Source organism: Cuculus canorus, chromosome 12 (genome assembly GCF_017976375.1).
Source record: "Cuculus canorus isolate bCucCan1 chromosome 12, bCucCan1.pri, whole genome shotgun sequence".
NCBI classification, from domain to species: Eukaryota; Metazoa; Chordata; class Aves; order Cuculiformes; family Cuculidae; genus Cuculus; species Cuculus canorus.
In genome coordinates, this window is record NC_071412.1 from 6,391,794 (window position 1) to 6,968,509 (window position 576,716).

Consider the following 576,716-nt stretch of genomic DNA (forward strand, 5'->3'; position numbering starts at 1 on the left):
AAAGTCCTTGTGATTTTATTTCTCCAAATAAGCCAGTTTCCAATAATTCTTTGACCGCTGCTATCAGAACAGTTAGGAGACTGAAGGAAAAAAAAAACATTGAATTTTATCCAGTCAATGCATCTTAATCAGCTTTTTCAAAGTCTGATCATTGCCATTTGTGATCCAGTTGGTCTATGGAGTATTGCCATATTTCACATCTGTGTCACATCATGCCTTTCCTGTTGCCTCATTGATCAACAGACAACATGTGATGATTCCCAGATGTTCAAACATGGCAGATCCCAAAAGACCTATTAAATTACACTGAAAGCAAAACAACATCCATGCTGTAAAAATTTTGTTAAAATCAGGTATGTCTGAATATTCACAAACTTGCTACAAGACACTGATACTCAAATTGCTTTTAAATGTCTGTCAAATTATTTGAAACGTCTTGTCCATTTTATAAGGACACTGTGTCACAGAGTTGAGTGACTTTCTGTCCTGCAATAAAAGCAAGTTAAAATGTAATTAGGCATATAATTATACACAGAGAAGTTAACCACTGGATTTTTTGCTTTATTTACTACTTTTCTCCTTTTATTAAGTACAGTCTGTGTTCTTTCACATTTTTAATCAGATTTATCGCTGATTATATGTTTTTCCCTGATAAAGCTGAATATATTATTATCAAAGAAGCTTATGCGTCACCTTCTTTAAGCAAGGCAAGGCAGCACATGTTCTTCAGTGTTGTTCTTCAGTTTTTCCACAGAGAAGGATCATTATAAAGACCAAGACTTATAAAGATGATACTTAGAGCTTTGTTCTATAACTAACGAGCAGTTACATGAAGTTCTAGGTTGGATTTCAAACAGTAAATGCGATACAGTTTACGCCAATGCTGCAACATTCTGCTTTGAAACAGTCCTCACCAGCTGTGATACAGTAGTTTTAACATGAAGACGAAAATCCTCCACACCTTCCTGAAGCTCGCGTTAACTCTTCCAGGGACATTTCCATTTTAAATTTTGTGCTGGCATTGTCAACACCGAGATTGTCATCATTTTCCACTGAGCACAGGCAGCTGTGTGCAGAAAATTAACAGCTCTATTTTGTCACCTGTGAAAAAGCAGCTCAGGTGAGTTTTTTTTAAATCAGAGCAACATTTCTACCTATTACCACATTGATTCCAGCACCTGAAGGGGCTACAAGAGAGCTGGGAAGGGACTGTTTACAAAGGCTTGTGGGGATAGGACGAGGGGCAATGGGTATAAACTGGAGAGGGGCAGATTCAGACTGGATATAAGGAGGAATTTCTTAACGCTGAGGGTGGTGAGGTGCTGGCCCAGGTTGCCCAGGGAGGCTGTGGCTGCCCCATCCCTGGAGGTGTTCCAGGCCAGGTTGGATGGGGCTTTGGGCAGCCTGGGCTGGTGGGAGGTGTCCCTGCCCATGGCAGGGGGAGTTGGAACTGGATGGGATTTAAGGTCCCAAATTATTCTATGATTCTGTGATTCATTTTAAGTTACAATTTATTTTGCCTTCTTCTTTAATAATAAGGAGCATAGCTATTAATACTTTATAAAGGCCAGCAAAAGAGGAATATTCCTTATGTGGTTATTTCTGGTACACCAACATTTGCTTTTGTCTTAAAATGAATAAGTTTTTAAAAGAGGTTGAGTTTTCTTTCCCAGAAAAGAGGATAAGAAATTTAAGTTCAGAAATGGCTACATATTTCTTTTTCATATTTTTCAATAGAAAAGCTATTTTCTTCCTTAGTGAAAAAAATTGTTGCTCTATTTCACAACCCAGCCTTTTCTCGTGGATTTTTTACCCTGCTGTATGTCCATGAAGAAGCTCCACTTGGCAACAACCTGTCCCAGCTCCCTGTCTCTGGTTGGGCTCATAGTTAGACGACAGCTCCCACAGTGTAAACATCACTCCTCTTGTTTAGCCTGAAGAAGAGAAGGATCTGAGGAGACCTTATAGCAGCCTTCCAGTACTTAATATAGGAAAGCTGGGGAGGGACTCTTGGTCAGGGAGTGCAGTGATAGGACTTCAAGCTGAAAGAGGGTAGATTTAAATGAGATATAAGGAAGAAAAGTTTTCCTTGAAGGTGGGGAGGCACTGATACGGGTTGCCCAAAGAAGCCATGGATGCTCCACATAGAGGTGTTCAAGGCCAGGTTGAATGAGGCTTTGAGCAACCTGATCCTGTGGGAGGTGTCCCTGCCCATGGCAGGGGGTTGGAAATGGATGGGCTTTAAGGTCCCTTCCAACCCAAACCAGTCTATGATTCTATGATTAGCACTTAGTAATGCTGTATTACTTCCAGATTTGCCTCTACTCTGGAGTAATTTTGGACATCACATCTTTATTCTAAGTTACACATGTAACTCATTTCTGTTGAACAGTCTGGAGTCATCTGTGAGCACTGAGTGCCTTGGCATATGTTAACAGTAAAAATCCAATTCTTTTACTGCTACCGGAAACAACAGAGGCACCTACAAGTTACAAGATCTCCAAGTAGGAGCTGTTCAGGAGTCCAAGTATAATTTGCAAGATTAGGATTACAAGATCTTTACAAGCTGCAGGGTGACAAAGCTGCATACACAAAAAAGAAGTAGGTTGTTGAGTTTTCAAAAATAGAGTGCCCACTTATAGTATGCACATGTGTAACTTCAAAATATATCTATATCTAGATTTTGAGTTAATCTAAAATGCTTGGCATGTCATTTTGAATGAAACATGTAATTAGTACCATATTAATTGTGTAAGTCTTAACAAGCTTTTGTTTTGTTGCTGACACTTGCAGAACAACAGAGATTTAGGAAAGTAAGTCAGGATAGGAGGTATCTGCAGGATCACGGAGAAACATGTGGAATTCAAACACAGGAAGGAGACAAGAAGAGAAGCAAAGATCTGAATAACGGTAAAGCAGCCTATAGGGAAAGTCAGCTTGAAAAGAACAATCACATATGCCAGAAATAATTCACTAGCTACATTTAGCTAGAAGATGTGGGGAGCAAATATAAGCATCCTAAACAAATGAAGTAGGTTAGCCAGAGTGTCTACCGTCCCCAGGGTCACATATTCCTGCTCTGACTGCCAGCAGTGTCCACGTGGAACAGGGAGCTTTCCAAGTTCTGGCCAGTGCTGGCTGTGTCGAGAAGACTGTTTGTTCTTCTCCCTTTCTTATGAAATTTATACTGCAGTGCAGTGCCGTGTCAGAAATACCTGAGCTAGTTTGTCTCCACAGAAAGCGCTGTGATATGCAGAATTTCTCATGTATGTTCTAGAAGGAAAAATCATAGTGTTAACTTGCTTCTGCATGTGAACATATCACCAATTATTTTTGCTTAATTTTAAAGGATTGTTTCATATATCTATACAATAAGGGTGCTAAAACATGAAAAATCCTTACTGTTGGCATTTTTTTTGCAGAATAGTTCTCTTCTGACTTTGTCATTGGGGTAGTTTGCTGTTGGCATTGTTTTCCCAGTGTCATCTCCCAGGTTTGTCCTGCAACATCAAACCTGGAAGCTGACACTGGGAAAATGATGAAATGGGTGAAATTTAGGACCAAGTTCAGCCAGTGTTATAGTCCTTTGGATTTCACTCTGGAGCACTACGTTATACATTACTGCATTCATTTGGGTCAGTACTCAAGTATCAGTGTGAATTCAGTTTCATCCCCTCTTTTTGTGTAATTGTGGAACTAGATGAATTCACACCTTTTTAGAAGACCACACAACCTTATATCTGAGCCTACTTTATTTTTAAAGCTTTCTACAAAAGCTTTCTTATGTCGTGGGCTATTGGCCAACTGCTCTTTCAAATGGCAGACTTTTCCCAGAGGATGTCCTCTACAGAAAGCTCATTTTCTAAGCACTGATTTTCAAATGTATTATTTTCCTCACAAACTGTGACCATGGTTGTGTTAACTAACATGAAAAATTGACCAGGTAATCTGCACTGTCATTAAATACATATAGTCCATAGGACCATTAGCAGCTATCACATCTGTGTCTGCGAGTCTTGTTCACTTCTGTTTGTCTGACTTTTCACCCTTTCCCTCCTATTCAACCCAGTCCTGTGGGTGTACCATTTCTGATATATCAATTTTTTTTCTTTCAAGCTGAAAGCCACAAAAGCCCAGAGAAATGCAAGGCTTGGGTTTTTTTCATTTGTGTATTCTGGGTTTTTGCTATTGCTCTCCCTCCCCATTGCCAGTATTTTGAAGATGAAGTTTGGAAATTAGACTTCAGCATGTAGGGAATTCATGCGTAGTTTCCATTTATTTTTCTGTTATGAATCCAGAATTCAGGATTGTTAATTTCTAATTCAACTACAGATGAAAACCTCCTCTATGGGTCTCGTATAGGTTTCTCTCAATAATCAAGAGCTTGGTTACTCAATAGGCTGGTTTCCCCTGTAGTCATTCTTGTTCTGGATAAAGTGAGTACATCCAGAGTCTCCTTCAAATACCACGTGTAAAAATTTATTGCAAGGTAAGCTGATGAGCAGTAAACTTGTTTTGAATAGTTAAGCCATAAAGAATAAATACATGCCTTACTTAGGTAGTCAGTGTGGCCTGATCCAATAGAATTTCATCACAAACTCTTCTTTCCTCCCTTTTTCAATGTTTTCTTTTCTGACAGTAACTACTGGATACCCAGATCATGTTTCACTGACAAATTTCTTATTATTTTTAAGAGACATTCAAGCAAACATGGATACAGTTTGCTTCAAATTCCAAGTAATTTCAACTGCTGTGATGCCTCTGCATAATTTAAAAAATATTTCTAGTTTTCATTCTACTGAAAACCCAATACTCATCTGGCTGTTATTGCAATTTCAGCTCTTACAGGTAAGGCTATTTGTTGATTGAAAACCAAATGCCTATAAGGTTGTTTGCCGCATCTTCAGACTGAGTTCAGATTCATGCTAATGAACTACTAATTTATCCAAGTATCTATCTCATTTGAATTTCATAGGACCAATTTTCAAGCCTAATTCTCCCATGTAAGTAGCCAGAGCATATTTTCTAGCCACTGCCTTAATTTGATCTCAGCTAGGAGTTGTCACTTTGTATGAATTTCCCTGTCCTTTGATTTAGCAACAATAACTAGTTGGAGCCATCTGATTTAGCAACAATATCTGATTTAGCAACAATAACTAGTTGGAGCCATCATCTGTTATTCTTATGCACTTTGAGATTTCCTGAGTAGTGAGACTGTGAGTTGTTTAAATATCCAGACATCTAGAACTCTTGCCCTGAAAACCCCTCTTTCCCACACCCTGTGGAGCACTTTTTCCCTATGCCCACACAGTACTATGCCCTATCCTGTCTTCTGCTTTTGACAGTGCTTTCTAACAGAAGCGGGGTTTTTTTCTCTATCATGTCAGCATTTATCTGAAACAATTCCCATAGTTCTGTTCTGTTTCTTATTTCCCTCATTTTGAAGACCAGAGTAGTAACTTTTTGTAAAACTTAAGGAATATCATCCAGCAAATCACAATCCCCTTTTCCCATGCGACATAACTGTGTCTGATTATAAAGCTCTTGGATATTGCTTGGCCGGCATATATTACTGGCTACAAACTACAACTTTTGCTTATATCTGAACTGAATACCTGTCTCTTTTTCAGGGTGTCATTAACAAATCATTATCACCTGGACCATTGAAGCGGGCTCAAAAATAAGGTTTTCACCTTGTCTGTATCATTGAAAAATTTGGCTATGAAGTTGAATTTCCACAGGGCATTTTACCACTTTCAAATTCTTGTATCAATTCAGCAGAGAAAACATGGCTGCTACCCTCAGGTTACATGGAGGATAAAAAGAAGGGGGCAAAAAAAGGAAATTGTAGACATATAGCTTTGCAAGAGTTCTTTATCTAATCCAATTTTACAGCTAACAGCCGCAGTGACTCCATAATCCATTAATTCCCGTCCACAGTGACTTATTTCAAACTCCTTCCTTTTGTGCTTCTGGTCCACCCTTTCTTAATTCTGAAGATTAGCCAAAACCTTCTTCTCTCCCTAATTCCATTATATGCTAAGAGAGTACTTTAATACTTTTTACAGAACTCTAATTTCTTAGTTTAGGCCTTATTTTCTCATGTGAGAAGTCTACAAACATGTCCCTCGTTTAAGCCATACCCAGCTGGGTCTGGACAGTTAACATCTTGCTGCCTGTTTCAATTAGTAGGAGAAATTGGTGCTGAAATCAAGTGCCTGTGGTGTAATCACGTGTTGTAAAGAGGCTGAAGATTCACTTTCCCTGGACACGGGTGGTACCAGTTAGTAGCGTGCTTGCAGACCTCCTTCAGACATTCGCTATTCAAAAAAACTGGGAGCATGTCACCTCGCAGTTTGTCTCCCAGAGCAAATGTTCACTGCTGCTGTCCTCTTTGCTTTCTCATTTATCTCTTCTTCCTCTCCTGTACAGAGAGTTCTTTGTTAAATAATAACCAGTAGGGTGCCTCCACTCATGAATATGTCCATCTTTACACTTTGTTTCATAGTGGCATGTAATTGTTTCAAATAAGTGGGACAGTGATTCTTCTCTCCCAATTTATAAAGTGCAACTACTCTGAAAGTTCTTCTATTTTTTTTACTGTTATCCTCTTTGCTATTATAAAGTAACTGTAATGTGCTCTGGAAATGCCTTTCTCTCCCAACTCGATAAAAATGCAGTAAGTAAGTGTGATGCTGAGTCACACGGAGAGCCCTGCTGGAGCCAGGGCTAGCCCTAAACTGCTTCCCAGGTCCATGCCCAAGTTTCAGCTGAACCATAACTCCCAAGTGCTCTATGGCCAGGATCATGTAGAACATCTCGGAGCATTGTCTTCCCCAGAGTCTAGGTGTAGTCTGGAAGTGCTTTATGAGTGTAGGCATAACCACACGTCATATTATATCAGCACATTGCTGATACACTGTCATAATTAAGCACATAATGAGTCCATCTGATACTGACCAAGTAAACAACAGAACAATTCATTCCTTGCAGCTCTTTCTGGTACATCTGCTCCTCCAGGAGGGAGGTGGGTGGTGGGAGATGTTGCCTTTCTGAACCTTGAGCAGCACAAATGCAGCTATAGAAGCAAACTACAAGGCGGATTTTGTTCCCACATAGAGCACCAACCAGTCATGTTCTAGACTGCTGCAAGAGCTTTCATGTGTTAAAAGCTATGATTTAATTATGACAGATAATAATTGATCTGAGGTGAATGTGCTCAACTAGAGATGCTACATGGAAGCAGAAGAAATGAGACCTCCTTACGAGGACAGGCTGAGACAGTTGGGATTGCTCAGCCTGGAGAAGAGAAGGCTCTGAGGAGACCCTGTGGTGACCTTCCAGTGTCTGAAGGGGCTGCAGGAAAGCTGGGGAGGGGCTGTTCACAAAGGTTTGTGGTGATGGGATGAGGGGGAATGGGTATAAACTGGAGAGGGGCAGATTCAGACTGGACATAAGGAGGAATTTCTTAACGCTGAGGGTGGTGAGGCGCTGGCCCAGGTTGCCCAGGGAAGCTGTGGCTGCCCCATCCCTGGAGGTGTTCAAGGCCAGGTTGGATGGGCCTTGGGCAGCCTGGGCTGGTGGGAGGTGTCCCTGCCCATGGCAGGGGGTGGAACTGGATGGGCTTTGAGGTCCCTTCCAACCCAAACTATCCTATGATTCTATACAGAGAAATCTGTATTAGAAATAAGACCCGTTACACGAAAGCAGCGGGCTAACAGGTAGGCCTTTTTCCGCTTGAGGGAAGACCCGGCGGCAGCGCCCCCCGCCGCACGCAGCGGCCCGGCCCGGCCCGGCCCCGCCCCGCCCCGCTCCGCCGTCTCCGTGCAACCGCACCGCGTGGGCGTCTTCGCCAGCCCTCATTTGCATATCCCCAGCGGGCGGCCAATGGGCGGGCTCTGCCGGCTCCCTCATTTGCATGGAGCGCGGCGGCGGCCAATGGGGCGGCGCGGGCCGGGCGCGCTGAGGGCGATGTTGGCGGCGTCGCGGGGCGGCGCAGCGCGGGCCCGGGCGCGGGGACCCGGCGGGCGCTCGGGCCGGGCAGCGCCGCCGCCGCGGGGCCAAGATGTCGGTGGCGGGGCTCAAGAAGCAGTTCCACAAAGCCAGCCAGGTAAGGGGCCCCGCGGCTGCGCCCCCGCCTCCTCCCTGTCTCATTTCTCCTTGCCTCCTGTGTCGATCCGCACGGGAGAGCGTTGCCCGTTCCCTTCTGTCACCTGGAATTTCCCGTCTTTCTTTCCATTATTCCTGTTTGTTGTCGGTGTTGGGTTGGCGTTGGCTCCGAGGCCGCGGTGGGGGATGCTCTGGGTCCCTGCTTCCCCCCGAGCCCATTCCCATCTCCCCTTTGTGGTGTTCTTCCACAGAGTGCTGTTTTATTTCCCTTCCCGGCTCACCCTGTGTCATGGAATCACCAGGTTGGAAAAGACCTTTTGGATCATCGAGTCCAACCATTCCTATGGTATTTGCCCTACGGAGGCTACAGTGTATTTCTAGAGTTTTCCCTCTTTTTCTACATGCTGTACTCTCACCTTCTCCAGGGTGAGCCTTCATCTTCTCACCCCTTTCTCTCCTCTTCTCGTCCCTCTTGGCTAACGCGTTTCTCTTTAGTACTTTTGCTGCTTTCCCCGAGACAGAACCTGTCAAGCAGGTGTTTGGTTACGTTGCAGAGCTCGGTGGAGCCAACCCAAACCCCACGGAACAGCAGTGCGTTCCTCTCACTGAAGGTGTTTGGAAGCCTCAGCTGCTTTACTTGCTTGTTTCAAACCACAGATCTGTATTTCTTTCGGTTCTTCTTGATGATAAGGGTGATACTGAAATTAGCGTCCGTGACCTATTCGTCAAATTGGACGACTTCTCTGGTCTTGCTGAGAGTGGAGAAAATAATGGGGTTTTGATTGCTTAGATGTCGTCTTTCTTCAGGTATTTGGCTCGTTGGCAGCCCAAAATCAGAACGTGCACTTTGTTTGGTTATAGAGATGCTAAATATTTACATCTAATGTTGATTTGTCGTAGTGTTCATTCTTTCGTGTTACATCCTGATCTTGAAAAATGTTGTGAATCTGTATCTTTTAGTTCACTTTCGCTTTGAAAAAATGCTGCATTTTGAGGGGAAAAAAAAAAATCCAAGGATGATTTGTAACAGGTTTTGGCTTGTTTTGCATCTACCTTATGCTGGTAAGGGATGCAGGCGTTGCTGTGGTGAGCTCGTAACTCAAGAAGAAGAAGGTATTTGAGGAAGTTGGAGGTAACCACAACAACTGCTGTCTCATCTGGCAACCGGTAACAGTGCAGGTTGCTTAATCCTGCCCAAATGTCAGGTAAACAGGAAAAAAACCTAAAACCAGAGGCAGGATAGCTGATAATAAAGGTAATTGTAATGGCACTAAGGAACATATATTGAAATGTCCTATGACTTCCAGTTTTCATTACAATATGGAATTGCAATGCATAACTTAATAATATTCTTGTTCTCAGGATGGGATAAAGGTAAAGTTTCCACTTATTTTCAAATGCAGGATTGAGCAAGGGATTAAAAGTAAGCTGATTGAAAAAGCCTCTCCAGGGACAGAAATACTGTTTAGTAGGAAATTGATATGCAGGGAAAAGATACTGGAACTGGATTCTTTCTGGTGTTTGAAACACAAGACACTTCTTAAGACCTCGTTATAAGATGTTGGGCAAAGTAGTATTGGAAAATTAACAGAAGAAATAGTGTCTATATAGCTGACCAGCACATCCAGGTCTAAGTAATGGATCTGTTTCTCTGACACACATAACAAAATAAACTAACAAAAATAAACTGAAACATGCAAAATGCAAATATTTGCACTCCATCTTTTGGCTAAAACAAACAAATGCAGAGCGTGAAAGAGGTATTTCTTAACAGAAGGTTTGTTAAAAATCCAAGTACTGTAGAATCACTTAGGGAGACGGATACCTTTGTGCATTGAATGGATGAGAGATGCCAAGGGTAACTGTTAACAGTAGAGACAGGCATTGCTTGGGGAAAGAATGAAATTAATTCCTTTAGTGTTCCCAAAGGAGAATGGGGGCAGATGACAAAAACTGGCAAATTTCCCAGAGGACACTGAGGAATACTGAAGGGAATGACACTTGTGCCAGGACATGTGATGAAGGAATAAGAATAGTATTTGAAGGCTGACAGAACCTGAAGACAAAGTGTCTGAAGGATGAAGGAAGTGGTGGATTAAGACAGTCTATATTTAACAATTCATTCAGGAATGTGAATAAATATCAAAGACGTGAGAAATTCCATATATTTTCAAAAGATATCATTTCCATACTGTAGCAGACTTCTGTTCAACTGAAGTATAGAATAATATAGATGTATAATCAGACAGTATACAGAGTTATGGAATAATTCCATTTATTTTATTTTACTTAATCTGTCTATCTGAACCACTCAACTGTTGTGGAACTATTTTTTTTTTTCCAAAAACCAATGCATTGCTTCTTCTGCTTCTTCATTGCCGGCTTCTTCTGTGTGTCCTTATGTACAGTTTTTTCTTAACTAGCGGTGATCACCTTTGTGTGTAGGTTTGAATTCCAAGTTTAGAGAGTCCAGGAAAAAGGCAAACTACTTAAGATTTTATACATGCAGCTAAGGTTTTGGGAATGTTAATCTGGTGCACATCAGCCTGATTTCTAAAGTTACAACTAAGTAAGGAAGGTTTGCTTTATAAAAGTCCCGCAGCTAACTTTTTATTGTTTCTAAAGCCCTCACCAAAATCAGGAATGACACGCAATCACAGGCTTGGTTGGTGTAGTGAAAACTCACTGTGTCTCTGTTTGTAATCCACTAATTTACTCTAAGTGTTCTTGATGGCTTTGTCATAGACGTTTTTACCCAATTGTATTTTGTTTTCCACTGAAAATAATGTGCATGTTTAGGTTTTCACCTAAGTATTTGCTAGTGAGATTTGGAAGACAATTCTTGAGTTGTGAGCATCTATTGGAGTTACTGTAGTAAATTGTGTTTCCCAGAGCGAGTAGCATTTTAACGGTTTTCCTATATATTCCGACATACAAAGCTGCAGTTCTACTCCGTTATCTGTACTTGAATAATTACTTCCTCTGGCGTCGCAGAACTGATGGACACAAAGCTTATCTATAACCCAAAGGTTGTATATTGGTTATATAAGAGATAATGACTTTCAGGTGCACTAGAATTTTCTTTACTATGCTTCTTGTTTAGTTTACAAGTTAAAATTGAAATACTCAAGTGGACTGGAATGAAGATTGCTTCCATTCTGTGCATTTAATATCAGCAGTGATCCTTTGAGTATAACTCCTTTGACTAATGAATTCCAAGCAGAACCTGTGCGGCGTCTCACTGGCTGGTACCCGGGGCAGGCAGTTTCTCAGACCTGATTAACTCATGTGCAGGTCTTGTGGAATTCAGCTTTTATTCCCCCACGCCCCCCTGTTTGTTTTTTGTTTTTTTTTTTTTTTTTAAATATATTTTTCAAATAGCATTTTTCAAATTAACCTTTGGGGAGTTCTGTTCGTGATGAAAATTCGCCTCCTGTCACTTTCAGCCTCTGACATATCTTGTCTGTTTTCCTGTTTTTGGTTTGAAAGCCTTTGATGTAGGTGGGTGTATCTCTGCCTACTGCTTTTGTAGGCCTTGTTCTTGTGGTGGTTGTGCATGTGGGATAACCCAGATGGTGGGAGGACTGCATCTTCTGATGCATATTGGGAGTATTTTTAGAGCGGTGTTTCTGTTTAGAAGAGCAGTAAGCGTGGAGAGAGAATAAGAAAGCCTTAATAGGCAGCAGATGCTATTACAGTTTCTGCTGTGCTCTAAAACTGCAGCCAGGCTGGCATCTTGGTATCAGGAAATGTGATTTTTCAAAGTAGTTATAGGGTAGTGAGCTGAGAGCCTTCCTCCCTTAGGGTGTTGCGAAAGCTCAGCGGTGATACTGGCATCTGCTGCTAACCTTGAGCTCACATGTTTTGTGTCTTTTTGTTTGTTTGTTTTTAAATTAATTGTGGCTGAAGCCTGTGTTTAGCAGCAGTCTTGTTATCAATAGCTTATTCACAGTGCATTTTAGCATAATTCTTAGGCTTGGCTGCTAAAGGACAGTAGAAATTAATACTTACTTCGAGGAAACGTGTGACTGCCAATTATTGTGAATATCTTGTTTGTAATGTAGGCACCAGCAGATATTGTTAGCCTATGCAGACTGTCTCCTTCTGTTGTCAGTGAAGAAAGAGAGGCTCCAAGAGCGGAGCTGCCTCTGTTGTCAACAGCGAGAGCCTAAGGGTGAGCAGAATTTTTAACCAGAACAACCAAAATCTGTCACAAGTTTTTACGTTCTCAAAGTGATGTAACTTAGTGTAACAAAGTGTATGTGCTTGTCTCTCACATATCCTGAATGGCATTTGTCTTTTGAAGTACTGTGGGTTTTTTAGCAATGCTTTTAAAAGTCTTTTTCTGTTTTATTTTTTTTTTAAACATCTTTGGCGATGGCCAACAGTTGAGGGATGCTTTTTCCTCTCTGAAGTTCCTGCTTTTACTCCATTGATTTATGTGGCATTTTGATCCAATCTGTTGTAATGAAGATCAGGTCAGAATCAAGACCTTCTTGTTCTCCAGACAGAATAAGCCTTGTGATTGGGTTTTGTTGTGATTTTTTTTTTGTTTTATTTTGTTTTCTTGACTATTTTTCTTTTCTGCTGTGTTGTACATGAGTGATACTAGCCTAGACATAATATTTAAGACTTTTTAGAAGTCCATGTTGACGTTGAGTTAATTCACAAAACCTTTATTTATGCAACTGTTTGCTAGCAAACTAAGTGTTTTGGTAAACAGAGGAAGAGACAAACTTTATGCAAACAGAACCTGAATTTGCCAGTGAGACATGAAAAGAAACTCTTTACTGGCTGCATGCAGATATATTTCTTTTCTAGGACTATAAGCTGTTATCATATGGTCTGCTAGAGGTACTGACCTTTCACATCCAACCTGAATGGGGCATAATGAATCCAAAACCCTAGTAGAGAGTGAGCTTTTATCTCGTTCCTAGTTTTTATTAGATAACTGAATGTAGTCTTTTGCAAATCTTATAGTATTTTGGGGGTAGGATTGTGCAAAGGACATTAGAATTTAGTTTATTATCTGAGGTGTTTTGAAGTGGATATTTATAATTCTTGTATGTGTTTCAGAAAGGAGAGCAAACCCTCAGCCGCTGGCAAGGGCAAACAATAACATTCCTCTCTATATATGTACATATCTGATTAGACAGCATCATTTGTGTTTACCTGTGTCAAGGCTGGCAACTGTTGTTATGCAATCCAGTACTTATTCAACTACCTATAAACCTATAACATAAATGATATACCATTCATCTTAAATTCCTAAAGTGACATGAGGGGATGCTCAGGGTTTGTGTAAATCTTTGAAGACTTCTTAGTTCATGGAGTATTTGTTGGGTTTTTATTAGTTTTTTTTTTTTTCTTTTTCTGGTGAAAAAAATCAATGCTTGCAAAATAAGAACCTTTTGTTTTGCATTCTCTATCAAAGTGGAATTACTAATAAAAGTGACAGATCTCTGGCAGAGATCAGCATGGATTTGGGGTGATGCCAGCGATGTGCAGTAAATGGGCCGTAATCTGCACATCACCCCTCTTCCTTTGGCATTGGTAGGGTTAAGTCACTCACTTTTGAGCTGCGTGGCTGCGCAGCCCACCCTGCTTGCACTGAAGCTTGCTTCCTGGGACCAAAGTATGGGGCTAAAAGGTAGTTCCTTGTCACATGAAGGTGATTTTCAGTATTAAAAAATATATCTGATGGAGCCTGGAGGAGGGAGAAACTAGCTCTCAAGATTTAGGTTTACAGTTATACTTGCAATTGTATTTATCACCTGCTAAGCAGCCTGACAGTAAGGCATAACTGCAGGAAAAAAAACTTGGAGTGCTTCAGTTGGCGTACAAAATAACAGAAAATAGCAATCGTGCTACTCTGCAACCTTTAACAAGGCAGCTCTCAAAGATTGTGATAGATGACTCATAACACTGTGAACTGGGAATCTATCAGAGATACAGCTACAATTTGGAAGGAGGTTAATTCCACTATACCCATAGAATATTTATATATAAAATCTGAATGGCATGCACTGGAATAGAAAAAAGTATAGCATAATGGAATGGAAACTGAACTTTCTCCTTGAATGCATCTCCTTTTATAGATTCTTGGCTTTGTTGAAGAGTTTTGCACAGGCATTCTGGAAGTTTGAGCGAGAGCTGGCGCTCCATCCTTAACTCATGCTGTTGCCTGAGTCACTGCGGCACATGCTGGGTAATATATTGCAGTGCAGTCTCTTGAGAATCCTGCAATGCTGAAAAACAAATAGACAGGTGAAGCACAGCAGCAGCATTGCATTAGGATTTTCTTTAGCTTCATTTTCCAAGTGTTACTTGAAGTTGCTTAAATATTTTGAACAGATACATTTCTACCGAGAAGCTGCATTCCTATACAGAATTTTGCACAGGCCTCATAATATACGTATAGGAGGACAAATTCTGCTTAGTTATATTGATGGAAACCTGGGATGACTCAATGAAGGGTATCTTATATAGGAATGTGCAGCGTAACTGTATAACCGAGAGCAGAATCTGGCCTATAAAACCTCAGTCCAAGTGCTTGATTCCTGTTAATATTAGGAAGTTGTGTATATTCAGTGGCAGTTCCAGAACAAACTATTGCTGAAGAATAGAAATGTTTCTATATACGTTTTTGTCTGTTGTGCCATCCAAACACCAACATTTTCTGCAAGGACACATGCAATTCAAGTTACAAAATAGGTCTCATTCTTCATACTTCCTGTAAGAACCCTATAAACCCCAAACTTATAGTCCTATAGCGATATTTTTAAGAACAATCTGCTTCTATTTTTGTTACTGCTGCACATTGTGTTATGACAGTTTAATTCTGTGCTGTGTTCTCCTTGTTAGTCTCTTTCCTGTGCATGGAAAGGAAGCCGCTGTTAGAGTTTTATGACTAGTTGAGAGTTGAAGATCCAGGTTTCGAAAATGCTGGATTGTACCTTGAAATCTATTTGGCAGAGCCCTGGTGTCCTATCACTGTGTCCGTGTTTCTATTGTTGAAGTTATTAAGAGTTATATGCATCAGTGGGAGAATATACCAGTTAATTTCCTGCAACATCTCAGATATCAGCAGCTGCGTATGTGAAACACAAAAATAACTTGGCCTTACGTGCTTTCTATTCAAAGGACAATGCCAAGCCTCTGATGAGAATTATTTTTGTTTCTGTACTACCCTAATTAAATTACATATTTTGGTACTGTACCTGTGTCTAATGAACTGCAATGACTGCACTGAAATTAACCTGGTTAGGAACTGAACATGATTTTAAGCATCTAGGACTCAAAGGGGTTCTAAAGTTCCATTTTCTGTGACCAGGTATATATGATCCTAGGTAATAACAGCTCCTCTATTCCTCTGTGAATGCTTTGTGAATGCAGATAGGTCTCGCTGTTCCCATTGTTGGTTTTTTTTTTTCCCACAGATACAAATAAACAAGCTACTTGAAGGTGATGTGACTTCAAGGTTAAGGCGCTGGTCAGTGGCAAAACCAAAAGTAGATTATTAGTTTCCAGGCTATAAATGCCATGTTCAGTCATTAGAAATTCTGCTTTCAAACCTAGCTGGTGTTTGAAAGGATGTATAGAAGAACCATCTCACATTCACTGTGGTTTGTGTCAGTTATGTAGGTATGAGTTTGGATTATAAGTTCTGTATAAACGTGTAATGGTATTTTCGTGTAACGTCCCTGTTTTTAATATCCTTTTGGAACTGGCAAGCAATGTTTTAGAAACTAGGATTTTCAGGTAATGGTATCTCCCCAGCAGAGAGTAAGTGTGTGTGGGAAATTTACTTACTGCCCTTAATAATGTGTGGAATTGGAGGTCAGAAAGTCATCGTTTTGATTCAGAACTGTGAATTTCCCTTTCGCAGTCCTATTGAGAGAGCTAGAAGGTGAAAATGGGTGCCTGTGCCATTTGCACGGTCAGAGGATGCCACAAACATGGGAATGCTTTCTCTTTCGCACCGAGACTGTGGCACCTGCCACTTGGTTCCTGGGTCACGGTTGGTTTGTGCATGGTGGGAGGGGAAGAAACCCCATTAAAGTAAATTATTAATCAAAGACTAAAACTTTCCATCAATCAGAACCAGCAGTTCCAGTCTGCTGTCTAGAAATTCCTTCCAAAGGAAATAACAAGATTTTTAAAGATATTTGGATTAATTCTGTTTTTGGTGTAACCTGCTCGGATGTCTGCCTGGCAGCACTGGAACAGAGCAACTGTTACCTTTAAGGTTAACTACTTATTGTTTTATGCTTTAGCATCTGAATTTATTGTTTTATGCTTTAGCATCTGAATTTATTGTTTTATGCTTTAGCATCTGAATACTTTGTACCTGGTTTTCCCCCTGTGAATTGTAGTAACCACATAAACCTGCTTTGGTGGGGCTTTTTTGTTTGTTTTTTTTTTTCGTTTGCTTTTGGTGGGGGTGTGGAGAGGGCAGGCAAAACTTCGCTTCGCTGCTCTGTCCTACAAGATCTCCACATGCTGGACGAATGCTGACGCTGTTCCTCAGTGGAACTTTCCCCTCCTTGTACTGTTTACCATAAGTCTGTTCTGCTGTCGCTCGCTATTTCAATTTAAAGGGAAGGAAAACTCCTGTGGTGAACAGTAGGGAAGAGAGGTGCAGAAACACAGGTGAATGATGAGCTTGGGCAGGAAGAAGTTACTTGCAAAAATACGCTCATATTTGAGGGAACACGTTGCAAAAGAGACTCCAAGTTAACTATTGGTCTGGTGGATGCTTTCATCAGTAGTTAAGGTCTATAGGTTTTCCTCAAACTGTATACTTGGTTACTGCTTTCATTTATTCTGGGTGACTCACAAAGGTGCTGAAGGCACTGATAAATCCCAAAGTTGCTCAGCTGCCGGACTTGCAAAAGGCTGATGCTGAAGCGTGATGGATGGTTGCCCTGTGAGTATGTGTGGTACTGACAGATAAGATGGAAGAGGTGCTCCTCTTTCTACACCTGTAAGAAGCAAGATGGAACTGGCAGTGTTTGCGTTGGGAGCTTCTGTGCTTCAAGAAATTAGGTGTGCATTTTGCAACCCTGTTCTGTGACACAGATTAGGGAGGGTGTTTAATGTTGTGGGAAAGTCTATCAGAAAATGATTATAATCTGGCTTTGGCTACCTGAACGAATATATCATGAAGAAAATTGGATTTTACTTGTAACTGATTTGTGTGAGATTTTTATTTTGTTTTGTTCTAGTCTCTGCCCCTTCGTTTTCTCTGTTCCATTTGCCATTACACACACAATTTCATTTTAGAAGTTAGTTGTCCCAACTTCATGTTGCCATTTAATACGCTCTCTTGGAGAGATTCTTCTGTTTACCTTCCATTATGTAAAGCTATTTTAATTATTGAAGAACTCAGAGTCTGGTTTCTACTGAGTGTATTTTTCTGCAGTTCCCTCATACACTTAGAGGGAGTGTAGCCTTTTATATCAGCAAAATGGATCTTGCGTGGTTTCTACACAGTAAATATTTGGTTTTCCCTCTTTCCTCTTTTACATTAGTAAATTATCTTGGATGTTCAGTCCTTGAGATATTTTATATGGTCACAAGGTATTAAGATTTTCTCCATTTAGATGTTCTTGGTTTATAATGGTGCAGTTTAATTGAGATAAACAATAAAAAATGATGTGCTGGATCTATTTAGGTAGTGGGGGAAAAAACCAAGGAGTCTCCATTTGACGCTTATGATTCCTGTGATTCATCAAAAATATATTTGGGACACAAAAAAGCTTGTGACTAAAGGCTTAGTTCAGCCTTCCCACAGAATCAGTTGGAGGAGACAGTAAGCGGTCTTAGAACTTGAGCTGAGCAGACTATTATAAACTAGAAATATTTTCTGTTTTTTACTTTCTCGGCTCTCATCAGGTTTCTTTGGAACCACTGAGCCCTCAAAATAATCTGTAAAACAAGGATGCAAGTTAGGCAACACAAAGAAAGGAAAATAGAAGCATCAACAGCTACAGATTTGACCAGCCTAAATGTCTATGTCAGTGTAAGGTGATCTAATTTCCCAAAGCCATTATATTCTTATTACTGTGATGAAATCTATGATCTAGGTTCAAAAGGCAGGATCCCATGGATTTATCTGCTATAGAGTCATTAAATTACCCACAGAATTGTCTGCGATAAGAGCCATGAAATCATAGCTGCGTCTCTCTGGCCTATGAGCTGTGGACTGTGCAGGTCTGATCAACAGTTTTTTGTGATGTTCTGTTGCCATTTGTGTTTAAATTTGAAGTCATTAGACTTCAGCAGGTTTATTGGAAGTTACTTGTTTATGTTAGAAGAGTATTTTTCTTGTTTACAGCTTCTTTCCAAAGGTGGAACAAAGGACTTTTTTCAAGGTGGATTTAGTTGTATGCAAAATCTGTTCAACAATTCAAACTATGTCTGTATTCTTTCAGTTAATATGATATCAGTAAAATCTTTACACATTGGAATTTAAAAATCCTTACAGCTCATAGTGTGAACTGTCTTCCCGCTCTCAGTTCCCGGATGCAGTTTTACTGTAGATAACAGAAACGGATGATAATACTTCCATTATTATGTATAAACATAGTGTGTATGTATAACCTGTATCTCCTTCCCCACCTTCTTTAAGCCTTTGGGCAGAAAAACTCGTCATAGATGGCCTCTGCCCAAAATATATTTGCAAGGCTTTCTTAAAAGGCAAAAAATCAATTTCCAGACTTATATGTCTGAGTGAACATTGCATGTAGAGGAACTGGAAATTCACTGCATGGAATGACGCTTACCCTGAGCAGTGCTGCCTGGGGTCACTGACTCTGTTGGAAATCCAGGCTGGTTTCTTTTGAGCTATGCATTCTTTCCTTATGTTGTGTTTTTGACATGACCTTTGTGGAAGCACTCTTTAAAGGTTCTTCATTAGTTATTGTCATTCTTCTGAGTTCTAGTCAGATTGGTGTGGGATTGCAAGAATTGAGCCTTTCTGTTTGGGATTGCACCCTGCTGCAAAGGAGAACCAACAAGTTCAGACCGAGAAGTCTTGTGCTGTTGATAGCTTGCATAACTGATTTGTGACTTTGCACTTAGCACCTCTTTGTCTATCAGCACATTTGGGAGGCAGCCAGAAGACAAGTACAGCTCACTTTATCTGATGAACAAAAAGTTCATTTATACAAGGGGAAAAGATGCACGTAGCTACTTTTAGATAGCTACTCTTGCGCAAAAGTAGTAGTGCTTCTGGAAATTGCTTTTTTATTTTTTTATTATATCAAAATTACATTTGTTAAGAAAATGAGGAAGTTATTTTTTAAAAGAATAGTAAAAAAGGTGAAACTTTATGAGCTCACCTTGCTAAGTGTTGACAATTTCTATCATAATTTATTCCAAATTCTACAAAATTGGAAAAATTCTAGTTCTTGAAAAGCCTAGTTTCACGTGGAAGAAGTTTGTTTTTGAAGATGTTGTGTATTCTTTTGGAACATCACTTACTTTATCATCCAAAATAGTAACTGCTTGCATTGTTAATTACTTTTCATAATGTGTCATCTAAATTATTTCTTCAGCAGATGTTCGGTTGTTGCCAATGTATGTGAGACTGAGTAAATTTTATGTTCTGTTTATCACTTGGAACACATAAAATACACCAAACGGACTGTCTTTGCATCAGCACTTTGCCATATATGAAGTATTGACAGTAATTCTAGTAAACCATATTTTTATTCTAGTAGATGGCTGAACTAAGTACAAAGTGTGGGCAAAATTACTCTTCTAGATTGGTGCAACGGAAAACACTTTTTGTCAATGTGTCAGTTATTTTCTAAATTTAAGTGACTTACGTATACAGACATGGCGAGTGTTGGTATGCCAGTTGTAATTACTACTTGGAAAATACTGCTGTGCAAAAGCCTGTGTATAATTCTTTTCCTCTTTTAGTATTTCTGGAAGCTTACATCTTTCTCTGTGTTGAAATTTATGCAGTTATAAAGATGCATTCAGTGCATTCCCAACAATTGCTCGAACTGATGTTCAAATGTTATAGCGACTGAATATTTTTGTTTGTTTGTTTCCATAATCTAAAAAGTAACTGGAAAATGGACCAGGCACTGCAGACATCGTTGGAACTTCTTATCAGTTAGGGCTTTAATTTACGCGCCTCAGTCCACATGGCACATCGTAAAGGGGTTGAAAAATAGCAAAACTTACTTTTCTTTGTACTTTTCAAGCAGTGATTTCAAAGTTGGAAAATGCCGTGATTCTGTATAGTATGCAATTTGGAGTTGCAGTAGTAATAATGAAGAACACATTTCTATATTTGTATTAAATCTCTATCAAACATACACGATAAAGGACTGCATCTACTGCTTTGATTGGTGCGAAGAATGCAAGAATCGTGACATTTTCATTGCGAGTGAGTTTGTTAGTGAGTTTTGCCCTTCAGTGATCCCTTTGGCTGTGGTTAAAGGTTCCTGATTCATGAGGCTTGGCATGTTTTGCCTCTGACGGGTGCACTGCCTTTTTGCTAGGAATTTCTTGTTGCAAAGCCATGTGCCAGTGCAGAGGAAGACAATGCCTCTTGACCTCACTTGCACTAGTGATTCAGAACTTGTTGGGGATTTCTGCAGAGGTCTGTGCTGTTCTGTGTGTGAATTATACTTTGAAAATGTTTCCAGTTTTCTCTGTCATTTATTTAAAGATGGAAGTCTGATAACAATGAAATACAGAGAGTCCTGTGTGCATGCTGAGGAGAGTTCTTTTCTGTCCCCACGGATGAAGTCAGCGGTCTGTTTCTGCAGTGCTGCTCTTACCACTAGGAAGAACTGTCCCTCACGGAGACTGGGGACAGTGCATGTCTGTCTTACAAGTGTGGCTGGAAAGCTTTGTTCTCTCCAACTGCTTATTAGTTTGTGGTATTGCATGTAACAACATGTTACTAACTAAAACCACCAGTATGTTTTGAAATGGAGTTATGAAAATAAGGGGAAAATGTACAGTGACTTCCTCTCCAGACTAATCACAGTGAATACGGTGGTGAAAAGAATTCTTTTATTTCTTTTGACTTCTCACTGTGATACTGGGACTTTTTAGTTTTCTAGTAAGTGACTGAAAGGAGCCTGGACTATTAAAAACTTTCATATATACAGGTGTGTTTGAGACTTGTTTGTTCCATTTAGGTTTTGCAACTCGATGAGCACAGGTTGCATTAGCAAAGAGAGTAAAAAGCACTTCTGTTTTTCCCATGGGTATCTCTGCTAAGGGCCTCCCAGGAATCACACTGAAGACTGGAGGGCTGCTGGGAGCATGTTGTTGGCGTTTTCAAAGTATTTAAGTAATGAGACTGTAACACCTTTAAAAACTCCCTTTAAAATACTCGCCTCTGTCTTGGGCTCAGGAACAGGAAGCTTATTGCTTCTCTGTGCTCTACTGCTGAGCGTGAACTCAAAGGCTTGTGAAAATTGTCAACTACAATGGCTTTAAAAATGAAAGAAACAAATAAGAAACTTCTGAAGCAGAGGAGACAAAAAATTCTTGCTGTTTCAAGGGGCAAATGTGTAATCCACGTGCAGCAGGAGCAGGTGAGTTGCCTTGAGTAACAAGGAACAGGGACTGACTGGCAGAAAAATGCAAGTGTTTCATAATGTACTAAACAGTAGAAACTACAGAACTGGCTGCTCAGGAAAGTAGGAATGGAGCCAATTAAATGAAAATGATGTGCAGCAAAATCTAAGGAGTTGTCAATCCATTTTGACTTAATAAAATCCACAAGACTAGTGTGAGTGCTAAAAAGTGTAAGCAGTAGTTTAATAACATCGAAGGATAAATCTTTATCTTGAATATGATGTGGGAGTGGAATTCTGTAAGAATTACTGCCTGAAGGAAAGTAGTTTCTGAAAGAGCAATAAATAGAGGTTGTTTGTCACTTTTCATGCATACAGGGTAGACTTGCTGATAAACATTATGCTGAAGAGGTGATGAGCAGTAGTATGCTAATGAGGAAGCAGTTAACTTTTGATTGATTTCGTTTGGAATTACTAGTTTAACCGTCAGTGCATCTGGCTATCTATAACTTCTGTTGACAGGCTTGTTCTGCTTCCTCTGTACAGCTCACGTGGGGTCTGTAGTGGGTGATCTTGACCCCATTTCTTACTGATAATGGATTCACTACAACTGTCGCTTTATCCTGTGGCACTGCCAAAGAACTTGTTATTTTGGATAAATACCTAGTTGTATAGTAAGTGTTAAAAACTAAAAGTGGTACTCCTAGCTATTCAGAGTGTATCTTTTAGTTGGAGCAGCTCTTAAGCTTAGACAAATTTAAGAACTTTTAACACAATAAGCTTTGAGCTTAAAGTTGCAAATCACTTAAAAGTGCCCCCATCTTGTCTATGTTATTTCTTCTGTGGCTGGTCTGTATCGGCATGTAAATATTTGCCAGGTAGTTTCTAAGACTCAAATTAGCTGCTTGTGGTGTTGAATGTTTAATGAGATCCGACTTCAGTGAAGATGATGTGAGTGTATTCTGACTTTACAGAAATCAGAATTAGGCCAGCCTCAATACAGAGGCCCTTACTTTGATGGGTCTCTCTGACATCTTTTGGGAATAAGGGATAGTTTTAGTTTTGTGTGAGGCATAAAGTCAGGAAGAAGTGCTTGGTGTCCTTATAAAGAGGTCCAAGATACTCAGCCTTAAAAAAAAACCCCAAATCGAGCAAACTTGAACTACCTTTTTAGAACACAGCTGATTATTGGATACTCATTTAAATAAAAAAAATAATCTAATAAGTAGAAATCTCTGGTCATGGAAAATGTAGGAGGGCAACTGGATACTCATGAATTATGCAGTGCAGTTAAGTGTTTTCAAGAAGAAAAAATATTTAAATGTTTAAAGGATTTTAGTTGCCTATGCTGCACATGCAAGCTATGATTTATGTGTTGACTAATCTTTATTACTTGAAGAACTAGTATTTAATTTTTTGTTTCAAAAGATGTAAAAGAAACAACAGCAGGGGCATATGTTACCTATCAGAAAAAAACTTGCAATTGGCTCTTCTGTAACAGCTCTTGCCAAGTCCAACTTCATACCACATCCACCTACTGGGTAATAGACTGGGCTTTGGTTCCATGAAGTATTTGCTCAGCTTTATGTCCATGGATTACTCTAGGAGTGTTCATGCATGGAAAGCTGGCTTGACTCTGTCCCGAGTTCAGCCCTGTGCTGTGATCACTGGAGCCACCTTGCCCGAATAAGCTAGGGTAGTTGAACGAGAAAAGAATGAAGGATCCATTTCTGGGACTGATTGCAGGGCATTGTGCTGGAACTGGTCAGATGGTGTTCTAGGAACGTGAAATTGAATAGATTCCTGTTAGAAGTTATGGATCAGAGTAGTGCACTCTTCCAGAACTATGACTGACAATATGCCACCATGTTCCAGAATAGGGCACATTACAGGTTCTCGCTAGACTGAGTGACAAGCGCTAAACGCCGTGTGATGAGGACAGAAATGAAGAGGTATTGAAGGGACAAGACTTAGGTTAGAACAGAGGGGTTATTAAAGAAGTCAGACTACCTCAGTGGATGGTTAGATTGTTTTCTGCATGCATACCTTTCCACTGCATATGTGTTTGTGAAACCTGCTTTAATTGCTGGATGCCATCAGACTGAGGATGCAGTTGCATGGCAATTTGCAGCACCCTAAATCTAGGCCCTCATATCCCCTTGAGTAAGGTCCCGCCAGCTTCCTTGGGTCAGCTCTCAGTGTGTGATTATACCCTAAGCTGGCAGAGGCAGCTTATCCATCTGAAAATTAACCCAGCTCAAATGTGTGATTAGCTTTCAGATGGATTAACTCGCTGAAGCAGCTCACAGTGTAGTCGCATGAGAGCTAGTACCAATTCAAGGGAGATGGTGGGAATGTCTCGACAGGGATGAAAAGGATTCTGAGAACGATAAGCAGCTGTGAAAGAATACCTTAATGGATATTTTGTTCACATTCAGCATGGAAGAAGCTATGCTTTGAAAGAGATTTGTATCTCATTGATTTTCCGAATGATTAGCCAAGATCTCTACCAGTTCCCCCAGATTTAGTGGTGACTGTCATGATTATGATGATAACCATGTGAGGGCAAACAAAGGAGACAAAAAGTTCTATCCGTATTCCAGCAAGTCTGGAATATCCGTATTCCAGGAAGTTCAGACAAGGCGAATGAGTGGTTTAAGTAAAACGGTGGCCAACCGGGGTGTAGGTAAAAAGAACGTCCCTGATAAAAGCAGTACTTCAAGCTATCTAACCCATGAATCCTTTGAGTGATAGGGCTTACACGATAAGAGCTGAGAGTCTTCAGTCCGATTTCAGTGCAAAACTGAGAATGCTGTTGAAGGAAGGGGGAAAACAGGTTTTCTGAGTGAAGGAAATCAGTGCCCTGATTTCAGCTGTGAGGAGTATCAGCTCAATTAGAGCTGTGAGGAGTGCTCAATTAGAATAAGGACTATCATGGCAAATGGTGTAGAACAGAGATGCAAGGTAGCGTAAAGTCGTAGAAGGCTATTAGAGGTAGCAAGAAGAAAGTTAACCATTACAAAACAAATGTGGTATAACTTTTCATGTTCCCTTAATACTCTGTGGCCAAAACAGAATGTTTTAAGGGAGTACTTCAACAATTAGTGGTTGGCATCTGTAAAAGCAGTCTTTGAATTCAGTCATGAGAGATGTCAAATGTAGAAACATCTTAAATCACATAGGAATTTGAGTAAGAAGATAATATGAAAGGTCCTCATATTACTTAGAAAGGAAGCATGTGAAGAGGGTTATTTAAATCTCTAATTTTAAGGAGTTTGTTTTATAGCATAATCGCCTTTTCTCATCTTTGCCACACCTCCCTTACAAGCACAGAGAAAAGCTTTAGGAAGAGGGATTGTTTTAAGGCCAAATCAGGATTGTATTGCTGCCAAATGAATTTTTGCACTGGGAGGTTGTGGAGGGAGAAAGAAGTGTTAATGTGATAACAGCCAGTGGAACTTGCTCTGCGTGTAACTTGTCATTCACAGCTCTAGCTCTCCTCCATGCAGAGGAGAGAGGATGAAATAATGCTGGGTTGTTATACCTGAAACAAGAGGCTTAAAAAGAGGCAGGAAATTGCTCTGGCGGGGTATGTACCCAGCTCTGAGTCTTGATGCTTGTCCTTTGTCACCTGTGGGACTGCCTCTGTGTGAAGCACCCAGTACCACCGTTTGTCTGCAGTGCTCATGCGCAAGCTGTCTCAATGTATTCTGGCTGGATAAGCAAGTGCCAAACAGATCGTAGTTTGGAATAAAAATCCCCAGATTTTTGTTTTCAAAGAAATTCAGAATGTTTTCTTTAACAAAAGTTTAGAATGAGTGAAGAGTAGTGAAACTGGAAAAGTGAGCGAGGATATTAACAAAAGTTGTTTTTTTTAATGGCCCTTTGATGGTTTTACACTTCTGTGTTTAGGATGTGCTCACTTCCACAAATGTCAAGATTTTAAACAGATTAGGAAACAGTATTTTAGGTTTGCAAAATTAAATACTGAAGTAAAAGAGTGTTTCTGTCTGTGGAGCTTTATGGTTTCAGGCATGTAATCGTTCTTGGCTACATGAAATCTCATGTTGCTGAATTTGATTGAATTTTATCAGAGACTTCAGTATAATCAGATTTTCTCATTAAAAGCACTTACGTCTTCTCTTCTGAAAAGTGGACAGTCTTGAGTCTCACACTTTATTACACGGCCTTTTTAGTAGGCTTGCAGTGCAAGTAATGTGTCTGCATCTAAAAACTTAGATAAGTTAGTTTATTACGTTTCAAATCTTAGGCAGACATTTTCCTTTTTAAATGTGTAGAATGATTACTTTCAATGTACTATTCTATAAATGCATGTGTAGGCATTAGTGTTGAGTTCTTTGGGAAACAGTGGAGGTTTGTCGAGAAAGTGTTCAAGGTTCTGCAATACAAAGTAGTTTTTGTTGTACAATGCATGTGCTAAAGAATAGCTTTAGCAGACAAGTTTGACTAAAATGCTCAGTAATACTGTGACGTGTCTCTGCCTGGTGCGAAATGAGTCACGCTCTATAGAAATGCAAAATCACGTTATAGAGTCCAGAGTCTTATACTTTATTCATATATGGACAAGAATGTCCTTTATCCATGATAGTACTTATCTTCAATATCTTTATGCATTTAATTTAAGTTCATAGAAAACATGCTGAGTATCAGTATATACACCATCTCATGCTAATGCTGTTTAATTTGTATAATTTGCCTCCATTTTCTGTGGATTCAGTATTTTATTTTCTTTTTATTCACAGCTCTTTTAGTCTTGTTTGAAGGCAAGGTATGGTTGTCAGACTGGAATGGCTGTTTTGTTAAATGGAGAAGTACTGGCCTTGGAGCTGTATTTACTTGGGCTTCTCTAGACTGATTGCTTGTGTTCTTTCTAAACATCTGCAATGAGTAGGAAAGGTCATTTAGTGCTACTTGGAAGGACCATAGCTAGAAGTCAAAGGGCTAAAATCTTCACAGAGATCTGGAAGAAGTTTGAAGAAAGCATGGGTGATAGTTACTGGAGATAGCTAATGGAAATGAAGGCTTTACTTAGGAATGGGATTTTGCTCTTTGGAAGGGGGCTGGGTTTTGCCACAAGTAAGTTGAGTTTATTGGCAAGGAGAAGTAGGAGGCATGTAGAAATCTTGAAGAAGTGAGTTTGCAATGGAATGGACTCATTTTCTGGAATGTACTGCTCGGTGTTTTTGCTGCCTCCAAAGTTCAGTAGCTGCCAAGGACATCAAGAATAAAAGCACTGAGGTTTAGAAATGCCTACATGAAACCTATGTTGCTTGTTTTTTCATGCCACTGGTGCGGTAAAAACATTTAAAGTGAAAATTGCAGTGTTAGTGGAATGCACTGAGAAAGCCTGTCTAGGTACCTGGGAAGGATGTGAAGTCTCATATGGATTTAAAGTTTGAGATGAGATGCTGGATCACCATGTCCAAAGGAGAGACTTCGGATCATGAAGTATCTCAGACCTGTAGTGCTAGAAGCAGTGGCTGTGCCCAAGTACAGCTGGTTTAAGAGCCTATAGGACCCCAAGGTAAAAGCCCATTTTCAGGATAATACTATTGCTGCAGCAGATTGTCTGGGTAAGTTAATGACAAGCCTCTTTAATCATTGGGTGGTCCAGCTCATTTGTGAGAGACTGTGGGGGAACAGTGGGGAAATAATTGTGTCTGACTCATTGCTTTATTGGCGTTCAACTCCTTTGGTCAGAATGGCTTGGAGTAGCAAATGCCAGGCCCCTCGGCAGTTGAGATGTTGTGCTAGCTCTCTGTTGCTGGAATTGAGATCCTGCTTTGTGACAGCTGCTCTGTTTTCATTTGAATGTACAGCACATTTCTTTTTCACATTATTCAGCAGCTAGTGTTTAAGCTCTGTGCTAATGGTTAAAAAGAATAAAGAAGCGTGTAATTAAGAAGCTGAGAAAGCTGCTATATGTTTTGAGAAAGAAATAAAGACAGTGCTTTTACAACTACAGTTGAGGGTCTTGCCAAAATATCTTCATATGGTTACTGATTGCTTAATATTTTCTGTCAGAGAAGCTTGGTGAAGATAAAATTATCTTAAACAAGTATGGTGTGCACTATAAGAGAAAGGACTTCAAATTTTGGGTTTGGAAGTGGTGGAATACATTCCTTTAAACATTTCCTGTTAGTATAACGTTAAACATTCTGTATGTTTCTAGCTCATTTATTTGTCTGGTTATCTTACCTTTTAGAGCTGCAGGCTCTCACCTGGAGCTTAGATCAAAACATGTTTTGCTGTTCAACACAGGAGAAGACTCAAGTCCCATTTGAAAATGGAAGGATTTAGTACAGGCTGCTGATGTTTTGTCTGACTAACAGACTTCTAACTGGAAACCTTTAGGCTTGCGGATGATTTAGAACTCATGGTGCATTGCACTTTCTGAACCTGCTTTATAAGTACTTTATAAGCCATTTGGCAAGTAGCTGTTCACAGTTCATATAACTGGTGACGCTTATCTGTTATGCCCTTAAGTTCAAGTGTCCATGCGTCTGTGAGAAAGTGCTTTTGCAATTTAAAAGCAGAAGGTTAAATTTAATGGAACTGTAATAAAGAGTGCATATCTCTGTGACAGAAAGTAAAGCTAATAGAAAGTGCCTTTTCAAGCAAAGGTTTATTGCAACTGTCCTAGCAAAGGTGGTTATATCTCTTTCTAGTTGTTTTCTCCGCTTTCCTTTCATTATTATTAGTTTCTCAAAATAACAGCAAGTACATGATCTTTTCTGGGATGTTTGCTGCAGTATTTCTGTCCTAGAAATCTTCATTCTTTCAACCTTTAATTATAGACCGTATATATTAGCAGGATAACCCAGTCTTGTACTTTGGTAAAAGAACAGGAAAGCGTACCAATAAATGACTCTTGAGAAGAGTATTGGAAAGAAGTATATGCAGCTCTTGCTGGGAAGAGAAAGTGGAAACTAGCAGGGGAAAAAAGGGAGTAGGGCTGACTTGTGAGGTAGAATGTTTTTGATGAAAGGCTGGATGAATTTTCATGATCTGTAGACGCACAAAATAACTTGTCATTCTAAAATGTTTGATTTCCTCCCTAACTATAAATTCTCCCTAAGTATAAATTATCAACCCACTGCTCGTAGGTATGGGAATGTTTTTTATCTTGATGCTTGGAACAAGATGATCTGTAAGGTCCCTTCCAACCCTAACTATTCTATGATTCTATGAAAATTGAACCGCTGCTGAACAATGGTTTTGCCCTCTGAGTTGGGGTTAATGTTGGAACTAACATAATGATTAGACTTTTTTCCTAGTTAATTTTATCTTTAAATAATTTGATTATAAATTGTTTAGTAGGAACAATATATACTGATGACAAGGCCAAAGGGGACACAAGTACATCTGAAACAACTTCATGAGGACCCCATTCATGAAAGTGGCTAGATGAGAAACTGGATGACAGTCCAGTAAATAGGCTTTTGTTTCATGGGGAATCAGTTTGTTTTCAAATGGTAAAGAAACTCCACTCCATATAAAGCACAACAGGCTCTCACTGTGTGGCTGTAAATCTTAAGATATAGAGTCATAGAATCATAGAATAGTTAGGGTTGGAAGGGACGTTAAAGATCATCTAGTTCCAACCCCCCTGCCATGGGCAGGGACATCCCACTAAAGCAAATATGAAACTATTGACTTAAATAAATATACAATTTACAAACTGTCAAATGAATCTCTAGAGCTAACCTGTCTGATGGACATGGCATTACATCAGTGGGTGCCCTTATTTCAGTTTGACAAGGCTATAGCAATTAATATCAAATTCCGAGGTAGGAGAGAGGTTAGAGATAAAAGTGAAGTTACTTTGTCTTCTCTGCTGTTTGAACGGGGGTTGACTAACTCAAAACTCACATTAAAAATAGACTTAAATGCAATGAAGTTCATAATAAACTAAATGAGATTAGTTTGTGCAAGTGTACATAAATATAAAAACGGTATTAAAAAAGTTCATGTATTACAGATTTCATGGTTCCTTTGATCTATGTACTTTTCATTGTGATTTAAAAAAGAAAACAAACCATAAACTCTGTGTTTATATTCAGGTTAGCAACAGAACATCTGCATCATGCCAGTGGGAAAACAATTGGACTGCTTGAAGGTACTGTCAAATACAGAAAATAAATACACTGAAGAAAGGATTTCTTTTCCTGTATACTCCTTATTGCTCTTTTAAATCTCTTTAGGGGATCACTCCCTAATCATAGGAAAAAAACCATATAAGATAATTTAAATAATTAAAATGCCTTTAGTTGTTGCTTTCCATTTCAACGGCATCAAGCTCTCCCCTCCAGACTCATTGAGATAGCAGTTAAATTACTACTTTCACCAGCTGGTAAACAAGTAGCCTATCCAGAACTGATGTTTTATTCCTGTGTGTGTGCATGTGCAGATGAAAAATGCTATCCATATGGTCTGTAATAATAGGTTTCAAATTGTTAGTTCAGTTCATCTCTCATTAGTGTGTCAAGGAAACTGTGCTAAAAGCAATATTTTCTATGGTAAAGATGCTGCTGTAGAATGTGCCAAATTTCAAGAGTTGAAGGCATTAATCTTCAATGGGTTTTGGAAGGTTAATGGAAAATATACACCATAGAAATCCAGAAGACCTATGCAAGACGGTGAGTAGGCTATTTCACATTTGTCTACAAGAAGGGAAGCTGTGGCTTTGCATCTTGGTCTGAAGCTGCAGTGAAGTCCTTTACCTCATATCCAAGCTTGCACACTGTCTACCTGACATCTGAAGTCTCAAGTCATGTAGCAGGGCATGTTGTTGAGTACGGTGGTAGGTAGTTTGGCCTTAGCTATGCTCATAATTCTAGTTTTGTGCAGTAAAAGATGGAGATGATATATATATGGTAATAAGACCAAATGCCTTGCTGTGATCAGAGCCAGCATTTGCATTTCACACCACTGCCTCTTTGTTCCATCCCTGTACTACTGATTTTAGTAGAAAAACCTTTTTTCTTTTGAAATTTCCGTGGTTCCACAGTGTCAATATTTTGTGTGTGAGAGGTGCTTTAGCATCAATGGAAAATGGACTTTAGATGAATTTAACTCTAAACCACAGTATCCTGGAATCTATTTCATGAAACCACCTATTGGAAGAGCTATTCACAGAAGAAAATTAATAGGAAAGTTTGATGGAAGAAAGTAGAAGAAAATGCTCCTCTTTCCTCTTCCTCTGAGGACCTTTGAGCTGCTTGCTGGCAGCCGCTGGAGACTGCTGCCGCTCATCTGCAGATCATTTTTTTTCCTTCTCTTTTCTTTCCTTTGCGGGTGTGTGACTCACTCAGGTTTTGAGCAAGGTCTTATGTAGAGCATAGATGGAGAGAACTGTGTATCAAAAGAAATTGAAGGATGTGGAAAGAAGCAAGGTGAAGAGAGACAAATGATGAGGAGGGGTGAAGCAACTGAGAGAAAAACAAACTAAATGGAAGCAGTGGTAGTAGAAAGAGACAAAATTGAATTGACTGAATTGACGAGACATGCAGATGTGCCGGTGATGATGAGTACATGAGGAGAAAGCGTGTCTCGGGGTACGTGGCTGGATGATGTTTCTGTGAGAGAGAATATCTACAGTGCTTAATAGAATACTCAAGAGATGGGAGAAAGTGACAGCTCTGCCCTGTAATGTGGGCTAAGCACGCAACCAGGACTGCCAGGAAAACCTGACGCAGGCGTTCAGTGCCTTAATAGAGCTGGCTGCCCCTGGCGCAGAGCTCTGGAATACAATAGTTGTCAGTGGTAAAGTGATCTTCCTGCTTTGCCCTGCCCTGCTGCTTCTTTCAGTTTTTGAGCACCGAGCCAAGCTCTTCTGTTTCTCAGTTTCATGAAGGCGATGATACTCCTAACAAAGAGCAGACTTTGTCCTTGGTATTTGGACTTGTGGCATTGATTTAACCTTGATGGTGTGGAGGAGCATCAGTTTTGCTGTCTCTTTCCCAGGAAGGCAAGCAGTGTTTATACTGCAGCCTTGCGCTGAGAGCTTCAGCAAGCTTTTAATTGTGCCTAGGGCTCTGGGGACCCAGCTGGCAGGGGCCGCCCCGGGAACACACAGAATTGCTACATCCCTTCTTGCTAGGGACATATTTCATTCCTGCACCTTTTTTCCCGCATCAGAGCTGTGCTGGCTGTCAGATGATGATGGGTTCAGCTATGAGCTGCCTCTCAGCAAACGCTCTGAAACTGGATCAGACCGAAAGGAGAAATTGCAGCAAACCTCTTCTGAAATTATAGCTAATTTCTCACAGATTCACAAATTAAATATGTACATTCAAAGTGCTGATGTTTTAAATAGGATTTCTGATGAAATTATTACAAACCATTACGTGTGCTACCCTTTCAAATTACAATTTCAAATTTACAATTTCTGCCATGGCTTCCTTTGCATTTCTGCAAACTCTGACAGTAGTGATACGGGTGAGAGAAGTGCCAGCTTGAGTGAATTTTACCTAACACAAAGGACTATGACTTCAGAGGTAACAAAAGGAGGAGGGGGAGGACTCCTGGAAGACACTACTGAATCCATTGCAGTAAAAGAATGCTGTAGAAAATAAGGATCCTATTTCTAATCTGATATGTGCCTTTTGGATGGGTAGGATTGCCATTGCCATCAGTGATTCTGTGCGAAAGTGTGTCTGTTCATCTGCGCTGGCAAAGTGCTTCCAAGCCAGGAGCTGCTGGTCTGAGCTTTGTTGTGCAGGTCTGCATTCATTATAGAATATATTTTTTGTGTGTGTGTAATTTTTAAACACATATTATTTTTGTGGAAAAGTATTTGCTGTTATTTGCAAACTGCCACATATATGTAAAGATCCATAGCACTGTGGCCTAATACATTTCAAATGGCATTATGAATTCTGACGATCGGCAAATACTTGTGCAGATAAACTATTGCTTGACTACAAAGTTAGGTATTGGTGATTTCTGATGTGTTTCCTTTGTGATAATTGTGAACCATATACAGAAGGTGTCATAAACGGTAGTTATGCCTTAAGGCAGACTGATGGTTCTACACTGTGGATGCAGAGATGGTTTAGGAAAAATACCTCCTGCCTATCCAGCAGTTATTTATGAATGGAAATAAGAGAAGCCTTTGCTGTGCTGTGCTGTGCTGTGCTAGAAGAAAGAGAAGGACGAAATATTGCTTGAGAAGAAGGCATTAGGTAATAATAATGTAGTAGTAGTTAGTTTAGCTGCTATCAGCTGTTTATGGCTACAGTCTGAAATTAAACAGAGCTCGTGTTTTGGCAGTGTTGAGTCCTGTGTGCGTCTCTGATGAGTCTCTTGGGCCAGACTCTTAAGAAGCATTTACATGCCTAGAGATTTAGATAAGCACTTGGTGGTGTTTTCAGAAGCATTCAGATCTCTAATAACTCTAGAGTTCCTTGAGGGAGGTATGGGAGTGTGGGGGGGGTGTGTGTGTGTTTGCACGCGTGTGCATGCATATAAAAGTCATTGATCAATTCTAGTCTTTTGAAGCAAAACCATTCTGTCCCAATCTGCTGAACCACTGAGTTATTTCACAAATACTGCTTTGCTTGCATCTTCCTTTCCTATAGATTTTTGGTTTATTTTTGTTTTCCCTCTCTTGCTTGTATTTGTGAGGCAAAGGGGAAACTTGTCAATCTTTGTGTCTTCTAACTTGCCTGGAAAAGGGTGTCCTTTGAAACGCGTCAGCAGATTTAATGTCGTGATGTTGTTATGAGTCACTTATTGCTAAGACATCAATTTTGCAACTTCCAGCTTAAGATGGTTTTGATGCTGAGCTCTGACAGATTCAAGAAAGAAAGGGAAAAAAAACCTAGAAATTACTAAAAGCAAAACTGTAAAAGCAACAGAACTAGGGAATATTTTGGAAGATATTGCCTTTATGTTTCTGCTGGTTGTCTGTTAATCTCCCAATCAGCAAAAGACAGCAGGGCTCTTATAATTACTTGCATAATCAATATTTAACGTTTTGGTTACTGATGTATTTTGCAATGCTGCCTCATTGTAACTGCACGTGATGTGATTTCTGATCCCTATGGAGGTTCTCAACTGTGTTAATAATACTCCTGTGGAAAGCCGCTTCTGCTGAATCAGGACTGCAATTGGATGTTGTATATCTTGTTTTCTTTAAATTTAGTATTGGCAGAATTTATTTAGTTAGTCCAGGATCTATTTTTTTTTTTTTAAAAAAAGAAAGCATCCTGTAATTAATCCTGTAATTGCCGAGTCAGTTAAACTTACATTAGTGTAAAATGAGCTATCCCATGTTCCTTGCTTTGTGTAACATTTCAGTTTGCTTTGATACAGCATTTTCAGAAGTTTGGTTGTGAGACAAAGGTGTTCAGCTGGAAAGCATGGAGTTTATTCAGTTCCTCATTGGGTTCAGAAGTGTCTCATATAATCATGAGCAAACTGTTCAACCTTCTGCTAACCAAATGATTGCATATTTGGACTGAACGCATATTTTCATGTGTTCTGTTTTGTTAGGTTGCAGTTATTTAGGAAGTGGAACAATCCACGATTGCATAGATCAGCAGGAAATCAACAGAATTTTGGAGATTTTAAGTGTTATCACTCAAAATTTGAAAATTTGAAACATCTTGTCATTTTGGTTTGAACGTGGGAAACAGGTGGAAACACTTTTCACTTTTCTAACTGACTGTCGACAATAAATATCTGTCTTGCACAGATTGTACACTCATTTTTTAATTTTAGTCTCTGACAAAATCTGGAATTGCATTCTTACAATAAAGTTTAATGGTTGTGCAGTACTGGACAACTCACAATTTGTATCCCATAAGCATATATTTCACTTGATTTGCCTGTTCAGAAATACAAATAGAATATTTTAAATAAGACAGCATTCTTCAGGGCAAAGAGGAGAGAACTGGCACTCTGGCGTTCTAGTTTCAGAATTGCTTCTTGTTTACTGTGTGGCCAGGGACAAGTCAGTTTGACCCAAATTTGGTCAAGTATTTAGGCTTGCAGTTCTTCCCCTAAATTACTGTCGTATTAGCAGCTTGGGTGTGTGGTTCAATCTGTACCAAATTGTCCCTCATTTTTCCTGTAGCATCAAAAGCTGTGGCAGTTTCTGCTTTTGGTGAAAGCAGAAAGTCTGGCATCCAGACCTATGAACAAACGATACCAGTAGCACTGACTTTCTTTTAGTGAGAGACTCAAGACCTCTGGAGTGCTGCACGAAGAGTCGGACTGTTATGTAGGGAAGATAAAATACTCTGAAATATGTTAAGAATGTTAAAAGAGTGTGCTTTCTTAGAGGAAGAGACGGCACCCTTCTCAATGTGCAGACTGCTTTATAAGTCTAGATTACACAGTCTGTATTTGCACATACTTTGGCTGGATTTCGTTAATAAGGTTAATTTAAAAGACTGCCTGATTGTGTACCACCGACTGGATCAGCTGGGTGCAGGATTTTGAGTGTTGACCAAGTTACAGCAAGTACCCGGCATTCCTGACCCTAAGCAGACTTCACTTTCTGGCCCAGCTTTCTTGCAGGACAACTTTAAGGAGTATCAGAGCTATAATGTAATGTCTGATGTTTCCATTACTAAATTAACAAAAACATAACCCAAGTCCTAAACTCTGACAAAAAATACTCATAAGAAATATATTGGAAAGAGCATAGGAATCATATAGAGTAAACTCCGAGCATTGCTGTCAAAGAAATTTAGTTTATGACCCTCTCCCCCGTATAGCAGATAACAAATTGATTCATAAATGATATTTTACTAGGTGTTGTTGTTGACTTTCATAAACTGCAGGACCATGACTGGCATATGCACATTGTCCTGCGTTTACAGATTACTTAATTGTTTAATGCTGGACTCTTCACCTTACCTTATCAGTTGTAGATCTTGTAGCATGAGATATTACTATATTGTTTGCTACTTAATTTAGAAATAGTGAGTTTATAAATCATGTACACAGAATCTTACAGGTCTGTCAACACCTCTGATATTTTTGTGTGTTTTTCCTTTTTTTCTTGAAAGAACAGGAATCAAAAATATTTTATGCATCCTACTTACAGAAATGCGCCAACACCCACATCATATACGTGGTATAGCAGATCTTTATGTAAAGCACCCGTTAGCTTTGTCAAAATGCTTTGCCCCTTCTCTTTTGAAAAATTTCTGTTGTGATAAAATTCCTAAGTGGCAGATCTTTTGTTTAGACTGCAAAATTGTATAGGTTGCTCAACTAATCACATTCTTAATGTTTCATTTTTATTTCCATCTTTTTTTTTGATTGTGCAAGTCCTTCCTGGAGACAAGAAGGTGCTTATCAACCAGTAACTTTATTTATGTTCTTGGTTTTGTGCCTTTTCCTTTTTCTTCAATGTAGTTTCACACACAAAGGCTGTTAGATTGATTAAATACATTTTGACACGCATCTAGGCATCTTCAGCAGTCCTTCCTTACTCATACAAATAGATTTAAATTAGGAGGGATCACGCTAGGTCGTACAGAAGAACTGTACATAAAAGATTTGAAGTGGAAATTCTGGTCTGTGTAGTTATGAGCTTCCAACACTGTTGGTTATTTTGAAAGCAGAACCTCTGGTTGATCAGTTGGTGAGATTTTTCTTATGCAAGGCAGCTGTCTTGGACTGTCTTGGTGAGGCATGTCTAGATTACCTGCTCAAACTCCTACCCTGGTAACGAGTTCTGTCATTGCTCAGGCGTTCCTGTATGTACCGGTGCTTGTAAGGGTTTCCGCTATCCCAGAATACATGGCTTGCTCTATTTGAGCTTCCTTTCTAAATAAAACTAAGCTGCCACTTCTGAACCTTTGCCAGAACTGTGCTGCTGCAGCTTAGCAGCTGTGCTTGTTCATTGATTCAGCGTAGTAGCTGCAGACCTTACGTTCTGTGATGTGAATGGGTATTTTTTTTCTTTATGAGCATATGGAGAGTTTTGATGGACTGGGTCCGTTCGTGTTGATACTGGCAGCTGTAGACTTGGTGGTAGCGGTCTCAGCTGATAGCTTGGCTGGGCTCCTCTACACTTCGGGTCATGCTCAGCTGTGAAATATTTACTTGATATTAGAAGGTAGGCTTAATAATAATTGTTTGTGTAGATCTGCACATGACTCACTAATAGTGACATGCTGGAAGCTGAGTTAATGTTACACCAGCAGCTCACAGAACGTCACCATGTGGGCACTACACATATGGGGACACCTTCAGATCCCTACTTCCCAGGCAAGTCATGTTGCAAACATATTTCTCTTCTGTTCCTCTTTATCTGGCGTATCCTTTTATAACTCCGTTCATCTGTCTTCCTAAAAATAATCTACCGTGATCTTGTTGCTCCTGTTTGTCTGTGAAGATGCAAGTATGAAATAAAAGGTTCATAAATATTAGTGAGATAGGAATGTTCTTCATGAACGTAAACACTCTGGCAGTACTTCCATGCATTTCTTTAACTTATTGCAACTCAGAGATCTTTTGGCAGAAAAGGTATGTTTAGCTTCTTGGGAAACAGGCCCTTGAGATTCCTGGTGTCCTTTAGATGGCCAGGGTCTTTTGTTATACAAATGGAATTTCTTATCTAAATATTTTCTCTAAAAAATGAAATGGGCTCAGGTTTTTTTTTTCTTATTTATAAATCATACGATTTTTTAAAAATTAGAAAATATTTGAGAAATATTTTAATGATATTTAACTTAATGTGTCCTTAAATTTTTAAAAATAGAAGTGGTTTTGACATTTTTATTTTGTTGGTTGCTGGGACAAGATTTGCGGTCGCGTCCATCAGAAATACCTGAAGGAAGTTTAGATGCGGGGCATGCCCTTTCTTTAGTCAAAATAGTGTGAGCATCATCATGAGCTGTCTTTAAAGTACAGTTCATACTTTATATTGCTACTTCAAATACGTAGGAATAGAGCTCTTTGGTGGAACACTAGGATGTGAATTCCTATGCCCATGGATGTGGTGCTTCGGAGTTCTGTTTCAGCCGTTTTTGATGGGTAGTGAATTTCAAGAGAATCATCCAATGCTATGCGATGCTTTTTTGTCTCCCTGCATTTATAAATTTACTCTGCCAGAATGCTGATTTAAGTTTTATATCTGCAACATGATTATTATTTTTAATCAGTGTTAATGTCTCACAAATTCCAAAATAATATATTACATTTTTAATTATGCATAAGCTGTTAGTAAAAGAGAAAGCTTCGCTTCCTTAAATACCCATGTGCAAGTGTTGTTGAATTTAGGTATATTATACCACTCGTAGCCATGAGAGCAATAATACAAACTTGATTTTTAGGGCATAGCTTCTTGCACTGTGTAATTTTGATTAAATAGCAGTATAGCCCAGTTCAGCTGCTTGATTAAATTTTTATATGCTTTTTCAAAAAACCCCGTTTCTCTCTGTTGCTGTCAGAAATCTTTTTTACTGTTTCCCCAAGTGCTTTGGAGAAATCTGTGCTACTGCTAGCTGAATGTTTAGTAGAAGAAAAAGTTATGAAGCACTCCACGTAAATCTGACAGCCCTTTGAGCTTAATACTGCAGGGTGCCGAGTGCTCCGGTCTTGATGCAGGAAAGCACTTAAGCACCTGCTGAAGTATGAACTTAAATGATTTGCTGGAGGAAAGCCAGAGTGTTCCAAATTTGCAAGACTGAAACATACGCACTTTGTAGTAGACCCCTTATTTATTTTGGGAGGCAGAATAAATCTTCTTTCAAGTACATCAGAGCAAGACTATTTTGTTTTCTTTGAAAACACAACGCACTGATTCAACCAAAGAGTTCTTGCCAGCATTTAGTACTTAACCACTAAAAGAGGAGATTTGGATTTTCTCCAGATTTATTAGGATAGTATGAGTTCTGTCAATGTAATTATAAAAAAAACCACCTTCAAGTACTGGTCCACTGCTATAATTTGTCTTCTCTCATTGCAGTATTTTTTTTTTTTTTAAGGAGGCAGAGAAAAATATCTTTTTAGGTATGTATTACCCATTTTCATTTGCAGATGATTTTCTTCTTTTGGTGGCTCTGACATCTTTGTCTCTGCATGGACCTGGGCCACATCTTGGGACATTTGGTACAGGAAGAGAGACCTGAAGAGGCTGCCATTCTCATACCTGATTGGTTTCAGCATCCTCTGCAGCTGTTGCGGGGCTAAGTGCTGTGTTTTTATCTTTTCTTCAGATCTGTGTTTGAAAATATACATCTTAGTTTTGTTTCCTAGTGTGGGGCACCTGTTTTTTCATCTGAACACTGAGACCTTCAGTAGATCTCTAGAAGTTCATCACAGGGATGTCTATAAGCTGCCCATTCATTTTGATCACTCAGTCAATAGAACAGAATATTTTATTCTTTTTTTTTAAAGAATATTTTTTCTATTACAGTGGCAAACTTTGTGCAGATGGCTCTGCCAGTGTCTACTCCTTTATCTTGTTAAAGATGTGCTAAGATGCAAGACATTAAGTAAGCTTTATTGTAGTTTCCATTCTTGGTGGTCTACAGTGCGTAATCAAGTAGTAACCTCTTAGAGTGGGAATTAGCAATCTGTACGAAGAAAAGAGGAAAACCAGGTAATATATGTTGCATTGGAGTAGAACTTCGAAGCACAAACCAGGTAATTACAAGTACATGAGGTTAAACTACATTTGATGTAGAAGACATGCTGGCATCTTGGTTCTCTAATCTGATGGAGCATTCTGGAAAAAGGGCAAAAAAGAAAATCTCTCTCACCTCAGGAAGCTGAACACTGCAAGGAAATTCTACATTAGCCAAAAGACATCTTGCCAGCCACCTTATTGTTCCCATTGTTTATGACAGGTTTTAATAAGATTCTTCAGAAAGCTATTAGTATTGTCACATTGCGTTAAATGCTCTATGCATTAGCGTTTAACACCGAACGAAACAATTATGTGGCTGCAGAACAAAACTGGGACGTTTCAATGATTTATTAAGAGAAATGTAACTATTATGCATTATCCGTACTGGAATGTAATATTTTGTACTAAGGACTGTATTCAAAGCTGTATCTTAATGTATGTGTGCAGTTTGGCCCAGTTCTATGTTTCTGTGGGAAATGTAGCCAAAAAGTTATTTTATTTCCTGGCTTTCTATGTGTTAACTTTGGGATGAAGCTGTTAGGTTTTCCCAGTTGATTGCTTACTTCCTTTTTAGAGAGAGGGAAATAAATTTGAAGTATTTTCAAAGCGTTGGCTTTTTTTGTTAAAAGATTTTTTTTTCTGAAATCTAGGCTTTGCCTCATGGGTTTGACAGTGTGCATATTTATGACAAATGTAGGAATAGTCCATCGCATTAAAGTTTCAATAGATAATTTCAGCAGATTCTCCTTCAGAACATAATAGATGCTGTTACCGGATAAAGAGCCATTAAAAGCTCTTGACTCATTTTAATAGAATATGATACCTTTCATTCAGTCATTAAATAGTATTTGATGATTTCTTGGGCTGTTAAGGACTTCTTCAGCTCCACTTGTTTCAACAGTAGCTGAATAACAACAAAAAAACCGTGATGGTTCAATCCCAGTTAATGACTGTGGCAAAAGAAAGTCAAAACAAGTGGAACAGAAGGTCAGAGCATGTGTGCGAGTATTGACTGGCAAGAATCCTATTGACTTGTATTATAAAATACCCAGTGGATATATAAAAAAATAGGGTAATTGTTTTGAGAGTTTTATCAGCTCTCTGTTGATCTGGGATATTTTTGGCAGTTTCTGATGTTGAGTGACCTTCCTTAGTGAAATACAAAAAAAGTCCTGCGATTTAGTGGATGTGATGTACAAAACATTAGGAAAAGCGTTTTTCTGAAGCTCATTTTTATAATCCATATGAGAATGGAGAAATTACATGAAAAATTACATGAAAGCTTCAGGCTGCTATATTTTAGAGTTTTGGTGAGCCTTAGTTTTGAGTTTGAACTGTAGGCAGTTTGTGGTGTTCATGCTTCTTTACAACAGAACAAATCAAAAGGAGATTACATTATCTCAAAGAAATTACAGTAATAAAGAAGTACTGTGAGAGCAAAATCTCAATATTGAGTTTGTGGAGAAAATGTTTTCTCAATTTACATTGCAATGTAAATTCCTTAGCAGATAAATATTTAGTCCTTTAAGACTGTATAACAAGATTGCAATATGCATTTTGAACAGTATCTGCATATGTGGAACTGAGATAGAAATCATAGAACTTAAATAGAAATCACCATATCTGCAAGGGTTTCGTTCAAACCTGTATTGTTTTATCCAGATTCTTCTTCCTAGAAGCCTCCACATAAGCCCACCAGAGACTTTTTGATTGTCCATAATACAATATCATATTTAACTTTTCAATATTAAAAAGAACAGTAGGATCTAGGAAAAAGTTAAAAGGAAGGAACATTTAATCATAGAATCATATAATCATTGAGGTTGGAAAAGGCCTTTAAGATTATCAAGTCCAATCATCGTCCCAACACTACTGTGCCTACTAAACCATGTCCCTAAGTACTACATCTACGCAGGACGTCAGTGGCTTGTACCAGACACGTACTGCAGATCTGGTCTCACAAGTGCTATGTAAAGGGAAATTATTACTTCTCTGGACTGCTGTCTATGATGTTACTAAGTAAAGCCCAGTATGGGGTTTGCTTTCTTCACCTCAAGGGCATGCTTCTGACTTATGTTCAACTTGTTTTCCGTCAGTACCACAGGTGTTCTTCTGCAGAGCTGTTTCATAGCCATTTGGCCTCAGTCCTGTATTGTTGCATGGGGATATTCCATTGCAGGTGCAGGACTTTGCATTTGTGTTTGAGCCTTGTGAAGTTCCTGTCAGCCTATTTTTTCCAACCTGTCAAGGTCCTTATGAGGAGCAGCCTCACCATCTGGTGCATCAGCTGCTCCCTCCAACATGGTGTCTTCCAGACTCTCACGGAGTGTAGTCTATCCCATCATCCAAGTTGTTAATTAAATTACTCCATTATTCTCTGCAAATTGTGAGATGCAGAATCTCTCTCTCTCCCTGAATGTGGGTGCATAGTAGTCTCAGTTGTTCTGTGACCTTCTGGATCTAAGCTAGATCCTTCTGGATCAAACTCCCTGCTGCTTCAGCAAGCCCAGAGCTCCCCTTGCAAGGAACAACTCAGTGTAGCAGCAAATAATTTCTCCCTCTATGAGTGTCATCCAATTTTATCCATTCAAATCACAATGAAGAGTTTCGCAACGCTTCTGAAGAGAAAGCAAAACTAACCCTGGGTGGCCGCATTTGATAAGATGGGCAAAGAGGGCGAGCAGGCTGTGGCACGTGTCTGTCGGCGCTGGGAGCGCAGCCTCAGCTGCCAAGTGCAAACGCAGTCAATAGCTGCAATCCTGGCAAAGCCTGCAACAACACAGTAAGCCTGAGTTTCAAACAATTATGCAAGGGATGTGTGTGTGACCTTGTACGGCCATCAGTAAACTAGGGAGAGCTAAGGGATGCCAGTTGTTAAATAGTGCATACCCTAAGGTGTTTATTGAAAACGTAACAACTTCCAGTGTATCTCATGACAAATTTTGTGTTTCTTTGGACTGTCTTTGTCAGCCTTCCCACGAGCCAGTGCTGTTCTTTTCTCTGGCATTATTGTTTGTGTGTGAACTTTCTACTCATCCTCTGGTGCTTCTTGTAGCGTTCAAATCTGTTTTCTCCAAGTGCAAGACATTTCACTACTTCCGTCATTTGGTGCAGTAATTTATTATTAATTATGCTTTCACAGTCAAGCAATCGTCTTACTTCATTGCATTTACCCTTTACTAACAAGTAAATAGATTATTTGTAATGATACAGCTCTGGATTGCTACTAAATGTGGATTTTGCAGCTACAGCTTGAGACAGATAATTCCCTTGCTGCACTCAGCCTTTGAAAAGGGATCACCATGAGAGGTTTCAGGAAACCACAGATCTGTTCATTGCCTGCTGGAGAAAGAAAACATGTGTGAGGCTGTGGAAAATGGCATTGATTATTGTAGGAATTAACATTGAACAGAAACTGCCGTTGTGAAAAAGCTCTTGATTTCTGATAGGCTGCTTTTCACCTTCTGTAAAAGCACCTTATTCCATCTGGGCTGAAGGACTCCTGAGATGCACCTGCAGAGACCTGGGCAGGTGCCCCTCCGTGTGTGGTCTCAGGTTGCTGGGCTGCAGTGTCTTGCGGCAGCAAGATGGTGACCCACGGGAATTCACTGATATTTGGGCTTCTACATATCTATTTTATCTGCTTTTGTGCTTGTTCTGTCAGTGCTCTGGAAGAGAAATCATCTTGACAAGTTTGTGGTCTGCTTGCCATATTAAACATAAAGATTGCGAGTCCTGCTGTAAAGCCGATGGAATTAATTAGCGGTACAGCTCTCTCTGAACTTACATTTTCCCTTGAGCAGATCTATTCTTTTGGCTGTGTGGTAGCAGTGATATTGATGCAAGGTCAGCTACACTGAGCTCCCAGCTCTGCTTCGTCAGCTTATCGCTGGGTTTTGGCGAGGCAGCGTGCTCCCTCCACACCTGTACAATGCCGGCTGTGACCGAGGGGAGGGAACCAAAGAGCCGTGACCTATTGTCAGATTATGCAAGTCTCCATGGCCTTTTTAATTCAGTGAGATGTATTCGTTTTTAGAAGGTGCTGAGGACAAATAAAATGCTTTATTGGGGACAGGTTTAGAGGACACCAGCAGTCGGTGAGCGAGGCTCAAATTTTACATTACACTGTGACAGATTCAGTGATAAAAGTCAATTCACCGTGTAGTATTTTTGCAGGAATTATCCTAGGAATTTATTTTCAATTCTTACTGAATATGTGTTAAACCACTGCTCCCGTAGTGGAGCGATATTTTCAAAGGCATTTGTACACTAGGTGAGGATTTGGCTCATTTCATGCTCAGTGCAGTGTGGGGACCACGCACTGCATGGAGCAGATAGACGAGTCCTGCTCAAGTGCTTATTTGTAGCCATGACTTACTCAGTGAGGACCAAAGTCGGATCTGACAGCCTGGACTTTTCACACAAAAGCTGGATAACTTTTCAGCCATCCTAATAAAGTTTACTGAAATACTCTATTTAAAACCAGCGGTTGTTTTTGAAGAATGCGTGGCACTTTTGTTTTCAGTATCAAAAAGCTGCTCAGTCGTGCAGGTGGGTAAGAGTGCAGCATTTTTATGAGTCTGTTCCTTCCGCAGAACTGAGCACAACTCCCAGCAGCAGGAGTGGGAGTTGCGTCGCTGAACCTAATGGCATATGGGACCAGAAGGTACTCAGGAGTACAGAGACAGAGAGACATCCTTGAAAGGGCTACTCTGGATTTACCTGCAGGCAGACCCTGGTCCCTGTAGTCTACTGTGTAGGTTGTGCTTTTAGGGTACAAACTGTTCAAGCACGGGAAATCATTTTATATTTACCTGTTGTAAATTCATATCAAGTATCTTTGTGTCTCTTGAACTGAGTGGTTCACTTCCAGGATAACGTTACTCCTGTCTTACACAGTTGCCTCGAGTGATTGCTGCATATTTTTTAATCTGGAGTGCATTCCTGTGACTCTCGGAGATATTTATCCTGTAATTAAATAATAAGGCTCTTTTTTTTCCCCTGAAATTTATCTTTTTACAGTTGTTCAGTGAAAAAATAAGCGGAGCAGAAGGAACAAAGTTAGATGAAGAATTCCAAGAGATGGAAAGGGTAAGAAAAGCAACATTAAGTTTTTAAATATTAAGCTTATTGCAGAATCAAAAAATGTGATAGATGGTATGGTAGACTTATGTGGTGAGGTAGCCCCCCGCCATGTGCTTCCAAACAGAAATGCATAGGGATAAGCGCAAATTTATCCCTGAGCTTTGTCAGCTTAGCCAAGGGAGAAGAGATATCCCCGATGGGTGTCTGAACTGGGGGACCAGGTCCCACTGACACCCTTTGGCAATGAAGAGAGACTCTTCCAAATGGTGCAGAGCATCAGGAGGGACCTTTCTCCTATTGTCTGTGTGGGAGATTAGAGAGTGTTCAGTGAGTCTCTGTAAACGTCGCGAAGCCTTCCCATCTGATACTATTAATGATAAAAAAATCTAACTACTAGGGTCAAATTTTCTCTTATTACAGAACTACATTTTTTATTTAAATCCATGTTCCGAAGTTTGCATGATTTGTGGCAGTTGAGATGTTTGCTGTCCACGTAAAAGCTGTTATATTGCAATTTAAACGATGTTACTGCGATGTTCTGCTTTTTCAGCTTTTATGTGATTTTTTTGTATTGTCCTTGTCTTTCTGGTTTGGTGTTTTTTTGGGTTTTTTTTAATATTCATAGTAGACTCAGGTCACAGCCTTTGCTCCTGGCAGATTAATGAAAAAATTCTTGCATGAGGTTTTTTTTTCTAACACATGCTTTTGAATCTATGATCCAAACAGCTTTCTAGATTTCGGTTTCTTTGGCTACACAATAATTATTTATTTTCTCTGCATTATAAGAGGAAAAATAATGTGCAGACTCTAAGAGAGGAAAAGGGAAACAAACCAGAAATGTCATTTTTATAGCATATTAGATACTATTGAATGGGAGGACAGTGCAAACTACTTCTTTAAATGGTCCTGACCCCAATATTGTGAGGCATATGTTCAGTCTTTTTCACCTGTAGAGAAGAGTAGTCTTGGTAACAACTGCTGCATTGGCAGGAAAATTGTAGTCTGGAACGTGTAAGCTGTAGTCAAGACTGATGGGCTGCAAAGACAAGCCCACATTTTGATATGAACCTTCTCTCCTTCCCAGCACTACCTGCTAATTAATATGTTTTTGGTAAAATCCTGTCATAACTATGAGACGGATGTTTAGTTTAAGCTACAATATTTGTTTTATTTTAAATAAAGTTTCATAATCAGTTAGAATAGTATATCATGTCTGATATAATGATAGACTTTCTGGTAATCAATTTACTTCTTGCTAATTGTGTTGCTTGCCTTTTTCAGAAAATTGATGTTACAAATAAAGCTGTAGCAGAGCTTCTATCCAAATCCACAGAGTATCTTCAGCCAAATCCAGGTAGGAGAGGAACAGCAGGTGTTGGGTTTTGCTGAACATTGTCTTTTTACTTGGCAATTAATCCTGGGTAAATAAAAGCTAATTCGGTCATTGTTGTGAGGCTTCTGAGTGTCCTGAGAACTTTACCTGTGTATGAAATGAACAACTGTGAAGCTCATAGGTGGTAAGTCTGGTTGGGGGTGCATTCCATTTGTGGCACAGAGTGCATCTGGTTTACTGGGCACGCACAGGTGGTGGATGCATGACATGTCTTGGACAGCTTGGGCCTATGGTACATGTGTGTTCATATTTGTGCTGGATTTCCTGTGCTTGGATACAGATCCCTAAAAAGAAGAGAATACTAACTTTTTTTCCAGCAAAGATTTAAAAAGCCATGGAATTTTAACTCATTTGCTGCTGCCATCAGAGGTACTAGTGGTTATGTAGCCATGGGGAAGAGGGCTGTTAGATGCTTGCTTGGTGTCTAAATGAGGTTTTGCCTTTTCTGGACACTGCTAATTCTCAGTGGATTTTGGATCGCCAGGTAATAGTGTTTTTTTCAAATGTTGTTTTAAGAAACACGTTTAAGTAGACACGTTTACATTTGCAGTCAGTCACAAAGTTTATCTGTTACGACCTTCATTCACTGTCCAAAGCAGCTGTTGGAAGAACCTTCATTTTTTTGAGAGCTGTCTGACTGAATTCCTGTTTAGTCAACTGCGCCAGTGACTTCAGACATAGCTGTCTCTCATGGGTACTTTAGGAGGTGCACATCCCTGATGAACTTTACGAATGGTAGGATTCAGTCCTTTATCCAAGGCCCAGCTGGGATGCTCAAGGTGAAGCTAGTTAATGTGGTCTGTGTTCCTTGGGAATGACCTGCCCATGGCTGCTACTGTGTTGAAGAAGCTCTTGAGTGATAACAGTGAGGAGTAGATTGGAAAAATTCTCTAAGAATAGATGCATAGTTTTGTCATGGTAGGATAACAATAAATTATGGTGTATGTACCAGACTATTTTGCAGAATAAAGTTCTACTGTCTTGATTACTGGAAGGAAGAAAAAAACCAAAAACAAAGGGAGGGCAGAGGGGAAGTTCTTACCAAGGTCTTACAGGCGAGAGAGAGCGTGAACATGAAATAGGCTTTGGCTGTGCTTTGTATCTACTCTGCTTTTGCTTGCTGCACTACTTCTAATCAAGGAGTTCACAAGCAGGAATATTCAAAGGGATGTGAGTACTGGTAAATATCCACAGAAGGTGACAAGCATTCCCACTGTATATCTGCCTGGAGGAATGATGCTCATTCAGTTGAGAATGAAAAACAGTTGTCGTATGACCCATACTGTTGAATGGAATCTTACTTCACTTTTTACTATGGAACACTGACAGAAAACCTTAAGAATCTACAAACCAGCTCAGTGATTTGCTTTATGAAATTACTTGTTAAATGATTCATTACTTTAAATATATTAGTTTAAAAAGTGGTTTTGTGACTTTTGTTCTTTTTTTCTGCCCTCCTTAGCATACAGAGCCAAGCTGGGAATGCTGAACACTATGTCAAAGATCAGAGGACAAGTTAAAACCACAGGCTATCCCCAGACAGAGGGACTCCTAGGAGACTGCATGATACGGTATGGCAGAGAGCTTGGCGATGATTCTATGTTTGGTGAGTTTGTGTATCTCCTCTGTGAATATTTCAGCATAAACTTTTTTGCAGAATATCACTCAGTGACATAACCTATGTAAATAACTACTGCAGGTAAGAGGGAAAGTTAAGTGCAGTGATCAGGAGGTGATTGATATGGTTCACAAAACACGATGTTTCAGCATATTTGTTCACTTCTGTTGCTGATGAATTTGATAACACCACTACTGGTATTATTGCCACAACTGTTTTAGTTTCTACGTTGCCAAACCTGAATAATTTTGGGTTATTTTTAGATGCTTTGTATATCATTTAGCTTTGAAATAATAAAGGTTACCCTATACTTGACAAGTAAAGTGAGAGAAAAATTTCTCATGGGAAAAAATAAAGAATAACTTTTTTGTTGTTGGTGGTGATCTCGTATTTCTATGCTTTGGAGTAGTTCATCTTAAATTTGCATTTTCTTGTTTTCATGAAAATGAACTCTAGCTTGGACATGCTGTAATTCCTTGTTAAATCTCGCCTTTTCCTCTTAAAATATGCTGGTGTTTCACAGCCAAAATCTTGTTAGAGGCCTTGCTTGCTGTGCATACATGGTGTGTGGGTTTGTCTGGAATGAATTTGAAACGTTGTCACAGAGCTACTCGGTGGGTGCTTTTTGCATTGAGAGAGAAATAGGGAGAAATACATGAGGGAAGGAGAATTCTGGAATGGGGAAAGAGAGGGAACTAGGGCTACGAGAGAGGGGCATGGGCTGGGGCTGCCGCAGAAGCCAATACGGAACTGGACGGCTTTGTTATGTTCTGTTGTTAATATCTGCAATTTTACACATAGATATTGTCTTGAAATAGTAACAGCTATGTAGGCACGGGAACCTTGCACTTGAGCCCCAGTAGGTTGTGGGAAGGTGCTGCCGTTTGCCAAAGACTCATTTATTCTCCTCATGATGGGTGAAGTGCCTCAGCTCCTCTGTGAACTGGGTTTATTTGTGTTTTTGCAAAAAGCAACTGGGATACTAAATAAAACTAGGAATAAGGAGAGACCACTTCCAGTGCTGTTCTGCCTGTTGATACTTACATGCTTAGTCAAGTATTCAGCTATGTTAAACACGTAGTTTTAAAGAAGCAGCAACAATTTTGGTCAAAAGGAGGTTTGGGAAAAAAGCATGCTATATGTGAGGAAGCTGTAAAACATGATTTTGATATTAAAAAAATTACTCTTGTTGTATTTAAAAATATCACTGAAGTTATACAAATAATTCATCTTGGTTCGCAGTTCTCAAAGTGGAGGGGGTTTGTAACCTATGCAAAGACATTAGGTATAATAATATTAGTTCTTTCCTTGGTGTTCTTCAGGAAAAAAAGTATACTTCAGAAAAATAAATTCTTAGTTCTAGTTTTCTGTAGGGGACAAGCAGCAGCAGATACAAAGATACCTATCTGAAATAGCTGTTTCATAAGACAACTTTTCTGGTTTTACATATATTGAGAAATAAGTAGCCTGTTCTTTACCATAGGCCTTGCACTGCTGGATGCTGGTGAGAGCATGAAACAGATGGCAGAGGTGAAGGACTCGCTTGATATTAACGTCAAACAAAATTTTATTGATCCACTACAGTTATTGCAAGACAAAGATTTAAAAGAGATTGGGGTAAGTTTTCCAGGGTAACGCTTTGTATATCGATCAAACTCTAGCTCCCTGAGATATTGTTCTTGAAAGTAATAAGGTAAATAAATTTCACTGCATTTAAGTTTGTCTTTCAAGCAAAAAAGTGATGAAATCCACTTAAAATCAATGCCTGGCTATTTCTCACTTATCTAATTTACTAGATTTGCTACATTGCTTGTGCATTCAGTACAAGAAGGATGGTGAATAAATTTATATTCTTTATTTTTCTGCTGTTTCTTTTGCTTGACATTTTTATTAATTCTTATGAACGTGTGGGTGGGCTGAGATTTACTGTGACTGATTATCGTATCTTGGCATCTCCGTCAGTCTAAAACTGTTTGTGACGGAGGATGAATACAACTGTTGAAAAAGGCTATTCAGGGCAATCACAGGACAATCTGAAAAGTGCCATGAAGTGTTGAAGTGCCATATGCCACAACAGGAAAAATATAGAAAGCTGAGGAACACATTTTTAATCTTTAGAATTAAGTTTTTCAGTGCTTTTGTTTACAATGTGAGAATTCAAAGGAACTCTCTGTCTGACTCTGATTCCAATAGACTTGGGTAATAAGCAAGTTAAAACCCTGATGAAATGCAGAAATGAAAGATATTTTATTTGTTTACACATAAAGGGATGTGGAAAGCATAGCAAAAATATAATAATAATGTCTTGATGTCTGTAGCTGTCTCCTGTGATACATAACTGTTTTCAGAACTGATGAAAAGAAATGGTTTGACGTTAGCTTTAATGAGCATTTTGTACTGTCACTTTGAGCCCTTTCTGTAAGTCTGTCAGTTCCATGATTTTTGGCAACAGAAATCTTGTGTAGTTGTATCAGATAGAAGTGTTAAGTTGACAACTCACAAAGAAGGCAAGAATACAAGATCTGTTGCAGCACTGTTTATGGAATGAGAGGGGAAAATAACCCTTTAAGTTTTAGCTGACAAATTGCAAATAATTCTAGAGGTAGAATTGAATTGAATGTAGAATGTGGGGGCACACAGGTATTTAGATTGGATCCTGCTTTACATTTAGACAATCTGAGGTGTTGCCGGTTTAGTGAAGTTTGAGTTGGATGCCTAAGTTTAGCACATCAAGGTAGGAAATTCCCTAAGTCTTATCAAATGGCTTTAAATAAAGTCCATACTGGTTTAGAATTTCATTCATGTATGTGGTCCTAGACTTACCTGATGCTGCCTTAGATCAAAGGGACGGACTGGATAATCCACTATTGAGCCTCGTAGTTCTTCGATTCTGTTTATATTTGCATCGATAACTGAAATTTCCTAAAAATCACAATGTGTTTGTTTGGGCATGTCCCGTTTGGACCTTCTCCTAACTGCTCTGTCTTAATTAGCATCATTTGAAGAAACTAGAAGGACGCCGTTTGGATTATGATTATAAAAAGAAGCGTCTTGGAAAGATACCAGACGAAGAGGTTAAACAAGCGGTAGAAAAATTTGAAGAGTCAAAGGAACTGGCTGAAAGAAGCATGTTCAATTTCTTAGAAAATGATGTAAGTCTGTCCTGCTTTTTGTTTGCTACAGTACATCCAGGAGGGCAATGTGGGATTGGATAAACTCTGTCCCATCCTTCACAGGAGGCAAGGTCTGAAAGCAGAAATTATACCTCTTGTCTTTTAATCTCCTGTTAGAGAGGAATATAATGCACAGCAGTAAATGGGAGAACTCAAGAATTCGGGAATTTCTTCTGGACATACAGTGGCTCAGACAAAATTGTTAACAGAGGTCTTAAGTAGTTTTATAATCTATGAGCAGTGAACTATCTGAGAGTAGAATGCAGTTTGATCAGCAGGGGGGAGAAGGTTGGAAGATTAACATAATCACAGACCTGCTGCTGGAATTATGAACAAGGGTACGTAGCCTGCACTTTCTAAATTGTAGTTCACTTACAGTCAAAACTTCGCTCCTGATTTGAAATACCTGAATGACTTTACCTCTGAAAATCGTTATTATTACTGTTTGGCTCTGAAAATTAATCCGTAGAGTGAGTTTGTGTCATGGGCTCAGGTACCTGGACTTTGGCTCAGAGTCACAAGTCCATCGTGAAATTATGTCTAACTAAGGAGTAGCTGTGGTCATTCAGGACAATCCTGTCCACACACTGAGGAATAGCAGGATGTCCTTTCTCCCGTGTAAGCATGGAATTGTAGGAAAAGAGAACTGGACCTATTTGGGCCTATTCCAAAGCTTTCTTTTGTTCTGTAGATGCAGCATCACAGAAAACACACTTAGAAAGTAATAAGCACGCTGTCTTCTGTGAGCAAACTGCAACGAGGAGGATGTATAAGAGGAAATATTTAACTGCAAGCAGCTTTGCCCTCTGTGCAGACCCATGTAATGGTCAGTTATAAATTAGCTGGTGCCTCCTAAAGTGTTTGTGAGTGGGACACATTTGTTACAGCAGTGCGTAAGTCAGTTATCCTCTTGCCATTTTACCAGTGCAAGGTATATGAGGGCACCAAAAAATGTAACATCCTCTATCAACAATTTCAGCACGCTCTTCCACTGTAGGCTTTACTGATTGTCTTGTTGTAGTGTGTGTGTTTTATAATTCTGCCTTGTATAAGCAGATGACAAGTGTTTCAGATGATGTTTATCATCAGTCAAAGCACCAAACTGAAGATAAAACAGTGCATTGATTAAAATGATCTAGCTGAGCCACTGGAGACCTGATGAGTTATACTCTCTAGTATAAGTAATTCCACCTTTGAGAGGGAGTGAACTGAATGTCCCTTTGAGGTTTTTTCCATATCCACTTATTATTGTTTCTGTTTAAAGAAAACTGTGCTCCTTCCCTTCCATTTTCCATACTGACCCAGGCTGTCTGTCTGTCCTCCTCAAAATAGTCATTACAGCCTTGTCTAACCTCAGACTGTCTTGCTGGGTTTGCAGAGATCTTAACTGCGATCACTTCTTTCTCATCCTTTCGAGTTCTCCAAATGTCTCCCTTTCTTGATTTCCCTGCTCCGCGATCTCCGTTCTCTGCGCTCAGGTTCCCAGCCCTCTCGCCAGGTGCGTTTCCCAGACTCAGTCCTGACCGACATGCCTTCTGTGGGTTTTTGCACAGCTACTTCCAGACCTCCCACGCAGACACCGTTGCATGCACCTCTTATCAGATCCATCTCCCTGCTTTTCCCACTCAGCCAGCCCCAGGCTGTTCTGGCCAAGTGGCTTTTAGTCCCTCAAGTTTCTCTGACTCTTTCTCAGTCTCTCTCTCTCTCTTCTCCTGATGTGTGATTGCATGTCTCTCCTGGCTCTTAGTCATCTTGTTTGGATAGTCCTTGTCTATCCATTTTCTCTGACTGCCCCATCCAGAGCCCAGGCACTTTGTTCATTGCCCTCAGCTGGCTTACATTACTGTCTGTTGACTGTGATGGAGTTGTACCAGCTGTTGATTTGGTTCTGTGCGTTTCATTTCTATATGCTATGCGGCAATGTTTGGCCCTCTTGGGCTGCCTGCAGAATTTCTAATAATCTTTTTAACTGAGGAAAAGCAGACGAAGTATAGCACGAAATTGCTCTGTGTCCATAAAACATTTGCAGAAGGTTTACTCAGTTACCTTCTTGTGATCCGATGTCTGAAGACGTCATGATGAAACGAAACATGTCAGACTTCTTGGCGTTTGTACTCTTAATGCTGTCCTAAAGGAAGAGGACAATTAAATATCTATTACTGCTCCATCCCCAGTACAGCTTGGACTTCGCAGTTTGTGTTAGGGGAACGAGATTATTTGTTACCTCATGAATAAAAATATTTTGATTTTTCTTTCTCCTTCACATTATCCCTTTCCTCAGCATTCATATTTCTGAGTGATTGGCTGGTACTTTTTAAATCCAAGTACATAAATCACATTTCATTTATTGGTTTATAAATGCTGCCATCTAGTGAGGTAAGTCTACATCATTTCAGAACTGTGGTTTGTAAACATAGCTAATAAACACCAATGGGTCTAAGTCATAAGAGCTGTCACAGTATAATTTCTTCCAACACTGCTGATCAGGAAAGCCCAGCTTTCATCTGCTAAGGAGTCACGTCCTTTTAACTGCTTCAGCTTGAGTGTTGACAGGCAGATAGCTTGGAAGTTAAAAGCAGTCGCACATTGTGAAGGAAGTGACTCAAGGACTCAGCCCTGAGTTAGCGAACCAGAAGTTACATCTCGGTTTTATTCAGTTTCCAACTGGCAGTTTCTTTGGTGGAATCACGTATGCTCTTTTCCAATAGCCTCCCTAAGCTATCCTGGTCTTTTGTGATACCAGGTCTGTTTTGAATGATCCATTTATTTATCCTTCAGCTGAATGTACTGCTGGCTCCTTACAACTATTTTCCTCTCTATATTCCAGGTAGAACAAGTTAGCCAGTTGGCCGTGTTTGTAGAAGCAGCACTAGATTACCATAAACAATCCACAGAAATTTTGGAGGATCTGCAGAGCAAGCTGCAAAACCGGTAAGACTGAACCCATCAGAGAGTTTTTAACTTCTTGCAACTGAGGTTCATTAATGTGGGAAGTCACTGAAGCGATGGATCTTGTAGCACCATCTCACAGATGCACATTTGCTGCGCTTTGTGCCTTGGACTTCAGTGCTTTAAACTGTTGCCACCTGGCAACATCTTGCTGCGCTGTGAGCCTTTAATGTAATGCAGGATCTGCCCAGAAAGGTTTGAGTGTGTGCAGAATCTTTCACTCACATCTGCGGAGGTTAATCAGGACAGCCTCCATTTGTTTGTAGGTTTCTTTAAACTTGCATGCTTTGAGTTGTGTTTTGGAGGCTTTGCTGAGAAGTTGGCGTATTTTCATTGAGATTAAAGCGTACAGCGAAATTCTACAGCAGAGTAACGAAATAGCCATCTGGCTTGGAGCACAGCTGTGGTGTAATGCACTGAGGAAAAGCCCAGACACTTTGTCATCTTAACAGAAGAAAAAAAATGCTACTGTCATGACTTCGTTATACCTTCCTCAGAGAACCAACAGAGAACAGGGGGCCTAAATGAGTGTCACCGTGGCATAATCTAACATTACAGTTGGAGAGTTAACTGTTTGGGGCTTTCCTGATCAGAGTGGATGTGGTGGTTGTTAGTATTAGCATAGGGGTAGCGGTGGCTGTAGACACCCTGCACAATCCCAGCTGGAGGGGCCAGTGGGATGAGGAGGTCTCAGCTGGGCCATGTGCACGCACAGGAAGAGATACTGAGACAGTTGTGCTGACCAAATGGTTGTTTCCCACTTTCTCTAATAAAAAGGCAGTGTGTGAGATGCAGTCCCTGGGCCCCTGTCCTGGCTGGGTTTCTGCACGTGTCATTTGCAGTTGAGCTTTCTAGAGAGCTCATTCCTGGAACTTCTGCTGAACTCAGTGGCAGCTGTGGATGCTCAGTACTTCTCAAACTCAGGCTGTTAAGCTTTATGCTCCTGTCAGCAGGATGAAAGCAGTAAATAAAATAGGGACTTGATGAGTTAAGATACCGCATGAGAACTGAACAGCTTTTAGTGAATAACCCCCCTACTCCACAAAGTCTGAAACCAAAACCAGCAGAAGGTTGTTTTTCCCCAGCTTTCAAACACCAAAGCACTGAACCTAAGTGGAAACTCCACAAGTATTTCTTCCTTCAAGTAAATCTCTCACCACTCTTCTCTGTGTTCCAGAATAAATGTAGCATCTAGTCGGCCTAAACGTGAATTTAAGCCAAAACCTGTGATAACTACAACTCTGGAAATTGGTGATAATCAGCAGCACAACGGGATTGCTTATAGTTCTTCCATAAAATCATCAGGTAAGCCTATGGCCACTGAATTAAGATGTTGATAGATGTTCTGCTGGATTGTTCCTTGACATTTTCCTTGTACCATGAGAATGGATCCATGACGCATCATGCCTCTGACTTCAGTTTGCTTCCCAGATTTGGAAATGGAATTGTGAAAAATGGTTCCTCTCAACAGTCTCTCACTTGTCTGAAATTTAAGTGTGGCATTTTGCTTGGTCTTTAGGTTCTCTGTATTGCCACTGGGGTGGGAGGAAAGAGAGGGAGAGGCACTTGAAGAAAACAGTTAATTTCTTGCAAAGACAGCTGCCTAAGGTGGGTGTGTTAGATCACTGCCTGGAATATCTCCAGATACTAATTTCTTTCTGCAGTCTGAAACCGTGAAGGATCAGTACATGCTATTAGCCATGTAAAATTCAGAGGGGTGACTCCCACTCTTACTGATTTTATTAACATATCTTTCTTTAATGTCCCATAAAGTATGCACCAAAGTGTGCACATTTATGAACTGAAGTACTTTTAGGTACCTATTGGCAGGGGAGTAGGATCCTTTCCTTTGATTGGGCCCCAATTGCACAAAAAAATCAACTGTTGAAAGCTATTGAAAGTTGCGTGAATGATAATCATTAGTAAGGATACATTACTTGTTGAAGTAGATTTTCCTCATCTCCTGGATACAATTATTCTCCCTGTCTCCTTGATGGCTACAGTGGCGATGAGAGAAGACCAACATAAAAAAAAACAACAGAGCCAAACCACACAAAAGACAACGGTATGCAAAGAAAAGAGAATGAAAGAGCTAAAATTTTTCCATAAACATTATTTGTAAGGAAAATAGAGGAAAAGCAGTGAGCCAAAGGTTCCTTTCTCTACCTGACATGGTAGTTAGGATCTTTTTCTGAAGATTTTTTCTTTTTATTTTTATCTCGCTCTGCAATTTCCTCTTCCTTCCAGTCTTGCTCTTTTTTTACAGGCTGTTGGGAAGAGAAATGAGAGAACTAGGAGAATAAAGCTTGGAGCTGTAACTTTATGCTCATTCTAATGTGACTCTAATTTTCTTGCACTCTGCTACAAGATGAAGCTGTTATACAGTTCATAGTGAAGGGAATTTGCAGCAGTTTGGCAGCATAAATCCACCCTGCAAGATCCTATTCCTCTGTTTGTTTCTTTTGTGCTTCAAGCTACTTGCAGGTGTGTTAGTGAAGCTCCCTGTGCTGCCCGAATCCTAAGAGCAACTTTATGTTGCTGTCAAATGTGGGGCTGAGGGGAGGCAACCCCCTCTTTGCACACTCGACCTCTCAATTCCAACCACTGGTTCCTAAGACATATGACACAAAGACACATTTCATTCAAAGCACCGGGGGTGTTTGCAGCAATCAATAACTTTTTAGTAATTTTCACAGCACATCTGGGTGAAAGCAGCAAAAACATAGCAACCTTTATTAAAAATTCAGCATAAAATTTCTAGGCCCCTATCAATTATTTGTCAAGTTGATATAGGCTTTATTTTTTTCTGCCTTGCGTACACAATGGAGAAGGGAGATTCAGATTCAGCACTTGTATATAAACAAGTGTGTCAAACCAGAGATAAAGCAGCACATGTATTACATTGCCATGAAGCAATTAATCCAAGATGTCCTTTAAGAGTAACCAGTTCTGCCTCTGCAAGAAAGACTAGATCACTTCTCAAGATTGCTTCCTGCCCACTTAGTTAAAAAAAACCAAACGAACAAACCAGTTTTAATTAGCTAAAATTCAGTGAATGAACTGCAAATGACCACTGATCACCAAGATAAGGAAAGAGCAAGCCACTTCCATTCTTTGATTCCATTCATTGACTGTAGCATCAACTGCTTGCATATCACTGAATGGTCAGAATGGGAAAGAAATAAAACAACCAGGAAAGAGATGAAAAGGAGAAATTGACTATATTTAGTAATTGTTGTGATGCTTAGTGTTACTAATAATATCGAAAAGACCATCTATCATGGTTTTTTCCTCCTAAAGAAGCTACGGATGCTGTGCTTTCGTCTTCAGCAGGTACAAACATCAGTGAAATCATTGTTCATTGTTGTCTTTCTCTTCCTGCTCCTTACTCAAAAGTTATCCATATGGATTTCTGTGGAGCTGCAGTGGGGTCAACATGACCTGCTTGTAAATGGGGAAATCTTTCTGTTCCTGTTTAAAATCAGAATCATGAAACAGATTAGATTTATGGTCTGTGTCTTAGAAATGTGAACCAGGTGGCTAAGCAAAACTGCGAAATGCTGTAAGGTCTCCATGTGACAATGGGTAACGTCGTGATCACTCTTTTTTTTTCATTTAGAAAGCTGACCTGTTCATCCTACACAAAAAAAGTGCTTTAATGCTTAATTTCTCCTGTACATATTGACCCTATCAAAATGTAGACCTTTAATATCTCTGATACTGTCACTCAGGGTAAGTAGTATCTTGGTATTCTGTGAAGCCGTGGCAATCAACAGGACAGTTCAAAGCAAGCTGTGATATATTCAGCACAACTACCGCAATCCAGCTCTGAGTGTTGAAATGGCTTTTCCTGTGTTTTACTCTCAGGAAAAAGTATCAGCTTCTTGGAGCAGAGATAGCATTTGCGTTTGTACAGTCACTAACACACGGGGATTATTTACTACTAGTTACTTGCACACCCTTGCAGGGCTAGATTCACAGAAACCTCATTTTAAGGCTGTGAATTATTTAGCTGCTTTGATTAAGCACAGATAACAGATCTGTGTTTTTATTATAATTTATTATTATCCTCATAAATCAGCTGAAGCTATGAGCATCACCAGGCTCATTTTAGAACTCTCTTGTGCTATGTTATGTCATGCTTTTCATTCTTTTTATTTGTCAGGTTTCGCTATGATATGAAATTAATGGGTCTGGATGCCACATGCTAGAATTTAACATAAGCATCTTAATGTTTACTCACTTCAGCTGGAAGACTCGGGTTAATCTTCTTAGAAAGCTTCCAGTTTGTAATGATTAAAGTATAATTTTGCTACCATATGTGTATGACATGGTATAGAAGACAAAGTAGATGCAGGTACAGGCAATAACTCCCTTTGGGGAAGACAAGCAAACAAACAAAAAACCATACCAGCATTGAATGGCATGCTAGTTTCATTCCACAGCACTCCAGAAATCATAGACAGCTTCCTGCTTAGCCTGTTTTTGCGGTGTTTTGGGTTTTTTTCTGTTTGTGCTGCTCAGGTTTGAATGGTCTGGAGATAAAGGACAGGTTATCTTTGAATGTGACAGTGAAGTATGGCTTAATTTCTGGAGAAATTAGGGAGGCGTGCATGGTGTTGCAAATTAACATAAACCCTCTTTGCAAAAAAAAAAAAAAGAATGCAACTTTTTGTAGCTTAAATCTCTGCAGCAGGAAAGGATGTGCAAGTATTTAATAGAGACAAAAAGGCTGGAAACGTGTTGCCAGTTCTGTGATGTTAAACAGTGTGTGTTGCAGCCTGCCGGGCAGTGCTGTCCCCATTACCTTTCTCAGGGAAGCTTTGTCTCATTGGATTGCACAGTAGCAGCAGCTGCCTGACTAATGAAGACTTTGACTGATCTTAGAGCCTGGAGTGAAACTGGTTATACCGGCTATGACCATTATTTAAAAGTCTTTCTAGGTTGCCAGACATTTCTTTTCAGTTCTTCAGAGCTTAAAATGAACCAAATGTGATCCATCTGATGTCAGAAATTAACTGGCTGGCAATAATAAATGAGCCCCATTGGAGCAGCTGGTGAGAGCACGGAACTTTGTCAATTATTCAGAGCGCTGCTTTCTGCTGTTGACGGCTCCACTGAGCTGGTACCAGTTTTACCTTGGCAAAGCCTGAAAATAGCTCAGCTGTTTTTGAACACAATCAGTCCGTTCTTGTTGGGAAACTGTGGCTCATCTTGTTGTTTTCTGCTTGGACTGTTTCAGCAAAAATATGTCCAGATCCAAGCTTTCACCTGTGCCATTGTGTTAGACTTCCCCGGGCAGAGGACAAGTCTGGAGGTGTTAACAGCAATGTTCTGAGGAGGTTTTACTGAGAGGGATCTCTGTGTTGACAGCTGTCTTTTATTGTTATAAATAAAAGCTCTTCTATTGTTATGAAGGATAAATCATACCCACCAAATAGAAAAGTAATTGGTACTTCCCAATTTTAACACCAAATATTACCCTAATTGCATTATTGTCAATTAAAAAGATGCTTTCACCTGTTCTCATTTACCACAATGATCACCAGAATAGTTGTCAGCTGGTTTCCTTAAGAGTCTTCTCCTAACTCCTTTGCTAGAAAATGTCTGAACAGTTACTTTAAATACTCTCCTTGCATATCACTATGATAAGCAGATTACAATGCATTTTGGCATGCATATTTAACATCTTAGCTATGATTTCTGTATTGCATTACCAACTGTGTGCGGATTTACCTGACAAAAATTCTTCTTCAAGGCGACTGCATGCTTAGCACATGCGAGAGCTGGGGAGAGAGCTGAGAACAGATTTTTGAGAATTGTTGCACTGTTGTAAATAAGACAACCTGAAAACCTTAATATTTGAGAGGTTACAGTGCTGTAATGTATAAGTACTAGAGTATTCTAGAGTTGTCATGTTATAATGTGTTTTACTGCTGTTTACATGGCAGGAGGGTGGAATCTTTGCTCTTATTCTTCCTTTATAAATATATTTCAAATTGTCAGCCTTTTACTTGGCTCTGCCTTATATACGTCTAAAAATCTGTTACGGCTTAACTTCAGCTGCACCTCTGGCTACTCTTTGGCCACAGCGCTAAGCTTTACCCTTTGAACATTAGATTACATTTTATTAGAATAAATTATTGTTCATAAATATGTATGAATTAATGTATCCATACCACAAATCTAAGCCAATTAACACTCCTTCGTGAGAGTACCTTTGAAAAAGGTGATTGCATTTACAAGGTTAACTTGCTTTGCTAATGATGATTCTATTTTGTACTTTATGTTTATATTCACTTGTTTTCCTGTAAATATATGTACTTACTACTATGTTTGCATATGGTACCATTAATATTTTAAAAGAGTAATTTGGAATTAAGATCTTTATAGAAGGGCAAACAGCCCGAGTCATAAAAACAGACGGATACTGTACTGGAAAACTTCATCTGTGAAAAAGCTGGACAGGCACGATTGTTCCTAGCATAACCTTTGCTTTAGTTCAGATGAAGGGTATGTACAACAAAGGATTTGAAGACACAGTTCCACTGGCCAGCACTCCAAAGAGACCAGACTGATTTTGACAACTGTGATTACTCAAACTGTCAGTTTAAGATAAAACATCCTTTTGAAAGGGAAGGCAACTAGGAATTAAAATAGATTAGCACATGAACTTAAGGGAGAAACCGAATTATGCGTTAAAACTAATTATCACTAATACTACTTTTTATATGTGGAAGGAGCAAATGTTAATGGGTCAAAGCAATGGAAAAACTGTTCATGACAGCAAGGTTAGATTTTTTTTTTTCACCCACTGTTTTATGCTTAGTGGCTGGTGGGAATGCTGTAAAGCTCTATTAATGTGTTTTTCTTTGTCTGTCACTGGGGCAGGTTCTTCAATGCACATGGATCAGCCTTGCTGCCAGGCTCTCTATGACTTTGAGCCAGAAAATGAAGGCGAACTTGGATTTAAGGAAGGGGACATCATAACTTTGACCAATCAGATTGATGAGAATTGGTATGAAGGGATGTTAAATGGGGAGTCTGGCTTCTTCCCCATTAACTATGTTGAAGTTATGGTTCCCTTGCCTCAGTGATTATGTCATGCAAGCTGTGAACATGATTTCATGTTTGAAATGGATTCACAAATGTTCTGTCAGTGTGGCATTCTGTGAAAGCCTTGCTATTTGACTGACTTACTGACTTTTGTATGCGTCTTTTTAAAATGTATTTATTTTATATTAAAAAAAAACTTTACCTTCCCTGACTCCATCAACCTGCAAAAAAACCCATACCCAGTTTTTTTGCTTTGTGCCTTGAAGATCACTGTTTGAAGTGTTTACTGGTAGCTCACTGTTGCTCCAAAAATGCATTTCCTTGCTATTATTGTATGTGGATTTTTTTTTATCTTTGGCTGCAATGATTTTACTATTGAAAACCATTTTTAAAAGTACTGTGAGTGAAGCTAACTGTAACCAGTTCCTAAGTTACTGATGTCATTGAGCTCTTCTCATCTATCACCCTGTAATTTATTGTGAGCAAGTTAATCCACGTTTCACATTGTATGTTGACAAAAGGCAAAGTGGTTGTTGTCAATATTATGATGATGTTGTACTAAGTACAAGTTCTCCGCATTGAAAATTCCTATAACTTACTGACCAAACTGAATAAATATTTCTGTGGGATAAGAACATTGGTTGCTCCTTCTATTCCTGTAATTATGGCATTTGTTTTTGAGCTGGAGGTCACTTTTGCTAAACAGATCAGCTTTCCATGAAGAAAACAATGCTACAATAAAAATGTATTAAATAAAGCTGAAGTGACACCTCAGCCACTCAAATTTTAACAGTCTTGCTCTCTCCCTACTAATTGCATAGCATTTATAACATCTGTTAAAATTTTCTTCTAGCAGGAGGATAAGAGAAAAATTCCTTTGAACTAAGTGCAAACTGGTGCTGACTGCACAGGGCTTGTACAGAACTCCACTGAGATAAACAGGCGAGTATCGCTGGTGCCTACTGCAAACAAATGATAGGTCGATACATATCTACTTTATTTGAAAGGGTTGGAGAAGAAAGACATGCTTTAACTAAAAGTATACAAAAGTGCCTCAAAATGAAGCACAGGCCTTGAGCATCTTAAGTACAATCAAAATGAAGACCTAATTAATTTGGTTTTCTGGGGGCCTTTTCCTGCTTTCCTTAGCAAACAGAGTAGTGAGCACAGAATTCAGCAGCTCCAGAGGAACAGGTAATCTTTTGCCAATTGCTCTGCGTACCAGACAGAATGATGAGAAGGGAGCTGAACTCTTTATGGGCAAAGAGGCTTGAATCCAGTTTCCGAGTTTCAAGCTTTACTCGGTTCTGTAGTCCGGCTGAAACAGCATTCCCTATTTCATGTGTAGCATAGGGGCAGGAACTATTCCTCATAAGAAACAAAGAGCCTCTAAATTTCTATAAAGACCACAGCCTTCTGGTTTCCCTCATCTCTGGCTGGGGCTTGCACAATGCTCACAAGAGAAGCAGAAGGTTATTCTTTGCAGCTTTGGCTACAACCTGCCACTTAGGGCACATCGTCTCAGAATTTGGACTTGCTCATGTAAAGAAAATTCATGGGTGAGTACCAGTAGTTATTAGAGCAACAACATGGAAAGTAACATCTCCTGGCCTAGTTCTTGAATGAAAATACCTATGACATTGTGAATAGAGAATTGGGGAGTCACAGATGCTTTTGCATTTTACCCATTTATCAGAGAGTTCTCCCCACTGATACGTTGCCATAACAGGTAAGAGAAGAGGCATTGAAATCTCTCACCCCACCAGAATTCCTTAGAGGAGAGAATAACATATGCACACATGTGTATGTACATAGTGCATTTTTGTCAAGGTTTTTTCAGAGTGCAAGGATTCTTTCCTAAACTCAGTTTTATTTCTTTAAAGTCTTTTGAGGCACTCAGGTAAGATCAATGAACAAATATGACTTTATTATTTAACCTGTAAATATTAAAGTTCATGAAAAACCTTTAATTGTTACAAAAGTTTAAGAAATCAAGATAAATATAGCAAGGTTATAGCAGCAGCTCTCTCTGTGCAGACCGTAAGGTACAACAAGAATTCAGATCTGCTAAAATGCACGTATTATACGAGTATCTACTGGCTGATGTCTCCAAACTAGAATTTTTAGATAACTTGAGAGTTTAAACTGATATAAGGAAAGCTTCACTTTAACAACTGCTTCCCAACACAGAACAGGTCTTAAATTCTGAACTTAACACTTTGGCAAGGTAAGAGACAGTCAAAACTGTTCCAGCATTTGGAGAAGTCAGCGATCTCATCTGCTCCTCTCCCTTCAGCTACTCCCCTCCCCTCAAACTACACTTCTCTTAAAGAGCGTAAGTGGCTCATCAAGGCCCTTGCTTTACCATAGAGCCAGCAAGTAAGCATTTTCATAAAATGAGGCTAAGAATAATTAAATGCAGTGGCCCCAGAGGCTGTCTGCCTGGTTTCTGGGGGTTACGAGGTCAGGCTTTACATGGACAGAGGATTAAAGTTACAGTAGTTTACGTACTGGCCAACAGACAGTGTTCCCCAACTGCCCCATTTAGACATACACAAAGCAGTACTGCAGACCACACAGTTCTCATACATAAGGACTAAGAACAGTTAGTTCTGATGCACCTTTTACTACAGTGGGTGCTTTCTAGTTTTGATTTTTATTTCAGCATGTTTCTCTAGCCCCTTAGAAAGCTGGGACCAAAATAGAGTGCTAATATTGCTAATTACAGTACCTTCACGGTTGGAATGAGACGCTTTCTCACATTTACAGGATACATCTGTCCAAGTTAAGGTTGACACAGCTATGCTCCAATACACTGTATCTAGGAACATACAATACTGAAACTGGTGGATTTCTAGGTGCTAAAATACAGAAACAGTGTATTAAATAAAGTCAGGAATAATTTTCACAGCTTGCTTTTAATTTTAAAATATTTCATGCTAGGAAGTTCCCTAGCAGGTGATCTGACCAGCTTCATATATTTCAGCATCAGAATCTGAGCAGGAAACATTTCAGACGCTCACTCTTCAGGGTAACATTTTGCTTCATTCCAGTTCAAAGTTGCTCAAGGTGCCAGCTAGGGTGTGATGGTCCACATAGTTTCCCACTCAAGCTTGAAACAGAAATCACCTTTGGAGAAGCCATATCAGAATACTGAGAAAGCTGAAGCAAATATTTAGCATCCTTCTAGGGCACACGTTCAGGAGTTTTGTAAACTGTACCCTCCTCTGTTTCAGCAGGTCATGGAAACCAGATCCTTGTGTTAAAGTAAAAATAACTTCACATGGAGCTTGTATTCTACTGCTCTTTCTGTCAGTGGGTCCAAGTATCACAAGGTAGGAAATTTCATGATGTTATGGACAATGTTTCTTACAAGGAGGTCAGATGGGAGATTGCAAGTTTCAGATCTTGCAGAAGATACCAAAACATACGTAGTCTATATCACCTGGATTTAGAAGTGTTTTCAGATGATTATCTTTGTCCACATTACATGATAGAACAGCTAGGATCTTCATTCTGCTGCAGAGATAAAAGCATCAAGACATTAGGCTAGTTAGCACGTGCAGAAACTTAGTATTTATTGCTAGTTACGTACATGGCCCTTGTAAGGGTAGGGTGTTAGTATTTTGTAGATTTACTTATTAATAAAGCAAAGCAAATTTTTAAGAGAGGTGGTACCTTAACTATACCAGATGGTTTGAGGGTGAGGGGAAAAAGAAAACAAGGTTTTAGAAACTCAAGTCCATGCAGTACATAAGCCTATGCCAGAGCAGAAGGCTACCAAGGTATCAGTACCTCAGTTCTGAAGCATCAAGACTTAACTGGCATGCAGATTCATGCTACCTGAGTTAGAGTGGTAAAAACAGAAGCAAAAACTATGGAAACCCCGCCTTCCTTTAAAACACACCATGCTTTCTTTTACTGCAGGCAAGACGTTAACTGTTTTTCACTAAGCTGCCTGTATTTCAGTACTATCACTGCAGCAGAAGCACATAACATACTAATGACAAAAGTTTGCCAGGAATGACATTAAAAGCTGAGTGGGAGTATGAGAATTGATTCTTGCCATAAGTGGCACACAACTGTATGGCAAAGTTGCTGATAAAACAGATTAGAGGTGTTAAGGAAGAAAGTTACTTTTGCTTTCCATGACTGATTGCCAAACAAGCCATATTACTAGTCGATTCAAATAAAGATCCTTAAGAGAACCCCAAAACCTTACTCCAAACATGAACAAAAGCTTGTATCAGTAAGTCTTTTTATAAGTCTAAAGCTTCCACTGGTCTGTCTTCAACCATTTTAGTGTATGCTGTGCATCAGGAGCCCAAAAGGCCATCATAAAAAGAGCATTATAAAATCTTTCCCTGTTTTTAGCAGGGTCTCACCTTCTTTCACTGAGAGACTGAAAGTACCACAAGAATGTGCATAGAAGTCAAGAGACTTTGATAAACATCGTTTAAGTCAGATGGTGTTACAGTAAGATATTTACCCTGATTTTCTGTTTAAAAGAAGGGCGAGGAGAGAACCAAGCTGCAGGCAGGAACTCCCTGTTCTTAGGTTCATTTTCTTTAGAAAGCTACTACTAAGGTACTTTTAAATATTCAGACAGGCACATTATGCAGATATCTAGAAAACAGCGGTGGCTTTAAGACCTGGCGCAATAAGATGCCAGTCCTCCTTGTAACTGTGTAGGGTCAGCTTTAGGAAGAGCTGTGACAGCTCAACATGCTGTGCCAGCAAGAGGAGAGAATGAGTTTTCAGCTAGGCATCCCCTTCTGCTTAGGGCCTTGGCATTTGTACTAACAAAAGCGGACTTCTTGGTGCAATTTCAAGTCAAGAAGAAACTGACTTTTTTTACTGAAGTCTGGTACAGTCCATAATTAAACTGAACAAAGCCCTTGTACTAATTCAGTTCTAGGCTACTTCAGCAATTAAGTTACCTGACTACTAGTATATCAAAGTACACAAGCAGCACCCAATATGTGGAAGTTCAGACTTGTAATATGAGCAGTAAGAAGCCATTTGGTGGGGCTCCTTCACAGGTCATTACCACATGGAAGTTGTAGCTAAAGGGTTGTAAGCATAACAGACAAAATATGCTTATTCTGTTTGACTATGTTAATTCCATTAACATGATCTGCATCCGTGCTGGAAGTTCCACTTGAAAAGTATTGGAGTATTTATAACTGACATGAGGCTGAGATTCCTATTTTGCACAGAAAAAATAAGAAAAGGTAGTTCCTGAAAATGAGCTGGAACAGAAATGCCTCAGACTCAGGTTTCTCATGTTTGAATTTAAGAGGGACTTAAGCATCAATATACTAAGAACTTTGATTTCAGGCAAAAGCCTGAAATACTTTTGAACAGAAATACTAGGTTTCTTCAGTGTGAATTCAAGTTATCTTATGAGCAGGTCAGGGACACTGTTTGGAAAGTCAAATAAGTCACTTCAACCCACAGAAGCAAGACATGTCTAGTTAGTGTTTGCATTCTGTCCTTGGGTTAGCAGCTTCTAAGTTTACTCAGTCAGACGCCGAGATGGAACAGACATTAAAGCTAGCATTTTTCAGTGTCAGTAGTAAGAGACAAATGATTAATGTTATTATTTGATGATGTTCAACCATATAAGCAAAACATCAATTCCACATCCGATGCAAAGCCATGCAAGCTACATCCTACATGGGACAAAAGACTGCAGCGCTATTAACAAAGCAAGTTCTACGAAATGACAAATGTGATTCTCACCATCTCAGCTCCTTAAGAATACTCACAGGAACCACTATCATGAAACCAAGCAACATTTCTTTTTTCTTCTTCTTTTGGTCTGACATCAAGAAAAATGTTAAGAGTTGTAGGACATGGATAGTACTTGGGGAAGTATTTTCATGCAGTAATGAAAAGAAAGGGCCATTGAATGATTTTGTTAATAGTACGTATTTAAACTTAAGGCAGCTTACCCGAGATGGAAACTCCATTTCACTTCCAGTTATTTCTTCAAAATCATCTTCTTGCTCACCACTTTCTTCTTCTCTGGGTACATGCATTATTTTCCTCTCTGCGAGTTTCTAGAATACAGTTGAATTGCCATCACAACCCTCAAGAATTAAGCACATCAAGCAAGTTTAGTATTAGGACAGCAGAAGCCATTTACTATCTCCCTTACCTCACCATCATCTGTGATAAGCGTAACACCAATGCTGTCCCCAGTTCCCCAAGACTTCTGAGACTTCCAGACCAGATCACCGGGACCTGGGCTTACACCAGCAGCTGCACCCCAGATCTGCAACAGATTTAGAGTGAGCTTCTAAAGAAACTTATTTGTAGTCAGATTAGGATTCAATCTAATATATGCACTCTTAAGTACTCCCATACCAAAGATGCTTAGTAACAGAAACTGAACTACTGTGATCCTGGCAGGTTAGTTCTTTTCAGGACTACTAAGAATGGTGGTAAAGTTTTAACTGAAGACTGTAAAACGGTTAGTGCAGAAAAGGCTATTAACAGCTTCTACCTGATGCAGAGGTAGCCTTGCTTGGACATGCACACTGTTTGAGTCTCAGAGCCAAGCTATAGTTAGACATACTCATGGCAGCAATTTGTGTATACAAGATAGTTTCTAGCCTGGGGTCACTCAGATTTCTTGAGCAAGCTTGTACAGAGTTTGGAGTGCAGATCTAGGCTCTTTGATTACTATCTAAATATACTTCAAGTATGGCTTTAGAGCCAATATTTAGTTTAGTACTAATCAACTGTGAGCTCAGCATCACTGAACTGCAGTGGAGTAAAGCTTTTAGGAACAGTGAAACTGCACAACTTGTATCATATCACAGAAGTGTCGGGAACCCTAAGAATAAGCTAGAATGTATTAATTCTGTTCATAATAACAACATGTCACAATCTGGTATGACCCGATTTCCATGCAAGATCTAGCTTTACGTAAAATTTTACTGGCATTTCAGATCAAGTTGTTGTAAAGATTTTCCCCATTTCCTCTCCACATAAGATAGGGATTTTAGTTCTTTAGGTGCTCGCGGTATTAATTTAGTTTTCCTTACTACGTTAATCTCTGTTGCCATCTAACATAACAAGAGCAGAGCTCTGAATAAGTTTTACAAAATCACTACCTACTGTAACTACTTGGCCCGCCTGAAGAATGAACTGTGAAGGAAATTTGTATGTTACATCTGACACAGTTTCAAGATGTCTTCGTAAAGCGCATCCATGTAGTGGTTGATCCTGTGGGACAAGAAATTTCTCTCAGCATTACAGACCACCACTATAAGAAACAAGTGCAGGTTCCAGACCAGTTTTAGTCTCACTCCTGTAGCATGCAAGATTCTGATCAATTTTGAGGAAGCCTTCAAGTTTCCATTAAAGCCTCCCAGGCTTTCTCTCACTACTTCCTTAGAATTAATCCTAGTCTCACAAGTTTAGGCACAACTTTTCTTGCCTTCTCTTGGGGTGGATCATGATGCTCTTTACTGGGAGATTCTGTTAAATGAAGTTGGCCATGCCCAGCCATGAACTGGGGTCATATAACTGATAGCAGCCTGTGAAGTTTTAAGGCAGCTCAGGCTGAATTGGTTAAGCTACCAGCCACAAGTTTTGGAGCTCTGAGGATTAATTCTAATTTGTAAGCTAAACTAGTCAAAGAATTATCTAATTGGTCAGATAAATCCTTGATATAGATTAGATACTGTCAGCTCTATTCACCCTTTTAGCTGTTTTAAGCATTTCTAAGTAATAAGAAGCTGTCGTTATTCAAAGTGCCTTAGTTCAAGGATAAGTAGTATTTCTAATAGTGCTGGCCTGCATCTGATGAAAAACAACTGCGATTTCTGCATCATAGAACCCAGTGCACGTCTCCCTGAAAGCACCTCCCGGACATCCCTGCGAAACACCTGCAGTAAGGCAAGGGAGGGGCACCAACCAGTCTCTAGTCTTCTCTTGACAGCAGACAGGTTAACTGAGAAGTTCTCTCTTTGTATTTAGTTTGGCAGTACTCTTCCCTCATCTCTTCACCCTCCCCTGTTGTCAACTCTTACTAAGCTATAAGTCTGTTCGCAAGCAGTCATGCTTTGCAAGGAAGGCCGTGCAGACTTGAATGAACAGAAGTACCTCATCAGAGTTGTTTTTAAGCCTGACAAATTTCCCGTCTGCATCAATTTCTTCAATAGATACATTTCCAGAAGACGAAGCATAGTCAACAGACTTAAATCCAGCTCTATGTCCTCTCTTTTTCACTTCTTTAATTTTCCTTTTCCTCCCATGCAGGAACCGTCTCCCTTGACTTGTTTCTTGAGTTACAGGGCTGTGTGAAGACTGACTGGGTGACAGCTTTAGCCTAGAAGGGAGTTAGATAACATTCACTTGAATGTCTGATGCTTATTTCTTCTCCCTACAGCCAAGCCCAACAGCTTCTTTTATTCAAGACTTCATTGAAAGCTTGCATAAGATTTTATTTTTACTGGCAAGAGCAGCTAAGTAGCTTGTTAAGTTTGGAAGATGGCCCCAGCCCTCGGGTACAAAGCAAGCTTATCTGAATAAGAAAAGATTCCCAACTGCAATAAGTATTCCTTTAAGTCTCTACAGACACAATCCTTAGTGGAAGTAGTTTAAGTTTTTGACCCTTCTTAAAGTGTATTGAGTTCATGTTGTTCTCAACCAGTCAGTATCTGCATAGTTGAGAGCTGATACAGTTTCCCAGTTTCATTCATGAAGCTTGAGCACTGCCTTTTAATTTATCTCTAGAACGTGGCACAAGGTTTTGAGAAAGCTTGGTTCTAGGGATGTCTAATGGACTTTTGAACTTTGTCAGCTGGGTTTTTCAAGTTACTTCATCTTACTATACCATGTGGTGGATGTGGGATATAAATACCATCTACAGAATATTATGCTTCAAGAAAAATTATGGCACTAATCACACACAATATTTCTTGCCTCCCCCACATTCTGAAGTTAATTAGTGCAAAGAACTTGATGAAGCAAGAGCTCATATAAGAATCTTGTCACAGCCTACCTCTGTTCCTCTCCTTCCAGCATCTTCCTGTAGGCATTTATTTCCATATCTAGAGCCAGTTTCACATCTAAAAGGTGCTCATATTCTTCCAACTGTGCTTGTGCCTGCTGCTGGGCTTGTGCCACTTCTTTCTCTTTTTCAGTCATACGCCTTCGATGGAGATCTCGATCATGATCCAGCTTTTCCTGTAGCTCCCTTACTCTGCTCTCCAAAGCAACAATCTAAAATTAAGAGGGGAAAAATCCATTGAACCATAACTGAAGATTAGAGAGGAGAGGTCAATATTTTTAATTGGATAACTAAATTAAAGTAATTCTAAGGATATTCAAATAAAGATAGTACCTGGCTTTGATATTGATTAATCTGAGATGTCAGAGTATCAGCTCTGTGCTTTGTTTCTCTCAGCTCCTCTTGAACAGCATTGGCAAAGTCGCTATGTCTTGCTGCAGATAGCTGGGCATTCTCCATCTATGGATAAGTCACCATTAGTAATGAGTTGCTTATGAGCGTGTATTTTAAATAAGGAAGGAAACCCAAGTGATTTCCAGCTGTTACATCTGGAAATAGTTATGTTTTACTTAAGTGTACAGATACCAATAAAGTCCAAGTCAGTAAGTTTTTCGTTGCTTTCCAGGGAAGTTTACACAAGTTTGACATTCATGTCAGAAAAAGTCAGCAGTAATCAAGTAATGAAAATTGCTGTGTTAGGATATTTCAGTTACAGATGCATGAGGACTTCGTATGGATATGAAGTAAATGGAGTAGCCAAAAGATCACAGAATATGTTTAGAAGCTGCTTGTCAAAACATGGGGCTACAGGATACTAGGTGTGCCTTCCCCTAAAGTTCTATTACTAACTAGTTCCTGCATCACTGTAGGCAGCACCAAGCTATTTCCACAGCAGCTGAATCTTGAGATGTTCCAAGAAAGGATAAAGTAGACCCATGCTCCTACAAGAGGCACACACAGAACTTCTAGTGGAAACCTAGACATAAGCATCCAAAGGAATTCACCAAATTGGCAGATAAGTTGGAGTACAGAGAAAGCCAGAAGGACCAGGACGAAATGAACACATGTACTTGCTCAGAAAAGTATCAGATCATGTGATTCTGCACTGAATATTAAACAAGGCTTAAGGAAACAATACCGTACACTGCAACCAACCCAGAACCCCTGGGATCTTACCTACCAAGACTATAAGCCTAAAGTATTAGATTTTTCTGCATATGTGGTTAATGCGGGGAAAGAGATGGCAGACCACTTCTAGAAGGCAAACTGTCAAGCTACTTCCATAGCCACGCTCTCCCCCTTATCCAGTATAAGCAACTGAAAAGGGATATTTGCAGTCATACACTTAAAAGTGCACTTGTACAACTGTAGGAATACCTAGTTTCATGCATTTTAGTAAAACCTATCAGTAGATCAAGTTTCATTCAGTAATACTGAAACTGGTTAAAACATAGCACACCTTAGTTCTGAATTTGTCAGACAAGCTCTCAGATTTTTCAGAAATCGGAATTATGATCCACTTTATTATGTTAGCCATTTCTAATTGCTCCCCAAACGGACACGGTTATGCTTGAACCAGTTTTGATTGGGACCAAGAATTCATACAAGTTCTATTCCAAAATTTGACACTGCTTCAAAAGCCCATAACTTATGCCAAGCAGCTCTGTGCTGAATGCAAGTAAGCCATTTATGCTAGTGTGACTTTAATCGTATCAAGGTGCAGAGAACTTCAGCTTTGTTTTATTAGCATCTTTTACAGACTCACTTTTGCACTGAATGTTCGCTCCAGCTCCTCTTTGTATCCTTGAATTTGTTCCTCTTGCTGTTTTCTGAGCCCCTGCAGAGCATCCAAGAGCTTACTCTCAAATTCTCTCTGACGACCAGATTCTATTTCTGCTATTGTGTTCTCATGGACTCTTTTTGTCTCCTTGAGCTCCTAGGAGAAGATGAAATTTCTCAGAGCATAAGCGATACAATACAGTTGGATTTGAAACTGTACCAGCTTAGCAAGTCATGCAATATTGAAGCAGATTTATCATTAAGTGCATGGTAATTCTTTATTCACATCTTTGACATTCATCCATTAGGTCAGGTACTTCCATCCTGCTAGCTGTGCTGGTTGTTTTGCTTCCTCACTGCCAACATTGCTTAAACTAATCAATGCAGTAGTTGGTATTTCATTTTCAGATTAATTCTTTGAACTAGACCAATGTGTCTGCTTTTCTTTACTTAGAACACATGCATATACACTTCTGTTCAAGTGCTGTTACTTTACCCATTCTTGTCTTATTCAAAATGTAAAAGTAGGTGGTTAGAGAAACTGGAATTCTCTATCACTTAAACCACACACTTCGAGATTCCTTCCAGTCAGAAGGAAGTTGGTTTACATTCACATGTTTTTCAGTTCTATATACTGACTTCTCACACGAAGGTTTCCAGACACTTTTGATAAGTGTTAAGGAAGTGGGGAACATAAGTTGCTTATTAAAGGAGATTTAACTTCTTTGATTATTTTAGGCTTCTAGCAAACATCTGGAATCATTTAACTAACTGTTATATGTTCACCTTCAGTTACACAAAGTAGTATATTGGGATTGTAGTTAGCTTCAGAAGAACAGCCTGAGAAAATGATCTCATATTCCAGATACCTATTGGTACTATGCTAGTTAACATGAGGTTGTGTACTTTCTTGAAGTCCTCCTAGTTAGGAGGATTTTATTGACTTGTGGACTGTCATATGTTAACTCAGCTAGTTACTTTCTTAAGAATAAAGCACATCTTAACATTGCTTTTAAGTGCATCCAGGGATCATGGACACCTAAAAAAATTCCTTTTTAATAAGCTAAAACATACATCTTCATGAAGGCGCTTCTGGAACGTCATTTGTTCCTGTAAGGTTTTCATATGATTTTCCAGGTCCACCCTCCTCAACATTTCACTGTGGAGGTGCTTTTTGGTATCTTCCAGGGAAAGCTGCAGCTAGAAAATACAGACATCAGGGTAATCAAAATTAAGAGGTCATTTTCCAAGCTAAGATGGTCAACTTACTACAGGTCACTTACTACAGTACTACACAACTACACTTACTACAACTTACTACAGTATCAAAACACATTGCTTAAGTGAAGCTGGTTACTCTGTTTAAGTTCTTATTTCAGTGGGATCCAGCGTATTAGCAATAGAAAGAACTTCAGTTGTTACGTAGACCAGCTTTCCCACAAGGCAAACTTAGAGCAGCCTTTAATCCCAACAGCTAAGTCTGACTCCTCAAAGTAGACTTCTGATGAATCAATTGAACCATCCATATACATTCCTCCCATTCACAACATGAAGTATTCCAAACCGCTAACTTCAAATATCATTTCTTTTAATTCTTTAACAAGCGAGATCCTCCAAATGTAGCTTAACTACATTAAGCTGACAAACTATTATACACTTCCAGAGTGTGATGATTTAATTATGCACATTTAGGTTTTTTTTTAAGTTTAAGGTTGCTTTTTAAATTAGCTTATTCAATAATCACATTAAAGCATGAAGATGCAACAGCTACACTCTTCAAAATGCATTGACAGCGTAGCAACTCAAGCAGAATTCATTCTCACACAAAAAAAGTAGTCAAAACTTATTCTGCCAAGATTTAAGCATAGTGAAGCAGGGTCCATCAAATGCTTATTTTGCTGACACCATAAAGAATGCTACAGGGGCTATAAGAGTACAACACATTTCAACTTACTTTGTCCTTAGAACAAGAAACCTAACATATTGTCACCACAGAACAGACTTAAAGGTATCTTCCACAGGTGGAAGGTTTAACAGACCAGCTAGCAGTAGCATTTGCATTCAATGCAATTCAATTATAAAGAAATCTTTTTGTCCACCTGTCACTGCCAGGTAACTGTCTTTCCCCGCTTTAAAATCTCAATAATTAGTTAGGAAAAAACATTCAAAAGCTCCAAGAACAAAAGCAAAGTTAAAATTCCGGGAACAAGTCTTACAGTGACTACTTGATCCTTTAATTCACGGAGGTCATTCTCCAAACCTCGTTTCTCACTCAAAACTGTTGCTAAGTCAGCTTCCTTTGCGTTCAGCTGAGCATCAAGATCTCTCACACGAGCCTGTGCCAGGTTTAAATCAGCTTCCTTCTTTGAATTCCTGCAAGTGAAAGTTTCACACTCAATAAGCTGCAGCTGGTGAGGGAGAAAGTTTGCTTTTAATGTGTTTACCTACACAGAGGCCTGTGGCAGAACTGAAACACAAGAGAGGTTCATTAACCCTTGTGAGAGCACAGGACACGCTCTAAGAAACAAACCAGACAGGCCCCTCAGACAACTGTGATTTGTTTAACCAGAAAGATTTCTGACCCAGTTTCCAGCTTGTTTTGTGTGAATCCTACGCAGAAGCCAGCTATTTTCCGCAGCATTATCAGCCAGAGAGGGAAGGGATGGCACAGGCTGCTGGCCCCACGGAGAGGGACCAGTCACCCTCAAAGCTCAGCAGACCAGAGACCTGCTGCTTCCGAACAAGCTGCTCACACAAGACCCCTGCATTCAGCAGCAAAGGCCGCGCCACCAGTTTCCTGGGAAAGTGCCTGTTGGATGTTGAAATGCGCCACTGCTGCGGCCTAGAGCCCCCGCAACTCTCTCACCAGGAGGGAGCTGCCATGGGTGCTGCCCAGGGGAAGCCCTGCAGTGCCTTGAGGCGGCCTGCTGGCTGCAAGCAGCTCGAGGCCTGCCTTCCCCGGCCAGAGCTGCTGGGGAGGTGATGCTGGTCACAGCTGGGAGGCCAAGCACCCCCTGCTCCACAGGCAGAGGGAGAAGGCAGCTCTGCCTGCCAGGAGGTGTAATTCCTCCTCCCCTGCAACCTTCCTGCCCAGGACGGGGTTTGTCCACAGGAGGTTGCTGGCCCAGCTCTGGCGAGCAGGCTTTGTCACCCCCACATTCCCAACCGGGCTTTGCCTCCGCAGCCCCTCAGCTCCTGCCACAGGGCCGTGAGCTCCTACAGCAACCACCTCACAGCACCCTTGCAAGAGACTCTTCTCCCTTAGGAAGCATCATGCCCTCTTCCCTCCTTTTCACCATAGCATTACAGAGTGAGAGAAGCTTTGCCTTCAGAAAACTACCACCATTTCCTCGCGCAAATACCAAGGTACAGAGCCCTTGGGTACCACCCGTATGGCCCATGCAGTTGTTCAAGTTGCCAATTGTACTTGGCACCACAGCAGAGAAGAGCTGAGCCCACAGTGAATTCCTGTCACAGAATGGGGTGCTAATTTCCCAGACTGCTTTAGCATCCAAAATCCTTGCAGCGGCCTGACCACTGTCCGAGTTTGACTTCCTGTTCAAAGCTCAGATTTGAGATTGCAGAGAATGAAGTGTTCAGTTTACTTGAGCAAAATCCGTTCTGCCAAGTGGCTAAGTTGTGATAATTCATACAATGAATTTTCCAGTTGATAACTGAGCAGACCAGTTGGAGAAATTCCAAAGTCATTCTGCAGGAGTGATCAGCTCTAGAAAGCTCAGACTGCAAGGAAAGATCAGAAAAAAGTAAGGGTTGTTTAGTCTAGAGAAGGGAAAAAGCGACAGGAGACATAACTGTCTTTACATACATGAAAGACTGCAGCATAGAGGAAGGGAATCTGTTTTCCATGCCTGTTGTGGAAAAGGCAGGAAGTTGCAGGCTTAAATTGCAGCAAGGAATATCTGGGTTAGATGTTAGGGAGAGGAAACTAACGGTAGTTCACTGAAGCACATTGCCTGGGGGGTATATTCTGGAATCTTTACCATCTGGAATTTAAATAAAAGAGTTAGGCAAATATCTGCTGGAAGGTATGCAGGTATGGTTGGTTCCTATACCAGCCCGGGGTGTGCAGCTACATTAGGTTCTTGCTCAAGGCCTTTTCTAGCCCTGCTACTCACACATTGGTTGATTGTGTCCTCATACTTCATGACCTTGATGTAAAACTAAATGTTTTGTTAGCAAAAGTTGTTTATTCTCTACTCAGAAAAAGAAAAAATTAGGAAAAAAGTAACTCTAGTGGGGTGACAATGAAAAACAAGATAATGTGTTGTGAGGGTTTTTTTAGCATTTACAGGTTTCTTTCTTTGCTAGGTATTAATTAGCCACCTTCATTTTTGTATATCCACTAGGGGCCACTACTTTTGCAAGCAGTAGTTATGATACTAATAAGTACATCAGCAACACTACTTAATGATAATATTGACACTGTTATCCTACAATAATATAAATTTCATTCTCTAACTGAAGTGTTTGCACCAGTGAAATTCCATTAGTATCTGTTTTAACTCTGTGGTTTGGTGGTCAGCGTTCCTGACACAGGCATCCAACAACCAGGCTCAGGTTTCCTATATTCTTTCCTGACAAATATTCTTTTCAGAGAACCCTGAAGTGAGTAATTTCATCTTTAAGAACACCAACTGAACAAGTCCAGCTTTAACAAGAGCCTTTATTACCCTTTTAAGCCAAATTTGGGGTTCAGAACACCACTTTACATTACTGTCCAGCAAGCAGTGACAGTTGCAGTACTCTGCAATGTACACCAACCATTCCAGAACTAAACGTTGCTTATTGACTACCAACTGCAAACAGTAACTTTGAGGCACTGCCAATCACCTTCCTTGTAAATCAGTGTCACATATGCTTGACCTGGAAAACTTAAATAATTTTACCAAAAGAATTCAGGTACCTTTGAAACAGATTCCGGTTTGTCAAGACTATCGAACATGAACAGCACTTGCAGAATTCATTCTTGGAGCTTCAGCTTGCTACGCTGTTTATGTCAGGTACAGTAGAAAAATGCATGTCTATACGCACTTGTGTGGAAAGAAATTAGTCTCATCTTTCTCTGCTGTGCTACTGTAGTTGCTTTGACCTCCCTCAGGCTCCCAATTTAACTGATACTCTTATCCACAGCTCCTCCTCCCCAAACGTCTCTGGCCTACTTCCAATAACAACTGTTTAAACAGTAAGACAAAAGATGAAATGCAAGCATACTTTACTGTTGCTGAAGCTTAAGGTCTCTTTACCAGTGATTAATAAGACCCAATGGTTAATGCTGTTGAGAAATTATCTGGTGACATTCCATCGTACAAGAGTTCCAGGTTATTTAAAGGGTGTATATATAAAGGGCATGATACCCTTAAAGCAGTTTGTTCCAAGTCATCGGAGACATGTGCAGTTAGGCAGCCCAGATACAAAACACTCATTAATATTAGGACTTCAGTCTGCCTTTTCAGAAAGCAGCATGTTCTCTCTATCATTTCTCATGGGCTGTAAAGTTAACCACTTCTAAGGCCTAGTAACTATAAAGAAAAAAAAACACCTCAGTCCAGAGGATTGCATACCCACTAAGCCTCAGGCTTTATAAACAAAGCCAGAGTTATACAAACACAAAGAGCAGCAGAAAGGTTTTAGAATTGGCTTCACCCCTCTCCTCACTGCCCACTGAAGTGGCTGGTTAGATTTATGAAACAGATCCACAAGCCAAAACCCAGCATGAATGAGACAAGCCCGAGAACTTCTAAGGAGTGGAAAACAGAAGCTTAGAGTAAAATCATGTTTCATTCCCAAGTAGAACAGCTACTTAAGTCCCACTGAGCCTATGAGGGGGCAGCATTTACTCCATACGAGTGTGAAAAGTAAAACCTGGTGCCTTAAGTTGCTACGATACAAATTTAGAACAAGATTTAGGAGGCCTGTGGACACTCAAATTATTGCAAGTCTGTAATCGATAATTATTGCAAGTCTGTAATTGATTTAGCAGTAAAATAGGACACTAGAATAACTAGGGATGCTAACATCCTATATACATATAAAAAGGAAGCTTGCCAGGATTGGACACTTATTCCCTCCCTTTCAGCACACACCTTCTCCCCTCCTTCAATAGGATTTGATTGCACTTACATTGGGCCACTGGTTTGTTCCAGGCGTGGTGAGACAAGATAAGGTGATTCTAGGCTCAGGATACATAGCTTGCAAGCAAGTCAAGCCTGAAACAGCAGCATGTAAATGAAGACCTCAAAAGCTCTAGGACAGTTTCTGTGCAGTACCAACCCGGATGAGGTAAGCTCTACTGTTTACAGGACTACCTTCTCTGTGCATTGCCCTCCATGCAACACCCGAGCTAAAAAGCCCCCTAATGATATCAGCTGACTCCATATAATCCCACCAGCCAAGTCTGACTCCTCAAAGTAGAATTCTGATGAATCAATTGTACCATCCATATACATTCCTCCCATTCACAACATGAAGTATTCCAAACTTCTCCCTAACTTCAAATATAATTTGTTTTAATTCTTTAACAAGCTAGATCCTCCAAATATAGTTTAATTACATTAAGCTGCCAAATTATTATACACTTCCAGAGTTGGAGTGTGATGATTTAATGATACATGTTTAGGGGTTTTTAAGTTTAAGGTGTTTTTTTTTTTTTAAATTAGCTTATTCAACGATCACATTAAAGCATGAAATTACAACGGCTACATTCTCAGAAATGCATTGACAGCGTAGCAACTCAAGCAGGATTCATTCTTATTAAAAAAAAAAAGTAGTCAAAACTATTTATTCTGCCAAGATTTAAGCATAGTGAAGGAGGGTCTGTCAAATACTTATTTTGCTGACACCTTAAAGAATGCTACAGGGGCTATAAGAGTACAACACATTTCAACTTACTTTGTCCTTAGAACAAGAAATATAACATATTAGAATCATAGAACAGTTAGGGTTGGAAGGGACCTTGAAGATCATCCAGTTCCAACCCCCTGCCACCGGCAGGGACATCCCACTAAATCAGGCGGCCCAAGGCCCATCCAACCTGGCCTTGAACACCTCCAGGGATGGGGCAGCCACAGCTTCCCTGGGCAACCTGTGCCAGTGCCTCACGACTCTCACGGTGAAGAAGTTCTTCCTAACGTCTAAGTCTAAATCTGCCCCCCTCCAGTTTATACCCATATTGTCATCATAGATTAGACTAATAGCGAGGTCAATCATAGTATTGTCATCATAAAATATTGTCATCATAGAACAGACATAAAGGTACCTACAACAGGTGGAAGGTTTAAGAGACGAGCCCTCAGTAGCATTCGCATGCCCACCCCGGGGGAGCTGCCGGCGCTCCCAGCGATGCCCTTCCCGCACACCTTCAGAGATACCAGGATGTCTCCAACCTCTCCGACACCTTCGTGGTGCCACCCGCGCCTCGACCCAGACACCCTCCAACACCGAGCGACCCCAACCCTGCCCGCGCAGGAGCTCAGCCCCGGGCCCCCACCTGCCCTGCAGCTGCCGGTGCTCCTCGCCGAGCTTGCCCAGCTCCACCTGCAGCGTGGCTCGCTCGATGGCGATGTCATCCAGCGCCCGGCGGGCATCAGCCAGCTCTGTCTCGTAGCAGCTCCGCAGGCTGCCCAGCTCCCGGTCGCTGCCCTCCCGCTGCTCGGCCAGGCGCTGCCGCAGCACCGCCTTGTCGGCCTCCAGCGCCCGCACCCACTCGATGTAGGCGGCCAGGCGGTCGTTGAGCTCCCGCAGCTCCTCCTTCTCCTGCAGCCGGCTCAGCCGCGCCGGGCTCAGCGGCGGAGCGGGGCCGAGCGAGCGGCTGCCGCTGACGGGCGTGGAGGACAGCGGGGTGGCCATGGCAGCTCCAGCCCGGCGGCCGCCGGCGCCGCCCCGACATAAGAACCGGCGGCTTAAAGGGGCCGGGAGGGCACTCTGCGGGAGCACCGAACGGGACCGGGATAAAGGGTATGATAATAGACATCATTGAAAGAGCAGGTGTTCTGAGCTAGGCACACAGGGTGAGACGCAGAATCATAGAGCCACAATCATAGAATAGTTTGGGTTGGAAGGGACCTTAAAGATCATCCAGTTCTAACCCCCCTTAATAGAACACGCTTCAGACTTGACAGAACATACTGCATAGAATCATAAAATAGTTTGGGTTGGAAGGGACCTTAAAAAGGGACCTTAAAGCCCACCCAGCTCCACCCCCTGCCATGGGCAGGGACACCTCCCACCAGCCCAGGCTGCCCAAGGCCCATCCAACCTGGCCTGGAACACCTCCAGGGATGGGGCAGCCACAGCTTCCCTGGGCAACCTGGGCCAGCGCCTCAACACCCTCAGCGTGAAGAAATTCTTCCTTATGTCCAGGCTAAATCTGCCCCTCTCCAGTTTCTACCCATTGCCCCTCATCCTATCCCCACAAGCCTTTGTAAACAGCCCCTCTCCAGCTTTCCTGCCGCCCCTTCAGGTACTGGAAGGTCGCTATAAGGTCTCCTTGGAACCTTCCCTTCTCCAGGTTGAACAGCCCCAACTCTCTCAGCCTGTCAATGTGAATGTCAATGTCAATGTTGAATGCATAAGAAGGCCAGGGCAGAAAAAAATGTCTGGGAATAAGTGAACTGGAGATATCACTGAAAACAGTCACAAGAGTGTAGAATAAACAAAACCAAAAATATCCTGTTTGTCTGAAGGTTGGAAAGCCCAAGAGCTGTATTAAGATCTGCCTGAATGAGGGAAGTCAGTAGTACTTTCTTAATTTGACTCCTGTTTGCTGTGCTAATCAAAAGAATATGCTTAGAGAAGATTACGAGGTCTGTCTCCTCCATCGCTACACCTGTCATTGGTGCACTGGTCCTGCCCAGAGCGGGCGGGGAAGGAGCTAACAGGAAAAGCCTATGGCACCCGGCCTTTGCACAGACTGGTGCGAGGGGTTGGGGTGAAAAAAACATTCCCAAGTTTAGGAAGATGCACGACAGCTGCAGTGATGCTCACAGTCCAGTGTGCTGCCCTGTCAGTGCTCTCCCTATCGTGTTAACCCTGTGCTTCATCAAAAGAAGCGTGGACAGAACGCGAGGGAGAGGATTGTGCACTTCAACTCTCGTGAGAGCCCACCTGGAGTGTTGTGTCCAGTTCTGGAATCCTCAATACAAGAAAGATGTGGAACTGTTGGAATGGGTCCAGAGGAGGTCTACAAAGATCATCTGAGGGCTGGAGCACCTCTGCTATGAGGGCAAGCTGAGAGAGTTGGAGTTGTTGACCCTGGAGAAGAGAAGGCTCCAAGGAGACCTAAGAGGAGCATTTCAGTACCTGAAGGGCTACAGGAAAGCTGGGGAGGGGCTTTTTACAAGGGCATAGAGTAACAGGACAAGAGGGAATGGCTTTAAGTTGGATGGGAAATATTTAAATTAGATAGTAGGAAGAAATTCTTCAGGAGGAGGGTGATGAGACACTGGCACAGATTGCCCAGGAAAGTTGTGGATGCCCCATCCCTGGAATTCTTCAAGGCCAGGCTGACTGGGGCCTTGGGCAGCCTGATCTGGTGGGAGGTGTCTGTGCCCATGGCAGGGGGGTGGAAATCTTTAAGGTCCCTTCCAACCCAAACCTTTCTATGAGTCTGTGTCTGGTTTTTGTTACAAGCAGTCCTTGCTCTTTCTTGTGCTGTTTGCAGGCGTTTCTAGCTTCTAGGCTGGGCTGTCAGCCTTCCATCCCTGTGTGACAGTGTTTTGGTTGAAAGCTGCTGCCTGAGCAGAAGGAAGAATGGAGGGAAAAAAGGAACCTGCATCCTGACAAATGTGTGAAACAGTCTGTAAAGTCTTACACTGATTATATTTTATAAAAATAATTGCTTAGTAAGAAAGTTGCTTCAGTGCTTCTTTAGCAGTGACATGTACTGTGGTAGTTGTCAGCAGTAACTAATTAATTTACCCTTTTCTTTTTCACTTCCATTTTGGAGAGCAGGGGCTGTACAGATCTCCTTCAGCATGAGCAAAAAAATCTCTGAGCACTAACATAACTGTTAACTACGGGGTTGCAGCAGTTGCAAGAAACTTCACATAAGAGGTGAGCCTATGTCAGTGTTATTTCCTACACAAAAGAAGGGCCTTGATATCCTCTTAGAGTTCTTTAAATATAAAGAGAGATTTTATGAGGGCTGTAGGTGTAAATTCAAGGTTCACTTTATAGGTCAGCAGGCAGGAAACATAGGATAATAACCAAATAGGCCCCAAGATTGTAGAATTAGGTTATATATATATCCCTGTATACAAAGTTACAAAATAGAAGAGAACAGCAAAGGAGTTAGGGATGCTCATCCAGGGTTTTGACAGAACTTCTTTACACAGTTGTATAAAAAGCAAAACACGGTTTCAAAACTAAAACTATGTGTAGCGTGGTAATGACATATGGCCAGACTGAACTCCTCTGTTCTAGTCCTAGCAAGAGCATCAGGAAATTCTTTTCTGCAGAGCGGTTCCAGTTTTTTATTTTGATATAATGAGCACTTGTTTGTTCTTTGCTGCCAACTGAAAGCTCAATTCAAGAAAAATAAAAAGTATGATTTAAATCTGAATGTGTACCTCTAAGTTGTGTACATCTGAGGGTTTTCTTCGGCTTTGAAAACTCAGTCCTCTACAAAGAGCACTGTGATTTTATGTCATTGTCGTGTCTGATAGTTGTATGTTACTGGCCAGCTGTTCAAATATAATTGTATGGTTTTGGAACAGATGCAGAACAAAGCAAGAAATCTGCTATTCTAAGAATATTTTTTCTTGCCTGCCAAGGCTTTGTAATAGTGCAAACAAAAACAGCTGAAAGAAATAGTTCAAAAATAGTCCAAGCGAGTTTTATCTTCTGCATTCTTCACCGACTCTCCCTCTTCAAGAACAGAAGGTGGCAAGTTAAGAAAAGCATAATGGAAATCTGTTACTGATTCTTTTCTTTCTGACATTTTTCCTGACTTTTTCTTTGCTTAAGACTGTAGGCTGTGGCTTAGTCCACAAGCATAGCTGAGGAATTCCTGCAGAGATAAGCCTGTATCATCTTTTCCTACTGTTTCAAGTATAAAGATCAGGAATGTTTCATGATTAAGAGATACATAGAGTATCAGGAAAAATTGTGGGAAAATGTATCTATCCTGGAATAAAGCACAATAAAAGAGTCCTTTTGCAGGAAAATGTAGGTATGAGAGATTTAGATGGTATTAGCAAACTCCACAAAGTTAGAATAAAAACCCTCCAATGTTAAAAATATATTTGTGGACGTTTTCCAACTATCTTAATCAGGCTTTCATCTTGAGCTAATGAAATGAACTGAAAAACCACAGTGATACGGAAGTACAATGAAAACCAGGAAGAAGCTAACTGACCTTTTCTGCTATCCTTTTTCTTAGGTACCTGCTGACTAATTCTAGCTATACATGAGCAATGCCTTTGTATTGGTCCTAAAATGTGGTCAGGGCTCTGAGTGCACCAATATGCCTTAATGACCCTTAATGACCTTGACCCATCTCAGCTGCTGCCCACAGGTGCAGGAAATCTATTTAAGCTCTGGCCTGCCCTTTGGTATTTCTCTGAACTCTCGTAGACTGTGCTTGGCTGTAGGGTTTGTTGACTTATGACTGATTTTTTGGCCCAACTTCGTACCTGCCTTGGTACTGTAAAGTTGCCTGGGCTCCCTGCACACCCTCGCTGTCGTCTCCTAGACACAAGGCAACTCAGTCAGCAAAGAAAATATGTAAGTGAGTGGAAAATAAGCTTTTTGTTGTTGACTATACAGCTCCACATTGTGAATCTGGATCTTCACAATCTTTCTTTTCTTCCATCTACCAACCCTTCTTTATCCTCGTTCATTGTCAAATAGATTGTATTGAATTGCATCATCCCTGGCTATTAACAACAAGTACATCTGCTAGTTGCCACAGGAGCCAGGAACCACCTCTGATCCACCAAACCTAAGTCAAATCTGAGTCCCTTGTGAATATGAAGTCACTTTCATCTCTTTTAGTAGAATATAACAACAAAAATGTCTTCATTTATGTCTAGACGAGGTTGCTGAGTTGAAATGAGTTGAATCCACTTAACGGAGAGTGTATAGTTTATCCCTCTATTATTGTACTTGACTCAATACGTATTGAATACGGAACTCTTGGGCTGCAGCCAGGCTGTGGTGAGGTGAGTGGATACTTGTCCTTGGTAATGATTCACAGCTTAATCTCTTAAGGAAGACTGTAAATGTGCAACTCAAGAAACAAGAGCATTTGCCACAGTAGCAAAAGACCGTGGCAAGCAGAAGAGAACAGAAGCAAAACCAAAAGTTAATTTCAGACTTGCTTTTTCATCATCGAGTTTACTACCAACTGTAAAGAATAGATAGAGTTGGGGATTCAGTCCTCTGTTAGTGCATTACCTTATTCTTGGTGTTGGGCTTCCCGTTTTATTTGCTGCTTTGTTTCCATTCACATAAGCTTACAGGAGTGTGCAACCCTTTTATGTTATGGGTTTTATTGGTTTTTTTTCTTTATGTTGACACTCAGATTGTATGTGAGAAAGTGGAAATTCTGTTTGTCTTACTGCTAGATGTTTGATGCACGATGTCACTTTTCTGAAGCTATTCTGGTGACTTCATTTTTGTTTTGGGAATTTACTTTTTTAATCTGTTTCAACTGTTACCTATGCTTATTCTTTCCTCTGGTCTTGCTGCATTTTCTGGCACTAATCATCCATTTTCTGCTTTCATAACCACATTGTCTTGGTCACTAGTATTCCTCTCAACGATGTATCGCATATTTCTTCTAAACATCCTTTCCCCCTCCCCCCACTTCTTTCTCTCTGTTTGATCCTTGCTTATGTTCTGTTCTTCTGTTTGCATATTAATGTGTATCTTTAGATACTCAGGTAGTGACACATACAAGTCGTCTTGTGAGATGCTGGTCAACTCCTTTATTTTTCTTGCTTTTCCTCTGTGAATCATTACAGTGAAGGCAGGAGTTGTCCTGCTGACCTTTGTCTGTCGCTCATACTTGCAGCATAATTGTTTGACTCGGAGCCCCTGTTTATTTACCAAATGTTGCATCTTTCCCATAGTACTCAATAACATTTTACTTTTAATGAGCACAGAAGTAAGGGCAGTTGCAGAAGGAGGAAAATGGATCGTTGTCACTGTTGCATGAGAAGACAATGGCAGATAAATTCAAGAATTCAAATTTGGCATATCCACAGCCCTCAGTGGGGTTACATTTTTTTGCAAAGTAGGAAAAAATTTTGTTAAAGTACACGCAGCTATGTGTGAATAAACTGAATCCCTTTTACTTCTGCAGTGAATTTTTCATTTTGCCTTATCTGCATTCAGTCTTCATCTATACAAGTACATATTTTCTAATTATGCTTACAATAAGCCCCTAAGTCCTTTTGAGATGATATGCTGTGAAACCACAAAATTATCATGCAAGTGTTTTATAAATCTATCTCAAAATGTCCATTTCTACATTTCAGTTAAGACTGTGAATGCTGAACCACAACAAAAAGTATATGCCATCTGAATCAAGATGTGTTTGTTCTGGAAAGTCATGAAATTTAATGCTTCTGCTACTACAGTACAGGATCATAAATATGCAAATGAGCCACAAGTTGTTTTGCTGGGGGATAAAAAGGAATTTGAGAGACAAGAGAGAACAAATATTTATTCAGATACTTGAAATAGTGACCATTTGTATATACTGTATCGGTTAGTGCTAGAATAATTTAAACACAAGCTGGGAGGAAGTCAAGTATTCTTCTATAATGTTTAGATCTACACCCAAGTAGCTCCTCTTTCTTTAAAGCACAAGAATTTTTTTCCTCACTGTATTGATGGAGCTGTTTCCAAAGACCAGGGAAAGAATCAACGTAGAGCGCAATGGGTTCCATAACACCAAGAAATCAAAGGCGCAGTGCTGTGGCTGAACTTTGTACCTTTATACTAATAGAGGCTTTATGCTTTATAGGTTATAGCACACTTGTCAAGTGTGACAGTGCCTGATTGCTTTCCACCCCAGGGAGCTTGTTATTTCAGGGTAAACAAGCACGCCGTACAAATACAGTGCAGGGCCCAAGAACTGATTATACCAGGCCAGGGTTCTCATGATGCTAGTTACAGGAAATTTAACATTTTCCTTTTATTAGTCAATCAGGTGAAGCTCTATTACTGATAACTCCGAGACCTCAAACCAAAATTAGTTTCTGCATGGGGCCTCGGCAGGATACTTCCAGTTTTGGTGTTCATTAGACATAGTCCTGATTTATGAGCCAAATGTTGTTCTGCACTGTTTCAATGGATTTTAAACTTGCAGTTTAGCCAAACGTATTTTTCCCAGGTAGAACAAACTTTCTATTTTATGATGAAAGATTGGCCTTCAAGATCATCAGATTTGCTTAACTGACCTTGTTTTGAGGGACTATTTATATGAAAGTAGAATCTACTGAAGCGGTATGTATATCTGCATTTCAGAACAAAGGTAGAGGAGTGTGTTTATTCATTTAGATATGAAGATTTCCTATTAATGTTCACTGAGAGAGTGAAATCTGGTGATTATCATGCGATCAAACAGAAGTTTTTGCTTACCGGACCAGAGATTTAATTCTCTATCTTGCTGGGTCATTTTTTCTCTGCCTGCACTTTTGAGTCTAAGTTAGGTTGAAGTTGTTCTGTTGTTGCAATTGAACATAAATCAATGGATGACAAAATACTTCATGGTTGTGTTTGATAGTAAAGACGCATGTTCTTATGATGTTCTTATCCTTTGTTTTATACTGACTTATTTCCAACCAGCTTCCTCATGAGAGACCATGCCAGATGTACAGATGAACGAGATCATTATTATGTGTCCAATGAAATAAAAAAGGCAAATGTTCGTATTTCACAATGTTATGAACAGAAAGGGCTTTACAGCTGTCATAGTTGATGTCATTTAAATGATGAATGTTTTAGAGAGCAGCGAAAGGAAAGCATATATGTTATAAAAAAAGCATTGCTAACAAGAAGATGAATCCAGGACTTAGGCATGTGATCTCTGAGTGTTAATAGGATCGCTACAGTTTCCTACTCAAAAGTCTTTTACCAACTCTGTCAGGATAATGTGGCATAAGCAAGAATTATCAGACTGTGGTAAAAGTACTGATAAGGTAATACCTAAAGGACTTGACAGTGGACCAGGGGTTGTGCAAACATAATGCAGTAGACAGAGAACAATAGCTCATGCCTTGAAGGGTTTATAATCCATACAGACGAGACAGCGTGAGCAGAAGGGAAGTTAAATGTTTCCTTCCAAAATGGTGGTTTCTTTTCAATTTGATGGTCAATTAGTTTTTGCAGAATTGCTGGCAGACTTCTTTAGGAATGCAATTAGGCATCCAGAACCTGTAAGTTTGTGGCCTTTAGGGTGCATATTGGAGGGAACTGCCATGGATCTGCAGGTGCTGTGAATTTTGAAGGAGTTGTTTTCAAACTACTCTTGCCTGGGTACTGCCATGGATCTGCAGGTGCTATGAATTTTGAAGGGGTTGTTTTCAAACTACTTTTGCCTGGGTACCCAAGTGTCATTCAGTTTTAGCTTGGCTCAGCAGAAAGGGTTGTGGAGATGTCCAACAGGAGTAAAAACCTCAACGCTTCCATGTTCTCTGGAAGCCTAGAGAGAAATAAGTGAAGGGACGTGGGTGTGGAGTGAGGCTGAGGTGAAGAAGTTAAAGAAATTGGAAAAGGAGGCAAAAAATCAGCCCTCAATGAGTATAAGCTTCATGTAGTAAAAAGCCCTATTAAAAACTGGCCAAAAACCTATATAGTTTCCAGCAGTAGGCCGAGGCTATTTTTATGCTTCAAATACTGTAATTTCCTGGATGCTCATCTTCCTAACAGGAAGAATGGTTTCAATGTAACAAAGGCAAAACCAGACCTGGGGGAAGAGAGAATGGTATTAACAACACTACATCATTTCAGTAGCTTGGCAAGACATTGCCAACTGCCTGCTCTGCAGCTTGTGCTTCAGGGATTCAGGGGGCTGCCTCACTATCGAGGGGTAAATAATTAGAAGCGAAGTGATAGCCTAAATAGCGATGGTGCAAGCTGTGTACATTCGTAACTAGATGGCAGGTCTTCAGGCTCAGCTTCATCCTGTAGTTGTGAACATCTTTTGGTTTTCTTCTTGTGGTACCACCAGCCATAGTTTTGGGACAGGAAAATTGATTTTATGCATCAGTTGATCTAAAGGCAAAATCTTGTCTTTAAAACCCCTTGTGATTGATTCTGAAGTATGTTCTATCAAGTCTGAACTAGAAGGTCTCAGCAAACTTCCAGTACCTGAAGAGGGGGTGGGGCTATAAGAAAGTTGGGGAGGAGCTGTTTCCGAAGGCTTGTAGTGATAGGATGAGGTGCAATGGGTATAAACTGAAGAGGGGCAGATTTAGCCTGGACATAAGGAGGAATTTCCTCACGATGAGGGTGATGAGGCGCTGGCATAGGTTGCCCAGGAAAGCTGTAGCTGCCCCATCCCTGGAGGTGTTCCAGGCCAGGTTGGATGAGCCTTGGGCAGCCTGGGCTGGTGGGAGGTGTCCCTGCCCATGGCAGGGGTGGAACTGGATGGGCTTTGAGGTCCCTTCCAGCCCGGCCTGTTCCAGAGCTGCCCGCCGCCGCTCCCGGGCCGGCAGAGGGCGCTCTGCTCCCAACCATGGAGGAGGCGCTTCCCGTGCTGCCGAGAAACCCAAACAGATTGGAAAAGTTTCCAGCGCAACATATTTGAACCAACTCTTCATCGGTTATGTTTAGTTCACTGGAGCGTATTTTTAACTGGAGTGTCGGGGATCGCAGCCCTTTCTCTGCGTGTCGCTCTTAGAGGACTCGGCGAAAGCATCGTGGGAAGCGGCGGGGCTGAGGTATTTGTGCCCTCGAGCGGCTCGGAGGGAGGACGAGAGCGAAGCTGTCGTGTCAGACGCGCTCCTTCAGATTTACAGTAGGAAACCTAAAAATATCGCAGAGGGCTGCGCGATTCAAGACCTCCTCGGTGCGGGAGCCCCGGGAGAGGCGCTGGGAGATGAGACCCCGCGCGGATGCGGGTTTGGCAGCCGCTTTGCATCACATTCGGGGCTTGACTGCACGGTAGCTTTTTTTTTTTTTTGCCCTTCGGGGAAAGAAGCGCAGCCGCTCGGTCCGGGGCTCTCGGGGAAGGGGAAGGAGCGGGTCCGGGTCCTTTAGGCTGCCAGCCTCCCCCCCCTCCTTCCATCCGAGGACCGTGGGGACCGCTTGTGGGTGGGCGGCAGCCCCGGAGGGAGCTCGGAGCCACCAGCACCTGCCCGCGGGGGAGAGAGGGGGTTCCTTCTCCTGGTGCCACGGCGGGGTGGAATTTCTGCATGATGAGAGCATCCAGGAGGGTTTAAGATTACTGTCTACAGCTCCCCGAAAGGAGGTGATAGCGAGGTGGGTGTGGGTCTCTTCTCCCAGGTGATGGGTGAGAGGGGATGGTCTCAGATTGTGCCGGGGGAGGTTCAGAATGGACCGAAGGGGTCATCGGGTGATGGAACCGCTGCCCAGGGAGGTGGTGGAGTCCCCGTTCCTGGAGGTATTTAAAAGGTGGGTAGATGGGGTGCTCAGGAACATGGTTTAGTGGCAGGTAGGAATGGTTGGACTCGATGATCCAAGAGGTTTTTTCCAACCTGGTGATTCTTTGAAGGCTTAGGATTATGATTTAGTAGTGGACAGGTACTGTTGGGTTCAATGATCTCGGAGCCTTTTTGCTACCCAGCAATTCAGTGATCCTAAGTTTTTGCAAGGGAGGGGAAGTCTTTATTCTTTTTAATTTTATTTTTTTGAGGAAGGGAATAAAATGCTTATTTCTGTAAGGAATCTTAATTATGTTTAGTTGACAGGTGCAAGAGCTGTTGGAATAGATGGCTTTCTTTTAGGCTGTCTGACCTTTTAGAAAGGAGTACTTTTTTGGAAGGAGAGATTTGCATTCACTGTGGGGCTTTGCCTCCTGGCAGGGTGGTGGCTGGGAGGAGAGGGAGGGCGGGTTTGTGTTGGGATGTGTCTGTTAGTGATGCATGGGACTTCTGTTTGTAGATCTGTGGTAATGAAGTCTGAGAAAAAAACCAGCACTGACTAGGAATAAGCAGAATTAGCGGCATTATTACATGATTTCCTTTCTTGTTGACAGTGTTAAATTGAAAGTGACAGTTTTGTGTTGGCCCTCTAATGGTGATGATCACTAAATTGATGGATTACTTTTTTCCTCTGCCCTGATCCCTTGGTCTCTGAGCTCTTATGATCAGAGCTTTCAAAGGTGGTGTGAGTAACTGCTGAAGTCCCAGAGCTGGGCCCTCAGCTTGCCATGGGTGAAAGTGCTGGAACAGTATGTCAGAAATCCTATGCTCCTTGGATTTTATCTTCTGGAAATGAAAATGAGGGCAGATTCCCAATTTGATTATCTCCTGAATGGAGAAGAATTTAACTTGCCTGCTACTGCCAACTTCCCCAGACCTTTAATAACCACCCCCCCCCTTCCTGTTCCTTAGTTGATACCACCTCACCCTGCAGGCTGTGCTCATGGCATGCGCTGCACCGGCTCCTCTGGCCAGCACAGAACTCCAGTGTTTGCATTGCATTTCTTCCAAAGGCGGGTTCTATGCCTTTGCCCAGTTTGCTTTAGTCGTTGAAATTCTGGTGGAGCCCACTTGATTTTGTTTGTAACTTGAAATGATTTCTCTTAGCAGAGCCTTAAAGCACAAGGATGGCCAGCCCTAAAGCCACAAGGCTCTCCTGGGAGATCACTTGGCTTGCTATTGCTGTCTGTGCTCACCTACAGGTAGGTAATGACCTTGTTATTGTCATGCCAGCTCCTTTAGCAGATGATCTTGCTGCACGCTTTGAGTTACTGCTTTTTAAACACGGAACTACTGAAGGATTTGCAGTGTAAATAAAAGGCTCCTGATGAGGTTTTTGTTTTGCTGAAGAGAATTTAAAAGAAATCCATGTGGGAAATGAGTATTCTTTCTCCCCCTAGTAATACCGTACCTCACTTTACTATATGGGGACCAAAGGGAGATCTTGCCAGATGTTTAATGCCATGGGTCTTTCTAGGCAGCACAGCTGCTCTTTGTTCCCAGAAGGTTTAGCACCTGATAAATGTTAAGATACTGTAAGTGACAAAGGTTATATAAATACCTGGGTAGAAACATCTAAAGCACTTGAAGTCAGTGTTGAGAGGGAACGTGGTCAAAAAAGGTCTTTGATTCAAGTGTTCAATGAGTACAGGAACCATGGAGGAAAACCATAGCTGCCAGCTGATCTATTGCCTGACACATGAGCCTAATCAGTTCCAAGAAGTGAGTATTTCAAGAAATATGGAGTGCTGGCATGCAGCAGAGATGTTATAGTATGTCATTCTCTATACTGATAGTTCCCACAGCACTGAATGTTTCAAGGATTCTTCGGTCTTAAATATACCCAAATCCAGAAATCCTTAGAAAAGGATGGCAAAATAAATGGAAGAATATTCTTTTGGAATAAATAGCATCATCTTTTAAAGTATTGTAGAAGTTTTTGACAAAAGCAGTCAAATCTTAGTTTTAAATAAAATCAAATCAGAGATGCTGTTTACTGTAATACTGTTTCGTAAAGTTTGTACTATGGCAGTGCTGAGAAATGGTGATTTCAAACTGGAGCCTGGCAGGCTGGGCATTGTATAAGTGAACATCCTGAAGAATTTTGAATCAAAGGATGATACAGCAGGCAAAAGCAAATTCATTTAGCAGCTGTCTGTTGCTGAACACCTCCTGTACCTGGGTACTTGAGTAAAGGACTTGCAATTGAGGTTAAAATTATTAGATTGGTATCCATTGTACAGCAAAATGTAGTGCATTCAGTGCATATCCAAGCAGATAGGGCAAAAGTGAGGTCATCTGCTTTTCACTGGCATATTTCTTATGCAGGAACAAAAATTTTATGGATTTGGTCTGCCTGTTCAGCTTATAGTTTTATGTGCAAGGATTGCAGTGATGCTGTAATAACTGACCCTGTAGAATACTTGGAAAGTAGTATGTAAAGTTCACTGGTTATGATTAGAACAGAAGTTCAGAGAAGGGAAACTTCAGTTTCATGTTTGGGTCTTTTGCTTATGAAAAGACTTCTTATCTTTTGCAACATTTTTCTTCTGTTTTTTTTTCCTTTCATATTTTTCTTATTGTTGAACTAGAACCAGTAGTGGCTTAGTTTCCTCTTCTTCATGAGTGGTTTGGCGTAGATTCACTTGTCTATTTACAATAAAAACAACCCAAACACATTGTAATAATCAACCGGCTATTGTGATGAGCTTTATGAACATTTTAATCCAGGTAAAATGTTTTTGATTGTCCTTCAAAAGATTCTAATCTGTTTGGCATACTTGAATCATTAGCACTTAACCCCAATCTTGTAGGAGGCCCTTCTGCTTTTCAGTTTTAGGTGTTTTATCATAATCTTAGTCACATTAAAGACATTTTATATTACTTAAAATAACATTTTTGGTGTCCAATAACCATTAATTCTTTAATTGGTTGCTTGGGGCCATACTATATGGACCACACACAGTCATTCTACCTTAATATTGTACCATAGCTTCCACTAGTGTTGGTTTTGGCTATTAAAGTGCTTATGTCTGGAGCTAATCAATTAGAAACAATTGGATGCTGGGCAAGGTCACAAGTCTATGTCATGTCACTTAAGTGCAATTGATTAATTTCATCCTGCTTGAGGCAGGTACTGAATAAAATAATGACCATTTTATAAGAATGTGGTGGAAATGTGGTATGAATATAGCGCAAAGAAAACTTTAACATGAGAAGTTGTGAAAAAGAGGTAGCTGTTACCGAGTAGAAATGAAGGTTAACTTTGGTTATAGGAGCCCTTTCTGGTTTCTTCGTAGCATGGTAGCCCAGCGCAGTGTTTAGCTGGGCTTCAAACTGAACTCTGTCCTCACAGATACGCAGAGTCTCAAATCTGACAAATTTTGTCAAGGGCAGATTAGTTGCTCTACGGGTAGATGAGTGAGATTTCATAGGACAGCCCAGCTAATTGTTACCACTGAGCACTGCTAAGCCTCCTGTTCATTAAATCTGTGTCTGAGAACAGTGGCATAAGTGACTCGGGAGGAGCTTACTTATGGGCTGGTCTTGACTGTGTTCTTTTGCAGACAGAGCCTACTTTTTTTTTTTTTGATGTGAGCCAATATAAATTAAATTAATGGAACTGCATTAGTCTAAAGCCAATGGTAATCCAAGCAAATAATGTCTGTGTTTTTCTTAAGCATCTCCTTCCCCATCATGGAATAATTGATTGTTTCTAAAGATTTAAATGATGAAACTGTCTGAAGAAGTTACTGTATTCTACAGACTATATGTATTTTTTTAACATAAACTATATCCTTGGACTGCAACGTAGCTACTCGTGTATTTATGGCTAAAGACTCCCGATTTTTCTCACACGGCAACAAGTGAGCTATCAATACTACAGATTGTAGGAGATGGTTAAGCTAATAAACAAAATAAAAGTACCCAAGTCCAATTTTGCTGTTTTAAGTCATCTCTTGAGTACACATAGCCCCATATCGGTAATTGAAAAGGTAGGATTTTCAGTCTGGTAAACTACTTTCTTAACCTTATGGTAACATTTTATTACACCATTTAACTAGATACTGTTATTATTTGTTATGAAATATGTCAGAGTGTATATCTGCATATACTTACTAATGGATTAATGGCAGCAAGAAGCGCTGGCTAGCAGATTCATAGAGACAAATATGTCATCAAGAATTTTACACGTGGATTCACTTTAGATTTATTCTTTGGTATGTTGTTTTCAAACCAGGAATACACTGATATTTTCTTAGGTTCCTGCAGTCCAAATGAAACCTTCTACAAATCAGTCGTTTGGCCTCCAAAGGCCATGGGTTTGCTAATGTCTGAGGAGGGAATAACAGCAAAGACACCATGTCTGGATATTTAAGAAGCATTAGCTCTGGGTTTCTAGGGGAGGAAAAGTTTCATAGGTAACATATTCAATGAATAAACTTTTAGTTGCGCCTATGATTTATGTTTCTGCAATCCCTGCCTGCATTATGGTATTTTCTAACTATCTGTGATATTTTGGATATAGAGGATATACATGCTGAAAACATTATCTTATTCAAAATGATTCTGCCATAACTGATGTGCCAAAAACTACCAACACAGCAAATGTCTTTAAGGTTGAGTTTTGCAAGGCCAAAAACCTGATGTCCATTATATGACATAGTGGACTTGGAGACCATTGTTGTGAAAAACGTTTGGAATATTGTTTTAGAGTCACTGAATGTGTTGCACATTCAGAGAATAGATTCAGAGAATAGATTATGATCTACATGACACATGAGTAACGATTATTAAACCTCCAGTAACTTTCATAAAAAATATCAGGATGAGATTTGCTAGCCTGGAGTTAAATCAGAAGCACTTTTGCTTTTTAGTAGGCAGGTTGCAATTCTGCACCCATCTGGAGTTCTGCCATCAGCCTCAATAGGCCTGTGGCTTTGTTCTTAGCTTGAAGATTAAAGTGTCGCTGCTACAGACAAATAACACTTTTGAGACTCTGTAGAAGAGTTTTGACTTAAAATATTCATTGTTATTGACAGGGTTGTAACTCAGTGACAATGTTACCAGAAAACTTATGTAATTTTCTAAACTTGCTTTGAATTTATGAGTAACAATGATTGCTCAGCCAGTGCTCATAGCATCTGAACTGCTGTTACCCCCAGTTTGCAATCCAAAAGAGTTGAATTGCCAGAAATTGTGATCAATCCGTCTTGTGGCTTTAGACGCAAACTGTGCATGAATACTTATTTTTTAAAATGTACTTATAAAAAATTTAGGCCAACTGTAGGAGATGACCAAGAGCACAGATAATATCAGTGGAAGGCTCCCTTTACTCTCATTTGTTTTCATTTTCTTTGTAAATATTTTTGTTGTAGTGATTGAGTGATGCTTGCAGCAATACAACGCGAGCAAATCAGCCCAAGCATGGTCCAAACCCATATAATTCCAATGCAGCAAAGGTGTTTTAGTGTGCATAGCCAGCCAAATTTTGAACTCTTATCTTCAGACATGGATATCAGCGCTCACTGTGATAATTATTTTTGTTGAGGATACACTAAGAACTGGGCAGAGATTCTCAAACCAGTTGTGTGTAGAGCTTTGAATTGTTGGTTCCAAAATGAGATACCTGAAAGCCATACACTTTTAGAGAAGGCTGAAGTGCAGGAATAATCTTGCGTAACAGCCAGTGGCTTCTGATTTCTCTTGGAAAAAAATAGTGAAGAAATGAAGGAAAAGCTCTAGGATAATCTTTGGTTTTAGCAGATATTTGAACACTTAGTCATCGATAATTACTCATTCAGGTCTGCTTGGTGTAGCTGGATCCTTCATATTCTTTACCAAATTGGGGCATAAACAGCACTGAGGGTGGCAGTTTTGCTCACTGCATCAAATTCCATTCCTGCCTTTGTGTTGCAGAAAATGTACATGATTGATTATACTGATATTAAAGCCCTTTTACTGTTTGGAAATCATGATTTGGCCATCCAAAATAATAAGCTTTGCTTCAAAAGAACATATATTTTAAAATCTGAATCCCTTTACTTGCTTTTTGAACCTGTGGAGTTCACATATTTATGTCATTATCTGCAATTTTAGGGCTTGAAGCTTTTCTTAATATAGCTCTCCATGCTTACCTGAATCCAGGAGCTGGGGTTTAAGTAAACACCAAATATCATATGGCTTACAATGAAGCAGTAAAATATACTAATAACAGTGGTAGCGGGAGCAGACTTGTAATTGTGCCTCAAGCCTTATTTGTGTTGTAAGGCTATGCTAGAAGTCTTTGGGCATGAGTGATACCATACTGTGCAAATGTTGTGCTTGACTGTGAAGTCAGTGTGTTGTTAAGATTTTATATATTTGGTAATACTGATGATAAAGTCTTGGCTGTGTACAGCCCAGCACAGTCTGACTTGAGCTGTTCCAGTGTAATTCTTACTATGCAATATCTCTGTAAAACAAAGAGTTTGTGCATGGAGAAAGAGTGGATTTGATTTTAAAGTACAGTTTGCTAGTGAGCACTGCATTCCAGAGGGGACACTGGATATAGCCATGGCAACTCTGGAGAGAACTGAGACCTATGTAGGAACTGTGTAGCCCTGCAGTTCTGATCTACCCTCTGCGTGCACTTTGTCACTTGTAGATAAATAAATCCTTTAGATTTCAAAAGCATGTATATAACTTTCTTTCCCTAAGTGGAGAACTTTTCTTGTTATTAGCTGAAGTATGCAGACTGTCAAGTACCCTTGAATTTAAGGGTTATTTTCAAAATGGCCTCAGTCCAACTTTTGGGAGAAAGTACAGGTCTACAAACTCACTTTTTGATGGCCATCAGCAATGTAAGGGTGCTAAACATAGTGCAGATATTGTAGCATTTTCAGAAGGGTTTGTGTGATGTAGAGCCTTTGTTTTGGTAACTTTCATTTAAGACTTGGGACATAAGTACTGTTATGTACTTAAGTGCATTGGTTGGTGCTTAGATGGGTTTTTTGAAACAACTAATGAGGTGAATTTAAATTAATCCCATGGGAACCAGTCATTAGGTGCCTTACGCACTTCCAAAAGTCTGGGTAAGCAGTGGTCATCATATTTAGTTGATTAAACTGAAACTTTCACCCTTAAAACTCTCTTGAACCAATAGGTTTCTGGTGTGTGAATTCTAGTACCTGGGTGTGTAGATATTTGATACTTGAGAGGGCCAAGTACAAGTGCTGTGTGTTTATATAGGGAGGGCAGTCTTTGAAAAGTTGGCCTATTATATCCCTTTCAGACAACATATTACATAAATTGTTTAGGAACAATGTTATTTCTGTTTCTAATTTTATATTTATTAAATCTAACATCATTATGGAGAGAAAATGAAAACAGTATTCTCAGTCTGTTTTGAGAAATATGGTTTCCAAGAATTGTCAGTTTGTCATGCTTCTGGATCTACTAGTAACACTGCGAATGCAAATCAGCTCAACTCAGTTGTGAAACAATGACAGAAATCCACTTACAATTGTAATTACTAGATTGTTGTTGTATGCTAACTGCTGTCATTTGTGTCACGGTGGGAGGTCTCAGCCTGTTAATGATGCTGCTTTGTAGCATTAAATAAGTGGAGCATTTGTTTATATGTGGAAACATGTATTTCTGTATTTATGTAATGTTTTCTTTCTGTCATCAGGTGCTTTGCCAAAAATCAGAACTGCTTAAAATTTATAGGAAACAATCTCGTGTCCAAGCAGAACAAGGTATTTCTTATAGTGTGTATATGTGAAAGGAGCTACAGAGGCTCACTCTATAGTAAATGAAGATGTAGAGAAGAGAGTTCAAGCTGCCTGATCTATTGCCTTTTAGTATCCTAGAAGTCAGAGGACATGGACACACTTGCACTGCCACAGAATGTGAAGAGTCAAGGATTGTGTTCTCTCAAGCTCTGGCAGTAAATGTTTCCTGGCCTGCACCTTGCAGAAGCTCTGAGAAGGTTGTAGAAACTGGCTGTATTCCCAGCTGGCTGATTCAGCAAGAAGTTAACTAGCTCCAAAACCATCCCCCTCTTTGTTGCAATTTCCCTGCCTGTAGATGTGGCTGCTCCAGGACATCTACTGGCATGGAGAAATGCGAAAGGACAATGCAAGTACTGGCTCCAATACTTTCAGATTCATCTCTTCTGCTGGGAGTTTTCCTTGCTTTCTCAGCTACTGCAGCCTCTTGGTGCAGCAGTGCTGCGCGAGCAGAAGGCTAAACGAGCTCGGTGCTCTCTGTGGATGTATAACAAATGAAATACTCTAAAATATGATTTGGCTTCCTCTCTTGAGAGTCTCCTTCTATGAGATGTTTTCAAGGTCTCATTACTCACTTACTGTTTTGTTTTCTTGAGTCTCCAAATAGTTTTAAACTGTTCCGTGATCGACTAACATGGATGTTGGCTCAAAAAAAACAATAGCAGAGTAGCATCTTGAGTATTGCCTGCTTGGTAGATGATGTTCTAACTGCAAACTGCCAGGTACATCCAACATATTCTTGATTCTATCAGCTGATCTCATCAACACTTCTGTTAGAAAGCAGGAGGAGGAATACATCACTGGAGAGAGATGTCTTGTGTATGCTGTATGCTATGCAGGGATTTTACTAAGGCCATTAAACTGATCAGACTGCTTGAACGGGCTCTGTTTTTTGTAGCCTGATTTTTATAATTGTATTTATATGAATGTAAGGTGCTTTCTGTGACTAACAGTTACGCTTTTCCCCTAGAGTGGTGTTTCTCAGGTAAGTCTTTTAATGAACAGCCAGCTCAGATCTTCACAGCAGTTGAAAGTGCAAATTGAATGACAGGAAGTGTTATGAAGGGAAGGAGTAAAACAAAGAGTATCATCCTTTCACTGTATGAATTCCTAGTTTGTCCATATGAATACTGTATACAGTTCTGATCCTTTTATGAATGGAGTGGAAAGGCTACACAGAGACCAGCTGGTAACTTGTTTCTTTGAGTGAAACAATGAAAGGTGATTGACTTCCATGTTATGGTCTTTGGCATTCCTTCCCTTCGTGTTTTTTTTTTTTTTTTTTAGTAGAAGGTTAGGTTTCAGGGGAGACAGGACAAGTGCTGGTGAGATCCACTAAGTACTATTATATAGACAAAGTATAGCAGGCTAAGAAAAGTAGGTGAGTACAGGAAAGTATTCCTGGAAAGTATTGTACATTCTTGCTTGGAACATGCTGTTTGGGTTTCCAGTTATGGCTATTTTTGGAAGCTGATGGGCTGGATGGTTCCTTGGTGTGAACCATTTCAGCTGGTCTTATGTCATTTTGATGATCCTTGGGGCTGCACTTGAGGATTGTTGAACTAGAAGTAAAAACCAAACCTAGACCCACTGTCACTTTGACTCGTCATTTAAAAACTAATATTGAAGAAGTATGTTCTCCAGACACCAGGTGTATCTGGAGGTATACCCTGATGCATAAACTTGCTCAAAACCTATGTAGGTGCCTACGTTCTGAGCTTCTCTGTGTCTGCCTGGAATATATTTAAGTTGTTACTAATTCTCTTCACAAAGAGTTTTATTAAGTTTCTAGCACATTTTCAAATTTTGATGTTTTGGAATGATTTTTAAAGTAGACAACAGAATTTTGGTCTTCTTGCTCATTTACTGGAGCACTTTCTTGTTTTTAAACAAACACTAGTATTTCCTTGAGCAAGATAAATGGAGAAATGGCTTCTGGTATTTTACTAAATAAGGCTTGGCTTAAATTCCACTTTCATTATGTGGTTAGTCCTTCTATAAGACAGAAATATTCCAGACGTTTTCCCCGCATGAGTGAGCACTTGCCTTCACCCCAGTGTGAAACTGCACACCCAAATGCTTTTCCCATTTCCTCTTCCTACGTCATTCAGTTAAATTTGGAACACAATAGGTTGGTTAAAACTATAAGAAAACCTTCCAAATGCCATCTTAATGTGTACGGGGTTTTACCATACAGCTGTTTATCTTCTGCTAAGAGGAAACTATAAATATATTTTTAATGCCAGGAGCTGGGGTTAAAATGCTATTACTTATCCAATGGGAATAGATTTGAAAATTAGTAAGCAATTAGACCACTAGGCAAATACATTTTACTTAATGTTGCAAGTCTCCTGGGCATTTCAGATATCCTGTTAGCATCACCTGTGCTTAACTTGCAACCTCTTAAATCTTTCCCTAGTCTTAAAAAGCAGTGTCACTTTGTTAGGGAAAAATTTCTGTACATGTTTAATCTTTGTTTATTAGCTGAATTTTAGTTTTTATAAAAAACTTGCATGGTTTCTCCAAGGCTGACAAAGATGTACTGGGAACACTAGGCTTTTCTTGGAGAAAATATCTTCCGGTAGATAACCATCTTGGGAAGGGCCTTAGCTAGGATAATACACCATGTGGGTCTTGTTCTGATCCCTTGAACTTGCTTGAATTATGTTCTTAGAAAACACCAGTGATGTATTTGTTTATAATTGCTTATTTTTCTTGCTGAACTTAGACCTCTGTGGGCCATCTGTCATGTGTCACAAAAGCCACTCTTTAAGATTGGGGAGAATGTAGGAATTGTAGATTGTTTTTTTTTGTTTAAAATGTTAAGGCGAGTCCTTGACGACACTGAAGAGAAAACCTTGTCCTTTTCAACTATACCGTAGGAGTGTCCAATCATTCCTGGTCTGCCTAAAGGTCATACTGCATCAGTGGTGACATGAGGACTCTCAGTGTAGGTGCCATAAAGCCTCAGTCTTGAAGAAGATCCAGGCTGGGGAGCTTTGTGGGCTTCATTAGGTTGCTATTCCACAAGTGAGACGTTGTTTTGTAAAATTTGGGCTTTCTGCTTCGACAGTTCAAAATTCGGCACTTGAATAACAGTGCAACTGAAGTCCGCAGGCACTTTGCCTGAGACATCAGTAGGAGTTTTTCCTGAGTTAAGACCTGCCCATAGGAAGCAAGCTGAGGCTGAATTTCATTAGTGCTAAGTAGTTGGTTATCGTATTTCCTGTCGTGTGGTGTGAATCATTTCATCTCTTCTTCATGTAACTGCGAAGGACAGATGGCAAAGCTGTGTCTGCAGCTGTTTGTTTTCTTGAAAACTGGCTGTATGTATCCCTCTGGAAAAAAAGCAGAGATAATAAAAAAAGATAGTTTGCCTGTTGCTTATAAACCTTGCAAAATTTGAAGTGATTTCCATTTTTCTACATGTCACTTTTTTATTGTGTGTAATTGAAAACCATTTTATCAGGTGTTCCAGACCATCCCTGTTGGCAAGATTTTCTCTGAATTGCTGCAGAGGGAAACATCAAAAACAATCCTTAGAGCATGTATGCTATTTTTTTTCAGGAAAACTGAAGCAGTACGTGGAAAATCTGTGAGTTTTTGCTAGATTTACTATATTCAGAAGATTCCTTTGAACCTTTTCAGGGGTTGGGCTCTCCGCTGCACGGTGCAGTTCTGCTAATGAAAATAGAGGGAAACATAAGCACATCATAAATAAGGAAGATATAGAGGGTTGATTTCTACATGTAGCATTTTGTCTGTGCATATGAAAATTGACATCATGGCGTTGGAATGTTGACCGTGTTTTGCATTTTGCTAGCTGCTTTTACTGGAAAGCATGTGTTTCAAAGGGAGTTTTCAATTTTTATAAGTTTTTGCCTCTGTAATAGCCCAGTCTTAATTTGAGTGTAGACTTGAGCTATGAATAAAATTTAACTCATGAAGTAAGAGATGCATCTGGCACTAAATGTGAATGAATTATGCAAACATTAGCCAGTAATGTACGTATTTGGATGAGAATAGTCAAAGCCAACCTTTAGATTCCGCTGTTAGCGCTCAATGTCCTCTTACTCTGAGAATACCTAACCTTACTCTGAGAATAAGGATATTGAGGTCTGAGAAACTCCTCTCAAGAAAAGCTATATTAAGTGTGGGGAAAGAGTAGTTGGCTGCATAGAGCCAATCCTGTGTGCAGAGTCTTCACTAATGTGCTTTCTTAGCCCCAGATGGCTCAGTGAAAGAAGGCAGCTGAGAAGGGAAGAAAACAGACTAGTGGCAATGAAAAAGTGGCACTAGCTCTTCATCTGAAGAGTAATCATCCAGATAAAATTGGCAACATTCAATTAGACTAACTTTCAGTAATGGGCTGGCCTCTCTCCTCAACATTCGTAATCCAATTCATTTTCCCAGAGTTTCAGGGTTATATGCTCTGTAGAAAGTTGGCAACCCAAGTTTCCCATGTCATCAACTCCATTCAGTCTCCTGAGAGAAGAGTTTCCTGGTACAACATCCTTGCACCTGCTAGTTCTTCCCCAGCTCTTCTCAAAATCAGAGCACTCTGAGCCCCTTCACAAAATATTCAATGCTACTTGAGTAGTTTACTAATTTTTATAATCATGTGTTTCCCCAAGTGGTATGAGGCAGTTCCAGTTCCATTCACCTATCTTTGTGATGAAGGACCCAAATTCTTGGTGGTGTTTTGAGTGTCTAAGGTTGATGGGTATGAAAGAGTTAGACATCTGTATTATTCTGAGAAATTAAATCTGCCTCTTCAAGGTAAATCTCAGGTGCGTAGTAGCTGTTAAAGTGTATGTGCCCTTATCTGCAGAGAAAAGCTAGCACGTGTTTTTGAAGGAGCTTTTTACACCCCTCAAAAAAATGCAATTCTCCTTTTTAGGTGGTGGTATTTCATGTTGAAAGCCTCATTAAACTGCTAAAGTTCTAGAGTTCATTCCTACATGTATGCTCTGTGGAAATGTGTGTGTGTGGTGTATGTAATAGCACTAACAAAGTTCCAAGCAAACTGAGATTGTCTTCAATTGAGTTTTAGTCTGAACAAAGTGTTAGATAGCTGCAGGTTCCTAATAGACTCTTGTCTGCAGGGAAGTTACAGGGCAGCTGTATGAAAAACAATGTACAGTTATTTATCCTGGTGTTATTTACAGTTGAGAAAGTAGATACCATCAGATCTTTTTGCACAGCTAAACGAGAGCCCAGGTCAAGAAAAATGAGGAACAGTTTGAAGTTGAAGGGTGATGCAGCTTACTAGGCTGAATACCTGCTTGACCTGGGGTTTGCAGTGGCAGGATTGGTCTCGTAAAATGGGGTCCTGCTTGCCTGATCTGTCTTTTGCATTGGAGTTGGTTCTTTATTTAAAGTAGCTTAGATGAAAATCCTGTTCAGAGTGGCATAATTAACATTAGGTCAGGCATTATATACGGAGAACTATGTGGAGGCAATTGCTTTGATACTTGTTGAGTTCTGGTCAGCTTTTAAAATGCTGGTGCAGCTCACCTAACATCTGTTCCTCTTTCTGGAGGGCTGTTAGCAGCCTGTGCTGTTTATATGGGCTGCTAGTACCAGAGAATCTCTGCTGCAGTAGCCGTTCTTCTCTCTCTGTGTGGATTTCTGTGAGGGTTTGTCTGGTACTCGGCTCTTCCACAAGATACTGGAGTTGCAAAGGCCTTGTGGTGAGATCATCCAACTCTTGGCTCCTATGGAGAGCACATAAGAGGTCACATTTTTCAGTGACACGTAAAGTGACTCACAGGGCTCTTCCTTCTCTGCTTTTTTCCTATATCTTATATATAAACACCCTCATAAACTTTAACCAATTGGAAAAAAAAATCATAATTATTCTTCATATTTCATCAGAACATTTCAATGTGAACGGCTAACTTTACATCTCAAATGTTCAATTATTAATTGTCATGATAGCTACCTCTGACTTTTATTGGTTATTTCCAGAATCCTGTTTCAAGTATAGCAAGATTTGTGCAAGCTTTATTGTTAGGGGTGAAACTTTAACTTTATTAGGATTAAGTGTTTAATAGTATAATTTGCTGCATATGTTGCAAATACAAACTGCTATGAATAGATCCTCTGTAGAAAAAAAAGGCATTTGATATGTTATGTATGGATTTAAATCCAATATGTTGTTATCTTTAACTAAAGGAAATTATGGAAAGAGATTTACTGAGAAGGGTTTATTCTATTAGCTTTAATTTCTTTAAAACATTTCTTAACTGAAGCTGAATTTTGTTTCTGTATTTTGACTTTGTTTAAAATGTGCTGTACATAACTTCCTTTGTTCCTTGAATATTACTCTGAAAATAGTACAAATTGACTGTTTTTCATATACGTGAGAGGAGAAAAGTAGTAGTAGGTGGAATATTTATTTAAGTGGAGTGCCTTGTTTTCCTATTTGTCTACTTACAGTAGACATGGGGGTTTAAGTGCAAGGTTTCCTGTTATTATACTGAGATTTTAAAAATGTAATTTTTATACTTTGTAAAGAACTGGAAAAAAGGGTCTCCCTTTCCTACGTGTTTTCAGCCTCAGACTCCCAGGAAGCAGTAGTGTGGAACAGATTGGTTTAGAGAAGGTATCGGATTTTGGCTTGATGCTGAAGGAGCAAAACCAGAAGAGCAGAGCAGACTGCATATTCCCAGTCTGCATGAGACATTTGATTAATCTGTGAAATACTTGTGAATGGTTTGGATTCTTATGGCTTTTAGGTAATTTGGAATGACTATGTTTGAAAATGGGAGGAATGAATAGTTTTGGCTTATTTTGAGATTTGGAGACCGTATTCAATCTTCTTGGCATAAGCATTTTGATTTGGAGATTGTGTTATTGTCCCATACTTCCTTTTAAAATGTGTAGTTGCTTCTTTGGTTATTTAAGTAGGAAGGTAATCAGGCTTTTTTGATAAATGGGTTGTAACTTTTATAGAACAGTTTGTAGACAGGTCTTTCTTCTGTTGTAAAAGCTGGAGTAACACAAAACACAGGAAAAGCTGCACACATCGTCTTAACTCTAGGAAAGGAAAAGCACACAGGAAAGAGGCAGATCCCATTCAGTCACTTTTAGATGGTTTTCTGCAAGAGGACAACAATTTTCAGATCTTGTGTGGATGTGCAGGGTTCCCTTCAGCCTTTCTACCAGGAACTATAAAAAGTTTGTATAAAGGCACGGAATAATTACAGCCTGAGTTGGGCCAGAAAGTTGGCTTTTTTTCACTATAATCAGCATAAAAGAACATCTCTCTTGGCAAAAAGGACTGGACTCTGAAATAGAGATGTTCTGGACTGATAATTCCAAGTACAGCCAAACTTGTAGAGGAATACACAGGTTAAGATTTATATTCGTGTCTTGTTATTTAAAATGAATGCTGTTTAGTCTTCATATAATGACGTTTTACTCTGTATAGAGTGCAGAGGAGGCCAGGCCTGTAAAATGTGCATGTAAAAACAAGATTACTGCCGCAGTTAACTTCAGCACTTCAGCACGGCTTAACTGTGTGAGGCTATCTTATTGTTTACAATTCGTAGAGCAGTGAATGTGAAGAGATGTATAATTATGCAGGATAAGAACAGATCAACTGAGTCATTAAGTGCATGGTATTTCACACCACTATGCGCAAATTCACGAGGTTGTGTAGGTTCTAACTTCAGTAGTTTCTACTGTTATGGCTGTCTTTAGTTTTTAGCCATAGATATATAGGGCAGAAAGAATCCTCTGCAGTTAAATAAAAGGGCAGATGAATTTATTTCCTTGCCTTTGCATAGTCCATTGTTCTTGGATGCTGTCTGTATTTTGAAAAATCTTAGTATGCTGAAGACAAACATATGAGAATCTGGAACCTTGCTAGAATTTTAGATACTGAGCTGTTAGGGTTGGCCTCGTAGCTCACATTAGCTTGTACTGGCAAACGAGGAGCTGACTGTGGATAAGAAAAGTCAGGGGAGGTTGTTGCCACAGATGCATCCAAAAGTGCTCATGAATAGCTGAAAAACATTCTGTAGGAATAGTGCCCTTCTGTAAATCCTCAAAATTAAACTATGCTGTCAAGAATTCTGTTTCACCATACATGTAAATGGTAGCTGTAAAAAAGAAGCTGCTGGATGTGCAAGAACAGGCATTAGACATCAGGCATGTATTGGGAATTCTGCATTTCCCGTTGCTGTTTTTGAAAGCAGCGAGTGATGCATCCCTTGTCCTACAAGAGGCATGACAGTTTTTCAAAAGATAAGGTCAAGTGGACAAACCAAGATTGTGTTCTCTTTTAGAATTCAGTATATAAAAGCTGCTTTTGAAAAGCTATTCCTTAGTAGCTGTCCTACTTCTGAGCAAAATAGTGGTGCTTTCTACTTTGCTGAAGGAGGGGAAGCTGAATGACTCACCTTCTAAAAGATATTCCTGTCTCTTAGAGCTAATTGCTCATTTTGCATGCAAGACAGATGCATTAAGAGATTTGACTGTACCAGCCACAACAATGACAGTCCCTCCACAGCCTTTCCTGTATTGGTCAAGGTAGGAGGGCTTTCAGTAGCCTGACTGCAGTTTCTACTTAGTGTTCAGTTGTATGTCTAATTTTTAGTTGCTGGAAGGCTCTGTGAAATGCCAGTAACTAGGTACATGCTGAAAAGTTATCAGCTCCTTTGGTCAGATTCTTTGAACTGCTAGAAAAGAGAAGGAAACAAGACAGTTTATCTTCCTAGCCATGTGATATGCCATCGTAAACTCCAGTGTGGTATTCTGAAGGAGTAAAATTATTCTTTAAATTTCCCATAGAAAGATAATCATTACTGGAAAGCAATGCATGACTTATGACATGTCTCAATTTATTCGTCCTGGGAGCTATCTGTTGTGTGTACACATCTGCTTCTGTACACCCACACAGGATGGGAAGATATTCTTCCACAGGAAGGTCTTCCGTTCCCTTAGTGTGCAGGTGGTATGTATTGGCAAATCATGTATTGTGGATATGATAGCCAAGTTCCCAGAGTAATGTGCGCAGAGTGAAGCAATTCACTCGACTTCAGCTGTTGGAATGAGAATACAAGATGAGTGACTAGAAATATAATCGCATGGCCTATCTTTCAGTGTTCCTTCTGTGATACCTCTTTTAGTCATTTATGCTGGTTGCATTTGAAATAGAGACCATTAGAGGGTTAAAAATGGTATGTTAGTGAGATAAGCCACAGTGAAAGCACTTTGTGCTTAAGATAATAAAAAAGAAAATGCAAAGCATTTAAGAGGGCATCATACCTTTTAGACTTTCAAAACACTAGACATATTTTGCCTTTGAATTTTAGATATTCTTGAATGTTTGCTTTTCTTCATCCTTTTTCTGTTGTGCTCATTGAGTGTGTTTCTGTAATCACTTAGATAATTTTAGAACTGCTTAAACAGTTTTAAGTTTTTCTTAAGTTTTAAGAAATTTCCAAGCAGCTCATGGAAGATGGGTGATAAGTTGTAGTGTTGAAACTATCCTGATTAAAGCAGGCATCCTGTTCTGAATTAGCGGTTTCTGTTTTCATTTTATGTTTGACTTGCTCAGTTGTGTCTTTTAACAATTCCAGTTCATTCAGAGGATTTATTTCATTCTTTCCAGCAGCAGATCCTGTGTTTATCTTTTCTCACCTCAGTAAGAGCCCTTTCCCCTTCACCATATCAGTCCTCCAGCATTACTCTAAATATCACGTAGAAGAACAAAAAATGAGTCATTAAACTAATGACCATTAGTCTTAATAGTTGTCAGTGAACAGATGCCTGCAGTGCCTGTCATGTGAGCTTTTAATTGCTCTGCTTTTTTACTGCTAAAGCACAGTTATCTAAGCAGTGGCTTATTAGTGCATGTGAAATATTGTCAGTTAATGCTAGTAGATGAATTGTAACCAGGAAGGACAGATTAATGGTAGGTCCTCTTTCATATCTAGTCTTTTCTGATTTGGAGACTTTGCTTTTTTTTTTCTTCCCCAGGGTGCTTCTGCTTCTTTTATTATGTTATTTGCTTTTTGTTCACTTATTGCACTTGTTCTAGTCAGCCTTTGCTTCGTTAATGCTGAAGGGTGTGTCTGGCTCAACACAACATACAGTTAAAATCTTGATGTGCTTGAGATGCTTTCACTGGCAAGAGACAAAGGCAAAGTACACTTGGAGAATAACCATCCCCTCATCCCCCCCAAAAAATTAAGAGAAAATGGATGGATAAAAGATATCAAGACCAGAAACAGTGAACTGAGGTATTAGTTAAGCTGAGATTAAAATGAGGCTGAATTAAATATTTAATAGTGTGGAGGCATACATGGAGAACTGAGTTGTGGTGTTTGAGTAGTGGGCCTGGGTCAGAGAAAGCATTTCAGCAGCAGAGGATCAGGTAGGAATGATCAGGATACTGGAAGTCAGTGGCAGTAATCTCAAAGTGGTACAAGACAACAACAAAGATGCTAATAAGACAAAGGTAATTTCTTAGGGTAAAATGAGTTGGTAGGAGGTAGCATGCTTTACATGGTGGTTGATGTATCAGAGTTCCTGACATCAGTAAAGCAGAAAAAGCTTAAAAGCTCTAGAGTATTTGCGAAAATGCATTAGAGACTTAGAGCCTGCGTGCTGTGAACAGTTTCTTTCGGGAATTTCTCTTCAAAATCATGCTGAAACAGGTGTGCACACGTGGAAGGCACTTGGCTGAAAGACATTCACCTCATGTGCCTTATTAATAGCCTTAAACCAACATTCCTACAGCAGAGCCACGACCATTTAACTGCTTCCTTATTGTGAAAATGTGCCTGACCCGGAGCATGTGCTACGGGGCTCAGACCATAAACCCTGCAAAGGGACTTACTGCAAGAAAGAAGAGTAGACGAAGAACTGGGTTAATATCACTGAAATTATCAGAAGTGGAGAACAAACAGTGGAAAAAAAATCACGTTTTCCTCACCATGTGTTAGACACATTTATGTGCTGAGCTGTTGTAAATCACAGCTTAGCCTGAGAGTGAACATGTGACTGTGGCTTTTTCCACAGTCTCATTTTTTTCAGGTGAGAAAGGATTAATCAGAGTAGCTGGGAGGAGAACAGTTTTGATTATTTACACTCTACTCAGGGTGGTCTGTCTTTTTAACTATGATTTTGGGACACTCCCTGCCTCCCATCCCCTAAGAGATGTTGACAAGATAGAAGCGGGAGCTCTGTGCTCGGATCAAGACGATGAATGAAGAGCAGTGTTAGCCCAAGTTCTTCTATTTCGAGGGACAGCAGTAGTAGGAGTGTGTTGATAAATATTTTGGTTGTTTGTGTGTGCTGTTTGGCCACGACACACCACCTTTCCCATCTTTTTAGAGGAAAAGAAATAAAAGTATTTCTAATGATAAACAGTGTAATAAAGCACAGAAAACCCTTATAGACCCATTCATGTACTGAATGGATCTAGAATGAGAAATGTCAGGAAAAATCAGAAGCTAGGCAAATTCAGAGTGAAAAAATAGGCAGAATTTAATCAGTGAAGGTAATTAAGTGTGAAAATAATGTATAGATTAGGTATATTCCATTTTCTTTGATATGCACTGAACTGACTGAATCTTTTAGAAAATGTTACCTATTTTAAAAAGAGGTTATGAACTTGCTACAGAAATTTCCTCGTCCAGTCTGTGGTGTGCAGGTCAAATTAGTGCCTTTGGAACATACAAGAGAAGTTCTGGCGCCACTGGGGTCAGTCCTGCATTTACTTGAGCAGTTTCACTCTATTAATCTATACATGCACGGGCCTTTACGCAGCCTTATCTATGTGTATTTATTCTTTGTGGAAGTCACTGAAGTAGGTCAGCAAACACCACGGATCAATAGATTGTTCTTGTGCCTTGTGTTATTTTAGTTTCAGTTATTTTAGTATACCTGAGTGACCTTTGCATGTGTGACATAAGCATGTACCTTTTTAGATTCACATTTTTATATATATATATATATATATATATCCTACATAAAACTGCTTTGGTTTGTCTCTGAAAAGGAATCTTGCCAACTTATTCTTCATATTACTGCATTATACTTGTGTATATGCTATATACAGGACTCCGATGGTCTCACTCATTGAGAAGCTTTGTGATGGTAGATGTTGATTATCAGAAACTTTTTGTCTTCCTTATCTGTCAAAGTGCTTTAGTTGCATGCTCCTCTGGCTCAACTACTTGAGTTTTGGGCTGTTTAATCTTCAAAATGGTTACACCAAAGATGTGTTTTCTTATTGGGGAATTATTCCATTTATTGGTGACTGAGTTTGCCTCTATTTCTGTTATGAGAATTTGTAGTCATTTACAGTAGCAGACGAATTCCATACATCTCATCTACGTGTTCGGTTCATGATAATCACCATGCTGTTGCTGATGACAACACTGCATGAGCAGTATGCAATGAAAAAAAATTACTGGTGCTAGGGCTGGCTTTTTTTTTGGAAGCTGAATACTTGCCAAATTTCCCCTGCCATCTGAATCAGAAACAGATGTACTGAGATTGAGGGCAGGGAGAAAACTCCCTGTCGCTAGCAATGAAAGGCACAATGCCTTGCAATATATGATAGTCACTTCCCCATGTGACAAATGTCTCTGTTTATAGTTGCACTTGTGAATATCTTCAATGTCAAGATCTTCAGTATTTAGTTCTGAAGCGTGGAGTGGTTTAGGTTTCTTTTTTTTCCCCCCAAGTGCCGTGGTTTTAAGACCATTCCATTGCCCCACACATTTCCCTCCTTTGTGTTTTCATTTTGCAACAGGAATTCTCTTAAAAATCTGGATCCACCACTAGTTCTAGCAGGTGTTTGGCTTCTGAATGCCAGAGTTTTTTTCCTTATGCAGCTTATGGATGAGAATTTCACTGCCCTCAGGCACAATTTCAACTGAAGTATATGGAAAGCAGGTTACTATGTCAGTTCAAATTATATCACTATTAAAGAAAAAACTCAGAAGGAAATTAAATACAAATAATCACACTAACATTTATAACATTATGGTTATAATTTCAATTAAAAAGAATCAGGAAAATCTGAGTCAGGAGTCGATGTCATTCTTAGCCAGACTCTCCTGAGAGCAGCCATTGTAAAATGAGGATAATGACAACTTTGAGTCATATGAGATCTCTCGATGAACTGTACTGTAATATATAAGAACTAAGTGTAGGCTGTTACTTGGTATAATATACTGTAAGGGACCCAAGTATTCTGTGAAGTATCCTGCTTTCTCTCGTCATTAACTTATTTATCTGTTAGTGGCTAACAAATTGTTTTGCCACTAACAACAACACACGTGCTAGGTCCCGTCTTGCTTACATATAAATGTATGAGTTGTTAGCCACCTCTCTTGTCTTTCTTGATGTGTTTAAACCTGCATGTAGAAAGGCTGGTCCTATCTAGCCTAGGATATTTCTTAAATCCTGAATCTTGCAGTCGCATCAGTAAGAGCATGTCACTGGCCAAATGAAGACAAGGGAGCATTTTGCCAGAGCTGTGTGGAACTGCTTACAAAATGGTGTTGAATGAAGTTCCACCTCGCACAAGTTCTTGCTTTGTTAGCTTTTAGGAAGCTTACCATTTAGATGTAACTCTTGGCTACCTGGGAGTGTTCACACATTTCTTGTACCCCCTTTTTATCATTGTTAGAGCAATTATCCAGTCTAGATGCTGAGGAAGAGGGTGAGAGGAATTAATTTATTAGACAAGGGGCACCTGGAGCCAGTAGCCTACTACAGCCCCTCATTCATGTCCTGTGGCATACCATCATTAATTTTGGTGGTGTTACTGAATAATCCTAAGGTCTATGTTAGTGCATGGCCTGTCAAAGCTACTAACATGTCTTGCTTGCCCCTGTATGATAAAGGCTTCTACCGCCTAGTGAAGGAATTGCACTATATTCTTTCTCATTTCATTTTGTTCTCTCTTGTACTCCTTAAGCACGGTGAATCTTCAGTTTATCAGTTCACCAAAAACATTCTTCCATCACGTGCTGTTTATGATAAAGGACACTAACAAAACTTAAAAGAAACATTACAAATGTCCTGGTTTCTTTGCTGAGGATGCTAACGGTACTTTTGTAGCATATTTCTTTCTATGGAAATCATAAGGACCCTCAGAAACATTCAATGAGTTAGAGATAAATAGAGTTCCATGAGAACATACTCTAATAATGCTGAAAGGACTTGATTTATGACAAGAATTTTACCAGTTATTAGGTTACTAAATAAAGAATAAAAAGAGGGTCTTGTTTGGAATAGTGGAATGCCTAGTGAAAGAAGGGATAAAAAAGTCTTTTTAAAGACTTCAGTTGCCTATGTCTGTCTTGCTTGCAAGATTTTAAGAAAGGGTTTTACTGAAATAGTATTTTCTGTCTCGTTTCCAGATCTTTTAACAAGATATTCCTTCACTTCCACTGTTCTAGGAACAAAGGAGTGTTCATTAAGAGGATTTTAGTAGAACTTCCATCTTTAAAAAAAATCCAAAAGTGAAAACATCCCCGAGCCACACCCCCTGCCCCCAAAGCACCAAGCCTAGGCAAACGTGCTGGTAGAAGCTTCTTCAACATTCAAAGCTGTTAGAATTTTGTGTTATCGTGAGGCAGTGCTTCGAGATAAATTGTTGAACAAGGCCTTTATATAAAACACATTAACAAGTAAAGAAATGGAAATATGTGATGGAGCAGTCAAACTGTGCGTATACGAGGTATGAGTTCAAGAATCAATTCCTTTCCTTCCGTACAGCAGGTACAGTTCCTCCTCACCGCGCTGCCAGCTCCTCTCACTGATGGCACTGGCATATTTAATGCAGCTTCTCAGCATCTCTAAGGAGACAGCAGACGTCCTGCTATACCAGGAATATAAGTAGCATCACTGCTGTGGCAGGATATCAGAGGACAGGTATTAAAATTAATGGTTGGGGTATTTTTTATCTAGTTTCTTCTTTTCCTACTTGTAAATCCGTGCCTTTGCAAGCCTTTTACCTTCTTAAGAATAGACTTGTACACTTTGTATATGAAACTGTACTCGCAGTGGTAATAGTAACACCCAGTTTTTATAGAATATGTTTTATCCATATGTTATAAAATTGCTTTTACGTTGACTCTAAATATTGTTGTGCCTATTCCCTCGAGGCCAAACTGAAGAATTAAGGAAATAATTGGGTACTGTGTATTTTGAAAGCAGAATCTGATCCTGTCACTAACCTTCTGACAATAATTGGAAATGAACTGCTCTAGGGTCATCTCGTCTGAGTGCTGTATTTTTTCGCCTTGGCTCTTATTTATGCAAAGCAAAGTGTCTAGTGTTATTCATTATTCCAATAATAAGTCCTAAATTTGCAAGGGATGTTGTCTTGCTACAAATGTATTTGGTCCTTGGTTCTGTAAGGATGTTGGTGGGAACTCTGCCATGGATATCACTGGGAGCAACTTTAATCTGCTAGTGCAGCTCATTTAAAAGCAAATATTAGGCACATCAAAACAATCCTTCGGGAAGAAGGCAGAGACTGCCTAGCATAGTGCTTAGAAGCAGCTTCAGTGGAAGAAGGAAAATTCCAGGGTTCATATTTCCTTTGGAAATATGAAACAGAGTTGATATTTAAGCTGGGGTTTGAAACTAAATGAGATTTTGGTTAAATATTACTGCAGCCTTTCAGTGAAATGTTTAATCTTTTAGCCAGACCATAGTAAGAGAAAACATAAGTAGTTGTTGATAAATATCCAACAGCTTAATCACTAGTATAAATTTTAGAAGGTACAGCAAAAGATTTTTTCTGAAATGTGTTGAACCCTGTCTGCATCCCAAGCTAAACCAAAGAAAATGTATTTGCATTTAATCAAGAACAATTTTGGTAGAAATGTCCTGTTGAAAAGACTGAACGATAGTATCTTAATTTAAAACCAAAATGATCTCCATTATCCTTCTTGTGTTCAGTGTTAGCTTTAAGTTATGCAAACCTATAGCATGAAAAAAGATTTAGAGCAAGGGCTATTGTTTTGAAGGCATGAGCTTAAGCACATTCTGGTCATTGGAATGTTTGAATGGGTGCAGGATGGGCTCTGAGCAGCAGAGATGCAGGCAATTGCTTTCTTGCTGTTGATAATATGATTGTAGTTACAGCCTATAGCTTTCAGTAGTTGACGCTAATATAGCAGTGGCTGAACTTACAGTTTTTAAGGCGCTCGTTGACAACATTTTACTGTGTCATAAGTGAGTGGCTTATACAAGCTGGTTATGAATTCTTTCACTTATCTTTGTACATATCTTCAAGTTATAAGCACTTTTTCCCAATCTTGTTCTAATTCTGTGTTCTAAAAGGGTCTAGAATGAGAAAGGACAGGAAAAATCATTAGATTTGGGCTTAAGTCACCCAGGTCTGAAGTCTGCCTTTAAGTGATACAGAGCAAGCACTATGGAAAACCAATCCTTGAGGCATGCAGTTCGGTTCTGTCACTGGAAGAACTTTTGGTTCAGTCTCTCAGCTTGTCTCATCTCGTCATCTCACTTGTAAATTCTGTCATGAAATCTGACAGTCATGTTCAGTGTTTCAAGTTCTTTTATGAAGAAGTGCTTGGCTTTCATCAGTTCAGCTGAGTCCTTTTTTTTCATTTTTTTTTAGAAGGGATGATGTTTGTAGTTTAGCTTGAAGTGCTGATCTCTTAGTTTAATATTAATAATTAAATAATTGGCCTGATCTTCAGAAATGCTGAGCTGCTGGCAGCTTCTGTGGAAACTGTTCATTTGCAGGGTCTTTAAATGTTTCAGACCATCTAATGTAAGGAAATTGTAAATTTTTGGCTAATCTGATTCGTACTAGTTACTTAATCAGGATTGCCTGCTCTGGGAGATATCTGAAGTTCTCAGCTGTTAATGTGACTTTGTTTTTCTGCTAACAACTTCTTCCTGTTGTGACAAAGCTGGAGTCCTACACTATATCTAAAATTCTTGTACTGGAGTCCTTAAAATTCTGTTAAACTGAACTGCTATTTAGCTGGTCTTTTACTTCCCAGGGGTGGAAATCATATGCTGCACCACCTTAGTAGATAGATATTTTACTTGAATTAAATCGGAAGGTGCACAGTTTGGTACCTTCTTGGACTTCCTATGCATAGTCAACTGACAAACACGTATTTACAACTCATTAAGAATGCAGAAAATTTTTCTCACTTCATCTGCTTTTCCCATCTTTTCCCCTGCAACGGTGAGTTTGGAAACTAATGTTCTCAAGACCCTGCCCAATTTTCCCCTTCCAACAAGAGCTAATAAAAGAGCCACAAAGTGATGGGAAGCAAACTGCCTTCCCTTTGCTGGTCTTTTTTTATAGGATTTACTTTGGGCAGGTTAGTGCAGTTGTGCATAACTATGAAATTTTAGGTGACTGGACCTTTGTCTTTCATCTGTTTTTCTTCTGGAAAATAAGAGATTGAAGCAGTTCCAGGAAGAGCATGGTATTTTGTCATCTTTGGCTTTTAAAATAGATAATTTTGAAGCTTTCATTTCTTCATTACACAAAACAGTTTATTCTCATTATGTTCCCAGTTTTAGCAAGGTTTAGTTAAGTAATTACCTATTTTAAGCCTGTTTAATGCTGATTTGCATTAAGTGTATGTAGGAGTGTCATTCTTATTTTTTCTCTTAGTGTAATTCTTGGTGCCAAGAAACTCTAAAATTAAAAATTCCTCTGTACCTGGAAGATTAGCGTTTTATTTCTAATTATGTTCAGATAATTTCTTTGAGACATTCAGTCTCCGTTTTCTCATCTTCTTGACCTTCACAACTCAGATTTAGCAGAAAGCTCACTTTCTAAAGCTGCTGCTGTTTATATATAAATACGGAACAATTACTTTCCAGTCTCCTGGTGGTTATGATTAAATAGAATAGAGGCATGCTATTATGAGGTTTGGTTGAGCTTTGTCATATTCTTTGTATCAAATGATCCCCAAGAACTGTAGACTAAACTATGTTTTTTAATTTATCCGAATTACAATAACAGTTTAAATCCTTTGAAATTGTTAATCTGTACCTTGGAAAGAATGACCAATGATTAATATTTATAATTTTTAGTCATAGGGAAACTGTATTTTAGTGATTGCTCTGATTTGGTAATTACAAGTGAGTTGGATGACAGGAGTTAATATGAATCCTGGGTATCAAGGGAAAAAAGAGCAGAGTAGCTTGTATTGTGTAGTGGTTTCAGAGCGTGCTAATGGGATTCCTTTTGGGTCAGAGTAAACCAGAACATGTGCCCCAGCAGCACATCTTCTGTGCTTCAGTCGTGAAGAGATACTCAACCCATAGGATTGAGTAGAGCTACTTTAAAATAAACCCCTCTCCTTCAAATATGCTTTGTGTGGGCATTTGGCCCCGCACACCATTTTTATCTGCAGATGCAGTCCTTCTCGGCTGTGTTACTTGTTAATGTCAGCATTGGCTGGGAAACAGTCATCATCCCTCTTACTTTCAGTAATAAAATGTAAAATCCCTAAACCCAGCAACTTCATTTTGAGCGGATGCTTTTAGTTGGAGTCATATAGAGAGCAATGAAATTGGGCAGCAGTAAAAATGACAAAGTGTAAGTCTCGGTGGAGGGAGATCTAAAAACCAGAGGCTTGGATATAAGATATTAATTTTGTTCTCTTGAACTGGAAGTGGAAGAGTAATTTAGTCTTTAAGCGCTCAGGTGGGGAGTGATAAGTGAGGAAATAATCACAACCTGAGATGAAAGCTGTGCTCAGAGCATAAGCCTTTAAATAAGCACAGTGTAATTTTATGCTGCCCAGAACCTACATACATTATCTGTTTATCAGTGTAGTTCTCCTTAATCCCATACATAGAATGATGTACCACAGCAGATTTCTTTTTTTCAGTTTCTCACTAATAAGTTACATGTTCTGATTAACTGATAGTTAGACTTTCAAGTACAAATCTGTTTCCAACTTCTAAATTTTCTTCCTTGTTAGTATGGTTATAGACACTTCCTCGATAGCTGATGTGTAACTTTCAATGGATTTTATGCAGTGATTATTACAATATCTCGTTTGGCTGCATTATCACCTTCTGCTGTGGTGATATACTTAAGAAGATGATAAAAGCTGGTTTAAAATACCTGATCAAAGTCTGAAGTGTACTTGTAATTTGACACAATTAACTTAAAGCTGTTAACATTAATGTGGCCATTAAACAGACTTGAAACACTAGCGTGGAATGTAATTGTTTTCTGGAAGTTGGACTTGCAGTCTCTGGTTTAAAACATGAATTTGTATCAGATTACCCAAGTCATTCAGAGATGATCACTAATATAATATAAGCGCACAGTCTGCTGAAATTTGAAGTACTTTGAAGCAAAAGTGCCCACAGAAATATAAAAGCCTCACAAGATACTTTGGTAGATTCCTCAGTGGGGAATAAACTGAACTATGCAGAAACAGTACGTTTGGTGTTCAAAACAGTGCATGAATGAATGTATGCATTGGACACAAGCAGCTTATTTGAAGGTACCTATACTAGAGGGGAAAAAATATCTTCCTGTGACTTTGAGTTGATACAAGACAGTTATTTGAGAATTTGAAGCTTTGATTTTTCTTTTATTTTTTTTTGTTAGTGAGTTTCTTGATTTGGATTGTTTATCAGCTGTAATGACTTGGCTTCAACAAGGGTTTCCCATGACCACTCAGTGTATTCTTGGTAGTTTTTTAGTTTTAATTACACACTTTGGTGCATTCTTCCTTATTTCAGTTATACTAAGTGTAGAAAAGCAGTACCCATTCTTGTAGTTAGCAGGTCAGTTTCCATTGTAACATCCTGTGTAACCTTAAACCATTCAGCTTTTATATTGAATTTTTCCATGCTTGGAAGCCAGATTTTGCTTGCCTTAATCTAGCACACATACTTCTGTTTTGCCAGTGGGTAGCTGCTCATTAGGTTTTAATATGAAAATTGAATGTATATGAAAAGCCCTTGGTTTTTCATGTCTTAATTATTAAATTGTTATTTCAGCTTCATATATTGGCATCTTTTATATCCAATGTCCAGAGGCTTTCTGTTTGAAATGTTTAGCTTATAAAAATTAGAAACACAAGCCAGTTAATGGCTACATATCCTACTGACAAATTTATGGGAAGTTAGGTAACAGTGATATGTACCTTTATCTGAGAAGTGTGGTGGAGTGATTTTGATTCTCTTCTGTAAATTAGGCAGCTCTTTCAAAAATATTGCTATAAATAGCTTGCATTTAACACTACTTTACAAACATGAACTCAACTTTACAGTGCACCACTAGTATAGGTCAATTTAACTTGCAATAATGTTTTAGACCTGGGGAAACCAAGGTAGAAATGTTAAGTACTTTAACCCAGGCCATTCGAGATCTAGAACACATATCTCTTATCCATTAGTCCTGTGCTGAAATCATAGGATTACATCATTGCCATATTCCCTCACATAGGATCTATCGATAGCACAGTGAAACCAGGGGGGGAAAATGCCAGATTATGTCAGCCGGTTTCATGTCTGGGTTATGCTCAACATGTCAAGGTTTGCATTGGTTGCAGCCAGCTTGGATTCAGCATAAAGCAAAACTGTCGGCCTCTCTTGGTTACTTTGTGGGGAAACAATTGTTATCAAATATAGATTTATTCTCCGTATTTTAGGATTTAATTCTGCATAAATAGGGTCAGATGGCTGAAGTGTACAAGTGAGACTACTGCTGTAATAGGCTTTATAGAAGTGCCATGAAAACATGTTATGAACATGAGTTACTCTTATGCAGACTTGAAAAAAAATCCTCTTTAAAATGTTGTTCAGTCCTGCATGCTAAAATGACTTTTTAACCTAGTCTAGACGTGTCCTTTGCAAGCTATTTCTAGTTCATATGAAGATTGCTTAATTTAAAACACGTATATTAATCTAATGCTGTCACAAGTGATAGAGTTTACAGTCCGAGAAGCTGACAGCTTCTTCTGTGCAGAACAGAGGAAGCAAAAGCGATGTAAGCTTCTCCAGACCCATGCTGTGAATTACGTGTCATCTGCTTTTTATGAGATAAGTTGTGAGCTTCAGAAAGTGAACTTAGTGCAAGGGAGAAACTGCAGAAGGTCTTAACCGGTTTGTGGTGGAAAAAGAAGGTAAGTTATATGGATTGCATTTGAAATCTCTGGTTTTCTGGCACTCAGATTACATGCCTATATTTGAAAGAGTTTGAGCCAGCAGTCTGGAAACCGGTCAATGGCAACTGCTGCCATGTAAAATTACTATGTATATGTCAAAATATATCAAACAGTTTAATTAACCTCATTTATTAAGTTGATTCATTGGGAAATGTCTAGCAGTAACTTGTACATTTCAGGCTTGTTCCTTCCCTGAAAGATTTCAATCTTTTGTAAGGTAATTTTTACCTCCTAGCCCTTTCCACTCTTCCTCTACCACAGCTGGACTCAATATTCTGCATTTAAGAGATGATTCTCTGTTTTCTCCAGTGTGCAAACCACTCAGCTTCTCAGAGTAGAGCTACAGTGTAGTAGGAATAAGGACATAAGTACCTCCACAGAGCATTTGCTGTGTATCTAGGATGGTTTAGACCTACAATGCAGGGACAGGGTGTTCAACCAGCATGTGTTCAGCATGTCTAGCGCATTCCAGGTATGTACTGCTTACTGAACATGCATAGATCTGTGAAGCAAAAGCTGTTTGTCTAATAAAGGGCCCAGATGTCAGACAGTCCAGTTGGAGGTACTGACTCTGATTCCGACAACATTAGCTCCTTGGTACTTGAAACGGGACCTTCTTCCTCTCCTACTCTGCTCTCAAATGCTCTTCACCAATTTTGAAGAGAGTACAGAACTAATGAAGACCACTGCTTGCTGTTCAACCCAGTCATTCCGTGCTCCCTTCCAATTTCTTCTTTGCAGTAATATCTTCCTGTGGGATAGAAAATTAATTCATTGTGTGATGGTTTTGTAAGTTACCCCACTTTGAGGAAGTTTGACTAGATGAGCTCTCAACACATCTTCCAGGCTGCCTTATTCTATAATTCTATGTATTTGTATCTTCCTGTATTTAACCAAAAGCCTATTATCTGCAGCAGCCTGTGAGGTCTAGTGAAGAGTATTAGGCAAAAAAACAAAATAAAATAAGAAAGGATAGCTTGATGTTACTTTTCCAGTGTGAATTTCACAGTGTCTTTCAGCAGTGATGGTTGATAAGCCAGAGATCTTTTTGTTTAGTAGACGATTCTGCAATTGAGACATCTTGTTTGGTTTTGGACCCCTGTTAAGCATTTGACACATCCTCATCACAGAGCTATGCAGCAATGTATCCATCCAGAAATACTGTGCCTGAAACTGAAAATGCATCACTTTTCCTTTTTTTTTTCTTTATTTTTCTTTTTTACCCAGTTTTTCTGGTCTTTGTAATTATATGCATAGAGTTCTTTGAAATTTTGACTTATGTTTGTAGTAGCTGTAATGTGACCTTTCTGAATCTCTTACAGGCAAGAGCAGAGCAATCCCAAGGTGCATACTTCTTGCCTGAGTTTGCACTTTCTCCACAGGGGAGTTTTCTTGAGGATACCACGGGGGAACAATTCCTCACTTACCGTTATGATGACCAGGTCAGTATGTCATATGTGAAAATGATAGTGTCACGTTTATATAACTCTGAGATATAGATTACTGTGAAACTTAATAAAATGTGTGCATTATCTTTTGAAGACACATCAAATTTAAAGCTAATTGAATCATTACAGAATATACTAAATGAAAAGTTAAGGCTCTTAATTATAGAAATAATAAAGCAAAACCACTTACAGAAAATATTAACGGCATGGGGTAGAGATGAAAGCAACAATGTTTTAGTGATGTATTAATAGATGTTTATAGTTAGGTCTATAAAATGTGTAGAATTAGAGGCAATTGTCCTTTTTCTGTGGGTTGTTTTGACCTATCCTGAATTGTTTTATTTCATGGATAAATCAGTATAAGGCAGATCTTGCATTTCCTAGCTTGTGAGCGAAAAGTCATCAAGTTCTATTAGTTCATGAAGTTTTCGGAAGGGAAGGTTGACTTGAGTTACAGAGAAACAAATGCAAGGTGTAATAATGAACGAAGCAGAGTGTTTAGAAAGCAACAAATTATGTATTTTAAAGTTAAAAATCTTTAATGCTTTCTCCAGACCCATACAAACATTATGTTAAAGATGGAATATAGATATACATGTAAAGAGAGCAACATGAAAGAAATGCTGTTAATCTTGGCAAAAGATCTAAAGCGAACCTCGGAAATGTGTGGCATGCTGTGGAAATTTACTCATAACACAATGTGTTCCAGAAGTCAGTTGAACTTCACATCAAAACTGTCTGAATTACATTCATAGACACTTACAGTATGTTTCTTAATGTAAGAGGAGGGAATTTGTTAGGCAACACTCCCTGTGAGAGTGAGAGAAGAGCTAAACTTGCCCTGCAATCACAAGGTATGGTTCTGTCAAATGACCGGTAACTTTATTTTGAAAGATGGTCTCCTTGCAGAAGCTGCTTTGTGAAAAAGAGTTTGCTCATCACTGCTCTAAGGAGAGAACCGAGATGAGTTTATTGAATAAAGTTTTAGATTGAGTATCCTTTTTGGAAAGCAAAAGGAAACAGAAAAGATAAAATGGAAGGTATGCTGAGCTGCTATAAATTATTTGAATTTGGCTTAAATATGTTCACAATAATTCATACTTTTGCTACCATAGAGGGTCTTGATTGTCGGCAGAAAAGGTACTTGGATAAGATGTCCCCTGGACAAAACACCTAGGAAAGCAATAATATACAGGACAATAAAATGCAGCTGTGACCCAGGCTGCATTTAATCACAGTAGTTGAAAAATCCAGTAAAGGATTTTGATCAAAATAGTTTGACGTTTTGATCAAAAATAGTTTCCATTAAATGCAAAGATGACAAATCAAATATAACAGAGGGATAGTCTGGGTCTTTGAAGAGACTGTTTGAGCTGTGTGAATAGCAGGGCTGATTGAGGGGGAAAAAAAAAAAAATCCCCTCTGTGAAAATCTGAACTACCAGCACAGTGCTATAGAGAAGTCAGTTCTAAGCTCAATTCCTTTTGATGGAAAGTTTTCCATTAATTCTATTGGGATCTGAATAAGATCTGTGGTATGGTCAGCTTCTGTTCTTTCACAAAGCTTTGAAGCCGGTTCTTCCCAGACACTTACTGAGCAGTATGAAATTAAGTTTGAATTCTTGGAACTCAAAATTGTGCTAAAACATCAGATCGTTGAAAGTAAAAGCAACTGTATTCATAGTTGTTTCTTGTGAAAGGAAATTCAGTCCTTAAGCATTATTTATTAAAAAATATAAATATATTGAATGCAGATGCGAACTGATCTATATCTCTAGTTTCCCTTCCTGCAAGTAAACAAAGAATTCTTTAGTGAATAGATTATTATCCTTCACTTTCTAGGACATTACTCATAGGATTATAATAATGTACAGTGATAATTTGTTTTTGCTGTAATTTTTGTAAACTAATATGGTCAAACTGAGCCAGGAAAGTTGAACTTGTTCTTATTTTCTGTGTTTCATTCTACTCTTTCATATGGCATGTACTCTGAGTGGAAGGAAATCTTAAACCAGAGGGTGAAAATCTTTTGTAAGGCAATTTTTTTGATTTTTGTAACCTAGTATAGATAGGCTTCATATGTGATAGCTGTAATAAGAATATATATGTGATTAAAAAGAGAGAAATGTATTTACATTGACAGGACCCTTTTAATTACCTAATGCATCCAATATGAAAATTGAATCAGTATAGCAAGGTTGCCACATAAAATAAAAAAAAAAATGCAGTAGCATCTTCTCATCCACCTTAATTTAATAAAATCATAGAATAGTTAGGGTTGGAAGGGACCTTAAAGATCATCCAGTTCCAACCCCTTCCATGGGCAGGGACATCCCACCAAATCAGGCTGCCCAAAGCCCATCCAACCTGGCCTGGAACACCTCCAGGGATGGGGCAGCCACAGCTTCCCTGGGAAACCTGTGCCAGCGCCTCACCACTGTCATTGTGAAGAAATTCCTCCTTATGTCCAGTCTAAATCTGCCCCTCTCCAGTTTATCCCCATTCCCCCTCATCCTATCCCCACAAGCCTTTGTGAACAGCCCCTCTCCAGCTTTCCTGTAGCCCCTTCAGGTACTGGAAGGTCACTATAAGGTCTCCTCAGAGCCTTCTCTTCTCCAGGCTGAGCAACCCCAACTCTCTCAGCCTGTCCTCATAGGGAAGGTGCTCCAGCCCTCTGATCATCCTTGTAGCCTTCTCTGGACCCTTCCAGCAGCTCCATATCCTTCTTACATTGAGGATTTCAGAACTGGATGCAGTATTCCAGATGAGGTCTCCCAAGAGAGGAACAGAGGGGCAGAATCCCCTCCCTCGCCCTGCTGGCCACACTTCTTTTGATGCAGCCCAGGACATGGTTGGCCTTCTGGACTGTGGGTGCACATTGCTGGCTAATGTCGAGCTTCTCATCGACCAGCACCCCCAAGTCCTTCTCTGCAGGGCTGTTCTCAAGCATGTCATCCCCCCATTGTGTACTAAAGATGGGATTGCCCCAACCCAGGTGCAGGACCTTACATTTGGCCTTGTTGAACCTCATGAGGTTCTCTCAGCCCCACTTCTCCAGCCTGTCCAGGTCCGTCTGGATGACATCCTGTCCTTCCGGTGTGGCAACCACACTGCTCAGCTCAGTATCATCTGCAAACTTGCTGAGGATGCGTTCAATCTGCCTGTCAGTATCATTGATAAAGATATTCAACAGCACCGGTCCCAGTACGGACCCCTGTCAGAGGGACACCACTCATCACAGATCTCCATCTGGACTTTGAGCCATTTGAATATGACCATCCAACCAATTTCTTATCCACCTTACCGTCCACCCATCAAATCCAACTCTCTCCAATTTAGAGAGAAGGATGTTGTGGGTGAATATGTGAAAGGCTTTACAGAAGTCTAGATAGATCACATGTGTCGGTTTACCAGTGTCCGCTGCTGCGGTTACCCCATCAGGAATTTACTCTCTGTCCTGCCCCACTATGTATGAGTGCTAGCCTGTCAAATGCGTTTGTTTTTCCCTGAACACCAGAATTGTCCTGTGGGCATCCCCACAGAGTCCTGGTATTCCTGTACGTCCTGTTATTTAAATTGAAAATTGGAAACATTAAGTAACCTAGTGCACTTGATTACAACAAAATAAGAGATCAGTCCTACCTGATCTGTTGTGACGACCAAGCCTCCGTTTGTATTCATGGAAGGGGGCAGAATGGATAAAAAGGGTGAGAGGTTCCTAAGGCTGTGGCATGGAGGTGGGAGAAGAAAGTGGGTCACGCTCTGTTCTTTTGGCTAGCCAACAAGATATCAAGGCCCTTGTAGGAATAGTGATCCTTCTATATCTTCCCAAGTGTGTCCTTCCCCCTCCTTGCACTGTTCTTTGTATCCAGGCCAATAAAATTTCCAGTTTGTTGGGATAGACTGCAATTATTTTTATATAGCATCATCATCGTCATGATCCAAAATTAGTTTCCTTACATCCTTCAAACACAGGAATGTTTCAAAGGGGTTTTCTTTGGCTATTTGTGTGATATTTTTCAAGCGCAGAGCCAGTTTAATCAGGATCACTCATTCCTTTGTTAGTAAGTAATCTCAGTAAAATAGAACTAGCTGTTACTTAAACATTCAAAAGTATTTGCTATCTGAAAAGACGAGCTTACAGTTTGAAATGGAAGATGAGTAAATATTAATGGGAACACACTGTACTCTGTTCTAGCTGAGCAAAATTACATATGGATTCATGTTGTACATGCAAGATAGTACATTTTGTTCTGGTTTAATCTGGCAGGACTGTGCTTTCATTTTTGTACAGGATTGCACTAACCCCTCTGCGTATTCAGTTGCTATGTGTGTACTTAAGAATTACATGCAGATGAAATTCTTTGGCTAGATATTTTAAAAATTCACTGAATATATATTTTTTTACCTCTGCTGCTACTATAGAGGAAAATACCTTGTAGAACCTGATGAGATACTGCCATCTTTATTTGATGAGGTGACATCTGCACAGAGTGGTACACTATAGTTTTGATAATTTTACTGCTTTATCTTCAGGGAAAAAGAAAAACAATGGTTCAAACCAAATACTTCTGAGGACTCCTGAAGAGCAGAAATAGAGAGATGCTTACATTGAGCATTTTCTTACAGCTTCTGCATTGTTTAGCAAGCAATGTCTTGCATCAGTACATTGCATGCTGCATTTCTAAAATTCTACTGAGTCGATGTAATTTAAATGTAACGTAGTACCAAATAGATTTTGATGTGTAGCCAAAGACTTCATTTGCCATTAGAAATCTGAGACCGAAAAAAAATATGTCCCTCTCCTATCATTCTTGAATGAGTCTTAAAATAAATGAGTAATAGTCCTTCCCTTAACATTGAGATATGAGCTGAACCTTGCCATAAGGAATAGTTTCCTAGTTTTCTTTCTGATTTCTCTTGGCTTTTCACCTTTTAATCTACTACAAGGAATTTTTTTTCTTTTCCAGAATACTAGTAGTACTGGAAAGCTTTCTTGCAGAAATAAAATGTTCTTGTTTTCTGACGCTTAAGGTATTGCTTCCAAGTATTAAAACCATTCCATATGACGGACCACCAACAAGGACAGCAGTGAAAACTTGGTTGGGTTGAATGTTTGAAGTACCTTTCCACTTTGGCTGGCTGAGAGAGCGCTTGTGGGGTGAGGGGGGAGGAAATTAAAAAGCAAAAGAGGTTATCTTCTTTTAAGTGAGAAAATGTTTGCTTGACCACTCAGCTTTCTAGCTGACCTTGCTCCTTCTAAATTATATCATGTTTACCACTTTAAACTCATAAGGAAGCCCTGGTTCTGGAATTAGACATGTGGCACTAAGTAGTTGAATCTTGGCACAGCAATGTAGTGTTTCTAAACAAACCCTTTCTGAAAAATGTGTGGTCAGGAGGAGTGGTAAATACTGGCATCTTGAAACCACCCAGCAAGCAATTAAAATAATGAAAATCTGCACTTTCAGACTTGCAAGTGTTTAGATATGTGAGGTAGGGTAAAAACCAGTAAGTCTGTTTTCAACTAGATGTGTAAGTTTGCAATACACAGGCTGAGGCTGGTGCAGTTCTGATAATTAGCCTTCCTTTGGGTTTGCTGGAAAAGGCTGCTATAAAGTGAATGGCAAGAAAGAGTAAATATTCTGATAGATGCCTTGACCTATGTGATGAGAGATATTCTGTCTTAGCTTCTGTTTTTCAGGGCCAGAGGGAGAAGGATTGCATTTTAAATGTTAATTAAAACCAAAAAGGTAGTGGAACCCAGGGTCTGGATGACTTAATGTAGAAATAAACTGATGGAACTTGTTATTCCACCTTTTTATTTGTAGTCAGCTAACAGTAAATACTCGTGTTTGTTGTGTAAGTCATTCATACCATGTAAAGTAAACTATTCTGTGGAGGGCAATTGTTTCCTGTATCCAGCTGGGCTGACAGCCATTTCCTCCTCAGTTTCTCTCCCCTGCTTTCCCCACTCCACCTGCTGCTGATTGCCATCCTCTCTGCCCTGCCTGGGGAACTCTGACACTCACAGCCTGGATTTCAGTATCAGCTGCTCGCTGGCTTCTGCTCCCGGTCTTGAGTCCTTTTATTCTCCTGCCAACTAGTTTGCATGTAAATCACCAGTGAAATGAAGCTAGAAATTTTTGGGCTTGGAGATGAGTCATGTAAGGGAGAAGATTATTTCAAATTAACACATCAGTGAGGACAAGCTCTAATGCTGAAAAAAGAGTAAGATTTGTAGTCAGCAGCGCTCTTGCTACCCAAGTGCATAAGATGCAGCGTTCTCCTTTTGAGAAGGAGCCAGAAACCTGTGTTAGACTGTGACATGACATTTTTGTTGATACTGTGAGGAAGCATTCAGAACTATTACAAAGACTTAACATCTTGAATCTCAATGTCTAGCTCTTTATGAAAGATTCTTTTTGGAGTAAAACAAGCTGTTCTCAAGTGGGCATAAACTATTTCAGGTGTTCTTCTGCAATGCAATCCTTCCACTGTTGAACACTGCTGGGTAGTTTCATTTGTGTATTCTGAGACTGAGCAGATGGACTGAATTTTATGTGAAGAACCACAAGTGCAGCTGCTAATACTTCACTACCTGATTTTCAGCATTGTGTTAAAAATGTTCCTCTTCAGCTGAGTAAAAGGCTGTCTGTGCAGTCCTTGCTCAGCCAGGGTGTGACACTGGAAGAACACAAATTCCACTGACTTGAATCTTGCAAGGAGTTCCACTCTTTTAACTGGGACATCTTGTGTAAGTAACAAATTCTGAGGACAGGTTTGTAGTACGCCATGCTAATCCTACAGATGTTAATAAGGAGGTTTAAATCATGTTCCAAGTTTATAGCCATGTGTTTGAAGATAAAATGCATCAGTTGGTGTCTCTGTGGAAAATTAACTGAAGGTGATATTAGGTGCTTTTAATACTTTCAATTCTTTTCTTGGTTTTGATACCTTTTTTTATGTTTGCAGAGTTACTTTGGGCCTTTATTAAGATAGATTTTTATTAAAAATATTACTTGGATAATGAAATTAACTCTGTAATCAAGTGAAATGTGTTTCTGATTTGGAGTGGGGGGGCAGGGATTAAGAGCAAATGAAAACCACTTACAGGCTCAGGCAAAATTACTCTTACAGAGACTGGTACTGTCTAAGTCAGTAGGCATGATCCTAATCAAACAATACTTTTATTTAGGCTAATTGCTTACTGGAAGTGCATGACTAGCATATGCACAGGTAATTATATCATTAGTGATATATTCTTGTGTGCGATAGTTTGCTTAGTGAACTGAAAACTGTTTTGACATGCTTTTGTTTATTGGCAAACTGAATGGGGAATTGGTATTTGAAAAACTCCAACTAACATTTTAAGTTCAAAGTTGTTTTGTTCAGAGAAAATAGTGGAACTGCTGTGTGTGGTATAGTTTTCTTTATGCACTAAGAACTGCAGACTTCCTTGTTTTGGTTGTATTACTGCATTGGTCCCAACTGTGCCAAAGATTTCTGCATGTAAATCATACTTACAGAAGCCGGTAGTTCTTCCCCTGGTGCAGGATAAGTGCCTTCGCAGGGAATGTGTAATAATACAATTTCTGCAGCAAGCACATTTTACATCATTTCAATTTGGATCAAATACCTGCTATGACGCTGTAATCCTATTCCACTAAATTCGATGGTAAAACTCATTGGCCTGGATCCTTAGTCCTTCTGTGGCTGCAATAATACCGGCCTTGGCAGCTGGCAGAGGACTCCCGGGTTGCAGAAGCAGCCCCTCATTTGCAAGTTCCTCCCCGCAAAATGACTTCTCAAGGAAGAGAGGAGACTGGACATAAACTTTGAGGTGTTTCTGTTATTCCTGGTCCACTGCGTGCTGGACAGATAGTGAAGCTGCTCCAATGGGTGATGAAAAGCTATACAGGGATGCATAAAGCCTTGCTGTACACACCTGCTTGGGGTGGTATTGAGAGCAGCTTGGACTCATGTGACTGAGACCATGGGCTTGGGTCGAAAGAAGATTTCAATTAGAGGAAATACCTGTTTATAGGGATGAAATGAGGAATACTAAAGGAGTATCTCTACTAAGGGAAAATAGAACTTCATTGTTAAAACACATTATTTTCTCATCTACTTACTTGCTTCCTTCTTTTTGGACATTTCTTTGGGGCCACGGTTACATATTTGTTCAGTTTGTGTCTATATAAAAATTGAAGTGCCTTGTTTTTATAGTGTCTCTGCCATGCACATTTTTCATAAAGGATTGAATTTTCTTAACTCTTATTCAATGTCTCATTTTCTGAGGGTTTCAGTTCAGAGTTTTCCCAAACAGGTTTTTCAGTTCCTAACAGTAGATTTAGGGTCTTTTATTTTTTCCTCCTGGAAGCAGAGGGAAGGATGTGTACTTGGGCAAGTATTCTACTGTAAAGTCCTTAACTTATTTCTGCTACAGTGAACCAGTGATAAGACACCTGATGAAATGAATTAACAATACACAGACATTCTTTACTGGAGACCAATGATTAAATTGTTGAGAGACTGATACAACATAATGTGAATTTCCTGCTGACCTCAAGACTCCAGTGCACCCCCAGCAAGTGGCACATGTACTTAACCAAGAATTTTGGCATTGATAAAGGCTTAGCTTCAGACTTCTAAAATAAGACTGAAAGGTCTGGAGGTAGAAGAAATGATCCCAGACTTACGCAGCTCTGACGCACCACTGCTGTCATCTATCAGTATAGGAGTTCGTTGAGATGTAGTAGAGAAGTGCTTCTAAATCAAAAAGATATATTTCAAGTACAGTGGGAAACGCAATGCTTCGATCTGGAAAGCCATTCTTCAGATTACACGTGAAAGAGAGGATGTTTTAGGCTGATAAAGTCCAATGGTGAATGAATCAATTTATTTACTTAATGTGAATACATTTAGAACCAAGGCTTTTCACTGGTCTCGGTCAGGACCAGAATGGATTGTATTTAGTTTTTCAATAATATAGGTAAATCTGTTGAACTTGTCAAGCTATTCAGAACTTTTGTTAAATTTTGCACAAATGAGAAGAGAAAATCGTTGTGTTGATGAATTTTTCATGAAGGATGAATGGAATTTTTTTCTTCTGTGCTTCTGTCATTACAAAAAATTAAAAGACCCATCAGAGTTTATAGCAGTCCCTTTCTTTTAACATGGAAAGCCTCAGTGCAAAAATAACAGAAACTTCAGTTTATACTGGCTCTGACATAATGCTGAGCAAGGCACTTGCTTGATAAAACGAATCATTCTATGTAAGGTGCTTCTGAGAGAGTTCTGTGCTGTTTTGCAGGGCAGTGGGTAATTTAAATGGAATTTACATTGTAGAGCACGTGGATAACATCCCTTGTATCCTTGACAGTCATCCTTTCAGGCCTGTCCAGCATAGGAAATTTATAGCAAAGGTTGGATACCACACTAAACTTCTAGTGGAGATGCACGTGAACCTAAATCTCTTCCAATTTGTATTCCACTAATGTGGAAGATGCATTGAAAAGCCTTCTTTTAAAAATCTCCATATCTTGGCTTTGTTTCTAGTAATAGTTAAAATGAGCCTTGATATCATAGAATCATGGGATAGTTTGGGTAGGAAGGAACCTTAAAGACCATCTAGTTCCAACCCCCCTGCCATGGGCAGGGACATCCCACTGAATCAGCCTGCTCAACACCCATCCAACCTCATATCATTAGCACTTGTGTAATGAACCTTGGGACAGCTAAAGAACAATCTCTCTACCACTTCAGAAAGTTATTTGGCTTTATTTTTAAAAATAACCATCAGCATTGGCACTAAACCTAATTTATTTCTGCTGACTATTAGACTTCAAAAGGTATTTGCTCACATGGAAGAAAATAGCATCCATTAATTACCAATTTTGGCTTTAGCAGCAAAAGTGGTAAACGTAGGTTCTTGAGAAGATCACTGCTGACAAATGTATTTATTATTTTCAGAGCTTAGAAAGTGTTACAGGTTGTGATACTGTAAGATCTGAAGCCTTTTAATGCTCCTTATGTGAAACAAACTGTACCAGGCTTCACAACACACATTAGTAATGTACTGTTGATATAATGACAAAATAAGGGGCCTCTCTCTTCTATTTCCCAGCTTTCAGCAACTGTCTTTTCTTATATCTAATTAAATAAAAGTGTGTTTATGTAGTGTAGTCAAGTGATCCGGCCGCAGTGTGACCAGGAAGGGCAGGAGCTCTTATTCTTTAGTGACTGGATGCTAAATCTTTGTGGTTTTTATAAACAACTGTCTCAGTTCGTGAAGGGAAGTTATGCCCTTGTTATTTGGTTATGTTAGGAGACTGATAAGGTAGTGATTGATGAAAAGGAAGAAGGTCAAATATCTCTTAACAGAGGAAAGCACAGCTATTCATTGTTTTTGTTACAGAAAGCAGAACCGTTTTGCAGGGCAGGTCGTAGGATGGCCAAGAATGATTCAGCTTCAGGATCATAACAAAGCTAGGTAGAATAAATAGTATAGGAAATAGTATCCTTCACCTCAATTTGGCTTCTAAAAAAGAGAAAAGGAGTACATGCAGATTTTGGAGAGGTAGAAGTAGCTGTAATCCCCAATTAACATCCTGATGCAGTGTGCTTCGAGTGTCAGGCTGCACGTGTGGTTTCCCACCAGCACTGTTGCTCAGCAAAGCCTTGGAGGCTTATCGGCACTTGACTTAAGGGCACAGAGGACAACCATGGTTTTCAGTAACAGAACTGGGAGAGTGTTTTACATTAAAACAGTAATAAAAAAATATATGGCATTTATTATTCATTCTTTCATATTGTGAAAGTGCAGAGATGTTTTTTCCTTCTGCCTTTGTTTTATGTGTGGAAGTTACTTGCTTTTCTTTTTGCCTAAAAAATATTGCATATTTTCTAATCTATTTAAACCATTACCCCCAGGAAACCACTGAAGCTTTGGGTGCAACTTTCGGTACGCAGGATGTCCTAGGAGTGTCAGTAAATCTTTTTGCACGTCTGAAACTATTTACAGAAATAAATGTTTACATGTGATTTGAGGCAGCGGTTTTAGGTGCTCAGTGCTTTAAGTGTTTAGTGTGGTCTTGGGTAAAGAGTAGCGCTACACTTGAACATTAGCCGTCAGTACTTTAATGTATTTGACACAAATTGTAGGTCTCGTATTTTGTAGAATAATTGGTAAATCCTACATTCTTTTCATTGTGTGGGTTTTTTTCCATCCATGCTTTCCTATAGACAGGCAAGTGTTGAGCTGATTCTTGGCCCAGAAGGAGTGGCAGTCAGAACTTTTAAGAACTAGAAACAGTCTGGACTTCTTTTAGTACTCTGAGGCTATTAGACTTGACGTCTTGCCACTTAAGCCTGTGCAATCTAGCTTTATAAAAGTATCTTATTGCTAGTAAGATTTATCTTTTCTCTTTATCATGGTATGAGGTGAAGTATTTTAGTGCCTTAATGGTATAAGCCTTTCTTCAGTCAACATTTTTTGTTGCTTAGCAGAAAAAGGATTTTAAAGAAGGCACAAAAGCTTTAGCTGATTTGCAGGTTTGTGAAGCAGAGTAGAGTATTTGCAAATGGGTGAGACAAATTAATAGTAATAATGCTGCTGTATGAGATCGGATGTTTTTGTGGTTTTTAAAATAACCCTTGGGAGATGGTTGCAATTGTAAATACAAGATGATATGTTCTTTAGTTGATTATTTAGGCTTTAGTCCAAAAATCATAGTAATTTCAATAGACTTTGGATCAGGCCTTCATTTTTTAATGCAAAAGAGATTTGCCATTGATTTCAGGCAGATTGGATTCAAGTACCCCAGGAGAAATACTGTTAAGTGTTAGACTAAGGCATTACTGGAAAATGGGATAGATGCTACAAAGAGCAAACATCATTGCAACCTTGGTATTCTGCCGAGAGGCAAGTTCAATATTTGTTTTTTTTTTAATTTCAAATTTAGTGTCAAAAAGATGGGTGAAGGCTTGCTGTAAAGTGAATTTTATTGGTTTGAAACAACTGCTGGCAGATCTAGTGAGGATCACTGAATTTTTCATGATTTATGCAAGCAAACCTATTCACACACCATGAATGCTGAAATGAATTCTGTTTTAAAAATACTTGATCTATTTCATTAACGATGTTTTACTCAAATCACATCAAGAAATATTGACAAAATGTGGTTTACTGTTCCACACCCATGCCCTATCTTTGCTAAAACATGTACCACGTGTAGGTCAAGGATCTTCTTTTGTCTACATGTTGTGGTTTTATATGGTATAAATTTGAAGAAACAAGCTGTGCTCTTTCAGACAGCTCGTATAATGCCTCGTAACATCAAACAACATATGGCACAATATCTTTTTTGTTATAACATTTGAAAAAAGGGACTTACAATGCATCAGTTTTACTTACAAGAAATTAGTACTTTGTCTTGTGTATTTTTTTGATGTTACTAAAAGATGATGTAAAATAAGTTTAAACTATAAACCATGAAATTTTACCACCCTTGAGTGTTGGCTTCAGTGGTAACTACTTGTCTTAGGGTAGTATTGCATTCTAGTATTCGAATCAGAATTATATCCTAAGTATCTTATTTAAGTACTAGGGCTAGCTTTTAAACTTGCCCTGCTCTTTTTATTCCATTTGAAAAAGAATTTGTTCTTTTTGCAGATATTTTTATACCTTACAATGAACTTGCCAGTTAATGTTCATTTCTCTCCTGCTCCTTCAATATTGAGACTATAGGATAGTCTGTTTTTCTCATATTTTCAGCTTTGCATTCTAATGAATGTGAGGCAAAGAAAAGGAGGGTGAAAATATTTAGGAATAGCCTTTTTTTCTTATGCAGTTAAACGACTTACTCTTAATGAAGATTATTGCCCAAACATGCTTTTCAAAAAGGACATCTTAAAAGGTGCAAAATAGATCATTCTTCTCAGATAGTATCGTAGTTGAAATGGTCTCCTGTACTTTACTATCTGAGAGATGAAGGCCCTTCGTATGAAGGGAGGTTCTGCTGGCAGCACCATGAACTCTTTCTGAGAATTGGTTCTACATATGTTTGTTAACATTATGGTGAGTGTGGACAGAAAATTTGGAGCACTGTCTAGAGCAGTAGGATAGATGACCTCTCTTGCACAGACCTTACAGTCTAGGGCCCAAACGCTTATGCACATGCATAACTTAATTCTTGTGAGGACTCCCGTCTACGTCAGTGAACTGCCCACATAAGTAAAGATGCACATGTGCAAAAGTGTTGGCAGGATCAGTGCGTCGTTTCCAGCCCTCTTCTTTGAAATTCCATGCTTCAACTTCTGTAAGACCCCAAAGAGAGAGAGAAGCCCTTGGGAAGATCTGAACATCTCCTGTTCATATTGCAGTGAGTGGAAGTTGAAATAATTTGTGTAATATGATGGGGCCAACAGGTCTTTCTCCTACGTAGCTCAGATGTGTACAGATTTAATAACTCCCATTACTCTGGTGTTGTCATAAAGCTTACCATGAATTGCAATCAGTCTAGTTTACGTTTTAAGCACTACGTTCTCTCAAATGAGGGACTTGAAACCATTTTTGCAGATTGACGACATCAGAAGATTTTCCAGCTTAATGAAAAAATCCAAATGACCACGTAATATTTTCAAAGAACAGACTGATGGAGGCTGGCCTGTTGTCAGAAAAATAGCGTATGAATTAACTTTGCTATGTTATGATTTAATTTAAAATTAACTTATGGTTTGTTGACAACATTCATATTTCATAGAATAGGTGTAGGGTGCAAGTTTTCTGTATTTCCTACCATGAAGAAAAAAACCATTAACTCTGACATCTGTTTTTAGCACTTTCCTTCATATTTTTGGATGAATGCCTGGCAAAAGCTGGAAAGCGACTAAGAGATCAACCAAAGATGGCCTAAGGGCCTGTTCCCAGCTGGTATGACATCTGGAATGTTATATATAGTGGATAAAGTCGGAGTTGTAGTTTAATAAGATTGGTATTCAAGCATTCGGCCTACAGCAAAGGGAAGGACAGCGAAGCTGACAGCAAGTGTGGTGCATAATACGTCAAGGTGTCTGAAATATAATTTGCTGGGTTTTCACTTTCATTTTGGCAGATCCCTTATGCTTATATATAAACTTTCATCTAGTATTGTTTTGAACCCTTACAAAATAAAGAGTGAAGTCATATTGGTATTATATCCAGAATCTTATCTTTTCACTAAGCTTACAGTATGTCTGGGTTTTTTTCTTTTTTTCTTAGGAAAAAAGTGCTAAAGACAGATTTTTATGAGCTGACTAGAAATAACTTAAGCTGCTACCTTTGCAAATTTTAAGTATATGCAGTTTTTTTACAGTGAAGATTTTACAGAATCATAAACTGTTCAGGAATCTGGACTTGTGCTGAATGGAAACATACTTGCAAGATTTATGTCTCAGAAGGCCTGTTTTTTTTATGTTTAGAGTTTAGGTAATCTTCTGACTGTCTGATCTCCAAACTGTAATTAAATGTGTTTCTAGACAAGCCTAACGAAGTTGCAGGCAGGGATCAGTGGAGAGCCACCTGCTTACAACAGCTCTCGACAGGGTGATGCTAGGTCAGAAAAATGAGCTGAAGGTGATTTCCGTTTGCAGTCCTGTAACTGTGCTAATCGGATAGCATGCTTGCAAGTCCCTCTACCTTTGTGTTATCTTTTTGTCTCCCGATATACAGTAAGCGTTGCATACATTTTGCATTGCAGCCTGGAAAAGGATATCATCTGTCTAGTGGCGTGATGGGCAAATCAGTTTAGCGAACTGGGGCCAGACTGTGGTGCAAGGCTGCAGCTGGGAGGGAGTTTGCGCAAGCATTTCTGTGTAGGGCTGTGCTGTTCTGCACATGATTGCATTCTGTGGGCTCTCTGTGGTCTTCTCTCTCTGATCTGCACCTCTCTGATAGGATGCTGGAGCAGGGGGTTGTCCATGAAACTGTACTGCTAATGTGTAAGTCATGGGACTGTGGCAAGGGAGTGTGAAGTGGAGGAGGGTGTAGCGTGTTCGGTGTGACAGGACTGTGATGGATAGAGAGGGGCGTAATTTAAGGTCTTACTCCTCTGTTCTGTTTTTTTTTTCTAAATGACTTGATAATTCCTGAGCACATTGTGGTTATTTCTATATTATTTATTACTGTGCAAGATCTTGTAGGTGAAGACAAGGTACTTGAATATGATTTGGCAGGAGACCAACAGAGTCTAGGAGGATTTGGATGTAGAGTGGGAGGAGAGATGACTTTTGCAGCTGCACTTTGGTAGCAGTTTAGATGTGGAGGTAGAAAGGCCAGATCTGAAATGACTGCAGCTGACAAGGAGAAAGCTGATTTGTGTGCAGGGTAGTGTCAGTAATTGCTCTTTAGTTGGTGGGTATGTCAACAAAATCTTATTAAACTTGTGTGTGTGGTGCAGGTGTGTGTGCATGTAGTGCAACTGAAGCTTAAGAGGCTGAGATCATACAAAACAAGAACAGCGTAGGATGTCCGTTCCACAGTAAAACTAAGAAGACAGAAATATTTAGTTTGTGTAGGAAAATGGGGGAAAAAAGGGGTGATTACCTTGCAAATGTTGTTACTGTCTCCTTATCCTTTCTTGTGCTCAGCCAAACATGCTGTGTCTTAGTGAATTTGGGGATAGCCAGCAAAACCCCTACTGATATTTACTGTTTTATTCTGGTACGCAAAATAATAATAAAATCTAATTCTAGGTGGTGCTTACAAAGTAACACGCTTCAAAAGAAGAGAGATTATTGTAAGAGGGCCTTAGAACCTCTTTTCACAGAATGTGAAGTGGTTGCTTTAGCTTTTTTCCTTTGTCTTTTTTTCCCTTTTGATTCCATTTCTGTAGTATCTGTCATTACAATACTTTCTATCTGGCGTTATGAAGAGATCCAGAGCTTCAATGGATTGTTAGCCAACTTGTTAACATTTCACTTTTCTGTATGTAGATTGGTTATAGAATATTTATAGTTGACTCAAAAATTCTTCTGACTAAATATATTGAATATTCATTTGCCTTTGGAGTTGTTGCCATTGTCTGTTTTGATCTTAGCCTTTCCTTGATTCTTCTGCCCAGGTACACTGTTGCTTGCTTTCACAATCGACTCTCCAAGCACTCGAGTAGTCTTTCCAACCTCAAAGACACCTGTTTATCTACTAGGATAACTTTCACTTTTTTTTCTCAGACTATTAATAGTGCATGTTTAGAACACCGGTGTGGTTTGGAGGAATAATTTCGGACGGAAAAATGAAGGATGTGCTTAGTTCTTGGTTGGAATTTAATAATGTTAGAACAGCTGTACTTTTTCTGAAGAAACCTATGGTTATCGTCAGTGCTTTATCTATTAAAGACATTTTGTATAAGATGCTATAACATACTATACTTTGGATATGAAATATTAGTGTCGGGAACAGAAGGATTTACTCTTGCATACACAACTCCCTATGTGGCTTCTTTGGTAAATGACCTACATGATACAATGTGAATATACTGTTTCTAGATCTAAGTAGTTTTTTCCCACGATGACAGAAAGTGTAAATGTATGCCCCTTTGTATTCATTGCACACGTGGATGTAGACACTTATTTTGATGCGAAAACACTAACTTGTTTATTGAAGAGTATGTATTTAATTTAAGAGGAAACAATGCTACTAGCGATCATGTAAACCACTCTGTAAATTACATTTTGCCAGGGTATGATCTGTCCTCTTGTATTCAGGAGTTGATTAGTATTTATTATAATTCAAGAAGGTTGCAAAACTTGTAGAGCTTCCATGCGGTCACATTGAGGGGATCTGATAAGAATTCCATGTAGGACTTTGAAAAAACTGCACATGAAATCATAGCTCTGATAGCAGGAAGTTTTAACAAGGCTATCAAAATAAGGGTAGTACCAAGTGGCTTGGGAATAGCTAATGTAGTGCTGAAACCTATAGAAGGGAAAGAGCAAGGAAACTGTGTGTCTGTCCGATCTTAACTGAATAAGGCTTTGGAAAGCTTTTTGAAGAATGAATAATTAAATAGCATAAAGGTAAATGGAAAACTGAAGAAAACCAATTTATCCGGAAGATCAAACATATTCTAACTCATATTATACCTTACTTTGATTGCTTTTATTTTTTTTCCTCAGATGAGAGGAACACAGAGACCTCATTTATCTGGACTTTGGCAAAGCCATTTGATATACTGCCATGCTGGAAATTTACTTAGAGGAGGTGTGGTCTGGTGTGTGAAGTGGGGAATGAGTAAGAAATAGGAGAAGACGACAATAACGGACTGGGCTGGGAGAGGAATACTGTTCCAGAGAAAGGGACTAGAGCTATTTGTTTTCATTAATGCCCGAGGCAAAAAAAGACTAAGACGGGGCTAATTACACGGTGATAAGATAAAATTATGAGGAATTGTCAGCATAGATGACTGTGAGAATGATATAGTAATAATTGGAGGACCTTGAAGATGGGAGTAATAAAACAAAATGCATTGTCATACACATCGGGAACACCAGCAAAAACTTCTTCTTGGGGCTCAAAACTGAAACCAAGGCAATGTAGATCTGTGTTCTAACATACCTGTGCTTCTAAGGTCTAATATGTGAAATAACTTTCAGAAAATAACAGATGCAGAGAAAGTTTACCACTGTGATTAGAGAACGGACAGCTTATTTTATAACAACTGCCTTTTATAGTGGCTGCAGAAAGGTGGTGTTAACGTGATTGCTGCCTGTCACTATGTGAAGCTAGGAAGGAGGAGCATCACTATTTAGAGAGGCTGTATGGACATTAGGAGGAAGGTTTCTAGCTATCTTGTGAGTGAGATTCTGAGAGCTGCTCAACGGGAGTATTGAGAGAGGTCAAAAACTAACGTTTCCTTATAATACACAAGTATTTCTAGAAATGTGGTGTTGTTGCAAGTCTGTATCTGGAGACTCAGGAGCTCCATTCCAGAACTGTCTTTTTTGGGATAATACATGGCCATGCTGGTCATGCATGCATATTTGTTTAAAACATTGGCAAACAGAAGGACTATCTCCTCAGTGTTTCACTAGTTTGTCCATATGTCATTTTGTGTAGTCTAATAAATATTCATTAACTAATATATGAAATTATCAGTAGATTCAGGGGCGTTCCTAGCCTGTATTACTTGCTGAAGTATTTTGTGCATTGCTCATTCAGATTTTTTCCTCGTTATAATAATTTTTCTTAGCAACCTTTATAGATATTGACCTCTTTGTTTAAAATAAAATTCCTTCCATTAACCCAACATTTCATAGATGACATGCAGAGATGAAGAAAATTTCCAGCCGTTTTTTAGCCAATGAACAGTAATGCATATGCATCAAGATACTATTCAAGTTGGTTTGGCAACAGCTCTGTAACTGTATAGGTTTATGTGCTTACACAAGGATGGTTCCTGCTGTTTTAAGTATTGTCCAGAGGATATATTTTCTTAAATGAAAATTGCTTGAAACCATTCATTTTTTGTGTGACAAGTGAAGGTATCAATTACTTTCTCTTATTGCCTGTGTGGAATAGGAAATGTTAATGAAATTCAACTTCTGAACCTCCTGATCGGTAAATTCTTGGCCACCATGTTGAAAGATCTTTGTTGCTGATCAAGCAAATGCTCTGTTTTACTCTTTAAAGGTCACACATGGGATGCAAAACTATGCAAGTGATAAAAACAGGAAGGTATTTTGAGACTATGTATAATGTGTTAAAATAGAACCCTAGTTGTTATAAAACACGATATTACAGGAGATCTACCTGCTCTCTCCTTTTGTCCATCTCTGTTCTTTTGTCTGGCTTTATTTTCTGCTGAAAGATCTGCTATAAAACTATTGAAAACAAAAGCGTTGGGATTTCACTGTGGGAATTCTTCTACTGACCTCAATGATTCTCATTTTAAATTGTGAAACAGTTGTATTTTACTTTACATAAGGCTGTGATATTTTATCGCTCACATGTTGCAGGCTATTGCACTGAGACTTTAATGTACGGTGATTACGCAATTATGCCCTTAGGATCTTAGAAAAGCAGGAGATCGTGTGTAGATCTGTTTTAACTCAGTTGTGCCTCTGCAACTGGATTCATGCTGAAAAGGAGTAGGACAGTGTTGATTACCAGTGTAATTAGACTCTATTTCACACCTAGTACGTTTTGAAGGATCTGGCTGGTAGGCTGAAAGGTCTAGTTCAGCTATAAGCTGTTGTACCTTGCATCTTCTGCGCTTATGTGTTGTATGATTGAACTACATGTTTCCCTGAAGCCTAGGGGTTTTATCCAGAGTCTCCAGACGTGTTCTTGTGTCTCTAATGTGCGGTTAAGCACCAGGCTTTGGGTGGGAGAGAGACAACTAGTAGCTGGGATGCATTAAAGCTTCCCTGTTTGTCAGCTGTTCCTGAGTTTTTGTGGAGAGTGGTTAAAAATGCTCAAATATTTTCACCAAGACACGCTCCCTGGAGCATGGACAATGTTTTGGTTTTTTTTTTTTTACCCATAGCAAAAGCCTTTCTGTTCTTACTTTGGAGACAAATCTTGAACAGATTTGTGAAGGTGGAAGGGGTCTTTCATAATGCCGTGCAGGGAGATAGTATTAAGCATTCATGCAGAATTACCACACAGGTATGTCCTGTGCCTGAGTCATTACTTCTACTGTACCTGGCAGTATTTTGGCTTAAAATCATAAATAACATAAAAAGTAACACAGAAGCATGGAAGCAAAAGCCTTCTGTTTATTTTAGAGATTTTGCTGTCATCTGCCCTCATATAACTCTTGACTAGCTATGGGGAGTGATTTTTGGTGTTATACGTTTCTGCCAAGCATGGAATCATAGGAAAATAAACAGTTTTAACCATTCTTAATGCTTTAATGTATCCTTATAGTTGTTAAAATAACATCTGTAATTTTTTAATGGAAATATATTTGTTATCGTTTGCTAACTGACTTAGAAACTTCCTGCCGTGTGCAACATTCACCCTTCAGGATGAAAAAGGGATGATCCAATGACACAAGTGGCACGGCTTCCCTACACAACCTTAGAAAGCTTCCCGTTGTGGATATTTTGAGGATATTCTTTATTTGTTCGCATTTGAGTATAAATCACTATGAAGGCTGAATTGAGGTATGAGTTTGCCAGTCATAAAATGGATGGCTTGAAAACTTGGCCCCCTCTTCTGACTGCTTTTTGTCTGTGGCCTGAACAAGGAGTATGTTTGAGACATCCTGTGTGTGTTTTCAGCTGATGCCCAGGACTCTCACAGATGGTGGCACTGAGCAGATGGGGCAGATAAGTAGGTGCCCCTTTGCTATTTGGGTCTGGGTGAGTTTTGACTTCTAACTGCTTAGCTTCTTTTTTCAGTCTGGTCTCTACGGTAAGACTTAGTGAAGAAGGTGTGTATGTGCCTATGTCTCAGCTATCACCTAATAATTTCATTTTTTTGTTGGTTTCATCTAAATTTGGCAGAAGTGTGACAGACCACAAATTAAGTTACTGTATGGTTTGTACAAGTAGGCATTTATAGGGAATGGCAGAAGTGCTAAAAATGCTCTTTACTTGAATGAAAGGCTGCAGCATGAGTCGAGCCTGTGTTAGACATCAGAGAAACCATATGGGATCTTAGCCTTGTAATACAAATCCATAGGGGACGTGACTTATTTGGATCAGAGACCTGTGCAAGGTATTTGTGGAAGTGTACTAGCTTCCATGTGGCAGCATAATGGATAGAATACAAGTGCTTCCCTGGAGCCGTTTGTGAATGCGCTGCCATGCAGACTGTTAATCACAGTATTTCTCATTGCTCTTCTTTCTTTTAACGTGGAAATGTACATTGCTGGAGTCAATGCAAAGCTCAATGGGAAAGTTAGATCTGCACAACTGTGAGGCATTTGCCCTATCCTTACTGGAAAATTGCATGAGAAGAAAGTGCAAATGCAGTATCTCACCCGTACAGCTTCCCCCACAGCATCAAAAGCCAAGATTTTGAGATAGATATGTATTATCAAAGCCAAATACATATAGTACTTACCTATAACTGTTATATATTGTTAGATGTGTATACATATATTCACTGTATATATATTCATTACACTTCTTTCAGGAAACAATGTATTGTGGCTAAAGCACAGAAGTAGCCATCAATTTGGGATATATTCTCACATTTCTGATTTTGTCCGAGGTTTCCTCTAGACCAGTCAGGCTCAGGTGTTGAATGGGAGACTCTGTGCGAGTGCCTGTTCTCGTGCTCCCCTGCAGCTCGAGCTTGTGCTTTGCTACTGTGGGGCCAGAGCCTTCCATCAGAGAGAGCTGCGCTGGCAGGTCCTTTGGTTTGCGTTTGGCACTGGGGTCCACTAGCAGGGGGTGGGCCAAAGCAATGTGTTCTGCTGCTTTTGGTTTCTTTCTGAGCGAGGAGCTGCTAAAAGACATTTTACTCTATAGTCCAGTACTGTGGCCTTGGCATATTGTTGGCCAAGACAGATTTTAGTCATGTCATGTTGCCTGATGTGCCAAAAAATTCTCCTCATGTATTCAGAATGACACGTCTCATACATTAATGCAGAAAGAACTTTGAGAGTTGGGTCCTATGTCATGTGAAAGTTGCTAAGCTTTCCAAAATTAACCCCAGACAACTGTAAACTTTAATTTGCATGCTTTGGCATTGTAGACTTCGGGATAGGGGACGATTTGTTAATCCCCATCTCCTCTGTGTAATTAGGTATTGGTTTGGTAAAGTGCTGTGAGATCCTGAGTTAGGTGGTGCTACACAAAGCTAACAGATCTCTTAGACTACTATAGAGCATTTAAGCCTTTCTTTGAACACTACTCTGTGAAGAGTTCCAGATACGTATGGCTCACTAAACAAAAATACAGACACTGGAAGTGGTTTCTATATATTTGTTATTTTTGCATTATGTTAAGTTTTTCTATGGGCTGTATCATGAGAGTACAAACTTCAATGTACACTTCTTATTATAAAACTGGAAGTCTGTGGTTTCTTAATGGAAGAGTACTGAACTTGGGAGGTCTTTAACTATTCTGATTCTTATATTTTAAAAGCTTTGTATGTATTTTGGTTGGGCTTTTTAATGAAACTGTCAGATTTGTACTAGATATCAGTTAGAAGCATATGTGGCATTTAACATACCCCCTGCAGCCAATGTATGTCCTGATAACTGGAGAGTACAGGTATCCTTGAAAGGAGTTGATATCAATCTACTTGTATACCAAGTTCATTTCGTGTTTGTATTAAGAGTCCTTGATGGAAGACGGGAGGCAGTGTATATGTGCGTGTGTCTGTATGTATTTTTAGGGATTTGCAGCAGTTTCAGTGCCAAATGTTTTTGTACTGCTTTGTTAAAAGAGTTTTGTTAAAGGCACATTTACAAATGCAATCCATGAACTAATATGTAGGTTGCTGTTTAGAGGGTCCTTCCTTTCTTGCAGGTTCATCAGTTCAAGACAAACCTAAGTGGGCCTTTCTCTTTCTCGCTATGTTTTCATAGTAGCAAGCCTTAATCGCCTACATGGGATTGTTTGAGCAATTCTTTGGGCTTGTTTTTAATGCAGTGTTACAAGAGGAGTGTATATCATTGGTCAAGATTTCAGTTTTAAATATTCTTCCTGTCTCTGTAATACTTTTGAAGAAAGTATCACTTGGAGATAGTCTGACTTCATTCAGAATTACTGGACTTCAAGGCAGTAATTAATGTTTGCTCAAAACCAACCGCTAATGGGCTTCAGTTTGATTTATAAAACAGTTCTCTCTTATCATGCAAAGTTTAATAGTTAGCTTTAGATCATGAAGAACTGAGGGAGTAAAGTCAGTTTTCACTGCAACAACACTACTGAAATAACAGAGTGAACAAGCTGTGACTGAAAAGAGCCTTAAATATAAATGTTGTGATCATGCCAGGGCTAATGTTTGAATTTATGAAAGAATTTAGATAAGCAATATGATGCAATGCTTTCAGAATTTAGAAGAAAATAATTCTCTTCTTTAAAGCAAAGGAGTCTGAATCATTGGTTTGACTATGTGACAAGAACATGCGAAACTTGTGTATGAGGATTAGTAGAACCCAATGTGGGAATTTCAAGTGTACAGTCAGGGAAATGCTCAGTATGCATAGGCTCAGCAGAACTAAGGAAGTTTGTAGACTCTGGAGCTTTTGTTGTTGTGCATTTCTGGGTGTGTAGGTTACTGTGCCCAGTTTCATTTGATAATGACACTGTAATAATTTTCATGTGTAGACCTCTCCTCTGTAATTAAACGTGACTCAATATGGGCTTTTTTTCAGCAGAATGGATCTTGAAGATTAAGTGGAAACATGGGTTAACACGGAATGTATCTACCAAGTCACCCATGCTGCAGTATACTGTGCATGGAAGCTTGTATGGGCTTACAGTTTGCTTCCTGGCATTTAATTCTGTTCTAAAGGACATACTTACAGTACGGATTTATAGAAGGTGGCTGAAATAGGCATTGGCTGTAACCCAGCAGTTGAGATCAGCTGCTGTGGCTGTACTTGAGAAGGTGGCCTGAAGCTTATGCACAATCTGTGTGTTAAGGCTTGAGTACACGCATATCATTTGCGTAGGTCCATGGAGTATATGGGAGGCATAGCATTGTAAAGGTGTTAAACCCACACAATTAACATCTAAGATAGTTGCTATTTGTCTGACTTCATAAGGAAGACTGTAATACCGAGGTCCACGGTAATAACCTTTGGAAAATCGGTCTATGGTTGATTGTAAAATTACTTTAACTAAGATGACACAATAATAAATATTGTTGTGATCATAAAATTGTTCCTATTTTTTCACAGGCATCAACATAGTTCTGCAAATATGTATCTCAGTCAATTCCTTTGTATAGGCCAGGATGTTACCAAAGAGTTTGAAGTGGAAAGAAGGAAGCGTGGATCATTCAATGCAGACTGGGGACTCTGCTTTCTGAATAATTCAGATTGTATGTAGCTACCTCGACTTGGTCTGAGAAGAGGTTGAGTTCTTGCTCCTTGCAGATGGAATGCTTTTATCTACGTTTCTATTTGAGTAGGTGCTGAAATGAAGATTAACATAAGTGGGGTGGAAATGTGCTGTATATGGCACCACTTCCTCTAGGACAGGAATAGTGCTGCAGCAATGGGACTTGGTAGCTAATACTGGGGTTCTCAGACTATCAGCCAGATGTTGCTGCTTTTGATAGAGCTACAAATCCATTGAAATCAGTGGGGGCTGATACTAAAGACTGAAGGATACAGACCCATATTTTTCTCAGTCAGAAGGGTAGACGGGGTTTCCTGCGGTACAGTACGAGAAGAAAGGCAACACTCTGTTTCTCTTCTAAGGTCAATTATTACAGAGTTTGGAGACCTGTGGTGCAAGTACACCTATGAAAGTACATTGCAGAGAAATGAATCAAGATATATTCTTGAAAAAATGAATAGGACTTTTTGTACCTTTTGAAAGGGACAGTAGAACAGGAAAAAAATCCAAACCACATATTGTACCCAATTACTGGAAAACTTTTTTTTTTGTTGTGCGTGGGATGACTTGTGCAGTGACAGGGATTAGTCTTTTATCCCAGGGTCATTGATTCAATGTGAATAGAGATTTTTGTAATTCCCTGAAAGGATTGGAAGAGAGTAAACAGTGATTTGTATCACTTTAGAGGCTAAAAAAAGAAAATCAAGACTACATGCTTTATGTCATCTTAGAGTTTGTAGAATGCTGAGTTAAAAGGAATACAGGTAGAAAAATATTCAATTTGAAATTTGAATTTGCCTATTCTTTAGGATCCTTTGCTCTTCTCACGCATTTCTCGTTTATGGTGTAGGGTGGAGTAACACAACTAATTTCAGTTTATGGCATTTAAATTTTCTCGTAGTATCTTTCCCTTTGGAGAAGAGTTTATAGTTAGTCTGTGTCTTACACTCATAGATGTATAAAAATGTAGTAACGCTTTTGGTTCACTTCACAGAGCATGCACTAATAGGCACACCCTTGTTCTAACAGATATTTATAACAGATTCCCACTCTGGCTGCCGATTCCCACTAGACGTAGATATAATGGACTGGTACACCCGTAATATGTAAGTGTAACAGAACAGAAAGAAGGCAAAAGAGCTTATCGCATCAGGTGATTGTGTATAATGCGGAAAATTATTGAATATCTCTTTTGCATGGAGAAAGAGTACTTTACTGGTGTTCTGTCCTGGCTTATTGGAGTATTTTTGTTAGGAAGTCTGGCCATAGGCAGGGCTGAATGCCTTCTCCAAATTCAGAGATGAAATGTGCTCATGTTTCACCCCTGCTTTATTTTTATGTATGACATAATGTGGCTTCATAGGAGAAAACAAAGCAGGAACCATCACTGAAAACCAATTTTGTTTTTTTTTTTAAGCTTCATCCATGATGTAATAACCCACTTCTTGGGGCGAGGGGGATAAAAAACATTAAAAATAAAACTAGCCTAAAATGTCTATAGGTGTAAACTTATAATAAAATGAGTATAGATTTTTAAAGTAATGTATCATGTAGTAATTGACATTATTCCCATGCTATATTTTGCTCTATAAGATTGGGAAGCAATGGCATTCTTTACGCTTAATGGCACAAACAATTATAGTACTGACTTGGCATCGTTTTGCTGCTTTGGCTGGCTCTAATGCTGCTGGCTTTTAAATTGGCTGCAAAACACCCTGTGGGACCCATGTATAATCGGTCGTCTGTTGGCGCGTGGTTCTGGATAGCATTTTTCCTTTGACTCATCTTTGATTGCAGGGAATTTGCTATTGGCTTTAGTGTATTTGAGAATATGGCTGCATGCAAGTTCCTTATGAGCCATATGCAAAGTCCCTTTTATGGCAAAAGCAAATTTTTTCACATATAACATGAAAACATGCATCATCCCTATTTATTGTTTCATTGCTCCTTGGATTTTCTTTCTGAATTTAATATTATAAAGTCTTTCCAATGTTCCAAATCCAAAATCTATGTGGCTGAGCTTTGCCAAACTGTTTGTACTCTGCTTAGATATTGTGCTGTAGAAATTAAGGTTGAATCAAACTGAACGTCCTCGTAGTATTCTTTTGTGGCTGAAATGACGTCAGCCTTTGCAAGTGTTGTTTGAGGAATCCAGTAAGAGCCAAAGCAAGGAAATAGGAGGAGACAGGCCAGGTTATTCATACTGTAGTATATTTCTTTGTAGTGTATTTATGGTTCCCTTTAGGCAGAGACCTTTGGGGGATGGAGAGTCAGTCAGTTTGGGTGATCTCATGTTGACTTGACAATGGATATAGTTGCTGATGGAGTTACAGAGCTGCTCGGTGTTCCTATCAGACCATCTCAGAATGAAAGTGCTGTTCCCTGAAGTGGAGGTGGCTTTGTAAACTTCTGCTAGACCAATATTTACACCCTTGAGCTATCTGTGCATGAATATGAGTCATATGTTCTTGCTTACTTGTCAGACCAGTGTAAAGCGTAGTTCAAATACTGATAAATGTAGTAATATTTAAAATGTACTGAAAATAGTATGTATTTCTGAGCTGGAGTGATGCAGCCTATAAGATGCAGGATTGCAGTCCAGGAATGCTGCACGTTGGCTTGGAGGTCAGCAATAATGTTGTGTATTTCTAAGGGACAACTCCAGAATTTTATCTAGAATTTGAAAAAGAAGTTGAAGAGCAGATGCTGATAGAGGCACATCATCAGTCTGTACAGTCAGCAGTTGTAATGTCTTCTCAGTTGTATTTTTGTTACTGTGCACTTGGACTCTTCTACCTTGGTATCTTCTGTCTGTGAACATCTGACAAACTCTCGCTGCCATCAGGGGAGCAGCACAGCCCGTTGGCATACCAGGAGAAAATGCCTCTTCTGTTTCTGTGGGGTTTAACCTTTGTCAAACTTTAAAAGCCTTTTAAGAGCTGTTAATATGGCAGAAAATATGACTTTTTAGTTGTACTCTCTGACTTAGCAGCTTCTCCACATATGTGCCTCCTTTTCATTTGTAATTTTTGTTTGGCTCTGACAGTGATGCTCTGGGCTTATCAAGGAGGCTGGCCCAGGGGCTTGTGTTCTTTTTCTCTTGCTGTCTTTCTTCCACTATATTAAAAAAAATATTTTTCACCAGTTTTAAAGTTTAATTTTTATTATCTTTTGTGTCAATATATTGAGCCATAATGATTCCAAAGAAGCAATTGCTGTAAAATGAAAGGATAATCCTTTAAGATTATTTGGGTAGACGTGTAGGGGCCTGACACTGATGTGGATTGCACTGTTTTACTACAGCCTCAAAGTTGTAAGGTGCACCGTGTTTAAACCCTGCTGTATATTAACCAGCTTATTGTATCCACTTTCTCCCAAGTGCAAGAGGAGCCAAGAAAACTGCCATTAAAAAACCCGATCCAACTAATTTAAGCTGGTGGAGGAAGGAACTGCTGTGAAGTGATAATTTGGCTTGGGTCAGCTTTACAGTAGTGCCTCCTGGAATGACCTCCTTTCAGGTTGTGCCGGAGCTGGAGCCATAATGGACATGTGATAAATACTTTATTAGAACTGAGTGGCAATGACAGAAGACTCAGTGTTTCTAATGCATGCTTATTATTTTAACTCTCAAAGTGCTTTCCAGCATACACACTGTTTCTGGTGCTGTCACACTACCCGTTAGGCTGTTCAGTAATCTGAGAAGAAATCATTCGGCTAACTTGGTGCCGGAAGAGACCCTGTTCAGCATCACTGTCTACACTCCTCAGATGCAGTGGGACAAGACTTCATCTCAGTTGGCGGTGTTTAAGATTTGACTATAAGGAACTTCATAAAAACAAAACACAGGAAACTTTTATTTTCACTTTTGAGTTTAGAGATCAGATTTCAGGTTTGTCTTCTAAAATTCATGTCTGAAAACATGTTGTGGTTACTTTCATGTTAGTAAATGATGGTGTTTTCAGAAGACCACAAAATACTGAGGATGCGGGGTGGGGGTAGGAGTGAGAACCTTAGCTCACATGAGATTTGTTCCCAGTAAGAACGCCTATTTCTGCGAGCTGCTCCTAGCTCTATCCCCAAGCTGGGGTGCAAAACTAGTCCTTTAGCAGAATAGCTGTGGATCTCGTCTTTTCTGCATTTGCATTCTGCAAATGTCTCCCATAATCCACTGGTAGCTGCTGAAACAGCTGGAATGAAAGCTGCATCATTGCTGTGCTTAGGAAGCCCTCGTTCTTAATAGGGACCCCCATATAGCTCTTATTGTAGAATGGTGCCTATATCTCTGTTTGTCCTTTCGTTTGCACTGTTTTCATCTTCTATCAATTAAATGGTCTATAGCTGAAACTGTACTTCTGTCTGGAATGCTGTCTAATTAAAATGAATGATCTTGTGTGTATGTAAGGTTATTTTTATTTAATAAATCTTTTGTCCATGTGTATATTCGATGACAAAAGTAATTAGGAATGACAAACGTAATTTAGTAGGTTAGAGGGAAAAATTTTCTAGTGCCTCTCATACTACTTTTCATACCCAAATTGTGGACACTGTAGGTTCTTTGTTTGCTCTGTCACCTTGAAGTTCAGCTTACCAAAATTAGCATTCTTCTGATTTTGTAATTTGTGCTGTTGGGCATCTCAGGGCTCTTATTTCAAATACATTTTTATCACACTGATTTGTTTTATTAAGTTACCTGCCTTATAAGAGTTGATTTTAATTAACTCAAGTGATAAAGAAGTTATGAAAGCTGTAACTGAGAAATGGCAATGTAAGTTTTCACCAACATGTGCACTTAAAAGAAAAATGGAAAGTTTATTTATCTTGCTATTTAATTAAAAATTAAGAATCAGATATGCAAGCTTGAGGGGAAAAATACATATAAGATGCTTAACAGAGTTAAAATGAAATATTTTCTATTTTGTTCATCCTTTTGTGTTTTTTTTTTTAAGTTATGTAACTTTACCTATCAGATTTTTCTTTCCTGTCTGTCTGAAGTGATGCATCACACCTGCTTCTGAAGTCTGAGGACAGATGTTTCTCTTTCTCTCCTTTTAAGGAACAAATCCTGCAGCCGTTTGAGTCAATTATAAGCCTTGTGGGGACTTTCTGGTATAGATTTAGGCTTTCAATAGTCTTAACCCAGTAACTCTGTCATTTTTGTGGGCCCTTCATTATTCCTACAAGCTTTATCACTCACTGCTCTGCTGTTGTACTTTCACCCAGACCTCTGTCTCTTCTGTAGACACTAAAGCTTGATTCTTGTTTACTCTTTTCAACATCTGCGTTCTTCTCCATCCCTTCGCCACACACGATGGAAGACAGTTTAGCTTTTTTTAATATGTAATACTGCCGACTTTCTTCTTTCTTCCTACATATCAGATATAGTTAATGATGAAAATGACATTGGATTTGTTACTTCTGACCCACTTTTTTTTCTAGCAGAAAGACACTGTGTAGTGGTGGATGAGCAGGAAGCATCCAGTGTTGTAGAAGAGATATTCACTCTGCTCCGAAAATAGCATTAGGCCAAAAAGAGCTTCTGTGTCCTTGTGCCAGGACTGGTATTCTTTACACCCCTCGAGTCCATTTAAGTCTTCCTTCTCCCTGCCAAGAGTACATTTCTCCATTCATCTGGAAGTATAGTTTGTATGGTACCACCAAGATACTTTTCATGTTTGTTTCTAAATTGGATCTATGTTAAAATCTCATGCAGGTAGTAAATCAATTCAGCTACCTCAGGAAATTTCTCTGGGGAGAAGACAAGGAAGGAATCAACATGGTTTATAAACTTCCAACATACATAGTAAGAAATTTTCCCCTTAACTTGGTGATTTACTTCTATTCATTGTTAGTAAGTTAATACAGAGAAACATTGTTTTTTGTGCCAAAAATCATCAAGAACATAACCCAGAGCAATTTTTAAGGGCGCAGCTTTTAAACAAGCTTCTGGAAGAAGCATTATTTGACAGCACACAAGTGAAATAACCCAGTTTGTTATTTTAATCTCATATCTCCACTTCTGGTGTTCTGTCTTATGGATGATTTGCATTCAGCTGAGGCTTCGGCTGATGGGTTACCATAAATGGTTCAAAACCAGATTGGGTCCACTTATGTACAACCGCTCTTGTACTTAATTAGAATAAAGCCAGGCAGTTTTCTGAAATACCTCTTTTCACCTGATTAGACTTGGAGTCATTGTTCCTGATATAAAACAGTTGGCTTTTTAGAAGTCTGTGATTTTGTTTTCTACCATGAAAGACAAGAGGCACTGTTCCTTGAAAACAGCATTTCTTGAATAAAAATGTTATTTGGAATTTAGGTAAACAGTAATACGTAAGAATTTGAAATTAACTATTTTTGTATGTATATTTTCAAAAATACACAGTTCCCAAATGTACTTTGAAGAGCAGTGATAATCTTTGTAGAACGAAAGAGGTTAGATATTGCTCTGTTCTGCTGTTGTTAATTATGGAGACACTTCATAGATAATAGGAAATTTTTCATTGAGAACTGTACCTGTCTGCTTTTTTTTCCTCTCTGAATGAAAAAACCTTAGTAGCAACTTCGGAAATAGTCTCAGAAGCTGAGTTGAAGACTGGGAAAAAGGGGGATTTGTTAGAAGAGGGATACATGGCACTTAACATATAAAACCAGAAAAGTTTGTCTTCAAATTGGTGTGGATATGCTGCTAATAAGCCAGCAGCGGATTGCTTCCTGGCCTTTGTAAGACAGCATTTGTTTTGCCTTTTTTTTCTCACTCCGTGTGAGTATGTAGCATATTGGAGCATACCTGAGGTGACTTTAAAGGCTTGTCTACAGTTGAGAGGTGTGTTGAATATTACGAGCAACTTGTACCACAGAAATGAGAACAAGTAATTGTTTGTAATCAGATCTAACTCTGAGGTCCCAATAATGTGTATCCGCCTTGATATCAACCATGTCTAGAAGAATACATCTATTCTTCAACATTTATTACTTGTTTTGCAAGAGTATTGTAGCCCCATGCTACAATAGTCCTTTGCTGTCTTCTAGGCAATGAGACACTAAATTTATGGATTAAAGAAAACAGTAAATGCAGTTGAATGTTTTCTGCATTTGTTTGAGAGAGAGCCATCTACTTCTTATACAGCAGCTTACAGCCAGGTTTGATGAAGTCTGGTCTGATGTTGACCTGCCTTGGCATTTCCCCATATAGAGCTCACAGCTTTTAACTTTATAACTGGAACTTGACTGGTTTTACTGTATCTCGCTGTGTTGAATTTCCTTACAGCAATCTGATTTTCTTCCCTTTGTACCAAAAATGAATTCTTCCACTGCATTCACAGAGAGCAAGAATGGACACTAAAATATTGTTCTGGGGTAGATCCACCTTCCACTATGTAAAAGGAAAGAAGTTTTTTTTTTAGTTGAATAGTGAAAGAGTCTGCCTATATTAGAATGGGACACTTGCAGATAGTCCAACCTCTTGAGGGACTACACAGTCTTCCCAGTCAATGGCTGTGTGGCAGCCTTTTGTTTCTATCAATTGTTGTAGAATAATTCAGATACCAGAGAGTAAAGTAAAAAAGGCAAGACCTTTTGTGCTACCAAAGAATGTCTGAGAGGAAAATTCATCAAGTAATATTTAACTGTGGGGTGCTGCTTGAGATTGCTCACCCTCTAAGATGTCTGTTTTGAACTGTTTTCATACTGCTCTTGACATTGTCTTTAATTTCTCGATCAGAGAAATGCTATATATTCAGAGTATATGTTCAGGACATAATCAGAGTAAGAAAGTAAATACCTTTTTGGGCTAGTTTACCCTTGTCATATGAAAAGAATATGCAGCGAAATAACTCAATAGTATACGTAGTCCCTGACCTGTAGCCCACAGCAGGATTAGTAGAGGCTTTTTTCATAGAGCCTTTTGCAGACAAAGGCCACTAGGGTATTGCAGCGCCTACCTCACACATAGAGAAAACAGTTGTTGTTTTTCCCCATCTTGCAAGACAGTCATGGTGCCTTATTCTTTACCAGTTTGCCATTAAATGTGCTGTTTGCCGAAGGCCTCCAGATGGGTTAAGCGGAATGGTCTAAGGGGCTGCAAATCTCTCTCACCTCATTACTGTTGCAGCATAAGATGTGGATGACAGAGAGCAGACATAGCTATCCTTTGAGTATATTGTTTGAGAAGTTGTCTTTTTTGGGCTGTGATCGGATCTTCTGCTGACCCAGCACCAATAGTTAGTGCAGACTGAGAAATACAACAGCCAAGACTTTTCTATGTAAGAGGCTCCCTACCATCTACTTGTTTTTCTGTGGTTCTGGTGAAGCCTTATAATGAAGTTATAACTGTTTCTGTGCCTGCCTTCATTTATGGATGAGTTGGTTTTGTACTACTGTATAAAATCTGAGACGCGTGTCTTCGCAACTGCACAGCTTCTGCTCCAGGGCTGGTGAGCGCAGGGCAGCAGCCCATGATTGGAGTGCTGAAAAAATGAAAGTCAGAATAATTGATTTTCAGAAAATGCAGATTAATCCGAAGTGAATCGCATTAATGGAACAGAAGACTAGGTAGCAGACAAACTGGTAGAAATTTCCAGTGGAATTCCAGTCTCTGTGGGAGGTTACTGTACATTATAGGAATGTAAATGCTTTTTTTTTTATCACAGAAGTACATAAAAAGAGGTTGAAAACGGTTTAAAGAAAATAAGAAACATCTGTCTTCCTCCTCACCCTTTTTTATGTACGTTATTAGACACTTTTCTTCTTAAACATATTGCAGTATTTTAACCTTTTTTTTCTCTGTGTGTGTGCAGTGTTAATATGGAAAAGCACCGCCCAACTGCAAGCTGTTCATATGTTTTGATGGGGTTTTGTGTGTGTGGTGGCAGCCTTTGGAGATATAAAATGAAGACAAGAATATTGCTCTTTAAAGTTTATAACCAAGCTCTTGATCTCCAACTAGGTTATTTATCTCATAAAAGCTTTCTTTAGATTTCATCTTCTCCACTTATATGTTTATTGACCATTTCACCTGCAAGTAAATTTTTCCCTTTTATCTGATGGTCATCTTCTTGGAATAGACAGAGGATGTTGCTGGAACGTGTCTGAAGGCAAAAGAGAAAAACAATGAGGCTGATCTACCCTGGGCAGCTCTCCAAAGGAAGTATTACACACTTCGCTTTCATGCCCTGATGTGTGAGACCTTGTGAATTGACTAGTTGTAGTGTTAAGAATCGAAGCATAATTTACAATAGAATAGGGCTTGCATTGTGTGGTATGGACTATCCGTGCTAGCTGTGAAGAGTATGTTGCAGTGATATTACTTAGTGTCTAAATAACATCTTTCAATAATTATTAGTTTGAAACCCAAATACTCAGGCGAATGTAACATTCGCTTAGAACTTTTCAAAACCAAACCCGCTTATGCCTTGTCAGAGTTCATTGCGTGTAATCTCACTTAATGGTTGGGAATCTAAGTCAGAAAATGTTATTTATCCAAATGCTTTTCCTTGATCCTCATCAGACATGGAGGTAAGGGCCTGCATCCCAGGTTGTAGCCACTAGTCCCTGCTGAATGTATGTTGTCACCAGAATATTGGAGCTTTACTATGCTTCGGTGCCCTCTACTGCTCCATTAAAATAATGCTGTCTCCCTGCTGTTGTAGAAGCGTGGTTAGTTTGTTCTACTTTTTCCTAGGGGCTAATTGGCCCAGTAGTTCCCTGGTGGGAAGCTGCTTTCATGACCATTGCAGTAATGGACTGCAAGCTATTGACTAATGCTTTTGCTATACTCGAGGCTTGTTACCATGTGGTTCAAACTGCAGTGGTGATTGTAGAATGGAGTTCAGGAAGCATTGTGTGTTCTCACCTTCAGAGAACTAACTCACAGTTATGTAATCTCCTTTCAGAATTTTGGTCGTAGAAAATTTCATCTGTAGTGGAAACTATTGTCCCATAATGACAGAAATGTTAGTCCTGTGTGGCACCTCTCCTGTATAATTAGATGCAAACCAGACAAGGTATTAAATTTCATTCAGTTTTTTAAATGTATGATTTCCTATTAGATCGCCTGGCAGTGGTCCACATAGGTTGCCATTTGATTTGGAATTATGCAGTAATGCAGAGGTAACTCAGAATTACAGTCCATTTCCAGCTTGCAAAGCTGAGTTTTCTCACCCGTGTTAATGACTGATAATGCATCTGAGAAGTGAGTAGTTGCCCATTGATCGTGCGCTGCAGTGTGAGATCTTTTTTGCACGTTTTCAGAATGTGTGCGATGTATTGTGGTATAATCTGTAAATATAATGATTTGTAAACCATCTTTGTGTTGCACATCCATCTTAACGTCACGTTAGACTTCATTTTCCTTCTTAAGATGTTCATAGAAGCTGAAAGAGAATGCATTATCAAACGATGTTTGTGACCTTATGTATATCCGATTCATCCAGTTTACCTTTGTATCAAACCAAACAGTCATTCTCTGCATTGAAAATATATGCCCAGTGTCTCATTTGAATTTATCCAACGTCAGCGTCCAATGATTGGTTCCAGTTATACCTTTCTACAATTAATAAGTATAAATGGGTTTCCAGTAAGTGGCATTTGCCCTCGGGTAGGCATTTGGAAAGCTGTAGTCCTGTGTTCATTCTCTTTGTGAAGCTGTGTAGGTAAGACATTGTCTCAACCCTTAAGCCATTTTTTTTTCTAGTTTTTAGACCTTCAGCTTTTCAACAATTACTAAAATATGGCCATCAGAATTGTGGAGAGCATTTCAAAAGCAATTCCACCATCTATAAGTGCACTTGTAATTATTTTCTTATTCTTACTGGCTACTTAGTGCTCACTTTATCTGGTTTTATCTATTAACAAGCAATTGCACTTAATTCCTAATTCCCTTTGATTTCTTGGCAAGGGCTATATGAAATCTACCACTCATTTACATTTGCTTAGCACACACTTTACTGATTTTATTAGTCTTGATTTTAAAATTGTAGCAGATCAAATGCCTTGCAAGAGCTGAAATACGTTATAACTGCTTAGCTGTCCCAGCCACACCTGTTATCAACGTGTGGCATCAGGTTTGTTTGAAGAGACTGTCTTTCTGTTGGTGCATATAGCAAAGTTTTCCTTTGTTCTCTGCTTATGGTTTTCTGTTTAGGAAAAAACGCATGATTTCCCTTATCTGTATGGAACCATTACATTGGCACGGAAAGCGAATGCAATTTGTAATTTGGTTTTTAGGACAGGCTGTCAGCAAATCCTGCCCTGACCACTCTAGAGAGTATCGTATACAAAAAAAGAATTGTTCCTGGATTTGTGATTGATGTAGCAGAACTGATAAAAGTTACATTGTTTAAAAGTGTTTATAAATCACCCTGTCCATATGTTCATTTCCTGTAATCTGTCACTATGGTTTCAAATGTAATTGTGAGAGACACAAAACTGGCTTCCTAACACTCTGGAATGAGGTTTGCTTCCATTTGGTATACGTTGAAAGGTGGCTCAAAGCAAAAATTATATTTCTGGAATACCATGTACGTTACAACAGGATATCTTTGCTCTGTGGTTTTGAATTACTGAAGGGCGTAGTCTGCCTTCTGTGTTTTCCCCCTAGCCTTGCTGGGACTTCTGCAAAGTAACTGGGCCAGTTACTGGGATTGCTTGGCAGAGAGGATTGCATGGTTGGTTTTTTTTTTAAAATACAATTCTTGCTCTCACTTGGGAGGTTAACATTATGACAGGCTGCATTTACAGTCAGTGCTGAGCTGGGATATTGGCTTTGCCTGACCCAGATGGGCTACTAATGTGCTGTATGTTATGATCACAAGGGCAGAGCTCTCTGCTCCAGCCCTAAAGATGCTTCCCAGTTTCTCAGATAGGCCTAGAAGTTGCGTGAGGGAGCAGTTATTGCAGCAAGACTGAAATCTGAAACACTCTTTTCATGCACTAATTTCTGCATTGTAACGGATGGAAAAAGTTTTGGAGGAGTAATAAGTTTTACTACCTTCTAGATTTGTCCAAATCAGCCAGGAGCATGATGGAGGCAGAGGTTTTCTCTCTGTTAGAAAGCGCCCCTACTCCAGCAGTTCACTAAAAGAAGAGGATGGGTATAGCACAAACATATTATCGGATCCCTGTTTGCCACCCAGGTCACTCAAATATTGCTGCTGGTAAGGATACTAACCTTCAAACTGTACACTTTTTCTTCCAATTTTAAAGATGACTCCTTTAAAGAAGAAAGATAAAACACAATATTGTCCTATGAGGCTGCCGCGCATTATTCTAGGAGAAAGTAGTTAGTAACTGCCTAAATATCCTGTTCAGTTTTCCTTACTCGTAATTCCTGTTAAGGAAACTGTCCTTTGCCCAGCTCCACCAAACCATATGAGCCCTCTGTTCTGCGCAGTGGGCAAAGACAGTGTTTCAATTTAGTGCCATAAAAAAATCAGGGAAGTAATTTTTGTTCTTTCTGACTTTTTTATTTAGTGTTTCTCTGATTTTTTTGGGTAAATTGTCAGCTCTCTCCTTTTGTGTAGAAGATTTGCTCTGACAGAAATCTGTTATTGACCTTTCTGTCAGTTATATAAAATGCCTTGTTATTGCCAACTTGTTTTAAGGAGCAGATTTGAATGAGGTCATCACTGTAAATGCAAAAATTGTGGCATTTAAGAGGCAGATGCAAAATATCTGTACTGGGGATTTGATTTTAGTCAAAAAGTACTGAACAGCTTTCTTTCCAAATAGGGGTTTTGGGATGTAATAAAGAATGTTAGCTGTGCAATTGAATAGTATCCCTTATGTCCAACTCAGGATGTGCTTACTTTTCACCATCTGAGAAACCGGGAGGAAGTAATGTATTTGAGTTACGTTGCTCAGTAAAGCAGTAAGAATAAATTCTATTACTGTTGTTAAAAGTGATCAGGGTAGATGGTCAGGCTAGATGACCATCCGCCTTTTCCACTCAGCATTTATGCTTTATTCCTGTTTCCCAGGAGAGAAGTATTAGCTTCTTCAGGTGTTACATTCATGGCTTGTATCAAAATATGGTTGGTGTCATGATAAATTCCAATGCTCCTTTATTTGTCAATCCCTTTATAAGACTTTCTTAGTTAAAAATTTAGAAGAGATTTTTTTTTTTTTAACAACATGATCAGTTTCACTATTAACTTGGGAACTTTCTCTTACTTGAGGAAACTGTTGGTACTATATAAACAGCTATCTACTGTCGAAACAACAAAGCTGTATTTTCCCTTAATACGATTTTGACTTAGATTTGTATTATTTAGAGTTTGTGCAGACACTTGAGATCTGTTTTTAATTACTGGGTAGGATTTAGAAATCAGAAATGCAAACACAAGTTCACAGCTTTTTTAATCATATGTAAATCACCTTTTTAAAACTGTCAAGGAATCATATTTTTAGAAGCTGTGTTTGTATGGACAGAAGTAATGCAAGAGCTGTGTCAGTCTTTGAGATTATGAACACGCTTATGATGAGAATATTCTTGGCGTAAGTCAGGAGTATTATATAATAAGGAAACAATGTCTTTTTATACTTTAGTTCCAAAACATTCCCTAGTGAGACCTAGACTAAAAAACCCCCATAGGATTGCCTATGAATAGATCTCCTTGCAACATGATAACTTTAGCCAAATTACACAAAGTAGATTTAAAATCCTTGTCATGTTTTCATAGTTATATTTTTGAAACTCTTTACTGGCATCTAATGTGAATTGTGGTTGTATAACTACAAGGCTAACGCTGCATAGATGTATAAAACTGTTCCTCTAGCAGTGTGGGTGTCTAAGAGGCAGGAGACAGTGATCATAAGCAATAAACTGCTTGAATGAAACAAGACAAAAGCAGTGGGACCAATCCGGCTTCACCTGGTGCCAAAAAAACCGGTGCAGAAGGTTGAGGAAAGCATCCTTGGCTCGGTAGTGGTATATGTCTGTGATCGTAGATCCCACCAGTATAAAGCTTAGCATATGGTCAGGAGACCCTCTGGTGCAATGCACCTCCAGAAAGGTCAGAGACCTGCTGTAACAAGATGTGTTGGAAGGGAAGGAGATTGGCCCCTGCAGCAGTTCAGATTTAGAAGATATGTAAGTGGTAGATGGTTGCCCCTCTTCACTCCTTTTGCTTCCTGGATGACTTACGTAGCTCTCAAATGCAACACAGAATGCAGCCCGACACATTTGATGTGACCATATGCAACTGCTGAAAGCTGAGATGGAGCAAAAGAAGGAAGATTATTTGGGTACAGCAGGTGTTGTCTGTGTTAATGATGGTTCCCAATGTTTTATCGGTAGCTTATAAAGAAAACTGTTAATCTGTGGTGACCGGGGATATGGGAAAGTATGTGTGTACACGAAGTGTGAATAAGAATTTCGGAGTGTGAGTTAATGATCTAAGTTGGGCAGTGAGCTTAAGTGACTCATAGGAGAAGTAGTTTTGAGGTATGCAATGTATCTGTTTCCAGACAGACTACCTGGGAATAGCTGGATGTAGCCAGTCTTCAGAAGACAATGGAATTGTCTTGTTTGAGCTATCCAATCTATTTTTATATTAAACAAGAAACATGAAGTTGATTTATGATAAAAAGGTAGAGCAAAACAGTAATTAGATTATTTGAAGGACGCTACTTAAAGTGGGGAATATATTGTGAATTAGTGTGTCTTGGAAGAGAGTTCCCTCTGGCACGGATAAAGCAGGACACGTATCTGGGAATGAACAGATAGCTGAGAGGTAGACACTGTCTCCAAGCAAAAATATGAGTCATTGCAAGATGTATGGTTTAAAACAGTGATAGACCTTTCTTTACTCCTTTTTAGAAGGAGGATTTCCTTACTACTTTTTCAGAGTAGCCAAATCTTAGCCCTTCTTCTCCACTCCCTCCGGTATAGATCAAACAGAGAATTGCTGTGGAAGAAATCCTGGTCTGTTCCTTTGCTCCAAGGCGGGAGGATCAACCCCAAGTAAATGTTCCTTGATAGATATTTGTCTAGCTTGCTCTTAAATGTGTTTGGTGATCAGGATTGCACAGCCTTCCAAAGCCCAGCATTTACTTATCATTGTAGTTCGAGAATTTCCATTATTTTTCCTTTACTATCTCCCACAAAGGGGAAAGGAGAATGAGGTCACAAGCCAAATTTATACTTTACCATTCGCTATTTGTTATCTCTGCAGAGACTGAGAAGCTTGTTCTTTGTTTTTGAACCACTGAGATGCTCAGTGATGTGCATGGAAAAACTATGGAAGTTAGATGCAGTTTATCAGTTAGGAAAAAAAATTGAGTGCTGATCTCCCTTTGTGCTCAGTAACATAAATAAGGTAAAGTGATGATATATTCCTTTTTTGTAAAGGGAAAACGTGTCTCCTTTTTTTGTGAGGATGTATTTTTGGAAGAGAAATAAGTAATGACATAAAATGTGGAACATTCAGAAGTGTTTGGAATTGCACAGTGGTTGAACTAGTATAAAATCCATTAGCTGTGTATGATGGACTGCATACCTCCTTGGTCCCCTAGCTCTCTGGAATCTTCACTTAAATAATTCGGTTTTACGTATTTCAGGGGAAAGAAAATGCGCAAACAAGCAGGAAGTTGTTTCAGACCTTCAAATTAGACTTGTATCCAGAATACATGAAAAGACATAAATGATACATAAAGAACTTCTTTAGACTAAAGGTGTTGGAAAAACACTGATTGGTTAAAGCGTGTGTGTGGGGAATGGTTTGAAGTTTCTTATTGCTCTCAAAACTCATTTATTGTCAGTGCAAATGTTGTCATATTTAACCTGGACAGTGAGATGAAATGATGATACTTTTGTCAAATAAAATGTGATTGGCAAATCTTTGCAACAAACCAAACGCAATTTATCTAACAAATGTAACTTATATTTGGAGTGGAGGATGTCCATGGCATTTGAGGCACAACTTGGCTTCAACAGGTAACTGAGAGCTAATGTTATTTTCTTTCTCTTGTGGCCAGAAAAAAAATAGCGTTCTTAAGTGGATCTTTTTTTTGTGGGTTTTTGAAGAAGCGTAACTCTAGACTCCAACCAAATACCTACTTTATAGCCAGAACACTGATAAATAGAGGCTGATAGAAGAATAAATTTGACAGATATATGTAGGAGTTTTTTCTCCTCTTCTTTGATCTTTATCTGTCCATATGCGTAGGAAATCATATCCACATCCTTAACTTTGGCTGTATCTGACATGGAATTCAGGTGGTTCTTGTAGGTCCTATAAAAAGTCCAACAAAGTCAGTGAGATACTTTCCATTGATTTCCACGGCCTTTAAATCAAGCTTTACTCGCTGACTACCTGACAGTAATATTTCAGTTATCTTTCATTTACCAGAGTATAAGGTGGAATTAAAAGCAAAAATATAAAAAGGAGCTTTGCTGGTTAATTTATTTAAATACCTTTTCATTAAGTCCAAATGCTAATGTCCCTTTCAATAATAAAAAAAAACCCAAACCAAACACCTCTTCTCTTCTCTAAATCCTTCAAATACAAGCAACCAGGGAATTATATAAATAGATACTCTTACCTTTACTACAAAAAATTCATGCGGAAGTCCTATCTTGGAATAAGCTATTCATTAGTTGCCTTGGCAGAAGGAACACAATCCAAATGAATGAGCTGTCAAGAGTATTTTTAGTGGTTTTATATGTTGCCCATTCAAATCTTGGAAAATTTCGTTAGAAAATTGGGCAAACTGACCACTTATTTTTATGGGCTTTTGCAAGATCTAAAAGTGAAAAACAACTATTGTATTTAGCATCTGTTAATGGAGGTTTCAGGCTACAGAACTTGAAAAAGTACTGCTGGGAAGCTAATACAATAACTGTAAAATATTGGACTGATAGTAGGAAACACTGGCACTGAACAGATATGGAAAGAGTCATAGTAATATTCCATATCCAGGCCTCTTACCCTGTGCCGAGTGCTAAAGATACTGTAGTTAAACATATACAGTAGTAGAGATCTGGAATGAAGTCAGAGTCAAGCTCAAGATAGATGGAATTGCCTTTTTCTACCATGAATACTATTGATTGGATAATTCTTTCTTTGGAGAATTACAAACTGGGAACTTGGACACAGAAAAAAAGCTAACATTTTTCCAAATAGGGAGATATATGTCCTTACCCCATATATGCAACTAAGCCATCATCTTCCTTTATTTGAAGTCAGTGGCATTTTTCTTCTTTTGCTTTTTTGGGAATTGGATCTAGACTTGTGCTACCATTGTAACTGTTCCCTTGATAGGTTTCTTAACCCCAGCTGGAAGCTAGAAAATCAATAGAAGGGAAACTATTCACCAGATATCAAATGAATTTCAGTGGATTATATTTTATTTGACTCAAAGTGGAAAGGAATGACAAGAGAATAGTACATTTTTAGTCCCACATAAAATACCTTTCTGGAAAACTCTGTTCTCTGCACGTGGAGCTTGATTTTGAAGACTTTTTTTTTTTCCCTCAGGAACGCTATAATTTTTAACCTGTATAAAGGCAATATCAAAACTTTGCCCTCAAAATATGTTTTGGCTTGAAACATCTGCATATTGGGATCCTCTGTAAGACAGGATATGGGCAAGAAATTATAATATAGGTGGTTTTTTTTTTTTAATTATCTAAAAAAGCTTCCTCAAGAGTTTAAGTGTGTTTTGGTGTATGTGAGAGAACACAGCTGGAGGAAGCTTGAGATGCTAAAAGTGGTACAAGCTTTTGACTCAGAATAACTAGGGATCAAACTAAAGTTATGTACATGACTGAAGAGTGTCAGAAGCAGCTTAAGGATACATTTCAGCAGTGCAAGTGCCCCCTGTAGAAGGTTCACAGCACCTCCACGTCAGGCTGCCCCTGTGGAAAGCAGGCTCTTCACAACAATGAATGAAACTGTTCTTCAAGTGCAGGAAGTCAGCTGGAGCCAGTGAAACCGACCAAACTTAAATATTAAATTTGCCTGTAAGTTAAGCGTGAATAATAAAAAGAAACACTAAAATTATATTTTGATTTTTGGATCAGTTATGCCGTTGCTTAATATCACCCAAAGATCAGCTTGCAGTTAAATGGGCAAGAAGTGTTTTCTCTGAGAAGAAAATTTATTTTGTTAAATTTGATTTATGTCACAGTAAAGAGGCACCGCAATCAGGCTGACAAGTTTTAGAGTTACTTTGGGCAGAATTAACTTCAGTCAGACTGCTTCTCAGTTATGGGCTTAATAAGTCTTCTACTTCAATACGTTAATTTAAAATGGCTTTATAGAGTGATACTGGCTTTAAGAATAGGAGGTAAGAAATACATTGGCACAAAATAATGCTTTAAATTTTCAAAATGATAAACTTAATTGTTCTACATTTATAGAAAGGAAAATTAGTATTCTTCTAATTGCTATCAGCTAACAGTGTGACTTTTTCCTTTGTGATCTTTTTCCTTTTGACATCTGTTCTGTTGCCACGTGCATCTGCTTGTGTTCTGTGATCTGCGTTTTGTTACTGTCATAGAAATATTACCGTTTAAAGTGCTACATATGGTATTAAATGGTAGAGTGAGTCAAGAGACGGGGGTCGAATCTCTGGCTCTCAAATGAGAAGTTTGGATGCCTCGTCTGAGTGATATGGTATAGATACCTGTAACTAAATCATCCAAGTTTGGCACTACTGATAATCTTGGCATGAAATTGAGCCAGGCAGGAGTGCCATATCCTGATGCCCAGCTTTATGAATGTTGCTGATTATGGATAGACAAAATGCATAGCAAAGACTTTTCTATACTGGCTGCTCTTGCGACAGTTTATTCTTCTGTCAGTATTTTCCCTATAAACTTCTTTTATTCATAGATTTGGCAGTTAGCCATAAAATTCTGCTTCTAGCTGGAACTTGGCAGACAGTCTCTCAAGTCAGGAAAATTATTTTAAACAATTTTTTTAAATATATGATATGTATTGGGGCTCTTTTAAAAGAAGTGCAGTATTTTTTTTTTTTTCTTGAGAAAAAGCATTGGTTTCAGTGTTTTTTCTCATTGTAAATCCTCAAAACAAATTCTTAAAAATAGGAAAAAGATTGTTTGTAACCAAATAGAAAACATGATTCTTCCTTCAAGATCATGTGTGTGGAGGTGCTGTATGTAAATGTCGAGGACTTGTGTATTTTGAAGTGACTGCTTTTAGGGTGTTGCTTTGAATTAAATACATAATTTATCATTGTGGTGGGATAAAGCTTGTTTATGGTGTTCTGAACTGCAAGGTAATTAGTATGCTAATGTATGCATTTTTAAGTGCCCATACTCTCTCTTTATTTACTTTTCCATAACCTGCCTTTAATTCTTGTACACAAGTGTCGTGGCAAAATGAAGCCTTTAACATATTCAGTGTGATGCAGTAATGGATAAGGTTGTGGAAACGAGTAGATACCCTTATGTCGGTCTGTCGTATGGTCTAGGATCCTAATGTACTGCGATTGTATGTGTGTCTCATGTAAGCAGAACAGCCTTTCTCATACTTGAGAGTTTGCAGTGTTAATTTGGGCAAATACCACCAGGACCACCACAAATCAGCAAGAGTGAAATTTGATGGTGATTGTGGTAACAGCTCCTGGCTTTGTGTCAGGGTCTGTCCTCCTCTACATTCTTAGCTTAACTTAGGCTGGAAAACAAGGAGAAGCCCCATCCTGTGCTCCCTCCAGTTGTTTTTCTCCTACTTGTAGACTGTTAAGTTTACTACCTTATTGGTTATTTTTAATCTAGAGCTTCAGTAATTCATAGCATTCCTGACGTAGCTCTCTTTATGCTGGAATGACTTCCTCAACTTCTGTCAAGTGGGTCTCCATGAAAGAAGGAAATGAGGAGTTCCTAAGCTGGCACAGGCATTTTATCAAGAGGAGATGAGTCCGGGACAGGTACCTGACCCTTAGGAGAAATACTTAGGATTTTTTTGTTTGTTTATTCTGGTTTCTAAATGGAAAGCATGATTTAAAATAATTCAAAAATATGTAATCCCTGAAGTATGATTGCAATATCATATGGCAGCAGAATATGGAAAAAGCCTTGAGAAATAAGCCTTGACAGGAAAGATTTTGCACATTTTGTGTGATCCTTGGAAGCTGATGGAAATCCTCTGCTTTGTCACAGGTATAAAGCTTATTTATCAATATGGCTGTTTTCTTTCCACTGCACGTGCTGAAGTGATGCAGGTTATAAGTCTTGAGACCAGTTTTAAAAATCGCATGGTAAAGTATTTAAAAGCACCTTTATTTGGATGTTTGCAAATATATTTAATAAGGTAGTTCAAAAAAATAATGTCAGATATATTTCCCAGAAATTGGAAGCTCTCTTTCTATTATGCACCTGAGGAATTCTGCGCATTGGACTCTGGCTGACCCATCACACTGTTTATGCTGGATGAGGAACATGTGGTGTGCAGTGTGAAGGTGGAAAAACCCAGTGTATCCAGGTGCAAATTTTGAATAAGCATTCAGTAAGCCTTGCATGAATTCTTACTACTTTTATGGACTGCAGGAAATACATGGAATGTTGTTAATGCAGATTTATAAGTAGTCCCAGAGATAATTAACATACAAAAATGTCATGAAGGTTATGTTTTCCCCCTTCATACTTTCTACTTATGTTAGGTACATATAGTAGAAAGGATAATGTTTATAGCTGCAAAATAGGAGGTGTAAGAGATCTGTAAGAGGCACTAAAATCCAACTTTCGACACAGATATGTAATTCTCAGCTGTGCTACTCACATAATGCACCTTATCGTCCTCCTTCCTGAAGGTCAGATTCTCATCTGTAAAATTCACATAATACACAGCCTTAAAAGCTGCAGTCACAAAGTATTAAGACTACGTAGCGTATTTGTCATGTGAAAATCGTCTCATTATGTCTGTGACAAGGTTTCTTTGCACAACCAAATGCAAGGACTATGTGTTTAATAATATGGTACTGTGGAGGACACTGTGTAATTAATTATCATTTAAAAAATATTTTTATACCTACTAGGATATACCTTAAAATCTTAATTGTGAATGTTCATATAATAGATGATATTTTAAAATACGTAATATCATGTTTCTTTTAAAATTTTTAAAGCATCCCATTCCTTCTTTTTTGTTTATTTTAAATTCTGCCTTTATCTCTCTTCCAAACCCTGACGAGTGTTTGCCTCGGGCTGGCTACTGAGAAAGTGGGAGGAGAGTGCTACCATTTATTTTGCTTTCTTGGTTGTGTTCCTTTTCAGAACCTGTGTGCGTTTCCCAAGGTCTGTGGCTTTCGAATTGTTTGCCAGCTACACGTGCAAATCTTTAAGTTATAATTCTCCAGACCACTTTGAAATGGAGAGAATTGGAGTGATGCTAAACATTTCTTAGTATAGTTTCCATTTCAGATGCGCCAGATTCAGAGGAATGGATATGTTTTGAGAGTTCAAATTTATACATTTCCAGCTATGCATTCACATGTACTTTTAAATCTTGGAAGACAGTCTAATACTGGAAACTTAGGGAGAAGTTTTTCATATTCTTCATCTTGGTTAGCTGTCCTGGATAAATGGACCTAAAAGCATTAGAGAAACATGGACAATTTGCCTGACTGTTTGGATGATACCAAAGTTGGTTATTAGCCTTCCTCCCTGTTCTCTGGATGTAAGATTTTCTCTGTGCTCTAATGCCGGTGAGTGTAGAATAATATTTTCCATTGTAGGTAAGGCAAACACGGGGCTCTTACGGCTCTAGTTGGGGAAAGCACAAGTGAAAACCAGGGCTACTAAGTCTGGATTGTCAGTGGCGTGTACTTTAGGGACATGCTTGTCAGGGTTTTAAAGAGGATTTCTCTGTTTGTTAGACTGTCAAAACCATAACTTATGGAATATCACCCAAGAAAATAAACCAGACTGCTGTTGACTAGATGAGAGGACAGGGGCAAGTACTTATCTTACAGAAGTCAGTTACGTAATGAAAATGTCCCCTGAGACTTCAGGTATGTCATCAAAACCTATCAGCAGTGAATAAAACTAGAATTTGTGCATTTTTAAACTTATCTGAACAATGTAGTTAACTCAGAAATTGAAAAATAGCAAATTAATTATGCTTTAACTACTTCACTGCTCTTAGCTGTTGTTAGGTACAGAAATAACCAGTGTTTTGGGTATAGTAATGCAGTTGCTTTCTGCTTGGAGTTGTTAGGGTGGGAACCACTGTTCCTTCTCCATGCCCACAAATTCCATGTTCCCTCTGTTACTGCTCACAAAGAAGGAAGGAGGTGATACAGACTCTTTTCGGTGCCAAAAGCCTCAGCTAGCTCATAGGTGCCAAACAGCCAAGCAACATTTCATCTCTTCCTGGATGCCAAAAGCCTCAAGTATCCCTGCTCCACCTGCCAAAACCTCCAACTTTGTCCTGACAACTCCTGCAGTGCAGGCCTGTGTTGTCAATATGAAATTTTGCAACACACTGACAATGGAAAATCTGGATGCAGTATAATACTGAAAAACATGCTGGGATTCGCCTTCAGTTTAGTATCAAAATGAATTACGCTGTAAATATTTCCTGTGTGTGACTCTTTTGCATGTTTTATTTTCCAAAACTTGAATTTGAATTTATTCAAAACTGCTGTAGAATGAAAATATATTGGAGAATTCAACAGTGAGAACTCTAAACTACATCTGAGCCCCCAGATGTATTCTTTTATGCAGCTGAATAAGTCTGTCATTTGTGTTTTGGCTCATTTCTTGCTTCTCCTGGTCTGTCACTGAGCTTTACCAGCTTGTGTTTCTGAAATGCTCTTTTTGTCACCGGGCATTGATTCCATTTTGCAGTTAGTCTGTAGTGCGTGACCATCCCTACACAGTGGCAAGGCCAAGGGCAGGGGATGGTTAATATGACTGAAATAATGTTAAAACTAATTACTTCTTAACATCTGCTTAAAATAGGTGCAGCTACTCCCAGGTGGTTTTTATCAGTCTGAAATAATGATGCATTGGGGTTTTGCCAGGATTTTATAATTCCAGATATGTCCTTTTTAACATACAGAAGAATATGGAATTTACTTTGGTACATATAAGTAAAAGATTTATTAATCTTAATGAAAAATACAGTGCACAATTAGGTAATATTTAATGCACCCAGCAATAGTGGAAATACATCAGGCAATGTCTTGAAATCTGTCATAATGAAACAAGTAGAAGTTTTTCTGCTAAAAGCAGGTAATGCAAGATCTTATTTGTCTGGAAATAGATTTTGACTGTTCTTCTGTTTAGTTGCTGCCACAACTGAAATAGATTTTCCTAATTCTGTTATCTTCATTCTACACCTTACTTAGACTGCACAAAATAGAGGTGTAAATCATTTTTGTATGTGACCTCACCAGGGAAAGAGATTTCTAGTACAGTTTGTTGCAAAGCCAGAGACATAACAACCAGATTTAAAAATGAAGGATACAGTTTGAGGCTGAGTCGCGTATCCAGTGATTATCTGCAGGTAAATACTTGTTCCTTCAGTTATGCACTCTGCTCATGGATTGTTCAACAGTGCAATTCTATGCCTTTTCCACCAAGTGTAGTGTCTGGAAGGAAGAATCTGGGAAACACATCACAGAGCTACTCAGGCAGGATATTTTCCCTTCAGTGCTATAATTCCTTGTGCTACCTCTGTTTGGAACCATTGTAGGTATGAGAAGAAAATGGCATAGTGCACTGTTGCGCAGGAAGATCAGTGAGCAGCAAAATAACCTTGTGCTTTGGAAGACTCTGAAAGTCAGGATAATGTTAATAGTATTTATGGATTGTGAGTATGGGAAGAAGAAATAGAAAGGAAATGCTTTATCTCTGTTCAAAATATCATCAAGGATGAAATTCACTCCTTGGGAGAAGGGCCAGTACTGAGCTTTGGGTGTAGTTTAATTGAGGCCTTCAGTGGGACTGAAGTTGTGTTCGTACCCTTCAATAGGTTCTTTCACTTGGATGAATTTAATCTGAAGAATCTAAATTATGTATGGAGAAATTTAGTTATATGCAATGTGTTATTAAACAGTAATATGATATAGCTTTGCCAGAGTTACTCCTTATGGGGATTCTCGTTTGGAGTTTGGCATGTCTTTTTTAATTAATACAAACCACTTTGATAAGAAGCCGTGAGGAAAACCAAAGAGCGCTCACGCATAGAGCTGCGGTGGCATCGGCACAGTAGCAGATACACTGGTAAATGCTTCTGCTTAAGCAAGTCCTTACTTGTAAGTCAAAGTCTTATTTTGTGAGCCACATCACTGTAACCTGTTTGAGTAGATAATTTTCCATACCGCTCCAGCCCTAGGCATGGACTGCTTTGGTGGGTGCTGCCCAGAGGTTGCATTGAATCTGTCAGAGCTGGGCATCCTTCTCCAGGGAAGTGCTTAGGGGCAAATCACAGGGCAGAAATTGGGGTAATTTGTGTTGCAATATATACATGGCAGAGGGACAGTCACTGGGGAACCCTGACAGATGAATCTGAGTGTTGGGTCTCTACATGTTTCATTACACATTCAGTTACAATAATTCTTTAGGGTCAGATGCTGCGTACTTGGCTTGTGTTTGCATTTAATGCAAAAATGTTTGTTAAAAACTCTGAGGAGCAAACATTTAACGTATCAGAGCATTTCTGTTGAGGAGCTGAATCTTTGTTATGCCTGATGCTAAACATTTACATATCCAAGCCTTATGTAATGGATGTCTGAATAATAACAAAACTGCATAAACTGACCTTCGTTCTCTGGCACCACATTTCCTTTGAAGTCTGCATGACCAAATTCAAGACAATTATGTCATCCTTCATAACAGCCAAACAAAAGTTTGGCCAAATAATCCTTTTTCTCCATATAACAGCACCGTGTTTGATTTCTGGAATGTGTGTCAATGTAGCTGTTGTTATTTACTGGGTGTTACAAGTGACGGTAAAAATCCCCTTGTTTTACATTAATGATTAGCGCTGGTAACATCTGGATTTCATTTATTTTGCCTCAGTGCCCACTTTTGCTGTACTCCGTTACTTTGAGTAGTACATTGCGAGGCAAGAAGGGCTTGAAAACACACACACAGTCTGCAGAACGTGGTGTTATAGTATGTGCCCATATGTGGCAGAAGCAGAGCAGAGCCCTGGATAGAAGAAAGGAAACTGGCACTAACTTTCCCCTCCTGTCCAAATCTACCACTGCCACACTTACAGTAAAATTCTCCGTGTACAAGGCTGTCTCTGTCAGTTAAGGGTTGTCAGCAGAGACTCAGATTGCACATTACTGGGCCTCAGACCTTGCAGAAACCTTGGCATACTGTCATTTCAGCCTTTGAGACTCTGCCTGTGTCACCAAGTGCTTCAAAACTTGTAGTTTATTTTTTCCCCCATCCCCTGATTCAAGTGATCCTTGCCCAGGCCCATGTATAGGGTTAAGACCTAATGTTTGGGGTTTTTTTTACCTTTAATTATAGATTGGATATATAGATTGCAATGAAATATTTTGAAACTACCTTTATCATATAAACTGGACTAATTTCTATAGAGCACATTGTACGGGTTATTAAATATTGCTTTGAATGCATTCACGTGAGGTGCTTTTGGAATGGATACAACTCCCGCTAGCATAGCTGGATCCAGTGGAAGTGTGATGCCTTTTGCTGTCTTGTTCTACGTAAAGAGCAGCAAAGATTGGATTCGTAGCTTGTTTAAGTCATTTTGTCATCTAGGTTGGATTCATATCTGGTGTAAGTTATTTTGTCTGGATTCACTGCAGCACTTGTGGCTTTACTTGATCATGCTGCATCATGGGTGCACATATGGGTACACATGTATATACGTGTACATACATACTTTCACAATGAAGATGCTTAATGTGTATGTGTTGCACTTAATCTGTTGCGAAAGCAAACCACAAAAAGGAAAAACACTGCCATTCTGTTCAGCAAATCTTCACTGCTGAACCATGTCAGAATTATGACTGAAGACTATAAAAGCATGGAAAATTGAAGTTTAAGAAACAAACCATGAGGTACAATAATACCCTTTTGTGCCCAACTGCAATTAGGTCTTGATTTAATTCTGAAATGAGGTTCCAAGGTTTTGTTGGTTTAAATCATGATGTTGATGATCTTTTTCTTTATTTTACTTCAGTTTGGTACCATGGTGTAGACAAATGTAATATGTAGCGTTTATGAAACCAGACAGCTAGTAAATCAATATTATTTTGCTAGTAAATTAGTAAGCCAGTGCGAGCTGCTTTTAACTCTTTCCCATGGGACAAATAGTTTGAACTAGCTGGAGTTTAAATCAACACTGTGGATACTGAATTAGTCAATGATTTTGAAGAAGGCTTTGTTGACATAAACGTCTGCTTTGATCATCCTAGTATTTACAGTTTTTTAATTAGATACAGTTCAGAATAATGGCTTTTATCAAAGCAGTTTGGTAAGTGAACAACTGGACATTGTTTAGGGCTTTAGATGACATCTTGTCTGTTAATGTCATGTGGCTGGTTTTAATACAGTGATGAAGTTAGGATTGTGTTGGGCATTGTCACTGCTTTGTCAGAAGAAACTAGCGATTCTAAAAGAGAGAGCGGCATGTTTGCTTTTTTGATATTGTAAGTTTAATAATTTCTCAACGTATTAAAACCCAATCATTTGCTTTGGGATTACAGAGGACAAACTTTAATTTTGAATCATAAATTTGAAAGAAGTGACTCTTTTGTTCATCTTGACTTATTTTCATGTGCTGAGTGATTTGTTGGGAAGTGCTGAGCTCTTTTTGTTGAAGATAGAAGGCAGTTGGTTCCATTTTCAGTGTCAGACGTTTCAGACTTGGCTTCTGATGTAAAGTAAACCCAATGCCAGCACGGAAATTCCTTGGGGATCTTGGCAGAGCTGGACTCTATCGTTTCTGGAATGGCAAACTGGCCTAAGTACATTTCTAAAGCTTTACAGTATTTGTAAGATTTGTAAACTTAGGGGACCAAGAAAGTTAAGGAGACACTGATGCGTTTAGAACAATAACTGCAGTTTACTGTTCAGATAGAGATTGCTTATCTTCTAATTAACATTTTTTGACAAGCTCAAGGTTTTTGAGGAAGGGATGGCAAAGTTTGGAAGCTGCTAATGTTTCTATTAGCTGCTTAACAACGGGGAGTAGTGCTGTTATACTAAATCTGTCTGCTCTTATTGATGCCTTTAAAATGTGTTTCAGTAGTCCTTAGTTCTGCTTGAGCGTAACTAACTAAACTAGAGGATTGCTTTCTAAACCTTCAGTTTTTTAATATGATGTTTGTTTAAGAGTTATGCTTAGAACTGCAATTTGAATTCATCCTAGGTAACAGCTCATTCACAGAAACAAACCAGTTTGCTCAAGTTCTGTGGCATGCAATTCTTTTTTAACTGTAATATTTAGGAGAAAATCCCTTTGCTTACACAGCATGGTATTGAGTCATAGTCTTTGTATGGTATTATGTTTGCAATTTTTACTTCAAGCTTGGTAAGCTTTTATCTGAGGCAACTCTCTTCATGGCTGAAGATAAGCTGACTTTATCTGTACTGCTGAATTTTGAGAGAGTTATGTTGGGTTTTTTCCTTTGTACCAGAAGACTTGAGTTACACGTTCTTTGCTTTAAAATCACTGTTATGAGGCATTTTAGAAGAAAATAGGACCGAATCTTGTTCTTATGAGCTTACTTAAGTTATTTCTTAGAGAAAATGTGGATTATTAAGGTGTTTTCATCTGGTCTAGTATGAGGACATATACTAATCTCTTGTACTTGTCTGGATTGAGTCAGTCATGAAAATCATTTTAGCATTCTAAACATCTTTTTTATTGACACTTATGAAGTCTTGAATGTTTACTTGAATGCAATTTATTTAGTAATGTTTTTATCTATATGCCTTCTGTTTGCTGAACAGATAGCCCTTGGTTGGTGTTTCTGTGCACTTATTTTCTGGGATCGGGTGTAAAGATTCTTAAACATCATTTGATTAAGTTTTGCCTTACTGTGCTGTCAAAAATAAAACAGTACTGTGAATGTAGTAGTTTATTTATCTATCGGGGGTCTGCCTGGATGCCTGCTGAAGTCAGTGGGAATAAAAGATTGGCTGTATTGTAGTTGTTTCAGTGAAGCTTAGGTAAATTATTCATATTCTCTCATTTGTGATTGTATTGGAGTAGAGTAAATGTCGGTCAACGGTCTCTGTCACATGCTATAAATGACCCATTGCTTCATTTTTATCCACAAGAGGACTTTGATTCATAATGATGTCAATAACCATTACATTATTTTGTTCGCAGTAGTTCATGTGCAAACTCAATCACCACAGAGAGATAAATTGATGTTTTCATCTCAGTCTGGGTGTAATTTAGGGTTCTAAGAGTCTTAATCTCTTTATGATAACAGTCTCATCATGTCTGACGACTCCCTTGGAGCCATTATGTTTTATATTTTGTTACAAATATCTGTCCACGTAAAAAGCAAGAGAGAAATTTTAAATGTTGCAGGACAGAGGAATGAAAGTAGGATGTAAATGGAACAGCTGCTGAACAATGGTAGTGAAGTCAAAGAAATGCTTGGGAAAGTCCTGAATTTGATTTTCCTAAGCTTTCTTTGTGAAGAGAATCCTAAACAAAAAAGAAATACTCTCTTAAGGTAAAACATTGAATAATTTGATTCATGTTTGTAATATTGAACTACTGTGTTAAGCTACCACATTCTAAAATGTTTTAATATTTTTTTCTGGGAAATGTCAGTTTTCATAAACTGGATACAATGCAAGTGACAAATGACATTTTAAGGGATCAAGCAGAATTTAGTTTTTTGTCGCAAAAATTTAGTTTTCTATATTTGTGGTGTCTGGTAGTAATGTTTTAAAGCCTTTGTAAGTGAATTTAGGTTTAAAACAAAGTTTAAGCTGTACCCAAAAATTCGCTGATTAAATCTTCTTTCTCGTATCTTTCAAATTAATAGCACTTACTGTCACAAAGCTGTATTCTTGGTTTGCTTCCTTAATTGCAGTTTATGAAAGTTTTGAGATGATTAACTGTACTACCAGTGAGTGCAGGGACACTTGAGGAAACAGGTATTTTAGTCCTGGATGTGAAATGCATCTGGTCAGGATTTTGGAAGGCCCAGCAACCTGTTCAGAACCTGGTGCCTGGTCTGGCTGCTTCAGATCAATTGTGTAGCTCCTGTACAGTGTGTTGGACATACGTATGTTGGGAATGATAGGTTTTTTGCCATAGCAGTCCTTCAGCAGAAGGCAACCCATCAAATACACAGTGTCTTCAGAGACTCTGGTTTCTTTGCTGCATGATTGTTATATATTTAAATAGTAAATAAATTTGAGGTACTCTATGCAAGCAACAGTGCGATATACTCTGCACTAGTAATTCCAAGCAGTAAGACTTCACAGAATCACAAGATTGGAAAAGACCTCCAGGATCATCGAGTCCAACAATTCCTATCAGCCACCGTGGCCCTGGGCATCCACCCGTCTTTTAAATCCCTTCAGGGATGGTGACTTCACCACCTCCCTGGGCAGCCTCTGCCAGTGCCCAATGACCCTTTCCATGAAATTTTTTTTTCTTATAATCCCACCTGACCCAGCCCTGGTGCAGCTTGAGGCCATTCTCCCTTGTCCTGTCCCCTGTCCCTTGGGAGAAGAGGCCAGCTCCCTCCTCTCCACAACCTCCTTTCAGGTAGTTGTAGAGAGCAATAAGGTCTCCTCTCAGCCTCCTCTTCTCCAGGCTAAACAACCCCAGCTCTCTCAGCCGCTCCTCGTCAGACTTGTTCTCATTGCTCTGCTCTGGACACGCTCCAGAGCCTCAACATCCTTCTTGTAGTGAGGGGCCCAGAACTGAACACAGTATTCGAGGTGCGGTCTCACCAGTGCCGAGTACAGAGGGAGAATCACCTCCCTGGACCTGCTGGTCACACCGTTTCTGATCCAAGCCAAGATGCCATTGGCCTTCTTGGCCACCTGGGCACACTGCTGGCTCATGATCAGTTGGCTGTCAACCAACACCCCCAGGTCCTTCTCCTCCGTGCAGCTCTCCACCCATTCTTCCCCCGGTCTGTAGCTGCACAGGGTTGTTGTGCCCCAAGTGCAGGACCCGGCGTTTGGCCTTGTTAAACCTTGGTCTCAAGGTTTAACATTTGGCATTGGCATTTTGGCATTGCATTTGGCATTGGTCTCAGTCCAGTGGTCCAGCCTGCTCACATCCCTTTGCAGAGCCTCCCTACCCTCCAGCAGATCCACGCTTCCACCCAGCTTAGTGTCGTCCGCAAACTTACTTAGGGTGCATTTGATCCCCTCATCCAGGTCATTGATAAAGATATTGAACAGGGCTGAGCCCTGGGGGACACCACTTGTGCCCGGCCTCCAGCTGGAGTTAACTCCATTGACCACCACTCTCTGGGCCTGACCATCCAACTGGTTTTTCACCCAGGAGAGTGTGTGTCTGTCCAGGCCAGAGGCTGACAATATCCTCAGCAGAATGCTGTGAGAAACTGTGTACCAAACTTGTACCAAATTGATTTGTTATTTTTTTTTGTTTGTTTATTTGTTCTCTCCATCCTCAGTTTTGGTTTTGTTTTTTTTTCAGACCTCCAGAATTACTCGTTCCGATGAAGATAAAGAAAGCTCCTGGGATGCCTGGGGGGCCTGGAGTGATTGCTCACGGACCTGTGGTGGGGGAGCCTCTTATTCACTGAGGAGATGTTTAAATGGCAGGTAAGCAGCATGTTTAGGTATTTTTACTCCTTTGCCACTCTGCCATATGTCCCTGTGCTCTGATGGCATCTATAGAGAAGCAGTGTTTTGTTTCTGGAATCAGGTGCTGTGCACAGATCAAGTGTTATGAAATCCTGCTTTTAACGTATATTTTTGTAATATATTTTATATATATATATATATATATATTAGATAAATACCTTAGCCTTCATCTCTGATAGAACTTTAGCACGTTATTAAATGTGTTTGTGGAATAACAAGAATGATTTACTTAGGATGGTTAAATACTGAGAGAAGTCCTGCCACCATAATATAAAGCAATTGCTTAGTTACCTGTATATAAATCAACCTGCACTTGAATATTAACTGAAATAACTCCTCCATGCCTTCCCTGTAGTGAAAAACAAGTGACTTAACTCCACATATAGATGTATCAGATGCTGTTTTCTGTCAGGAAACTTTTCTTCTGCCACTTTTTCCTGTGCAGTGGTCCTGGTGGCCAAATGTTTTCATGGATAAGCCTTGGTGTACTTTGAAGTAAGCAGTGTACGCGGTGAAAACAATTTACCTCAGTAGTAAAGCTGGACTTATGTAAGACTTGTTGCTACAAACCTTAAAGTATGAGTGGTGCGATTGGCGTGTAGTCGGGCAAGAAGAGATCTCAACCAGCTGAGAAGCTTCTGTGCTGTTGTCCATAATTTCTTGCTTTACTTGAATTATTCTTTAACATTTGTGAAACTGCTGATTATGTTTAAATTTCTAGTTTGTTGACACGTTTTAAGTTAAAGGCGATATTGCTCAGGAAGTAAATTTTACTTATATGGGGCTTGCAGTGTGATACACTAAATAAATGCAAACTGTATGGAATACATAGCTAAACATGTATTGTTTAAAACATTGCCCGTTTCTTTCAGTGAAAAATGCACAAAGATCTTTGAGGAAAGTAATATTTCCAGGAAGAAGCCGTGATATTCTACTGTGTGTTAGGAACTGTGAAATGAGCTCAATAAATTGTAGCAATATAAATTCCACTGTGGTTTTATTAATATTTTTAATGTATTCCCCTGTGAAAAACATGTGTTTTCCATACCTTGACAGATGTGTAGTTTAAAAGAGTTTTTTTCTGTGTTTTATTGTTGTTTTAATGTCCAGGAAATGCGCAATTGTGAAACAAAGTTTTCACATTTGTATATATCATAAATATTTTTAACTTGCACTTTGTGATGCAATCTTTTTGCAAAGATTGGAAATTTGAGACGTGTAATAGCTTGAGCTCGGAGAGTTGTACCTTCATCTGAGCTGGTCGATCTCTTCCTGCAGGCGTCCATTGCTTTTTCCTTTTCAAATGGTATTTTTCAATCCCTCAGGAATACTAAGGCTTTTTTAATATTTGGAGTAAGTTTTCATGCAAAACCTGGAAAATTTAGTCCAAAGGCTGTAAATTACCAGGTACACATCATATATTCTTGCATGCAGGGCAGATCTTTTTGGTATGAAGGGATTATTCCAAAACTGATTTTAGAGACATCACTAATTATAATTTCCTGACAAGTAGTTTGAAATATGCTTTCGGGTTTATTTTGCCATTCTTAAGAAGCATGTGCTGCCCTGAGCAAAAGTGCTGGTCAGTTATTGAGAAGTTTGGCAAACTTTGACCCCCCAAAAAGTGTGTAACCCCCATACCCCTGTCTTTGTGAGACCACAATAGGTAATCATGACTTGATTACACGCATGCTATTTCAGCTGCTAACAATGCACTTTGGTGAAGATCTAAATTGCCTGGATTTCAGGGTTCACGTGCATTGGGCACTGTAGAAATGGATGCAGTCCATGAGAATAATGTTTCATTTAAATTATGAATTTTGCTCATGTGGCTTTGGGTCAGAAAAAAATTACATGCTCTTCTTTATATAAGTGTTGCGTTTTGGGAGAAAGGGAGGTTTTGAGGCTGTTTTTTCTTTCCAAAACAATATAGGAGAGAGGCAAATTAATGCGCGTTAGCCCTATGCTTAATTAAAGGACTGCTTAGATATTCTGATCCTCTATTCCTCTACGTTACATCCTGTGGATTAGAAGTAGCTTTGCTTAAGTCAGCATAGATCAGGCTTAGCGATGCCTTGTGAAATCTTTTTGACAAAATGAATGTGTTTTTCATAAGGTTTGCAGTAAATTGAGTTTACAGGGAAAGCCACACTTTTTTTTGCTGAAGAGACACAGCAGTGTAACCTGTTGAGTCCCCAGATCCCTTTTGTATTTAAACTTTGTATTTTGAGGCCAAATTATGGTAGGGCAGTAGCAATAAAAGTCTAATTTTCAAGAGAGTAACTAGCTTTAGAGCAGACGGTTGTGTTTTGCTGTTATGCAGTGTAACCATTTTTACTCTGTTTTTCAGGAACTGTGAAGGTCGAAATATTCGATACAAAACCTGCAGTAGTAATGTGAGTCTGGCTTTTAATTCTATTTTATAGCTTCTTTTACTTATTCAAACAATGTGTTAGAGTTTAAGAAATGCTGCTTCCTCTTTAAAACCTTATGGTGCATAATTTTCTTTCCATCATTATTACCATTTTTAAAGATTTCAATCTGCATGACACCATGAGGGCTTGAATTTAGGCTTCCCAAATGGACATTAGCTTTTGAAATTATAGGGCCAATTGTGATTCAGAATGTTTTATATCATTTATTGGAAAAGTTATACATTTTGGAGGATTAACAAATCAGTTCTCATTTTAAACTAGCAAGTGTGTTTCTTGGGGGTGCTGTCTTTCAGATGAAGAATTAAACTGAACTCCTGATCATTTGTCATTATGAATGGTATGGTGGCACTCTTCACGCGAGCAAAGAAGTTAAGTGCCGGTGTCCCTTTGAAATCTTAAATTGGATAATTAGTACTTATATTTCCTCTTTTTGCCTAAGCCTTTATATTTCTATATGCAAAAGCATGTATATTTAGGTACATTGGCATAGATTATTCCTGTGACTGGATATAAAGCTGGAGATTTGACTTAGAGTTGCTAAGATGCAATCACATTTTATTTTTACGGACACATTTTATGAAAACCAGTCACATACGGCATTGCTCATGACGTTTTAAACTGATTTGTAGTGATGCTTTGTGCTCTTTAAACAGCTGCTACCTTTCACCCCAGATGTTGTAGTCTGTTCAAGGTGCAGCTCATGCAGGACTGCGATACACGGATCAAAAGACCACGTGTACAAACGCCATAATTCAGGATGGTTTATGGTCAGCAGTCACCCCCTTGCACAGGTTGTTTTGCAGTACAATGTGACATTCGTACAATCCCATTCCAGAAACGAGAGAAGGTAGATAAGCAAAATTGCCCTTTTTTTTCCTTTTTTTTCTTTTTTTTGTAGTGCATTTGATTAATCTGCTTCTGACTCTGGTATTTCACAAATACCCCTTAAACAGTGAGGCCTGTGGTTCCCTTGGGTCAAATTATACCCAGGCAAGAGCAGGTGATACCTGTGTCATTGCCGGTGCTGTGATTTCTGCCAGCAGCAGGCAGCTGTAAAGTATGACATGTTCTCCTTACGAGACCTGACACTGCAAGTTGCCCAGTAAATATGTTGAATCAGTTTATCTCCTGGGAGAAGTGCCCATTCTCACTCTGCGTTTTGCCACACCTTACGGTTTCTGCGTGCCAGTTGGCTTCTGCCCTCCTCAAGAACAAGGCTTGCTAGCACCTTGAATTCTTCTAACACTCCGCTCCTCCAGCATTGGATGGATTTTCCACCGTAGCTCACGGTTGACGTTTCTGCTGGCAGAAGCTATTGGAAGTGACTAATGAATCGGGCCAATCAGGCAAAAATCAGATTCTGGAGACAAAGCCTGCCGCTTGCCCTTTCAAAAGAGGCATAGCAGCTTTGTGCAATGTCCTTAGCTCATAAATAAAAATGCCACATGCCAAAAATGCCATAATCTTTGAAAGGTGTGCGATGAGCTGAATTGTAGCCAGCCAGTATGCAAGCAATAAACTGCCACTGTAAAATGTCTTTCCTGCGTTCCTTACGTAGATATCTAGTAGGATGTGTTAGATACAGTAATACACCTCTGAGTGTGTTATCCCGTGCACTACAGCCTGTGCCACCGTGCAAACGAATCAATGTACCTTTTTCCTCCAGTGAAAGGGCTGGAAAACTACCCAGTGTACAGGAAAACAGAAATATGAGATCAGTTTGGACACAGTTTCTGCTAAAAGCAGGGGCCTACATGCGTTTAGGATATGTGAGAGTAATTGTGGACACTGTTCATGTTAATGATTATGCAGTAAAAATCTGATGGAAATGAGGGCACTCTGTGCTTCAGCATAGAAAAAATTAAGATGATTACTATATCCTTTCTGAACTCTCAGGGAGTTTTTCTTCAGTCACTGGGGCCTGTTTTTTAACTTTAGGACTTACTTTAAAGCGATAAGTGGCAACTGTCTTATATGCGAGTCTATTTGAATTTATGATGATTCAAATGTTAATTTCCAGACAGGAAGGTGCCTTTACAGTTCTGCTTTTGGGGCATGTATGAAAGGGATCAAGTTTCCACTTCAGTTCAGATACACTCAGAATCTCTTGGGAATGGTTTTTTCCTAGATTATGACTCAGATAACGGAGAACTCCTGAGAAAAATATTTTTCGTGAGATTTCCACTGTTTATATAGTTGATCTTTACATACAGCATCAGTGAATTCAAACCCATCGTTAGACCTTAACTTTGAAATGGGAGTTTACACCCAATGTAAGTTTGGGACTACTAAGCCAGTTTTGTTTCAAATAATATATTTTTCCCCAAAGCATTATTTCTGTTGAATGCTTCTCACTTTAGGTGTGAAATTTTAGTTTGAAAATTAGGAGTTTAAGCTAGCTTCTTTCCATATTAGTAGGTATTATTGTTAACCACATGAGACATTTGGTACATACACACTGTGTAAAATTGTCTGCAAATGTAATTTTGCTACATGATACATTACACCACTAACATCTATATTGGGGAGTACAAATGAAGCACAACTTAATATGTGTGTCATTCTAATGAAAAGAACAAGACTCATTTTACCAGAAAATTGGTTTCATCTGGATTTGTAACAGAATAGCAGCAAGTTCATTGAACTCAAGCAAGGTTCCAGAATAATATTAGTGATATTTCAATCAAAAAACTAATTCAAGGTCTTAGCAACAAAATAATTGCTGAGATTATTAAGGCATATGTAGAGCCTGCTTATCTTTCTATCATAACGGAGATGCCAGGTGCAAGATTTCCTAAAACTGCATGTATGCTGTCAATTTTTTTAATAGAAACTTTAAAGAAATAAACTATATAAACTATTCATTATATGCTGTTCAATGAGATTTACAGTCTTTCTTAACCCCCCCCTTTTTATGTTTCCATTTTTGTATATACTGTTACATTCTAATGCTATGATGTGCACTATATGGAAGTGTTTAAGATAATCCTTTAGGGTCCTATTCATAGAACAAGTTATTTGGGCCATTTCCCCATAAATTTCACATTCTTATGTGCCAAAAAGTCACTTATACATTTGCCAGAGTGACTCTTCTATGGTAAGAAAAAACAGTGTTTTGTAACAGACTTCTCTATGTTTAATTCTATTGTAAACTTTTATTATATGCAGGTAATGCTCACACTTGTTCAACATATTCATCAGATTATTGTCTTAATACCCTCTTCTTAACCAGCTTATTTATACCCTTCAGAAAATTTTGGCTGAGCTGTGTCTACTTTTGTCCTATAATATTTTGCCTTCTGTTGCATAGTTTCTCTCTAAACTGTTCTCTTATTTATTTTATATTTATAATGCTGATGCATCCTATGGCTCTCGTGGCCAGGGTTTCTAGCTCAGGTATCTTGATTTTACTAAGAAATGGCCTGAAAATTACATTGGAAAAACACAGAATCTGAAGCTAATTTCAGAAAGAAAACAAAACAATGACTTCATCTGTTTTGGCTAGGTTTCAACAAAATGAGATTCAAAGAACAAATCTAGACAAAAGGCTATAGACTTTCTTTGGTGTCATCATTTTTACTGGGAATTTTCTTGCCTTTTGTGCTTTTTTTTTCAGCACAGTGGTTGTTGGCAGGATTCACAGGGTCTGATGCAACCTTCATATTTTGTACGTGAACATTGCCTACAAAGATACAGATTTTGCAGGTTAGCTTTGTTTTCAAAGGCTGAGTGCTCACTGCCAAAACAAAAGTGATACATTTCATAAGAAGCCAGCCTTTGAATGCAGTGGTTTTTAATCATCTGTCATAAAAAGAATGGGAAAATATATATGCATTTTTAACTTGAATAGTAGTCATGTCTGAAACATCTTTTTTAGCTCTGTCTGTCTAATAATATGCTCCTAAGTCATGTCATAAATACACTTCATTCCACTACAAGATCTGGATGCGATTATTTGGCCAACATTTTCATGTATTAGACCTCATAGATACATCTTCAGTTCTTTCTGTAATATATGAACCTGTGAACAGCCTGGCTGTGGTTCAGTGGATTGAGTGTAAGACAAAAGTTTTTGACGAAATTAGGAAAATCCTGAAATCTGAAAAATCCTGAAATTAGTAGCAAAAATATTAAAAAAAAAAAAAAACAAGAAAAAAATGTATTTTTTTCAGTATTGAGAGAGAAGAGGCAGCAATGGAAGGAATCGATGTCTGAAATAGGTTAAAACCAAAAAAGACATACAAACAGGTTGAGGACTGGGGCCCATGTATCATTGTCTGACCGTGTGGCCTTGCCCACTTCCCAAACATGCTTCATCCTTGCCTACTTCTCCCACATCTTGCTTTTCCACCTTTTCCTTTCTAATTTATAAACTCCCTCTCACTTTACTGACCCACTGTAATAGAATTAACCTGAAGTTTACAAGTCCTCTTGTTGTCTTGATTACGTTCCTTTCGACACTTAGTTGTCTTTCTGTTTATATTATCAACTCCTTTCTTTATACAATTACGTATTGTTCCCAGCAAAGCAGGGATTTGAACTTGGTTGCCTTCCAAATTCTGATATAATGCAAATGATAATAATTTCAGCCCTTTGATATCCATTTGTGATACTCTTTTTATGCTCCTGCTTTTGAACATAGTTCAGACATAAAGCAGGTGGGGCTGGCATATGAATCGAGCTGCCAGGACTGCTTTGTGTTCTTTGAAGATGCCAAAAGAGAATAGTGGGATGAGAATTCTCTTGCTCTCAAGCAGCCAGGAAGCAAGTGGAAGGAAGGAGCTGTATTGTGTTGAATCAATGAGAAACATACAGTAACCATGGATTGACATCCTGACATTGTGGTGTTTGTGTCTTGGCATCGTATCAACACTGAGTGATAATGAATTGTAACAACAGCCTGTCAAAACTCAGCCTAAGGCCAGAGCTCTGCTTATTTTAAAGATAGCTCTTTAATTCTTTGTGATGAAAATGTAGCTGTGCATGGCTGAATAACGCTACTCCGAGATACTGCTTCTAACTTTACCTGAATCTAACTTCCACTTATTATTTTTATCCTTAGCTACTCCTCTATTTGCAACGATGGTGGAAGGGAGCCATATGGTATCCATATGAACTCTGAAGTCCTCTCTGCTTTTTAGACTTGCTATTGTGGAAAATGAGAGGTGACAGATAAGTCAGAACCAAATTCTACTCTCATTTACACTAGTGCAAACTTGGTGAATTTCTCGAGAGTAACACTGCGGTAACACTGGGTGGTTTCTAACAGTATTTGCTTGATGGTTTTAGAAGCTCTTATTTGTGGGATTTTGCAGAAGTAAAACTCTCAAAGAATTACAGTAACTTTGGTTTCTGCTTGTCTTATTCCATCATTTTATAGTTTTTAAAAAAATATAACTCAAACTAGATTTATCCCAGATTAAAAAGAATACAAAATCTATTAGCATCATCCTGCGTTATTCTCACTGTAAGGTGTAGCAGAAGACAGGGCTGAAAAGCACTGCTGGGAATGTACAGAGAATTGCTTGGTGCTCAGTTGCAAAAATCCCAGATGTTGATCAGTAGAAAGAATGAGGGTTTTATGAGGTATTTTATGCAGCCTACAATGCAACATTTCTGGGTTCCTATTTCCTATGGTGAAAAAAATCTAAGGCATTGACAAATTGTCATGCTAATGCAGTGCCGGCTCATGGAGATTGATATGAGCAAAATGGTGTCAGGACAAAGTTCTTGAGGGCATCAGACTGGAACTCAAACCTTTTTCATGTATGTTTTAATCTCGAGTACTGTGGAATGCGCTTACTATTTTGTTAGCTTTTATTCAGAGAAGGTTCAGTTCACTGATAAGGTTGAAGCTGTGTTCAGGATTAGTATTCTTAACTAATACTTAGTAATAAGTTCCATGAGTTCAGCTGACACATCACAATCTTTCAGTCTTATATCCAATGAAAACAAAACTTTGTTAAAATCAGCCTCACATCTGGCTTATATGTGCAGTTGGAATTCTTGGAAGAATATCTTCTTGGTCTGGCATATGGACTGTTTGACGCTGGACATACTTTCAGATGAAGTCTTTAGTGAGAAATTGTTTGACACACTAGCTCCTTTGTCAGTACTTTACCAAAGTTATTTTCAAATAAATCACTATTCATCTCCATTCCTGTCACCATAGTTTAATATTAACATCATTGTTTGGGTGCAATCCTTTTATGTAGTAAAAGTATTTTAGAGTATATTATTTCTAACAGTTCTTATATTTGGTCTTTCAGCTGTATATGCTGAGGCTCTGTATGGGAGGCAGTACGGGACTGTCTTATTTGCACTGGAACTATATATCAATAGTTACCAATTTGAAGCATGTTTTATTTCAACAAAGTAAGCCTTACTGTTTCCATGAGGTCAAGGTGTTTTGTAATTAGACCAAAGGACTAAGCACTGAGAGTTCTGGTGTCCGCTCCTAATTCTGTTGTCCCTTTTCTGAGCAAAACTGAGCAATTAATTAGACCAATTTTTATTTCTGTATGTGTAAGTAGCAATAATACCTCTTTCATTACTCTGCCATATGAATTGATGAATGAGTGCAGAGCACTCACAAATCCTGGTGAGGAAAGCCATTGAAAAGTGAATATTAAATGTCAGGCATCTCATTATAGTCACTTAAAATATATTGACTCCTTTAGAAGCTAATTCTTACTACAGAACCAGACTTTTAAATGTACTACGTAGTGTCATAAAAAGTAGCATTTTTAATTATCCTCTCATATCAGTTATGTGGTTAGTCTTGGAACATGCATGATATTCTGATACTTGCACTGCAAGTAATAGATTAAGCATTATAAATCATTTTAATGCACACCGTAAAACTTTACAATATGGCATATTTGTCATAGCAGATCAGTTCTTTAACCAAGCCTCCCTGAATATATTCTGTGTAATTAATCAAATAACTTTATTGCAAATACAAAGTGTTTTCTTTAAAAAAATATTTCCTTTGGTGTGTTTTTAGGACTGCCCTTCAAATGTTGGTGACTTCAGAGCACAACAGTGTTCAGCCTACAATGACGTCAAATACCAGGGACAGTTTTATGAGTGGATCCCTGTGTATAATGATCCTACTGCACCCTGTGCCCTGAAATGTCAAGCTCTGGGAAAGAACTTGATTGTGGAGCTTGCGCCAAAAGTACTAGATGGTACTCGTTGCAATATTGAGTCCTTGGATATGTGCATCAGTGGAATATGCCAGGTAGGTTCAAATTGTGACCTCGTGACCTCTGTTGGGAGAAAGTTTGCACGTTAAGTGAACGCTTTGTGGTTATTTTTCATCTTCCTGTATAAGTTTACCTTACACGTGTCTCCAAAAACTGCCAATAGATTGTAGGTAAATTACCTTTCTCTTGGACACAGAAGTTCCTGACTGCCTTAGCCATTGATATTTTTGTATATAAATAAAAAAATTAATAACATTCACTCAGTCTTCTATTTATATACATAAAAATTAATTAAACTAGTTATACTATTTATAAAAGTGATGAAATTACATCACATTCCATTTCACTCCTTATCCGAGTCTTACATCTCATGAACTCTGATAAGGAGAAAATCTGATATTCATCAGATTCAGCCCAGAAGGGCCTGTGTGAGTGTGTATATCTCTCTTGTTGTATGAGTGAATGAGAATATTTTGTGGTTGAATGAATTGAGTGTTAATATCTTTTTTCCTAGGAATCTGTCTTTCTAGGTACGTTTATCATTATTTATTATTTATTAGAGTTACGGTATTGAGTTTACGCAGTTGGAGTAAAACTGGAGAGTTAGAATATTTGAGGCTTGCCAGTTTTGCCCATGTCTAATTAGCAAAGAAATATTGCAATCATAAGTTTTATGAACAGAATAATTTTATGTAGAATGGACATGTTATTGCAATTAATTTTCTTTCTCTGCAAGTGGTTGTTGCTGTGTTAAATGCCTAAAACGTGCGCGACTCAAAAATGCAGGATATGGCCCAGTGAGCAAAATAGCTCAGTTATAGGGGAAATTTTGACACAGTTGGCAGAAGACTGGTGCACGGATTACGGCAATTTTAATATATGATCCGGACTTTGCTGTGGGTTTTATGTGACTTCTATGTATACTGCAGTTCCAATACCAGTCATGCCAACACACAATGCATCTGTTGCCTCTGAAACAGAAGAGGAATTCCTTACAGTTTTTCTCTTCAAGAGGCCACATTTGTCAATAGTGCTTCACCGTGGCATCCAACCCTGCACATTTAAAATAGGATATACCTCTATAAACTCTGGGAGCTCTTGCCAAATAATACTTTTCCTTCACAGCGTTCTTAGCGATCTCTCCTCTTCTAATATAAGCTTTCTCCCTGGAGGATGTAAGAGCCTTTTGTAGGTCGTATGTCTACAGCAGCCTTTGCTCTTTGCGTTCATTGCAGCACAGAATTGTCACATTGAATGAAATGGAGCTCTGGGCTTCTCAAAGGCTTGTGAGACTCTTGCTTAGAGTGCATATATAGCATTAAATTCACTTTGTCTATAGTGGATCCAATTTTGTGAAGAACAGCTGAAAGACTTATTTAAGAAGGCAGCTTTCAATGTTTCTTGTTAGTGTTTTGCAGTATTCACATATATATATTGCATCACATGCTTGAAAATGTAAATAATCCATTTTTGAAGTAAACCAGGTACTGCTGCAAGAAATTAATGATTCCAGAAGCAGGCACTGAAGCTATTTTACACTGACAATCAATTGCTTCTCTCCAACTCTTCCACTTTTTCTCTTTTCCATTATTCCTCCTAATTGCACAAAAATACTTTTCTGTGTGAGACCACATGTTTTGGGGGAAAAAAAACAGCCCCATGTTTTGAATGTGTCCTGTGCTGTGACTCAGGCAATTTAATTAATTTATAACTTAACCTTTTAAGCTCTTAGGTGCCTTCACTTTATTTTCTTTGCAGAAATTGCTGAGGTATTTTTGCACAAATGGAAAATTTCTCTGTTTTAATGTCTATATTTGATAATTTAGTGTTGGGTAAGTATCTTGAGATAAAAATAAGCCTCTGGTCATAGGAATTACCTTTTTATCTTTGTGGACTGTTCTGGGGGTGCAGTAGAAAGGTTGGTTACTTGTGAAAGGGACTGTAGGAGGTGGGGAACTTCTTCAGAAACTGACACTCAGCTTTGTTGCTGCTTCTGTTCAAGTGGGAAAAGAAAACAAATTGACATCTAATCTTTCCTGGAAAAATATGGTTATTTAGTCAACTGCTGTTAAGAGGGAGACAGCAAAATTGTGATTCTCTACAATTGTTGCTATAAGATCAGTCTGTTGGGTTCTGACATCTACTTGGCACAGCCTGCGAATAACTTGGCCAGTGTTTTTACAGTTAACTCATCTAAATAAACATGTCATAGGGCTGATGTGGATATCTTCACTTTTATGCCTGTGAGCACCAAAGAGCTGGTGTAAGGAGACTGGCTTGCTGCAGTCCAACTGGTGCTGGTTTTGCTCATTTATGGTCTCGGTGTTGGCAGGTTTTATAAGATCTCAGCTTCCCCTCCCCTCAACATGATTTCACTTCCATCTTTTTTCCTCATTCTTGGTAAGGTAGGGCTGCATCACTAATTCTCCCTCTTGGATTCGTGTTCAGACTCTCTCCTTAGCAGGATATGAATTTACAAGGAGAGGGAGTTCCTCTTGTCCAGCTTCAGTTCTGATGCTTTGCACTTCCCTTAACTCGCTGAATCAAACTCAATAATGCTCTGTCAAAGAAAATCATGAGATGGCAAAACTGCTCTCTAGATTTGAGAGGAAACTATCTGAGGCTTCAGGGGAAATCAAATCTAAAGGCGATGTAGCAGGGAAAAGTATATTAGGAAAGTTAATAAGATATTTTGGTGTCGCTTGGGGCTTAACTCAGCCAAACCATTTAATCATGTTTTAGTCTGCTACTGCTGTGCTTCTGTTACCAAAGCAAATATCTGGGGATGTTGTGTTAAATGGGGACAGGTCAAAACTTCACTGCTGGGAGGATTTTCACGTTTAACTTCTGATATTTTTTCTAGTCTCTGCAAAACTCCCAACATGTATTTTTTTTCATATAATATATTCCTGCTGTGCCCATCTGGATGTGGGTGGAGACATTTAAAAACATCTGCCTGTCAGACGTGTAGGCAACATGTACCCAGTTCTCTGCCTGCGTTGGGGCCCTGCCTCTCCTTGGGGTTTTCTTTTTAATTCACGGAGACCTGCTTTTTTCTACCCGAATGCAGAATAGGGAGTTACTTGTGTCAGTACCTGGAATGGTTACAGTGATAATTTTCCTAAAATAATGTGTTTGGACAATAAATAACAGGCATCACACAAAGAATCTGGACACCTAAGGAGCAGTCTGAGTAGTTCCGTCCTAGGCTGTCACAATTAGGTCAAAGATGATGTAAATCCTGTGGTAAACTTTCCATTTAGTATCAGCAAGTTGTTTGTGTTCCAAAAAAAGGCAGACACTACTCTATGCTTTGTAGCATATGGCATAAATTTAGCTGACACCCATCCCATATGTCAAATGGAGTGCCATCAACTTCTCCGATGTTATTTCTTTTCTGTCATGTGTTATGATATGCCAAGTAGGTATCTCTCACTCACAATTAAAGCACTCTTATATTTGATGTAAATATCTGTCAGTTTTCATTGAAAGCAGTTTCTGTAAGCTTTTGGAAGACTTGCATTTTTTAAGAGCTTTACTTGTGCATAAAACATAAAATCGTAACAGACTGCTAATTTATTCTGAATCTTGACTTTTTATTCTGAGAGTTACTTTCTTAAAGTGATAATTTAAGGCATTTTGTGTACTTTCCATTGGAATGCTGTAGATATAGCTTTTTGACTGTAAATGACTTAAAGGTCTGCCCAAGCCGCATTGGAGATTTGGTGTTCACATACTTAGATAGGACTGTTTCCTTCCCATCCAGTGTTACTGCAGACATGAAGCTGATTTTCTCACAGGTGTTAAAGTAGTTAATTCTTGAATAGCAGTTTAAAAATCACTTTTTTAGTCTTTAAGCCTCATGTAATTTATTCATGGGAAGAATTGATTTTGAGGTAGTTCTGTGTTCAGTGTGTCTTTATACTGAACATTGCATTCTTTCCTGGGTACCTTGTATTAGTGAACACATGGAGTAAAGTACATTTTGGAGCATGGAGGAATCTCTGTGTAGATGTGTAGAGACCTGTACTCTACCTACAGGTTACTGCAGGTGCCAGAGCTGGCAGGCTGGACCTCATCCAGACAGACTGTGGGAGTTATTTATTTAGATCCAACAAAACCTTCTGGTTTTCAAAGCTTTGTATCAAAATCTTTGTATGACCATGCATGTGACGTGTCATAAAACTGTGGAGGGTAATGAGCTTCAGCTGCGGTTCGGCTGGGGAATGTTGGTGGCTCTCCAGAAGTTCCACTGAAGGATGGGACTGCAATGAACACTAGTTAACCACATCCTACATAACCTGCCAGCATCACCCTCCATAGCTTCAGTGGGCTGGTGTCCTCACCCAACCAAGGCTCTCGCACTGCCCAGGTCAGCAGATCACGTAGCCACCCTCCAGGGGCGGTACTTACACAACTTTCAATGTCACAGTCCACTTTAGTATAGAAGTTCCCTTGCAGTGATGTTGTTGGCAACTCATAGCAACGCAGAGGTTTGCTTTTACTGCAGGTAATAATACGATACTCTCATACACTGAAATGGTCTTTTGAATCGCTTGTTTTTATTTTGCCCACTGCTGCTAGAGATTAATATTGCTTTTCAGATCTCATCTTATTCACCCTCCTAATGTTTCTCATGGAGAAATACTCCCTGTAGGGATATCTTACTGTCTGAGTTCATCCTTTCTTGTCAGATAAGTAGTGGTTTTTTTCTGATCTCCAGTTTCTTATCTATATTTCTTTTTTTCCGAAGTGATTCGTTCTGCCAAACTTTGTTTAGCTTTATTGAGCTTTTTACAAATGCAGTTTTACTTCCCAGCCTAACAAGGTCCTAAAGCATGTGAGCAGTGACAGCAAAGAAACTCACAATTTGGGTGTGGTCTTGAAATAGAGCCTTTGTAACCTTCAAGTACCCCAGTGCTAAAGTCACCTTTATATAGCAAGGCAGACTTGGCTGGACTCAGCCTAAAAAGCAGCAAAGTAATATGATTCCATGTATGGATGTCTTATTCAAAAGCATTCTCAAAGACAAGAAGCCCAAGGAGAGTTTGTGTCTTATCCTCTGAGGGTGTGTACGTGTACTTTCTGAAACCATGTTGTGGGAAAGGGTACTCGCTCCCCTACTGGGTGGTCCTATAATCTCCTAGCTGCTCTAGCATGTGACAGATCCTGTAGTAAGAGTTAAATGTTTTGGAAACACTGTTTTATTTGATGGAAGTAGACTTACAGAATTGCGGAACACTTTAGCCTCTTGCCTTCAGATATCATGAATCAGAATAAATTCAGAATAAATGCTTCAGAATAAATTACTTCAGATATAATGTGTTTGCAGAATTATGTGAAAAGTTTTTTAGGAGCCCTTTAGTATGCAATGAACTTTATGCACTGTATTTTTTATCTTCTGGGGTTTTTATTGTTTTACATTCTTTTCCTCTGTGTGGACGACTGGGGAATTTGAACATCGTGGAGTGTTGCCTCATGCCCATCATTCTGACTTGTTTTCTGCCTCTGTTCTGAGGTTTGAATTTTGACATACTTTGCCTTTACTCCCAATTTCTCATCTATGAACAACTGAAAATCCTTACACAGAAGAAATCTTACTTTTATCACCACTAATACCCATTCAGTTTGGTGGCTGGGATTGCAGCTTCACTTGCTGTGAAGTGATGGGCTGGGACATTGACTGTTGCTCAGAGTACATGCTCAGGGTCCTTCAAAGGACTATATTCTGTTTCTTAACACAGGCTGAAGCCCGTGTTAGCTTGTTTGGACTGCCACCGACCTTCACTGGCCTGACTGCAGAGATGTGAGAACCTGTGCCCCAATCAAGCCTTTGTTAGGCTGAGTTTAGGCATAACTGAAGAATTATGAGACAGGATCATACGAGGGCAAAATCGTGTCTCAGACCAAGTCAAATCTTCAGTGAGGATAAATCATAGTATGGAAGTGCTGCTTGAAAGCTAATAATCCACACTACTTTTAAAAGTATATATATATTTTTTTTGTTTATAAAGGGATGGAAGTGACTTTCTTAATTGGAGGGATGTTCTGGTATCTCTTCTTCTGCCTGTCAGAATGAATTACTTTTCGATGATGAGCCTGGGAAAGAGACAGTGGGACTTTTTCCTTTGTATTCTCTCCAGGGACATATCTTATCTGTGTAGAAATTAAGTGCAAGCTGAAATTATCACAAAGCAAAGGATGTGAGCAGAGATTGCAAAGTAAATGAATAGATGGGCTTTGAATGACAGCAGGGGTTTACAGCAGGGCAGAGATACATGGAAAATATTGACTAAGACTAAGATGGGTTTTCACATGGCAGGTTTTATATTCATGTTTTTATTACCATAAATTTCCATAGCTGTATTTAAAATTAATTCTTTGTTGTATGGATGCAGACACTCCTGACATCTGTCTGTGCTGTGATTCTGTGCTAAAACAAGTAGAGCAGGATAAAAAGCAGCAAATAGCTGACATTGATGCAATAAGATCTGTGTACTGTGATAGCACATGCGACTCTGCAGTAAAATACACCCTTAATTTCTCTGAGGTTTGGATTTTGTGGTGTGTCTGTGTCTGCAGAAATAGAAATCCTTCTCCTTTTAGCAAGACTGATTATTTTAATTTTCCCTATTGAGAGTGATTCTAATAAACTGTAATAGAGATTTATCTTTTTAGGCATGTAAGGATTATTTTCCATTATTTTATTCTTTTACTACCAAGTGTTGAAATAAGAAGTGTCCTTTTTTAGGCAAAACACAAGCCTTAGAGAAGATATTTTTGCCAGGAATATTTCTGAGGTTATCTTGTTTTGTGCAGCACCGATAACCTTTAGAAGTATGTAGCTGGTTTTATTCCATTTTTATCTTAGTTCATATCTCTTGTAAGGCTGAAATAACTAGTTTGGTTAAAACAACTCAAGTGGTTTCATGCCGAGGCAATCACATAAGTGGATCTGTTTGGTGTAATCATCTACTTTCATTCTGTATTTTTCACATCTTGACAAATTTCATAAGCAGTGAGAACCCAACTACACCTTGGCCACATAGTCTTTGTCAGCCCTCAGTAGATCCATGGTCCAACCACCGCAAGATTCTCTTACTGAGATATTGCTATAACAGACCTGTTGGTAGTCAATTTTAAAACAAAAACTACTATGCAACATGTACTGAGATAATTACGGACTGGTCGGCCCTTAAGGAAAAGGATCTTCTGTATCACGTTCTTATGAAGAAGTATAATTATTCTCTCTGTTTGTGCATTCTGCAGTGTAGTTCCTTGCTCAGTAGAAACGTAGTGTTTTACATTTTAAGCACGTCGGGCGTTCCACCTTGAATTATTTACTGGGTTTTCTGCTTTGTCTGAATTGCACTAAATGCCATCTGTATGTTTGTGTTAAAATCCCACTAGCAGTCTATATCATAATCTCACATGATTGTGCATCCTTCGAAGTAGCCAGGCCAGTGAAAGCACACGAGCGTGAACATACTCAGAGCAACCTTCTGATTTCCCCAAATACTTGTGGGCTTTGCCAAGCAACTGTAGAAGAATGGTAATTATATCATATTGAGATGTTGTTGAATTGATTTTCTCTTCGTTTTATTAAAGCAAATCTCATTAATAAAGGGCATTGCTCCCTACCGCTGAGCTGCCAGTCCCTCGAGTAAACATAGAACACTGAAAAACATAACTTATCATATTAATGGAGTAATTGATAAATGAGAAACTATATCAATCAAAAATTTATTAGTCAAGGTAAAAAAGATCCAGTGTTCAACATAAGCATTGCTGAATATTTCAATAGTCTGTCTGCTAAATAGCTTAGTCTAAGACGCAGTAGGTAGAGGAAGAATGGCACTAGTGCAGCTTCAGTCTGAACATTTCATAGAATTTATGTATCTGTCACAAATAAAACCAGTAGTGATTTACTCGTTTGTAGCCACTTCTATTAGAACTCAGTGTATTTGTTTTTTCTGGCTGTACCTGGGCCTCTGGCTCCACAGGACCAGAGAAGGGAGTGAGACCCTTTCTACAGAGAAATACCGTATATAACTGTATTACTGTTTATAATTTCATGCTTTTTATAGTAATAATGATACTTAACATTTGAATGGTGCTTCTTATGCGCAGATGTCTGCTTTTACTCAGTTTTCACTTATGTATTCTTCTTTTGTAGAGCACAGGTCTATCTTCAGGTTCTTTATTTGAAGTATATCATTGTGCGCCATTAGCATCCCAGAAACATTTGTTGTAATTGACATATAACATTTTTATAATTGACATCTCTGTGGAATGTGTTCTACAAAAAATGGTGTTATGTGTATTTTGAAAGAGACTGCAGCTGGAGGTGAGCGGCCAGTGGAGGGAATAAAAATGTTAAGGAGGTCTAAAGCAATGGTTTAACAATCCCGATCCTGCATTGGGCTCTGCATTAGTAATTCTAGTCCTTGTTTGTATTTCTGTTTATTAAGAGAAGACTCTGAAGGGAGCTTGGCATTTGATGGGTTTTTCACTGCAGTGCTTCTTTTGCCATAGTGGAATCTCGGGGACCTTGTAGTCCCATCCATTTTCTCATCATAGTTAATTATAACTATCTCCTTAAGAAAGGAAGATATGTGAATTTAACAAATTAGATTTTGACTTCCACAAATTGGAGTTAACATGATATGTTAATTTATTTAAGTCTAATTCCTCTGCTGAAACGCTACTAAGTGAATAAGAGGTAAAGATACAGCTGTGGGAGCTTCTCAGTCATTTTTGGATTTGTACTTGCAAAAATATTTATAAGCTTCCATAGCCCCCTCTAACTTATCAGTACCAATTTCATTTTTCTCTTTCATCTGTATTACTGTATTTTATACCCTGACCTTTTGCTCTTCCTTTGCCTTTCCGAACTTACATGAACTATTCTAAGCATGCTAGAAAATATTTAACACCCGTCAGTACTGTCTTTCACAATAGCACTGACACACTAACACATAGTTTGGAAGTTCGTTGAAGCAGATGAGCATTTCAGTTCACTGCTTAATCAAATGCTTTCTATCCTAGCTGCTTGTGGCAAAACAGTATTATTCCTTTTTATATTTGTATTTTTTCTTTGGAAGAACACAGCCAAATAACATGTTCAGGTTGTGTCCTAACATGGTCATGGATTACACACCTGTTTCTGCAAATAATCCTGCCATATCCAAATTCATGGATACCTCATCATGACCAATTTATTAAATATACAAAACATTCATTTCCTCAATAATCTTTTTATATTAAATTTCCATTGTGTTGTTTGTTTTGTTACATATTGTTCAGTATTGTCCCTGTTGTCTGAGGAGCTTAAAACATAGTCATTACAGTACTCGTATCATTTTTTTGAATGATGGTATTTATGGTTGCAGATTTATTAGCTTTAGAGTCCCAGTCCTTCCATTATACCGTTTGTATTATCACTTTTTTCGTTCATGTTAAAATCACCTAATATATATATTTCTATGTCCTAAAAACTTGCAGATGTTTTCCCAGCCTGCTTGTAAGATTTATTGCTGATCCCTTTTCTCTGTAAACAACAAGCAGTGTGGGGTAAATTAACCTCAACAAATGTTTTAATCGTGAAAATCGTCAGACCTCTTTGCCTTGCCGAGATGCTGTGTGAGCTGAGGAAGGCTGTTCCTATATATATTTCGCTTGTCCTTGTTGCACCTTTGCTTGCAAATACCTGAGTACCATCTTCAAAAAGTTTTGTCAAATGCTTTGGTTTTCTATTCGCTATTGGCTAAAGTATGGATACCTTAAATTCATAATGCTTGGTGTCAAATACCGTATGTGTTCGAGGCCTGATTTCCGAAGCTATACCTTGCAGCTTCTTGTTATTTTAGTGAGATCCATCCCTGTCCAGCCTGTCTGAGAAATACTGCTTCTTATGAAGGTTTTAAAAGTGGATAAAACAGGCTAAACCTAGACACTGAGGTTGGAAACATCCCCGGCGTAGAGTTGATTATCCCAACCTGATGTTCGCTCATTAAGGTCCCAGGGTATCAACACTTGCTGAGTTCGCTCTACGTGTGAGGTGTGTCACGTTAAAATCTGCAGAACTTTTGGGTTTTTCATGTTAAGCAAAATCTGAAATGCTGCGCTCATTTCAAGCCTAACTTGTGCTGCTAATTTATCTTCTAATTTGTGTTCCAGGATATCGTTAGTTGACACTTATGTTCCTAACAGTTGATATCAACATAATCTTGGGAGGAAGTCCGCAGAAGGTGGATGCATTTAACTGAACATACCACCTCTGCTGTCAGAGGAGCCGTAAAGCTTTTCCTGCATCCAAGTCCCTTGCAGCTAGCACTCCTGTTTTTTTCCTATGGCATTTGTCTATTAATAAAAAATAAGCAATAATACTATATGAAACAGCCCTCTGTTCTGCAGATTATCTTTTTTCTTACCCTCTGTGTTGGACACAGTTGTGCTTTGTGCTTGCACAGTTGAATAATTTTTATCATACGCAATGAAGGTTTGTTTTCATAGTGACTGTGTAATAGCTCAGTATTTATGTTTATTATTATCAAGTTGAGCTTTAATGGGCTGATCTTGCAAATTCTCTGCTCACCCTCCTCCCACCAAAGGCTTGCAGGATCTGTAGCATACAAATACACGACAGCTTAAACTAGTAAAAATAGAAATTTCTCACACAGACCATTACAGCGTGCAGCTTAACTTTTCATTTGAGAATTAATTCACGAGTGAGTCAACATTCTTAGTATTTGGAAAATGAAATTACATTATGAAATGGAAATGTGTTTGTGAGATCTGGGGAAGGATTACTCTTCCAACAATTTACCTCCATGTGTGAGTATTATCTGTGTGTGAAGAAGTGCAGGAGAAGCAGCAGGGAGCAGAAAACACTTCAGAAGTCTCCCCAGGAGGAATATAGAGTCTCTCAACTACTGCCCAGTCCCTTTCATTGCACCACCTGAACGCTCCAGAACTCTTAGTAGCTTTACTCTTGCACCATCCCTGTGAGGTGCAGAAATGCGGTTATACCCCTTTCACAGGTTGTAATGAAAAAGTAAAGGAAGTTTTCAAAGGTCGAAAAGAAGGTATGTTGTGGAGCTGGAAATTGTGGTGTTTTCATTAATTTCTCTATGCCAGTTGGTGACAGAATGGGAAGATAAGCTTAGAGGTACTTGTTTGGTATTTTTTGTTATTTTCTAGCTGGGTAAGTGATGAATCCAGGGCTAAAGTGAAAAAATACCTTCAAGAAAAAATATTTTAATCATTAATACAATCCTAAATTATAATACTGGAATTTCATATATGTGCATAGCTTCTGTGTAGAAAGTAAGCAGCTGTTCTGAGGTGGTTTGATTTGCTACACAAGTGTGTTAGGTCATTTGATATTCACAGCTATGTTTTTGTTATCACTTAACATTAAATAATTTCATTTAAGTTTCTTATTTCTCTTTAATGATGGTGTCCTTCAGTTGCAGGATTAAAAAACTTCCTGTTGCAAATGTTTCCTTCAGTAAATCTGAACCTTTTAGTATGGAAATGCCATTCGGTGCCTAAAGTCGCTCACCTGAAGCACCATAATGCCCTTCTGATAGTGCCGGATGTAAGGAATTGGGGAAAATAAAAGGAAGAGGCAGGAGCAGAAGTTGGTTTTCCTTTGCTGCCTTTTCTATAGATGCATGAAACTTAGAGGCTACATTTCTCCGTGTTTGGCAGCGGATATGCATGATTTGTGTGCGGTGTGTGTGTTAACTCAGAGACTGGAAGACCCAACCTTGCCTCTTGCGTGCGGACTCGATCCTCACCTCTCCGAGGGGGTCGCGTGTCAGTTTTGGCACAGCACAGACACAGTGGATCTTGGCAGCAAAGACTGCCCCTTCCAAACATTTTTATATAGGAAGACAAGTGTGCTGGCCAACTTCAGAATTCTAGCGTTGCTTTTAACTGTGAGTTTTCAGGGGACTTTCTGTTTGTCAGTTTGGAGTTTGGTTAGATTGATCTGTCTACCAGGAGTTAGCTGCACTTCTCAGGGATGTGTGGATATAAGAGCTGTATAAAGTGATTTGAGAAAACTTGAAGCTACAGATTAGCTTTTTGATCAGCATTTGGTACTTCCTGAAAATTTCTTTTACAAAATGGTGAAGGATAAGATAGATGAGACCAAGTATTTATCACCATTTCAGCAGGAAGGTGTTTTAAGTCATCGTTGTCTATTCTTTGCTTCCCGTTCCCACTTCTGTTCTTCTTGCAGGGTGACTGATAGGGAAAAAAGTGAATACTGGGAAAAATATTTTCATTATAGTTTGGAGAGTTCTCAGTTGACAGTTTTAAAAATAATTTGCTCTTGGAGTTTTTGGCAGTGTTTGGGTGTTTTTATTATAATTGTTGGAAGGTTTTATAGATGGGGTCTCATATTCAGAAACAACAACAAAATCAAAACGTGAGGACTGAATCATCTGGATTTTTTAAGAACCGGTTAGCAAACATATATGTGATTGAGGTTGATGTGAATGGCAAATAGGAGATCTACACGAATGCCAGTTAAATTTTGGATGGCCAAGGCACTAGATTATGAGCACTGCCCACAGATGTTTTTCTGTGAAGCTGAAGACTGAGTGCCCTTTAAATAGTTAACTTGGGTTGTTTCATTACACTAATCCTTTCTCAGACAGAATTAAACAGGTGATGAAAAACAAATTGTAAATAACATAGTTGTGCCTTGTGTTGGAAATAATAATGCTCAATGGTATTCATTCACATTAGCAGGAAGAAACTGATTCATGTATTTCCTGTTTGAAGAGCTTAATGTATCCGTTGTTGTGGTTCATCATTAAAATCATGGAAATGACAGCACACTTTTAAAATCCTAAATAGCAAGATATGCTTTGATAGAATGAGGCCAGCTCATAAAATCAAAAGGATAACACAATAAATAAAATTCCAGAAACCTGAGCATGTCTACTACAGCTTTGCCCTCCTTCTGACTGTGGTGTTGATGTTGGCAGGCGGTAGGCTGTGATCGACAACTTGGGAGCAATGCCAAGGAAGACAACTGTGGAATCTGTGCAGGAGATGGCTCAACATGCAGACTTGTGAGGGGACAAGCTAAGGCACATGTCTCACCAGAAAAAAGTAGGTTGCAAATTGATCTTATGATAATTTATTCTTGACCGTGTTTTCTGCTTGTATATTAACATGCACACTGCAGAGTATTGACCTTTTAACTATATACTTGTTTGCAGTTTTCCAAAGCTTCTTATTCTGAAGTCTGTGCTAGATTAGGCTATTGAAATTCCATGAGGGATACCACACAGTAGGGTATAGCTAGGAAAGAATGTGAGATATGCATTTTTTTAATAGAGCTACTCAATTAATTCTGTCAGGAATAACCATCAAGATGCACATCTTATTTTAAAGAGTATCCTTATGTTGCAATATATGCGATGCTGCAGCAATGTTTTTAAATCATGGAAACATCTTATAGATGGTTTTATGGAAATTGTGGCATGTGATTGAAAGTGCCTGGTTTTCAACTTAACTGTACTTTTTTTTTTTTTTTAGTTTTTTAAAGTGTCTAAAGATAGTTGAAAAAGCACAAGGTGAAAGAGAATAATCATTTCTTCTCTTTTTATGTGTGCGTTTGGCTCAAATTCTGTCATTCTTCCTCAAAATAATTGGCATCTTGCTGTGAGTAACTCTGTAGATCTCAGTAGTACTGAAAATAAAGGGGGGTGTCAGAATTAGACCCTTCACTGGCTTCTTAAAAGTCTGACTATGTTGACATCTTGGCAAAGTTTGTCACATAGAGGTTTTCCACTGACACTTGTGCTTTCCACCCTCACAGATGATGCTCCCTGTAATCTCACAATGTGTCTCATGTTTATCACGTGAGATGGTTGCCTCATATCTATTTTTTTTTCTATTTCTGGGCTCGCAATGTGCATTTGTCACATGGAGAATGAAGCGTTTGTGGTTTGTTACCTTCCTGAAGAGCCACAATATGCATGATGATCTAGTGCTCTTAGTGTGAAGTCAATACTTCAAGATCAAATGCAAGCAGATTTTTTTTCTTTTGCAATGGATGAAGAACCTGCCTTGGACAGCTGCGTGTATTTTAGTGCTGTTATAGTTCAGCCTGCAAAGATTTCACTGTGCCCTGATTTTGAAAGAGCTGTTGTATGTTGAAGCATGCCTAATTCTTAATGCAGTACATGTAAATATTTCCATGGGTTTTTTTTAATGCCACTTCTTGCAGTATGTTTCAATGTGGACATAACTTGAAGAGCAATGTAATTATCTTAATGCTTGTTACCTTGCAGTGTGGTTACTTATATTAACATAGAAGATTTCGTGTTAGGCTCCCTACGCTGTGCAGGTATATGGTTTTTGTAATTCAGTACGTACGTATAACAAAAGTAATCTCAATTAAAAAGTGAATATTCTTTTGTGGCAACTTCTTTTAAAGTTGTAGAATAATTTTGCACAAGTCAAAGAGCCTTTTATTTAACCTACTGGATGGACTATCAGTGTCAGCCTTGGCCTTGCATTTCCTACAGGCCTTTTTTTGTGGATGGGAGAATGTCGTTCAGTAACTTAGGAAGTTTTTCATCCTGAAACACTGAGTAAATGTCTTGAATGTTTATAATTAGCTGAAAAGGAGTTTTCATGAAGGGCTACTTTTTATTTACACAGAGCTTCTGGTCAGCACAGAGAAAGCACCTGTGAAATAGTAAAGACTGGACAATATTTTATGTTATTACCAAGTTCTATTTGTTTTGCTTGTCTCTGTATAGCTGGCTTATAGCTATATAGGGATATATACACACAAGTAGCTCTTTCCCTTTCTGCTGTGGATGTCAGTTGGAATAGTATGGGATTGCATTATCTATCACAGTTTTACAGCAACAGAGATACTGCTGGAGAAGGATAATTCCTGGGGACATCTTACCTCGTTCTAGGGTGACCCAAAATAAACTCGTTGGGTTGGCAAATATGGTTGGAATCGTTCATGATAAGGGAAATAAGATTCGCATTTAATTGCTGCTTAGTATGTAAGTGCAGTGAAAACAGAGTGGTGAAAAGGATCTGGTTTTGCAACTGTCGTTTTGTGACAGAAAATATTATTTTTCTTTGTGGTGTTCTGGCACAGGTAAGAGCTGACTGCAGCTGGCATCACTTGGTGGAAGGTCTCCCATTTCCTTGACTAGGTTCTGAAAAATTGCAGTGCTTCATTGTTTCCTCTGCCATAATTCAGTGACTCTCCAAAACTTCTTTCAAATTAAAGATGAAGGGAGACTGTTTGGAGAAAAGATGTCAGTTATGTCTAGTTTTGGTTTTGCCTTGCACTGCAGTAAGCAGTATGAATGAATTGCCATTCACATAAGCAAAACAATATACGTGCTACTAAAGTCAGAAATTTTGATGATTTCTTGGTATTATAGTAGTGCCAAAATTTTTTGGGGTCAATTTGTTCAACACTGTGGAACCAGTTCTCTATAATCATTCTCTGTGTGAATGAAATGTGGAAATAAAGCCGTGCTTTCTTTGTGCTAATGTATGAGTGAAGGGAGGCACAGTATCTTCCAGTCATTTGGAAACTTTCAGAGCGAGTGTTGAGAAGTAAAATATTGACACATGACAGACGTGTATGTAAGAGGAAGCTTATAAGGTTGAGCAGGATGTAAATTTTATTGTGTAATGAGACAAATTAAAGAATTGAAAGGAAAATGAGCCGAAGATTTTATATTAACAAAAAAAGGGCACATAAGGGAAAATGAAACTGCCTAGTTCTCTTGGTCCTTAGTTTTAAATGAAAGAGTTTAAGTGAAATTTAGGCATTGATAGCAAATGATCTCTGCTAAAGGAAGCATCCCGCTTTATTATCTTTTTAATATATTTTTACATAAAATGAATGCCTTTCTTTGACTGGAAAGCTAAACAGCACTGAAAGAAAGCTAACTGTTTTGCAAATATGAAACAAACTGTCATTTCAAAAGTTCTTTATTTTTTTCCACTAGCACTTAATTGCCTTTGAAAGACAAAGTAAGTTAGACTTCTGCCAGCAAGCTCAATTCTAACATTCTGGTAAAATGATTAAAGATTTGACTAATGATATTCAAACAAAAAGTGTAATATGTTGTAAAATGTACCATCCCGCTGGGAAATGAGATATCATGGGCCTGATGTTTCTAGTACTAAATGCATGGAACTCCCATTAACTCCACTGCACTTTGTGCACATGGAAAAAATGTAGGATTGGGCCCTGATGTCTGCTTTCCGCACTGTTATTGGCAAGAAATGGTGGGAAAGCGTTCTGGTTCCGATACCAAGGAAGAAAGATAGATGCTGGTTCTGAAATTAACAGAGAGTGAACTTGAAGGCACAAGCTTGTCCTCATCTGGTTTATTTGATTCTCAAACTATTTAATACTTGCAAGTTTTACCTTTCTTAGCTTTTTGCTAAAAGCTTCATACAAATGTTTCAATGTTGATAGCTCCAACTATTTTAATTTCTTCTTGCCATGTGTTTTATTTCCTATGGCACTTGTGTAACTTACCATTGGTCACTTATCATCACATGTTAGTATGTCATCGTCCACAGGCACGCTTAACCAGAAACCCAGTTGCACTGTGGTCATTTAAACAGAGGCCTTCATCAAGGCTTCTTTCTCAGTATCATCAGGAAGGGTTATGGAGCAGGTCATCCTGAGTGCCATCACGCAGTATGTACAGGACAACCATGGGATCGGGCCCAGTTAAGATGGATTTAGGAAAGGAAGGTCCTGCTTGAGCAACCTATTCTACCTCTATGACAAGGTGACCTACTTAGTAGATGAGGGGAAGGGCTGTGGATGTTTTCTACCTAGACTTCAGTAAAGCCTTTGACACCATTTCCAACAGCATTCTCATGGAGAAACTGGCTGCTAATAGCTTAGGTGGGTGTACTCTTTGCCGAGTAAAAAACTGGCTGGATGGCTGGGACCAAAGAATTGTAAATGAAGATCAATCCAGTTGGTGACTGGTCACAAGAGGCGTTCCCCAGGGCTCAGTGTTGGGGCCAGTTCTGTTTACTATCTTTATCAATGATGTAGACAACGGGATTGACTGCCCCCTCAGTAGGTTAGCAGATGACACCGAGCTGGATGGGACTGTTGGTCTGCTTGAGGGAAGGAAGACTCTACAGAGGGACCTGGACAGGCTGGATCGATAGGCTGAGGCCAGCTGTGTGGGGTTCAACTCTGCTAAATGCCAGGTCCTGCACCTGGGCCACAACAACCCTATGCAATTCCATAGGCTTTGCAAAGAGTGGCTGGAAAGCTGTCCAACAGAAAAGGACCTGGAGGTGCTGGTTGACAACTGGCTGAATATGAGGCAGCAGTGTGTGCAGGTGACCAAGAATGAGAAAATATCGGAAATAGTGTGGCCAGCAGGACTGGGGAAGTGATCATCCCCCCCATACTCAGAGCTGGTGAGGCCACACCTTTAATACTGTGTTCAGTTTTGAGCCCCTCGCTACAAGAAAGACATTGAGCTGTTGGAGCATGTCCAGAGAAGAGCAACCAAGCTGGAGAAGGATCTGGAGCACAAGCCTTATGAGGGGCAGCTGAGGGAATTATGGCTGTTTAGCCTGGAGAAGAGGAGGCTGAGGGGAGACCTTATCGATGTCTATAACTATCTGAAAGGAGGTTGTAGCAAGGTGGGTGCTGATCTCCTCTCCCAAGCAACAGGTGCTAGGATGAGAGGAATTGTCCTCAAGTTGTGCCAGGGGAGACTTAGACTGGATATTAAGAAAAACTTCTTCACTGAAAAGGTTGTCAAGCATTGGAAGAGACTGTCCAGGGAACTGGTAGTCACCATCCCCGGAGGTACTTGTGACATGTACATGTGGTGCTTAGGGACATGTTTAGTGGTGGACTTGGCAGTTCGAGGTTAAGAGTTGGGCTGGATGATCTTAAAGGTCTTTTCCAGCCTAAACAATTCTATGATTGCATGATTAGCTGACTCAGTTCTGTGATAACTTGCTATTTTGTATCATTTCCCCCTCTTTTGAAATCAATATGCATGGCCTTAGTAACCCCCATTGTCAAGGTTGCTGATGCTTCAATTTATGTGAATTATTTTTTTGCCAAAATTCAGCAGTTGGGTTAGAAACTTTTCATGCCAGGTGCTGGAGAAAATTCAGCCAAAACAACTCAGCATATTCCAAAGACAGAACAGAGAAAAACATGTTGTTTCCCACTGTCAAAACATTCCCGAAACCTTTTCTTTAATATATCTTAACATCCCCCATTGTTGGACTTGATCATGGATCAGGGACTTGAAATTTGGCAGACAATAGTCTTCTGGTCGTAGACAAGTCTTTTGCAATAACTATGAACATCAACACATATTTTACTACAACTCTTCAAAAAAGAACAAGAACATCATCTAGCCGTTCCTTCAGGCTATATAGATCCTTCTTGGATGTTAACAGCTGACATTTCTGAAAACTTGTCCTGTTAAATGTGCTCTAGCTTGTTACATGACCTAACTGCAAACAGATCGGATGTGTGTAATCTCCTTAAAATAAATTAACATGTTGTTTTTCCAAAGCTAAGCTATTAAAAAGTCTCCTTGAGGTTGCTCTTGCTTTCTGCCTTGCAGCAGTGGAGTATGGGCACCGGGATTGAATTCTGTGATGCCTCCTGCCTCATGTTCAGGTATCGCAGAATAGACTTTATGGAAAGCTTCTGACTCTCCTGGGCTTCACAGTTATGATTGGGGGTGATGAGATCACGTAAGGAAAGAGACATTTTTTTAGGATCAAGATGCATAGCTGCTCTGAATTTTCAGTAGCTCATACCTGTCTGTTTCAGGTATCTCTTAAACAGTATGTATTTGACTTTGCACAGATTCTTGTCGTTAGGCAGGTCAGCACATGCCCCAGGACCAATATCTTTTGAAGTTATGCTTCATATTAGAGTGGATGAGGGGAACCACTGCAATAACACTCCAAACATTCTGAGCTTCTGTGTTCCCTTGTGCTTACCGTTGTTCCTAGACTATTGTTCTTTGCATACTGAGAGCACATAGACCTTCAATCAGAACCAAAGGACATCAGACAAGTGCTGAGCAAATACATGGAAAGAAACAGTTTTTATAGGCCTAAAATAAACCTTCTGCCCTACTGTAAGAGGAGAGAGGGGAAAAATCCCAACTGGCCCATATGTGAAACAGTAAATGGGTCCACCATGGCTCACATGGAAAAATAAATAAAACCTGCTGAATTGGATTGAGCTCAGGAATGTGGCTTCTTTATTTTGATCCTGGGGATTAGCTCCCAGTCTTACCATAGCAGGGAGTCTGATCTTGCTCTCATCAAAATCCAAAATCTAAATCCACATTAACACCATAGAAACAGGATCAACCCTTGCCATCTAAAGTAAAAAACAATCGGGGGGTTTAATGAGCAAGTGCTGCGTGTAGTGCATCACGCACGCATGCTGAGACCCTGGGTAAAAGCAGAGAGCCCATTTCAAGCAGGTGCTGGAGAAGGATAACCCACATGCCCTCAGGAATCCCTGCAGTGGAAGCAGTGTTAGAATAGTGACTATCTCACTTGTTTCTCAGTTTTTAAGGTGAGGTTTATGACTCTAAAATCATATTTGATAGTCTAGTGTTTCTGTGTGTTCCAGATAATTTTGGGGTTATTTGTTTTCAGTTTTAGACGAAGTTCAGCAATTAACTTTCAAAGATAAATAAATATTATAAGGGGAGATAATTGGAAATTCTAACTGTAAATTTGAGGCTAGCAATTTCCCCTTATGTTTTTGTAAGAGTTCACTGCTTTTAACAGTGTGGATCCTACTGATTTAATGGGAAATGTACAGTATAACCATTTTTAAATAGGTTTACAGGGCCTTGTGTTCCTTTAAGAATATGAATTATATGCTTCAGTTGAGAACCAGGGGCCTTTGGAATATATACTTTTGGTGCCAGACCTGGATAATTGTAACTACTGTTTCAGAGGAAGCTAAAGCTGTCCTCAGGAGAAGGTAGAGTCCCTTAAGTCAGCTCTGTCCTGTTTTCTTCCAATTCCCCATCTTTGCTCAGAATTCCAAACCCCTCACTTTTAGTTTTCCCTATAATTTACTTCATCACACCGAAGGACTGTCCCAGGTCATAATTATTTCAGTCTTCTGCCAGTCTTCTTGACAGGCCTGTGGGGCTGCAGAGGTTGCACAGTGCTGTGGTAGTGAACTTAGTTGTCTCCTCTGATGCAAATAAAATGCTTTCTGGTAATATTGTCTCCACTGCAGAGAAACACCAAATTTAGCACCCCCATGAGACTTTTGGACCATATCAGAGAGTGCTTCAGTGAGGGTGGAATGTCTGTAGTACTGCTAAAGGAATGTGAAGCATCCTGAAAAGGGATCAACAAGGCCTGCTGAGGCGAGCGGAGCTTGCTGTAAGGCGGTGGAGGAAGCACAGCAGAACGACCCTGGTTGTTCTCAAGAGGAGCAGTCCTACACATCTCTGCACATCTGCAAATCCTGGCCTCGTCTGCTCGGTGTGGAGTGCCCTTGGTTCCACTTCAAAACAGCAGTTACATGTATTCATAACTGGTCATAACCAGACTCTTATTTGAGATTTTGTGCTGTAACTCCTCGTTGATTGTCAAGAGGGGATACGATTCCTGACCAAGTAGGGACAGATGGGCCCCTCAAACCTGCTTTCCCTCAAATGTTGTAGAGCACATATGAATTCAGTAGTTATTTCCTTACTTTAAAGATACACGCATCCACTACCTTCTGGCTATCTTTAGCAATCTGTCTGATGAAAAACCAAGATGCAAAAAGATATTAAGTGGTTCAGTAGTTAATGTTTTTTCCAGGGCTCCTTAGCTTATATTGTTCTTCATACTGTAGTATTTTGCACTCTGGTGGAATACCCAAGTATGAAATTAATAAAGATCATATTTTATTACATCCAAAATAAATTGTTATATTTAAATGACCTTCCTAGAAATTGGTGATATAAAAACTGTAACATAAGAAGGTGTTTATTTCAGAAAAAATAATTGCAGTATTTGCTTGAAGTATGCTGAATGTTTGGCAGGATTTCATACTTGTGCTAAGGAGATGTAAACCAGAAGCTGATAATTTAGCATCTACTATAAAAGGGTCTGGTTTAAAGTGGAAAGAAACATTCTTCAGCTATTTTTCAGTTAAAACTGAACTCAAATATTCTTCCTCTAAACATTGTACGAGTAATTCTGGAGCAAATGTATCACCGATGTTCAACTTACTACTTTTTGAATTTGCAAAATGAACTTCCTCTGCACCAATCCCTGGATAGATGTTAATGCCATCGCTCAACAGAGCATCCTCTGCGGGGCGTACCTGCAGTGGGCCCATATTTGCAGGTCCTGCCTCAAAGATGATTTATAGTTGGGTCATGATGGAAATGGAAGACAAAATGCTGGTACTTGATTGCTTGGACACTTCTCTCATCAGTTTGTAGATCTCCGTGCCATGCACTGTGCATACTCTTGTCTGAGAGTACTGCTGTTGTTGGCATAAAAGACTCTGGTCTGTTGATTTGACTGTTAACTCAGTTTTCTTGGGCAAATCATGGTTTCCTATATTTGAAATGGAAAGTAATAACTTTCTGCCTTTGTAAAATGCACTGAAGTAAGTGTGTCGCGCATTTATATACGAAGAGGCCGTTCAGGCAGCCAAAAGCTGGTTTGTATTGACATGTCCTATTCAGGGCTGGTTTGGTTTATAGTTAATTTTAAATTGAGGCTCTTACTGGAAGGAATGATCTTATATGGTAAGTTAGATGCAGACGCTCTGTTATAACATATACATTATAGCTAGTATATATTTGCTCTTAACTGGTCTGTAATTGGTTAAGGGTTAGTGTTAAGTAGATGATATATTTCCTGTAAGTCCTGCCACTTATTAAAATTGTGACCTGCAGCAGGAAATGAGGTGTGGGCAAAATGAAACTGAACAGCTGCAGATTTAGCAGATTCCTTATGTCAATTCAGTGATTAGGAAATAAAACTAGGACAACAGAGTGCAAATATGTTCCTAATACACTACTGACATTTCAGTTGTTTTTTTTTTTAATAGCAAATAATTTTCCAATAGCGAGAAAGATTTATGAGTCTATTCCTAGGTCTTGATAGTCACATAGCGTAGCAAAAAGACTCAGTGTGTTGTGCTCAATAAAACAATGTGTGATTATTCTTAATATAAAAATTGTGAAACCTGTCAAATATTTTCTTAGACAAATTTGACAGTTTTCAGTCTAGTTATGTGATGTTCAAATTCCCTGATGCAAGATAACTTCTAAAGCAGTTCTTTAATATTCCTAGGGGAAGAAACCGTGATTGCTGTACCACATGGGAGTCGCAGTGTGAGAATTACCCTGAAAGGACCAGCACACCTTGGTATGACTAAGCTGTTTTATATATTCATTCATAGCCAGAAGATAAAAACACAACCTTGTATTTGGACTCATCTAAACTTTGATAATATGGGTAAGATCACGACCTTCCCATCTTTAAAATCCAGCCTGGACACAGTCCTACAGAACACTGGAAGTCCAGTTAGTAGAAAGAAATAGCATACATGCTGGTGGTTTCTGAAGTTATTTAAAACAAATAATTCTTATATAAGATAGCTAAATTATAGCACAATCTTAAACTACACGCAAACGATTATGTCAAATGTACTTTCAAAGGGCTATGTGTGGGATCCAATAGCACTCATATAACCCGGCACCAAATTTCCATTGAAGAGTCTGAGATGGTATAAATAGTTCAGCTGAAGTCACACTTGGTCAGTAAGCAATGCTCAAGCAAAAGTCATCCGGTTGAAAAAAAAAAAGGTAAGGTAAATATAAAATAAATTACACGAGTCGAGTTTCCTCGTAATATTTTTGATCATTACATGCTATCTCAGAGTAAGAGCTTGCTATTCTGTTAGGGGTTAGACGCTTTACATAAAGAACTAATCTCAAAAATAAATGCGACTGTGTAACCAAGCAATGAAGTAAACATTTTGAGCAATTTTTTTATTAATAAAAGTGGAAGAGTTGGTCTGAACCATAGAAATAAAAAGGAATTGTTCTGCTCTGAGATATGTGCATAGAAGACAAAAATGCATTTTATTTCAAAATTGCTCATCTCTCCATTTACTTTTAAGGATATATTGTCGCTTTCTTTCAAAGAACAAATTCAGTAAGACTTTCGCTTTAGAGCAGCTCCAGGGTAGCAATGACTTCAACATAAAACATTGATATCAACAACGTATGAAGCTGAAATTATCATGAAATAAATAAGTGGATAACGTAGAACTGTTGCAAGAGGTGTATAAAGGAGTGATTCGGACCAGTTCAGATCAGGACTCTTGGTCTTTCTTAAGTAGTTCTGCAGAAGGAAGTTGTTGTTTCAGCTTCATATGAGGAAAAAGTACTAAATTCAGTGGCTCCTGGGGGATTTCTGGAAAGCTCCTGAGGAATGCAGCAACAACTTGGTAACTAAGTACAGAGTGCTCCTGGCTTCCTACTCAGGGTGGTTCCGTAAAGAAGCTGTGGCTTGGCATTACCTTTGTTCGCTAGTTCTCTTGCTGGATGAGAATTGTGAAATGTTCCTTTAACCACTTCCCCCAGCGCATCTGTTTGCAAATCTGTGAAGATTTAGACATATGTTCCCTAAAATATTTAAAATGAAGGAGGTGAAAAACAAGTAAGAAGTATTGTAGGGAGAGAGGTAGAAATCGTTTCTGGCTTCATATCCAGATCTTCAAGAAACAGCGTTTTAGGGGACATGCTTCGGGACAATTTGCCTGTCCACCTTTCGGCTGTATATATGTTTGTGAGTGTTTGTCGCTTAACAGAAAATACCAAGTGATCTTCTGTCTGCAACTTCATTGACTTCTGTGTGGATGTGCTGGCATAATTAAAGGCAGAATTTAAAAATACTTCACTTCTAATTACAGGCTTCATTTGTCAGGTACGTTCTTCCTGGCATGTGAGGAACTGATTTTAACTGATGGAGCAGGAACTACTTACTGTAGAATTCATACTGCCTCCTTTTGCCAGTATAGGTTTGCTCTTCAAGTAAAGTCAGCAGCAATAGTGAACGCTTGAAAAGTGCTATGGAGTGTCTGGCACTTTTCCCTTTATCTTGTGTTCTTTTGTGCTTCATCCTGGGCTTTATGATCTGCTCTCGTTCCAGGGAAACACAGCTGCTAGATTAATCAAAAATGGAAATGTGGTTGGAAATGTAGTGCCTAACAGATTAGAAACAAATAAATGCTCTGAACGTTGTTTTACAATCAGTAGCTTAGTGTTTTAGGAAAGGCTGTGTTTCTTTGTAGCTGGTAAGAATAAGTATTTTGTTTGTACTTTTGGACACGTTAGGACAGGTGACAGATTCATCAGAGAGCAAAGGTGTTACTTTGGGTTTTTTTACAATGAGGTCCTTCTTGTACTTATATACAAGGTGTTGCTTCAATCTTGTGAATGATTTGATGGAAAATAACCAAATAATACAAAAATGGTTATGAATAAAATGTTTCATTGTGTTGCTTTTCTTTTTGATTTGAACTATATTATGGCTTTTCTAGAAGTTTTTTTAAGAGCATTGAAATCAAAAGACTGAAAGTTCCCTGAAGTTAATCCTCCAGCAGAAGAAACAGGAAAACCAGAAGCTAATATTTTTACAAGTGGCTAATGCTAGATAACTGAGTTCATGAACTGAGGGAGGTTAAACTTCACTAAAAGGCACCAAAACTCTTTTTTCCCTTTTTGTCGGTTTCTTCTCCACTTGCAGTGATTTGCATTACTTGGCGGTGTTTAGCCGTACATTTCTGCACTCTGCTCTCTTTTGACAGAGCTAAGAGGAAGACAGTGTTGCCTGCGTTTTGAAAAGAATGTCTGTTTTATATTGGGCTCTGTCTTATGTTATCTACAAATAAATCGAATGGAAAAGAACGAGCTTTTGAGTAGCAATGTGATTTGCTCCCTCTTGCGCTGGGAGCAGGAGCTGGTTTCCCTGGGAATTCTTCCATGCCTCGTTCTACACAGCGAGTAATCTGCAGTGGATTGCTCATGCCATGCTACTCTACTCCTGCCTGCCACTAAGAGTAAGGGAAACTTTTGCAGTGGGTCCTCCATCCACAGCTGGACAAAGCATTTCTTTTTATCAAGGCAAAGGAAGTAGCAGAAAGAGAGACAGTCATAGGTCTTCGGCACCAGTGGTTGTCTTGTTAGGCACAGAAAACAGGTGAGCACTCAAGAGAATTCCTGTCCTTATGACTCTGCACATCTGGAGTCCTAAAGACCCATCAAGGAAATACTTCCTTAACTTAGTGTGGGGAAGCTTACTCCTGGAATCAAACTTTCCACCCCTTCAGGATTACAGGGCCCTGCGGAATGAGTAAATGTTTGGTGAATTCTTTTCTAAACCTTGCCCATAAGCCAGCTGATGAAACCTTTGTTCCCGATTACTGCTATGAAATCAATGAAGTGGTTTTGGGGGGGAAGTGCTCCCTAATAAGAATTATTATCTTACGTATGTGTTGCATATATTAGATGCTTAGTTACGCTCTGCTTTAGAAACCTGTAATGACAAGCACTAGATAATACTAAGCAGGAATATATTGCATAAGAGGTTATCCGTTGTGCTGTGGAATAGCTCTTCATCTCCCTGTGTGACACACATCTGGGAAAATCTGAGCAGCTGTTCTAAGCTTCACTGACACGACCTCCACAGCTACAGGGCATCACTCTATAGCCGGACTTCGCAAATGAACACACGCTTTGCATTCATACCTGGTGTAGTTCTACCATAAATGTATGTCAGCTCTCAGTGAGTTACCATGATGTTGGTTGCTGAAAAATATTCTTAGTTTCTGCATAGAAAAACATAAAAATTATTTTTAATTCAGTAAATTAGCATAAAAACTGAAAAGTAATAGAGCTCAGGTCACTAAATTACTGTCTTTAACATCTTCTTGCAGCAGCCAGATGTCTTGCTTTGCCATCTTAAATGCTAGTTTCAAAGGGATCCTGTGGTCCTGAGGGATCCTACTGGCTTTATGTGGAGTTGGTAGTGCTTGAGCTTTGCTGATTTGACTCTTGGTTGACAAAATGACAGAATAGCATGCATCATGCATCAATACGTATTGTTAAGCAGTGTAAGTTTGGTGTCAAGGCTGGAAGAAACTTAACGCAGGAATGCTGAGTTCCAGATATTTAGAAGTTTATTTTGTAATGCACTCAGGAAAAAAAAAAAAACTTCCTAGAAGTGACAGACAAAAGCATATAGTGATCATCAAAATACTTGTTGCTTTTTCTATGTTTATATCTATTTGTTCCTGATGGAATTGTGTTGGACAATGGAACACTTTGTTTCCCAGAGATTTATTTTTTTCTCTTTCACAAAATGCATTCAATTCACTGCTAGATTTCTACTCTGTGATCAACATAAAGTCATTTCCTGGAAACATATCCTTCCTTAAACTTCCTTCCAGCTATGTATGTGTTCTTTGTTATACCTATGAGCAGAGTGGAACCTAATCCTTAGAAACCTGGCATAATGTTGGTACTTTTTCAAGAAGGTGAATTTCTTCTAGAATGTCTTTGCTCTCTTTGCTGAGGATGCTCCAGAATGCCTCTGTATTTTAAAAGATCTTAGGGAAGAAAACAGTAATGATGGACTTGCAGCATTCAGAGTATATTTTCAGTGCAGGTAAAACCTGATGCTCTTAACCTAAATTATCTATCCTGAATTAGATAACTCTTTTTAAAGTTCCAGAAAAAGGTGGTTGGAGAAAGAGGTTATTTAGAGCTGGTCAAAAGGTTCTTTTTAGCTACCCTTGAGCTCATCTGAGTTTCATGCCTTTCTCCTGTGCTGCCCTGATAGTTCGTAACCAGACCAGTGCATTTGAAGTCATGCATCTTGCTGTGCCCAGACGCTGTATTATTCGGAGCTCAAAATTCTGTCTTCATCACGACTATCTTCCCTTCTCTTTATCCACTTATAGTTCAGTCAGTTCGCTGGAATTGACTAAATCCTAAAATGCTTCATCTGTCTTCTGGAGGTTGTGGGCTGTTAGTTCAATCTGTTTCCAAGGAATGCAGAACAGCTCAAAAAGGGTTTTCAACACCACCTGTTCTGAGAAAGGGCCATCCCTCAGGCAGTGCCGCAGCTACCCAACTCCTGGCTCTGCTCACATGGGAAGGATTAAAAGTTGAGTTAATGACCTCTGGAATGGGTAGAGTGATACAGGTATTGAGGTGAGCGTTTGGTGAGTTTGACATGATTCAGGCTTCTCTGGAAACTGCTGACATTGCTAGGCTTTTGAGTTGCGTGGAAGTATGAGTTATTTTTCTGTGTATTGATTGTATCTGTTTTGTGAGTTTCTTTCAGCTTGTCCTGCTGAATCTATTCCTTTATAACTACAAAGAGCGCGTGGTGTAGGAAAAGCTATCTCAGAAGTGCTTTTGGTGTGAGAGAATAGTGTGTTCAGGCAGATATTCTTGTGCTGGCATGTCATGCAATTATGTATCAGCCTAGAAACTTAAGCAGCTAATGTTCTCACAGATATTGTGGGTGTTTTTTAATGCACGTATACTGCTGCCACTTGCAAAACAAAGTTGTAAACGTTACTCTGACTTCCTTGAAAAGAAAAAAAATACCTTATTGAAGTTTACTAATTGCAGGTTTTTTTCTCTAGTTATAGAGTCAAAGACACTACAAGGAGACAAGGGAGAGCACAGTTTCAATGCTCCTGGAACGTTTGTCATAGAAAATACAACTGTTGAATTTCAGAAGAGTACAGACAGAGAAATAATAAAGATCCAGGGACCTCTTGGAGCAGATTTCATTATCAAGGTGGGATGTGTGTTAGTGCAAATATACTAAGATATTGCAAGTCCATGCAACAGAGTAGGTGGCTGTCCATGAGGCTGTAGCAGTACAAGAAAATCTTTTAGCTAGCAAATAAAGAATCCTAATTAAAGTCCAGAGGTAGTTTATACTAAGTATATCCAAACAGATTAATATATTATGAGGTTAATGTCGTTGCTGTGTTGGAACATTCTACAGGATCTTTAATGGTAAAAATGGCTGGGACTTTTGTTTTAAGTATTACTGAAAGAATAACAGCATGGAGCTGTACAGTGGATTGGTGTTAATCCAATTGAAGACTGCCACCTACTGAATCAGAGCATTGCTTCCAGCAGCACCCTGGAATCTCCCTTAGACATTGCAAATCCAGCTACTGACCATTTCTAATCCTTTTAAGATTCTCTTCTACCCAGACCACATACCAATTGCTTGTACCCTGCATGCAGATATATATGTGTAGAAACGTTCTGGCTGCCAAAGGAAGATAGACATGCAGTTTTCCATTGGAAGTGACAGTTGTTTCAGTATTATCACACCACTTGGCTTTATCGGTCATGTTGTAGAAAGAGACTTGTAGTAGTGTTTATTTTGCACCTGCAATATCACACGTGCAGTTAGGCTTGCCTGAATATGAGCCACTATGCTTAGGTCAATTATTGACTTCTTTCGCTGGCAAATTGCTAAAATTTAGCTAATAAAGAGGTGAGGCAGAATATAGCCAGAAACTGTGCCAATCCAATATCAATAATCAAATAGTCATGATAGTACACTGAATAATTTGGAAAATATAGCAACATACAAGTATTTGATTATTTGAAACTTCAATTGAATTGTTACTCTGGGGTGGTTTTATGCCTGAGATATTGCTATCTGCATTGTTATTATATATGATTTATGTATTGGAATGACACAAACAGTGGAGTCCAGTATACACATGTGTTGTAATGGAAATTTCTTCAGACCAGATACTCTGGATCAAAAGAGAGTGTGGTTCAGTTCTTTTTTTATCAACCCATCAGTCATCAGTGGAGACAAACAGAATTCTTCCCCTGCACAGTGACATGTGGAGGAGGTAAGTAATGGCAATATTTCAGCTAAAGATTAAAAGTGGCTGATTTAAAAGCTTTATTTTGCATTTTTATTGATGAAGTGTTTGTGTTTCTTTGTACACTGGTGGTTGTTCAGAAGAATAAGTAACAGAGTAGCAGGTAAGGTGGTTGATTACCTTAGTATGTGCATAGCTATTTATATCTTATATTGCTGGAAGTCATGTTCTTTCATAAGGAGTGGTTATTCAAGTTAGAACTGTGACTTAGACATTAAGATAAGATGTTCAAAGTGGTAGATGAAAATTCATAAAGGATGTTTTGGGACAGTTAACTGAGAAATACAAAGACATTTTAAAATAAGGATAACCAAGAGATGAAGGAGGAAGGTCTTTCTGGCCGCAGTAGTAGACATGAGGGAGAGTTTTAGAACACTTAGTTTAGTAATTAGTTAAATGAAAGCAAAATAAGTAAATAGAATTGGAGGAGTAGCTACTATCAATATCTGTGGTTGTCTGATCCTAACCACTTAAGTCTTGATGGTAGATAGAGCATCAGGTAACGTCCCGTAGTGTCTACTCCTGGTTTAAACACTGCAGTTCATACAATGGTTAGATGAAGTGCAGCTCAGCTCTGCTACTGCTCATCCAGCCCACTGCTTGTCATATCTGGTTCTGCAAAAAGCATGATTTCATGGTAGAAGGAGTGTTTGACATTGTAGATGGGTATTTCAGTTCAGCCAGCATTACCCAGGTCATCTGAAAAACATGCTGGGGTACAAGTGATATTGGTGTAATGATTTTCTTGGAATGTACAAATATGGTTTAAATAGTTACTTGGGACTAAAAGAGTTAAAGGTGTTTAAGCACAAGCAGCGTCTGAGCATCTTTTCATGGACCATCCATTTTGTCGCTTGCATCTCGCTTTAATTTGAAATGCAGATGCTATATGTGTATGATATGTAGTCTCACAGGAAACAGCGGCATCTTAAAAGATGCTTGGCCTCATGAAGTGTAATTCTTACTGGAACTCTGAGTGGCAATACATATCCTCTGATAATTCCATTGCACTGTGTTTATGATTTTTTCCCTAACCTGTCTGACAAGGGAAAAAGTATAAAGCATCAGAGTTATTTTTGAGAACTGCGTGTAAGCACTGCATAGCTCAGAAGACACGATACCTTCGAAGTTATCGGCTAAGATCCAGCCCTGTTCAGACTGATGTTATAGTTTGAAAATCATAGCTACATGTCAATCTCTTTGCAATTAGGCAGTGTTTTCAATGCCCTACTTTGTAGCTACGTGTTTATAATATGAAATCGGTACCTTTGTCAACAGGGCTTGACACTCTCGATGGCAGTCTTGAGAGAGGCCAGTAACTGAGGAGGCACAGAAACTAAGTGCCTGCTCACCTGTGAAAGATGTAGCATTAAGAATGGCATGCAGGGAGGTTTTATCGCGGCCGCCTGGCTTCAACCTTCTATCTTAAAGTAGATTTAGTATCCAGGTTGTCTGCTCGGCACCTTTTACTGGCAGTTAAAAATAAAGATTCCTTACAACAGAGACTTGGAATCAGTGTGCCGCTGTTCCTCACTTGGATGCTTCTTCTACTTTTAATTCTGGAAACTCCCTGTGTGGGAGGAGGGAGTGTGACAGGCATCTCAGAAAGCACAGGCAAACTGAATTAGCAAGATGGTTTAAAAATTGTGTTTATCTTGTTTGCAAGTGGCATATCTTCTGGGTCCTTTCAGTGCTTAAAAGAACTGGAACATGCATGCTTTGAGCTTTGGAACTGCTTATTTCTTCTTTAGGGTTATCACTCTTATATGTGATGACACTTGGAATCAGCCAAGAGACACACAAGTGAAGCTACTGATATATGACACAGTATTTTCAGAAGGCACTGAGACTTGTGCTGTTAGTTTATTGACTCTGTTTGGATTTTAATTCTTGTGGTTTCAAACTTTTTTCTTTGCACATACCAGAACATCCTTCTACTCTCCACAGTTTAAATCCAAGTCGGTTCTTTTGATTTAGTCTTTTTTTCTTAGCCAAAAAAGCAACCTAGTGGTTTATAAAACTCAGATCCCTTTTTGTAACCAGTCTTAATACAGATTCCCTCCTTCCTCCCCAAGAAGGTACTTCAAGTTTTCTTTCTTTGGCTCTTCTACTAGGAATGTTCTTGAAACTATTTCTTGGGTTTTTACGGTTAAACTTAACAGTGGTTTTGGATCTCATCTTCAATTCCTCTGGCTTTCTATTTTAAGTATTTATTCTTTTTCTCAGGCATCACTGTGTAATGTAGCTCTCTAACGTACACAGTACATCCTCCGTGAGGGAGGGCGGTTATACATTGTGGAATACGTAGTAGAACTATATGACTTTGTAGGGTTGCCTCTGTGACAGCTCCAGTGTGTATTCCTGCATCGCATGAAAAAAACGTATGTTTTTGCTTTTAGAATATTGTAAGAATAATGTGCCAGAATCTTGTCTGGTGTTAATATAGATTAACATAATTGTTATAGTTAATTGCCTTAAAGGAAGATTTGGTCCTGCGTGTTCCTGTGAAGTGTTTCTTCATTCAAAAGCAAACCAAAGAAGAATAACACGGGAAATTAATTCAATTTGGCAGCACATTATTTGGGGGTGGTAGTGGTGGTGCAATAAGGCTGCTTTAATTTATCTCCATTACTAAAATTTAACTTTGCTCGTGCACTAGGTTATCAGCTTAATTCAGCTGAGTGCTTGGATATTCGTCTGAAGCGTGTTGTTCCTGACCACTATTGTCATTACTATCCAGAAAATAAGAAACCAAAGCCCAAGCTGAAAGAATGCAACATGGATCCCTGCCCTTCTAGGTTTGTATGACGAATAAACTTAAGTGTGTGGTATAGTCAGTTACTAAGGAACAATTGTATTTACTTGAATTCAGTTCTTTTACCCTTTGGGCATAACTAATCTTGGTTGATTATTGCATGTATTAAAGGCTGATGCCTGGCACCACTTTCTGTAGATTTGTGGCAGTTCTTCAGTGATAGTCAACACTATTCTTCTGTGTTGCAGAATAGAAGACTTTTTTTTATACAGAGATATTGTAAACATCAATTTGTTTGTTCAAGGGCTAATTCTACATTATCTATTACTGATTGATGCAGCACTTGTACAAGGATTTTGTGAGGTTATGTGAGGACAGGTTGTCTCTTTTGGGTGTATTGATCCTGCCTTCCAGGATTTCTCAGTAGACAGACAGTAGCTCCAATTCTCCGTTAATGTACACGTTTTGCACATGGTTTAACTTGGTTTGTTCATTTACCTACCGTAAAAATTTAATTCTTTGTTTGTGCTGTGGAGTTGACAATAATTAAAGTTTAGGAGGGGGGGCTGTTTGCTTTTTTACACTAAGAATTTTTTTTTTAGAAGTCATTCAGAGTAAACATACTGGTGGTACAAATACCACAAAATATTATTGCCAAATTGCGAAGGCTATAGTATACATAAATTGTATTGAATTACACTACGGTATTTCAAACTAACTCTTGGATTGTCTGATGAGGTTTCCTGGCTGTGCTAAAGAATCTTAAAATAACATCGCAGTATCAAGTCCCAGAACCTCACATTAATATGCCAGCTGGCTGAGCTAGAGTTATGTGCAAGAAGAAAAGGAAACATTCTCAATGGATTTCATTTCCTGTAGCTAAACTGTCCATTTCCTTTCATTCCTGTTGAACGTAATTGTTGATAGTGACCTCTAACACTTAGAGATGTACACGCTTTTAAGCTTTTTCCTGGAGAGTTGGTCAATGCAGGGAATGGTAAGACTTCACTGATACTTAATGGCAGTGGATGCCAAATGTTGCAAAGCTGGAATGGGAAAATTAGGTAAAGAAAGGGCTATTAAGCCTTTCCTTGAAAATTTAGATTATATAGACAGAAAAAGGGAAGTACTACTGCATGTAATACCATATTTCTACTATCGGAAGTGGGATTTTATGCCTGTTCTGTGCTGTGCAGTTCAGACATCTCTAGAAGGGTCCTAAGCATGACCCAATGCCAGTCTAGGGTTAATCCTGTGATCCATTTATTTCACCACCTCTCATATCCCTCAGCAGTCTTTGTTACAGATATAAATATGTAATTACTTTCTTGTTAATAAATTAGCACAAGACTTAAAGGATCACTGATAATAAATTTCTCTGCGAGAGCCTTGCTCTTTTAATATTTTTTGAAGGCATGAAGACGAGAAACTGCATGGTGATCTCTATCCGTGCAGAAGAGGTAAGATTATATGAGTCATTGTTTGCCACAAGTATAATGTGTAATGAATGTCAGATCCCTTCATTCCATGTTGGGAATTGCTTGCTTTAAGCATGATCATGTAAAAGTATGTACTTGATGCACAGTCTTGGGTATGAGAAATAATGATGCAATATTTATTTTGTTGACAGTGATGGATTTAAAGAAATCATGCCCTATGATCACTTCCAGCCACTTCCTCGGTATGTATAATCAGGATAGCATATGCGTGAGCATTAGCACAATTTTCACTGCAAATACACTGTTTGAGTGCTAAGATCATGGAACATATTCTGATTCTTTCCTGTATGGGAGAGTAAGTTTGTAACAACCCTGTACACATTTTTGAAGCTTGTGACTTATTTAAGTGTACTCTCCATGACTAGCTTAACAGCGAGAGGTTAACATGCTCTTCTTGAAAATATCAATGTGGGAGACTTCAAAGACTTGTCCCCCTAAACCTTCTCCTGCTGTAGTGCTGAGAAGAGCATCCCCTTTAAAATGCGTGTATGAATTCTTGTCTTGAAAGTTTTCTATTTTGAAGATGTGTGCAGTTAATATATTCTGTATAGAAGTGGTCTCCCTGTGTTACAGAACTCTAAAAATTCCTTTTCCCTTGAGAGAGCTCATTCTTTCTGCTCTTCTTTAGTACTACACTCTATTTATTGACATCAAGGCTGATGTGTCACTTTAAAGATTCTGAGTTGGCTGAAGATCTAAGATCTGTTGCCTAAAATGAAGTCATCAGAGCAGTTTGTTGCTTTCTTTTTTTTTGTTGTTGGTTTTTTGTGTTTGGGTTTTTTTTTCCTGAATCAATTACAACAATGTAAAACTTCTCTGGAAGGCGTAGATGTTTTATAAAGAATGTCAGGACTAAAAAGCATCGAGCCAGTTTTACTGTTAATAAAAAGAACTATAGTTGATGGAATTAAATGCATATTTATCTGAGTTGAACCTCTGCTATATTATGTCACAAAATGAATAATGTGTATTTTTATAAAGAAGTAAAGATATGAAGTAATAAGAATGAAATCATAGACTTACATGGCTCAGTGGAGCTACTGATTACAGCTGATATAAATGTCATAGTTTATTTCTGTAGCAATTTACGCTTCTTGTAGATCTGCTGTCCTGTGATGTACTTTGGCTTTCCTACATAGATGGAGATTTGTTTTCTTGTACAGCTTTATCCTGGGAAGTTCTGTAATTATATTCTATCTTTCTCCCCTTCCATTTCTTCTGCCAAATCCTTTGTACTTCAAATCTCCTCTGGAACTCTGCACAATTTATTTACAGGAATATTTCATCTTCTGAACTGCTCAGGGGCTGGAGACTGGTTGGAAGAGAAACTCAATCCTCTTTCTGTGCTTTACTCAGCACCTTTGCATGACACTGTGGTGAGACAGATTATGACTGTGATAAAGCTGTGGGCAGGTTCTTTTATTTCAAACCCTGCAAGCTACAGACAAAGACCCACCTTGTCTGAACACATCGGTGTCCTGTCAGAAGGTGGCATGGTCTTCCTGGGTGATGCTCAGGAGCAAGAACTCTAATCTTATAGCAGAATTTTTAAAGCAGCTGCTATCTTGTAGGAGATGGCTAAACAGGGCTCAGAGTCGGTACCAGTAGGAAGGAGAGATGGGAAACAGGCTGTATTCTACCAGGAGAGCACATAAACGCAGTGGAGATACACAAGCACCTTTACTCAGTGGAATTTCTGAAAGAAAACAGCAGCTGAAACAGCCAATTTGTATACCTGCATCATGAGGTGAAGCTGGTCCCGCACATATGTGTCTTGCTTCAGTGTAGCAGGATGTATTTCCTCTGTGCTATTGCCTGTGGAGTGACTGCAATGCATTCACATGCACCAGTTCTGCTGGGCATTCTTCACCTTCTCTTTTTGTTTTTTTTCTTTTCTTACCTGTTTCCTACATGCTAAGTGAAGGCTGTTCTTGCAAAGCAGGCAGAAAACCAAAGTGCTGTAGATATGCTTGAGCAAAGCCGTACAGACTCCTTCCCGTCAATCAGCAGTCATCACACCTCCTACATAACCTGAGGGCCATGTGGAGGGCTGCTCTGCAGTCCTGTGGCGTTTACCACTACTTTCCCATTCATACGAGGAAGTTGTGGGAAAGTCATGGTGCACACTGCAAGATCTTGAAAGAGTTCTCCTGTGGCTAGAGTTGTAAATGCCCCATTGAAATATTTTTACAGATGGAGAATTCTTTTGAAATAAATAGAAAAATTTCCCAGGATGAAAATTTTCTTTTAAAGCTTTTGGAATGTCTCCATTTATTTCAGACTTGTTGGACTGTTGAGGATCCCTTGACAGCTGTGGGTTCTGGAAAGTATCTCCTTGAGTGCTTGCCCAAGTCCCCCCTTTTCCCCAGTAGCCATGGACCTCACTCCATCCTGAAAATACTTCTGGGAGTGTGGGATCTGGAGTGTATTCGAAACTGATGAGATAAAGAAAAACAACTATAAAACTTCATGCTATAAACACTTGCAAGGCTAGTATTATATGTAGCACAGTGATCCTTGTATATCCTTGTAAACCCATGAGCTGCTAATTCATTGAGTAGTTAATTGTTCTTTATTTCCTACTTTTTAAAAAGAAACTGATTTAACACTGGCTGTTCATTTAAGTCAAAGTGTAACTGTTGCTCTTCAAATATATTTTGTACCTATGGTAGAGTATCAGTATCTGAGCACACAGCTTTATTCTGAACGCTTTTGAGTATATATTTTATGGTTAACATTCCATTGCTGTATGTTTCATATTCATTCTTCCGTTGAACTTAAGCATGATTAATATGTTTTTGTAGGCAGTTTAATGAATTGCTTAAAATAGGAAGTGTCCTCGGTTTACCTACTATATCGTAGAAAGCAGGTAGTAATTACTTAAATTTACTTTTGATTTATAGGCCTTTGCTTCATCTTCCCTGAGGTTATGACTTCCTTTATGATAACTAAGTTACTCTTGACATATTGATTCTGGTGTGATATTGTAGTACTTTCTGAGTCCATTGTTCATAGTGGATATAATTTTTTTTCATGATCCTTTCTGAGCCCGTGCAGTTGTAGTAGGAATAAGGTTTAAACTAACAAGACCTAGATGAACCATTAGACGGGCTGCAGAACTCGGTCATTTCCTTGGGCTTAGTTGTGATTTGGGTGGGTGGTGGAAAGAAAGGAAGAGCTAGGAGGTAAAGTGTGAGGCAAAATTGCAGGGTGGTGGGAGTGGGATGTGTGGTGTCAGTGGAACCTATAGACAAATGCTGTGATAGAAGCTTGTTCTCTCTAAACGTAACGAAAGTAGGACATTACTGAAGGTAAATTTTGTTGAGAAGTGATTGCTTAAATATACATTCACGCTAAGACCAAACAAAACACAGTTTGTAACCTAAAAACTCCATGTAATTCTCACTTAGGATAGTGCAGCAATTTCCATCTCTATTGTAGTTACTTCCAAGATTGCTGGTAGATGGCCATTTTGAAGACATTCCTTCCTAGTGGGTTGTTTATCATCCTTCTGTTGGAGGCCACTATCTCTCAGCTCTACTGGTTGGCATGGCTGTGTGAGTTTTCCTTAATCTGCGTCGTCCTGCTGCAGGAGAAAGCTAGGTTAGCCGAAGCAGCCAAAATGGATGAGCAGCTGACTTTTGCTTCAAGCAAGTTGGAAAATGTGACTACAAAGTCATTCAGTGTAATTTAATGAGAGTCGAAAACTCTTGCAGAACTGCAGCGATGATCAGCCAAATGGTACCTGTCACGATTTAATTTTTTCACAGTCCTTACGGATGAAGACAGTTAGAAATGAAATGCCTGGGTTTACCCAAAGCAAGTATTAGAGTTCACGTAAAACTTTTTCATGAACAGATGTGGGCAATGATGAGCGACTGTGGGTAATAGCACACTCAGTCAGTACAAAGAGGTCTGTCTTTATCTTGGACTTCATATAATCTCAAGTACATATGCTTCTTGGTCTCTGAAAATGGTAATAAGAGTACATATGACCATGTAAATTAACTGTGAAAAATCTTCTATTTAGGTGATTTAGATGGCTTGCAAATAAAATCATTCCAGTAGTTGAACTCAGTGTATTTAGTGTCTTTAACTCATGAATGAGAATAAGATTTTCAGTTATTTTGGAAAATGCACTTAAATTTATAGTTCTTTGTTTCTTCTCATTTTGTACATAAATTTAAGCTTGAGAAAATGCAAGATGGCTTTGTGATTCAATACATCTATATTCAATGTGTGGTAAGAATTCAGCAACCATACTGTCAGTGGGTTTTAATGACTCTGCGGTTGGATTCAGTAGTTCACACTTTTTCTAGTGGAATAAAAGAACAGCCTTAATCTGTAATATATGTGGGTTCTCTTTTCTAGGTGGGAACATAACCCTTGGACTGCATGTTCAGTTTCCTGTGGAGGTGGTATTCAGAGGAGAAGTTTTGTGTGTGTAGAAGAGACCATTCATGGAGAGACACTGCAAGTGGAAGAGTGGAAATGCATGTATGCCCCTAAGCCCAAAGTAATTCAAACCTGCAATCTGTTTGATTGTCCCAAGTGGGTGGCAATGGAGTGGTCTCAAGTAAGTTGAAAAGTAGTTTGGACCTTTATTCTTGTTTACTGAAGAAAGCTTCTAGTTTCATGATACCTGGATTTGTGAGCACAGGGATTTAAAAAAAATATATATATATATCCCTGTAAGCATAATTCATACTGCTTATTAAGAGGAGTTTGTGCTAAGTAATATGGCCCGATAGTCAAAATGTTAATATGTCTATATGGAGAAAAATGCATATAGAATTATTTATGCCTGTTGAATTCCTGCTTTCTATAGAGGAGAAATGAGAGCCAGAGGTCAGGCCCCTTTGCAATCAGGTCATTTGTCTCTCAATTCTGGATAAATGTAATGTTTCACTGCATGTAATCGCTAACGGCATGGCTGTTTAGGGGCTGGCACGTCTGCAAGGGTGATTTTCCAGCATTCTTACCTTTTATTATAGTAACAAGAACGTAAAGCCAACTTATCTTGGCTGTAGTTATCTGATACGATCAGATAGCTCAACACTTCTATAATTTGTTAGTTTGTCCAAATGACATCACTGACATATAGTGAAGGAACTGTTCTTGCAGCACGTCTGACCCAGCTGTAACTGCAAATGACCACTGTGGGAGAGCGTATTCTTAGTTCATAGCTACCTCGGTTTCAGACTGTTGCCAATCAGATAAGCTTTACAGAACCCCAAGAAATCACTTATGTTCCCGAAACTTAGACATTTTTTCCAGCATCAACCTTTTCTTTATTCACCTAGCAATGCAGGGGCAAATTCCTACATCTTTGGTACTTGATTGTGGAAAAACTTTAGTGAACACATCATCAATATTTTTAATTTGCTTTTTAACAGTATTTGTAAATATAACAGAAAAGAAACAGTGTGAGATGGTTGCATTGTCTCCTGCAGTGCACAGTGACCTGTGGCCGAGGCTTACGCTACCGAGTAGTGCTGTGTATTGACCACCGTGGGCAGCATGTCGGTGGCTGTAATCCACAACTTAAACTACACATAAAAGAAGAGTGCATCGTGCCAATACCGTGTTACAAGCCAAAAGGTAACTGGAATTTTGTCTGGGTCTGTTATTGTTTTACATTTTTCTAAGAGAATTAAGAGCCCCTGGTAACCTTTTTCTGAAATGCCAGAAGCTGGAATTTACTAGGACTTATTTCAGTCTTGGCAGAAACAAGCATTTTAATTATTGGTGCTAGGAAAAGTGCCCTGCTGATATTTTTTTTTTTCTGATAATGTGGCCAGACTGTCGTGAAGGTGAACATGCTAACTAAATCTATATAGCCTGGTCAAATTGGTGAAACCAGAATTAATGAGTTCAATATGTGGAGGAGAAGTTGTTCAATAATACTTGAAATGGGAATGGTACTCCATATGTATTTCCTGGGATCTTGTTCATTTGCATCTCATTAAATATATCAACATTTTCAGCGGGCCTCATCAGTTCATTAAATTATAATCACGTTGGTTTTCTTCTCTCTTCTCCATTTCTGCATATTTAAAAGAATGATATAAATTGCCAAATAATCTTTAAAATGTTGGTAAGATTTAAAACAGTAGGTGGGAAAGTTAAAAGAAAAAACAAAGATGAGAGGGGAAACTAGAATATCTTGTCACTTGCTCATATTTGTCCCTCTGGGCCCAGAAAATTTTAATGGATGCTACATCCATTCTTTCAGATTTTATTTGAAAGGCTGTATTTCAGACCGTTGCTCCAAGAAACAGCGTTACAGAAGTGGAGGATGTATAGACAGATAAAAGGAGATACTGTGTTTTTTTTAATCAATGTCCAACTTCGGGAAAGCTGGCAAACACAAAAAAAAACCCTATTTTTTTTGTGAAAATATTCTAATGAAGCCAGTCTATTTGGAAAGCAATACATGTTTGCTATGTTCTGGATTATTTTTCAGCTCTATTGATTTATGATGAAAATCCATTACACTGGGATATAAGCTACGATCTACTAGAAACTGCCTGCACTTGGGAAAGATGTAGGAAGGGAGTAATAGATTAAACAGGGATGGAAACTGGATTACTGGTACTGTTTCAGTATAAAGGGGTGTCAGAATGGAGCTCAAAGATCATGAAGAAATTTTCTAGTAAATTATGTTTTATTATGCAGTGTATCTTTATTCAAATGTGCTAGATCAACAGGCAGTGTGATTTGTGGAGTACTAAGGTGAGTAATGCCAACATCTACATATTGCTTTGATTTTGGAGAAATTACTGATTGGTGTGTGTTGTTTGTTTTTTAATTTTTCTCTACTAGAAAAAAGTCCCGTGGAAGCAAAATTGCCGTGGTTTAAACAGGCACATGAAATGGAAGAGGCAAGAACAGTTTCAGAAGAGCCAACGTAAGTACATTGTCTTTTACAGCGAAGAAACATTTCTGGCGTATTTTGCAGATCATCTGGAACGACTGTTGCTGTGCAGTTTGCTTTGACAGTTTGCCCTCCTTGGGAGATGAGTTGTGTTGTGAGCTGCTCCTAATTTTACATCTTGCTTCTGGAGCTCCTGTTCTGGACAACAAAGAGCTGCTCTATTATAGTGTGCTTATATCATTCAAGCAATGCGAAGGGATCTTAATTTTGCAATCTTACCTCAATAAATTCTAAATTGCTGATAAACCAAAGTTTCATAAATTTCTGTCTGTGACAATTAATGCATGTGGAAGCGTGCCAGCAGATGTAAATTAAATAAATTCAGTTTTATCCCAGTCATTGCTGTTACCTCAAGAATGTAGTGGTTGCATTAAAAATTAAGAGGTACTTTGTAGGGTTGCCAGGTTTTCCCTGAGGGGTGAGACCAATGCATAAAGAAAGTGAGAAAAACCTGCTGATCTCTGAGCTTAGCTGAATCTATGGGGATAAATTGTGATGTTTTGCACGTGTCTGTGTGAAATAACATCTGGATTTTGAGAGTGCCCTTCAAAGCTGATGGGAGTAAACCTTACAACATCTAAATACTGGGAATGAAAGCATAACTGAAAGCCAGCTGCACTTGTTCCTGTCCTTTGTATGTTAGGACATCCCTGCAGTTGCTTGTATCCACTGTGTACGTTTCATGTCTATGTGTATCTCATATATTCCACATATAGCATATAACTTTCTAGAAAATAGTAACTTTCTGTAAGGTTTTCATGAGAGATTTTGAACAGTATTCTGTTCTGCTCAGCCAAATTCTGCACTCATCTGTAGTAATGTTAGTTTAAAGTAATTTAGGTGAGCTTACTGAAGTTACTTTGGATTTATATTGCTCTGAGAGCAGAGTGTGGCCCATAACTTCTTATTTTTCTTCCTCCATCTAGCTATTCCTCATTTTTGGCACACATGGACCGACAGGTGTGATCATGAGTAATAAAATCTTTACACCTGCACTGAGTCAAAGAAGAAACCTCTTGCCAAACAGGTGTTTGCATAGTTATGGTGACGGTGCTTTAAACATTTCACTGCTTTAGCCTCTCAAGTGTCAACCTACTGTGAGCGGTTATTTCACTCTCCAAATTGGTGGCCCTGAATTCAGGCAAGGTGGTAGCAAAGATATAAAAATAAAGTTTGATTGTCGAAGGGGGTGATGCAATCAAATGTGCCTTTTGAACGTCGGCATACCAGGATGAAGGTATATGAGACCACCTCTAAGGAGGATTCAGCATGAAGCTGTAAAGCAAGTGGTTCCTAACATTACAGAGTCATGCGGAGGCAACTGGCAGCTAATGTAGTCTTCAGGTTTTTAGGATTCTTCAGTAGCCGCCTGACAGCAAGCAAGGAGGACTGGCAGGAACACAGCATGCTAGTTCAGAGTATATTTAGAGTACAATAGGGCTGAGTCAGAAACTTTGTAATGGATTCACTTGTATCTTGGCCTTAAAAAAGGAGTTATTCATGCCTTCCTAGGCATGACCAATGTCTTCCGCTGCAGCCTCACAGTGTGAATGCAGCCATGTGTTTGAGTTCCCAGAACATGTCCTGTCAGAGCGGTGTGGTTTTGCAGTTTCCTGGGTTTTTTTCCTTCTTTGCTTACTCTGGAGATCTAGATTTTCTTTGTCATTCTTTCATTAATGATCCTAATCCTGTTCTGAGATTTTTCTTCGTGTTTTCCGGATACATCTTCGCCCAAGTCTAAAAGGTTTCGCCAGCCACTTCTTGCGGATTGCTCTTCTCTGCCACCGTTCTCCTCCCGGAGGTGTTGTTGAGGTGCTGTGCTTTCCTAATCTGGGTACTCTGAGCTATCCTGGGACCAGCTCTACTGCTGCAGCCAGATTCCCCTTTAGTTTCTTTTTACCGGTCTTCTGCTGCCACTTGCAGTTACTTTATTCTCCTAAGGAAGCTGGCAGCTAAGAAGAAATGATAAATAACTGATCCCTGACTTCATTCATTTTTGCAGATTGCCAGTTGATCATATGGGCAGTCATTTGCTAACAGAGTGATTTCTCACTAGATGCTTTGCATCTTGTGCCCTAACTGCTCCTGTCTTTCAGCTGGAGAGGAATTTTTTTGGTCAGGGTTTAGGATTTTGAAAATACTGTAACAATAGCTTGTTACTTTTCCCAGAGAAAATTTTTAACAAGATTTCCCTTTGGTTTGGATCGGTTTAACTTTGTTTTCTGTAATTTACAGGACACAGTGATAACTAGTAGCCTACTTCTGCCTAGGAGGAGGCTTGGGATTTTCTTGGTAAAATGCCATCACTTCTAATTTTAGTTATTCTTTTGTCATCCAAACTCAAAACACGATATGAAGTCTCAACTTCTAGTCCATCCTTTTATTACAGCTCTCTTTCAATGCTTTCATCTGATATTTTAGTTGATAATGAATAAGAGAATAAATGCAGCTGTGTTTCAGAACCCACAAATGATGGATATGCCAAAAAGTAGCTTGTGGAAGATAAATACTTGTGCTGCTGTGGTCTACCACGGCTGGTGTCCTGAATTTACATAGAGGGGGAACGTTCAAAAGCTTTTTTTTTTATTATTAGCAAAATAAAAAAAGACTGCCCTTAACATGAGGCCAAGAAAAATGTAGGTCTGACCTCTTTAGTTTTCAGTTGTGGAATGTGATGACAGTTGATACCAATCATTATTTTAAACGTTCTTCCCTTGAGCCTTCTAAGTTACAGTGAGATTTACAGAGAAGCTCCAGCAAGGTTTCTGCATGCTTTTATTAATCGTAAGTTAAAGAAAGGGACACCTCAACTGCTTTTCCCTGTCATGGCTTAGGACAAAATTAAAATACTTTCAAAAGCAGATATTTTTTCAGCAATTTGAGCTAAAAAGTAATGGCTAAGTTTGTGGAGTTGTACTCGCTGAATGTGAAATGTAGTGTCCCTCATAAAGGTTGCTGCTCATTGCGTTTGAGTAATTTTCACAGCAGTGTCCCCATCGTGCCTGTACTGATACAGAATTACACGTTTTTCACAGTTTCTTCTCTGAAAAAGGGCGACTGGTTTTGCCCAACACGTTACACGCGAGGCTGATAAACCCTGGCAGTGCGACTCTGCTTAGAGCAGGCAAGGGTGGTGCTCCAGGAAGGAGTAGGGTGCCAGCAGCAAGGAAGTTCTGCCTCCGTAAGCAGCCAGCATTTTAGATGCTTCTGCAAATTTATATCCAGGCCCCTTGGCGCAGTACAGTTGGACTGGAACTATCACAAGAACAGCCTTTTTTTCAGGATTTAGGCATTTCCTGTCTAACTGAAAGCAAGAACTGCAGGCATGGAGGAAAAAAAGAAATAATAATTGAGAGACACCATGTTTTCCAAGTCTTTAGAAAGCTGCAGAAGACTGCACTAAGTTTTCAATTCAGATTTGATTTGCTTGCGTTGGGCTGCTCTGTCCCAGTTTTATCATCAGTAATTTAGGTCACTGCTTCATTTTCCAGGTCACTCTGCACTGACTTTTTCAGAGTGCCAGGTGAATGCACATTCCCATTAGTGTTAGACCGATAACTGCAGCACGGACAAACTCTCCACTGCATCTGTAATGTGTACATCATTTATACCTGTGCAAATGATTGTAGGAGCATTTGATTTCTGCATTTCAGTAGCAATAATGTCTATACAAAAAGGCTGACTGTGAATAGGTGTGCCTGCTCAGATTTGCATTTTCCTATTCTTTTCCTTTATTTAATTGGAAGAGGAGTCTCATCTACAAACTTAGTGAAAGATCTCAAAACATTTTCAGAGTTGCCACTATCCAATCCATTCTGTTTTAAATTCCTGATGATCTGCAAGGCATCATAATACAAAATGCTTTGATGCTTCTTAATACTGACCTGAGATCACTCTGAGGGTACACCCATCAAAGGCAGAGTGAATTTGCTTCGGGGAAGTATTGTGTCCAAAGCATTGCCATGTGTGTGCTGTGAATGCCACTGGGTAAAAATATATCACTTCTGAGGCTGGTAGACTTTGCTTTAATGATCTGTTACAGGCTTGGGTTGTGCGCATGTTAAAAAAAAATAGAAATCAAATAAATCATCTGCCTGAACTCAAAATTCTGATACAGTGCCATCCCCGGGAGCTCTGTCACTCTGCATTCAGTTCCTTGCTCTAAGTTTGTATTAGCAGTCTTCATTGGCTTCTGTTGAAAGTACTTTAAGTGTGACTTTAACATGGTTACCCTTTGAAAAGTTATGTAATTTAGGATTTTAATACCTAAGTAGTCATGTGAGTAGTCCAGCAAATGCCAAGGTAGTATAAAAAGTATTTATTTTTTTTTTTTATCTTTCACTTCACTGAAAAATACCAGACACTAATATTCAACAGGAAAACCTCAATTATATTATAGACTTTCTATAAGTCAAAGAAAAAATGCTTTGAATTTTCTGAGTTTCTTTATAAATCAATTGATTGCTGAATGAAGGGATTGCTATAGTTCAAAATTTCCTTTCATTTACATAAGATTTCAAAAGAATGCATCATACATTTTTTTTGGAGTGTTTTAATGCACTCAACAGCAGTATACAAAACTAACACTAATTTCTGGTGTGCTGCTGTCATACTTTTACAAAAAAAAATATTTGCTTTCAGACTTGCGAACTGTTAGGTGTGGTCAGAACACCAACCAACTCTTTTCAACTATAAATGTCCCATCAATTTTATTTTTCCGATTAGGTGCATAACTACAAATGGACTTAAACTTTTTTTTTACACAGAAGAGGAAAGTTGTAATTTTGTTAAGCCCATGCACAGTGGCCTTAGTCCAATAAAGCACTTAAACACAAATTTAACTCTGAACACATTATAGTCCTATTGACATCAAAGGACTACTGATATGCTTTAAGTTAGGCACATGCTTAAGTGTTTTGTTCAATCAGGGGGATTTTGCCATGGCTACCCTAGATAGTTTGCGTGGCTATCTTTGAAAAGACTGAGAGATTTGATGTTTCAGGGCTAAGTTTATTTTAGCTGCTGGGGTAAGTGAAAGTCCTCTTATGCTGATTTTTCTGCACATGTTCAGTTAGTATTTGTTATCAAAAACATCTGGACATTGATGGCTGCCAGCTGTGCCATTGGTCTCAATGGGTTGTTTGGTAGCACCAGTATGGCATTTGCTCAGGTTTTGTCACTGAAGGACACAACCATCCATCATTTTGATAATATTTTTCCAATAAAAATCAGTCTGGTCATCTACTTCAAAAGTAGTCAGTCTTGGGGAGTGATGAGTGCTTGCAGTTTTCCAGGGTTCAGGAGGAGCTGAGGATATTGCACCCTTTACTGAAGTCAGTCAAGGAACAATGAGATCAAATTTAAATTTTGAGACTCTGTTCAAGGAAACTTTGAAGTGATGGACTTTGACACTTTATTTATTGTCATTGTAGAGTTGTAAAGGTATTTCATCCTTAAAGAATAACCAGTTACCTTGTAGCCTTCATTGGAAATGGGAATAATCTTTTCCACAGGAGACAGTCCGTCTTGAGGTCTGTCCCAAGCACAGCTTGAGTGACTACCCCAAGGACTGAGTTAGAGTATCCTTACGAGTTACTCATCTGTTCTCCTTCCTTCTATCTGAATCTTTGTCTGTGTATGCTGGCAGGAAGATATTGGCTCCAGATGATAAACTGTCTACAGAATCAACAACACTGTGTTGACATTTCTGTATGCTTACTGCATATGCTGAGTGTAAATACTGATTTTTGTCTTTCACAACTATTCTTATATTTGTAATAGCAGCTTTCCTGCAATTAAAAAGAAAGATACTTCTTAATCAAAGATAAGGAGAAACATCTTTGAATCCTAATTTGTATTTGTAATTCCAAATCCATTTTTAGCATAAGTCAAACATATCCTTCTATATCTTCCATTTGTGTTTTGATCATCAACTGCATTTAGTCATATAATAAAGAATAACAAGTGTTTTGAAAAAAAATATCCTATGAAAATCTATATTTTGTTCTTATAAATTGCACCCCAGAGGCATCCAAGATGACTTTATTAATGAAATTCCGCCCCTTGGCTCTAGTGCCATTTTGAAAATTACTATCAGTTATTAATGTGACCCTCAAAGTCAGAGAATAGCATAGAATAAAACCTCCTTTTATTCAGGAAATTCATGATCTGTAAAATAAGATTTTACTATAGTTCATCAGGAGCATAAATGCTTTATAGTAAAAATGATGGATTATGGACTGAGCCCGTTAGACTTATGTACTGAAGATGAGAGACTTCTTACAAGATGAAATCTGAACAGCAGCCTGTGCTGGTGTCCATAGATTTGAAAAATGCTTTTCTTCTGTTTGGTTGCTGATCAGTAGTGCAACATAAGATGACGGCCTTTCTCGGGTTTAAGCACACTGCAAATACACTTTTGGTCTATGCCTAAGCCTAGTGCCTGGGGAGCTATTTTATATTGTATTGATACGTCTTCATGGAATTTCTCCTGGTTTTTTTTCACTGAAGGAGTCTGAGAAAAGATTTAGGTGATGTCCTTTTTCTCCCAAAAAGGATACAGCTTTCCCTCTTCCTCATAATTATTTCTCCTCTTTTCTTACATCTTTACTTCTGTGAATTTTGAGATGGTCTGGGATGGGATGGGATGCAAGTGGAAGACTTAAGATGCTTGATTATGCATTCTATTCAAGCATCAAATAATACTATGTACTTTCTGCTTTGTGGATAAACATCCATTTAGATATTTTAGCTATGTTTTAACTCTGCACACATGCAGACATAGTTATATGTAATAAAATGACAGTGTTCCTACCGTGCTGTGATTATTTGCAGGTTTATTCCCGAACCCTGGTCTCCGTGCAGCGCCTCGTGTGGCAATGGCATACAGGTGCGAGATGTGAAGTGCCGAATTCTTCTTGCATTTACTCAGACTGAGGTTGAACTGCCCGAGGAGGAATGTGAAGATGAGAAACCACCGACAGAACGAGTCTGTCACCAGACATCCTGTGACAGTGATCCTGTCCCCTACACACCAGCATTTTCACATGCTGATGATGGCACTGTGACTTTTGACTGGGAATACATTGGTTTTACTCCCTGTTCAGCCACATGTCTTGGAGGTACACTTATTTATTTATCCTGAGAATTTGGCAATGTTTCACATTGTTGGGTCTTCTGTTAATTTTACACTAAATTAGCTATGTTTATCTGTAAGAAAACATGCAGCTTCAAATTTTAACTTATTTTTAGGTTATCCGTAGAGTATTTCAAACTACTTTGTTTCCTTTATATCTGGTGTTCAAACACAAACTTTATTTGGTTAAGTAAACTTGCTTTAGTCTCGTTGCTGTGCAAATCGTGGCTGCCAGGTGATACCATCGTGTTTAATGCACCAGTGACGGGCATGTTTAGATGACCTTTCTTTTCCTAGGAACCAAAACTATATCATTAAATTTCTCATGATAATTATTCCTTATCTTCCAAAATGCTGCCGTTTTCTGCAGTACAGCAGGGATACAAATTTTTAATTAGGGAGACTTACTTTCAGTCTGACTGGTATGAAGATCAAACAGGAGTTTGTTTAGGTCTTGGTACAGTATATCCCTCTATAGGAGCTCTGTGCCATACATCTGTCTGCAAGTAGTTAGGCACATTCCTTTTTGGATGTAATCGAATCTCCCTGTCGTCCTAAGTACATGTTACTAGACAAGGTTGCTGGTGTTGCTACTACACGCTGTACTTCGGGACTGAACACAAGTGAGTTATGAAGTGTTAAGTGGAGGCAGTGGGATTGTGAACACACCTATATATGACAGGACTAATGACATCAGTGTGAAGTGAAGACAGTTGTACCCATAGAAGAAATAAAATATGTGGAAAAGTGGATAACAGAAACAATTGGAAGCAGAGAGCCAGTCTGGAGCTCACAGAAAGCAGCGTCCTTTGTGCTATTCACCCATTGAAGATAGTAGTATTCCCCTTGAAGACAGAAGCAGGGAGGGATGACCTAGAATGTTATCAGCAGGATGGTAAGTGATTGAGTGCCTCCTTTACCATTTACTACTGCTGTTTACTGGTGGGGTTGATCCATAGGGATAGTAGCACATGTGATCACAAAAGCTGTTGCATCCCATTCCCTCCAGTATCTTCAGTGGACATTACGACTGGCGTGGTAGAGAAGGCTAATCCAAGTCTGTATGTATGAAAGTGTGATGATAGTGCCAGCTGTTGTGACTCAATGTCTGTTTCTTCATTTTAATGATTGAAATGTTTTTAGAAAATAAGGAAACTGTGTTGAAAGCAGAAACAAAGCTTTCATTGCTACTAAATTTGTAGTTCCCTTTTTCATATCTCAGCTTATTTTTGTGATGTACGATTGTTTCATTGTCATCTTAAATCCACTTAACTACTGCTTTTTAAGCAGTAACTTTGTCAGAGGTGTTGTAAAACTCCAAAGTTTTTGAATTTTGAGGACATCAAAGGCTGAAATAATCTCTAGTCTTTGCCTGCTATTACACATGTACGTGTTTGCATTGCCTGCAGCTTCACGTGTGAGTTTGTCCATGCGAAAATGTTCACTTATGAACTTGCACTTGGCGTGTGAGCTGATGGTACTTTAAGGAGCCTGTACTGAAGACAGTAGTTTCATTTGCTAGCATGAAGGAACTTCAAAATGACTGATGAGCAGAATCCCATGTTCAGATTAATTTTGCTCCTAAGGAAGCTGAGTGTAAATTCTGTTGTTGATTTCCGGCTCTTTCCAAAGTTTGTGAGGTTGCCTGCCATGGAATTGTTCTACAGGTGTTGGTAGTAATGTAACAATTTGTTTGATACACAATAGAAATGATCCACTTAAAGAACTCTCAATGCAAATATCTGTGTGTTCTTGAGAGTTCTGTACTATCACTGGTGCTGTGTCTAGACATTTTCCTTATGTGATGCCTCTGGGAAATGTGTGAAGTTGTCAGGATATTTTATCAATTAACAGTTTCAGAAGTCCCTGTGCTGTTCTGCTAGTTAAGTAGCAGTGATTTTTTCCTTCTATCAGTTCTGGTCTTCTTGCTACCTTGGCAAAGGCAGACCAAAAATTACCTGCCGATAAATAGTTTTAAGGGAACCAGACATCTCTGCTGTTTCCAGCTTATTGCAATGTACTAACTAATGATCTCACTGTCTACTATTTTTCCATTGTGTAGTTCAAAGGAGCTGATCCGTTTCTGCTAAGTTTTACGTTCAAATCTCATTTCAATTAGATGAACTCTTTAGTTACATGAAATAAATGTCTGAATTTGGAATATCCTAGCGTAATGTAAATCATATTATCTACTTTTTGTCTAGCATGCATGTATCTAGCAGTGGCTATTAAAATAAATGCCTGTGGATTTCTGTATCCTTGGACTCCCCACCCCCATTTCTTAGAGCTTGACTCTCTGTGAATGAGGGAAAAGTTTGCAGGGTCTAAGGAAGATGGAAGCTTTATAGCCACTGTTTGAGCAAGGGCTGAATCTTTGTTTCAGGGTTTGCCACTTGCACCTTTTTTTTAAATCCTCATACAGACTAGAATTTGAATTAAAACTCTTCTGGTTCCTCTCCAAAGCAGACGTAAAAATGCAGATGGAAATATTGGTTTTGAAGTATTAGAATTACAGAGGGAGACCTATTTGCAAGGCAGCATTCAAATGTCATCCAGGTCATGGTATTCAGCAGCTTCTGGAGCATTAGTAACATGAGTCTTTCTTTGGTTAGTTTGTGTGCTTTCTGCACCAAATCTGTGTGGCTTGTCATGCAACCTATTGGGTGCCAGAAAACTTCCTGCTTTTGAAGACTGCTACTTTGTGTTATGCCTGTTAGCATAATTAATACTGGTTTTGTCAGTCTTTCCATGAGTGCAAGTAAAAGTTGTCCAGGCTAATTTGTCATGAGGCAGATATCACCTTTAACGTCCATAGGAAACTGTAACCATACTGAAAGCTAAAGATGTATTTTGTCTTCAGTGCCTGAAGAAATCCCAAACTGAAAATAAGCCAACTGAGTGCTTGGGGATTGCAGGATTTGCCCTCATTTTCCCAGAATGGTAGATTTGGGTTTGTTTGGTTTTTTGGTTTTTTTTTATCACTCTGAAGAACTTTGGCCCTGATGCAAAATCCCCCAACATAAGTTTAATTTTCATAATATTGTCAATGAGAATAGTTGTTACCAGAATAAAGAGTATGCCTAAGGACAAGAAATGTTTTTTCTTGTAATCTGTAGTATTTCCTTAGTGTTGTCAATCATTTAACTACTCTTCAGTCTTTTAAAGCTATGTTTTCCATTTATAAAAATAACTGAACATTTCCCCTGTTTCAATATTGCAAGAGGAAGATGTTGGTAATTCAGTGCAATTATTATTTATTTTCCCTGTGCTTCAAAAATTATGATCCAGGTCCCTTAAAATCATTACATAGGCTTAAAAATAATGAATAAATAAAAATAAATAAAAAGAATAAATAAGTATATATTTCCCTTTGTTTCCTCTATAAGCTGTGGCTTTGGAAGCTTTAGAGTGTAGTCAAGTTGTGTTTTTGTCTGGACCATAATGGCTAAAAGTTTGCTATTTTATTTATAAGAAACCTGAGATTCTTAGAAAAATCAGTGGATTCCAGCCAAATTTAAGGGGTCTTAAGAAAAACAATGACCGTGTGAGGCTCGCAAATAAAATTGAGAGCATTTGCAAGACTGGTGTAAGCAATTTTGTAACTGGCTGCTCCTGTGATGAGTTTCATTAACTACAGAGACTGTTTACTCTTTTACAGAACGAGTATAAATAACCTTGCTGGTTTCAATAGATTTACGAAGAGGCTTAAGCATGTGCAGGGCTTGGGAATTTCTTCTGAGTTGTTTTCAGTACATAAGATAGTACAGATTTTTAAGCAGTCACCAAACTGAGACTATCTGATAGAGATAAATGAGTGTGCTTCCTCCTCCAGGCAAAGAGAAGAGATTTGTCCTCTAACCATTTGCACAGCAACTTTCCATCCCTATTTTCTTTTTAGTCTATGAAAGGCAGAGAGAAAAAGTCTGAGCTTCTTTCAGACATTCTGATCTTTTAACACGGCTTCATGTACTGTGTATTTCACTGCACAGAAAAGCTTGTAGAAGAATGTAAATGTATGTGGTTTGAATGCTGGGCTAAAATAGAAAATATTCAATTTCACTGAATAGTAGGATAATTACTACAATAGGGCATCAGATTACTGTAAAAATACTTAATACTCCCTGCTGCATACATAATGTTTTAGTTAAATTATCTACTGTGTTTATATTATAAGCCAAGAAATATAAAACTGCGCTTGTTTGAATAATAGATTTTTCCTTTTTCCAATTGATATAGAATAAGAAATTTATCAGTGACTAAAGTTACAAACTGATGTAAAATTATAGTTTGGGGTGAGAAACCTGATCAAATGTCAAGACATTTTGACAGTTAAGTTCAAGCGAATGCTGCATCAGCTAAGTGTAGTTATTTATTCCTTGAACTGAGAACCAAGGAACAGGGAGGGGCGTGTGGTATGTTTTAGCAACTCTTTATATCTGTTTTGTACTTAAAGCATCAAATCCTGGTGCTGTTTTTCTTTCAATAAGGCCCCTGTGAGGAGGAATCACTACTGCATTTTGTGCGCTGTAGTTAAGTCAAAAGAAAGATACACCGCGTATCGACATTTGTTCTGGTAACACAATTAAAGCTGGGTAGGTCATACTGCAGGGCAGAAATGATTTAATGAACTCCAGGTGGCAAGCTGCAGTCAAAAACCATCACCAGGTATGACAAGCTTTTTGTTCATGTGGCTGGCCAGTTTAATTTTTATGACACTGAGATAAAAAGTTCCCATGGGTTTATTGCCGACTTAGATGGTCTGAAAGGAATTTCATTTAATTCCCCTCCTTTATGTGAGATATTAAGAAGGTATTACTTATTGCAACCTGTTCCAGAGCAGCATCACCCCTGAGCATCGTTTTCCCACAGGAGCACAGTGAGGTCAGTGAGACTGAAGGTGGAGAGCATAGGGTAGATTTTTACCTAAACCAGACACTATGTGGATGCTTGATATGTACTTGATTGATTGTCTGGTAACATCATTCTGCTTCTGCCAGAACACAATTTCTAAGTCTTTATTTCTCTCCTGTAGACAGTCAGATGTGCGTTTCCTACATAGGGGGCAGGGAAGCTGCTCCTGTTAAACAAATACATGGGGATCAGTTGGCCAGAAAACATTCCATTGACTTAGTTGTCAGTCTGGAATAGTAGAGTTCTAGAAACCATGTTTATTTACTGATTTATTTTTGGACACTTTAATGTCTGCATTATAGTAATGATATTCACTGATAAAGTGAATTATTCTTCTCGTCCCTGCTAATAAAATACATTTTACTCAATATGTGTGCTCTATGTTAATGTGATTATCAATACTTTGATGTGAGAGAACTGAATAGATTGTCAATCGTGTTTAAGGTCAGGTCTTCTTTTCTATAAAACTCATCACTTTATAGATGTAGTCAAAACATTCAGATAACAAGGTCTTTCTGGATGAGTCCCAGGGGGGATGTAGGGTTGTACCAGAGAGCCTGGAAGAAACTGGAATCTACGTTGTGGTAAAAAAATCTCTGCTGGTCTATTCCTGCTGAAGCGTCTGAAATAGTTGGACTGGTTCAAGTGTCACAAAGAGGGATTGTGGCCGGAGCTGCCTGATACGCTGGACTGCATCAGAATTGTTTATAGATGGAAGGAACAGCTTTGCTTTATGAAAAGAATGTCATTGCTCATGTATGTGTTATAAATGAGACAAAGATGGACCATTGACATGGAGACAAAACTTTGAGTGTAGGGTATTTCATCAGGCTCACCGAAATTGGAATGGCTGATGATCGACAGTGCCAAGAAACCAGTTGTCGTGTATAGTTGTAATAGCTTTTGTGTAACAATATTGGTGATGCTTTGGAGCAATGTCATAAGTGATACCATGTAGTGGTTAATGAAGGTTTCTAGTTAAAAAAGCAACTCCCTTTTGAACCCCAGAAATTTTTCTTAAGAAAAGAAATACAACCTGCTACTGAAAACAAGCTTGTACCTTTATAAAATCACTGGAGATAAGTGAAAGATGGGAGGGAACTGGCTTTAAATCTTTTAGACTGTGACTCTTCAAAAGGTATTTTTACTTGGATGCAATAAAATAGATATTTTATTATTTCAGTACTTTTTATTCTACAGGTTTATGAACGTTAGTATCGCATATGTAGAATATCCCAGATACACAGAATCCCCCAAGCACATCTCAAACCATCTTGTCTTTCAGGTATATGTGAGTGATTTGAAATTCAGCGAGGCTTTCATACTAAAAAGTATGATACATAAAATTGGATAATTACATAGGTTTAAAGTAAAAGTAGTTCACAAGATGTGTTTTTGCTAAACTGACTTGTTCTAAAGCAAACTTATATTACATTTCATTTTGACTCATAGAAATTTGAGTATTAGTAATCTTTCATGCCTCAGTAATAAGATCCAGGTAGCAAGAGCTGCAGATCAGAAGGTGCCAAGAATGGTCACGAGTGAGGAAATCTGTAGGCTAGGTCAGAAATGCTGCCTTCAGCAAAACTATTGCACCTCTTAGCCCTTACAAGAAAGGTTGTGTGTTTAGTCAGACTTGCACGTTTTCTGCAATTTCTTATTACATTTTTTTTTTGCTGCTCTGTAGCTCCTTAAAGTCAAAGTAAGGTGAAGGAATCACTTTCACCCTAATTTTGACAATGAAACCTGTAGTTAGTTTGGGACCGTTACAGAACCAGGCAGATGTACCATCTGACGGTGGAAAGACAGAGAAGCCTGTTTTCTGTTGGTTTTGACAGATAGAATGCCAAATGAAGCCTTTGAAATATCACAGAAGAGCTAGATGTAATTCACAGATATCTTTTAAGCATTAAATATATAAACGATCTCTGTGTTCCTTTTCACTTGAGATGTTACTTTTAAGCCTACTATCTAATTCAGTCTTTAGAGCCTTTTTACTGAGTGTTAATCAAGAGTAGGCTTTACGGAAATCTCTTCCATCTTCAGTGTTTCCTGATGGTTTTCTTTTTTAATTCAGGAACACAAGAAGCCATTGCAATGTGTCTGCATGTAGAGACAAAACAAGCCGTCAATGAAACCCTGTGTGACAATTCTAAGAGACCACCACCAATGACTCGTACTTGCAATATGAAGCTTTGCCCTCCAAGGTACACTGCAATAATGAAATCATATTGTGGCAAAGAAATGGTTAATATGACTGTAATAAACATTGGCTTTCTTAGAAAGGGTTCAGATTGCAGGACTGTGGGCTTGCTTTGCGGTGAAATTTCACTACTTTTGTCTTTAACAAGGTTTTGGGTTGGGTTTTTTTTGGTAGTCTTGTTCACTCCTCTTGCACTTTCCACTTCTCGCTAATGGGGAACATTTTCCGAAATTATTCTATGTAGATATTTGTCGGAGTTGGAAAACCAGCTTTAACTCTTCTAGTGGTACAAGGAAAATTTTAAAGCAGTGTTACAAAAATAAAACCACAGAGCATATTTACTTTCTATCCTTACTGAATTAAAAACAGTGAAATTATGAAATTATGATTCATTTTTGTGCTTCTTTAGTAGCTGCACATAGTTCTTGTGGCTTCCTATGTTTATTTGGAGATCCCAGGAAAAGAACAAACCCAATCTAAATCCAAGAAAACCAAGCTCATTTGGTTACTTGAAAGGGACATGTGAAATTTTGACATGTGCTACCATATTTACCCACTTTTGATCTCTGGCATCACTGATCCTTTTGCATATTGTTTCTACATATTTGCAGAAACCTCATCTTGCAAAATGTAGAGAAGTTTACAGGAAAAGGATGTTTTATCAAAAACATATACACATTTAAAGGAAGTTTTGTAAATGTAAGAAAGATCTATTTACATATTTACATTTATAAACAGAAATGTTAGCAGGTTGCCAACAGGCTGGGTTTTTTTATGAGAAAGATTCTGAAAGTAAATGCTGGAGTTGAATTTGTCTGGAAATTACTCTTTATTACTTCATTATTAGTAATTTCTGAATTTCCTTGTTACCTGTAAATTTTATAAATCTAGTGTATAATTTTGCATTACTGCCAAACCAAAGGGATGCTTTAGCCATGTGTCAATAACTATGCCTTCGGTTTCTTTCTGCTGTGATCCGTTTGGTGTGATTGCTTCTTCCCCAGTCTGAAGTGAGCTGCTAAAATGTGGGCTTTTGGCTGTGTTGTTGGAATAGGTGGCAAAGCGGCCCCTGGAGACGTTGCTCGGCTACATGTGGGGTTGGGATACAGACGAGAGATGTGTCCTGCCAGCAGCCGGGGGGATCTACTGTTGCTGCTGGAGACTGCAAAGACAAAAAGCCTCATTCTTTACAAGCTTGTAACCAGATTGATTGTCCCCCTGTTTGGCATGTTGAGGAATGGCAACAGGTACGACTGGGTTACAGAAATAGTTGAAATGTGTTTCTCTGATTAGGTATTTCAAACTCTCTAGCTGGAATAACATGGAAGGTAGCACCTAAACTTTGATATCTAAGTGTTTCAACTAATTTATTTAGAACAAAATAATCCAGGGTCAAAAATACTACTTTTGACTACTGTGCTAATGGGTAGTCACAGGCTGAGGTGGAAAGTCCTTTTCAAGGTTTCAGTAGGCTGGATGATACCAGTTAGTCCACACATCACCTCTTTTTCTGTGCTCTGCAAACACAGTAACCTGCTGTCGGAGACATTGCTTCGTTTTTTTGTCTCAAGGAGAAAGTTCCCTCAACTCCCACCATTAACTGATGTGAGACAGAGGCAGATCTACCTGTAAGATGCATGGGTTTCTACTACTTTCTCTGCTACTTAATTGCATTCAGGTGGTGTGATTTTTTTTAACTTAGTAGTTAGGTTCTCATCATCTCAGATATATTAGCTGAACGTTTTTAACGGAAGAATATTCCACAAGATATTTGCTTTTTTAATTAAAAGTAAATGCCATTATTCAAGAGACCATAACTGGGGAGCAAAATTTGCAGTGTTTGTGTAAAACAAGTGTGATGGGTGAGCACAGATGTCCGTGCTGTGTTCTCTTCTTCTCTATAGTGTTCACGTACTTGCGGAGGAGGGATTCAGACCCGCAAAGTATACTGTAAGCAGCTGTTGACAGATGGAAGTTTCCTGAAACATTCTGATGACACCTGCCAGGAACCTAAATTGCCAACTAGTAAACCCTGTGCAAAAGTTGATTGTCCTCCTCAGCTCGTTATAGGAGAATGGTCCCAGGTAAGCAGCCCCCAAAAAGGGTGAATTAAAACCATCAGATACAACATGAGCTCTAAAGATTTCTGCTTGGGTGGATAAGATGTTTGGGGCAATAAATTCCCAGGGTAGCTGAAGGTTTTGCAAGGCATGTAGCTGGACTAAACTGTGCGTAAGGTTGGTGTGCATCCCTGCCTACAACCAGAATGATCGCATCCCCCTTCCTGACTTATATTTCAGTTGCTGAAGGGCAGGCTGTACCACATTACATGTACTCTACCAGACAGGTTTAGCTATCAGTTGTTTCATAGTATGGCTTCCAAAAATTTAGTCTTTGCATTATTCTGGAATATGGCCTCTTTTCTTTGTGCTTTTAATGCAAGCTTGCTGCCACTTGCTTTTCAAAAACGATTTGTAAAAGTGAATTTGAATGCTGCAATTAAAGGTTCACGCAATGCAAACTAGGAGAGAGAATCCAGAGGCTGTTTGGAATGTGCTGAATTGTTTCTATTAGATACTAGATCTCATTGATATGTTCTGCCCATCATTGGACATAAAGAAATACTGTCCTGTTATTTTAATGGTTTCGGAGTTGCTTGCTGGAGAAAATTATCTGTTTTATATTCTTATTGCCTGGAAAAGTGGAAAGAGTTTAATGTCTGGATAACAAAAAGTTTCATGTGGGCTAGAGTTTATGCACTCTGACTCAGAAAGAAAAAAGAAAACCAACACAACATAGTGTAGTTTAAAACTAGCGTGTGTGGCCTGGGACACAATTGTAGCTTGACTGTGTCCTTTCTTTCGCAGTGCTCAGTAAGCTGTGGTGTTGGAATCCAGAGAAGGAAAGTTGCCTGCCAAAACCTAACAGCAAAGGGCCAATATGTCACATTAAACGGATCAATGTGTAGTGGTCTGTCTCCTTCACTGCTTGTAAGGTCTTGTCAGATGAATGCCTGCAACAGTAAGTATGTTGTTTTATATAGTTTCGTGCTGATTTGGAATGATTTATTTATAAAGAAAAATCTGTATAGAGGTTCATTCACTCATTTCTCTATACTTTCACGTTACTAATCTGGCATAAATTGAGTGTCATGATTACCAGACCAGTAATAAGTGCATTGTTTAAAAATGTTTTTCTGCCAGTCAGAAATAAAGACTATTGTAGTTTTTGAATGCACTTCAGTGGTAGATACTTCTCACCCTAATACTTACCTACATTTGATCTGATTTTTCCTTTATCCTTTACGCTATCCCAGCTGGGATCGGGGGGGAAAAAATCCTTAAATTCAGTATAAATTACAAAGGACATTAGAAAAGATAAGAATCCACTTCTGGCTTGTCTTTTTACTGTACATTTGTATTACACTGGACATTTCGCTTAGCATGGTGGAATTCAAACCCTGAAACTCTGTGCCAGTGATAACTTTAGGTATAATTTCTATCTTCCTTTGTGCAAATGAGGATCACAGTCTCATGAGCTTTGCAAGAAGGGATGACAATACAAACACTCTTCAAAAGTCCAATATTTTATTACTGTCTATATAGAAACCTTTCCAGAAAAAGCTGTCTACAGGAATTGCACAATTAGGGCACAAGTGGGTTATGATACTGAGGGTAGCTGCACTAGTTGTGTATGTGTAACACCTATGGGAAGACCCTGCATGCAGTAATTTCGAACAGGCAATTCTAAATGCAGTCTCCTTAAGTCTGCAACTTTGCTCTCCTTCCTTTATATGGGAGGGTATTAGTTTGCAGATTTGGGGAGCAGGGCACTGGAAAGAAAGGGGAAAAAAAGAAAGATTTTAGTTTTGAGGTGGAGGGAAAATCAAAAGCTTTCATTAATGATTTGGTTTTGATCACAGACCACAGAGATAGACATGATTTGACCCAGTTCATAGTGCTATCAAGAAATAGGTACTTAAAGCATTTTGAAACTTTGCTTTAAAAATTATTCACAAAACAAAATAAGAAATAGAATAATTACTGATTCATACATAATATGAAACTTCTTTTCCTGGCCTGCATTTGAGATTAACATGCCAAAATCCTGAGGTTCAAAACTCCACTTAAATAAAGCCCTGTGGACTTTCAGGAATGTCCTTGGCATAGGGTTTAATAAAATATTTTGAGCTGCATATCTATCTGAATTTAATTAATTGTGGATAGTTGAATGGCAGTGCAGTTGGTTTGCAAATTGCTTAGCACAGACTGATATTAAAATTACGTTGTCAGCTCTACTACAGTGTCAAGAAGGCAGGACAGTGGACTGCAGAGGGAACGCGATTGTACTGAGTGGGTGCAGATCAGAGTCATAGAAGAGAATCACTGTCCTCTCCCTCATCTGCACAACAGTTTGAAACAGGGGAGCCCTTCCAGCTCGGATCTGCCTGGTAATTCCTCAGCCATGCAACAGAGGACAGTGGGAGTCGTGACACGTATCTGTACCCATAGTTCCATTTTGGATTTTGCAGAAGGAGTCAAGGCAGTGGCAGCCGCAGGTTTTGGATTCACAGGAACGTGCAGGAGGCATCGCCCTCTCCTGCAGCCATGGAGTCATGCTGCTTTGAAAAGGGGAGTGAATAGAAGGCAGGAACATAGCACAGCCCTAGGATGGGCAGACAGCTACCTACAAAGCGAGGTGGACTCTGTGAAGAGTGGTGTGATGCATGGCACGTGCTGTTAGGGGTTATCGCCTTCAGGAGCAGTGTTTCTGAATGGCGTGCTCAAGATTATGCTGCTGTGGCTCCAATGAGGTCCTTCTATTTTGCTGTCTCATGACAGTGCTGATGCTTTTTAGACTTAACCATTTACTTTGGGACTAGTAATCATAGCTGTTTTCTACTTAATAAGCCTTATTAAATCAGAAACATTCCTGACTGTGGGCTCTGAGAAATAGGAAATAACAGTCTAGCCTTGAGGTCACCAGAACCTCCTGCCCACCTAAGCTGTGGAGGACCATTAGAGGTCAGAGACACAGATGGATTCGTAGCAGGTGATAGTGAGATCCGGTGGCTCCAGTACAATCTAATCCTTATGCAAAATTTACTTTGTAGAAAAAAGCCCTCTTCTAAACAGTCTGTTACCTCTGCAGCTGCACGATTGGATGGTACTAAGGATCTAGAAAATAGGTACTTATGTGGTCTCATATATGACCTTATATATTTATATGGCCTTGCCATCCACAACTCTGAACTTTGTTTCACTCCTAGCCTTGCTTGCCACTCACCAGTAAAAATATACACACCCTTTAGTGTGGAGCTGCTAATGAGAGTTAGTGGTCTTTCATTTTTGAAAAATGAAATGGATGAGACTTGTTAACATATTTATAAGTATGCACTGAGTTTAATTCAATCTTGGAATAACTCGTGTAAACAGAGCACAGCCTGAAGTATTTTAATTTGTGTGTTTAAAGTTACACTTACTGTGCCTGTAAGTTGGATTTTGGAAATGGAAGATTCAATACTGGAACACTTCCCTAAAAATAAATATTTGGGGCCCAATAAATTATTAAAACCAGGACGCTACTTTAATAATTTTAGTAAACTGAGTGCCTAAAGCAATTTATTTGTTGTACCATGTGAAATGGTTGAGGGGAACCGTGTATCTGGATAACGAATGCTGATTTAAAAGCTGTGTAATTATGAAACCATGATATCCCCACAGGTCTGAACTCATTACCCAAAACATTGAAAATAACCATTTTGTTTTATAAGCATAAGAATGCACTCTAGGGTGTAGTTCCTATAGTGTACACACTTATTGAATGCTTGAAGCATTTAGCTTTTCACCTATTTCTTCACAGCATATTTGAAGCATATGTATATAAGAAGCACGCAGTTTTTCAAATATCATTTGTGTGCCATCAGCGTAGTTGTCATTTTATTTATGTACCTACCAAATGCAATAATGGTAATGATTTCAGACTCGGGCGTGCTGAGGAGCATTTTGATTTGTGTGTCCGTTTTCTGACTCATCAACTCATTCTGCGGGCTCCAAGTTGTTTCTCTGTCACATACCAAAAGGCTGGGTCGCCAAACACAATTGGACCAGCGCAGTGTTTCCCGACTCTTCCCAGCTGGCCAATTTCATCTTGCATAGCATGAACTTAGGGGGTGCATGCCCTTCCTCCACACCTCCTACAGCGCTTTGTTTCTCACTTACTGCGTGTTTTCTTAGGATAATTATTTCTACCGATCAAAGTGGGGCACAGTAGTTGCCATTAGTAAGTCAACACTGCAGTATCCCAAACATAGCAGTCACTCTCCTGTTGTCTCCAGTGTTTCTGTCCAGCCACTGCTGGGAAAGCCTGCCTGGGGTGATACTCATTCAGACAGTTCCCTAGAAACCTTCCAGCATCCAAGCGCCTGCAATACAACGCAGGAGGAGCTTCGTAATACCCAGTGTCTCCAAACCCAGTCTGCATGACGCTTCATGCAGTTATTGTCTGCTTTTGTCAATTAATCTGATTATTATGTTCAACCTCTCAAAATTTTGACTTGTCTCTTTCCTCCCTTCCCTCCCTGCTTTTCCTGGCACAACACAGTGAGCAACTCATCTTTCAACCCAAAGAAATTACCCTCAGCCAATGATTACTTGGTGGCTTTGCTTGTCGCATGTACTGTGTCTTCATTGACTGTTTCTTTCACCACCTGCGTTGCTATCAGTTTGGCTTGGCTCAATCAGACAAGCAGCATGGCCAGCCAACGATTTAAATAACAGTCAAAGGGGACCTTACTTTTTGGATAGGTTTTGTTTTATTTAGGTCATTCTTGACTCAACAGTGCTCAAATGTGGGGAAAATGAGAATACGTTCAGATTTTTTGATTCACTTTTTCCATTCCGGTCATGCCTAGCGTTTCTTAGGCAGCAACAGGAAATACATAGGAAATATAACCATTATAGGATTATAAATAATATGAATTAACCTATTATGTAACAACCTCTTTATATGTATGTTTATGTATATGTTCACCATTTCCATTGTTTGTAATGGGTATATGTTGCCTCTACCTTTCGATTGCTAGAAGAACTGAGGAAGCAGCAATAGAATTCTTGGCTGGAGCAAGGGAATGTTACAATCTCATGTTGTTCATATTTCTGCATTTTTGTGACTCGGATAAAAGCTCAGCATGTTGCAATCTGACTTGAACAAAGTCAGGAAAGGCTCTGTCAAGCATTCTGTGAAAAGCAGATTTTGTAAGCATGAGTGCCAATGATTAGATACTTCTCAACACTTTGTTTTCTTTCAGAGATTAAACCAAAGCTTCCAGAAAAGTATTCTGCTCATGGACCTCAGATTGTCAGTATTCACCGAGTTTATATTCAGACAAGACGAGAGAAACGCATTAATTTTACCATAGGAAGCCGAGCCTACTTACTTCCAAAAACATCTGTTGTAATTAAGTGCCCTGTACGAAGGTTCCAGAAATCACTTATCCGGTGGGAGAAGGATGGACAACACTTGCAAAACTCCAAAAGACTTGGCATCACTAAGTCAGGATCACTGAAAATACATAGTCTTGAAGCTACTGATATTGGTGTGTACCGGTGCATTGCAGGCTCTGTGCATGAAACGTTTGTACTCAAACTCATTGGTACTGACAATAGATTGATAGAACCGCCGAATCTTAGAACACACACCAGTGAGACCAGTAACACAGATCACAATGAGGCCAACAGCTTTGGGGCCAAATGGCATAAAATGAGCAAAATGTGGCAAATGTGGAGTAAAAAGAATGAGCTCTATCTGGGTGACAGGCAAATAAATGATCAACCATTTCTACGAAATCTTGAAACCTTTGGAAGTAATTCAGCAGAAGACTTCAGCTCTCATGAATTCAAGAATAAACGACTGGAAGCAGCAGTTCTCCAAAGCGCCTACAGCATGGACACTGTGCAGTTTGAAGAACTGATAAGGAACATGAGTCAGCTCATTGAAACTGGAGAAGTCAACGATGACTTGGCATCCCAGGTCATTTATCAGTTAGTAGCTGAATTTTCTAGGCCTCCACAACCGACTACCGAAAAATGGAAGGGGGGCCAGGATGAGAAACATGCTTCAAAACTCACAGGCAAATCACCGAATGAATCTGAACGTTTCAGCACAAAAACTGTTGATAAGTTAATGTTGGACCAGAAGGTTCCAGTTATTATGAGGCAAAAGGAAATTCCTCGAGTTTCCTTCAACAAAACAGTAACTGTACGAATTGGAAATACAGTTTTTCTGACCAAGAATACTCATGCTGTCAATCTACTGTGTGAAACAGCTGGCATTAGTAAAGTGAAATATACTTGGACCAAAGATGGTGAGACATTAAAAGCCTCTGAGAAGTAAGTAAATATCTTCTCTTTTATTTTTCAATGACTTATTATGTCACTCTCAGCTGTCAAAATCCACCCTGCTGTGCAACATTAAAACATATTGTCCTAAAAATGAGATAAGCATGAACAGTATTCCTTCCATCTTTTGATTTAAATTTTTTTCTCTTTCAACTGTCTCTCACGTCACTTGGCTTTACCAACATCCAAATGTATGTCTGTTTCCAGGTGGCAGGATTGACTTTTTTTACTAGGTGAAGTGTTTTGAATGTCTTAACTGTATGATCTGACTACATCATTTCACCTGCCTCAGAAAATATACTCAAATATACTCAAATTAAGGAATCTAATGAATCCATTCATATATCAAAAGCAATGGGAAAACATTAAAAACTTCTGCCATGGTACAGAAGAACTGCCCCCTCCCTTGAGGTGTTCAAGGCCAGCTTGAATGGGGTCTTGAGCAGCCTGATCTAGTGGGAGGTGTCCCTGCCCCAAGGCAGGAGGGTTGAAACTGGATGATCTTTAAGGTCCCTTCCAACCCAAACCGTTCTATGATTCTAAAGAAGTCTTAGTTCTCACTTATTTTAAGGAGAGAAAATATCACTGCTACCCTCGCCATCTTTCAAAACAGTAAATCTTTAGGTATAACTGTAGCTGCATAACCTCAGCTTAAAAAGAAAGAGTGATCTTTTATAGATTTTCTTTCAATACTTTAGACTTCACAAATATTTCTGCTGAAAACAGTGGAATACAAAATAATAAAGAACCTTTGTGACCATCACATTTGAGAACTATATCTGATGAACAAGTACAGCAAGTGTTTGTTATACTCAGATACTTTTAATTCACTGCTGATAAACTAGAAGCTCAGCTGATAATATTAACATTAACTTTGTGTGTGAGCCTCTTGGAATTATAGCTAGCTCTTGAGTAATAAAAAAAATGATTCTGAAATGATAAAGGCGCTTTTGGATATTTCTCAACATACTTAACTGATTAACTGCACTGCCAAGAAAAATATACTTCTGCAGGGCTATCAATTAAAGCAAAGACACCAAAACTAAGCCATTTTTAAAAGCACAAATGTTTTTGGAACCATGTAGCTCCCACCAGTTATGTTTATTTTGTGAAGTACGCATAATTTCCTATTAATTTGTTGCAAGTGATAGTTTCATATTTTGGATATGGTGGTGCTTTGCATCTTCAGGAGTATCTGTCATAAATAAAAATTCGTTTTAGCCCAGACTGATATTCCTGCACTTAAGGAATACATTGGCAAAGTAGGTTTCTTTCCTGGTTTTTTCACAGTAACGTTTCATATACACAAATCCATATACATGTGTGTGTATTCAAAAGCCAGTGACATTAATAGTATTACATCTGGAAAAAAAGTGAAGAGGTAAATGCACTGATATTGGTTGGGTTTGTGAAAGAAGGCCATAGTTGAACCGTGAATTGAGGTGGCTTGTTTTGTTCAGACACGAGTATTTTTAATGTGTTTTTGTATATGTCTTACTTTGGTAAGTGCACTCAGCGTGGGAGAGTGGCAGAGTTAGTTTGTTTAGACTTGAGTCTATGGTATAACTCGGGTAACTTTCCTGCTGAGAAAGGTAACGAGGGGGAGAAGTCCAGGCTGCTGTTTTCAGCTTTTTCCCCAGCTTGTTTTGATGGAAGACTTTAGCTTTAATTATTATAATAGTTAAAAAAAAAAACAGGAAACAAACAAACAAAAAAAATCCCCAACAAAACTTTATAGTAATTTGGAAGTCAGATTAGACCATACACTTCTGAATTCCTCAATCCTGCTGAAAACCAAGCTTGCTCTGGAGAGATGCATTTCTTGCCAAGCCTAATACTTTTAATTATGATAGTCTGATTTCTTCATACTGTCACTCCCAAGGGATTCTGGTTTGTAGTAGCAAACTCGCTGTCTTCCAAAGGGCCGAAGAAAATCTTCCATAAATGTATTGCTTAGTGCTCCCCATTTGTCGCTGCAGATGAGGCAGAACTGCTACTGCATGCACTGGTCTCCAATGGTGAAATCCTAAAAAGGAGTTTTACTACTGTATTTGTAACTCTCACAAGAAGTTTCAGCTGTTTTTGTCCCAGGGTATAACCCCTGTCTCTCCATGAATGCTGTGCAGGGTGGTCCTGGACACCGTCGGACAAGTGCAGATTCGGAACCCTACCCAAAAGGAACTCGGTACATACAGATGTCTGGTTGTTAATGACTTTGGTTTTGACATGGAAACATCTTTGCTGTTGCGTGCAGGTGAGACCTTAGCATCCAAAGAATCTGGCATGGTTTGTTTGGTTTTTTATGTAAACACTCATCCCCACTCCACTGTGAAATAGTTTATTTTGTTGGCAGTGGCTAAATTCTGCCTGATTTAGTAAGTAGCAATGACGTTCTCTCATTGCTCTAAAACCACAGCGGGTGTGAACTGAGTCTACTTGTATCTATCCCACCTGTATTTTCTGTCTGCTTCTTTGCAGACTGAGTTCTGTTTGAAATGTGATTAATTGAAATACAGGATGTATATTTTAAAGTCAAAGAAAGTCTTTAAAACTAATTATTCCTTTAATTTCAAAGAGTTTCCTGTCATCTTGTCCTCTGTGTTAAATGTTACAAATGTGGAAGCCAGCAGTCTCTCGGCCGTTGTGGGAGGTACAATTGTGGCAAGAACTGGAGCAAATATTATGGTTGAATGTCCAGTGAAAGGTAAGCAAGAACTGCACTGAAGTTCCCTGTTATGTTGGAATCAGAACTTTACTTTACAACTTGAAAGAAATTACCAGTAAAGGCAGAAAATCATTGATCGTTATTCAGTTTTTATTAGGCATGTCACCTGCACCAGTCCTATTTCTTTTCTGTCTGCCACTTTAATTCACACACACGTGTGTATGTTCAAACAGACTTTGCCTTAAAAGTACTTTTCTTTCCCTGAAGTGGTCTGGGGCTCCATTACAGGGCTTAAAGCCCACCAGAGTGAGTGACTATCTCGCTGTAATAGCAACCATAGCCAGCTGACTTGCTCATCAGAGAACGTTCCTTATCCCTGTTTCAGATGCACATATGTCTAGACTGTTGTTAAAATCGAAAATGAAATCTCCAGCCATAGCTTAATAGAACTTTAAACCTGACAGTGAAGTAAACTTACCTTTTAGAGCCATCAGTCTGCAGCTGCAGTGAGGAAACAAAGAAAACTGCCAAGCTATGAGAATGTATGTATATATTTTACCTCAACATCTGTGGAGCAGCATTAATGTTAATCAGGTGCTATTAAGCAGTTCATTGCTTCATTTAATTTTCTAGTTCTTTTTAGAAAGGTACATATTTTCCTTTTAATCTCATTATCACTATCTGTTACGTTTAAATTGTAAGATTTAACTCACAGCAGCAATATTCTGTCATTTATTTGGTAAGTGAAGGTCAGCCTTTTGTGTCTTGCTGAAGATGATGTATGAAAGTGCCAATAACAATGACACATTGCAAAGAGAGACCGTAGAAAAGTCAAATGTGTTGTTCACATTCATATTGCTGGGGGGATGTGCATCAGAAAGTGTGTTGATACTTGAACCAGAGTGGTGATAGAAATATATATATATATGCAAATAGTTCTGCATACAATAGTGGCGCCAGGCTGACATATATTAGGACATGTGGCTCTGCTATTCACTGTTGTACCAAGGCTAAATCTTTGATGAAGTAATATTTTCCAACTATAGTTTGGCAACTCTATGAATAACTGACCTACATCGCAAATTCAGCAGAGAATTAATGTCACACTGTTAATATTAATCTTGTTAGGATGGGTAAGCAGTTAGCAATTTAAATATAAATTAATATTTTCACATGGGACTGTAGATTTCCAAATGCTTTGGAGATGTGTATATTCGCGAGCCAAACTTTAGTTATGCTAAGACACTAGTGTTGACTTTAAAAATGATTTATCTAATTGCTTTGTTTCCTGTCATTGCCAAGGAAATAAGTATTACTGTTTGTGAATAAAATAGAGCTTGCAAGTCTTAAAATGTCACTGAGCGTAGAAGCAGAAAAACTTACGGAATGATGTAAGCAGAGTTCTTCTGGTCCCATTTCCTTAATGAAAATTAATAAGCTGCTGGTCTTAGAAGATTGAACTTAATAGCAATTTATGCTAACTTGTTTGTCTAATAGCTGGGATCCAAAAATATGTGTATTTGCAGTGTAGTAGGATGAGAACTTTGATGTGAATGCTGGTTAAACATTGTGAATTATCAGACAAGCAAGAGTTTGAATCAGAAAAAACCACTAATATTTGTGTGCACTCTAAAAGTTCTGTTCCTACAAATGTGAGTCTGTAGGAGTCCTTTTCTCCTCATCAGATGTGTCAAGCGGATACATCTGATCTCTTGGACTCTTGCTAGCCCAAAAAAATAGTTCTACAGAAGAAGATTCGTCGAATGAACAAAGGATGTGTGTGTGAAGAATACTAGTGTGATGCCACTAGCAGAATTCTTATATTGCATTGATGTTGGTGTTTTTTTCTTCTATAGGCTGGACAACATATAGTACTTTTTTATGGATGCTCAAACTATAGTTTCCTCTGCAGTCTGCATATTGAGTTCTACATTTTCTATCTAACAGTCTAAGGTTTATTCAGGAATTTTCTTTCTGAAACACTTAAAATTCACGCACATATGAAAAATAGTAAACTAATGATCATTTAGGAGTGAATATCATGATATAGAGCAGGACTTCAGGTGGAAGTAAAAGCAGCCTAACCAACAGTCTGACAAAGGCAGCTGTGAAAGGTGGAGAGGAGGGGATGCTATAAGGAAAGATACGCTTCTCAGCTTCCCTGCTGGCTGGCTCGTGGCTGTACAATACATCCTTTAATTATTCAAGGTCTGAAGAGGACTGAGTGTATTCCACCTGAGAGGCTCTGGGTTCATTAGGCCATGTCACAAAGGACAGCTCTTGTTTGATGGTTTTAATAGAAAGGATGTGAAGTTTAATATTACTTACAGTGTTAGCCAGCTGACTACATTTTTTTTTTGCTTTTTATGTTGTTACTGATTTGGTTATTTTTGTCCTTCTGAAAGTCTTTATTTTCTGCTCCAATAATCACATTCTGATTGAAAAAAACTTGGAAATACTACAGAGCAGTGGATCCTAATGAACAGAAGAACCTGAAGAAACAGGTTAAGAAAACCTAGCTAAACTGCTGAAGCTAATAGTATTGATTTCTTTTCACTTTTTAATTTATAACAATAAATTTACTAATTATAGTAAACTCACTTTTATAGCTCCCACTAGAGCACATGCTAGAAGATATTCATAACATTCTGAATAGATTCATATTCCATTATTACAGCCAAGAGCTTTTCAATCAACACACATGGTATAAATATCAATACTGATTGCTCCAAATTATTCTTGGATAACATTTATTGTATTTGCAGAAAAGACCGTCTTGTGATTATTACTAAAATAAACTAGAACTGTCAGACTCCATTTATTGTGAAACTTTGAAAGTTCTCAGTTGAAGTAAAAATAAGGGGAGGAAAAACAAATTAAAAAGATGTCTAAAATGTGCATTGTCTGCCACCTGCTGGTGTGAGGGCAGAAAGGAAAGTACTGAGTGGAGGTTGTTTACACTACAGATATTATCCTGCACCTCTGAAATAACTTGGCAGAGAGGCTTTTGAAAGTAGAAGCTCCACCTTCCTCCAAGTTATCATTCCTGTGAATATATTTTGGCTCTCTAAGAATAACGTATTGATTAAAAAAATATAAGAAATACACAAAATCTGCTGAATCAGCGTCATCTTTTTGCACATATGTTTCACAAAATGGACCAGCTACTTTCTGTCAGTACTGGAACTTGAAATAGCTCTAGATAAATCAAGAATTTGATTTGCCATCTGTTCTTTCATTTACTCACGCTATTCCAAATGTATCTTTGGTGCTGTTGTTTGTCTTCTGTGCTTTACCTGTCAGAAGACATCTCAGTGAAGAAGAATAGCAGTTTAACACATAGGATTCTAGTTCTTAATTTCTTTTAGTTTTTTTTGTGTGTTCTTCTAAAAAATATTAGTAATGGATTTTGAAGGTTTAAAGGGGTAAGTACAGATTTATTTTATGAGGAAGGAATGACACTATTTATGATTAGTCGAATAAAAGGAAAGCCTTTTGCTCTTATGCGTCTTTTTCCTATAAGTATGTCTACATTAAAGTTTTTGTTTGGATCAAGCATAGGCGGAAAGGACTGAAAGATTTGCTTTGAAAGCTTAATTGTACATTGCTTTGTGTTTCGAAACAGTCTGGGAGCCTCAAAACTGAATCCCTTTGGATAAACTAAACTGAAAAGTGTGCCTAAGGGACTATACCTGTCACTTTCCAAATACGAACGGGCAGTAGGTTCACGGCTCCAGGCGAGATTCACTTGCAGTCCAAAGAAACCCTCACCCATACACACGTTGGGAGCATTTTGGGACCTCGGTCCCAACTAGGTCTCTTCACAAGCACATTCCTGTCGCCCTCTGATATTTTTTAATGGAGATACAGGCTCCAGAGTTTGGAAGTGGGGGAGAGCACCGTAAGTTGGAATATTTTGCAGCATTGTTTTTTTTTGGTGTGTGTTTCTCCCTTTGTCTCCCACTTTTCCTTATTGAGGGGAGGGGTTTCATTCAAATTCTTAATTTGGGAAAGGTTAAAGATGGATTGTGTTAGAAGAAGGTAAAATTTCAAAAACCTATTTAAGGTTCTTGGAATGCTCAGCAAGCATATGGATATCCCCTTGAAACTTCCTACTTCAATTTGCAAAAATCTGTCAAGCAATTCCCTAAGCAAAATTTAACAAATACTCATAGTATAAAAGAAAAGGCTGAATTGTTGGTTAGTACCCAATGAAATGATCAGAAGGAACAAGTGGTCAGATTTTACAGTGAAGAGAGGTTATCAGTAGAGTACCCCAAGACTGTTCTGGGGTATGTGGTGTGCAACGTTTTTATACCAGTTCTGAAAGAAAACGTGAACAGTTAGTTGACAAAAGCTATGAATAATCAAGATATATAGATGCTAATCAGATCTAAAATACTTGGCAGAGAGTTGCAGCAGGATCACACAAATAATCTTTAATGGCTAAATGAGGGCAAAGGATATTCAGAATTTATATTTGCAAATTAAATGTACATGTAGAACAAAAAAAAAAGGTTAAATGTAGACATGTGCACAGTTCTGTGGGAACACCAGCACACTCCCAGGACAGTGTCCATAAAAGTAAATCAAGTTTGATGGCAGAGGAATGAACAAAAGAATAGAAAATACAAATTGGCCATTGCTTAAAGCTGTGGTGAATGCTGTTTGCAATTTGATAATCTCATGTCAAAAAGGGTATACAAGTCCTAGAAAAGGCAGAGAGAAGAACAGTGTTAGAGAAAACAAGCATGATGGTCTCAGTGGTATTTCTGATTTTGGAAGCAGGCTTTACTGAGGAAGGATCATTCGTTGAATGCCAAGATTTTAGTACTTTTTGCCTACACATCACCAGGTGTCCGTCATTGGACTCAGAGTGCTCAGATAAGTGGACTTCAAGTTTGACTGAGACTGGCAATTCCTTTGTAGCTCGTTAATTTCTGATAAAATTATGATTTCCAAGTCCTTGAGTATGGATCTATTTTATGACCATAAATGTCTTGGTCCTTGGGGACAGAGCATGGCTATGCAGTAAAGCAAAAGTATAATTACCTAACCAGTTGGGCAAAATAGTCTGTGATAACAGTGCTGAATTGTAGAATTGCTCTAATGCACACCAATTAAGTCTTTGTAGGGGATTGACTACAAAATTCAGCCTAGTTGTCTTTTCTGAGTTCATACTTAAATCCTCTTATTTAGTTGCCTAAATATAGTTGCCTTATTTTAAATGCCTGATTTTGAAAAACATCAGCCTTAAACTTTTGCAGCTGGAAAAAAAAAAAGATCAAGTTCTTTTTGAGCTGAGAGCCAGAGAACTACACGGGACTCAACAGAGCTGTAGCAAGGGTGGGATGAGAAGAGGTCTTGCTTCAGGAAGCCCTCTAGGAGGTCACCAGATGTCAGCAGGTATATCTAAATCCTGGCAGATGTTGCTACCACCTGTAGGGTGGCTGTTGCATGGCTGGTAGGAAAAGGCAGAGATAACATCTTTGAAAGGTTGTGAGGAGGAGGCAGATTGGAGGGTCATACCAAGTGCCAAAACTGGCTTTCTGACACTGGCTTTCTATCCAAGACTATTATATCCAGTGAAGCTGGCGAGATTCATGCAGATAATTTCAGCAGCAGCATGGTTTAGGGGATTTGGGGGTTCACTTGCTCAAGTATAATACAGGTGAATGTAAAAGCAGTTTGCGACTTCTGCTGGAGAGAAGAAGTTGTATCAATCAAAGAAATTGCATTTTAAGTTATGCTAAATCCACTGTAGGTGTTAGCGAGTGTAGAACCAGTGATAATCAGATGACATTCATTGCGTATCTTACTGACACAGAATTGTTTCTTCTGAAGGATGACATGCAAATTTGGCCTCTAACGGGAGGTAAACTTTTAGCGAAGTGCAGCAAACTGTGCTTGGAGCCAGCACGGTTCTGCCTTACTCTTGAATGGGAAATACAGAATACTTTTTGAGATTCTACGTAGCTGGGGGAAAAATTTCTGAAGGCATATCCAATGTTTTAGAGCAACTAGTTAGTAGGCCAAGATTTTTATGGTGTGTAATATTTCATAGTGCTTTCAAGGTTGGAGGAAATTTGTTTTTGAACACTGAATATTTTAAGGGCACCCTATAGCGTGGATTCCTTTTTATTTTCTTTTTTTAGACACGTGTTTCACAGTCCCATCCGGAGCTGGAGGTTTTTTTCCATAACATTTGCTATCCCAGGGCCACTCACAGTGGAAAATGACTTTTTTCATGGAACATTGAATATTTTAGAGCTGCTCCAGTGCTAGTGGAAAATAACCTGTGTTTGAGGTCAGAAAAATAGATTAAACTAATTTTAAAGTTTTATAGCCACTTAGGTCTATAGTAGAAATTTTTAACATCAGAGGATTTAGAGCCATTGCAAGAGTAAGATTCTGATTTTTAAGGTTTTTCTAAGACTAAGAAGGCCCGAGTTCAGGAATGCATCCTTGTATATGAAGGATGGTTATAGCCATCCTTAATTTTAAGCATGTGTTTAATTGCATTCCCTAATGGGGATGAATTTAATCCTGTGCTTAAGTGCTTTCCTGACTTGCAGCCACAGGATATGATTGCTTGATTCTGCGACTAGCTGATGTCAGTGATGGATCTCCCATTTGAATCGCTGGGATCTAAATTGCACACCGGGATTCTGAACCTTTGGCAGTTTGGGTGAGTTCAATACCTTTGGGCTCATCCTCAGCTGCATCTGGACGGAGGTGGGGTATGAAGGAAACAAAGGTGGCTACAGGCCATCTCTTACCTCCTCCCTTTTTGTACTGGCTGGGGATCAAACCAGGAACTTTTCAGCTTGAAAGTAATATTTTCTTGGATGTAGATAGGGAATGACTTCCTTCCAGATTACAAACAGGAAGATTTACTTCTTTTCCTGAAAAGAAGGTCTAGGAAATTATTCCCAGAATGATTTTGTGTTTTCTGATGGATACAGAAAGGCAGTTATCCTGTAGAAGAAGCTTATGTAGATGTGTTAACTTTGGACAGTAAGGTGAAAGGAAACACCCATCTTACAACTGTCCGGGAAAGGACAAATGACAACAGTAGAAACTTCTTTGACTCAGAACAGAGGGCAGGAGACGATAGCAGCAAAGAGGAGATATCTTTAAAATTCAATGTAGTTAGCTTTTAAACATCTCTGTTAATAGTTGTCTTGCTACAGTTCTGTAATGCAAACGTCTCTTGAAAACAGTATGAATGTTTTATTTTTTTTCCATGTGAAGTCCATATGAAAATCACCCCTTATGTAGAGTCAAACATCTGTAGTAAAATTCCACCTTGCGCACAGGACAAACTCCTTAATGAAGGCCTACAGATATGTCCCAAAGTTTAAGTATTATTTCAGCTCCGTTCAGTCTGTCACCTTTAAGTACAAAAAACAAAACAAAACAAAACACAAAAACACCAGCATCTCGTGGTTTGGCTTATTTTAACTTAGTTGACATGAATACCTAAAGGATAAAGCAATAAAGCACAGGTTTGATGGGATGCTTGAACTTTGTCCTGCAGTTTCTGTGAAAGAAAATTGGTGCTTTTCACAACACTAATTAAAATGTTTTGTTACAAGAAGAATGTGGGAATTGTTTGCTTTGCCTGCTTTCTTACAGGAGCTGATAGATGAGACTTAAGTCTGTGTGCAGATTTTACTTTCCCCCTCCCCGTACCAGTGGGGAAAATAAAATCTTATCTCACGAGTAGTAATTATGGAGTTAATTTCAATAGAAAAAGCATCAAAAATCTGCACGATGGAAGCTTTTTCGCCTACAATATATAGATGGTGGCTGTATGCTGGGGTCGTGCCATGGGCTGTGTTATGAGAGGGGGTTTTATGCAAAGCGCTGTTAAGCCCAGAGGCTATTAGAAAGGTAAGTGGGCACCTAAAAATAAGGTGGGAGGGAGCAGGGGTACTGTCCTCCAAAAGTAAGAGTTTCTCCTCATAGGAATTCCATAAATGACAATATGCACAAGAACTCAATGTGTCTTTTGAGAGTTATGGCAGAAAAGGGTTTTTCACTGTTGATATTAATGTAGACCGAAGCTGTCCAGAAGAGCTTGAAATGTCCACGCTGCTTTGCTGAAGAAGCCAAAGGAGCTGGACTATAAGGGATGTCTTTTTCTCCTGCTTTATTTCTTTAATCCATTTATAGGGTATCTATCAGCAGATGAGATAGAGCTACACAATAAAACTTTATTCTGGCCAGATTCTCTAATGCATCTCTCTGGATGCACAACTCTGAAAGCTTTGTATCACGTTCGTGCTCCACAATTTTGCGTTCCCCTGAAAGGCAGGGTCAGAGGCCTCTCATTTGTAGCAGGCAGCTGTGTCCTGACTGCAGAGCGAGCGGAGTCCTGCCCCCTCTCCTCCTTTCATGCTGTTCTCCAGCTGTAGTGGGTCCCTGAACTCTTCTCTGAGAGATCCCTTTGGATTTTTCCATAGCTCAAGGCTCAAACTGAGGATTTGCCTTAATACTCTTAATGGCAACCTAAAGATAAGCTCATGGAAAGGACACAGAAGGAGCTTGATTGCAAATACCGATTGTTCTTAGGCAGATAGTTCAATATCTCCCAGGCTCATGCTCAGATAGTGGATTGTATTCCACGTAATGAAAGGTTTTGGGAAAGAAAAGGAACCACAAAATGTAAAATCTTTAAGGGTTCTCAGAATGATTGTGAAGAGGCCAGCTCAGAGGGACTCAGCTGACAGTTCACATAAAAATTATTTAACTCTTAGATAAGAATCTTACTTCTTGGTAGTTTTGGGTAAAATATAATGCAAGAATGTTGTGATTATCCCCACTACTCAGCTCAAACAGCTCATGTTTATGTATGCACCCTGAAGACATCTAGATAACATTGACCCTGCTTTAAAATGACAGCGTGCGATAACCAAAAATAATGCATAATAATGTTGTTTTTTCCATTATGTGTTTAACTGATCGTGGTTTGCCGACACCCCGCCCCCCACCTTTATCTATGAGTGGCAGCACGTGTAAGATTGCTTGGATGGATTCATTGTGCATTTGAGCTGGACTGGTTGCTGGCCTGCCATGCAGGGCTCTCTCCACACTTCTCCTCCGTAGAATTAGAATTTATGTTTGTTTAGTCACATTATTCACGTGAGAAATGGTCCGATTTACTTGTGTGTGTGGTATTACTTGCTTGTTTCCCCTAAAGAGGTACAGCTCTTTCAAGAAAGAAAGAGGAATCATTTGCTATAAATTAAATTTAAGTTTAAGGTATGTGACAGAAACCCATTTTGAACTTAAAATGAGAGGCCAAGCTATTCTGCAGATTTCTTCTGCAAACTGAAGTCCAGCCCAGGTTTTAAAAGGCTCTACATCCCTCTGAATGAGACACAGGTAGAAGAGTAGAGACATGGCAATTTTTCCAGGATAAACTGTAGGATACAAACAAAGTTTAGAATAAAGAAATATCTATTTAAGTTAAATCCTAGGAATGAAGTGTATTTCTGTGGTGAGAGCAGAGGGAGGACTGTATCATGGAGCGATATTGGGCTGAAGTTTGATAGAGGCTCAGGTTAAAAGCTTAAATTTAAACCTTTCCAAACATTTTTGTGTTTTGTGGAATTTGACATTAAATCTTTTGACTTCAGTCCCATCTCAACTGTGCTGCTTCTGGCTTATTTTTGGCTCTGATTGGTCTCCAGGATTTTGGTGCCAATTAGGGTAGTCTGGCTGCAAACCTCTAGGCCTTAGATTAAAACAGCTCAGCATCTTCATGACACCTCCTCAGCCCATCTGTATAGTGTATATATATGCCTGAATGGCCATGGAAAGTACACAGTAAAGGAAAAATATGTCTGAGAATGATATACTTTAGCCAGAAATCTGGGGTAAAATGGAAAAAAGACCCTTAAAACAAGACCTCATCTGAATTCCAGAAGGACTTTTTTCAAGCAGCATAAGGCTTCTTCTGGAAAGTTGAAAAACAAACTGGGGTTTTGGACCTATGTGCGCTCTGCAAATCTCTACTTTGTTTTATGCAGTTTTATTCAGTAAAACACAATCTCATGAGTTTAAAAACACTGAGCAGTTGCTAAATTGTCTAGAATAAAATCTGTGATTATGCAGACGGGTGTTTCTCTTTGCTGTCTTTTTAGACAAAATGGGAGGGTGAGGGATCTTTTCCCTTCAGTGAAATAGCAGGTTCCAAAAAATATGTCTGGTTCCTATTACAGTAAAGGAAAAACTCGAGGTGTGCATTGGAAGTGCTAAGCCAGTGATTGAAATGTTAAAGTTGTTCCTGAAGGCTATTCCACATCATGAAGACATCATCTGTAAAATAATACTGCACGATGATCTGTGAAGAGAGGAGACTGAATTAGCATTCGATAGGTCTGAAACTTCCAAATGTCCCCCAATCAGGTCAGCTTCTATAGCAGGAACCCATTTGGGTCACCTTCAGTGAGCCCCAATCAGTGCGTTTAGGGAAAACAAAGTTCAGGTGAAAGAGAGTTTAACTGCTCTGACTTGTCTTCTTCCAGGCACCTGTGTGCAAATCACTGTGCCACATTTGTCAGACTTACCCAACGTTTTATCTAGCATTTTGAAGCTTGGAAAGAGCACTTCTGCTGCAGCAGCTCAACCAGAGCACAAACAATGAAGTGTCTGATTTGCCAACTTGCAAAATATAGCTTTAAAGGTAAATCTTTGAGGAAAATAAAACAGTAGAAGCCCTCCCACAGATGTGACTGTGTTCCAGTGGGAGAATCATCTAATTAAAGTAAATGTACAAAGTCATTCACTGCTTAAAATTTAGAATGACAAGTTATCTGCAAATCCTGGCTTTTTCAGAGTTTAAGCTTTACAGTAGGAATGATTACGGGCTGAGACGAAGAGTACGTGGTTCAACAAGTGGTTCAAGTGTCAACTCCTACACTTGGGACGCAACCACCCTGTGCAGTTCTAAAGACGTGGGGGAGAGTGGCTGGAAAGCTGCTGGGTGGAGGAGGTCCTCAGGGTGTTGGTTGACACCAGCTGAGGGAACTGGGGTTGTTTCGCCTGGTGAAGAGGAGGCTGGAGGGAGACCTCATCACTGCCTACAACTGCCTGAAAGGAGATTGTAGTGAGGTGGGTGTTGGTCTCTTCATCCAAGTGATAGGTGAGAGGATGAGAAGAAGTGGCCCCAAATTGTGCCAGGGGTTGTTCAGATTACACATCACGAAAAATTTCTTCACCGAAAGGGTTATCAGGCACTGGAACAGCCACCCAGGGAGGTGGTTGAGTCACCATCCCTGGAGGTGTTTGAAAGATTGGAAGATAAAGTGCTCAGGGATGTGCTTTAGTAGTGGACAGGTACAGTTGGACTCAAAGATCTCAAAGGTCTTTTCCAACCAAGCAATTCTATGATTGTAGAATTCTTGGATTGTAGGTCTTTGGCTTTCTACAATGTGGTAAATGAGATTGCTTAACAATCAGGCCCCTTGTTTAGTTGTTAATAGCTCTTTCTGTTCCTTTTCCTTCACATGGCATTGTTACAAGTTGTATATATCACATCTGCTACTTGCAAAAGTTTTCAGGAGTTTTTTTTGGCAGAAATTAGCCACGTGTATTTTCTAATCTAATTGATAAATATATCCCTTTTCAAAAGTATTTTGCCTCCATTCCTTCTTTTTCTTCTTTTTTTTTTTTTAATTAAAAAAATAATATTCTTTCCTTCCTTCATATATTCTGGGATGAAGATTGAATTAAAAGATGCTGTGCAGATCTTTGAACCTGATTGGAGTTAATGATCTCACATCTTTTCATAGCAAGACACATGAGCACATTGCTTTTTTAGGAGTGGTAGCAGTTTTTAAAGCTATTCTGTGAACTTGCCTTATAGTACTTAACCTTTTATCTTTTTATTATTTTGAATCTCAGTGGGATGATCAATTACTAATAGTGCTCACAACTGAGAAGTTTTGTTTAGAGTGAAAACGTACTTGTTTTGCTGCAATGTTGTTACTTCGGTTTATGCTGTCTGTGAAATGACAAAGGAACTTTAAGATTCTTGGATGCTATGGTGGCATTTAGCAGAATAAAACCTATGGTTTAACTCTCATAATAAATATTTAAATTATTTGCATTTTAAAGGTGTTCCCCAACCAAATGTAACATGGTTTAAGAAGAAGGACCTTCTCCAAAGCAATTCTTTCTTGATTTTGAATGGTTCTTTATTCCTGAGGAATGTTTCCTATGAAGATACAGGAACATACACTTGCAGAGCAACTAATGCTCTTGGAAAAGCTGAAGCTGCATCTGTTCTTCACTTAACTGGTAAGTGCTAAATGAGAATTCCTTACTGATAACAACAGCGAACCACTTCAGTTATGAAGTTTAACCAATAAAATAGTTGGGGGATATTTAACACTTTATTATGAACTGGTTTGATTGCATCTGACTCCCTGGGACCTGTTTTTGTGTTTCCTGTAATAGTGAATCTAGGTACAGATGGTTTTGACTTGTGACTGCCTCAAAAGTTGTTCCCTCTTCTTGCTTCCAGGCAACAAATATCAGCCCTTAAAACAGCAGCTACATTTGAAAACTAAATCCACTGTCTTATTATGTTGTTCCTGGTGCTTTTATCTAGGGAAATGGGGCAGGTTTGAATTATTCTGAAAATCTGCAGGGAAATGCAGTGAAATGAAAGCAAGGTCTGTTTTGGGATTCTGTTGGTTTGTTGTTTTTTTTTTTTTTTTAATTATAGAGGCAAATAAAACATAGGGACACGCAGAAGAAAAATGTCTGAATATGAACTATTAACTCTCTATTACTATTAAAAATGTAAACTCCCTATAAATGACTCTATTGTAAGTAGATTAATAGCATAGTACTGTATAATACAGTCATGCCTGGCAAATAGCTCCAATAAATGGATCATTCTGGTCTAAAGAATAACCTTCTCACTATTTTGCCGTACGAGGTACAACGCAGTTACACCTGGCCAATCCTGCTACAAAGCTTGCTTTCTTAGGCACACATGTGCACGGCAGGTTATAGATGTTTGGATCCGTTGGCCAAGGAAGACATACCAAGGACATAATAGGCGTCTCTGTGTCAGGATGAGTGTAGGCTGAAGCTCCTTTCTTGGTTTCATTTTTCCTGGACTACAACAAAACTTCAGATGTTCCAGAGAGAAATATTATTATAATGACGTGACTGGGAAGATTGCTCACAAGAGTCTGAACTTCGTTTCTATGCCTGGTCACATGATATTAGTTTAAATCTTAAGTGGATACGAGAGGGCCAAATTCTCCAGTTTTTCTGGCTGTGCAAAACTGCAATGAAATGGGAGGACTTCTGGTGTCAGGACTTGTAGAGCGCCCTGACTCAGGCTTGTCTAAAGCAACATCATCTCAGCCTTTTGGACTGCACCACAGCAATTACTGCCTGACCTTGGGCAGTCGAGAAAAATCTGTGCAGCCCCTCTAATAAAAGGTCCTAAGCACTGAAAAGACAGTGAGCTTTTTGCCTGTTTGGCACCGGCCTTGCTGCGGTTCTGTGGAGTCTTTTTTTGTCCCAGGGTTTATGCAGACAAGCAGGAGGCTTCGTACAGATGTTGGGCACTGAGGACAAGTGTCGAACCAATGCAAAATGATCCACAGAAGTTAGGATATAACAAAAGATTTAAACCGTTCTGGGAGAAGAATCATAGATATTATGCACATTTATTTATATAAAAATATTCACTAGGTGGCAAGAACTGTGTGTTACTGACAGATTGCCCGCGATTTTTGCAGTTATTCTGTCTGGCGCGTGATAAAAAGGAGAAGTTGCTATAGTGATGGGCACGTGATTCTGCATACATTATGCTATCTTTATGCATAATGAAATTTTAAGAGATTTTCTCCTTTTTCTTCCTCTGTTGTAGCGCTTTGTCATAATTCCACCTAGCAGAACAGAGGACTTAGTCTGAATCCACTTAGAGAATTATTTTTCTTAAAATGTCTTGATCTGAAGGACTTAGTAATGAAGTAATAAACAACGTTGTCGTGAGAAACGGGAAATGCATCATACATTGTGTAAATCTTATTTTACGCTGCATTACAGGCTTATTTGTCTGATAAATAAAATTCAGTAAATTGGAAGAATTTAGAAACTTGCATAAACATTATAAATAATTTCTGCTTTTCCCTGTTTATATCCCTGAGGTATGTTTGTCAGATTGATATTTTAACTGTGAAAATGAAGTTAATCCTAAAAAATTCCAAAGGACTGTTATCCTTCTACTTTGTAACTGGCTTGTTGGATATTTCAGTACAATTCTTTTTGGCATCTTGATTTGCTTCTTGCTAAGAAGATATCTTATGCATTGTGTTACAGAACAAAGATATATACAGAATAACACTCTATTATCAAAAGGAAGCAGAAGAAAACGTGTCCTAATGGCATCTGGAATTGGTACAAATGTCACTGTGGTACCTGGAGATCCACTAAGAATAGGTATGTTGACTTTTCTGCTTTGTCATTTAAATTATATTATTTATTCATTTCATTGAAAAGGAGAGGGCCCCATGGAGAAAGGGAGTGTTATTCCTAAGAGTCTGAGTTTGGTGACCTTCTGGAGTTCCTAACCATACTCAGCGTTCTCTTGTCAGGGAGGAAGCCTCAGAGTTAAGAGAGACAATTATTTTTTGATTCAGCTTTTTGAAAATTTTTTCAAATGATGACCTTTTAGCATTGTCCAGGTGCCTCGCTACAAGACTGAAGCTGTGCAATTTCTCTTTGAGGTTCACCTGAAAATGATGGGAGGGGATTCAGCTGGACTTGGAACAGTTAGTTTATTTTTCTGTCTAAATGAATTCCTCAGTTTCCCTCCCTGCTTGTGCCTGTGGAGTGAAAACGCAGCAATTTCGTTAAATGTGTTTATGACTCCTTTCTGAAACAGATAGAACCTCTTTCAGTACAAACCTACTTGCACAACATAGTTCGGAATGAAATCTTTGTTCCATTTAAATAATTGCTCCCCTTACTCACTTTTTTCATATAGAACTTAAGTTTGTAAGAACTAACTGAAATGGGAAATACAAAAAACTGTGGTAAGTATACATCAACTTACACAGCTGATAACCCTCAAGGGGCAGTCAGGATTTCCGGCCATAGCTTGGACTTCAGTGAATTTATGCATACTGTTGTTTTTATTTAGACTGTTTGTGTCTTTTGAATAGGATCACACAATCATGCATGCTTATTCACAGACATTTCAATGTGTTTAGAAAAACCTGCTAAAATGCTGTTGATTTTTAGGTTGCCCAGTGCTGCCCAGCTACAGAAATACAGTTCGCTGGCTTTTTGGAGATAGTCCAATTGAGGAAGTTAAGACCTTGGAGTACCGAACCCTGGTTGGGGGTCGTATCCTAGAGGTGAACACCAACTCTGGTCAATTTGCTGGACGATTCCAGTGTTGGACTTCAGCTACTGCAAAACCAATGTCAGTTTGGGTAAATGTCAAGAAGGAAGGTTTGTTGAAAATTATGGCAAATTCTTAAATTTTAAAATATTTTACTTCACTCTGTAAAGAATTTCCTGAAACCTTCTTATATACATAGAAAATAATTCATAAACACATGTTTAACTTCGCATATGTGAATAGTCCCATTTAAGTTGATAGACAATGTCTGTACTCAGAGTTGGATGTGGGAATCAATGCGTATCCAAATACCATGCAGAAGTTCTCATTTCTTACCCGTGTAGCTTTGAAGCTGAGGGAATGTTTCCTGATTCCCCAAGACACTGGTCTTGCTGCTCAATTGGTTTTAAATCAAGCAGGTTTTCGTAACTTCCCCTTCAGCAAAGCACACAAATTGCTGCCGTGATAGCCCACCAAACTGAAACAAAACTGACTTTGAGGTCATCTTTTAACTATAACCAAAATAATTTTAATATAATTGTCATATTCCAGTGTCGCTACAATGATGTGATATCCATCACCCTTAACATATAAATGTGCTATGGCACACTCACCAATTTCAGTGTTAAATTTTCAAGCGTGTTTTGTAATGTTCTCCGCTATAATGTGCTTACACAAAACTACATTTCCATTAATAGGTTAAAAAATGCGCATCTCTGCATTATAGATGAATTTGAGAAGAATCTTCCATACACAGCAGCAGGACAATAGGCTGCATCTGCAAACACTTTATAAAGTTTGTAAATATTTAAAGTGGTTTAGAAATTAATTATGTTGTAATTGGTCTTTAAAAAAGAGAGTTAGGAACGTAAATACTAGAAAGAGTCTGGCAGCAAAGCAGTAAGCTCCATGTGTTAGTTTAAAAAAAACACTCTAACCTTTCATTGCCCAGGGAGTCAAATCAGTTTTAAGAATAAATGTCTGTTGAAAAGGGAAGTTTTCACATATGATTTATCTCTTATCCTATCGATATGATTTGGTTCACTGTTTAAGCGCAAAGGATTCGTGCTGTAAGATCAGATCTTGCAAATCTCTGACACTGTATGTAAATGTCCTCCGAGTGACTGCCAATGGATTACTTTCATGATCAAGAATGGTTTTGTATACATGGGATCCTGGGGTCAGTTGCATTTAAAAATGTAATTGTACTGAAACATATCTATAATCAAAGTGTCTATTTTAAAAATCAAAAATATATCAAGATATTAATGTATCAAATCAGAAAATATCCTAATAGAGTTTATCAAAACCCATATCCAGGCCTTGGGTTCTTGATCTCATTTAAGTTAGAATTTCTGAACAGGTCTAGGCAGGTTTTGAGGTATCCATCTGGCTGGGCTGCCTTTTGGTTGCCCAATACACTCTCCAATCAGACTGGTGAGTATTTTGGGGATATTCCATTTTCTAGTTGTGAGCTTTAACTCTGATTGTTGCTTATGTATATGTTTCCTCGCTGAAATACCCATGCATTCGTACAGATTGCAAAATCTCCTTTGGTGGGTTTTGCACAGTAGGCATATTGAGGGCACTTCTGAGCAGTATTATCCTAGCTAAACAAACAATACAGTCTCTCCATCATAGTTGCAGTCAGTAAATTTAACTACTTCTACTTTGAAAAAGGCCCTTTTGTGTTATTTTAAGAAACCCAGAAGTAATAAGGAAACATTGAAAAACAATAAGTTAAAGAATTCATTATGTGCTGGAAGAATGAGCCTGTGGACACAGCTGGTAGCTATCAATTATGCTTGGTTATTACAGAAAAATCTGACTCCTTCTGTGATCACATAAAAATCTGTCAACATTGCATAGTACTTCATCCTTTACCAAGTGTCAAAAAAAAAAAAATTGAGGTGGAAGGGGTAAGTGTGGAATTGTGACTAAATATAAGGGTAGTAATTGTTAGAGGTGATCAGGTTTTAATATAAAATGCTCTTTAAAACAAACTCATTGTTTTCATCTTGCCAGATGCTTCAGTGGCAAATTATTTATGCATTAAATACTTTTCTATAGCATAGAACAGGATTCTCTTAAATCCTCAAATTATGTGAAGTGCCTAGAGTAAGATGAGTTTTCTTCACAATAAACTTACTGTAGAACAGCAGGAAACCTAGAAAGCCTGATTTACAGTTTCCTCCTTTTAATGCTCATTGTATAAAAATGTTATGAAAGTTTTAAAAGAAGTTCATCATTTCCTACTGTGAGCCAGGTTCTGCCCTTCCTGTGCACATATGCTGATCCCATTTGCCTTGAGAGAACTTCATGCTCACATGTATGGGCTGAACTTGGGAAGCTGAGTAGGACTGAATTCTAGTTGGGCTTCTTAGTCCCTTTTCACAATACTGAAATAGTTGCTTTTCTACAGAGGATGTGATGTGTATTGAGTTTAGAGAAAATGCTGCCAGATCAATTAAAATGTGACACGATTATAATGCGTTGTGCCTCTCTTATGCTACTTTCAATTGCATTTCTTAGATTACAAATGGGAATATGCTGAGTGGAGTACTTGCTCTGCTACCTGTGGGAATTCAGGAACCCACTCCAGAAGACCGCGGTGTATGAACGCAGAGAAAGAGCAAGTAAATGAATCATTGTGCAGAGAGCTGCAAAAGCCAGCGATTATTTACCAGTCATGCAACACAGATGACTGCCCTGCCAGGTAAGCTCCTATCCACTCTATTTCCGTGCGCTTTGTGTGTGTTAAAATGTGCTTGCAACCTCCTGAAATTGTTTCTGTGTTTATTCTCTGAGTGTGAAATCGGAGGTTTGTTTCATCAGGAACCCTAAAGTATAGGAGATGTGAAAATGGATCACAAGCAAGTAGCAGAATGCTTGACTCAACTGAATAAATGAGATCCTCTGCCAGTTTCCATTCTGCCACAGCAAATCTTGGTGCTACCACACCAACACCTTGAAAGCTAAGCTGGAGGTCTCTCTGAGACATTCTAGATTTGTAGAATCTGTGCCAGTGTCCTGAGGGAAAACTCGTTATGTTTAGAGCAGCCAGGATACTTGTGAGTGGAATCTTGTGTTCACCTCCTCTCCTTCCGTGCCAGCAGAGCTCTGAGTAGGATGTTTACTGTGGAATGCCTCATTTGTCTTTTAACCCCTCACCACAATGTCATGCTCTTTGCATGTGCTTCCCGCCAGTTTTCTGGCTGGATCAGCTGGAGTACCTTGTGATCTTGGGACAGAAAATCTTTATATCACAGGCAAGTAGACCACAATGTGTGATTCCAAATGCCAAAACCTTACCTCTAGACTTCTTCAGTTGCATTGAGCATTCCAGCTTAACAAAGCTTTGCTCCTGGTTTTTAGCAGGAACTCCCACAGGCATCCTCAAAACAAGTGCTTTCCGTTCCTTAAAAGCATTGGCCGTCACTGTTAGCAATGTAAAAAGCCATGAGGGATGAACACTCACGCTGTCCCTCACTGGAAAAAGTTCGTAGAGAAGTGTTAAAACCTTAGCTGACATTGTTGGAGTGCATCTAGCCAGTATGTTCTAAACTCTGTTCTGAATACAGAAAACATAGCAACAGATAAACATCTAGAGAAATTTGTTTACATTTCATTATTAGCAGCCAAAAACCCAGATCATCTGAAATTGTGAGTCTGAACTCTAGCCAGTCTATAACAAGCAGACTTTCTGCCAGTGGAAAAATACTGAAATAGAATTAATAGTTTGAAACACACAAGCTCAGTTGTAGGCTTCCCTCTTAAAATCCAGCAATACAGAGCAGATGACAGAGTCAGAAGGATCCTGGAGGGCCCAGTGCTCCCCTGAGCAAGTTCATGCCTTTTTAGTAGACTGCAGTGAACAATCTGGTTATCACTGGTCCCAGAGTACTCACCACAAAAACTGATCAGTTATTTCATATCGCCAAACAAACTGACACCAAGAGTCTCTTATTAAAATGCTTATTAATTTTGCTTTTTAATTTGGCTTTATGTATTTACCAGTGGAAGGGAATTGTGTGTATGCTAACATAATTAACTCTGTCTTGAATTATACGTGTATGCTAATACACAAATTGTTTTTCCTTTATGAAGTATTCCACGCTTCCTATATAGGAAGAGCATCCCAGATGCCTGGAAAATAGCCTTGTATCTGGTTCCTAGTGCCTACAGCCTCTCCCCCTTCTCTGTGATTACTGGCCTGGGAGGGAAGTGCAAAATATTCAGACATCCCTTTCTATTTCCTTGTTCACTGATTCACCATCCTCACATCCCAGGGCAACTCTTTAGAAAATATCCATAGAATTACAAAGGCCTTAGATGGATGGTTAGTGTGATGGGGCTTTATTATTTAAAGTGTTTTGCCTGTGGTTAATCACTTCTCTCCAGCGCAGCACAGAAGTACAGTTAAGCAAATATAAGGGTTTAAGCATGTACTTAACTCGTGCTCTAAGTGTTTGCCAAATTTGGGTTTTGCCGTGCATGCGCTGCACCAAATGTTTGCAAAAGTACTTGATCTTTAAAAGGGAGGAAAAGACATAGACTGTAAAAGATTACTCTTCCTTGAATGGATATAAACTGTTTGACTGTAAGAAAATGAAATACTTGCTAAAAAGAATAGAATATTTTTCCTGTTATCACAGTTGTGCTACACATAAAACCGCATTTTGTATTTCTAGGCTAGATTTATGGAAATATCAAGTCAAATAAATTGTATTACCACCTGCTGCTTCCCCGGTATTTTTCCTAGCTGCCAAGACAGGCTAAATCTTTGCAACTTGTAATCAATAAATAACATCTTCTGTTTGAGCCATTATCTAGCAAGATCTTGATGTAATAAATTTGGGTGAGTTATGACACCTGTCACCTTAGTAGTAACTAAATCAGTACTATTGATTTTATAAATTATGGAAAAGTATGCTGCCCTGCCTTCAGAAATGTGGAATCCAGCAGGGTCTATAGGTTTTACCTAAGATAACCTTTACAGGTATAAACTGGAGAGGGGCAGAATTAGACTAGACATTAGGAAGAATTTCTTCACCGTGAGGGCAGTGAGGCGCTGGCCCAGGTTGCCCAGGGAAGCTGTGGCTGCCCCATCCCTGGAGGTGTCCCAGGCCAGGTTGGATGGGCTTTGGGCAGCCTGGGCTGGTGGGAGGTGTCCCTGCCCATGGCAGAGGAGTTGGATCTGGATGGGCTTTAAGGTCTCTTCCAACCCAAACTATTCTATGATTCTATGATAACAGGCAGTGTAGCTTAAGTTCGCGTATATTGAGGCACTGTTATATTAGAAGTCAGTGGTTAACCACATTTATAAGATCTTGTTTAACAATTGAAAAAGCTGATTCTACCTTTTCTCACATCTAAAACTTGCAGTGGCAGGTTCTTCTGATTTTGAATTTTAAAACAGGTTGCTGCGAACTACCAGCAAGTTTGCCATACTTCCATAGTTGCTGTAATTTTGTCTCTCCATCCTGTAGGTGGGTAACCAGTCCATGGTCTGAGTGCTCTGCATCTTGTGGCAATGGATTTCGCCATCGACAAATAAGCTGTCAACAAGTGAAAGCCAACGGCAGTGTGCTGACCCTGCTGCCGGCTGCTTGTGTACTCGGAGATCGTCCTGTGGGAAGGAAACCCTGTCTGGGTCATTCGTGTCTGGTACGGACAATACAGGCAAAAGGAGAGGTAAGTTATGGAGTTTATCTGGAAAATCCTTATGTCATAAAAGTGTATCAGCGCCATCATACCATTGGCTGAACATTTGTTCTCTTGCACAAGGGAAAGCTGTGTGGCACTAGTTGTGAATTCAGACTGGTGAATTATAACTCCTGGGTTTTTTTTTTTTTTCATTTTGTGATGTCTGAGCTACTTTCATTTGTCAAAGACATGATCTGTAACCTGAGTATTAGTTTCAGTATATTTTATAAGCTAATCCATTACAAAGTATTCCATTTTTTAAGCTAATATATTGCTTTTATTGCAGTCTTGTTTGCATAGCTGTACTTGTGAAGTCCCCAAAGAAAGATACATGAACGTGCTTCAGAAGCAGTTGCAGCAATATCTTATACACAGGACTCTTCTTTCTTATATTTTCTGTTTCTTCATTTGTGCAGTAAACTCGTGTTCATTTTAATATGATTTTTATAATTATTAATGCAGTCCTTTCTATTCAATGAGGAAAGTAAGAATTAAGAGAATTACTGTTGCTCTATTTCTGATGGCGGTATTAGCAAGGCAAGTTTATGATTGTCAGAAAGTTTATGAACTATGGAAAGAATGCTGTAGCACTGGAGGTGTGAAATGATGAGAGTGTAGACAATGAATGTAGCTTTATGAATGGGTAGAAAAGGCATTACCTTGGCAAAGTTGCATATAGCGAATCCACGATATCTAGACCTTGTCGAAACTCGGGTGTGACGTGGTTGAAAAGGAGGAATACCTATAAAGAATTATCATTGGGTGGTGCAACTGGGTAACAGCCTAGAAGGATGATTCTGTTGTTATTAACTTGGTTGTTCCTTTTTGTTTCCCCTCACCCTTTTCTCTTGTGTTGCAGTGTTCTGGTCGCTGTGTAAGCCACCCGGTAGGTTTACAGCATCGTCACTTTTTGTGTCAACTTCATAATGGATCTTTAGTGCCGAACTCTTCATGTGATGAAAGAAAGAGGTATGCAGTTTGAAGGAGTACACTTTAGATTTTTTAGATGATTGCACTAAAAATACAGGGTCGTCAACGCAGTATATATGCAAATTCTTATGTATCAAACACAAAGAAAGGAGGTAGTGGTAGTCATCTGTTTGTATACATTGGCTGAACTCAGGAACTCAAGGAGGGCAATGGATTTGATCAGTGTCCTCCACTGTGCTAATGGAAAAGCTAGAAATAGAGTGAGAGAATCTTGATTCCCTAAGACAAAATAGAAAGTAGAGTAATCTGCCATAACTTTTTTTTTATTACTACTGAACAGGGTCTCTTCTGATATTACTTCTTTATTGTGGTCTACTGCTGCCTGAATTTTATAAAATAAGGAATTTTTCAGGGCCTTATTTTGTGGACCATGTGAAATGGGGTACTACTTCTATGAATAATTATGATAGGTCTTATTCTGCCTCTTAGTATGTGCTGGTGAGGTGTGTATGAGGTATGTAAAAACTGAATGGCTCAGAAGGTGTGACTTTTTACTTCGAAGTACACATTCTTGTAAGAACTAATGAATTTGTTAATTAGTTAATTTGTTTTACTTTCTTTAAACAACTCCTCTCAATACAAAAAGAACAGGCTATGCACCTCCAGAGAATCTTGATCAGCAGATTGACTTGGGCTATGCTATCACACGTGTATGGATGGCAGTCTGTAAAACACAATAATCTCAAAAAAGACTGAATTAAAGACAAATTAAAACTGAACGTGAGGATCGGGGGGCACAAAATTTTGCTCTATACCAAATGTGCATGTAGGGCAATGAAGAACAGGGAATAAATGGGTAGCAAGTACATACACGGGAATTGTTCCTGTGATTCTCAATTACTGAACTCAGCTCTTTGTATTTGTTCCTATAGAAGTGCTTCTGAATTGTGAGCATTTTAAAGCATTTTTTCTGTGCACATGAAATTTTGGCTCCACTGAAGTACATGGTGAAACTTCCATTTACTACTAAGAGCCGGTATTTTACTTTATCAGCTTCAAATGTTCAAGGAGGCTCTGGGACAGCATAGAAATATTACTGGTGTTCAGAAGAAAAGTTATGCACTTCCAGCATCCAGTATGCAACATTTCAGGGTCAGTTAAGTTTTCCTAAAGGTAAAATATTTTTTCTCTTCCAGAAAGGAATTGGTTTAAATAAACAAGGCCTTGTCTTTTGTTTCTTTGAGTGAGGCATGATCAATGGGAACCAAATGAAATATGGGCAAACAGGGGAACAGATTACCCAGGAGGGCTGGGGTGTCCCCATCCTTAGAGATATTGAAAACACAAATGGAGATGGTTTTGAGCAACCTGGTCTAGTTGACTGTGCTAAGAGCAGGGGGCATGAACTAATCATTCTCCAGAAGTCCCTTCCAACGTCAGTTCTCTCATTCTGCGAATAAGAGTTTAGCACAAAAGTAAACATTTAACTGCCATTTATTTTCCTGCACAGATCTCCTGTCAGAAGAAACTGCTCTTCGGAGGCATGTGACGTCTATTGGCGGACGGGCCCTTGGAGGCCTTGCAGCGTGGACTGTGGGAGGGGGTTTCAGTCGAGACGAGTGTACTGTGTACACGGAAAAAATAACAAACCTGTGGCTGATCAGTATTGCGGATGGAGGAAGAGACCAATGACCTGGCAACACTGCAATGTCACATCCTGTGGCAGTATGTAAATGTTTATTTATATATGAGCATATTAATAGTTTGTAGCAATTATATTAGAAAGGGACTCAGTTGTACACTAACGATTCTACAAGCATTTGATTGTATATCAAAGGTAAAACTATCCTCTCCAAGGAGCACTTCATAATCCTTGGGTTTATTTTTCTCGATGAGTAGGCCAGTGTGACATTAGAGCCTCAAAAGCACTTTTAGAAACAGGATATTTAGGAAGTTGCTTTATGCAAACTTCCCTACATGTCTTTGCCAGTTGTGACTCATAAGTCTCCGAGCAAGCTATTAACTCCTGAAAGATGAGGTAGTTTTCTGACACAGACAATAGGCAAATGAATGCAGTGAGATCACAACTCTTATTTGTGACCTAGTTTAGCTTTGAATCCACTGTTGCCAGAAACGCAAATCAAAATAATTACAAAGCTACCAGGAATCCATCGGTTGTTTACAATTACGATGATAGGTTCCACTATTTATCTTTTGTCCATTATAAAGCCTTTTAATGTTTAAATATATTTTTCAGAAGGCGAATGCAAGGATACAACTCACTACTGTACATTTGTAAAGCACCTAAAGCTGTGCTTAATAGACATCTACAAACAGAGATGTTGTCAATCATGTCAAGAAATGTAACTCTTCCGTGGAAAGTTCACGATGGTGCAGTGAAGAGATGAGAAGAGGGGTTCATTAAACCAGCATACTCAAAGTATATACTTGTAAATAAGACATTAGTCATAACAGCTAAATGGAAATGTGGGGCTAATGAAAAAAACAGTGTTGCGGAGTGATATGCTGGACAGGGTATTTTTTCTGGGAAATTTTATTATCCACTCTTTGCAATGGAAATTTTAATGTTTTAAACATTTTTGTGTCTGGATTAGGAAGATAATATCATGGCGTACCATCTGTAGAATTTTATAGGTCATCACATTATAATTTTACCAGGGGAAAAAAAACATTATCTAAAAGCACCAGGTAGTGCTTACTGTCCTTAATATAAGAGAAAAACGAAGTCCCAAAATCCTTTGAAGAACTTTGGAATGCAGCAACTATTCACCCCTAGGTTTTGTTTTTATTGTTTTATCAAATTTAACACAATTTTTAAATTTATAGAAGCAGTGGCTTGTAGCTATAAAATTTTTGGCAGCCACTTCATTTTCATGAACAGCACGAGCTTGAGTCGATCTCGCAGGATGTGTTTTACTGATATTAGCTGTCAGAGGGATGCACAGAAATACATTTCATTTTTCATGCTTATATTTATGTTTATGCAGTAAAAGACATTGTAGATGCCAGTACAATTTTCAAAACAGCAACAGATCTCTTCTGAATAAATGAGGTGTCATTTTCCATTGTTTCTATTCTGCTCCAGTCACTGAAAAACAATCAAAGTTCTGGCATGATTAGACTTTTCTACTGATTTTTAAATTAGACACAAGGCTTCCTTGTCAGAGCTGTGAATGAAACATTTGTGAGCACTGTTCTCTGCATGTCAAGTCAAATGGGCAGCCAATAACTGGCCAAACATGGCTGTCAGATTTTCTATTTTAAATAAATATCTTTTTTTCTCCTGTTAATGGGGAAAAATGTCCAAGGAAGAATTATTAATTATGAAGGTAGACAAGCACAAGAAAACTATTTGGAGCAGTTTTCCATCAATATGACTTTTCATCACAACCCTTTGAGTCTTTCGCAAGTTAAGAGAATAAATTCTAATTGTGACTTCCCCAGGTAAATTACTTTCCTTGTTGCAGACAAAGTCTCATTAGGGCTGTAAGCAGAGGGAAACCCAGAGGAGCCAGCAGACAGGTGGGTATTTTTTCTTTTGTAGTTTCCAAACTACTGCACACGTTGGAGACCTGAATGCTTGTATTAGCTTGGATCTTGTGTTCCATTACTGAACTACACTACATGCTAATTAGCGGGTATGCTGTAAGAACAGGTTTAGAAACAGCGTTCCTGCACAATGGGTTTGCATCACTGAAAATTAGATTAGCACTACTGTATAGAAAATTTTTAATGTGGACTGTTGTGTCCAAGGCTGACTGCAAGGAGAGGATATTCCTGATCATTACCTTTTTAATCAGCAATGGGTCTTGATTGTTTAAGCAGTTTTTTTTTTAAATTAAAAGAAAGCATTTGTAAGATACTTTTGTAGATATTTATTGTCTGATTTAAAAGTGCAATATTTTGTTTTGTACAGTGTTTAATAAAGATTTTTGGACATATATTTTTTCTTAATACCAAAATTTCTTATTCATGTTTTTCCTTTATATTTAAAATTTTCAAATGTTAACACATAGCATTTTTTGTTGCTTTTATTTTGTCTTTGGTTCAGTATGCATGCTATACAGAAGCAGCGCTGTAAATGTTTGATACTGCAATTGGCATGACATTCCTCTGTAGATTATTTTATTGCTTCTCCAGTAACTGAAGATGTCTAATATTTAGCTTTCTTGAACGTAGTTTTGATATTTCTGAAATAAACTCTAGTTTGATTATTCAACACTGTGATTACCTAGAGATTGTTTATTACCATGATTTTCATGGTAGCTATGCTTTCATGCTGAGTGTTATTCTATAAACTGCCATGTCCATAACTCTGTGATTTTTTTTCAAAGCTAAGATTACTTCTTAAAGTTGACAGTTTATCAGACAGATTTTCAGCTCAGTTACAGACTGCTTTACATTGCTATTAAGAGGCAACATAAATGTAACCTGACTGAAAAAGTGGGGAAGAAAATTTGCCAAAATCCAAATAAGTCATCTCTGACTCATTGAAATCTGGAATCAGGAGTCTGTACAAGTTGGAATAAAGTTACATTTCTTTGCCAGGCTTTCATGTACTGCACCAAACAGAGTTCATTTAGACCCAACAGAACAGCTCTATGTTTTATACTTCGTGGGTGATGGCAATAGCTACATGAAAAAAAACTTGTTTCAGAATATCCCAGATGTGTAATAGTCTTTAGAAAGGAGAGTCCCATAAATAATATGAACAAGAAAATCCTTAAAAAATTGAAAAGAAATATCTAGCAATGAAATGGTGGTGCTTCAGAGTTATCCAAGAGAGTAACATTGGCAAAGGTACACGAATCTGTTTAATTTTTCCTTTTGTGTCACCAATGCTTTCTGTGCAGCCTTCTTTTTTTAAAACAAGCAGATTCTGTACAGCTGTTGTGTGGAGTGTGTGTACAGCACAGTGCAGGAAAAGCACTTTTAGGATAGCAATTGAATCCATGAGTAACTTTTCCATTTTTACATCTTGGCTTAGCATGACATCATCGAATGCTTTTTTAACAGCTGTTATTTTGAGAAATATTAGTTTTCCAGCCCGGTGTTCATTTTGTTTGCATTTCAAAAACATCTTGCTGATGAAAAAGTTGACCTCAACTACTGAATACTGTCTGAAGGTTTATAATCCCTTTTGATGCTTTTCCTGGAAGTGCAATCAGCAGCGTGTGGCTCTTTCAACTGTAGCGTAATAAAGGCTTCTCTCTTTCACTGTTAAACTTCCAGGAAAACATTAAGGGCAAAATGAAAGGGAATAAACTCCCTCCACCTCAGAAAAAATCTTCAAACACATCTGCAGAGGAACTGTTAAATCTGAATATGCCTTCTCCTTCCTCTCAAAACTTTTTGTACTGTGCTGGTAGGTGGCAGCAAATGACTTTCCGTAACGTAAGCGAGGGGGAAAAAGGTGACTTAAGAACTAATAAAACCAGCTGTGAAAAATGACAAAAAGCATCTGCGCTCACTCGGACCCAGAGGAGGAGCCATCTTCAGCAGAACACGCAGGCACACCGAAGTTTATGGATTCAGAAAACTCACAGTGAGTTTTCTTCCTCCCTAGAAAACAGAGCTGGAGGATATTCGAGCCTTCTTGAACTTCTTATGATGTACCACAATAGTGTATAGGTTATAGACTTGGGTAAGTGTCATTGCAAAGTTTTGACTTTGTTTCCTTAGTTGTGGCCAGACTGAGTCATGTTTCATAAAGAAAAGGGTGTTTGTAGTTTTTCTTCTGGAATTGGACTTTTTCCTGCCCTGCTTTCAGGATATCAAAGCTTTAGGTTGCCCTTGCTCATACCCAGTCCGAAACATGTCTTTACTAGCTGGGGGTGTGAATAATCTTCAGAGAGAAAAGTTTAATTGAATTATTGTTTCATTAATGGAATAAATCATATTACAAAAACACAGTACAAAGACAAAACCAACCTAGAAGTAACTGATGCTCTAATAACGTCTGGAGCTCTCTGATACAACGCCTTTTTGCATAGCTAATACACTCAGTTCAGCTTTCTTCCTTGCCGTATGTTCCAGTTCCTGCTTTCAGCATGTCTCCATCATTGATCTTCGTCTTTCCATCAGTGATTTGGTTTACAAATTACGAGCATGTAATTCTTCAGAACCCATCTGACTGCCCTATACCAGTGCGCACAAGATAGGCACTACCGAAAGAAATTGCACTGCAATACTGCGATAGAACATGATAATAGTGTTAATCATAAATTAATTACTGGCACTTGCTTAAATCATGAACATAATAGGACTGAAATCAGTTCCATCTAGATTTAACGAAATCAAGGAAGACAGAGAGAAAATACTAAATCTCATGCAGAAACATAATCACTGCTTGAATAAATTCTATTAAACAATAGAATCATATGTGAAATCTCTTTTCAAATTTTGTTGAATTTGCATAGCATTTAAAAACTACTCAGATGGGGAGGACACACACTTGGTGCTATTGTATCCAAAGCTTTGCATCAGCTTTGTGTCCGTTGCAATTAAGGCTGAATAAACACTATCTGGGAAATTAAGAAACAGTCTAATGACCTGGTTTTTATGTCTGAGGGATTTTAAGTACGTGCACAGAAAAAAGTGAGATTACTTCCTATTAATTACTATCATAAATTACAGTATGACCTTTATACTCTTCTCAGAACTGAAGGAAGGAAAAGTAATGATGACTAAAGCCAGAACTAGGTTTATAGATATGCCAAAGTGGCATGAGGTGTTGTCTTACGATTTTGGCAGCAAAATGTAAAGAAAAAAATATTGTTATGTGATTATTCCAGTATTGATGAGATGAGAAACTGAGGTAATTATTAAGATTATTGTAGCATTATTTGCTTACTATAAAACAAGAAATTATCAAAAGATAATTGCTATTTTGCTAATACAAACATTTGATTTGCAGAAAATCTGAAATAATTAAATGCATAATACATATGCTTGAGATGGAGCATAATGAAATGTGGGAGGTCACAGAAACTAGAACACATGATAAGAATAAGAATAAATGCCATGTAAAATACATAATTTCTACAAAATCTGGCAAATCTTTATTAGTCTTGCAATAAACTTCTGGTGTTGCTTTGATTTTCTTCAAGTTATTAGTTTGAATACTTTAAAATCAAGATTTACATTATTTTATCTGTTTTCAGTATTATTTAAAGAAAAAAATGAACAAATAAGATTCCAATGATTTCACAAAGGTGCTTGAAATAGTGCATCTCAGTATTAGGACACAACAGCTACTTCCTTTGGAATAGGATTGCTATTTGACTCAGAAAGTTCTGGAGTAAGCTGGCGGTAGAATTTGTGACCATGAGAATCTGTGTTTATATATACATAACCTGGAGGAGATGGATAATTTGCCGGGCAGATCTCTTGTTTCTTTGGAGTATATGCTGTGCGATACATAGTTTCATCTTGAAAAGGAGCTGGATTAGGAACTATAGCATGTGCAGGTTTGAAACTTTGAGCTGGGATGATCTGATGTGGTATATAATGAGATTTGAATGTAGTTAAATCATAAAATTTTCCTGTAGGTTTTGGAATTTCCTGCTGTTTCTTAATAATCTCTTGCTGACAGCTGCCCCAAACTTTGAAGTCTTCCTTTGTAGTAGTAGTCCCTTGAAAAGGGGCGTTGGTTTTTATTCCATTAGAAGAAACTGGTCTTATGGGGACAGCAGGAGAAATCTTGTGCTTCACATAGTCAAGATGGCTTGTGGAGTTAAAATCCATATTGCCTGGGGGTGGAACATACTCTTCTGTTTTGCGGACCTCAGGCAAGGAGACCAGCCATGGCTGAAAACGATCCTGGAATTCAGTGACTCCATTAAAATGAGCGCTGGATCTGACTTTTGCATTTTCAGGCTTGCAGCTTTTTGCAAGTTGTCCAGGTAGCCCTTTAAAATCATTCCGGTGGGTTGTGAGATCTTCAAAGGGTTGGTTGCTTGGCTTGTACACTTCTTTTGGTCTTACGAATTTTGGTGCCAGTTGATAAGCAATATAAGAAGTGCGATGGGAAGTAGTACCATCGAAAGGCACATGGGAAAGCTTGGCTACACAAGGAGGTTTAAAGCTTTGTCTGGGATTCAGTTCCCTAGGAATAAAGTCATCTTGAAACGTAGTGGAATTACCAAACTTCTCTGTTGGTGGCTGGTATATATGCTCCATCTTACTAGGTTCCCTTCTTTGAACTTCCCATGACCTATAGTCGTCTTTAAGGCAAAAACAAAACTTCACCATACAAGTGTTATTACTTAAGGCTATTCCTTTAAAATGAAGTCAAATTCTTCTAGTATTAAATCTTGCAAAACAAAGAAAATGTATGTAAGTGAGAATGACAATGTTATCTGCACGTTTGTGACTTGATAAAACTGTCTTGTATTATTACTGTGATAAAACCGGACAGAAATAATTGTACAAGATATCCTATTTTGAATATTTCCTCAAGGGAAAAGAATATGTTGCATGTACATATTTAGTGTGTGTTCCATACAGAAAACACCCATATACAGGTTTTATAAACAATATCTTATATTTTGCTTAGAAGTTAATGTAAATATACAAGACTGAAGGAAACCTCATAGATCAATGGGTCATGCTCACTACCAATTGGGAGAATTCTCTCATAATTTCCGTATCAAAGTTATATCATCTTAAAGTGTATTGAGATTTTTTTTCTTTGCTTCTGTTTTTTTTTACTAACATAATATTCTGCTACAGTTACAAAAACTAATATCCAATCTAAACTTCTTCATGGGTAGTTGAAATCAATTTGTTGTTTTGCAATTACTATACTTACTTCAGCTTTAGTGTTCTTTCACTCCTTGATCCTTAGTCCCTGCTGAACTGCTAACGTACATTTTAAGTGAAGAAGTTGCATGCTAAGTTGCATGCTCAGACTAGGCTAAATTATTAATTATTTGCTAGCTTACTACTTACACGCAAGCTAAATAGAAATATTTAAATTTCTTATAAATTATTTACAATTCATAAATATAAATAAAATATATATATAAGTACCTTTCTAAGTATCTATCTTTCTAAGCATAGTCCTAAGCTTAAATAAGTTAGTGTAATATAGCTCTGGATTATTATAAAGAGCCTTTTACCTCAAATTTTATCCTTCCAACTCATTCTGTCACTGCACTCCTGTCTTCTGCTTATTTTGCATCAGGCATTCTAACTTCCTGGTTTAATGGATATATCCGATTCTTGTTATTTCAATATCTTCTCAATAGCACTGGCCCTCACAATCAGGAACACTTGATTTTCATCCTAGTACTCCAGTAGATCACATCTCATCATTTATTTTTACTTACTTTTAACCAGGGCTGTAGTGCACTATACGTAACAAATTCAGTGACACATACTGTGCATAAAATGTTCTACTTGTCTGAAGTGTATCAGTGTCACTTGCCTGAATAACTTAAAAGGACATTTATTGCCTTTGTACTGACAATTATAATAGAATATTTTGTGTCAAAACAGATCATTGCTAGCATGATATGCAAATTATACAGTACACAGGGAAGAAGTCTAAAAATCAACTTTTGACCTACTCTGTCCAAAAACATGCATTACGAGCTAAAATAATCTGAAAGATATATTGGCACTCTAATTACAACCAACTGTTGCCTGAGATAGCCTAACCAAGCGTATGTTAGAATTTCTTTCCTTGTAGCCAAAAGAACCTTAGACAAAGCTTTTTGTTTAGAACTAATAAATATCACCTCTAAACAACCGGGGTGCTGAACATCTTAAGGCATTATCACCTGCTTTCTACTATGTCTTACTCTCTGTCCCAAACTAAGAAATCCGGTTTCTGATAGAGATAATTCAGAATACTTGATGAATACCTTCATCTTGGTTATTTCTTTTTCTAAAGGCAGCATATATTATTACCTCGATAGGTTGGTATGGTATCCAATTTTCCTCCAGTAGTGTGTTTTCTCTCTAGAGGTCTCACTAATGTCACTGGTTGTATTTTATGAGCATTATAATCTTTCCGGTATGTGGTTCCCAGATCTATCTCTCCCGTCTTTGGTTTATATTCTTCTTGTACCCGAAAAGGTCTCTTCACAATATCATATGGTAAATAATCAGATCTGAATTGGGGAAAAAGGAAATTCTAGTTAAAAACCTCCTTTTTCTGTTAGAGTCACTTTTGTCATTTGTTCCACTATATGGAAAAACAACAACTTACAATGTTTGCTCTGAATATTTAATCTGTTGCCATATGTTAGCGGAATAGCAAGGAGGAAAGAAAATCATAGTACATAAATGTAGGGTCTCTGATGCATGATATAACCTTTAATCAAAAGTAAACAGCGAAGCAACTTTTTCAACACTGGGAGACTCATTCCAAATTTAAAAATATTCCGTAAAATGTCTGAAAGGAGACTGGAAAAAGTTGCTGTAATTTTACAATGAAATGATCCAGGAAGCAACAGCACAGGAAAGATAAATTACTACAAGTGGCAGCGGTTACTAATTGCTTGAGGAGAATGGAATATATTCAGAAACACCATTTTTATATAGGTACATAACATTAAAAGGGTTCTTACTACCTATGTAGGTGTTTAAACAGTATATGCAGTACACAGTCAGTCTTGCAGAAGGCCATTTGGCCTTTCAATGTGTATCTCTTGTTTTTGCATAAATAAAGAAGTTTCATCTGTAATCCTTATAGCTTACAAGAAAACCAGTAACTGAAAAAGTAAAGGTTTATGCTCCTACCACATTATTAATAATGATTGAATGATGCATTTTCTGACTCTTTGAAAGATGCTCTTTAATCTTGTAAACTTACCATCAGAGTCTGTGCACTGACAGGACAGACCTACAGAACCCCTTTACAGTTGTCTTTCTTCAAATTCATAACAATTTAAAACTATCTGAATTAAAAAAAAAAAAATCCCCCTTCCTTTTTCTGGAGGTTTCATTTTCCCACTATCTCAAATTCCACACGCATATTACAGAACGTTCCCCAGCATGCCTGCTTTTTTAGACTCAATGAGACTTAGGTTTCCAAAACAGGCTGAAAACAAGGACAGAAATTTTAGACTATCTTTACAGGTTAAAGGGTGCAGTAAAGAATGCAAATCTTGTGTGTGTGCTTAACAATTTTTCATTACACTCGATATTTTGCTTTAAAATATGTTAAAAGTGTAATGAAGGTAATGACTGCATTATGAAATGATTGCAATAGAATGTGCGGTCCCCCCTTAAATGAGAAAGTCTGAAAAACTTTGTAAAGTAGTTGTAAAACACATTGCTTCAAAATGTTTACTTAAATGTTGTAATTCCTTCCATTTTCCCACGATGCACTTGGTATTCTTGTTTTGGCTTGAGGCTCCGGGGAGGAGAGATGTTGCTATACAGGGGATATTTCTCCACATACTCCGTTGTGAGGCACGGCTGTTGTCCGTTATCATAAATCCTTGTAGGTTTGTGAGGGCAGCGATGGCGCCTGGGTAAAACACATCAGATGACATCATTTTGAATAGTTTCATTGAAGGGGAAAACCCATGCCCGGTCTATTGGGAGTGAATAACAAACAGGAAAGATTGAATGGTATCAGTAGCTTGTGTTTAAAATCTTTTCTGAGTGATAAAATCACAAAATACTATGCTGATGGCACAGTTCCCAGAGCACATTATAACAATATGCAAGTTAGTCCTTGATACAGAATAGATATGATGGATAGAGTCGACCTCAGTCCTCTAACTCCTACCACCAAGATGCACTTTCCTCTTTTGTTGATCTTTAGTGATATTACTAGCCCTATTTGTAAAAATAACTATGCTTCGTTTTTCCTGTCATATTGTCTCTTTTATACTGCTTTCCCTTATTGCTTGTCTTGTTGTTTATATGCATTTGCTTATCTATTTTCACGACTCTTGATTAAACCTTTTTGATTAAAATTTCAGTGGTGTGAAATCTCATCTGCCCTTCTAGGCTTCCAAGCTATTTCGGACTTTTAAACTCTTTTTTTTCAAGGATTGATGAAATCTTCTATCCAAAAACTGTTTAGAAGTAATGATATTTCTTTTCTTAATCGGCTTTACTTCAATTATACCCGTTTGTCATTGATGTCTATTTTAATGACACCATTGTGTTAAGAGGTACACGATGACTTAATTTTTATACCTTGTTGTTTTGTGTAAATCATGCATGAAATCAAAACATATACACTACTTTCTATATTGCATTGCATTGCTCCTACCACCATATCTTCATTTACTTTCTCCTCTACCTGGGAGGTGCTGCTGCCTCTGTCCTCTCTAACACCTCTGCTGTAGTCCATGAACTTCTTGCCTTGGGGCTGTTCCAGCAGCCTGATCCCAACCCACTTAGTTTCTTGGCATAATGCATTTATTCATTCTAATTTGCATAACGTGTTTATATCTCTTTAATTTGCATAACGCATTTATATCTCTCTAGTCGTTTGTTTCAAGCACAGTTTTAAAATTTTATTTTGGCTGATGCAATTATTAATTGCTCCTTTATGAAAGATATTTCTCCTACTTGTAGCTGGAAACTTGCAATACTGGTTCAGGTATAAGCAAAGGGAAATAACAAGAAATTAAGCATTATTTTTAAAATAAACGAGTCTTGTAAAACTATGTACATGAAAAGCAAAAATAACTAAAGAACTAGAAGGATAAAAATATACAGCTTTTACTAGCTACAAACAAATAGTTCAAGACCTGCAGTGAACTTTAGCACTGAATACCAAGAAAGGTAAAAAATAAATTAAAGCAAGGTATAACAGAATACAGAAACAGACATGAAGGATTCCTGCTGTGAAGAGTAAAATGGAAAACACCCACTATCTGGGACTGGAGGTCCCTAAAGCTGGTATTACTTTAGGCTGCCTGACTTTGCCAGCTCAGCAGCTCAATCCATGAGAGACAGGGTAGCCCTGTCTAATAAGCCAGATCCTCTGAAAGCCTCAGGTGCTTATTCCTTTTCAATCACACCCATGCACGCTCAAGTAATAACGGAGAGACCTAATCAGAAGGTAGCCAGGAAAGGAAAAAAGAAGAAGAGGGAAAGAATCAGAAAGGTAGGAAACCAAGACAACTGCGTGCTATTTCTCAGCACAGTGCTTGTCTGCTGCTATTACCACCTCAGTAGTATTTTTTTCAGTAAGTATAAGCAGCATATGCTGTGTTATGTAGCACCTAAAAATAACAGCTAAGCAGAAACTAAAACCATTGAATGTATGTTTTGAAATCTAGTTGAAATGCAGTGTATCAAATTATAATGACATTCATATATTTTAGGCATACGATTCAAAGGAATTTGAAACAAATGATACTAATTTACAAAACCTTCCTTCTGACAGCCTTCTGTTTGCCATAAGCTGGTCCAGAAGACCAATCACCAAACAAAACACTTTTTCTGTTTTGGTATCACCAGTCTTTAAAAACTTATCTCTCTCTAATTTCTACATAATATTGTCAGTATATTTCCTGTATTGCCGAATGACCGTGCTACAAATGGAAATAGATACTAGAAAAATAATTACTTGCAGAATGAGTCTGTAGTTCTTGGTAGGTTCAAAACAATGGTGAAAGTAATTTCATGTGTCTCTCTAAGGAAAATATAATTGCATTAAAATCTATTGCTGAATCAAAAGTGTCCTTGATCCCAGCCATTTCCAGCATATGAAATAATTCTGAACAGCCTCTAACTGCACAAAATTACTTGGATTCAGACAGGACTGTTTAGGAGATTCTACACGCTACTCTGTGCTGTGAAAGGACCTTCAGTGGGCATAAAAGACAATGTGAAATTACCTTAATATAAATATGAATTTGAATTGCAGAAGAGATTAGGGTTTTCTTGGCTAACTGATAAATCTGCTTCTGGATGCTGTCCAACTACTAAACCAAAAGCTTTTGTTTAGATAATAATTTAATAAAACTGATTATATAGGGCATCACAGTTCTTTAGAGAGAAGATAAGAATCTTCAGAGAAGACAGATTACAGCTCTGATAAATGAAATATGTGCCCTACAATTTGGCCAGAACTCCTTGAGTCACTGATTGTTTTAAACTTGTTACTTGATTTTAAGTTCAATTCCAGTGTTATTACTAATTGGAATGAATTTGATGAGAGTATGGCTTCTCTCCTGACTGACTGATGCCTGTTTTGATGGATTATTATTCTTTCCCCTCTTTGAGGTGGACTAACTATCTTGTGGTTTTCATAAGGTCTAAACAGAATCTCAGCTAAAGAAAATTGACAATATATGGGCTGTCTAGTGCCAAACACTGTTGCTCTGATTATTTTAACAGAATGATACTGAATTTCACTTATCTAGAATCTGGCATACATGCAGTTGTTTTTTTATGCTGGCAAGATCCTTGACATTTTCCCATAAAGCATTTTGCTCCCAGAGAACTAGACTAATAATGATAAAAGTTAATGTTTATCATCATAAAAAAACCTGCTTTTGAAGAAACTAAACCCACAACTCAAGGTTTTTATTTTTGAACTTCCAGTGCACATGCTGTGCTCTGAAAAAACGAATGTATAGACACTGTATTTTTGAGTCATCTGCTTTCCTAGTGTTGACAGGAGGTCTGGTAGTTTTTATTGTGTTTGCGTGTATTTATGTGTGGTCAGTATGAGGGCTTAAGTATCCCATATTTTAGAGAAATCTTCCTCTTTCCTTTTAACTTACATTTATTCAGGAATCTAGATTTTTATCATAACAACAACAAAAGTGCAATAAATGGAGAAAGGCTGATAGATTGAGAAGATAAAACAGTAATTTATTTTTAGATCTCAAAACTAAGCTTTCATGCTTTTGTAGGTTATCTTTTCTAGTAGACAAATACTATTCTTGAATGCAGAGAGTCCTACCTCAGAGGCTTTATTCTTCCTATGAGGCCAGATTTAACATCCTGTATTTGCTGTTTAGATATGTCTATTGAGCCTGACTGTACTTGCTAGCAGGGTGTAATTTTCTCTTGTATTAAGTTAACACATTTGGAACCCATGAAATAAGAAAATAAAAATATTTCTTTCCCTATATGGACCAATCCCAAGTAAGGCTAGCTCATACTTCCTCCACATCAAAAATATGCCACTTCTAAAATAAGAAATGGAGCCACTACTCTGCACAATGTGGTTTTGAGAACATTCTTGTGGTTTATTCAAGAAAAAAAACAAAAAACACCTCCAACCAAACTTATATCTGTAGTACAGCAGCTTGATAATTATCACCATCCTGCCTTGGCAGCATCTTATGCTACTGCAGAAAGTCTTAAAGTCTCAAGCTCAAGAGGCTAGAAATTATGTCAATTATTAAAAATGGAGAATTCCCTAGCACTGGACCCATTCTGCAAATTGATCTTTGAGCATGCTCAGCGCTGGTACACTTCCATATTTTTTCTTAGCATTGCGATTATTTGTTGATTTTCGAAAAAGATCACCTAATAGGCACAGAAAGTGATTCAGTCTAATAAGAACGAATCGTAATCAAAATATTCTTTAAAATCTTGTAACAAACTTGACTACGAGCCCAAGGCTGCAACCCCTAAGTATGAACACTACCACCTAGATGTAAGTCTTTAATGAGTGGATTGTGTACGTTACGATGTCAAAAAAAAAGGTCATTCTGGAGTTTTGGAGGCTCTTCTCACTCCCTTGTAAAGAGAAGGGAGAATAAAATTCTGTCTTACTGGCTTTCTTCCATGTATTTCTAAAATTTTTCTGACTTTTTTTATGTCTGTGAACAGCTAAGAAAGATTGTTTCCTTCTGTTTTATAACTTAGAATTAGACAGTAATTTTCCGCAAATAGCTAAATAAGAACCTCTACAAAACATTAGCTCGTTTTCTTTGCATTGTTCTAAGATGTGTATGCATTGCGATATCCAGGTAACACTGCCAAGCGACCAGTCTTTACCTGAAAACAGAAACACTTCAGTTACACTGAGGCAAACACAACCTGTTGCCTAAACAAATAATGGCTTAAAATTTTATTGACCATGAAAAGCTTAGTTATGTTTTAAACCATAAGCTTTTAATAATCTGAATAATTGAATAAACTGGGGTTACGAATCAAGGATTTTCAGTTGAGTTGAACCTTGTTTTGTGCTCCTGGATTGTTTTATCTCAGCAACTTACACCCAAGCTTGTTATCTCATCACGAGAACAATGTATCCCAATTCTTCATTAATCTAGGATTTTTGAAACAAATGTATGGGGCAAATTACACCCACAGTCCTGACCAAGAAGAACATGATCAGCTTTACATGCTGCCTGTCTCTCGTCTCTGCAGATCAAAAAAAATGGCTGATGAACAGAGAGACAGAATTCCCATACGGAAATACATAAGGAGTGTGTCTGCTACACAAACCTCAACATGAAACCTGTAGTTAATGGTGTGCTTTGCAGCCGTAGGGCTGGCCCTGCACATCCAATACACAGTGATCACTCTCCTAGGATGTATTTGCTAGACTTTTTTGGTGTATATTAAAGACAGGATCTTCGAATCCTAGGATGAGAATCCTAGGGTGATTATTTTTCTAGGGTTTTTTTAAGTAGATAGAGAAGAAATTGAAAATATTAACAGCACTGACTCCAATCCTAGAAACATATATCTAAATTTTGCAAGGTTTAAAATCCCTTATGATTTTGGGAAACCCGTCTTGGGAATTTTTTTTACATATAGCATTGATAATATTGCTTATAGACCTGTCATAGTAATTTTAAACAAAAATATTGCCTGCTGTACCCTCTTACACCAGCCTCCCTGGGCCAAAGAGGCTGCAGGACACTGATGATTAGTGTGTCTCCATATCAGATCATTGAATGTAAAGAAATAGTGGGGCTTCCCGTCATGGTAGAGAGTATAACTGGATGTGACGTGAGAAAGGCAGGTCTATTAAATCTATTTTAAAGCCTGCCGTGCTTGCAGAGGTTTCTGTCAAGGCTGATTTACTCGGGACTCTTCCGAGGGCTCCTTTGGTGCAGTCCTGGCTCCACACAGCCCCACTGGCTCTGCTTTATGGAAAAGCCTGATCTTTAGGTTCAGTCCAGGTGGCTTTGAAAATCTTGTCTCCATCCTTTTCTATTTTAATGCATTTAAGATTTGCTTTCCCTCCACTTTATTTAAACTTAGTATTGGCTGAGAAGAACCCTTGTAGAAAAACAAAGGGAAGCCAGAAACTGTTGAAATGGGAATGTTAGAAAGCTGCTGCCGCCTTCCAAGATCAGCCCCGACCAGGCCATAGCTGGGATGGGGGGATGGGGAGGGATGGGGGTGGTTTGGGGGAGAACTTAGGGTGGGGGTGATTTGGGGAGAACTGGGGTGGTTTTGAGGAGAACTGGGGTGGTTTGGGGGAGAACTTAGGGTGGTTTTGGGGAGAACTTAGAGTGGGGGTGATTTGGGGAGGACGGGGGTGGTTTTGGGGAGAACTGGAGTGGTTTGGGAAGAACGGGGGTGGTTTTGAGGAGAACCAGGGTGGTTTGGAGAGTATGGGGGTGGTTTGGGGAGAACTGAGGTGGTTTTGGGGACAACTGGGGCGGTTTGGGGACAACTGAGGTGGTTTTGGGGGACGGGGGCGAGGGAAGGGTCCGGTTGCTGAGGTGAAGCCGCCACCTTCTTCCCTCCCGGGGACGCAGGGCCTCCCCCGCTCCCCGAAGCGTGTCCCGGCGTGGCCGCTTACCCGCAGGTACAGATCCGGCACAGGCAGCGAGGCGGCTTCATCCTCCGCGCCGCCGGCAGCGAGGGAAGGCGTCCCGTCACCCGGGCAACGGCCGCGTTCCCTCCGGGAGCGGCCCTCGCCGGCTGCCGTATGGCGTCACGTGGGCGGGGCCGGCGCGGGCTTCCGGGTGCGTGGGGCGCTGCGAGGGTGCGGAGGTGAGGCAGCTGCTGACTCTCTCCGTGAGGGACCGGGGGGGACTTGGGGCCGGCCTTGCTTCCTCCCTTCCTCCCCTCTCTTCCCCTCTCCTTCCTCCCTTCCCTTCCCCTCTCCTTCCTCCCTTCCCTTCCCCTCTCCTTCCTCCCTTCCCTTCCCCTCTCCTTCCTCCCTTCCCTTCCCCTCTCCTTCCTCCCCTTTCGCCCTCCTGTCGCGTCGTCTCAGCCCCCAAGATCGCTGCGTTGGACGGGACGGGGCAGCCACACGCCCCCCTCCCACACTGCGCGGGCTAAGGGCGAAGCGTGAGGCCTCCCCGGGACACCGTCCCTGAGGGGGCTCCTTGTTAAACTACCCCGATCCCCCCCGACTTTCTGTTTTCTCCCTTAAAACTAGAAGCGCGGCCCGTGGTTTGTAAGTTTCAGGTGCTCGTGGGCCCCGGGAGGCTCCCACCTACGAAGCTCTGGTCACGATTTAAGTAATTAAAAAGAAAAAAAAGAACCTTTTTCGAGGTGGTTGTTAAATATAATCATTTGCTTCGTTCAGAGAATTAGCCAACCATGGTCCTCACCAGCGTGGGAAGGATAGCCGGTCTCCAGAGGAAGAGTTCAGGCATCAGGAATATCTGTATATTGGCCCATGTGGATCATGGTAAGGCAGCAGGTGCTTGGGACTGGCAGAAACCTTGGGAGGCAAACCTGTGTGTGTGTCTGTTTGAAGGATGGTGAGATACTTTGGTTACTGTTTTAAAGCAGTAGATTTTCACAGAGTTAGCTTTCAGCTGCCTTAATCCTGATTCTAAAAATTAAATTTGCTTTATGCACATTTCTTTTGTCCTGGTGCAGCTTATTTTTTAGGCATTAAGAGAGCATTACACTGTAATAACTTGGACTAGTTGAAACTGAATGTTTTCTACTTTGTGAATGAATGGTGTGAACGAAATATACGCGTGTGTGAAGTAAGCTATTGTAATTCTGTTTTTATGCTATGGAAGTTTATGTTTCCAATTTGTGAATAAAAAGCATAAATGAAATATACGTGTGTGAGGTAAGCTGTTGTATTTCAATGATTACCTAATGGAAGTTTATTACGTAGGTAGAAATAATAAATACGTTAGGACGCATCTTTTGCCTAAATGCATGATATATTGAGGTTCTGATGTACTGTTTGATATTTCAATTGCTTTTCTGGTCATCGGAAGTAATGTTGCATTTGCTCATCAAAAATCTCTATGAGTCCAACAGGTGAAGCTGAATAATCAGATATTTGTTTTTGTTAGCTTGTACTTTTGTGGCATTTTGGGAGGTTTATTAGCGTTGGTATCTCAGAACACTAGGTATTGTCAGGATTCATAATGTTTCTGCATCTTTCTCCATTGTTTGTATTAATTTAAACTAAGTAATTTATTTTTCTTTTCAGGCAAAACTACTCTAGCTGATTGTCTGATATCTAGCAATGGAATAATCTCTAGCCGCTTGGCAGGAAAGGTAGAGTTATACTGTCATTTTTAACAAAATTCTAATGTGTCTATGCTGGGATTGTAAATCAGCAATGATTAAGGAAATTCCATTCCTAGTCTTGCTAAACTTCATTTTATTGTAGTAGTGCTCTTTGATAGTTGATGAGTAACTTATGAAGATAATTCAATGGACTTATTATCTTTTTATTCTTTTTGTACCAGCTGAGATACCTAGACAGTAGAGAAGATGAGCAGGTCCGAGGAATAACGATGAAATCTAGTGCAATTTCATTGCACTTTGTGAAAGGTAAGTCATTGATGCTGACAAGCATAAACTCTGATACATATTTTTGTTAATTTTGCCTGTCTCTTCATTGTTGTTGTCAAAATCTTTTTGTTACACAACTTTTGCTTTTGTGTACCTCTGTGTTAGACCATGATTCTGCAAAGACTTGGGCATGTATTCACCTGTTAACTGAGATGTTAAGAAAACCATCTTCAGTCACATATCTGAGTGAAAGGAATTAGAAAAGTTACTTTTATCTTATAATTTTAGATCTAAGTCTTTATATTTTGATCTTAAGTCTTGAAATAATGTCACCAAAAGGCAAAATCTTTCAAAACTCATTTTTAAAGATTATTTTGTACAGTCCTGTATTTGCTATGCTTCCGTGTTAAGATGCCTGTAATACTCTGCTATAAATTGTTCAGAGTTTTTTTATAGTCTACTTACAGTCTCATCTTTTTTATGACTCTGTGTTGATCACCAGTCTTAGTGAATGAAAAACGTGAAATACATTACTAACAGGCTTATGGAGAAAAAAGAATACTAAACAGTAAAAATTGCATGAAAAGAAAAGCCACTATTAGAATTTCCATTTCAGCCATATCTAACTATAAAAAATAGTAAAAATCAATGATTTTCCAGCTAAGTACTTTAAACTGTGGTGGCTGGTTTATTGTTAACTCTGAAATTACCTTAGTTTTAATGGTTAGAACCTTTTAAGTCTTTTTACTGTTGTATTGAAATTTAGACTCTAAGATATCTTCTAAAATAGGAAAGTCTCTTAATCTTAATTTGATTATGGCTAGGGATAAATGCAGTGAATTTATCTAAAGTGGACTGGAGTCTCCACTACAAGCTTATTCAGGGTTTTTCTTTTTTTTTGATTGACTGATGTGGTTTTTGTTTTAATTTTCTGAGGGTAACAGGGCATTGAGAAGTGAAGATTGGCGTTAAGAGTGAAATTAAAACCGATTAGGTACAATGTGCTGGATATTGTGCTGCCAACAGTCGTCTTTTCCCATTGAAGTTTTTCTTAAGCATTATAGTTACTGCACTTTTGGTCCTTGGAAACTAATAATAGCTTAAGTAGTATAACCGTGTGGCTGAAAAATATTTTTGAAAACTGTTCTGAAATATTAATTTATTGTTTGATCTTAGGTGATCAGGAGTATCTGATTAATTTAATAGACTCCCCAGGGCATGTGGATTTTTCTTCGGAAGTATCTACTGCTGTCCGGCTCTGTGATGGTTGCATTATAGTGGTGGATGCTGTTGAAGGAGTCTGTCCACAGGTGAAATAAAGTATATTAAACAGAAAGAGGGTAGAAAAGACGCAGTAAGCAAAGTCCTAACTGTATTATATGGAAATAAATAAGCTGGTTTAAGAAGTTTTGTACAACTTCTGTTAAATAGCAGTGTACTTGAAGTATCAAAAAGGGTAGGTAGTTTTCAGCATTGTGCTGAAAAACTGAGTGACACTGGTGAGTGGGTGTAGTGATGTAGGGTTGGAACAGGGAGTATGCAGTTGTTCAGGTAATGGAATATTTGTACAGAGAAGACATATATGTCTTAAGGGAAACAATATCTTTACAGATGCATTTAAGGTATTGAAAGTGAAAAAATAAGGAAAATAATATTGAGATTGCTTTTTTTCATGGCTTGCTTTTATAGAGAGGGAATTTTTTTTGGTTTTGTGGCATTTCTGCTATGAAATCCTGCCATTCTGTAGGATTCTGTAGTAACTAGTACTATGAACAATGTGAGTCATATTTCTGGTTTGAATGTCAGCCTGTGCTCTATTGTATTTTTAATTAAATTATAAAATTATGTTGTCATTTTCATTAACATTCTGTCTCTTTTTGTGGTATCAAGCTTTCTGCTGTAATGGATTTTTTTTTAATTTCCTTTTTAATAGACTCAAGCAGTTCTACGGCAAGCATGGCTAGAAAATATACGTCCGGTATTGGTAATTAATAAAATTGATCGCTTGATTGTGGAACTCAAGCTCACCCCTCTGGAGGCATACTTGCACCTTAAGAATATCTTAGAACAGGTATTAATACTATGGGAACATATTCACACAGCAGATTTTATTAAGGTTTTTTTTCTTCCCCCCTTTTCTCCGTTCTTGAATTGAGAGAGACTGTAATTTTTACTGCCTTATAGGTAGAATAAATTTAGTGCAGCAGAACCATTTTTTTCTGTGTGGGATCAGGTACTATAACATCTAGTCTAATTTTTAGTATTGAAATACATTGTATTTCTAGTTGACTTTCAGAGTCACTCAGAATGCCTGCAAAAGAGAAAACTACTAAATGCCATCAGGTCTTCAGGGAGAGTCTTCATTTTTAGAAATAATATGCTGAATGTTTTGTTTTTCATATTAAATTACCTAAACTTCTTTGGAGGTAGACAAGTAATACCTTGAGACTGCTCCTGATATTGCTGCATTTATGCAGGGATGAAGTTAATTCACCTCTTAAGTTTTAAGTTAAGTTAGCTTCAAACTTTAGTTTTTTTCCCCTCAGAGCTGACTTTTAAGCACTTATGTACCTGTTTTCCCTTTGCCTTCCTTTGTTGGTGGTTGGCCGTAACAAGTTCCTATTTCATCATTTGTTGTTCTGAGATCAAAGTTTATTACACGTGATAGCCTGTAACTGATTCAATCCTGCTGTGGCTGACTTTAACTTGGAAAGTATGTGGTGTTTAAGCTGAAATGTTTATCTCATCAAACTCCTGTTGTCTTCACATGGGCAGGATTAGATACATGCTGTGTTTTAAATTGCTAAGTGAATCACAGGCATGATATCCTGTTTTAAAACAAAACAGAACTCTTTTTATGTTTTGGAGGGTGAAGGAATTGTGTTTTAGTTGCAAGGCTTGTGAAAGAGTGAGCAAATATTAAGAGTGTGTTTACGTATCCTTCCATAGATCAATGCAGTCACTGGAGCACTATTTACCTCTAAAGTCTTAGAAGAAAGAGCTGAAAAAGAAACAGAAAGTGAAACTCTTACAGATGCTTCACCAGGAGATCAGGTTTATGATTGGAGTGCTGGACTGGAAGAAACCGATGATTCACATCTTTACTTTTCACCAGACCACGGAAATGTGGTGTTTGCCAGTGCAGTTGATGGCTGGGGTTTTGGGTAAATCTGAGATTTAGTTACTGTTTGGTTGGCTTATTTAATCGATAACTGCAGTTAAAGTATTATCTATTGCTTCATGTTTCTAAAGATGTTATTTGTACTTTTCTGTGATATGCAACTGTATAATCAGTTCTAATATGAACACTGAACAGCTGAAAATACTATAAGCTTTGTCATCTGCATGACAAGGATACCTGTTTTACTTACAAAGGAGCTGCTGAGCCCACTGTAATGTTCAGCCTAGCATAGTAAACTTAGTGTTTTAGTAATTGCTAACAATAGGCTGTAATAGACTTGGCACTAGTACAGGAGCTGTTTCACAAGTAGATTGCACCTTCCAGCTACAGGGATGGTGACATTCATAACAAGCATAAGGCAGGCAACTGGAATCGGGGCAACAGTTTCAGCTGTCCATTTCGGTCCAGTACAGTTCTGGGTCACAGCATTACTGTAATCTGGTTTTTCTGTACTGGACTTTGACTGGTTCTTGAAATGACCTTCTTTTTAAGTGTTTATACTCGTCAGTCTCAATCTGGCTTTACTCTGCTCTTTATTGAGTTGCATTTCATAGAATGATTTTGGTCAAAAAGGACCCTAAAAATCATCCAGTTCCAACCCCGCTGCCATGGGCAGGGACGCCTTCCACTGGACCAGGTTGCTCAAATCTCCATCCAGCCTGGTCTTGAAGAGCATTGCGGAGATTTTTAAGTAAACATAAGAATGTGGGGGTAGAAAAATTTCAGAAAAAAAATCTGGACTGCTGTATTTGATTTTTTGATTCATTCTGTTTTTCAGTCCCGTTCTTAGTTTCAAAGGACAGGGTAGCGTAAAGAATACAGATGTTCTGATGGCTTGCCACAAGGTGGAGTCGTTGTCTTCATTGTGAAACTATTAACGAAAAAGATGCAGCAATACAGTGCATGTCTTTAATATAGCAAAACCTTTTAAAGAAATTCAGTCTCAGGATTTTTAAGTCAAAGTTAAGCTCTTAAATAAGGTTCCATGTGCAGTTTGTAGTTTAATACAAACGTTTCTTGTCAATGTAGACAAAAGGGAAAATAAATTTTTTTTTAGTTTAATTGTCTGCCATGAATAATAATAATTTATGAAAAGAAAAATCAGAGTGCAAGTAGTGTAAAGGAAACTGAAAACAAATCTTCACATTCTAACAAGTTGGAATATTCGTTAGTTTGAAAGAGCTCTGTTCATAGAGGGTTTCTATGAGGAGAGACCATGTCTGAAAGCTGGAGGGGATCTGCACGTTAACACACATCTTATGATGTATGATATATGAATGATCTACGAACCTCATAAAATTCGGCAAGGCCAACTGTGCAGAGTCCTGCATCTGGATTGGGGCAATCCCAATCACAAGGCTGGGCAGAGAATGGGTTGAGAATAGCCCTGAACAGAAGGACTTGGGGGGTGCTGGTGGACGAGAAGCTCTGTGAGAGTTGACAGTGTGTGCTTGCAACCCAGAAAGCCAACTGTATCCTGGGATGCATCAGAAGAAGCATGACCAGCAAGTGGGGAGAGGTGATTCTGCCCCTCTACTCAGCTCTTGTGAGACCTCACCTGGAGCCCTGTGTTCAGTTATGGAGTCCTCAGCACAGAAACGACATGGAACTTTAGAGCGAGTCCAGAGGAGGCCACGAAGATGATCTGAACCTTGAAACACACATCCCAAAAGAGGACAGTCTGAGAGAATTGGGCTTGTTTAGCCTGTGGGAGAGAAAAGGCTCTGGGGAGACGTTATAGCAGCCTTCCAGTATTTAAAGGGGGCTACAGGAAAGCTGGGGAGGGGCTCTGTATCACGGAGTGCAGGGTTAGGATGAGGGGGAATGATTTTAAGCTGAAAGAGGGTAGATTTAGATTAGATACTAGGAAGAAATATTTTTTTGTGAGGGTGGTGAGGCGCTGGCCCAGTTTGCCCAGAGAAGTCGTGGATGCCTGATCCCTGTAAGTGTTCAAGGCCAGGTTTGATGAGGCTTCGAGCAACCTGATTTAGTGGAAGGTGTCCCTGCCCGTGGCAAGGAAGTTGGAACTGGATGATCTTTAAGGTAAGGTCCCTTCCAACCCAAACTATTCTACGATTATCCTAAGTCCTCCATTCCTACATGGTAGCCACAGTCACTCTTCTGTTTTATGATGTGCAGGGAAACAGTATTTTAATATCTGTAGGCTTTAGCTTTTCTGATTTGTAACTTTTCATTGAAATTCCATGGAACTCTGGCAGTATATTGTTGTTATACAGAGATTCTTGGGATGCAGCTGTTAGAAACTTGTTGAAGTTTGGACTCACAGTATGAACATTTTATTTAGCAGATATTGAAGTGTTTTGGAGCTATCTGCTGTTTTTGTCTTGTATGGAAAAATACTGGGCCATTTGCAGCTTGCTTTTCTTTTGGAAACTGACAAAGCCTGTGGAAGGCAATAAATGAAAACAAAAAGCTAACGTTTTTGTTTTGGGGAGTTCAGAGATGGCCTAGGTTTAGTGTTAGTATTCTAAGTATGCTGACAGAATGCTAAACATTAAGAAAAATGTTTGTTAAAGAAAATGAAACAGAGTACTTTGTTACAATAAGCAGAATTATAAACTCGAAAGCAATGTAGAAGTTATTTCTTTAGTTCAAGCTACTTGATATTTGCAAGTAAATGATCAACTGTTAAGATTTTATAGGTTGGAGAACTACATTCTGATATAAGCATGTGGTCATAAACACTTTACGATCATCTTTGTAAATGAGAAAGAAAGCGTGTTGTTCTTAAGTGGTAGGTGAATATAATGGTTATTGAAACAAAACTTGAAACAAAACAAAAACATACAAATATTGCTGATGTTTTTGAATTGTTATGACTAAATATTTTTGCAGGTGTAAATGTTACATGTTAAATGTAAGCTGAAGTAAATGCAGTTGGATAAGTGGGAGTAAAGCAAAGATTTGAGATTTCTGTGTGATTTTCATTTAAGCTATTCAATAGCTTAGGCTAATAAGCACATGTGAACAGCATTTTGTTTCCTTCTAGCATTGAACATTTTGCCAAACTGTACAGCCAAAAGATTGGAATTAAGACTGCAGTACTTCTGAAGACTTTATGGGGAGATTATTATCTAAATACAAAAGCAAAGAAGATAATGAAAGGTGATCAGGTAGGGAGGTTGCCAGAAATATTACCTCATTGTTTTGGTTTTTTAATTCTATTTCTCAGAGTATATTACGAAAATTGATCTCAGTAGCTCTTCACTCAACATCAGTGGAAGTATAAAGTCACTAGGATAGCCTTGCGTCAGCCCTTGGAGAAGAGAACATTCCAAGATTGACCATTCAAAAGCTACATGGAGGAAATCTTATTAACAGTGCTCACAGTTGCTCTTAAATGTCTCTCTTCTTAAAATAAGGGATATTCCAGCTTCAAGGATTCAGCATAGAGTTAAATACACAAGACGAATGGAAAACTAACAATGTAGAAACCAGAGTAGTGAGTGGAATCCTTCAGTTAAGGATTTAGAATACTCTTGTTTCTGAAACTGAAACCCTTGTCCCTCACTGTTGAATTTCATGTCTGTTTTGTGCCTTATACCATTCTTGTGAGACAGACTGCTGGGAGTAGTAATCTTATGTAGAAAGAGATAAGTGTCTTGATTTTAAGTAAAGATTTTGCATGCTCCTTAAGAAAATTGTCAGTTAAAAGTGAGGAATTGCTGGTAATTAGCTGTATGTTTATGTTCTACCAGTCAAAAGGAAAGAAACCTTTGTTTGTGCAGTTGGTGCTGGACAACATATGGAGTCTGTATGAAGCTGTTATGAAAAGGTGAGAAGATATCTAATGTTTTCACGGAATCTTTCCATGTCCTATAGTGTTTTTTTTAAGTAGTCAAACAAGAAATAGTGCAGATGCTTGTTATGTATTGCTGCTGTGTTTTTTTTTTATCTATATATTGTTTTCCTTACAGAGACAAAGAAAAAATTGAAAAGATAGTCACCTCTTTGGGATTGAAAATTGGTCCACGGGAGTCACAACATGCAGACCCCAAAGTTCATCTTAATGCTATTTGTAGCCAGTGGCTACCGCTATCTGATGCAGTCCTCTGTATCCTTAGGGAATATACTACATTTTATTCTGTTGGTGGCTCTTAAACTTCAAAGAGGGCTTAACATATTTCGGTATGTGGTTTGGTATGGTTTCTTCTCTTCTTTTCCATATCTGTGCCTATGCTTGCTGGACCTGTTTTCTCAATCGTAATAAGTTACATATTTACAAGTAGCCTTAGATTTCTACCAACTTCATGCTTTTTCACGCATCCTTTTGTTAGGAAAATAAGTTGTGAAACTGGAGGTAGTTTTACAATACACTTCAATTATGTAGTTTTATATACAAATTTTAGTATTGCAGAAGGATAAGCCAATTTCTTTTTTGTTACAGTATCTTAGCAATTTTGTCCATTAGCTTCTGTGAATATCTGCTTATGTTTTAGACGTATGCATTCTTAATCCAAGATCAGCCTTTGCTGCTTTTCTGCTGCATAGATGGTCTTATCATTTATGATATAATGCGTATTATATTATTTTACGTGTGCACAGATTATTATTGTATAAATACTAATTAGTTCTAGGAATCTTGCCTTGGTTCTTGCTATTCCTAATTTCCAAGTTGCACGTAGGCTGAGCCACCCCTACGTAAATATTCATTCTGCCCCTGGATAAATGCCAGAACTTACTGCTGACTTGAGGTGGACTTGTATGCTATGTAACAGACAAAGCTGAATTTTGCATTATAGTGCATGAAGTTGGTTTAAAAAACCAAGCATTTATCTTCCTTTTATTTTTATTCAGTAAGGAGATATATATCCTTAGCAATGTGTTTTAGCCATGGTGTGTAATAAACTTCCCAGTCCTCTTGATATCACTGCGGAGAGAGTGGAGAAGCTGATGTGTGTTGGAGCTAGAACATTTGATTCTTTGCCTCCGGAAACTCAGGAACTGAAAAGTGGTGAGTAGGTGTTCTCCCATTAACATGGAGGTGGTGGTTGTCTTGGTGGGTTTGTCTTTGGATTGTAGGATGTGTAGTATTCTCTACTTAGATTTATAGTTTATTTACTTGTAGCTTTGTTGATGCTTGTCAGTTAGATGTCACTGTATTATATCATATTTTTGTGGCTATACTTTTTACTTCAATCCCAGTTTGTGGTTTTAGGACAGCTAACTCAAACTGCAGGTGATATGAAGTCTGAGCCGCTGATGCTAGGGATTTTGGAAGGATATGAAGTTAATATTTGGTTTTAGCTCTAAATAATAGGAGTTGTCTTGTAATTGAGAATTGAATATTTTACTAACTTCTGTATTAAGACCATTAATTTTTATCCAGTATGTGTTTGAATTTGGTTTTCATTCTCACAAGTATGTTGATTAACTAGGCACAGGTTTGATAATTTAAAGTAAAAACCATTTTCTGTTGAATTTATTGCTAAGTAGTTTGTGTACTGAAAAGAGGTTAGTAAGATACAGCTTAGCTGTTACTACATACTTTGCCATCAAGTATTGTTCCTACGTTTCCATAGCTCAAGGTATACCTTTATTTCTTAGTTATTTCATAATGTTCATGAATGATAAAAGATTAGCAAATAAAATGAAGAGACGGAAGACTTTAAAGGCAATTAATGCATTTTGTTACCCAGAGTGTTAAATGAAGATATAAAATCCTGATATTTTGAAGTTGGCTTAACTTTTGCCATTGACTTCATTGAGAACGTGATTTCATGCCCAATTTTGGCAGAGGTTGCAGATTAAACCAAGAGCTCCTCCTCAAGAAGGGTTTGGTAGTATATTCACACTTTGTGGCTTTCAGCGTTGGGATATCTGTGCAAAAGTAAGCAAGAGGAAGTTGGATAATCACCAAGTCCTGTGCTATAAAATTGTAATAGAGACTGAAAAGACTATGTTCAATGATTTAACTTTGCTGTAGGCAGTAAAAGAATTGGCAGTAATGAAAATAAACTTGTTGTACAGAATGCAGGAGAGCTCCTAAGATGCTCATATTCCTTTTTCTATCTTTCAGTTTTGTATAAACATAAACTCTGTATTCATCTATGTCCATCGTAAAAATTGTGATGCAGTGGAAAGGAGAACAACTTCTGAGTTTGTTTTCCTGAAAGATAGATGAGAACTGCTGAAACTGAATTAAGTATTTGGCAGAATTGGAAATCGAAGTTAGAACTGATGATATGGATATAATGCTCAGTGATGACCAAAGTTTGTAATTCTCCACGTATATTTGGTAATCTCCCTGTGGAGTAGGAAGTTCTATATAAAATGAAGTAATATTTAGTCCACCAGTTTGGTAGTCTGGAAAAGAATGCTTCCAAACGAACTTTTCAGATAGGTTTGTAGAAGACAAATGCGCTTTATAGGTATGATTTTGTTGTTCTGCAAACATTCTTTCTAACTGGACAGAACACAACAGACTAACATTTTGCTGTAAGGTAGTAAATGCTTTCTGATATTTCATGAGGTAGTTTAGTAAAAATTACAAGGAGATACCATGCTTAAGCTAGTAACAGTATTTCTGGGCTTTATATGTAGTTGAATATGTTTGTAGAACAATGTTTTGAAAAGAGCTTCAAGAAATCTAAATGAATAAGATATCAAACGTCAATTTAAGATGAGATGTGAATGTCAAATTGAGAGGTGGTTGGGAATTGTTTCCCGGGCGTGAGGCAACTGGTGTTTTCATCCTTTACTGAACATTAACAAATATTGTATTCTGCAAACAGTGTTCACTACTTGATCAGTATAAGATAATTAGAAGAAATTTATTGCTGTAAACTCTGATTGTGCTGCTCTTTGTTATGAAAAAATAGCACACTTCACATCTCGTGAATATCTTGCTAATTTTTAGTAGTATTCTTGAATTTATTTTGCCTAAGCACTTCACAATATAGTCTTTTCAAATAGCAGATGGAAGACAGGCATGTAGAAGACTTTCTTTTCTGTGTTAGAAGTTTTGAATGGTATTGTGACTGTCTTGGATTTTATAATGTGTTCCAAGTTGAATGAAAAAAAATAGTTTATAGGAATTTCCTAAGTATTGCATGAGTTTTGTTTGGATTTTTCATCCTTTGAGGAATTATCTGTTCTTGAATTTAAGTTACGATTTTGTGAAGACATAAGCATCTGGACATTTGCAGGACTTCCTCCCTTAGTTTGAGTGGAGGAAGAGTACTTTGAGGTACTGAATAAATAACTTGGTCTTAATGCTAATCTCCTTTCTGTTTTTCATTCTAGTCTAAGCCAGCCGATGAACTCAATTTGAAACACCAAAACAATATGTTTAGTTGGAGTAAATGTAGTTTGTTATGAAGAGTTCTATGTTCACAAGTTTGCTCATTTTATTTTATTGTTAAACAGACTTGAAGATATGGGCGCTGTTATCAAATGATTAGGTTAGAATAATTTTCTGCTTCTCCTGCTACTTTGTCTTCAGTGTGTTATCTGCTGAAGTAGGATATAAGCAATAATTCCTGGAAAAGTCATGGGAGGCCCTAGTTCTGTTCATACTGTTGGGAAAAAATGATGCAACTAACTATCTTCTGTGTTTGTTTAGCTTTTATGAGATGCAGTAGTGAAGGAACAGCTCCAGTTATTGTCTTTGTTTCCAAAATGTTTGCTGTTGATGCAAAGGCATTACCACACAGTAAACCCAGGTAAGAAAATGTAACATTTAACTTTCTGATCTACATTAGATGTTTTTAGGAAAAAAATCATGGTGCAAGTGTGTGTAAATTGTTTTTGACCTGAGAAAATAATTCACCAATCCTTGAGATGTAATAAAATCTTTTCACCAAGAAGATATTTTCTGAAGGCGTTCAAGAGATGATTTGTTTAATCTTTTAGTTTTAAAAGTTTTAGCAGATTTGTTTAGGAGTAAAACCCACTTTTGTTGGAGAATAATACTTTTTGTCCAAATGAACCATCCTAATGCGTACATTATGTTCTGTTTCAGGATGTTTGGTTGAAAATTTGAGTTGTAATGCTTTCTTAGTTTTTCAGTAAGGTTGCATTGACATGATCATAACAGCTTGCATTTGTACCAAGAAACTCTTTCTATCAAATCTGGCATAATGACTAGGCAATCATCCAGTTCATTACAAGTGCAAATTAAAATGGTTTTAATTGAAGTAGTCCAAACCTTGACTAACTTCATGCAGTGAACTGAAAGATGTTAATGCACTTCAGAAGATTTTCTTCTGCGAGGTTTGGAAGATTTTTGTGTTACAGGTTTTTATTGTTTGACCATCTGATTTTCTTTGAGGGGTGTAGTTCATTTCCTTGACATGCTTCAGTGGAGTACCTTAAGCTGAAGCCAGCTGCATTTTTACAGAAGAAATATACTTTTTATAAGAATGGGGTTCATCTTAACCTTCCATCCTTCTCAGTCTCTGGAGCATTTTCAGTAGTCGATTTCTGTATTAACTGGCTAGTTCATGGTTTTCTGGAATTGTCACTGTACAGTAAAGCAATACAGAAAATATTTATCTTTCTATTAAATCTGACAGATTGTGAATGTTAAATCTTTGTGCAAAAGTTGGTACTGTTGCTGTAGTAATATTTAAAAGCTTTACTGTTGTCCTAGGTTTTTCACAGGTTTTACTTAGATTTTTTTTGTCACGCTCATTTATTAATCTTCCACCAAAAATTTTTCTTGCACTAAGTTTGAATTTGAGGAAAAGATGCATTGCATTTAGAGATTGACCAGACACTAGATGGTGCAGTTTTACCTCGAGTTCTGTCCTTAGATGTATTTGAAACAAGAGGTCTTGTTTAGGTAATGGTGTAGCACAGTTTCTATTTCTGCTTTGTCTGCTTTCTGTTACATATACTCAGGTTAGCAGAGGAGACTACGCCGAGGCTATCGCTTTCTGAGTGTTTTATCATTGATAATGACCTGTTCAGTTGTTTGTTGGGCGGATTGAGATTCTTTGATATGATGAAGATACAACAGAGGCAAAGGTGGCTTTTACAGACACCAGACACAGAAAGCCTTGGACATATTTTCAGGATTTTAGTCAGAATTTTTAAAAAAGACAAGATGCAAGTCCTGTTTTATGACTACTACTTGGGATTTCAAGCAAAAGACTGTTAACAGGAGATTCTGGATATACCATGACTAATGGATAGCTTTTGCCTATTTTCATTCTATGGCATTTGCTTATGAGCCCTGCCGCGTGGATAAACTTTGCTTCCCTTCCTCCTCTGATAGTCTTAGATTTTTGTTGGTGCTTTTTTTTCTGTATTCTGTAGTCCTTCAGGAAAGGAGCTGTTTTATGTGTGAGGTTATATGCCCTATATTAAACCTTTTTACTTTTAATAGGAGAAAAGTTCCCCAAACAAATAAAATAATATTTTGAAGAAATTTGGCATGTATTGTGGTTCATATGTGTATGACCAGCTCATTTTTTTTGACAAATGACGCATTTAGTGCAGAAGCTTATTCTCTGAGGCTCATTGGTTGTTAATTTCTCCTTAGTTTAGAAAGTGTACCGCTCTAAATTTTATTGGTTTTCAGAACGCAAATACGATTGCATTTTTGCACTCGCTACATATTATGTAACAAATCTATAATTCTGATCCTCTATCTTGTTTGAAAACCCTAAAGATGCTTAATAAGTTGAGTGGAGGATTGCAGTTTAACAAAATTTAGTGAAATTAGTTTTTCTGAGCTAATTTTGCAGAAGGGTGAGGAATGCGCTGGAACTGTCTGAGAGACTTGAGGTATGTTAGTGATGACTGTAGACAATATGTCCATTCTCCCTGCTTATTCAGTAAATTGAAAATTATCGTGTCTTGTTCCATAGGTTGTGTGAAAAATAATTCTTGCTAGCCTTAATATTAAGTTATTCAGTTAGTTACTAATTGGCTAGTATTAAAATGAAATCACATGACTTTCTTTTTGAGCTAACCAGTCATTATCAGCACTGTGTAATCTTGCTGATTAGGTAGTATTAGTGGTTTTGTTTTGACATGGCAGTAGGATTCCATTTTTTGACAAGTAGCAACACAGCTAGATGTATATTTTAATTGTTAGGATTCTGCAGGTAAGCAGTACCTGGAAGAAGTCAGAAAAGGATGTTTATTTTGGAGGGGAAGGAAAGCAATCGCTCTGAAACAAAACATAAGTGTTTTAAAAACACAACATTGTGTAAACATGGTTCTGAAATATATTTTGAATTATACCAACCACTGTGTGCTATTTACAGTTACACAGTGAAGATTGTGCTTAACAGAGTGGAGCAATGACTGTTTTGGAGTGTGTGTGATCCAATATTCGAACTGGCATTCCATGAGAGTGCTCCACAGCAGTGCCTTAACATAGGGAGGAAGAAAGAATATATACACTGTGCCAGTTAACAGTGGTTTCATGTTTGCTAATTTAAGAACATTAATACACATTTGGGTTCTGTTTACTTGGTAATTTTGAGGACCCATAATTGGACTGCTATGTATTCAGATTTTTGAGTGCTGGACCTATCTGCAAGGTTATTTGCATCTTTCGGGGGGGCAGGGCAGGGACCACTTTTAAGCGTATTAAAGCATGTAAAAAAAAAAAAAATCTGTGCTTTTTCTCTATTTTTTTTCTCTTTGGGGGGGGAAGGCTTATACTTTTCTATGTCCAAAGGACTAAAAGTAGATCAATGCTGCCACTGTCTTTTTCTTTCCTTTTGTAAGGTAGTATTGGGTAATTTTACCTTTCTGTAGTTTTCTTAGAAGCTGCAAATTGACTTTGCAATTTTTATAGTTTGCCTTATTTCTGCCATCTGCTTGTGATACTTGTAAGTGTAAGTTGGGAAAAGCAGAAAAGCTAAGTCCAGGGTGTACAGTAAATGACAACAGAGTTTGGACTTTTAATTAAAAGTGTCTTTTAAGACTGCTTTTGGCAACTAATATCTCCTAGGATGTGACTTTAAAGATTAGTAGATTCTATAGTAAACATCTATGTTTATGCTTTTACTGTTTAAATAACAAAGTCTGTCATCTGTTACAACACTTGAGTACATGGGAAAATAATTTGTAGTCAGGTTACAAAAGGTTGTCAGCTTATATTTAACTTTCTTTGGAAAAATTTGAAATTTGACTTTTATCTGGTACCACTAAGTCCCTGAGTTTATCAGGGTTTCTCAGTGAAACGAGAATTCTGCATATGGGTTTTGTCTTCTAGTTTCTTCTTTCTGAACTTTGAAAATATTTACTAATTCCAACCAAATCAGTCAGAGGAGGAGATTTCAAAGATATTAAGTTCCTGTAAATTTTCTGAAAATTGGTGGATGGGCAGTGTAGATAAACAAATTAGGACCCTTGCTAAGACAGCGTAGTGTGATCTCCTTCGCTTTAGATATTAAAATATCTAAACCCAAAAGCTGTAGGAACTAGGGCTATATTGGCTTCTTCTGGAGCCACCTGCTTTATGTAGTAAGACCATGGTTATTTGGTGGTTATTTAAATGTTGCAGTTTGCTGTTTGTGAGGTTCAGAATTCTGCCTTTGTCTGACCCAGTGTAAAAGAGGAATGTTTAGTAATTAGTTATGATGGGTTTCAAGTTTTAACTGTTGCTATGTGTATTTAATAGAAAATGCTGAGAAAATGTAAATTGGATGTCAGAGGTTGTCATGATGAAATCTGCTGACTTTGTAGAGCTTTATGTATGTGTCACAGTGATGCAATGCAATGTCAGCAATAGGAAAAAAACGAGTTATGTTACTTCCAAGATCATTGTTCTTGAAATCCTGATGAATAATGTAAATAGAGGACACAAAAAAAAATTCCACTTCTACTTTTGAATGGTAATAGAGAAAAGGCTATTGACAAAGTAACTTGATGTACTAAAATTATGTTTCCCATATAATTATGCATGAAACTATGATGATAACTTTGTTTTGTGGTACAGCTTGCTTGCGTGATGTAAACAAAGAGATTGTAGTTTACTTATCTATTTTCTTTCTAATGTTTCCCAAAAACTGCATTGGGAAAAATCTAAATCCTGTCAGTTTTATACAGCCTTCAGGTAAAGAGGTACTACATTGTCTTGGATCAAAAGAAGAGAATACTTATAAATCTCGAAGCTCTGTAAGAAATCAGAATCATCTTGCCCGTAAATTAATTTTTATGTTTAAAGGCAACGTGACTTTGAGTGACTTCAGTGTGTTTTGAACCCATCATCTTTTTGCATTAATAGTTTGTTCTAAATTGTAGTTAGTGCATTAGAAATGGATATGGCGTGAGTCATCTTGAGCAGCCTGCCAGATTTACAGGTTGACATCTGAAGATGGCACTCATTTTATGTAATTAATAAAGTAAAATATGCTTTTCAAAAATTAAAAACCCTACTTATGATTATTATGAAGTAGATTTCATTGTAACTGTATTCATTTGAATCCAGCAAAGATGTTTGGGACTGATCTAAGAAGGAAATATGTAGTAATGGATGAAATCTGAATGTCTGGACATAATTTAGTAAGTGTAGTTGTAAATTTAAGAGAGGAAGCTTGTATCATTCTGGAAGAGGCTGGCTTCAAGTTTCTTCTTTCTCCATTGCACGTTTAGTACGTGTGATAAATCAAAAGTCAGTATATCAGTCAAGAATGCTTTTCAAGGCGTATAACAGCTTGATATTGCGATCTTAGTTTTATTATGTATCTCAGAACGAATTATAATTGCTACATAACATAATACAAAACAGTTATCCAGTATTCCCTTTTGCAGGAGCCCTGTAAGATTGTTGTGTGAAATGTAATGTCGGTTAATTTTCAGTTGTTCATTTTGTGTATACATATCTATTTTCTACTGTTATTCGCCTCATGCTTGCAGTTGCAATAGAAGAGAGAAAATAATCCTAGAAGGTATACATTAGTTTATGAATGGAAATTGTTCTTAAAGGTTGAGCTTTAAGGCAGTTGCTGTTCAAAACTTTAGGTTCTTAATTCTTGGCTAGGACGTAAAAATAGCAGATTTGCAATGCAAAGACATTAAGCAGCTTAATCCACAAACTGATGAATTTCAGAAGGATTAGGAAGACCACTGGACCTGCTCTGTGCTGAATTGTTTGAGACTGATTTTGGCAGCTGAAGGCCGCACTTAAGAGCGGTGTCCATAGGGATGCTTTTGTCAGTAGTCTTTGAGTGCCAGATGGTGAGCAGAACAGCAGCCAACAGTTTAGCTAGAACTTGATTCTGAAGAGCAGAATCTTCAAGAGTAATCCAAAAAAATCTCTAAAAGTTACTTGGATTTAAAGGTGTAAACAGAAATTACCCATTTCATTTCATGAAGTCAAGCTCGTGTCCATTCCATCATCGAATTTAAACTGGTAAAAACCATATAGAGAGAAAGTATGTTTAGCCACTTCAGACTGTGGTGGTTCCTTTTCTAAATGGTCTGAAATATAAGAGGTTAAAAAAATAAACACATTCTTTAATAACTTCAGGAAAAATTATTTGATCAACAATCTACTCAATGTTAGTAGTGTGCATATTATAATCTTTTCATAATAATGATTTCCATAGCATTTGTTTACCACGTGGTTGAGGTTAAGGTGAATTAGTAATAATGTGGTCACCCATCTGTAATATGTCAGCTCTATTACTTGCGCCTGGTTCATGTGGTGTTGGGATGCTACAACACCTCTCTGGAGGTAGGGAATTTCTCCTTTCTGCTCCAGAAGTTTCATTTACTGTTTTTCATGTGACAGCGTGGTCCTATTTTTTTCTGCCAATATTCTGAGGCTGTAGATCCTTTCCTATGGAGTGAAAAAAAAGAGGAGGAAAGAAATGTGGTAGGGAAGGAAGGAGACTTCCTTCTGGTTTGGGCAGCATTTGTTCAAAGGCAGTTTCCCTTCTGATTGGTTTTACAAACTGGAGAAACTGAATAAATCAGGGTATAATTTTAAACTGGTTTTGTTGCAGATCCAGTGCCTTATGTGCATTAATCTTGTTCTGGTTGAGCGTGTTACAGTTCTGTTTAAGGATTTATTTGACAACATTATCTTTTTGTGGTTTCTAATGATACTACTGGGAGTGACTAATTTTATAGAAATAGATGCTGACAGAAACCAGGATGGAAGTCTAGGTTGTACCTACTGGCTAAAGTCCCACCCACACTTAGTCTGCTTCTTAGCAAATTGAGTATATCTCAATTAACTGTGCTTATGTGTATTGCAACATACATCACTGCATTCAGAATATTAAGGCACCTTTATCATTTATGATTAGAGCTGTCTGACAGCTAAATATACCTATACGTTCAAAAATATCATGCAAAAAAAAAGCAAACAAACTTTTTTTCTTTTACTGTCAGGATTACTTACACAAAAATTATTTGGGGGCAATAAAATGTATTGGAATGCATACATATGTCCTCATATGTATACTATGCCATCATATATAGACTGCATTTATGATACCCTTGGCTGTCTCATCTGTACTTTCCCTATCAATCCTCTGGGAATTTTTCAGACATTCCAAACCCTTAAATAGCTTTGAACAGCTGCCTTCAGGAAAAAAAAATCATCATTAAAAAAGTTTTCTTCTCCACCATCTGCTTTGCATTTTGTATTGTAAAGCCTCAGTCTCCTTTGCAATGAAATAAACAAATTGCACAGAAATAGCACAGTATCCCAAATTTCAGAGGAACGTAGTCTTTATTCTGTCATAATGATTGCTTAAGAGATGATTTTTTAAAAAGAAAAAAAGAAAAAAAGTTATTGAAATGTTTGTAGTGGCAATTGTGTCTTTCTTTTTTTTACTTTTTCTACGATATATTGTGTGCCTATCCCAGGTTCTGTGTTCTGAAAGTCAGTGCTCCGAATTGATATTTTTATCCCACGGGGCCTCTCTTAGGTAATATTCAGAGAGATTTTTAATGTATGTGTAGTTTTCTTGCTCTTTTTGAGTGATGCACTTCTATGTAAGGGTGGAAATTAAAGCACAGAGAGGAGGTTACTTGTCCAAAACTGCTAAACAAGCTAAAACTACTAAGTCACTTTGGGTTTTAGTGCTCTGTTCATCAGACCACGTGCTTGGTACAACTGACTGAAAGAATCCTGATCCATCTTAATACTAAGAACTGTTGTTCTTGCCTCCATCGTATCAGCACATGCAGGCGTAAGGACATATCATGTAGATGGGGTTTTTCTGAGTGGTTATATTCTTGAGTTGAAGTCAAGATCTAAGACTTTGCCATTAGTTTGTCCAATTGTATTGTATTAATTTGTTTTATGATGGAGAGAATTCTTCTGTTTCTTTTGTGGGGTTAGAACTCCATTAAGACCATTGATATAACCAATGCATTTTTTATATTATTACTTTGGAAATAAGTATTTTATTAGTAGTGGAAAACAAAATATATTTCCATTGCTCCCAATGGAAAAAAAACCCCAAAACAACAAACAACCCACATGCTGCTTCCATGAAAAATGTTATATCTGCAAGACTTAATTATTCTTTCCTGCTTTTAAGCCACGATATTAAGGGTTATTTTTTAATGTAGGCACCTGACAGGACGTTACATGACAAATGGTTGATCTTGAAATTACTAAACAGAATAGATTATTCTTTATATAGTGTCTGTAATGACAGCAGGATCACAGGTTCAGCTCTTTTGTATGGAAAATTAATAGAAACAGAGGAGGAACTGGAAAGATAAGATGACTAGTGTCTCAAATTAATTTCCTTGTTTGGGCATTATTAAATTAGAAGATAACCTCTTATCTCGGGTTTTTATTTAGGGACAGATTTGAAAATTGAATGAATGATTTTGGGCAGTGCTGTTAGATTTCATATAGGTGTAACTTACTTTGCTCTTTAAAATGCTTGAAGAGTCAGTTTATCTTACCTTATGGAAGAATGATGATGTCATTCTTGAATTATGTTAAAGCTCTTAATTTTGAGGCAAGATTTTCCAGTGAGGAGGTAAAAACTGCGTCAGAATATTAGAATATTTATGAAGTTACTTTATGGAAAGGTAGCTATAGCAAACAAAGACTTCACCCCTGCATTTGAAAACGTATCGTAAAGACCACCTTAAAATAATAAAGATACTACGGGTAATTTAAAATGGCAGTATTTGATCCCTATGTATTTGGAAGACAAGTCTCATAGTTTTTTTCTAACTAGCTTGGTATAGATAAGCTTAGATTAATACTCGGTATGTTTAGGTTTTGCTGTCATTCTAGCCCAGGATAACATGCTGGACATGGTGTAAAAAGCAATTTTGAAAATTGGCTTAGATATTCTCTGAAAGAGTGGGAGAAACTTGACTTATTTTAACAAAACAAACAAAATTTAACATGATGGCCTTTTCCTAAACATGGTAGAGGAAGAGTTTGCTAATTTTAGCTGACTTAAAATATATAGTATCATGGGACAAAAGGCTTTCTGCATAAGTTCTTACTTATGCCAAATATAGTATTCTGATCATTGTGTTCTAATTTAATTTAAAATGAATGACATTTCCAAATACAAATGTTTTAAAATATAATGTAGGCCTTTAACTCAAGAAGAAATAGCTCGTCGGCGTGAACTTGCAAAGCGAAGACATGCAGAAAAATTGGCAGCAAATCAGGGAAAGGAGCTGTCAGAAAAGCCCCCAAATGAAAATTCATCTGAAGTAACTGGGAACACTGGTGACACAAAAGGTATTTAGTGCTCTATCATTTTTTCTCAGAGGACAATTAATAATAGTGTCCAGGTGTTGTCAAGGACTTTGCAAAGAACCATACACATGCCAGTCCAAACCATTCAATAGATGCAACTGAATGAAAACTAGGAGGAACTTGTAAGAAAGCTGGTAGTTCATAAATGCTGTATTAGTACCATGGATACCTGTTCCTATAACCTGAGAATGTGCTTGATGTCAGTACTTTGAGTCAGGTGATGCTTGAAGGAGGTGCTTTTCTGAAAAATGATTTTTCACTCTAAGTAGAAAAGCACAGCAATTGATTTTTGCCCTCCTGTATGGATAGAAAGATTCGAATTTGTTTGGCTTGCTGCTAAAAGCTTCTTATGGACCTGGTACTAGCACACTTTATTTCAATATAACTTTAATTCCTTTAAGCTTCTGTGGGAGTAATTGTTTCATTTAAAAAAAAACAAAAACAACCAAAACCAGCCAAAACCAAAGGTCTGAAACCAAACAGTCTAATCATTAATTGGTACAAAAGCAATGTATGAGTTGGGTTATGAGTTGCAATGGGCCATTCTTGCAGTCTTTTAATGCCTCGCCAGTTGTGGTAAGATGATTTGTAATTGATATTATTTTTTTTCCGATGATGAGGCATAAACTGCTTTTATACTTCATGTATTTTTCTAACTTTGATTAGGTGAAGAGCAACAGCTCACTGGTCAAGTAGAGATCACGACCGCAAAGACAATGAAAGAGGAAGCAGAAAACAAGGAGTCTTTTGTTGCTTTTGCTAGAGTGTTCAGTGGTGTGGTACGAAGAGGGCAAAAGATCTTTGTTTTGGGACCAAAATATGATCCTGCTGAGGCTTTACACAAGGTAAGAGATGACACTGAACTGTTGCCATAACTTGAGATTCTTTTAAAATGCTGCTGACTTAACTTATTACACACTGCTCGCTCAAAACATGCATTAATAAAAAAATTCCAAGTAAAAAATTCCGAAGCCTATCAAAAGAATTTAGGTAATTGTGATAATAGCTGATTGTGTCCATAAACTAGTTATAAACAACTTTGGAAATGTTAAGGTTTAAGTACAGTGTTGCATTACGGTGTGACCAGCAGGTCCAGGGAGGTTATTCTCCTTCTGTACTCGGCACTGGTGAGACCGCACCTTGAGTACTGTGTTCAGTTCTGGGCCCCTCACCACAAGAAGGATGTTGAGGCTCTGGAGTGTGTCCAGAGAAGAGCAACGAAGCTGGTGAGGGGGCTGGAGAACAAGTCTTACGAGGAGCGGCTGAGAGAGCTGGGGTTGTTTAGCCTGGAGAAGAGGAGGCTGAGGGGAGACCTTATTGCTCTCTACAACTACCTGAAAGGAGGTTGTGGAGAGGAGGGAGCTGGGCTCTTCTCCCAAGTGACTGAGGACAGGACAAGGGGGAGTGGCCTGAAGCTCTGCCAGGGGAGGTTCAGGCTGGTTATCAGAAAAAAATTCTTCACAGAAAGTCATCGGGCACTGGAACAGCTGCCCAGGGAGGTGGTCGAGTCACCTTCCCTGGAGGTGTTTAAGGAACGGGTGGATGAAGTGCTGAGGGACATGGTTTAAGGGAGTGTTAGGAATGGTTGGACTTGATGATCCGGTGGGTCCTTTCCAACCTGGTGATTCTATAATTCTATGATTAGCTTACAACAAATCCAGCATATCCATGCTTTGCTTCAAAGACAACTTGAGAAGGAAGGAAAAAATACTTCTGGGGAACAGGAAGGTGCAGAATACTGTTGACAAAACAAAAAAGGTGTTAAGTGTTTTGAGATTATCATCATAGAACTTCATTAATTAATTTACCTTAAAACATTTGTGCTGTCAGTGACAATTGAAAGTAAGCTGGAAGCAGTATGCTTTTAAAATTTACCATAGAGAGTGTTCTCTTTTGTTTTCTTTATAAAAATTTGCTAGTTTGCCACCAGACTGTTTTTTTTTTTTTAAAGGGGAAAATTATTTTCAAGTATATTTTGGTTTGTAGTGTCTAACTTTTGAAATGAAAATGTTTTTAGAATGTATTTCTTAGCTTTGGAATTCAAGGAAGTTTTTCAAGTTTTCAAGAGGTTTTTCTCAGTGCTAAATGATAAAAATCCAACACTGCTTCTTTTACTGTGTGTAGCTGTCATCCCAGTGTTCTCCTGCAGATGATCTGCCAGTAGTACCTCATATGACCAGCTGTACGTTGGATAATCTCTACTTGCTTATGGGAAGAGAACTTGAAGATCTTGAAGAAGTACCAGCAGGAAATGTTCTGGGTAAGGTATAGCTAGTATTTAATTTCCTAGAGCTTGAATCCTTCTATCATCTAGAATAAGCTGAAATTATTTTCATGTGATTAATAAAAATTCTATGAGTGTTTTTAGATAGGTTTTCTTATGTGTGCAAAAATAAGGCACTCTAAATAAACTGTGATTTTGGTGAGCTTTGAATTGTGAGGAGGGAAAAAGATGCGTGAAGAGGAGAAAACTCGTGATTATGTTAGCCTGTTATCTACAGGTTGGAGTATTGCCAGGTAAGCGTCGCTGCCAGAATTGCCAAAGGAAGCAGAAAAGTCTCAGATTTTATAAATTGCAAGGATTATTCCACCAGCGGAAATTCTGTAATAGGACTTCTCTAGTGATGCGGATAATTGTAGTTTTATGTATGGGTCTGCCTGAACTGTGGTGCTTGAAAACATTTCTATTATGACTATAGCAAATTGTGAACTTCCTCCGTGGACAAGGTTCTAAGTGATAAGTCATCCTAATCATTGAGTTAGGCTTTTTTGTGCCAGATCACAAGCGGCTTTGCTCTACAGCATGGATAGCATTCTTTGCCGATTTTGTCCTTCATTTGTCTTTTTTTAATTTCGAAAGAGCGTTTACAATGTAGAAAGTGGAAACTTCAAAGATTATTTCGTTTGCTGTTTCTTTTATCTTGGGAATGAAAATGTACAAAGTACAGAAAAATATAAGGTTTTTTTACATGTGTATTGTCTGATTTTTTTAAATTTAGAGTAAACAGTAAATTAAAAATAGGTGTACTTTATCAGGGTTGGATTTTGATAATCTAGGCAGTTAACCATACTGGTTGCTTTTAGCATGGGCCTGGTGCTCAGAAGGTAAGCAGTTGGTGAGTTAGTTTTATTTGGAAGCTTAAAACTTTAAAATTCTGAATTATGCCTCGCTGTAGTCTGATGCCCAAGTTTACCATTTTCAGTATGGGAATGTATTAAGTATATGGATTGTTGATTTGAAGAATTATTAAGACTTTGGAAAACCCCCACTCTGAAACACACTGCAGTAAAAGTGGAAGGATGTCATTTTCATGCTTGCCAAATAATAAATGCTCCTGGAGTTACCTCCTGCAGACAAAAAAGTATTGTGAGAATTACGTTGTGTTTGGTGTTGGGTTGGACTAAAATTTCAAGAAATGTATTTGTAACTAATTAATTCTGAGAAAAAGTTGTAGGCCTTCTACTGCTGAAGATTACTCTTAGTGAGGTCTGGCTTTTCCTTAAAGAAAAGTGCGTTAGTTGAGCATTATGAGAATTCTAACTGGTGACACAAGATTAGTCGTATTTAGAAGAATTAATTAAAAATTTACAATCAGAATTAACAGTCAAAGTACTTAGCCAAACTGGTTTTGGTATTTCATCTCTTTTTAACAGATCATTGTCCAGTTTCTTTACATCTTGACAAAACACTTTCACTTTTGTCTAGAGCATGCAAGCTCAAGTATATATATTTATAATAAAAATCTGATTTAATTTTAAAGCATTAGTTTAAAAGCCCTAAATACCTTCTTGTTCACTTGTTTCTCCCACTTCCCTACGAAGCTGCATTGTTAATTTTCATAAATTCAATAAACACCTTTACTAATTTGATGGTGATTTACCATGCCTAGGAGAAAATGCAATATGAAAGGACTCGGTAACAGTGGTGATGTTATTCCACTTTTGTTATTCCAGTTAGTAAGAGTGATTTCTATTTCAAAGGCTATTTATCTTCCAGGTTTAAAGCATACAACAGTGATTTCTCTCCGGCCTTATAAAGAAACAGGTTATAGATCAGTAAATTAAGGAAGCTTTTCTGAAAGCTCTATAGTTTTACTCTGTATAATTAAATTATTGCTGTAAGGAATACACAGTTAATCATAACTGTCTATTTCCACTTTAAATCTTGTGGTATAGGGTTTTTCAGATTTTTTTCTCCAAGACTTAAGGTGGATTTTTTCTATTATAAGGAAGAATCTGCTTGGTCATAGTGAGCAGCTTATGCAAATGTTTAATGATCAAAGACATGGCTTCATACATGCATTGTTTTACTGAAGATGAAGAGACTTCATCCCTTATTCCTTGCATTCAATTAGTATTTTGTTAAAATATGAATCCTATAATTGCTAAAAATCTGATAAGCTTGTAGGAAAATATTGTAAAAGGAGAAGGTAATGAGGCAGGCTGTGTTTGAACCACAAACCTGTCACACAAACAGAATTCAAGAACATCCGGCTGAAAAGCAGTGCTATGTCCTTTTCTAATGCGCATAGCAATTTTGGCAAGCTTTGGAAAGCTATTTTCTGGTGTCATTCCGAGTTCCTGGAAATTAGGACATATAGGCTGCTTTGCATTAATTCATTTGTATTGCAAGTTTGTAACCTAAATGTTTTGTCAAAACTACTTGTCAAAAAGCTTTAAGCTGTTTGCCATTTTCAAGTAATATGGCAAACACAAAATACTGCCTCCTTCCACATAGCTGTTTATAATTCACAGCCTTTCTTTACAGTCTCTGTGACTACTGTGTAATTTTTGTAGACCGTGAGTAGGAGGTGAAGTATATTTTAGAACAAATGAAAAAGTTCTTGGGGACCAAGGATGATAAAGTCTTCATAATAGATCTTCTTTTAAAAATTATTTGTCAGACCATTCTATGAAGAGAGTAAATTTCTTGTCATTGACAAAAACATCTGGTTTGTAGAATTTGTAATTTTAGAAGCGCTGTTGATTTCTCCATTCTGAGAACTAAAAAGGAGCATGTGAACAAAATTCCCCTGAAGAGAGTACTGTCTTATTTTTTTACTCTTCCCTCTATCCCCTCCAGTTCCATTAGAAGTCCTGTGCCAATAGGCCAATATAATTATATATCGTACCTGGTACTACTAGGTTCTGCTTTGTACCACTTTAAATTAACAGAGGCCTTGCAGGAAGAGAATCTAGTTACTGGAGCAGCACGTAAGGTGATACCAGGTTAGGTATGTGCCCCTGTATAGAGAGAGGGATATAGATACATATTTATTTATTTATTTAAACCAGACAAAGGGAAAGTACAAATATAGGAAAAGCATTATTTTTTACCACTTGCTCTGATATTTTTAAGGTCGAAGATGATAAAAAGAAGTTCATGGGTGAAACCCAAAGTGATGAAATAAAAACTAGAAGGCACTAAATGAGGAAAAGTTAGTTTGGGTCCCACATAAAGACTGAGCAAACGCATGCCGTCCAGATGCACATAATAGCTTCATTTCCCTCCCTTCTTTCTGTTTTTTTTTTTCTTGTTACTGTTCTGCAATTGAAGGAAAAATGCCCTTTTTTGTACTATGCAAAAAAGGGGGATTAGTAACAAAAACAATTGCTGGAGGTAGCATAAAAATCTATTTTACATAGTCAAAAAAAGTAGTGGTTTTTTTGTGATGATATCATAGATAGATCTAAGGCCTAGGATTCCCATGCTGAGTATTGATTCTTATTGCAAGTATAAGCAAATACTGATGTAAAAACAAAGGAAAGTGTTTTTGAACTGCTGGTGGCAGTACTTTTAAAGCATGTTTAGGTATTTGTGTAAGTGAATAATGTTGTAGATTGTTTTTAAACTTGGCACAGTGTTATGCTTTTCTGAATAAGTAATTGAAGAACGATCAAGTGGTGCGTTTTTGTTCATTGGAATAAAAAGTATCTTAATGCATGTTGCACATCCACTCTCATGAGTTCAGAATAACATGTATCTTACAATTGATGTGTATGCTGTGTTTTATCCGCAAGTACCACAACAATAGTCTCGTGTTTGCTAGCACACAAAACCCAGATTTTTCTTAGAGCTGCCTGTATGACTATTTCAGTGCTTTTTGTGTTTTGTTGAATACTGTTAAAAGCTTTTCCCTTACTGCTAGATTTGTGGTGCTTTAATGTCCATAGGAGGCTAGATGATTTCCTGAGTATTTTCAGAAGCAGTTAGCTACACGGATCTAAGTGTTCTACCAAATCAAGAGCCTTTGTTTCTTTAACTTACTAAATGATGTTGTTGAAAGCAGGAATCTAGAAGTCGCTCCTCTTGCCAGCTCACTATGCACTGACTTCCTACATGACAGACTGCTGTGTACCGTTGTTTTTCCGTTTCTAAAATGCTTGTTTTCCCGTTCAATGTTCTTTTATGCTTTAATTATTTACGAAGCACTTATGGGATTCTTGACATGTGAACAGTACAGCATGGGAACTGTAGGTGATTCCAGATTCATACTTCTGGATTTTTTTGGTGCCTTTCAGAGGATAGGTGCCATACAGCTGCAGTGAGCATGAAGACCTGGTATGAAGTAGTATACCTAACCTCATTACAAGGTGTCTAACAAGCATTTTATTCCTTTAAGACTTCATCGAACAATTTAGAAGCTTTTAATAAGCAGCTTCTGTTAAGAGCAAAGAGCAGCTGCAAGCAGTGATGCCATTTTAAAGGCCCAGAATGGCTTTCTAGGACTGATGCCAACTAGCAAGCATTAGCACCTTCTGTGACAGCCCTAGGAACAGTCCTGCTGTTTCACCAGCCTTTTATTTCTGTGCAAACATTTGGTGGGCTAATTTCACTCTCTGAATCAGTAATGTGATTATTTAAAAAGAAAGTCAGTTTGAAGTGATTCCAGCTGCATGGGCTGGAATCGGAGCCCACTGTGATCAGTGAACGCTGGAGGGCAGTCTTTCTCAAGGATGTTACTGAAAATAGCTGAAAATGGTGAATGAAACAAAGAAAACCCAAAGCTTTGTCTTCTGTTTTGGAATACTTACAATGTTTTATCACTAACTGCCATCTTATAACTTCAATAAAACAACCTTATATTTTTAACTAGTTTATAGTAATCCAGTACGTTTTATCTCTGAACCGTTGAGTTTACCGTCATCATTGCGTCTATATTAATTTCCTACCCAGTCAACGTTTTATGAATAGTGAAATTGTTCAAAAAATTAAATGTTTTCAAATTGTTTCTTTGAGCTAAGGACATGATAGTTAATCTCTTGTTGGGTCTCTTTCAGTGCTGGAAACTGAAGCCATTTTCTTAACTCTGTTTTTCCTGTAGTGGACTTAGTCCCTTTGCAGCCACACTCCCTGCTGTGTGTGGTTCCTGAGTAAATTCTGTTGCTTATTGGGCAATGTAACATAACATGAAAATGAAATTCAAATTTTGCTGATAATCTGATAAGTTTCCTTTACCCTGTTTCCCTTAAGCATTTCTGCTGTTTTATTTGTGATTCTGTTTCAGGAGGATTTGACTTGACAAACTTTATTGTAAAAGAAATAAATGATTAATTGTCTTGGTTTCCAATCAATATCAATATATCACTGGAGAGGAGAAAATATAGTGTCTTAGGTCAGAGGTATAGTAATGACACAAGTCTTTACTGACCCAGCTAAGGTTTTTTTTAGGGAAGAATACTTTGAATGGCTAATAGTTGCCTTTTTTAGATTGGGTGTTTTTTAAATATATATTGAAGATTTTAAATTGCTTTTTGTGTAGTTATACTTTTTCTATTTTTCTGACTAGCTTCTTAACAATATAAAAGGAAATCATATATGTAGTAATTCTGAAGAAAACCACTTCTAAATTTTCTAGTGCTTCTGGAATGTTCTCTGCTCTAATTCTCAGGGTTTTATTATGAGATCTTAAAAATGTACTTAGTTTTGCCTCAGGATACAAGGGATTTTTAATCATATTTAAAAATTGAGCTGCGTAAGATATGAAAGTCATAATATATTTATCTAGCCAAAAATGCCTTGAAGTTTGTTCTTGACCACTGTTAGATTATAATGTCAAAAGAAATAAAATAATTACATTTTTAAGGAAAGGAAAAAATACAATGGAACATTCTGTATCAGTTTTAAAGCGACTTTTAGCTGTTCTAAGCTGTAAAATCTGAGCTTTCATGTGAATGAAAATTAGATTTCTAAGTAGTCTTGCAGATGTGAGGCAAGCACTCCTGATTCTTTGGAGTTTCTATGCAGACAGATACTGCTGATGCTTAAGATTTCCTACCAGAAGGAGAACTGCCCAGACTTGTCAGTGTTTGTTGTTGCTGCTTATATGCCTGCGGGCAGTAGTGGGACTAACAAGAATCAAGACAATTTAATACCCTTACTGGTTGAAGGAACTCACAGCACAGCAGCAGGCACATGCTCACAGCTACTTAATAGAAAAGATATAGAAATAAACTAGAAAGAGGGTTTGAGGTGCAGATAGTTGTCTCTGTTTATCACTTCTGTTTTCTTCAGAGAGAAGTGATTTTTGGCTTTGGTATCTCAAATTTGTTAGATGCCTATTATTACACCAGTATGTATTGATGAGAGTTCAGGGCCAGTGTTAAAGGAGACCGACCCTTTTTCCTTGCGTTGGGCTGGAGAACTGACGAGCTGTTGCCTGTGGGCAGATGGTACTCAGTCTTTCAGTAGCTGACTGTGAGGTTTGGTGGCAGGTATTAGCTGGCTTATCTCCAAAATTTCCAAATCTTCTGTGTAAATACTTGGTTGGGTGTATATTTTCAAGTCTTTTTAAAACGAGAAGATGGGGATTTCCCCCAGTATTTCAGTTACTTTTTTTAGTCAGCATCAACGTATTATTTTTTAGTCTCTCCCTCTATGAAACTGAATATGTCCATGTGTATAAAGAGAGAACAGTTATTTACAGTAATAGCCATATTTATTACTGGGCTAATGAACCTCTTGGTTTTTCTAATACTATAAGAGAACAAGAGTTGAAGTAGTTAGTATTACCGATGTAGAACAGTAATTGAAGTCTTAAGGTGAATTTTTGAGATGACTGGCTGAGCTCACATCTGAAATATCGCACGTGGGATTTTTTTTCCAGCGTACTGAGCTAGATCACTGATTATTTTGGGAAATTACCTCGTGTTTTCACTTGAAGAGCCTGAGAACTATAACCTCCCCCAATCTGTTTATAGAAATTACTTTGAGCATGCTTTTGTGTTTGGTGTTTTCTGTTTTTTGAAACCAGTATCCTCTTTAAAACTAGAATGTCAGTATTGCTTAGTAAGTGTCAGTTTACAGAATAGTGGTGTACTCTCTCCTTTCTTGAGAAGTGAGCCTGTACAAACCTCATGAAGTTCAGCAAAGCCAACTGCAAGGTCCTGTACCTGGGCTGGGCAATCCCAAGCACAGATAACAGGCTGGATGGGGGATGGATTGAGAGCAGCACTGAAGAGGAGGACTTGGGGGTGCTGGTAGATAAGAAGCTCCATGAGAGTCGATAGTGTGTGCTTGCAACCCAAAAAGCCGACCTGGGATGCATCAGGAGAAGTATGATCAGCAAGTGGGGGGAGATGATTCTGCCCCTCTACTCTGTGCTTGTGAGACCTCACCTGGAGCCCTGCATTCAGTTCTGGAGTCCTCAGCACAGGAACGACATGGAACTGTTAGAGCGAGTCCAGAGGAGGCCACGAAGATGATCTGAGGGCTGAAACACCTCTTATATGAGGACAGTCTGAGAGAGTTGGGCTTGTTTAGCCTGGGGAAGAGAAGGCTCTGGGAAGACGTTATAGCAGCCTTCCAGTACTTAAAGAGGGCTATGGGAAAGCCGGGGAGGGGCTCTGTATCATGGAGTGCAGGGTTAGGATGAGGGGGAATGATTTTAAGCTGAAAGAGGATAGATTTAGATTAGATGCTAGGAGGAAACGTTTTCCTGTGAGGGTGGCGAGGTGCTGGCCCAGGTTGCCCAGAGAAGTCATGGATTCCTGATCCCTGTGAGTGTTCAAGGCCAGGTTTGATGAGGCTTTGAGCAACCCGATTTAGTGGAAGGTGTCCCTGCCCGTGGCAAAGGGATTGGAACTGGATGATCTTTAATGGTCCTTTCCAATCCAATGCATTCTAAGATTCTGTGATAGATGAACCAAAGTGACTTTGCTTTTGTACTTAAAGTTGTCAGAATTCAATTTCTAAGAATATTCTACCTTTTACTGTTGCTATGACATACTGCACAAAGAAGTGCGAGAGATCGATTCAGGGCTGAGCTTGTCCATTAGGGTACTAGAGGGATTCAGCAAGCATGCCTTATTTGAGAAATTGGTGTTTAAAGTTCAGTTATCAACACCGGTGTAAATTACCTGATTTGCCAAGGATCTGTATTTAGAATGTATAATTGAACCTTTTGTCTCTCTGTACAAATTGAATGGCATTACCTGTGAATTAAACATGGTTGATAATTCCCTTTGCCGAAGTAGTTTGGTGTGAAACTCAAAACTTTCCGGAAGCTATTTTAAAGGAGCATTTCCTTTGTTTAATTTGGCCGCAGGTTTTCTAAAACTCAAACTGAGAACATGCAATATTATTTCAGAAATAGGTATGGAATAATCACCTTAACCACAGATGAGTTTGAAAATATATGCTTTATTACATCTAAATTCATGTATAGAAATTCAGACATGATAAAGGCAGCATAAATCAGAGTGTGTGCGATTACCAGGGTGGAAAAGAAGTTTTATTCTTAAAGGATTTTAAATTTCGCAGTGTTATTTATAGAAAATGCATCTCTCAGGTTATTGTGATGGTGTACTTGAACCAGATATGGAGATGTTGGAAAAGAACTGTGTATTTTTTTCATCAGTGGGCTGTTCTTTTAGCTCTTCTGGTCAGAGAAGGCTCAATTCTATCAGATGAATTAAACTTTTTAGCTTAGCGGTCAATTCATGTACTAAAAGGTAGTTGTAAAATGTGGATATTTGTCATAGTGTACGTCAAGTCAGATAAACAAAAATGTAAGTGGAATACTGTCTCGGGTATCATTTGGGCTTTACTCCTACTTAAGTGTGGAATTGCAAAGATATCGAAGGATATTAAAACTTAAATCGTGAACTTATCAGTTTAGATAATCTTTCTTTGATGAATCTTATAAATGTATTTTAGATATATGTACATCTATATCCTAACATAGCTTCTCTCTTGTCATGACTCCTATACAGTGCTGCTTCTTTATTCTTTTGCGGTCTCAGTAAGGACAATGTGCCTTTCCCATCAATCCTTAAATAACACAATCTATGTGCCTAGATAATGATATTAATGATATAAAATAATTCAGTTCTGATGTTTATCAGTGCTGAAATATATGATGTCTAACTTGGGGTGGAGGAGAAGAAACTTGGGCTAGAAATTAGTTTAATCTCGAAAAGTTATCTGCTCTGTAGGAGGCAGTGAATGAGTGGTGGATGAAAGCAGATTTTCTAGGCAGCATAGATTTTATTGGTTAAATCTAATTTGTCATTAGTCTTTTATAGTTCTTGACTTCTGAGTAATTTCCCTTTAAATCTAATCTTTTTCAGTTTTAGTACATCAGGAAGTTATTCTCAATGTATGCAGTTTTTTGCAATAGAAAATGTGTAATTCTTTAGAATGTGTAATATTCTTTGTTTCTGTAGAGTCTCTTTTCCAAGGTAAGGCAAAATTGAAAGTCCTTTACATAGCTTTGATTGAATAAGGCTTCCTCATCTTTATGCTTTAAACAAATATCCTGTGAACAAAACAGTTCTGGAGAAAAAAATTGTGGTTTTCTTTATTTTTCACTGAGTTTCATTTTTCTCATGACATACTCACAACTGTCTGATAAGGACTGTATTTTAAGTTGAATATCAAATTATCTCAGTATTCAGAGCATTGGAATTATGTTAATGATGATGATAATGATTCCTTGACAAATTAGGGTAGTTAGAGAGTTGTCATGTAATTTTCCATGTGTTTCTTTTCTAGAGATGGAAATAGGAACCAGGTAATTTGTCTTATCCTTTAAACTGTTTTCTTATTCCCATTTAATGTGAAGCCAGAGGGCACTGTTTTTCATACAGTATAAAAATGTGTAGTTGTGTAGTTATTTCAATTTTGGGTAAAGGTCTTGCATGGATTCACAGCACAGTCAGTGTAGTGAAAACTTTGGATTATGGTTTTTAATGTGCATTTTCTCATGCAGAAAATATACAGATGTTTTTACACTAAATGAAATTAATGTCACAGTACTCTGAAAGCAAAAAATCTGCAATCAGTGTGCTGCCTACTTATTAGCTCAGCTTGGAAATAATGTACTGGTTTCAGAGGCAGAGTAGTGTTAAGTAAAGCCACTGTCACGAAAACATGTTGTTTAGCTTCCCTTTGTTCTTTGATACTTCCTTTTCCCTGATGAAAGCTACTGTTTTATTTGATAAAGAAAGGCAAAAACTCTCCTCTCTGAATGTTCATTTCATTTTCGTGGCTCCACTAACTGCCTTCTGCGCAACAGTAATAGCCAGGCTGTAGAAATTAGACTCGACCTGCCTCAGCTGCCTTTGAAGTGTTGACGTGGCTCCAGAAATCTACCCTGAGCTCCCCACCCCAAATCTTAGAGTCGTGTTTTTTCTTCAGATTCCACCGTTCTCTGTGCTTTTCCATCTGTTATTCTTACTGCCTCAGCTTTTTGTTTTGATTACCTTAGTCATCTCATGTCAATAAAATGACTATATGACAATATTTTAGTTAACCACAACCTAAGCAAAAGCTCTCTCCTAACTGGCATTGTTTATGGAATGCAAACCACTAATCCTTGAGGGCAATTTATTTGAATGTATTTTAAATTCCTGCTGGAGCACTTCCTAATCTTAGACAGGCCTCCTGTGTAGCAGAGAGAGGAGCAGGATGCGCGCTTTCACACCCACACGTGAAAAAGTGTTTGTCTTATTGTGTAATAGACCTAGTGGCTGTAATATACCGCATTCTTGCAATAAATACCATCGGTGGTTGTGAAATGCTTCTACCTTTGAACTAGCCACAAAAGCTTTTTACTACTTTGTATAGTTCTCCTTTGCTTATGTTGTTACCACAGTTTCTTCAAGGAGTTCAGAAAAAGTAAGGAGAATGTGGCAATGAGGGCAGGAGAGCCTAAGGGAGGAAGACTAGATTGGAACTAATTTTGCATATAACCCCACTGAACACAAACTCAGTTGCAGAGAAATCCCGCATAGCAAATGGGGAGGTTACGAAGTCAAGAGTTTGTTGATAAAGGCCGTGAATTAATGAGTTATTTTCTAAATATTTCCCTGAGATTTTGATGTTTCATGCTTCACACTAAATTGCAGCAGCATTGTGAGGGTTGTTTGGCCTGTGTCAGGGTGTGAGTCATGAAGTTGGCTTTGTCTGGCTTGTGAACTGGAGGGGAGAGTTAAGGCAGAGCTATATTTAGGAGTATCAACTGATGTCAAACTGGAGCACTGCTAAACAACAGTGTTAAAGGGACAGCACTGGCGAGTTTCTGCTCAAAGTTGAGATTATTTGTAGTGGCTTATCATTTAATAACTAACTAGAAAAACTGATATTGACTAGGAATATTCTTCTGCAGAGGTTGCAACCAAAGTTGTGCGAGTTTCAACTCCATTTGTACTTGTCTAGTAAAGCTATTCTAATTTCACTTTCAAAGCTGCATGATTGAAAACAGCAAGCATAGATAAAACTTAGGGTTTCATCTAATAGGTTTTAGAATCTGAATTTTTAAGAATTTGTTATTTATAAAAAATTGTTTGTTGCACTTAAAGGTAGATAAGGGTAATGTTTGAGGGGCTGTTACCACTGAGTTTTTGTCTTAAAATGCAGAGCAGCTGCTGACTTGACTTTATTGTATTTTGAAATTTTGGCATTGATATGTGAAACCAAGTTTAGGTACCTTTTTGCATCTAATTAAGACTAAAAGAAATACGGTTCTTTTCTAGCCTTTTTTACTCCTTAATTCTCTCCAGTGAGGTCTGTTATGTATTTGGGCAAAATTCAGGCCAGTGGTTTTAAAAAATAAGAGGCTCCTTTTTCCAAGGCTGCTTTTCTATCATAACTGTCATGGACTCCAGCTGCTGATGTTTGGGGGGGTGGGTTAGGTAATTTTCTTTTGTGTAGGCACAGTTTTGTAGGTAAGTCACCTATTTTGGTAGTGAACATTTATATTGCCATCTTTGTTTCTGGGCCTGTTTGTGTGAAGACAGTGAGATTGCAATAGGAAAATTGCACTGAGTCGAAGGACTTCATCTGAGAACTGAGCGAAAGCTTTCATTTAGAGGATGGAGAGATTTCTGTCATCCTGATGAATTTGAAGCTTGCAGTTTTTTCAAAGGCACTTAGTGTTAGTTTAAGCATATTATTATTGACTTGAATGTAGGCAAACCTGACCCAAGACAATGTAGTGGTGGGGAAATTGAAAAACCACACACGGAATGTATAAATTATACCATTGTTTAAATTAATGTTTGGGCTAAGTCAGTTTAGCTGTTACTGTCATATTAAGCTTGATTGGCTAAAGTATCATCATTGCCAACTTTGATAGAAGTCTGTTTTGGTGACTGATTAAATTTCTGAAATACAGTGTTGAGCGACAAGTATTCCTTTAAATACTTGGTGTTTCCCAAGTGTCATATATTAAGATTTGTACAAATCATGCTTTATGTGATATTAAAGGATTGGCTCAACAATTGTGAGTTGCATGACTATGAACCCATTAATCTAAATGGAAAAATGAGCCTGCTGGTAGTTCTTGTACAAAATATTTAGGAGTATATATACAAAATATTCAAATTTATTTCACTCTCCTTTAGTCTGCTGAGGCTGTTGAGGACAGGGAAGATAAAAGCACACATGATGACTTCTAAAGACAGCCTATATGGTTCATTGATGCAAAGAGCTGCGTGTTGAGAAGCTTTCAAAACAGGATCTAAAATGTATGGAATCCTGTTTTCAGAGCTTTTCCATGAAAGACTAATTGTTTTATGACATGTTCAAAAAGCACATTTTCTGAGCAGTGGTACTAACAAAGCCTGGATTCCTGTGGATTGGTGTCCTTAAAATCCTCAGCTGCCCTCTAAGCTACGCCTACCCTCCAGTTGTGCGTGTCCCAGTTGGCCAGGCAGGATGCGCATGCTGGTTGCCAGGCAGCTGCTTCCAGGCGGGATATATAATGATCGTGTTTTGCCTGCTCTTTTCTCAGTGAGCTCACCAATTTTGGTCTCCCTTCAGTACTTAGCCATTGATTTTACATAACTTGTGGAAACTTAATTGTATTTGAACCCTCTCCCTTGCTGGTAAACTTAGTGGAAGTTTAAAACATGTTTAAAAGTTATTGAGGGGAGACTGTGTGATTACAGGAGTTGTGTTTACTTTGGAAATGTGACTAAAAACACAGTCCATTTTTAACAGATTCGTTTGTGTACAGAATCCCATCAGGAAGTATGACATACTCTGGAAGCACTACTTCTCAGCCAGAAAAAGTGATTTTAAGTAATCAGCCGTTTTTATCAGAAATGCTTTTCACTTTTAGTTGAGAAGGTTCATCTCTCCAGAGGTCTTCCAAAGCATTTAAAGCTGATACCTAGCAGTGGCAAATGGTCACATTTCTTTGTCCAGAAAAGCAGCTGACGTTCTGAGTTTTAAGATTTTGCTTTGTCCTGAAGCCACAGTGGAGTCACTGCTGCTGCTTGTGGGTGATAGATGATACTGCATCGCTGGGCTCTTCTGTTTAGTCAGCAAAATGTTGGCCAGACTGATCTAGTTTCTGAGGGGGTAGCAGTGGGGCATGGAGACAAACTTGTTTCAGAACCGTGAGGTGTTAGCTTTGCTTTCTACATGGATAGAAGGGAAAAAAAAAAGGGTCTCTTAACTAAATTTATTGTTAAACCAGTACTTCTGGTTGGCTTTGTCATGCCATAGGAGTTTCACTGTGATTAATGTGTTGGTTTGCATTTTCTTGGACAACATGTCACAAGCAGCGTCTCTTACAAACGTATTAATGCTTTGTTGGTTGAGTGAAAATTGGATGAGAAGGAAAATTGCCTTATTATTGGATTAGCGTTACTTTTTATTTAGTATCCTGAATTGGCTCATCCAAAATCTGTCAAATGCTGGTGCTGGAAAGCCAGAAGTGGTGAGCAAGATTGCTCTTTGATTGCAACTTGCTGCTAAATCATCTTTGTTGTATTTGAGATGGTGTTCTTAGACTGCCTTTTGGAGTGGGGTCTCATCTCCTTTTAGCCTCTAATGTGAAGGAGCATTCAGTGCCTGGTGTTATTACTGTTGAAAAGGAAATTAACAGTAAGGCTCTTCCAGATGTGAGGATGTTAAAACCCCCTTCCTGGTATCTTTTGTCAGTCTGAGGCTCATGCCTGCTCTTAAATTAAGAGAGCAGTGTGAGGCATGTTATCATTACCTATAGGCTGATGTAAATAATATCAAATCTTATTAGAAGCTTTTTTGTAAGGGACATTGAAAATCAAGATTAGTTCTATTTAATTTCTTTTCTCCATTTTGAAATAGAGGAGCGTTTTAAAGCCCAAATCAATTATGTGATCTTCTGCACTAGTCTTAAGAATTCTTCTGTCTTGGGAACGATCTGTGTATTTTTTCCCCATACTCTTCTTGACCTAGGGCTAATAGAAGTTAATATGTTGCAGTATTTTAAGAATCAGAGTTATATGGACTTGAAATTACAGTAATAACTCTCAATGATAAATGAACTTAAGTAATCAGAAGTTAAAGGGAAATGTCAGTCTTTTCCTCTCCTTTGGGGAAAAAATGGTTGGGGGATAAAGAGTAGCAGTCCTGTTTTTCAGGTCGTTTTTTTAACGTTTTAAATAGACATGATTTTGTTATGCTTAGTTTACACAGATGCAGACTGCTAAAAATACTTGATGTGAAGTTGACTTGTAAAATTCACGGTTTAATTATAGTTTTGATTTTGTAGAAAACTAAGAATTCTGTTGTGACAGAACCATATTTTAACCAGAATAATGGAGGGCTAGCAAAATATTTTCTGCAGAATTTTATTATATTGTAGTTACTTTCGTCAATGATTAATATGTGTGTTTTTAGAAAACTTTCTCAAATTGCATCTTTAATTTTCATTAAAAAGTTATCACCAATCTACCTAAATTTTATTTGATTTGTTTGAAGTGTGTCTCCGCCTTTCAAACTGAGATCAGTGTTAAAAGCCCAGTCACAGGTCTTCTGTGAGTAGTAACTTCTTTTTTTTGTTATTATTTGAATGCATTTCCAGTTTATTTTGGATTTTTTTTGCTATTAAATTGCAGCACATAAATAACTCTTTATCAGTAACTTCTAGGCTGCTGATCTAAGATGTGTGTTTAAGGCATCCCTGGTCCCTCTCATGCTGTCTGTTTGTAAACCCACTACGTCAAATAGTCCTAATCGGAAGCGTTGGCATTTCTGTTGTTAGAATCTTTTTCTAGTAATTACTCCCTAAAATACAGTTGCTTATAACTACAAATGCTTGTAATTGCTATTTAAACGTTGCTTTTAACTTGAAGTCAAATTCTATATTATTCTTTATCTTTTTTTTGAAAATTATCGCGTTTAAAATAAATGTAACTTCTGCATAATGTTGACTGATTTGGTCAGTTATTCATGGTAATTTTGAACTCTTCAAGCCATTTTTCCTGGGGCAGCAAAATAAACAAGCAGAAATCACTTTGTGCAAGTGTAATGAGGGAAGGGGGGGTGTATGCCTTTAAAGGAGAGCATTAGGCATTGGGTCAGGTCTTGGAAAAATGAATTTTAATTAGTTACTTGCCTGTCTTACAAGTTAACAGGATAAATGGTCAATGACTCAGTAGGACATTTGCCACAGGATATTGTCCACAATTGGTAACTGCTATGCTGCTTCTACTTGTTATGTCTTAGATATCCTAACTGATTAGTCTGCCTTTGCATTTACTTGTGTATTGAATAATGAAGGCCTCGTATTCTTTTCTTAAGTGGTGAATGCAAATCAAATATACTGGGATTCTACAGTTTAACACATTTTAAAATGCAGCACAAGAATGGACGAAATTTAATGAGCTTTTAAACTGACTGCCATTACCTTTTATAATTGGTAGTTCTAGTAGTAGAGTCTAAATTCCCTGTGTACCTAGGAGGTGTAATGCAGAACTTGTAGCAATGTGTCCATGTAGCTTTTTCTAGGCAAATATGACAAAACCTCCAAGACTTCTACAGATTAAAATTAATTCCTTGCAAGATCAGTGCCTGAAGGCCTCATTAATTTTAACACCACTTATAATTGATTCTGGGAAGTAACAGATGTTACTCATTTTATAATCTTCAGTTTAAGAGAACAGTCTATAATGGGCAGAATTCTTGTTTCAGGACACATTACTAAACCCGAATAAAATGTGAAATGGCATTTTTTCTTACTGGTTGGTTGCTTGTTAGACTATGTTATAGCTAGATGAAATCATTCTATGTTATTGATCTGTTAGCTGAGATTAGTTGTTCTGCTCTGTTGTTTGGTCAAGAAGTTAGAAGAATTCAGTTTGCTATTGTGCTCAAAACCCAAATGAACTTCAGGTCTTCACTCACTTGCATCTTGCCACATCAAGTTGTCTCAAAAATATTAAAATATTGTATGGGTTTTTATGTCTTCCCAGTGTCTACTTAAATATTGAACTTCACTACATTTTTAAATAGAAAGGCTTTGTCTCCATATCCTTTCCTCTAACGTAAAACACGTTTTGTGCTGAATCTGGTAGTGCACAATTGCTTCCCCTCTCAGCCTCTGGCTGCTGCCTCTCCCTTCCCTGTCTTCTGATGTTCTGTATATGCTTCAAAGTAGGTGAAATGTTTCAAAAACATTTCAATAGAGTAAAGTGGGAAGTGGTTCTTTTGATTAATGCTCCTGAGACATGATTTGTTCATGTTACAGAACTAAGAAAATAGGATCCTATTCTAAGAGATTTCCAGCACTGAGTGTGTGCGTGGCCAACGTTATTAATGGTGGTCTTGTAAAAGTGTAGAATTATGATTTCTCTAATTTTTTCTTATGTAACTACTGTGGAATATTCAGTGAGCCACAGAGGTTTATTCTGAAATATTTTTAGTTTTCTCCTCTTTAACTTCCAAAATACAAGGAGTATAAAAAGTCTTTCCTAGGCGACTGCTGGAACACAGTAGTTTGTCTTGTTCTTCTGATACATTGAGGATGAAGAATCTTAACGTCTTCTAGTATAGGTTCATTTTGCAAACTTAATTAGGTATTGATATCAATACCTAAACTAAAGCATTCTACTGAGCACTTCAACATTTTCTTGGGTTTTATTGACACTTTTTCATAGATAAGATTTATTATACATTTATAATTATATACAAAATAGCTTTATGAAGGGCCGATAGCCTCATCTTTTTCTGTCTTCTAGAAGGCAGATGTCAACATTATAGCTGAAGACTTGAGAGTTTCAATATAGGAATTACAAATGAAAGAGCTTTTTTCTTTTCTTGTTAGATACTTTTCTCATAGAACCAGTAGAAATCATCAGTAGATGACCAGCATGTGTTTATCTATGGGACAGAATAGGGAGTATCCCTAGAAATATCCTGAGCTGCACCTGTGAGGCATTCCTTGTCTCCAAGAAAACACATATTCTCCTTAGAGAATATAGTTAATTCTTTGTTGTCTGGAAGGCTTTATTTTCCTTAGTGGATTGCTGGGCCAAATTTTTTCCCTTGCATAGGATGTTTCATAGGAATTCAGTTGATCTGTTTTCCAGTAAAGCATGCGATTTCTTAGATTTATTTATGAAAGAAAGCACATTTACTACTACTAATAAAAGCCCCAACAAATCAGCATTTCAAAGGACTTTTAAATTATCACAGTAAATATGTTGAAACAACCATTCCTAAATTCCATTTGTTTGGGACAGCCACCATGCTGAACTGCCTTTAAAGTTCTGGTAGTCATTTAAAAGAAAAAATTAATTAAGTTCAGATGTGTTCCTGTCAGATCAAATTAAAATCATTTATTCAAAGTAATTCTAAATCTAAAATTTGGGTTGTGTTTCAGGAACCCTTGAAGAATTTTGTATGGTGCTAAATGCTTTCCACATGCAGTAATAGAAGTATTAATTTGATGTAAGGCTAACTGGAGTTAGTTCCAGTGCCTATGTGGTCACATTTTACAAAGATCTGTCCACATATTTACTGTTGTTCAGTATCGCTGCATTCAAGTGATGTCAAGTTGACCTGGTGTGTGGAAAGGAATTATTATGTGTGGGCTCAGGCAAAATATATTACATGTGTGCTGCTAAGTAGAAAACCTAATGTGTTTATGAAGCCACAAAAGGCACCATTCAGTGACTTTACGAAGAACACTTTACAGTTAAAAGATGGAAATAACTTAAATTGGAATAAAAATTGTCTTTTACTTTTTTTTTTCTTTTTTTTGGTGAAGCTATAAGTGCATTGGTTTCATAACACAGAAAGATGAATGGGAGTTTTACAGATCTAAGCATGAACTTTCTAAGTTTCTGTGCTACAATTAAGTTTAACCATAAATAGTTAAAAATCGGGATCGTTTATTTTAATCTTGAGCTCCAAAACTTAGAATGGCATGACAAATGAAATAATTCTGTAGCATAAGAAAAACGTCATTATCTGAAATACTTTCATCTCCTATATTTATTTGCCTCATTAAGCAACTTAAGGAAATCAATATTTCATTTTGACTACACCTATTTGTAAACCCAGAAGTCAGATTTAGACTGGTAACTGATTTGGCTTAATTCTGTGTGCTTTAAGCTAAATTTATATTTTAGTAAACAAGTTCCTGACTCAGCTTTGGTGTCTGCATTTTCACAAAGACTGAGTGCAGGTAGATAGATCTCTACCCATTCACTTCGTCATTTCAAAGACGTTACTGTTTAGTGTAAAGGGTTTTCTTATAGTTCGCTTGATACTGGTTTTAGTTCAGCCTGAGAAAAGTATAGGGAAGTTCATAATTTCAGTTGTCAACTCAAGTTAGGAAACATCAGTTGTAATGCAATCTAAGTACTTAATGAAATATGTGGTATTTTTTTTCCAAAGGATCTCAGGAGAAGATAAATGATATTTTTTTACTCATTATATATATTTGCAATCCTATTTGGAACTCCTAATGTTGCAATAGGAAATGTCAGTGCAACATTAGCTATTAGATCATATTATTGCTTTTCTGTCAGTTCTTCTAAAAGCATACAGTTTTGTCCCTTGAACTGCTAATCTTTTTCCTAAAAGAACTCAATGGTGTCTCTTAGTTCTTTTTCATCTGTCACTACCCAGTGATTCAGTAGTAAAGCTTTGAGGTGCTGCTTCTTTCAAAAGTTGCTTACTGCATCTAATTTCCTATCATATGATTGTGTCCCTTGCGGAGAGGGAATTTTGTTATTAATAATATGGCTGAGTTTACTCTCATCTGCTCAGAAAGCTATGCTGTTTGCCCTCACGCTGCTATGAACCCAAAAGTAAAGCTTTACAGTAAAAGTATAACTTAACACCTTTTTATTGAGGAACTGAATTCATGTCACTGCTTGTTGATCTCTAGGACATATTTAGGTAGAACCTATTTCTGTGAAACTCGTGAAGAAACTGAGACAGAGGCTTCTACAGTCTGATGGATACTGTTAATTTTTAGAGATTCAGCTTGAAAAAGCATATTAGGAAAGAGGAAATTAAATAGAAAAGAAAATGTTGAATTAGCTTTTTCTGTAAAATCATAGGAAAGTACTGAAAACAGCTGAACTCGTGCACATACTTTACAACATTCTGTTTTCCAAATAAGAAATGTCACTTGCCTCAGAAGCAAGTAAGAACAATTGAGGGGGAAGTGCATAATTACAGATGAGAAGAGGAGGCTTACCGGCAATCTGTGCTAACATGTGGTCTGTATTATGAAAAAAGTTGATGAATCTCAAATAGAATGTGGTCTGTGTATTGTTTGACATTCCCTTCCCTTCCAGAAACAGTTTCTAATAGAGAAAGGTCAAGTTCTGCTCTCAGATGTCTCTGTGCAGTGCCCATGAGACTCAAGAGAAACTTGCTTAAAATCTGAGGCGATAAATGTGTAGTACAAGGGATTCTTAAGCTATAGTAGCTACTTGTCAAAAGTCCCTACAGTTGCTATCACTTAATCCCAGTAATTTGTAAAACATTGTAAATTCCTCAAATATAAAAGGCATAGTATTGTAACAGAGTTTAATCCAACCAAAAGCCAATTTCCTCTTGCAAAAGCCCTCCTTTTTTTCTTTTATATTAGGGATAGTAATGGAAGAACGGAGACTGATACTTAAAGTATATGTAGAAACAGTGTACCAATATCGGTCACCCTAATAGGAAGCAGTGTGCTAACGGTATAATCTTTTCTAGGCTTATGCTGGATATTGGGAGAAGGACAATTCTGTGAAGTGGTTTGAAGGAGAATGATGATTGATATGGAGTTGTTTATTTTTTTTGATGATTTTATTATTATTTTACAACTATATTTTGCCCTTCTGCTCGTTTTAAGATTTCAGATTGTTTAGATTTACGGAAGTTTGCATCACACCTCCTTTTACATGAATTACAAATGAGGTTGCATGATCTTCTTTCACTGATGCATAGTGCGATGCATGGAGCATTTAAACCTTTGTGTTAAGTCTTAATCTTTCTAATAAATAACGTTGATAGAAAATAATATATTTCAGGGAGGAGAGAGCCTTACTCAGAAGATTGACATTAGCTTTTTGCTTTATTTAGTTCCTTACCGTGTTAGGCCAAAGCTTGACGTGTCTCCATTCCAAAGCCGCCAAGGATTCTTAAGGGGTGATATCATCAGTGAGTAAAGATAAAGATCCACTGAACTAATGTGCTGAGGCTGGTAACAATGTGGCAGAAGTTAAAATTTAAACAGCTTTCATTCTTCATTGTTTGATTTTCACACTGCAAACTAAATTATTTCCTTATCTGATTGAAAAAGTTACGGATGGTGGTAGCGTCTGCTTCAAATTTTTGCATCTTGAAAGAACATTAAATGCTAAATCTTTCTACATCAAAGGAAACTAATTACATATATCTTGAAATTGATCTATTACGTGTTCAGATCTTTATATCTGAATTCAGTGGTAGTGTGCTTTATTTAAAGGCTGCAAAATTAGTGTCTGAGATGTAGCGGTTACCAGCAAGAAACAGAAGCAAAAAGTAAAGGAAAAGGAGACTTGTCTTAAATCTCCTACTCCTTTTGAAAATCTCAGTCGTGATAATCTCTTCTGGTTTTACCATTTAGTTTCTGTCGTGTGGTAAAAACACCAGAGATACCGGTAGGTATATACTTGATTTAGTATACTTATCTTCCAGGGAAGTAATAGAAAAAACTCAAAAAAGGACCTTTGTAAATCTTAACATTTTTACATCTGTGTAATAATTCCCCCTAATGCACTCTGTAATTTGGTCAACTTTTAAATGACAACCAACCAGACTTGGAAGGTTTTTCTTAACATTATCTCACAGGCTTTTAATGAGTTTCCTGTCTATTAAGAGGAGGTCTTTATTTTCAACCTATGGATTGATGGTTACTGTTGAAATAATAGCTTTAATTCTGTGAAATATGTTTATTATTGGTCACTGCGAATGTTTTGTCAGAATATTCTGAATACAGTCTATGTAAGAAGTAAGCAACTGGTTATTTCAATAAATGTGGATGATGCTCTTATTTATATGCTAGGAAAAAATCAGTTTGATAAACAAGTATGTGGACGATCAGCTTTCTTAGGACATGAGACATAATGTGTAATCTTTTAAAATTATATCTCCACATAATCTGTGAAGTCTAGACTTTTAAAGGTGGTATCAAGTGTGTGGAGCTAATGTTGCTCTGTCTGGGTGTTTCTATCTGAGTATTAAGCTTTGTAAAACTACCTTTCTTCCAGTGAAGTCTTTGACACATAGGCAGAGCCCTGGAGAGTCATGTGTTTCAGTGTATGTTATTATTCAAGTCCTCTTGAGTTCAAGCACTGTGTTTTTTTATCGACCAGTACTACGTGGGAATGTTTTTCCAAACAGATATATTCTGCAGTAGGAGCAAAGCACTTAGATGATGAATTTAAGAAAAAACAATCTGCGCTTGTACTTACTATCAGATCTCATAGTATTCCTTGGTAGGCTTGACTTTTCATCTTGGGTAGCTTGTTTTGCAGTTCTCTTTGCTATAATGCCCTTGATCTCAACATGTGTATACTCAAGAAATGAATATATTTAGAGTAGTAACTATATAGTAGAGATGGCTTTTTATCTTACATTATAAAATCTTTAGAGGTGATTTAACTGGGGAAAAAAAGGCTTTGTTACCAAGTACAATGCTGGAAGTAGTGTTACACAGTGTGTAATATTTCTGATAAGGAGTTTTTAATGAACTCTTGTGTCTTGGAAGTCTATATGCTCCTGCCAACAGTCAGTATTCAGCATTTTCTTTCGTATAGAAGTGACGTGACACACCACAGGCAGAGTCAGAAGAAGGAGCAGTTTCCTGATGAAGTTAAAACTGATGTTTAAAAATTCCTGTAGGTGTTTCTAACTGGAGCTTCTCTTAAAAAATCAACAAATAAAGTGATGTACAACAAACTGTGTACAGGTGTGCATGTTTGTGTGACAGATGGCATACTTTGTAGACTAGATTCTTCTTTGAGAGATGACTGTTCAAAAGTACTTGCTATGCTTTTTTTAGTATTTCATTTTTTAAGATAACATAAAACAAAAGAGCAGAAGTTTGTCTCACCTCTATTTAGGCAGCTTTCTCTTAGCTTTGGTTCCTTTCTTTTTGAAAATTATTATACTACAAAAAGCAAAGTGAAGTGAAATGTTTGTTGTAATGATGTCTTTCTTCAAAGGCTACACAAGATAAAAACAATTCTAAAACAAGAGGCATATTTGTAAGCTTTATTTTGGAGAGGATTTTCTAAGTGCATTCAAGTGTTCAACATATTAATACACATTCACAATCTGTTATCTCGAGTAGTGTGTGTAAATATCAGTGGGATGAGCAATAAGTAAGATTTAAGGTGGTTGTATCAGCATTAGTCAAATTCTTCCATTGACGTGTCTTGTGGTACTTTGGAATTAGTTATGTTACATGCTCCTCTAATCAAAAAATACATTAGCATTTACTCACTCATAACCATATTATGTGAAAAAGTGTCCAAGATCTTCTAATCTTTATGGATGTTTTTTTTTTCCAGCGTTCGTTACTAAGAATTTGTAAATTACATAGATTCATTAGGGCTGGGCACCGCTCAGTGCTAGCTCACACAGTTAAAACACTGAGGTTGTAAGCCTAAGATTTTCATGAGACCTGACACTATTTTTGGTGGATTCCTGTTGCCAGACCCTCGTATGATTCATGTGGCTTTACCTTCAAATGAGAAACATAAGAACAGAGAGTTTTCTTTATGGCAATAAAAGTATTGTAATGTTTGTCGAGAAAATAGTGTCTTTCTGAAATAGGATTCAGTATCTGGATTTCTCTGGTTCACATTACACTGTGAAAAGAAGCTGTTCACCTCCCACTCTAAATCATTTTCCTTTTACCAGCTGGAGAAGATCAGAATAAAATGGACCCATCCCTTTTTTCAGTCCCTAGTGGTGGTGATGATCCAGCATTTGTTATTCATTCAAACCACATGTTGAGTAAGTGAAAAAGAGGAAATACATGCTGGTCATAGGTCAGGTGCAACACAGAGTTTATACAGATTTATTTTCTTTGTAGCATCTGCTGTCCTGCATTTAAAGCCGTTGACTGTTGTTTTGCTTCCAGTTATTTTGAGGCAGGTTTTCTTAAATAATGACATTTTGGATTTTGGCATATCCCACTGGGCAGACATTCAGCCTTCAGAGCTTTAGAAACAGCCTGATTCTGCAGATGATAACTGCAGCCGACTGCCTCTTCGGAATTTGAACTCCCTCATGATCTCATAGGGTGGAAGCTGACCCTCGTTTGTGGCCTCAAATAAAGAAGACTAAGCCATAAAAAAAAACCTGGAAAAATATTAAGGTGGTAATAGGGAGCTGTGGTTAAGAACTTCTCTGCTTATCACTACTTGAGCTTGTAGAAGAGAATGAGGAGGAAGGGGCACAAATACATTGCAGTCTACAAATGTGAATTTTTAAGCAGGTATAGAGTTATGAACTAAAGGTTTCAGTTTTCTTGTGATAAGTTACATGTGTATTTAATTTAGACTCCATTAGAAGTACTGCAATGCTCATTGCTTACGATTGAAGGAGAATTAGGAAAAGTGACTATATATATATATGTTTCAATATCAGCTTCATTTGTTGTCTTTATTACTCAAACACTTCTGGTAGTGTTTTTATAGCTCTGACTAAATTATTAATGATATCCTGTTGGTTAGGAATTTGAAGGCAATAATTCCAAATTGTCTTAAATATGCCAGCCAGCCAAGACTTAATACTCATTTATAGCAGCTACTTTGCAGATTTATAGCTAATATTTTTTCCTATATTTTTTTTGTATTACTGCAATTTAAGCTCAGGTTTCTACAGCTTGCCAGCTTTATAAAATATATTAGGATTAGAATTAATACTTGATTATGAGTTAAATTAAATTTGACAGGATTCAACTTGCAGAAAAGAGAAATCCCAAATGGGCATAAGGTGGGTGGGAAGATGTTGGAAGAGGGAAAAAAGGCATTTTTCACAACAGAAGTAATTAAGCACCAGAGTAGCTTATCAGCAGAGGCTATGTAGTCTCCTTCAGTTAAGATTTTTAAACTTAAACTGTACAAGGCACTGAGCAACGTGATGTAACTTTGAAGTTAGCCCTGCTTTTGACTGGAGATTGGACTCCACCAAAACCAGTTCGGAGCTGTATGAAAAATTTGACGTGTTAGAAGGGAGAAAAGTCCCTGTGTTCTGTCTGTTCTTCAGTTATAAACATGCCTTTTTAAAATACAAAGGGATTGCAATGGGAGCTGTAAGACTGAGTATCAAACATCACACCAGAGATTTCAGTACTCAGATTATGCACATACGTTTTACCAGATACTTTATATGAACAGTGAGGAATTTTTTAATGTGATAAATGTAATTAGAATAATTTCAGCTTTGTTTTAGCTTGGTGATCATATCTTTCATCTCATTTAATGTGACAGTGGGTGATTTTTCGGTTTATTTTGCTTTTCTTTTTCCAATTTCTATTAGGAATAGGAGGCCTGCAAGATTTTGTGCTGAAATCTGCAACGCTGTCAACATCACCGGCTTGTCCACCATTTACACCTCTCAACTTTGAAGCTACACCAATTGTGCGAGTAGCCGTCGAACCTAAACATCCAAGTAAGTTTAAAGGAGAATGGGGATGGTAATGCAAATTCAATATGATAGCAATGCAGGTTCCCACTCTTAGTGATTTGGCTAGTTTTAATCTATCTGTTGAATCAGAGGCCAACAAAGTTTAAAGTTAATATATATGTTGTCTGGAAGGCCATACTTTATTGTTTATTGAAGTCTAGCTTGCAGCTCATGTCTTTGTGGTCCAAGACATACAAAGATGTTGTTGTGCCCTTTATAGTTGGACTTAGCTTTTCCACCAGTTAAGACATAGTGATGCTGAAGGTTAGATATTCCTTTACTATGAAGGTAAGTATATCTTTGTTTTTTTCACTTCTGATGGCATTATTTTATGCTGTATCATGAAGCTTGTGGTACAGATGTGCAGTACTGCTTCTAAATCTAATTAATTTCCCCTGCCCCCTGACCAGAGAGTAATATATATGGCTATTTTTTAATTTCAGCCCAATTACCATTTGTTATTTTAGAAAGCCAAAATGACTGGCTTTCTGTTCAGTTACAAAATACAGTTACAAAAGTCTAAGACTACATGATTTTTAGAAAGTGATTGGACAACTTAGCAGCAATTTCTCCCGTGTGTTTGAATAACAAGTAATGTTATATATTGTATCCTTGATTTGTTAAAGCAGTTTTGAAAGTATTAGAAATTACTGGTTCTACTCAGTGTCTTATTGAATTGAAAATGTTAAAGGAATATAACTCTCAAACTACTGACAGATTTTTGGGTGATTTTTATTCTTTAATGTAATGAAGTTATATTATTCTTATACTGTTGCTTAATTTCTTCTCCATGGCAATTTGTTGTTTGAACTAAACTTGTTAGAGGGACAGAAGCCTCGAAGGTAGCTACACTTGCAAAAGTTTCCTGAAAATCAGCTGCTGCTTGCAGTAACAGGAAGACAAGCAAAATTTGGTCATTCCAAGCTCAACTTGAAAGCAATCAATTGTCCAGTGAGCTGCGTATAGTCTTGAGGTGGCCTTAGCACATTGTCATGTGTGGGTGCCTTGGATTTCCATAGCAAATTTACTTCAAAACTGCATCTTCTTATTTGGAAAAATGGCTTATACAAATTATTTCCCTATGTGTATTTTACAAAATGACTGTGCGTCTTCACATTCGTGTCAAAATATTCATGTGTAGTCACTATAACCTCTACAGGAACAAAAATAATCTATTCTTCGGTCTCAGTAGGCTTAAATGAAAATGGCAGGGTTGAAAGTCTTTGTTCAACTGTGTTGGCCATGTGAACTAACATAGTGGGTTTTTATTTTGATGTCAGGTTTTCAAGGATACTTTTCTATTATAACCTTACTACCTTAGCATTAAACATATGTTATATTTTAATAATCTCCAAGTGAATGACAAGTTTAATGTCACTTTTCCTTCTGAATATGAATATGCATTCTTAGAAAGCCGGGGTTATTCTTTAACCCATGTGTAAATTAAGAAAAAGGAATCATAATTAATTTTTTAAGAAATTGTATTAATTAGGAAGGGCTGCTGACATGAGGTGTTCCTGCAGAGCTTTCATGTAATCTAGCCAAATTGGACTCAGCTGTGGTTGTTCATTCTCCATTAACTTTAAAGCAACTCTTTTTAAACACCTTTGTTTTAGGGACAGCTGTGTTTTGTTTCACTGAAAAGCTCTCGCATTCCTGATATTTCCCCTTTTCAGGTTGTGAAGCATTAAATCTTTTCAATGGCTTCCAGCTAGTTTAAATCCTTCCTGTGCTTTGCTTGCTTTTATGCCTGCTAAGTAATTCATATGGAGTCATTTTTGCTTTTATTTTAGTAAAGTTAACATGTTATTATTTGTGTCTTTGGAGCATTTTAAGCATTAGCAATTTACAATAAGTTGCTGCACTTAGTCGTGGAATATTGCAGAGGAATACAATTATTTACTGAAAGATTACTTTCAACACTTGTAATAAATAAGAAAAGTTCTGTCTTTTGATAATTTGTGAAAATGAGAAGTGAAATCTTGAAATTGTTAATCACTACATATAAGTAACATTGAAATTTTAGTGGTTGTGAGCTGTTTATGAGCTGTATCTGTATTTAATTGTTTATAGGAAGAAAGATAACATAGTCATAGTGAATAGCTAGCTTGGCATATTAACCCTATTGCAAAACAAAATAAAAATGTGCAATCCATTCAAATGTGTACTATGGTTATGACTGTGTAATGTGAATTTATCATCAGCACATAAATTCTTGGTGATAAATTATAAGTATAGCTTATGTCTTCAGTTGCTTCTCTTAAAACAGCACCACACTTTGTGACTCATAAGTGGAAATTTGCCCACAGAAAGACCTCAGAACTTAGCTGAAAGGTTTTGAGTATTCCTAAAATATGTATTTGTGTTTTGACTTCCATAAAAGTGTTACTATTTCTCACTTCAAGTACTCCTAGTTCAAGTACTCCTTCTTCACTATTACTTTGTTAATAACACCTTGTTTTGCCAGGTGATATGCCTCATCTGGTCAGAGGAATGAAGCTCTTAAACCAAGCTGATCCATGTGTGCAAGTTTTAATCCAGGAGACGGGAGAGCATGTGCTAGTGACAGCAGGAGAAGTTCATCTTCAGCGTTGCTTGGATGACCTGACAGAAAGGTTAGAAGGGCAAAGAGGAAGAAGTATTTTTAGTTCAGTGGGTGTCTGTTGTATTTCTTTGTCAGATGCGTATCTTTGATTTATATTCTGGTAAACCAGAAGATTAATCCACCAACAGTTTTTATCATTGGATCATAAAGGTACCATTTGGTAGCTATAAAATTACCTGCAGTTGGGAAGAAGCCACTAGCTCATCATTGTACACCTTTTGGGCAGTTTCTAGAAATGATAAAGTAGGTTCAGCAGTCCAATTAAGAATTTAATGTGCCATTTGTACAGAATGAAAACCTTGAGGGAATAACGTCTGATAAACGAACTCTCAAAAATTAGAAAGCAACCAGACCAAAATTGTATGTACACACTTTGTCCTGTTCCTTTGCTCTTCACATTGATTTTTTTTTCAAATGTTAATCTGCTTTTTTTATTCATGAGGATTATTTTCTGCAAGTGTAATTGCATATATCATTCAGTATATTCTAGTACACGGCAGAAGAACAGTGGTCTGAAACAGTCCTTCGCTGTAACCTCACCTACTAAAAACTTTTTGATTCTTCTCTCCACTTACATTTCCTATTTTGTTTCTAAACTAAAAAGCAAACCTGGTGATGGATGGTTGAATGTCAGTCTTACTGTACCCATATTCATTCCAGTTAATAGCAGAAAAAATCATTTAGACCGGATCACTTATAAAACTGGAAGTATGTTTTAATGTGTATCTACATTACAACTTAGTGTGATACATTTTTATCACTTTTAAAACCAGTATTATTTATTGTTACACATCACTTGAATGTAACATGGTAAATAAAGCAAAACTTGTCATGCCTGTCTTCAGCTGCACTTTGCATAGCAATGTGTATAAAAGCTTTTGTTATTTTATTGGTCAAAATCTGAAAAAAAAAAAATAATTTTAAGTAGGTGATGGAGAAATAGGATTATAGTGAGCAGCTTGTAGCAACCTCTATATTTACATTCCTAACCTTTTGTTTTGTAAACATTGTGAAGTAGGGATTGAGACAGCATATAATCCCCTTAAAATGTGACCCACAAGCTTTTCCCAAAAAATATTGGGAAAAGTTGTTCAAAATACTTCAGTCACATTTGAAGTAGCGGGGCAGGATTCTGATGTTAGCATCTTTCGTAACGGTATCAATGGGGTTTTGAAGAGTTGACATTTTGGAGTAATTACAGAAACCAAGGAAGTTCTGTTGAGTTGAATTGTCTTTGTCAAAGTTTTAATCAAACTTTCTTAAAGAAACGTGTTTAATTTTAGATTTTTCAGTGTGTATTTAGAAAATGTTCAAGTGATACTTATTGTCAAAGACTTGAAGAGACATGGAAACAAAAAAAAGATCAGTCATCCGTGTTTATCGAAGTGATTAAATATGGATGTTCTGCTCAATTTCCTTAAATCTATTCTTATTTTTCTTCCTAATTAGCTCTTTTAGAATAGAGTAATAAATTAGACTTCTTAACTTTGAACATTTTATTTTCTACGTTTTACAATAGAAATTTTTAAAACTCTGTCCAAAGAGGATTGCAAATACTGGCATGAGGTTATTAAATTACTCTGTTCAGAATGAGAAACAAAGAGACTGAAGATGGTGGTAGTAGTGTGTGTAGGGTTTGTTTGGTTTTTTAGTATAATACAAGTGCATGGAAAAAATGCAGAAAGGATAGATCTGGTTTGGAGTCCCACGGAAATAAAGCTTACAATTAAATTTGCTTTTTCTCTGCAACTTTTTTATCACTCTGTCAAAATTTACCAGAACTAAGGAAATTTTGGTTAGTCCTTTTGTTGTCATTTAGTGAACCTGCTCAGACTTCAGGAGTGGTTAAGAAGGATACACAACTCTGAACTTTGAGTCTGTCGGATAAGTGTAATAAATCATTGTATTCTTTTTTCTTGCCATCACTCACAAAATTTTATATGCCTAAAATAATTCAGCTGACTTTAAAGCCTCACTTTATCTCATGAAACTGTTACAGTAGTTAACAGACCTAAAGGACAAACCTGTTTTTCTTAAGTTGGGCAAACAGCATTAACTTAAGCAGTGCTTCATTTCCATTTTCTGAGTAATAACCCTTGGCAATTTTTATTATGCTTAGTTGCAACAAAAATCCAAGCACAATTGTAGCTTGAGGTTTTTTTTCTTCAAGTTGCACTGTTCTTGGAGTTTAGACTAATAGCTTCTAAAATAATCTGATTTAGAGCAATTTTTGAAGCAATGAATTGTATCTCCTATGAAGGCTTAGTGCAAGGTTTAATAGAAGGAGGTTTATCAATATTCAGGATTTAGCAGTCACAGAGAAACAGAGATAATGTTCATCATCACTATTCCCAGACCTGTGAAATATTTGAGTAAGTTGCTTTAGAGCTCCTTGGTCCCTGTAGTCCAGTGAAAAACCCAGAGCATTTGGTTGTTTCACGAGGCTCAAATTATATAGCTTAAAAATTAGGAGTTTCTTTGAGCTTTGGCTGGATAGCAGTACCTGTAATTCCAGGCAGCAGTAGCTGTCGTTTTACTGCAGGCAGGTATTCAGCTGCTAGATTTCAGCTGTTGGTACTATGAATTAGAACTGAAGCTTGATGCAAAGTAGTGGCTGTTCTAAAACTTACTACAGCAAAATATTTCAGCTTTACAATGAGGTAGAGGTGAAGTGTGAAAGTTTCTGAGTGTGTTGTATTAGCCTCGCAGATGTCCATGCCATCGTGTAAGTAATTCATCCTTTAAGTCATGCATACTGGAACATGATTTTCATCCATGTGAGTTATAGCAGCATGAAAACTAACTGCACCTCCTTTATAGACATCAGTGACTTATCCTTATCAAAAAACTAACCTTTTATCTATATAATAAAGTAGTTCTATATGAATATTTATAAACAGGAATGCTGTATAACTAAAGGTAAAAAACACCTGGGTCTTAGAAGCAGGTTATTCCAAATATGATCTTATTTTCTCCACGTTTTAAAAACTGAGCCTAATTCAGCTGGCAGTATGAACCATTATTATTTGTATACCTTCATACCCAAATGGTAAACCAAACCGCATTGTCCATTGATCTGGTGGTAGCTTGCTTTATACCACAGGTTGTAATTGTAGTAAATTTATCTCCCATAGTTTCTTTTTTTTTATGTTTTGAAGCGCCTCTACATAATAAGAAATTATGTTTGGGTTTTTTGCTCTACGTTAATGCTGCTCCTCCTTCTGCTTTGCCAGGCTAGTTGCACGCACATGGGTGCGACAGTATTGTGCACATATTGAACCTGCTGTGGCAGGAGTACAGAGAAAATAGGAGTATCAGCTCTCCAAGTGCTCCTAGGTGCAGACAGAGTACTTGATCTGAACCCACAAGTTTAAAGAAATGTGGTGTCTTTGCTCTTCTTTACAAAAGCCTTTTCAGCTTACCCAGCACTTCATCTTTTCAGAGCATTTCACTATACGAAGAGAAGTATTGGTTCAAATCAAGTGTCCGTCTTGCTGAGTATCATGTCTGCGTCCGTGTGGCCTAGAGCAGTTGTCTGGGGAAGAGTAAAAACAGTAACCGTAATGCTTTCCTGAGCCTTGATTGTTTTCTGTTCAAAGCCAGTTTAGAGCCTGTTGTGGCTTGCTTGTCAGTTAATCCTGATCAGCCTTCCTCACACCCTCATGATTTTGTAGACTGCTGTTGTATCCTCAAAACATTTGAAGTCTGCTTGAACAGCAGTACGTAGTTTCCAAGGTGTGGGTGAATCAGTGATTTACAGACGCACAGCAAAGCTTTTATTTTCATCAGTTCCTTTCCAAATCTTTCTGAAGACATAAGAAGCAATGCATTTGGGTTTTGGTTTTCTTTTTGAAGTACATAAAATTTTTAAGAGTTTGAGTTTGAAATGTATTATCTAGTAATCTGTGTTACAGTCAGATTTATTCATGAACATCTGTTCCATGTTAAGGCTGTTGCCCTACCTCCCACCCTCAAGCTTAAAAGTATGTTTTAAATTTTAAGCTGATTTTTAAACTTTTTTTTATAGGTTTGCTAAGGTACAGATTAGTGTATCAGCACCAATTATACCATTCCGAGAGACGATAACAAGACCTCCGAAAGTTGACATGGTGAATGAGGAAATAGGAAAACAGCAGAAAGTTGCCGTCATACACCAAGCAAAAGAGGACCAAAATAAAATTCCTGAAGGAATTCAGGTCGATTCAGATGGCCTTGTTACAATATCTACTCCAAATAAACAGGCTACTCTCAGCGTAAGAGCAATGCCACTGCCTGAGGAGGTAACTCGACTTCTTGAAGAAAACAGTGAATTAATTCGAACTATGGAGCAACTCAGCACGTCTCTGAATGAAGATAAAAAAACTCATGAGATAAATCAGAAGACTCTGGATAGGATCAGGGAATTCAAACAGAAGTTGGAGCAAAATCTGCAGGGAAGAAAGTGGAGAAATGCTGTTGATCGTATCTGGTCATTTGGACCACGAAAGTGTGGGCCTAATATTTTGTTATATAATTTTGCGGGCTATGATAGGTCTGTGTGGCAGTGCCTTGGGAATGCTGTGAAAGAAGTAAGTAAATATAGAGACTTTGACAACAGCATAGTGAGCGGATTTCAGCTGGCTTCACTTTCAGGTCCCATGTGCGAAGAACCTCTTATGGGTGTTTGTTTTACAGTAGAAAAATGGGAGATGCTGTCAACTAGTAGTCAGGATTCAGAGGAACGTGATGCCATGGAACACAAACAAAATGAAGATACTACTCCAACAAGCAGTCGCACTGATGAAGTTTGCAGTGTGAATGAACAACAGGACAGCAGTGAAAGTGTTTCTAAATCACCTGAGAAAATAAATAAACATAAAGGAGAAGTTTCTCTTGCAGGTTGTTATGGTCCCTTCTCTGGACAATTGATTGCCACCATGAAGGAAGCTTGTCGTTACGCTTTGCAAGCAAAACCACAGAGGCTTATGGCAGCCATGTACACATGTGAAATTATGGCCACTGCAGAAGTTTTAGGTAAGACAGACAAAACAAATCTTTGTCAAGAACTTGCTTTGTGAGTTCCAAAGTGAGTTTTCATAAATTAAACCGTATCAGAAAGCACAACTTAATGAAAACTTTTGTTTGAAGTGTTTTATAGTTGTCCAGTGGATTTGTACAATGACTGTCTGATGCCGGTAGTATTTATACTACTCTAAATGAAAATTTATCATTCAGCGTTGTGCCTCATTAGTTCTGTGAAGAGATGAGGAAACCACTGTTGATTGTAAAATGAGTGCAGAATCTTAGTAAATGCTGTTTCAAGATGTTTTATCATGATCATGAATATAGAAGAAAAATTACGAAAAAGAGAAAATTTTAAATTATTTACAGGCCAGTGGGTAATTGGTTTTTTTTTTCGGTATTATCTGTATCCTTCTGGTATGCAAGTTGCTCATTTCGCAAATGCAGTGCATACCAGATTTGTATCGCTTATATTACCTTACCACTTACACCTACTTAAACTTGTTTTTATGACCTACTTACAACATCACTTAATCTAACATTTGTTTTTGGAGTTTTCCTTGGGAGTTGCTTGCACACTAAGTCCGATCTAATGCACAGAGATTTCCTTTAATATTAACTTCCATTCAGTTTAAGCTATGAGCAAACTTACTTTGAGTATACTAATCATGACAAATTATAGTATATCCCACATACAATAATTAAAGATGTGGTTATTTGTTATAGAAGTCGCAGCTGTTGTGCACATGAGCATAATCGTAGCAGTTATACCAAATTAGTCCAAAGAACAAAATTTACAGTTGTATGTAGTGAAAAGAAATGCCTTTGAATGAGCAATTGTTTTGTACAGATGCATGATCCTGTTCTTTTCTGGAGATACCCTTTAGTAGGCCTGGTAAAAGGTGTTCTACAGGTAGCTGAGATATGATTCCTGAAACACAGTGATAAATATTTCTTAGTAATGTTTCTCAAGTACTTAGTTGTAAGAAATAAAACAAGTTGGGCACATAATCTGGTAAACTGCCTTTTAAAAAATAGCCATATGATTGTATAAAACACACTTAGTGCAAGCGTTACCTACGTCCATACAGTAGTAATAATTTATTAAATGATACTCATATAGTTCTGCACATTATATAGACAGAATATGTTGTTTGTTGGAATTTGATTGGTCCACTTAATCGATCCACTTACAGGGAAGAAGTGTAGCCAAAGAAATGATGTGTTTTACTTAATACTTAAAGTTCCTAAATAAATGTCTCTAAGCTCATCAAAATTATGTCTTTGCAGGTCGTGTGTATGCTGTCTTGTCCAGAAGAGAAGGCAGAGTGTTACAAGAGGAGATGAAAGAGGGGACCGATATGTTTATTATTAAGGCTGTCCTGCCAGTAGCAGAAAGCTTTGGTTTTGCTGATGAAATCAGGAAGAGAACTAGTGGCCTGGCTAGTCCGCAGCTGGTGTTCAGCCACTGGGAGGTAAAAATCTCTATGCACTCCATCTGTTTTGGTGATCTATTTCCTGTATATGTGGCAGGCTGGAATAATAAGTGGAAAAGGTTAAGTTTAGGTTAAGACATTTGATTAATTCCTTTTTAAATGAAGATGAAAAAAAAGTAGGTGTATATTAGTCTTATTTGCTTTCATGGATATGCTGTTCAGAAAGTTTGTTTAGTTGAACTGCTGTTTTGTTTCAATAGAAAGTAAGTCCTCGTTTGGGGAATGGAAAAAAAAAACCAACAAACCCCACAAACCCCTCAGCTTACCACTAATAGAAAATATAACAACAATTGCCTTTTAAGGGTTAGCACACACCTAGGTATTTTTTTGTCCTTGTATATTCCAAGTCAACATCTGTTTCCATACTGAAAGGCAAGGGCAATAAATTTCATTCTTTCAGAATTAAGTCTGGTGATAGTTAGAGGAGGTGTCCTCAAAATCATTCCCTTTGGTCATCTTTGTGACTTAAAGAAATGAAGAGGTTAAAGTGAAGGTGTAAAGGAAATGTGCAAATGGGAAAACTGATAAGGAGTGTCATCATCTGAGAGTGCAATGTATTCACCTCCTGTGATGAGCATAGTAGATCTTCAAGGAGAAATATAAAAAGCCGTAAATCAGAGTTCCTTGCTCAACACAAACAAACCTGCATTGTTGGGCTCCTCAGAAGACTCCACTGAAGGAGCTAAAAATGGGTTTAAGGGCAAGGGTCACTGGGTATAAGCTTTTCACATTAGATTTTTAAAATAACTGAAGTCTAGGGTTTGGGGTTTGGTTGGTTTTGGCTTTTTTTGTTTAGTTAAGTGCTCCTTTATTTAGTGTTAGGACCATAGAAACTTTTGTAAATGGCTTAGAAAGTAACTTTTTTTGTTTGTTTTTGTTTCATCTTCTGATTTATTTTGTGAGCCCAAATGTCAGGTCTGTAAGTACAAACAACTACAGATTTTTGAGGTTAGTAACACTCCGTGCGGTTGCCAGCTTTGGTCTGTTTACCACCCTTTCTCTCTGAAGCTTGTGCTGGTTTTTCACGTGGTGTGGATTCTTCCTCACTTCCTGTAGCTAAATTGTCTGAGTAGGTCATAGCTGTTAAATACTTCACTAGCAGTATTTCTTTGTTAGTAATTGTTGTAAATGTCTCAGGAAATTTATGTGGATTCTAATGGAAAAGAAGGATCTCTGCAAGCCAGGCAAGTCGTTCATGCTGTCAAAAGAGTTTGGAATGCTTGAAAAAGTACAGTTGGGAAGTATGTTATGTCTTCTTTGGCAATGGTACCTTACTGGTGTTAGAAAATGCAGTGGACCAGGGCCTTGCCTCTCCTCCCAAATATTACTATTGATTCATTTAATCTTAAAACCAAGTCCAACTTCACAGAGAACCACGTGAGAGAAAACAGCTACACTGAGTGAAAAAGGAGAAAATAAAGAAGCAACAGCTTTTCAGTTTAGGGACCTAGGTGTGAGCCAGAGCAGGTTGACTACCTCAAACCAATGAGGGTTGGCAGTATTGCATCCAGTAGTTTTGTCAGTTTTGGATGTTTTCATCTGAAGTGCAGCTTGTGAGGTTTTGTGGCTTAACTTTTCTTTTGTCTGAATGGCCTCTGATGTCAGTTGCCTAAAGGAATACCAGTCACAACCAGCTAACCATTTTTTGTGCCAGTTTGTTCAGAATTTGTAGTTACCATGCTCCTACACTGAGCATAAACATAAACCCTTTGCCTCTCTGACCTTCCCTTTTATCCCCAGACTGTTTGCTCTGTCAGATGCTATGAGTTTCACATAAGAAGTCGTTCAGATGTAATGATAGATACTCATAGGAGAGGGAGAATTGAACTCCTGGCAACATCTTCTGAAACCGATCCTCAGGTGATATTGTAATTACAGCTGGTATGTTAAAATATAGTGGTAGTAGGAAACATGATTGTGTGATCCCGTCGCCTTTCCACCTGGCAAATCTGCTGGTGGTGAGAGTTGTTTTTGGGTTTTTTTGTGGGTTTTTTTGTCACGTTCAAAATCACGCTGACATATTTCTGTGACAAAATAAGCCTTTAACTAAGCTACCAGCAATGTTGGCTCTGTGCAGCAATGGCAGAGAAAGTGTGTTCTACTCGCACATCATCAGCAGAATTGCTAAATAAATACATACTGGTGGTATGACAGAGAACCCGGAAAAAATGGATTTGTGTCTCAGATCACATGATAAGTTTGTAGAGCATCTCTCTGTTTCTTTTTCTCCCTGTGTTCTATTAAAAACAAACCAAACCCACCAAATAAATAAACAAACCTATTAGGTTGCATCAGATATTAGGCTTGACTTTGACAGTGCTACGTTACTGATGAACTATGATGGTGTATTACATACGTGATAAACACCAGTATTTTATTCAAATTATTTCATGTAACATTGTTAAAGATACTATGATGTGAGCTTGGTCTGTATATTCTTATGTCATGTATTCATTAGTTCTAAACGTGGAAAGGGAATGTGATAGCTACTGGGTTTTGTTTTGCATTTCTTAAGCTACTGAGTGCATGGTTGCTGCTTTAATTGCATATTGTCCAAAGCCTCTCATGGCATTCTGAATAAATTCTGTTAGTGGTTGTTTCTCAGTGGGTTTGGCTCATTAGCCGAGTACCTGGGATGTGGATTTCTCTACAGAGATTCCTTCTAATGTATTGTTATCCCTATTTTACAGATAGTGAAATAGACACTTTTTGGTATTTTTAAGCTTCTGAAGACTTAATCTCATGGACATCACATGCACAAAGTGTGTTTTAAGAAATTAATTTTATTATTTTTTTTCTTTAATATGATTTGTAGACTACAAATGCAGAAAGGTCAATGGAAAAGCCTGTGTTTAAATGGAGCCATTTTGGTCTCTGTGGAAATAAAATTACCATTGTTTTTTCCATTTAATGAATGTATTTTGTGTAGTTCAGGTTACTTAAGCCCCAGGGAATGGAGTGATACATGTAGCGGGGACTATCTTGTCAGATGCTCCTTTTTTTATTAATTCCTTCTGTCATGCTTATACAATTTATTTCTGCCTGTAGAAGATGACACCAAATAACCATTAGTGGGAACTTTTAGTTTGGTTCCAGTTTAAATATTCATTTTAAAAGGTAGTCAGATGTTTTCCTGTACGATATCCCTAGGCAGATGGGTTTACTTGACGATATTTTCTTAGATTTCAGTTTAAACTTTCTTCTGAATTTGCGATTTAAAATATATAACTTTGGGATAGTTAAGAACTCCTTGGGTTTTTTTATCCTTGAATTAATGATACAGCTTCAGTTCGTATATGGTTTTGCCTGAGCCGGTTTCCTTTGTTCTCTCTTGATTTTTTTTGCAGTTACATCTTGCACTCTGCCGTGTCATTTTCTCTTAATCATAAGGTTTATTGAACAAGAATATATTTGTGATTGCACGAGGCTTAGAATAACGGGCATCTAATCTCATTTGAGAAATCTGTGTTATAGTGAAAAAATAATGCATGTGGCTCTATTCAGGTGCTGATTGAATTCTCAGCAAGTGTGGAAATTGTGCAACACGTCTACTTGTAAAGGTGCGAAGTATATAGTATTCCTTTTAACTTGCATCTTATAAATTGCATTATGATTTGCTATTAGACAGACTTTTATTCTCAGTGGGGGGCATGGGAGAACTGTAAACACATACTTAATTTGAATTCTTTTTTCAGTATCCCTTCTAAGGAAAATAGTGTCTAGAATGTGCTTTAGGAAAAGTAAGAGAAAGACTGTATGTAATAAGTGGTAAGAATAGAAGCCATTCTCAACCTGAAAGTTTTATATTCTGAGTTAATTCATTCCTTCCAAATTATAAGTCATTTTACAACTCAGAAGGTAAGGGCTTAATATAGAAGTTTCTGGCTGAGATTTAGCCCTGCATCGAACAGGAAGCAGGCTAAGGTAATGAGAGAGAGACTAAGTACCTGTGAATCTATGCTAAGTTTGAGCTGCGACTTTGCATATATCATTGTGTCAGTGACAGTTTAGGCACGTAAATGAATTATAGGAGTAACCTGGAACCTTTCAGATATGAAAAGCTCATTTTATTGGCTAGGACATCTGTAGCTAATTAAATAGTAAATAAAAGTAGTAGTGGTGTGGCTTTAATTTTCCCTCTCAATACATATTTCTTAAGTAATAGGAAAAAATGCAACACTAGAGCCACACATCTTTTTTTTTTTTTTATTTTCCAGTTCCCAAATTCTTGTTTCTAGCTACTGACTGAAGTCAAGGCTAAAGTTCAGCTGTCGCTGGTTGAGACACAAACAAGAATGATTGATGCTCTTGAGCCAGAATAAACTTACATGAGTTTATTTTATAACTAAATGCGTAAATGTTGATTATTACAATACTTATTGGAAGAGGATCTCTCATGTCTGACTTCAAGCATTTTAAGGCCTCGGCTGTCCCCTTTATACATTGTGAATGAGATCTCTGAATTATGAAATACTTTTGGATGCTCATTTTCCTTTGTAGAGAATCTACCCTCCTAATACATCTCTGTAGGTTAAGTGTCTGAAGTTTGACTGTAAGTTATTCTGAATCCCTTAAACCTCCTGTCTCTGAAAGAAAATGAGAAGGTATGATTTTATAATTTTGGGGGGTTTCGAAGCTTTTGCAGGTTGGCTATGGATACAAAACAAGTGAACTCTTCTGTTGGGTTTATAACTTCCATCGCTCTTGCGTGCTGTCTTTATCTTTTTTAATAATGCATTTTTGCAAAACCTTGTAATTTATGATCAAGATCTCTTGAGAAAATACTTCTAAGGAATACAGAGGGAAATACAGAATATATTTAGAATTGAGAGATTACAGAATAGAATTGAGAGATTATGTTTTTCAAGTTAGTTATGAAGAGACCAGTCTGTTTTCACACTTCCTTTTACATGCTTATAGAGAAGTATATACAATAATCTTGAGAAGGAGATATAGTGTGTTTATTTGTTTCATACATAAGTTGATCTGTAGTGGTGCAAAGTGGCAGCATTCTGTGAAGGCAAGATTTGACCAAAAAGTAGTCAAACAGTAGGTGAAAAAGGAGGCTGAAATGAGATGCTGGTTTTTTTTTCTTTCAGAATGTGGTATAGAGTTTAGCTATTTTTAAAAGAGACAAGCTGGTACACAAATATTTGGTACAATGTGAAGGTTTGTGTTTTAATAAAATAACCAGAACTTACTGTTTTGAGAATGCTTGTGTAGGTGCTTCTGTAAAACTCTTTAGCATGTTGTAGATATTTCTCCTTTCACACTCTGTCGCTTAATCCTCATTCTGAGCATGATGTCGTATGCAAGTGTTTCAGGTGTTCAGCAATTCGCACAATCACTTAGTATTCCGAAGCAGGAACAGAGGCAATACCTGCTTTCCACTGTGATGGAATGGGTGAAGCAAAATGGAGAAGCTGAATCTGCAGAGAGAATATTCTTTTCCTTTCTTAATAGGAATCATTTGGGACCTGTAAAGGCTTGCAGAAGAATAAGATATCCATTGTGGAAGGGTTTTTCACTGAACAAAACCAAGACCCCATGGTTGTTAAACAACAAGCAAGAATAGAGACAAACTTATAGACTCTTCCCTTTACATTTTAAGGTTTCTTTCAAGGACAGGCTGAGATCCTAGCGGCTTCTAAAGCAACATGGCAAAACTAGTATTAAGTCTTTACCTGTTCTTCAGTTGTATATTGCTAAGCCAAAGCGTTTCCATACTGTAGTACAGAAACCAATTTGAAAATGTATTCTGACTGCTGTGCGTTACAGGTTGTGGGAGCTCCTGCTTGTCTGCTAGCATCACTGCATCTTACCCGAGGTTGATGGAAGGCAACTGTTTACGTGGAGGTTACTTTTGAAGTTGCCAAAGGTCATCTTGCAACACTACTCTAAGATCTATCTTTTTCTTTCACATGGAAGTAAGGAATGGCTCATAAAGCTGCCTGGCTGTACAGGCACAAGTATAGTGTGTGTGTCAGGCAGTAGTGCCCTGCCACACTGGTTTCCTCTGCTCTGTACCTTGGGTTCAATGTAGAACTGTATTGGGTACCTCTGCATTACCCGATGTGTGATACTCAAGGAAGAGCTGGCATACTGGGATAATGTCTCTTTCTAGATCTGAGGTCATAGGATGAGTGTAGTCAAATTAGCCTCTATCCACTTTTGAGATTGTCATCTCTCTGCTTCACATCCCAAAAATGTACAAGGCTGTTTAGAGCCCACCCCAGTCCGCTTCACTTCAGTCTCACTGGGTACTCTGCCTGACTTCTCTTCTGGAAGCACACTGCCCCTATCCCAACAGCCTTGCACAGGTTGGTTTTGCTCAGTTCAGCAGCACTTTTACAGCATTACCTTGCATATTACTTAAACCCCAGCATTTAACAGTTTTTGAAGGTCACATAAACCTCTCCAAAGTTCTGTCATTTTATCTGACAGGGCTGCCTTGGACTTCTAAGACATGTATATCAACTGTACTCTTTTAGTTGCGTAGTCTTTGTCATTACTAAGTGATGGACACCATTCGAACTTGTTCTTGAAGTATCTCTCTAGCATCTTTTTTTCTAAGATGGAAAGGGTTCTGATACATTGAAGCCTGTGTCATCTTTGAAAATGTCCATAATAGTTCTTTTGAAATTCTTTTTGAAAAACAGCCTCTGGTGTAATGTTTTCCTGGCATGCTAAGGGCTGCCTGTGGTAGTTCCAAATCACACTGAACTTAGTGGTTCTTGGGATTACTTATTAAGTGGATCACAAAGACCATAACTTTGCTTGCTGATCTTAAAATCTTCATGGGACAGCGTAAGACTGCTCTTTCTTTTCCTAGTCCAACTAAATCATCTTCTACATTGATAATATTTGGCTCAAAAAAAATTTTCTGTCCTCATCAGGCAGTAAGGACCAGTAGGGGAAATGCTACTAGGAACGTGGCTGTTTTCCCAGATCTGCCTGACCTTTTGGATGAACTAGGAAGATCCCTTCTGTTTGCTTTTGATGCTTCTCTCAACCTTGTTTTGCATAATTAGGCTGCCTTAGGCAAGCACTGTTTCATACCATCATGTTGTGAAAACAACTAGGCAGTGGGACCCAGATCACTACTGGAGCCATCTGGGTGCCACTGAAATGCAAATAATAAATCTTCCTCAAATTAAGGCTTAAAATTGCAATTCGTGTTGAATTGGAAGTTATCTGCTCTAACTCAAATCTAATTGAAAATTTTCATTAGCTTACACAATCACTTGCAGAATGTAGTACATAAGGTGTTGTCTTTCAGTATTAGTAAAGTATGCTTATAGTATTTGTATTTTTATGGATTAATTATAGGTATCCAGATTATGTCTCTGACAAAGATACTGGCATTTATTGTTTGAATAATTAATGTGTTAGGTTGTTAGGCTGAAAGAAAAGGAGAGCTGTTTTGCCTATGCTACTCTGCATGCTATTACTAAAGAAGTCTCATGAGACTTCATTGTTGGGGTGCGTTGGTTTGAATAGTTGTGGTATTTAATGAAACACCTTGCTTTAGAATTATTTCTTTTTTCTCAGGAATACCCTTGCACTTACCGTATTTGAATTAATCTGTTCACCTCTTTTGAAATACTTAATCACAGCTGACTGAATTATAAACACTGCCTTACTTATATGTGGAGTGGGCTCATAGTTCTGCAGTGAGCTGTGGAACGTACTCTTCAGCATGTATTTGGGTTTTTTTTCTTTTCTTTTAAGGGTAATGGGCTTCTGGTGATTTGCTTGTAGTCATACTTTAAATAAATTGTAACACCCAAGGCTTTTATAAAGTAGACGAATGAAGATATTGTTAAATAATACTTTTAGGGAACATTTCCATCCCTTAAGATTTGCATTTGTAATCATAGATTTAAGAATTGTATCAGCTGCTGTGCACTAACTTATTTTACTGTATTGCATTTTATATGGCTGCATTTAGAGAAAATACTTATTCTCTAATAGAATAAATGCTAGTCCAGTGATCTGCTACACAAATCTTGATTTATAATTCACTTTTTAAAAGAAATTGTTTTCGGAAGAGCCTTGCAGATGTAATGTAGGAATATTTGGTTGTGTAAACGAGGAAGCAGTGTTGTCTTCCTGCTTCGTTGTGCCCATTTTGGAGGAGTAATCATATGTTCATTCCGGATTATTTGCAGTAGAGGCTGCTATTGTCCCCATCAGATTATTCTGGTGTTGAATAATTAATAAGCAAAGGCCAGTGACTGGTTTATGCTGTTACAAAGAAAAATTCCTGAGTCCTAGCAAAAGTTCTTGAAGAAAAGATACGCTGAATTTTCTAGTTATCATTTTGCACACAGTATGGTGGTATTTTAAAATGTATTTTACTGTAATGTTTGTTATGCCATCACATCATTGGTTTTGCAGTGTCTTTCTCCTAACACTGGTTCTTCTAGACATCTTTGGTCTCGTAAACTTCAGGGGTAAACAATTGTGCGGTGATAATTTTCTTGTCACCTCGGCTCAGTGGTTCCCAGACGTGCATGGCACAAAGGCAGAATGAGAGAAGGGCAGACTAAAGGATTTTCACAGACTCACAGAATTGTTTAGGTTGGAAAAGAGCCTTAAGATGAAGTCCAACTGTAAACTTAGCATTGCCAGCTCCACCACTAAACTATCTCCCCAAGTGCCGCATCTACACATCTTTTAAATACCTCCAGGGACGGTGACTCCACCGCTTCCTTGGGCAGTGGTTCCAATGCTTGACAACCCTTTCAGTTAAGTAATATTTCCTAATATCCAGTCTAAACCTCCCCTGGTACAACTTGGAGCCATTTCTTCTCACCCTATCACTTGTTACTTGAGAGAAGAGACCTTTGATAGAAGGTTAACTGAATTGCTTGAGTCACTTAAAGATTTTCAGCTGTGAGAGGCATTTTATTTTTTTTTTTATTTCCACTTTTGTTCTGTTTAAAGCTTTTGTTTAGGGGTATGACTTTTTGAAAAAGCACTGTTAAGATGCTATTGAATTTCTGAATTCGAAATGAATCTTATCCTATATGTTTTAGTTTTGTACTGAGAAATTAGACTATGGAAATATTTAAATAATTTTAAATTAAAAGTGACATGCAACATCGAATAAATAATGTTTGTGGGTGACTTTTCTACTCTGATCCTGTGGATCTTCCAGGATCTGCATGAAATGCTCTTTCTTAAATGACTACATTCCAAAAGGATTGGTCAATTTAGAACCTAATTAATCATTTAGGACTTATCCAGACAAAAACTCAATTTCTGTCACAGATTCCAGAGTCATCCCTATGGGGTTCCCATGAATACAAACAATAGCTCAGGCGCTAAAAAGCTTCTCAGCTCTAATTCCAGGAAACCCAGACACACCGTTCTGACAGCTACCATTGTAAGCAAATTGATGACAATGCCTTCGGAGTATTATGCAGAAACTTTTTTTTTCCTTTTGCTTGCTTGCACTGTATTAACAGGGTATGGGGAATGATGGATGCCACCTGCTATGTGCGTTTGCTTTGAGTTATAAATACGACGTGAATAGAACAGACAGCCCAGTCTGTGCCCTCATCTTCACTTAGAGAATCACTACTCTTAAAGAATGCTTCCCAATTTTTTTGTATCTCTGTCAGTAACACTTCCGTGTAGTTGCGTTACAGTTGCTTTAACGTGGCTGTTTGCTAACGTCCTAAAGAAGATGCACAGCTGATGCCTCAAGTTCCAGCTGACTCAGCAGATCTGGTTTTCACTTTCTCATTACTTACCATGGTGTAGTAATACAAACAGTGTGTTCTAATTAACCTCATCTTTTGTAGTCTGTCAGTACCACCAATCCAATAGGCATAATCCACTAACAGTCATTTTCAACCACCACCATAACTTGCTGTAGAAGCAGTATGTAGTGCCTGAATTACTTAGACAGGTTGAGAAGCAAAGATAGCTTCTGTGGGTACTGAGGTGGCTTTCGGAATCTGATTTATGTCTCTACAGCATTTCTTTGCATCGTGTAGTGGTACATGGTTCACTCACGATTCTGTAGCTTGTGCTGCTGTAAGTTTTCAGGTTTACTCTTGCTGGCTACTAAATACTAAAAGGTACGTGCATTCAAGCCTCCTGTTGTGTTAGCTTTTCCAAGAGCTAGAGATAAATACCTGTTGAAGCATAAGGGATTATCACCAGTGGAAGAAGTTTCCACCACAAAACTTCAGTTACGTTAGTAGAACCAAGTTTTTCATAAATTATTGAAAGAGTCAGTCTGTCAAACCCAGGGATTTTCTTAAGCACACATCACTACAGTATCTAAATATTTATAGGTAGATTAGATCTGGAAGTTCAGTCTTGTATATTTTTGGACTCTTCTGTTGTATTAATTCTTCAAGACCACTGTTTCTTTCTGGGCGTAACTTCTGAGTGTTAGATTTCTAGGTAATGTGAAAAAAAAACTTCAACAAAGTGGATAGTAACAGCCTTTCAAGTTATCACAGTTTGCAGCTGTATAATCTCCTTCAGCAGTACAGTCTGGAGCAAATCCATTGAGCATGGATCGCTTATTCATATGTTCTTGGACTCTTGACATTTTTGTTCAGCTCTTTAGGCAGTTCATGAATGGGGAAGTCTGAGGTGGTTTTACATTAAGATGTTCAGTATGAACATCACTACAGCTCCATTGAGTCAACATGCAATTTTTGCTGAAAAGCTGGGAAAAAAACAGTAGTCTTCACTGCCTCTTTTCTTTATTTCTAGTGCATAAAATTTTCAAGCTGAGATTGGGGACCATTCTTTTTTTTTTTTTAATTAATGTAAGCTGTCAAGAAATCGTCTTTACATTTCTAAGCATTGCATATGAGGCCAGGTACAAGATACCAGAATGGGTATGACTCAGGCAGGTTCTTCTATAGTTAGACAGTCCTCACTTTTGTGTTAAAAATAAAAGTAGAAACATTTGGAAGACCAGGTTTCATAGTGCTCATTTCTGAGCTCTGCTTGCTTTTGGTTTTCAGCCAGACAACCCTAAGCACAGTCGTTTCCCACCTAAATGATTGGGATTGGATGACCCTTTCAGCACATGAATAATATTCCACTTAATTTATCAGGACTATGTATAATTCTTAACTATGTAAAAATTGTAGATCTATTATTTCCTGGTTTAGGGGCTTAAGGTGCCATTTTCCAGGATTGAACCTACAATGTTATCTAATACGAAATAGCCATCTTCTGCTATAGTAATTTTCCTAACTGCCCATAAAGTGTAATTTGTTTGATTGTGTTAGGTGTTATTTAACAAGAGGTATTGAATTAGGATTTTAAAACTGTCATTGTTTCTGGGGAAAATTGTCCAATTTAAGCCATCATTTTTTAATTCCTGTTCTGGCTAGTTTGCGTAAGTTAAATAAGCTTTAAGAAGCTTTGCTTGGTTTGAAATATCATAGAGCAGTTACAGATATTTGTCAGAAGAAAAGGTTTATAACGCTAGAAGAGGTTTATTACACTAAGCTAAAATTGGCAATTTAGGTAAGTTTGCTCCCTCCTTGACAGTTATTAGTGTTGGTGCTAATATATATTTCAGAATTGGTTACAGAATGATGTTCTCAATTATTATAACTATCATAGTTCTTACAGTAACTAATCCTTGTCTGCACTCCTTTTTCCATGAGGATTTTGTTTAAGAAATGGATACAGTATCTTTGGGTTTTTGTAGTAAAATTATATTACCTATAAGTGCATTTTGTGAGGAAATCTGCAGTCCTTTAAGTGAAATAAGTATTTTTTAAATTTGCAACAGAACATGAGTAATATAATTTGGTTAGTTTTATCCCATCCTAATCCTCATGTTTAGCATTCTTGGAAATGATCTTGTTATTTTTCAGGAAGTTCCTTATTGCTCATTAACTACAGTATTTTTTAGTTTGTGTTACGGTTGATTTTCCACTAATGGGAAGGAAAGTTAAATCTCAGGACTCTATACAGTTTTGGTTGGTCACTCAGACATCAGTTCACTCAGGTAGACTTCCCAGATTTGGTTACACATACATGTTAGATGAGCTTCAGACTTGATGATAACTCTTAATGACTTAGTAATTTCTGGTGCCTGCAGCAGTTTAACAGATGAGTAGAACTCACGTGGATTCGTAGGGGTTTAGAATTGAAAGGAGTTCCTCTTTTTTCTTTACGTCTTAAAACATTTACTTGGAAACCTAAAAATACTTATAGTAAAATGAGATTCACCTGCAGTAATGGAATAAATTATCGTCTTAGGCTAGCTGGTTAAGCATTAAGCCTAGAATTTGTGTGAAATCTGCTTAGTCCAATGGTAGAGAGTAAACATCCCATTAGACTTCCTTGGGGAATTAAAAATGTTGTAGCTTTGTTGTGCAGGATGAAATGAGACAAGGTGTTAAGGACCTTAGAAGGTAACCACATCTTTGGCGTGCTCTGTATGGTACCCTGAGAAGTGTGGACTATGTAGGATGAACTAGGGATAAAGGCAAGTCCAGTTATTCTCCGATCATGTTAGATGTAAATCTTTTCTAGAGGAGGGGCCCTGAGATATTAAGGTGCAAACCCAGCTCTACGAAGTACATTAGCACCAGAAACAATGATTTTTAAATCATCTGTCCAACTCATTGAGATTGAACAGAAACTTTCAGCTCTTATAAAATCTAACAAAATCGTAGTGAGATAAAGAATGAATTCCTATTGAAAACTGAGAATTTTGTGAACGTTATTTGGCATTGTTTGCTGACTGGCAATTAAATTTGCTTTTAAAAAAATTCATATGCAGCTAAATGTATCTGAATTGAAAGAGTTATTGTTGGCTTCTTAAGGCAAAGTACTATGTAGTGTATCTTAACTCGTTTTTCTTCTTAAATAGCTAATTGCTGGCTTTCCAGAAAAATCTATCTGCTGTACTTTCGTATTGCGCTACTTCAGAGACTGATTACCTGAAATGTACTAATAAACCTTTTTACTACTTTACTTTTTTTTATTTATTTTTGTAGATCATTTCGAGTGACCCATTCTGGGTACCAACCACTGAGGAAGAATATTTGCACTTTGGGGAGAAGGCGGACTCTGAGAACCAGGCGCGCAAGTATATGAATGCAGTAAGAAAGCGAAAGGGACTTTATGTAGAAGAAAAAATTGTGGAACATGCTGAAAAGCAAAGAACTCTCAGTAGAAATAAGTAGCTGTGTCTGCTTCCTTTCTCTTCTGACTCAGCTAAGTGCAGGTGGATTATTTTCTATGCAGCAGATTCAAAATTTCATCTGGACTTTGTTCTTTGATGCCACTTTTCTTACATGCTTTAATGTCTGTGGCTTATGTTTTAATAAACTTAGGCCTTTCCAACTTTCATACAGAGAAAATGGTTTATTTAAATAGAAACTTGTTCGTTACAATTGATCTCAATTTTTAAAACTGACTGCCCTGTTTGAATTTTCTTGTTACAAGATTATGAACTCCTAGTTTAATCTGTTTCTTTCTGATTTATCAGATGTGATTACAGTTAGAGATGTTTAGCTAGTTTGTTGCAAATAAACTATGCACTGAATTAAGCTCCTTAATGTTTTTGACTCTGCTCTTTAAATTCAATTTAATTTCTGTAATGCATTTGTTATTCACGAGTACTTTCCGTTCTTACTTATGTGCAAATAGGTGTAAACCCATGAGGAGATTCTGAAATCCTTTACTCTGTTCCTCATGTAAGCAGCCATTTAAATCAGCAGTGTACCCTCTTTAAATCAGAGGGAAAATAGAGCACATATGGAAGGCCAAGAATTGAAAACCAAGCAAGATTTGTCTTTTTTCCCTTCTTGAAACATATAGAATCATAGAATGGTTTGGGTTGGAAGGGACCTTAATAATCATCCGGTTCCAACCCCTGTGCCATAGCCAGGGACCTCTTCCACTAGATCAGGTTGCTCATAGCCTCATCCAACCTGGTCTTGATATCTAATCTTATTAAAACGTTCCTATGATTACCCTAAGCTGGGAGCTGCATTTTCTGAATTAGGCACGCAGCTAAATCTGCCAATCCTGTGTGAGCATTTACAGCCTCTTGCAGAATTGCCTACCCATGCAGCCTGTTGTCTTGAATTCATTGAAGGGCAACACTTGCAAAGACATGCAAAATGTCTTGCTGTTTGCAGATGTCTAGGGTGCAGAAGGCTCCAAAATGATTCAAACCGAGACTAACAGGGAGAGAAGTCTTCACAGAGTGTAAGTTTTGGTTAAGAAAAATTGAAACTTTGGATAGAAGAGGGGAAACATGATGCATGAATTATCTTCCAATTTGACTGCTTTGAATTTTGAAAAGAAAGGATGACAAGAATTCTACAGGGTTAAGACTGACTAGATTAATGTCCCTGAAGAGTTTCCAATGTTTAGTTAAATGAATGGAGAATAAGTAATATTTTCCCAACTGACTTTGTTACCTCATCTTTGTTAATTGCAGAGAGTTCTGTTTCAGATAACCATGCAAACAAGTTGTCCTTTTCTTTCCAGAATATATCCATTTCTTTAATTTGTGATTGCCTTATACTCCTTTAGCACCTGCTTGGTCTTTCTGAATAAATATTCTTTGTGTGTGAATTAACGCAGCAGGCAGAAGTAAACTCATATCGGTTTTGCTTCCTATGTGAAAGAAAACGGTTACTTGTTTCACAAGTAGAATGATTTTGAAGGCTTAACTTGTATTTTAAATAGCAGCCTTTTCTTTTCCAGCCTGTTTGCTTTCATTATGGAAATGTTCCCTTTTAAGATTTTATTTATGAATTATTCAAGCGAATGAAATATTTGCCTTCCTTAGAAGGTTGTTCTGTATATTGCTCTTTTTTTTTTGTGAGGAGTGTCTGGATAGCAGCCCTAGTAAGAGCTTGAACAAACATACATGGTTTGGGCGCTGCCAGCTGATGTGGCCATGGAAGACATGGTAACTTATTGCAGCCTGCAAAAACCAGGCGGGACACAAATGTTTTTAATGAGATCTTGGCTAATAGAGCTATCCTGCTTGCTGAATCCAACATAGAGTTAGGGATGAATCATCTCCAGTCACAAAGGTGCTTGAATAGATTATGTAGAGATGGACAAGTCGGTCATCTTTGTGACTGCATAATTATTAACTGTAATCTACTTGAGTAAGCAGAAAGACCGTTAACTTAGATTTAAAATATTTCACAGTAGCTTTCATATTTTGTTATGGTATATTTTCAGATTGCATCTCAAACAGTATGAAGATGATAATTAATTCAGGATGTTGCAACACTATTATTTGTAAAAACTCCACTAAACTAACAGAAGAAAATCAAGCCCACCTGCATGAAGTGTAACAGCTTTAGTAACAGCTACTAGTGGGAAGAGAATCTAATTGCTTATGTGCTGTGAATCTCTAACCATTTTTCTCTGGATTTTTCAAAAAAGTAACCTGATGTAGCTGTTTTTCCCCAGCTTTGTTACACGTACATAACAATAGGACATAATTTTGGAAAATCTTCTACATTAAATTTTCAGGTAGTAAATGTTCTCTTAATACTATAATATGAGGGGGCTCGCCTTGTTATTATTCTCCTATTTTGACTATAGCTAAACTTTTCTATGGATCTAAAAGCGCTTTCATTAAATTTGTGAATAATGTAGGTTATCGTCTACAGGAAAAGTGACCTGAATATAAAGTATTATTAAAAGCACTGATGTACCAAAGCTTTCAATTCCAAGACAGGAATATTTTCACCCTGTGTATCACCCCATCCCACCTTGATACAAATGCAGAAAGCAAAGGAAATATACTGTCTTGTTTGAAACAGGTGTTTTATTTTTTAGTTTTTGAACTTCAAGCTTATAATTGAATTTTTCAGATTCACTTCTGACATCTCAGCTGTGACTGGGGGGTATAAGACACAAGCATCCACATTGGTCATGTTACCAGGCACAAAGTGCTTTTAAGAAAAGCTGATGCCATTTCCACAGCCATAACTCAAGTTTCTTGGGAATTTTCTGCAAGGTGAGATCCAAGGAAATTGAGGAATGGTTGGCAGAATATGGTGTAGAATCTCTTTATTTTAAACCACGTGTAGATCTGTAAAATGATTAAAAAGTGGATGCTTTTCTTGTTGTGCTGTTCTTTACCAGTTTGCAGTTTTATTCCTCAAAGCCGTGACATCTGTGATTTGCTGCTTTAGTACAGCCCTGAGAAGGAAAATACTTCCAGTGTTAAAATGAGATGTCTGTGTAGGCCTGGCTGATTTTACAGATAGTTTACATGCAAATAAAACATTTACATGTATATATCATTTTGATTTAGCAGTATTTCTAAATTTTGGTCTCTTACGTACTTGATGTAGGTTAGTCATATCCTCTATTGTGAGTGTGTGCTTTTTGCCTTGCCTTGTGCTAGTTTGAGCCTACTGAGAAGTAGTTAAGATAATAATTATATTGATTTTTATAGTTTCTCTGTACGAACTGAACTGAAAAGTTTGGGGGGCATTGGTCTTTTCCAGCTGCATCATTCCATGGTTATAAAACTACTGTGCTCTATGACTAACAGGAATCAAAAACGGCACGAAGTAGTGTAGTTTGGGCTGTTTGGCAGAGAGTTGTCTGGTTCAACAGATGCTGTTTTCATACAGGAGCTTTATTTATTTATTAATCATTAATTTATCCTTCCTCTACTTAGCCCTTCTCCTTAATTTCCTATTTTACCAACGATCCAACTCCATAACCTCCCACTACTCTTTAGAGGAATATTGGTATTATCAAGTATTTACTTCATTTTACTGGATCTGCTTATCTTTGTGATGACTTGCTGACTCTGGGATTTGAACAACAACAAAAAAAGGCTCAAAATTCAGTAGCATTTTCCTGTTAGCATTTTTGATGGCCATGTGAAAGGCTTGTCCTTCACCCTTATTAAAGTGGCAAGTCTCACTGTTCTCCAGTGAGATACCAAGATGGATTTTTCCCCCCAGAAACGCTGCTGCTATAAAAGGTTAACAATAAATAACAACCTGCAGAGACAGCAAAAATAAGACTTCTGTCAAAAGGATCTAGAGCCTTTTTAAACCCCACATTTCCTACATGCTCAGAAATACATTTGCTATTCCCCGAGAGGGAAGGGAATTCAGTAATGTTATGCTACTTTTTTTCTGAAGTGGCCACATAGCACAGCTAAAATATGCATCTTCTCAAGTGGAATTACAAATGGGAGGCATATTGATCATCATCACCAATTCAGTGCTGGCTTTTTCCCATCTGTGGAGAGCCCTTTCCAGAATTTTTCATACAGTTCTTTTACACTGTAATAAATTAAGTCAGGTAATGAATAAATCACTCTTGTTTCATTGCTTTCCGAATGATTTATGCCAGTGTAAACTGCTACCTTAGACTATTCTGCCATTTGTTTTGCTGTAGGAAAACTCAGACTTAGAGACAGGTTTTAAGAAGCTTTTGGGCTTTGTGACTCCGTGACAGTTTTGTGTCATTGTCCCGTCTGCCACAATGTCCTGAAAACAATAATTTTTGATTACAATTTGCTTAAAAAAGAAGGAAAAGCCCACAACCTTAATGTAAAAAGAAGGCTGTGGAGTAAGCAACGAGCTTTTTAGAGGCACCTTCTAACTCAGTGTGCCCTACGAAAGCGATTTTTTGCTGTAGTGACGATTTGAAAAAAGGAACATTCATCTATGTTGTAATTGTAGGATTCAGGATAACGGTTTGGAGTGGCCACCATGCAATGCAAACCTAAATGCTGTCCTTAGCAGAGGTGTAAGGAGGTTGATCATGATGAAGAGGCAGATCTAATCACACTTGAAGAGGACTTAACAAAGTCCATGACAACTTCAGGAGTTCCACTCTTTTGCCACCTCTAAAGTCTGAAGGCAGTCTAACTTTTTGGCTATACTTCACCACCGGAGTCCTCTGAGATTTTACTCCGGCCTTATTCAAAGAGGCAGATGTGAAGTCCAGGTCACTCGTGTAGGATTAGGGACTCAGATGCCAAGAACAAACCCTCAAAAGTTTTCGTGGCAGGAGCGATACGCCCATCAGGCAGTGGTTTCTGGTTGCCTCTAATATATATACTTGATAGCAAGTTCCTTTTTTGAATTTTTCTAATGCTCCTTTAAATGGTGAGTTTATAAGAACCAGCGTAATTCCGAGGGCTCAGTGGTACAGACATACCCAGTGATTTATTTGCTCGGTGATGCAGACATATCCAGACCCAACTGGTGCTGAAATACAGTAGCAGGCATGCTATGGAGCATAGTGACAGCTAATTGTTTTCTGTCTTTCATCTCTTGTCGTGGTGGCATTTACCTTTAGGAGGTCAAGAGAATGGCTCTTTAGAAGAAAAAGCTGGCATTGCTTCATGGAGTGATTGACAGAAGGAGCTGTGTAAGTGGCAGCTGAAGCTGCGCTTCCCCTGGAGACCAGACACAGTGTGTTCCTGACAAGTGCTGCTATCGCTGGTCTGGGGATTGAAAGCTGATCCTATTTATGAATCCATGTCTTCTCCTTGTAATGTTGCTGTCATGCAGTATGAGCAGCTTAGGAAGGTTAGTTTAAATTAACCTTCCTGTGTTAAAACAATGTCTAGTCTGTTCCTATCACATCCAACATTGTAAGCATCGAGGCCAGTAAGTAATTTGACTGCAGCTGGTGTGAAAGGGAAAGGCTGGAGAAGAACTGTAAAAATGCCGTGGAAGAAAAAAAACACATCACTCTTGTATGGGTGTTTTTATAGTAACCGTTTTAATTGCATAATGAGAATGCTTGGTTGCTGTAGAAGTGTTCAATAATAGTGTTCTTCTGTGTGGAAGATGCGCTGCCGTGACAGGCAGAATGTAATTACCAGTCAGCGCATGCCTGCTCTATAGCCTTGCCTCTGCGAAGGAAAACATGAAGAAACAAGCCTGCGTAGCTTGTTTATCTGTCTGTCCTGCTGTCCTGTGGATTTCACAGAAACCTCTTGACTGTGGAACGCTCATCATTTTGTGGAGCATGGTGGAAGGGAGCAGTGCATTCCCAGCAGCAGCAGTTCCCAGGGTAGCACTTTACTGACTGTATAGAAAACAGCTCTAAATAACCTTTCTAATCCCTTTCTGCCAGGACACTGCGGTCCAGCGTGGCTTCTGTTGAATCTTGCTACAGGGACAGGTGGAGCCTGAAGAACCACATACAAGTGTATTTGAAGGGACGTTGTTCTGAGATCCACAGGCTGCATGAAGGTGGGAGGCCCAGGGGTCATGACTTTACACAGATTGCTCTCATGTAAAAGAGTGCTATAAGGGAAGCTCCTTAATAAGTTCTTTGTTCTTGTGGTTCTCTCTCAGTTGAGTACCCCAAAGCACGTGAAGAAGCCTCTCCCAACCTGAGCTGGAAGAGTTCGGGCTATAGAAAAGGGAAATATAGTATCTGTCCTGCTTTCAGATAGCTGCCCCTTGTGCTTGAGCTTATCAACATCATTTCTTCTGAGCCAAAGAGAAGAGGCCAAAAGTGTAATTGGCAAAGAAAAATACCTTACTAGACAAGAGTTGGTGTCTGACAAGCTGGACTCTGCTTTTGCAGTACAGGTTGCAGGTAACATATTTCTCTGGCCAGAAAGAATTAAACTATGTATTTCCTCATAGCGGACTGAAAAGATGTCAAATGGCTGCATCTTGTAAACATATCTGGAAGGTGAAGGAACTGTACGGATCCCTTGCCTTTGTTGTATAAAGAGATTTAGTATAGATGTTAGCAGTTTGGACTTGAGCAATGCCATTGTTGTATGCTGGGTGATTGACTCTTAAACAATAAATAGACGAGTTCCCCATCCATACTCTCAGCCGTGTTAACCCAAGGAGCGCGTATCCTGTGAGCAGGCAGCCAAAGGAAAACAGAGGCCAGAAGAGCTGAAGATTGGTATTGGCTTTAACCTTGGCTGCAAGCTGCTTAGTGAAGAAAATCACGGAAAAGTTGAAGGAATTACTGAACAACGTGAAAATCAAACACACTTTGTCAGACACTCTTCAGTGCAGCCCTGTTGCCTCCCGGGAGGACAGGCACTCCTTTTGCAGCTGAATACATGGAAGTGTGGTATGTTTTAGTACACATAGATTTGGGATTAGGACCAGAATCTCATTTTGGGTAATTCATTGGAGTTTACGTTACTTTGGTTAAGTCCTGTTGGATATCTGCCAGATGAGGATCTGTGTATTTTGTGCCACTTTCATTTTCTTCTTAACTTACAAAGTGAAAGGTATCTGTGATAATGCTAGCTGAGCTTTTTTTTTTCTTCATACGTTTATTACTGGAGAGCAGAAATATGTCTGCAGACTTGTGAGCACTCCTATAAATAGCAAGCTACTGTGCATAAGGACACTGTAACTATCCAACTCCATGTTTTTATAACAAATCTTGTGATATTTTGTTTTTCCTAAAAACCTCAGGTCTTGTATTTCATCAGAATCTCTGTTTTCATTGAAAAAAAAAAAAATCAGCTTGATCTTGGCATCAAATTAGAGAAAAACATGAAAACGTTTGCAGCTTCACTATGATGGCAGAAAAACCCAAATGCATACAAGAATACCCAAATATAGTATTTTACTTTAAAAGCAACAAACAAAAAATCCCAAACCACTGTGTAAATGAAAGACCCGTGGTTTTGAAGGACAGACTCTTAATGTCTGTGTTGTGGTCTTTTACTGTAACTGTAAAAGTGACTTTTGTAATACTTTTTATAAAGTGATGGTAGGGCTTTTTTCATTGCAGATAAGCTTCTTGCGAAATCCATATTTAAAAAGAGAAGACATCAAACCCTTTGGAAACACTGGTCACTTGATAAAACAAAGAGCTGCTAATAGTCCTGGAATAGATGCCTTTTTCTATGGATTTAATTCTTTGTCTGAGTCTGCATGATCCAAAGCAGAAGGACTGGAGGCTGCCAGGAAATCTGCTAAAATATTGAGCTGTTTTGGGGGAAAATGCTGGTCTTCGTTCTTCCCTCTTTGCTGGATGTATGCTGAGTTATCCCTGCTTTTTAGCAGGGTAAATGTTCAAACAATAGTTCGTTCTGCATTAATTTTTTTTACCTTGGATTTAATTTTATAAAGATTTTCTCAAAATAGAACCCTACTTTAGCCCCTACCTTGCCTCAGAGCAAGCAAACAACTGTTTGCACTGTGTTTTTACTAAAGAAATCTCAAGTCATCACTTACATGAATCAAAGTGCTTAGGCTGAATCTTTGGGGAACTGGACAAGTGATGCCAAATGAGACTACCAGCGGAACTAGAGCTTTCCTTCTCTCATCGTTTCTTTGGGATTGGCCTCTATTCTTTGCTCAGTGAGAGAGAGAAAGACTGTTTAAGTCTTGCACAACATCATTACCCAGCACTTCAACAAAAGAGAGAAATGACAAGTTTTTTATTTGATATTTCAGATGTAAAAATCTATTTGAAATTATTTCAGATTAGCTTTAATCATCCTGAATAAGTACTGAAAGGGCAAAAAGTCACAGTGTAAGCTATTCACTCTGCTTTTGTTGACAATAAATGCTGTTGTAGATGAAGCAGTTACCGGGACGACAAGAAAGATGATTACTGGATAAATGGGCAGACTTCACGTTTGGTAGTTGTGCAACCAGAAGTAGCATTATAGAAGAGAAAATAAGAGTTTTGCAGGCTCAAAGGCCTTTTTGCTACAACAAATACTATTTTTGAAAGGTTGATCGAGTTGTTACAGAGGAGGTTTGCAAAAGCAATGATTTCCTGATACTTAAAAATTGACATTCTCCAACTTTTGTTGATTTCAAAATCAAAGGGTCTTTTCCACGACTTTGAGTTATATTGGTTTTATGTTGTTATCCTCTACAAAGCTTTTTTTTAGAATTATAGCAAAGTTAGGGGAGTTGTTTTATTTTGCATCCTTTTTACTTTGTGGATTTAAACAAATCTTTTGAATCACGGGTATATTTTCAGTGTTTTCAAGGCAAAGATGGGGATTTCCCCTATTAGGCCATATTTCCTTTTCTGATGCTGCTGTATCAAACCTCTTGGTGATAACATTCATCGCTGACTTATAATGGCACTCCCAAAGAGTGTGCTGCTGTTTGAGGTGAAAAAAAAAATAGGAGAAAATGTCCCAGGAACTCATCGAGTTATCAAAAAATGTGGTTTTTCCTTTCCTTCAGCCCTGGAATTTTCCTTTTGCCCAGCAAATTATGTAGTGTTCAGCATTTTTTAAGAAGCTAAATGCATACTTGAGGGGAGTGAGACATGATTTGTGGATTGTGTAGCAGAGGAGGAACTGGGGACAAAATCTGGGGTGTTTTTTTTCACAGACTCACAGAATGCTGGTTGCTCAGGGATGTGTTATTATATCTAATCAGAAGCCATTACCGGTTTATGCAGCATTAATTCCTACAGCCTTCCTTACATACACCCCGCCGAGTCCCTCAGGGCAGGATGGTTCTTTAATGGACCACAATCCTGAGATCAAGTGACGAGGCTGCATCATTCACCTTCACCCACACAGATGATCTGCAAAGTGAGCAAACATTTAACTGCCTCATGAAAGAAGAAGGGTCTCCTTCCTCATGATCGTTGGTCTTTCAGCACACTAATATTAATTAGTAATGGAAAGACCTGATTGTAAAAACTCCATAAGCTGTGCTGGGATATTGTGATGCCGTCAGATGGGAATGGCTGTGAAGCACCTCTACCACCTGGAGGAGCATTCACTGTAAACTTCGCGTGTGCCACAAAATGTTTGTAAGGCAAAAGGATTAGAATTCTGGTACAGGGCAAATGGAAGGAAGGTGAGGGTTGTTGTTAAGAGAACATGGGTGTTCAGAGGTCAGTCTAACTTTATTGATGTGTATATGAAGAAAGTAATAACTTAGCAATTCCTTTTCTTAAGAAGGATGTTTTGAATTCTGAGAAAATCTTTCTCCACAGCTGTAAGATGCATTTAAATCACCCAGCGGAAGCAATGATGTGGATTCATGTAAATGTATTTTCATGTCCTCTTAGAAGTTTAAATGAAACACCCACATCCAGGAAGCTGTTTAGCTCATGGGGGAGCACAATTGCAATTCTTCATTAAACGCACTGTATAGGACTTCTTTTTCTCTTCAGAAGCACTGAACTTTGGCAATTTATATTTATTTGAGATGGAAGAGGCAAGGTAACAATTCAATGCTCATCAGTTCTACAGAAGAGGAGACCTTGTGTTACAGATAATTTGATAATTTTAAAGAACTTGCTTAATTTTGATGAATTGTTCATTCCTGGTACAGAAGATAGGTATCACTCCCTGTTCTGTAGAGACAGCTTTTTTTTTTACCACAACCTCTGCCACCCATATACATAAGAAAATGTTGCAGGAAAATGGATGTACAACCAGTAGGATTTTGTAGAAATTAAGGAATAACAACAATTTGGATGTTTTCTCAGATAGTATAAACATGTAATGCTCTTCTCTTGGTGGCTAGTGTTAGCCACCTAGTATTGTACCTCTTATACATTGAAGAAGATAAAACTGATTTATTCTGGCTGAGAATTTATGGGGGGACTTTATTCTTTATGCAGATTTGGGTTTTAACCAGCCTGTAGAATTTTAGTACAGGGAAAAGCTGTTTATTAAACCTTACATGTAAGTTCAAAGGCAAACTCTCCTTTTTTAATGAGCCCCATTATTTAGTTCCATGTAGGCATCACTGTTTCTGTTTGAAAGGGAACCGCGTCTTCTGTTCAAGCTTACATATGCTTATAACATTTTCTTTGTAATGTTTTAGCAGAAATAAATGGGATTGGGACCCTTGCAGAGAGAAGCTTTTCATGAGCGAAGCTCAGAGCAAAATCTACAGCACTCTACTGTATTATGTTGGGGAAAGTGCTGCCTCTGTAGCTTTTATCTAATGCTCAGCGTAGGCTTTACATGTAGGTCTGTTTGATTATTGCCCCTTGGAGCAGATAAGTATATGGAATGATCTCACTCTATTGTTAAGATAATTTGTCTTTGGGGATTCTGACCTTCTTCCCATTTCAATGACATCATCCCTTTTACAGACTGTAAATCACTAATGTTGACTCTTGGCCTTGCTAATAAAACCTGCAGAAATATAGTATGGAATAACATGCTTACATTAATATTGTTAGATGTGTAACTAAATTTTAACTGCTCAAAACTACATTTTAAAGATAGTAAATCTGCATACTTGCAGCCTCATTTAATGTTTCTAACATGTCCATCATGTGCCAACCCATACAGTGTTCACATCTAACTGGGCTGTAACTTAGGTGTTTTATTTAATTCTGTGATGTAAGTAGCTTTATTAATTAGCCTGAAACATAACAGCGAAAAGAAACTCTTCTCCACAATGACCAACTTTTAAATTGTGGAAACATTGCAAAAAATTGAAATGGATCAGTTTACCTGCAGCAAACAGCCTCCGTTTACAGAAAAGGCCAATTTGCATGAACCATAAATACAATTTTCTCATTTAACACACTATGTTTTCTGTGGAGTTTCTTGCAAATGGCTCTTTCAGAAACCTCTGAATGGTGCCTGTCAGCTTCCCTAGTAAATACCTTCATGTTGTCATCCGGGGTGTTGCAGGGGGTGATGAGCTGCGATTTTTCTGAGTCTGAGAACTTAATATTCTTGCAACAACCTCTTACTGGGTTGAAGCAAAGGAAGCTGCTCTCTGTGGTTTGGCCTTTCCATGTGTTGCCTCGTGTATTTTACCATTTGGGTGATACAAGCCTGCTGTTATTGGTATTAATTTCTAATGCCTAATTAATGCCTCATACAATGCATTAAAATCAATCAAATTAAACCTATGTTTTCAGATCACTGATGTGTTCTCAGAGCAATTTATGTACAGTCACTTCCAGCCTTTCTTCTGCATATTCAGAGAGTTTCCTGTTACGTTTGCATGGCTTTCCACATGCAGGAGGAAGAGAAAACAGTTCCTAAGCAGATCTGATTGCAAGGGACACACAATGGACAGTTTGGGAACTGATTGGAAGATTGTAGAAATTATGTTTTGACCATTTTTTAGTTATTTTATTTCAAGCTGACACGTGTCCTTTTTGTCTTATTAATGCAGTCTGTTTCTTATGCTAAACTAAAGGGAAAATGGGCAGCAACTGAAGTTGCTTGGCAGTAGCTGCCAAGTGATGTGCAAATACAATTTCTGTGAAACTCCTGTCTCTGGGATTTGTTTGCACAGGAAAAGCAGAATTTCACAAGCTCTGCACTTGTGATTGGTAATTACAATTTTCATCATCACATCTCCGCTTTGAGTCCTGTGTCAGTTCCAGGTCCCCAGTGATACCATAAATGTTCTAAAAAAACTTGGCCGGACACTAGTGAAATCCAAACACAGAAAACGATCAGCTTGATCTCCTTCTGCATTCCTTCCTTCCAGCTTTGCTGCTTTTTCTCTTTGCCCATTTTCCTTTTTTCCTTGTTTTCTTGAGAAGCTTCGTCACTGTAGAATGTAAGTCAAAAGACCGGCAAGACAGCATATTCTTTGCAAGCAGCCAGTGTGTTCTGTATCGATCACTTGCTTGTTTTGCAGTGCTAAAACTAACTTGAAATCATCATTGTACCATTTTCATCATTCTACCATTGTCATTTTAATCTCATTTTTTCTGTTCCTTGTTCAAGGTATTGTTTTCTCCATGGGAGTCCTTGCGAGGTATTTGCCATTTGAAACTTTTTTTTTAATGTTTTTAAGCAAATAACAGCCTATCTTTTCCTTAAAAAAAGACTGAAAAGAAAAAACAGTGTTTTTTTCCTCATAAGACCAGCTATTTCCATTCAGAATTACATTTCATTTCATAGATTTATTTAAAATTATCTCTGCAGTTTGTGTTTGTTTTCTTTGTGTATAGAGTTACGTGCTGTCAACTTCTGAGTCTTTTAAAGCTGCTGATCAGAAGGCAAATAGGGGGGATATATTCAGAAAAAAAAAAGAACCAGACTGCAGTTTGTATTGTGCTCTTTATGTATTTTCCAGCTGGTTTTTCTTCTAACCTTCAGCGTTCCTCATGGGACGCTGATGCAAATCTGCATTCACTTTCTTTTCCTATTTGTATGTAACACACGACCTCAAGTAAAGCCGTAATTTGCAATATTAGGAAATGTGGCTTGGGTGTCCGTGTCCCCAGTGTGAACGTGCACATTTAAATATGAATGAGAGTGGGCCAGAACCCCCTTGAAGCTTCGAGCTGATGCACAGACTGCCTGTTCTTTCTGGTTTAAGTACTGTACTATTTTTTTTTTTCCTTTGCTGAACAACAGCTACCATATGGGCTGAGCTTCAGCCAGTCAACGACTAAATTGCAAACACTCTTTTGACTGTAAATTGAATGGAAGAGGATGTCAGTTATCGCTTTCCTCCTGTGGCCACACCACAAGAGCACCTGCAGTAAAAAACTGGCATTCATGCTCTGAAAGGCACCACATGCTTCTATTGTTAGCGAACATTATCTAACCTTGGCTTTGCTTACCCCACTCCTATCGAAGTGAGGAGATTGCAAAGATAAGAGCCTCTCTTTTGAATATGAGTTCACTTAGAGACACATCTCAGCACTTATCCACGGTATTTTGTTTCCACTAAAGGAAGTAAAAATCATGCTGAGGAAGATGCTATCTGTGGTATCCGTCAAAGAGGGGTCTGTGACTTAGGCACGTTTACTATATTTATCTGGAAGTTTGTTATAAAATTATAACTGCTTTCACTGAAAACTTCACGCTGTGACTGGTTCAGCTCACTTATAGGATTATCTGGTTTCCAGACTGAATGCCAGAATGAAACAATTCTGTTTCTTGCCTGTGCAAAGGTGGTAGGCTGGAATTTGACCATTCCTCTACCCCTGGGGCAAGTTTGAACTAGGAGCGACACAAACGTGTGCAAAGAGGATTGGAGCAGGGAGAAATGGATGATGTCTGGAAGCGGTGAACTGGGCAATCCATTAAGGGAGACAGCTGTTAAGCCAAGACAGGTTCCTTGTGTCCCGATACGTAATATGACTGAGCTGGGGAGCAGGCTGTGAGCAGCTGCTGCTGTCAAGGGCCCACCACCCCTCGTGTTCTAGGAAAGCTGCTCAAACTCTCCCTCATCTGCTACGTCCATTAACTCTTCCTTTCTTAGATAGATATACATTTACGCACACATGTCGTTATTGAACGAGCCAAAATGTTTATTCAGTCTGTGATTTAAAATCAATGGGAAGAATGGACGGTTTAATAACGAGGGTATTTTTTCTTCTGAAGCCTAAAGCTACGTGGCTGGTTGAAGTATGAGTGCTTTTGTTGCGTTCCCCAGTGGATTGTTAGATGCATTACGTATCTGCCTTATGGCTTTTGTTTAAAGACTCCTTAAAGTTCAATGCCTACGACCATCAGCTCCGCTCTTGGATCACTTAGAGGGTAGTCATTAGGTCAAGGCGCAGTGCACTGAAAAAAAGTATTACAGTGCTAAGGAATTTCTGGGATGACCAAATAACATTCAGAACATTAATTTACAATTACTGCTTATGACTTACAATTACAGAAATTTGAGGTTTAAGCATTTCTGCCCATGTGAAAACCCACGATACTTAAACGCAACCACAGAATTCTAACATTAAGCTGGCTGTGCAATTCTAGTAATTATCTGGCAGCACATAACATCAAAGATGCCATGTATTTTTATATATCATTCTGTGTCGTTGCCCTTCTCCCCAGAAGTGAGGGGATGGTAGAAGCTACTGCTGTTTGGATAATCTCAAAACAGGATGCTGATGTTCAAATGTTTTCAGAAAACGCTCTGTGACTTTAGAGAGTTTTAAAATACTTTCTTCTGAAATGGTAGATAATACCTTATATTATGAACACCGTCAGATGTTTCATCCTTGTTTTTTCTACCAGCCCTGGGCCTTCTTTTAGCATTCATATGTATTATGACTACTTTAACTAATATGCCTGGAAAGTATTTCCACAGGTTTATTAAGCACAGAGTCAGAAAATTAAATGTCTTTTATGGTGTTTTTTTGGATATCCATTTGTGCCCTTGTTTCCTACCATCTGTGCAGCGCTGAAAATTAATAGCCCAGGTTTCCATTACCTCTACCATTTATGAATGTTTAGTCTTCACTCTTCCTTTGTTTATAATTCTAAACATTTTGTAGATAAAACAGGCATATGTGCAATATCTGTTACTTTTTAATATAACCTGTAGGGCTTTTATTATTTGTGCCATTTAAAACAGGTTTGGAGAGATGCTGTGGCATAGCAGGCAACTGGAACTCTTACGGCTGCTTCACAGCTAAGGTGGCACCTTGACTGTCACGGTGAGCTTGATCTTCGTGTCTTTGCTAGATTCTTAAAAAAATAATTTAAATATGATACATCTTCTAGGAAGGCAAGTTCAAGTTTGGGAGAGTTATATGAACATCTATATTTTAAGTAGCGCTTCTATTGCTAGCTTTTCAGTGTTTGCTCCCAACAATTTCCCTGTGGGTATCTCCAAAATGTCTTGACTGACAGAATTCCAACTGTTTTTAATTTGGTTTCTTTGTCTGAGTAGAAATCCTGGTGAATCACTGCAAAGTTGTCTTTGGGGTTCCCCTATGTGATAATATTGTAGAGAGGAAAGGGAATTAAGTGGCTGCTCATTAGAATAGGAAGAACTGGGAAAAAGAGGCACGGGATTGTGCAGAGGCAAATGAGGACAGGAGAGCGTGAAAAAATTTCTCTGTGTAGAAAACTTTTGCTTCTGTCCATCACCCACACCCCTGGGTTTGTACCCAGAGAATCACAGACTGGTCAGGGTTGGAAAGGACCTCTGGAGGTCATCTTGTCTGACTCCATGCTCAAGAACACCTAGAACAGGCTGCCCAGGACCATGTGCAGTTGGGTTTTTAATACCTTCAAGGGTATCTTCAAAACAGGTCCTTACATTTGCTAGACATGCCAAAATCTTTCAGAAGGGAGGTTTCTCCAGAGAAGCCTTCTAAGACCTGTTGGAACACAGAAGGTCTTAGTTGCCGATTGTTCCGGAGTGGAGGTGGTGAGGATGCAGAATTCCTAAATAAACAGAAAAAACATGCACGTAGGGAGGAAAGCAGGTGCAAATGTGAGCATTTGTTAGGTGTGATGGTACCTACAAAGAAGTTTCTTCTGTTACAAGAATTCTCAAACCTTAGAAAGTGTCTGAAATGCACAAGTGGATTCAGAAATCCCTATTTCTGTTGAACTTGGGAGTTGGAAGTGTGATACTTGTTTCTTAAGCTCTACAAAAAAATATTAGGGGAGACACATCCTATTCCTATCCAGTCTCTTTTGATAAGCTCAGTGTGAGCTCGCATTAAGATGTGCTCATTTTGAATTGACATTTTTGCTCAGAAGCATTTTGGAGCTACTAGAAGGGGTTTTTTTATGCATCATGTGTTGCCATCACCTTCGGTCAAGCAGCTGCATTTATATCCTGTTTTTCTGTCTCTTGGTAGCTCTGTGCCTGGTATGGGACATCTTGCTGCAGTCATTCTTTGGACGTGTCAGTTATGTAAACAGAGAGTGGGGATAGGTGTTGCTTCCTTTGGACTGTGTGAAAGTGGCGTTGGCAGCACAGGAAGAGTCGGGGTGAAGGAATTGTCTTTCATTAGAAGAATAAAAATCTGAATAAAACAAAGGTCTGAATTGCATCTACAGGTAAAGTGACTGTTTCCTTCTAAATATAAAATATGGATCCTTGTTTATTCCCTCCCGTGAATTCCAGAAAGTATGATTTGTCTTTGATTATGGATGGGTTCAGTTTGTTTAAAGCAAATGTTTTTAAATGGGTGGTTTCTTTGGTATGTTGAAAGAAAATAAATATGTTCAAAAAGGCTGAGAATTTAACCCCGAGGGAAGTGCTAAAGAAAAACTAAACGAATTCTTGTACTGACTCCGTGAGCCCTTTGAGTGACAGGTTCAACACCATTTCCCCACTTGCTTAATGACACTTAGAGTCACCACAAAGTTCTTTAAGCTTTTGTCAGGGCTGGTTTGTGGACAAGAGTTACACAAACAGTGCTGTGACCGGAGCTGAAAGTCAGAACTATACTGAGGCGGGCTCTGCTGCCATGGGAGGAGGGGGAAAACCCAAACCTCTAGCAAGTTACACCCACGGTGACAGTTCCCACAAGGCTTAACTTTTACTTCTGCTTGCTCTCAGCGAGGCTCTTCCTGCCTTTCAGTCATCAGCTCCTGAACACTTTTCCTCTCTGGCCTCTCCAGAACACCCCCAGCTATGCCAGGGGATTATAGCAAGTAAGTGAGTAGCCCGCGAGGGCCCCTCGACTAGCAAACCCTCCAGCATCTTCTAGCACTTTAACCAGATGTTGCCTACATCACCCAACTCCCAACGATAAATGTTTCTCCAGTTTATTTTTTTGAAGGTGTAAAGTACAAGAACTGGAAGAAACACTGAATGGTTAAGGAAATCATTTGTATTTAGTGTCTATTTGGTACCGTGCAACCCAGGAGCTGTGTCTGACTTGATGCTTTAAATAAGCTCGTGCAGCTTCCATTATAAAGAGAGACCTGCTCTTGGACAGAAGGGAAGGTGATTTGAAAAAGAAGGTGGCACGGGAGGCTCTAACACTCCGTGCTTCCTAATGGGATGTGAGTAGCCTACCACTGACACCCTCGTTTCCTCAAGTCTCTTCCCTTTATGTTTACAATATTTCTCCTGACAGCTGAGAAGGAACAAGTTCGCAAGGGCTGAGGGTTTTATCCAGAAGCACCCAGAAGTCTGGCACCTTACCCTGACCTTGTAAGTCTGCAAAACTGTCCTGGAAATTAAATGGAAACAGACTGTCTCTTGAGAGTCCAGCGCCCTCCTGTTCCTGGTTGGGCCAGAAACACTGTGAGAACAGACAGATTTCCTAGCAGTATCCTGGCACTTTCTTATCCAATGCAGGCCAAACCCAGAAAGTGTTAAAAAAAAAAAAATCTATAGGAAGTGGGAGGAGAGGAGAGCACTGGATATTTTTAAAACACAAATCTTATCTGAGTTATGAGAAGAGAGTTTTTGGGTCAGTTACTTTGTGTGACTGGTTCATCTACCCCTCTCCTAATCCCTGTGTTTACTGCAGAGCTTTGTGGTTTCCTTCCTCCGGTCCCTTTGGTTATCTGGGTTGGCATGAAGCCTAGTTTCTGCTTCCCTTTCCCGCTTGTGCACCTTTGTGTCCTCAGCAACTGCCACTGGATCCTGCAAAGGCAAGTCTTAATTCTCCACACACTTTCATTCGTGATTTGCAGCTATTCAGGGATGCCCTTTGCAGGCTGTTGTGCTCAACCCTCACTGCTTTGCTTTTAGCTTAGCCTGTGGGTTTTGGTCTCCTTTTTACTCTTTTTATTTTCTGACTGCCCTGAAGTGCTCAAAGAGCTGCTGACGGGCCATGGAAAACCCCACGAAACATTCTACGCAGAGCACTTCTTGCCTTCCCCATCCTTTCCTGTGCCATGTTCGTTCCCCATCCTTTCCTGTGCCATTATAAGTAGTAGCTTAGAAAACATGACCTTTCAGCCTTGGCTGAACTGCTCCTGCTGCTTTCAGGCACAACGCGCAGGTCTGCCTCCACCTGCCCTTATCACAGCAGCACCAGCTGGAGTGCAGTCTCCCCTGCATCCAGTCCAGCCTTTTAGCCCTAGAACTACTTCCATTGGTTTCTCACCAGGAACTTGCTCTTCAATCAGCTGAACAAACCAACCACTTCCATCTTTCCCAGCTTCTCTTTCTACTCCAAGTTATCAAGTCAGCTAATCCTTCTCTCTGAGTTCAGCTACTTCCTTTTTATGGTTCCCACTATCCTCTTGTTCCCTTTCTCCCTTGTTCTGAGAGATCTAGCAGCAAAGCCTCAGATGTTTCAATACTCTGTTTCAAGATTTTTATTCTCCTGTTGGAGAATTAATCGTTTCATAGGGAATTAAGGAAGCATCTTGGTACTTTCCCAGCTCCTCAACTTGATCAGTGCTGTTCCAGCTCTCAGGTGAAGATAAGCACTTTATTTTAAGCCACAGTGAAAGACATTTAGCAGCTCAAAGAAAGGTGATGTGACAAGCAGAGCCTTCCTGCCTTAGGCTACTTTGTGACAAGTCTGGAGAGGAGGCAGCTTTCCTAGTGAAGAAATTTTGGAAACTAACTGATCTGTCTTTAATTAGGAAGGAGTGTTTGCTAAGATTTCTTTAGTCCCAGCTGTCACAAGCAGATCAGCATGGCCACAGGCTAAGGCAGCATGTGAACACCATAGCCCACCCCTTCTCAAATACTACCAAACATCCTTTGAGGCAGTTTTCAAGAGCCTGATCAGCATCTGTGTAGGTCTACTACTGTTAAAAGTGGAAATCTTGATGCCGAGTAGGGTGAGGTCATCAATCTCAAACGGTTTTGAAAATCTTGTACGGTAGGTACCTTGCTTTAAGGAACAGAGCTGTCCCTTTATGTCACTTCCATCTTAACAGAAAAATAGCCTGAAGTAAGAGAAGCCAGTCTAAAGGTACTGGCCATAATTTCAGAAATAATTCTCAAAATGAAGAGTTCTTGCTTTGAAAGCAAGTTGGATGCTTTAGATACCAAACTCTGAACCCGGTGTCCTTGTCTTTATTTCCTGTACCTCACAATGCCTGCTTCATGCACTGGGACTGGTCTTTGCTCTCCAGACTTCTTTATTGCAATGGTAGGACCTTCTTTATTCCATCATTAATAACTATGTTGGATTTTAATTTGCAAGTGTTTCCTTTACGTACTTCTGTCTTTCATATTTTATTCCAAACCAATTTTAAGGATTGCAACCCTGCAGGAATCCCTACAAACCTTGTGACTGGATCTCATGACAACAGCCTCTTCAATGCCGTTTGATTAATCCTTGTTCTCTTGAAGGTTAAGAGGTTTGCACAAATAAGAAAGCTCTATTACTCAATAACCAGCCCAACTTACATTCTAACACCACAGTGGAAACTGACTGTTGTGGGCCAAAAGAATCTAACCGTGTTACCAAAGACATTATGCAAGACTAAATGAAGTTACATTTTCTTCAGACTATTCAACTCTCTGCATAATTTACTTAGTATTTTAATCATCTTTTTGAACAGTCCTTGCTCTCTGAAAGGTCAGGAGGAGCCTAAAAATAGTTAACGTCATCTGATGGCTGCTTTGCTGGATATGAGATGCAATTCCCAATAGACACAAATTTTCACTTCATAAAACCTTAGTTATCCTGGCAATAATTAGGATCCTTGTGGACGGTCTGATACAGAAATGCAAAGCTTGGCTGTGTGCTCTTGGGTTTCAGTAAGTGCTATTTTTATGGTAGGCTCTTCGGGGCAGGGACTGTCTCACATGAATGCTTCATACAGCTGAATCTTGAATGGGCTGAGGCCTGAAGGCACATATCTAATTCCAAGAATAGTATGATTGAATCGATGTGGAGACTAAAGCAACTTTCTCAGTCCTAGATATGACGTCAGAAAAAGATTGAGGTGGAAGTGGCAGAGCTTGTATTGCGCAGGCTATCTGCTGTTTGGATGGAAACAGGACTTCATTCTCTAGGTTTATCAATGGGTCACTGTTAGTGAGTTCTCGCAGTTCGCTTCAACTTTAAGATCTTTCAGAGTACAGGGATTGCTCTTAAAATCTTGAAGTAGTCTATTGTCTCCTGTAAAATACCAATGAGAGAATAGTTTTACTTGATTTGATTCTACAGTGAATACTGTGGTTGCTGCTGGTTGTTAGTATGAAGGATACATGCGAGGACAAATGCCGAGCATTAAGGTCACTGTAAACTTAGTATTAAGATATGAGAAGACACTAAGCGAGCCAGATCTGTTCAGAGGAAATGAGCTTTTGTCTATACTTGTTTTGACTAAAAGAATAAAATCCAATCTTGTATAACTCTTCGCTTCTTGATTAGGACGTGTAGGAGAAATGAAGATAGGCCTGGCAGGCAACCTCATAAACATTAATCTTAAGAGTTGAACTCCAAGATGTTAACTGGATCCAGGAAAGTGATAAATATCTTTCTGCTTGAAGCATTGTTATTTTTATTGGCCAAAATCTTACTGTTCACCCATTGCTAAACAGAGTAGAATACTAATAATGAGGAGCTAAGGTGGCCCACAAACTAGCAAGGTCTGTTGGACTCCCACTACCCTTCATCTTCTGCACAACTACACCTCCAGATTTTAGTTTTTAAAGAACTCTGCTAATGTCCTCACAGACTGGAAGTGGTAATAATGTTTCTGATATTTATTACCTAACCTCATTCTTTTAAAGCCGCTATTTTTTCACTTCATCTTTCTTTGCACTCAGCTTCAAGGATGGTAGGAGGAAATCGGGAAAGCCACCTAAACATGTTTTTAATGCTGGCTGACGGGAAAATCCGTGCCTGGCTCCAGAAGCTAACCTGTTAGGTTAGAAACCTGGTCTGACAGTTATAGTGCTACCACCCAGTGGGCAAGGCACCTTTCAGCAGGGAGGGCACTTGTGCCAGCAGGTAACGTAGAGAGAAAGGCAGAAACTGAGACAGCTCAGAGCCAACTGCTCCCTCACCCCTTCTGCTCCCAGCACAGCTGTACTGGGACAGATCACAGGTCTGCCTGGGCCAGCGTCTTGTTTCTGATAGAGGACAATAGTTTAAAAAAAAAAAAAATATATATATGTGTGTGTTTATGTATGTATATATAAAAGCTTCTGGAGTCAGGCAAAATTTTCCCATCTGCCCAGGGTTTTTATATATATATATATATATATATATATATATATATATACACACACATATATATAAGTATGTATTTATATAAAAATAGAGTCAGTCTTCTAGCTCTTGTGTCTTCTTTGTATCTTCTGAGCAGAAGGAGGGAAGGGAGACGGTCTAGTCTCCTCCCAGTCCAACCAAATGAGGACGTACAACCAGAATGAAGTTTTTAGAAGTAGATGGGTTGTTGCTGTTCTGTAATTAATGTGGAGTGGCTGGTAGTCACATAGCTCTAACAGAGACATCACCACCAGGAGTAGCTATAGGAAAATAATTTGAGCATGTACAAACAGATACTTGCTACTGAGCATCTGTCTCTAGTACAGTGTGTGCGTCCTTGAAATAGAAACGAATAAGCTTGTGTTTGGATTTAGGGAAAAAAAAACCCTGTATGTGTATGTGTGTGGCAGGAAGCTGGACCTGCAGCGTTTGTCCAAGCCCCATCTCCTGCTCACCTACACATGCAGCTTCTCACACCTGCAGCTGTACAGTGTCCCTTACTGCTCTCACAGGTGTTATTAGAAACACGGTGTGGGCATCTGCCATACCCTGACTCTGTAAAATGGGTCATGTTTCAAAATGTGTTAGAACCTGTGGGTTAGTGAGCCTACTCACTCCTTCCCAGCCAGCTTCTGCTTTGAAACTCGCACTTTTTAGCAGTTTCAAGAAATATCTGTCTACACCTGTCTTTTGGCTCCCCTTCCTTCCTCAGGGTGGACCACGATACTTTAACGGAGCTGAAATAACAATATATTGGACATAAGATTGTGTTTAATGCTGTACTTTCTTCCATGTTTGGACGTGACCTCTTTTAGTCTGGATAAGGCCACAGTGAGAATGGAGTTTAATAATGAAGTAGAATCACAGAAATAGAAAGAAGATGCCACTATAGGTCATTTTGTGCTACACTTTCATCTAAGCAGGACTGAATATAACTCTGATTTCTATTCCTGGCAGGCTGTTTGACATTTCTGTCTTCTGCAGCAGTTAAACTCCAGTTTTTACTCTCATGCTGATGCAGTAGCTTCTGCTCAGTTTAAAAGAAAGGAGAGGAAAGAATATACAGGGATCCTTGACATGCATTTAAGCAGTAACTTCCTCTTGCAACCAAGCCTTTCTGGCATAGGTCACTACATCAGTGCTCAGAATTGAGTCTTGTAGAAGACCAGCGTTAAAAATTTACGAAGCTTTTAATAAGCCCTGGGCCAGCCAGCTTTCAATTACATTCGTGTCTGGATCTTCTCTTTAATGTGCAATGGTTAACCCTTTTGATACGCTCTCACAGTGGTACCTGTGCCAGTGACGCTGTGCACTTGCCAGGAACGGATCAGCGTACGCCAACACACTTCCTAAGGCAAGGAGTCAGCTGTGCAGTCAGCTGTTTCCTTTTTTGTTGTTATTGTTTTAAATGCCATTAATGAGACACGAAAGTATTTTTTCACATTTTTTTTCCATGGCATTCGTCATGATCTATGGCACAGCAAGATATTTTTTTCCTCTGCTCTACTACCATGTATCAGTGGTACTTGGGCATGTCCCCTTCTCCCTGGGAACTTTCCAGCTGCAGGAGAACGTTCAGCTTCTCTCTGGGCACTGGCACCAGCTGGCAGTGTACGGACACATTTGTCTTCATTTGATATACATTTGTGCTATATTTTATTCTTCCATGTTCTTCTAGGGTCTGCTATTGCTATTGTTGTCTGACAGTATAAATAATCACAAGGGGCTGCAAAAAAGGCTGTCAGATGGGTTAAGCTAATGATCCTTTAGTTATGATCCCTAGCAATCTCGACTTGATTTGGCAGTGGAAGCAATTTAGGGAGTGAACTGCTTATTAAAATGACCTCTCCTGCCTGTGTCTGTACTCAGTAATTGATACAGATTAGCCAGGAGTTAGTGTAGCTTTTGATAATGGATTAATCCTGGAAAGCTGATTTTTTTTTTCCTTGGGAGCAGCTCAGAACAAGTCTATGGTTGCTGCAGGCGCCTGTGTTCTCTGTCCTCTGCAACATCCCCTGACTCCAAATCCTTAATGGATCAATCGGTGCATACGAAATATCCTCTGTAATATCCACGTGCTGTGCAGTTATAATGGTACGTCTTAGCAGAAAATGCCCTCAAAACAGAGGCATGAAACCAACCTAACACTTTTAAGGACAAAACAGTTGTGAGGTTTAGAATAAATAGTTTCATTTTGCCCTACACTGCATATGGAAGCATGCCAAGACAAGCATGCACACCTTGTCCAGGAGCTTGGTTCTACATGGAAGGCTTTTCAGCTTAGCAGCACTGATACTCCCGGCAATGCATACACGTGCCAGTAGAGGGCACACGGGCTTCGTTAAATGGGCACAGAGGCTAATTAATAAATCTCAGAGGTAGGTAGGAGTCTACCTGCATCCCTATCATTCCCAGACAAAGCGCTCATTCAGCCGTGCAGAAACTGCCCATTCCAACAGAATTGTGTTATCTGAAATACGGAGGAAGCGAAGGGGCATAAAGCACATGTTTGGAATTACATAATCCGTCGTCTAACTGCGATCAGGTTTCATGTTCATGCTTAGTCAGCCGGTGGCACTGATTAGGGTTGACTAAACAGTTACTGTACCTCCTATTTTTTCCGTTGTGCGGCATCTGCTAGCTCTGTTCATCATTAAAGTCTAAATCTAGGCAAGTGACACGTAGTGTGGATCACCCCATAACGAACTAAAGGGAAGCGGGGAAAGAGAGTCAGCGGTTTTTATAATATATTAGCACAGGATTATTGGGAAATGTGAACTTAGAAAGAGTATCTGCATTTTAGAAACTAAATCAAAGATAAACCGTACAGTAGAATCCTCTGTTTTATCCTGCCCAATGCACTTGCAGTACATTCATAATCTTCATAAAGGAGAAAATGAATTGGTGAAATAGGCTGTTTTATGATAATATCCCATATGTTATCAGATTCATGCAGGCAGAATCACACTAATGAAGAGAAATTGCAGTTTATGTGGGGCTTGCAGGCCTCGCTTAGGCAGATTAACAGTGGCGAGGGTAAGAGGCGGCACGCTGCCTTGGCAGGCTGCCCGAGAACTAATCAATGCAGATGGAGTCAAAGGGACTGTGAGTCTGATTCCCAACAGTTTCATCTCGGAACAGGAATGACTGTATCCATCAGTGCTCCTTGATAAGGCATCCTTTAAGCTTATGGGAAGAATGAACCCATTTGGGGAGGCAGAGGCTGAGCAATACTAAAAGAGATGACTCCACATGCGGTGCAGGGGAGAGGTGGGTGTTTAATTTTAGCTGCTGACCTGATTTCATGCTGAATGACAAGTATCTATAGGAATCCTCAAGGGCCAATCAGTTGCTATGCTAGTGAGGCTTTTGGAGAAATGCATTTAATTTTATTCAAGTGATGCCTTTAAGGAAGCAATTATGATTTTTGCTCTCAGAACTCCTGAGTCTTTCAGGTTGGTTTCAGCTAGTGCGAAGCTGAACTTGTTCCATGTTGCTGAAACTGGTCTAACTCTATGATGTTTTTAACACGGCACATGCTAATGGTATGAAATACCCTGATTTTCTTCTGTGCGGTTCAATTTTTTCACCAATAGGAAAGCAGATTTGGTACAGAATCAAAACAATCAAAGTCCTTTTGCCACTTGCGTGCATATCCTGAAGTGAGGTTTAGAAAATGAAGCAACTGCAGAGACTCATCGTTGAGGAACTCCTTTGCAGAGGGTTCTGCTTTGCGGCTTTGTGCTTGAGGAAAGTGTACTTGCGGTGACCCAGGAGAGGGCTTTCATTTTTCAAGAAGGCGGCTGGCAAAGATCTCAGCCCACATATGAAGTCCCTTGCCACAGAAGACATTCATGAAAAAATATGAGAGTTGGGCCCACATATGGGGCAGATGCTTCACTTTTCACTGGTGATAGAATCCCGGCTGCTAAGAACATCAGTCACTTGGAGTACTTCCCTTGGCATAGTGTGTTTCTAATCAAAAATGAAGGCTGCTTTCAGCCAGGAGCTAAGCATCAATTGTTCAGTATTATCAAATGTTTAAACAAAGTAGTAGGGCTTTTACTACTGCTAATAATACGGGGTAGCACGCTCGGTTTCCTGTTCACACTCCATTCTGCTGCTGCTGTTGGAGGCTTAGGTAGGTGGGGTTTGGATCCATGTTTGGTTGATGCTCATTTTTCTATAGTCATGTTGATTGATTTGAAAGTTTATGTCTGAAGATCACTTCACATTATCCCTCCTGCCGCTTTTGACTTCGGTGAAAAACGGCTGCACCCAAATGCCAGGCTTTGTGGATGGGATGTATTTGTTTTCTGTGGCTAGTTGCTGACTGGAACCTCATCTGCACATTTGTATTGGCTTTTTATTTTCACTTGCCTCTGAATCTGTCCAGTGCCTACTTTGTGGACAGATGGCTTTTCCCTTGAATAAGATACAGTGACTAGATGTTCTGAATGTCCCAGAAGGGCTCTGGCATTTGTCCTCAGGACAGTGAAAAACACCCTGGCATTTTCTGCTGCCTTTGAATTTGCCTTTTATTTGTGTATTGTATGGATTCCTCTAAGGACATGGGAAAAAAAAGTTAAAATGTGGTTATATCAGGAAAAGTAGCAGTTCTGAAAAGCCTTTTGCTCAGCATACCTGCAGTTTCTGTGCAGAGCAGTTCACACGTACTTGCTTCAGTAAATAAATATGGGGTTTGCCACTGTTTGAAGCTAACACAGCAAAAAGAGAAAGACAGATTCGATTGCACTTGCTTTGTTTTAACTGAGTTCCCATTCCTTGCACCCATGCAAATGGTTTGAGGCTCTGAGGTTGCACAAACAATGCAGACAGTACAATAGAAAGACAACAGGGTTTTCAGATGGGTATAGTGGGAGCTGTGGGACATTTCCCCAGTGGTGATGTGAAAGGAGAAAAGAACTTGATCTGACTCTGTCTCCAATTTGAGCCTGCAGGGTTGGTGCCTGAGGGAGAGGAGGACCCCTCTCCCTATTGTCAGCATGTTAGCCAGTCTTGAAATGGAACTGCTGAAATGCAATCTCTGAAACACGCTGAAACCAGGCATCCTGTGATGCTAGGACTGGTCCTTTTTCTAAAGGGAAAAAACCCTCAAAATTATGCTACTTCATATAATCTCTGAATGACAGCTCTCATGAAACAAATACCTTCTAAGAGTATCCTTTCTTCAAAAGTTACAGACAAAAAAAGCCTCATCTCAGCAATCCACTTGCTGAACCCCCTGTGCTGCTGCAGCTGGGCACGAGGGACAAGCTCACCCTTTCCCCTGCGACAGTGATGTGCAGAAATCCATGCTCTGCCTTTTATTTTTTTTTTCCCTGCACCAAATTCTTCAGTTTTGCAGCATGTGAGTCAACTTGTAAAAATGACTCACAAGCTCATTCCAGCCTTCTGAATTGGGAGCCCAATTAAAACACTACTTGTAATGCACATATTGAAGAGAACGAAAACTGTCTGTTCCTGAGTGTCAGGCATTAGCATAGCATATCTGAAGGCCCGTCTTGAGCGAGTCTGATACTTGCCAGCAGGAAACCTTGCGCTTAATTAAGATACAAGTAACAGAAAAAATATTTTGAAAATCGACTCAGATAAAAAAAATATATAACTAAACTAGAAATTTGATTAATTATAAATGTATTGAAGTTTATTAGTTTTAAAATATTTATCTATATACATGCAATGCCATTGTTGGATAGCATGTTTTATTTATAAGACATTGAAAAGGTTGTTTTCCTGCGGGGCTACAATACCTGGCAATCAGCTCTTACTGTTTCTGGTTCGACTTTTGAATAGACATTGTCTTAGGTTTAACTGTGTCACGTGGGCAGGTGCCTCCCGTAGAAGTGCAGGGGTAATTCTTTGCAATCTCAGTCTTTGGCCTTGGGTGAACCTTTACATCAGGACCAGCCAATCTTTCTGACATTACCACCCACGTACCAAAATCCTCTCTGGAAGACGGTCTCACGGAAGAAATAGCAGTAGCTGTACTGCAGCGCCAGGACTGAGTTTGGGTGCACTGTGGGTCATAGAGTGACCGAGCAGTGTCGCTCCCAGCTTTTCTGACTCCTTTCCTTTTAGAGGTGAGGATTCAGTCATGCTGCAGGTCCCGTTAATGTAGTCCTAGCATCGACTCATATTTTGACTGATGTAAGTCATCTATATTCCAAGACAAGGTATTGTCCACGCCAGCACCACATCAGCAATCAGATTTTTGCGAGCAGGCAAAAGGTCTCCAGAGCGAGCGCGCAGGCTGAAAAACACGTAGTCCAAGCTGAGCAAAGACGATGTTTGTGGCGTTCATATGTACCACATCAACTAACATTACTCCGGCATATACATCCCAGTACTTTTTCTTCCAAGATGTTCCTCTAGCATCACTGTGACCCTTAAGACAAGACATTGAGAGCTGCAGCAAAAGGCAGGGAATCCCTCAAGGAAAAGATGTTTCAGAGTGCGATTGCTTCCTGGTGTGTTCTCCTCTTTGCAGCTGTGGCCCTCCTTTTCACAGTCTGGGATTGGTGCAGAAGAGAGGTCAGACCTCGGAGCAGCACCTGCCTAAATTCTCCTCTCTCTGGTCCCATAACACCATTGTAATTTATGTCCTTTTTCCAGAACACTGAGTATGAAATGGCAAAGTCTGTAAGCTTGGTGGTACCAGCTGCCTATGGTGAGCAAAAACTCTCCCTATCTTACTTTAAAGGGATTCACTGACAAAAGGAACAACCCTAAATGAGAAGCAGTTAAATGAACAGCTGTTCTGGCGTAAGTTCTTATTGAAAAGAAGAAAATAATCTGGTCACACTTTGAGGGAACTACATGCACCTGAATATATTTTTCTTCAAACACAAATCTAGTAATTGTTAAGATGGAGCCTGATGTTTGTCCTAGCAAAGTTCATGCAAATCAAATGTGCACATTTTTACTACTTGTATGTAAATAACATATGTGTATAATTACCAGTAGGTGGTAGTGTCTGTTTTTCAGACAAGTTTCTAAGTTAGTACTGAAAGTGTTTCATGTTTGAGGTGATTTAGAAAGAACCTGTCATCTTTAAGGTATGATCTCAAACCATCACTGCTTTGAATTCAATCCCAGGTCTCAATGATTTAACAGTTCTGTTTCACAAACATCAGCCCATCTCAGAAAGGCATATTTTGATTTTATTTTTCAAGCTTATGGACAAACCTGGAAACATTTTGAAAAGTGCCAATTAGTATGAGCCCTGAGAATTCAACTGCATGTATTCATTGGAATGATTGGATTGCTCCCTAGTGTTTCTTTTTAGGAGGAGAGCTTTTGATAAACAAATGCATTATTTTAATGATTTATAAACTTAGAATTGCTCTGTCACAGAAGGTGTTTTGAGAATTCCTGACAGAGCTCCCTGGAAAAGAGACTGGACAGTTACTGGACATTCAGCGCTTTTCAGTGTCTTATTGTCCTTTGTAAAGTAGGAAAGAAGTGACCATCTGGAGCAGACTAGGGGGTTTGGTGGAAACCATTTCTTCCTTGGCCCCTCTCTTATTCCTTGCTGAGAGTAACCTAAATCAACGTTGTTCCCCTAACTCATCACACAGGAAGACTCAACTGCCCCCTCCCTCTCCCATGCATCCCAGTGCATCTCCGATGAGCACGTTCCCGGCTGGACATTCATCCTTACCCAGGTAATGCCACTCTTGCAGCCTGTCTGCTCCCTCTTACTGCCTTCGTTGTGCTTTCGGGAAAGGACTGTATTTTTGTTTGGCGGAAGAAGAAGATGCCAGTGGTAAAGATTCTTTCTGTGGTGTTGCCTGCCAGGAAGTGAGGCAGAGGTCAGGAAAAGCTTTATAAATATTTCTGCAATAACTCAAAGGCAGTTTGCATTTGGGCTGTTTTGTTTTTCCTGGGGTGTATGAGACTGCTCTCCTCTATGCAGGTGTCTGATTCACGTAGGGCTTCCTTTTTCTTTCTTTTCCTACTTGTTTCCTGCCTCTGCAATTGTTGCTTACACTTTAGCATTTTCACTCAGCCCGGCAGCCCCACCGAATGCAATTAGGTTATTTGTGCAAACACTTTTCATCATGAATACGGTCTGCAGAGTCAGACCTTTTGCTTCTTCCTTCTGCTTCTAACCTGTCCCTCCCAAGTTTCCTTTCTCATTGTTTTTCCTTTCACTTATGCCTGCCCGCTGCTAGAGCAAGCTAGCAGAGAAGGAAATGGGGGAGGGCTCTTTCTGCAGGGGTTTCAGTGCAAATAGCTCTACGGTTTATAATTTCTTGAGCAGATTAGGCTCTTTGTGGCATGCACTGCACTCAGGCTGAGAGAACCACTCATTGCACGGTGAAGTTAATGTGTTTGTGCCATCGCCGTCCACAAGCAGGAATTGTAGTGAAAGTAAGGAAGGGAGTAATGGGGCCTTCCCAGAAGCAGGATTAGCGTAGCCTGGAGGAGCTGTGCAGGGAGCTGTGTGAGTCAAGGTGAACTGATTCTCCATGAACTGATTCCCGTTGAGCTGAGGGAGCTGTAGTCCTCCCGCATGTGGAAGGCTCGGGCATATTGATAAGCCAAACTACCAAAACGCCAAGCTTCCATCTCCTATGGTGAATGAGTCCTGGTTTCACTTTGCAGGAACTTGACTGATATTTACTTCCTTACAAAATATTTTTTTTTTTTTGTCTCAAAGCAATACTTAAGAGTCTGTTAATGAAAAAAAAAAATGTAATGTGATATAAATAGGTGTGGGAAGTTATCACACAAGCTTGCAGCCTGCTTCCAGTCCCATACATCCATGTCTAATCACTCCAAGATGGAGATAAAAATGTAGTTAACCTGCTCTATTTGCCTTCCCACATTATCTACTGTTCTTAACCTGTTTCCTTGGAATCTAATTTGACTGTGTGGTAGAAGGTGTGATGGAATCTGATTTTATGAAGAAATTCTTCTTCTTGACTAGAAATAGTATCAAGTTTGACATCCGAAGTTGCAGTCTGTTTGGAAAATGCTGACCTTCTCTTTTTCTGCTCTCTTTCTGCTCTGCTTTCTGTGTTTCAAATGGCAACTGCTAGAGGCAATCTCAAGTCCGTGCTACCTTGGTTTGTGTCCTCTCCCTAATGTGTAAATGTACCTGGTAGTGTATTGGGTAACAGAACACATATTAGTGAGAGTGTGTTTTATGCTGAGAGATTGAGTTTCACGAGAAATGTAGATTATCAAAAGGAGGAATCTCAGGGTCGGAAGCTGGTTGTATCACCAAGGCAAGAAATCATAAACTCAGTAAAAGAAATGTTGCAGAAGTATGAACAGAGATGTTAATTTAGGAATTGAAATCAGCTTTTTGATTGTGTTTTGGTCATATAGAAACGAACAGTCCGTCCTGGACTCTGCTGGATGTTTCTAATTCTTCTTCTTACTCACTGCACCGATCATCATGCTGTGTAGTGATAGGTCTCAAAACTCGGCTCTGAGTTTTCTATTCAGATTTAAGGAGAAGAGTGGGAGGTAGCTTTATCTAAGTGAACAAAATGTATAATCTGTGAATGAATACAAAATATGAGCTAGATGGGACATTCTGTTATTCCTGCAACAGGACCAACTTCTCCACATTACCGCACTCTAAAAAAAGTTATTCTTTGTCAAACTACATGTAACATGGGGTTGTGCTCAGAAATGTACTTCATCACAGAAATGCACTTCATCACAGAAATGCTTGAGCTGTCCTTGTCTTTGTCCTTGTCTAGAGAGTCCCAGAGTAGGGCACAGTGCTACAACATTTAATTTGAATCTATGAGTGCTTTTCCTCTGGATTCAGTTCATAGAATCATAGAATGGTTTGGGTTGGAAGGGACTTTTACAGGTCATCTAGTCAAACCCCCCTGCAGTGAGCAGTGACATCTTCAACCAGATCTGGGTGCTTAGAGCCCTGTCCGTCCTGACCTTGAATGTTTCCAGGGATGGGGCGTCCCCTACCTCTCTGGGCTACTTGTTCCAGTGTTCCACCACCCTCACTGTAAAAATTTTTTCTTATATCTAATCTAAATCTACCTTCTCTTAGTTTAAAGCCATTAGGCCTTGTCCTGTTGCAAGAGGTCCTGCTAAAAAGTCTGTTCTCATCTTTCTTATAGGCTCCCTTTAAGTACTGAAAGGCTGCAATAAGGTCTCCCTGGAGCCTTCTCTTCTCCTGGCTGAACAACCCCAACTGTCTCAGCCTTCCTCAGAACAGAGAGGTGCTCCACCTCTCTGATAATTTTTGTGGCCCTCCTCTGGACCTGCTCCAACAGGTCCATGTCTTTCCTGTGCTGAGGGCTGCAGAGCTGGATGCAGTAATCCAGGTGGGGTCTCACCAGAGTGAAGTAGAGGGGCAGAATCATTTCCTTTGACCTCCTGGCTATGTTTCTTTTGATGCAGCCCAGGATACAGTTGGCCTTCTGAACCACAAGCCCACATTGCTAGCTCATGTCCATGATCCACCAGTACCCTCAAGTCCTCTGCAGGGCTGCTCTCGATCCCTTTGTTGTCCTCCAGCCTGCACTGATGATAGAGATTGCGCTGACTCAGTTGCAGGACTTTGTACTTGGCCTTGTTGAACCTCATGAGGTTCACTTGTCAATGCCACCCAGGTCCCACTGGATGATATCTCAGCCTTCTGGCATGTCAGCTGCACCACTCAGCTTGGTGTCATTTGCAAACTTGCTGAGGATGCACTTGAACTCCCTGTATATGACATTGATGTCATTGATGAAGTTCTTCCTCTTGTATTAATGTGGTCTGAAATACAAAAACTAAAACCATAGTAATTGTTATTTCCACCCTCCTTTCAACATCTTCTTTCTGCTAAGAAGCAGGAAAAGCATGAGGGTGACACACTTCAGGTCACACTCTCACTCCTGGCTGCCAGAGCTGTAGAAGCTGGAGGATCTGACAAGGCAGATTTGGTGAGTCTTGTTCCATTACACCTTTCCAGTACAGCTGTGAGGGAAGTCCTGATGGGGATCCTTTAACACTGATCATGACACATAAACCAGAAGGATGTAAACTAACCTCCGCCTCACCAGCTGGAAGTAGGGAAGATAGTTCTACAAATCCCATCAACCTTCACCCAGCACCTTTGCTTCCTGTTGTAGACAATGTGAGTTAAAAGTACAGTTGAGAAACTGGATTCTTTGTCGGAAGTATAATTTTGTCTGGGAGTTACTAAAAGGCAGTAAAAATGAAAGCGTATTATGCCTTTTTCAGAGTCCCTTCTTGGTGATTGCCATTTGAGGAACGAGGATGTCAAATCTGCCACATTGCATGAAGTTATGGCAGCTGTTCCATATTGCTAGATTGGAAATTAAAATGGAGATCTATTCAAATTGTCTGACACTTCCAGCAAGCCTGAAAGCAATCCTTTAAAATATAACAGAACTCTAATTTGGTTCCTGAGGGATAGTCAGTAACATTAAAAACAAATGTCTTTTTCCAAATGGTCTTTAACTACTCTGTGTCTTTTCCTTTTCCTTGCTAAATTCTGCTTTCCATGGCATCCAGCTGAAGTCAACAGGATTGCTGAGAATGTCAAAGACCAAATGCCAAGCAAGAACATTTCAGTAGGTCTAGCATGTTATGACAATAAATATTTTCAGGAATGTTTAAGCTATGCTAACCTTTAAAAAAGACTAGCTCGCATTTCTATTTTCCTTCTTCATAAATGTGTGGTGCCTGAAACTTAACAGTTTCCTCATCTAAAGATAAGACTGAATTTATCTGTAGCTGTAGAGGGTAAAGCAATCTCTTAGTTTAGGAATTTGTAGAGGTCAGACTTTGCCTGTCAACACACAATCAAATCTTGCTTTTGATCCTCGTGCTGCTGCTTTAGTAACGCTAATTTTATACAGGCTGAAAAAACTCATAATCTAGGAAACGAAGGTCTTTGAAACACATGTAATTCCAGACCTGTGCTTCAGAAGTCGAAACAAAGTTTTGCCAGCTTGATTTATTGTCAACATAAAATATGATTTAAAACTATTAATGTTTTTACCCAGTAATTCTTATTCCACAGAAAGAATGCACTGTTGACATCTTTTAGCATTTTTTGTTGTCCTGAATATGCCAGTTCATCACTCACACTGAGCATTAATCACTACGGTAAAAGTAGCGTTGCGATCTGTTCAGGAAATATTTGATGAGGCTTTATAAAGGTACTCCACAGAAAAAACCCAGACAAAAGTAGTCTATGTTTTCCCTTGTGGGTGAAATTCACCTGCCCAAAGCTCAAATAAATACGTGACAGACTGTTCTGCTAACACAACTCCAATTCCACTGCTATCTGTTCTGTTTTGCTTCCCACACATCCTGTAATGACGAAGATACTCTCTTCTAAAATACCATTTGCTTTTTCAGGGTGGCACTGGAAACTACGAAGGGCTCAAGGGCCCCTGGAAAGAGCAATGTGCTATTGATTAATCTGTCCTCTGAGTGAACCCTGGTTAAGAGCTGTATTTCCAAAATTCTAGATGAAAGAATCCGTATACAAATAATGGCAGGAGGAGTGCTCTCTGGGATGATATGACTACATAAATAAGCAGTTATTCAGTGCAGCATGTGGTTTTCTAATTTCCAGTAAAATGGAATGAGTCACACATGACAACACCATTGCCACTAACCAGCGTGGCATGGCATCTGAAAAAGATAGCACTGGAAGGGTGTGAACTGCTGAGCAGATGATGGGACTTGAAACATCTTGTTTGCTTTGGCAAAGCAACCCAAATCTCAATGCATTCCCACAATCTGCTCCAAGGATATAGGTTTTGTTGTGCTGTGTCCGATGATCGCTCTGGGAACTTGGGCGTCCTGCTTTTGCCAATGGACAAGTCTCGATGCTTCAGATAAAGCTCAGGCTCCCCACAGGGGAATTCCAGAGTTAGATGATGTTTCTTCAAGTAGGCTTTGCATTACTGCAGAATTACCAGGGGAGGTTTTCTCTCTCCGGTACCAAATCATAAAGGATATGTCTACTCAGTCAAGCAAACAAAGGCCCAAGACAGCTCTCAAGTCTAGGCTCACATACCATACATATTATTTATATGTAAGTACACGTTCTGGTATGGGCCTTAGGCTGAGATCACTCCTGAGGGAAACTCCAGCCATAGTCATGTCTTAGCATAGGCCCAAGCTTTTCTTCTTCCATGTTTGGAAAGGTGCTGCTTGGCAGAGCAGCTGCGCATGAGGAAAACTCCCAGTGACAACTTCTGCTGTAGAACCCTCAATCTGAGAGATGATACCGAGTTTCAAAAGATGAAGGCCCAAACTAAAGGGATTAAGAGCAACCCCTTCCCCTTTCTTTCTACTCTTGGGCCTCTAGAACTGGGGATCAAATCTTCTGGTGCTCATAAACTGGAAACTCTGGGAACTTTTCATGCAAAATGCCTCCAGTTGGCATCTGTACAAAAGCAAGCTGAAAATGACCCGGCACACGGCTGGGCTGTGTGGCAGGGCATTAAGGTTGTCAACTTAGTAGTCATGAAGGCTTTCTGCCTTCTTGCATCTATGATATGAAAATGAGACTTTTTCCTTCAAATGCTTGTTCACGGACGGGTGAGATGAGGGCACGAGTAATTCTTTTTCTCCTCCTGACGCATCCCCAAACACAGCACTGCTGAATGATGTATTTAGGCGGAGTAAATGGTGATGTTCAAGGTGTGCAGTGTTATAGTTTCACTGTCTTATATTGTTTCCTCCCTGTCAGTGTTGTCCACGCTGAGGGCTCGGGAAGAACGGTAGCGTAAGCTGCAATTTAATTCCCTGTAGCTGGAGATTCGCTGTGACAGAAATGCCTGTCGTCCTGGCAGTCTCTCACATCTGCTGGAGGCAGAAGAGTATGTGAAACAATAATTCTGCCAGCAGATGTGGTTCTGTAGGGACAGTAGTGTCTGTGGTACGAAAATTCTCTCCAAAATTACAGATCTGTGGGGACAGTAAGCGTCTGTGTCAGTGACAACTTTGCAGCATCTGCTGGGACAGTAATGTCTGTGATACGTGAATGCATCTCTGCATCTGCTGGGTCAGTCAGAGAGAGATGTATTGTACGTATCCAGTTTTAGCTGTGAAAATCTCCCTCGCTTTCCTGTAATTTGGGGGATTTGTTTAATTTCTCTTCTCCCAGAGTTAATAAGAACTGTCTTATATAAGAAGAGCTAAAGGTATTCGCGGGTCTTTTGCACGTAGGGCAGACATTGCCAATTTCAGCTGCCAAGAAATACTGCTACATTTTCTCCTACCATAATATTAATCATTAATGGCTTTGTTCTCAATGAACAGCCTGAGTATCTTCAATGATGCTCTTGTGAGTGCTAAAGCTTTGTGGCTGCAGTGAGAGCATCACATGAGAAATGTGTTTGTTCAGAGCAGACACGCACCACAAATACAGTGTTCTGACCCAGACGAGATTTCAAACAAGTACAGGTGTGCGCAGATAAAGATTTTCGATTTGGCCCCACCTCTAGGTTAGGCACTGGATGCAGGTTAGGAAGGATTGCACTGGATACAGGCAATTTTCCAGCAGCAGCCACTCCATTCAGATGTCAGGGTATTTTGCTACAACAAAGGCTGATGTTGACATTTTTTCTTGGATAGAGACAGATGCAAGAGCTTCTGCCTCAAGGTTATCCATTATACAGTATATTAACTAGATGTTTTAACATTGTGCTCCCTGCAGAGACAGAAATGAATGATGATTAATACTTATCAATTAAAATCTAATCTTTTTCCCATGTGTATTTATATGCTGAACTTCAACCTACAAGGCAATTCTGTGACAGGAATTAGATATTCTTTTATTGGAGAGCACCGGGATTAAGATCAGGGATACATTATTCACTCATTTATTATGAGTACTGCATTTGTGCCTAGGTTTTGCCTCGGAATTGTATATAAACATAGACTCTGTACAAAGGAGTTTACAAACAATTGGCATTAAAGAGAAAATGTATTTTTTTTCTTCTTGTAGCAGCAGTGAGTAGGGGGAAGGGATGGAGCAGAGAAGAAGCAAAGGTTGTACATGTTTTATGACTATAATTAACTATTTCAGAGATTAAAATTAAATTAAAATTTAATAATAATATACTATTTCAGAGATTAAAACTGATGAGAAAAGACTCAAGGTGATGAGCTGCCCCACAGATCTATGATCCAGCTCAGTCCAAGCATACGGATATAAATTTTGTGGATTTTTTTAAAATCTATCCACTGTTGAAGAGCCACTGCCTACAAGTGTAATAGGTGCTTTGCAGACTCGAGTCACCAGTGCATCACAAACTGAATACTGGCCCAAGGGCCATGGTAACAAAGAGCTCCCACCCCGCAGCCGCGCATGGCAGAGCACTCCACTGAGAGCGCTGCTCACAGGAACCGCCTGGAAGGCTGGACTCGAAACACATAATACGAGAGCAAAGGAAAGGCAGAAGGGATTTTCTTTTTCGAGCTCTGGCTGGCACGGTTGTTAAACACCATTTAATTCAGATATATGGTGTGCTAACCCTTGTTCATAAATGCGAGGCAGAATGGAGCAATAAATGGAGGCCACACACAATCCAGGTAGAGATTTTAAAGTGGGCAGGTGATCTGGCTGGTTAGTTCTGATTTATTATAGAGGCATCTTTATGCTTTTTGAATTGCCTTCCATCGGTCACGTTAAACAAAACTGTATGCTTATAAAGGAGTCCATCCCCTACACACATGCACACACTAATGACTCATGTTAAACTAATAGCAAATGCATATGAAGTACAGTGTGTGATGACTATTACAATATTTTTTTTGTTTTGTTTTAATGTACTGGAAACAAGCATTTTAGTTTAATGAAGCTATTAGCAACTGGCATAAATTTACAGTACTGTGTTAACATTTTCAGAGACTGATTGTGATCGTTAAAGCTCTGAAACTTCTTCTGGTTTGTGGCAAACATGCTTTTCACAAGTTGTCCCAGAAAAGCTGTGTTTTTAAAGAACTATTTTGTACATGAATGCTGTTACAGGGAGAGGTGTAGAATTACAAGGATGAAAGTGCACACGGGGAAAAATCATCAGCATCAGCTCCCTGTTTGTATTTTTTGATGTGACATTCCTTATCACAAGGGAAAGAGGCCCTTCTGCAGCCTCCATACCCTTGAGCCGCCTTCCATCTCAGAACGGTATCACAAAACCACTCCATCTCCCTTTTATTTCTTGTTGTTTATTAACACAACCATACTGTTTTGAGAGCTCAAGTCCATCCCTTAGTATAAAGCATCCAAAGTGACTGGAACAACTGGTGGAAAAATAATAAACACTTTCAGCTGCAGCCGTTGAGATTCTGGATGAGTTGTTTACAAACATCTTGTCTAGAACTGTCAAGAGGTGGAGTTAATATCATTGAAAGATGATAAATTCTGACACTGTGCTCTGAGATTTCACTGCCACTGAATGTAGGTTAATATGGGATTCAATAGGAAATCTAGTTTGTATATTGGTACATATTACAGGAAATGAAGGAACTTGTCATTTGTCTGCAGATTGCTAATTGCAGTTAATTGCACAGGGAAAAGGTTAATTTGGGTATGTTATCACAGTAATCACACGCACTGTCTCAGAATAAACTACACTCCTAACCTTACTGATGATCTGGCCTGCGGAATTTGGGACATTGTTTTGTAAGATTATGGCAAACAAGAATTTTACAGTAAATGCTGCTAACAGTTGGCAGCAGTGTCCTAAGAGTAAGCAAATGGGATAGAGTGGACTTCTAAGTCTCCGGTATGAAAAACTTTTTCCTTGACCCCTAATTTAGTTCTTCCCTGAGATGCATGTAATTTATTCTTTGTGATGACACACTGAAAACAGAGATCCCGTCTATTCTAAATGAAAATTATATCCTATTCTTAGTATTGCTAATGCTTTGTATTTAGCATTAAAAGGCCTCAGATTAATTCATGACCTCTTTGTACTAGGTGCTGTATATACACACGGTAAGCTCGCTGCCCCAAAGACCTTACATTTTAATTAAAAAAAAAGGTTGGAGGAAGGTATTTTTATTACCTCTGTCACAAATGGGAAATGATAGCAGAGAGAAACTAAAAGGACTGAGAATTACACTCCTCCTGCAATGAGTCCTGTATTTGCCTGTAATATAACCTCCCTTCCTGCTTTTGCTAAGTTGCTGCAAATTGGTAGGTAGATGGTTGGTCTCTCCTCCAGAGATGGAGTTTACTATAATTCTGCATATGTTTCAAGGTTTTACGGAATGAAAGGTGTTATGTAGATAGATAACACTTTAATTTAGATCTGATGAAGTTACTCTGACAAACTACTTCCGTGCAGTGAATAGACTCACATGAATCTTGTGTGCATCGCTTGTTGCCATATGAGCAGGCTGTTCCACAGACTCTGTGTTCCCGGGGGGGGCTGCGCTGTTGGTGCATGCGTGTTTTAAGGTACATCAGTATAATTTTTTTATTGTTATTATTCCCTGTAGTTTGCTCTTACATGTTTTCTAAAACAGCAAAGCAATAGCCTTCAAGATGTTGGACTGTTCTACAGGATTCATGGGAAGCTTGAAACACTAGTGCACGCTTAGTCTCTGAGAACTGCTCTGCTCCCTCTGCACCTAGAAAGTATCCGGCCTATTCTGAAATGCAATTTAAATATTTTTAATTAGAGTTTCTAGCTTAACATTTTAAAAAAAAAAAGCTAGATCTGCATGGAATCTTGCTTTGAGAAAAATTTTCCTATAGAGGAACATAAACCTGAAGATGTTTTGTTTTCCTTTTTCTCCTTAGTCAGTCCATGGATGTTCAGTACAGTACAGTGATCTTCGCCAGAAACAGTCAGAGTTAAAGCAGATGGGGTGGGAAAGGGGAGGAGAGGAAGAAAAGAGGAGATAACGTCAGTCAGAAGAATAAATAAAACAACAAACAGGTAAGTTCCAATCACAGTCTAACCACATCTTTGCATTTCAGTATGCAACAATAGTACTCTATATTGACATGTCTTTCCATCATCTCTGTCCTGTCCTGCCCTATCTGTAAATGGGTATGGTTATTTTCCTTCTCAGATTTGAGAGTCCTTGAGTTAAAAAGACTGCAAAGAAGCAGACTTTTCATTTTATTTAATAATACGCAACATTATTGCTGTCAAAGTTTATGTCCATGTGCTTTTTCTCTGTTCAGAAAAGATGCTCAATACTGAAAACAGTTAAGAGCCTTTCAAAACCTTTATTTATAAGTAAACTCGCATTTATCGCCTATGGAAACCATCACTGCTGCCTATAGAAAGGAAGAAAATTTGTAAAGTAGGTAATCTTTTAAATATAAAAGTCGAGAATTTTCTTAGTTGATGGCACAAGCTAAGTACTTAGGAAAGCACATCACCAGTGCTAGCAAACAATCCACTGGAGCTTTGTTATAAAACATGCAAACATCCTGAGGAAGTGACAGTAATTTGCAATAAACACCGCGTGTAAACAATTACCTGTGACTTGTTACACTTGTTTGTACAGGCAGCTGGCTAAACAGAGCTGTGTGCGCTTGTAAACGTCTGTCGCCCTCAAACTTGATACTGGAAAACAATTACTTGGTACTTGATTTCTCTCAACTAAGAAAAAGTCGGTCTCTTGTACCCTACAGCTGGCAAGGGCTGAGGAAACGTGGGTGCTTACGGGTACATGGCAAAAACCTGGAAAAATAAGATGCAATAGGAGTGGTTTTATGAGAATGGTGAGGACACGGTCTAGCGGCAGATGGGAATGGTTGGACTCAAAAGATCTCTGAGGTCTTTTGCAACCTAGTGATTCTATGGCACTTTATCCATCAGAGCAGAGGAAGGGCTTTGTGGCAAGCGGTGAAAAAGCTCGTTTTCCTGGCTGAGGGTCTTGTGGTTGGCAGAGAGGTGAAAGACAGCGATGTGGCGACGCGCTGCCCGAAGCAGAGGCAGTGTGTGACTCGCTTTCTAGTGCTTTAGGACAATGGATGTCGGTGAAACCATAAGGGAGCGCTCGGGGATGCGCCCTTCCCCTGCGGGCTCCATGAAAACACCCCAGCTGGAAGCTGGGAGGGCGGCCGCAGGAGGGGGGGGCCCTCGGGAGACACTGCCGTGCGCTCCGCGGGGCCCCCGGAGCGGGGAAAGCCCCAGGGCGAGCGGCCCCACGTGCGCGGGGCGGTAGAGCCGCCGGTCCCCTGCGCTGCGCGGGCGCAGTGCGCGGGGCGGGGCGCGCAGGCGCAGCGCAGGGCCGGGGGTGGGCTGCGGGGTTCCGAGGGCTGAGCGGCGCCCTGCTGCCTTCCATCGCTCGGCGGGGGGCAGGAGGGCTCTTTGCGAGGTGGCAACCCACCCCCTAACAAACCCTCTTTCCCTCCCCTCCCCAAGAGAAACCCAGCCCAGCCGGATGCCGTAGGGAGAGGGATGCGCAGCCCGCGGGCGGCAGGCGCACGCCGAGGCGGAGGATGGCAACCGAACGCCGGGCTCCTGCATTGTTCCGCACCCCACAACAAAGCGCGGAGCCGGGGGATGCGGGGGGATGCGGGGGGAGGGATGCGCCGGCCCCTCCGCGCCGCGCACGGCCAATGGGCGCCCGCAGCGCTGCAGCCCCGAGCGCCGCTTACGCTGCGGCTCCCCCCCCCCTTCCCTTTCCCTGCCTCCTTCCCTCCCTCCCTCCGCCTCTCCAGAGCCGTCTGGCTGCAGCAGCGCCTCAGACAGAGGAGGGGAAAGGAGGGGAGGAAAAAAAAAAAAAGGAAAAAAAAAAAAGGAAAAAAAAAAAACCGCTGAGTGAGTGGAGAGGAGCCTGGGAGGGGCTCCTTAAAGAAACGCTGCCGTCGCTTGGCATTGTGGCCGGCTAGGAACTCGAGGGGGGGAAGCCATCGGAGCTCCTCTCGCTACCCTCTTCCCACCCCCCCACCCCACCCCCAGCCGACAAAGGCAAAGGAAAAAAAAAAAAAGGGGGGGGGGGGGAAAAAAAAACAAACCTCGGGGGGGGAGTCGGGGGGGGGGGTGTCCTGAGAACATCTTATAAACCGGATTGCACTGAGAGGAGGAAAAAAAAAAAGCAAAAAATACAAAATATACAAGCAAAAGGCAACAACTCCCCGGTCTCCAGCAGTCGCCCACCCTCCGTTTCCTTCTCTCCTGCTGGCCATCTGCCTTGGGTTTTCCTTTGTGTCTGATCTTTTACTACCGAGCCGAGCGCAGGAGGAGAGTGCAACACACACGGGGACTATGCCCAGCTCGCTTTTTGCAGACATGGAGAGGAACGGGAGCGGCGGCGGCGGCGGCGGAGGGGGAGAAACCCTGGATGACCAAAGAGCCCTTCAGATCGCCCTGGATCAGCTCTCCCTGCTGGGGCTGGACAACGACGAGACGGGCTCCATTTACGACAGCGAGCCTCGGAAAAAGAGCGTGAACATGACGGAATGCGTCCCGGTGCCCAGCTCGGAGCATGTCGCTGAGATAGTGGGGAGACAAGGTGAGTGACTGCCTGCGAGGGGGTGTGCGGAGCGGGTTCGGATGCGACACTGCCCGTTCCCAACTGCAGCCGCACCGGTGCCGCCGTCCCCCCAGACAAAGAAAGTGCAGCGGACCTGATGTTTCCAAGCAGCGGTATGCATCGGTTTCGAGATGCACTTTCAGCTGGTTTGGGGGAAAGGGGGGGGGGGAATCAGGAAAATAATAATCTCTCCCTTCCTACGGCTGAGAAACTTAAGATTTGCAGGAGGAAACGGGAAGAAAATGGGGTGGGAGCCTGGGTGCTGCTTTTTTTTTTTTCCCCCCTCCAAAAAACCCCCCAAAAGTTAGAAATCGCGCATTATTTTTAAGGAAGAGAAATGGAGTGGGGAAGTGGAACAATGGGACTGGAATAAAGCATCCGCAGTGGGCAATGTGGCTCATTCGGTACAGCCCCGCTCCTCACCTTCTTAAGAACCGATTTTATTTTTCCGAAAGGAAAGTGCTGAGCAGGAATGTGGGCTGGCGGGTGTGTTGATGCGTTAGGGCTGCTTGCAGTTCATTTTATTTGTGTTTCTGGTCGTGCAGTTTTTCTGCACGCTCCTTTATTTTTATTTATTTTATTTTTTGTTGCTGTTGTTGTCGTTGCCGTCGCCGTGAACTGCACATCGGTAGTTTTTGGGGCAGTTTGCACGGCAGATGTGTCGGTGGCCGCTTGCCTTTGGGCGTGTGCCAGGGCTGTGGGCTGACATGACTTTACACCCGGAATGTGGCTCCTGGACGAGATGCCAGCGATCACCTGGGATGGGGGGCAACGCGTTTCGGGTGGGAAGGAAACGCTCCCAAATCATAGAATAGTTTGGGTTGGAAGGAACCTTAAAGATCATCTAGTTCCAGCAATCCCCCGTGCCATGGGCAGGGACAAATACTGGGATGTAACCGGTTGTCCTCCCCTTTCCTCCATCTCCCGCATCTCGTCCCCAGGTTGTAAAATCAAAGCTCTGCGGGCAAAGACCAACACCTACATCAAGACCCCGGTTCGCGGGGAGGAGCCGCTCTTTGTTGTGACGGGCAGAAAGGAAGATGTGGCCATGGCCCGCAGGGAGATCATCTCGGCAGCCGAGCATTTCTCCATGATCCGAGCCTCGCGGAACAAGAACACGGCGCTGAACGGCACCGTTCCGGGACCCCCGAACCTGCCGGGCCAAACCACCATCCAGGTGCGGGTGCCTTATCGCGTGGTGGGCTTGGTCGTGGGACCCAAGGGAGCCACCATCAAGCGCATCCAGCAGCAGACGCACACCTACATCGTCACCCCGAGCCGGGACAAGGAGCCGGTCTTCGAGGTGACGGGTATGCCCGAGAACGTGGATCGGGCTCGGGAGGAGATCGAGGCGCACATCGCCATGCGCACGGGCGGCATCATCGAGCTGACGGACGAGAACGACTTCCACGCCAACGGCACGGATGTGGGCTTCGAGCTGAACGGCACGGGCAGCCTGTGGAGCAAGCCCACGCCGCCCAGCATCACCCCCACCCCGGGGCGCAAACCCTTCTGCAACTACCGCAACGACAGCTCCAGCTCGCTGGGCAGCGCCTCCACCGACTCCTACTTCGGGGGCGGCACGGGGGGCGCCCGCCTGGCCGACTACAGCCCCCCGAGCCCCGCGCTCAGCTTCACCCACAACGGCAACAACAACAACAACAGCGCCAACGGCTACGTGTACGGCGGGGGGGGCGGCGGCGGCGGCGGCGACGTCCTCTCCTCCCCGGACTGCTGCTCCGAGCTGCCCTTCGACTCGCCGCCCGGCTTCGACCTGGCCCCCGCCCCTCCTCCTCCTCCTCCGCCTCCTCCTCCTCCTCCGCCGCCGCCGCCCGCCCTCCTCTGGCCGCAGTTCGAGCGCGGAGCTCCCCCCTCGCCCGCCTTCCCGGGCGCGGCGCCCGCCAATGCCAACCTGGCGCTGCTGGTGAGCGGCCCCCGGCGCGGCGCCCCGCCCCCCGCGCGCCTCTCCCCGCCCCTGCCCGGCAGCGCCGCGGCGCCCGAGCACCCGCTGGCGCGGAGGGTGCGCAGCGACCCGGGCGGGCGCCTGCTGCCGGCCTCGGCCTTCCCGCTCTACGCCAACCTGCCGGGGCTGCCCTGCGACTCCTCCGCTTCGTCGTCTTCATCCTCTAGTTCGTCCTCCAGCTCGTCTTGCTCCTCGTCCGGCGTGCGGAGGAAGGGCAGCCGCGACTGCTCGGTGTGTTTCGAGAGCGAAGTGATCGCGGCGCTGGTGCCGTGCGGCCACAACCTCTTCTGCATGGAGTGCGCCAACCGCATCTGCGAGAAGACGGAGCCGCAGTGCCCCGTGTGCCACAGCGCCGTCACCCAGGCCATCCGCATCTTCTCCTGAGCGCCCTGCCTGACCCAGTTTTTACACTGTACTTTAATTCCTTTAATACCAAGCTTCCAAATCTTCCCACCCACCCCACCCCTTTTTTTTTTTTTATTTTAAACAAAACAAAACAAAAAAAACCTTCCTTAAAAAAAAAAAAATATTGAAAGTAGAAGATGCTTATGATGCTGACAATGGTGTGTGGACTGTTAGTAAAACGTGCTGGTAGTTCCTAGGATGCTTATTATGAAATAAGGATGCTTTTCTGAATGTTCTTGAAAGGGCAAGAAGTTCCTGTGAGATACCGTGATACTGCAGCTTTATCGACGTTTAAAAAACAAAAAAAAAGGCAAAAAAAAACCAACAAAAAAACCACCCCCGACCTGTAACATATCTCTTATATATATTAAAAACGTTTAAAGGTTTTAAAAGATAAATTGCATTAATACAGATTGAAGTATTTTATTCTTTTTTGACTTGAAAAATTATATTTCATATTGCAAAGATGTTTACAAGTATTTTAATTTAAGTTCAGTGAACTTTTTTGTAGCTGGGTTAAATCTTTTTTATTTTAGTATGGCCTTATGGCAAAGAACACTGTATTATTTTAATATCACACAATTGTGAACGGAATTACAAACCATAAAATGTGTAATGCTTTGAACAGTATTCTGTTGGGATGGAGATTTTATAGGTTCAGAAAAAAAAATCTTTTAAATCTGCTTCACCCAGCATATTTTCTATTCAGTGATATAAAGCATATTTTATTCTATATTATTACAAAAAAATGGAAATGTATAAACATATGTCAAAAGGAACTGTTGAAGCTTTCTAACATTTGTATAAATAGAATTCAGTGGAAATTACAAAAATTCTGTTGCACCACTATAGTTTTAGTATTTCTATTTTAATACATTTGTTTACCACTTGTTTATGTATATGTAGGTGACGTTACTTGAGCTTAAATGTACTTTACTGAGCAAAGTTTAAAAACAAAGTATATTTTATTTTATGATAAAGGGCCTTTAACCTCATGGTCAAATACTAATATTATATTTGCTGAGACAAGATTTGAAATTGTATCAAGAGTTTTATTTTTCTGACATTTAAAGTTCTACATAATAAAAGTAAAACTTAAGTAATGGTGCTACTTCATGTTTTTTTAAGTATTTCTATATAAATAAAATAAAATATTACAGAAAAAAAAAAAGGTAGTCTGTGTGGTGATTTGATTTGATGCGCTGAGGGTGTCTTGTGGAATTTTTGTTCCCGGCTTGTAGCACTGAAACGTGTTGGGTGTTTAGACTGTGTCCTGTTAGTGTTGATGGAAGCCTTTAGCTTGTGAAGGCTTCCAGAATAATCCTGCCAGCGAATCGTACCTTGTAACACGGTTTTAGGGGAAGAAAATAATTTGTTTGTTTAATACTTATTTACTACTCATTTATATTTAATTGCTGCGGTTATTCCTGATCTAAAAATATTTTTTTTTCAATATTTTTAGTCGTGAAACGTGCTTGATTTCGTGGGAGTTGTTAATTGTAGCAAATACAAAGCGTAGGTAAGAAACGGAGCTGACGGCTATCTCTGCTCTCTGTTCTCCAAGCAGATAGCAGGGGAGGCTCCTTTGTTGTACTGCGCTGATGAAGGGCTGAGTCCTGCGGGTCTTGGCTCTGCTGTGCCCAGAGACCTCAGAACCCCATCCCAGCCTGGGGTTCTCTGGAGTGCAACGAGGGCTTCAGCATCCTTCGTGAGTTCTTGAAAGCACTCCTTGGTATTTGGCAGTTGTGGTTCTGGTAATTGGTGTTGACAAGCTCATTTGAATAAAAAATTTATTGCAGTGTAAAGTTTTGTTTGTTTTTGACGATGCCTGAAGTGGTATTGGGGTGAAGGAAGTACAGGCGCTTTCTGACTTAACGAGCCTACGAACCCACCAGGCAAACCCTGCGATATTTTTGTGGCTGATTGTAGTCAACGTGTTTGAATGAACTTGCCGGGTAGAGCGTGTTCGAGCAGGTTTCAGAAGGTGGCTGCGGATCATCGGAAACGCTTGGTTTTGAGGGTGCCGGTGCACTTTTCAGCGAGCTGAGGGAAAACAATGGAACAAACCCAAACTGTGTAGCGTATTTCATGTGTTTGACTTTGTGCTTAGCAGTGAGTGTGCTGATGCCTGAGCTCCTCTGCTCGGATCTCCTTTATGGACTCCAGAGCTGCTGGTTGGGTGGGAAGGGGGAGGAGGGAGGATGCGGCAGGGGATGATGGGATCTCTTTGTTTGATTTGATTTTTTGCTTCTTTCATTGAACTGTGATTGTGGTATCAGCTGATTTATAGAGTTAAAATCCCTCCCTGAGCGTTGCGTTTGTCTCGGGAAACTTGTCGATTTCAATGGTGGAAAAAACACCCCAATACTATGAAAAAAAAATCCAGAGAGTGGTAGAGAAGATGGGCTCAGATACAGAAGTGGTGCAGACACTGCAAAAACCCTTGGCAAAATTGGTTGTTTTGAAGGGATCAGGAAGTTTTAAGTCCACGTGTATATTTTCTTAATGATGGGTGTCTAGGAAATGTGCTCAAAATGCATCAATCAATTTCTCATTTCAGTGTAAACATTCTGTGCTGGTGTCTGGGGAAAGTTGTGAAAATAGCTTTAAATAAATAAGTGAATTTGATCGCTTTGCTTAATTTTCCAAGCTTAGTGAAACTGAAAGGCAAATGGGATGAACAAAAAGCGAAAACTACATTCTCCTCTTTTTTTTTTTGCCCCCCCCCCCGAATGTTCAATAACCGTGTGCCTCCGTGGTGGTAATAGCAGTGGTGTGGAATCCTGCGAGCAGCTGTGGTTGTGCTGATGAACAGCCCGTGTGCAGCAGCCTGGCAAACGCCTGACCAGGGGGATGCGGCAGGGCATGGCTCAGCTCAGCCACCCTCTTACACCTAACCGTCCTCATTGTCTGTGTTCATCTTGCAGGACATATCTTGGGATTTTCTTAACCAAACTGGCTGAAACAAAGGCAGTCCTCTTGCTCCCTGTGGCCCTATGTGCCTTTTTGGCCTCTGTACGCTGTTCCACCCTCTGCGTACGCTCCCTGTGCGTGTCGGTTTTGAGGTGGGAAGATGGGCTGCAGTGCCTTAAAAACCCCCTTGCGTTCATTCCTCTTTGGGAATTATCTCACCTGCAGAGGGACCGGTGTTTTGCGGAATCAAACCCTATAACCCAAAGCCAAACCCTATAACCCCTTGTCTGCTTTCGCTCATCACCGATCTGGATTACTCTTGCTTTGGCGTCCAGTGATGCACTGAGTGCTTTTCACCTCGTCTTCCAAACGTGGTGGTGACGGAGCCGCCCCTTTGCTGCACGGCACATCCGCGAGGTCGGGCACATCCACTGAGGCACTTCCATCGCGCGGTCCCACCCCTCCGTTGAAGGGCATCTCAGAGATGTCCTGGAATGTATGGTGCCGGTTGCCTACATCTCCCTTCTTGCCGGATGGCTGTGATGTGCCTCAGCCCCAAATCTGCTCCTGCTGGTGGGGTGTAAAATCCCTTGTCTTTGCTGGTGGAAACGGGCACACGCGAGCACGGATAGCGCGGGGCGGAATATGCAGGCTACACATGTGCGCTGCCAGCCCGGATTTATGCTGTAGGTCAGTCCCTTGGATTGCAAAGGCTGTAAATCAGCGCAGAATTTGTCCCAGGGTCTGGGGCCATATGGTATGCGGGAGTGGGAGAAGGAGAGCGGTGCCCACGCCGAAGGGAGAATAAAGGCCAGTGTTTGGTGCGGGAATATTTCAAAGCCTGAGAAAGGGGCAAAGTTCAGTTTCTAATGGAGTGCTTTGAAATATATAGATGTATACGGTCAATGTTTATCTTCCAGAACAAAGATCACTTTGTTTTTCAAATGTTTGTGTGTTGGTGCTGAAAACTGTACGCGGGGTCTTTGCTACGAGAGGCTCCTCTGCAACCTCTGGAGCTGCTGAGGGAATGGATGCCCCCGGCACGTGTGAGCCTGGCCCTGACGTCCTCACCAGCTGTGGGAAGGTTTTGGCGAGGACTGGCACTTTCAGGGTGTTTTCTTGTCTTTGCTAATGTGTGTGTATGGTTCTCGGTGCCTATACACATAATTATCTCAAAAAAAAAAATACATTTACATTTGTAAGAATTATTATTTACAAAGTCCTAGACTTAATTATTCCTCTGTCCATGTCTTGTACTCTGCAGGATTTGCATAACAATCAGACATCAAAGCCAGAGCCCTTTACTGGGAGAAAGGTCTTTCCACGATATTATTGTGATGTCAAATGAATTATAATGATCAATTTAATCTAAATTTACTCTTTAGATTTTTTTTCTGCAAATCGATTGAAATGCGACTTAAAAGCAAACTTTAAATTTAGTAGTAAGAATCTAGTGCAGTAAGGTATTTTAATTAGATTGCTTTTTGTTTGATGTTTCTCACTGCTCTCTGCCAACCCCTCAACCTTCTTTTTTTCCTCCATTCTCCTTGTCTTGCTATTTTGAAAACCGAAATGACGCTTTGCTGTCATTGAAGTGAATGGGAATTCTGCTGCTGGAAGACCATGTTGGTGAGTATTGCTTTTAATTGATCTAGAAATAGCAAAAAGTAATTATTCACCCTGCCTCTGCTTATTTGTGTTTCCTGTACCTGTTGTCTCTCTAGTAGAGATGATTTAATTAGAGAACAAAGACTATTTTAAATCCAAGGTAGTTAAGGGATGCTTCAGCCTGTGTAATCATTTGAATTTCTGATTTACCTTCTTATCGTAGTCTTCCTGGCAAATGGCCTGAGCTCACAGGTGAGTAAGTGCTCTATTCAGTGGGGAATGGTGTGGGAAGACACTTGTAGCTATTGCCTTCTTTTGCTTTCTTCTTAGAAAAAATAAATACAGATATCTAGGTGTGACCATATATTCAAAATGTACTTGCGATGAAACTCTCCAGAAAATCACGGTTTAGAAGCTCTTCCATTTTTCAGTGCATTAATGTTCACAGAAACTCACTGTAATGGTGTAAATGTTTTATTGTCGTTTTATTGCTTAATATTAAGGATGTTAATGAAACTTCCACGGCTGGATATGTAAAATAATTACGTCTCATCTGATTTCTAACTTTGATTAAAAAGTAAAAAGCTTATTCTGGATTAATTTTAGTGAATTAGGTTGTATCGTGATGCGCTTGTGTAGCGGTGAAGCTGTATCAAAAAATATTTCAGCATTTGGTGTATGGATTATTCTGTAATGTTATCTGTACACATATAGGATGTGCAACTCTGTGTCCTAGACATCGACACGCGTATTTGTATGACATTGTGGGTACCATAGAGCCACGGTGGTTTAAGATTTGTGCCGTCTTGGTAAATAGCCTCTATCACCTGACGTTGAATTTGTGGCCTTGAGGAGTATCAGACGGGGTCATGGCCACAGAAACCACCTGTATCCATCCTGAGCTGCGTTTTGCTTAGTTTTGGGCTCCGTGAAACCAATAGCCGAAGCCCCACCTTGATCAGGATTTAATGCTCCCCATGTATTAAACTCTGGCAAATAAAGTTTGTTTGCATATGAAATCTTATGCGAGACACACAGATAATATTTCTCCCTAATGTGAGGGGGTTTAGGGTATTTTTTTTTTTTTAGTAGGGATGTATTTGCTCTGTCTTTTCTAACAATTTACAGCTTTCCATTGGTAAGAAGGTTATTGGTGGAAAAAATCAGTCAGTTGGATGCATTCATGCTAAATTCATCTTACACCTTTACCACTACAAATGTGATTGATTAGCTGTCTGGGGAAATTTATAGCCTTTGATAAGATTGCACCAAGAGAAGTGCCTTTTTAGTTTTAAATGGAGAACAAAAAGAGATTTTTTATGTTCCTCATTACTGGTTTTCCACTTGTGATGGAGATAAAATACAGTAGAGTGCTTTTTCCTCTTATGTATAAGGGCTCTTCTGCCTTTCATATCTGGTGGAATTGCGTGGCCCACTTTACATGAGTGTGAATGGCAATTGCCTTGTAAATGTGACTGCCGTGAATGGGTGAACAGTCTGTCGCCTCTTATTTTGTCCTTTGTCTTTATGTTTTATTCACTTTTACCCTCTACAAAAGAGCCTTAATTTAGACCTGAGAAAACAGTAGCGATGCATGAGTTCATTGTAGATCTAGTGGCAGGTTTTATTTGATTTTGATGTTCTTTATGTTTTGATGGGTGCACTAAACAGCAGAAGCTATTTTAATCAAAAGAAAATTTCAACGAGAGCATGACCTATAGTAGTGGTTTTGATAGAGTCACGAAAGTTTCTGTTACACATTTGGAAATTATTTCCGTGATTTAACTGCAAAGGGCAAGTAAATCATGCCACTTGAAGAGTTAGAGAAAAGGAGTGATTTTCAGCATCTTTAATTCTGCTTCTGAGTCATTGTATCATCTCAGCTAATTAATTTCACCTTTTATATGCTTCAGGATTTCCATCTGTCAGTGAACTAATGACACCTACTTACAGGCAGCGTTGTGAAGATTAATTAATTGACATTATTGAAATATCCTGTGGTGGAAGTCCTGATGTAAGTGCAAAATATTATTACTGATACTTCCTAATTAATCAGTTCATAGTAGCCAGCATGTGGTAATCATATTGGTTTAGAGCAAACAAACACAGAAATGGATTATATTTGAAATCTGCGGGGTTTTTTTTTTTCATATTTTTGGGTTTACGTGTTATTTGAACGATCTTAGACGGCGAGCGCAAGAATATCCCGTCCTCCCGCGGCACTTACAGGCGTGGTGGGGCTTGACTCAGGAGAAATATGGGATCCCCATGTTATTTGTATAGGCCTGATGGGCTTGGTTGAAGATGTGGAAAGGCAGGTTTGGCTAACAATATTCTCGCCTCGGCTGGTGCAACATGACTAAAACTTTAGAACGTGATGCCCTTTTGAATGGATATGAAAACGTTAGCATTATAAAGAAACATACGGCACTGATCTAGTAATCTCTGTGCGTGTGGCTGGACGTTACTGAACAGAGCTTTTCCCCTGTGAAGGAGGGTGGGAGGAGTGATGTCTTACATCATAAAGCATTGGAAAGGAATTGATGTTGTGAAATTGTTAGGAATTTATATGGGTAATAAGATCTATTCTTACCACTCATGGCTGGGATGCTCTTTGCATAATGATACGACTACAGCTGTGCAGGTCTTAGACCACGTGCTTTAAAATGGCAGGGATAGCTGGAAATGGTGGAATTTGTCTGAGCCTTCCTGTAATTAAATACTACGAAACGTATACCTAATTTTTCATAATGTTGACTACACAGTTGACAGTAAGGTGAATATAGCTGCTGTCTGTATCGCTTTCCAGAGACCGATCACATTCCTGAATGACATGATACACTTTTTGTTGTTGGATATGTAAGTCAGAAGATATTTTTTGGAATTATTTGCGACTGTTTCACAAGGGCAGACGGAGGTTAAAAGCTTCACAAACGTTCATATTTCTTTCTCCTTAAGTCATTTCTTTAAAAAAAAAAAAGTAAATCACATGCAATTATGAAACTGCTTTGTCTTTGACGCACTTGAAGATGTTTTCAGGCCACAAAAATGTAACTTTCTATGACTAATTTGAATTAAAATCCCACTCCAGCAGAAAACGTCCTCAATCTTTGGAGTCGCGTGGTTCTTTCTTGGCTGCACAGGAGGTCAGTCTTTTAAGGAGAGGGTCTGTGCAATAACGTGCAACACTGCTAGTGAGAGGAATTTTACACTTCTCCCCTTGACACGAACTCTGTGTTCATCCTACCATCCTGCTGCCTCTAGAGCCTTTTGGTATTAGATGTTACAATGGATGCTGGGCTGTTACTGAGCCGATGTAGGAAAACACGGTAGCTCCAGTTAAAGAGATGTATTCCCAAAGGTAGGGTCACCCACTCTGCAAAAATGATAAGGATTAAAAGTAGAGTCTCCTGTTTGTCTCTGAGTGCATCTCTTCATGTGGCTGTCCTTCCTTTCCCCAATGTTGATTTTCAAGCCAAACGGCCCTTTCATCATCACTGGCTTAGCAGCGAAGTTGTCTGTTGATAATAGCAGGCTTCACCACTTCCCAGCTAGCTGGTAGTCAGGCAGCCAAAGAATGGCCTATCCAAGATTAGGATATGCTCCACGCACCATCCACTGGTGTTGTTCCCATAAGCCTAATTATATGACTTTTGGGTCAGACAATGTCTCATTGTGTGGCCCTTGGCAGCCACGGGACGCCTAATGCTGCATGAATGTCTAATGCGGAGTTTGACGGCTATGACTGAGGCTGCAGTTCCATGCTGGAATTGAAAACATCCGTGTAGTTTCCATAGAAAACCAGGTCAATGGTCCTCCCATAAAGCATTAGCCCCAGGGAAAGCTATTGGTTGTACGTCGCCTGTACAAATCCACGCAGGGTGAGCAGTTTACAGTGCATTTGTCTTTCAGGTAAATGACAGTTGGGCAGTCAGATTGATTTAGTCTTTAGTGACCTATTTCGGAATCCTCATTTATTGCAAGCACCATCCCTCATCCGTTTATCGCTAACTTTTTTTTTCTGTCTTGTACATTTAAGAACACTTGCGAGGTGTCTGACAAACACCGCCAGCACAATGAATATGGCTTTGTATTAGTATGTTAAAAAACCCCAACACTTTATGTTTTCTTTGAGTGTAAAATTTTAGGTAGAACTATGTGATCTTTACAACACTCCCTGTAAAAACCTGCCTTTTTTTACGGGCAAATGAAAGGTATGAATGTAAAAGGCAGATCGTTGTAGATGAAGGCCATAATGTGCTTGTTCATTTCAAAGGAGAATGTATAACTAATTACGTTTTAATTAAATCTCTAACGTCAACAGCTGTTTCTAAGGGATCTTTTTAAGCTACATTTATTTTTAGTACTGTTTAAGATTGTCTTTCTTTGCATACATCTTCCTTCATGCATTATTGCTTTTAAAAAGTTTTCCCTCTTTTAAAGTATCGACTAACGCATATATTAAAGGCTAAGCACTGGTAAAATTACTTTTTTAAGATGCTGGCTGTGACTTTTCTAGGTAGAGAGAAAAAGATGTGATTCCACCAAAATGCCTTTTGTTCTCTTTTTTTTTCTCCCAGAAGTAAAGGGTTCCAGTTCCAAACCCCGAATTGGAGGCCAGTTCTCAGCTGTCAGTGGTTTCCGTTGGCTGGCTGTTATCAGTTCCTCACAATGCAGCTGCTAATTACAGTAATAGGACAACTCTCTCTTCAGTCTGAGTGAGCCGCACTGACTTAATCCTCTCCCTCCAAAATCAGCAATAGCATCAGTAAGTATCCTTTAATTTGTAGAGAAAAAAAAAAAATCTAACCTTTTTTTCACGTGACAAAACTTAGCCAAACTCAGGGTTTCACATATCAGGGCTTGGTCCTGTTGGCTTTCCTGGTACTCGTGTCAGTCCATAAAGCTTCAGGTGTCATTGCCGCTTCTTAGTGTTCTTGTTTTGTCATTTTTAGCCTGGATCATCCAGAAGCAGAGAGGAAGGAAAAAAAGGAGTGTTTGCTCAGCCTGTAGGAGGTTGGAAAGTTTGTCATGGGACTCCTCAGAGCCTGCTGTCTCTCAGCTGCTGCGGGACTTCAAGGTGAGCTCTGTTTCGGGCATTAGTGTCAGCGCCACCCTGGAGATCTCTGCCCCTGACCTGATGAGACCCAGATCCATTGCTTACCGTCTCTGCTCTAAGGAGGCACAGCTGTACCCTACACCTCTCCACTCCACCTGAGCACTATTGGCAGCAGTTACCGTGCTTCAGTGGAGAAAGGACGTGACTGCTCACCGCAGAGCAGATGGCTGGAGTTAGGCTTAGCACCTCCAGCAGCCTGTGGGGTGTGGCTCCCGCACCGCTGTACCTGCTTCACCCACAGTAAAATCATTTAGGGGCATCTTCCAGCCCAGAAGGAATTACAGTGCACCCCTTTCTCTCTGCTCTGATCAGAGGGTAAGTTCACGTTGTGGTGGATATCATAGAATAGTTAGGCTTGGAAGAGACCTTAAAGATCATCTAATTCCAACCCCCCTGCCATGGATTTGCAGGTCATTTGTGTCTTGCTGATCACTAGTGCCTAATTCCTGGCAGTTGCTGGGCTTCCTGATCACCCCTCATTAAAGATACTCTCTGAAATCTCCTCCCCCTATCACCTCCTCTCTTGCTGAACTGGATGGTTTTGCATCATTCAGAGTCTTCAGCACTTCAGAGATGGAGGGAATTATTTGAAAGATGATTACTGTGTTGCAGTGCAGGAATATGTAGCTGATATCAATTGACTACCTAAGCTCTAATTTTCTGTAAACATCAAAACCCAGTAATTGGGAGCCCTGTGTCAGTTTTGGAAAGTCATTCCGTTATAGATTGGAATGCCAGTGTATTTGCTAAAATAAATAAGAACTCATTATCTCTTTCAGGATACTAGCCAAGAGGCTGAGAAAGACTTGGCTTCTGGGACCAAGGTAATAATGGATGTAGTGGCAGTAAAATGAAGGCAAATCAGAAAAAAACTGTGAATCTGCTATTAACACCTGCAAATGCACGGCGATTATGTTTTTCACTCATAAATGGAGATTTGTGAGACCCATGATTTGTGAGAGCAGAGTTGACTCTTTGTATTTTATTGTTCAATTTCTCTTCTTTTGCTATAAGTGCACTGCATCTAATTTTGATCTCAGGTAAGCGTAAATCACAGTTAATAACACTGACATCAGTGTATTTGAGGGAAAATCAGACCTGTTGGGTCAGATTCCTCAGAGGGGGAGTCTCTGAAAGCAGAGCAAATCCACACAAGTGATATGAACTCCCCCTAGCCCGAGACCGCTGTAAATTGAAGCTGAGTCCGACCAGCTTAGTGCCATGGCTTGAATAATATTTTTGATTAAGCATGCCACAGTTCTCTCTACAGCAAAAATGTCTTTTATTCCAATAGTAAAAGTAGTAAAAGTAACCAGAAATACCCAAATGTGTGATGTTTCTTCAGCGTGATAAAGGATGCTTCCCTGTCCACTCCTGACTTCATTCTTGGAGAAACAGGCAGCTCCAACTGTTTTAAAGAAATGATGGGGTAACTGAGCCCAAAATAGATCCTTGGGGCACTTGCAAGCATTTCTGAGAATATCTTACAGAGCAAATCCACTGGTTACGGTCTTGTGGGTTGTACACAGGACAGAGTTAAGAGTTGGGCTTGCAGCTGTACTTTCTGATGTGAGTAAATCACTGGATTTCTCCTCTCAATTTAGTTATTATACAGGGAAATAGTCTTGGCTTGCTGTATTAGGCTGCTGTGAAGATAAGTTTACTTCCATTAAAACATGCTTAAAATTCTGGATCGGAGAGCATAATAGAAATGCGAAGCATCTTGTTATGTTAGACGCTGTGGAATTAGCAAGCATGGTTAATCCCTAGTGTTCAACAATGATTTCTCTGTACTGGGACAGAAAAACAGGGCCAGTAAGAAACATGCAGCAGCTAGGCTGATGGTGACTGCAGTGAAGCAGCGTTTTGATTTGTTTGTCTCTCAGAACTTTGCTTAATGTGTTACTATTTCTTCTTGTTAGAGCTGATTGAATCACATAAAACTGAATTCAGGGAGCTGAATAGGCTACATGGCATTGTATTAGGAGACATACCAATCACTCTGAGATTGCTTTCCTGATGCCAACAACACGTACCGCATACCAACATCCACAGTGTACCAGAGGTGCTCTTCTATGTGCCTGGAAAACTGCATGGCAATTTGTGCAAGATGAGCATATCTTGCATGCTGGGTTATTGAAAAGTAACTTGACTAGTGTTATTTTCAATAATATTTCCCAGCAGACTCAATACATTGGCTTTTAGACCTACTATCGTGTTGGATTACCATTACTATTAGATAGTAATTGCAAAAGTTTTTATTTTTTTTTCGTGTTTTCACAAGAAACACTTTTATTTAGCGGAGAATCATGTAGAAAGCTCCTGTATTTTTTTATCCACCCTCTCTCCTACCTTTCACCGCTCAGGTTATGGTAGTATACAGAAAAGCTGCAGTAGATGAATCGTGCAGAGAGACGGTGAGGATTTGCCCCGATGCATGAAAGTGTTCAGAGCATCAAAAGTCCTGGTGAATCCTAAGCTACCTGAGTCCATGTGTACTTTCTTTCTGACCTCGGCAAATCCAAGATTTTCCTGTCATGTACATTTGCTGCCTGGGCAGCAAGTAAACGTTTCTTTGCCTGTGTGATTACACACATAAGGCTTCACAGAGCAGGTATGTTCTGTGTGGCTGATAACTCAGGGAATACATGTTGTCTATGTCAGAAACGTGCTTTTCCTGTTGTGATATCTGTGTATAATATCATGAGCTGGAAGAGAAAGGGGATTTTTGCCCTTTGAAGAAGCTCATCCATCTATCTTCAATCTTTCAATCTATCTTCAGGGTGATACACCACTATTTACATTCTTTTTTTATCTCTTCTTTTCCCCCGCTTGCTTCTTTCTTTCAGGCATTTCAGGCTTTGCTCTTGGTGGTGGATGTAAGTTTTCATTTCAATGCGTTACTGGATTTTTTGAGCTCTGGTGCGGAAGCCCGGCTGTCTCACAGCAACTTCTCTTTGTGTTAGACCCTGTCAGGTATCTCCAGCACTGATGGACTTGTTAAAAGCTTAGTTATTTATTCATTTCCTCTTCACTGTCTTTAGTTATAGGCCTGTATTAGGAGGTGATCAGTCATGTTTTTTTCATGTTGTCTTACTCTTTTTGTTCTCTTACATCAGTATGGAAAACCATGGTCTTGGTAAAGGTCTCATGCCTGGAAACCACTGTTTCCAACTCATTTGTCTGAATAAATTACTTTTCTGGATTATCTTTTCTGCTTTTCTGAATAGAAACTTTTAACATCAAAGACTCCAGGCCCTTTCTTTTTGCCTTACTGACTCATGAAAATATAGCAAAACTTTTCCATTTACAGACCTGACTGATTAACCTGCCTTTTTCACATTGCTATGGAAATGTTTAGAAAAACTAGTCCATTTTCACTTATTGCCTGTATTGCTTATATTGTTGCATATTATTTATATACTCTCTTAGTTTTTCCTTTACTAATTATGACCCTCTTAAATGAAAATAATTTTGAAAGAAATAAAACTAACACGTTACAGCAGGGCCTGGCAGGAGGGTGATGCACGGGCTGTCTCTGCCCTTGGTCCGGGAGGGGACAATGTGCCTGCAGACCTCTCCTGGGGAAGGGCCGATAACCATGATTTGGGTTGCGTGCCTTGGAGGAGCTTTGCAAAAGCCGTCTCTCAGTAGAGATGCCCAGGGGTGAAAGGATGATCGGATGTGACGGGTTTTCTTCAGATTGTGTTTTTGCGCAAGGTTTTAGTGCTAAACTTGACGGAGCAAGATGGAGATGACTTAAGGAGCGGGCTCCAAGCTGCAGCCCACTACGCATCCTTTTAAAATGTTCTGCTCGATGAATGCAGATGGAAATAGGTTATCTACAGCCCTCAGAGACGAGACTGGAGCGTGTGTGGAGGATGAAGGGGGTTGGGGGGATTTCTCCTCCTTTTGCTGCACACATAAGCAACTGAAAGCAAGCTAGGACCTAGGGATTTCAATGGGAGAGAGCAAATAACAGCAGAGCAAAAACACCAAGCCACAGAGAAGGACGGACTTACCTCAAGGCAAGCGGCCACCTGAGTGTGTTGAGCACTTTCAAGCAAAAAGCGAGAAGTGAAAGATAGGGAAAGCAAGTAGGTGGAATAAAAGTTTTGAATCCAGACGTTCCAGTCACACAGTGAGATGTGGTTTATTTCAGGGAAATGATTATTTGCCGTCATCTGTTCATACCTATCTAGACAGGTGCTGCTAAACCTTCTAAATTCAAATAGTTTAATTTTGAGGGAAAACCTACTAGTACAAACCAGTCTGGAGACACTCTTTGGCATTCAAATGGGAAAGGGGGAGGCTTGCTTTAGAAGCACAAATGTGACAGACGTAGCAAAACAGGAAAACGAAGGTACGCCGAGAAAGCGGCATAGAGACAAACCCCAAATATCAGGTAGAGGCAGAGAAAGGACCATTCTTGGAGAAGTCATAGCAGTGTAGTGACTGTACTGAGAACCACTAGCACTGCCCTCTGAAAGATGCTTGTTTCTTGGAACTTAAGGGGAAATTCCCTACCAGATCAATTGGTACTTTTGATGGCACAAAAGTAGGCAATTTCCATGCTGTAAGTTTAATTTGCATTATTTATTTTTTTAGCATAAAATTTGATTATAATCTAGGCGATTCTGAAGACAATAGATGCGAGGCAACACTGGGGCATGGCACAGGTACACTTTGACAGGTGTCATGATCCTTAATAAGGGGCTGTTCGTGGTGCAGGTTATCACCTGGTAATATAAATTTCATGCGAATCAAGAGGCATGGCACAACCACACTTGTCACATTAGCCAGGGTGAATGATGTAAAGTTTACGCAGCTTTATATTTTCAGATTAGCTTTACGCTTGCTGTGGGAGGATGGCTGACAGTGAGCCAGACAAGGTTAAGAGCTGATCTGGTGTGAACTCTTCCAGTACAGAGGTACCCCATGAAAAATCTTAAGACAAGTTTGCAAAGCCAAAGTGAATTTGTATTGGCCCAGTGTTTCCCATCCAGTGGTCACAACATAGTGTAAAACCATAAAAGCAGATTTAATTTCTCCTCAGGTTGCCAGCACAGCTCCCCGAGGTTCAGTTTTTCCAAGGTGTAAGCCCCTGGTGACCCCAGTCTGAGTAGAGCAGGAGCTCAGCACACCGAGGAACTGCCTGGCAGCTGCTCTGAATGCATGTGAGGGGTGTGAACGGATTGTGGCTATGTGTGGTGAGCCTAAAATTGCACTTGGAACTTAATTATGGGGAAGTGATTAGTTTGGATTTGTTTTCTTTAACATAACTGTATGCAAGTTAATTCTGAAAAGATAACCACAGATGTTTCCAGTTCAACAAGCTACAGAAGAATGAATTCACCTGAAATGGTAGGTTAACATCTGAGTTTGTGTTGCTGGTTGCATTCTCTTGAGCCAACTGTTAAAATCTGTGCTGGTTTCCAAAGGGGCGTTGAAGGCTTCCCCAGGAAGCTCTGTCTCCCCTCTGTGCCTCCTCCCAGAAACCTCTGACTCTGAAAGGGGCTTTTCCTTATCTCCACCTCATTTCCCTGTCTTACATGTTCACATTGTCCTTTTCTCCTCCCTGCTCCTGTACTCTTCTGCTGCATTTGCCCCACTAGTGTGTATCTGGCTACATACACGTGGTAACAAGACAAGTCAATGCCCGCGTAAATAAAATGCAAATGGGAAAGTGATGGTCACCAGAACATTTGTTGTTTGCTACGAGGAGCAGCATTGCCAGCCTTTGTTGTACCTGTTCTGCGTCCCTGCTGTAAGGAGGATGGTGTAGCACCCTGAAAACTGGCTGGGAAGAGCTGGAGGAGTCTTGAGTTTATGGACTTACTACTCTTTAGGGTGTAGCAATAATTAGAGAGGCCGTCTCATAATTTAATTTCTGCCAGAATGGAAGGTGTTTCTTGAAATCAAGAAGCCTCTGGTAGTTTGTGCTGCAAGGTTTTTTTTTTCTCTCCCTCCTAACCAGCAACGTTTTCTGCTAGTATAGCCACACTGATGGCTGTAGGCAGGTCCCAGGTTGCCTCATGTCTTACCATCATTTAGTTTTACCCTAATACAGACTGTTCTGACTAGCAGAAGCTGTGAAAAATTTCAGATTAATGATGCGTTTCTCATGTTATCAGTTTAACTTAGTATGATACGATTTTTCCCTTTAACAAAATGAATTACTGAAAGGTGTAATAGAACAGGTGGACATCTTCTGCCTGAGCAGCTATACTGGGGACTACACATTTTGCGTAGGTCTGCAGTATCTGCAGCTCGGAGAGCTGAAAATGAGTTATATTAACCTAATAGCATAAGAGAATTCCCTTTGAGCAGAGCATTTCCTTGGTGGGATGCCAACAAAACTTTTTCTCCGGGCACCAAGGAGGAGTGGAAAGAAAGGATCTTCTGCCGCCGCCACTGTGAGCTGGCACTTGCCCTCTCTCCTGGCTCTTCAGGGCGCCTTCTTACTGATTTCTGATCCGTCGAATTGTACCTAAACTGGTGCTGTATCTAGACTGTATCTAAGCTAGAGCTGAGGGAATGGATATCCCGTGCAGGAACGCTGAGCCCGGCATGTTAGTCTTCATTCTCTCAAAAAATGGAAAGTCATTACAAGTAAAGATGATGGATAAACGGTGTTTAATCAAGAACTATCTTTAAGTGTGTGGAATTGTGAAGTAGCAAGGGGGTAGAGAGGCTAATTTCCGTATAATAAATGGCTGCGTTTAAATCTAGTCATCAAAAAAAGGTAATACGTGTTTTGTGGAATAAGGAACCACACTGCTAAAAAAAATAGAGCTTTAATTTTCATTGGTTTTCCTCAATTTTAATGTTTGTGTTAGGAGAGGTAGGTCTCCTTTCTGCATGAAAGAAAATCTAGAGCAAATAGATAAGCTAGAAATACTAGTACAGGATTTTAAACCCTCGTGAGTGTGCCCATGATGCCACGTCTCTCTTTGGTTTCTCCCTTCAGTGCTCTGTCAGTCAGGTTCTAAAGGTGAGCCACGATCACCTGCTGCTGCATTGTGGGCTGGTGGAGCCCACAGGAAAGTTGCAGTTCTAGAACTGTTTTTAAGGCACTTTCCGCATCACTCGTACTTCATTACTGATAGGAGTAACTCTGAACCGGTGGCTTCATGATCTTCTGTTGCTGCTTTGGTCAAACTGTTCCATATGTGGATTTGTTAAAAGATATTTAGTTCAACGTCTCCTAGGAAGGATTATCTGGGTTTCTGTTTTTTTAAACGGCAGCTCTGGTTCCAATCTGTAGAGGAAAAGGGGAAATCATAGCAAAGAACGCAACTGCTTGGAGGTATTGGTCTATTTTCTTGGTTAGCTGAGAACTGGGGAGGACTTCTGGTAACTGCTTTCTCTTGCTTTCATCTTCTTCAAGTCACAAGAAACAACTGCAGGTCAAGGAATTGATAGAGCAGGGCTTGGCCATGTATTTTCGTAGTACAGGGTAATATTGGCTTTCAAATTATCTTTTTCTCACAGAAGACTCTTGTGATCATTGGTGACAGTAACTGAGTTGTATAGAGGATAACTTCTTCCACCTGTCTGCTGAGTGGGATCTTGTTCCAGTGGAGCTATTCTGCCTATTTCTGGGAGACTACTTGACATCAGTAAAAATTTCAGCCATACTGGATGAAAACGAATTCTGCAAGAACAATTTAGGCTTGCTTATTAATCTATACTGGAGCTTTAAAATTGATGTTTAAACCTCATTATCTACCTTATTTGAAGTGAATGGCAGGTGCCCAAGTAAGAGATCAGAATCCGTTCTGTTGTGTTTTCAGTTTCTTTGTGTGAAAGAAACTCTTGAAGCAGCTCAGCACTGGTGTCTCTGTAGACCTTCCTGCTCTGGTTTTCCCATTGGGAATTTTCTGACCTTGCTGCCCACACTAAAAACCACCTTTCCTTCAAAATCCCTCAATTAACCATGAATGATGCCAGGAAAGAGCCTGACCCCATTATACCTACTCTGAGCCAAACCTGGTTATTGGCAGAGGGACTCTCCATATGGTTCTGCTTCTGCCAACTCTTTCTGTTCTCCCCAGATAAGCTGACTGACCTGGGAGTCCACTTGGCCATGGCACAATTTAGGCTGTGCAAAATCACATGAGAAAAACAAAAATGAAAAGCCAGTAAAAATGGGATTTCTGGACCAGGCACCTAACTGGGCTGTGGCCGGTCTGCTTTCAGGTCCCAGATCTGCTACAACCATCATCTACACATTTATGCAAATCACTTGACACCTCCATGTCTGCCTTTCTAGTTTGGTCAAACGGAGGGACCAAATGCTTCTGCTTTGTCCAATGGCTGTGCTTTCTGTTGCCGTCCTTTGGAGCAGGGCTTCCCTTTGTTTATGACTTACCCAGCATGACGGTGATATGATCTTGCTTGAGGTCTGTGCAATCTCCAGTAGCAGTAACACAGACAATCAGTTAACTGAAACAGAAACAAGTATTCAAACAACATGCCTGAGAGGTTTATCTATTAATTGGATTTTGTTATTATGTCTTCTTTGTTTGATTTACTTTATACCTCTAGGAATATTCGTTTAGCTTATTTGTGACGTTATGGTTTTCTTAGAAAATCGGGGCATGGTTCTGAGTGGTCAGATGGATAATGCCTTTATTCATGTTGTTTCTCATTTAATAATCCATAGCCCTTACAAATACCTACTTCAGGCATTGAATATATTAAAATTCTTCTGTGTTTTTTCCTCTCTCAGATACAATGATATACCTACCCCTTGCTGGCTGGATTTGGACCCTCTGTTCAGGCTGTGACAGCCACGTTATTCTATGCAGAGTGCCGGTGCAGTTGCCAGACTTTCAGCATGAGTAAGAGAATCTGGTTAGCAGCAATAGTATGCCCTTTATTTTTCCCCTTCAGAGGTTATATCTGGTGACTGTGTGACTGGAACAATGAGACTAACCTCAGTTTTTCAGTAACAAAGCAGCTATGAGTTTTCTGGGTAAAGTGTATTTTGACTGACATACAAGTAGCTGTAGCTTTGCTGTGCAATGGAGAAAATGACTTCATTTAGCAGCTTTCTGTGCCAAGAAAGAAATAAAACAGTTCTGAGAATGCAAAAGATTTTTTCCCCGTTTTAATTTTAAACGTAAAAGAAAAAGCAGTTGCCATATAAGTCCAAGTCAATGGAATATATAAATCTTTAAAAAGGTTTCATAAAGTAATAATGACTTTAGTATATGTACCAAATGAGATTAAAGAGCTACATTTGGTTCTAATACAGAGTTTCACATTCAAAAGGACCATCAGTTTCCTGTTTAAAATCTACTTATATTGAACTGAATAGAGTTCAAACATAATGCCATTGTATTTCAGACATTTATCTTAATTTAAAGCAGCTGAAAAACATTAATAACAGAGCAAGGAGATGTGGAGGTATAGTCATTTCTCCTTTCCTTCTCTGCTTTTGAAAATAATGAGCTCAGATATAACATACTCCTGCTTACGCTGTTCTGCCACCGAGGCAAGGTGCGCGGTGTCAGCCCCATGAAACCGTAAGGAAAGGGGTCTTTTGAAGGGGCGAAGGAGACGAGTGAAACTTGCTTCACAAAGTGTCTGTTTCCGAACATGGGTTAAACAATGATTTATTGGGACAGTTTTTACCGAGATCATCTTCATGAAGTATTTGCAATACAGGTGCACTAAGCTGAAACACGCTGGTGTGAACACTTTCCCACTCTCAGGCTCTTCTTTCTTTCCAGTGAAAATTCTTCCCATGCCACGACTGTCTTTAAACATATAATGTCACAAATCCCACCACTATGCATTTTACATGTCCTTCTTATGAATTTCACCTTCTCTATTGGAAATCCACAGAGCGATTGTTAATTCTGTGTCAGCTGAGCTTTTCAGAATCGCTCAACTTCTCAAAGCTTTGAATTTCTGTCAACAAAAATCAAAGTTGATTTCTGTATTCGTATTAGAGCATTGTTTCTCAGAAGGAAATGATGAGTCAAGAAAATGCATGTTAATGACATCGGAGGTCAGTTTTAGCGTAAATACTTAAAGTTTGCTAACTGGGGCTGGGCATTTGTGTGCTAGTACAAACACAGAGAAAAGTCTTGCCCCAAAGGTCTGTAACATAGGTAGGCTTTACAATAATTTTCCACTGAGTTTTCACACTAGAACAAATTACCTTGAAACCCCTTCAGAACGATAAAGGAATCTTCTAGTTTGATGTTCCACTTCTGCGGGAACACCATTTCCCCGAAGACGCCAGATATCCCACCAATCAGCATATCTGTCTAGTGGAATAATGTGAAAATGTAGTTTTTATTATCAGGATCTTCCCAGGGAGCCTAAGGTACTTTGTAGTGCTATATTCTTCACAGTTCTTAGAATCATGTGTATTAAAGGTTGTTTAACAGCTGGTGAGTCACACAGCTTGTTCTTTGAGCTGCGTTAGGACACATCCACTGGAGGTATTTTAACCTTTGGAAAAAAAATCAATACAGGTGGATTAAGCATTGTAGGTTTTAAGAAAAATAAAACCCCAGAAAACTCTAAACAACAACAAACTGCCTGGCTGGCGTTTAATAAATCACTCACTGTTCTAGTGGGTGCATCAGAGAGATGTAGCATTTGCTAGAGAGTAAGGGAAACTGAGCCTCTGGAGGAAATGTATGCTGGATTAAAAATCTCTAGTTCATTTTGTTCAACTTTGCATGTGGAACAGGAATGGCACTTGGACAAAGAGTACTTCCTAATTTCACTGGGGAGTTGGTCCTTTCCCTAAACCATGAACTGTAGTTGCTGGGGAGAATTGCAGTATGGCTCAGTTGTAACAAGCCACAGTGCTTGACTGAGTAGCCAGAATGAGAGAGGAGTTCTGTAGGCAGTGTGTATTTCCGTCTAGTTTAAGTGTACTTGATGTTAAATGAGTTGAACTAGCCCTGTTTTAGCCAAACTTCCCGAGGCAGTAAGCTATATGCTTCCACTTTGCCAGTGCCTCTGCTCTGTGATATAACTCTTGGTGGAGAAAGGCTGCTTTGAATCAGGTTTGGCTGTGAGATGCAGGGCTGAAGGATATTGCGGTCCTCCAGGTTTCATAAGAAGAGGCAGTCCAGCAGAGGGAAACAAATCGGTGCTCCCTTTAGGGAAAGAACTGCAGAATTAGCTCAGTTGCATTATTAGACAGCTGATAATCCAGCCCACCACCGTGCACGCACAAGACAGAACGGAAGAAAATCTGATTCCCAAACTTGTGCTTGTGGAGTAATTCCTTTGTATAAAAAAGCAAAGTGGTTTGATTTTTCCCTTATGTTATAAACGTGGTGATTATGTTTCTCATTAATTCTCCTCTGGATAAATAGCTTAACTGTATCAAATCTCCAGCCACGTATCATAGCTCCTGGATTTCCTCTGCTTTGGTCTCTTTGGCGTCAATTGTAGATTGATGAAGGTAGAGAGGTCTCGCAATGCCTCCCATCCTCCGAGCCAGCCAGGTTGGGATGCAGACACAGCTCTTCCCCTCTTGTATGGCCTAAGGGATGCGTTGGTGGTAGGGTTGGCTGGGAGCAGTTTTGGGCCACCACCTGATGTTGCGGGCAGCATACAAGCTGGTGGTGAAACCCTGGCCAGACGGAGGTGGGTTCAGGATCCTGCTGCAGCCCCTGGGCTTTTAGCAGTGGCAGGATGCGGCAGTTACAAGTTGCTCAATTTAGGACAAGATCCAGAGCTGCCGGGCAGTTTCAGCGTCCGTGGTTTCAGGTACGGCATGAGGTTGCTGTCTCTCTGCTAGGAGTGGAGCCCGGATCTGGTGGAAGAACAGCCATTTCGCTGTGCCGGAGAAAAGGATGTGCCAACCTCCCTAACGATGGTGCAGACTGACTGCGACATGCTGTTAAAATTTGTTAGGATTGCTGTGAGGCAGAGCACAGGGAGAAGGATGCTATTTAATATGAGGAGAATTTTCTGGTACTTAATGCCACCAGAACGTCAGAAGAGTTAATGGCAGATGTGGTTGTGAAAATGTTCTGTATTTTTAGACAACCTTTAATTAAGACACTTTGTATGTAGCAGCGACCAAATAATATGCTGCCACTTGAAAGCTGTCAGAAGGGAAAAAGTGTACAAAGCTTCTAAATGCAGCCCTCTTTATTTTTATCTGAAAGTGAATTAGGAAACCTTTCCTGTAAGAATAACTGTCCTTTCACATGAAATGATTTATTTAATGCACACTGTAAATACTTTGGGCATCTATATGGATTTATACTTAACCCCTTTCGCTTCACATTGTTTAATCTAGCCTCATATTAAAAAGATTACATCTGAAAGCTGAATGGGTTTTGTGATCCCAGCCTTTTATTCTGAGACTAATGTTTTATGTAATTATTTTGATACAGCAGATTTTTTTCGTCCTTTCGTAAGTCTTTGTAAGGGTTGACGAGGCCATTCAGGGTTTTCATTTGGATCAAATGAAGAGAAAACAAATGTGTAGAGTACAATTAAAGATTCCTTTATTAATAGATTATTTTTTATTCTAGGAATATGCTAACATGATAGAGGGTTCTCTTATAGAGCACTAGTTCTTACTTTGATATAGCAAAGAGATAATATTGATAATATTGACCACATAAGTTTGGGCCTGGATGGAAAGTAGTGAGGTTTCAGTAAATTAAGATACAAAAAAATCTGAAAGAACTGTATAAGCATCATTTTAACGTTCCTAGAATTTTTAAACCCATCACTGTTAGGGTAAACACACAGTAAGTAGCAATTAGATTATTAGTTAGGTGATATATGATGCACATTTGCAGAATGAAGTCGGTTAATGTATTTAAACTGTTGCCAGCCTGCGCTCCCAGGCTGCCGTTTGAGGTGAGCAGTGGGGTAATGAGCACTGCCACATCCCTCATAATTTGGCTAGCAGTAGGCAATGGAATGAACCACGCTAAGCCAGACTATGAGTGGAAGACTCAGTCTTCTCTGTGCAGGTGGATATTCATTTACAGACTCGCTGTGTCACCTGTGGAATTACAAAATCTTTAAAAGGCAGAATCAGGCCCAAACCAGCCCAGCACAATTTTGCCTTCTGCAGGGCTGCTTATATTCAGCTGAAAGTACTCACGAGTGGAATTGATAGCAGGTGTGCCTTTTTTCCTGGTTTCTCAATTCATTTTCAATGTATCTCTTTCATTCTTCATGTTTTGTTAATTTTGTTGGTGGTGTATGCTTTGATATGCTAATGTGTAGGGAGAATTTGCCAGTGGTTACACAGGGGGAGGCAATCTCTAAGCCTCAAAGGCTGATCTGGATGTTCCTACTAGTCCACATCACTGAGCATCCCAGCTAACGACTGCCATCCTGCTTTCTGCTGTGTACCTGTCACTAACTCATCAATACCTTTTATAACAACCAGCTGCTTACTGAAATGGTTTAAAATATTTATATAATGTGATTAATATGTATTCTAAGGCAATACAAGTAAAAAAATACTAACTATACTATACTGTAGTCAATGGTAACGCTGAGAGAAATTTATCTTGGATTTCTGGCTCTTCTAGGCTCAGATGCAAAAGCTCACTGGAATGCCCTCTGCGTGTGGTAAGGATGGTAAGAAAATAGATAGGTGTTTCCAAAACTAGAGGGGTTGTGCTGTGTGCAGGTCAATTGGCCTTTGTGCCTATGGCTGTGGATTGTTTTTAATAGTGTCCTGCAGGTGAAGAAGACACAAAATGGCAGCAGCAGAACATGTCTTATTGCTAAACCCAGCAAATTATTATTATTTATTTAAATTTAAAAGCTCTCTCTAGTTCAGCACGCTTTTTTTGCTTCTCAAACTCTCATTTCTTTGGCAGGCAAAGGGCGTGTTACCCAATTATCCTGTTTCCACAGGTGCTTTCTAACACATCACTACTTCAGAACATCCTCTTCAGAAAAGGAAGAAAAGGAAGGAACCATTGCTCGTGTTATTTTTCCGAGAATCTCTTCTAATGCTTCTGGGAATCATAGAATCGTAGAATCACCAGGTTGGAAGGGACCCACTGGATCATCGAGTCCAACCATTCCTAACACTCCCTAAACCATGTCCCTAAGCACTTCATCAACCCGTTCCTTAAACACCTCCAGGGAAGGTGACTCGACCACCTCCCTGGGCAGCCTCTGCCAGTGCCCAATGACCCTTTCCATGAAAAATTTTTTCCTGATATCCAGCCTGACCCTCCCCTGGCAGAGCTTCAGGCAATTCCCCCTTGTCCTGTCCCCTGTCACTTGGGAGAAGAGCCCAGCTCCCTCCTCTCCACAACCTCCTTTCAGGTAGTTGTAGAGAGCAATAAGGTCTCCCCTCAGCCTCCTCTTCTCCAGGCTAAACACCCCCAGCTCGCTCAGCCGCTCCTCGTCAGACGTTCTCCAGCCCCTCACCAGCTTTGTTGCTCTTCTCTGGACACACTCCAGAGCCTCAACAACCTTCTTGTGGTGAGGGGCCCAGAACTGAACACAGTATTCAAGGTGTGGTCTCACCAGTGCCGAGTACAGAGGGAGAATCACCTCCCTGGACCTGCTGGTCACGCCGTTTCTGATACAAGCCAAGATGCCATTGGCCTTCTTGGCCACCTGGGCACATTGCTGGCTCCTGTCCAGTCGGCTGTCAACCAACACCCCCAGATCCTGGTGCCACATATCTTGAATATCAGCATCTGAACGAAATCTAATGTCTTTGCTCACATTGAATAGTACTCTATTCTGCTGGTAGGCCTACAAAGTGCTTGAAAGCTGTTAGTCACAAAATACCTTCCCTCAAAATAGTACTTTAGGTAGTGATATACTGCAGCCAGAAATCAATGGGATTAATAGTAGTGCAGGTGATAGTGATTGTTACCAGAGACATGAGAATTTGTCCCTGAAAGCATTCAAGTGACTATTATTTCAGAAAGACAAATTTTGCAGTGAAGATAGTGTCTTCTGTTAGATGGCTCATACAGTAAAACCCCATGGTCACAGCTGTAGACACACAAGCTGATGCTTCAACTCTAGACAAAAAGAATCATTTTATAAAGACTTCTATTGCAGTGGCAAAATACCCAAGCTGTTCTTAGCAATGTTGGTGTGTCTGGAGTCAAAGGCGTGCCTTTTCCTCTGCTACTGGGGCTCGACCAAAATCCATCCTGTACGATGAGTGCAGTACAGAACAGGGAGAGAAAATACAGACGCACCAAAAACTGGAACAGAGACCATGTCCCTGCTAGATTTGGTAAAAATGAAACAAGAGCCGTCACTGTCCTGGTTTGCTAATGAATTGTGATGAATTGAGGTATCTTCATTAGTTTTTTGTGAAGGTGAATAGTGGAGACCAGCTCCTGATCTGTTATTTCAGTGTAATGAAGGGGTGTGTCTGTGCTTCAGTGACTGCCTCAGACATATATTCATGAGCTTTAATAGAGATATTTTGACAATGAATTCACAGCAGCTGTAAAACCCACTCCAGAAGCTGGCTAAAAACTCGGGTAATTAACTTGTTACCATCGGGTTTAGAGCTGGTTTAAAACTAGCTTTGATAACATCTATAGGAGCTGCGGTGTGCAGGTGTATGCCTAGTTTAAGTAATTACTAGTTATGTGTGAATCTACATAACATTATAAAGGCAGGTATTTTTCCTGTTGTCACCTGAGCTGTGGGATCAGAGCTAAATGAAAGATGAGTTAGTTGGTCACATGATGGATTTTGGCTTCTCTAGCCAGCGGTCAAATAGCTTCTTAGAAGGTAGCATCTGCTTCAACAGACTCAATTACCTGCTTAAAAATGACTTGCAAGCTAGCGGGCAAATTTAGTCTGGTGGTACTGAATAAAAAAACTGTTTATGCTAGTTTTCAGTATTTGTACAATATCACAGAGTGCTCAGGCTTGACTTTAATTGCTTTTTTAGGCAGCTGGATATGAAGGGGCTCTGTGGCAGAAAAAGGTGATCACTAGAAGCCCCATGGCTTGGTGTGCTTCAGCTGTGATCTGGTATTGAGCCTGTAAAAGGATTGGGTCACCCCTGTGATTGATGGGTGGGTGGGTAGCTTCCCACCCCCTCCCCCTTCCTTTCCCACCTCCACCACCTTTCCTTTTCTTCTCCCTTCCTCTCAGGTCTGTATGGTTCATCTGGGTTTGAAAGTGATTTGGCGTGATCTTTATGCCTTTATCCAGGCTGCAGTGCGCCTCTGAGGACATACTTTTTAATGGCTCTTTATTCTTGTCTCTAGGAATTTTTTCCTCAAAGAGATGCTGTACTGATTTTTCTGGCAGGACGTTACTAATGTAGCAGCAAAGGGCTGTGGGACCTCACCAAGAAATGTCAACCCTTTGCCATGAGGCACTGTGTCTGCATCTGCGATGCTTCTGATGTGTGGTATCACGACTTAGTGAAGAGATTTTTGACAGGTGACAGCACTTCAGAGGGTAAGTTAAAACCAATATGCACTTGCTTCACTAAACTGGAAACACACTTTTACTTACAGTACCTGCTAACAAAGAATTGCAATGACTAATCTTCATTTAGAGGCTTCAGCCTCGCACTGCGTACAGCTTGTCGTTTGAAATGCGTCCAGCGAGACTGACTGTGCGCTCAGTAAAACCCTGCGTGATGCCAGCCTGGTGCAGAGAGATACAGTGTCTGTGTGTCCTCACTCCGACTGTCAGATGGACTTGAAAAGCGGTCGTCCAATTGTGCCACGTAGTACACGTGCGGTGTGTGTTTGACTGAGTCGCGGTGCGCTGAATTGCTTTTCATTAGAGGCCGCTCGGCTGGGCTTAGGACTGGTCCTTGCTGAGCACAGCTTTGGTCTCTAGTAGCTCTTGGGCTGGTGAGCTGGGATAAAGACTGGGACTTCGTCTGATGAGGACTGGTGATCTTCTCCTGGTTTAGTCCCCCTCTCTCAGCCAGGTCAGCAGCTAAACTGAGTGGTTGTATCCCAATTCCTCTCCCACAGAAAAAAAAAAAGGAATGAGAGAGACTTGTGGATTGGAAACTAAAACATCTTTAATGAAAACAACAATGAAAATATATAGTAATATTAATAAGCAAGTAATAAAATAAGTACAAACTCAAATTGAACTCCTGCTGCAGGGCAGGCACAGGGAAAATCCTGGATTGGATTCGGTGGCAGACAAGAGCTGGTTTCAGGAATATGGATCAGGAGCAGACAGACTGATGAGGTCCTTGCAGCACATTGGCCATCAAAGAAGAGAGGCTGACCCTCATGATCCTTCAGCTTTATACTGAGTATGATGTGTATGGGATTGAATAGTCTGGCCTGTTCTGGGTTACCTGTCCTGTTTGCTCCTCCCAGCAAGTGTGACCCTTTTACACCCTTTGATTTATGGCATTCCACCAACTTGAGGATGATCTTGGTTTGCATAGGACTAAGTTTAAGCAACAGCCTTTCCCTATACCTTTCATCCTCTTTCTTAGTGGTAACTAAATATTAAGCATTTTTGCTCCTGGAGGCAGACAGTGTGTAAAACAGGTGTTGTTAACTTTTGGAAAATGAAGTTACTTAGAAGAGACTTTACTGAAAAATTAAATAATCAGTTCTACTTTAGCTCAGACCAGAACAGATCTACATCTATCGATTACTCCTAATGTTACCATTTTCTCTTCCACGTTAAGCTTTTGAAGTTCCCTCTCATAAATACTTCTTGCTGGATCTCCTCCCAGTGTCTCCTCTAGGAAAGCTGAGATGTCTTGGAAACCGGTTCAGAGTCTTCCTTACCCACATGGGTAGGAGCAGACCTTATTTCCACATGGAAAGAAGCAGACCTTTTGCCGAGTCAAACAGGAGACATCTTTCAGCTCTCTAGGGAAGCAGCTACTAGGAGACACATCCAGAGCTGCATCTGTCTTCACCACAGCTGGTTGTTCTCTATGTGTTTTTGGTGAATAAGTATTTGGCTATGTCTGACCAAGGGATGGTGGCACATCCGTGTTAACAGGGGACAGTCAGTATGGTCTGTTCTTTATCATTGCCTTTATATATCCTTCTTGCCCGCAGCTGGCCAGCAATGTTTTCTCTTACCTCGTAATCCCTTCTGCAATCATTCTTTCTGTTCATGTTACTTTAACTTCTTGGCTCTCTGGTCTCCTCCAACCCTTTTGCCTACTATGGATAAGAATACTTTGCGTTGAGCTTCCTACCTTGCTGCTTCCAGAAGAGCTCCCTACAACTCTCTGAAGTACTGTGGCTACCAAGCACTGTCATTCTCTTCGTGTTGTCATACAGAGTATGACATCCCAGAGTACCTTTGTGTTGCAAGCTCGTTGAAGTAAAGGAATTTCTTGTCAGTATTTACCAGTCTGCTGTTAGACGATGTTTACACTGGTGTGCTCTATCAATACCACTTCTAGCCTGAGTCACAAAATGAGACATGCGATACTTGACATAGGAACACAAGCTCTTCCATTAGCATTCATTATTTGTGGTCACAGTCAGGCAGATAAAGATTGACATTGATAACTGCCTGAGGAGAGGAGCTGTGCGCCAGCCTGTGCTTTGCTTGCTGCTTTGATAATGCTGCAATGAAAGGGGAACGGCCACACAAGCGAGTGTTTGCTCCCTCCTTGCGTTGGCTGGCAAGTGTTTGGCTGTCATCTTGCATTTTTCTCTTTGGAAAGGCAATACTGGAAAGGAATTCCCATTAACAATTCATATTTATTTAATTAAATCACACTTAGCTGCTAGGTAGTAATCAGATCACTGAAACTACCTCTCCAAACAAATGAAACCAGATTTACTGGTGCATTTTCCTTTTTGCTACCTCTTCCTCGTTTGCAAGGCTCTTTACTGTTTTAAAAGGCATTTGTTTAGTTTTAAATTTTCCCCATTTTTTGGCAGTGCCCTAAGGAACCCACACATGGACCAGTGTTCCACTACGCTGTATTGGGCAAGAGGGCAGCTCAGAAGGGCTTACAAAATAAAATGGTATCTGTTACGTCTTTCCTAACATGGAATAAGAGCTTTCTGGGGCTGAGGCTTCTTCTCTTTTCATTTATAGGGTGCTGTGTGCAGTGGGGGGGTCTCAAGCTCGTGTTTTATAAGAGTTACTGGATGTACATCAGAGCGCTATTTTGTTTCGTGGGTCTCCTGATATACGAATTGCTGATCAAGACTTTTTTAATTGTTTGAAAGAGCTCTTAGTGCTGCAGTGTCTGTTTCTGTGACCTTTCTGCTTGCAGGCAAAATATCTATTATCTGCTTTTTAAAAAAATAACAGTTACACAGCTAGGATTTGTGAAGAAATTGAATTTTCCAGCCACAAAATTCTCCTTTAAGGGCAGTCAGGAAATGGGTATCTAATCAAAGTGCTTTGGAAATGCCAGCGTTATATGGCTTACAGCCACCAAATGGGTTCTGTAGAAACTGTATGTATAGAACAGGCAGACTGTGACTTACAAGCCCAGGAATCCAGTGAGCACATTTGTAACAGGATTGTTTCTGGGAGGTCTCTGCCATCTGTGAGAGGTGACCACTGATGTAAGTAATTAGAAATTTTGTGTTGCTTGGGGATGCGAAAGGAAAGTGGGTTATGAAACAGGTTTTACTGGTAACTAGTTATTCATAACTATCTCCAGAATAATCAGAAACATTAAAATAAAAAGAATAGGGATGTCATTAAAAAAAAAAAAAACAAAACAACAAAAACCAGAAAACCAAAAACCAGAAAGAGAGATGGGATCAAAAGGGATCTGGAATTAGCATTCCTCATTATTTTAATGCCAGAACATGCTTCTGTACTATTAATAGAAGTTAAAGCTGCTGCAGATTTTTCTGACTGCATTTCTACAGCTTGAAGAATCATAATCATCCCAGGGCTGAATATCTTTTTCTTAACAATAGCACCTGTTTTACCTTCCTTAGTTTGTGTCTCAGAACAAAAAAGGTCCTGTAAGGTCATCTTCAGCTCTATCCAGAACCAGGATATTTTTCTTTAGTTTATTCATCATCGAGCAGGCAGACAAGCTCTGAATTCTTTTGGAAATTGAATAGTCAGATTTTTTTTTTCCTCTTATAAGCATTTTACAGTACATAATTTTATTTCTTACCTCTTTTAATGGTATTTCCTTCCAAATACATTTTTCTCCCGATGTAACATGTCATTAAACTACAGAGCATTTCAGCTTGGACTTTCCCCAAGCATTATGGGCTGTTCACAGCCAGCCCTGTGAAGTCTGCTATTATTCCTCATAGCAGGGTTTAAAAATAATTGCCCAGCTCTGTTGAAAAAAAAGCCGCTAGATAATGGTTTAGTTTATAAGATATATTTATCTGTTACAGAGCTTGGTAACGATAAAGACCTATTTACTTTTCAGGCCAAAATGATGAGAATGATTATTTCTGTAGTACAGGAGAGGCCGTCAGAGCGCCCAGAGGTGCCACCCGAGGGACGCTCAAGTAGGAGCACATGGGTAGTACACCCATGGGTGCACAACCCCACCCTTGCTCCAGGCACCTGGCACAGATTGCCACTGGTTTAGGATGTGTTGAGCTCTGGGGGCTTGGGCTGGTGCCCGCGCTTGAGTGGCAGGGTTGGAGTGTGGGTGCAGTCGTGCACTGACAGGTCTGAGATGTAATTTCTTGTTAAGTGGTTTTGGGAAGGGACCTTCCCAGCAATGCACTCCTGAAAACCTTGTAAAAAGGATGATGAAGAGGTTAGGGAAACCAACCCTCATTTGTATGAGTGCTGTTGGGGTTTTTTTGGTTTACAATTTAACAGCACTGTTTTATTTGAAATAAATGACTGCAGTTTGGATCTGATATGAAGTCCATTGAAGATGATGGAAAGGCGGCTGTTGCTTATAGTGGGCTTCTGGAATGCTTATTTTAGAAGATTTTTTTTTTTTTCCTTTCAAATTCTCTAATTCTTTTGGTTTTCCTTTTAATTGTCCAAACAGAAATTCAATTGGCTGAATGACACTAAATCATTCAGAAGATATTTGAAAACTGTGTTTTCATGGGGAGGTGGGGATCTCATCCTTTCCTAGCGCACTGAATTAACCCTAAAATAAAATAACAAAAATGAATGTAATGGGAGGATATAACCAGGCTGCCACAGTTGAGAACAGGTTATTTTCCTTACTTGCCCTGTGATTCTGTGGTAGAAATATGGGGTCAGGTAATAAAATCGGAACACACTCCCACTTGAATGGAGCCATTCATTTCAAGGACAGTTTCAGGGTTTTTTAGTCTAGCAGTGTAACTAACTGAATTCCCTGCAGGCAGATGCGCCAGTGAAGGAAAAATGTTCAGAATAAGGATTCCAGGTTACATGCTTTAGAGAGTTAGTTTGGGTTGGTTTTTTTTTTTCCTTTTGTCTTTGAATGTTGAGGCTAATTACTGTGGTGGGGCTGGGAAGGCAACGGGAGTGGGAAAAGCTGGATTTGGTCAAGAGGATATTTGTGAATGTTTCCTTCAAGCTGGAGAAGCATTTGAAACACTTAAGCTCTGCAATTCTGAAATTCAACTAGATCCAGTAAAACGTGAGCTGCCTTTTTCTAGGTGTTTGGCACAACCCAAGGAGAAACCCACTCCTGTGGGGAAGACTAAAGTTCTTGGGATCTAAACAATGAAACAATATTATTATGTTTTAATATAATAACATTTTAAGATAGCAATAATGAGCTCATTTCTTTGCTGAAGGCAGGTCAGAAAGATAAGCACTTCTGGAGCACTTCATTCCTTTCAAGTGCTGCTCTGTTAACAATAGCATCTGTGACGCTGAAAGAAGATACAGGGGCTCTTAACTTCTGTTTATTTCTGCAGAAGGCTAATCTTGACTGTTGGATGGCTCCTACTAAAGACCATAAGAGCCTTTTTCCCACTCAGGATGACGGTCTCTTTCTCTACAGGTATTCAAAGGAGGGGAGAAGGCACACGTTGTATGGTCGAAATAGAGCACTGCAGGAAAATAAAGGTATTTCAGAGGAGCACACCTTTTGGGTGAGACTCTCCTGCTAGAAAGTCAGTAGCAATGCAAGTATTATCCTTTGCAATCCCAAAATGCAAGCAGTGCATCATCATCATCCATTCTCTGTAGGACCTTCCTTAAATTTGCACTTCTTTGTGATTGTGGGGAGTGGTGGATAAGTGGATACTGCTTTGTGGTTTTGTCTCTGAGTCACTTGGTCTGTCCCATTCAACAGTGGAGGACAGAGGGAGTCAGCAGGGTGGTTTTGGATCATCCAGACTATGAACCAGAGAGAAGGCATCACTGTTCCTGGAGTGCAGTAGCAGGCCATCTTTTGCAGGAGAAGAAGAGAACGGGCGCTAGCAGGTGAGCTGTCTACTGCCGTTAGATATCACTGCTGCCTCACGAGATGAGGAAAAAAGTTGGACACTCATTGGCTGTTGTTTCCCCACTCCCCACGTCACAAACTCTGAGTGCTCCCAGCTCTGGTTATCTTAAGTGCTCCCCTTGTCCTCAGTGCGGAGGTAGAAGGGGATCCTTCACAAACCAAGGGGATTGCATAGGACATCAGCCCTGCCTAATTTACGGATCTGCTTCAAAGAATTAGCGAAGGTTTTCCTCTCGGCCGACACTGCTGTCGTCTGCTATTCCTTCTTCCTGTCTAACAGTCTGGAGAGCTGTGTCTCCATGCTCGTGGGCTGCAAAATCTAAGATGGTCTTATGGCATCTTTAGCATTTCCCAGGAAATACAACTCAGACTTCAGCAACTGCATGGCTTTTTTATATCAAATTGAAAAGGCTGGGCTTTCTTTGCCTCTTTTGGACATATTTTGTTGTGTATATGATCTCTCTTTACTGTTATTCTCAAGGGAGCAGATGTCTGTGGAAATACGAATACAAAAATGAATGAGAGCACAGGGAAAGAGGTGCTTTCATTTCTGACTGTTTTTCTGAGTGAGCTTAAACTTGCTCATTTTGTACCTACAGCCACCATAGCAGAGCGATGATCCTAGCCCAAAACTATGTGGTGGAGGTGACACTCCTGACAAATCAGGAATGTTGTGATTGCAAGGGCAGGGAGCTCAGCCTCCAGCCCTGGACAGAGTCACTTATGTCTAGGTCATTCCTGATAAGTGTTTGATGTGTTTTTGAGGCCTTCCAGTGTTGATGTCTCTTAAGCTTTCCCGTCTGTCCCTGAATTTTCCTAGTCTTATTAATATACAACTTTTTTTCTGTAATATCTAGTGTTTTTCCTGCAGTATGAACCTGTTACTCTTTGTTATATCTGCTACATGTGTAGTAAAAAGATGCTCCCCTCCTTCTTGGAAATGTAAAAATTGTCTGTAATTATTCATATCTCAGTATATTCTCATTAACTTCCCTGTCCCAAATTTTCACGCTGTCCATTCATCTCCTCAGCCTTTTTTTATGTGCCTCCTTTCATTTTCCTTTGTCTCCTGAAAAATAAAATCCTCTTTTCACCAAAGCGAAAAACAAATTGGAGGAAAAAGAAACCTGAACGTAAGATGAGTTTTGCAAACCCTCACACAGCATCTCAGCCCTTTGTCTGTCTCTTCTGTTTAGACAGCGAGCTCCTCGGAGGAGGGGCTCTTTTCCTGTGTTTGTACAAGTGCTTAGCAGACTGGGGCCCTGATAGAGCCGAGTTCCTTAGGGGCTATCGTAATGCACAATAATAATGAACCATATGTCGGTTTAGCCAGGAAAATACTAAAGCAGCAGGCCAGTAGGCAGATTTTCCCTTAATGGACCAGGTATTGCTTAGACAATGCAGACCATTTCCCCTTCTATCCCACTAATAATACATTTTACTTCTAAAGGAAGTAGTCCTAGGGATGGTGACGTATTTTAAACGTTGTGGGCCTTATTGTTAGTCTAATTATATTGTAGACATTTAGAAGTATGTTTCTGGAGTGTTTTGCAGAGCAGCCGGTCATGAGTTACCTGTGCTTTAATCCTCACGGGGCAGCGGTTGTGAAGCGGTGTTAGTGCGGGGCCAGCCCTGACCTTACACATGGCCCCAAGCGGCGAAGTATATTGGCTGACTCTCACTATCCTGCCAAACTACTTGCTTTATTGCGTTTTTGATTACTTTTGGTTTGGCACACTGGCAGAAGTAGTTTGTGTCAGCCTCCAAAGCACTGCGCAGGCGTGCCTTTAATAGCTAGACGCAGTTATTAGCCCATTACGTGTAGGGATGAGACTTGAAGCTATCAGCCTGTTTAACAGAGAGATCTGATAGGTGTCAGCAGCAATGGTTAATTTTGCAGCTAGATGGACACTCCATTTTTTTAATTTTTTTTTTTTTTTTATTTCCAGGCTGCAGAGAAACGTTATCAACAATATTTTATTTCACTCTTACCGTTTTTGTGCTGTTATAAAAATATTTTGAGCGAAGTTTTAGTTGTCTAGCAGCGTTTAGAAATGTTGACGCTAAGATGAAGCGCTTGGACTTTTTTTTGAGAAGAAATAACTTGGAGTTTTCTTTTCATAAATGTTTTTCAAAGTGTCTTGAATCAAAGCAAAAGGGATAAAAGGCCATGGGTAGAAGTGTTAGAAAGGATACCAAGATGCCCCAGCTTTCAGCCAGAGGCTTTGTGGGACCCTTGGAGGTCCTCATTAGCTCTAGGTGAGCCTGGCAAGGAGATGATCAATGCAGAAGTGGTCCCCATGGCTGCTCTGTCCTGGTCAGGCGCTGCTGGGAGATGGGGATATATCTGCTCGAGCTGTCTAAGGCATCTCTCTGTTGTGCAGAGCTCAGTTCAGCAGAAATTGTTGGGAACAGGGGGAGGGAAATCGAAGATTTGCTGCTTGGTAAATCCTCCCACTTCCCTCCTCCCGGTGGAGACGTTTGTGATAATCATGGAGAATGCTACCACTTCAGCCTGCAATAATAACCATGGAACAGCTCTCTCTCGTAATTGCTTTACTGCCCAGGGGAGAGACGGCACTGTTTTCTTTTTATCATTGTCTTCAGTGTTGGGTTCATTTTTTTTTTCCCCTTCTTCTGTCGATTAAATATTCCTACATATCATCATCTCTGTTTCCCTCACCGAGCAACATATGGGGATATTATTAGGCAGTAGAAGGGACGTGGAGGGCACTGTGAGTCCTGAGATGCTGGGGCTCATATTTATGAGTAAATCCAAGCTGAGTATGACCTGTATGATCCTGTAAAGTGCAGATCTGTTTGAATCGAGAGCACCATTTTAGTAGATTTATTGTTGCCTTTGATACGCTTTTTATGTGTTCTTGTCAGAAGCTGAATTAAAAAAAAAAAAGTGCTGCAGTTCACTGTTAGCCTGTAAAAACATAAAAATCTGGCAGAGAAAGACCTGTCATCATAACTTTCATCATGTTACAAATCCTTACTTTGCCACATCTGCTCATTACATGAGACAGGCAAGAATTCAGAGCAGCTGAGCTTTGAGAAATTCTGTCGCAGAAGGTAACAACTGATTAAAAGGTCAGGAGATAGCTTCAAAATTTTTCTACGGTCTTTTTAGTTCATGAATTTCATAAGCAGGATGCTGGTACATTGCTGCATATGTTTAGATATAGATTAGGCTGGGGAATGAATTACAGGGAGGTGTAAAATAAGTGAAATGTAAGCTGTATAGCGAACGTCATTTTAAAAATAGTCGGTGTTTTTGTACAATAAACGGAAAAAATATACCATGGCTGTTTTGGGAGCACAATGGGCAAGATCAAGCATGGAATGGTGAAGTTAATGGTGCTATGGCAATTCGTCTTAGCCAATGATTTTGCCTATGGGCTCTAACTCTGTAACTTGGTCAATAAACGTGATTGCAGTTATTATGTTTAAGAGCAGCTATGGATTTTCAGTCAGAATGATCTTTGCTTTTGTTTTTACCATTATTCTCTTTCCATCTGAAATATAGTCTTCCTGCGAGAGCAACTGTTGTTTGGCTGCATCACCTCTCTCCTGTGAGCTGCCTCTGAAGGCAGAGCTGCAGCTCCTGGAGAGGTGGGAAGGTCAGACCTGTGTGCAGGCTGAGCTCCCCAGGACTGCCGCTCCTGGGGGCTGCAGGGCAAGCAAAGGGCTCCCCCCCTCCCACTGCACCACCTGAGCAGCATTCTCTATTGCTGGAGGCTTATAAATTCCCTGCAACTATTCTGAGATTAGGAGAAAGTAATTTTAGTAATGATAAGAAGTAATTTTAGTTTGATGTCTAATTTTTATGAGCTTTTTGGTAAGCAAAGGAAGAAAAAAGTAGGGTTCTAATGTAATTGAAATATTGCAGAAGCTGAGCATTTTTTAAAAAATGCCTTCAATGTTTTCTGTTGGATAATTACTGTAATGAAGAATGGAAAACAAGGTGCTAGTTGTGTTTTAATCTGGTCAGATCATAGAATCATAGAATGGTTTGAGTCAGAAGGCACCTTAAAGATCATCAAGTTTCACCCCCCTGCCATGGGCAGGGACACCTTCCATTGAATCAGGCTGCTCAAAGCCTCATCCAACCTGGCCTGGAACACCTCCAGGGATGGATCCACAGCTTCCCTGGGCAACCTGGGCCAGCGCCTCACCGCTCTTGTAGTAAAAAAGTTCTTCCTAATATCTAATCTAAATCTATCAGAGGTTTTGTAAGTTGTGCATAGAGGAAAAAGTCATTCTCTGTGGCAGTTTGCTATCTGGATTTTAAGGTCTTTGGCCTTTCTGAGGCAGCTGGATAAATAACTCCACAACTGGATGGTGTCAAGGCCACATGTAGTCCTCCGGTAGCTCTTGGGTTTTAAATGATGGTGTACGTAGTCCCGTCTTGCAGTTGCAATATCTGCTTAATAGATCACATTTTAAAATGTACAAAGAGATACATTTGGTATAAATATAGCTCACAGCATGAGGCACTGAATAAAACATTTCACTCATCAGAGAGGATCATGCATAACTTACTCTTGGATCTGCTTCATCACTCAGGCGTTAGAGAGTCACCCCTAATTTGTGAAAGCATATGGCTTATTTCACCCTTCCACACTGAGGATTCGTTCAAGGCATGCTTGCCTGCAGTCTTGTGTTCACCATCTGGATCAACCCTCTGCAAGTTGAGGTAATGGGGAGTTACGGAAAGCGTGGGCAGGGAGGTGCATTCCTCCTTCTCTGATAAAATCCGAGGACAACTCTTCTAACTCTTGGCTTTGATGCAACCTGGTGGACTGTATCTCAGAAGAAAAATCACGGACCAGGCAAATAGCCAGGTTACTGAAAGCACATTTTAGCCAATAATTATGAACTACAGAACCATTTAACTTTTTTTAAACTACATCGTGATTAACCACCTAGCAACGGCAAGCTAGGGAAAATTTACTGTGGATCCAGTGATAAAATATCTGGGATGCCACAGACCTATTGTCTGTTCTGAGCCACAGATCATAATTTCCATCCACCCAGAGGTTTGAGCTCCCATTGTTCTTGCTTAAATTTGATGGAATAGGAAAATCTTATCTTAGACTACATACACTACGGTTTGTCAGGAGTCTTCCACAGGCTGTACGTTACTGAAATAGGAGTGAAATGCACATGTATTTTCACCAGTTCTTTAAGCTCAGTTGCTCAACAAGATTGCTCTATGTGGAGCATCAACTGGTTTCCTGTTATTTACACTGTCCCTCAGTCAAGTCAATGGCAAATTAAGAACCCTGTTTACTTCTGGTTCATTGTTTTGTCTGTTGAAGAAGGTGAACCAGTAGCCAATTCTGTGTTTGAATTTGGAGTCTGACGTTCACTTTTGCTCTGAGGTCCTCTGTAATGCCTGTGGTTCTTTATTGTGGACCTGATTGTAACTTTCTGGTATATTACCAAGCAGGGAAGGAAAATACTGGTTTAAGGTATCCCTGTGCTATTGAATCTGAGTGCGTACTGGGGTTAGTAGCAGTGATAACAGTTTAAACATTCTTTTAGAAAACCACTTGCAGCGTTATCATACACTGTCTTACTGGAGCAGAGCTCCTCTGAAGCAATCTGTTTCTTTTGATAACTATAACTTCATGCTGTTTCTGAAACAAGACTTTCAATTAAGTTAGTCCTGGGTTGGTACATGGATACAGAGCCATGCATACATCAAAACAGAAAACTGAAAAGCTTTCTTATGATGCTCTAAGACCCTAACAGTCCATTTAGTGGCTGTATGTAAAGGACAGGGTCTGCAGTTAAAGTTTATCTCCCTGCTTGGTTTCTCATACGTGTATGCTCTTAGCGTCTTGAATTACGAAGAGCTCTTCCCATCTACTACGCAGGTAGCAGAATAGTGCTCATTCAAACTCTTTCCGTGTGAATTAAACTGGAGTTTGCCCCTTGCCTGTGAATACAGTCAGAATAGATGTTTAAGCAGGTGATAGGACACATAGAGCTAAGCTAGGGTGAGGGTTTGCATGTAATTTCTTTCAGGAGGGTGAATTTTGATTTTTTACTGTTGGAAATGGTTCCCTGTGGCCATGTGCATGTCAAATGATTTGTCAAGATCTATCAAAAAGAGGAAACCAGCCACCTAACCTTGCATGTATCCCTCCAGACTGATCCTTCTGGTTACCCCTTTGCCTAAGAGCTCTGCTAGCTGTCACAGCTAAAGGACACCATGTTTGTATGAAGACAAACTCATCTCTTCTGTCTTGGAGGCAGCTGCTGTTTGTTTTCTTTAAAGACATCCTTGTGCGTTTCTGGGCATGTCTTTCATTACTGGTAGCTTGTGCTCAAGACAGGTTTCCCTCTCTCAGGGCTGACATTTAGGTCCTGCTGGTTTTGGGAACACTGAACATACATGAAGTAATACAGTACTTGTTTCGAAGTTGAGAAGGATATAAAAATATTCTGCACTGGCAATGGCTCTAAATAGCTTTCACAATTTCCTCCCCCACTACCCCCTCATATACTTTCTCTTCTGTGCATTTCTGCAGTAATACCATGCAGGGCTTTGTGTTGGCTGCAGTCAACTGTGTCCTCCGTGACCCAGCTACTCCTTCATACGGTTGTGTCACAGCAAATCACCATCACGCTCTGAGCTATGGGATGGGAGAGATGGGCTAGTGGAAGTATTTGATGCCACAGGACAGTGAGAAATCTCTTACTGCGCTGGGAATACTTCATAGGATGTGAGCACAATTTAGTTACAAGGGTATATGTGATAAGATTGTGCCTGTCCTGATCTACCCTCTTTATTTCTTTCTCTTAATCTTAGTGTGCAAAATTGTTAGAACAGATTAAAATGCAAACCAGCATCATGATCGAACTAAATGTAATGACTGGTTTTCATGAAATAACACTAAAATGAAAGATAAATAGTTTATAACTAAGCCCCTCGTCAACCTTGAATGGCCATAAAACAATGCTAACAAGCTACCACCCAAACCTCAAGAAGGTTTTGTAGCCAGATTGCCCAAGTCTGGCTCTCTTCTCCAGGCTCTGAATATGTCTCAAGTTACAACATGCTCCATATGCCTTTCTTAGACACTCTTATAGCCTATAATTCTTATGCATGTAGTATTATTTTAAAATAACTGCCTTTTGATGCACCTAAAGATTTAGAGGTGTACTAAAAATGGTCAATATTTTGCAATGCAAGTTTTGACTAATGAACCCTCGCAAGGCACCTGTGTACCTCGTTAGTCAAACCCTTGGTTTATGGAGAGATACATCAGGGGACAACCAGGAACAAGAACTCATACAAGGTACAAAGGAAAACTCTGGTGTGGCTACAGCCCAGGTTAGCAAACTAACAGATTCTGGATTATTGGTATTTCTGCAACGTTTTGGAACCAGCATTTTCAGTACCTGCAGAATTCTTCTGAGACAGGCAGGTCATAACAATTTGAAGTTCCTGACTGAGCTATAAATAAGCATCTGTACCTCACACTTAAAAACAAGAGCAAATACTTTTGATGAGGATAATGAATATTATCTCTAAAATGTGATATGAGTATGGTATAGATGTAAATTTGATGGGCTGAATAGCCTGAGAATACTTCAGAAATGCTAGAGGAGCATCTTTCTGTTCAGATTACCATTTTTTTTGCCATATGGATGGGTGTAAATGGAGATTGATGGGAGAAGATGTTATTGTAATGCACCCATTAAGATGGTTCCTTTGTTTCAATATGTAGATTGCATTTTCAAGAAGATGTGAAGCTAGTTTAAACAAAATGAGATGTATAGAAGCTTTATGTTCTCCTTTATCTTCAGCTTCTGCTCTGACCCATGTAATTTTCGGGAAAAGGTTAGTAGTTTGTAGGGATTGTAGTATATTGGTGCTGAAAAAAATTTCAGTCTTCACCCATGATTTGAATGGAATCTGATGAAAAGAAATTTTAGTGAGAAGGGTGAGGAGATCATAATTTGATCGATGTACACTCATCCTTTTTAGAATAATTTTTGAAGTGAAACATGCTGTCGGTCTGTAAATAATTCAATTCACTTTATACTGTGCAAAACCAAATGTTTATCAACCTTGAATCTTTTCTTTGGTTTTACCTGTCAACAGTTGTGTGATACTGTTCTGGGATACATGTGGAAGGCCCACACCTACTTATGTGCTTTAGTGATGCTCTGCAAGGTATGATGGCAGTGCTCCTCGTTCCCAGCTTGGTGAACTTCACCTGTCTGCTGTCAAGAAAGAATATTCACTTGCTTAAAAACAGTTGGTGAAAGAGGGTTTCATGAATTGACTAAGACAGTCAATCAGATTTGATTTTACTCTTATGAGTTGTGTCTCGTACAAAACAATATTCTGGACGTTAACTTAAAATGAGGGGCATTAGATTTTTTTCCACTGGACATCTTATTTGCTTCAATTTGCATGCTGTTTATATTTTTACTGTTTAGTGTTTGTGATCTGTTTACTCTTCCATGCCAGCTCACTTGCAAGTTGACACAGGATGTTGCATTCTAAGTTTGGAAACCATTTGATTTTGATACAAGAAATAGATCAGTTGCAATACCCAAGATGAGAGATGGTTACTAATACTGTTAGATATCACAGGACAATTTATTGCCAGTGAAATGACCAGCTTTCCCGTGAATTCTATACATTTTAATGTCTACATCTGTAAATTTTTTGTTTCTTTTCTTTTTTTTTAAATTATACCTGTCCTAAATTCTTTTGAAGACGCTGATTGTCTGTGTTGGAGTGCACCAACCAGTGCTAGATTTCTTGGCAGCAGGATGTTATTCATGCTATGTATATAAGCTCCACATTGTCTTAAATAGTTTGTGGGTAGCTGGGAAAGACAAGACAGGTATATGTCTTGTGAAAGAAGCTTCCTATGCGATTTCAGCTGAGAGCTGGGGTTTGGAGCCAACTTAGGTTTTAAATGCTAGGCACATTTTAAAAAATCTAATTACAATTTAGAAGAAAAAGGGTAGCATTAATTGCAGTCAATTCTCTATAAAAGGAATAAACTGCCGTTTAATTGCATTTAAATTTGTAATACAAAAATGTATCTTGATTAGAGAAAGAAATAGCTTAGGCGATTCTTTTCTATAGTAATGAGGGAAATTTTATACAGAAAAATTGCATTATCCTGTGGAGCTGTCATTGGCTTCTTCCTGTAGTCGGTTCTCAGTCTTCAAATAGATATGCAAACACTCAACTGTCATTTAAGCTTTGGACATTTTTGCTTCTCAGACAATAATTCTCTGCACCCAAAGTTGAAAGCTTTCCAGGTTTATGCTATCTTTGTTCTGTGGGGGTGCAGGTAGGAAGCAACTGTATAAATTGTCATGGTATGATTTGCAATCAAGTGGAACTGAAACCATTGCAGTTTTGTTTTGTTTTTATTTTTATGTTTATGATTGATTCAAAACCTTGCTTAAAAATTCCAAATGTTAGTCCAGGAGGGGGCAGGAAAGAAAGGACCTGTGTCCCAAAACACCGCTAAGAAACGAAAGGTACTGAACAGAATTATTTTCTGAACGATTGAAACCTGGTGTGTTGTGTGAAGTCTAATTTTAGACCACATTATGCTGCAATATGGTATCAGATTCAAAGAGCAGCAGGTGTCAGAGAATCTGCTAGCTGACACTCCATGTTACAGCAGAAAAGCTTTATTAAATTCATTTTCTAAGCTGCAAATAGGACTCTGACATGGTGTGAAATTCAGCTAAACTGAACTTCTTCAGCTCCTGCTCTAGCATGTCATGGATTTTCTGTAATCACCCACTGTGATCTGGCTAGCCCAAGTTTGGAGACGCTGGCTATTAGCCTTAGCAGGAAAATTCTTTGCTTTCAAGAACTGTGTGCTCCCCACCCGCAACCTACTGTGTCCTCAAGAGAGTCTGAAGTGTGACAAAACTCAATCCTGAACCGAGTGCGAACAGGGATATCTATTTCATGCCTTTCCCACAGAAGACTGGTCTAATTCACTGAGAAATATGTTGTGATGGGGCTGGGGTTATCTGGATGAAACAGCTATTTTTATTTTGAATATTTGAAATATGACTATTCCCTAAATTTCTGTGTACGAGATGTGTTCCTAAAAATTTCAAAGTTTTTTCAGGGTACAGATATAAATTATGGACACAAATTATCATGGCAAGATTTTCAACGTATAATTTTTATACCGGTCCTGCAAAAAAAAAAAGCAAAGCCACTCGAGTATGGGGAAGGGCTCTACTGCAGCCTATTCACAATGGGCTTCACGCTTTCCTGACTCAAATGGGAGATGTGCGTGTTGGGCTTGTGTCTGACTCCTTGACAGCCGGAGCTCCGTCGTGCGCATTGCCTTCCAGAACTCTACTTCTGTTGGAGCAGGACGCAAAGCATTGACTTAGTGATACATGGACTAACAAAGTCTCCCAGAGATGGACAGATGAGGGAGAAGGAATATTTGCAATACTGCTATTTTTGACTGTGTAGTGCCCTGATTTTGCCTGTAGTTACATAAGGGGAATTCAGTAGCCATAGCAATGGGGACAGTGTTACGAGAAGAGCTGCCATACATTTTAGGTTTCTCTGACTGGGTTTAAACATCCCTGAGAGTATTAGAAAGCAGCAGAGGAGATCAAAAAAGAATTGTCAAGGCTCTGAGAAGCCTTTGGAACTAATTTAGAGAGCTCCCCTCGGACAAAACTGTGTCAGGTAAAGGCAGTGTTTTATACAGATCAGATGCAATCAGCTGGGCATTGCTGGCAGTCCCAGGGAGCAGCAAAATACAAATAAAAAGAATACATTCAGGTGCTGAGTTGAAGTGCTTGCTTTATCTTTTTTTTTTAATTTATTTTTTTTTGGGGGGGAGGATTTTGATTCCATATCTGATTTCATAAGGAGCAGAGATATAAATGCACAGGAATACTTTATAGGGGTGTGTATAATTGATGGGTTTTCTAGTTGCAGTTTAGAGGCTTGTTGGAATCTGAACTGCCTTTAGCCAGTCAGGCTGCTTTGCTCAGAGGTGTCCTTAGCAAAGGAAAGTCAATAAACACAAAAACCTTCAGGGAAGAACTGGAAGTTTTGGGGTCTGCATAGAGACCCCTTTGCAGTCTGGCTGCCTGAGTGCTCCTCTGGGCTGTGAAAGATTGCATTTTTGGCTAATGGAAAGTATTGCTTTTTGTTATCGATTTCAATGCTCACCTGATAGCGTGACATTGCAAGTTGTTGTACACTTGCTGACTTTGGCGGCCAGAATTTGGGTCATGTTTGCAAACGGAGGTGCACACAGATGCACCGCAACACCCAAAAGGTGGCTTTGGTTTTATAAGCAGGGATCTGAATTGGGCTGCGTGGAGTCTGAATGGTTTGGAGTTCATTCAAAATGTGAAAGCAGCACAAAGTGGCCTTGTCAGCTTGTGGGCAAACATAAATAAATTTATAATAGTCAGTGCAAGCCAATCAATCATCAAGATTTTTTGAAGCTGAATTCAGTGTCAGTGTGTTGTTCCATATGAATTTCCATTGAATTTCTTTCTTTACATGAATGCAAAATTTTCAACCAAATTCCCAACTGCAGCTTTAAACACAAAGTTAAGCACAATGTTGTTGGATTCTGAGATGTACCCTTCAAATCGTTTTCAGGTATCTCCTCTGGGCACCCACTAAACAAGGTGCTTTGGGGTGCTTATAAGAGGTAGCAGCCAAGAATGCCAAGTGTTCCGGGCCAGCTTGGATGGGCCTTGGGCAGCCTCATCCAATGGGACGTGTCCTGCCCATCGCAGGGGAGGTGGAACTGGATGATCTTTAAGGTCCTTTCCAACCCTAATTATTCTTTGACTCTATGATACATACACCGAGCAGTGGGGCTGCAGTACCATTTGGGGCGCGGTGTAAGAAAGGGTCTCGGCAGGACCAATAGCAAGAGTGGTATTTTATTCTAGCAGGTAAATCTTCTAATATTTGTGGTGGAATTTCTTGTTTTGTTCATAATTTTTTTTGCAAGGAAACAAGACTGGGCACTTAATTCAGTATTTTGGAGAAGGCAGGAGAACTGGCACGATTTCTGGCACTGCTGTTTTTGCACGGAAACCATCAATATTATCATAGTGTGTTTTCAGACAATATTATGTGGAGGAAATCTGTGACTTCATCTCAAAGGTGACCTGCAAAGGAAACTTTAAAATTGGCTTCTACTTCTCCTTTTTGGTTTGTTTTTCCTTTTGCGTTTTAAAAATGTTGCATGAAGGTCTAGCAAGATTTGAATATTCCCAGCTTTCTGCTTGTGGATATTTTTGTTATTGTATTTAAAAATAACAGGAAGGCAAAGTCTGCTTTTCTGCTTTCCCCCTCCCCCTTCTTTCCCTGGACGACTCTGTGGGGATTTCAAGGACAGGAAAGTGAAACATGGCTCAGAGTTGGAGGCATTTATTTTTTGAAAGAGCTTTCTTCTAAGTGCTTGGACTCAACAGGTGTTAGTGCAACAAGCAGAATATTGGATCTCAACCAGACTGACTTGACATTTCTTCTGTCTCTGTTGCACAACTTTCATCTCCTTTTGCAGTCATAATTATGTTAGTTTTCATAGAGTTTTTTTGGATAGACAAAGTATTAATTTTTAATATTAAAAATTTTTTTACCCCTTTAATTTTTTTTATCTTCTCAGCCATTTTATACATCACAGATAAGAGGAAAATCTAATTTATCCTTTTATTTATTTATCTATCTATTTATTTATTTATTTTTAATAATTAAAAGAAGACTTCAGAAGCTCTGACTTAGAAGCAAAAGTGAAATGAGCAAAAACTTCACAAACTTCAGTACAAATACAGAATTACGTGTCTTCCCAAGCTGTGGCCATGGTACCGTGCAGGATTCAGTAGCCGCGCAGCTATGCTAGGAAGGAAACCATTATTCTATGTCTCATCAGTAAGGAAAGCTGGATGTTTGTGTGCAGCAGGAATTTTACATTTGAAATTAGATCTGAGTGGCAGGTTAATATTCAAATGTCTGCAGAGGAAGAGAGTGAACACTATTTGTTACGCCAGTAGTACCTAAAGTCTCACACCAGTGAGGTGATGGGGGGAGCCAGCAGGGACGCAGGGAGACGTCGATCTGACTCCCTCCTTGGTTTTGGATCAGCCTTACAGTGCGTGCGCAGGAGTTTCTTGCTGGTCCCAGTCTACTGCTGTGTTTGAGGTGCCTCTTAAAAAGGTGTTTGTTGGCAGATGTGTGCAAACAATATTGCTCATCTGGCTTACAGCCTGCGTTCTACTTATGCCTTGGGGGTCTTATGGGAAAAATGATGGCTGAGAGCAGACTGACATGCAAAGCCCATGGGTCACACCTCGAGTTCCCTCTGTGTTATTTTGTCTGCCTGGTTCGGATGCTGACATAATGAATTTTAATTGAAAAAGAAAAATCTTGTGGTGGAAGCATACTTGGATGTGGAAGTATAAATTACAGAATAATTCATGGACTATTTGCAGCTCTTGAGAATTCAGCTGGTCTAAATAATGTATGTTTATACATACAAATTGTGTGTGTGTCCCTGCATATTTTAAATGCTTGATTGTTTCACATTAAGAAACAAGTGAACAAGTGCTGGAGAGTACTGGAACACTTGCCATTTCTGTTTTAATTTTTTGCGGTTATTGTGGATAATGCACTGATTTTTCTCGATATGTTTTTGTACCTGCATGTTACTGCTGGCCTAGAACTACGCAGGCATGGCAGACAAACAGCATCTGTTTAGAGGCTGGAGGTACTAATAAAGAGCATCAATAGAGAAAGGGCAGCCATCATCCCACGGATAATTAAGGATAAGAAACCGTGGAGGAGCCAGTGCTGCCTCCTTCTCTTCTTGCCTAGCTGGTGGGCTTGCTCCATTGCATAGGTAGAGCTGCTCGGTACCTCACACAGAATTTAATTGTGTGATAGATTTTGGCGTTCTTGCTGCACTAATGACCCACGCAGTCTCAGGGCATTGACAGAGCCGGAGCACAAAGAGGCTGCAGGGCTGCCACTGCCTGGCAGTGGGGGGCACTTTCCGGGCTCGTGCAGACCTTGGAAAGTCCTCTATCTGCCTTTTTGTAAGTAAATGAAGAATTTCAGCTAGAAGAACAGACAATAGAACGTTGTGTTTTGTAGTGCGTGGGCACTCACGTGTGCCACTGTCACAAAAATCACTCATTTCTTTAAACTCGGGGTGGGGAAGAGTTGAACAGAGAACAGTAAATATTTGGAGATGGATGGTGGTAATTTAGCAACTCAGATGCCTGAGCTGCTAATGGTTTGCTTCTGTGGATGTGTTTAGACCCCAGGCTGTTCTTGACTCTGAAGGAGACCCTGAAGATGAAAGAACATTGTGGTGTACAGCCGTGTCAAAGGCTGCAAGTGTGACTGAGCCCTCAGCCGTGTCTTCCAGTGCTACCTGGCCATGGCTGTGCATGTCGCTATCTTGACTGGGAGGACAGCATGTTCTTCTATAAACTATGCTGTGTCAATGTGAGAATGTTTCCAAGTAGAGTATGCCAATGATTAATTTAAGAAAATAATGAATTAACTGGAAAATCTGCAATAGGGATGAAATGAGAGTATCTTTAATTCTTTTCTTCTAATTGCAACGTTTGACAAGTACCTGCAGGTTATGCATGCTCTCTTTGAAGGCGTGAATGAAGTGATACTAAGTGATAAGCAGCTGGAAGGGATCTCCCTCATGTAGGTAACCTCTTGCTGCCCCATGCTGCCGAACATAAACAGGGAAAGCCGCACCACTCGCTGAGCACAGAGGCCAGGGTTGAAATGCAGGGGCAAAGCACATCTGTGGGTGTTCAGACTGCTTTTGAAAGGCAAGGAAAGAGCCCCACAACAGTAGTTTTGCTTGGCCAGTGCTTTATGGGTTCACGGGCTGTGGCACAGACTGAAACCAAAATGCATTCGTAGTGCAAAACATGGGACTTGTTTCTTTGTGATGAAACTCTAGTTTCAGGTCATTTCAGACTCGAGCACGCAGGGTGAAGGTGACATCAGGCTAACAAGCATGTCCTGGAGACTGGGGTGGTGGAATGACATGGATGGCTTAAGAGCAAACACAGAGAGGGGCAACAGCCCTGTGGCAAATTGTGCAAAACACAGTGAGACTCTACCTGTGAGCTCGATGCCTACAGGTCATGGAGCATTCTCGCAGAATGACTGGATTCAAATCAACAGCCTAGAAGCAGAAGCTCTGATTTAATTTTTTGGGGGGCATTGTGGCTTATTTAAATGCAAAATTCTGCCAATAATGCCTTCACTTTAGGATAGTAAACTATCAATAGCTGCCTGTTAAATAGCCTTATATTTTAAACAAGATATTGGTAGTAACCAGCATTCACTATTAAGTGTAAACAAGTCCCGGAAGTGTTGCCAGCTCTGTGGGTTTTCTCTAATGAGCGTAGATATTAAAGCTCCTATTTTGCAGTCCTGGCTAGCTGTATTTTAGAGTTATAGTTCTGTCACCTTTCTTGCTCCTCACAGGTGCAGAGAGTCATTTCCCATCGAGACAGGTTTACTGCAGCGCTTTTTGTGTTGGCTCACCTGGTACCAGCGCTGCCAAGACCCCATGAGGTCCCCGTTTGAGTGCTGGCTGTGGCTGCATGCAGATTGCATGCAGAGTTCAACTACCAGATGGGGGACACGGAATCTGCTTTGTCTAGCCAAGAGCTGGCAGACAGAGCACCACTGCTGCTGTCAGCCAGAGAAATACTGAAAATTGCTCAATCGACATAATTCATGAAGCTTTGTGGCAGGTCTGCAGCTCTGCAGGCCAGTGTGAGAGTGCCAGGTTGGACACGGAGCTGTGCAAACCCACGGCTGTGCTCATTTCCTCGGCGGATGCGCGCAGCTGCCATCCGCTGCCTAGGATGATGGTTCTTGCAGAGGGGAAAATATTGTGAACGGCACTGTTGCCCAGTAATTCCTGCTTTGTTTGCTGAGAGGGGTCATGGCTAAGAGCTCTGTCCCTAATCCCTTTTATGATGTTTCCTTAAAGTACTCTGAGGACCATCGAGTTACTTGGCTGCCCCCTCCCTGCTCGTCATAAACTACAGACTAAAGGTGGGGGGAAAATAGCAAACAAGTTTAAATCTTTATGGGCAGAGCTGGGCAAATACTCCAGCAAGTCTCCTCAACCATTCTTTCAAATAGAAAAGGGTTTAATCTGCAGGATGGTATTTCCAGCCCTTATTTGCTTTTCATGCTCTGGGGCAGTGGGTTTTTGCAGTGAGCTCACCTTGAGCAAACGGAGTCTTGAAAGGTCCTGGGGAAAGAGAGAAGTGCTGCAATGCTGTGGAAATATGCAGCCTTGTGGTGCTAAGCGATGTGTGTGTTTGTACCTGGCGTGGTTGAGTGTCCACCTGAAACATCCTCTTTGTTCAGTTAAGAAATGGAAGAAGGGTCTGACCGTGCAGAGCAAGTGAACAGTGTGCAATGGGCAATGGCTCACTGGTGTCGTGATTAGGGAGCGAGCGACCCTGCGCTGTTAGTGCAGCCAAAGAGATCTAAACCAAATGCTAAATGAATAAAAAGAAACAAAATTCTATATTTCCATAAGCAAACATTAATGTAGTATACTTTTCAGAATCTCTCTACTTATTTTTTGTGTCTTAGACTGCAAATTGTCTAACCTGATAGCTCTTCTTATAAGCGTGAATCCTCCTGGAGATGTCTATCCAGCATGTGGGTGTTGGTCTCTTCTCCCAAGTGACAGGCAATAGGACAAGAGGGAATGGCCTCAACCTGTGCCAGGGTAGGTTCAGATTGGACATCAGGAAAATTTTCTTCCCCCAAAAGAGTTATTGGGGACTGGCAGAGGCTGCTGGGGGAGGTGATTGAGTCCCCATCCCTGTAAGGGTTTAAAAGACAGGGAGATGAACTGCTTAGGGATATGATTTCATAGTGGACAGATATGGTTGGACTCGATGGTCTCAAAGGTCTTTTCCAGCCTAACGACTCTATGATTCTATGTATGTGTTGGAGTGTAAGTGTTTGCAAACACGCAGGTAGATCTGCATAATATATGTTTGTATTTCGGTCTAGCCTTGCTAATGCCTGGCAAAAGTGTTTTGTACTATATGGTATGGAATATATCTTGCAAATACTCTTAAAGAATCAATTAGAGTTAATTCAATAGCTATTAGTATTGAAACATAAATGCAACTTCATAATTCTGCCAGCTGGCTAAAGTAACTTGCTTTCATCATCTACAGAAGCAAAGCATTTTTCAAATCTCTGGCTGAATATTAAAATCCCAAATTAAATTGTAATTACTGGAGGATTTCGTGGCAGTCTGTAGCCAGACCAAAGAGGACTCCTCCCTCTTGTGTGTCCTGTAGGATCTCCACTCCCAGGCTGGGATCCACAGCTCATCACATCTGCTCAGGTGAGGCAGACGACTATCAAGAAATATGTTTCTCCAGTACCAGCAGGAAACTGGTTAGATGGTTTCACCAGTTGGTTGATTTATATGAAAGAAAGTAGATTGCTGTGCTTTCAGCTGCGGCAATAGTTTTCAAATTGTTTTGACTTTTTTTTCCACTCCTGTCAATACTAGCAATTATTTCTGTTGACGGCAGCTCTATTTGTAGGTCTTATGGGGATATAATATTTTGGCTGGTCCTGTGTAGGTTCCCATCACCACACACAGTGCAGTTTCATGCAAGATGTCTTTCTATCACTCGCAGGTCTACCCCGCGTTTTCCATAGTGTGGTTAATCCTCAGCAATCCTATGCCCAATGCCGTAACAGAGGCGTGCAGTGAAATTCTGTAAGTAGCAATCCGGAAAACAACAGACTACTGCCATGTTAATAGAGTATTTCAGCAAAGAGGATAGCAATGCAGTGTATTTTTAGGAGGTGATTTGTTTCTGTTAGTGGCCACTGGGTGGAGGAAAAACTGAAAAAGCTGAAAGTAGAAGCATAGAAGAAAGCGGCCTGATTTCCAGGACACGCAGGGCTCCTGCAAGCCCTCTGCTCTTGCTGACAACACTCAGCAGCTCCTGGAAATCGGATCATTTGTTTAGGTGCCTGATTTTGAAATATGACAGGCTGGGACTTGGCTTGTGATCTTTCTAATACACAGTTTAGCAAAAAGGTCAAGAAGTAAGCAAGCAATCACTGAGCGAGCGAAGCTCGGGTGGTGTAAGGTGGAATGCTGAGCCAGCACCGGTGGGGACAGCACTTGGAAGGGAGCTTTACAGCAGAAGCTTGCTAAGAGAGAGCAATACTTATGCTTGCTCTTTCTTTACAGTTTTCCTTCCTATTAATTTAAGATCTGGGGACCAGAAGATTTGCAAAAATTAGTGGGAATACAACTTGACAGTACAAAACCATTTTCTGACTGTGTGATGTCTAGCATATAGAAATTAACCGTGGTTGCGATGATTTAATATACTGTTCCTTTTGATCCACATGTTATATGTTAATCTGAGGTTATACGCAGGAAATTACTGTTCATAACCTAGTTTCTTCCCTCTCCTGCAGGCTGGGGATGAGACTAACCCCTTAAGTTGCTGCTAAATCTTCTGCAGCATGGGTTCAAAATGGAAATGAAGCAGTTGCTTGGAAACCCTCCTCCTCTTTGTGCTACTTATTTTACTTTCTCAAGATGCCTTTTCCCAGACTATTAATTGTAAGTGGCAAAAATATTACAGGCGGAGCTGCTGATGTCTCTTTCTGTGGAGATTGCATAACGTTGCCTCTTACAAGCCCTTCTTCTGGTTGGCATTCACTTTGCCGGACTCCAACCATTTTGAACAAAATTTGGAGGGAATTTTCTATGCTGGGTGTCTCCCTAAACTCTTTAGGAAAATTTCGGCTAAAATGATTCCTGAAAACAGAGCTAGAAAACCATACACTGGCAAAAAACCCCAACATGTGGTGAACTTTGAAAATGTAAGATATCTCAGCGCTTTGAAGCGAAGACCTGAAGTTCAGTAGGGAAAAGATTGTCTGGCTCTTTACCGAGGGGTATATGTCTTACCATTTCTGATCTATTTGGCTAAATTGTAGGGATTTCCATAGCTTACAATTTGCATGTGTCTCACAGGGACAGCTTTGGCATATTTAGCAGCTAAAACCAGGAGCAATTTTAGCCACACTTGCTGCTCGAGGCATTAACTGCCCCTGAAGTCAGCCCTCCAGGGGTTAGGTCTTATTGAAAGGATATGCAGAAAGAGGATAAAATATGTGCCAAGAAATCCTAATTCTGACAGCTCTGAAATTCTGAATACTTCACTTTACAACCTTAATATTCTTACGGGATAGTTTTCTTGAGCAAAATATATATATTTAAAGCATTTTTTTTTTTTAAGGCAAATTAAGCATCAACTGCATAGATCTTACAATTTCTGTAGCACTTCTGGTATGGAAAAAGAAATTTTATTACTGTCAGTCTGTTGGGAATGCTAACAGGCATGGCAATCCATATCTTTGATAACAGGGATGTTGGTGCAAAAGGCTATGTGTAAAATTTGAAGTGTATGGATCCATAAAATGACTTAGGGTTACCCCTATTATCTGCAGGAAACAGTCCTGCAGGGAATACGCTGGGACTGGATCATACTGAGAAGGCAGCTTTCCTGACACTGGATCAATGATTTATTTTATTTTGGAAGCCTTTTCTGAGGAGTGGGGTGGGGGCAAGATAATTCTGAAGAGGGTTTAGCAGCATGAGATCTCTTGTGCAACTAAGCAAATAGCTGGGCAGTCTGGTCGCACAGAGTTTCAAAGTACACTAATTATGCAAATATTTTTTTTTTTGAGTAAAATAGCAAAATGCTGTTTGTTTCAGTGGCATGCAGAATACAATACATACTTTAGAATTTTTATGTGGAAAAAAAATATTGGTGGGAAACCCTGTAAGAGTGAGACAGGAATTACTTGCCTTCCCTATTTTTGGATGTTTCTACAAACCTTTTTTTACCCCCCGTGAGTTGATGGCAGTGCTACGTAATTGGGTGTTTGGAGGTACAGAAAACCTATTTTGTATTCAGCAGACCCTTATGTCTTTCTGAGCTTTGCATCTCCTAAATGAGGGCAGGATGATGGGTATGTGTAGGCTAAAGGAGCCGTGAAGCATCATTTGGATAGAACCAAAAGGGGCGTAGGTTGGGGAAGAGATCAGACGTGTCTGTGAAACCTGGATTAGAGCAGATGTACTTCTTCATAGTCAACAAAGGACCACCATCTACCTGAGCTACCTGGACCTTGTTTTTCCACCTGGAAGTTTTGTTTGGAATTTGAGGATTTTGGTAATTTTTATATTTTTTTTAATGTTTTAAATATTTGGAAAACTTGGAGACACAGTACCTTGCATAGGTGGTGTGGCTCAGGCAGCTTGATACAGATCAGATACCCCTCTTGCTGGGCCTGCTCTGCTCGGAGCATCTGGATATCTTACTTTCTGGGACGTCCTGGCTAGAAATGCTGCAGCCCAGGCCTACCAACCTGAAATCACATGGATGTTGCATCTCAAATTTCCATATCTCAGAAAGCTGGCAGAAAGTACATATCAGCAGTGCTAAAATATGGCAGGAAGCTGCATGCATTTATTGAGAGCTTCGTGCTAGCATTCCCTCACGCAGCAGGAGTGTGATGAGTTTTTCATTAATATTAGCTCTCTGGAAGGAGCAGATGGTGCCAAGATCTTGCACCTCGGAGCCAGAATTAGTTTGGATCCAGCTGCATCGTTTTCATTAGCTCTAGTGTTTCACAGACCCCTTCTAGCCTTCATTTATCTTTGTAAGTGGGGTGAGACTGCCAGCTCAATGAACTGATGTGTTAAACATGAATAACATGGTGAGTGATTATTCTGAGCATCAGTGCTGACTGGTGAGGGAGTGCCACGTTTCCAGCTTCTCTTGATAGTGGCATATGTTGCTTTCATCAAGAAAATCTGTAGACCCTCGTAAACTGGCTCTCAAGTTGCCCGGTGAAGGCCATAAGGCAGCAGCAGGAGTGTCCAAGGGCCAAATGGCAGGAAAGCCTCTGGCAGTTCTACTTAACTGCTACCTGGAAGGTGAGAGTCTTGAGAAGAGGCAGCGGAGAGGCAATGTGGGAAGGATTGACTAGATCAATGTTTTGTATGTGTATTTTTGTGTATGAGATCGAGGAATGTTGCATTTACGTAGACATGTTTCTTAATGTTGAGATCATATAGCATTAAAACTGTTTCTGTTCCAAAGGATCATGATAAAATGAAGGTATCTAAATGAAAATACTCTGGTAGACCAGTGAGATGTAATCCTTACAGATAGTGCAGAGATACAGAGAAGAAATCAGAGGATCTTGACGAAAATTACTTAAAGGCTTCTAAAACAGGAATATCAAGTTCAGGTTGCTGTAGTGTGATAGGGTTCCATAGGCTGATTCAATTAACTATACTCTGGTTAAGCTTACTAGGAATGTCTTCAAACACGTGACTGAAGACACAGTGTGTAGCTTGCACCAATAACAAGTGGAATTTTGAACACTTGGCTTAAGTAATGCAATGTGTCATTTGCTTCCCAGTGCACTCTAATCTGCTTTAAAACACAGGTGGGTCTTCTCAATACCATGGAGTTATGGGCTTTAAATGTCCTGTTCATGGCAAAGTAATAAAACTCTAAGAGAAAGGACAGCCCCACCTCGGTGTTTGCATTCATTTGTCTAACTGTTCCGACTCTGGCATGCAGCCTCTATTTTCCAGGAGTTGATCTGCATACAGAAGTCAATGGGAACATTGCTTTCAGCTTGGCAGGGGCTATAACCGGTACTGACAGAGATTATTGCTCTTGCTACACTGTAAATTTGGACAAACTAGCTAAACAGTGAAGTCTTTTAAGTCGATGGTTGTGAAAGGTTTTTAAATCTTGTCTTCTGTCCCTTTATGGTTTTTCCCTATTTGTTTTTTTTTTTTTCTTGTGGATCCAGTTGATTTGAAGCAAATGCAGTCAAACCATCCAGGAATACAAAAGAAGTATCAGAAAATAACATTCAGAACACTTACAAAGGACTCTCTAATACTTTATTTAGGTATAAAGGAGTATCATGGTAGCATTTCTTTTTTTTTTGAAAAAAGAAGTTGTTGATTATTACTGTGCTTGGATTTAACCAAGTGTAATTCATTCCTTTCTCTAACAACTGGCAATTAAACACAAAATGTGAAATACATCCCCCTGAAGCGAAGGGCTAAACTCCCACTGTCTTGGTGGGACCAGGAATTCACCCGAACTGTGCATGGAGAAACACTTTGAACACGATGTTATAAGCTATGCTTTGTGGTAGTAAAGAGCTTTGATTAAGCTCACCGCTCTAGCTATTCACATGATACATGCGAGTGGTCTTTTCTGCATTGCTGGGTTTTTTTGACTACTGAAAAGAACGTATAGCGAATTATAAAAGGGGAATTGGTGGCTGTGTGTGCGCGTGTGTTTCTTTCAGGTAATAGCTACAAACAGGGCCTCCACGTACCAGCCTATATCTGTAAGGTGGAGGATAGGTATTTTTTTATATGAGAGGGAAGTCTTGTCCCAGCCTTTATTTCTTTTTCCTGGGCCAAAGGAAGACTTAGTCAGCTGCACCAGGTTTCTGCTCCAGCCTTAGTTACTGGGATTAACTGATGCTGTGACTTCTCTAACCAGGTTGGTTAGTGAGTCCGTGTTTCTTGACTAGCTGGTAGCTAGTCAAGGAAAAGATTTAGCTTTCTGTTGGTGCTTCTTCGGAGGGTATCTTTCCTTCTCAGGTTTGAATGTCTTGAAAATCCTTCGGTAATACAATTGTCTTTGCTGATTTCTAAAGAGTTACACGAAAATCCTTGTAAATAAATGTTTTTTTTCCCAGACACTAAGTGCCTTACACTGGGCTCTCACGCAGGGAAGTAATGTTGGTCCTTCTGCAGTCAGGGGACAGGACAACGGATTCCCTTCTCCCCTAAGCAGAAGTTGTGTGCCTTCTTCATTCTTAAAGAAATTCAGGTTTAATACTTGTTCACACCACAGCTGTATGTGGGCTCCCGTGGTATGAGAAATTGGGGTTTGTGGCTTTGCCTTTTTTTCCTGTGATTGGACATTAAGATTGACTGGAAGAGATTCTTCTGGCAGAAGTAGGGGGATCACTGAACATGCGCTGGAGCTTTTCTTGTCTAAAGATAGATTTGCTTGATGAAACCCGCAAAAAGAAGTCACCATTCAGAGAGGAATAGTAACAAAGCATTGTTTTGTTCCCAAATCATATCCTATATAGTGAACATTGTAGCTGTTAAAAAGATTTCCTATGTACAAAATAGAGTAACAGTTTTCCAATTAGTATAATGTTAAAAAATATACAATATGATTGTACAGAGCTGAAAAATGGTGCTTTTGTGATATAGTCAAGGGAGTAAAACAGTGAAAAAATACATTTTCATCTAGCAAGACTTGACATATGCATCCAGTTCAGGTTTTGTTAATAATGTTCTTAATTTGCAGTGTGTCATAGGAGGGCAGCATTAGTTATTGTAATGCTATATTTATGATGTTATCAGTAGCAGAGCTGCAGTATAGTTTTCACCACAGCGCGGAACTCGGATTACTGGGGATTTAATGTGGAAGTTCAATAACAATAATTTAATATGTACTATGTACAGTCAGAATGATAGTTTTTCTCTCAGCAGGAAATAAATGTGTTGGATCATTAAGCCTTGCTACCCCGTTCCCCATTCAGAAAATAAATATACGTATAGGTCTGTACTGTTCCATGATTTCATTCTATGTAGTTACGTTGACTTTAGTGGTGTGACACTGATTTATGTCAGGAAAGCATCCAGCCCAACTGTCAAAGATAGTAACTTTCTATGACCATAAAAATAACAGAAGAAATCATATCAGGATATCAAAGGTGTTGACTGTATTTTAACATACTTTGGCAAAAAAAGAATCTGAGAGGATTGAAGGAGAAGTGTGTTTACTTTTTGGTCTTTGACTTCTAAATTCTGGTTCAGAGTAGGCTTGTTAAAGCTGTAAAACAAACAGTGATTTCTAAAACTTTTTCCAAGTGAATTTATTATTCATGGAACGTGCTGAATTAACAGCCCTGGAGACTGAAGCCTTTTAATTCGGGTGGGTTTCAGGATGCCCTCACAAAGCCTGATTGTTTCCATTTTGGGGAAGGGACTCAATTTACCCCTCTTACAGTTTCAGGCAAGCTGTTGATGCTCAATAAATAATCTTAAATAACAGTAAAGTCAGAGTAATGTGATCTGTGCAGCTGTCCTGGATGGGGCTTGGAAGATGAGACTCGCCTTGTGCTGGGTCTCAGTGCTGCTGTACCTCTCCTGGCTGCTGCTCCTGTACCATAATGCTTATGGACCGCAGGAGCAGCTGCTGATCTCCGCCCAGCTCTACAGGGGCTTTATAGGGTGCTCCACCCTGGTCTCTCTTTCTTTCCATTGGCAGATTTAGGAATCGCCAACTTAAGTGAAGGGATTGCTTTCCGCCTGCTGCTAAAAGCAATTTTTAGTTGTCCCTTCTGGGGTTGGGCTGCTCATCCTGCACCTGAAGCTGAACATTTTTTGAGCTAAACCAGCATGGATTGTTGTATTGTCTGTATAGGTGTGAGGAGCAGACAAGCGTTCAGAACAAAGGGAAGTGCACCAGTGTTTAGCCTTCAGCAGCACTGCCACCGCAGGGGAAGGGTAAGGACATCAGGGAATACTCTGCTCCTGGAAAGTGTTAACCCAAATGCTAATTCCTGGTGTTGCCACAGGAACAAAGGCTAGTAGCTCCTTGCAGGAAACACGCACATCTTTCAGGACTGGCTTGCAACATCTTTCTCTTATCCCATCCAGTAAATCCGCTGGATGTAGTCGGTGAGTGGAACAACAGGCTTGAAGTGCCATATGTAGGTGACATATGTTGGTATTTGGATTAAGTGTGTGACTTCGCCACTAGGAATCATCTTGAACAGGTCTTGGAAACATGAATTTGACAAAAATGACCAATATAGGATAAGAATGATGTGTGCTAAAATCAGGATGTGGGAGAAATGCGAAAAAGCTGAGCCAGGTTTTTGCCCTTTGAAGACAGAGGAGTATCTGCGTAATAAGCTACCCTTTATACCAGACTAAAAAGAAATCATTCTTTCTTATTGTTGTCAGATTGGCAAGAAGTATCACTGTGAATGTATCTAGCTGTTTCCAGTTGCCTTTAACTGAGCTAGATATTGAATATTTGAGTTCTTTATAAACACAAGATGAAATTATCATCATTTCCCAGAAGGCTCACAATGCAGTATAAACAATTCAGCCAAAGTTAAGTGTTTATTAATAATCTCTGAAACACTGTAAAGATTATTTCCTTGTCTATAGCTAGGAAATGCCACAGTTCCTGCCTCTGCCTCCACAGAAGCAATCCATTGCTGGCTTACAGGCACTTCCTATGGGAAGGCAAAGAGCCATTCCTTGCAGGATTCAATACCCCGTGTCTGCCGGTTATGGAGACAGTGGATTCAGGTAGCTGCGGGTATCTAGCTGTTTATCAGCAAATGGCCAGAAAAACAGACATTATACTGTCAAGTCAATTAGGAGGATCTGAGCTTGTGTGTTGAACTGATTGGTGCTGCTGTATTATCAGAGTTGCCATCCTTCGGATGGAATAAGGGAGTTGTTTGGTTGGGTTTTTTTTCTCATTTCAATTACAGCTCCACCTGCAAAGGAATGCCTTGTTTCTCTTTAATTAATGAAATTTTGGATTTCTTCGCTCGTTTTCTTTCCTCTGTTCCTACAACTTCCCCTGCCAGCTCAGCATACTTTTGATTAATGAGAAAAGATTGTATCTGTCTCTAATGTTAACCCAGTCTGCCTCTTTGCCCTTGTGGGAATGAAAAAAATCCAATGGCATTACAAAAGGAACCATGAAGACTCCTAATGTCATCCTGTTCAGCATTCTTTTTCTTAGTAAAACAAGCTTTAATATTCAGGACATTGAATAAGCTGCAGCGAGTGCCAATTTCTTGCTTGTATACTTGTTGCATTGCCAAAGTCTCTTTGGCTCTCCAACAGGGATGCACAATAGTAGAAATGAGTAAAGTGAAATACCAGATCCAGCTCTGATCAAATTCTGGAGGAGTTTTTATTTAGATTTGAACTTTCTCACACCCATTTCTATGCAATAGTTGCTGGTGTTTGGTGGCTTGCCACAGTATAAATATTGTATACTGGAATGTGTTTAGCTTGAGAGGATTACCTGGGAAAAAAAAAAAAAGCCTTTCCAGTTGTAATGCTTTAAAAGGGCTGTTTCAACTCTGACTTCTCTCACCCCTCCATTCTTGCTTTTTAACATCTGCATGTGAATAAAGTGTAGATTGAAGCTGGGCATTTACAGAGAAGGAAGAGCCCTGGTGTTGTAATTGAGATGTTACTGCCTGCCTCTGTGGCACATATAAGCTGAATAAAACATGCAGTCGATAAAATGAAACAAAACAATAAAACTAAGCCCTTTGGAGCTCTGTTATAGGGTGTTATGCAACACAGAAACCTACAGTCATAAAACTGAGAATGAGGGAAACCTTACACTTTCAAGAACAAAGGCATCCAAGCATTAAGTTGGAAACAGCACTAAACTGCCATTCTCTTTGCACCTGGAAGCAGTTAGTTTTAAAAGCCATACCGGTTTATACTGTTCTCTTCCAATTTAAATAGGGCCTTCATGTGTTCTTGTTAGATGATTATACAGAAACATGGTTTTAATTAAGACATGCATTGATCCAAGTCCAAAAGATACATTTATTTCGGAAGATAAATTCATTAGCCATAGGCATAAAAAGCTGGTGTTCTTACTGAGACAATTCCAGCCTTGGGAACGATGTTCTGTATCCTTTCTAAGTGTATAGTATGCCATACAGCTCTGTGGTGTATGGCATCAATCAAACATACTGTATCCTTAAGCCGTTTGGCATAGTTATTTTTTGAGAAATAAAGACAAGCAGGAGGAAGAAAATTAAGATATATATAAGCGCAGGACGACAGATGTTTTCAGCTGTCAGATTTCACTAGCATTTATCAGTAATTTATGTGTGATACTTAGTTATGGAAAATAAATCCTAATGAATAATTTATTGAAATTTATGGGTTTCAGTAAATTGCCCAGACACAGCAGCAAGTTTCATGCATATCTGTGTAGGTATTTATAGCTTAAAGATATTTTTCCAATACTTCTTTGGGATGAATAGGTCTTGATGTATTTCTCATTAGATGGGCATAACTCCCTTCCTGTGCTTAGAAGTCAAAAAACATGTGACAGTTTTCACAGCTCTTAGCTTGTTAAAATCTATTCCCCCCAAATATCCTTCCATGTATAATCCTGAAACCTTTAGGGGGCACATGGAAAACGTAAAAATGTTATGCAAAGAAAAATGACTGTTATTGGCCATCTCTTTAGAGTAGTGAATGATTAAAATTTATCTGTAGTTTATATAACTGCATAAAGGAAAAAGTTGTAAAGCTACGTGAAAATTTGAATTGGAATTTGGAAAAATGAAGTTTTCTGCATTGCTTTCTACCTTTTCTAGTTTAAGATAAAATTTGGCGTAATGTGCCAATTTCTGAAAATGTATTAACGTGCGTACTTAGAGATGCTCAGAGTGGTGCACCATTTTCTCATAAACGTTTTAGTAGAGTCTGGCCTTTTTCCATGAACTCAGGCTTGAAATTATTTCAGGCAAACATATTCTTGACTATCTTCGTTCACAAGAAAGGCACCATCTGACTCCTGACCACTTTCATGTTTGATGTATTTTATGGACCTCGTTTAAAGTCAGGCCACATGACAGATGTGCCTTGACAGCAACGAACTTTGAACATGGCACTGCCGGTTCAAATGCTCGCAGGCTCGGGTCATTAGTGTGCCATCTGCTTTCCATGGGGCTACAGGATAGACCTTATTGTGCCATTTAAAGGGACTTGGACTACATGATCAGAATACTCCTCACCGACACATCTCTTCTTTGATTGTACTGTAATAGGCTCAAGAAAAGACTGCTTTTCCGCTTCATTACTGCTCATATTGTGCAATTAGATCTCATTATTTTACTTTCTCCTAATGTGGCATTAAATAGTCAACATAGCTTGCAGTTTCTTGCTGTATAAAAAAACTGTTGGATGCTGTACATCTCCTAAATCAGTAAAGTTTGAGTGGTTCAGCGCCAAGATTTTACTTGTGAGACACTGCAGAAACAAACGAACCCTAACATTTCTTTTTACTGGTATCTGTGAATGTAACCATCGCAAAGCCGGATAAATGCTTGAACTCAAAACATTGTCATGGATGGTGAAAATATTGACAACCTGCTGACCTGCTCAAAGCGAATAAACGTAATGTGAATTGTTTTGTTGCAATGGTAGGATTGCTATACAAACTGCTAACATACTCTCTACTTACCCCTTCTGTTTTCTACTCCACTTCGGGAAAAGCTCAGCATGAAATAAACTGACAGTTTGCCAAAACTACTAGACATGCATTGGAGGCGTCTCCATGTCTTTGAATATAGATTACTTGAAACCCCATAGAAATACGAGTTAAGGCAATCAGATTATTATATTTACCTTGAGAATGGAATTTTATCAGAAAAGCCTTTTACTTTGACTCCTCAAAATCTAATCCTGTTTTGTTTTTAAAAGCAGAATATATGTTTTCCTCATGTAATATGGCATTGTGCTTGTTTTGAGAAACTTTATACCTTCACATGTAAATGCCAGGTTATGTTTTTTGAGAGGTGTTTAGTCTAACGATGATGCAGTTGTGGGAGGGAGTTAGCGGCCATCAATTAGTGCTTTTTTCCATGACAGAATTTGCTACCTTCCAGTTTTATTCATTCAAAGAATTATTGTGAAGCTTTGAAGTCATCAAACAAACCAAAAATTTCTGGTGGCATTTTTTTGCTATTAGAAAGGCCTCTAGAAATGATAAAGACATCCACCTGCTACCCCGATCCGCCCTGCCCCAGCCAAAATTAACAGCAAAATCTTGTTTGCATTATTGCTAGGGAAGATGTAGCGGATGAGGAGGAAGAAGTGACAGTGATTATTCTCAAAAGCTTTATGATCTAGTAATGTCAATTAAATACACAACCTTCAACCTGGTGACATTAATTTTTCCATGCCACTTTTCTTGCTGCCTCATTTGATGATATTTTGTTGGTGTTTTGAAAGACACGGAAGGAAAACTAAGATTCCGCTTAAGAGATATTTTCTATTTCGTCCCATTATTTATGTCGGAAGTCCTTTTTTCCTCTATCAGTTGGACATCTACTACAAACGAACTTTGGTCCTACCTGTTACTCTGATTTCTAGAGAATAAAACTGAATAGAGAGTTTGGGTACCCCCAGACATGTTTAGATCAGAAACAGTCTCTAAAGGCAATGTCAACCTTAATTTGAAGAATTGTGAGTTGCTTGTCCGATTTCAGGCAAAAAAAACTTAACAAAGCTACTGCAAATAGATGAACTTAAGTTTGTGGCCTTTTAATTGAGTGTAATAGAATTCACCTTCCCAGGTCTGGGTTTCTGCCTCCAGCATTGCTTTTGAAGCTCTAGACAGAGGGGCTCTGTTAGAGGTGAATCTTCACATGTTCTTCTTACGCTCAGAAAGTTGCTCCTTTCCTAGTCAACAGTCCTTAGAGATTTTATGTTCAAGTGACTCTTTATGTTCTTGTTTCTCTTTCTGGAAATTAGTTTCTCCATTAGTAGAGATTCAAAACAAAAAACACACTACAAACAATGCATGTAACTATACTATGTCCATTCACACTGAACATTGAACATAGTTAGCCAGTGAGTGTGTTAATGATGGTTACAGAAGATGAGCTAGTTTATAAGATACAATGTAAAATGTGAAATCAGAGAATTCAGATGTTTTCTCAAGATTTCTTTTTAAGAATTCAACACACAGTTTACTGAATATTAGAGAAGGATTTTTATAGACTAAATAATGGTTGTTCATGAACTTAAGTGCCAGCATACAGATTTACTGTGGTGAACTACAGCATTTCTTCCTTTGAGAAAAACACAGCTTTGCTCAATATCCTCCAGTAAAATAAGCACTTTAAAAGCACTGAAGTCACAGTGTAATTTATAGTTATCATTTTAAGCACTGGATTTTCAGACCATTTCCCTCTGTTTTCTCACTGCTGAGGAATGTTTAAGGCTGTAGTATCAGCACGTCTCCTATTACAAAGTTAAAATCCAGATATGTTTAACATTGTGAAAGTTCTAAAATTAGCCCGTTTTCTCCAGCCTACACATCACACACCTGTGGGAGAACGTGGCCACGTACAGTGTACTCTATACTTTCTTTCCTCATTGTGAATCAAAATGCTTTAAGCTAGCATACAAACCAAAGCACTGCCCATTTTCATTAAGTCAAGAGACCTATTAATTCCAGAAGTAAACCATTCAACTTATACTCCTCAAAGCTGGGAAGGGTATTTTCCTGTACCCGTGTCCGCTATTAGTATGCCATGTCCCCACATTCCCTGGGCTGCCTATTGCACAGTGCACCCCTCAAGGTTTGTTGCTTCAGTTGTGCAGCCGGAGCGCGATAAAGGCATGTCTACAGGTGAGGAGTTCAGCAGGTTCAAAGTTTTTGACTTTCTCCAACATGCTTTTAAGATATTTGATTGGCATGTGCTCGCTCTCCGTACTTTAAGTGTACTATCTGACCAGTGATTGCTAAGTTTGGGCTACAAACCCCTCATTGTCAATGACTACTTTCAAAAGGTACACAACAATTTTAACAAGCCTAAGGAAGAGAAAGTTGCTTATTATATGGCCCGGGGCCTCCGTATGCTAGAAAAAAATCCAGATGTTCACAAACAGAGAAGGGTAGAGAGCCACTGACTCAGATAATTTGTTTTCAAAGTAAGGATCAGCTTTATCCTGACCTATTCTTAGAGGTTTGTGGATCTAGCTTATTTCTTAGAAACTCTATGTTTTACTGATGACTTTTCTGTTTTTTAGCTGCTCTGTTGGTGGGAGGTTAATCGTGAACAATAATTTCCCAGGAATCACTGCAGTCGAATCAGTCTGCAGTACAGGTGGTAGATCTGTAGTAGTAACTAACAAAAATGGCCACAACACTTCATGCACTAATGGTTTCTGTCACAATTAGTTTAAAAGGTTTTCTTAAGCATTGATGGAAGGAGCAGATCCTTTAGTCAGTTAAATATGTGTATGTGTGGATTTAAATAACCCAACTGGCTGCCATTTGACAGTTAATTTATGTGCTAAAGGGTCCAGAGAAGCTGATTTTAGCTGTAGTCCTTCTAACCCAAGAGGGAGAAAGAATGCTGCTCCTGTTGTGAAATGGTCACCGGATGTGACTGTGCAGCCCTCAGAAGATCTTTCTAGCTCTGCTCCCGTATCATTAGGCATCAGTGCATAATATATTGCTGCCACTCCCAAAATTTTATTCTTGTGTTGATCTGCACAACAGTAAAAATTGATTTTCATTCTAACATTAAAAAGTCTATCAAAATTGGGAATATATGGAGAAACCCGCCAACAGCTGGTCTTGAGCATAAATTTTACAGGAGAAATTTTCAGCGGCAGAGATGATTCTTTGATGTGTGTTGGCATTGCGACTGATACTAAGGGTAGCAATCTTTGTCTGGGGCTCGTAAGTGCCGTGATAAGACAAATGACTGCTAAATTGCCCTTGCTGCTGCGAGCTTTGTGGTATATCTGAGTAAGTAGGTGTTTATAAAACTTATTTACAGCATATCTTTGCTGTCTTTATATTTCAGGTAGCAGTTAACCAAGACAGAGAAGGAGGCCTGTGAAAAACGAAGGGGAATAAAATTGTCACTGTATTGCTGGCAGACTTCGTAATCAAAGCGCCATGTAAAATTTTGTTTCTGTTTTTTCTTTAACAAAGAATAAAATAAAAAAAGAATGTTTAAGGCATAAGTCAAGTTGAAACTAATAATTATTTTTCTTGGAAACATGATGGAAAATAGAAAATTAGAGACATATGTGTCACATGATTCTGAGGTATAGACCCAGTGTATGAAGTTCACGGCCTGGACTGCTGCCTTTGCAGCTGAGAAATCCTTTAATTATTTATTTATTTATTTTTTTAAAGGCATTCATTTGGCACACTGAAGCAAAAGGAATAGAGGAAAATCTATTTTTTTTCAAGTCTACTGTGTACATAGTTTGGGTATAGTAATCTACAAGTATTTCCAGTAAAAAATGTTGTTGTGTTGCTTTGGGTCTTGTAAAGAGTGAGGATTTTATAGCATTTTCAAGCTATCTGTTCTCCAGTGGACCTTAAATGCAAAGACTGCAGAAAAAGCCTGTCCTGAAAAGTTACTTGCTGCCACTTAAACACTGACTGTTAGTAAATTTAAATAAACATCCATTATATAATTTATGATTTGATTGCTTTCAAAGCTGGAGTGTGGTGCTTGCAAAAGGACTTAATATTTTTTTTTTAGCTTGCATGGCTTGCAGTGAGAAAAGGCATCATGTGGATCATATGTAAAAGGAAACAGATTTCCTATGAGAGATAACAAGGGTAACATTTTCCACCGTGTTACTGTAGTACAGGGAGTTGGAAAATCCAAGCTGTCATTCATTAGGAGCTGCTCTTGCTACAGACTGTCACTGAACATTCCCACCCAGTGGTGCCCACGAACAGTGGGATCAAAAATAACCAGCTGGGAAACAATAAAATGAGAAGGAGATTGGTGATGATGAAGATGTCTTGGGAGCGAATTCCATCTGCATGATGCTCTTAAAGAGCTGTTGACTACACGCAGCGCATTAGCATGTTAGGATGCATAGGAGATAAGGCTTAAAGCAGCAAACTGGCTTGCTGATAGCTACACGGACTATATAAAGGTTGTGACGATCCAAGCGCTGTGCCCCTGCACAGCTGGTGTTGGATGCCGTTGCTCAGAAATCTTCATGCTACTTTTGAGCAACAAGCGAGTCTCTCTTTTGAATATGAATGAGTGAAGTCAACTGCCCCGTAATTTATACACATTGCCAGAGACTGTCCCAGGGTTTGGAATTAAATACTCCAGCACAAATCTCTTTAAACCTCTCCTAAATAAGAAATTATGCTAAAGCTCTTTAGTAAGAAGGTTCTCCCCCCTGTTGAAATAAAAATCAATTATGTTTGCTCTGCTGTGAACAATGTCACTCCATAGCCTTGCTTTCTAATTGGGTAATGCCTTAATGACCTGCTGGGAGGCTATGATGCATTGCTTTGGACCCTCTCTGCAGGCTTTTAGACTACCAGTCAGATGTCAATGAAGCTTGACTCAATAGGGGTTCTTTTTCTAAAATTCCATTATTCATCAGGGTTTATGCACTAAAATGATCACAAAATAAAACCTTCACATCAAGCAGAGTTAAATAGAATTATGGCTGCTTTACTTCATTGTTAGACTCTGAGATTGCCACTGGATTAAAATTACATTCTTTATTATTTGTTAAATTTGATGAAAACATTTTCTTGGTTTGGGTTTTTTTTTCTGTGAAGAAGCATTGAAAGAAGCAACTTGAAAGGTTTGGGTTGATTTGTTGTTTTGGGGGATTTTTTTTAATAATGAGATGTGTGTGCTTTGAATGAGTTTTATCTACTACTGTTTTATTTTACACCATGAAAAATTTTTAAAAAAAATCTTATTCCTAGTCAGTGAGTGATAAGTATGAAACCATTTATTTAACGTAATAACTTTGTTGATTCATTCTGATTTTCTATCAGAAATTACATAAATAGGAAAAAGCCCTACATTTGCTTTATATTGTCTTCCTTATGTCAAATGGAGACTGGTGAAGTGGAATTTTAAAACCTCTTATTAGCTGTTTCCTGAATAGGGGCACTGGTAGCACTGGAGAACTTCTCTTCCAGAGCAACAAGGACCATCATTTCCTTTGCATGGAGAAGATGCTTTCCATGATGAGAACCTGAGGATAGGTAACTATAAGAAGGGTAAATTTAAGCTGCAAAAAATCTTTCCTATTTAATATAGAAATATACATATATATATATTCAATATGGAAAGTATAAGGACACAATAAATGTATGTTTTTATAACATTCTCCAGAAAAGTTTTATAGCCATTTAAACGTAAATTATTCTGTTATGCAATAACAAATTAGGAGTTACCAGGGCAACTGCATATAATAATTTATTCATACTACCACTGGAACACGTACCACCTTCTTCACATGTCTGGCAGATGTATTGTGTGAAATACGTGCCTTTCCAGATCAGTAGGGAAGTCAGTCATATCATTACGATAAAATGACAGCTTTTATTGAAGTTTATAATGTGTACATTTAGTGAAATGTACAAAAAGTAGAATTACAAATAAGTGAAATGTATAAATAAGTGAGAATTTTATTTGTCTTTACTTTTTCAGGTCCATATTTTCTGGAAAATTCTCTACTTGCTAAGTCTTAACATTCTGGTTAAGGCAAGTAGTAGGATCTCTTAGGATCCACATCAGTGAAATATTAATGTTTCATCAGAATCCTTCCTGTTCAGAAAGATAAGAAATTTTCTGCAGCTGCTTCACCTTCAGCTCGCGCACTGAACATTGCATTTTCAGCAATCCAGTTCCTTCCGTCAGATCTTCCATGTCTTTGTCTCCTAATTATTACCATCACCCTTACTTCTAAGAAGTTTTGATGCTAAACTTTGTATAATTGTCCAGAATATAGCTACACTTCATAATTTGCCACATATCATTAGTTATTTGTCAGATCCTCTCATCTTTCTGATGAGAAAATGGAAAAAAAATATTGATGATTCCTTTCACACATGAAGGAGATTAACACAATTGACACAATTTTTTTTTTCCTAAAACTTTAGAAAGCTGCATTAAAACCGTGATACCAGGCATTCAGATAATACATCTTCATACAGTATTAAGATATTTTTTTTCACCTTTGTGAAAGTTTCATCAACATCTGTATCTCTTCAATCTCTAATTAGGTCATGAAAGTTAGTCTTGACTAGAGTTTCCTTGTATCTGCAACTTATTGAAAAGCCCGTTTTCTCCTCTGTTGTTCATTATTTAAGCAGTCTGCCTGAATATGCTCTGTGTTAAACTGTCTCCAGGAACAAACACCCACCACGGTTACGACTGATTGCACAGGTTTCTCAACGCAATGTTACCCAGCCTCCGGGTCCAGTTTGCCTCTGCACATAATTAGAATAATAAGCTTTGAAACCTCAGAAGTTTGCAGTTTCCCATTATGAAAAGCCTGTAATGCTTGAATAATATATTGCGCCTTGTCAAGTACAAAGTGTATTTAGAATAATTGGAGGCTTCATAGTTTAGTATTGACCAATTACTTAAGGTGAGAGCATGAGCTGTAGATCTGGAATGCTACAGGCTCACCAAATGCTGGCTTTAGGAATTTTGAGAGGCTTGTTATGGATTCAGCCCTCATGTTTGATCTGTAAGTGCTAAAAAGCTGTTCTGTTTTATAACATCATGCCCTCACCCCTATCGTGCAAGAACCCTTCCCTGCACATCTAATTCTGATCAGTAAACTAAATAAACTTGCACTTGGCATACTCTCAAGAGCACTTGCTCATGTTTTCATAAACACTTAGGAAAGGACCCAAGTTTCTGGTAGCTGATATTAAAGCCTTAGCTGAAATACTCATTCTGGCAGTCCCAAATTAGAATTTCTTCCAGTATGCACTTGGAGAATTATGGGACTCTGGAAGGTGACATGACACTCTACAGGAAACCATAAAGTTTTCTGGCCCTGAAACACAGGACTGCAAAACTCATTAAATTTGCTTTATTCATAATCCTTCTGGAGGTATCTTTTCTGCTCTGCTCTTCTCCCCAGCCCTCCCCAAATACTTCTGTAGATCTATTTGGTTGTCAGGCTTAAACAGCTGCATTTTAATGTTTTGTTAGCCATGGCAGGAGAAAATCCTCGTTTCTCCTTGAAACTGAAGAAAGTAATTAGAAAAATCAGTATACAAATGACATGATTGCCTGATATTAAGCTACATTTTTAATGATTATAGAAAATTAGTGAGCTTCCTCACAGTGCAGACCTATCTGCTCCCCAGGGAATGTAAGGTTATGTTTAACTTTGTTATACACAGAATTTTATGAAAGACCACTGTCTTACTAATGGGTGAATTAATAGCATCTGTTTGACAAAGCTGGACTTAAAAATCGGAGTTGGATCAAATCTTGAGGTTTGGGAGATTTTTCCATCCTTCAGTGCTTGTGGGTGTTGTCTTCTTAACTGCCTCAAAATGTCTTTTTTAATGCTTGAGGATTTATCTTCTGAAACAGTGAGGCTCTGGGGGAGCTTAGTGCAGTGTATGAGATTTATCCAAGATGGTTCAGTACTAAATTTCTTAAAATATAATACTACTTAAGCGTAATGTAGGCCTCGTGCTGTTCTCTTTGCAAGGAGTCGGGTCACCCTGAAGGATTAGATGCTTAACTTATCACGCCTGAAGAGATACATTTATAATTTAATCAGCTCTTAATCTAACTATGGGACAGGCCTTGTAAGCTTTCAAAGGAAAAAAAGTTAAATTTTCATGGGAAAACCTCTTAAATTCTAACTTAATTTTAAATATTCTGTCTGTATTTCTTTCTTACATTATGGTAAAAGGAAAAATGGGAACATAACTGATGGTTCAAATCCAATCATATGTGTAGAAGAAAAGCACAGAATGATAACAGTGGGATTGATACTAAAGAAGGCGTATTTTGATCACTAAGTCTCAAACAGCAGCTAGAATTTCCTTGTTTTACATCGATACACCCATGCATGTATCCATGCACACACATTTAAGGTTGGACTGGATTATCCAGTGGGTCCTTTCCAACCTAGTGATTCTACGAATCACTGTGTGAGTGAAACTCCCGTTTTAGCTCTGAGAAAGTGAAGCAGCAAATTTCTGGTATAATAGATGTTCAGCTGAATTTTTTGGCCGCTACACCTATCAAAGATGAGTGATGAGAGCTACAAAAATGAAAGAACTGATTGGATTTTCAGCTTTTTACATGGCTTACATCCCTTTATTTCACAGTCTCACTAACTGGAAAAACTCTAAAGTATCTTCAAGTGGCAAATTCTTCTCTTCCAATGAGTTTTTACACATTGTAGAAATTGAGATTTTGGAATTAATTTAAGAGCAGAAGTTTTTCAGGATTTGCATGATGAGCCATAATCAAAGTCCTTGGATGGCTGAACTTTCAGAGATTGTCTTTCCTGCTGCACTCTCCCTGTTCTCTACTGATGTCCATGGGGTTCCCAGTGCACTGCCTGTGAACATCAGGACTGTCTTACAGGAAGACCTACCATGGTGTGCCTCATTATATTTACACTGAAAGTTCTGGATGTAGCTAAGAAGCCTATGATGTCTTGTCTATTTGTTCTCAGATTTATGTCAGGATCTTGGCTGATAATTTTTCAGACTTCTGCAAACTTCTCCAATGGCTTAAAAACATGGTTTTCCTTTTGTGATAGGCTTGACTGTGATAGTAATGTTTTGACTTGGACCTGTATAATAGCTTCTTTTCATCTTTACTTTTCTTTGCTTACAGAATTATTGACATTATTAGAATATGGCTCCAAAGGATTTGGGTAAGTTTTCAGTTAGTGGATTTGCAATGAATAGTTTACACATGACATCATATTTTTTTCTGGGCCAAGACACTACTATGTGAGGTCATATTAAAAATACTAATCCAAATTCATAGTTGCTATGTTAACTTTTAAAGGAACATTTATAGCAGAATAATACTTTACCATTAGAGTGTTGGCATTTTCTCTCTCTCAGATATGGAATTTGTTTTTACAGCCTCCCTACTGGTAAAACTCTTGTTGAAATTACCTTGCTGCAAGGTGTCTTTCAATGAAAAGATTACTTACTATCCCCCTAAAAGTAACTCAGATGTCTCTGTACTAGCACAGGAGATAATTAATTGCTGCCCTGGCCAAGAAACCATTGTGAAGAAATGTAAGCTCAATAATTTCACAAGTTTACTGCTGTGTCCTGCCTGTTTTCTTTCAATTCACCTTGCAAACTGCTCTTTTTTATTGCTTTTAATTTCAAGAATTGTTGTGATTTGATATTATTTTCTGACGTTCACCACAAAATGTCTCATGCTATGACTACATTAGCAAATAAATCAGTGTAATAGGGGCAGTTTAGTTGAATAAAGAAGTTGGTGCTGAGGCTTCTGCATCCACGCTACCAGATTTTTATTCCGAATATATTCAGCCTGGTCCCCTGACTAAATTCCTACACTACAAACAGGATGAGAAACTGTCCGAAGGAGCAGCTGTTGGTTCAAAGCCTTATGTCCTTGTAAGTTGGTTAACACCTGATGACACTTCAATTCTTTCTGAAAGGAATCAAACAGAATCACTCTCAGTCCTACCAGCACGTGGTGACTGGGTTCAGATGGGGGCTCAGAGCTGCTCTGCTGCTCCAAACCACAACACCCGTGTAGGCACAGGTCACCTGGCTCTGATTTCTCACAAGGAAAGTTTTCTGAATTTCTGAAAGCTAGATCTCTAAGATATCTCAAATCAAACAGTCAAAACACTAGTCTCTTTGGAAAGCAGATCACAGTAAATAAATGATGAAGAGTTTAGCAGTGTGAGTGCATTGGTGTAATTCCGCTACCATTAAAAGGAGTACATTGATACAGAATTGGACAAAATTTTTCCAGGCAAAGTGTCTTCGCTTGGAAATAAAGAGACTGAAATATTAAAAAAAAAATTGAGTAAATCTGGTGAATCATTTCAGGCAAGGCTTAGCAGTAAGGTAACATTTTAACCTATTAAACCATTTTCTTTCATAGATGGAGGTGTTTTCAGAATGTTTAAAAATATTTCACTTTGGGCTAAAAGACATAGCTGACTCTTGGGTTATTTTAATTCTGCTAGAAAAAAAAGCTAGAAATATTTCTATTTCAGATCTTTTTCTTTTCCCTGATATTTTTTTCTTTCTATACCACAAAATGACAAAATCGATTTATTCACTTGCTGTTTCTTATATATTTAATTGCTTTCAGACATCAGATCTTAAATTCTGTTTTTCTGCATGGTAAGGCTCTGTCAAAACTTTCGGTAAAGCAGTTTTAGTTAATCAAAGCATAACGTAAAAAAAGGGAGTAGAGTTCAGCATGGCTTCACCGTTCTCATTATCAGCCACAGATTGCTATATTTTAAAAAGATTCTTGTGTTCTGCTTCTGCTTCCAGCCCAGGCCAAGAATTGCAGACATGGGCAAAGCATAGAGAGAAGTGAAGTAAAAGTACATACACTTGTGGTGTAGCTCTTGCTGCATCTGAACCAGTTCACCCACTTGCTGGCGATGAGAATTCAATATGATGAAGGCCTTGTGTTCATGCATGAACGGACACTCAAGGAGACAAATGAAACTCAAGGCTCTGCTAAATGAGCTTGGGTGGCAACATGAAGCATCACCATCCTTGGCTATTTGCTTTGTGCTGTCCCTTCCTGCCCATTGTAGGCGCTCCTTTCTCCTACAGTGACGCAGGAGAGACGTATGCCTGTTGTCTTTGCAGTTCAGCCTGAGGTCCACGTGCAACCCACCTGCTCTGGCAGCTTAGGCTAAAATGTTAGTTCTAAGCAGAAACCCATCTCGTGCAGCTCTGGAAGTGGACACAGGGCAGAGCAGGGCTCAGCGGCTGGCTGCCTTCTCAGGAGTATATCTGGCAGAGCTCTGATACTGGCAGGCTTAGTTCAAGCATATGAGTGCATCATTCTGTGTCTGCAGTATCTCTTTGAGGTATGTATTTTGGAGAGGTTGTTTTGTAATATATACCATACGGTATATTGGAATGTTTAACGAAGACCCACTCCTCTACTGGTAACCCGAAATCCCCGAACTGGAAATCAAGCTAAAAGCAAATTCTCCTTGGTACTTTAATATTCTACTTCACTTCCAACAATCTCCTTTGTTAGAGGATATTAAAGTGCATTGCCAGGGGTATGATATCTTTCTGAGGTTGTACAGAGAGATTTGGGGTTGAGACTGTCAACTGATTTGTCCAATATTACAGTTCGGTGGCAAAATCTATCTCCCAACCCCTGGTCCAATCGATAGTTATTGCTACCTGTCTTGGGGATTAGCTAATTTAAGTAAGGCGTCATAAAGTTGAGTTATTTGAATAAGATAATAATTCTGAACGACCCTGGAGTAGCTGGCAGATCTGCAGCAAACAAACAAAAAAGCAAAGGAAAAACTCTTGTCACAATTTTACACGTGAACACAGACATGGCAAAGGACATCAAGCCCACAAAAGGAGTAAAATAGTCCTACAGCACATCTTTTCCATGTAGTCCTGTTTGACACAATCTTTGCTCCTGTTTTTTTGTGGGAGCGATTTGTAGACTTTGCCTATGAGAAGACAGAAACGCTCCGCCCTAGGGAGAACAATTGAGGGGAAAAAGTGTTTCTTAAAATCCTCAGTAAATGCCTCTCTGCTTTATCTAGAGCTCATTAGAGAGTTTAAAGAAAACCCAATGTGGTGTTTAAATGCTTTCCCCCTCGGTTTTATGGATAGTTAAATGGCACACAGGTTGTGGCTGTCTCAGCCATCAAAAGCTAAGAAAGGAGGTTAAAAGACCCCAGGGATCCTTCACATTAATTACTACCACTGTCAGTTGGTGTGAAACCGTGTTTGGGCCTTTTAGACAGGAAGAAAGTGTAATTTGTGCTTTCAGTTTGGGCTGAAACAAATCCTGCACATACTGATGGTATATGCTCCGGTGTAAAAAAGGACTAGTATCTTTCCACTGAATTCTTGTAGTTAATCTGGAAAAAGTTTATGGGAACCCCCTTCACCCTACCCCAATGATTCCAAGTGGATTTTAGCAACCTGAATTGGCAGAGTCTGTAAAACTGGCTTGAATTAATTGGAAGCCTAATCCACGGAAATTCGCTAAAAAATGCATTATTCACTCCAGTGTAGCAGCAGGGAGGAGAAATGAAAGAAGTAGAGGGGAAAAGCAGAAGCAGCACCTAAGGCAAAGGGCTGTCATTTGAATTTCATAACCGAGAGTGAGACAAAGACAACTCTTTGTCCAAGTCAACTACCTTCTGGAAGGGAAAATCTGAAGAAAACAGAGAAGTACACAGTCTGAGCATTCAGACTGGCTGGAGTCTGCATCTCCCATCATTTACAGTGGTGCACAAGAACAACCAAAGTGAAATGAAGTTTCTATAGCGCTGCAACACAGTGTATGGAATGCATTTGCCCCACAGTCCGCTACTCAACTTTGCTTTGTATCGACAGCCTGCTGAGAGAGACACGTACCAAACAAAAGCTGAGGTGTACCACAGCCACGGGAAGATCGGTGTGAAAACCCTTCCCACACCTGCATCACTCCCCATGTGATAGCAAACCAAAAAGAGACATTATATGCGAGCTGCTAAACACCTGTATGCATGTAGGGAAGTGGCAAAGGTTGACAAGGTAGAAATTGGCTAGAGTGTGTAGATGACAATTACCTTGACAACTGACGATTATCTTCCATTAACTAACAAATATATCTCAGGAGGCCAGAGGAAGAGAGTGCGTGCTGGGAAGAAAACAGAGGAAAACCTGTTTTTATCATTTAGTTGAAAAGCCATGGACTATAGCATAGTCCTATCCCTTCTAATTATTATTCTAGGTGTTATAATTAGGAGCGACAACTTCAAATGAAGTCCTCTCCCGAGTAGGAAATATCTAGAAAAATGTTTGAGGTGGTTCCATTGAATGGCAAAGCACCGCTGCTAAAACTGGCACTGCAAAAACAGGAGAGTGGTTGTCCACAGGTTCAGAGAGCTGAACTGACTCTGGGCTGAGTGAAGTGTGAGTGCTGAGCACAGGAGGGGGACGGGACCACGTTGCCAAGTGGGGAGGAGCAGGATTAGCTCCTTTAGTAGCAGGGAGTTGTTAGATCACCTCATTCATCTTCTGAATCCTCATCTTAGCACGATCTGGCCCTGTAGTTTAATTTGGCCGTGTTATTTTTGTCCTAAAGTCTTGGGTACTTTTTCACACTATACTCATAATTTTGGAAAGATACCAAGTTAATCCACCCCAGAAAGGGGCATCGTTTGCCTGCCGGAATCTGTCACACAGGTACATGTTTATTGCAGGAATTCAGTGTTTCAAAAAAAAGAGAGCAAATCATGGAAGTCTTTCTTAAAGGTGGGGAAACTGAGAACAGAGCCTCTCGCTCACAGAAATACAAACTCATTTTCACCCTCCTCAGCAGAAGCACAGAGAAAGTTAAAGGCTTATTATTTTTAATTCATATTGCATCCCCAATACACTATGACCTGCTTTTTGGTTTTGTGATGTATGTGTTTTAGGGTGTGTAATCTCCCAGTGCCTGTTTCCGTCAGTCTATAAACTGAGCTGTAGACAGACACACCGCATGGGGAGGAGGAGGCTGTGCTGTCTCACAGCCACTGCCCTGGCACTGCTTGTAATTCACATGTAAAACTACTCCTCTGCTTACATATGCACACCTTGCAGGGGAGATGTGGAGGTTAATTAACTGCTGTTTGAAAAGCGCTTTAAGATCTTTGGATGAAAGCTCAACTGAATATAAAATGATTAAATTAATTTTTGGGTAATCCTCATACAAGGAAGGGAAAGGTAATCGTGGGCCACGTTCACCTTCTGTGCTGACCTTCGCAGGCACAGGCGTGAAGCCCTTCTGCACGCCTCGGGGGGAGCAGGTAGGGCAGAGAGAAATTTTGTCGTGGCCTGAACTATTTGCCTTTTGTCAGACTCTTTTGGAGAAAATAGCTGCTTCAGAAAGGTTCGACATTTTAAACACTGCAGCCAATTGTTGGAAATCATTCTCCATGCTTACCATGACTTGTTTGGTGATGGGATGGGATGGGATACAGGTGTGTCACAGAGCAGTGATCCTCTGCGAAGGGCTAATGAAGGGCCGTGTTGCTTAGATTTGAGGAGCTGACTAGAAGCACCTGCTGCAAATGTGACTCCCCAGAAAAACAGGGAAAGGAGGCAGAGCCAAGGGGCTGCCCAGAAGCCAAGAGATGGAAAACGGAGGAGGCAGGATGCAGGATGAAGAAAAGGCACAAAAATCTCTGCTGCTCACCAGGTATTTGTGTGCTACAATTGCCAGAAGTGGAGAGCAGGCCTGGGATAGGATCTTCTCCTCTGCTGGCTTGGAGGACAGCTAAAGAGGCAAAGGATGAATGAGGTCTGTAGTGGAGCATGGCCTGAGGGTCCCTGTTCTTTGGTATGGAATTAATCCTTTTTGCTCTGGGAAGGGTGAGCCCTTGAGCTATGTGGATAGAAAAGCTTGTGGGGTTTGTGCCCAGTATGTGTCATGAAGTGTTTGCCTGTGGGTACTCTTGGGGCCTTTTTGCAATTTAAAGCTCATATGCTATGAAAACTCTGTGAGGTTCTCTATAATCTCTAATATATTTGATTAGGAAAATTATATGTGGGTAATGATCTGAGGAGCTTGCCACACATCTGGTTACTCTGGACAGTAACTTTCATCTAGTTTACAGATCTATATCAGCTGGGAAGTATTTACAGAGGTCACTCTTCTCTTAATACTTCTCTCTGACAGTATACACATTCCCTTTTGTGCAATCTTTCTCCCTCAGAAACAAAAAAAGCACTTATAGAACTCGTGGGCTGAGGAAATTATTACTGCTGTAGTCTTTATTCTCCTTTTCTACCACATTTGAGATACTGCTCTGTGTGTAGTACTAAGGAATGGCTTCATCGGCCACCTGCATGTGATCTCTTTTTTTTTATCAGCAGATACGTTTGTGTTCTGTTCTTCTGAGCAAAAAAATAAAAAAGGCAAGTAATAACATGTAGTTAATCCAGGTTTGACTGCTACAGCCTGTGAGTCTCCTACCAGTTTTGTACGTGATAAAAGCCTCAGGTATTTTTCAGGTGTCTACATCCAATTGCACAGTCAAAATTGAAGTTGTTGTTTTTTATTTTTTTAATAATGTGTTTTGGCAAAGAAGGACTGATTAATTTTCAGGTGCATTTCTGGTAGTAGGCTGTGATTGGGAGATCCTTTGCAATCTCCCAGGAGCAGCCTGTATCAGCGTGTGTTGCACTAGAACTCTGATTTCACAGGGATGTATATGTTAAGTTCTACACAGGTTATTTCATTTAAACTTAAGTGCTACGCAAAACTTCAGTTAAGTAATTCAAATGGGAAATCATACCCCTGTAGGATTTAATGAATTGTTTGCCTACAAATGAAAGATAGCTCAGAAAATTCTCAAACAACTGCATAATTCCTTCTTTGGTAAATGCCTCAGTAGAAAACTGTTCTCCTCCTTTCCAAAGCGTGGTCAGAACCTACAAATTACTTTTCACAGTGCCGAGGTAACCGTTAGGTGTTAGTGGGGAAATGTGTGTGATTTGCAATTTCAGAATACTTAGTTGTGATTCCAACACTTTAGACTTAGTGATGTTAATTTGCAGGCTGTCCTTTGACTTCTTTGGTACAGAGCCAGACCCTGATTACTGATTTACAGGTGTGATCTTAGTGTGGTTCTTGTAGATATTCTATCATCTTGTTGTGGAAGAAACCCAGGCTGCTGTTCATTTTAGTTCTGTTGGGCACTAAGATTAGGTCTTGAGATTAAGCCAAATAAATGGCTCATTAGTTTATTTATTTTTTTTTATATGTGCATTCATAACGTGAATCAGTCTTGTGGGGGCTTGTGCAGTAGATTCTCTCTGGTACCTGGAGCTTTCTAACCAGCTGGGACTGGGGTGCAAGAGAGAACGGTGGTGGTGTGCAGCAGTAGCGCTGTGAATGCCCCCTGCGAGACTGATAGCGATCAATAACCTAAAGCAGGAAGAAACAAATCACGCACAGCGCAAATGAAAATATCTGAGAGCTGAATAGAAGGGAAGAATTTTGTGGGGCAACTGCTAATATTGGGGAACTTCCAGCACTTTTCCTGTCCCCTGGGGAAATGGAACCCTTCCTCTTTGGGGTTGTCTGCAGAACAAAAGTTTTGTGATTGCTTCTCTCGGTAACAAAAAGTTACAGCAATGACAAAGCACAACTAATAAAGGAGAAAGAGAAGGAAAGGTGAAGTAGTGAGACAGAAAAAGTGGGTTAAAGACAAAAGGTGAAAAGAGAGAAAGGTTTTGTATTCCTTTTGGCATTCATGTGTTCTGTATATAGAATTTGAATATATTTTCCAGAAGAGGATTTCCCCTTGCATTTGCAATTCAAAGCTTCTAGCAAATTCCACTGTTTCCCTTGGCACTTCTTCAGCTTCTGTGGATTTTCCAGTTATGCTTTTAAGATGCAATGCAATTGTCAAAATGTTGGGTTTTGTTTTTAATTCCCTGAAGTGTGGTGTGGCTTAAGGTGGTATATTGTGGCATTCCTTAAGATTTTGCTTCAAAAAACTGAAAAGATGCAGGGACCTCGCTCTATTCTGAATTTCTGGCTTAATTTGTGGTCTTTAGGACTCCTTGGATATATGACAATGTTGTCTATCTTCCTCCACCTTATTCCCTTGTATGCTTAGTTGAATAAGAAGGTTTAAGATTCTCTATGGTATAGGTAGATGTGATGCACAGCTACTATGTTTAAGTAGAATAACAGTAATGGGGTGTTTAGGGCATGTTTATAAATATCATCAAAAGGGATGATAAAGAAAGGAGAGTCTTGCAACGTCACTGTCTTGGGAACAAAAAACCTTCTCCCTCACACTGTAGCCAGTTGAATCTTCCCTGTAGGCCTATCTAAAAGGTTCTTTTGTGGGTAGTCGTTTTGAAATCTCATTGATAAAAAGATAATAAATGTTGTCTAACAGTAAACAGTACAGATGGCGTTTTGGTTTATTTTTAACGTTCCTACCATATAAAATTAATTATTTTTAACAGAGCCTTTCTTGACATGCATGTCATTAAGAAGCTGAAAATGTTTTGTATTTGTCAGAGCAGGACTGCCAAATAAAACTGTGCTCACTAAACCCTCAGATATCTGGAGAGGAACTTTATGGTAGAGAGTGAAGAAGTAACCAACATGTGGCTCTTCAAAAGCCCACATGGAGTGAAGATGTTTTAAGAAAGTGAAAATTGTTTCAACTTGTTCTGAACTGAAGTAGGATCCTGCTAATGGATCCATTACCAACATGAAGACATGCAAGAAGGTTTTTCCTAATCACTGCCTTGATGGGCTGGTGAAAGTATTTGGGATAAGCTGCAGTAATAGCTAATTGTATGTGGAGGCCCAGCAGCTCAACCAGGCAAAGAGTTTCAAAGGGCTGCATGGGAGAATTCATTTCACAAGAGGCCCCTTTCAGATACTCTCCAGGTTTGGAGCTCCTTTCCTTTTGGTGCACATTCTGGGAAAGCACTTTTATAATCCTCCTTTAGAGTTATTGCAAGCGAATGCAGCGATGGTTCAATGAAAAAGCATGAAAACAGTAATGGAATTTCTTTTCTTTTTTTTTTGTCCCCTTTCTTTCCTAATAGGTCCTTTAGAAAGTCAGACGGTATGTGTAGAAGCCTTATTAACTAGAGGCCACGTTTGGAAAGAACTATGGTAAATTACCAAAGAATTTGAAAATAAACCTAGAAAACACACATTCGAGTTCTAAATTTGTACTTCATGAAAAAAATCAGACCTATAATTATTTGGTATCTTACAGCAGTTCAAATAATGATTGGTGTAATTTTTGCAAGACAAACTCACGAGGCAGAAAGGGTATTGTTAGGAAATGTTTAGAATGCTGCATATTTCACTTCAAAATAGCTTTTGTATAAGAGAACTATAATTTTACATTCTCTACATCTTAATACTCTTATTGTCGAAAATTCTTTTTGGTAGACTATGTAAATGTTCTGGATGACCTACATATGAAATACATAAAAGCATTAGACTGGTTTATGTAGCTGAAACTTAGAGAAAGCTAAAACTAGGGATGGAGGGAGAAGGTATTATTTCTTCCTCAATGCACAAGGATTTTTTTTTTTAAATATAAAATCGTTTATGTCTACAAGTGTTTCTCTGTTTATATATGTTCCCACCCTGTTACAGGTATGTGCATTAGGGCTGTGCTTTGGGGTATTTTTTCTCATTCCTTGTGCCAGCAGAAGTAGAAAGGGTGAATAACTTGCAGAAATAGGGGGTGAATCTTACAAAGAGTTATATTCTCAATTCAAATAAAGGGATCTCTTCAGATATGATCGTAATCCATACAAGATTCAGTCTGTTCAAAGGTCTCCTGAAAGCTGTCATTTTCACCCTCTTGTCCATAATAAAAATCCATTTCCTGGAGGTGGGAGGAGAAGAGCTGTTAGTTCTCTATTTAATTCAAATGAATGCTGATATTGGAATGGTTGGTGCGAACTTGGTGTATATTGGAATGAGTGTGCATTGTATATATAGCCTGATTGTGAGAGAACATATTCATTGTTGCCCTCCTTAAACTGCTCTTAGTTACAATATGGTCCATAGGGTTGAAGTAATAACTTTTCTTTACTTTCCATTAACAACGTTTTCAGATTTGCACATAGTCCTGAAAAGTATTCTGACAGAAAACCTGCACAGCACAAACTATAGAACTGAAGTGTATCTTTAAATCAAACTTTGGAGCAATTTAAACTTATCTGTATCTTTTTTCCTTTTTTAATTCATTACCGAATTAAATATTCCTATTTCTGCAACATCTTGGAAATCCCCAAATAGACCATCTTAGTGGAAAGCAACATGAGAAGTATAAAGAAGTACAAGAGAATCTTGTATATTATACATTTGTCTGTCTGTTATAAAATGCACATTGGCCTTGGTTCTAGGCTATAAAATCCTTAAATGTTCTTTTTTTTTTTTAAAATCAAAACTAGTTTCTTATGTTAGGATTTGTAAATGGCTATAGAAATGCAATGTTGGCTATTAACATTTTAACTGTTTCAGTCAGTCCATATGGAACAACTGTGTCCTGTTTCGGGTACTTTGACTTTGGAATTAAGGTTGTCTAAAGATTCCTGAAATCAATAGTTGAGAATCAAGAGTTTGAAATATTGTTACACATAATGATTTAGAAAAAAGCCTCAAAATATAAAAATTGCTGAGCACATTTAAGATGGCCTTTCCCTTTAGGGAGAGGGAGAAGAATGGAAAAGAACAACAAACAGAATGTGAGCTGCTGTATGCTTGTCACTGGTCAGATTAGAAGAAGTTGCTGTGTGACAGCTGAAACCTGCCAATGGAAAACTCTTGCAGTGGTACCTTCCAGGGCTGAGATATACTGTGTCACTGTTTCACTTCACGTGAAACAGCAGCCGTATAGGAATAAAAGATTCTTTAGCATCCTTATCTCTGAATATATCTGACTTCCGTATCTTAAATTGCTGGAAAATTACTGCCTTTTGGTAGATAAATTAATTTTAGGCATGTATTTTAATCATAATAAAAGGTGATGTTTATTTAGAGATGCATTATTTCCTATCTTGATAGTTTACTGGACACACTAATCGAGCACAGCTTTGGGGTTCCTTGTGGCATCATGCAAATGAGCTAGAAGGTCTGCTGTGAATTAGCATAGATTTGGCTACAGGTGGCACTTCAGGCAAGTCATCATCATTTTTGTTTAAACCCATTAATATTTACAACTATTTTAAATCAGATATGTTTTTAAATAGGATGATTGTGAGAATTCTTTTGTGTTTTGAAGATGAAAGATAATGAGCAAAGAGCTTGTTAGCTGTGGTATGGTTTAAGAAAATACTAATAAAAAAAGATTGCAATAGAGAATCCCTGCTCTAAGATTCCAGTTATGCTTGTGGGGAAAAAATGGTTTTTCTATTATCGCTTTTTGTAGAATTACTATTATAAATCCCAGTGGTGCTTATTGCCTGAGCTTCTGGAAAAATTGGATGGATTGAGTTGCTTGCTTGATGTAGAGTATAATAAGCTTGTAGCGTAAATGCCTCTGCTTTCTCACTTACTTCTAGTTTATCTTAAGCAGGACACCTCCCAGTTTAAAATATTTAGTCTGAATATCTACTCTCTTACTCCCTCCTAAGTATGACTGGATCTAATTATAACAATTTTTCTTTTTCAAGAGAAGACTGTTCATAAATGTGGGCTAAAGGTCATGCTGAAAGGCCAGGGCAGGTGTTAGAAACTTGGGATGCTGCTGAACCAGTGTGTGTTTTGCGACTGGTGAGATAACATCGCGTTTGGCAAACAGCTGAACATAGGAGGAAGTGCAGTTTAACCTGAGCATTGATGTTGGGGGATGATGTTGTACGTTGTCCCACCATTCTGGACATTAAGACATACGTGAACTTCTGGACTTGAAATTTCTCTGCAGCCTCGTGGACTCAAACTCTCCACTACACTGGTCTTGCTTATATTTTAGAAGAAATAGGTAAAGTGACCGTTCAAAAAATAAACAAAAAAAACCTGCAAGGCTGCAGTTCCCAAGGAGATTCTTCATTTTGAGGAGGAGTATTAATGGAGAGCAATTGCTTCTGTATCAACTGTATTTTTGCTTTCTAAGTAGAGTTCCAGTTGAGTGGCAGAATTATAGGTTTTTTTGGCTGATTGGGGAAAGCTTTGCTGTACACTGGACACAAAATTTGTTTTCCTTTTTCAGTTATGAATTTCCCTCTTCCTCTGAAGCGGAATATTGACAAAGCCAGAGGGTTGCTCGCACATCAAGTGCATCTCAGCAAGCTGTCCATGCTTTCTGTGAGCTTTGATATGGGAGAAATTAGTGGCATCTTTGAGAAGCTAATGCAAATTTAACACTCCTTTTATTCTTGACCCCACTGCACGGGAGTACCTGTTGCAACTACTGTTTGTAAGCAGGCACATGCTTATTTAGAACAAGTATCTGAGCAAGTAAACAGCTTCTGGTCTTTTCTGATTTTTATCTATAAAGAAGTTTTTAAATAAATAACTGAGGGTCTGGAGGAGCCTATCTGATTATAAGAGCTTTGTTATTTGTATAACAGCAATAAATACAGCATTGCCTCAAATTAGGCACTCCTCTAGTCTTAGTAGTGGAATTTGATACTTTGAGGTCAGGCTTCAAAGGTGACATATTTGATAAGTGTAACTGCTGTTCAATATTAAGATGTCAGAAATATAATCTTGAAACAACAGGATAGGGAATCCTAGATTTGGTGGGATAAGCGACTACATAGAGGTTACAGATGAATGTATTTATTTGATGATTTTAGATTTTGACCTTCTGCTTTTGGAGGTGTTTTCATTATGAAACCCCCAGCATCTGCCATTCAACTTGTTTCTGCCTGGCAAAGAAATCGCTGGGAGTTTTGCTTTGTTAGAGCAGTTACCTCACCGCAGAGGGAAGACTGCTGAACTTGCAAGTTACTTGTCTCTGCTGTGCAAGCATTCAATATTTCACATGATAACTTTAATAAATTTCATACCTCTGTTTAGAGAGACGAGCCTAATAAAGAAAGATATTTAGAAGTTATTTTTAGTTAACATTTAACATGACCAAGGCAAGTTTCAGGCAGGCCAGTGGGAGGTGAGAAGTTTGCAGTGTCCTGAGGCATCCACTTCTCCTGATCTTTCATATGTGATTAAATTGCTGTTTTTAAACTTGCCAAATAGCTCCTGGCTTTTTATATAAATTACAAAAATGTAACAGTGCAGAATAAACTTGATAAGCTGCGTGAAAGCCAAGAGCAAGTTGCTTATGCTCTTCTCTTGGCTAATTGCTTATGTTCACTGGTTAGCAAGAGATCTCTCCTGCCTTTTTAGCTGCTATAAATTGCTTTGTGCATAGCAGTTAGAGCTTAAAGGATATTCTTTCTAAGCAAATTCAGTGAGAAATTTCTGCTTCTATTAATCCTTTTTAAAAAAACATATTTTGATTTTTTTTTTTTTGTTAGAGTTGAGGTGGAAAGGGAGAAAACCCTAGCAAATAATGGACTATATATGACACGGAGGAGGTTGCACATTGTTGAAGTGCAAGAGGAAATTTTGTACTGTTCCTTAATCAAGGGGTTCCTCTTCTGCTAGGCAGTCTTGCCTGACATCTGTTCCAATTTTTTTAATTAAAAAAAGAATTCTGGGATATTATTGAAAATTATTGAATATATTGGAAATATTTGAGGGGTTTCGTGTCTTTACTTGAAGGAATTCAGACTAAGGAAAAGCAGGCTAGCAGATGGGAATGTCCTCAAAATGACAAGCTATTTAAACAGGAGGATCAGAAAAGCAGGAGAAGGAAACAGAGATGCTGCCCTGCATCCTGCTGTGTAGGAAATATGGTGACACAGGAATGAGTGTATGAGTACAGCACCTTTCTGCAGCAGTCTCGCCGTATGAGGGCTTTTATCTGTGAACTTCTCCCTGCCCTCTCTCTTTGCAGGGGGTGCAAAAAGGGACCGTAGGGACAGAGCAGAAAGATGTTATTCTCTCTGGTATGCAAGTCTATAATTTTTGCCTTCCCCATGATGATGATGATGTGTTTTTCAAGGTAGCTTCTCACCTCTGGGAAACAAAAGTAAATGCCTAGCTTGGCCGTTTTTGGAGGTGATTTTAGAGTATATGGTAGCTCTGAGGCCAAACACTATGCACTGGAAGCTGTTTATTCATTATGTTCTGTAAACAGAGGTAATTGCCTTGGGTGCTGTGATAGTGCCATGTGAAACTGGGTAAACACAAAGTAGCCTAATAGGACTTAGCTTAGTATGAATAATTAACACACCAGTAGAACGCACTCATGGCAGCTTTTTTATTCTTTTGTTCTGTCTCTTCCCCTCCACCGAGTTGCACAGTGCTCTGAGTGTCTGTGGCAGTAAACTTGCTCCTTGCGAGGTGCGTGTGTCGAGGAGTAAATGGCAGTCGGTCTCCCTCCCAGTGGCTCCCCAAAATGTAATGTGGGTAAATGCTGCAAATCCTCTCGGGAGGTTGTTACGTAAGCAGACCCTTACAGGCTGCAAGCAATAACTCTTTTTTTTCTGTCCCCTGAGAACCATGCACATCTTTTCTTTCTTATTCCAGGCCCAGTCAGCAAGGAGGTGCCAAGCTGGAGGGCTATGACAGTCCTTGCTCTCCCACTGATAGGCTGATGGGGGCTGTAGTTGGCAGCTCCTGCTTGGAATTTGCATTGCAAAATGCCCCTTAGCATCCCATCTAGATCAAAGAGGGAGGTGCTGCTCCACAGGCAACAGTGAGGCTTCACTTTTTTTCCTCCCTCTCTTATTGCAGCCTCTTACCTGCAGACTTCTCTCTGGGGCACTTGTGTGAGTCAGGGCCAACTCTCTTTTGAATTGTTACTGAGAGGAACGATGTTGAAATCTTAACAATTCTTGCTGCCTGTATCTATTTCTGCTGGTGGTGTTGCTGTCCTTGGTTTACAGCACTGTTTTCTTTTTGAGTTGCAGTATTTGGGTCTAAAAAAGAATCTCAAAGTAATTCAAGTCTGTGCGAGTTTGGCAAGCATGTCTTATCACTCTGTATCCTAGCACGGTTGTCCTAGTGCTGTTTCTTATTTATCTCAAGCTCTTGTTCGCGCTCTCTGGAAGAAGGCAGTTTTTAAAGTTGCTTCCCCCATGCTGTCACCATTTCCATTCTCATCTTCCTCCTTTGTACTGTAATTTTTCTTGGGAAAAGTGATTTAACTTCACTGCAGTTTTACGTAGATGAGATGGTAATGGCTGGCAACCCCAGGTCAGGGGACAGTCGGCTTTACAGCCTCAGAACATGGGAATATTGCAGGCAGGAAGGTCACCTCCAAGAGTGAGGATGGACAGCATAAACTGAGGTGTCAGTATGAGTGAAAATGTGGAACTTAAAATACGGCTTGAGCATACAGGTGTCTGCACAGATCTTGAATTTTGTCTTTTCCTGCTGAAACATGTCTGGGTTGTTGGAATGCAAGTGTGTGAATAGTCTGATCTATGCTATTTCTTCTTAACGTGAGCCACTTCTTAAAGTGTTAAGTAGGTTCAAGGAGAGTATTTCATGGATGTCTTAATGTCAGAGACAAACACACTTAAATTCTTCTCTGCTGTATTTTTTAATGAGAAGAAAAAAGTAAGTTTCCATGTTGTGCCCTCCTCTATCCTGAAAAACAAATTCAAGGTGAAAAATCTTCAGCTGCTTTCAAGTTCTACCACAACCTTGTAAAACAAAACACTAAGACTCTCATGTTATCATCTCATTAGAGGCTTAAATGAAAGGAAACTCAGAGTTAAGGTTGTATCTGACAGTAATTGCCTCAGACTCACGTACTTGCAAACAAATGTGCAAGACTATGAGTTTAAGATTCAAATGCTCTGAGCAATTAAATTGTTCAGTTCTTAATAACAGCCCATAGCAAATGTACTAAATATCGGCTCAGAAGTGTAACGAGTACCTGTGCTGGAGGTCTCTAGCCCTATATTTAATCTATTTAATTGTGCCAAATTAGTTTGTAATACAATAGCAATAACAGGAACTCTGTAACTATTCCACATCCATGTTGAAACAATTAATTTCTGTTTAAATACAGTTGAATTCTGGTCTTCCTCAGTCTTGTCAGTATTCATGTTTTCTGGAGGGTGTGTTTCAATAACAGTTCTCTCTGAAGATATTGAAGTCATTTGAAAATGTAGTTCCTCTGGCTCTGGTTTAACTTAAACCTCCAAGTGTAGTGTGATTAAACAACTACCAGGGAGAATGAAAAGACATTCTTAATTTTAGAGAAAGAAAACGTAACTTTCACTCTAAAAAGCATTTGGGAAATGATACTTCCTTTGTGAACAATCGTCCCGTTGTCCGTGTGTCCCTTTGCAGTTTAGCTGAAGAGATACTTACAGGTTCTGATAGGTTTGGTGATGCAGCTCACTCTGGGTGTTTGCAGTTGAGATGCTTATGTTGTGTTATGTCCTGGTAGGACTGCTGGTTCTCAGTGGCAGTTTACTTGTCTTTCTCTTGCATTTTCTCCAGGAGGCAGATGAATCCTTTGGGATCTAACTGGGCAGGTTGCTTTGTGGCTTGCAGGCAATGAGGCTTTTGGGAGGTTCCTGCAGAGGTGAGCAAGTCGGGAGCCTCCAGCAGCAATGCAGCCCAGGAGTTGCTGAGTGAGATGAGTTAACCCCCAGGCAAGCTTCAAGGTGAGGGAAAGGAGGATCACTTCCTGAGGACTCAGCTGTGGCTGTATGTTTGCTGCGAGACACTAATAGTTAGACTGAAGTAGAGGACTTGTCTTGCAAGTATGGGTCAGGAAGATTTGTATTTAATCCTTGCATTTTAATCCAATTGACTCAGTGCACCTTAAAGAGTTGACAAAATCTTCAGGAGTGTGCCATGCTTTTGCCTCCATTTACTTTAATGAAAACAAGTGTTTTGCTTGGTAGTTTCACACAGTGATTGTATGTGGCAATTTGCAGTTTTTGATATTGAGACTACTCAAAATCAGCCCCTCTTTTTTCGTAGCCTAGTTGAGTTTCATGAGGTTTCTTGACAGAAGAGCTTTTCCTTGCTGTTGGGCTGCCCTGCGCTTGGGGAATATGTTGATGAAAACTAGAAAGAAAACAGCAACCAGACATAACTGCCACATCTCACAGACTGATCCTGCAGCAATTTCCCATTATCTTCATGCACCCAGTTATAATCTTAAAGGCAAATAGACACTGCTAAGGAAGGGTAGAAAGAAAATAGGGTTACCAACACTTAAAAGCTAAAAGCCACGTAAGTTCTAAATTTGGCTGCACTCTGTATGGGGTCCTGTGCACCTACTTCTGCTCACCGGTGTTTTTATACCTGGGAGTGTTGCCTAAGTCGTTAGAAAATGGTTGTCTGGGATTCTTTCTCCCTCTCACTGGCTTCCCTAGGGTGAAAAGCCTGTCCCTCTGCCCAGTAGATGGGAAGATTGCTGATCAGTATTTTTGTATGCACTGCATGGTGCCTGTGCTTTTAGACCAAGATTCTAGATGGATTATTAGACTCATATTGTGTATGAAAATGCAGATTACTTTGAGTACAAATGAGTTATGATCTGCCTTAATTCAATCCCAAGAACTGATTCATTAAAAAAAAAAAATAAGCTGAAATTTGCAGGGTCATAGTCATAAGGAAAAAATGTGTGATTTGATTTTCTTTTTTTTTAGGGAAAAAAAAAAAAAACCATACACTAAACAAAACTCCAATTGTTTTCCCTAAATTGATTGCAAATGTGCAAGTATAAGTAACATTTGGGTTTCCTTAACAAATTCCCAAGCAATTCAGCAGTTGCCAAGGTAACAATGGTACTTTTAATAACAATAAAGCAAGCATATAAAACTTGTACATTTCTCATTGTCTAAGATAATGCTGCCCTGATATTGTAATGACATTATTAGCTTGTACTTTCTTTTGTTCATTGAGAAGCATGTCTGGTTCATAAATTGGTTGTACAGCAGTGTCTAGCACAGTGGGGTCTGGACTAATTAGGACTCGTGGATACTACAGTAATGTGAAGAAATAATGAAGTACTTTTTAGGTCCCCATTAAATTTTTTTTTAGAATGCCCTTTTTGATTTTTTTTTTTCTTTGTATGACTGTTATTGTAGTGTGTGGCTGCATTAGATTAGATAGCAGAATGTAAGTGTGGTATTTTTAAGGCAAAAGCATTGATATGTTATAAGCAAATCCTGCAGACAGTCTTCATGACAAAGCTATACTTCATAAAACATTGAGAGTGCAATTTTCTTTAGTAATGCACAGCTTTCCATGTATCATAAGACTCAGTTTTTAGTACTAAAATATTAATGTTCTTGCATCTATTGGAGCTGCCCTTTTCAAGGCTAAATGGATGCCTTCTGGTGTGCTTTTTCTTTTTCCCCTGAAAGCTGAGCTTCAGATGAACTTTGGCAGACAGCTCCATGTGGTTACTGTGGATATAAACTCTGAGGTCTGGGTGGATTATTTGCATTCTGAAAACTTGACCTCATATTTCATTCTGAGTTTTCCACCTTTCTATCAAGGTTTTGGCAACTCACAAATGAGAGATGCTCAGTTGGTGATCATCGTGCTCTGTGTTCCCTTCCATCAAGTTGGCTTCATTCGCTTGCTGGGAACCACGTAACTTTCAGATTTGCAGTCAGGTACGAGCGTTTGGCAGGTTATAGTGTTGCTGGTATTTGTTCCCCAAATCTTTGTGCTATTACCTTGCCTTTTACACCTTTCCCGACCTTCCTACAGGTCTGAACCAGTGTCCCACCCTCCAACTTGTTTACTGAGCACTTGTGTACCAAACACAGGTCCTCAAGCTACTGAAGAATTTCTGTCACACCTTTTGTCTTGGCTTGCTGTAATCTTCATTGTCTATCCTGTGGGATTGGTTGCATGGCATCAGTGAGGGCTGGCTGAGCATACGTGCTGCTTTTAGGAAGATCTTGACCAGATCTTCAGGTAGGAGTGCACCTTGGAGCATGCATGGACGAAGACTGTCTCATAGGAGAGTGTCACTTGTGATACGTGTCCTTACATCATAGAATCACCAGGTTGGAAAGGATCCACGGGATCATTGAGTCCAACCATTCCTAACCTCCCTTAAACCATGTCCGTAAGCACTTCATCCACCTGTTCCTTACATGTCACAGAAGGTCTTGGAGGCAAGCATGATGTCTAGGGACACCTCTTTGGCCTATTTAATGGTGCTGTTAGCATTGGAAGCACTCGGTTAGAAACCTAAGATCGTTAGTACTTGCTCCGTACCTCCTTTTATTGTGCTGCATAGGTTGCGTCTGTACTGGGAAGATGTGATATTTTAGGATTAAAATTCAGTGAATGCACTTAAATCTGTATTTTTCTTTGTCTAGTCATTTTTGTCACTTGAAATAAGAAGCTACTTTATCTGACTCTATATGAAGGCATATTTCACTCATTACAGAGCTACATTAATACAGAGGAACTTATCCTAGAACAGAAAGTTTGCTGAAGACCTTTGACCCTGTGGAGTCCTCCTTTTACTCAGTCTCTATGCAGAAGTCTATTCCAACTTGATTTTGTCATTCAAGTTCTTTTTTGCTTACCCGAAGATACTTCAGGGTAGAGATTGTCTTTTCCAGTTTGATTGCAAACAATGTAGTTCTTGTCTCTGGTGGGGCCACCTAAGCCACGTTGTAAAGCAGATAATAGGTTACTGTGATTTGAGAAGGTGACTTCAGGCTGTTGTGTGGCTTATTTACTTATTATTTTAAACATTATATTTGTGACAGGAGATGTAGAGGAAGAGCAGAATGGCGGTGACCATTAATAATCATCTGGTACAGGAGAAGTCTACAGCACATACTGTAACTGCTATAATTTACAGCTTGAAAGGTAACTACTGATTTATGCTCTGGACAAAATAAATTGTTAATAAATTTTTTCACCTGTATTCTGGGAAAACTTGTTTTCGGGATAAGTATCTGGTGGACTGTATTTTAAGAAGTGCAGAGCCATTGTTTCTTCACTGCAGTGTTTTTATTCCTCGGGATTACAGTAAAGGGTGGTTTGTTTTTTTGTTTTTTTTTTAAAAAAAAAATAATACAAAACAAACCCAATAAACTCACAACCCCTCCACCCTCCCTGCTTTCTAAACCATAACAACATTGCTTTCTGCCTCTCTGTCCAGGCATGCATACACTAAAAGCGCAAATTTGCAATTTCCACAGAAAATTGTTGCCTGTTAGTGGCCAAAGTCTGATGTAATGGCAGACTGATGAAATCAAGATGTAATTTTCCACATCTTTACTATTTCACTGTGTGTCTGGTATTCATCTTGCTGTTATCTGGTTTGGCCTCAGTGTGAATATTATCAATAATATTCCTCATACAAGAGTCAGTCCACGGTCTTTCCTTTTCCCTCTTTCTAGTTCACTGCAATTGTTTGCTGGGTAAGAGTTCTAACAGAAGAAAGTCTGTAGCTGGGTGCTGGCCTGTAGAAAAAAGGGAAAGCGTGTTCCAGATTTCTTTTCCTTTGATAAATTGGTGAGGAAACATCAGTATTTGGAAGTCATTTGAATTGTCTGTTTTCAATGTGCCCAGTTCCTGTGCCCAGCACTTGCCTTCAGAACAACCGCCTTATTCGTTTGAGTTCTTTGCTGAACACATCTGGGAGTTATTCTGCTTGGGAGATGTCACCAGGCGTTTTAGCTCCTGATGTTTATGTCCACGATCAGCACCCTGTCTGCCATAGATACACTGAACGTCTCACTTTGAAATGCAATGCTACGTCTGGACCAAATCAAATGATGCTGGAAAGAAATGTTCACAAAGAAGTCTCGGAGAAAATGGGGCTTGAAGACTAGAGGGAGAAGTTTAAATTGGTGTCAATTTGTTCTGAGTTTAACTTGGATTGATGGGCTTCTGCTGATTCATTAGCGGACCTGCCAGTAGGACTGCTGCTACATTAAAACACAGCCCAGCCTTGGATGAAAAAGCCGGAAATAGCCTAAATCCAGTTATGGACTCGGTTATTACAAGCTTCTGTCCTGGCCTAATTGGGAGCAGCACTGAGCTTAAGAATAGACAGGCTAAGGGAGCGTTGGAGCTTTTCCTGTAAAACTTCATGCACAGGATGAGAAAATTGTGCCAGTTACTATTTCTTAAAATTATAATAGTTGGCTGTGAAGAGAGGTGTGAATGAAGCACTGATACTATTTAGAAGTTTTATTAGAGATGATGTAGTAACACACCTAAGGCTCTCTGAATTCAGGTAGCATTTTGATCAAGCTTAAATCAAAGGTGATGCTGTTCAGGGCCATAGTTGGCAAATATTGCAAATGAAACTTGACTGCTAGCTGCTATTCACTGCTTTAGTTCCAAGCATGTGTTATCCGTTTTAAACACGAACCATTTGTTAACTATTCCGGTATCCACCCCTTGTGGTGGATGCCTTGTCATTTGGCTCACACAGTGTGCGAGTTATTTCTGGATGGATGGCAAAGGTTTTTTTAATGCTTTAATGCTTGATTATTCTTCTAAATGATCAGTTGCAAATAGATTGTGGAAAGCATTTAAAGATAACTTTAAATGCTCCATCTTGTGGAAGACTAATATCTGTAGAACTTCTCGTGACTGGAAATACTTCAAGTATCCTGTCACCACCGTACCAATGAGCAGAAGAGCAGCAGAGGCGATGCTTGAACAGCTCAATGAAAACCTTTGCTAACAATTTATTCTAAAGTTTGATTACCTCTATAATAATATTTTTTTCAGTTTCATGTAGTGTTTTTTTATAAGAATATATTACTGCAGCTTTGAGTCACTCTCAGGTGTTCTGTGCTGAAGCATTTAAATTCTCATTGTGAGTGTTTGAAAGGTGATTTTGAGAACAGATGCCACTTTTGCCTAAAATATTCATTAGAAGGAAAGATTAGGTGGTAGAAGGGTTTAGATCCGTGCAGAGAGCAGGAAGCTGACGTGATTCAGCAGTTCATCATACTGTCAGAATATGGAAAGGTGCTGCTTTGGGAGGTGCTTTGTGTGTAGACAACAGCCTATGAAAGGCTGCAAAGTATTCAGGAGCAAAGATAGTGTTGAAAAAAAAAACTGTCTAGCGAGCTCAGGTGTCTGAGGACCATTACCATTGTCAGTGAGAGGTGGGGTCTCGTTTGTCAAGATTTTTAGAAAATATTTTCTGTCATGACACTCTGGTCTTGACAGGTCTGTGATGGGAGTATTTACAGTCGTGAATTCTGTCTGATCGTAAATCACTTTGCTAAATGTGTTGTGATAATTACTGCCTGAGATCAAACATCTTTAGCAACTGCGTGTTGGTTTTGCCATTAGATCTCTTTATTGATATTATCATTTACTTTTAAAAAATGGAAAAGGAATTACTGATACCCCTTCCCAGTTGTACTTGGAGCAACATTGGCACTAACATGGTAATCATTTAAAAACATTGTACTGGGATTCAACAGAAGAATACAACGTATCTTAAGAAAGATTTTTGGAAGAACATTACTTTTAATAACTTTAACATGATGAAATTTGGTACCTGGATATGTTGCTATTAAAATGTTAGGGTTGCAGTAATACTGTTCCTATTATTTTTGCTACTTAAGAACTGAAAAAGCAGGTTTGAAACATTGATTGGATTTCAGGAGTAGTATCGAACAGGCTTTGATTTGTAGCTGAGTGAAATAAAACACTATTTCTGGTAAGCTCAAATGTAAGCAAGCAGATGGATGACTTCAGAAGAGGTCAGAGGTTATGAACAGAGGGGAAAAGCTGGATTAAATTTCCTTAAATCATTCTCAGGAAATGGGACCTCTATGGCATTAGTGTGTGCCATTCAAGGTAGCAACATTTTTTGGAAACTAAGGTAGCGCAGAAATAACCTCTGTCCTGAGATTCTTTGCTCTTCTGGTGTCTTCTACAACTTGCACCAGTGAAGTTCTCCCCTGCACCACTGACATAGTGTTTGGATGCCGGTGTCAAGCCTGAAGTACACCAAAAAATTGCAACTCAGTCAGTGGAAGGCTGCCCTTTCTCAGATGCCCCCCGAGGTCCGCTGAAGCCAGGAGATCAAGGTAGCTCTTGTATCCTGAGTTCAAGCTGCCCTTTCCAGCTACAATGGACAAGGAGTTATTTGCAAACTGTGGGATGTGGTAGATAAGGAGTAGTGGAAGGGGCTACTCAAGAATGACTGAGGATCTTATGCAAAGAGCAGGGAGCAAACAGAGGAGCCTCAGGCACAACGGGAATGGCTTGTGAAGGATGAGAGTGTACTGGGGAGAACTTGCTGCAACTCAGATTCCATTACTTGCTTTAAAATACAGCAAAGCACCACAAAAAGTGGTTTTTAATACTGTCATTTTAGCATTGGCTCTTGATTTTTGGTGGAATTTCATGCTGGTGATATGGAAAAATATAGCATTTCTCCCTCTGCGTGACCCTTTGTGGAAGTGTGTATGTGCAAGCCTGTGCACATACTATATGTGTATATATATGACCTGACAGAACTGAAATGTTCCTCTGTTTTCCTGTTCAATCTAAAATAATTTGTGCTCTTTAACCTTTTGCAATTTTTCTGTACTAGAAGCCACCAAGGCACAAAGCAGGTTGCCTCAGAAACACAGTGATCTTCTATAGCTGTCTTCAGCCTGTGATGTTTTTCCCAGGATTGGGAACCAGCCAGTGTCCATGCATCGCACTTATGGCAGGGTTCTGGCTGGCATTTCACAGATCAGAAAACCTCTTCTGTCATTCACTCTGAAACCAAGAGACTTTTTTTTTACCTTTTAGGATGACAGTTGAGCTATCCCTCATCTGGCTTGAATTCTAATATGACAGTATTTTTCCTTTGTGGACCTGGTTGTATATGACATGCAGGTCTTGCTTAATATTGTCCCTTGCTATTAACAAGCTGCCACATTCCTTTGGAGCGATGGTTGTTTCTAGGCAAAGGATGAAATGGAATTTACTCAGAAAACCAGTAAAGAGTGTTGAGGTTCCTTATAATTAGGGAATTCAAAGATATCTTATTATTTAGATTTGAAGTAAGCCAGATTTGAACTTTAACTTTGTGCTTCCTCTTTGTGCCGTTTGGGTCAGGCAGATAGTGAGATTACGCCAAAATACTTGGGGTTTTTTTTTTTTTTGGTTGCAATTCCAATGTCTGTCGAAAGGTTCTTGTTGTCAAGTGTATTTGTATGGGAACTGTTTTGCTGTTCTTTGACTTGAATGAAGATTATTGTTGTAGAGGGCAGTAAATGGATGACTTGGGTATCTCTTTGAGAAATGAAATATTTTTGGGGGGAAATAACATGTCTTTCATTTTCAGTAAATAATAGAAGCAGCCTAAAGGAAGAAAGAGTCTAGGATTTCAGTTTGAAGAATTTTTACCTATGGATGTGCAGCTTTATGGAAAGAAATAGCTGGTGTATCTGTGCAAGCTTTTATAACTGAAACGCTTGTGCCCTTGATTATCTGAGTTATGGTGGCACAACGGGCTATTTAAATAATTGTGATAAAATGAATTGAGCATCATAGCACTTAGACCTGTTGAATACTGATGGATTTAAAGTGCAGACTCTTTGAAATGGTTCCCACTCATCCTGATGCTGTTCATCCTGCTTCTCTGGCTGTTCTCTTCTAACTAGTGATGGTTAGCACTCAAACATCTGGATATTAATAAAAGACCTGAAAACAGAAGTATTTCATTTTCAATGACGTGTGCATTATTCTCTTGGATGAAAGGAATTCCAGAATGATGTAGTATATTATTTGCCCTACTTAGATTGTCCTGGGAAATTAATTTAGTGGCCACTTTTCAAAAGTGTTTTTTGAAGGGGGAGTGGGGGGTGGTGGAGTTTTTAACTGATTTCCCACATTAGAAATCTTTATCTGCTTAAATGCAAGACTACTGATCTATGTGAGGTTTACAGTCTGCTTCTTTGCAATGGTCTTGGCTCTCCACTGCCACCTTACTTGTGACTACCACTGGGAAAAGCTCGAATAGGAATTTTCAGAAAAAATGCATTGGATTTCTACGGTGGGCACAGCTGCTTCTTAGGCTTCAGCAATTCTTCAGACAAACACCTTTTGTTTGCAGGAAGTTCTTTGTAAATGTAGTGAGAAAATATAACCAGGTACACCTTTAATAATGTAAGTGAGTCAAGTTTCTTTTATTGTTTGAGATTATCACTGTCACTACGTCAAAGAACCAATATTTATTTTTACTTTAATATTTTCCTGGTGATTCATAGGAACTGGCAAGGCTAAGTAATAATTAGGATCTTATTCCAGTATAAGAAAATTCCTATCACTTATGTGGTGTTTCTCTAGTTAGAGGGAATCTGACTTAAGTCAATAGCTTGTGTCTTCACCTCTTGGTCAAAATGGAAATCACTTCTGCATTGGGTATGGCTACACCTGTCGGAGAGTATGTATGAATATGTAAATTGACGCTATAATATCAATGATACATCCAGCAAAAAACTGCTGTATGAATGTGCATCACTGTGATGTGTTCAGTCACATCTTATAGATTTAGATTTTGCAAAAATGAATATTGAGATCTTTAAGAAAGACTAGATGACAAGTACCAAGGGCTGAATACCTGTAGAGGCTTTCCAGCCAGTGTTCCTAAGCACTTTTATAGGGTAGGCAAGTAAGGTGCAGAGCCAGAAGAAAGTATTGCTACATGATGGAGCCACAGCACTCTTCTTTCCAGGAGAAACCATCATTCACTTACTCCTAGGATGCAGGGCTTCTTCTGGGAGATGATTCTTATTTTCTTGTTTTCTATCCTATTCTTTCTAGGATTACTCTTCTTTTCCTTTTTAGAATCATAGAATAGTTTGGGTTGGAAGGGACCTTAAAGATCATGTAGTTCCACCCCCCCTGCCATGGGCAGGGACACCTCCCACCAGCCCAGGCTGCTACAAACCCCATCCAACCTGGCCTTGAACACCTCCAGGGATGGGGCAGCCACAGCTTCCCTGGGCAACCTGGGCCAGCGCCTCACCACCCTCATGGTGAAGAAATTCCTCCTTATGTCCAGTCTAAATCTGCCCCTCTCCAGTTTGTACCCATTGTCACTCGTCCTATCCCCATAAGCCTTTGTGAACAGCCCCTCTCCAGCTTTCTTGTAGCCCCTTCAGGTACTGGAAGGTTACTATAAGATCTCCTCAGAGCCTTCTCTTCTCCAGGCTGAACAACCCCAACTCTCTCAGCCTGTCCTTGTGTGGAGGTGCTCCAGCCCTCAGATCTTCTTTGTAGCCTCCTCTGGATGCGTTCCAACAGCTCCAGCTCCTTCTTATGCTGGGGATTCCAAAACTGGACACAATACTCCAGATGAGGTCTCACAAGACAGGAAAAGAGGGAATTGTTCTAGTCTATCCTCTGGGAACTTATCCATTTTCCTTTAGAACATTGGATCTTCCAATGTTACCCTCTTCACCTTGCTCAGCTATCTTCTACTCTAAATACCCCGACTTCAACCCTCTAGTCTTCCCTTGCCCTTAAAAGCCCTATGACAATAAATTTCCTGGGAAATCTAGCTCTCAGTTCTTTCCCTGGGCATTTTGGGAAAGAAGAGCTGCTTGCAAATGGAAGTTCTCTGTGCTGTGCTTTAGGGATACGATGCACACACAAAAATGCCAAGAAAAGATTAGTCAAGGTCAGGAGCAATCTAGTCTGGGCCTGTGTAGGTCAAAATGTGACTCTTATTTTTAACTGCAAGAAAAGTATCTATTTCTAATGATTTTCTAAGTCAAGAACACTTAGATTTTCGTCGTTCCAAAGCTGCTGTGGGCCATAGGTATAGCTAGATTCCTCCAAGCAGCATGTGCTCCATAAAGATGGTAGATAGGTATTTTTTGGGTGATGAAATTAAAATCCATCTCCAGCCCCACTGTTATATCTAGTGTCATCATAAGCTGCTGATATTAGGACTATAATGAATAACGTTTATGATGGATTACAGTCTATTTTTTTTTTTTTTTTTTGGAAGGCTGATGTGTAAAACTTCAGTTGGTGATCCCTTGGAGCTAGAAACACGTTTGATCACATCTGCTGGCAAGCAGAGGCTTGTGAGGTGTGTAGGGGGAGGCTGGTCATGGGTTCAGGTGACTGCTTTCCCTTGCTATTTGCTCTGGCACTGCCTGAGAAGAGTAAGCAGGGGATTTCTGAAAACCTGTTTAGCTCAGTTCCAGGCTGCGGGGGAAGGGCGATCCCTCCCACCCTTCCTTCCCTTTCTCTGACAGTTCTCTCCTTCTAGTTCTCTCCTTCTCTGTCTTGCCTTGGGGCTTAAATCGGGCTGAAAAAGAGAAAACTAAGAGCGTTGGGAGAGGAGCAAAGATATATGTAGGGTTAGGGAGAAATAGGGTTGTCTGCATCGGAAACAAAGAAGAAAACTGCATTGCCTCAGTCCCGGTAGTTTTATTAACTCTGTACCCTCAAAAGTAGGAGGGCTGTAAATACTAGTTCTGAGCACCTATACTGATTCATTGCACTCGTAATTAAAGTCTGTAAAGGAAACTTGTCAGCCAGGGCTCTTATTTACTTGTAGCGTCATAAATGTATATTTAGAAGAACCTGCGGTTTGCCATTTTTCCATTGCAATATGGATAACCATCCACCTTACTGGGTGTCAAAGCACGGAGGATGTTATAACTGCAAATGATGTAGCGCTTTGGATGAAGGATTAGCAAACCAGTTTGCATGAGACTTCCAACATCCAGAAGGAATCTGCAGGAAATTATTTATTTACTGACATTTAACTTCATGTTCCCGTTGGTGAATGATTGCAGATAACTTGTAATTTGTTTGATCCCGAATGAAATCTACAGAGGTTTGTAGGCCTCTCTTTTTTTGGACAGATATATATCTAGTTAGTTGGTCAGACTGAAAGTTAATATTATGGCTTCATTTTTATTAGACATACAAATAATATATATATATGTTTTCCCCTAAAAGTGTTTTGATCTGCTAATATACCTACCAGTAAACTCATTCACTGGATTATTCTGGGAAGAGGAACAGAAGAGTTTGTAAACTCTGTATGTAGATTATGTCTATTAATTTAAGCAGTTCTGCATGAAGGAACATTTTTTAAGGCACTTTTAAACCAAAAAAACAGTTGCTCATCAAGCTCCACCTTGACCTCTGTTTACCTTTGAGGGCAGCCAACTTCTTTTTTCATTATTTTATGTACTGAAATTAATGGGTTTTGGCTGGTTCACCAGAAAATGTTTCCTGAAAAGCACCCCAAGTGCTTGTTTTTATAGTACTATTTGTGCCACAACAGCCATGGTAGGTACCAGAAAGTCTCACTCAAGCTGTTCTCTCGAGACTTCCAGCTCTGCTTTGCACACAACTGAATTTTCTGAGCCTTTGGGTTCCTATCCTAAACCAAACCTCTGAACTGCTTTTGAAGCCTGTTCTTACAAGGAACCTTAGCACAGAGGAGGTTTGTTTATGGAAAGGATATATTAGACTCCTTCATTTTCAGCCAACAAAAGCAGCTCTCTCTCTTCCTGGCTGGTCTAATTGATTTTTATTTTTTATTTATTGTTTTGAAGTCAAACAAATCATAGATTAAAAACCCTCCAACCAGTGCCCCTAGGTATTTTTGCCACATAGTAAAAATACAAGCGCTAGTGCAAACAAAAAGCAAACCATTGAAGCTGGGAATATAGTGTTGCTTGAAGATGCTTTGTCTGTACTTATTAACTTGTTCATGACTGCATCCCTCTTTGTAAGCTCTGCTGCCATTACTTTAGGTTTGCGAAGTTGGATCCAGCAGTGGTAGCCTGAGTTCAGATGAAGCTGGCAGATAGGCAAGAAGCACAACACTTGTTTTGGTGCAGGTATAAGAGTATCTGAGCAAATATAATAAAGATTGTTTTTAAGTGGACTTTATTCAGTATCCAGATTAAGCAAAAATACACTGTCATGGCTCAGAACAAACAAATAATTCCACTTTGACCCCAGTTCCTATTCCCAGAAGACAAAGAATATTAATTACAATCCCTCTTAAGAAAACAAAGCTTTGTAGTTCCTCTTGAACTCCAGCGCAAACTAAATCTTGTATGTTTTCAATCTGGTTAGACTTCAGCTGTCAGTCTTTGTCCTTTTCCCTTCTAGTGCGCTATTGTTGGCAGCATTTAATGAATGTATAAAGGTATACCAGGATTGGGCTGAGTCATTTAATAGAATATGAAATGAATTCATGAGAGAAGGAGCTTTTGCTAAAGTCATGACAAAGCCAATAAGAAAAAATTAACTTCTTTGATATTCATTTTGAGCCACAACTGTTCTGTAGAACATAATTAAGCTTGAATTCATACGAACACGGATTTTGGTCTTAACCTCTGTACATTTTTAGGCTTTTTCACACTTTTATACAGTACAAGGCAGACTATGGATCTGTTTCAGCAAAGCATTGAACAAAACAATTTTGTGCCGAGTGATTAGATGTGGTTTCTGAGCAATTTAGGTTCTTGTGTGCCTCTGGCCACTTCCAAATGCTGGTACTGGGCCTCTCTTCCCTGTCACCTTCCTTTAAAAGTCATTACTGACCTTAACTGACCTACTGAGTGCCTTCCCTCAACATATGCTTCTTTAAATGTGAAGGACTGCTGGAAGTATCTGCTGTACTTGGTGATCAAAACCGCCAGTGGGTCAGATTCAAAGCACAGTAATGAACTCTCACTGACATCAATTAAGTCCCTGTATATTCCTTCCTTAAAAAAGCAAGGTGCGTTTATGAACCAATGACTGCAAGAAACTGCAGATCTTCATGAGGAGATCAAAGGCTGATATTGAAAATGGATAGAGGTATGAACAGATAACATGTTCTTCATTACTCTAAGCCCATAAATCTATGCCTTGTCTTGGCAGAAAGCAATATTTTTTTTTTGTTTCATAATGAAACTGGTTTAATTTATTAGTAAGGATATAAGGTTTTTTTTATATGCCAAGAGCTTGTCTTTGGAAATTGTCTGTATCCTGTGTTGGTAGATAATGGGATTATGTGAAATTTGAAATATACTCCTCTTTTTTTGTGTATTACAATACAGTGAAATTTGTGGGCTGTGTTACAGTTTGTATAGCATCGTGACGATTTTTGTGGTGCTTAACTAGCAATGACTTGTCTGAATACTTCAAAACCTGAAAGTGGTAGTGGGGAGGAATTATTTCACCTAGATGTTATTTGGCTTTCATAACACCTGGTGCTTTAAGTAGGTCTTAACTCTTCTTCTCCCCTCCCCTGATATGTTTGAAATATCAAATTATAGGAAATTGGTGGGTAAATGCTGTAACTCATTATAAGATCATAAGAATTAAAACCGTTAAGAATTGTAAACTGAGTTAGTTCCACTGTAGAAGTGGGCTGATGCAGTTCTCAACCAGTCATTAACTTTGAGGACAGGGCACTTCAAAACAGTCCATTAAGGCAAGAGATTGCCCAATTAGATATTCACATGGCAGTTAAAATTGCATCAGAACATTAACTACTTCCAATTTTCAGTCAAATGGCTCTTTCAAGAGAAAAAAAGTGCATGAAATACTTGTTAAAATGACCAAAACTCCACATCCACATTAAGTTCACACCAAGTTGGTCTGTACACAATTTGAAAGGGCTGTGATATTCAACTTTAAGTATTGTGAATTGTAAAGGGAATATTAGTTTGCCCTTAGAACATTAATATTCTAACGCAAATGATGCAAAGATTTTTTTTTTCCTTGTAAACTGAGACATGAACAAATGTTTTGAACCAACTGGTCTTCAAAACTTTTGATGCATTTCAGAGTTTGGGATATATTTTTTTTAAATTCCTAAGAAAAGGGAAAGAAATAATAGTCAGATGTTCTGTTTGAATTAACCTTATTTTAAATAAATGCTATTTGTACTCTCCTTGAAGAAATTACAGCAATCACTTTGGGGGAAAGGGGCTTTACTGTATGATCTACAATTGCTGTTGAATTCACATTAACCAGTGTTCAGAGAGCCCTTGAATTTGTTCTTCTTTTTTAATTTTCCCTAAACATTGTCTCAGTAAATAGAGAGTTGGAAAGTACTTGGGGGTAATGGACCCGTGGATCCTCCAGAGTGACACATCAGTACGGTTCCAGTATTTGATAAAGTTGATATCAATAAATTGGACGTTGTGCTACCAGAGTCAGACATTTGGAACGGTGTAGTAGAAACAAGATAAAGGCACAGATCAAGTTACCTGGAAGTCTGCACTAGTGCCCTGGACTTCTCCTACATGCCATGGAAATACAGGATGAAGTATATTAGAGCAATTCCTTTAGGAATAACAAGAAACATTGTGCTAAGATACAGATACTGACTTCTTGCAGGGATGGCTGTTTAAAAGATGGAGCTAGGGCTGTTTGTTTTAGGAGTTGATCAGTATCTCAAGGTGCTGTTAGAATTATAATCCCAGCGCGGCCTTCAGGGCTACATTTAGAAACCTTGTTTTGAAATGTTTATAGGAATATTTAAATTTAGTGAGTTTGAAATGTCCGATATCTTCAAAGTTTGTTGTGTGAAGGTTCAACATAAGAACACCTTCAGCCCAACTTTGGGTTGGTTTAGTGTTTGTTTTGGGTGTTTTTCAACGTGAAAAGGGAACGAGCCCTTTTCTTCAGGCAGGCAACGTGTTGGTGATGGTGAATGATTATTTAACATTTCACCATATTTAGATATAGATGCTTACTAGGGGAAGGCAATAACTGACATTGTGAAATGTGCATATTTTGTTTGGGTTTGGTCTTTGTATGTCAAAATTTAATAAGAAAAAATGAACGAAATGGCCTGTGCCAACACTGTTTATGCTTCTTCTGGCATATGTGAATGAGGTACTGTTCTTGCTTGAAAAGTCATAAGGAGGGTTGGGTGGGAAAGAACTGGGGATGATTTATGCTGACATTATTTTATTTCTATTGAAACAAAACTTATTTGTCCCTTTACTAACAGTTTGACGCAAGTGCTCTGAGTGTATGTCCTACAAATGGTGCTCAGTGGGACTTCTTGATACGCAGAGTGTTATTCCTATGGTACTGTGGCAAAATCCACACAATACTCAGTGTTTCTGTGTTGTGTTGAAACACGTAGGAATGAGTAGAGGAAAGAGTTGTTAATAACTTCCTTCAGCCCTTCTCTCCCACACCTCCACTCTGTCTCCAGGGTAAAATTGTGTCGTTTATCCTTCTATGGTGCTGCTCTTAATAGAAGTGGAAATGGAGATCCTGTGCAGTGCTTTGCTTAATCTATTCCTTTCACAGTCTTCTCTTACACCATTGTAGCTGTGTTTTCTCCCTTGAGCAGAGAGCTTAAAAATTAGCCTCTCATAATTTAAATACTCTGCTTTAAAATGTGGCCAATTCTTCCTTCAGTAGAAGTCTAAATAAATTACGGCTATGTATAAAAAAAAAAGGCAAGTATGGTGTTTCTCTTAACTATTAATTTTCAATACAAAGGGCTGGAGGACTATTAAGCTCTTTCACATTTATATGTGCTATATATTGTGTAAATGCCAGATATTTGGGATGAGCACAGAGCTGGTGTTTTTTCAAGTTTCATATGGCTGTTATAGCATGAATCCAGGCATTAAGCTAAAAATTATAGATGAGAAGTAGTACGTCAAGTTAGGATCTGTGAAAGTTAAAATGTTTATAAGCTCTTGTAATGTCTGATTTAAAGTATTTTATTTTTTCAACCTTAAAATAATCTAAAATTTTAAGAAAAAAAATCTTCTATAGCATAACTGGAAAAAGTATCGAGTATATGGTTTCAATTTTATCACTGTTTAAACAAATTAAGAAACAGTGGATGCTATTCGATTGGAAATAAAATAACTTTCTTTTATTACTTCAGATTTACAAGCCAAAAATATAGTGCAAGACAGTCTAGTAACTCCTTCAGTGAGGAAGCAATAATTGAAAAATATGAGAAAATGATTCAGGCTTATGATGAAAGATTTGCAAATGCAATGACTATAAGGTAGAAATGCAAAGATGTCTTTTAATCATCATTCAGGTTTGTTTCTACCGGAAAAATAAGACAGATATTGTTTCAAGGTAATAGAAGTGGTGAGTAATATGTGGCAAGTATAACTGATCTCTACCAGTATTGCATTGGGAAATGGAGATGAAAAGCTTTAATCAGTCTTTAAAACAAATAAGGAGAAATAATAAAAGTGCTCAGTTTGAGAGATTCCTGAGGTCTAGAATGTGAATAACATATAATGCCTTCGTTTGAGAGGGTCAAGTAACATACTGGAAAACTTTAGACAGCGCTGTTTGATGTCACTCATGTGGAAAAGCTTAGAAGCTGTTTTAAAGTTTAAGTGAATTTTAATCGCCCAAATGAGAAAACACTTGGGAAAAATGTTATATGATTAACTGTTTACCTGCTGAAGCATAAACCAGTCCCATTGGCGGGCTGTGGAGGAGTATGAAGAGCTGAAGAGATCCTTCCAGAAGCAGGAAAGCTATGACAAAAGTTGCGTAGAGACGATGATGAGTATCAAGAAGTGCTGGTAGCCCTTTTGTCATCAATAGCTTTCTGTTCTCCATAGAAGACAGACAACAGAAGTCCTGTCTTGAAAACATTTAAGATCTTTAAAGATGTTAACAAAATACTGTGTTAGTTTCATTTGAAAAAACAAAACGAAGCACAACCATCCCAATCCAATATGCAGGGGGGTGGGAAATGGCTCAGGAAGCAAATCGGAACCATCGCTAAGCCTTGAAGGTTCTGAAGACACCATAGTATGACATCTTAGCATCTGTTGTGGAACCCATGCTTTACTTGTGTACCATAACTGCCTCTAGCAATGCTATACCAAGCAAAGATTTCAAGGTTAAAAAGTGATGAAAAGGCGCAACAAATAATAAGGCTTCCTTCCCTGCAATTAGATAGAGGAGATTCAGATCATTTAAGTTTCTGCTCATAAACTGCAAAACACAGTTGGTCAGGAAGCTGTAAATGGGGGGGGGACTCTGGTGGGGAGTTGAACAGACATCATATGTAACGGGTGAGATTCCAGAACATGCTGCCCAGGAGAGACACTTTCAAGTGAACATAAAAATCCTTGAAGTGCTGATCCTAACACGCACAGCTGCAGTAAAGAAGGCAAACAGTGTTACTGCCAGAGGACTGCAGTGTAAATAAGGGAGCTGCCATTCTCGTTATCTGCTAGTTAGAGCATGAGCGCAGGGTCTGCTCAGTATATCTTTGACAGGAAATAGCCACTCTTAATGGGGTACCAGGGAGATGAATCCAACTGGCACCATAAATCTTGGAGGTGTTGTTAAGGGTTAGGAAATTAGGATCCTTTTCACTGCAGAAAGAGAAGAGTTTTATTACTTCTTTTAAAGTGTTTTGTTTTTTTTTTTCCCTAAGTGATATAGGTGCCTGTTTTGAAACCATTTCATTTAAATATAGTGAAGACTGAGGGACTGTAATCTTGACAGGAGAAGCAGTCTGAATTATTACAACTACCATACAGCTGGCTTGGATCGCATTTATGTCTCAAAACTTCAAAGAAAGGTTTTGGTGTGTTCAACTATTCTGCAGTGTGCAAATTCAGGGTTCCAATACATTTGCCAAGGCAGCGTTTTACGTAAAAGACCTGCTTGGTAGATGATAATTAACAACTCCAAATGGTGCATTCCCTCTTCCCCTGCTAACTTGGCCTCCAGCATCTCTCACTTACCAAATCCAGTGGTAATCTTTTGGATGCAAGTGTCATCTCTTGGATTAACTGCTCCTGGGTAGGTGTGTGGCTGTCTGGTGTCTTAGAAGAATGGGGGAGGAGAAGGTGAATGGGAAGGTGAAGTGTGGGTGTGTCATTGCAACAGCTTTTGGAACAATCACAGAGTTAACATTTGCAACTAGGTTGGGAAAACTTGGTTTCCAAATGTCAAACTTTTCAGGTTTTTTCCAAGTTCTAACACTATGGCCAAAGGCAGGTTCAAAACTGTGATCAACAATACGCATAAGACATGGTATCTTTGCCATAAACGTTGTCATGGCATAGGAGCACTTTGTTTTGCATTGGTAACTTTAGAGTTTCTTCTAATGTAGGGAATTGTGTATTTCCATTATTTTTTCCAAAAGGCCATTAGCCATTTTCCTGTAGTAGCTGGGGACTTCGCACCCACCCTGCTGCCCTGCATTCAAACCAAGGGAGATGGTTTATTCAGATTTACTTCTTTCCAAACTCTGCATATTCCTCAGTAAATGGGCTGGCACACAAACCATGCAGCTAAGTGCTTGTGGGGGGGTTTTGTTCATCTATCTAGGCTAAAAATGTATTACTACATGAAAATTGTTTGAATTCTTTGTGCCCTCACTCGGAAGTCTCTTTTAGAACTATTTTAATTTTATTTTTTCATATGAAAACTGTGGTGGTATTCTTTACCTCCCCCCACCCTCTCTCTAACAGCTTTGCATGCAACTCAGATGAAGTATTATGGATGTTTAGTCACATACTGATGAAAGAGAAATTTTGTGATATGCTGAGAATTTCATACTGCTTTGTCTGATTTCTGATCAGATTTTTTCTGAGCCTAAGAAAGAAAAAGCTTTTTTTTGCCTTTATGGAACGGCTTCAAATTCTTCTGTGTCTGAAAGACGAAGTACTTCTTGCTCGCACTGCTTATGGGATCCATTCTGATCTTATCAGCACTTATTCTTACTCCATGACCTATGTATTTCTGATCCTTACTGGATCATCCTCAGTGTTGATACTACAGTAATGAGGGGCATCTGTCTCTTTGGGTGTGCCAGTGGGTTTTAGTGGGCATTGTAGATACAAGCGTTGTCAGCGAGGTGGATTGTGAAACCAGAGGAGTTTGTCAAGGAAAATTTGTTTCATGTATCCATGGAATTGCACTGTGTAAATCAGCTCTTTTTAGTTTGCCAAGTTGTATGAAATGATCACCCCGACAGCTCATTTGACTGGTGTCTCCACTCTCAGTTCCTCACATGGTCTTGTAGCATGATCAGCAAACACAGCTTGGAGCTACCCTGGAGCTCACGTTTGATTAGGGCTCTCCCCCCTGAGAAAACTAGAGTTATAAAACTATTTGGTTAAGCAAGGGTTTCACAAACCAAAAATGGGGAAAACATTGTAATAAGAATAATGATACCAAATTCCTCTGTAACTTCAGGGCACCTTTCAGTGGAAAAATTCCAGGATTGGGGCTATCTGGCTTGTGGTATTTTTCTAGCAGAAAAGTCACACTTAGGAAATGGAAGATTCGGAATACAGTAATATAAACCTTGGGAAATGATCAAATGGAAACTCGTCTGCAACAAATTGCTTTAATGATCAGCATAAATGTGTTTTAATTTGGATTAATTACAGCCTTGGAAGACTTTACTTCTAAATAAACTTCAGGAAAATGTCATCCATAATGAATATACCGAATAAACTTCAGTACAAATAAATGGGTCATGGCTCTCCTTCCCACCGAAGACTTGCTGTGTTTAGAAAATGTAAACAAAGCCCTGCATATATACACTATACCTTAAGGTATTTATGTAATGACAAAAGATCACTTTTTCATTTTCCAACCATCACCAAGGGATTGCAAAGCAATCAAACTTTAACAGCCAATTAATCTCTCTAGATGATGTTTGTGTAGCACTTAACCAGTTTCAGTAAATTAGATCCCTGTGGGCTGGGCTGTTACGTTGATAGAAATGTTACTGCTAGCTGGAGGCATTCATTTACTGGTTTGTAAGAACAGCGGTATTGAGAAATTGTGAGCATATGGAAACAAACTCTCTGCACCTTTTTAAAAGAAATGCTGTTTGTAAAGAATAAGAGGTTCTGAGAGTCACCCAGCATGGAGCCTCACTAAACTAAATAAGTAGTTTGTCAGTTCTGTTGGACTGGAGAGACTGCTGTTAAATTCCCTGTAAGAAACAGAAGAAATCCATGGGGAGGCAGCTGTGGCTAAAGAAAGATAATTCATTGCAGTAGCATCCACTTAAGCAAACTGTTAAAGGAGCGGATTTACTTAAAGTACTTTACCTGTGCACATAAGCAAAATACATTGAAATAATTAAAACAAAAAAAAATCTCCAGGAGAGCAGAAGCTTTCAGTATACATGAGATAAATATCTATTGGAACGGTGTCATCTTGGAATGCATTTGAAAACTTTGTTTCAGTGTGGTGGTTTAAGGCATCTGCACTAGTTTTCAGCCTTCCTGTGTGCCAGTTGAAGCTCAGAAAGCACAACTGCAAATCTTTGAACGAGGAGCCACGTGACGGATGTCTCTATACCAATGGCAATATAGGTACAATTACTGAGGTGCTGAGTTCTCTATGTGTGTTTAAGGGTCTTTATAGCGCCATGATTTCTATACTAGGCTGGTCTAAGACTCCCCTTGCCCACCATGTCCCTAGAGCAGGGTGCTGGGGACTCATGAATGAGTTCAGTTCTATCTGCCCCTTGCTTTGGTCAATTCCAGGTAGAAGCAAGGCAGGAATCCCATATTGGATGAGCTGTTTCTGCTTGCAGCTGCACTGGCGTTGCATTTAGGATGCAAATAGGAGAAGAGAGATGACTGAAAGCATTTCAGTAACGCTTTCTGATCCATGGAAATGTCAGAAGGTCTTGAGGGAGAAATTAATTCCTGGCAGAATGAAGGCACTTGGTAAAACTCACAATTTAGATCGCTGCTTTTGAAGCAGGTATGTGGTCAGTGGTGCATGACTGGGATAATGTTGGCACAGTGGATGTGAAGATTCTGTGTGTAAGGTCAGCCTTTCCTAGTAAGGGTCAGGGTATCTGTGGAAATTCCAGATGTCTTGTTACCAGGAAGATGCCAAGCCAGGAGTGTCACGGTCTAACCTGTTGGTAGGTCAGTAGGAGAAGCAATTAGTTTGCATATATTTTTAATGATTAGCGAATGTACTTTGTGTGACTGTGTGCTTGTCATAGAACAGGCTGCCTAAACAGTTCTCCAGTCTGCAGTGGTACTTCAGGTTCCAGAGCTCATTTGCTACAATGTACGTGTGAATATTTGAAGACTATAAAAGCTGTTGACCATTCTGTGGGTGTTTGCTGGGGAAAAAGAAGGGCCATGAGCGCCTGCTGAAGAATGCAGTTGGTAGCAAATAGGAACTGACCCTCAAATGTGATTTTCTTCTTTATTCCTTCTGATAACTTATGTTATCGTGTAGTGGCTCATGATGCGGCCTGACCACAGTGGAAGGTTTCATTATGTTCTTAGACAGGTATTACATATACTTGCAAGCCCAAAGAAAGAGACGATAAAGTTGGTCTGTTGCTGTCATTCCCGAACCTGCTGTTTATGGCTTGGAAGTCAGAGAATGATTGAGGTTGGAAGAGATCTCTGGAAGTCCTCTGGCCAAACCCCCTTGTTGAAACTGAGATGCCTAAAGCCAGTTGTCGAGGACCGTGCCCACATGGCTTGGGAATATCTCCAAGGGCAGAGACTCCACAACTCCCTGGGCAATCTGTGCCAGTGCTTGGTCACCCTTACAGAGAGTTTCCTGTCATTCAGATGGAACTTTGTCTTTCAGTTTTTGTCCTGTCACTGGGCACCACTTTAAAGAGTCTCTCTCAGTCCTCTTTGCAGGGATGAGTACAGAGTTTTTTGCATCCCTCAGCCTGCTGGCAATAGTTTGTGTAATGCAGCCCAGGATGCCATGAGCCACCTTTACTGAAAGAGTCCGTTGCTAGCTCACACAAATCATACTGTTTATTTTGGTGCAGTTGTTCTTGGTGGCCTGTTTGGCAGGACTTGGTACTGGCTGTGGTGTTGAGAACAGCTGAAGGTCTTTAAACTTAAGCAGAAAGTGCTGGATCTATGGCTGTATTTGTGCTCTCTTAATCATAACTGACCCTTACTTTTACCAACCTCTTGTATCTTCTCTCATTTTAGTACCTTTCAAACACTGCTCTGGACTTCTGTAATGAATACAGGGGAATGATAAGCTTACCTCCAGCTCTAGCCCGCTGCCTGGGCAACTGGAAGCATGATGGGGATATGCCATGCATTGATTTACATAGACAATATAGCAGCCTTCGTAGAAGGAAAGAAGCATCTATTAACCAGGTAACCAGAAAGTAGCATAGGGTGTATCGAGACAGTAAGAGCAGATGTATATAGGCCCTCAGAGCTCTGTCTCTCAGCATTTTAGCAGGAATTATGCTGTAAGTGTGTATGTCTAGAAAGTCTACTTTAAAGCGAAATAGAAATGTCATTCCAAACTGTAGCTATTGTCATAAGGGTGGACAGGAAGAATTTTGAGCATAGATATTGTGGTCAAAATAGTTTCAAACATAAGGAAGCCTGTAATATAAATGTGCTATTCATTATAGTTTTCTAACAAAGATGTGGTCTGAATGGTTGATAATGAAATGCTTTCTCAGTGCAATGATTTTACTTACTGTTTAGATGTACAATGGGCAAGTTTGGATAGAGGCTCTTTTTTGAGAACAGATGAACAACTTCATGTATTGAATAAAATTACAACCTACTAAAATGACATGCTGGGAAAAATAAATATATCGAAGTGATATTTTGCTCTAGGGATAAAATGAAAAAACAAAACTACAGGGCTATCTCCAGCCAAGTGAAGGTCTGATAAGGTCATATAACAAAAACATAATACTATCACTCTGGGTTTCTGGTTATCGCTTCAGTATGTGCTCTGACCAGTAAAAGCAGTGCTAATTTTGTTTTGCGCAGCTGTTCTCCCTGTCATGAGTTTGTATTTCTGTGATGCTGGATCTTTCTCTTTTCCAGATATGCCTGTTTTCTGTCTCTTCCACAGTAATAAGTGGCTTTGAGACTGTTAAAATAATCTTCTTGTAGTTTCAGCTGAAAATGACAACAGAACATTTTTTCTGCTGTTTAATAGCTCTATAGAACTCTGAAACGTTATACTGTGTATGTGCTAAATATTTCACTCTGCAGTGCAGGCAGGCAAACGCATCTGATTTTTACACCGTAGTGTATAATCAAGCACTGTCAAAGCAGGAGAGAGTGGTGTAAAGATTCAAGAAGTGATGCTTCCTCCTGTTCAAACACTAGACCTTTGCAGAGCATTTTAATGGGATCAAAAGCTGCTAAAAGAAAACCATATGATGCTTCAATGCCTTTTCTTAAGATCTATAACTTGGGACACTGCCAGCCAGAAGGGTAGAAGTTGACACTCTGCTCCTGTCACCTGTATGTATATCGTGTCCTTTCTTCTGCCCCCAAAACAAAATTTCAGATTTATTAAATGTAATGGTTTGTGGAAACTTTAATAGTTTATTGCAATCCAAGGCAGGGCAGCTGTTATTCCTGGAGAAAGTCATAAAAACTAGGTATATGGCACAGGATGCCTCAGGGAGCAACCAAAGTTATGCTGAAGCCTGGTCCGCAGGACGAGTCCTGAAGCAGTGATGCGGTAATTTCAAGAGACCTTCAGACTATCCCTCTATAAAAGCACTGCTCAGCATCTGAATTATCAAATAAATTTTGCACCATTTTTTTAAAGCATTTATTTCCCATTTTCTTCAGGCTAGTAGGTTGCAATTCTCTGAGTCTAAACGTTGATTTTCCTGTGCAATAGATCTGTCGGGTAGTAATAACTATGCTCAAGTTTTTCCTCTTTCATAGAGGAGGATGTTCAATTCAATGACAGTTTAGTTCTGGTGGCACGTGTGTTTCTCTCTCATGATCACCTTTCTTATACCAGGCTTTGACCTCTCTATATAGCATTTTACTTTGGCCTCAAGAGTGGGAATGGTGAACGCAGCCCAAGACAATCATACAGAAAAGTCAGAGGTTTGGTGTTGCACCAGAGATGTGGAGTGGAGGACTCGACTTCTTGTATTGGAAGCTTGTGGGTCTCGAAGGCCGATTTCTCTATTTGGTGAAAACTATTGAAGAGTTTCTGGCAAAAATTCTTGATTTTAATTGTCAAAGGGTGAGGGAAGCTCTTTGCATGAAATGGCTTCTAGAATGGAATGGGATGGGGTTTGTTGTAGGGACACATTGATTGTGTTCCTCCTCAACTGTATTTGTACGCTTGGTCTTGATGAGAACTGTTTGAGAGTATTATAACACATGTTAATCTTGACTTGAATCTGCTGCTTAAGGCAGTGAAGAGAGCTAAATTTGTTTAAATGAATTTTTTATGGACGGTATCGATTTTTCTCCTCCTCTACCTGCTCTCCAGACTGTATTGCAACTACAGAGGGTGGACCAGGAAAATACCTAATACACCTGTTTTCCAGAATAAAAATTCCGCACTAGGAAAACCCACATTCAGCATCATATGCATGTATGAGAGAACAAGCAGCAGTACTCTGTGCCCCTGGGACTGGCTCCCATCCAGAGGCTTACTTACATGGTAAGAGGAAGCAGGTGGCATCTTTGCACAGTCTCCAATTTCAGATTGCATGTTATCTTCAGGGCACCTTTAGATTCTAGCCAGCGCTCTGTGGGAGCCTCTTGGCACACACCATCTGGTAGAAACACTGAATCAGCCTGGTTTGGTCCTGTACTCTGGCTGAAGTGTGTGTGGGGGAAATACTGTACACCTATTTATTTTATTTTCCTGCTGTGTGCAACTTCAAACAATCTTTTGGCTGGGGATTGTGAATTGAGGATCTGTCAATGGCAACCCATCTATAAACTGAATGCTCCGAGTTGTGCTTTGCAGAGATATTCTAGCACTGAGGAGAGTTTTTAACTCTAGGCTTATGTCGTGGTACTATATTCTTATCTAAATCACCAGTCTGAAAGAGTATCTTAGTTCTAACCTCTTCCAGTATTTGTGATATTTTGTATTTATAAACACCCTCCTCTTCTGGAATTTTCTTGTATCTCGTGCTCTTCCGAGATTAGGAGCAGAATTGAAAGCAGTTTAAAAATCAAGACAAAACTTAGATGCCACTATAGATTTGTAGTGACAGATGTGAAGGTGTTTGATATTTCATTCATTGCTTCTTGTAGGATTGCTTCTCTATTTGATTCATTTTTCCTTTGTTGATGAACACCAAGCTGACACTTCCACAAGACCATCCACAGATTTCTTTTTTGAGTCGCAGTAGCTGATGTAATCGCTGTATATCATGGTTGGATTGATTTCCCAATCACGCCTGCAGAGCTTGACTTTGAAGTTACTAACGTTGAATTCCATCAGATAAGGGCTCCTGGTTTCTGCAAGAGCCTTTGAGGGCTGGCCAAGGAAACTTAGAAGTCACCATTTGGGGAATAGGGTTATTTTGTATTTTGAGTTGTTGGCTTTTCCAGTATTGCTTTAATCTCTTCACACTGCTCGGTTATTAAAGGTTTGTCCAAAGAAGATAGAGTGGGGCCAGATGATTAAATGGAGAGCTCCCCACTCCTCGGGGCTTATAGGTACTACTGTATTGGTGAAAAACTGGAAATTTAACTCCTAATCCCAGAGGGGTCCTGAGGATACATCAACTTCAGCGGTGTTTCACCATGGTGTGGCTGCCATGGTATAGGAGTTAGGGAGAGAAAATTGCCATCCAGCTTGGAAAGTAGGCAGGACAAATACAAGTTTCTTGACACCAACTCTTAGAAATGCCTGGAATGCTCTACACAAGTAAAGGCATTTTTAAATAATTAAATAAGCCTAATGACCTAATTAGGCCTCACTGAAAATGTAAGGCAAAATAACAAGATGCTAAATATTGCTGTTTCTGCTAATACATTTTTAAAAGTTCTTAATTTTGTTGTACTTTCCCCTTGTGCGTGACACCTAGCCAACCCAGTGCCACAGGCTAGGATTTTCATTAGTATTCCTACTTATCTTCAGTAAAAATTAGTTACATCTGAAAAAGCATGTGCACAGGATACATATAAACTGTGTCCTGGTGTTGGAGATTCTGTTGTTCATGCTTGTTAATTTTACCGTGGCCTTAGGGCTCTCATGCTGACTCTGTTAAGCACAGAGTGCAGTAACACCGAGTACTGTTTAGTATTAGGCCTTTAAATTTATCTTTACAAACATTTCTACTAGTTTTACTGTGTTCTTTACCTTGCAGCAGTTCTGGGTCTTCAACCAACACTCCTTCACTTGTGTTTCCGCCTTTTCCCACTCTTGTTCTTTTTCTTGAATAGCAATAAAGTAATAAGAAACAGCTCGTAAAGAAGAGATCTTATATTTGGAGACAGAGGTTGATAATGCTCCTGTAAAGTGTTTCAGAAATTGTGACTGGGATGGGGGAGGGAGAGGGATGAGTACTGGAAATAGGATGGAATATCTTATGGTATAAGTGCACAGGGGGTCCAGGAGGAAAAAAATAAGATCTGCGAACAGCTTCCTCCCAATGATGCTGTGGTCTCACTGGCAAAAATCCTGGTAAACCTTTGTTAAATGTAATTTAAGTAATTTATATTTATTCTAAAATAAGTTCCAGTATGCTTCACAGACCTTCCGTGTTGATTCATGAGAACTGTGTATCGCAGAGCTCAGGACCTCAGTGGTAAGTGTAGAAACAGCTTTGCTGTAGTTACAGCAGCTCAACTATTGTAGTTGCTTCCAACAAGCTACTGCCTGAAGACACTGCTGCTGTTTGCTCAGCTGTGCGCTCCGCATCACCTAAGGCAGTGTTGGGAACTGCAGAGTCAGGGAAGAGGATCAAGAAGGAGAGTACAGATGGGCAGGAGGTGGAGGGCTTTGTGGTGGGCTAGGAGCATAGAGTTGTGCTGTTTTGGGACTGGAGGAAAGGGTTACGGCGTTGAGGTCCTGATTAGGAATTGCAAGATGTGCTATCAGGGAAAGGAAGAGGCCGGAGCTCAAGTTTAGGATGTGGTTTGGGCAAACAGTCTCAGAGTTAAATAGAAACAGCAGAATGATAGAAGAGGCTTCTACTTCTCAGCACTATTTAAGGCCTTTCATCTAAGACTGGTCCTATTGCCACATCTGTCATCCTTATCTTTAAGCAACAACAGAAATAAAAATCCATGCAACTGATCTGCTTTCTTTGCAGCTGTGTACTTATCAGAAAGGTTCAGGGAGTCTTCTGTTACATATTACTATAAATTAACTTGATTCTGCTGGAGCCTGTGTTATCCTGTGCTCTCTAGAAGCAGATGTCGTTATGCCTTAGCGAACGGGTTTCGTTTTACCGTGTGGGTATGGAGTTTTGTTAGCAGTACACACGCTGCGATCTGCAGAAATGGCTACTGATATGGAAATCTTCACGGCTCGAGTCTTCAATTTGGATTTGGTTAGGAGCTGTGATTCGAAGGACTAAGCAAGAAAATAATAATAAAAGTAATCCTTGCTTTAAAAGAAATACTGCCTTGTAACCCACACTTAGAGGGACACAGGGTGGACGGGGCTCATGTGTCATCAGCTGCTTTCTGAAAGCCCTGACTGTTCGTTTCTAAACTGACAGGACACCAAGTGAAATGCCTAACAAAAAGGAGACTGTCTGTCAGAGAAATATGGCAGTTCTACCCTGTAGGAGGATGTGTTAAATGTGAAACTTCTTGTTCATACATTATGTGTGAAAGCTGCTTAAGAAAAAAAAAAAATTGAGGTAATGTTTCCTATTTTGAACAAATTTCAACTTTTCTGGTTTTACTCTGCTGTTTGTGAGAGATCCTGCACTATCTCAGATTGACCGCGGAAGGCTGAATGTATGTCCATTCATATGCATCTAAGGATTTAGTCACAGGCAACATAGACATTTATGTAAAACATATCCTAGGGAAAGGTGTTATGGTGTAACTCTCCTTATGATGACATTTTTTTAAATAAAAAAATAAAACGTTCAGTTGAATCTTGCTGCTGATAGCGAGCTCTGCACCTCTCTCCATGAACTGCAGAATCCTTTAATCTTTTGCATTTGCTGCAATTGCACCTACTTCAAAGCATTGCTGCAGGCGTTGGAAAGGATCCTGGCGCTCGGTGGGAATAGGGCGGGGATGTGAAATTCTGTCATCACTTGGAAACTGCAGCCATTTCTGAAGTGCCAGTGTGATCTGTCTTCACAAAAGAGCAGCAGCATTATGCAACTGATTTGGGAATGGAGGGAAACGTGTCTGCATTGGTTGTGGCTTCGGAAATGGGTTTTAAAAATACTCAAGTCTTTATACTGAGAAGCACTTGACAAATAATCTAAGCAAGCGGAATATAGTATGGTAGTGAGAGCTGGACATATATATGGATAAACACCGTTCTGTCTTGTGGTTTTGAAATCAGCTGCAAGAAGACAAACCCTGGACACAATCCAACCATTGTTCTGTGGGGTTTGGTGGTACTGGAATTGGGGAAGAGCTGGAGAAGAGGGAGTGAAAGTGTTACTTTGAAGAGGCAGGACTATGTTAGTTTTAATAAAGAAAGTAGCCTGAATTTTAGCTGTTATCACTTCTCTGTAAACCCATTTTTTAAGAAATAAAAATCTAATATATCTTAAGTTAGAGGTGAGCTAAAACACTGATGGAAGCTGAGGGTGGTGGTGCATTACAAGCAGCAGATATCGGTAGGAACAATGTGTCAAATGTCCTGCTCGCTGCTGTGAGAATAATCAAACTTATAATGAAAATATTTGTCCCCTTTCAAGACTGATAGAGTTGTGTGAATACACAAGAAGGCGTGTCATTCATAGATACCTTAGATCCCTATTGCCTTGTATCTGGAAAAAGTTTCATCATGAAAGTCTCAATCATTTATGGCATCTGTTTACACCGAGTTGTGCTTTAATATATACAGCTGCTGCTTTGACTTGCAAAACTACGAGACACTGTTTTCCACTGAAGGAATTTAATCATGGAAGAAGCTGTAAGGTTTTTATGGTATTTAGATTGTGTTTTATTTTAAAGGCCATACTAAGAGCATTCTACAACTAAGTTTCTAGGCACTATAATGCATTTCAAGCTGACACTGTTGTAAAGAATTACAAGTGCTGGAGTATAAAAAGTGACTAAATTGCTCCTTAAAGTTAAATCCAAGTGCACCACAGTTTTTTTTTTTTTTGTTGTGCAGTGTGCTTAAATTATGAATTCCTGTGATCCTAGAAACAGAAGGCAATTTCCAAGGTGTTTCCAAGGCTGGAGAAATCTACGTTTTGGTTTGGTTTTTTTTTATGTAGTCAATGAGCTTTCAAATAAATAACTGATATTGGAAATGTCTTGCAGTAAAAACTGGATTGGTTGGAAGGATTTTTTTTTTTGTGGGTAACATAGAAGTCTAAATGTTATTTTAAAATGCAAGTTTTGCTGTATTACTCTAAAAACTTCTTTAGATCTTAATATGCATTCTGTGACCATGTTCTCAATTAACACACACCCTAATGTCAGAGGAAGAAGAGCAATTTCCAAGTTCAAGTTAGAAGAAATACAGGTCATAGCATCCAGAAGTGTTTGGTGGTTTTTTTGGGTTCATTTGTTTTTGTTAGGATTGTAAATTCTATGTTTCTCTGTTTGCAGAAATAATTGATAAATATAAATTTTTTTCTATAGAAATTTACCTTCAGTCTTTAATTGCTGTTGGAAAGGAAGGAACTAGACTGCACTTTGATCTGTACTTAATATACTTGATCTTGGTTTACACTTCCTTCTGTTATGAAAGATCAAAGGACACCTAAAGCTGAGACCTGCTTGCATTTTGCATGTTTAATGTGATGTGATTTTGCTGTTGGTGTTGGAGACGGTGTTGTTTCCTCTAGGGAGTAAGCTTAGAATAGGTAGCAATTACTGAGCCTTTGCGATAACCACTCTGTGTTAATGTTATAGGTGACCAAACAGAATATAATCTATTCATACCCTATGACTTGTCTTAGCCCAGTTGGTTGTTTGCTGGCTTGATCTTTGCCAACCAAAAAGGTGAAAAAAACAATTTATGTATACTTTTATAAAGCACCAGACAATATAATCTTTTTCTATAGAGATTGTAAAATCCATAGACAATCTATAGTAGTCTCAATCAAAAATTAGTACATCCTGTACCTAAATAAAACCTCATGACAACATGATCAATGCTGACATGAATGAATTTATGTATATTACTAGACATGACATCATTCACAAAGAACACTTGTTCTTTCTAATTAATCTTGAATAGGACACAACCTCTTACCTGCCCAGGCAAGAACAGATTAAGAATTATTGTACATCTGTGCAGCAGGAGATCAGACTGCAGTGTTAATTCCAAACTTCTAGCTTTCTGCGTAGGTGCAGGTATTGTGATTGCAATAGTGTTGAGGTTTTAATTTTGTGATTAAAATACGATTATTTTAATCGGAGTACTTTAAATCATTTATTTGCTATGTAACCATATGCAACATAACTGTGCTTTTGCTGCATGATTGCACGAATCGTGGAATTAGTAAGTGGAAGGTTCTATAGGCGACGTTAAGAATATGGGGGAAATGGTGTGTGTAAAATTAAATTGAGCTCCTAGATGATAAATACACCATTCTTTAGTTTTTAACTTTACTGAATATATGCACATAATCTGTAATTATTTTAGGCTTGCACGTCCATAACTAGAATTGGTCCTAAAATTATATTTCTCTTATTTCTGGATGTTTTACTTTGTCCAGCACGATACAAGGGGAAAAAATGAGTTGGTCTGTGATGGCTTGCATATTGGATAATCAGAGGAAAATGTTACAAATGCAATTATACCACCTGTTCATCCTTGGTTTTCCTTTAAAAAACAGAAATTAATAGATGATAATAATACTTTGATAAGAATTACTTGCTTTCTTTCCTCAAAGGTGTAACCCCTAATGTTATTGGGCTCTAAGCAGAGTAGTAGAAGAATTTAGGATATACCAGTATTCTAAATTTTGCAACTATACACCCTATTGACTGATTCTGCAAACTCAGCAATCCTAAAGTAGGCTGATGTTTGGCTGCGAGGCCACCTGGGAATCCTGGGTACTGCAGGCACAAACCAAGAGGTCAAGATCAAACTCTTGGCAAATATTAGACCACAGATGCTGAACAAACAGAAAGACTTCATTCTGGCACCATTGCTGCTGCTGAGCTGACAGATGGGAATACGACCCCCCAGACAGCCTTTTCCTTCCCCCTAGTAAAAGCCTTCCGTTAATCTTCGAATGGCTAATAACACTCAGAAAGCACTGTTCTGTAATTGCATCTGTTTGGGCTAATACTACTGTGTACTATCTGACCATGAAAGTAAAAAAAGTTCTGAGGAAAGCCAAAAAATTCTCTGTTGTATTTCTCTCATGAGACAACATAAGACGGATATTGCCAGGAGACTGATAAGAGGAGTGTGGACCTTGTGGCTGACAAACAAGACTCTTACCTGAGGTTTGCCAGTTCTGGCCAAATGAGTGGGTCTGAAGGAGAATTGTTCTGAGGAAGGGCTATAGCAGATACATATATATATAAAAATATATACCTGCTAGGTTTGTTTTTTGCTGTAAATCTGTAGTAGGAACAAAAAGTAAAAAGAGAAATAAGTCACTACTGCAGGACTACTGAGAACCAGTTCTTCTGTCTCCAACTGTCTTTGAATTATGAATCAATACTATCTTCTGAATGTCTGGCCCTCCTAATTATTGTGGTAACTAATTTTTGTTGTCTCTTTCATGTTATTTTATGACTTTCTCATAAACTGTATTTTTACTCTGTTGAATATAACAATGTGTAGCTTTTCTAGAACTCACTTTTGATAGCATTGTGTGCAGACTTACCAGGTAATTAGCACTGAGAAAACCAATTTTTTTTTCAACTCTTTTCCTATAGTTGCGTGGTGTCTCTCCTCTCTTCATGCTTCCATCTCAGCAAATTTCTTTCCCAAGAAGTTCTGGATGACAAAGAGTAAATTTCACAAAGGTCTAATCAGATGTTCATGAAGTTGACCCAGAAAATGAGGTTGCTTCCCTGTCTCCGTTTTTGGTAGAGCTGCATTTTTTTTTTTAATCGTTTCTCTTGCTTCCCTCCTGGTGATCACACTCTGACAGTCACAACATTCAGTCTCCTTTTCAAGATAGAAAGGTCACAAAGAAGGTGCTGCTAAGGACCTCAGTGCGGTGGCTGAGCTCTTGCACCTGTGATTGTGAAATTTTTATAACATCTTTCCACTTCTGAATTAGAAGACCAGAGCGTATGAGCTGTTACCGCTCATTTTCCTGGTATAGAGTTATTGTGATGCCCTATAAACATCCCTAAAGAAATGTTTAGGGATAAACATCCCTAAAGAAAACCAATGTTGCGGCAGAAGGGGAAAACCAAAAGATCTAGGTGAGTTCATACGCTGACCATAGGCAGGTTTACTGCTGTGAGAGAATTTTCCAAACCATTGGAACTTGCAGCACAGGCCGGATTCTCTTGGTTCAGCACTTCAAGTAGTAGAGGTCTGTGCTTTTGGAAAGCTTAAAGCGTGAGCCTAAAGTGCAGGTCTCAGCCCCAGACAGACAACCTGCAGCTACCTGACCGTGTAGCCCTCTAATTTGTTGATTGACCATTAGAAATGCTTTACATTTTTCAGTCCTACTCTTTGCAGCTGAGCTAACAGATAAGAAGTGTGAAGTGCTGACTTCACTTGGGGCCATGGCACTATTCCCACCTCCTTCAGGAGAGCTAATTTTAGTTCTCTTTCCTCCTTGTCCTCTGTTTTTCTGTTTCCCTTTCTGCTAAAGGATTTCTCTAATTGAGGCAGAAAAGAAGAGGGGTGGTGTATATATTTTCTCAGGGTACTTACGGAGTGCAATAGTAATGAATAAGATCATTGTGGGAGTCAGATATATGATAAGTAACTTCTTCAGCTGTGGTTAATTACCTCTTTAACCAGCTGTTTATCTGCATGGGATTTTGGGTGGATGGATAAAATGGATATGCAACAAAGGGTTGGGGAGGAGAGAATTTAAAGGTAAACCAACCTCTTTGATCTTTTTCAAAGATTATTCATGCTCAGCTCCTTTATGAAAAGAAAATCAATTGAGTAAGGCTGTCACTGAGTCTGCAAACATTGAAGACATAAATATGAAGAGGAACAATTAAGAGAGACATCTTGTAACACTGGTGCCGAAAGTCCACCTCTGTGCTATTCAGTAATTGGTGTTTATATTTATTGAAGTATGAGGCGCAATATTTGTTTAGAGTTTACAACCATCAAACCTGAAGATATATTAGGTTTCCAGGAATATATTCTCACTATTTTCGCATTCATACACTCAAGTGACATATGTGTCACCCAGAGGGTTGTTTGTGATAGCTGTCCTGTCTCCGAGAGCTCGGTGCATGGTCAGTACCAGGCTGGCAGAACTGCTGTGATATGGTATCCAGTGTGCTGTTAACATCTACTCTTCTCTTTCAGCGGAGTGCATCTGTGGGGCAGCTTGTGCTATTCATTGCCATGCATCTTAAGATTTATTTTCATCCCCATTCTTCAAATACTGTGGAATTAAAATTACAAACAGACCAGCCTGGTAAACTTGGCCGATTTTGATTTTATTCATGAAGGCAGATCTAATGTTCCCTGAAAAATTCGTCCAGAGAACTGTCTTATAAAGTAGAGTTTCCCCTGGTTTTCTTAATACCAGTATACAGTGTAGAAAATGCAACGTGTGGTGCAGAGTGAATCTGAAATCATTTAGCATACTTGATTGTTAACTGAGCTAACTATCCTGCGAGTGCATCGGCTGCCATCTGTCCATTTACTGACAGCCTTGTCAGGGGGGGAAAAAAAATCTTGAGAGCTGGCAGTGGTCCAGTTTGCCGCAGGTCTGCTTTCTAGTGTTTCTTGTAACAGATGTTGTGCCACATGCCCAAAGCTGCTGCCTGTAAGCTGCTGTGTGCTCAAATTTTTCATTTTGGGGGGTGTGCCTTACTGTCTTTGACACAAGATTTGCATTTATTTCAACAGCCAGTTATGGGGTGCCTTTGTTATCGCTATAATCTGGTGAAAGAACTCGAGCCAAAACCTCCAGGCTTCTGTCCTAGGTTTTCTGATGACTTCAGCTGGACATTGGATTGGACCATGACTTACAATTTGTTAATATTTTTCAACTTTTCCATTTAATTCTGTGTATTTTTAAGTACAGCATTTATAAAACAGTATGGAATGAGACAGCCCTCAAGTCTGCACTGTGCTTTTAAGGAATTCAGTGGTCCCTTCTTATCTGGAGTAGTCCAAAAGTGTTTATATTCATAGACAGCCTGCCTCTGATGCACGGACAAAGTAGAAATCACACAGAATTCTTCCTCCTCTGTTATCTTCCACACATAACATAATTCCACTGTAAGCCAGTTGATCCTAAATTAATGCAAATCAACACAGGTGAGGTGAAGCTTTAGAAACCGCTGTGTTTTTCAATTCCGTGATTAAAATGCCTTGCTTCTCCTGTGAAGCTTGTTTTTGTCAGCAGAGTAGCAGGAGGGAATTATCATCTTCCTGCAGCAGCCCCTGCTGCTGCTGATAGAAAAGATTTCTTCTCTCCTTCCTTGCTTTTCATTAACCAAAAGCAAAAGGAAAAAAAGTCAATTAGGCAATGCAACACACAACATCGTGTAGATCTGTACGCTTTCTATATGTTATCTATTTCAAGAGGTTTGCTATATAAAACTGGTAACATGGGTATCTGCAGGACCTTTCTTCCATCCTAGTTTATATTTCCAGTTGATCACTTTGTAGTGGACTGCCTGTATGATTTTTTTGGAGGATGAAAAATGGTTTGACTGTGTCTGCTCAGCTGTAAAATCAACTGCCTATTGATTTGCTGCTGACTGTGTGTGTAAATAAAATATAATACAAGAGGTAACCTATTTTGTGTTTAGGTATGCGAAACTTTCAGATCCCAGTAATTCATTTATCACCTTTCAGTGGAACACTTGTTGTCTCTTCAGCATGTGGCTTAAATTGCCTTTGTATATTGTCTGTGCTTTTCTGAGCTTAAGGTATTTGATTTAGAATCTCGCTTTTTAAAATATTAATCGAAGGTGTACGAAACAAAAATGTGATTACAAGACACTCTTCTTGATTAGTCTCCATTGTTTGATCTGTTAAATGCCATTTACCTATCAGGGAAATGCATCCCATGTTCATGGAGCACTGCTTGAATCCTGCAGAAGTGCTATGTTTAGAATATTCTGAATTTTGGGAAAGAGCTTCATAGTATCTCTAACTAGAATACTGACTAGGTAGTTAATAATAATCTAGGATCTCAAATTGAGAAATCCTACTATGCTATGTATGCAGACATTTGTTACTCTGCAACAAATGTCACTCTCTTTCCAGATGAGTTATTTTGCAAATGTTAAAAAGGTGTACAGTACAAGTTTAATGCCCAAGAAGTGACTTGGAAGTCTGCAAATGCCTTGGCATATGGAATATAATTCAGAACAACAGAAAGATGAGGATTCCAGAGTATTTATAATGATTAAAAAAAAAAATCCGTGGAAAAAATGTCATGGAAAAACAAAATTCAATCCACTGTTCCAACAGTGCATGCGTCACAAATGTATATGCTATGGTTTATGGAGGCATTTAGCTGAAGAAGGCAAAAAAATGTGAAGTAATACAAGAGGCGATGTATTTGTCTACAGTTGAAAATGTGTAATTGCTGTCCTAAAGATCAGAAATTATCGTAGTAAAGCAGAACAAGAAACTTAAAATATTAAAATGCCAGTACAAAGCAGACAGAAACTTCCCTTAAGTCAGATGAACATACAGCATTTATCTGTCTTGTCTGATAAAATGCCTCACCTTTCTGTAACTACTAGTGTAAGAATAGAGTTAAAACAATCTGAAGCATATTATTTCCCACACCGTGTGTAGTTTAAGCTACATAAAATCAAATGTCTGCACTATTTCTCTAAAATATAGACAGCAGATTCTATAATAGTTGGATCGGGACAGTTTCTGGGGATCTTACCTGTTTAATCCAGAGACAGATGTTGACAGTTCTGGTGCGTAACTGCTATGCCAGTGCTCCAGGATGCAGCACAATTCTCTGCGCGCAGGGTATGCATTGGCATACTGAACCAGATCTCATTGATAGTGGTACAAATAGTTTGGAAGACAGGCAATAAAAGCAAAGAACTTGAAAGTTCATATAAACAAGGCTGTGTAGCAGCAGCGTTACTTTATCTCCTGTCTCTCCTTCTAATCCTGAAGTCAGGCACTCTCCCTCTCCCTTGCTTTTTCTCCATTGCTTAGCAACACTCATGGGTGAACTTACTTAAAGCAGAGCTTTGTTCCCAGATGTGATTTCAGTGATATTTGCAGGCTCAACAGTTCCGAGGTGTAAAAATCAACCTTCCTCCCCACCACCATTAGCCTACTTCATTAAATAGTCTCTCCTTTCTCTGCTTCTGTACCCGAGGCATAATTCAGTTTTTGTTTCTACTGGTTTGATCTAAGCAAGAGTGATTTGGAAGGAGGGGGGAGGTTCAAATAAAGCTTTAATTATGGAGAACTCTCGTACAATACGTGCAACAAAGCTGCGCATTGGGCATAGAATTGGAGTATGAATGCAGAATAGGTCAAGAAGAGAACTGTTATTTCTCTCCACTCAATTTGATTTTTGAAGCTGAGATTGAATAAATGGTATTTTTCATGCCAACATTTACATATTGAATTGGTATGACCAACTGCATATCACAATACAGCCTTGAATAATAACTTTAAGTAGGGAGAAGGTATAGTGGCTAATTGCTTCCTACATAGTTTCTCTAATTTTGGCAACAGAGTGACATATCTGCACTTCCTAGAAACATACAGTTTGCCAGAATAACCTGTATCTGCAGTCAGTCCTATTTCTGGAGGTTGATCTGGTTTATCCATTCTGTTTCCTCTTCCTTCCCTTGCCTATTTTTCTGTAGTTCACTAAACTTTCAGTTCTGGGTAGGTTTTGTATGTGTTTTCTTCCACAAGCCAGAAAATTTTGATGTAACTGTCTCTGATCTTGGAGGCAAACTAGATCGCTCACAGAGACGATTTCTGTTGAAATGCCAACATTTCTGTTGAAGTCTCTTAAGTGCAGAACACTATGTTTATGTGAAAGACCTATGTAAAAGCTGGTGGTAAGCTCCAACGATTTGTCTTACCCTAACAGTGCAATAACCACATTGCTGGTGTTCCGTTGAAAATTCTGTGTTTTGAAATGGATGACTTGCCAGACATGGAAAACCATGGAGCTTTTGCTGGGCACAATAATCTAATGGAAAGGCTTTTATATGTGGGGATCTATCCTGGATTTTGAGTTGTCAAAGAAATGAATTGCCCACCTTGTGAAAACAGTACTTTTGAGGGGCTTATTGTTCAGAAGGGAGGGGGCTGTATGCTCACGTGCTCCCTTGGCTCTAAGACAACGAATAAAAAGAGATACTCTATGTAAAGGCAGAGCATATAAAATACAATGGCAAATCTTTAGCACATTTTGCAGGGTAGTCACAAAGCTGATTCTGGGAAAAGGCAGAAAAAAATCTATCATGGCTTGGAGAACTGCAATTTATCTGAATCTGAAATCTACTTGCCTTGGTTTGGATAGAAACCAAAGGAATTTCTTGGTTATTGTGCATTCTTTCACTGGGTCTTGCGTAACGGAGCTCTGCTGAAGGACACTGTCCTTTCAACAGGCGATTGAATTAATGAAGGCCTCTGTATCCCTAAATGAAGTTATTTATAAAATAAAGGAATGCCTGAAAGCTCTTATGACAGGAGTACTGAAAAACTTTGTGAATCCTTATTCTGTGTCCTGTGTACTAACTGGTGAGTTTCTACAGTTGCACCTTGTTTCTCCTCTGAAAATGCACTATTGCCTTCGTAATCTTTTTTAGCTGCATAGTTTCTTTAATTAAAGTCGGTTATTATGTGGAAACACCAAACAGAAGGGGAAAAGAAACAGGACTGAGAAGGCTAGTTCATTCTTTTGTCTGAGAAAAGCAAATCACTTCTGTGTCATCAATAAGATGTCAAATTGATACAAACACCTTTTTTGATTCATACACTGATGTTCTTAAATGCATACCTAGGAGTTGTTTCTGACTGCGTCGGGTGACTCGGGAATGTTCTCCCAGTTAATGCAGCTGGTGGAAGAAACATTTGCTGGGTGTTATATGTGCACAGGCAGTGTTCTTCGGGGTACTCTAACACTTGCAGTCTCCTTCCCTGTGATTGTTTCCATCCCTGAGCTTTTCTGTGGCTGATAGAGAATACTGGGGACGTATTGATGCAGGGATCCTCTAACATCCAATGGTGTTTTTACTTCTTTATGTAGTTTTACTATAGATCTTGCATTAGGTTTATGAACAGAAGCTTTAAATCACATCTTGGTAGGAACTTTGGGTTTCTATGTGGAATATTTAACGTATGTGATTATCAATAGAGTGAAACAATTGTTAGTTCCTCAGAACAGTACAGGAAGGTGCATAATTCCAGGCGGTCCATCTACTGTACTTGTGTACTGAGCCATTTTGTTGCTTTAGAGGACAGAGTTACGTTTGCCTATTCTTGTTTCTGTTGTAGTGGAGTACATAGAAGTCACGTGGAAGTTAAAGGTGATACTCTCTGACTCAAGAAAAACCATGCATTTATTTTCGATACAGTGTAATTCTAGCACATTTTTTTTTGTCACTGAATGTGCAACGAGACAGCAAAATTCTTGAATATTTTTCTCCTTTCATCCCTTTAAGTGAAAGCTCCTTTTTCAAGGGTAAATTGAAGATCAGAGACACGAGTTGCTGTAGTGTACTGTTGTCTAAATTCAGTCTAAACGCAATGGATAAGTAGAAGTGTTGCTCTGTGTTGAAAACCACTTCTACTGGAAGAGTGGGAGAGCACTCTTTAAAGATGTTAAACAGTCTTTGAACCACAGTGTCCTCTAATCTACCTGAATGGCTTCGGGAGTTGTGATGTTTGTATGTGAAACCTTATGAAGCCAAAGGGAACTGTTAATTGCTTCGTTACTGCCACAGTTGCTGATGCTTTGAAGGTGAAAATCACTATTATTATTTGTGATTTTTTTCTCATTTTTTCTATATTTTTTAACCAGTATACATTAGGAATTGTACTGTTGGTCTGATCTGAATGAATAGTGAACCACTTTTGCTATTGTCTAGCCAACAACCATCATTTGTTTAAAAGCAGATAAAGGAATGTTTTTGTGTAATATAGTAATTTGGTTGAATGTCCAGCTGAAACATACTGAGGCTCACTCTTACTGTCTTTCTAACCTTTTCAAACTACTTATCTGTGTGAAACCTAGTCATGGTTTTGCAGGAGGCTGTGCAAGGGTGTAACCAGTTCTCTGTTATAATAGCTTGGAGTGACAGCAGAAGTTCAAGACACTTATACCGTTGGGAAGGATTAGGCGTAGTGATGGTGATGGGGCTGATGATAATACACTTACCTTGTGCTTTTTGTGTTCAAAACACTTTCAAGACACTAATTCACCTGTATCACAATCAGATTAAATATTCTAAGTGGTTCTCCACTCAGTTACTGTCATTTATTAGCACTTTTCAGGTGGTGGGATTGGAAGAGACCTCCTAAGATCCAGTCCAACTGGCAGCCCCATGCTACCTTGCCTACTAAACCATGTCCCAAAGCGCCACATCTTAGGTTCTTTGAACACCTCCAGAGATGGAAGCTCCCCCACTTCCCTAAGCAGCCTGTTCTAATGCTTGACCACTCTTTTGCTAAACAGCCCCAGATCACTCAGCTGCTCCTCATAAGATGTGTTCTCCTAACCCTTTTCTCTTAATTGGGGAAATCAAAGGCAGGGGTTGTTGTGGCTTATTTTCTCCCCCGGAAAAGGCACTATGCATCTGAAATGTTTTTGTTAATGAGTTCTAGCACATGTTGCTGTCATGTTCTTGACTTCCCAAGTCTCTCACCTCATGACTTGGCATTTTCTGTATCTCATCTTTATATCTGTTCTTGGACTTTATAGGAACAAATATGTAATGTTTGTGTGCATCTGAGGACAGAGAAGGGACTTGGACTGAGCACGAACTCATGTTGTTCTGATAAAAATGACGTGTAAAAACTGTGCAAAGCAGATCTGTTGTTACAGGCATCAGCCTTTGTGCTGCTCACACTAAAGTCTCCTACGTGACCTATAAAAGTAAAACATGTTACCTTATTTGCAGGTAGTTATAAACAGAAGGTAGGCAATGGCACTGATCTTTCCTTGTTCCTATGTTTTAAAATTGAAGAACCATTAAGTGTGACACGTGAAATCCTTCGGTAGGTCGCTTCTGCTATTAACTGTGATGGAGTACTTAAAAACTTTTTAACCTTTTTATAATGGAGTTTTTGCATGTTATTTAAATATCCCTGCTGTGTCATTTCCTATTCTAATTGCCTACCCTTTACGCTGAGTTCTGGGTAGCCTGGCATGGTGTGCTGGGAGCAATGGTGAAGCCCTCCTGTGGCTGGTTCAGTGGGTGCACCTCCCCGTGAGTGGGCTACAAAAGTAGGACACCCTGGGCCGAATCTTGTTAGGATTACACTCTGTTAGTATTACAAAGACACTGAGAAATCTTATTGCTTCCCATTTAAGAAGTTAGCACACTTAGTGCAGATTAATTCTACTTGTATGTGTGTATTCTGCATGTGCTTCTGTTTCTTTTAACCCGTTCCATGTAGCTTTAGGGTAGAGGCAAGTGACTGAATCCACTCAGCAATTTGGGTTCCAAGTCTGCAACTTCTTAGGCACTTGCTGGGCTTTATTGGCAAGTGATTGTGTTTATCCTATTCTGCAAACTAGATTTTTGTGTCTAAGAGCTTTTAAGAATTGGGGCTTGAAGGGGTGATACTGTTCTATTGCAACAGAAGGTTTTGTTAGACTTCAGTGGGACTAAGAATGAACTTTAAACAGGTATGATTTTCTCCTGATATGGCTGCTTTAATAAGGGCATGTTGTCTTATCAATTTTTAAGCTGAACTCCTTATAGAAATCAAAGAAGAGTTCTGCTGAAACATCAATTGTACAGTATGACCTGCAGGTACTGCGTGTCTTACAAGACTGAACTGTTCTCTTTGCAATTTGGCCTGTTCCCCACCTCCCTCTTTTTTATTAAAACAAAGCAAAGCATGCGCAGTCTCTGGAGCACATATTTAGGCACGCATCTGATGGCTGAAGCTGCTTCATTTCCTTCAGCTGTGGAGGATAAGTTAGCTCCACGTGAAGCTTTACCTCCTGCAGGCACCAGAACTGTATGTGCAATATTTACCATCTTAATTGTGTGAGGCTTCATTGAAAACCTCATTTTTCTTTCTATGTGTCATTTAGAGAGGCAGTGTTGAACTATTGCAGAAAATGGGAGCCCTGACAGACAGGGAGTGTGGCACTTGTTTAACAAAGAACAGCATGCAGGCTCCACGTACCGTAATGCTTGAGGCTGTATAAATCCATTTTCTCCTCTAGATTTTGTTTCATTGCTTTAGTTTCTGCAACACACAAGATTTTAATACGTAAGGGTGGGGAAAAAAAAAGAAAATCAGTCTGCTTAGTGTGATGTCATGCAGGATAATAGAGGTTTTGTGTAATAATGTTTACTTTTTTTAACCTAAATGTGATATACAACAACTATAGAACTATCTCAATAAAACCAAACAACAAGCGAGTAACCCCAAGAAACAAGAATCTCCCAGTCTAATGTTTCATTTTATCACTGTTTGTATAAGAAAATATGTATGGTTTTAAGTATTCCTGGTCATTTATTTTTGATCCATAGGAAAATTACCTTTCTACACAAAACCCATTATTAGTTCAGTATGTGATGCTTTTCATGACACAGTGAAAGAAATGCATCCTCCAGGCAGAACATTTAATTCTCTTAATCAGCGTAGTGGGAAAATTTGACTTTTTCACATGAGTGAAAAACTGCTTTTCATGGCAAATTTTTCTCCCCTTTTAGTGATGGAAAAAAGTCTGATAGGGGAAGTAGATATTTACTATTTGTGTAAATTAATTTTTTTTCATTGTTCCAACTAATAGCTCACGTCAGTTTTCTCAAGAGCATTCACAGGTATGAGAAAACTACAATCACTTAGTTGTCCATAAATGGATTAAGTAGTTATTTTTGTCTTTTAACTTATTCCCCCCACCCCCCAACCTGTCTCAAAAACTATGGTAAGATTTTCATTCTTTGCAGGACTAGAGAATACTGCAGTATGTATTTTAGGTAAATAAACTCTATTATGTTGAGCATGAATTAGCACATGGCATTTCCTGTCCAAACGCAAAATGTTTGTATAACTTCTCTTTGCTTTTTGTCTGGATCTCTCACTGCAATTCCCAACCTCAGCAGTGACTAGAAGCAGAAATACCAGAATCTTGGAAGAATAATATTCCTAGTATTTCTCGTCTAAATGGAAAGCTGAGTGGGATTGAAAGAGTTTGACAGATGCTATTTCTACGTTCACTCCATTTTTGCAGATTCATGTAGTTTTGTATAAACTTCAAATAAGGCCCTTTGAGTTGAACCTGAAGTTTTTCTGAGATTCAGCCATCATCACTAATTCTTTCTCCTACTTTGACATGCTTACAATTCATTTTGTATCATGTACGCTTTATAAGTGCAAACCTCTTAACTCATTCTGACTAGGTAGAAATTATAGGGCAAAAATGAACTTCACCTATGTTCCAGCAAGAATAATGATGCAGCGTTTATGAACAAGATTGCCAGTCTACATCCATCACTAACAAGAATTTTCTTCGGTGGTTACCTGTGCATAGCTGTAGACCAAACAATATTTTACGTATGTTCCACAGCTAAGGTTGAAATGTGCTGGAAAATACTCAAAGCTCAAAAGAGCTTTTGTACAGCGTTCCAGGGGCAGGTTAGACCTACTTGCTTTTGTGTGGAGACTTCAAAAATACTTTTCTTCTCCTTTCCTCAGGATGTTGGAATAGCAATTACTTTTCATTGTGTTCCTTTCTAGTTAAATAGCATAAAATATCATTTTTTTTCCTGCTGTAGGTCATCTTTGAGACTAACTGCATGAAAACTTAGTGACATAGGGGAAAATAATTTCATTTTTGTGTTCAGAACGTAATTGGGTTTTACTTTCCTTAAAAAAGAAGAATCAAGCGTGCAGATAGTTTGGAAACTTGTGTGAAAGCATGTAAAAATGCAGATCTCCCTGTCTAAAAGAATAGGGAAATGTCTGCAGCTGTTTTTTTTTTGTATGGAAAGCGAACATACAGAGAACACCAAGAGATGCTTCATTATTCTCTGAAAAGGACAGAGCTTAGATGCAGTCCATGCAGCAAAATCCTTGTCAACATAGACCAAATGTAACACAATGCTAACGTTATGAACAGCTCAGTAGTCTATAAGAGCTCTGCTGAACTATCCATGCACACTTTCCACCTGCCTTCCACTTCAGCTGGAGGCAACTTGTACAAATACTGTCACATCCATTTGTGTTGACAGAGTTAATCATTAAGGCTGTAGGCATAGAGGGGAAGCTGAGCGCGCTGTGCCTTCTGGATGGGCTCTCTTTCTTTCTGGCTGAGGATGTGCCCAGGAGGTAGAGATGTGCTGCCTGCCGGTCAGGATGCCCATGTTGTCACAAAACTAGAAAAGATGCCTGAAGAACTCATGTGGAGTTTTATTTTATTTTTTTTTTCTTTATTTAAGAAAGGGGAGGGCACCTTGGGGAAATATCTAAAGCACATCAAATATTTAAAACAAATTGTTTTGTGTAAAATAAGACAGCAAAAAAAAGCCATCTTTTAAGTCTCTGTGGGGTGCATGCTAGTTTCAGATTAATTTCTCCCGCTGTTGTCACATGGCAGCTTTTGCTCAAGTGAGATCCATGAGCTGAACCGGAAGTCCCAGTCTCTCTAAGGCATTTTTAGTGCTTTATAATGAGGATTTTCAGCTGTAGTTTTTATAATCATGATGAATTTTTACGCAACAAGTAATTTAACCAACATGAGAAGAAAGAGGGGATTGGGCAGGGAGAGATCTTGTGTCTCTCTAGTCTTGTTACCAAACGTAACCAGGATGTTCAAGGGACTTGTGATGAAGATCAAGCTGCCAATAATCCTTATAGTATTTAAGAGTTTCTCTTATATTAATTTCTCAATTATTTTTTTCCCGTCATCCTGAAAACCATGTCCCTTAGATGAAACAAACACCCTGACCTCTCTGTAGCCTTTTGAGTTTGCTCTGTGTTATTTTTTGTGGTAGTGTAACCATGGGGGCTATCACAACTGCGTACCAGGCACTTATTCCTGGAGTAAGCTTATGGAAAGTTCTTCAGATTACCGCTTAGTACCAGTCATTCCTAGTGAGTCAGGTTTTATGCTATGGTTACAGTGGGAGCATAAAAAGAAATCAAAGCCAAAATAGTATAATACTAATAATATTTTGAAATAGGAAGTAAGCACAGATTTCAGTTGTTAGTGTGGTGAAAGAAAATTAAATTGGAGCTTTACACTCTGGTCACCCGTAGTTCATTAACTCGTTTTCACTCTGTTCACAGTCTGTATTTTGATACTGGCCTTGCAAATGGTTCTAGGGTGACTGCTACCGTTGTTAATCTCTTCCACTGTAAAACTATATTTATGTTGGTGCTTTGCGGTGATATTTAAATGCTTTGGTTTATAAAAACATGTTTGTAGTAAAGTACTCTGAGCTGACTTATCTGATCTGGTTGCAATGTAGTTAACCACCTGAGTCTATGCCAAGGGTTGGAAATCATAGATTCCATACCTTGGAAATGGTAGATTCTGTTTTACAGCAACTGAAGAGGCAAAATATGTGTTACAGTCAATGGAGGCTGAAGGATGTGGCACTTTGGGAAACTAGGCAAGTCCTTTTATTTTTGCATCTTTACTCAAATGACTGGGCATAGTGACTTTCTTATACCAGTGATCTCTGGGTGAAAAGATCACACAAAAAAAGAGAAATGAGATGCAGTCATGCCATGAATGGAGATATCATTGTTACTAATGAAATCAAACAAATATGTTGGAAAAGCAACTTTGGTTAGGAAAAGTTGGCAGGACTGAGAAAGATTAAGAATAATATTTGGGCAACACTGTTAGAGCTGGAATGCCTTTGGAAGCATATCAGGTTAATAAAGCGAGCATGGACTATAAATTGTTATATTCCCTCTAGTTTTATAGGAAGCTATCTTTCTTGCTGATTTAAAGGACAAGGAAGGAGAAAGAACAGGAGAGGAAATCAGACTTAAACGAATAATATCTGTGGAATTGAAAGAAATTAATTCAAAGACTTCTAATACTTGATTTAAAAAAACACTTTTTTTTTTTTTCCCCCCTAAAATCTTGTGTTCTCTTACTGCTTAGTATTCTTCCTGCTCTGTTCAAAATGGTGTCTTTGAATGTTGTGAAAGTTTGGCATACAGGAACGGACTAGCTTGTGAGATTTCCAGAATGACTGGAAGTAATCTTACAGTGGTAACATAAATACTCATGTTATACTAAGTGCTGTTATCAGCTAACGTGAGAGAAGAGGTTCGCACTGTGTAGTGTGCAGGAATGAGCCCTAGTTCCTTGCCTTGGAATATGAAATGTGTATTTATGTATCAATAACTGTAGAGCATCCCTACCTTCCAGTGATGAGGTGATTTGATTTGTGATTGACATGCATTGTAACAGCGATAACTGTAACAGGAGAGTTTATGCATATATGCATTCACTTCAAACACACAAATCAAAGAATAATTATTGTAACACTTTGGAAACAGATGAGAGAACTCCATATGACATATTAATGCACGTTTCAGCAAGATGTGTAAAACATCTGCAGTCATGAATGAATGCACTTATTATTCTAACATGTGCTCACTGTGCTGTACAGAAAGTAAAAACAAATCTTTAAGACACTTCTATCACTTCCTTTTTCATCAAGAATTTTCATCTGGATTCCTCATGGAATCTTTCAGAAATCTGTGCAATGTAAAATGATCTGCCTGACTAATGTAACTATTACATTACACTGGTTATGGCTTTCTTATGGTTTAATTGTTGTAGCCCCTGTAACGTTAGCCACTGGAATGGGGAAATGCTGATCTCTGTCAGGTGACTGATATTGACCTTTTGTTAACCCCAAGGCCTTATCAGAAGAAGGTCCACTTTTGTAAAGAAATTAGTGGTCTTTGGATAACCCCAGGCGGCTGTTATCAAAGACCTCAAATTGAAATCTTTTTTTGTCCTTATTTTTTTAGCTAACAAATTATCTGAATGTATGGCCTTTCATATTAAATACTCAAAAAAAAAGTGAAGGTGTTATATTGTTTTAAAGATCTGCTACATTTTCATCTTGAAATCCTGTTTAACTTTGAGCCAAATGTATAATCCTGAAATATCTTTCTCTGCTTCCTGTCAGACACATGCTTTCATTCTGCAGAAAGCAGCAGGAGGCCTTTTGCTTGTTTGGAGTACTGCTCATAAATATAAATTGGACTGGACACTGGAGTTTCAGAGTGAAGGATGAATGTTAATAGATTACACACAAATTGGTCTCTGTTGCTTCCAGAGGCCATAGCATGAGGTCTACCAATTGCCAGGCAAAGAGTTGTATTGTGCTGTAAGGCTGACTCTTTCAGCAATTTAGATGTTTTGTGCAAGTGTAGCACTAAGAAAAGAAAGTTTCTGCAGTGCTTGATGACAAATTGGTGGGTTGGTTCTTCCAGAGAATGGAGGAGCTATCTCAAGATTTAAGACTGTAGTGCTTATTTCGCCAGTACTTCGTATTGAGAATTTCAGCAAGGCTTTGAATTACTTCTTTGTGTTACTAAATCTAGTACAGCTTATAAAGAGTGCATTTTCTTAGTATTGAGGCTTGCGATATGCTCCAAGGCGAGCAGAGTCTAATTACACAATCAGATGTATGTAAGAATAACTGACCGTCTGGTCTCACAGTGAAGAACTAATTAGTCATATGCATAACTTCATGCAATTTGTATACTGTTTGGTGTTATAAACATCAATTATATTTCACAACATGTAAAATGTGAATTCTGCTCTTGAAGGAGTAGAAGCAAGCAAAGAAAGAGGTGAAAAGATTTGACTTGGGTCATAGGGTGAGTACTGCAGAGTAGAAGAGCTTCAATCACCAGATTTCCCATCACTGTTTACTTATTCAGTCTTGGTTACCGGCCGGTCTGAGGATTAGATGAGAATTTCTTCCAAGTTAACTTGATTTTTAGTTGCGTAAACTGACTTTTAATTGTGTAAATGTAGCTTGAAGTAGGCTTGGATTTACCAAGGAGATTACGGGAACATTAGCTCTGTTTGGTGTGCAGTGTGAGGTCTTGATTTTATGGTGAAATATGGTGATGCAGATTTCTAGACCTTCCTGCCTTGGGGCACACACTGTAGGTTTTGCCACCTGGGGAAGAATCCCTTCTATTTAACTTCAGGCTCTCTGTGTATTTTCTGTCCAGCCTTGGGAATCCATCCTGAAAAACCACCTAGCTGTAAAGGAACTAACTGAACTTGGTATACGGCTATAGAGTATGAAAACTCATGTATAAGCTGATATTGTTGAGGCATTTGTTTTAACAGAAACCTTAAAGATTGCAAATAGATGACAACACTGACCTGAACAAGAATTTTTAAGGTCCCTTTTCTTTAAGGTCCCTTCCAACCCTAACTATTCTATGATTCTATGAATTTCACTTATTAGATACCGTGTCCCAGGACAGTATTTCAAAAGCTGTGATGCTGCTGTGTCTGTGCTACCAGTGGACTTGAGTAAAAACTTTTTCAAGATACTGTTTGTATGGCTCTGGAAATGTAGGTTTTTTTTTTTTATTTTTGTCACTTTTTTTGTGATCTCTCTGCTTTAGTGTCAGCTGAAAATGAATTTTCTGTATTGCAGACTTGCCAGGGTTTGAACTCTAGGCCTTGTTTTAAACTTATTATAGAAATCAAGATAGAAGGTTGCAGATTGAAGGAAAACTACAAATTCTGCCAAATGTTCAATGCGCATAGTAGAATAGATGATACCAAGTCTTACCAGTTCGTTGTTAGCACTCATAACTGATTGTATGAAATGTTGCTTCCTTTTCTCAACCGGAATACTGACTTGTCTGGTAGTGAAATGGAAGATGAAGACAGTGGTGTGTATAGGTGAAAAGCTTTTACGAGATACTGCAATCAAACAAAAGGAAGAGGTATAGAAGGGAAAATCTTCTTTAAATGCTAAAAACATAAGAAGAAGAAATGAAATGATTGGAATTATTTTGTTATTTTATACTTAGCCTACCTGCTTGGTTGTGGCAAAGGAATAACCTTAGACCCAGAGGAATTCAAAAGGCCAGCAAATCAGACTGCGCATATTAACAAAGTCTCTCTGGTAGAGACAAATCTCCAGAGAAAAACACTACTTAGAGAATTTTCACTCTTTAACAAGACAAGAAGATAATTAAGAAGGGTTTCAAAATGAAATAAGATGACATGTGGAACAGTGGTTGTACAGTTAGAAATTAAAGTCCTGTGAGAGAAGTGTGCCCAAAGTTCACATTTTAATGAGAATTCTTCTGATGCTTGGGAAGATGCTCCCTGCTTTCATTTTTCCTCAGAAGAGCTCTGATTAAACAGGACTGAGATGGGACCTGTCCTGAAGGAACAGCACATGGAGATCAGATTAGGTTGCTCGTTCAGAAGAGCTCTTCAATTATCTCAATATACATTAAGTTCTTGCAAAGCCTTTCTGATTTAGACAAGAGGCCCTTATTTAGGGTAATATACCTAATGAATGATGCAATAAACACATTCATGTCAAATATAAATTAATCATAAACACAGATGAATATGTACCTTGTTTTCTTAAGGAAGATATAATTTAACCTGTTTATGCCTATGTAAAACCGTGTGGAAAGTCTTTAAAAAACAAAACATGATTGGAATTAGTTTCTGTTATGTGGTTTGGGTATGTCTGAGATCTGATACACTTGTTCAGTTAAAAATACGCCCACAATGATTTTCCTGAATTTGCTTCTGATGTGTACTTTTAATGTTGTTTTATCTAGTTATTTAAGAGTCCCAATGGTTGATAGAGTTGGCGTTCCTTACTACTCTGAAATAATTATTCTAATTTTAATAACAGCTTTCTTTATGGCTGCTATATACAATATCAAAGACTGTGGTTTAGAACCTGAAATCCCTTATACACATTGTCACTAGTTTATTGAAGTGCCTTAATTATGCCCTTCAAATGTGCGTTTCACTGAGATGTGTGGATTTTAAGCTTCATGACTACCTAGAGGTTTTGATGATCTTGACTTTGCTGCAAACGTTTAACGTGTGTTAAATGGGGGAGAAAGTTTCTTCCAAAAGTGTGACAGGAGTTCAAAGATGGATGGTTCCGTGGATGAAACATCTTTTGGGATTATTTGTTTGTGGTAGTGCAAAATAAATTATTCAGTAGCTTGTGGAGAAAGGAGAGAACTACTCGCACGGGCCCATCTGAAGGAGCAGTAAGAGTGGCAAAACCTGTATGCTTCAGTCTGAACTTGCTGAATTTTAGCAGAAAAAAAACCATTCACCAAAGTCCTAAGGTCTGCTGATTCAGTTAAAGATTCTGAATAATTAAAATCTGTACCAGATGGTGGATAGCGAGGAAAGCTGAAGGCAGCAAATGTGACTGGAGGCCAGACTTGTGGTCCCAAATGCTGAAATTGAGGATTGATCCAGCCTGTTTGCTGACACAGGTTAGATGAGTCTTATACGCACAGCTGCCTCCAACCACAACAGCCGCGCAAGGCGTGTAATTTGGGGGAATTCTTTGGCTTAGGCTGGGGCCTTTTCATAGGGCAGAGGAACAAGAATCAAAATTGAAGCAATAAAGGCTGCATTGAGGATGCGATGTGCTTTAAGTTAGAAGGAAGGTTTAACTTCAGTTTCAGTCTAACTTACTTGTTGCTTCAAATCAGAAATCTGCCTCCAGCCTCTTGGATAACTCTGTACCTGTAAGATAGGCCTAATATGAGAACTGACTTTCTCCAGCTGTGGAGTACTAACTTAAATTTTACTCTGATCCAAGTTCTAACTCTCATCTCAGCTGAATTGTGTTTTCTGACCCACTCTCATCCACCTCAGTTTCACTTAAATCTTAAAGTTAAGTTTCACTTAAATCCCTGTGCTACACCAAGTATTTCCTACGCGGAAGTAAGGAGAAGAACCTTGGGTGAAATTTTGTCCTGGTTGGTCTGAGCCTAGAGCAAACTAAAGGAATTCTGTTCCTGAGAGAGTTTGGCTTGTGCAGTACTAATGGCACGGCTGAGCTTTCTGGACCGTTTACAACATTTGAGGGATGGAGGGGAGGGCTGGCAGGGGAATGTAGTCTGAGTAGGCTGTCACTACTTGGCCGGTTAGGTGTATCTTCTTTTGTCCCCACAAGGTTTATAAATGCAACAACAGGCCTTGAGTCTACTATTATTTTATAATACATTTTCCCAGTCAGAACGGGTGAATCATGAAGCGCTTAATGAAGAAACTGGTTTTTACTATATACACAAATCCAGTCAGAATATTCTCATGAGAATACTATAAAGAGAATGCTGTTTTAGGCATGGGCATTTCACTATAACATGTATGTTCAGAAACAAAACTGAGCTAAGGCTGTGTTTCACCCTTATTTGTACTTACCAATGTATGAAGAAAGATTTTTCTGGTGTATTTTTTTCCGTTTGGTTCTGCTCATTCTAGTAACCGTGGCACCTCAGCTCAATGTTTAATTTGAGTGCTGCGCTGTCTACGGATGAGATGGGTATCTGCTTTGGTTTCAGTGAGGCAGAAAAGGCGCTGTATTTGTTGGAAGTAAACGGTGTTTATGCATCTGTCTGTCACCTGTACAGATCTGGAAAATGATGAAGTATGACCAGCTAAACAGCATATAATATTCAGTTATTCTGTACTAGAATAGCTGGTGATTGCCACAGTCTCCCAGTTCTATTTTCGTACATGCGACTGAAGACTTTTTTTTGTTTGATTAATGAATCTGCACTCAAATTCAAGCAGTTGCCAGGGCTTCTGGGGAAGCTTTGCAATATGTCTGGGAGATTTTACTGCTTCACTGGGCACGATGAACTGGTAACTTGCCTGACATTAAAATAGTCTCTGCTTGTGTCATCCCAGTTAATTTCCTTGTGCAAGGAAAGCAATGTAGAGGAAAAAGAAAGGGATGAGCATGAGTAAATGGTGTAGCTTCATATCTTACTGTACTTCCAGTGTGCTCATGACAATATAATAAAGAGCAGAGAAATGGGGAAATCCAATATACAGTTTTTTGGCAGGGACAGTTAACTTTATTCATAGCAGCTGGCATGGAGCTCTAGTTTTAGATTTATGCTGGAAACAGTGTTGATAAGAGATGTGCAGTGCTTACATGGAGTCAAGGCCTTTCCTGCTTCCCATACTACCCCACCAGCGAGGAAGCTCAGGGTGCATGAGAACCTGTAAGAGAGCACAGCTGTTTCAGCTGATGCAGGTGACAAAAGGGGTAGAATCATAGAACAGTTTGGGTTGGAAGGGACCTTAAAGATCATCCAGTTCCAACCCCCTGCCATAGGCAGGGACACCTCCCACTAGACCAGGCTGCTCAAAGCCCCATCAAACCTGGCCTTGAACACCTCCAGGGATGGGGCATATGGATATTCCGTACCATATGGTGTCATGTTCAGCATACAAAGCTGGAGAAAGGAGGAGGAAGTGGGAGACATCTGGAGTGATGGCGTTTTGTCTTCCAAAGTAACTCTTACGTATGATGGAGCCCTTCTTCCCTGGAGGTGGCCGAACACCTGACATCGTGGGAAGTCACGAATGAATTCTTTGTTTTGCTTTGCTTCTGCATGCAGGACTTCTACTTTATTTATTTAACTGCCTTTATCTCAACCCATGAATTTTCTATCTTTTTCCTCTTCTGAGAGCGGAGTGAGTGAGCAGCTATGTGGTGTTTAGTTGCCACCTGGGATTAAATCATGATGTCCAGTCTACCAGACTGGTGTCTAATCAAGGCCAAACACCCTACCTGTGCTTTGCTTTTCATGAAGGTACAAATTACCCTTCGAAAAACTCAGGCCAAAAAAGGAATGATTTAACTTCAAAAGTTAAAGAATAACATTGACTTCTCCAGTCCCTTCCTTTTCTGCATTACAGAGGTGAACACAAAGTAGAATACTGCCCTGAGTTGATGCACAATACCAGAGCTGTCTGGAACAAGCCTTACAGGAGGCTGGTTGGGCTGAGTTCAACGTGTCCTTCGATTCTTATTTTTTAAATGTTTTCTGGAGAAGTTTTTCCTCCACTGATTACAGATGGATACAGAGCTGCTGCTTTTCACTACACTTTTTCACAGGTGTGTTGTTCCTAATTCTCTGAAAAAATGTGCAGGAGAAAATTGGATCCTTGCTTTCCTTTAACTTTGGTTGTGCTAAATATTAGTATCCTATGTGCTACGTTAGCAGACTTCAGCCTAAATGTGAAGTTGGTGACCACTTCAAGTCCCTGTGGGGCAGCACCATGTCATGTGTGGTCTGTGTGGTGGACACCAGCATCTTCATCATTAGCCCTTTTCTTACTGTGATGCAGAGACTTGCTCAGTAGAGTGAAGATAGAATGTAGAGAGTGAGATTAAGAAAGAATAGGCAAAGAGCAAGGCAGAGAACTGTGTTGAACTGGTACATAACACTAGAAATTCTTAGGTGAAATCATACTCCCTGAATTCTCCTCTCAAGCTTTCTTAATCTTGGGACCATTCATCATATTTCAGGTCATGAATGGGTTGGCTATAAAAGATAAAGTCTTTCCAGAATGGTTGTGGGTTCTTAGGGGAGATTCAGCACTTAAAGTGGAGGACTCAAATTGCAGGAAAAACCTGGAAGGTCCATCAGTCAGAGTTCTTGAAACCTGTTTTGCATTTTAATTTATCAGCTTGCCTTATATTGTGAGGGGAAAAATAAATGGTAGAGGTCTTAGGTAAGGCATAATTTCCTCATATCCTTTCCTGATATTTTAGGAAAAGAAATGGCAAAAAGCCATGAGAACTTGCTTGAAATACACCAAGGAAGTAAAAGAAGTAATGATAAGATAGATGCAACTGAAACATACTGAATAATACAGCAAAATACTTAATCTTTTCACAGGTGACTTACAAGTTAGGATCAAGAAATGCTTTGGATAAGATGATTTAGTCATAGTCTTAGGAAATTTTGAATGTTGTCCTTGGGCTCTATGAAACTTGCTATATAGCATATCAAAGAAAAGGAAATTTATTCTGGAGTGTTTTTAAAATCTCCATTATAAGAGACTAACAAACCATAGCAAAATAATCTGTATTCCAAACAATGGCTTGGCATTCTGAATATTCAATAAATAAGTTGTCTTTTTAATGGTTATTATGTTCAGTATCAATGGCTGACAACTGCTGTCACCCCGTCAAATTGTGCTAAATCCTCCTAAACAAGACACCCTTGCAATAAAGCTTCACTTGTAATCATTTTTTGGCAAGCACATTTTACAATTGTTATTATTCTAACCGCTCACACTCGCGTACACCACGAGATGCCAATGTTTTCAGTTCTCAACATTAAAGATGTGGTGATAGAGAAGGCGAACCCTTATTAATTCTGAGAGACTTGCTTAATTGGGACACAATGTGAAGATTCTCAACAATAATAACAGATGATGGGGAATAAATAGGCACGGCAGGAGAGAGGCAGTTTCTAGTGTGATTTTCTCTTTGCTTCTGTTTAATTGCATTACATACTGTGGGAAGTATCTGGAGTATGTGTTTTCTAGTTAATTTTTCTTGACTGCATCCATCTAGCTACAGCTCCTGGACATTCTAATGTTTGATAATACTCTATTTGCATATGACTACACATCTATAGCTGTCATTAGAACCAATTTACACACATGATTTACTTCTTGAAGTGTCAAGGTCTGAATTTTATCTAGAGACAGGAATAGGGTCAGGAAAGTTTAATTGATTGTATAATGCAATTGAAAAGACTGGCAGGGATCTAGGGCAATTTTGGGACATCTGTCTTTGAGTCATCAAAAGTAAAGCACAACAGCTGTGATAACAGCAGGATTATGGTTAGATATACAGCATTCACCATCAGATTGAACAAGGACTGGAAATCAAAAAGGAGATAAGTCAGTTCTGATAGTTTTGCAAGAATTTTTATTTGTGTTTTTTACCTTTTACAAGTTTATATGTAAATGCAAATTTGAACAGAAATATAAATAAAATCTGTGTGTTCTGGCAGAAAAAAAAAAGAAATACTCAGAAATAGAATTTGTTGCCCTATGGCACAGTTGTGCAGATAGATGTTACATCCCAATTAGTACATAGTGTATCAGATCAGCCATTCCTTCTTCAAAATTGCAACTACGTGGTCCTGTTCATGATTTCTTCTTAAAGGATCCATGAAACATTTTACTCATTCCCTCAATAACATGAAATTAAATTTACCTGTGTACCTATTATATGTTGGTTCCTGTCATGCATATGAATAGAGTTAAAACTATTTATTTGTAAAAGAACATAGTGAGCTGTACTCTGCTCTTTCAAACATGAAAATCTCTTTATCTATTTATTTTTTTGAACATGCCTAGTATATACAGGCACACCTGCCTTCTTTGTATTGTATCTCCTTCAGGTTTCGTCCTGCATGGCATTGCGCTTCAGTTGCTTGATACGTGAACATCATCTGACTTGAGACTGACGTTGTTTTTGGTGTGTAGACTACTGCCTAATTCAGCGAGTCTTCCAAAAATTAAGTCAATTGGTTATAATCTGAACTTGTTCCTCAGTTGCAGCAGTGATTATAAAACACAGGGAAGCGTTAACTCTTCATGTGATGAATTACTTTCTATAATATCTAGTTAAGTTTATAGTCTCATGAAAGCTGAAGGGATAAAAGGAATCTAGTTATGCAAACTTATTTTAGAATTTTTACATCTGTAAATTTCAGATGTAGGTTAAACTCGATTGTATGACTTCATAATTTGAACCGAACATACATTTCTATATTTTGTAGTTACTGTTTGAAACAAGGATAAATTTGAAGAAAAATACGTAACTTCTACGTTCTTTTATGATTTCTACTTAAACTTTAATTCATGAAAACTGGATACGTAGGTAATGACACTTTTAAAGTGAAAGCACTCGTTTGTTCTTCTATTGGTATGATAAGCCATTTTGCTACAGCAGCATCAGAAAGGCTAAAGATTGCTTGCAAAAATATGCAGCCTAGAGCCGCTTTCTTGTCCACAGGTGCCTGTGTGGTTAAGAAATTCATTTTAGCATCAAACTAGAAGACTGACATCAGTTGAGCTGCTAAGCTGTTCTGTGGCTGCCTAACTCCACAGTGTGCTATTGGCTTTGCGAGAACATTTCTTTCTGAGATTTCTCAGCAACTGCCCCATGTGCTATAAGGCAACTCGGAGCCTCGGAATCTGTCGCTTATTTATTCCAGATACTCAAATCGCTGCTTCGTTTAGAAGTACGTTTTGGCCCAGAAAAGCACCAACTGTGGAGAAGTATGCTTTTTATGCCAGCTAGGTTTTTTTCCATCCATAAGTGTCAGCACACTAACAATCACGTCATAATCACTCTTTGCAGATGCACTATTGTTTTAATTCCTGCAGGCTATGTAGAGTTTTCTCTCAGTTCTTTCATATGAATATAAAATTCTCATTTATTGCAGCAAGTACATGCATAATTTTTTGCCTTGCAGGAATTTTACTGCTTTACTGATAGATAATCAAAGTAATTATCTAGCCAGTGGCCTCTGAAAGATACTAAAGTATAGTGTATCTCAAACAATAATTAAGAATGATACAGCAAAGCACTTTGAGAGCCACTGTTAGTTAGTTTTGATTGCAGTAATTAAAATCTGTAGGGTTTTGACTGGTATGTCATATGCCAGCCAGGAGTCATTTTCTAGTTCAATTTCTCACCCACCTTAAGGCTGCTTAGTGCTGCTCTGACTCTGAACTATAGCAAAAATGAGTGGTTCACTAGTCTTTTTGAAATGAAAATGAAACTGCATGTGGGAAGTAATAAACAAGTCGGAAGAAGTAAGGTATGCTCATAAATTTTGCCTGTAGAACTAACAGTGCCAAGTGATGTTGCCATCAGCATTTTGCCTCCACAAGTGTTGTACAAGTTTGATTTCTTTAACGATGAGGATTAATAATTTGGGGAAAATGTGAGAGGAACAGGTGAATTCTTCTAACTTGGCTTAGCTTTAGTTTGATTTCTTTTTTTCCAAAGTGAACTAAAATATTATCAACCTGAATAAAAGTATCCACTCAAGTTATATCAATGTAAGTACAGCAAATGTGTTTTCATTGAATTATAAATGATAGTAAACTTCTTGGGCTGAGAAGTACTTGTGATTTATCCCATTTGAAAAACCTATTGCAAGGTCTTAGATATAGCAGAAATTTGCTCTTTAGCTGCAGTCTTCAGATACTTCTTACATGTTAGAGCTTCTGTGCTGTTAAAAGGATGTTCTGGAGTATGGGATGCGGGCAAGTGCTGACCTCGCAGGTATTGTTACGTGCACTTGATGTGTCATGGTACTAGTAGAGACACTTTGGAGGTGAAAGGAAACAATGCAGAAAATCTACTTGAAGTATGTGCAGCTGGGTCCAAAGCAGAGTTCAGTCAGAGTTCATTCAGTACAGGTGGTGTTGAAAGAAAAAGGCAGAACCTGAAAAATCCTGCTAACCAGATTTCATCTTCACTTCCCTTTCTTGTATCCACTACAATGTTATTGATTTCCAATAAATTCACCTACAATCATGTCCTCCTCTCATCCTGAGCATAGTGGGTCTAGAGGAAAAGACGACTTGTCTCTAAGCACGCTGTGCTTCGCTGTTCCTGCTGGCAGGAGTGCTTGAATGCATTGCAAGTATATGCTAGAGCAATTCTGAGGATATGGTAAATTATGCTTGTAAGCTAACCCTGATCAAGAGTGAGGCCAGCAAATCTCAGAAGTGACTTTTCATACGTGTATTGGATGGAGAGTTCTGCCTGGAAGCCAAACCATAGGTACTTTGCTGGCACATCGGATTGGGAATATCATGTGTGTGGTTATGTGTATGTGTAATCTTCTCATGAACGGGCACGATGCATATGTACAAATCTTGCAAAGTTGATGGGAGTTTGTACATACACGCACAAAGGAAAACAGTTCATGGTGTTGTCTGGTTTGATTAAAAATCCATCCGTGGACATTTTTCCTAAGCTGCGCCGGAAAGCAGCTATATACTGTGAATTTTCTTATTTCTAGCTGTGGATCTTTGCTGATCCGGTCTGATGCAGGTTATGCACTCTGCCTTTTCTGTTGAGCTTGAAAATGCAAGTCTTGTGAAGGGAATGAAATGTTTTGGCATGAGTTTTCCGAGTCAGTGTAGCACTAGTGTCTAAGAGCTTTCTTGTATGTATGAAGATTAAAGCATCTACTGATTAGTGCAACGCTTTGGAAATTGCATAAAACTGGTGGTGAAGGACTCTTGCAGACTGAGTCTGATCCAACAGCTGCTGAAACTGATGTAAAGACAAGCATTAGCAAATGCCACTTATAAGTACTTTAGCAGAGAAAGGGTTCATTAAAATCAGCGGCTTTTCCACAAGTCAAATGCGCTGAAACAGGATAATTTTTCTCTGCTTTTACATAACTTTTTGTGTGATAGATATTTGGCAGGGAACACCCAGCAACAAGCTGCTCTCTTCAGCCTGTAGCTACAGCCAGATGCATTCCTCCTTGCCCTCTGAGGACCAGAGATAAGATATTATTCCTCGTATAAGATGGGATTGTTTTTCATGGAGTGGGAAGAAAATACCAGAATGGGAAGTACAACTTGAATTCCATTTTCTCTAAGTGTCTCTTTGACAGGAGGATACTTCTAAGAAAGGCACGGTATCTAATATCTACAAGAAATTGAGCTAACCAATGTTGAGGATGCTTTGTTGGCACTTACACGTGAGCTTTTCTAACTGTCTTTCCAGACAGTGCAGCTCAGGTATCTGAAGGGCAGAGGAGTGGGAAGAGCATCTCCAATATTGCGTGTACTAGAGCTGGCATAACAGCACTAGAGTCTCAGAAGAGAGAGACCCTTAAATACAGTGTTTTTCCCAGCTGGAGTGCCAAATGTTTCTCGATTACCAAGCTCTTGACAGCGTGCAGATGAGGGGCAGAATACACTTGGCTTTTGAAAAAAAAACAAAAAACTGGCAGCTAAACCCTCTCTTCTCCCTGTAACTCTCACATGCTCTCAGACTATACGGGCTGATGCTGCGCTTGAAATCTTGATCTTGTTTTAAAACATTTATTTTCTGAAACACTGCTTAGGCATTTAGTATTTGACAACATAGGAGTTATTTTAAAACTCCAAATTATACAGCGTCAGGTTTTCACTCATAAATTCAGTCCAAGTTTGTTTTTTTTTAAAAGTCTGAAGATATGTAAAATGTTCTGTTAGAAAATGGGAGGGGGGGAAGAGCAATTAAAAATGTAAGAATAGAAGCTAATTATGAGCAATTCAGGCAGAGCTTTGTTTAGAAATTGTATCAGTATATAACGGATAGGTGAACAGATTAGCACTGATTGCAGTTTTTACATATAATAGTCTCTTTTTCATGAGTAATCATTAGCAATTATAATATAGGCTTTAAATCAGCCGGGGATGGGACTGCACTGTAATGTGAATACTAAATAATTGTATGTTCCTAAGCAAAAGCAGAAAAAAACTTTGAGATTTGGTGGTAAAATCTATACTGGAGGTATTTCCTTGGACTGTTTGTCATTTGCTCTCTGTATTTCAGCTCTGGGTTCAATAACGTCTGCACTGAATGCCAAGGTTCATAACACAAATGATTGTTGCCTTGTGTTAGCTGGGAGCGGAAGTTGCAATTATGTCTTTAAAGAAGTATGACTTCATGTAGTAATTACTGGTATTATTAATTGCTAAGGGAAGACTAATGATCCAGATCAAGTGGCCAAAAGTAATGGTGTAAAACACTGTGCTGCTGAAACAGTGCAAATGTATTTAGAAGTTGTCTGTATCGTTGATCAGTGATTGCTTTACTTCCCTAACATGAAAGTTTATTTGTATCAATAATTGTGCAGGACTGCGTGGGAAGACCTTGTTGATGGTGCCTGCTAACACCTGGGATGCTGCTTGTTTTGTTGCTAGTTGAGATTTTTAGGAGTGCTAATAGGCGATAAAAATCTTATTCTGGTTTGCATCTGCATTTCAGTTTGAGATTGTGACCCCGTTACTTTAGGTTCTTAATGCTTTCCTGAAATGTCTCCATTTCTAAAGGATACACACCTGGCCAAGAATGAACCAACTGGTCAAAGTAACAGCAGCAAAGTGATCTGTGAGAATTACAGCTGCAGATTGTTTCCCATTTCCTTGTATTTGTTAATAATGTTTTTTAATGGAAATAGGCTTGTGCTTACTGACTGTCTAACTGCCAGTCCGTTGTCCTACATTGTACCTCGCTTACTGGCTAAAATTAACTGGAAGTAACCAATCTAGACAGATGGGTAGAAGATTTCCAGAAGTTAAGTGTCTGTAGGGTTTGTGTAAATTCATGGCTGAGTAAAGGAGAAATTAAGGTAGTCCACATCTGTGTTCTCTTGGTCAAGAGGGTAGGAGAGTAAAGATGGTGGAAGGGGTAGGAGAACTGAGTAGGAAATTGTGGGAATAGACGTCAGCAATCTGAAAGAAAAGGCGTTTAACTGACATCCAGACTTAAAAAAGGCGGGACCCCTAGTTTTGACACTTCCCTAATGTCAAGTTGGTGCTAAGTTTAACATCTTGATTGGTACCGCATTTCTGATTCCAAATAAGAATCGGTTTTATTCCACAGTTTTCAAAAATGTCTTGGATACATGAAAATGCATAGCTTTCTTTATGCCTGAACAGAATCTGGAAGTAATTAGGTAGAAAATTTACATAAACCTATAAGCTGATATTCAGATATCTTCTAACCGCATAGATTTCTCTGAGGTGTAGAGATTTCAGCGCCCTGAGAAACTGAAAAATGCTCTAAAATATGATTGCCAGCCAGGTGCAGGTCCCCTATGTGCTGCTGCAGCCATCGCTCCCTGCGTTACTCAGTGCAGCACATTTTTCTGGTCACAGTGTTGTCGCCCAGCATCCTCGCACTACATCTGCATCTGTTCTTGTTGGCAGCATTTTAAATACCAGCAAATAAAGACAAGCTGCTGTTTCACCCTGATGGTTTATGGAAGCATTTGTCTTACCAACAAAATAAAGATGGAATTTTGAACTTGCCCCTCCTGCATTGAGCAAGATTTTACAGGGCATGAGCTAACAAAACTACAAGCACACGTTTTACAACTGTAGGCTTAGATATTTAGGTAACAGTTTATAGGAAGCATGCATGTAACCTATAGAAATTCAGCCTGATGTGTTTTCTTCTACTTTCAAATTGCATTAGGGAAAAACCCCGATGAAGTTATAGCTTAAATATCCATTAGAAAATTATGTCAGTCAGCAAAAAATGGAGGGGAGGGAACAAAAGCACCAGAACAAAGCAGAAGGGTCTCGTGCATGTGTGTACAGTCTTTCCCCTCAAAGAGAGAGAGAAGGTTATTACTTTTAAGATATATTATCAGGTGTATATGTTTGTGTATGTATATCTATCTATCTATCTATCTATCTACCTATCTATCTATCTATCTCCCCTTCCTGAAGGGGAGGTAGTCAGTGCCTCCGTGTTCCAATTTTTGTGGGTTTCAGTTGTTTCTTTCCTCCCTGGGGAAGAGTAGCCGCCAGAAATATTGGAGAGGGAGACTGCACACTGCAGAAATCTGCATTCTAATATGTTGACTCTGCCCTGAGGAAATGCCCTGCAGGTATAAAAGTACTGTGCACGTTATACTTGGCCAGTCCGAAATGAGTACTTCTCTTCCTAACAAGGTCTCCTTTCACATGAATCCTACAGATTTCTATAAATAACTGTGGTTTTAATAGCCCAACCAACACAGTCAAAAAATGTTTCAGGAAATGTGGAATTAATTGCCTGCCTTCTCCCTATTTAGAGATTTCTGGGACTCTTTTCCCCAGATCGCTGTTACAGGATTCTGTCATTCTTTACCCTGTAAGGGCTGACTTATCCACCATTTTTGCATTACTTTCGCTGTTGGAACTGTGTTGCTACTTCACTGAGAGAAAGCGATCTTATTTTTAATTGACCTAAAACTTAAAAAGCAAATAAATAAAAATCCCCAAACACTTAAACTTTAAACAAACTGCAGCTGAAGAGAAACAGCTAGTTTTAATTCTCCTTAGTCATTTTCATAGTTAAAAGTAATGTGTTCTTTTATTTTAGTGATGCCTGAAATCTTCTATTAGAAAGCATTGAATTAAAGGAATTCATTCCTCCAGCACTGAATATTCTTTTTAACTGCGATGATTCAGGAAGTTGTGAATTATTCTGATCCAGCCAACTCCACCTATTTCAATGAATGAGTGTCAGCGAAACATTTTGTGCTGCTCTGGTAGCAGTGGTTAAACTGCTGCAGCTGTAAATGTCTGGACTTCTCATGTGGATCAGCCCTTAAGGAAACCAAGGAGGAGGGTAGTCTCAGCTGCTGGGACCTCTGGAGTTTGTGTATTTAATTATGCTCCTTGGTCACCTTTCAGAGTTCCCTGTCCCTGTGAAACGTGCATTTGGAGCACCAAACTGACGGTTTTCTGCTCTCTCTACCTGCCTGCTCCCACTGTCTCTAGGTGCTAGCAGGTCTGCAGGAGATGGATCGGATTACACTCATTTCATTCTGATTGCTTCTTATGCTTCAGATACTACGTGGACATCAGTAATAGGACTAAGAGTAATGTGGAAACAGGTCAGATTTTTACTGCTCGTAGAAAAACCATGATGGCTCTGATAGTTACACCTTTTCCTTGTTTATAAATAAACCAAGTCAGTTTGGGTTTGGAGGAGTCTTCCCCCTTTATGTTGGCTTCAAAGGAATTTGTGTCTGTTCTTGATATTTTTTTTGTCTGTGTGCGTTTGTGTGCTCCGCAGAAGCCCTTTAGCACTTGAAACAGTGATGCTTTATGAAGTGAGAGAAACAAATGGGTACAGAGTAAAGGGAGACTGAGGAAAGAAGGGCTTTATCCACTTCCTTCCCACTAGCTGCCTTTGGTGTGACATGAACAATCCCGCTCCCCAACACTCACCCAAGCAGCCAGTGAAGGTATCTGCATATGAAAGAAATGATACATCAGGTGCTCAAGAGGAGGTTAAAATGTCTGTTTGCCCCAAGTCAGATAATAGTGTATATGTTACAGATAAACAGATGCACAGCTGTACTTAATCTTTCATGTTTCTGTTTATACACAGAAATAAATGTGTTTCCTCAAATGTAAAGTAGCTGTACTCATTCAAACAACGTTATTTGTATATGGGAAACCTCAGCCTTTATCTAGTCCATAAAGGCACTAGAGATTTTATTTCCCCCCTACTATAGTAGAGCTTCTGGAAGAATAACCTCTCAGCCCTCCTTTAGGTTTTTACACTGTCCCTTGAATAACCTCATGGAAGGCTGAAACAAATGAAATTCCTATGTGAGCAAACAGCAATATGCAGCAAAATGGGGATTAAGTAGAATTCATGTCATTTCCCCAGTAATGGATTGCCATTAAGGAATGTGAGTAACAAGACGAGCTCTCCGCCTGCACTGAATCGAGGAAGTTGTGCCTGCCCTGACCCTCCTATGTTTTTTCAGCAGGGGATTGGGGTTTAATTTCCATATATGATAGAGGATTTTGATGGCTGGAATTCCTGTAGTGCTGGAGCTAAGCACCTCTGAGAGCGCTCTCGTTTGCACTCCAGTGGAACGTGCCGTACGCGCTCGCAGACAGGGGGTTTATTTTGTACTTGAATTCTGCTCACCTCCACATCTGGCTCGTCTGTAGTGAGCTGATAAGATATCAGCATATCTAAACGAGGAGCACGTGAATGATCTCTTCTGGCTCTGTTCTTTCCCCTCCCGTGATTTGTAAGTGTTAAATCACTCATCTGTTCTGGCAGTTAATATATGCAGCCTCTCAATAGCTAATATCCTGTCATAGGCAGTGCGAACCGGCTTAATCTGGTTCACTGCTTTAGCAAGTAGTTGAGAAAATATAGGTGAAATGAAGAACTCGGCTACTAGCGGGAGACTAGCGCTCACCCTGCCGCAGAGCAATACAGAAATATTACACGGAAGATTGTGCCTGTAACAGAAAGATCTACACTTTGTTGCTCGCAACAGATTGGCCATAGCTCTTTGTATCACTCTGCAGCTCTGAAGTCTATTACTTTGCAATATGGACACTTTATGTTTGAGGATTTAAAATGCAGATGCAAAAAAAAATCTGCCATGGATTGTAGCTTGGCAGAGATGACCAAAAAATGGGGAGAAAAATTGATTTTTATGTCTGCAGAATCCATCACCCTCGATTTTTGGAAGTCTGTTTCACTTCCATTGGTAATGAAAAATAAATAAATTGATCATTTGGGCTCCAAATTCTCTTCTGCCCTGATATGCTGGGGAAGGGGTTAATGAAAACAAATAAAAAACCCAGGCTCTCCCAGAACTGAATAAAAATCTTTTGCACCTACAAAAAGTCTGCCAGAATCAACCTCTGTCATTTTACTGCCAGCTTTGGCTTTTTCTCTTGAGTTCCCCTTAATGTTTTCACAACTTTCCCTCCCATCTTCCCCTGTGCTTTAACAATACAAATACTAATAAAAGAGAGCAGACTCAGCTGAACCTGTGTTTTAAAGTTCAGCATCCCTATTCTGAACTTGTGTCATTTCCAGGAGTTTGCTTTATGATGCACCCTAAATTACACAGCATCCCGTGAGAGGAGTGGAAACTAGAAGTGACTTATGGTAATGCACGTCTTTGCACCCATGGAAAAAACAGTGAGGTTAGAAGAGTGGTTTGGGGAATCTGTGTCAGAGCCGGCTCTCGCTGTGCCAGCCAGGTGCTTTTCTTGGGAAAGATTAGTGATAGGAATCTCCAGAGCTACTGTGCAGCAAATCAAGAGAATCACAGAATCACGAGGTTGGAAAGGACCCACCGGATCATCGAGTCCGACCATTCCTAACACTCCCTTAAACCATATCCCTAAGCACTTCATCCACCCGTTCCTTAAACACCTCCAGGGAAGGTGACTCGACCACCTCTTTTAAGAGGATGAGATGGGATTTTAAAAAAATTAGGCGATGGCAGCAAGGCCAGAGGCTCAAGAGCAGGGCTGGGCTGCCCTCTCCCTTGGCACTGCTGTGGTGCAAGGGGAAGGAGAGGGCACCACTAGTTCCCACTGCTTACCGTAGCCCAAGCCTCTTTGTCTGACCAGGGACCCTGCGACTCCTAACCAGTCAGCTGGGTTATTTGTAGAGAGGTGTGATAACACAAGAAGGTCTATACTATGTACGTTAGTGGTTATGTTGTTAACATAGCTTGGGACGTGCGTCATAAGAATGATAGGAAGATGCTGCAGTGATCATGGAGTGGTGTGTGCATGTTTGCATGTGGTTTTAGTAACAATCTTGATATTATCTACATCAGAATGAAGGGCCTGTGTGGCTGTGCTATCTCACCCCTTCCCTGCCTAGTAAAAAAGTCTTTAACCCACCACATTGCACTCTGCCTTAAACAGGCAATGAGAATAAACTGTGGGCAGTGCTTTATCACAAAGCAAGGAGCTCCTTCACCTCAGGTTGAGATGTGTTCTCCTGAGGTGCAGAGGAGATGCTTATTTTATCTGTTCTTCTTTTAAAGATAAACAAAGACAAGGCTAATTGACCTGTCTCTGAATGCTGGCTTGCTTTCTTTTTAATTTTTTTTAGGTTTTTTTTTTTTTGGTAAATAGAGATGACATGTGAATCACTGCCTTTTCTACTGTTCTAGCAAGTTACAGCTTGTTAGAGAGGAAGCTGGCAGTGACCTCTCTGCAGACACTTCCTACATCCTCTCATTAGAACAGATTTTTGCCATGTGTGGAGAAGATCAGCACCTCTGCTCTGTGCATCTCCAACCTTTGGAAGTCAGCAGAGGAAAGCCCTAAGGCAGTGAAAATGCTGTTTCTTTGTTGTCTTAAATTCTGTTCCATCTCAGCTCTGATGTATGATGGTGATAATCTTAACTTCCTTTCTGTTGCTGCTTTTTGTACAGTAAAAAAGGCTTGTGTTGGACCAAACAGTAGCTTCAGTGGTAAAAGTTAAAAATTATTTTTTCTGGCTCTGTCAGAGCCTCAGAAGCTGCTTCGCAGGGAACGAATGCCTGGTGGGGTGTGGTGGGGGGGGGTGTTCAGGGTCAGTAACTGGATGGGGATGGACGTATGCTCTTTGTAGATCGCCCCTCAGGGAAGTTATTTCAGAGCTTGTATGTCCTATAGCCATGTTATTAGAGCTTTTGAGTATTAATTATACTTTGCAACCACCATTAGTATCTTTTGCTCCAGTGCCTGATCTCACCAAGGCGAGTCCCTTTGGCAGACTCGTTTGGTCCTTGTACCTGTGGAGACAAGCCAGATAATTGCTGTCTTAAGGATATAAATTTGGTCACTTTGCCCCAGTGGTTACTTAGATTATTTTATATTTATTTATTTTTTTTTTTGCCTGGGGTAACAGCTTTCTTCTGCTGCCAGCAACTATATTTAGTCTTGCAGAAGTATAATAAACACACGTGTGCTAGATGTTTGTTTGTAATCAGCTACCTTTTGTTGCATGAAGCCCCAGTGCACGGAGCAGACATGCAAGAAGATGGGATTAAAGATTGCACAAGTTTCCTTGAACCTGAATTCCCCATCTTGAATGTGTCACCCTGTCTTGTAAATAATATTCTAGAAATATAACTTTTGGCTTTGAGTTTGCACACAGGATTGCACAGAAGTACATTTTCTGTACTTGTGCTTTCTACAAAATTAAGGTTTTTACACTGATCTTTTAATGCTCACATTTTCTCATTGCTGTGTTGTTTAGGAAGTGTTCTCTCAAACTTGTACCCTATTGTTTGTAAGGAAGCACTGCAGAATGCTGTTGTAGGGCCTGTACCATCCACTCTGTGCTTGGCATTATTTGCTGCAGAACAGTTAGTGCATGCTGTGTCTGGTGCTTCTTAGGCAGAAAGAATGTTAACTTTATTAATGAGAGTAGGATCTGCCCATCCATGGCCTTGTTCACAGAGAGACAGGATCTAGATGATCTTTAAGGTCCCTTCCAAGCCAAACCATTCTATGATTTTATGATGGTACAGTTACACTGACTGTACTGATGTTCATATCAAAAAAACACCCAAGAAACCAACTATTCTGGCAGTTATCCGGATCCTGTCCTACAGAAAGGTATATAGACCTGTGATGTTTTCTGAGTCATAGGAGTAGTGCAGAAATTATAAAACCAAAAATGTATCCATAATACACCAAGAATTGATAAGTAAAATAAAGTTTCCAGCAGGAAAACAAATCTTGAACACTGCTTTCAACAGGGTGATTATTTTAAAAAATAATGCCTGTAAAAGCTAACAGCTATAAAGTGTAGAGGAAAACTCCCTAAGAGCAGCACTGCTCTGTCTTTGAAATCTCTGTCTCGCTTCAGTCTGCTGCAAATCCTTTGTGTTCTTGGCCATGCTGTGAGTCACACGAGTGAACTGAAGGTCCTCACACCTTTCTTTGCATAAAGGCATCCCTCAGAGCTAGGGGAGATGACTGCTTTCGAGCTGACAGTGAAAAAGGCTTTGTTCTCGATACAAACACTTGGAGTAGCCTGATTCGTGTTTTACTTTCTCTCTTTATGGTTAGTCACAATATGCATTTTCAAGAATGACATGTTTCCAAAAGTTGTATTTGTAGCAATGAGAAATGGGGATTATAGACTGCTCCTGATTTTTCTACCTTTGTAGCACTGCTGCTGACTTAAAATGTGGTAAATGTGAGCAGAATTAAGCTCTTAACTCCTATCAGGTATAAATCTTTATGTGATAACTAAGCATGAAGGCTAAACAAGGTGTTATATGTCATTCTTTTGGTCATTTTCCATCCTGCACTTTCTCCACTTCACCAGTCTTGTTACGATGGCAATAACAAAGTTGGTGAGGGGGGAAATGCGTGCTTAAATGGAGCTTCTACTTCACTCTAATTAAAACCTGGTTTTTTATTAAATGCTCTTTTCAGTTAGCTGAAATCCTTGTGCTCGGTTGGTTTGTTGCTATAGGACAGATCACATGGATTCACAGGGCAAAGTTGGTGGTTTAGGTTTGTGTCAGCTTTTGTGGAGCTCCTGAGAGACAGTGTCATCACAGAGAGCAAACATCAGAATCAAATGGTTACCACTGAAAAACTCACCTCATTTCATCTGTATGTTTTTACCTGAAATGCAAATTCAAATCATGACTTTGCTTATCTTTCCCAGTTGATCTCAGCTACTAAGAAGTTACAGCAGCTCATGAGTGTCTTCTGTAGCTCTTTTGGCATAACTTTGGGAATGCTTGTAGCAGGCACATACAACCTGTCTCTGTTAAAGTAATTATTTGAAATTTTTTTGGGGGGGAAATGTGATTAAAGACTGTTCAGAAGGAGATGTAACTATTTATGGATTATTAGACATTCACATTGGGTGAGGTCTAAGGAGACAGACACGTTCCCCCAACCGTTTGCTTGTCACCATCTGATTTAGATGAATTGCTGCTATCTCCCAAAGATGAATTCTGAAGTTCTGCCAATGGCACTTGCATGTAGGGATGCGCACTTCTTGCTCGTAATTGAGCCTCTTGCTTTGTTGGCTCTTCAGAGTTGGCCTCTCTGCTCTGGGTACAGCTGAATTTCATGATACAAGCTGAATGCAAAGGCCAATGTCCACAAACACAACAAGCAGTGGACCTTGGAATTTGTTTGCAGAGATTTTAAAGAGTCAATGAATAAGACTTAATGGAAGTAACTTTTTTCCCCTCCTTTCTGTTTGCAAATGCTTTTGCTGACTTTCTGCAGAGAACTTACATATGTCATAGCTAGTGACCTTGTGACATCAAAGACTTTGATTCCCTCCAGAGGAAGTGGTCTGGTTAGGAGTTGGACCAAGTGTAGATGAAAACATACAAATTCCCAGAGAGTTTGACTCCAGCTGTTGCTTAGTTAAAAGCTACTTTTCTGGCATTATGAACATAACAAAATAAGACAAAGAAAAAGAGAAATCCAGGGCATTGAAATGTGACTGAATTACGCTTTAAGTTGAAATAAGTATTTTCTTAATAAAATGTAATTTTCTTTTCAGTTTTTAAAATATATTTTTCATTGAGAGCATGTTAGAGTGTATTTTTCTTTTCTTCTGCAGAAGACAAGCTTATTTCCCAATTCAGTCTGACAAATTGAAGGGTGGAACATACTTTCCAGCTCAAACTAAACCTCCCCTGAAATCTCAGGCAATTTTTCTTGATATCTTCAGAATTAATCTCCTAAAGCACGTCTGTTTTTTTTTAAGGCTTGAAATTGGTGGTGTTTAGGAAAGTGGCATGTGGGTCTGTTGTGGAAATGAGGTCTTAATAAAAAGTCTCGGGACTGATTTTTATCTGGGCTAGGCTAAGTAGTTTGGCAGGACAGAGAGGTATGTGCTCTCGCTTTCTGTATGATCCTTCTGGTCCAAGGACGGAGCAGTGTCTCTCCTTTTGTTCTGTGAAGTTGCTGAGTGTCTAAGCAAAAGAGGAGTCTCGTAGGTTCATTTGAAGTTCATCATGTCTGTCTTAAACATCCCTTCCTGAACTTTTAAGCTATAAAAATAGAGATCAAGGCAAAAGAAGGAGCAGATTTGAAGTGCAAGAAACTCTTTAAGCTCCCTTTTTTGTTTTGTTTGTTTAAGCAAGTGTTAGGCAAAGTCAATGCTTGATGAGCAATACTGTCTCATTTGCGACAGTCCTGTACACGCCTTTAACATTCCGGAACAGCGAGGGAAGCCTTAGTGTGGGACAAATCTTATGCAGGATTACCTCTGCTCCTTGCTTGGCAGAAAGCCTTCTCCAAGTGGTGTGATGGGGTGCAAAGAGGTTTAAGTTGTAACAGAGGCCACTGCCTGCCAGTTTTGTAATGATATGTCTCTTCATCATTCCATGGTTTGTAGGTGAGTCCCACCAGCTGTCAGGTACGGGTTTGACCTTCCAAGCACATGTCAGAAAACAATCAGAGTCCAACTCCTTGATAGCTGCTATTTGGAGCAAAGTGAAGTTTCAAAAGGAATCTTTATCAGACTAAAATAGGAATATGTACTTTAAAAATTTGGGACAGGAAACTGTAGATCAAATTTCTTAGAAACTCAAGTGATGTGCAAGGGAAAGAAATGCAAACAATTTTTTTTTTTTCAGTTCAGTATTTTCAAAATACTCTATTCCTCTTAACTTTGCCAGCAATACGAAAAAGTGGGTCATCAACCACCATGACAAGAGGTGAGTGATGCATGTGGCTGCATTGCCACCTGATGGTGAGGTAGATAAAGAAGTGGTGTCAGTTTGCTGGTGGTGTTTTGGCAGTGGCAGGGAAGGAACTCAAACAGAAGCAGCCGGCCGAGCACTGGTCTTCTGGGACTACATCATAAATATTAAAGTAGGAGATTCTGATAGGATTGAACATGAACTACAAGAGAGATGAATGACTGGGAAGCACTTGTCGGCCTTTCAAAGGCAACACCATAGGGAATGGCGTGGTCATCACTGATCATTCACTTGGATATTTTAGTGTGAACTCTTCAGTCTTCCTAGTTTTGAATTCTGTGCAGCACAGCTGATTTTGCAACAGCTAGCTTTGAGGGATCAGTGTGTCTTGCATACATAAATGTGTAACTAGGGTTCCCCCAACTTCACGTTTTCAATCAAAGTGCAACCACAGGATTTTGGGATCTTTCTAGTGCTCTATTCCCACAAAAATATTTTGTTTTCAAATCATAAACTGCTCCCATATTTTAATTACGTTTAACTGAAAGGGGCATTGGCCTTATGTACTGTATTTTCAAATTAACTGAATTCTGGATTTAAAGAGCGAGGATCTGCTATTCAATGTCATCTACTATTGAAAGTCTATTTTGACATTTCTTCAAATTGCAAGCACACTCTTTTGAGGTACTGGCAAATTATGTAAATGAAGAGTCCTTTTGGCTGATTTTTATGATTGTTTAAGTATTTCTGGTGAGTTGATATACCTGTTGGATATTTATGCTAATGAGAAGTCCTTAGAGGTTGAAGTAGTAGAATCAGTATTACCAACACCCAGAATTACAAATGCTGACATTCATCCTGAGAAGTTGTATGCTCAGAAAATTCTGAGGTTTCTTTTGTGCCTGTTGCTAATCATTTTTCAGTTTGTGGGTGAAGTGGCTCCTCCTAGGACTGAAAAGACTAGTCTGGGCAGTCAGACACGGCCTTGTGGCCACTGACGAGAGGAAACCACGCTTTGACTTTTTTCTTGCTCTGGTGAACAAGAAGGGTTCAAAAGAGAGGGTGAGAGGCAGTTGCTGTTCGTTCATGTAATAGGTCTAAGTTTCCATAAGAGAATTGTCAGTGTGCTATCTGTACCTCTCTCCTTTAGAGAATCTGAACTTTTACTCATTTACAACAAAAATTAGAGTGAGAGAAACACAAGTCTGCATCAGACAGACCACATCTTCTTGCTGAATAACCTTTGGAACTCCACAGTTTGTTATAGCTTGACCGGGGGTAAAAATATATTTTACAGTTTCTTCTGTCTTAAATCCTTTTGCCCTTATTTTAAGGGTGGTATCGTGGCACGTGTTTCTCTCTTAACTATAAAGTCTACATAGTCTGATTGAGGGGGTTTAATGATGATTTTGAGTGCAGTCAAAAAGGTGTTTCCTTTTCTCTTCAGTGGCATTCTGTGTTTAAAGAATAATGTGGTGAGTTCTAGGGTATTTTTTTTAGTGTTTTATCAAGATGCTATGAATTAGTTTCCTGCGTGGAAAATATTAATATGCAAATATGTGGTTGGAAAATAGAAACTTATTTTCTGAGAGTGAAAGGCTGTGCACAACCTCAGATTTAAGAAACTTTTTCTCTATTTGGTTTTTCTTTGAGTCAAAGACTGTATTTGGAGGTGATAATATGCCTACTGTAAGGCAGATAAGCAAGTAACATCCAAGGATTTAATTCCAGAGCATCGCATTGTTCAGGCTTTTGTCCAGACAATTCAAATTTTCTTCTGTTACATGTGGATCATGATTTATACATTAAAAAGCCGCTTTCTTGCAGTTGCTTATCAGACTTGGCAGATGCTACTGCACAGAAGAATGTAGTTCCATTGTTTTGTCATACAGATACACCACTGTATAGAACTGTATTTATTTTCTGTCTGCAGTGCATTTATTATCATCGCTGAAAGATTGTTAATGTAAGGTAAATACCACATTTACAGGAAGGCTAAAGGCGCAGTTGGATTTTATTAAAAGAAGCCTACTTGGCTACCAGCTGTGCAGTAGAGAAATTTTGATGCATAACCTGCGGGGCAGCCATCCTGCTCTAAAATAGACATTTTCCTAATTACAAACATACTAACACGGATCTCATTCCCAAACAAATGGCTTATCATGGTATGCAAACTGAAGAGGAGAAGTTTGCGTGTTTTGGCAGATTCCAGACACAGGTTGCAAATTCTCATTTAAAAGAGGGTCTGGTTCCGTGAGGGATTTAGAGTATTTGCAAAGCCTTAGAGGATGCTTGACTGGATTGTCATGGTATTTTAAATATAGGGATATGTTTTTCTTTTCTGTTGGTGTGCTCCTTTTCTTCTAAGAAAAAGATATGGGTGGGAGTTTCTTTTTCCTGAGGATGAAAAAGCCAAGTGAATGTATTTTTATTCACCTCCCACTGTGCCCTACCTTTTTAACCAAGGAATCCTATAGAGAATGCTGCTAAGGAACTGAAATAAGACAGCTTTGTTGCACCGAGAGCTTTTCTGACAGGCCTGGTGCTGCTCTGAATATGGTTGGAGAATGACAAGGCAGGAAAATCTTGACAAAATGCCCATTCACTGTCCCCAGATTTGCTGGTACTGCTGTTAAATCTTAGCAATTTAAACTATTGCTGGGAAGGGAGTATTGAGAGGTTTTCCTTAGGCAGAAGTGTCCCTCAGCTGTAAATTAAATAGCTGAGCCTACTCACAGGTGGCTGGTGGTCTGTGTGAGCTCATGATTGGCAAGAAGTTTTGAGGATGTGGGGTTTGGAGCTAGAAAGGTGGTGGTCTGGGAAATCAGTGCCTCACCGTTTAAATGAAGAGCAGCATGGTCTTTCTAATGCTGTGTAAGGTGAAAACTGCACACAGGGAGGGACAGCAATTACTATCATGAATAAAAAAATCAATGGAAACATGCATATGTAAATCCACTCTGGGGAGTAGAGCCCATTATCTCTGAGAAGATAAAATCCCTGAGCACTTGAGGGAAAGACAATGATCATGGCTGACTGTCCAAGGGTCTATAGTCTTTTTGAAAACTCTTTAAAATGTGATCTTGACAGGCATCCCGTACGTGTTTCTGTAGCCTGTAATTAGCCTCATTGAGAGCTCTGTGGAACCTTTGGCGTGTCAAAGTGGAGCAGATGAATTTTCTTTCACTGACAAACATATCGATGCTACTTCTGGTTCTGTAATTGTTGTGCCCAAGAGCGTGTGTGTCTGTGTGTGTATCAGCAGGTGTTACTACAGCTCTTTGATGTTGGGTTTTCTACACCCTGATCTCTGTGAATGGAGAAAGATGTTCATAGCCTGCAACAGATCCAAGCCCTCTCCCCAGCACAAGCCTGAGTATTGAGATCCAAGTGCACACAACTGAGTTGCCTGGGGAGAGGCTGCTGGAGAACCTTATTGGTGGAAAGTGTGTGGGGAAAATGGAGGGCCTGGTGGAGATGCACTCTTTGGTCGGTGTAAATGCCTTGACTGAAGACGCCCAACGAGGGGTATAAAAATAATGTGTGTCTGCTGGGCAGGGACAGCCAATTCTGCCCATGTAAGGAAATTGCAACTTCTGTCTGTAGGTGTGGAACATTTTCCTTGGGGTGATGGAGCTGTAAAGATTTAGGATGTCCACTGCTCCTGTTAGTGACAGCAGGGGAAGAGTTACCCAAGGGGGCAAAGTGGGGATAATGATCTGAATTTGGGACTTTCTTTGAAAAACCATGGCAAGAATGAGCTAATGTCCTGTTCAGCAAGCCTGAAACTAAAATAATTTTGCATCTTTCTGTTTTTGTTTCTTAAATATCTACCAAAGGCTCCATACACTGTTGTGTTATACGTTAAAAACAAATCCTTTAAAAGGTGTTTGTGGAAATGGACTTATTTTTCCTTTTGTTTTATTACTTCTGTTTTACATGAGGTATGCATGGAAATATGTTCTGTTTAATGAAATGTTGGTTATTTCCCGCTGTGGAAAAGACTGGCTTATCTGAGGCTGTCACACTTGCCTGATATTAATTGATTAAATATTCATTTGCTAATTTTGAATCCTGTGGTTTTGTGAGCACAATGAACAGCCTGCAGAGGTCACAGCCGTTGCTGCTAGAGCAGGAACATCAAATGGAGAGAGGCTGAAGATTGCTGGGAGGAGCAAACCCAGAAGTGTCCATCCTGCACTTTTCCTCACCGTATATGCCTTTCGTGGTCCCCTGTGGTGCATCCTGCGCTCTGAGCTGATGCTTCTGCTGTGGTTCTGTTTGGCCTCGACCGCTTTACTGTGCGACCCCTGTTCAGGTTGTTTACAGCATCCCTCAAGAGACTGGGTCCTATTCCTGCCTGATCCCACCTGCCTCCTCCTTGCAGACCCAGAATCCTTCTTGCCCTCAGTGGTGAGGGATCTCATAGAATCATCATAGAATCACCAGGTTGGAAAGGACCCATTGGATAATTGAGTCCAACCGTTCCTAACACTCCTTTAAACCATCATCATCTCTCCTGTCCCTAAGCACTGACCCCCCCAGGCTGTACAGGGTCTGGCTGTGCTTTTGGTAAATTGTTAATGGACACCGCTCTTGTACCAGTTAATTCCATGTATTGAACTGCAATGGGGATCTTTAGGAATGAGACCAGTGTGAAAAACTAGTGGCTCTGCCAAAGAAATGGGAAAGTGCTTGAAATTAGATTTCAGCTATACAGGAAAAGATGATAGCATTTTCTTCTTTTTATTCAGCCTGATTCCTTTTTAAACCATATTAAAATGCATCAGAAGTGCCAGCCATTATAAAACTCCGAGATAGCAAGCAAATGAGGTAAGTAAAATTAGCAGCAATTGTGCTCAGACTACGTTCTACTGAGAAATATTAGCAAGATGGGTCCCTGGAGACAGCCTGGCTTTTACAGGAAGCATCGAGACTGATGTAGTGAGCTGATGAGGTCTCATGACTTAGTTATGAGACATCAGATTTTTATTTTAAAACTCTACGTTATCAGAATTTCAATATTTTATGTGCCACTTCAGGTATTGTCTTAAGGCTGTACTCTTGTTGCTGGTGTTTACTCAGCCCTGCTTGAAAAACAAGTCTGAATTTTAACAGATAATGGCACCAAAGCATTGCTCTGCGTTTTACATTTGATGGGAACATTGTTCAAATGATGGAATCAAAACAAAGTTTTGTCCAAAGAGATCTCAGAAATTAATAATGCAGGGTACAAAGTAAGCGCTGAAACAAGCAAAGCTTGGCACCTTTGGGAATTCGGAAGATGTAGTTAAAATTTGTAGATGGAACCAGTTTCAGAGTCTTTCTGCTGCTTCGTTTATGTGCATGTCTCTGCCACTTGCAGAAGGGTTAGTGGGTTTTTATTTTTTGATGTCAATTATAGAAACAACATTCTTAAAATCACTTCAGAAATAATTTGTACCTGACTATTTTTTTTTCAGATTCTTGAATGAGAATACGTTATTTTTAAGTCAGGCACCTATTGGAGGGTACAAATAAGCCAATATCAGCTTCAGGGATCTAGGTTCTCCTTTGGGTGTCTAAGGAGTGCTGAAGGGGTATCTCTGGGAAATTAAACGTGATGTGAGGGTTGGTGATGGAGCGGTGAGCAGGGACAGCTCTGGAGACATTGCTCCTAGACCTGGCCAGCAGCTTGCTGACTGTGTGAGCCTGACTTTGTGTTGCTGTTGTCCCCGGGGCTACCAGGGTACGGGCTTTCAGATGCTTGTATAGGGGAGCAGGTTTTGGCAGGGGAAATGAGATAAATGTCTGAAAACCAAATTATGCGTCCGTCTTTCTTCTCATCTTCTTTTGCACCGTTTCCTGTTTCTGTGGAACTGGTAAAACTGTAATACTCCCGAAGAGCAAATAGAGCTCAAATTGGTCAGTGTGTTGAAAAGGTGCTGGAAGGACAGATAGCTGGACAAGCGCACTGTGTGTAGTATGACTGCCCAAGGCTAATTTCTTTGGGGAAATTGGATGGAGAAGTCTGCTTTAGACAGAAGCTTTCACATAAAGGATGCTTATGTCTTCTCATCACGTATGCATTAAACTTCATTTAGCATTAATGAACATCAAAGGGGACAGTAGCTTCCCATAGTTTTAGTTATGGGAAACGACTCTTGTTTCCAATATTCTTAAAAAGAAAACATTTATGACAATTTCTAGGTTATAAAAATGGAAAAAAATAATGAAAGGAATGTTGTGGGATTCTTAATTAGTATTTGTACTCAGCAGTGTATGACAGTTGTTTTCACCAGATATCAGGTCTGGTTTAACTCTTAAAGTAAAACTAAGCTGTTTTGTTTATACAGTAATTTTTGTTTGCAGCATTCAGCTGTGCTGGACTGCTCAGGTGTGAGACTGGCTCTGAGGTTTGTTGTTGTGGTTTTTTTCTTTCCCTCTTAGACATGAAATTTTATTAGCTGGGATGTGTTTGCAGAAAATTCCAAGGTCTATAGCCCCAAGGTCAAGAGCAACAGCAATGCATGAGTGACAGTGTTCTGAGCTTGAAAGTGTAGAGGTGTAATTGACTCCTAACTGTCTGCGATATACAGTTGATGAAAGTATCCTCTGTTTTAAGAGAACTGCCAAAATCTGATTATAATTTCCTCCTTTGTCTTTCTTACAATATGTAATTAAATAATGACATCTTGCCTTGAAAGCAGGGAGATGAGAATTAGGATAGTTGATGTCTTTGAATTACAAGAATTTCTGTACTCTCCACAGGTAATTTGTTACAGACCAGTTTGTCCATGTTGGCACTGTTGGAACCAGAGAGTTTATAGTAGTGGCTTGCCGAATGGCTGGTTGACTAGCAACCGTAAATGTTAGTTAACTTCTATTAAATGGTAGGTTGGTGTATAACGGCAATGCTTCACTAATCAGTCTCCTACTCCCAGTTTGCCTCCCAAGACAGAGGCTGTCACACGGAAATTCAAGGCTGCTGCTATGTATACAGCAGAATTACCCATCTCAAATATTTTTCACTGTTTCTGAAATGCAGAGGATCTTATCAATATTGCTCCAGACTTTTTCAACACTCAGCTTCTGTGACCTACCTTCTAATACAGTAAATGTTGCTGATCATGGCTTTCCTACCATGCCATGCTGCTATATCTTCACTGCCTGTCTCTCATTCCTTCAGGTTATCAAGGTTTATCAAACTAGTTGGAAACTATGTAATTAAAAATTAACAATATGCGGCTTGGTAGAAGAAAAGGAGAGAGCAAAGTCTAAATAGATTTACATATTCTTTGATAACTTTGCAGAATTTTTATATTGATGATTTACTGAACTGGTGTCTCGCTTGTAGGCATTTCTGTTAATTTTCTCAATGTACCTAATCCATCCGTGCACATCCACTTACTATAATAAGGGTTTTCCTTCTCCATGCATCTGAATGCGATGTCAGCAAAATCGTGTTGAATGGATTTTCAGAACTGATGTGTTTGTCAGGGGAAGCAGACTTAGAAACAATAATTCTTGAGTCAAAAGCCTTAAAATATCTTGCTACTTTGATATAATTTTGTACAGAATTAAATTAACACAGGAATACTTAGAAAAACTGAAGGTGTCTCAATTTGCTGTGTACTTATGGCTTTATGGGGCCAAATACTTATAAGTACCCCTCAATTCCTGTGTTCGTATAGCTTCCTACATTACTTTTTTTTCATGTATGACTTGCAACTATCTAATACAATATGAAAAACAAACTTTTAAAAACATTCATTAATTCTAGTATGTCCAATTTAAATGCCTTAAATCTACATGGTAATTTCTTGACAAGTTGTGCTCAGTTATGTGCTCTCAGGCAAACAGTGCTCTAGCCAATGCTTTCTTCATTACTGATTGCAAACCACAATCAGTAATTGCTACAATAAGTAGCAAGTGCTCCTTGCTACAAGACCTAAGCTGAGATAGGGCAGAATTATCCAGTGGCTAAAAAAAATAACCTTATAAACATTGTAAGTAAATTAGATTTTTTCATTTATTCCCAATTAAAAACTCTTTGAGAAAACTAGGAAATTTCTCTGTATTGCTGAGCGTGGCTTCTGCTGTAATTGGGAAATCCATTTGTTTGAAGGGATGAGTGCATTTTCTGGTTTTGAAACTTGCTCTACTCTGTGAGTAGCAAATTGCTATTAACAAGTTTTACACGTTGCCTGTACACAAAATGTTTGCATTAGATTAGGAAGAGGGAACCTTTACTTTGTTTACAGCTAAATAAACTTTCCAAACACGTTTGTTGTTTGGCTAAAATCAGGCTAATTAAATAATGATGTAGAAAATTATAAATATTTGCTATATTTGCTTATTTGGTTTCCCATTCCTCCTCTTGGAAATGGAGTGATAGTCCTCAAGGAAAATAGTTTTCTGAGAGTATTGGTTTGCACTCCTTGCTTAGGCTGCAGAGATCTTGTTGCCTGGTAAACACATTATTGTTATTTCAGATTTTTCTGGTAGAATGAACAGATCAAAGATCAGAGGTGACACAGACAGGTCAATAATGTTGCAATATGCAAGGTATGTATGTATCTAACTTTGAGATCTTTGTTACGTCACTTCCAGATTAAAGATTTTCTTTCATTGTTTCATTATAGGTGTCCAGTTAGGAGGATTTTTGAGATCACTTGAGATCTCTGGAAGAGCCCTTCTTTAACAAATCAATTTATTTATTGTTTTAATATAAACTGCCAAATGATATTCTCAGCCTTTCCCCCTTTTCTGGTAACCTTATCAACTCACACAGAACAGGGATGTGCAGCAATTTGTGACTGAAGCTAAACTAGCTGTGATCTGTCTCAGGGATGCAGTTATATTACCTTTTTTTCTCTTTTGCTACTTTTTTCCACAAATTAAAAGGACTTGTAAAGGTACTGATCTGCTTAAATACAATGTTGAGGACCTATTAATTTTTAGATCTGAAGAGGCATTCTTGTCTTTTAATTATTATATTTTACCTTTAAAAATGTGCAAATTCTTCATTCTACTTTGATTGCATTTCCTCTCTGCCAGTGCTGTCATAGGTCGTTTTGCATGCACGTGTGCAGAAATCTCATGTCCTGTGATTCTCAACATCTAAAAGCTATTTGAAGTTCACAGTGTAACATATTTATAGGAAATATAAATTAATAAATTTTAAATCATGATGTGGAATGTATGTTTCCATTCGTTATTGATTTCACTGGAAATTAATCTGACAGATCATCCAGAGTAAAACCATACCAGTGATAGGAAACCTACATCTTTGTTTCAAATATTTAAGATGTAAAAAAGGCTTTTTTGTGTATTTAGCTAATAAGATCATGTACGGGTTGCTTCCAGTCAATGCAAGTGTAAGACATGCTGTCAGTAATTAGTATGCACTGCCAGACTTAGATTATACCAACTCTTTGACCCATTTTTAACAGAAACCAGGGCAGTCCTTTGGATTGCCTTCCCCCATCCCTGGACACCCTGCTGTATTACGTTCCTCATATTTGACATTATAACATTCCACTGCGATGCCAAACTGCAGAATATTCCTTGAGGGTTTTTACTGAAACAGTTGTAACAGATGTCTGCCCACTCTGAAGTGCACAGTGGTTTCTGATAACAGTCACACAGTAAATGCTTTTTCTTCATTGTTTATTAAAGATTACTTTGGTCAAGAGCACCTTTTGGAGCATACTGTGAAGATGATTCTTTCGGAAATAATTTTCAGACTGATCTGAAAGACTTTGTTTTTTCTTGTCCCCATGTTCAATCGCATCTGAGGCTACAGGAGTACGGCTAATGACTTAATACCCCAGTGGGCACCTGGGAGCCGATAGCATTAACTATTAAACAATTGGACAACTGCTACTGTTGTAGATACACGCTAGCTATTGGGAATTAAAGTCTAAAAACTACTGTCAGGATATTCAGCCTTGCATGGTTTTGCTAGGGATGCAAAAGATGCTTAAGATGCTTTAGAACAATTGCAGCACTGCGGACTTCAAATATTTCAGGACTAGACTGAAACCTTTTGCTTTGCTCTATTTTAAGCTGTTCCTTAATGTCTATCAGTGAGTGCCTTTGGGGAACTCGGAGCATGTGAGTGGCTGTTTCCACACAAGCCAAACAGGCAGATGAACTGAACCGTGCTAAAAGAAGAGGGGAAGTGAGAGGTTGGCTGTGGATGTGAGAGTGGGCAGAGGAAAAGGAGGGGGGAGGAAACAGCAACCAGAGAAAGTGGGAGCTAAGAGCTTTGCCTGAGCTGGGAAGTGTGGAACAGATGCTTGGGACTGGAGTGGATTTTTGCCTTGTAAAAAGATATCTGGTCTGGATGCTGGAGTGAAGGACAAGAGGAATGTGGGAGGAAGGTTGGAATGGTTGTGGAATGGTTGGACTCGATGATCCAGTGGGTCCTTTCCAACCTGGTGATTCTGTGATTCTGTGAAGATCAGGCTTGGGTAGTAGATGGAGATATGAGATGGTTTCGCTGGAGGAACTGAAGGAGAAATTGTTACTCTGGAAGGGCAGTGGGTATGGGTGTGAGTAGATGTCCCTCCCTTTACGCAGAAAGTTAGAGAAGGGAGTGTGTGGTGCCTTATGGGGTGTGTCTGTGAACATAACCACCTGCTTACCTGCACTTCTTTGCAGTGTTCAGAAAAATCTATAGTCTGAACAGAGGCTTTTCTGGGGCTGATTCTCCAAGTAGTTTTCTCTTCTGTCAATCCCTAATCCTCAGCCTTTAGCCTTCTTTCAGCCTTTGGAAACTGAAACCCGTGGATGCAATTCATCCCTCCTTATGTGCGCTGCTGCCTTCAAAATCCATCGTGTTACCTGGGTGGTGGGAATGCTGTACTAGATGAAGATACCTCTTTCCCTCCTTGCACTATTTGCATGCACGCTTCGTGCTGAGGTTAATTGGGTCAGTAAATGGTAATGAGTTGCCCATGTACAAGCTGCCTAAGAAGAAGTCATGCTTTTCATAGCTGCTGGACTTTTATTCCGCTCCTGGTGTTTCTCTTCAGGAAAGTAATTTTAGACAAAAATAGGGCAGTGTTATTGTTTCCTACATGAATGTGGTGTAGTTTCTGAGACTCTTCTGAGTGTTAGACTCGGAAGCCACATGGCTTTCTGGGAGAATTTGCTTTGCTCAGAGTCAAACCACTTTCTGACCCCCGCTATGATTTACTCACCTGAGTCAGGAAAGGTTTCTTCTGTTGTAACACTGAAAATGCCTTTTCATCTTTTTTGGGCCATGATAACATGCTCATTGCTGAAGTTGTATCTGATTGCTACACAAAGATATCACATGGTTTTTAAATCAATGTGTTTATTTTCTTGTCATGCATTATTAGTAACACTATTTTCTATTTGGAAAATGAATTCCAACCATCATGTGCAGTGTTATCCTAGCAAGCAGGATCACTTCATGCATATGTAATACTCTTAACCAGGTCATAATTTCTTATATTTTGCCATTGGAGTAATGATAGAACTGCTCTACTTTTAAAAATTTATTGCTGCACTTGAAGAGGTAAATCACTGCTTGGTAAATTTAAGTAATCTGGGGATGATTTATAAATCCCTTCAGAAGATTCATGCTTCGATGCATCTGCTTTGCTTGCCTAGATGTGTGCAGTTCTGTGGAATCCTCTTGCAGTGATGGGGAGATCCCGTTGCTGCTCAGGGATTCATCTGGAGCAGTTCTGCAAGATTACTGTTTCAAAAGCAGAAGGTGGTGGAGAGGTGAGTTGGACTGCTGCTGGGCACAGAGAAGGTAGGGCAGCTGTTTGAACTAGACTGCACTGTGCCATAACGCTGATTCAATCATTTGGTGACTCCGAAGGTAGCATTTTTTTTTTTAATTTCATAACTAACGAACAGGAAGCAAACAAAACTTGAGCTGAAAACTCAAATCTCTTGAAGGCATTTTGGAAAACAAAAGCACCAGGAAGAGGTCACTTAAAGGTTCCTGGTACATCGACTGACTTAGCACTGACTCTGACCCTGAGAAACGGTATTTTTTTATGCAGCTTTTAAGCTTTGTTTCTTCATACCATCTTTGTGGAATTGTCATATTGCCTTGTGAGATCAATGAAATTGTGCTGCGTTCTATTGCTTCCCTCAATGACCATCCTGCAATTCATTGCAAACCCAAATGAAGATGAATGTTAGTACTCCATTTACAACGTATCTCTTGTCCTAGGCCTCAGCGACTCTACAACTGCACTAAACAAGGGTCCTACAGGCAGCTAAGAAAATAGAGTAGACAATGCAGAGGTAGAACTCATTTGTGAATTGATAAAACAAAATGCTTTGAAACTTGTGCTGTGCACCTACATAGTTGATTACTAAGCACTTTTTTCGATTGCTACTACTTCAAGTATTACCCAACATTCCCAGTATAACACTGCACAGTCCTCTAAGCTTTGAGTAATTGAAGTCACTGCAGTATTAAAAATCAGTGTCACTGTGCTCTTATGACAGAAGTCACTGGATTGTGCATGCTATCCAAACTCTGCTGTAAGAGTCATATAGTCTTATCTTTGCTGTCTAGATTTATTTCTGAGAGAACAGTTGCTGGTGACAAGACTGGTTCTCTTTTCTTTAAGTGAAATAAATAAAAATCAGTTTTTGGAGTTGTTTTGGTTGGTTTTTTTTTTTGTGATTGGAGAACCATAAATTTAGGTCCACTTAATTTAAACTAATGCAGATTAAGTCCAAGGACTGTAGACAACTTCATAATGAAAGAAATCTGACTGCTTTTTCACTGAAGGGGTATTCTTTCCTTGGGACGCAGCCTTACTTCAGTGAGTATGATGATAACAATCTTCAGGTGTAAGACATGGGCTGTTGTTTCATTTAATATTCAAGTGATGATCGCATGGTGGTTAACTTCATCCAGTCATGTCTCTAAGGCAACAGCAATACCAGAATTTTGGAAAGTGTAGAATATAAAGAGCAAGTAAGTAGAAAAGATGCTTAAAGGCATAAGTTGTTACAGTTATGAATTATGTATAACTTCAATATTTCCATCACAAACAGCTACACTGAGATCTCTGTAAGTAACATTTATCAACTGCAAGGAGAGGGTACAAGTATTTGTGCTTTTTTGTTGTTGTTCCATTTTGTGTATGGGCTGAGTTGTTCTGTGTACAGGAAATATTGATGCTGACAGATGATGTGGAAGAAAATTTGCTCTCTGTGACTGACATCTTCATTCAGGAAAAAGTCTGTGATAGTCAATTATGATTTTTTTTTCTCCTTTTGGTTTAAGCCACTGTTCATACCCATGTTTAAATATAGGATTGGAATATACCTCCTTCCTTTGAGAAAAAGCTTATGTTCTAAACTAAATAGCAGCATATGCCACACATCTTGGATTTTCATTCAGAAATTCAAGCAAAAGTAAAATGCTCTTGCAAAGTGCAGCCTATTTTCTGATCTTAACCACTAATGTACTCTACTAATCCTGCTCTTGACTACATATGCATTCTTAACAGAATCTCAAATGTCATTCATGTTGTAGAGAGAGATATTTCTCCTTTTCTCTGCTTCTGAAAATGCAGCATAGGTTTGTAAAATCTTAAGGGAAGATGTGGCCTTTATAGAGTTAAGCAGTGGTACCACACTTAGAGAGGTACTGGCTTTTTGAGGAGTTTTTTTTTTTTAAAGCCTTTTAACCCCTAAAGCCATAGTTTTGTTGTGAAACTCTTGCTTTCCAAAGCTAGGACATATTTTTTTTTCTTTTGGGACTTAGCGTATTTCAAATACAAAAACTGTTTTTCTCAAGAGTGCACACTTGGTCTTTTTACTCTGTTTGCCATAAGATTTTGAGAAGTTTGACTGTGGCATCTGTGGGGAGTGCTGGTGAGCCTGAGATGGTTTGCTGTAGATGAATGGCCACTTGTGTCCTTGTGATTCAAGAATGGAGGAGGGGATAGATGCTATTTTTCCAAAGGTGTTGTGGAAGGACCACACTAGGACTATGCTCAAGATGACAGTGTAATTAAACTAAAATTGGCAAGCCATGACCAAGACTTTTGGGACAGAAAAGACATAATTCACTTTTTTTCTTATTGCTGTATTTTCTCATAGCTTCTTCAGAGCTAAAGTGGAACTGTGTACCTGAGGTGTCTTATGTCCTCTTTTGACTCTCCACTCAAGATATCTAGTGGTATATCATGCTGAAGTGTGTGATTACTCCATGTTTCAAATACATTTTTTCAAATGTATTTTTTTCAACATCTTTTTTGAGTTTTGCTTAATCACATAAAACACTTGAAAAAGCCATTAGCAGAGGATAGTAAAACAGCACTATTAAAATAGTATTACCTATGGTGTGTACATGCATTGTAGATTTTGAAATATTTCCCTTATAAGTACAGGAAATACTGCAGAAACCACAGCTGCATCAATCCAGACTGCATCAAATTCTATTTTCATAGTAAATTTTGCAAGTACATTGCAAATCAGCAAATTTAGAAACCAGCTTCTTTGGAAGGAGAGCAGTAGCCTTTTTGGTTCATGCAGTGGTTGTTAAAGACAACTCTTGATCCTGCAAAGCTTCCAGCAACTTAAAAAAGGGTTCTTCTGGCTGTAGATAGATTACATAATTAAGAACTGCAAGATAAATACTAGTTTGAGGTTTGGCCTAGAAAAAATCAGCAGAAAACACCAGTTTGGAAGAGGGGTTGCTTGAAAATGAGTTGGTTTATTTGAGTGGTTGACTGAAAGTTAACCTGTCCTAAAAGAGAGTAAGTGTCCTGTGATGGTATCTTCCTTTCTGTACGGCGATGGCATGTATTCACTTTTTGTTACAACTACTCTTTCCCTTCAGCAGACGAAAAGCAGCAGCAAGGCAGCTTGTCAGGCTCTGTAATGGTTTTGGCTGCTCTGTTGCAGAGCACAGCGTAGTAAAGTTCTGTCAGATTGAGAAGGAAATGTACTTTGATGTTAAGCAACTGTATGTGTCTCCCGAATATTACGCGCTCACTTAATAAGGAAAGAAAACGGAGCTGCAGCTGGAGGTGAGGTTGTGGACCCTTTCTTGCTGGCTGACTGTTGCCAGTGGCTCTGTGACGGTGCCATTTCCTAGTGTTGCCCAGTGCTTTTTTTCCCATGAGATGCCTATTCATAAATTCACTGAGCTTTTGGGGGGAAACTTTTCCTTAATTTCAGGTTAAGTTTTTCTTTCATTTACACTAGCCATGTCTAAGAATAATAGCGGGGAAAAAAACCCAAATTCTTTGTCTCTCTAAAACAAACAATCGTCTTCTGAATATTTTACTTACAAAATTAGTTTTTATCATGGCAGTCATAGGGTCTTCTTTCGACAGTCCAGGATGTATTTCCTCCTACACAGAGCTTCTCAGATCTGGCCAGACTTTGAACGCACTTAGAAATATTATCTTTGTTTAATCAAATATTGATCTTTAGTTTCCTACTTCAGTAAAAATGAGCAGTTTGCCTTCAAAGGCTGCTTTAACAGTATGACTTACAAGTAATGAGCTGGCTGGCAGATGTTAATTATTATTCTGTATAGTCACACTTGAACTACAACAAGAGGTCCTACCCAGATAACTAGATGGTGTACTAGTTCCTTACAGTCTCTACTTACATGATTTGTAGATGATGACATGGGTTGCTATATTATATTTTGAAAAAGAAATCGGTAACAGCATTGCTGCATTTTCATGCCTGTCCTTAGGAGGATTTTTTAATGGAATATCTGTCTACTGACAATCCAATTATGTTTTATGGTTTTGATTGAAAAAAGTTTATCACAATTAATAAGAAACTGGTTACTCTCAGCAGGTGGGAAACACTTTCTGTTTTTCAATACTTCATTTGAAAGCATTCCCTGGAAGAATGCAGCATATGCTGAAAAGAAGCAAATATCAATATGTGCCCAAGTGCCTCAACATTGACTTAATTAAAGTGCAA

General features: G+C 39.2%; 6 protein-coding genes and 1 long non-coding RNA gene across 27 annotated transcripts; 5 read left to right on the forward strand and 2 right to left on the reverse strand.

The window, feature by feature from the left end:
- The first annotated feature begins 7,978 nt into the window (after window positions 1-7,978).
- On the forward strand, window positions 7,979-61,188 carry SH3GL3 (SH3 domain containing GRB2 like 3, endophilin A3). Of its 7 annotated transcripts, XR_008451814.1 has the most exons (11): window positions 7,979-8,110; window positions 44,302-44,370; window positions 45,646-45,718; window positions 47,220-47,363; window positions 48,859-48,992; window positions 50,369-50,527; window positions 53,376-53,479; window positions 54,675-54,802; window positions 55,017-55,105; window positions 55,447-55,562; window positions 60,389-60,515. XR_008451814.1 is itself a non-coding variant. In XM_054077321.1 (10 exons), exons 1-10 carry the CDS (start codon window positions 8,066-8,068, stop codon window positions 60,485-60,487), a joined length of 1,044 nt encoding a protein of 347 aa, XP_053933296.1. In that variant the 5' UTR covers window positions 7,979-8,065; the 3' UTR covers window positions 60,488-61,188. The 7 variants fall into 7 exon arrangements, 6 of the variants coding, with proteins under 6 accessions (XP_053933296.1, XP_053933293.1, XP_053933298.1 ...); XM_054077321.1 differs by lacking the exon at window positions 55,447-55,562 and having other exon boundaries at window positions 60,389-61,188; XM_054077318.1 differs by lacking the exon at window positions 55,017-55,105 and having other exon boundaries at window positions 60,389-61,188.
- Window positions 61,189-61,674: 486 nt separating this feature from the next.
- LOC104055736 (lamin-L(III)) lies at window positions 61,675-79,266 on the reverse strand. Of its 5 annotated transcripts, none has more exons than XM_054077316.1 (12): window positions 78,868-79,266; window positions 73,577-73,733; window positions 72,435-72,560; window positions 71,347-71,517; window positions 69,915-70,040; window positions 69,573-69,793; window positions 68,672-68,897; window positions 67,682-67,789; window positions 66,717-66,833; window positions 66,511-66,618; window positions 66,325-66,377; window positions 61,675-64,069 (listed from the first exon to the last, which is right to left on the reverse strand). In XM_054077316.1, exons 1-11 carry the CDS (start codon window positions 79,224-79,226, stop codon window positions 66,336-66,338), a joined length of 1,761 nt encoding a protein of 586 aa, XP_053933291.1. In that variant the 5' UTR covers window positions 79,227-79,266; the 3' UTR covers window positions 61,675-64,069; window positions 66,325-66,335. The 5 variants fall into 5 exon arrangements, with proteins under 5 accessions (XP_053933291.1, XP_053933289.1, XP_053933290.1 ...); XM_054077314.1 differs by having other exon boundaries at window positions 61,675-64,072; XM_054077315.1 differs by having other exon boundaries at window positions 66,299-66,377.
- An 8,829-nt stretch (window positions 79,267-88,095) lies between these two features.
- On the forward strand, window positions 88,096-275,653 carry ADAMTSL3 (ADAMTS like 3). Of its 8 annotated transcripts, none has more exons than XM_054077304.1 (31): window positions 88,096-88,270; window positions 90,101-90,195; window positions 119,261-119,380; window positions 173,991-174,118; window positions 176,511-176,556; window positions 183,602-183,838; window positions 196,808-196,934; window positions 206,166-206,240; window positions 211,537-211,694; window positions 212,670-212,781; window positions 215,474-215,612; window positions 217,200-217,250; window positions 221,440-221,644; window positions 222,522-222,669; window positions 223,894-223,978; window positions 230,840-231,126; window positions 238,129-238,258; window positions 239,309-239,501; window positions 240,159-240,338; window positions 241,122-241,275; window positions 245,564-246,644; window positions 248,780-248,907; window positions 249,229-249,357; window positions 261,445-261,627; window positions 263,674-263,793; window positions 264,598-264,810; window positions 267,233-267,416; window positions 270,190-270,394; window positions 271,266-271,375; window positions 272,847-273,061; window positions 273,594-275,653. In XM_054077304.1, the coding sequence occupies exons 2-31, from the start codon at window positions 90,121-90,123 to the stop codon at window positions 273,701-273,703; spliced, it is 5,328 nt and encodes a 1,775-aa protein (XP_053933279.1). In that variant the 5' UTR covers window positions 88,096-88,270; window positions 90,101-90,120; the 3' UTR covers window positions 273,704-275,653. The 8 variants fall into 8 exon arrangements, with proteins under 8 accessions (XP_053933279.1, XP_053933280.1, XP_053933284.1 ...); XM_054077305.1 differs by having other exon boundaries at window positions 90,104-90,195; XM_054077306.1 differs by lacking the exon at window positions 88,096-88,270 and adding an exon at window positions 88,365-88,493 and having other exon boundaries at window positions 90,104-90,195.
- Window positions 275,654-277,202: 1,549 nt separating this feature from the next.
- Window positions 277,203-289,191, reverse strand: SAXO2 (stabilizer of axonemal microtubules 2). The gene is made up of 4 exons (XM_054077418.1): window positions 289,059-289,191; window positions 282,660-282,839; window positions 281,273-281,475; window positions 277,203-279,582 (listed from the first exon to the last, which is right to left on the reverse strand). The coding sequence occupies exons 1-4, from the start codon at window positions 289,097-289,099 to the stop codon at window positions 278,597-278,599; spliced, it is 1,410 nt and encodes a 469-aa protein (XP_053933393.1). The 5' UTR covers window positions 289,100-289,191; the 3' UTR covers window positions 277,203-278,596.
- Window positions 289,192-289,214: 23 nt separating this feature from the next.
- EFL1 (elongation factor like GTPase 1) lies at window positions 289,215-363,466 on the forward strand. Of its 3 annotated transcripts, none has more exons than XM_054077415.1 (20): window positions 289,215-289,252; window positions 289,794-289,898; window positions 290,667-290,734; window positions 290,929-291,013; window positions 292,151-292,284; window positions 292,908-293,045; window positions 293,924-294,138; window positions 297,166-297,289; window positions 297,875-297,951; window positions 298,094-298,230; window positions 299,008-299,130; window positions 301,741-301,840; window positions 310,667-310,818; window positions 311,503-311,681; window positions 312,961-313,096; window positions 338,090-338,221; window positions 340,704-340,851; window positions 344,869-345,854; window positions 347,133-347,317; window positions 360,334-363,466. In XM_054077415.1, exons 2-20 carry the CDS (start codon window positions 289,808-289,810, stop codon window positions 360,520-360,522), a joined length of 3,399 nt encoding a protein of 1,132 aa, XP_053933390.1. In that variant the 5' UTR covers window positions 289,215-289,252; window positions 289,794-289,807; the 3' UTR covers window positions 360,523-363,466. The 3 variants fall into 3 exon arrangements, with proteins under 3 accessions (XP_053933390.1, XP_053933392.1, XP_053933391.1); XM_054077417.1 differs by lacking the exon at window positions 289,215-289,252 and adding an exon at window positions 289,259-289,276; XM_054077416.1 differs by lacking the exon at window positions 289,215-289,252 and adding an exon at window positions 289,459-289,661.
- Window positions 363,467-395,664: 32,198 nt separating this feature from the next.
- Window positions 395,665-405,027, forward strand: MEX3B (mex-3 RNA binding family member B). Of its 2 annotated transcripts, XM_054077983.1 has the most exons (3): window positions 395,665-400,026; window positions 402,338-402,562; window positions 403,525-405,027. In XM_054077983.1, the coding sequence occupies exons 2-3, from the start codon at window positions 402,340-402,342 to the stop codon at window positions 404,928-404,930; spliced, it is 1,629 nt and encodes a 542-aa protein (XP_053933958.1). In that variant the 5' UTR covers window positions 395,665-400,026; window positions 402,338-402,339; the 3' UTR covers window positions 404,931-405,027. The 2 variants fall into 2 exon arrangements, with proteins under 2 accessions (XP_053933958.1, XP_009563743.2); XM_009565448.2 differs by lacking the exon at window positions 395,665-400,026 and having other exon boundaries at window positions 402,152-402,562.
- Window positions 405,028-414,082: 9,055 nt separating this feature from the next.
- On the forward strand, window positions 414,083-415,559 carry LOC128853365 (uncharacterized). Its single transcript, XR_008451873.1, has 3 exons — window positions 414,083-414,240; window positions 414,428-414,552; window positions 415,371-415,559. It is a non-coding gene; the product is annotated as an uncharacterized LOC128853365 (long non-coding RNA).
- The last annotated feature ends 161,157 nt before the right edge of the window (window positions 415,560-576,716 follow it).

Excerpts from the sequence above, each read along its gene's own strand:
- LOC104055736 (XM_054077316.1), bottom strand. The coding sequence starts at position 79,226 with ATGGCCACCCCGCTGTCCTCCACGCCCGTCAGCGGCAGCCGCTCGCTC. Across the intron at positions 71,518-72,434 it reads AGAAGCGCCTTCATGAAGAT|GAGCTCAAGGAGACAAAAAG; the intron begins GTATGTTTTAGC and ends ATCTTCTCCTAG. Across the intron at positions 66,834-67,681 it reads AGGCGGGCCAAGTAGTTACA|ATCTGGGGTGCAGCTGCTGG; the intron begins GTAGGTAGTGAT and ends AATCTGTTGCAG.
- ADAMTSL3 (XM_054077304.1), top strand. The coding sequence starts at position 90,121 with ATGGCCAGCCCTAAAGCCACAAGGCTCTCCTGGGAGATCACTTGGCTT. Across the intron at positions 176,557-183,601 it reads ACAAAACCTGCAGTAGTAAT|GACTGCCCTTCAAATGTTGG; the intron begins GTGAGTCTGGCT and ends GTGTGTTTTTAG. Across the intron at positions 263,794-264,597 it reads TGGAGATCCACTAAGAATAG|GTTGCCCAGTGCTGCCCAGC; the intron begins GTATGTTGACTT and ends GTTGATTTTTAG.
- MEX3B (XM_009565448.2), top strand. The coding sequence starts at position 402,316 with ATGCCCAGCTCGCTTTTTGCAGACATGGAGAGGAACGGGAGCGGCGGC. Across the intron at positions 402,563-403,524 it reads TGAGATAGTGGGGAGACAAG|GTTGTAAAATCAAAGCTCTG; the intron begins GTGAGTGACTGC and ends TCTCGTCCCCAG.
- SAXO2 (XM_054077418.1), bottom strand. The coding sequence starts at position 289,099 with ATGAAGCCGCCTCGCTGCCTGTGCCGGATCTGTACCTGCGG. Across the intron at positions 281,476-282,659 it reads GAAGGAATTACAACATTTAA|ATCTGATTATTTACCATATG; the intron begins GTAAACATTTTG and ends TCCCCAATTCAG. Across the intron at positions 279,583-281,272 it reads TACCATACCAACCTATCGAG|ACGACTATAGGTCATGGGAA; the intron begins GTAATAATATAT and ends TTTGCCTTAAAG.
- SH3GL3 (XM_054077318.1), top strand. The coding sequence starts at position 8,066 with ATGTCGGTGGCGGGGCTCAAGAAGCAGTTCCACAAAGCCAGCCAG. Across the intron at positions 53,480-54,674 it reads CAGAGCAAGCTGCAAAACCG|AATAAATGTAGCATCTAGTC; the intron begins GTAAGACTGAAC and ends TCTGTGTTCCAG. Across the intron at positions 55,563-60,388 it reads AAACCACACAAAAGACAACG|GTTCTTCAATGCACATGGAT; the intron begins GTATGCAAAGAA and ends TCACTGGGGCAG.
- EFL1 (XM_054077415.1), top strand. The coding sequence starts at position 289,808 with ATGGTCCTCACCAGCGTGGGAAGGATAGCCGGTCTCCAGAGGAAGAGT. Across the intron at positions 289,899-290,666 it reads ATTGGCCCATGTGGATCATG|GCAAAACTACTCTAGCTGAT; the intron begins GTAAGGCAGCAG and ends TTTTCTTTTCAG. Across the intron at positions 310,819-311,502 it reads GAACACTGGTGACACAAAAG|GTGAAGAGCAACAGCTCACT; the intron begins GTATTTAGTGCT and ends AACTTTGATTAG.